This window comes from Oncorhynchus mykiss, chromosome 7, assembly GCF_057628025.1.
Source record: "Oncorhynchus mykiss isolate SJ-2025 chromosome 7, ASM5762802v1, whole genome shotgun sequence".
Lineage (NCBI taxonomy): Eukaryota > Metazoa > Chordata > Actinopteri > Salmoniformes > Salmonidae > Oncorhynchus > Oncorhynchus mykiss.
Window position 1 is genome coordinate 82,180,273 of NC_143028.1, and position 576,716 is coordinate 82,756,988.

The 576,716-nt window shown below is 47.5% G+C and overlaps 11 protein-coding genes and 2 long non-coding RNA genes across 72 annotated transcripts in view; 3 read left to right on the plus strand and 10 right to left on the minus strand.

Moving 5' to 3' along the window:
* Positions 1-1,551: 1,551 nt before the first annotated feature.
* wu:fb55g09 (uncharacterized) lies at positions 1,552-3,076 on the minus strand. The gene has a single exon (XM_021610803.3). It carries the CDS (start codon positions 2,567-2,569, stop codon positions 1,865-1,867), a length of 705 nt encoding a protein of 234 aa, XP_021466478.1. The 5' UTR covers positions 2,570-3,076; the 3' UTR covers positions 1,552-1,864.
* Positions 3,077-4,565: 1,489 nt separating this feature from the next.
* On the plus strand, positions 4,566-51,009 carry nisch (nischarin). 2 transcript variants are annotated; one of them, XM_090242090.1, is made up of 21 exons: positions 4,566-5,701; positions 6,690-6,773; positions 6,972-7,154; positions 7,787-7,835; positions 8,112-8,275; positions 8,413-8,508; positions 9,818-9,913; positions 10,018-10,170; positions 10,528-10,596; positions 10,987-11,172; positions 11,478-11,606; positions 22,293-22,406; positions 25,944-26,064; positions 30,214-30,338; positions 34,891-34,964; positions 35,935-37,488; positions 37,644-37,827; positions 41,894-42,044; positions 42,728-42,856; positions 46,233-46,394; positions 46,951-51,009. In XM_090242090.1, the coding sequence occupies exons 1-21, from the start codon at positions 5,621-5,623 to the stop codon at positions 47,937-47,939; spliced, it is 4,893 nt and encodes a 1,630-aa protein (XP_090098216.1). In that variant the 5' UTR covers positions 4,566-5,620; the 3' UTR covers positions 47,940-51,009. The 2 variants fall into 2 exon arrangements, with proteins under 2 accessions (XP_090098216.1, XP_090098217.1); XM_090242091.1 differs by lacking the exons at positions 4,566-5,701; positions 25,944-26,064.
* Positions 51,010-75,210: 24,201 nt separating this feature from the next.
* ccdc71 (coiled-coil domain containing 71) lies at positions 75,211-87,299 on the minus strand. The gene is made up of 2 exons (XM_021610805.3): positions 86,989-87,299; positions 75,211-78,189 (listed from the first exon to the last, which is right to left on the minus strand). Exon 2 carries the CDS (start codon positions 78,129-78,131, stop codon positions 77,190-77,192), a length of 942 nt encoding a protein of 313 aa, XP_021466480.3. The 5' UTR covers positions 78,132-78,189; positions 86,989-87,299; the 3' UTR covers positions 75,211-77,189.
* An 83,374-nt stretch (positions 87,300-170,673) lies between these two features.
* On the plus strand, positions 170,674-171,693 carry LOC149982695 (uncharacterized). 2 transcript variants are annotated; one of them, XR_016497464.1, is made up of 2 exons: positions 170,674-171,124; positions 171,317-171,693. It is a non-coding gene; the product is annotated as an uncharacterized LOC149982695 (long non-coding RNA). The 2 variants fall into 2 exon arrangements; XR_016497463.1 differs by having other exon boundaries at positions 170,675-171,124; positions 171,173-171,693.
* A 58-nt stretch (positions 171,694-171,751) lies between these two features.
* Positions 171,752-196,528, minus strand: pdhb (pyruvate dehydrogenase E1 subunit beta). Of its 2 annotated transcripts, XM_090242092.1 has the most exons (12): positions 196,437-196,509; positions 196,281-196,340; positions 195,310-195,417; positions 194,595-194,657; positions 193,928-193,963; positions 193,495-193,648; positions 189,500-189,631; positions 182,845-182,955; positions 180,033-180,124; positions 178,357-178,498; positions 171,907-172,090; positions 171,752-171,846 (listed from the first exon to the last, which is right to left on the minus strand). In XM_090242092.1, exons 1-11 carry the CDS (start codon positions 196,470-196,472, stop codon positions 171,945-171,947), a joined length of 1,080 nt encoding a protein of 359 aa, XP_090098218.1. In that variant the 5' UTR covers positions 196,473-196,509; the 3' UTR covers positions 171,752-171,846; positions 171,907-171,944. The 2 variants fall into 2 exon arrangements, with proteins under 2 accessions (XP_090098218.1, XP_090098219.1); XM_090242093.1 differs by having other exon boundaries at positions 171,807-172,090; positions 196,437-196,528.
* A 974-nt stretch (positions 196,529-197,502) lies between these two features.
* Positions 197,503-265,789, minus strand: pxk (PX domain containing serine/threonine kinase). 2 transcript variants are annotated; one of them, XM_036984300.2, is made up of 18 exons: positions 265,162-265,789; positions 258,631-258,681; positions 258,349-258,396; positions 257,321-257,507; positions 253,401-253,478; positions 250,919-250,992; positions 250,511-250,585; positions 244,468-244,572; positions 227,335-227,436; positions 226,504-226,665; positions 224,564-224,681; positions 217,199-217,277; positions 216,683-216,809; positions 216,414-216,500; positions 208,503-208,566; positions 207,386-207,445; positions 201,987-202,014; positions 197,503-200,912 (listed from the first exon to the last, which is right to left on the minus strand). In XM_036984300.2, the coding sequence occupies exons 1-17, from the start codon at positions 265,261-265,263 to the stop codon at positions 201,998-202,000; spliced, it is 1,536 nt and encodes a 511-aa protein (XP_036840195.2). In that variant the 5' UTR covers positions 265,264-265,789; the 3' UTR covers positions 197,503-200,912; positions 201,987-201,997. The 2 variants fall into 2 exon arrangements, with proteins under 2 accessions (XP_036840195.2, XP_036840193.2); XM_036984298.2 differs by lacking the exon at positions 201,987-202,014.
* Positions 265,790-266,052: 263 nt separating this feature from the next.
* On the minus strand, positions 266,053-267,230 carry LOC110528675 (hydroxyacyl-thioester dehydratase type 2, mitochondrial-like). Its single transcript, XM_021610807.3, has one exon. It carries the CDS (start codon positions 267,228-267,230, stop codon positions 266,697-266,699), a length of 534 nt encoding a protein of 177 aa, XP_021466482.3. The 3' UTR covers positions 266,053-266,696.
* rpp14 (ribonuclease P/MRP 14 subunit) lies at positions 266,053-276,236 on the minus strand. Of its 2 annotated transcripts, none has more exons than XM_021610808.3 (6): positions 275,696-276,236; positions 275,257-275,375; positions 274,826-274,910; positions 268,513-268,589; positions 267,449-267,527; positions 266,053-267,354 (listed from the first exon to the last, which is right to left on the minus strand). In XM_021610808.3, the coding sequence occupies exons 2-6, from the start codon at positions 275,346-275,348 to the stop codon at positions 267,298-267,300; spliced, it is 390 nt and encodes a 129-aa protein (XP_021466483.2). In that variant the 5' UTR covers positions 275,349-275,375; positions 275,696-276,236; the 3' UTR covers positions 266,053-267,297. The 2 variants fall into 2 exon arrangements, with proteins under 2 accessions (XP_021466483.2, XP_021466484.2); XM_021610809.3 differs by having other exon boundaries at positions 275,775-275,874.
* A 2,097-nt stretch (positions 276,237-278,333) lies between these two features.
* Positions 278,334-322,900, minus strand: LOC110528677 (monoacylglycerol lipase ABHD6). Of its 4 annotated transcripts, none has more exons than XM_036984302.2 (9): positions 322,593-322,900; positions 318,101-318,239; positions 304,085-304,244; positions 300,380-300,493; positions 289,167-289,299; positions 281,710-281,879; positions 281,302-281,356; positions 280,707-280,807; positions 278,334-280,083 (listed from the first exon to the last, which is right to left on the minus strand). In XM_036984302.2, exons 2-9 carry the CDS (start codon positions 318,217-318,219, stop codon positions 279,895-279,897), a joined length of 1,041 nt encoding a protein of 346 aa, XP_036840197.1. In that variant the 5' UTR covers positions 318,220-318,239; positions 322,593-322,900; the 3' UTR covers positions 278,334-279,894. The 4 variants fall into 4 exon arrangements, 3 of the variants coding, with proteins under 3 accessions (XP_036840197.1, XP_036840198.1, XP_090098220.1); XM_036984303.2 differs by having other exon boundaries at positions 322,588-322,888; XR_016497465.1 differs by lacking the exons at positions 278,334-280,083; positions 280,707-280,807 and adding an exon at positions 281,005-281,040 and having other exon boundaries at positions 281,122-281,356.
* On the plus strand, positions 322,808-361,478 carry LOC110528678 (deoxyribonuclease gamma). 2 transcript variants are annotated; one of them, XM_090242095.1, is made up of 8 exons: positions 322,808-322,914; positions 350,524-350,612; positions 352,697-352,789; positions 355,922-356,034; positions 356,276-356,388; positions 357,329-357,486; positions 357,771-357,867; positions 358,525-361,478. In XM_090242095.1, the coding sequence occupies exons 2-8, from the start codon at positions 350,545-350,547 to the stop codon at positions 358,591-358,593; spliced, it is 711 nt and encodes a 236-aa protein (XP_090098221.1). In that variant the 5' UTR covers positions 322,808-322,914; positions 350,524-350,544; the 3' UTR covers positions 358,594-361,478. The 2 variants fall into 2 exon arrangements, with proteins under 2 accessions (XP_090098221.1, XP_036840199.1); XM_036984304.2 differs by lacking the exon at positions 322,808-322,914 and adding an exon at positions 347,548-348,058.
* Positions 361,479-380,223: 18,745 nt separating this feature from the next.
* On the minus strand, positions 380,224-478,079 carry flnba (filamin B a). Of its 2 annotated transcripts, XM_036984305.2 has the most exons (46): positions 477,424-478,079; positions 443,876-444,124; positions 443,623-443,717; positions 441,866-442,013; positions 440,657-440,850; positions 438,112-438,274; positions 437,726-437,920; positions 433,497-433,634; positions 431,497-431,623; positions 429,781-429,917; positions 429,037-429,230; positions 428,725-428,838; positions 428,493-428,636; positions 426,220-426,343; positions 425,848-426,008; positions 425,306-425,566; positions 422,605-422,722; positions 422,049-422,317; positions 419,591-419,869; positions 417,381-417,521; positions 416,923-417,103; positions 416,011-416,184; positions 415,755-415,917; positions 414,246-414,406; positions 413,379-413,546; positions 411,213-411,336; positions 410,317-410,470; positions 406,163-406,352; positions 405,454-405,701; positions 404,733-404,816; positions 402,196-402,298; positions 400,039-400,179; positions 398,615-398,743; positions 398,264-398,437; positions 396,983-397,138; positions 395,671-395,874; positions 394,672-394,824; positions 393,044-393,166; positions 390,421-390,687; positions 390,156-390,293; positions 389,362-389,477; positions 387,838-387,970; positions 385,843-386,019; positions 382,462-382,680; positions 382,131-382,334; positions 380,224-381,654 (listed from the first exon to the last, which is right to left on the minus strand). In XM_036984305.2, exons 1-46 carry the CDS (start codon positions 477,713-477,715, stop codon positions 381,467-381,469), a joined length of 7,815 nt encoding a protein of 2,604 aa, XP_036840200.2. In that variant the 5' UTR covers positions 477,716-478,079; the 3' UTR covers positions 380,224-381,466. The 2 variants fall into 2 exon arrangements, 1 of the variants encoding a protein (XP_036840200.2); XR_016497466.1 differs by lacking the exons at positions 380,224-381,654; positions 382,131-382,334; positions 382,462-382,680; ... (4 more) ...; positions 390,421-390,687; positions 393,044-393,166 and having other exon boundaries at positions 396,890-397,138.
* Positions 478,080-492,388: 14,309 nt separating this feature from the next.
* The window catches only part of slmapa (sarcolemma associated protein a), a 133,265-nt gene continuing 48,937 nt past the window's right edge, over positions 492,389-576,716 (minus strand). For 4 of the 50 annotated variants that reach the window (XM_036984310.2, XM_090242112.1, XM_090242113.1 and 1 more), the window contains 20 exons: positions 562,971-563,033; positions 562,381-562,476; positions 559,856-559,927; positions 556,469-556,609; positions 556,177-556,314; positions 555,086-555,254; positions 554,105-554,155; positions 553,462-553,518; positions 547,874-547,933; positions 543,079-543,153; positions 541,592-541,633; positions 536,928-537,011; positions 536,282-536,341; positions 525,744-525,944; positions 514,861-515,166; positions 511,142-511,259; positions 508,448-508,619; positions 507,861-507,995; positions 502,638-502,725; positions 492,389-497,327 (listed from right to left, as the gene is read on the minus strand). In XM_036984310.2, coding sequence (XP_036840205.1) covers positions 502,642-502,725; positions 507,861-507,995; positions 508,448-508,619; positions 511,142-511,259; positions 514,861-515,166; positions 525,744-525,944; positions 536,282-536,341; positions 536,928-537,011; positions 541,592-541,633; positions 543,079-543,153; positions 547,874-547,933; positions 553,462-553,518; positions 554,105-554,155; positions 555,086-555,254; positions 556,177-556,314; positions 556,469-556,609; positions 559,856-559,927; positions 562,381-562,476; positions 562,971-563,033 — 2,124 coding nt within the window. In that variant the 3' untranslated portion in view covers positions 492,389-497,327; positions 502,638-502,641. Of the gene's footprint in view, positions 497,328-502,637; positions 502,726-507,860; positions 507,996-508,447; positions 508,620-511,141; positions 511,260-514,709; positions 515,167-525,743; positions 525,945-536,281; positions 536,342-536,927; positions 537,012-541,591; positions 541,634-543,078; positions 543,154-547,873; positions 547,934-553,461; positions 553,519-554,104; positions 554,156-555,085; positions 555,255-556,176; positions 556,315-556,468; positions 556,610-559,855; positions 559,928-562,030; positions 562,067-562,380; positions 562,477-562,970; positions 563,034-576,716 lie in introns of those variants that run through there. The other 46 variants (XM_090242101.1, XM_090242118.1, XM_090242119.1 and 43 more) reach the window with 17 other exon arrangements.
* Positions 575,209-576,216, minus strand: LOC149982696 (uncharacterized). The gene is made up of 2 exons (XR_016497470.1): positions 575,672-576,216; positions 575,209-575,546 (listed from the first exon to the last, which is right to left on the minus strand). It is a non-coding gene; the product is annotated as an uncharacterized LOC149982696 (long non-coding RNA).

Consider the following 576,716-nt stretch of genomic DNA (forward strand, 5'->3'; position numbering starts at 1 on the left):
GGCGCAGCGGTCTAAGGCACTGCATCTCAGTGCTAGAGGCATCACTACAGACCTTGGTTTGATTCCAGGCTGTATCACAACCTGGCGGCGCACAATTGGCCCAGCGTCTTCCGGGCTAGGGTAGGCCGTCATTTTAAATAATAATTTATTTTTAACTGACTTGCCTAGTTAAATAAAGGTTAAATAAATAAAAAATGAAGGTTATGTTTAGGAGTTAGGTTTAAAGGGTTAAGGTTAGGGGAAAGGTTAGCAAACATGCTAAGTAGTTGAAAAGTTGCTAATTAGCTCAAATGCTAACGTTGTCCATGATAAGTTTCAAACTCGCCCGAACCATGAAAAACAGTCATGTCCTCGGTCATGTAAACCCATTTCATGAAGTGCCCGATGAACAGTTCTTGTGCTGACGTTGCTTCCAGAGGCAGTTTGGAAATTGGTAGCGAGTGTTGCAACCAAGGACAGACGATTTTTACGCGCTGCGTGCTTCAGCACTCGCTGGTCCCGTTCTGTGAGCTTGTGTTGCCTACCACTTTACGGCTGAGCCGTTGTTGCGCCTAGACAATAGCTGCACTTATAGTTGACCGGGACAGCTCTAGTAGGGCAGACATTTTACGACCTGACTTGTTGGAAAGGTGGCATCTTATGTTGAAAGTCACTGAGCTATTGGCTATTCTACTGCCAATGTTTGTCTATGGAGATTGCATGGCAGTGTGCTCGATTTAATACACCTGTCAGCAACGGGTGTGGCTGATATAGCCGAATCCACTAATTTGAAGGGTTGTCCACGTACTTTTGTAGTGCATTTACCAACCTCTGTGGTTCTCATACTATGTGGTTAGTTCTATCAACACATAGATTTACATTTACCAACCTCTGTGGTTCTCATACTATGTGGTTAGTTCTACCAACACATAGATTTACATTTACCAACCTCTGTGGTTATCATACTATGTGGTTAGTTCTACCAACACATAGATTTACATTTACCAACCTCTTTGGTTCTCATACTATGTGGTTAGTTCTACCAACACATAGATTTACATTTACCAACCTCTGTGGTTCTATTTGTTACCGTTTCTCTCTATCTCGAGTGCTTATTACAGTGTACTGGATTTGAACAATGTAGTCGTCACACACACAAGAGAACCATGACAAACACATTAAATATAGTACTTAGCTATGATGATATATTTATGAGAGTGATCCGATTCCAGTATCATGTTGTTCTATACAGTCTGTCGGCAATAATCTGTCCTCTACATTTCAATGGCTTCCGCCCACCCACCTCCTTTGTTGCTGCATTTACATTCTAGAACACCACATAAATCCAGTTTTCTTTTAATGTAGTGATTAAATAACCATACCATCCTCACAAAATAGTTCGGTTCTAACCTAAAATGTAGCCTACTTACAACAAACATACTGACATAGCTATAGCTGCCGGAAATAAATGTTAAGAAATATATTTCGAAAATAAATATTATCCTAACGATACTGTTGCTTATTTGACTATACAACAGTGTAATTATCAAAAGAAAAGTAGATTGAAACAGATTTTTTAATAAGAAGCAGTTATTTATTGTTCGAAGCGTTTTTCAATAATGCAATGACGGCATCAAGCAATGGTGTAGAATAATCCAACGAGCACGGATGTGATTGGTTCGTGGGTCTCACTCCTACCCATTTAACCACTCCCCCAACACAGCATTTGTCAATAACACCATAAACAGACAGTATCAGAAAACAATCATATATTGTAACAGTAACCAATATCTGTTGAAATTGAGGTATGTTTTCTCTCCTACATCTAATGTAAACATACATTTAATGTAAACAGAAATACATTACATTTAGATACCAGGTCCTTTTACATGTCTATCGGTGGTTCGGTCCCACTGAATGTGTCACAAAAGTCATTGAAGTCTTTCTGCATGAAATCTTCACTCTGCATCACGTCGTTATCTGACGGGAAATACTGCATACTGTTACTCTCCTGCTCCTCTTGGTACAAATCCCCTAAATTGAAGAATGGGAACTGCTGGCACTTGGCCAGTTGTCGAGGGAAGAACCGTGCTGCCGTTGTTGTGAGATCTGGACTGTCGAGGAGAGCGCCCCTTGCGTTCTCTAGCACGCCTAGATACGAGTCCATGTCTGTGAAATCAGTTTCGCAGTCAGACCCACTGTCTGTGCCGATGGAGTCCGAACGCATATGCATCATCTGGTATTTTTCGTGCATCAGGAATTGGTTGGTGTTCCTCGGAGCTCTCATTCCTGGCGCTCTGTTACCTTTGATGTTGACAGGACGCAGTGACGTCATCGTACGAGGTGGTCGGTTCTGTTTGTAGAACTGGCTGGGGTGGTGAGGATGATGATGATGATGTCCATGCACCCTTCCTCTCTTCCCCCGATACCCTTGCTGCCTCCTCCCGTTCTTGGACCAACTAAGCTTGCTGTTGTCCCCTCTCCTTGCCTGCTGCCCATCCTTCTGTTGGTCTTTGCAGGCAGGTCGGTCACTGTAGACCCGCCACTGGCACATCATGGCCTTCCCATACATCTCTTCTTCGAAAAGCATTAGAAACGCAGCTTAAGTGCTTTCACTGAGCTTTACATTCTCTTTTCCGCTGCTGTCAGCGGCTAGGTAACAAAGAAATTGTAATTTCTCTGTATGGGGTTTCGTATACTTTCGTGGCTCACCACACGAAAACCCCTAAAAGTCTACCTTTTTACAATCTTCTTCGTTTTTTTCTTGACCACTGGCTTTAGAGAGTACATAGCCTGGTAGCACGCCTCTGATACAAGCAGCTTGACCTGCTCGGGGCTACAGCTGCGCTATCTAGCCTGTCACACCCCTTTTCTCTCGTCAAATAGTAAATTTTTTAAAAAAATATATAAAAATACGACTATAGAAGATAGACAAATAAGTTTCGAGTTTCAGGTGTATTTCTTGCTTATTTTTAATTGATAGCTGACTAGTGACCCTGTTGTTCTTGTTGTGTGTCTCTTTTCCAGCTGAAGTGACAGTTGCAAATGGTACTGGAAAATGGGCTTGCGCGGTTTATATAGAAATGGAACATTCGACTGTTGGCTGGATACGCGGGGGTGTTCCACATTTCACTGTCCAAGACATTAAATACATCTAACAAATAGATATCCAGAAACCTGTGTATTTATGATAATGCATTTATTTTATGTGTAAATAGCAAACAACAATCAAAACGACTAGCTAATCTAGCTGGAATTATGTAAACACCAAACCTTTCAGACGGTAATAGACTAGTCCAATTATTTTTGTGACGTTTAGGGTGCATCGTTACATTGGACTTAATCCCGTTGCACACGTACTGCACGAAAAAGTTTGGTGTTGACACCAGTGTAGCCAGTTTACAGAATAAAGAAACCCTCGATCCACTCACTGACTGTTACATGTTCTTCTGTCAAATGGACACTGATATAGTCTTATAGGCTCGTAACTTGCCCAGTTAAAGGTTAAATAAAATTACAATAAATAATAGCAGAGCAATTGTTCTGGAAACAACAGGCATGCCCACCAAAACACAAAAAGTGTCAACACACTAAATGTGAATTGTAGCCTATGTTTCTCGAATATTGTTGTTTACAATACCAATATTGCTAGTGATATTCATAAAAACATTGACATAAAAACAATATTTGTTCCACTTTTTTATAGAGATATTTTCACAGACCCCGGATTCAATATCCCTGTAAACCATGGGGCTATGCCATAGAGAATGATACAGAAGCATCTCTATATATTTCCTATTATGGTGTCTGTGAGAGCATGGGCAGCGCCATTGAGGCATTCTCCATTTTGAAGTAGTCAATTTTCTTCTTCACGATTGGCTGATCCCTCTAAATGACCCGGTTGGACATGACTCCAACAGGGTCACCAGGAGGGATCAGCCAATGATGTTGGAAGTCCCACCCAGTTGCCCACATTAAAATGGTGGAAGCCCTCAAAGGCGCTGCCCATGCAAATACAGCCTTTTGGCCACTAGAGGCCTCTATCATTCTCTATGGGCTATATAGCGTACACAAACAAACTGAAAACATGCATCATAAGATAAGGCACCACCCTCCCCACGTTCGCTTGAGGGGCTCAGTGAAAAACAAATAGCCCTATAAATCAGATCTAATTAAATCGTATTTGTCACATGCGCGGAATATAACTGGTGTTGACTTTTTCGTGAAATGCTTGCTTTTCCTCTTCCCAACAATGCAGTTTAGAAATAAAAGAATAAGAAGAGAAGTAAAATAAAAAAATACACAAGAATGGAGCTTATATACAGGGAGTACCAGATCAATGTGGAGCTATATACAGGGAGTACCAGTACCAGATCAATGTGGAGCTATATACAGGAAGTACCAGTACCAGATCAATGTGGAGCTTATATACAGGGAGTACCAGTACCAGATCAATGTGGAGCTATGTACAGGGAGTACCAGTACCAGATCAATGTGGAGCTATATACAGGGAGTACCAATACCAGATCAATGTGGAGCTATATACAGGGAGTACCAGTACCAGATCAATGTGGAGCTATATACAGGGAGTACCAGTACCAGATCAATGTGGAGCTATATACAGGGAGTACCAGTACCAGATCAATGTGGAGCTATATACAGGGAGTACCAATACCAGATCAATGTGGAGCTATATACAGGGAGTACCAGATCAATGTAGAGCTATATACAGGGAGTACCAGAGCAATGTGGAGCTATATACAGGGAGTACCAGTACCAGATCAATGTGGAGCTATATACAGGGAGTACCAATACCAGATCAATGTGGAGCTATATACAGGGACAATGTGCAGAGGTATTTGAGCTAGATATGTACATGAAGGCAGGGTAGGCATCGGTATAGATAATAATGAGAGTAATTTATTTTACCTTTATTTAACTAGGCAAGTCAGTTAAGAACAAATTCTTATTTTCAATGACAACAGTGGGTTAACTGCCTGTTCAAGGGCAGAACGACAGAGTTGTCAGCTCGGGGATTTGAACTTGCAACCTTTCGGTTACTAGTCCAACACTCTAACCACTAGGCTACCCTGCCGTAAAATAAAGAAACCACATGGACAGACAGCTATTAATCAATTATCTCCGATTAATCAGAGATAATGTAGTGCACCGTGTCAGCATTTTGTCATGCGGTGTCTATCATCAAGTTAAATTATTATATAATATCACCATTTTGGTGATTACTGTCACTGGTCGAGAGTCTCGAGGACCCACAGACAAGAGTTATTTTTAGATTCAGATAAACCTATTGCTGGATAAATAGGTTAATCTATTCTTTACGCAGCATTGGACTGAGTACTAAATCATGTACTGGTACCAAGACAGCCAGTCAGGTCAAAGATTTAGAAGTAGGCTATTAGGGAAAGGACAACGCCTAGATCTGTTTAGCGAACGGTCTCTCCTTTTTGGCTTTGAATAGTTTTCCGGGATTTAACCAGACCGCAGCTGTCTGTCACAACAAAGATGGAGGAGGAAGCTAGCTAGCACTGTACATCCACCGAGGACCTTAAAGCTAAAACAACATTGGACCAGTTTCTCTACTGATTATATATATATATTTTTTGATATCGTGATTTTCAAGATGGATACTGCCGTATTTCCCGAGGATGTCGTTGTTAAAAAGGTTTCCATCGTTGGATCGGAGCTCGTAGAGAATTACACTGTACGTTCATGTAGCTAGCTATTAGCAATCTAGTTATTAGACATCTAGTTAGCTAGTTATTAGCAATCTAGTTAGCGTTATCAATATATTAGCAATCTAGTTAGCCAGTTATCAATCTAGCTATTATCAATCTAGTTAGCTAGGTATTAGCAATCTAGTTAGCTAGCTAGTAAGTACGTCCTGTTTTAATGTCACGTAGAAGATATCATATAACTCAAGCGAATCACAGTAACGTATCTAGCTAAATTAATCCCAAGCTTTTATAACTGCACGCGTGCTACAGTTTAAAATCCTGATGCTAATTGACATGTATGTGTACATATTAAATGACAAATCATTTTCTAAATACGTGACGTCTCTCGAAGCTAGCTAGCTAACTAGCTATAGCTACCAAGCTAATTGAGGTTTTTATCGTGAAACAGCAATATTTTCATACAGACAGTCAACTAGTTAACTACGAAATGTTCTTAGTAAGCTGTTAAGAGACTAGCTGCTAGTTAACGGTGTTGTCATGATGGATCCCGAGATGTGCGTCAAATGATTTAGCTATTTCGCTAGGTATCACAAAGCTCACTCTAGCTAGCTACACTGTCAGTCAATCAGGACAACTGACTGTCACTGATACATTCCTCTCTGTTTACTGTGCTAGTGTCTGGGGCCTATAGTGTGTGTGTATATATATATATATATATATATATATATATATATATATATTTTAGTATCGTGGTAAAGAAAGCTCAATCAATTCCTTATGATTCATGCTGTGTTTAACTGATGACAGGTCCCATTCATTGATATCCACATCACAAGTTAGCTAATAATAGTCGTTATTGTTCTCCTCTCAGTAATTTGTTGGGTAATATTCAATACACAGAGAAAACAGACCACTGTGATTGACCCTGTGTAATTTTCACGTCTCCTCTAGGAGAGAGAAGAAAGAAAAAACCACATGACCATATTCTATTATTAATATTCATTTATTCTCCAGGTGTACGTCATTGAGGTGAAAGTAAGGGATCACAGATGGACCATAAAGCATCGCTACAGTGATTTCCATGACTTGCATGAGAAAGTGAGTGACTTGAAAAATGTGCAATGTTGTGAACCATTGACATATTGTAAAATATATGACACTGTCTGCCATGTAACAGTTATGTAGTAACAGTTATGTAATAACTGTCATATTCTGCTAGTTCAGTTTACACAACTGATACTGTTTATTGTGACCTTTTTTTAAATTGTGAGATTCATACAAATATTTTCACCCAAGCTGACAGCTGAGAAGAAGATAGAGAAACATTTACTGCCGCCTAAGAAGATGATCGGTAAAAACTCCAAAAGCCTGGTAGAGAAACGTCAGAAGGAACTGGAAGTCTACCTACAAACACTGCTGGTCAGATTCCCTACAGCTGCTCCTAAAGTCCTCTCCTACTTTCTGCACTTCCACCAATATGTAAGGAGACACACACACATATGTTGGTCTTGTAATATGTCAGATTTGTTTTTCACTTGTGTGTGTGTGTGTGTGCACTTTGATCCACCGTGCACAGGTCAGATCAGGTGTGTGTAATCTCATGAGCTATTCATATCTGTAGTGGTGGTTAAATATTATCAAGGGTTGTTTTGAATCTTGTCACAGCAGAACATCAGGCAGGAAATAGCTTAGCTGTTGTCAGAGTTTAATGATCATGTCCTGAATTAATAAAGCAATTTAAGTAGGGTATTTAGTTCTTCAGCTGTTTTGCAGGTCAGTGAGTTAGTGTTCATGTCTTAGTGCTATCCATCATTGATCATCTGTTTTAACTATCATTATTACAACAACAAAACAACAAATAATTTGAGAGCACATGATGACAGGACACGTCTATCATGGCTATCAAATTGACCAGTACCACAAGTCTTGTGGTAGTAACAAATTAAATCGGCATTTGTTAGTACCACAAGACGTGTGGTACTTGTCAATTTGATAGCCGTGACAGACGTGACCAGAATTAATGACAATAACATAGAAACTTATCTTCTAGTCTTTCTTCTTCGCTAAGGAATGTCTCACTTGTAATGTTTGTCTTTTGTCCATGTCTTCAGGAAATTAATGGAATCACAGCCGCTCTGGCAGAGGAGCTGTTCCACAAGGGTTTGTTCATTTGTTCATCAGCTACCAATAGACTCATGATGTAGAAAATTATAATAATAGTACAATTTACACATCCAATAATAGAAAACAACAGAATAAATGTATTATTTTCAGAAGTGGCTTTCAGACAAGACAGTTGTACATGACACAAGCATTAGTAAAAATGTTGATGTAATAATGTGCAATATTTTTTTGTATTCTACTGGCTGCGCTACCCTTGACTTACTGCACTACAGATGTCTGAACAGGAACAATAAAGATATTGATTGATTGCAGGAGAGCAGTTGCTGGTGGCTGGTGAGGTGTTCACATTGTGTCCCCTCCAGCTGTATGCCATCACTCAGCAGCTGAAGCTGGCCAAGCCTACCTGCTCTAATGGTGACGCCAAGGCAGACCTGGGACACATCCTGGACTTCACCTGCAGACTCAAATACCTCAAGGTGAACTCTCTCTCTCTCTCTCGACATCTCTCGACATCTCTGAATCTGTAGCTAATATGATTTGATCTATGTACAGGCACCCTTAAAAACCCACTAGTGTTTAGCCATGTCTTGTTTGGTCTCTACTGTTCTCCCAGATCACAGGCACCAGAGGAGAGGTGGGGACCAGTAACATCCAGGAAGACAGCCTCACGTTTGACCTTTCAGTCTTTAAAGCTCTCCTACAGATAGAGGTATGTACTAGCAATAGGGGATAGTCAAAGGGCCAATGGGTGGCGGTTCAAGGGCCAATGGGTGGCGGTTCAAGGGCCAATGGGTGGCGGTCCAAGGGCCAATGGGTGGCGGTCCAAGGGCCAATGGGTGGCGGTCCAAGGGCCAATGGGTGGCGGTCCAAGGGCCAATGGGTGGCGGTCCAAGGGCCAATGGGTGGCGGTCCAAGGGCCAATGGGTGGCGGTCCAAGGGCCAATGGGTGGCGGTCCAAGGGCCAATGGGTGGCGGTCCAAGGGCCAATGGGTGGCGGTCCAAGGGCCAATGGGTGAGAGAAAAGAAGCTGTTGAAACGTTCAAAATTAATTTATCGTATTTTTTTCAGGATTCCTTCGGTTCGGTACATACGTTGCTTTCTGCGCAATGATTTAAAAATCGTACCTTTTGATTTATAATATTTAATTAATGTGCAATTTTATTATTATTATTTGACCATGCTGGTCATCTATGAACATTTGAACATCTTGGCCATGTTCTGTTATAATCTCCACCCGGCCCACCCCTCATAGCCTGGTTCCTCTCTAGGTTTCTTCCTAGGTTTTGGCCTTTCTAGGGAGTTTTTTCTTAGCCACTGTGCTTCTACACCTGCATTGCTTGCTGTTTGGGGGTTTTAGGCTGGGTTTCTGTACAGCACTTTGAGATATCAGCTGATGTACGAAGGGCTTTATAAATACATTTGATTTAATTTATTAGTTGTAGATCACACATTCTTCCACTTAATATCATTATCTACAAAATGATGTCAACAATTTGCAGTTCCTTTTTCCTGGGTCATGAAACAGCTTTTCTGAAGCCTTTTTTGGTGGGTGGACTTTAATGGTTAGCCTGATCTCAGATCTGTGATTCTTATTGGCATTATTAGCAAGACAACAGATCTGGGACCAGGCTAGGTAATGTTAAGATAGTACGTTATTAATCCCCAAGAGGAGAAGTTTGATTGCACCAGCCCATAAATAGACCACGAGACACAACAAGGAGACACAGATACTTAAAGCAGCATACCATCAGCTGATATAGAACTAAATTATTAACTAAATTATTGGTGATAAATATCCTCACTATATGGTAAAAAGGATCTGTGGAAATATTCTGTTTTGGACCTGGGTAATACTTATAAACAGTTTTATTAATACTTAGTAATAAACATTATTCTAACGTGTTACCGTTGAGTCATGTTAGCATAACCCACTGTTCCTAGGCCGTCATCCTATTGATAATTAAACCGTCACTTGTTCCCCTGTTTTTTTTATTTATTTTTAAATCATTTTCTTCCAGATAAGTGACTGTAACTCGGCCCAGATCATGGGACTGCCTTCTCTGAAACCCTGTCTGGTCACGCTGAATGTCCACCACTCTGCAGCATCCATGATGGTAACACGGCTACTTTACTCTGTGTGTGTGTGTGTGTGTGTGGGGGTGGGTAGGTGTGTGGGTAGGTGGGTAGGTCTGTATTGATTCCTACCTTTGTTGTGTAGGATGTGCTGGTTCCGGAGGCATGCGTGTCCCCTCAGTGGGTCGCAGAGGGAGCGCTTTCAGACCGGCCCGTTGCCACCATCATCCCTACCTGGAAGACTCTCACCACCCTGGACATGAGCCACAACCACATAGGCTGCATAGACAACTCAGTGGTGAGAGACCCTACACTCATATCAATAATAATAACGAATGCCTGTTATTCGGCAGGGTGGCCTAGTGGTTAGAGCGTTGGACTAGTAACCGGAAGGTTGCAAGTTCAAACCCCCGAGCTGACGTTCTGCCCCTGAACAAGGCAGTTAACCCACTGTTCCTAGGCCGTCATTGAATATAAGAATTTGTTCTTAACTGACTTGCCTAGTAAAGGTAAATACAATTCATGGGATTGTGTTATTCATGTTATTTTTGTGTGTTATTAATGGAATTATACTGTACGTCTATGTTTGGCCATAATACATTTGACTATATGTGTAATTCTGGTAACTTTTTAAAAATGTTGTCCTATTTTTCAGAAATTGATACCAAAAGTTGAATTCTTAGATCTTAGTTCCAACGAGCTCTCTATGGTGGAAAACCTTCAGGTATGTTCAGACTAGAGATGTTCATAGAGCTGTAGAGCTCCAGGTACAGAGATATTTACAATAGATAGGACGTATTGTCAAAACCACATTCAAAACAAAAGAGCCCCATATCTTAGTGGTTGGTGTGGTGTTGTTGTATGGCTTCATTTTAATGTATATATTTGAATTTTCCCCTAATAAAACATGTAACATGTTATTAATAATGTGTTTTAAAATAAAAAAAATAGAGAAAATAAGTAGCTAATCATGTTACAGGATTAACCTGTCACTGTATTTGACTTAATGATGTTTTGGCTAGTTGAGGCCATTTCTAAAGAAAAGTACAAGAGCACCCAAGACCATAATATGACGTCCATTTTGTTTTCATGTTGATTTCTGCTTGTGTTTCAGCACCTGTACAATCTGATCCACCTGGACCTTTCTTACAACATTCTGACAGTGTTAGAGGGGGCCCACACCAAACTGGGTAACATCAAGACCCTCAACCTGGCAGGCAACCAGCTTGACAGCCTCGCAGGCCTCACTAAACTATATTCTCTGGTTAACCTGGACCTCAGCTCCAACAAACTGGGACAGGTAGGGTAATCTACCACTCTGCAGCATCCAATCAATAAATCAATTAATCAATCGGGCCTCGCTGAACTATTTTCTCTGGTCAACCTGGACCTTAGCTTCAACAAACTGGGACAGGTCGCTAGTATTCTGATTGTTAAAAAAAATAAAATGTTTTTACATCAGTTGTCACTAAGCTATTTAACAGTAGTTGGCCTAAAACTACTTTTACTGCAGTGAAGTTACTAGCTACATATAACATACATATAACATACATATAACATACATATAAAGTTGACTAAAGTGCTGAATTTCCTCTGTCCTCTCAGCTTGAGGAGATCAGGTACATAGGAATGCTGCCCTGCCTGGAGAGGCTGGTCCTGTCTAACAACCCCATGTGTATCATCCCTGACTACAGAACCAAGGTGCTGGCTCAGTTCTGGGACCGCGCCTCAGAGGTATGGACACACACACACACACACACACACACACACACACCACATACAGTAGGACAGACAGACTGACTTCTTAGTGAGGGAGGCAACCTAGTAGCAGCAGAAGTAGTAGTAGTATTAGCCTTAGCAGCAGAAGTAGTAGTGTTATTAGCCTTAGTAGTAGTAGTAGTAGTAATAGTAGTAGTAGTAGCAGCAGTAGTAGTATTAGCCTTAGCAGCAGAAGTAGTAGTAGTATTAGCCTTAGTAGTAGTAGTAGTAGTAATAGTAGTAGCAGCAGTAGTAACAGCAGCAGTAGCAGTATTAGCCATACTAGCAGCAGCAGTAGTAACAGTAGCAGCAGAATTAGCCATACTAGCAGTAGTAACAGTAGCAGCAGTAAAAGCAGCAGTAGTAGTATTAGCCATAGTAGCAGCAGTAGTAGTATTAGCCATAGTAGCAGCAGTAGTAATATTAGCCATAGTAGCAGCAGTAGTAATATTAGCCATAGTAGCAGCAGTAGTAGTATTAGCCATAGTAGCAGCAGTAGTAGTATTAGCTATAGTAGCAGCAGTAGTAGTATTAGCCATAGTAGCAGCAGTAGTAGTATTAGCCATAGTAGCAGCAGTAGTAGTATTAGCCATAGTAGCAGCAGTAGTAGTATTAGCCATAGTAGCAGCAGTAGTAGTATTAGCCATAGTAGCAGCAGTAGTAATATTAGCCATAGTAGCAGCAGTAGTAGCAGCAGTAGTAGTATTAGCCATAGTAGCAGCAGTAGTAATATTAGCCATAGTAGTAGCAGTATTAGCCACAGTAGCAGCAGTAGTAGCAGCAGTAGTAGTATTAGCCATAGTAGCAGCAGTAGTAGTATTAGCCATAGTAGCAGCAGTAGTAGTATTAGCCATAGTAGCAGCAGTAGTAATATTAGCCATAGTAGCAGCAGAAGTAATATTAGCTATAATAGCAGCAGTAGTAGTATTAGCCATAGTAGCAGCAGTAGTAATATTAGCCATAGTAGCAGCAGTGGTAATATTAGCCATAGTAGCAGCAGTGGTAATATTAGCCATAGTAGCAGCAGTAGTAGTATTATCCATAGTAGCAGCAGTAGTAGTATTAGCCATAGTAGCAGCAGTAGTAGTATTAGCCATAGTAGCAGCAGTAGTAGTATTAGCCATAGTAGCAGCAGTATTAGCCACAGTAGCAGCAGTAGTAGCAGCAGTAGTAGTATTAGCCATAGTAGCAGCAGTAGTAATATTGGCCATAGTAGCAGCAGTAGTAATATTAGCCATAGTAGCAGCAGTAGTAGTATTAGCCATAGTAGCAGCAGTAGTAGTATTAGCTATAGTAGCAGCAGTAGTAGTATTAGCCATAGTAGCAGCAGTAGTAGTATTAGCCATAGTAGCAGCAGTAGTAGTATTAGCCATAGTAGCAGCAGTAGTAGTATTAGCCATAGTAGCAGCAGTAGTAGTATTAGCCATAGTAGCAGCAGTAGTAATATTAGCCATAGTAGCAGCAGTAGTAGCAGCAGTAGTAGTATTAGCCATAGTAGCAGCAGTAGTAATATTAGCCATAGTAGTAGCAGTATTAGCCACAGTAGCAGCAGTAGTAGCAGCAGTAGTAGTATTAGCCATAGTAGCAGCAGTAGTAGTATTAGCCATAGTAGCAGCAGTAGTAGTATTAGCCATAGTAGCAGCAGTAGTAATATTAGCCATAGTAGCAGCAGAAGTAATATTAGCTATAATAGCAGCAGTAGTAGTATTAGCCATAGTAGCAGCAGTAGTAATATTAGCCATAGTAGCAGCAGTAGTAATATTAGCCATAGTAGCAGCAGTGGTAATATTAGCCATAGTAGCAGCAGTGGTAATATTAGCCATAGTAGCAGCAGTAGTAGTATTATCCATAGTAGCAGCAGTGGTAATATTAGCCATAGTAGTAGTAGTATTAGCTATAGTAGCAGCAGTGGTAATATTAGCCATAGTAGCAGCAGTAGTAGTATTATCCATAGTAGCAGCAGTGGTAATATTAGCCATAGTAGCAGCAGTAGTAGTATTATCCATAGTAGCAGCAGTGGTAATATTAGCCATAGTAGCAGCAGTAGTAGTATTATCCATAGTAGCAGCAGTGGTAATATTAGCTATAATAGCAGCAGTAGTAGTATTAGCTATAATAGCAGCAGTAATAGTATTAGCCATAGTAGCAGCAGTAGTAATATTAGCCATAGTAGCAGCAGTGGTAATATTAGCCATAGTAGCAGCAGTAGTAGTATTAGCCATAGTAGCAGCAGTGGTAATATTAGCCATAGTAGCAGCAGTAGTAGTATTATCCATAGTAGCAGCAGTGGTAATATTAGCCATAGTAGCAGCAGTAGTAGTATTATCCATAGTAGCAGCAGTGGTAATATTAGCTATAATAGCAGCAGTAGTAGTATTAGCTATAATAGCAGCAGTAATAGTATTAGCCATAGTAGCAGCAGTAGTAATATTAGCCATAGTAGCAGCAGTGGTAATATTAGCCATAGTAGCAGCAGTAGTAGTATTATCCATAGTAGCAGCAGTGGTAATATTAGCCATAGTAGCAGCAGTAGTAGTATTATCCATAGTAGCAGCAGTGGTAATATTAGCCATAGTAGCAGCAGTAGTAGTATTATCCATAGTAGCAGCAGTGGTAATATTAGCCATAGTAGCAGCAGTAGTAGTATTATCCATAGTAGCAGCAGTAGTAGTATTAGCCATAGTAGTAGCAGCAGAAGTAGTAGTAGTATTAGCCGCAGCAGAAGTGGTAGCAGCAGTAGTAGCAGCAGCATCATCAGCAGCAGAAGTAGTAGTAGTATTAGCCTTAGTAGCAGCAGAAGTAGTAGTAGTATTAGCCTTAGCAGCAGTAGCAGCAGCAGAAGTAGTAGTAGTATTAGCCGTAGCAGAAGTAGTAGTAGCAGCATCAGCAGCAGAAGTCAGAGTAGTAGTAGTAGCAGCATCAGCAGCAGAAGTAGTAGTAGTAGTAGTATTTGCCATACTAGCAGCAGCAGTAGTAACAGTATCAGCAGTATTTGCCATACTAGCAGCAGTAGCAGCATCATCAGCAGAATAAGTAGTAGTATTAGCCATACTAGCAGCAGCAGTAGTAACAGTAGCAGCAGTATTAGCCATAGTAGCAGCAGTAGTAATATTAGCCATAGTAGTAGCAGTATTAGCCACAGTAGCAGCAGTAGAAGCAGCAGTAGTAGTATTAGCCATAGTAGCAGCAGTAGTAGTATTAGCCATAGTAGCAGCAGTAGCAGTATTAGCCACAGTAGCAGCAGTAGAAGCAGCAGTAGTAGTATTAGCCATAGTAGCAGCAGTAGTAGGATTAGCCTTAGTAGCAGAAGTAGTAGTAGTATTAGCCTTAGCAGCAGTAGCAGCAGCAGAAGTAGTAGTAGTAGTAGCATCAGCAGCAGAAGTCGTAGTAGTAGTAGTAGTAGCATCAGCAACAGAAGTAGTTGTAGTATTATCCGTAGTAGTAGTATTTGCCATACTAGCAGCAGCAGTAGTAACAGTAGCAGCAGTATTAGCCATAGTAGTAGCAATAGCAGTATTTGCCATACTAGCAGCAGCAGTAGCAGCATCATCAGCAGAAGTAGTAGTAGTATTAGCCATACTAGCAGCAGCAGTAGTAACAGTAGCAGCAGTATTAGCCATAGTAGCAGCAGTAGTAGTAACAGTAGCAGCAGTATTAGCCATAGTAGCAGCAGTAGTAGTAACAGTAGCAGCAGTATTAGCCATAGTAGCAGCAGTAGTAGTATTAGCCATACTAGCAGCAGCAGTAGTAACAGTAGCAGCAGTATTAGCCATAGTAGCAGCAGTAGTAGTATTAGCCATACTAGCAGCAGCAGTAGTAACAGTAGCAGCAGTAGTAATATTAGCCATAGTAGTAGCAGTATTAGCCACAGTAGCAGCAGTAGAAGCAGCAGTAGTAGTATTAGCCATAGTAGCAGCAGTAGTAGTATTAGCCATAGTAGCAGCAGTATTAGCCACAGTAGCAGCAGTAGAAGCAGCAATAGTAGTATTAGCCATAGTAGCAGCAGTAGTAGTATTAGCCATAGTAGCAGCAGTAGCAGTATTAGCCACAGTAGCAGCAGTAGAAGCAGCAGTAGTAGTATTAGCCATAGTAGCAGCAGTAGTAGGATTAGCCATAGTAGCAGCAGTAGTAGTATTAGCCTTAGTAGCAGAAGTAGTAGTAGTATTAGCCTTAGCAGCAGTAGCAGCAGCAGAAGTAGTAGTAGTAGTAGCATCAGCAGCAGAAGTCGTAGTAGTAGTAGTAGTAGCATCAGCAACAGAAGTAGTTGTAGTATTAGCCGTAGTAGTAGTAGTAGTATTTGCCATACTAGCAGCAGCAGTAGTAACAGTAGCAGCAGTATTAGCCATAGTAGTAGCAATAGCAGTATTTGCCATACTAGCAGCAGCAGTAGTAACAGTAGCAGCAGTATTAGCCATAGTAGCAGCAGTAGTAGTAACAGTAGCAGCAGTATTAGCCATAGTAGCAGCAGTAGTAGTAACAGTAGCAGCAGTATTAGCCATAGTAGCAGCAGTAGTAGTATTAGCCATAGTAGTAGTAGTATTAGCCATAGTAGCAGCAGTATTAGCCATAGTAGCAGCAGTAGTAGTATTAGCCATACTAGCAGCAGCAGTAGTAACAGTAGCAGCAGTATTAGCCATAGTAGCAGCAGTAGTAGTATTAGCCATAGTAGCAGCAGTAGTAGTATTAGCCATAGTAGCAGCAGTAGTAATATTAGCCATAGTAGCAGCAGTAGCATTATCAGCAGCAGCAGCAACAGCAGTAGTAGTAGCAGAAACAGTAACAGCAGTAGTAGCAGCAGTAGCGGCAGAAACAGCAGTAGTGGCAGTAGCAGCAACAACAGTAGTAGTAGTAGCAACAGTAGTAGTAGCAGTAGTAGTAGCAGCAGCAGTAGTAGTAGTAGTAGCAACAACAGTAGTAGTAGTAGCAACAGTAGCAGCAGCAGTAGTAGTAGTAGTAGTAGCAACAGCAGTAGTAGCAACAGCAGTAGTAGTAACAGCAGTAGTAGCAGCAGTAGTAGGAGCAGTAGCAGCAACAACAGAAGTAGCAGCAGTAGTAGTAGCAGCAGCAGTAGTAGTAGTAGTAGCAACAGCAGTAGTAGCAACAGCAGTAGTAGCAGCAGTAGTAGCAACAACAGTAGTAGCAGCAGTAGTAGGAGCAGTAGCAGCAACAACAGAAGTAGCAGCAGTAGTAGTAGCAGCAGTAGTAGCAACAACAGTAGTAGCAGCAGTAGTAGCAACAACAGTAGTAGCAGCAGTAGTAGCAACAACAGTAGTAGCAGCAGTAGTAGTAGCAGCAGTAGTAGTAGTAGTAGTAGCAGCAACAACAGTAGTAGTAGCAGTAGCAGCAGTAGTAGTAGCAGCAGTAGTAGCAACAACAGTAGTAGTAGTAGCAGTAGCAGCAACAACAGTAGTAGTAGCAACAACAGTAGTAGTAGCAGTAGCAGCAACAACAGTAGTAGTAGCAGTAGTAGCAACAACAGTAGCAGTAGCAGTAGTAGCAACAACAGTAGTAGTAGCAGTAGTAGCAACAACAGTAGCAGTAGCAGCAACAACAGTAGTAGCAACAACAGTAGTAGTAGCAGCAGTAGTAGCAACAACAGTAGTAGTAGCAGCAACAACAGTAGTAGCAGCAGTAGCAGTAGCAGCAACAACAGTAGCAGTAGTAGCAACAACAGTAGTAGCAGTAGCAGTAGTAGCAACAACAGTAGTAGTAGCAGCAACAGCAGTAGTAGTAGCAGTAGTAGCAACAACAGTAGTAGCAGTAGTAGCAACAACAGTAGTAGCAGCAGTAGTAGTAGCAACAACAGTAGTAGTAGTAGCAGCAACAGCAGCAGTAGTAGCAGCAGTAGTAGCAACAACAGTAGTAGTAGCAGTAGTAGTAGCAACAACTGTAGTAGCAGCAGTAGTAGTAGCAGCAGTAGTAGCAACAACAGTAGTAGTAGCAGTAGCAGCAACAGCAGCAGTAGTAGCAGCAGTAGTAGCAACAACTGTAGTAGCAGCAGTAGTAGTAGCAGCAGTAGTAGCAACAACAGTAGTAGTAGCAGTAGCAGCAACAGCAGCAGTAGTAGCAGCAGTAGTAGCAACAACTGTAGTAGCAGCAGTAGTAGTAACAGTAGCAGCAGTATTAGCCATAGTAGCAGCAGTAGTAGTATTAGCCATAGTAGTAGTAGTATTAGCCATAGTAGCAGCAGTATTAGCCATAGTAGCAGCAGTAGTAGTATTAGCCATACTAGCAGCAGCAGTAGTAACAGTAGCAGCAGTATTAGCCATAGTAGCAGCAGTAGTAGTATTAGCCATACTAGTAGCAGCAGTAGTAACAGTAGCAGCAGTAGTAATATTAGCCATAGTAGTAGCAGTATTAGCCACAGTAGCAGCAGTAGAAGCAGCAGTAGTAGTATTAGCCATAGTAGCAGCAGTAGTAGTATTAGCCATAGTAGCAGCAGTATTAGCCACAGTAGCAGCAGTAGAAGCAGCAGTAGTAGTATTAGCCATAGTAGCAGCAGTAGTAGTATTAGCCATAGTAGCAGCAGTAGTAATATTAGCCATAGTAGCAGCAGTAGCATTATCAGCAGCAGCAGCAACAGCAGTAGTAGTAGCAGAAACAGTAACAGCAGTAGTAGCAGCAGTAGCGGCAGAAACAGCAGTAGTGGCAGTAGCAGCAACAACAGTAGTAGTAGTAGCAACAGTAGTAGTAGCAGTAGTAGTAGCAGCAGCAGTAGTAGTAGTAGTAGCAACAACAGTAGTAGTAGTAGCAACAGTAGTAGTAGTAGCAGTAGTAGTAGCAGCAGCAGTAGTAGTAGTAGTAGTAGCAACAGCAGTAGTAGCAACAGCAGTAGTAGTAACAGCAGTAGTAGCAGCAGTAGTAGGAGCAGTAGCAGCAACAACAGAAGTAGCAGCAGTAGTAGTAGCAGCAGCAGTAGTAGTAGTAGTAGCAACAGCAGTAGTAGCAACAGCAGTAGTAGCAGCAGTAGTAGCAACAACAGTAGTAGCAGCAGTAGTAGGAGCAGTAGCAGCAACAACAGAAGTAGCAGCAGTAGTAGTAGCAGCAGTAGTAGCAACAACAGTAGTAGCAGCAGTAGTAGCAACAACAGTAGTAGCAGCAGTAGTAGCAACAACAGTAGTAGCAGCAGTAGTAGTAGCAGCAGTAGTAGTAGTAGTAGTAGTAGCAGCAACAACAGTAGTAGTAGCAGCAGTAGTAGTAGCAGCAGTAGTAGCAACAACAGTAGTAGTAGTAGCAGTAGCAGCAACAACAGTAGTAGTAGCAGCAACAACAGTAGTAGTAGCAACAACAGTAGTAGTAGCAGTAGCAGCAACAACAGTAGTAGTAGCAGTAGTAGCAACAACAGTAGCAGTAGCAGTAGTAGCAACAACAGTAGTAGTAGCAGTAGTAGCAACAACAGTAGCAGTAGCAGCAACAACAGTAGTAGCAACAACAGTAGTAGTAGCAGCAGTAGTAGCAACAACAGTAGTAGTAGCAGCAACAACAGTAGTAGCAGCAGTAGCAGTAGCAGCAACAACAGTAGCAGTAGTAGCAACAACAGTAGTAGCAGTAGCAGTAGTAGCAACAACAGTAGTAGTAGCAGCAACAGCAGTAGTAGTAGCAGTAGTAGCAACAACAGTAGTAGCAGTAGTAGCAAAAACAGTAGTAGCAGCAGTAGTAGTAGCAACAACAGTAGTAGTAGTAGCAGCAACAGCAGCAGTAGTAGCAGCAGTAGTAGCAACAACAGTAGTAGTAGCAGTAGTAGTAGCAACAACTGTAGTAGCAGCAGTAGTAGTAGCAGCAGTAGTAGCAACAACAGTAGTAGTAGCAGTAGCAGCAACAGCAGCAGTAGTAGCAGCAGTAGTAGCAACAACTGTAGTAGCAGCAGTAGTAGTAGCAGCAGTAGTAGCAACAACAGTAGTAGTAGCAGTAGCAGCAACAGCAGCAGTAGTAGCAGCAGTAGTAGCAACAACTGTAGTAGCAGCAGTAGTAGTAACAGTAGCAGCAGTATTAGCCATAGTAGCAGCAGTAGTAGTATTAGCCATAGTAGTAGTAGTATTAGCCATAGTAGCAGCAGTAGTAGTATTAGCCATACTAGCAGCAGCAGTAGTAACAGTAGCAGCAGTATTAGCCATAGTAGAAGCAGTAGTAGTATTAGCCATACTAGTAGCAGCAGTAGTAACAGTAGCAGCAGTAGTAATATTAGCCATAGTAGTAGCAGTATTAGCCACAGTAGCAGCAGTAGAAGCAGCAGTAGTAGTATTAGCCATAGTAGCAGCAGTAGTAGTATTAGCCATAGTAGCAGCAGGATTAGCCACAGTAGCAGCAGTAGAAGCAGCAGTAGTAGTATTAGCCATACTAGCAGCAGCAGTAGTAACAGTAGCAGCAGTATTAGCCATAGTAGCAGCAGTAGTAGTATTAGCCATAGTAGCAGCAGTAGTAGTATTAGCCATAGTAGCAGCAGTAGTAATATTAGCCATAGTAGCAGCAGTAGCATTATCAGCAGCAGCAGCAACAGCAGTAGTAGTAGCAGAAACAGTAACAGCAGTAGTAGCAGCAGTAGCGGCAGAAACAGCAGTAGTGGCAGTAGCAGCAACAACAGTAGTAGTAGTAGCAACAGTAGTAGTAGCAGTAGTAGTAGCAGCAGCAGTAGTAGTAGTAGTAGCAACAACAGTAGTAGTAGTAGCAACAGTAGTAGTAGTAGCAGTAGTAGTAGCAGCAGCAGTAGTAGTAGTAGTAGTAGCAACAGCAGTAGTAGCAACAGCAGTAGTAGTAACAGCAGTAGTAGCAGCAGTAGTAGGAGCAGTAGCAGCAACAACAGAAGTAGCAGCAGTAGTAGTAGCAGCAGCAGTAGTAGTAGTAGTAGCAACAGCAGTAGTAGCAACAGCAGTAGTAGCAGCAGTAGTAGCAACAACAGTAGTAGCAGCAGTAGTAGGAGCAGTAGCAGCAACAACAGAAGTAGCAGCAGTAGTAGTAGCAGCAGTAGTAGCAACAACAGTAGTAGCAGCAGTAGTAGCAACAACAGTAGTAGCAGCAGTAGTAGCAACAACAGTAGCAGCAGCAGTAGTAGCAACAACAGTAGCAGCAGTAGTAGTAGCAGCAGTAGTAGTAGTAGTAGTAGCAGCAACAACAGTAGTAGTAGCAGTAGCAGCAGTAGTAGTAGCAGCAGTAGTAGCAACAACAGTAGTAGTAGTAGCAGTAGCAGCAACAACAGTAGTAGTAGCAGCAACAACAGTAGTAGTAGCAACAACAGTAGTAGTAGCAGTAGCAGCAACAACAGTAGTAGTAGCAGTAGTAGCAACAACAGTAGCAGTAGCAGTAGTAGCAACAACAGTAGTAGTAGCAGTAGTAGCAACAACAGTAGCAGTAGCAGCAACAACAGTAGTAGCAACAACAGTAGTAGTAGCAGCAGTAGTAGCAACAACAGTAGTAGTAGCAGCAACAACAGTAGTAGCAGCAGTAGCAGTAGCAGCAACAACAGTAGCAGTAGTAGCAACAACAGTAGTAGCAGTAGCAGTAGTAGCAACAACAGTAGTAGTAGCAGCAACAGCAGTAGTAGTAGCAGTAGTAGCAACAACAGTAGTAGCAGTAGTAGCAACAACAGTAGTAGCAGCAGTAGTAGTAGCAACAACAGTAGTAGTAGTAGCAGCAACAGCAGCAGTAGTAGCAGCAGTAGTAGCAACAACAGTAGTAGTAGCAGTAGTAGTAGCAACAACTGTAGTAGCAGCAGTAGTAGTAGCAGCAGTAGTAGCAACAACAGTAGTAGTAGCAGTAGCAGCAACAGCAGCAGTAGTAGCAGCAGTAGTAGCAACAACTGTAGTAGCAGCAGTAGTAGTAGCAGCAGTAGTAGCAACAACAGTAGTAGTAGCAGTAGCAGCAACAGCAGCAGTAGTAGCAGCAGTAGTAGCAACAACTGTAGTAGCAGCAGTAGTAGTAGCAGCAGTAGTAGCAACAACAGTAGTAGTAGCAGTAGCAGCAACAGTAGTAGTAGCAGTAGCAGCAACAGTAGTAGTAGCAGTAGCAGCAACAGTAGTAGTAGCAGCAACAACAGTAGTAGTAGTAGCAGCAACAGTAGTAGTAGCAGCAGTAGTAGCAACAACAGTAGTTGTAGCAGCAGTAGTAGCAACAACAGTAGTAGTAGCAGTAGTAGCAACAATAGTAGCAGTAGTAGTAGTAGTAGTAGTAGTAGCAGTAGCAGCAACAACAGTAGTAGCAGCAGTAGTAGCAACAACAGTAGTAGTAGTAGCAGCAGTAGTAGCAACAATAGTAGCAGTAGTAGTAGTAGTAGTAGTAGCATTAGCAGCAACAACAGTAGCAGCAGTAGTAGCAACAACAGTAGTAGTAGTAGCAGCAGTAGTAGCAACAACAGTAGTAGTAGCAGTAGCAGCAACAACAGTAGTAGCAGTAGTAGTAGCAACAACAGTAGTAGTAGTAGCAGCAACAGCAGTAGTAGTAGTAGCAGCAACAGCAGTAGTAGTAGCAACAGTAGTAGTAGCAGTAGTAGTAGTAGTGGTGGTAGTAGTAGTAGGTTGTAACTGTAGTAACTGTAGTGGTAGGTTGGTAACTGTAGTGGTAGGTTGGTAACTGTAGTGGTAGGTGGTAACTGTAGTGGTAGGTTGGTAACTGTAGTGGTAGGTTGGTAACTACCCACTGATTGTTGATGTGGTTGTCCTTGTCTAACAGGTATGCTTGGACAGCACTGCGCCGACAGAGAAAGAGCTGGACACTGTGGAGGTGTTGAAAGCTATTCAGAAAGCCAAAGAATCTAAAGACCGAATGGCCAACAACGAAAAGAAGGTAAGGTGCCATAACCAAGGGCAGAATAATGATTTGTGGTAACTTTGTCTAGTGTTCTGAGCCTGTTGATCTCTGTGAACAGGAGCATCTTACAACTGGTTATTACAGTATTACTTATATCTTTGGGGGGGGGGGGGGGGTGTGTTATTACAGTATTACTGATATCTTTGGGGGGGGTGTTATTACAGTATTACTGATATATTTGGGGGGTTATTACAGTATTACTGATATATTTGGGGGGTTATTACAGTATTACTGATATCTTGGGGGGGGGGGTATTGCAGTATTACTGATATCTTTGGGTGGTTATTGCAGTATTACTGATATCTTTGGGGGGGTTATTGCAGTATTACTGATATATTTGAGGGGTTATTACAGCATTACTGATATCTTGGGGGGGGGGGGTATTGCAGTATTACTGATATCTTTGGGTGGTTATTACAGTATTACTGATCTCTGAGGGGTTATTACAGTATTACTGATATCTTGGGGGGGGGGGGTTATTACTGATATCTTTGGGGGGGGGGGGGGGGTATTGCAGTATTACTGATATCTTGGGGGGGGGGGGGGGGGGTTATTGCAGTATTGCTGATATCTTTGAGGGGGGGGGGGTTATTGCAGTATTACTGATATCTTTGAGGGGGGGGTTATTGCAGTATTACTGATATCTTGGGGGGGATTACTGATATCTTGGGGGGGGGGGTATTGCAGTATTACTGATATCTTGGGGGGGGGGGGGTTATTACAGTATTACTGATATCTTTGGGGGGGGGGGTTATTGCAGTATTACTGATATCTTTGAGGGGTTATTACAGTATTACTGATATATTTGGGGGGTTATTACAGTATTACTGATATCTTTGGGGGGGGGGGGGTTATTACAGTATTACTGATATCTTTGAGGGGGGGGGGGGGGTTATTGCAGTATTACTGATCTCTTTGAGGGGTTATTACAGTATTACTGATATATTTGAGGGGTTATTACAGTATTACTGATATATTTGAGGGGGGGGTTATTGCAGTATTACTGATATCTTTGAGGGGGGGGGGGGTTATTGCAGTATTACTGATCTCTTTGAGCGGTTATTACAGTATTACTGATATCTTTGGGGGGGGTTATTACAGTATTACTGATATCTTGGGGGGGGGGTTATTGCAGTATTACTGATATCTTTGGGGGGGTTATTACAGCGTTACTGATATCTTTGGGGGGGTTATTACAGCATTACTGATATCTTTGAGGGGTTATTACAGTATTACTGATATATTTGGGGGGTTATTACAGTATTACTGATATCTTTGGGGGGGTTGTTACAGTATTACTGATATATTTGGGGGGGTTATTACAGCATTACTGATATCTTTGGGAGGTTATTGCAGCATGACTGATATCTTGGGGGGGGGGGGTATTGCAGTATTACTGATATCTTTGGGTGGTTATTGCAGTAGTACTGATATCTTTGGGGGGTTATTGCAGTATTACTGATATATTTGAGGGGGGGGTTATTGCAGTATTACTGATATCTTTGAGGGGGGGGGTTATTGCAGTATTACTGATATCTTTGGGGGTTATTACAGTATTACTGATATATTTGGGGGGTTATTACAGTATTACTGATATATTTGGGGGGTTATTACAGTATTGCTGATATCTTTGGGGGGGGGGGGGGTTATTGCAGTATTACTGATATCTTTGGGGGGGTTATTGCAGTATTACTGATATATTTGGGGGGGGGGGGTTATTGCAGTATTACTGATATCTTTGGGGGGGTTATTGCAGTATTACTGATATCTTGGGGGGGGGTTATTGCAGTATTACTGATATCTTTGGGGGGTTATTGCAGTATTACTGATATCTTTGGGGGGGGGGGTTATTGCAGTATTACAGATATATTTGGGGGGGGTTATTACAGTATTACTGATATATTTGGGGGGGGGGTTATTGCAGTATTACTGATATCTTTGGGGGGGGGGGGTTATACAGTATTACTGATATCTTTGGGGGGGTTATTGCAGTATTACTGATATCTTGGGGGGGGGGGGTTTATTGCAGTATTACTGATATCTTTGGGGGGTTATTGCAGTATTACTGATATCTTTGGGGGGTTATTGCAGTATTACTGATATCTTTGAGGGGGGGGGGGTTATTGCAGTATTACTGATATCTTTGAGGGGCGATTATTACAGTATTACTGATATCTTTGAGGGGTTATTACAGTATTACTGATATCTTGGGGGGGGGGGGATTATTGCAGTATTACTGATATCTTTGGGGGGGGGGGGTTATTGCAGTATTACTGATATCTTGGGGGGGGGGGGGTTATTACAGTATTACTGATATCTTTGGGGGGGGGGGTTATTGCAGTATTACTGATATCTTTGGGGGGGGGGGGGTTATTGCAGTATTACTGATATCTTGGGGGGGGGGGGTTATTGCAGTATTACTGATATCTTTGGGGGGGGTTATTACAGTTTTACTGATATCTTTGGGGGGGGGGGGTTATTACAGTATTACTGATATCTTGGGGGGGGTTATTACAGTATTACTGATATCTTTGGGGGGGGGTTATTATAGTATTACTGATATCTTTGGGGGGGGGGTATTACAGTTACTGATATCTTTGAGGGGGTTATTACAGTATTACTGATATCTTTGGGGGGGGGGGGGTTATTACAGTATTACTGGTATCTTTTGGGGGGGGGGTTATTGCAGTATTACTGATATCTTGGGGGGGGGGGGGGGTTATTACAGTATTACTGATATCTTGGGGGGGGGTTATTACAGTATTACTGATATCTTTGGGGGGGGGGGTTATTGCAGTATTACTGATATCTTTGGGGGGGGGTTATTGCAGTATTACTGATATCTTGGGGGGGGGTTATTGCAGTATTACTGATATCTTTGGGGGGGGTTATTACAGTTTTACTGATATCTTTGGGGGGGGGGGTTATTACAGTATTACTGATATCTTGGGGGGGGTTATTACAGTATTACTGATATCTTGGGGGGGGGGTTATTACAGTATTACTGATATCTTTTGGGGGGGGTTATTATAGTATTACTGATATCTTTGGGGGGGGTATTACAGTTACTGATATCTTTGAGGGGGTTATTACAGTATTACTGATATCTTTGGGGGGGGGGGTTATTACAGTATTACTGATATCTTGGGGGGGGGGGTTATTACAGTATTACTGATATATTTGTTGGGGGTTATTACAGTATTACTGATATCTTTGGGGGGGGTTATTACAGTATTACTGATATCTTTGGGGGGTTATTACAGTATTACTGATATATTTGGGAGGGGGGTTCTTTCCCCCCAAAAGAAATGCTAATATCCTTTTCCTTGCTAACTGTAAAGAGGTCTATCTAAAATGAACCATTTACTATAGTATTGAATGCAGCTAGCCTGAGTCCCAGATCTGTTTGTGCTGTCTTGCCTGTAACAATGGCATAGGAGTTGGCAAATATATATAGAATATTCCTATATATTATATGTTGACTAAAGCGAAGCCTGCTGGTGTGTTTGTCAGATCAGTGAGGACTCCAGGCTGTCTGGTGGTGGATCTTCCATCTCCTCCTCTGTCGCTGCCGCCTCTTCCTCCTCTTCCTCTCTCCTCTCCTCAGCCCTAGCCCCAGCCTGCTCCAGCCAAGGTAATCATGTATGTATCAGGCTGCTGGGTGGGGCCTGCTCTGCTCCTATACGCTCTAGCTCTCTCAAAACTACTCTCTCGCTCTCTCTCTCTCTCGCTCTCTCTCTCTCTCTCTCTCTCTCTCTCTCCTCTCCTCTCCTCTCCTCTCCTCTCCCTCTCCTCTCCTCTCCTCTCCTCTCCTCCTCCTCTCCTCTCCTCTCCTCTCCTCTCCTCTCCTCTCCTCTCCTCTCCTCTCCTCTCCTCTCCTCTCCTCTCCTCTCCTCTCCTCTCTCTTCTCTCTCTCTCTCAGCAGCTCTATACCAGTCACTGTGTTAAAGGTAGCCTCAGCGAAATTATGTCATCACGAGCAGCACTGATGATATTGCGAAGAGCGAGATGCACGACTTCGTTCTCACACAGTCACACATAGTATCTGCGCATGTGCACAGGTTTGGTTCATGCTGTTACAGCGTGGTAGCAACAGGACCAAAACAGTGGAGAAGTTGAGCCTCGTGCTTCAACGCTCTTAAACCGAGTGTACACTACACGATTTTGGCCCCGATTTTAGCTTTCTCAGACTAGTTTTTGAGATGGGAGACAAAAGCCCCATGTCCTTGCCTACTCAGGGCACGTGGTCGTCACCGAAGCTCGTTTTATGTATTTTATTATTTATCTCACCTTTATTTAACCAGGTAGGCCAGTTGAGAACACCTTTATTTAACCAGGTAGGCTAGTCGAGAACAAGTTCTCATTTGCAACTGCGACCTGGCCAAGATAAAGCAAAGCAGTGTGAACAGACAACACAGAGTTAGTTACACATGGAGTAAAAAATAAACAAGTCAATAACACAGTAGAAAAAAAAAGAGAGTCTATATACATTGTGTGCAAAAGGCATGAAGAGGTAGGCGAATAATTACAATTTAGCAGATTAACACTGGAGTGATGGTCATGTACTGGTGTGCAAAAGAGCAGAAAAGTAAATAAATAAAAACGGTATGGGGATGAGGTAGGTAAATTGGGTGGGCTATTTACCGATGGACTATGTACAGCTGCAGCGATCGGTTAGCTGCTCAGATAGCAGATGTTTAAAGTTGGTGAGGGAGATAAAAGTCTCCAACTTCAGCGATTTTTGCAATTCGTTCCAGTCACAGGCAGCAGAGAACTGGAAGGAAAGGCGGCCAAATTAGGTGTTGGCTTTAGGGATGATCAGTGAGATACACCTGCTGGAGCGCGTGCTACGGGTGGGTGTTGCCATCGTGACCAGTGAACTGAGATAAGGCGGAGCTTTACCTAGCATGGACTTGTAGATGACCTGGAGCCAGTGAGTCTGGCCAGCCGACTAGAGCATACAGGTCGCAGTGGTGGGTGGTATAAGGTGCTTTAGTGACAAAACGGATGGCACTGTGATAAACTGCATCCAGTTTGCTGAGTAGAGTATTGGAAGCTATTTTGTAGATGACATCGCCGAAGTCGAGGATCGGTAGGATAGTCAGCCTTACTAGGGTAAGTTTGGCGGCGTGAGTGAAGGAGGCTTTGTTGCTGAAATAGAAAGCCGACTCTAGATTTGATTTTAGATTGGAGATGTTTGATATGAGTCTGGAAGGAGAGTTTACAGTCTAGCCAGACACCTAGGTACTTATAGATGTCCACATATTCTAGGTCGGAACCATCCAGGGTGGTGATGCTGGTCGGGCGTACGGGTGCAGGCAGCGAACGGTTCAAAAGCATGCATTTGGTTTTACTAGCGTTTAAGAGCAGTTGGAGGCCACGGAAGGAGTGTTGTATGGCATTGAAGCTCGTTTGGAGGTTAGATAGCACAGTGTCCAAGGAAGGGCCAGAAGTATACAGAATGGTGTCATCTGCGTAGAGGTGGATCAGGGAATCGTTTAATGTGGGCGGGTCAGTGACGCAATCTTAGGGCTAACGATCTGTTATTTGAGCAGTCCCAGACGTCACACCCTGAGACACACAGCTCTTCCTAATACATCACTACTCCCCCCCCTGAGACACACAGCTCTTACTAATACATCACTACTCCCCCCTGAGACACACAGCTCTTACTAATACATCACTTCTCCCCCCTGAGACACACAGCTCTTACTAATACACCACTACCCCCCCCCTGAGACACACAGCTCTTACTAATACATCACTACTCCCCCCTGAGACACACAGCTCTTACTAATACATCACTTCTCCCCCCTGAGACACACAGCTCTTACTAATACATCACTACTCTCCCCTGAGACACACAGCTCTTACTAATACATCACTACCCCCCCCCCCCCCCCCGAGACACACAGCTCTTACTAATACATCACTACTCCCCCCTGAGACACACAGCTCTTCCTAATACATCACTACTCCCCCCTGAGACACACAGCTCTTACTAATACACCACTACCCCCCCCCCCCCCCCCCCCCCGAGACACGCAGCTCTTACTAATACATCACTACCCCCCCCCCCCCGAGACACACAGCTCTTACTAATACATCACTATCCCCCCCCCCCCCCCCCCCCCGAGACACGCAGCTCTTACTAATACATCACTACCCCCCCCCCCCCGAGACACACAGCTCTTACTAATACATCACTATCCCCCCCCCCCCCCCGAGACACGCAGCTCTTACTAATACATCACTACCCCCCCCCCCCCCCCCGAGACACACAGCTCTTACTAATACATCACTATCCCCCCCCCCCCCCCCCCCCCCCCGAGACACGCAGCTCTTACTAATACATCACTACTCCCCCCTGAGACACACAGCTCTTACTAATACATCACTATCCCCCCCCCCCCCCCCGAGACACGCAGCTCTTACTAATACATCACTACCCCCCCCCCCCCCGAGACACACAGCTCTTACTAATACATCACTACCCCCCCCCCCCCCCCCCCCGAGACACGCAGCTCTTACTAATACATCACTACCCCCCCCCCCCCCCCCGAGACACACAGCTCTTACTAATACATCACTATCCCCCCCCCCCCCCCCCCCGAGACACGCAGCTCTTACTAATACATCACTACCCCCCCCCCCCCGAGACACACAGCTCTTACTAATACATCACTATCCCCCCCCCCCCCCCCCCCGAGACACGCAGCTCTTACTAATACATCACTACTCCCCCCTGAGACACACAGCTCTTACTAATACATCACTATCCCCCCCCCCCCCCCCCCCGAGACACACAGCTCTTACTAATACATCACTACTCCCCCCTGAGACACACAGCTCTTCCTAATACATCACTACTCCCCCCTGAGACACACAGCTCTTACTAATACATCACTACTCCCCCCTGAGACACACAGCTCTTACTAATACATCACTACTCCCCCCCCTGAGACACACAGCTCTTCCTAATACATCACTACTCCCCCCCGAGACACACAGCTCTTACTAATACATCACTACTCCCCCCTGAGACACACAGCTCTTACTAATACATCACTACTCCCCCCTGAGACACACAGCTCTTACTAATACATCACTACTCCCCCCCTGAGACACACAGCTCTTACTAATACATCACTACTCCCCCCTGAGACACACAGCTCTTCCTAATACATCACTACTCCCCCCTGAGACACACAGCTCTTACTAATACACCACTACCCCCCCCCCCTGAGACACACAGCTCTTACTAATACATCACTACTCCCCCTGAGACACACAGCTCTTCCTAATACATCACTACTCCCCCCCCGAGACACACAACTCTTCCTAATACATCACTACTCCCCCCTGAGACACACAGCTCTTACTAATACATCACTACTCCCCCTGAGACACACAGCTCTTCCTAATACATCACTACTCCCCCCCCCGAGACACACAACTCTTCCTAATACATCACTACTCCCCCCTGAGACACACAGCTCTTACTAATACATCACTACTCTCCCCCTGAGACACACAGCTCTTACTAATACATCACTACTCCCCCTGAGACACACAGCTCTTCCTAATACATCACTACTCCCCCCTGAGACACACAGCTCTTCCTAATACATCACTACTCCCCCCTGAGACACAGTAATGTTGTAACTCTTTCCACTGTGATATACAGTGTGCTTTAACTGTGACGTAAGCTCACACTAAACACACTTTGAAGCGTGGCAGTAAACATTTCAGATCTCTATTTAAATGTTTTTGTTTGTTCCAGAATTGATATGTAAAGAAGAAGGCTTTGTTACCCCTACAATATTGACTCCTGTGGATTTTATTGCACTTGATACCCAGCGATGCTATGATGATGTAAACACACTGCCTTGTGAGGAACAACTACAGGTGAGGTTTTTTTTTTTCTCCATCTGATTACACACAACAACAAAAAAAACATTTTTATTATGACGTTTTCACAATTTATTTTGTAATATGGAAACTGCTGCAAGAAAAATAACTTTTAGTTTCTTTGTGAACGTACCGTTTAAAAAAATTATAATAGTGATTCTTAAAACATAAAATAAATAAAATTCATTACACACTGTATGTAAAATTGTCCCAAAAAACAACCTGAACTCAGGGGTAGACGTAACATAGTAAACGAAAATGTGGAGTACTGAAATTAGTATGATATGTTACATTTGGTATGGTATGTATACATTTGTATACATTTGTGGATGTCCATTATCCATTTGGTATGATACCAATTACAATTCAAATGATGTAACAAATGATCATTCGTATGATATGTTACGAATTGCAATTTGTGCAATAAGTTACGAATTTGCAATATGTATATTTTACAAATTCCATTTTTAACTAGGTTGCTAGTTGGCTAACGTTAGCTAGCTGGCTAATGTTAGCTATCCAAGGAATTAAGGTTAACGTTAGCTAGCTGGCTAATGTTAGCTATCCAAGGAATTAAGGTTAACATTAGCTAGCTGGCTAATGTTAGCTATCCAAGGAATTAAGGTTAACGTTATGGGAAGGGTTAGCTAACAGGCCAAGTAGTTGCAAAGTTACTAAAATACTAAAGTTGTCCGTGATGAGATTCGTGACACGCAACCTTAGGGTCGCTTGGCGTTCATGTTCCACGCCTACCCATCCAACCCGACCACCCTCCTTTCCTTTTCGCCTTGAGGAAACTTCGGCCCACAATTTAAAAGTTGTGACATACCCTGGTATAGCGTGCGGTATGCCGTGGTGTGGAATGGTGCTTTACAGTTCTTGCTTTTAATGCTCGTTTTAACCACCAGAGGCCACCATTAAACACATTTACTCAATTTATTGATGTGGGCTTTTGAAGCCGAGCATGCAATTGTGAATGAACTTTATGATTTCAAATGTAATTATATAGGAAGGAGATCAGTCAGGCTGAGTCCCAATATGGGCAGAATATCGTATGAAATATTTGGATGGTTAAATGCCGACATTTGGTTGTGTATCAGATTTTGGGAATTGTTCAAGGTAAATTCAGAAAGTATTCAAACCCCTTCCCTTTTTCCACATTTTGTTACGTTGCAGCCTTATTCAAAAATGTATCAAATAAAAACACATACACATCTGTCTATATACAATACACCAAAATGACAAAGTGAAAGCAGGGTTTTAGAAATGTTTGCTGATTTATACAAAATCAAAAACAGATACCTTATTCACATAAGTATTCAGACCTTTGCTATGAGACTCCAAATTCAGCTCAGGTGCATCCTGTTTCTATGGATCATCCTTGAGATGTTTCTATAACTTGATTGGCGTCCACATGTGGGTAGGGCTGTTGCGGTGACCGTATTACCCCCACACCGGCAGTCACGAGTCATGAAGGCAGTCAAATGCCACATGACCGTTTAGTCACAGTAATTAGGCTTCTCCAAGTTCTGATGCTGCTGATGGTCATTAGTAACCTACCAAACTTGTTAACTACCTGGTACTCAGCACTCTATTGTCCCTCTAATCACTCTGACATCAATGCAAATGTATCGAAAATCTAATCAAACACTTCATGAGAGCTCATGTTGCACAACATTTCTATAGGCTATACAATTGCAGGGGGAAAACAGAGTGATGGCCTCTAATAAAAATAGGAGGATTCTATCAGCTTCCTATAGGCTAGGCCTACTACATTTATTTCTCAACTTTCCTAATATTAAACATTTGTCTTCTCTTTATAACAGGAGTATAGCCTACCTGGCATGAAAATGAACCACGGAATAAGCGTCCTCCATTCTCCATTTTCTTTTAATGTTACATTTGCGCTTATAGCCTACTACCATGTGCGCATTGCTGCGATAATAGTGTGAAGAAATAGCCTAATAGTTTATCAACATTTTAAGCCAAACGTTCTGATCTATTGCGTCAGCCACATTGCGTAAAACAGTTTTTTTGATGCTAGTGGTTTTATTAATTTGAGATCTATCGCATCCCACAACTGTCCCAGAATATGTTTGGAATATGTATTTCTCTCATAGAATAGGTCAACTTTTGTACTATGGGAGATAGTAGATTAACATAGGCTAGTGCTTTTGCTGCTCGTTAGGACTACTCATCTTGTTCGCTGACAAAAAGTAAATGTGGACATTTCTTCCAATATCTTCAATATGCACCTCGGAACTGAAATGAATACACGAAAGGAAACACGGAAGGAATGCACGCAGTTGCGTCCCCGATGTGTCTGTCTTCACTTGTAACCTGTGAGAAAGACCCGATCACGCTTCGGGTTGCGCAGCACACTCAGGCAGAAGGGCAAAACACCAACACTCCGGACCGCGAAAGGCATGGATTTTCTTAGGGTGCTTTAAGGCTATAAAGGGATGCCGCCGTGAAATTCGAGGCATTATCAAGTGTCAAATTGTGAGACTATTGTCGTGTGTACATCCTGTGCAAAAAAAAAGTAAGCAGAGCTCATGCCTTTCAAGCAACTTTTTTCAAATCATCATTAGTCTCATCATGCTGGCCACCCAGCCAAACTGAGCAATCGGGGGCGAAGGGCCTTGGTCAGGGAGGTGACCAAAAACCCAGATTGTCACTCTGACAGAGCTCCAGAGTTCCTCTGTGGAGATGGTTGTCCTTCTGGAAGGTTCTCCCATCTCTGCAGCGCTCCAGCAATCAGGCCTTTATGGAGTGGCCAGGTGGAAGCCACTCCTCAGGAAAAAGGCACATGACAGCCCGCTTGGAGTTTGCCAAAAGGCACCTAAAGGACTCAGACCATGAGAAACAAGATTCTCTGGTCTGATGAAACCAAGATTGACCTGAATGCCAAAAGTCACATCTGGAGGAAACCTGGCACCATCTCTACGGTGAAGCATGGTGATGGCAGCATCATGCTATGGGGATGTTTTTCAGCAGCAGGGACTAGGAAACTAGTCAGGATTGAGGGAAAGGTGCAAAGTACAGAGAGATCCTTGATGAAAACCTGCTCCAGTGTGCTCAGGACCTCCGACTGGGACGAAGGTTAATCTATATATCTTATGTTGGCTGTAGGCTTTCATTAGGGCAAGGCTCTTTTCAAAGAGATTTGAGTTGGCAATGTCCAGTCAAATCCCATTGTATTGGTCACATACACATGGTTAGCAGATGTTAATGCGAGTGTAGCGAAATGCTTGTGCTTCTAGTTCCGACAGTGCAGTAATATCTAACAAGTAATCTAACAATTCCCCAACAACTACCTAATGTACACAAATCTAAAGGGATGGAATAAGAATATGTACATATAAATATATGGAAGGGTGATGGCCGAGTGGCATAGACAAGATGCAGTAGATGGTATAGAATACGGTATATACATATGAGACAAGTAATGTAAGATATGTAAACATTATTAAAGTGACTAGTGATTCATTTATTAAAGTGGCCAATGAATTCAAGTCTGTATGTAGGGAGCAGCCTCTCTGTGTTAGTGATGGCTGTTTAAAGATATAAGCTGTTTTTCAGTCTCTCGGTTTCAGCTTTGATGCACTTGTACTAACCTCGCCTTCTGGATGATAGCGGGGTGAACAGGCAGTGGCTCGGGTGGTTGTTGTCCTTGATGATCTTTTAAGCTTTTCTACGACGTCGAGTGTTGTAGGTGTCCTGGCGGGCAGGTAATGTGTCCCCGGTGGGTGATGCGTTGTGCAGACCGAACCACCCTCTGAAGAGCCTTGCGTGGCATTTGCCGTACCAGGATGCTCTCAATTGTGCATCTGTAAAACAATGTGAGGGTTTTAGGTGACAAGCCACATTTCTTCCGCCTCCTGAGGTTGAAGAGGCGCTGCTGAGCCTTCTTCACAACGTTGTCTGTGTGGGTGGACCATTTCAGTTTGTCTGTGATGTGTTACCCGAGGAACTTTAAAACTTTCTCCACCTTCTCCACTGCTGTCACAGTAGTAATACAGTGACATCTTCTTTTGACTGAAACAAAAAAAAAATAGGAAGTATTTCTTTCCCTCAGGTGTGGGCTGTTGGGTGCGCGGGACAGAGGAAGAGCAATTCTTAAGCTTATTGTTCTAATATCAATCACCATCTTCTTCGTCATCAGTCATGTGCACAATTTATCCGTTTCTATCGGGTTTCCATCAGCCGTTCATTCAGTGAGGAGAGACACACATTAGTGCCCTGGGTACTAACGCTTACACCTTAACCCAAAAGAATAAGGAGTGTTCTATTTCCCCCCCCCCCCGTACTGTACCGTCATTTACCACTGTGTGTAACCATCTGTCGTATGTAACCACATCAAAACGTAACCTAATAGTGTCCCGGCTGTACCTCCTTTAAAAAAAAAAAAAAAACGAAGAAAAAAATAACCTTTTGTAGTCTATAAGACTGGGAGGACCCAGGCACTCTACATGATATTACATTGTCTTTGTGGGTTGCATGTTCAGTGGAGGAACATCTTAAATGTTACGTTTTGTTATTGTTCCAGGTTACCAGCCACCGACCTGACGCTGATTCTAGTTCTTTTGACCGCTCCAGTACCCAACAGAACCAGAACAGTAGGTACGTTGTGAAGCACGCAGCTTGTAAACATCATTTACACGGAAATAAACCTTTTCAATCATTCTTTCACCCACCCACCCATTCATTCATTTGTTCAATCATTCTTTTACTCACCCACCCACCCACCCACCCACCCACCCACCCATTCATTCATTAATTGGTTCAATCATTCTTTCACCCACCCACACATTCATTCATTTGTTCAATCATTCTTTCACTCACCCACCCACCCATTCATTCATTTGTTCAATCATTCTTTCACCCACCCACCCATTCATTCATTTGTTCAATCATTCTTTCACCCACCCACCCATTCATTCATTTGTTCAATCATTCTTTCACCCACCCACCCATTCATTCATTTGTTCAATCATTCTTTCACTCACCCACCCACCCACCCACCCACCCATTCATTCATTTGTTCAATCATTCTTTCACCCACCCACCCATTCATTCATTTGTTCAATCATTCTTTTACTCACCCACCCACCCATTCATTCATTAATTGGTTCAATCATTCTTTCACCCACCCACCCATTCATTCATTCATTCATTCATTCAAGATGTGTTGTTTCTGTACTGTTTGTCTCCATGTCTTCACTAATGTGACATGTAGTTAAAATGGAGGCCGGTGACATGTAGTTAAAATGGAGGCCAGGTTTATACACTAACCTGTCAGGAGGAGGCGCTAGATCCCTCCAGAAATATCGGTAGACAGTTGAGGAACGTCAACCCTGTGACATGAGGTATCCACCACAGTCATATTACTGTGTCAGTGCTGTTTTTAGTAGAAATTAATCACCTTTTAAAATGTATTTATGATTTATTTATACACAGCATTCCAGTCTAAACCATATATATATTCCCCTCTTTCACCTTCTGCTGTTATTGTTCTACTACAGTTTTATCATGAGTTATTCTAGATGTTGATGATGATGATCTAACCAGGTGTGTATTTCCTGTGTCCCAGCTGCTGCTGCTGTGTGGAGGACAGAGAGGAGCGATACACATGGAGCAACACTAACCTGAGGACCCCTGTGCTCCCCCTCCACCTCCCCTCCACCTCCTCCTGTCCGTCCTTCACCTCCCTGCTGTCTGCCCGCATCACCAGAGCCCTGGGAGAGGAGAACAGGAGGCCCAGCAGACTCCAAGATCTCCCCAGCCAGGAAGAGACTGATCTGGGCAGCCCCAGTCCCAGCCCCTCCTCTGGAGATGGATACTTTGAGATGGGTCTGGGGGAGGGAAAGGAGAGGGAGGGAGAGGAGGAGGGGTCCCTGACTGACCCGGTAGAGGGAGAGAACCAGGCCCCAGAGACAGAGGTGTTACGTGTGACCAAAGTCATGTGGTGCCACTGCATCAGGGTTGATGATGTGGTGGAGCAGAGGTCGGTGTGTGTGGTGCTAACAAACAGTCTACTGGGGCTGTTCCACTGTCCTCGTCACCCCTCCACAGCCCCAACCCATCAACCCCAGAGCCAGCCTCACGACCTTGGCTCAGTCGCAGTCCAGAACCAGGGCCTAACCCTACAAACTCTAGTAGATAACCTGGAGCCAGACCTTGTCCTTCCCTACGACCAGCTAGACTCTCTCCTCTTCTACATCCCAGACACTTGCCTTTCCCTGAGGGTGAGGTCCTCTGATGTCCACTGGTACCTCTTCTCAGACCCCGAGGGTTTAAAAGAGACCCACTCCCTGCTCTGCTCCCTGGCCCAGCTCCCCTCCTCCCCGTCAGGAGGACCCTCCACCCCACAGCAGCTCCTCCACCTGCTCTTCACCTCCTGGGAGATGGAAGAGAACCAGGGCTGTGTGAAAGGAGGTTATGCAGCACATCTAGTGGAGACTGCCATGTTGTCGTCCCAGAACAGCCAGCGGACAACCTCCTCAACAAACCCAACTCTCACTCCAACGAAGACCTCTACTAACCCAGATACCTTCACCCTCCAAACTCTAACCAATCCCCTTCTCTCTGACATCCTATCCCATGTAGTTCCAGGAGGGGACAGAGACTCCTCCTGCTGTGTCCCCTGTGTCCTGTTCTTGACCCAGCGCCATCTCTGTGTGCTGAAGGTGGACTTCAAAGCTCTGGCCCGGGGAACCACCGGAGATGAACCGTCAGATGACCACAACCAGAGGCTCCGCTCCTGCTCCAGGCTCAGCCGCATCCCCCTGGCCTCCGTGCTGCCCCACCCAAGGCCGAGTGCCCTGTATGGGGCTGGTGCTGGGTCTATCCCTGCCTACTCTCCCAGCTGCCCCTGGCACCACCGCTCCCCCAGAGACAGCCGTGTCATGGAGCTCCTAGTGGGACAGGAGAGGGTCACAGCGGTGTTCCCGTTGCCTCACGACAGGCTTCGTTTCCAGAAACAGTTTACCCTGCTGCGCTCCAGCCTCAGGGACATCAAGACTGTGGCTTTCCTGCAGGGTGGGAACGAACATAGCCACAGTGACGGGGACAGTCCCAGGACGATAAACATACACACGCCCACTCCCAATGAGACCAAGAGCACAGACAGACTGCAGGTTAACAGGTAGATACATATGGACACATTGTCTCATTACTGAAGGACGGATCGTCTCATTTACTGAAGGACGGGCCGTCTCATTACTAACAGTTAGCTATCAAGATCGAGGTTCTTCCATTTTTCATGACATATTGTTTCTCTCTCTCTCTCTCTCCATCTAGCCCTCGAGGTGTTCAGCGTCCTCGGCCATCCCTGTCCCTGTCCTACCCAACAGACATCCTGGTGGAGAAGCTGACCGGAGACAATCAGGTCCCATCCCACCTGACCCTGTCCCCAGCCCTGTCCCTCATCTCTGGGCTTAGGGGACACCAGCTGCTGGGGTTCTTCCACACAAACATTGCAGAGGTAGAGGGAGAGACACACACACACACACACACACACACACAGACACACACGCAGGCGCAAATAATTGGTTGCCGGAGAATGTGACTGGTAAGATTTAAATTGACCAGATGTTTTATAAACGTACCGGACCCATATCCGTTGGGTGCATATCCTATTACGGTGTGTCCACCCACGGTGCTCAGAATGACACAAATCACATTTAGATTAGTTATGGTCAATCATATTAACAGAAAAGGATTTAGCCTGTAAAGCAAAACATTGTCCGTTGTGTCTTCATCCCTACTATAAAATAATATATTTTTAAAAAAAAATTTAACTAAATATTCAGGCTAGAAGAACAAGTAATAAAACACAACTTCAAAATATTGTATTTTTATAATCTAATTTGGAAACGATCTCTCCTATTGGCTTATTTGTATGAGCTGTGCACGAAAGAGGTGTGTCTATGTGTGCCGAACCGCGCATCTGGAGCGAGTGACTGTTAACGAGCCTCGCTGACTGTGTGATTGGTCGTATAAAACGATCTCTCCTATTGGCTTATTTGTATGAGCTGTGCACTGTGATTGGTCGTATAAATCATCACCTCAGAACTGGATATTTATTAAAGGCTGATTCTGTCACTTGTCAACCTCATTATCTTCAGCACCAAACCCGGGTCTGTGTGCAGTGAATGCGGACAGTATTCAGACCCCTTGACTTTTTCCACATTTTGTTACATTACAGCCTCATTCTAAAATGGATTAAATTAAAACATTTTCTTCATCAATCGACACACAACACCCACATAGTGACAAAGTGAAAACAGTTTTTTTTGAATTTTTTGCAAATGTATAAAAAATAACAAACAGAAATAGATTATTTACATAAGTATTCAGACCCTTTTGTTATGAGACTAAAATGAGCTCAGGTGCATCCTGTTTCCATTGATCATCCTTGAGATGTTTCTACAAGTTGATTGGAGTCCACCTGTGGTAAATTCAATTGATTGGACATGATTTGGAAAACACACACCTGTCTATATAAGGTCCCACAGTTGACAGGTGCATGTCAGAGCAAAAATCAAGCCATGAGGTTGAAGGAATTGTCCGTAGAGCTCCGAGACAGGATTGTGTCGATGCACAGATCTGGGGAAGGGTACCAAACACATGTCTCCAGCATTGAAGGTCCCCAAGAACACAGTGGCCTCCATCATTCTTAAATGGAAGAAGTTTGGAATCACCAAGACTTCCTAGAGCTGTCCGCTCGGCCAAACTGAGTAATCGGGGGAGCAGGGCCTTGGTCAGGAAGGTGACCAAGAACCCGACGATCACTCTGACAGAGCTCCAGAGTTCCAGAGATGTCGTTATGGGGTATTGTGATGTCGTTATGGGGTATTGTGATGTCGTTATGGGGTATTGTGATGCCGTTATGGGGTATTGTGATGCCGTTATGGGGTATTGTGATGTCGTTATGGGGTATTGTGATGTCGTTATGGGGTATTGTGATGTCGTTATGGGGTATTGTGATGTCGTTATGGGGTATTGTGATGTCGTTATGGGGTATTGTGATGTCGTTATGGGGTATTGTGATGCCGTTATGGGGTATTGTGATGTCGTTATGGGGTATTGTGATGTCATTATGGGGTATTGTGATGTCGTTATGGGGTATTGTGATGTCATGGGGTATTGTGATGTCATTATGGGGTATTGTGATGTCGTTATGGGGTATTGTGATGTCGTTATGGGGTATTGTGATGTCGTTATGGGGTATTGTGATGTCGTTATGGGGTATTGTGATGTCGTTATGGGGTATTGTGATGTCATGGGGTATTGTGATGTCATTATGGGGTATTGTGATGTCGTTATGGGGTATTGTGATGTCGTTATGGGGTATTGTGATGTCGTTATGGGGTATTGTGATGTCGTTATGGGGTATTGTGATGTCATGGGGTATTGTGATGTCATTATGGGGTATTGTGATGTCGTTATGGGGTATTGTGATGTCGTTATGGGGTATTGTGATGTCGTTATGGGGTATTGTGATGTCGTTATGGGGTATTGTGATGTCATGGGGTATTGTGATGTCATTATGGGGTATTGTGATGTTGTTATGGGGTATTGTGATGTCGTTATGGGGTATTGTGATGTCGTTATGGGGTATTGTGATGTCGTTATGGGGTATTGTGATGTCGTTATGGGGTATTGTGATGTCATTATGGGGTATTGTGATGTCATTATGGGGTATTGTGATGTCATGGGGTATTGTGATGTCGTTATGGGGTATTGTGTGTAGATTGAGGATGAGAAAAAAAAAACTATTGCATCCATTTTAGAATACATCTAACATAACAAAATGTGGAAAAAGTTAAGGGGTCTGAATACTTTCCGAATGTACTGTATGGGAAAACAATTTCTATGATCTGGTTAAAAAGAGAAGAAATGTCCTAAAAATGCTTCTCTGTGACATCACAGGGTACGATTTTGAAGTTTAAAAAAAAAACATTGACTTTCAAAACCTGCAACGAGTTTCTTGCTCCCCACGTCTCTGCGAATTTCATAGTGTTTTACAATCACTGTTTTTAAAATGTCCTACCTTTTGATGATGTCATCGCGTAGAACGTTTTTTTCTTTCTTCTTTTCTACAAAACTTTGAAATGTGCTATTTTCCACCTATGTTGACACACTGGTATTTCCTATACACACTGGTATTGTGCTGGAGATCATGAACATGAGGTTTTAAAAAAAATGGAGGAGTTTGCCCCTTTTTTTAAATGATTCACATTTGTGCCTCATCCTCCTATTAGGCTACTAAATGCGTTGGCGGTCGGTTGTACATTGGTAGAATACTGTGACAGGGGGGCCTAGGTCAACTCTAGGTTTCTTTCATACGCTTTCCTCAGCTGTACATTTTCTTTAGAGTTCTCATTCAAAAACATTTTTGTTTTACCTTGGTGTTGTTGTTTGCACAATTCCACTTCTTGTGGGCTGAAATATTTGTAATTGAAGATAAAGCTGTGATGTGAGAATAGCCAAGCTATACACTGTGACTTTCATCATTATTTTATTCCCCTTTTTTTTTTTTTTAAAAGCTGCAACTTTAGGACATCAAACGTGTTATTAATATAATATTTTGGATATACTCCTTTATAACTTTAACTCATTTGAATACTTTTGTGATATTTCAATTAGGATTAGGCTTTTGTCCATTTATTGGTTCGCAATGGTAAGGAGGGGATTTTTCCTTTTTCAGTAATCTATCCAATCAGAGGAGGTAGGAAGTTCCTTTGAAGATGGAATGGATCGGCTGGTATTTCCATCATTTAATAAAAAGCATTATTTTTCCATGTGATTTTTTTTCTCCTGGACAATTTGGTCGGCAACAAAAAACAAAAAAAATCTGCTTTTTCATAAAATGTTTGCAGCCAAAAGCCGTTCATTTCCAGCTAACTGAAACCTTGACACACATTCATCAACAACAATGGACTTCTTACTGCCTGTGATGATTAAAGAGGATGATTTGTGCCTGTGATGTCTGAGATGTTTAAAGGGGATGGCGTGTGCCTGTGATGTTTGAGATGTTTAAAGGGGATGGCGTGTACCTGTGATGTCTGAGATGTTTAAAGGGGATGGTGTGTGCCTGTGATGTCTGATGTTTAAAGGGGATGGCGTGTACCTGTGATGTCTGAGATGTTTAAAGGGGATGGCGTGTGCCTGTGATGTCTGATGTTTAAAGGGGATGGCGTGTGCCTGTGATGTCTGAGATGTTTAAAGGGGATGGCGTGTGCCTGTGATGTCTGAGGTGTTTAAAGGGGATGGCGTGTGCCTGTGATGTTTAAAGGGGATGGCGTGTGCCTGAGATGTTTAAAGGGGATGGCGTGTGCCTGTGATGTTTAAAGGGGATGGCGTGTGCCTGTGATGTTTAAAGGGGATGGCGTGTGCCTGTGATGTTTAAAGGGGATGGCGTGTGCCTGTGATGTTTAAAGGGGATGGCGTGTGCCTGTGATGTCTGAGGTGTTTAAAGGGGATGGCGTGTGCCTGTGATGTCTATGAGGTGTTTAAAGGGGATGGTCTGTGTGTGTTTTGACCAGGAAGAGAAGGAAGAGCTGCATCACATCCTGTGGTCATCGGTAGTTTTTTATAAGTCACCTGACGTCGAGGCCACTTCCTGTATCATGCTCTCTACTAAAGCTCTCTACTTCCTGCTGGATGACTCCGCCTCCACGCTCAATGACCAATCACGTAAGACAAACACACACACACTGCACGGCGGCTACGCTCAGTGACCAGACACATTAGGAAAAATATAAATCACAGTTGAAAAGAGCTGCATGAGTTTGAGGGAGAGTCTGTCTGTCTGAGTGAGTCTGTTTACATGCACACCAGTAACTCTAAATATAACTGATTATGGTAGTAGGCTGAGTATGGCATTAGTCATGTAAACACCTTCAAATTGTAGTAATGAGTGCTGTCTTCAGTACTGTGGGTCTGTAGTAATGAGTGCTGTCTTCAGTACTGTGGGTCTGTAGTAATGAGTGCTGTCTTCAGTACTGTGGGTCTGTAGTAATGAGTGCTGTCTTCAGTACTGTGGGTCTGTAGTAATGAGTGCTGTCTTCAGTACTGTGGGTCTGTAGTAATGAGTGCTGTCTTCAGTACTGTGGGTCTGTAGTAATGAGTGCTGTCTTCAGTACTGTGGGTCTGTAGTAATGAGTGCTGTCTTCAGTACTGTGGGTCTGTAGTAATGAGTGCTGTCTTTATCCTTCAGTACTGTGGGACTGTAGTAATGAGTGCTGTCTTTATCCTTCAGTACTGTGGGTCTGTAGTAATGTGTGCTGTCTTTATCCTTCAGTACTGTGGGTCTGTGGTAATAAGTGCTGTCTTTATACTGTGGGTCTGTAGTAATGTGTGCTGTCTTTATCCTTCAGTACTGTGGGACTGGAGTCACTGTGACCATCGGGACCCAGAGCTGATCATGTCTTACTGTTTCACCATCGACCTCCACGACCTCCACTCTGTCAACGTGGGCCTGTTCGACCAGTACTTCAGGGTGATGGGTGAGTAGGGAGAATGAATGGATGACCACAGTGTCACAGAGACGACTAGGATCAGGATGTTAAAAACAGTTGAACATACTGTGACGTGTTGTCTGAATTCATAGAAATCCCTATCCCAGAATTCATGGAAATCCTTATCCCAGAATTCATGGAAATCCCTATCCCAGAATTCATGGAAATCCCTATCCCAGAATTCATGGATATCCCAGAATTCATGGAAATCCCAATCCCAGAATTCATGGAAATCCCTATCCCAGAATTCATGGAAATCCCTATCCCAGAATTCATGGAAATCCCTATCCCAGAATTCATAGAAATCCCTATCCCAGAATTCATGGAAATCCCTATCCCAGAATTCATGGAAATCCCAATCCCAGAATTCATGGAAATCCCAATCCCAGAATTCATGGAAATCCCAATCCCAGAATTCATAGAAATCCCAGAATTCATAGAAATCCCTATCCCAGAATTCATAGAAATCCCAATCCCAGAATTCATAGAAATCCCAATCCCTATCCCAGAATTCATAGAAATCCCAATCCCTATCCCAGAATTCATAGAAATCCCAATCCCTATCCCAGAATTCATAGAAATCCCTATCCCAGAATTCATAGAAATCCCAATCCCTATCCCAGAATTCATAGAAATCCCTATCCCAGAATTCATAGAAATCCCAATCCCTATCCCAGAATTCATAGAAATCCCAATCCCAGAATTCATAGAAATCCCAATCCCTATCCCAGAATTCATAGAAATCCCAATCCCAGAATTCATAGAAATCCCAATCCCTATCCCAGAATTCATAGAAATCCCAATCCCAGAATTCATAGAAATCCCAATCCCTATCCCAGAATTCATAGAAATCCCAATCCCAGAATTCATAGAAATCCCAATCCCAGATCATTTCACCTGATAATAAATACTGAACAAACATATCAATGCAACAACTTCAAAGATGTTACTGAGTTACAGTTCATATGAGGAAATCAGACAATTTAAATAAAGTCATTAGGCCCTAATCTATGGATTTCACATGACTGGGAATACACATATGCATCTGTTGGTCACAGATACCTTTAACAAAAAGGTAGGGGCGTTGATCAGAAAACCAGTCGGTATCTGGTGTGACCACCGTTTGTCTCATGCAGCGCGACACATCTCCTTCTCACAGAGTTGATCAGGCTGTTGATTGTGTTCTGTGGAATGGTGTCCCACTCCTCTTCAATGGCTGTGCGAAGTTGCTGGATATTGGTGGGAACTGGAACACGCTGTCGATCCAGAGCATCCCAAACATGATCAATGGGTGACATGTCTGGTGAGTATGCAGGCCATGGAAGAGCTGGGACATTTTCAGCTTCCAGGATTTGTGTACAGATCCTTGCGACATGGGGCGATGCATTATCCTGCTGAAACATGAGGTGATGGCGGCGGATGAATGGCACAATAATGGGCCTCAGGATCTCGTCTCTGTGCATTCAAATTGCCATTGATAAAATGCAATTGTGTTCGTTGTATTGTGCCTGCCCGTATCAAAAACCCACCGCCACCATGGGGCACTCTGTTAGCAACGTTGACATCAGCAAACCGCTTGCCCACACGTCGCCATACACGTGGTCTGTGGTTGCAAGGCCAGTTGGACGTACTGCCAAATTCTATAAAACGACGTTGGACGCGGCTTATGGTAGAGAAATGAACATTAAATTTTCTGGCAACAGCTCTGGTGGATGTTCCTGGAGTCAGCATGCCAATTTCACGCTCCCTCAACTTGAGACATCCGTGGCATTGTGTTTTATTGTCCCCCAGCACAAGGCGCACCTGTGTAATGATCATGCTGTTTAAATCAACTGAAAAGTTCACTAACCAGGATGTAAACAAACATTTGATAAATAAGCTTTTTGTGCATATGGAACATTGCTGGGATCTTTTATTTCAGTTCAGGAAACATGGGATCAACACTTTACATGTTGTGTTTATATTTTTGTTCTGTGTAGTATGTTACTTGTGTTGTCTGGGCTGGCTGGTGGCTGGTCTGGGCTGGACTGGGGTGGCTGGACTGGGCTGGCTGCTTGTCTGGGCTGGCTGCTGGACTGGACTGGGCTGGCTTGGCTGGGCTGGTGGCTGGGCTGGGCTGGTGGCTGGACTGGGCTGGGGACTGGACTGGGCCGGCTGGTGGCTGGACTGGGCCGGCTGCCCCGGACTGCCGGGGACTGGGCCGGCTGCCGGGGACTGGGCCGGCTGCCGGGGACTGGGCCGGTGACTGAGACTGGGCCGGTGACTGAGACTGGGCCGGTGACTGGGACTGGGCCGGTGACTGGGCTTCGGCTGCCGGGGACTGGGCTTTGGCTGCCGGGGACTGGGCCGGCTGCCGGGGACTGGGCCGGCTGCCGGGGACTGGGCCGGCTGCCGGGGACTGGGCCGGCTGCCGGGGACTGGGCCGGTGACTGGGACTGGGCCGGTGACTAGACTGGGCCGGTGACTGGGCTGGCTGGACTGGGCCGGCTGCCGGGGACTGGGCCGGCTGCCGGGGACTGGGCCGGCTGCCGGGGACTGGGCCGGTGGCTGGACTGGTGGCTGGACTGGGCTGGTGACTGGGCTGGCTGCCGGGGGCTGGTGGCTGGACTGGGCTGGCTGCCGTGGGCTGGTGGCTGGACTGGGCTGGGGACTGGACTAGGCTGGGGACTGGACTGGGCTGGTGACTGGGCTGGCTGCTGGTGGCTGGACTGGGCTGGTGACTGGGCTGGCTACCGGACTGGGCTGGTGACTGGGCTGGCTGCCGGACTGGGCTGGTGACTGGGCTGGCTGCCGGACTGGGCTGGTGACTGGGCTGGCTGCTGGTGGCTGGACTGGGCTGGCTGCCGGGGGCTGGTGGCTGGACTGGGCTGGTTGCTGGGCTGGGGACTGGACTGGGCCGGCTGGTGGCTGGACTGGGCCGGCTGGTGGCTGGACTGGGCCGGCTGGTGGCTGGACTGGGCCGGGGACTGGGCCGGCTGCCGGGGACTGGGGCCGGCTGCCGGGGACTGGGCTGGGGACTGAGCTGGCTGCTGGACTGGGCTGGCTGCAGGGGACTGGGCCGGGGACTGGGCTGGGGGCTGGACTGGGCTGGGGACTGGGCTGGCTGCCGGGGACTGGGCCGGCTGCTGGATTGGGCTGGCTGCTGGGGACTGGGCCGGGGACTGGGCTTGCTGCCGGGGACTGGGCCTGGGACTGGGCTGGCTGCCGGGGACTGGGCCGGCTGCTGGACTGGGCTGGCTGCTGGACTGGACTGGGCTTGCTGCTGGGGACTGGGCCTGGGACTGGGCTGGCTGCCGGGGACTGGGCCGGCTGCTGGACTGGACTGGGCCGGCTGTAATCTGTGTTGTGTGTTATTTGTCTCCAGGGCCGTCAGCGGACCACATCATCTGCTGTCTGACGAGGGACAGTTACGGGACACACCGCTTCCTGCAGCAGCTGATGACGGTCCTCTCTCTACAGGACAAACTACCCTCTCCTGAACCCTCCGAACAAGACTTCTACACACAGTTTGGAAATAAATCTACAGGTATTCATAACATTTTACATCTGTACGTTTTCATCAGTAAAATGCCCTTGTGGAGATGTGAGTGGATTGTCCAGGTTTAAGAAACAGATCTCCACAATAACATGGGTAGAATCTAGGGGGTTCTATTTGGGATTAAGACTAAATTAGTAATTTTTGTCCTACTGTGTTGTCGTACCAAACTAAATGAGTCCTTTTTTGTCCTACTGTGTTGTCGTACCAAACTAAATGAGTCCTTTTTTGTCCTACTGTGTTGTCGTACCAAACTAAATGAGTCCTTTTTTGTCCTACTGTGTTGACGTACCAAACTAAATGAGTCCTTTTTTGTCCTACTGTGTTGTCGTACCAAACTAAATGAGTCCTTTTTTGTCCTACTGTGTTGTCGTACCAAACTAAATGAGTCCTTTTTTGTCCTACTGTGTTGACGTACCAAACTAAATGAGTCCTTTTTTGTCCTACTGTGTTGTCGTACCAAACTAAATGAGTCCTTTTTTGTCCTACTGTGTTGACGTACCAAACTAAATGAGTCCTTTTGTCCTACTGTGTTGTCTACCCCCAGGTAAGATGGGGAACTATGAACTGGTCCACTCTAGCAGGGTAAAGTTCATCTACCCCAGCGAAGAAGAGATTGGAGACCTGACCTTTATTGTAGCCGAGAGGAAAGGTCCTTCTGGGGCATCCAGCTGTAATATCCTGCTCTACGTACTGGTCTTCCAGGTGCAGACCCAGGGGCTAGGTTTCTCGCAGACCCAGGGGCTAGGTTTCTCGCAGACCCAGGGGCTAGGTTTCTCCCAGACCCAGGGGCTAGGTTTCTCCCAGACCCAGGGGCTAGGTTTCTCCCAGACCCAGGGGCTAGGTTTCTCCCAGACCCAGGGGCTAGGCTTCTCCCAGACCCAGGGGCTAGGTTTCTCCCAGGCCCCAGCTGCAGACAGACAGACTTCCACTGGGGGTCTGCAGGGGGATAGAAAGTCTCACCTCCACCCCCAGAGCCCAGTCTCTGCTAGCCAACCCCGTCTTCACCCCTACCCCCAGGCTCCAGACCCAGCCCCCTCCACCAGGCCCCATATCCCCCAACAGAGCCTGCCTCCCCAGGCTCCCTCCACCCCCAGGCCTGTCCTCCATCCTAAGACTCTGATCCTAACCAGCACAGACGTTTTCCTGTTGGATGAGGATTATATCAGCTACCCGCTGCCAGACTTTGCCAAGGAGCCCCCTCCCCGAGACAAGTACCAACTGACCGACGCTCGACGAATAAGAGACCTGGATAGAGTCCTCATGGGTTACCAGACGTACCCGCAGGCGCTGACGTTAGTCTTCGACGATGTCCCTGGGCCAGACCTCCTCTGTCAGCTTACCATGGACCACTTTGGAGAAGAGGAGGTGGGAGGAGGAGGGGAGAAGGGGAGGAGATGTGGCAGAACAGAGAGCGAGGTACTGTGGTGTATCTATGTCCCTGGAGCAGACAGCAGGGAGAGGCTGATATGTCTGTTAGCAAGACAGTGGGAAGTGTTGTGTAGTAGGGAGCTGCCTGTAGAACTCACTGGCTGACTGGCTGGTTATTCTGCCTGTAGAACTCACTGGTTGACTGGCTGGTTATTCTGCCTGTAGAACGAACTGGCTGACTGGCTGGTTATTCTGCCTGTAGAACTAACTGGCCGACTGGCTGGTTATTCTGCCTGTAGAACTAACTGGCCGACTGGCTGGTTATTCTGCCTGTAGAACTCACTGGCTGACTGGCTGGTTATTCTGCCTGTAGAACTGACTGGCTGGTTATTCTGCCTGTAGAACTGACTGGCTGGTTATTCTGCCTGTAGAACTGACTGGCTGACTGGCTGGTTATTCTGCCTGTAGAACTAACTGGCCGACTGGCTGGTTATTCTGCCTGTAGAACTCACTGGCCGACTGGCTGGTTATTCTGCCTGTAGAACTGACTGGCTGGTTATTCTGCCTGTAGAACTAACTGGCTGGTTATTCTGCCTGTAGAACTAACTGGCTGGTTATTCTGCCTGTAGAACTAACTGGCTGACTGGCTGGTTCTTCTGCCTGTAGAACTAACTGGCTGACTGGCTGGTTCTTCTGCCTGTAGAACTAACTGGCTGGTTCTTCTGCATGTAGAACTAACTGGCTGGTTATTCTGCATGTAGAACTAACTGGCTGACTGTCTGGTTAGTCACTGACTGGCTGACTGGTTCTTCTGCCTGTAGAAGTCGCTGGTTGGCTGACTGGTTCTTCTGCCTGTAGAAGTCGCTGGTTGGCTGACTGGTTCTTCTGCCTGTAGAAGTCACTGGTTGGCTGACTGGTTCTTCTGCCTGACTGGTTCTTCTGCCTGTAGAACTAACTGGCTGCCTGACTGGTTATTCTTCCAGGAGGTTTTAAAGCATGGCTCTACGCTGACCTTTTTTTACTAGGAGCATGTGTGCGCGCACCTGTTGAAAAATGTTGGCGCACACAAAGTAATTTAGGAGCACAATGAAAAATATTTAATATGAGATATTAAAGCTAGAATCACACAGCTAAATATTTAGACACATATACGAGTAGAATGGTGGCACTGTTGAGCCCTTCAAAGATGGTGGCTTTCAAACCAATGTTCACAGGCTGGTGGATGGACTACTTTACCATAACCCACCTTCACAGGCTGACGGATGGACTACGTTACCATAACCAGCCTTCACAGGCTGACGGATGGACTATGTTACTATAACCCGCCTTCACAGGCTGGTGGATGGACTACGTTACCATAACCCGCCTTCACAGGCTGGTGGATGGACTACGTTACCATAACCCGCCTTCACAGGCTGGTGGATGGACTAACCACACAAGACACAAGGGACAAACAGGGAATCAAATCCCCCAAAGATTCCTCTTCTTCTCCTCCTTCCCCTCTTCCTCCCCTGTTCCTCCTCCTCTCAAAGGAAGTTCTGTGATGTTTCTTATCGTTTATAATCCAAATGCATCCTGGGAATTTGTACAGTCCACACAAGTGTGATATTTATTTATCTTTGTACATAGCTCCGCCCCCAACCCATAGCTCCGCCCCAACTCATAGCTTCGCCCCCAACCCATAGTCGCTGAAGTACATTTATTATGGAATGATACCAATCTTAAATATTATTTTATATTTATCAAAAATAATATCTTTTTTTTTTTTTTTTTTAATATGAAAGTGTTATTATTGCTGGTCATTTGTTTGTCTTTGTCTTTTTCTTTCCTCCCCCATGGCACCTTAACGCCTATACACTTAGACAAAACATTAGGAACACCGTCCTAATATTGGGTTGCAGCCCATTTTGCCCTCAGAACAGCCTCAGTTCGTCGGGGCATGGGACTCTACAAGGTATTGAAAGCGTAACACAGGGATGCTGGTCCACGTTGACTCCAATGCTTCCCACAGTTGTGTCAAGTTGGTTGGATGTCCTTTAGGTGGTGGACCGTTATTGATACACAGCGTTGCAGTTCTTGACACAAACCAGTGCGTCTGGCACCGTACACCATTCAGAAGGCACTTACATAGTCATACCCCTTCACTGATTACAGCCTGAACTCCAAATGTATTAAATATAAAACATTTCTCACCCATCTACACACAAGACCCCATAACGACATCACAATACCCCGTAACGACATCACAATACCCCATAATGACATCACAATACCCCATAACGACATCACAATACCCCATAACGACATCACAATACCCCATAATGACATCACAATACCCCGTAACGACATCACAATACCCCATAATGACATCACAATACCCCATAATGACATCACAATACCCCATAACGACATCACAATACCCCATAACGACAAAGTTAAAAAATATATGTTTTTAGAATTGTTAGCAAATTGAATAAATATGAAATACAGAAATATCTCATTTACATAAGTATTACATAAGAGTTAATACATGTTGTAATCGCTCCCAAAGGTGATTCTGTCTGAGTCTTTCTGGGTAAATCTCCCAAGAGCTTTCCACACCTGGATTGTGCAACATTTTCCCATTGAATCTTTTCAAATTGGTTGTTGACCATTGCTAGACAACCATTTTCAGGTCTTGCCATACATTTTCAAGTAGATTTAAGTCAAAACAGTATCTCGGCTTCTCAGGAACATTCACTGTCTTCTCGGTAAAGCAACTCCAGTGCAGATTTGGCCTTGTGTTTTAGGTTATTGTCCTGCTGAAAGGTGAATTCATCTCCCAGTGTCTGGTGGAAAGCAGACTGAACCAGGATTCCTGTAGGATTTCACCTGTACTTAGCTCCATTTCATTTATTTTTTATCCTGAAAAACTTATCAGTCCTTAACTATTACAAGCATACCCATAACATGATGCAGTGGTACTCAGTAATGTATTGGATTTGTCCCAAACACAACACTTTGTATTCAGGATAAAAAGTTATTTGCTTTGCCACATTTGTTGCAGTATTACTTTAGTGCCTTGTTGCAAACAGGATTCATGTTTTGGAATATTTTTTATTCTATACAGGCTTCCTTCTTTTCACTCTGTCAATTATGTTCGTATTGTGGAGTAACTAGAATGTTGTTGATCCATCCTGAGTTTTCTCCTATCACAGCCATTAAACTCTGTAACTGTTTTAAAGTCATTTAAAGCCTCGTGGTGTAATTAATAACTTCATCAAGGCTCAAAGGGATATTCAATGTCAGCTTTATATATTTTTACCCATCTACCAATAGGGGCCCTTCTTTACGAGGCATTGGAAAACCTCCCTGGTCTTTATGGTTGAACCTGTTTGAAATTCACTGCTCGACCTTACAGATAATTGAATGTGTGGGGTACAGAGATGAGGTAGTCATTAAAAAATCATGTTAAACACTATTATTGCACAGAGTGAGTCTATGCAACTTATGTGACTTGTTAAGCACATTTTTTACTCATGAAATGATTTAGGCTCCTTACCATAACAAAGTGGTTGAATAATTATTGACTCAAGACATTTTCAGCTCTTCATTTTTAATTAATTTGTAAACATTTCTAAAAACATGATCACTTTCACATTATGGGGTATTGTGTGTAGGCCAGTGATGACAATCTAAACGTAATCCATTTTTAAATGCAGGCTGTAACAAAGCAAAACAAAATGTGAGAAAAGTCCAGCAGAGGGAAGACTTTCTGAAAGCACTGTAAATATTTAGTCTTGTATTTTGTCACTCTGAATGGCACACAAACACAATCCATGTCTTGAAGCTTAACAATCCTTATTGAACCAGGTCTCTTCCCCTTCATCTACACTGATTTAAAGGGGATTTAACAAGTGACAACAATAAGAGACCTTTTCACCTGGGTCATAGGGAAAAAAGCAGGTGTTCCTAATGTTTTGTGAACTCAGTGTAGTGCACTACTTTTGACCAGGGGGAAGGTAGTGCACTATAAATGGAATAGGGTGCTATTTGGGATCCTGCGGCCTCAGTCATCAGGAAGGAACATGCACTTTGCCCGGAACAAGAACCATCGTCAGTAGAACGACAAAGGGTTCTTGGTCAACAGAATGTCCTTGTCTGCTGAACCCTTTGTTCTGGTCTCTCGCTCTCTCTGGTCTCGCTCTCTCTCTGGTGTCTCTCTCTCTGGTCTCGCTCTCTCTCTCTGGTGTCTCTCTCTCTGGTGTCTCTCTCTCTGGTCTCGCTCTCTCTCTGGTCTCGCTCTCTCTCTGGTCTCGCTCTCTCTCTGGTCTCGCTCTCTCTCTGGTCTCGCTCTCTCTGGTCTCGCTCTCTCTCTGGTGTCTCTCTCTCTGGTCTCGCTCTCTCTGGTCTCGCTCTCTCTGGTCTCGCTCTCTCTGGTGTCTCTCTCTGGTCTCGCTCTCTCTCTAAATTAAAAATAATTATTTATAACCTCAACGTCTCGACTATATTTCCTATTCATTTAGCAACTCATTTAATGTTTTCATGGAAAACAAGAACATTTCTAAGTGACCCCAAACTTTTGAACGGTAGTGTATATCCTGTATTCTAGTCATGGTTCATCCTGCTGTCCACTTCATATGTATATACTGTATTCTAGTTCATCCTATATAACTACTGCTGTCCACTTCATATGTATATACTGTATTCTAGTCATGGTTCATCCTGCTGTCCACTTCATATGTATATACTGTATTCTAGTCATGGTTCATCCTGCTGTCCACTTCATATGTATATACTGTATTCTAGTCATGGTTCATCCTGCTGTCCACTTCATATGTATATACTGTATTCTAGTCATGGTTCATCCTGCTGTCCACTTCATATGTATATCCTGTATTCTAGTCATGGTTCATCCTGCTGTCCACTTCATATGTATATACTGTATTCTAGTCATGGTTCATCCTGCTGTCCACTTCATATGTATATACTGTATTCTAGTCATGGTTCATCCTGCTGTCCACTTCATATGTATATCCTGTATTCTAGTCATGGTTCATCCTGCTGTCCACTTCATATGTATATACTGTATTCTAGTCATGGTTCATCCTGCTGTCCACTTCATATGTATATACTGTATTCTAGTCATGGTTCATCCTGCTGTCCACTTCATATGTATATACTGTATTCTAGTCATGGTTCATCCTGCTGTCCACTTCATATGTATATACTGTATTCTAGTCATGGTTCATCCTGCTGTCCACTTCATATGTATATCCTGTATTCTAGTCATGGTTCATCCTGCTGTCCACTTCATATGTATATCCTGTATTCTAGTCATGGTTCATCCTGCTGTCCACTTCATATGTATATACTGTATTCTAGTCATGGTTCATCCTGCTGTCCACTTCATATGTATATACTGTATTCTAGTCATGGTCCATCCTGCTGTCCACTTCATATGTATATCCTGTATTCTAGTCATGGTCCATCCTGCTGTCCACTTCATATGTATATCCTGTATTCTAGTCATGGTTCATCCTGCTGTCCACTTCATATGTATATCCTGTATTCTAGTCATGGTTCATCCTGCTGTCCACTTCATATGTATATACTGTATTCTAGTCATGGTTCATCCTGCTGTCCACTTCATATGTATATACTGTATTCTAGTCATGGTTCATCCTGCTGTCCACTTCATATGTATATACTGTATTCTAGTCATGGTTCATCCTGCTGTCCACTTCATATGTATATCCTGTATTCTAGTCATGGTTCATCCTGCTGTCCACTTCATATGTATATCCTGTATTCTAGTCATGGTTCATCCTGCTGTCCACTTCATATGTATATCCTGTATTCTAGTCATGGTTCATCCTGCTGTCCACTTCATATGTATATCCTGTATTCTAGTCATGGTTCATCCTGCTGTCCACTTCATATGTATATCCTGTATTCTAGTCATGGTCCATCCTGCTGTCCACTTCATATGTATATCCTGTATTCTAGTCATGGTCCATCCTGCTGTCCACTTCATATGTATATCCTGTATTCTAGTCATGGTCCATCCTGCTGTCCACTTCATATGTATATCCTGTATTCTAGTCATGGTCCATCCTGCTGTCCACTTCATATGTATATCCTGTATTCTAGTCATGGTCCATCCTGCTGTCCACTTCATATGTATATCCTGTATTCTAGTCATGGTCCATCCTGCTGTCCACTTCATATGTATATCCTGTATTCTAGTCATGGTCCATCCTGCTGTCCACTTCATATGTATATCCTGTATTCTAGTCATGGTCCATCCTGCTGTCCACTTCATATGTATATACTGTATTCTAGTCATGGTCCATCCTGCTGTCCACTTCATATGTATATACTGTATTCTAGTCATGGTTCATCCTGCTGTCCACTTCATATGTATATACTGTATTCTAGTCATGGTTCATCCTGCTGTCCACTTCATATGTATATACTGTATTCTAGTCATGGTTCATCCTGCTGTCCACTTCATATGTATATACTGTATTCTAGTCATGGTTCATCCTGCTGTCCACTTCATATGTATATACTGTATTCTAGTCATGGTTCATCCTGCTGTCCACTTCATATGTATATACTGTATTCTAGTCATGGTTCATCCTGCTGTCCACTTCATATGTATATACTGTATTCTAGGTCATCCTATATACAGTGCCTTGCGAAAGTATTCGGCCCCCTTGAACTTTGCGACCTTTTGCCACATTTCAGGCTTCAAACATAAAGATATAAAACTATTTTTTTGTGAAGAATCAACAACAAGTGGGACACAATCATGAAGTGGAACGACATTTATTGGATATTTAAAACTTTTTTAACAAATCAAAAACTGAAAAATTGGGCGTGCAAAATTATTCAGCCCCCTTAAGTTAATACTTTGTAGCGCCACCTTTTGCTGCGATTACAGCTGTAAGTCGCTTGGGGTATGTCTCTATCAGTTTTGCACATCGAGAGACTGAACTTTTTTCCCATTCCTCCTTGCAAAACAGCTCGAGCTCAGTGAGGTTGGATGGAGAGCATTTGTGAACAGCAGTTTTCAGTTCTTTCCACAGATTCTCGATTGGATTCAGGTCTGGACTTTGACTTGGCCATTCTAACACCTGGATATGTTTATTTTTGAACCATTCCATTGTAGATTTTGCTTTATGTTTTGGATCATTGTCTTGTTGGAAGACAAATCTCCGTCCCAGTCTCAGGTCTTTTGCAGACTCCATCAGGTTTTCTTCCAGAATGGTCCTGTATTTGGCTCCATCCATCTTCCCATCAATTTTAACCATCTTCCCTGTCCCTGCGGAAGAAAAGCAGGCCCAAACCATGATGCTGCCACCACCATGTTTGACAGTTGGGATGGTGTGTTCAGCTGTGTTGCTTTTACGCCAAACGTAACGTTTTGCATTGTTGCCAAAAAGTTCAATTTTGGTTTCATCTGACCAGAGCACCTTCTTCCACATGTTTGGTGTGTCTCCCAGGTGGCTTGTGGCAAACTTTAAATGACACTTTTTATGGATATCTTTAAGAAATGGCTTCCTTCTTGCCACTCTTCCATAAAAGGCCAGATTTGTGCAATATACGACTGATTGTTGTCCTATGGACAGAGTCTCCCACCTCAGCTGTAGATCTCTGCAGTTCATCCAGAGTGATCATGGGGCTCTTGGCTGCATCTCTGATCAGTCTTCTCCTTGTATGAGCTGAAAGTTTAGAGGGACGGCCAGGTCTTGGTAGATTTGCAGTGGTCTGATACTCCTTCCATTTCAATATTATCGCTTGCACTTTGCTCCTTGGGATGTTTAAAGCTTGGGAAATCTTTTTGTATCCAAATCCGGCTTTAAACTTCTTCACAACAGTATCTCGGACCTGCCTGGTGTGTTCCTTGTTCTTCATGATGCTCTCTGCGCTTTTAACGGACCTCTGAGACTATCACAGTGCAGGTGCATTTATACGGAGACTTCATTACACACAGGTGGATTGTATTTATTATCATTAGTCATTTAGGTCAACATTGGATCATTCAGAGATCCTCACTGAACTTCTGGAGAGAGTTTGCTGCACTGAAAGTAAAGGGGCTGAATAATTTTGCACGCCCAATTTTTCAGTTTTTGATTTGTTAAAAAAGTTTGAAATATCCAATAAATGTCGTTCCACTTCATGATTGTGTCCCACTTGTTGTTGATTCTTCACAAAAAAATATCTTTATGTTTGAAGCCTGAAATGTGACAAAAGGTCACACCGCCTGGTGTAGAGGTCCTGGATGGCAGGGAGCTTGGCCCCAGTGATGTACTGGGCCGTTCGCACTACCCTCTGTAATGCCTTACGGTCAGATGCCGAGCAGTTGCCATACCAGGTGGTGATGGAACCGGTAAGGATGCTCTCGATGGTGCAGCTGTAGAACATTTTGAGGATCTGGGGACCCATGCCAAATCTTTTTAGTTTCCTGAGGGGAAATAGGCTTTGTCGTGTCCTCTTCACAACTGTCTTGGTGTGCCTGGACCACGATAGTTTGTTGGTGATGTGGACACCAAGGAACTTGAAATTCTCAAACCTCTCTACTACAGCCCCGTCGATTTTAATGGCCGTTTTTTTTTTGTGTGTGTGTGTGTGTGTGTATATATATATATATAAAATTATTATTTTTTACATAAGAAAAATATGGTGGAATAGAAGTGATGCAGACAATTACATTGATGGGAGGCAAAAAAAAAAGCTGATCCACTCTTTAAAAAAAATATACTTTGTCCCAACTGATTAACAAGGCTCTCAAATATATTTAGATTTGTTTAACACTTCTTTGGTTACTACATGTGTTATTTCATAGTTATGTCTTCACTAATATTCAAAAAATAGTACAAATAAAGAAAAACCCTGGTGTCCAAACTTTTGACTGCCTCCAGGACTGGTACTGTATTATATATATATATATATATATATATATATATATATATATATATATATATATATATATATATATTATAATATTGTTCAGAAATGACCAAGTGGAAAATTAGGTATTTTTTTAGTCTTTTGATTCTAAAATGTCTATAGATTTCTTGTCTTCTAGATTCTCTAGTTGACCATTCTCTTTCTCTCGGACTCACCAGAACCAGAGGGTTGAACTGGCAGCAGCAGAACCAGCTCAACTACTTATCCAAACACAATGGTTGGGATTCAATCTGTAGAGTTCTGCCTGACCATGCGTCTTTTAAAAGGCAACGCTCCCACACGTTTGTGGTGATGGCATTACTACTGCAGATGTCGGGTCAACTGGAAATGACCTTTAATGCATCTGCGACATGCGCAGAGTTTACTGTGAATGTGACCTCTGCAAACATCAGGGGAAACGGCTTCTTTTTTTTAAATAAAGGCCCATTGTGGTCTGTCCAGTGTGCTGCTCTCTATAATGAGCCTTGATTGGTTGTGGCCCAATCATCCATAGAAACACTGATGTTATATGTTAACTGTTGCAATGCCATGTTTCTATGACACTGTGTTCAGATATGTGTTCTATGCATCCCTTGTACAGAATATGGGTTATTATTGGATGGTATAGTTCTGATACTATAACAATATTTTTTTTTCATAGAAGTTACTTTAAAAATGTCTGACTTCATCTATACCCAATAATATGTTCTTATAGAAATGTTAAATGACCAGATTAGTCATCTTCTACAATAGTTATTTTTTTCAGCTCAAACAAGTTAATGATATCACACAATTGGCTGTCAACACAAAAGGGCTCTAGCCAATCTGGAGCGTGAAAATTCAGAATAGTGCGATTTAAAATGTTTGTTTAAAAAAAAAAAAAGTTTTTAAAGAGGTTCCCACATTCGTGGAGACTTAATTCACGGTAAACTTTGCATCGTAAATTACCTTAAATTTTGCTATAGCGCTGTAAATCAGCGCCAGTTCCAAGCATAAATATTTATGATCTCATTCGGGGTCTCAACTTACTGCTGAGAGGTAGAATAATAAAGTACACCAGGTGTAAATTCTACATTTGCATCAGCGGTTTCTTAAGTCAGTCACTCAATTAGCCACGTCAGCTAACAATGTTTAGATTGGTAGTTAGTCTAGCCAGCTATTCTAAACTTGTGGTAATCATGGCCGAATACTGTCTGGGCAGAGGCCCTGACCTTCAGATGGACACGCATCGATTTTACTAGTCATTCTCACTCAGATATTTTAATATATTGCATGGCATTACAAAATGTGTAGAATTGCAGAAGATTAGCTTTAAAAAGTTAAAATCTTTCCACCACATGGCAACATGTGTAGAATTACAGGAAATTGACCTGAGAGAAATTTGTTTTCACCACTGACAAGTTGCACCTTGAGGTGGGGTCCCCCCCCCCAACCAAATCTCACTTAGGGCCCCCAAAAGGCTACAGGCCTGGATGAACTTCCACCGATACAAAATGGAGTCCAAAACTCTCCATTGTATCAGGCCGTTGTATGACAATTTGAGTGAATTGCATTGTATATCCTGTGTTCATACTGGGCCTTAGGAAATAGTGTCCGTGTCAGAAATCTGTCTCGTCTACTACCTACTTAAAACTACACGGAAATCTGTCTCGTCTACTACCTACTTAAAACTACACACCGTGTACTAGTCGTACTACATACTAAATTTACAACATTTAGTAAAAACGGATGTAGCAATTAACAAATATCAAGGTGTCATCAAATGTGCTTGTTCCCTGCCATTCATTCATTATCAGCTGCAGTCAAAACACACACACATGGGTGTGGACTTTTTAAAACGTTTTTAATCTTGCTCAATACAGCGAATTCTGCTAGCAAAGACAAAATGAGTGAGACATCCGGGCATTTCAAGTATACAGGATTTCCCCAAAAAAGTAACGTTCTTCCAAAAACATACAGGACTCAAGTACAGTACTGGGACTCAGCCAGTTAGACTGTTACCTCTATTAGGACCCATTACTCTAGGACTAAAATGGCTATTGGGAAACGGTCTGTTTCTGGTTTACTTTATGAATTTGGTGGAACAACTATTTTTTAGAATGTCACCTCGGCTTACCTTTGACAGCCTCCAACCTCAGAGCACCAACCGATTAGCAGACGCTCTCATTCTCAGCGACTTCCAGTAGTAGTTCCCCTCTCTCCCCGTACCCACAACCCATTGCAAGCGCCATGCTTTCTCCAACTGAGCCACACGGGATCCTATGAGGAAAAATATTCTTAAATTATATTTTTTTAATACGTATTTTTCGTTGAAAAGTTATGCTCACTAGACTATTTTAGGGGTGTGGGGGGGGGGATTGGTTTTTTAGCCTGGGTGTCAGTTTGTTTCTGATCTCATGATAATAGCGTAGGTAAAAGCACAAACAAATCTAGATCAGGCTAGCTGATTCTTGTTTACCCTCTGAGTTCAGTTAGTACATCTATTTTTCTCAACTTCCCTTTACAGCCTCCAACCTCCTCAGAGCACCCCCCCCTCCACTTCCACAAAGCAGCACCCCCCACCCCCCCCTCCACTTCCACAAAGCAGCACACCCATCCCCCACAGAACAGAGGGAAGAAAAGGAGAGAGAGAGGCGAGCTGCAGTGTTGGCGGGAGCAGCATGAAAATGGTTTAATATGAATGGATAAAAAATGTACCATCTTTTGTCGACTGACTGCTGGGTTGAAGAAAAATAATAATTACCATTGAAATTGTAAACCAAAAGACAGATATTTTTGGCATAATCAGATATTTAAATCAGAGGTTAAAAATAAAAGCCTTTTGAGGCCATTGCAGCAAAATACTGGCAAAAGCATCTAGCAACAGGACAAAGAAATGTGACTGAAATATCTCCCAAGATCTGTTTGGATTATTAGTGATTTTAAACTGACCAAATAACGCGGTCTCTCTGTTCTCCGGCCAGCCTAACGAACAAGATAAACCAATAGACCAAAGACGATCTCTCTGCTCTCCAGCCAGCCTAACGAACAAGATAAACCAATAGACCAAAGACGATCTCTCTGCTCTCCGGCCAGCCTAACGAACAAGATAAACCAATAGACCAAAGACGATCTCTCTGCTCTCCGGCCAGCCTAACGAACAAGATAAACCAATAGACCAAAAGACGATCTCTCTGCTCTCCGGCCTGCCTAACGAACAAGATAAACCAATAGACCAAAGACAATCCCTCTGCTCTCCGGCCTGCCTAACGAACAAGATAAACCAATAGACCAAAGACGATCTCTCTGCTCTCCGGCCAGGCTAACGAACAAGATACACCAATAGACCAAAGACGATCTCTCTGCTCTCCGGCCAGCCTAACGAACAAGATACACCAAGAAACCAAAGACAATTATTAGACCCACGAAATCCACCATCTTGTTTTTCATGGCAGCATGACGTTTTCACAGTTGTAGGTACTCTATGTGCGGTGAGCTGGGACAATGGAAGGACGAAAATAACCCAATAGGACTTTATGTACACAGTACAAGAGAAAGGCAAAACCAGGACAGTCAGCTATAAAAAGGGTCTTTAATGTCAAAACAAGTCCTACAGTCAGCAAGTCACTGCCAAGGTCACGCTACACTAGATATCAACATTGGACTTCAGCTACAGGATTTAAGTGAGAATGTAAACCCATAGGGCCTACAGACTAGGGAACAGGGCCCCGGTCTAAAGTAGTGCACTACCTAGGGAATAGGGCCCCGGTCTAAAGTAGTGCACTACATAGGGAACAGGGCCCCTGTCTAAAGTAGTGCACTACATAGGGAACAGGGCCCCTGTCTAAAGTAGTGCACTACATAGGGAACAGGGCCCCGGTCTAAAGTAGTGCACTACCTAGGGAATAGGGCCCCGGTCTAAAGTGGTGCACTACCTAGGGAATAGGGCCCCGGTCTAAAGTGGTGCACTACCTAGGGAACAGGGCCCCGGTCTAAAGTAGGGCCCTACCTAGGGAACAGGGCCCCGGTCTAAAGTAGGGCCCTACCTAGGGAACAGGGCCCCGGTCTAAAGTAGGGCCCTACCTAGGGAACAGGGCCCCGGTCTAAAGTAGGGCACTACCTAGGGAATAGGGCCCCGGTCCTAACAAGGGCACTACCTAGGGAATAGGGCCCCGGTCTAAACAAGGGCACTACCTAGGGAATAGGGCCCCGGTCCTAACAAGGGCACTACCTAGGGAATAGGGCCCCGGTCTAAAGTAGGGCACTACCTAGGGAATAGGGCCCCAGTCTAAAGTAGGGCACTACCTAGGGAATAGGGCCCCGGTCTAAAGTAGGGCACTACCTAGGGAATAGGGCCCCGGTCTAAACAAGGGCCCTACCTATGGAATAGGGCCCTGGTCTAAAGTAGGGCATTACCTAGGGAATAGGGCCCCGGTCCTAACAAGGGCACTACCTAGGGAATAGGGCCCCGGTCCTAACAAGGGCACTACCTAGGGAATAGGGCCCCGGTCTAAAGTGGTGCACTACCTAGGGAATAGGGCCCCGGTCTAAAGTGGTGCACTACCTAGGGAATAGGGCCCCGGCCTAAAGTGGTGCACTAACTAGGAAATAGGGCCCCGGTCTAAAGTAGGGCACTACCTAGGGAATAGGGCCCCGGTCTAAAGTAGGGCATTACCTAGGGAATAGGGCCCCGGTCTAAAAATGGGCACTACCTAGGGAATAGGGCCCCGGTCTAAAGTAGTGCACTACCTAGGGAACAGGGCCTCGGTCTAAAGTAGGGCCCTACCTAGGGAACAGGGCCCCGGTCTAAAGTAGGGCCCTACGTAGGGAACAGGGCCCCGGTCTAAAAACGGGCACTACCTAGGGAATAAGGCCCCGGTCTAAACAAGGGCACTACCTAGGGAATAGGGCCCCGGTCTAAAGTAGGGCCCTACCTAGGAAATAGGGCCCCGGTCTAAAGTAGGGCCCTACCTAGGAAATAGGGTCCCGGTCTAAAGTAGGGCCCTACCTAGGAAATAGGGCCCCGGTCTAAAGTAGGGCCCTACCTAGGAAATAGGGCCCCGGTCTAAAGTAGGGCCCTACCTAGGGAACAGGGCCCCGGTCTAAAGTAGGGCACTACCTAGGGAATAGGGCCCCGGTCTAAAGTAGGGCATTACCTAGGGAATAGGGCCCCGGTCTAAAAACGGGCACTACCTAGGGAATAGGGCCCCGGTCTAAAGTAGTGCACTACCTAGGGAACAGGGCCTCGGTCTAAAGTAGGGCCCTACCTAGGGAACAGGGCCCCGGTCTAAAGTAGGGCCCTACGTAGGGAACAGGGCCCCGGTCTAAAAACGGGCACTACCTAGGGAATAAGGCCCCGGTCTAAACAAGGGCCCTACCTATGGAATAGGGCCCTGGTCTAAAGTAGGGCCCTACGTAGGGAATAGGGTCCCGGTCTAGAGTAGTGCACTACCTAGGGAATAGGGCCCCGGTCTAAAGTAGTGCACTACCTAGGGAATAGGGCCCCGGTCTAAAGTGGTGCACTACCTAGGGAACAGGGCCCCGGTCTAAAGTAGGGCCCTACCTAGGGAACAGGGCCCCGGTCTAAAGTAGGGCCCTACCTAGGGAACAGGGCCCCGGTCTAAAGTAGGGCCCTACCTAGGGAACAGGGCCCCGGTCTAAAGTAGTGCACTACCTAGGGAATAGGGCCCCAGTCCTAACAAGGGCACTACCTAGGGAATAGGGCCCCGGTCTAAACAAGGGCACTACCTAGGGAATAGGGCCCCGGTCCTAACAAGGGCACTACCTAGGGAATAGGGCCCCGGTCCTAACAAGGGCACTACCTAGGGAATAGGGCCCCGGTCTAAAGTGGTGCACTACCTAGGGAATAGGGCCCCGGCCTAAAGTGGTGCACTACCTAGGGAATAGGGCCCCGGCCTAAAGTGGTGCACTAACTAGGAAATAGGGCCCCGGTCTAAAGTAGGGCACTACCTAGGGAATAGGGCCCCGGTCTAAAGTAGGGCATTACCTAGGGAATAGGGCCCCGGTCTAAAAATGGGCACTACCTAGGGAATAGGGCCCCGGTCTAAAGTAGTGCACTACCTAGGGAACAGGGCCTCGGTCTAAAGTAGGGCCCTACCTAGGGAACAGGGCCCCGGTCTAAAGTAGGGCCCTACGTAGGGAACAGGGCCCCGGTCTAAAGTAGGGCACTACCTAGGGAATAAGGCCCCGGTCTAAACAAGGGCACTACCTAGGGAATAGGGCCCCGGTCTAAAGTAGGGCCCTACCTAGGAAATAGGGCCCCGGTCTAAAGTAGGGCCCTACCTAGGAAATAGGGTCCCGGTCTAAAGTAGGGCCCTACCTAGGAAATAGGGCCCCGGTCTAAAGTAGGGCCCTACCTAGGAAATAGGGCCCCGGTCTAAAGTAGGGCCCTACCTAGGGAACAGGGCCCCGGTCTAAAGTAGGGCCCTACCTAGGGAACAGGGCCCCGGTCTAAAGTAGGGCCCTACCTAGGGAACAGGGCCCCGGTCTAAAGTAGGGCCCTACCTAGGGAACAGGGCCCCGGTCTAAAGTAGGGCCCTACCTAGGGAACAGGGCCCCGGTCTAAAGTAGGGCCCTACCTAGGGAACAGGGCCCCGGTCTACAGTAGGGCCCTACCTAGGGAACAGGGCCCCGGTCTAAAGTAGGGCCCTACCTAGGGAACAGGGCCCCGGTCTAAAGTAGGGCCCTACCTAGGGAACAGGGCCCCGGTCTAAAGTAGTGCACTACCTAGGGAATAGGGCCCCGGTCTAAACAAGGGCACTACCTAGGGAATAGGGCCCCGGTCTAAAGTAGAGCACTACCTAGGAAATAGGGCCCCGGTCCTAACAAGGGCACTACCTAGGGAATAGGGCCCCGGTCCTAACAAGGGCACTACCTAGGGAATAGGGCCCCGGTCTAAAGTAGGGCACTACCTAGGGAATAGGGCCCCGGTCTAAAGTAGTGCACTACCTAGGGAACAGGGCCCCGGTCTAAAGTAGGGCCCTACCTAGGGAATAGGGCCCCGGTCTAAAGTAGGGCCCTACCTAGGGAATAGGGCCCCGGTCTAAAGTAGTGCACTACCTAGGGAACAGGGCCCCGGTCTAAAGTCGTGCACTACCTAGGGAACAGGGCCCCGGTCTAAAGTAGGGCCCTACCTAGGGAATAGGGCCCCGGTCTAAACTAGGGCACTACCTAGGGAATAGGGCCCCGGTCTAAAGTAGGGCCCTACGTAGGGAATAGGGTCCCGGTCTAGAGTAGTGCACTACAATTAAAGACAATTATTAGACCCACGAAATCCACCATCTTGTTTTTAATGGCAGCATGACGTTTTCACAGTTGTAGGTACTCTATGTGCGGTGAGCTGGGACAATGGAAGGACGAAAATAACCCAATAGGACTTTATGTACACAGTACAAGAGAAAGGCAAAACCAGGACAGTCAGCTATAAAAAGGGTCTTTAATGTCAAAACAAGTCCTACAGTCAGCAAGTCACTGCCAAGGTCACGCTACACTAGATATCAACATTGGACTTCAGCTACAGGATTTAAGTGAGAATGTAAACCCATAGGGCCTACAGACTAGGGAACAGGGCCCCGGTCTAAAGTAGTGCACTACCTAGGGAATAGGGCCCCGGTCTAAAGTAGTGCACTACATAGGGAACAGGGCCCCTGTCTAAAGTAGTGCACTACATAGGGAACAGGGCCCCTGTCTAAAGTAGGGCACTACCTAGGGAACAGGGCCCCTGTCTAAAGTAGTGCACTACATAGGGAACAGGGCCCCTGTCTAAAGTAGGGCACTACCTAGGGAACAGGGCCCCGGTCTAAAGTAGTGCACTACCTAGGGAATAGGGCCCCGGTCTAAAGTGGTGCACTACCTAGGGAATAGGGCCCCGGTCTAAAGTGGTGCACTACCTAGGGAATAGGGCCCCGGCCTAAAGTGGTGCACTAACTAGGAAATAGGGCCCCGGTCTAAAGTAGGGCACTACCTAGGGAATAGGGCCCCGGTCTAAAGTAGGGCATTACCTAGGGAATAGGGCCCCGGTCTAAAAACGGGCACTACCTAGGGAATAGGGCCCCGGTCTAAAGTAGTGCACTACCTAGGGAACAGGGCCCCGGTCTAAAGTAGCGCACTACCTAGGGAACAGGGCCTCGGTCTAAAGTAGGGCCCTACCTAGGGAACAGGGCCCCGGTCTAAAGTAGGGCCCTACGTAGGGAATAAGGCCCCGGTCTAAACAAGGGCACTACCTAGGGAATAGGGCCCCGGTCTAAAGTAGGGCCATACCTAGGAAATAGGGCCCCGGTCTAAAGTAGGGCCCTACCTAGGAAATAGGGCCCCGGTCTAAAGTAGGGCCCTACCTAGGGAACAGGGCCCCGGTCTAAAGTAGGGCCCTACCTAGGGAACAGGGCCCCGGTCTAAAGTAGGGCCCTACCTAGGGAACAGGGCCCCGGTCTAAAGTAGGGCCCTACCTAGGGAACAGGGCCCCGGTCTAAAGTAGGGCCCTACCTAGGGAATAGGGCCCCGGTCTAAACAAGGGCACTACCTAGGGAATAGGGCCCCGGTCCTAACAAGGGCACTACCTAGGGAATAGGGCCCCGGTCTAAAGTAGGGCACTACCTAGGGAATAGGGCCCCAGTCTAAAGTAGTGCACTACCTAGGGAACAGGGCCCCGGTCTAAAGTAGTGCACTACCTAGGGAATAGAGCCCCGGTCTAAACAAGGGCACTACCTAGGGAATAGGGCCCCGGTCTAAAGTAAGGCACTACGTAAGGAATAGGGCCTCGGTATAAAGTAGGGCACTACCTAGGGAATAGGGCCCCGGTCTAAAGTAGGGCCCTACCTATGGAATAGGGCCCCGGTCTAAAGTAGTGCACTACCTAGGGAACAGGGCCCCGGTCTAAAGTGGTGCACTACCTAGGGAACAGGGCCCCGGTCTAAAGTAGGGCCCTACCTAGGGAACAGGGCCCCGGTCTAAAGTAGGGCCCTACCTAGGGAACAGGGCCCCGGTCTAAAGTAGGGCCCTACCTAGGGAACAGGGCCCCGGTCTAAAGTAGGGCCCTACCTAGGGAACAGGGCCCCGGCCTAAAGTAGGGCACTACCTAGGGAATAGGGCCCCGGTCCTAACAAGGGCACTACCTAGGGAATAGGGCCCCGGTCTAAACAAGGGCACTACCTAGGGAATAGGGCCCCGGTCCTAACAAGGGCACTACCTAGGGAATAGGGCCCCGGTCTAAAGTAGGGCACTACCTAGGGAATAGGGCCCCAGTCTAAAGTAGGGCACTACCTAGGGAATAGGGCCCCGGTCCTAACAAGGGCACTACCTAGGGAATAGGGCCCCGGTCTAAACAAGGGCACTACCTATGGAATAGGGCCCTGGTCTAAAGTAGGGCATTACCTAGGGAATAGGGCCCCGGTCCTAACAAGGGCACTACCTAGGGAATAGGGCCCCGGTCCTAACAAGGGCACTACCTAGGGAATAGGGCCCCGGTCTAAAGTGGTGCACTACCTAGGGAATAGGGCCCCGGTCTAAAGTGGTGCACTACCTAGGGAATAGGGCCCCGGCCTAAAGTGGTGCACTAACTAGGAAATAGGGCCCCGGTCTAAAGTAGGGCACTACCTAGGGAATAGGGCCCCGGTCTAAAGTAGGGCATTACCTAGGGAATAGGGCCCCGGTCTAAAAACGGGCACTACCTAGGGAATAGGGCCCCGGTCTAAAGTAGTGCACTACCTAGGGAACAGGGCCTCGGTCTAAAGTAGGGCCCTACCTAGGGAACAGGGCCCCGGTCTAAAGTAGGGCCCTACGTAGGGAACAGGGCCCCGGTCTAAAAACGGGCACTACCTAGGGAATAAGGCCCCGGTCTAAACAAGTGCCCTACCTATGGAATAGGGCCCTGGTCTAAAGTAGGGCCCTACGTAGGGAATAGGGTCCCGGTCTAGAGTAGTGCACTACCTAGGGAATAGGGCCCCGGTCTAAAGTAGTGCACTACCTAGGGAATAGGGCCCCGGTCTAAAGTGGTGCACTACCTAGGGAACAGGGCCCCGGTCTAAAGTAGGGCCCTACCTAGGGAACAGGGCCCCGGTCTAAAGTAGGGCCCTACCTAGGGAACAGGGCCCCGGTCTAAAGTAGGGCCCTACCTAGGGAACAGGGCCCCGGTCTAAAGTAGTGCACTACCTAGGGAATAGGGCCCCAGTCCTAACAAGGGCACTACCTAGGGAATAGGGCCCCGGTCTAAACAAGGGCACTACCTAGGGAATAGGGCCCCGGTCCTAACAAGGGCACTACCTAGGGAATAGGGCCCCAGTCCTAACAAGGGCACTACCTAGGGAATAGGGCCCCGGTCTAAAGTGGTGCACTACCTAGGGAATAGGGCCCCGGCCTAAAGTGGTGCACTACCTAGGGAATAGGGCCCCGGCCTAAAGTGGTGCACTAACTAGGAAATAGGGCCCCGGTCTAAAGTAGGGCACTACCTAGGGAATAGGGCCCCGGTCTAAAGTAGGGCATTACCTAGGGAATAGGGCCCCGGTCTAAAAATGGGCACTACCTAGGGAATAGGGCCCCGGTCTAAAGTAGTGCACTACCTAGGGAACAGGGCCTCGGTCTAAAGTAGGGCCCTACCTAGGGAACAGGGCCCCGGTCTAAAGTAGGGCCCTACGTAGGGAACAGGGCCCCGGTCTAAAAATGGGCACTACCTAGGGAATAAGGCCCCGGTCTAAACAAGGGCACTACCTAGGGAATAGGGCCCCGGTCTAAAGTAGGGCCCTACCTAGGAAATAGGGCCCCGGTCTAAAGTAGGGCCCTACCTAGGAAATAGGGTCCCGGTCTAAAGTAGGGCCCTACCTAGGAAATAGGGCCCCGGTCTAAAGTAGGGCCCTACCTAGGAAATAGGGCCCCGGTCTAAAGTAGGGCCCTACCTAGGGAACAGGGCCCCGGTCTAAAGTAGGGCACTACCTAGGGAATAGGGCCCCGGTCTAAAGTAGGGCATTACCTAGGGAATAGGGCCCCGGTCTAAAAACGGGCACTACCTAGGGAATAGGGCCCCGGTCTAAAGTAGTGCACTACCTAGGGAACAGGGCCTCGGTCTAAAGTAGGGCCCTACCTAGGGAACAGGGCCCCGGTCTAAAGTAGGGCCCTACGTAGGGAACAGGGCCCCGGTCTAAAAACGGGCACTACCTAGGGAATAAGGCCCCGGTCTAAACAAGGGCCCTACCTATGGAATAGGGCCCTGGTCTAAAGTAGGGCCCTACGTAGGGAATAGGGTCCCGGTCTAGAGTAGTGCACTACCTAGGGAATAGGGCCCCGGTCTAAAGTAGTGCACTACCTAGAGAATAGGGCCCCGGTCTAAAGTGGTGCACTACCTAGGGAACAGGGCCCCGGTCTAAAGTAGGGCCCTACCTAGGGAACAGGGCCCCGGTCTAAAGTAGGGCCCTACCTAGGGAACAGGGCCCCGGTCTAAAGTAGGGCCCTACCTAGGGAACAGGGCCCCGGTCTAAAGTAGTGCACTACCTAGGGAATAGGGCCCCAGTCCTAACAAGGGCACTACCTAGGGAATAGGGCCCCGGTCTAAACAAGGGCACTACCTAGGGAATAGGGCCCCGGTCCTAACAAGGGCACTACCTAGGGAATAGGGCCCCGGTCCTAACAAGGGCACTACCTAGGGAATAGGGCCCCGGTCTAAAGTGGTGCACTACCTAGGGAATAGGGCCCCGGCCTAAAGTGGTGCACTACCTAGGGAATAGGGCCCCGGCCTAAAGTGGTGCACTAACTAGGAAATAGGGCCCCGGTCTAAAGTAGGGCACTACCTAGGGAATAGGGCCCCGGTCTAAAGTAGGGCATTACCTAGGGAATAGGGCCCCGGTCTAAAAATGGGCACTACCTAGGGAATAGGGCCCCGGTCTAAAGTAGTGCACTACCTAGGGAACAGGGCCTCGGTCTAAAGTAGGGCCCTACCTAGGGAACAGGGCCCCGGTCTAAAGTAGGGCCCTACGTAGGGAACAGGGCCCCGGCCTAAAAACGGGCACTACCTAGGGAATAAGGCCCCGGTCTAAACAAGGGCACTACCTAGGGAATAGGGCCCCGGTCTAAAGTAGGGCCCTACCTAGGGAACAGGGCCCCGGTCTAAAGTAGTGCACTACCTAGGGAATAGGGCCCCGGTCTAAACAAGGGCACTACCTAGGGAATAGGGCCCCGGTCTAAAGTAGAGCACTACCTAGGAAATAGGGCCCCGGTCCTAACAAGGGCACTACCTAGGGAATAGGGCCCCGGTCCTAACAAGGGCACTACCTAGGGAACAGGGCCCCGGTCTAAAGTAGGGCCCTACGTAGGGAACAGGGCCCCGGTCTAAAAACGGGCACTACCTAGGGAATAAGGCCCCGGTCTAAACAAGGGCCCTACCTATGGAATAGGGCCCTGGTCTAAAGTAGGGCCCTACGTAGGGAATAGGGTCCCGGTCTAGAGTAGTGCACTACCTAGGGAATAGGGCCCCGGTCTAAAGTAGTGCACTACCTAGGGAATAGGGCCCCGGTCTAAAGTGGTGCACTACCTAGGGAACAGGGCCCCGGTCTAAAGTAGGGCCCTACCTAGGGAACAGGGCCCCGGTCTAAAGTAGGGCCCTACCTAGGGAACAGGGCCCCGGTCTAAAGTAGGGCCCTACCTAGGGAACAGGGCCCCGGTCTAAAGTAGTGCACTACCTAGGGAATAGGGCCCCAGTCCTAACAAGGGCACTACCTAGGGAATAGGGCCCCGGTCTAAACAAGGGCACTACCTAGGGAATAGGGCCCCGGTCCTAACAAGGGCACTACCTAGGGAATAGGGCCCCGGTCCTAACAAGGGCACTACCTAGGGAATAGGGCCCCGGTCTAAAGTGGTGCACTACCTAGGGAATAGGGCCCCGGCCTAAAGTGGTGCACTACCTAGGGAATAGGGCCCCGGCCTAAAGTGGTGCACTAACTAGGAAATAGGGCCCCGGTCTAAAGTAGGGCACTACCTAGGGAATAGGGCCCGGTCTAAAGTAGGGCATTACCTAGGGAATAGGGCCCCGGTCTAAAAATGGGCACTACCTAGGGAATAGGGCCCCGGTCTAAAGTAGTGCACTACCTAGGGAACAGGGCCTCGGTCTAAAGTAGGGCCCTACCTAGGGAACAGGGCCCCGGTCTAAAGTAGGGCCCTACGTAGGGAACAGGGCCCCGGCCTAAAAACGGGCACTACCTAGGGAATAAGGCCCCGGTCTAAACAAGGGCACTACCTAGGGAATAGGGCCCCGGTCTAAAGTAGGGCCCTACCTAGGAAATAGGGCCCCGGTCTAAAGTAGGGCCCTACCTAGGAAATAGGGTCCCGGTCTAAAGTAGGGCCCTACCTAGGAAATAGGGCCCCGGTCTAAAGTAGGGCCCTACCTAGGAAATAGGGCCCCGGTCTAAAGTAGGGCCCTACCTAGGGAACAGGGCCCCGGTCTAAAGTAGGGCCCTACCTAGGGAACAGGGCCCCGGTCTAAAGTAGGGCCCTACCTAGGGAACAGGGCCCCGGTCTAAAGTAGGGCCCTACCTAGGGAACAGGGCCCCGGTCTAAAGTAGGGCCCTACCTAGGGAACAGGGCCCCGGTCTAAAGTAGGGCCCTACCTAGGGAACAGGGCCCCGGTCTACAGTAGGGCCCTACCTAGGGAACAGGGCCCCGGTCTAAAGTAGGGCCCTACCTAGGGAACAGGGCCCCGGTCTAAAGTAGGGCCCTACCTAGGGAACAGGGCCCCGGTCTAAAGTAGTGCACTACCTAGGGAATAGGGCCCCGGTCTAAACAAGGGCACTACCTAGGGAATAGGGCCCCGGTCTAAAGTAGAGCACTACCTAGGAAATAGGGCCCCGGTCCTAACAAGGGCACTACCTAGGGAATAGGGCCCCGGTCCTAACAAGGGCACTACCTAGGGAATAGGGCCCCGGTCTAAACAAGGGCACTACCTAGGGAATAGGGCCCCGGTCTAAAGTAGAGCACTACCTAGGAAATAGGGCCCCGGTCCTAACAAGGGCACTACCTAGGGAATAGGGCCCCGGTCCTAACAAGGGCACTACCTAGGGAATAGGGCCCCGGTCTAAAGTAGGGCACTACCTAGGGAATAGGGCCCCGGTCTAAAGTAGTGCACTACCTAGGGAACAGGGCCCCGGTCTAAAGTAGGGCCCTACCTAGGGAATAGGGCCCCGGTCTAAAGTAGGGCCCTACCTAGGGAATAGGGCCCCGGTCTAAAGTAGGGCACTACCTAGGGAATAGGGCCCCGGTCTAAAGTAGGGCACTACCTAGGGAACAGGGCCCCGGTCTAAAGTAGTGCACTACCTAGGGAACAGGGCCCCGGTCTAAAGTAGGGCCCTACCTAGGGAACAGGGCCCTGGTCTAAAGTAGGGCCCTACGTAGGGAATAGGGTCCCGGTCTAGAGTAGTGCACTACCTAGGGAATAGGGCCCCGGTCTAAAGTAGTGCACTACCTAGGGAATAGGGCCCCGGTCTAAAGTAGTGCACTACCTAGGGAACAGGGCCCCGGTCTAAAGTCGTGCACTACCTAGGGAACAGGGCCCCGGTCTAAAGTAGGGCCCTACCTAGGGAATAGGGCCCCGGTCTAAACTAGGGCACTACCTAGGGAATAGGGCCCCGGTCTAAAGTAGGGCCCTACGTAGGGAATAGGGTCCCGGTCTAGAGTAGTGCACTACAATTAAAGACAATTATTAGACCCACGAAATCCACCATCTTGTTTTTAATGGCAGCATGACGTTTTCACAGTTGTAGGTACTCTATGTGCGGTGAGCTGGGACAATGGAAGGACGAAAATAACCCAATAGGACTTTATGTACACAGTACAAGAGAAAGGCAAAACCAGGACAGTCAGCTATAAAAAGGGTCTTTAATGTCAAAACAAGTCCTACAGTCAGCAAGTCACTGCCAAGGTCACGCTACACTAGATATCAACATTGGACTTCAGCTACAGGATTTAAGTGAGAATGTAAACCCATAGGGCCTACAGACTAGGGAACAGGGCCCCGGTCTAAAGTAGTGCACTACCTAGGGAATAGGGCCCCGGTCTAAAGTAGTGCACTACATAGGGAACAGGGCCCCTGTCTAAAGTAGTGCACTACATAGGGAACAGGGCCCCTGTCTAAAGTAGGGCACTACCTAGGGAACAGGGCCCCTGTCTAAAGTAGTGCACTACATAGGGAACAGGGCCCCTGTCTAAAGTAGGGCACTACCTAGGGAACAGGGCCCCGGTCTAAAGTAGTGCACTACCTAGGGAATAGGGCCCCGGTCTAAAGTGGTGCACTACCTAGGGAATAGGGCCCCGGTCTAAAGTGGTGCACTACCTAGGGAATAGGGCCCCGGCCTAAAGTGGTGCACTAACTAGGAAATAGGGCCCCGGTCTAAAGTAGGGCACTACCTAGGGAATAGGGCCCCGGTCTAAAGTAGGGCATTACCTAGGGAATAGGGCCCCGGTCTAAAAACGGGCACTACCTAGGGAATAGGGCCCCGGTCTAAAGTAGTGCACTACCTAGGGAACAGGGCCCCGGTCTAAAGTAGCGCACTACCTAGGGAACAGGGCCTCGGTCTAAAGTAGGGCCCTACCTAGGGAACAGGGCCCCGGTCTAAAGTAGGGCCCTACGTAGGGAATAAGGCCCCGGTCTAAACAAGGGCACTACCTAGGGAATAGGGCCCCGGTCTAAAGTAGGGCCCTACCTAGGAAATAGGGCCCCGGTCTAAAGTAGGGCCCTACCTAGGAAATAGGGCCCCGGTCTAAAGTAGGGCCCTACCTAGGGAACAGGGCCCCGGTCTAAAGTAGGGCCCTACCTAGGGAACAGGGCCCCAGTCTAAAGTAGGGCCCTACCTAGGGAACAGGGCCCCGGTCTAAAGTAGGGCCCTACCTAGGGAACAGGGCCCCGGTCTAAAGTAGGGCCCTACCTAGGGAATAGGGCCCCGGTCTAAACAAGGGCACTACCTAGGGAATAGGGCCCCGGTCCTAACAAGGGCACTACCTAGGGAATAGGGCCCCGGTCTAAAGTAGGGCACTACCTAGGGAATAGGGCCCCAGTCTAAAGTAGTGCACTACCTAGGGAACAGGGCCCCGGTCTAAAGTAGTGCACTACCTAGGGAATAGAGCCCCGGTCTAAACAAGGGCACTACCTAGGGAATAGGGCCCCGGTCTAAAGTAAGGCACTACGTAAGGAATAGGGCCTCGGTATAAAGTAGGGCACTACCTAGGGAATAGGGCCCCGGTCTAAAGTAGGGCCCTACCTATGGAATAGGGCCCCGGTCTAAAGTAGTGCACTACCTAGGGAACAGGGCCCCGGTCTAAAGTAGTGCACTACCTAGGGAATAGAGCCCCGGTCTAAACAAGGGCACTACCTAGGGAATAGGGCCCCATCTAAAGTAGGGCCCTACCTAGGGAATAGGGGCCCGGTCTAAAGTAGGGCACTACCTAGGGAATAGGGGCCGGTCTAAAGTAGGGCGCTACCTAGGGAATAGGGGCCCGGTCTAAAGTAGGGCGCTACCTAGGGAATAGGGCCTCGGTCTAAAGTAGGGCCCTACCTAGGAAATAGGGCCCCGGTCTAAAGTAGGGCACTACCTAGGGAATAGGGCCCCGGACTAAACTAGGGCACTACCTAGGGAATAGGGCCCCGGTCTAAAGTAGGGCCCTACCTAGGGAATAAGGCCCCGGTCTAAAGTAGGGCCCTACCTAGGGAATAAGGCCCCGGTCTAAAGTAGGGCCCTACCTAGGGAACAGGGCCCCGGTCTAAAGTAGGGCCCTACCTAGGGAACAGGGCCCCGGTCTAAAGTAGGGCCCTACCTAGGGAACAGGGCCCCGGTCTAAAGTAGTGCACTACCTAGAGAATAGGGCCCCGGTCTAAACAAGGGCACTACCTAGGGAATAGGGCCCCGGTCTAAAGTAGAGCACTACCTAGGGAATAGGGCCCCGGTCCTAACAAGGGCACTACCTAGGGAATAGGGCCCCGGTCTAAAGTAGGGCACTACCTAGGGAATAGGGCCCCGGTCTAATAACGGGCACTACCTAGGGAATAGGGCCCCGGTCTAAAGTAGTGCACTACCTAGGCAACAGGGCCCCGGTCTAAAGTAGGGCCCTACCTAGGGAATAGGGCCACGGTCTAAAGTAGGGCCCTACCTAGGGAATAGGGCACCGGTCTAAACTAGGGCACTACCTAGGGAATAGGGCCCCGGTCTAAAGTAGTGCACTACCTAGGGAACAGGGCCCCGGTCTAAAGTAGTGCACTACCTAGGGAACAGGGCCCCGGTCTAAAGTAGGGCCCTACCTAGGGAACAGGGCCCTGGTCTAAAGTAGGGCCCTACGTAGGGAATAGGGTCCCGGTCTAGAGTAGTGCACTACCTAGGGAATAGGGTCCCGGTCTAAAGTAGTGCACTACCTAGGGAATAGGGCCCCGGTCTAAAGTAGTGCACTACCTAGGGAACAGGGCCCCGGTCTAAAGTCGTGCACTACCTAGGGAACAGGGCCCCGGTCTAAAGTAGGGCCCTACCTAGGGAATAGGGCCCCGGTCTAAACTAGGGCACTACCTAGGGAATAGGGCCCCGGTCTAAAGTGGTGCACTACCTAGGGAATAGGGCCCCGGTCTAAAGTGGTGCACTACCTAGGGAATAGGGCCCCGGTCTAAGGTGGTGCACTACCTAGGGAATAGGGCCCCGGTCTAAAGTAGGGCCCTACCTAGGGAATAGGGCCCCGGTCTAAAGTAGGGCACTACCTAGGGAATAGGGCCCTACCTAGGGAATAGGGCCCCGGTCTAAACTAGGGCCCTACCTAGGGAATAGGGCCCCGGTCTAAAGTAGGGCCCTACCTAGGAAATAGGGTACCGTTTGGGTCACACACACCTAAATGAGAAAATGGAGGATGGCCCGTAACCACTGCATATTCTTGGCAGTTCCCTCTCAGTAAACACTGCCAATTTCCACCATTTGCCCCCAAGGCCTTAACAGCCTATAGCTCCAAGCCTGCCAGGGTCCAGTTAGGCTTGGTTTCACCAGTTGTGTTAGACTGCTAAGTAGACCTAGATCAAAACACAGAAGGCACGGTGGTTGATTTAGTTTTGGGACAAAGCCTAGTTCATTGGTTCCATTGTACTGGGCTAACTAAATAAAACACAGTTCAATTATTATAATTATTTGATATTTAACTCAAATGTATAGTCTGAAAATAGCCATTTCCCACTAAGAGAGAGATTGCCTGTTGAGAAAATACTCTCAGCTTGACCCTGTAATGTAAAGTTGTAAACTTGTCTCGACCGCTACCCCTGGGAGGTTGCCCACGACACTTGCCGCCCTTCCAAGCAGGGCAGTGTAAACAATTGTCTCGTTGAGCCGTAATAACAGAGCACTGTTTTTGAAACAACTGACATGTCTAGGCATTTTCCATTAGGAGACTTGTCTTGAGTTTTACCTGAAATTGACATTGTAGCTTTAAGGGAATCTCAGAACATAGCGTTTTGTTGCAATTAGATTCTCCCCCCCCCAATTCAAAAACCTCCCGGAAAATTAAATTAGTCCTTGAAGATATTTTATTAAACAATTTCTGAAAATTATCCAATAAGACTCAAAAAAAAAATCAAAACTGCAAGAAATGGACACATCTGTTAGGATACAAAATAAATAGTTGAGAACCTGCATAAATTGATCACTATCATGTGACCAGGGGACTCTAGACTTTATCCTAATGTATACCTTACGCAAAATGGCCATTCTGGGTCCGTCGGCAAACATGTGGAGCCCTGCAAACTCAGGTAATGCCATTTTAAGTAACTAATTGTGTTTTTGCGTTGCATAAACTAGGCTTTATAAAGAGACAGCCATGCTCACCTCGTGATTTTATTTCATACCGGTACAATGAAATCAAGATGAATAATAAACGGGGTGAAAAGACACGTTACAGCCATACCAATCTGCTCTTATTAACTTCCCCTTCGGCAATCACAACGACTGGTTGGTCCCTGGCTTGAACACAACCATTCAGTCATATTTATGGTATTTTCAGCATATGGCAACAAATTATCCATTTAAAAAGGCCCTGATTTTGGGCTACAACATGACGATTCAAGCAATTTGAACAAAAAAAAAAAAAGAAAACTCTTCACTTTCCCTTACAATAAACCTGACAAAAATCATTCAACTTAACCAGTTCCTTAATTAAAATTAGACTGTAGTTTTGGCCTAAAATGTTTGCAACTTTTGGGAGGGTAAAAATGGCAACAAAAAAACGATGCACCAATTAAATCCAGAGTTGAGGCGGGATGAAGAGGCAGCTATCCAATCAGAACAGTGAATCGTATCATGTGGCCTAACAGAGAGCACCAACGACATGTTTGGCACCAAAAACAAAAACAGTAAGAGAGGTTAAACCAACATGAAGTGCGAGTCTCAAATTGGACCCTAATTCCCTATACTAGTGTAAAGGGAACATGGTGCTGTTTGGAACGTGGCCGATAACAGTCCCTGTGAAGTACCCTTGATTGACTGTGCCACTACAATACAACGTGTCTAACTTAAAGTAACCATTGAAGGAGCGCATCAGAAACCAGTCAACTGAACTAATGAAGGATCACAAAACACCGTGGCAACTTCTACACAAAACGGACAGATTTAGTTTACTGTGCACTTTCACCGATTTACCAGTTAGTACCGATGGGCAGTTTGCACCCGATCTACGACAGAGTCAAAGTTAATACCGGTTTGCTGGAAAGTTTGGCAAAATCAAGGTTAAAAAAAAATAATAATACAAGAATAGGGTGGTTTCAAATTCTTTACTCAGAGAAAATAAAAATCAGTCACTACAAAAAGGGTTAGGTTTACTGAAAAGAACAAGGCCAATTTAACTCTGCCCTGCAAATGGAGTTGTTACGATCTGAGTGCTTTACATTCAGCAAACATTTAGAGGCTCCCGAAAGTTCAAACTCTAGAAAAGAGGAAACACAAAAGCAGATTAAAGGGATAAATGGCTCAGTAGGCCAACCACAGGAAGACCTAAAAATCAAGCTGTAAAACAATAACCCTGAAAACAAGGGTGCCCATTTACAACAATTTCAGGGGACCAAATTGTTTTAAAAATTGTCATGTAGACTGTACCTAAAAAAATTCTTGCAACAAACCAAAAATGTATCCTACAGTGTGCCGTGACACTGCTTACCAAGTCTATCAGTCCATCCTCAAGTGTACAAAACAGAAGCTGGTTAAAACAAAACAAAATATACAAATGTACATTCTGACCAGCAATGTCTATGCTTGAGTGTCTGAAATCAGCACCGTGTATAACTTCTGATCGACGTTAGGCCCTTCAGTCTTGTTGACGCGGTAGTCGTGACATCATCGTGACCCCGTCTCTGCTCAAGGAACGTACTTTACTGTCGTCAGTCAGATGACGCCGTCCTGATGTTTTTTTTTCCCCTCTGGCTTCAACAGTAAAGAAAGACCTCTGTGGACTTCGCTAAGCCTCGTTGCAAAATGGACCCTAGGCTAAACCAAGAAGTTACTGGAGATATCGTTCACGCTGGTATTCAGCTAGAGTTTCATACAGCGGGCGTATCTGTATCACAGGGGACAGGTTCACCTGTAAGATCCTCTGGGCCTTCCTCCTCAGTTCCTCAACCGTGACGCAATCGTCCACTTTGATCACCTTCCACCTCAAACTGTTCCCGTCCAGCCGACACTCCTCCTGACGGTTCATCATCCACAGAGATTGGTCGTCCGTCCAGGACCGTCTGTGGTTTGACACATCAGTCTTGTAGTTGTAAACTCCTCGGCCGTTCCCATAGATCACGGGGGCAGAATCTCCGATGAGGGCTCTGTTCCATTCCGGACAGGAGGCATGGTACCTTGGACCAACCATGGCCACAGCTTTGGGTGTTCTACCCGTGTTCGGCGACGGTAGTAACAGTATTCCCGAAAGTGTTGGAGGTTGAGAGTGAATCTGCATTCTCGCAGCGTGACCTCTCGTTAAACCTGTAACGTTCGTTAGTTTCAGGTACTGCTGCTGCGCCTGGGCAGGATGCATAGTCAGAATCGGAGGTCTGGAAAAGACAGATCTCTTGTGAGATTCTGATGCACTTGCACTACTCCACGATGCGTAATTGTTACACTCCTTTCTTTTCTTTTTCTTCTTACTCTTCCGTCCCCTCTTCTTGCCTGGCCTTGGACCCTTGCTGGCTACGTCCATAGAGCACGTGTCTTCCGGGAGGGTTTTCGCTGTACATGACCTGTAACCGTACACATCTTTGCTCCGTAGCACTTTGGGCTTATGGCCCTCTTCCTTAAGTCCCTGCACAAAGGATACCAGTTCCTCGGTGTCTGAAAGATCTTTCGACATAGGGTTGAGGATCTGTAACGCCTCGAAAAGGACAGTCTGTCCCGCTGAGGCTATTCTGGACCAGGAGTTGACGGCCTTCTCCACAACCGGTTCTGTGTAATTCATGACATCTGCCTTCAGGTGAAACCATTGAGAGCTCCTGAAGTCAGTCTTTCTCTTCACCCTGTTGAGAGAATGAAAAGAGTAGCAGTTTCCAACAAATAAAACAAGACAAACTAAAAAAATAAAATAAAAACATTGCATGCTTAGTTACTGTTGTAACGGACGGTAAGGGTCCCCATTGGGGTCAATTCTATGGGGGTGGAACTCTGATTTAGACCTCTAAATTCAGATGCATACGTTGCAGCAACGTGGACTGCATCTTGCACAAACGTCTTGGCAATAAGCTTGGAGACGTCACATCACAAAAGTCAAAAAAGAGTAGACTAAACATTAGCAGAGATGTCAATTTTGGTGTCTGCATTATGTTCGCTTGTTAAGAGTGGTGCAGTAGCTAACTAGCTGTAAACAAGTTAATTGTTTCACCACACAGCCAAGTTAGCACAAATGTATTTACAGTTAGTTTGTAAGCGCAGTTGCTAACTCTCTTTTGCAAGCTACCATAACATTTGTTTCAATTAGTGTGTTTTCAGAAATGAGGAAGTCTCGTATTATCCAATATATTTGGCTAGGTGAAGAACTGCCGTGTTGCTTAACAGTTATTTTTGATAGAGAGTAGAGGTCGATTAATTAGGGCCGATTTCAAGTTTTCATAACAATCGGAAATCTGTATTTTTGGACACCGATTTGGCCAATGTTTTTTTATTTTTTATTTACACCTTTATTTAACTAGGCAAGTCAGTTAAGAACACATTCTTATTTTCAATGAAGTCCTGGGAACGGTGGGTTAACTGCCTCGTTCAAGGTCAGAACGACAGATTTCACCTTGTCAGCTCGGGGGAACCAATCTTGCAACCTTACAGTTAACTAGTCCAACGCTATAACAACCTGCCTCTCGTTGCACTCCACGAGGAGACTGACTGCCTGTTACGCGAATGCAGTAAGCCAAGGTAAGTTGCTAGCTAGCATTCAACTTATCTTATAAAAAAAAAAAAAAATCATAATCACTAGTTAACTACACATGGTTGATGATATTACTAGTGCGTATCGTTGCTCGAGAGAGAGAGAGAAGTCTGACTGAGCGATGGTAGGCAGCAGCAGGCTCGTAAGCATTCATTGAAACAGCACACATTATATTAAGTTAAAATAAGTGTTCATTCAGTATTGTTGTAATTGTCATTATTACAAATAAAATACTTTAAAATGATTATTATTATTTTTCATTTTAAATCGGCCGATTAAATCGGTATCGGCTTTTTTTGGTCCTCCAATAATCGGTTATGATTTTTCGGCGTTGAAAAATCATAGTCGGTCGACCACTAATATAGAGGGGGCATTAAGTAGCCTAAATTGGGGCAAAGGGATGACTTTGGACAAGCAACATGTGTTTTGCTTAATCTGAAGTCGATTGCCTGTCAGACCTTGATCCCCCTTACCAGAGGGGGCGCTACTGTACTGATTCTCCACAAAGGACATACAAAAATTATGAAGTTTCACAAATCAAAAATGGTTACGCTTTGTGGATTCTTGTGATTTACAGCGAAGCATGCACTGCTGTCACTTGATTCATATTGTATAGCCTTACACTTTGAGCGACTGAAATCGGTAGGGGATAAGAGACATTGTGCGATTACTGACAAGACATTTTACAACCAGAGCTGAGAAAGTTCTTTATTTAAATCGCGATAACTAATCAATCAGTGGAGGGACGCTCTTGGAAGCTTTGTTAGGGTTAGGGGTTAGGGTTTAGGGTTTAGGGTTAGGGGTAGGGGTTAGGGGTTAGGGGTTAGGGGTTAGGGTTAGGGGTTGGGGTTAGCGTTGACAAAGTGTTTCACAAAAGAATGAACTCGACATCCATCAATATAAACTGCTCTAAGAAAAATGCACCAGTGTTATAAATCTGTTAAAGAAGTTAGCAAGGGGCCTCCCGAGTGACGCAGCGGTCTAAGGCACTGCATCGCAGGTGCTTGAGGCGTCACTACAGTCTCGGGATCGATCACAGGCTGTGTCACAACCGGCTGTGACCGGGAGTCCCATAAGGCAGCGCACAATTGGCCCGGCGTCGTCCGGGGGAGGGCTTTACTCTAGCGACTCCTTGTTTTATTTAACTAGGCAAGTCAGTTAACTTCACTAGGGAAGGTGGCAGGATTCAGAATTTTGGATGAAAAGCATGCCCAAATTAAACTGCCTGCTACTCAGGCCCAGAAGATAAGATATGCATATAATTAGTAGATTTTGATAGAACACTAAAGTTTCCAAAACTGTTAAAATAATGTCTGTGAGTATAACAGTACTGATATGGCGGGCAAAAACCAGAGGAAAATCCAACCAGGAAGTACTATTATTTTGAAAGGCTGTTTTTCCAGTGAAAGCCTATCCACCATACAAAGACTTAGGACCCAGATCACGAGCTCTATGGCTTCCTCAACATGTGACCAGTCTTTAGGCATTGTTTCAGGCTTTTACTCTGAAAAATAAGGGAGCTACAGCACTTTCAATCAGTGGCGAGTGGAAATTTCCATTCATCAGCCATGCGTCTGATCGGGAACGCGCCTTTCTCGTTTCTCCTTTCCTATTGACGAAGCTTTTGTCCGGTTGAAATATTATTGATTATTTATGACAAAAACAACATTGATTTTAAACATTGTTTGGCATGTTTCTACTAACTTTTATTGTACTTTAAAACCTTTCCTCTGGAACGCGCCTTCTGCATTCGCGATTACTGGACAAAATGCGCGAAAAAAAAAAATGTTTTTTGATCATAAAGAGGGACATTATCAAACAAAACATTTATTGTCTAACATGGGATGAGCCACCAGATGAAAATCAAAGGTAAGTGATTAATTTTAATGCTATTTCTGACTTTTGTGACAACTCTCATTGTGAGAGGTGTCACAAATGGCTGTATGGGTTTCTGTGGCTAGGAGCTGACCTAACATAATCGCAATGTGCTTTCGCCGTAAAGCATTTTTGAAGTCTGACTCAGCGGTTGCATTAGAAGTTTATCTATAATTCCATGCTTAACACTTGTATCGTTTATCAATGTTTATGATGAGTATTTCTGTTATTTGATGCGGCTCTCTGCACTGTCACCGGATGTTTGTTTGAGACAATGCATTTCTGACCATTACGCGCCAATGGTAAACAGATTTTTGGATATAAATATGAACTTTATAGAACAAAACATACATGTATTGTGTAACATGAAGTCCTATGAGTGCCATCTGATGAAGATCAAAGGTTAATGATTAATTTGATCTATTTCTGCTTTTTGTGACTCCTTTCTTTGGCTGGAAAAATGGCTGTGTTTTTCTGTGACTAGGTACTGACCTAACAATTGCATGGTGTGCTTTCGCAGTAAAGCCTTTTTGAAATTGGACACTGTGGTTCGATTTACAAGAAGTGTATCTTTAAAATGGTGGATAATACTTAAGGAATTTTAATTATGGGATTTCTGTTGTTTTGAATTTGGCGCCATGCAATTTCACTGGCTGTTGTCGAGGTGGGACGCTAGTGTCCCACTTGTACCAGAGAGGTTAAGAACAAATTCTTATTTTCAATGACGGCCTTGGAACAGTGGGTTAACTGCCTTGTTCAGGGGCAGAACAACAGATTTTTACCTTGTCAGCTCAGGGATTTGAACTAGTCCAACGCTGCTGCCAGGTAGCCTAGTGGTGGTTGTGACTGTAAGAACACCTTCTACCCATGTGCTTTTTCTCTATGAGCAAACATTCGGACATTGTATTTTTTTGTTGATATGGGTGCGAACACATTCGATATTGTTGTAGGGTACACTAGCAAGTGTAAAAATATTTGCCAAGGCATACATGACTCGTTTCAGGAAACTATGCGTATGTCGCGCGTGACTGCGCCATTTGAGCGTACTTTTTGTATTGTTTTTCAAAATGCATTTTTTGTTGTTGCAGAAATGCCTTCTGGAACATGTGAATTTTCATGGCATAAACGTTTGTTATTAAGGCACATCTGTAAATACGAATACAATAGTTCAATTATGAGCCTAGTTGGTTAAGCATTGGAAAAAGCGAGAGCAACCTTCCCGCTAATAATTGGCTGAGATAATGAGTGAGATAATGACATGCCGACAGATGAGTTCAGATTGGTCTGCCATGTGGCACGAGTCTGTCTATAATATGTAGTAGGTCCTTTAAATTAAAAAAAATCCCTTTTCCTCCCCAATTTCTTAGTATCTAAGTAGTAGTTAGTTAGTCTTGTCCCATCGCTGCAACTCCTGTACGGACTCGGGAGAAGCGAAGGTAGAGAGGCGTGCGTCTTCCCGAAACACAACCCAGCCAAGCTTCTTGACACAATGCTCATCAATGTGTTGGAGGAAACACTATACACCCGGCGACCGTGTCAGCGTGCATAGGCCCGGCCCGCCACCCTATTAACATGAGTTGGTATTATGGTTCATTGTTTAGCTGCTAGCTACATGTCTAAACACTATGCAAGTCCCATCGCTAGAGTGCGATGGGACAAAGACATCCCGGCCAAAGCCTCCCCTAACGACGCTGGGCCAATTGTGCGCCGCACCATGGGTCTCCCGGTCACGGCAGAGCCTGGACTCGAACCAGGATCTCTAGTGGCACAGAGATGCAGTGTCTTAGACCACTGTGCTACTCGGGAGGCCCTGTGAAGGTAATCCTTTCGAGCGTAGCTATTTTGAACGACATCACGTAGTAGAAATGCACAAGTGTTGTTCTCCACTTTCTGGAGGACCGAGTTTTGAAATCAATAGAGCTAGAGTGTGAAGCTAAGGCGATGGAGAAAATGCTTTGCTTTGAAAAGACTGTTGTATAAAATAGCTGTCTCCGCATTACATCTTCAAACTAAGGGCAACCATGGCATCCGTGGCAGAGGGAGAAGCACCATCCATGTAATAGAGTCTAGCTAGCGACATTCAGCTATTACACGTTTCTAATTTTATTTATTTAAACTTTATTTAACTAGGCAAGTCAGTTAAGAACAAATTCTTATTTTCAATGACGGCCTAGGAACAGTGGGTTAACTACCTGTTCAGGGGCAAAACAACAGATTTGTACCTTGTCAGCTCGGGGGTTTGAACTTGCAACCTTCCGGCTGGTTGGCTAGCTAAGGTTATCTGGCTGGTTAGCTCTAACCACTAGGCTACCCTGCCGCCTCTACAGTCTAACCACTAGGCTACTTTCTGCCATCAGAAAGTCATTTTCATTTCAAGTTAAAGTGTACTGTTAGCTAGCTAAGGTTATCTGGCTGGTTAGCTCTAACCACTAGGCTACCCTGCCGCCTCTACAGTCTAACCACTAGGCTACTTTCTGCCATCAGAAAGTCATTTTCATTTCAAGTTAAAGTGTACTGTTAGCTAGCTAAGGTTATCTGGCTGGTTAGCTAGCTAACGTTACATGTATGAGCTGTGTAGTAATATTATTAGTGTCTCAGAGCCATTTGCATTGCTAGTTATAGACTAATCTAAGGTTATCTAAGGTTATCTGGCTGGTTGGCTAGCTAAGGTTATCTGGCTGGTTAGCTAGCTAAGGTTATCTGGCTGGTTAGCTAGCTAAGGTTATCTGGCTGGTTAGCTAGCTAAGGTTATCTGGCTGGTTAGCTAGCTAAGGTTATCTGGCTGGTTAGCTAGCTAAGGTTATCTGGCTGGTTAGCTAGCTAAGGTTATCTGGCTGGTTAGCTAGCTAAGGTTATCTGGCTGGTTAGCTAGCTAAGGTTATCTGGCTGGTTAGCTAGCTAAGGTTATCTGGCTGGTTAGCTAGCTAACGTTACGTGTATGATCTGTGTAGTAATATTATTCGTATCTCAGAGCCCTTTGCATTGCTAGTTCAATCCTAATGTTAGCTAGCTAACATTGAACCTGGTTGGTTAGCTACCTACAGATGCATGCAAGGTAGTAACATGAGTTGGTGTTATGGTTCATTGTTTAGCTGCTAGCTACATGCCTAAACAAAAGACTCCACTATGCAAGTAACTAGATCAATAGAATGTTTGATGCCACTGCAACAACTGTCGACAGACGTATCTGGTAAATCTACACTGATTTCAGAGCCCTCTCGCCTGAGTGTGCCAGAGCGCAGGAAAAAGGGATGAGTTTATGAACGCTCAACATCCGTTGAATATGGCCGGTGTCAGTAAACGTTGGCAAAAAAAAAAAGCAAAATTAAATTGTGGCCAGCCGCACATTCACCAACACTCTGGATAACATAAAAAACAGCCTAACCAGCTCAGCTAGGGCGAGTAAAATGGTCAGAGAGCAGTTCTCTCATTTGTGTCTGGAAGTAGCTAGCAAGCTAGCCAACGTTAGCCAGTTAGGCTACAAGTTCATCAACTTTCAAAGCAGAATTACTTCCCCATTGTTCTTCAACTGTTGTGTATGATATACCATTTTCTAGCTCAGAGTCTCTACTTTTATCCAAGGTAAAAAATATATATCAAATTTTGCTACACAAGACTGAATCGAGCCGGTCGTTCACATATTATTGAATTATAAATCGTATTTTTTCACTTTAAATTTTTATTTTACCTTTATTTAACTAGGCAAGTCAGTTAAGAAAAAGTATAATTTTTTCCTTTTTGTGTAGCTAACAAACTTTTGTACATCTCTCTGTTCCATACCTCAAGGTCAACTGTATCACAAATACTATTGTAAAGCACAAGTTCTTCCCTTTCCAGCAAAATCAATGACGAGACCTTCATGCTACCAGTCTCTGCATGATTGAAGGCGGGGCAATGGAGCGCTGCCGTTTTTTTCTCTCAAAATGGCGGACAGGGAAGAGAAAGCTACTTGAGCGATAGTGAAAGGGGGGTGGATATATGTGTGGGGAAGCGGATTTTTCACCCGATTTGTCGAACTTATCACCTCTAAAATGTAAATAAAACACTAAAGAATTTATATAATGTCTCATTACATACCTATTTGAAGGTTCGTGTCTAACTTTAATAGGGTTTTTAGGACGGCGCTTCATTTCTCAGATGGCTCGCAGTGATGACGCAAAGAAAATTAACAATCGATTGAATTAACTAGTGATGAAGTCACGAGTAATTAACTTTACACTCACCATTGATCATTTCTTGTCTTAAAAAAAAAGTAAAATAATTGGCGCCTGGTGGAAATTCTGTACGGCACAGAACGAGTTGCATAACACGTCGTCACACTTTAACGTACAGCGTCAAACCGGTCTCCCCCACACTTTAACGTACAGCGTCAGAGGGGTCTCCCCCCCAACTTTTCTCCAATACTATTGGTCCATTCAAATGTCACTTAACGCTGAATAGAAACTTAGTTGACACCCCGGTTTTTGATGCCAACACAGTTGCTACAGTCCCATTAGTTTTCATTGCAGCCTCGTTTGAATGGCGCGGTTGCCCAAATGTGTACGGAACGGAATTAGCTAGCATTAGTGGTGTGTGTAGTTTGTAGCGTTTTACATAGGTTTTAAGCCTAATTTAAAACCTAACACATTAGCCTACTGTTCTTAGAACAAGTAACAAGTCATCTATATTACAACTAACGTAAACTCGTACATCGCCTTGGTCCGTACAATTGCCCTTATTTTAGCGCCCCAAAAATGTAATACTTCCAGATCAACTGTAATGTCAATACCATTGTAAAGCACAATTTCTCCCCTTTCCAAATGATATTACCTAAACGCTGCCCGTTTCTGCATAATTCAAGCAGGCAATGAGACCCGTCAGGTCATTTTTTTTTAAATGGTGGGTGGGGGAAGTGAAACTAATGCGTGATAATGAGAAGGAGAGATGTCGTGTGGGAAAATTGCTTTTTCCCCCCCATGCGATCTGTCCAACTTATCACCACTAAAATGTAAATAAAACACTATAAAGAGTTTATATAATGTGTCATTACATACCTATTTGAAGGTTTGTGTCGAATTTGAATCAGGTTTAGGGCGGTGCTAAAGTGATCTTAGAAGTAAACAGCGGCTTTGAGAATGATGATCGCATGCAATGATGACGAAAAAAATTACTAGGTATCCCCCCCCTTTTTAAAGGATGATAGAAGTGCTACACCTGGTGGAGAGAGATTGTAAGACAGAAATAGTTGCTTTATGCGTGCTGTACCTAACGACATGACACGTCAAGATGTAACGGAGGGTCAGTTTTTTCAACTTTTCTCCAATACTACAGAGTCGTTACCATGTCGATCAACGCTTGAATAGAAACCTAGTTCACGCCCCCGATTTTGACGTCAACACAGTCACTACAATCCCATTAGTTCTCTTTGTAGCCTCGTTTGAATGTTGCGGTTGCGCACATTTGTACGGAATGGGGTGAGTTTACATTAATGACCCAAACACTGGTAGTGCCCCTTGTGGTAGGGAGGAACAAATTCAGAGAGCCAATCATTTTTTCTCCATTTTTTTTTTTTTCACCCAAAAATGTATTAATCCTAATTTCTCATGTCAGGTGCCTTTTCCCCCCTTTCTTGAGTGGGTGTAAACATTTTTGTTTAGTCCCATATCAAAGCTAGATAGTGTGGTTTTAGATTCAATTGAAATATGACCAAATAATCTTACTAAGAAAACAAAAAGGGGATTACATTGAGTTAAAAAAACAATGAAAATCACATTTTTTTTCAAATAAAACCTCAGTAATACGACGTAAAATTCGACTTCACACAAAGCTAGCTAGCGTCTTCAACCGGGCCACTATACCACACTTCTCCCCCAGTTAGCCAGCCACAGTTTGCTATGCTATTTATGGTGTTTCCTTACGCTTTCTCTGCGTTCAACGAGAAGTTGAAATGTTTTGAGGGAAATGTCATTAGTTGAAGCACGACAACGACCGTAGAAATACAAAACATCAACAAACAAAAAAAGAAAACAAAAAAATGAAACCTTACCTTCCTACGGTCCTAAGCAAGCATCAGTCGGTGTAGTTACAACTGAAGTGTAGATTAAAATGGCTGCAACAACAGTGGTGCGAATTGACAGTCAGTTACAAGAGGCGGGGCTTTAGATGGGGGGGAAAAAAGGAACCTGGATGGAATGAAAGCCCATATAAGGAAGAAGGGGCGTTTTGTGAACGTTCCATTCAAACCGTTTTTTTAGTTCGGTTCGGTGCCCATTTAGTCTTGATTTGAGTTCCGATTCTAGTATCATTTTTTTTCTCCGCGTTTCCCCTCCCTAACTTACCCATCGTTCACTCGCCCTCACGGATTTGAAAGCGTTCGATAGGCGCAATGGACGCCAGAAAAAAATGTTCTTCGATTGCACTTGTTTCATTGGATATGCGGATAAGTGGGTGCGCAAGAAAGGTTTTTAGTACTTGCATCTTGAACATGTAGTATATTTGACATTAAATATGTACACACATGATATATTCGGCAACTCTTGTTTCAATGCAATTTAATGGCAATTCTGATACATGGATTTATTGGGGTAATCTTTACATCAAAGGGATATAAATAAGTTCACTAAGAGGCAACATAGCAATGGATTTTCCATGTCGTGTAGGTTGAGGAAGTTATGCAATTCAGGGGACAGGGTTTTTTTTGTGTTTTTTTTTTGTTGTTGACATAATACATCTGTGAATTTATTTGCCATATTGCATACAATGTATATCTAATGATACACATCATGAGCGGTATTTCCAGACTAATGAGGCGTGCATAGCTTGATGTTAGCATCTTTTCATGGTTCTTTTTTTTATAGTGAATTTCATGTTATAAAGGCTCTGGCACTTTGAAAGATGGAGTCTTGTACAATGCATATTCACACGAAAATGTATTGGCATAAATTTTTTTTTTTTTTTAACCAGTTGCATTTGAGGACAAAAATGCTGACAGTTGTGCCACACAGGTTATAAAAAAAGCTGTGGAGACATCTTCAATGTTCCGATCCAATGGCACTTTGGTTTATGAACTGATATACAGTACCAGTCAAGAATTTGGATACACTTACACTTACACATTCAAGGTTTTTTTAATACATTTTTTTATGTTCTACATTGTATAATAATAGTGAAGACATCAACACTATGAAATAACACATACGGAATCATGTAGTAACCAAAAAAGAGTGTTAAACGAATCAAAATATATTTTATATTTGAGATTCTTCATAGTAGCCACCCTTTGCCTTGATGACAGCTTTGCACACTCTTGGCATTCTCTCAACCAGCTTTATGAGGTAGTCACCTGGAATGCATTTCAATTAACAGGTGTGCCTCGTTAAAAGTACATTTGTGGAATTTCTTTCCTTCTTAATGCGTTTGAGCCAATCAGTTGTGTTGTGACAAGGTAGGGATGGTATACAGAAGATAGCCCTATTTGGTAAAAGACCAAGTCCATATTATGGTATGAACAGCTCAAAAAAGCAAAAAGAAACAACAGTCCATCATTCATTTAAGACGTGAGGGTCAGTCAATTCTGAAGAACTTTGAAAGTTTCTTCAAATGCAGTCGCAAAAACCATCAAGCGCTATAATGAAACTGGCTCTCATGAGGACCGCCACAGGAAAGGAAGACCCAGAGTTACCTCTGCTGCAGAGGATAAGTTCATTTGAGTTAACTGCACCTCAGAATGCAGCCCAAATTAAAGTAACAGACACATCTCAACATCAACTGTTCAGAGGAGACTGTGTAAATCAGGCCTTCATGGTGGAATTGCTGCAAAGAAACCACTACTAAAGGACACCAATAATAAGAAGAGACTTGCTTGGGTAGAAACACGAGCAATGGACATTAGACCGGTGGAAATCTGTCCTTTGGTCTGATGAGTCCAAATTTGACATTTTTGGTTCCAACCGCCGTGTCTTTGTGAGACGCAGAGTAGGTGAACAGATGATCTCCGCATCTGTGGTTCCCATCGTGAAGCATGGAGGAGGAGGTGTGATGGTGTCGGGGTGCTTTGCTGGTGACACTGTCAGTGATCTATTTAGAATTCAAGGCACACTTAACCAGCATGGCTACCACAGCATTATGCAGTGATACACCATCCCATCTGGTTTGCGCTTAGTGGGACTATCATTTGTTTTTCAAAAGGACATTGACCCAACACACCTCCAGGCTGTGTAAGGGCTATTTGACCAAGATAGAGAGTGATGGAGTGCTGCATCACCTGACCTCAACCCAATTGAGATGGTTTGGGATGAGTTGGACTGCAGAGTGAAGGAAAAGCAGCCAACAAGTGCTCAGCATATGTGGGAATCCTTCAAGACTGTTGGAAAAGCATTCCAGGTGAAGCTGATTGAGAGAATGCCAAGCGTGTGCAAAGCTGTCATCAAGGCAAAGGGTGGCTACTTTGAAGAATCTAAAATCTAAAATATATTTAGATTTGTTTTTAAAAAATTGGTTACTACATGATTCCATATGTGTTATTTTATAGTTTTGATGTCATCACTATTTATTCTAAATTGTAGAAAATAGTAAAAATAAAGAAAAACCCTTGAATGAGTAGGTGTGTCCAAACATTTGACTGGTACCGTACAAAACAATGATCGATTCAACAATTCAAGTTTTTAAATTTTAAATTATTATACCAAATTCTTGCTACCAACCAAATGTTATATACAGTACATGGGGCATACAAACATGTCAGCAGATTTAGCTGTGCAGATATCTATCTATTTTGGTATTGTAGCTGGTTTCAGGTCACAGGTTCAGGAGTGGCTAAAAAGTTAAAACATTGTTGTAAAATTAAATCCTACAAATAGCACTGTCGGGTGATCTGGAAAGCCATAGTCAATCGATCAACAATATAATATTACTTTTAGCAAAAAAATATATTAATTTTTTAAAAATCACAATTTGTTGATAATATACGATTAGAGAGATTCAAAATGTATGTAAGACATCACAGTTGAAACATAAATGGCACATGGAAATCAGGAGAGAAGGTGATGTATGGAGATAGGTGGGATGGGCTGAGAGATACTGAGGGGTGTAATTCATCTGTAATTGTTATTCATCTGTAATTGTAATTAATCTGTAATTGTTATTCAATCTGTAATTGTAATTCATCTGTAATTGTTATTCGTCTGTAATTGTTATTCGTCTGTAATTGTAATTCATCTGTAATTGTTAATCATCTGTAATTGTAATTCATCTGTAATTGTTATTCATCTGTAATAGTGTAGGCTGAAAATAATATACTGTATATTATGTCTGAGCACTATGACCCCAAATGTTTTTTTTTTAAATACAATGAATTCAAATGTGTAAATAAAATGTTAAATAAAAAAATACCCTGAATGTAAAAACGTATTTATAACAATCCAACATGTGTACTTTTGGATGTTGGATTCTGGGTGGTGGCTGATTTGGGGTGGGGGTTGGAGGGTTGGAGAGTGGGGGGGGGGGGGGGGGGGGGTACAGTATGGTTTCAATGTGTATGCTGAAGAGGACAGTGGGTGTGTGTACGAAGAGATGGGGTAGATGGAGGATGAGGCTGGTGTGCCCACGTGCACACACAGGTCTGGTAGAGAGCGTTCATCTCAGGGGTGTTGTCAGTACAAGAATCAGTGTGTTCTTTGATTGTGGTGCGTGCGAGTGCATTTCATAGTGCAGAGTGGGATGTACACACGCATACACACGCTCACTCACATATACAAGCCCATTTGTTTCCATGTTCCCTCCTTCTCTCCTCAATTAACATTTCACATTTTTCAAAAAGAGGGAGGAGAGGAAGCAGGAGAGTAGGCAGGAGAGGGGGAAAGGAGAGGAGGGAGGAGAGGAGGGTGGAGAGGGGGCAAGGAGAGGAGAGAGGAGGCAGGAGAGGAGGGTGGAGAGGGGACAGGGAGAGATGGAAGGAGAGGAGACAGTAGAGGAGGGAGGAGAGAAAGGAGGAGAGGAGGCAGAAGAGGAGGCAGGAGAGAAGGGTGAAGAGGAGGCAGGAGAGGAGGGAGGAAAGAAAGGAGGAGAGGAGGCAGGAGAGACGGAAGGAGAGGAGGCAGGAGAGGAGGGAGGAGAGGAGGGAGGAGTAGAAGAGGAGAAGAAGAGGAGGGAGGAGTAGAAGAGGAGAAGAAGAGGAGGGAGGAGTAGGAGAGGAGAAGAAGAGGAGGGAGGAGAAGAAGAGGAGGGAGGAGTAGGAGAGGAGAAGAAGAGGAGGGAGGAGTAGGAGAGGAGGGAGGAGAGGAGAAGAAGAGGAGGGAGGAGAGGGAGGAGAAGAGGGAGTAGAAGAGGAGGGATGAGAGGAGTGAGGAGAAGAGGAGGGAGGAGAGGAGAGGAGTAGAAGAGGATGAAGAGGAGTAGAAGAGGAGGGAGGAGAGGAGTAGGAGAGGAGGCAAGAAAGAGGTGAGCAAAAACAATTGAAATTCTCCATATGTGTGCGTCCCAATTGGGTCCATAGGGCTCTGGCCAAAAGTAGTGTATTATGTCAGGAATAGGGTGCCTTTTGGGACGTAACCTATGACCTCAACGTACCGTCGTCCCCCATCACTCACACATGTCTAAACATGGTGGAAAAGTGATATATAATTAAAGCGCTGCTATATGATGAAAAGCTCTTTAAAAATGATCATGATTACTGTCATCATAATTAACATAATATCAGTATGTACCACATACAGTCAAGGCAGTCATCAACTGGGCCCCACCTAGGCCTTTAAGGACTGTAGGCTTCAATCACTACAAACACTGTTGCTGAATTCCATACCAACGTCCCTGTAGATCCGAAAACAGTTGCATGCAATATGGTGAAAATTCCACCAAGTTTTTCAAAACATTAAAACGCAAGATACATTTTTTTACAATAGTCCATAAACCCTTTCAGGTTTTTCAGTAATACAATTTTGAGATTTAGTTCTGGGTGCTTGAGATAACATTTGCAATTGATTCAGCAATACATTGTAACCCGTTGTCAGTCGTCGACCTTGCGAGCTAGCCGGCAAAATCCTTGGGTGCTCCACTGTGTTCTCTTTAGCTCTCTCACAGTTATCCCTCTCACAGTTATCCCTCTCACAGTTATCCCTCTCACAGTTAGCCCTCTCACACTTAGCCCTCTCACACTTAGCCCTCTCACAGTTAGCCCTCTCACAGTTAGCCCTCTCACAGTTATCCCTCTCACAGTTAGCCTTCTCACAGTTAGCCCTCTCACAGTTAGCCCTCTCACAGTTAGCCCTCTCACAGTTAGCCCTCTCACAGTTAGCCTTCTCACAGTTAGCCCTCTCACAGTTAGCCCTCTCACAGTTAGCCCTCACTTTAATTTCACCTTTATTTAACCAGGTAGGCTAGTTGAGAACAAGTTCTCATTTACAACTGACCTGGCCAAGATAAAGCAAAGCAGTTCGACACAAACAAAGAGTTACACATGGAATAAACAAACATACAGTCAATAGTACAGTAGAAAAAGTCTATATACAGTGAACGCAAATGGAGGTAAGATAAGAGAGTTAAGGCAATAAATAGGCCATGGTGACGAAGTAATTACAATATAGCAATTAAACACTAGAATAGTAGATGTGCAGAAGATGAATGTGCAAGTAGAGATACTGGGGTGCAAAGGAGCAAGATAAATACATTCAGTATAGGGATGAAGTAGTTGGATGGGCTATTTACAGATAGGCTATGTACAGGTGCATTGATCTGTGAGCTGCTCTTAGCCCTCTCACATGTGGTGAAACCTGGTGTTCCTGATGCAGAAGCCCTGTTTAGAGATGAACCCTAGTGTTCCTGATGCAGAAGCCCTGTTTAGAGATAAACCCCAGTGTTCCTGAAGCCCTGTTTAGAGGTGAACCCTAGTGTTCCTGATGCAGAAGCCCTGTTTAGAGATGAACCCCAGTGTTCCTGAAGCCCTGTTTAGAGGTGAACCCTAGTGTTCCTGATGCAGAAGCCCTGTTTAGAGATGAACCCTAGTGTTCCTGAAGCCCTGTTTAGAGGTGAACCCTAGTGTTCCTGAAGCCCTGTTTAGAGATGAACCCTAGTTTTCCTGAAGCCCTGTTTAGAGATGAACCCCAGTGTTCCTGATGCAGAAGCCCTGTTTAGAGATGAACCCCAGTGTTCCTGATGCAGAAGCCCCGTTTAGAGATGAACCCTAGTGTTCCTGATGCAGAAGCCCTGTTTAGAGATGAACCCTAGTGTTCCTGATGCAGAAGCCCTGTTTAGAGATGAACCCTAGTGTTCCTGAAGCCCTGTTTAGAGGTGAACCCTAGTGTTCCTGATGCTGAAGCCCTGTTTAGAGGTGAACCCTAGTGTTCCTGATGCAGAAGCCCTGTTTAGAGGTGAACCCTAGTGTTCCTGATGCAGAAGCCCTGTTTAGAGGTGAACCCTAGTGTTCCTGATGCAGAAGCCCTGTTTAGAGATGAACCCTAGTGTTCCTGATGCAGAAGCCCTGTTTAGAGGTGAACCCTAGTGTTCCTGATGCAGAAGCCCTGTTTAGAGATGAACCCTAGTGTTCCTGATGCAGAAGCCCTGTTTAGAGATGAACTCTAGTGTTCCTGATGCTGAAGCCCTGTTTAGAGATGAACCCCAGTGTTCCTGATGCAGAAGCCCTGTTTAGAGATGGACCCCAGTGATCCTGATGCAGAAGCCCTGTATAGAGATTAACCCCAGTGTTCCTGGTGCAGAAGCCCTGTTTAGAGATGAACCCCAGTGTTCCTGGTGCAGAAGCCCTGTTTAGAGATGGACCCCAGTGTTCCTGGTGCAGAAGCCCTGTTTAGAGATGAACCCAAGTGTTCCTGATGCAGAAGCCCTGTTTAGAGATGAACCCAAGTGTTCCTGATGCAGAAGCCCTGTTTAGAGATTAACCCTAGTATTCCTAAAGCCCTGTTTAGAGATGGACCCCAGTGTTCCTGATGCAGAAGCCCTGTTTAGAGATGAACCCCAGTGTTCCTGATGCAGAAGCCCTGTTTAGAGATTAACCCCAGTGTTCCTGGTGCAGAAGCCCTGTTTAGAGATGGACCCCAGTGTTCCTGATGCAGAAGCCCTGTTTAGAGATGAACCCCAGTGTTCCTGATGCAGAAGCCCTGTTTAGAGATGGACCCCAGTGTTCCTGATGCAGAAGCCCTGTTTAGAGATGAACCCCAGTGTTCCTGATTTTTTGGGCCTTCCTCTGACACCGCCTGGTGTAGAGGTCCTGGTATAGAGGTCCTGGATGGCAGGAAGCTTGGCCTCAGTGATGTACTGGGCCGTTCGCACTACCCTCTGTAGTGACTTGCGGTCGGAGGCTGAGCAGTTGCCATACCAGACAGTGATGCAACCAGTCAGGATGCTCTCAATGGTGCAGCTGTAGAACCTTATGAGGATCTGAGGACCCATGCCAAATCTTTTCAGTCTCCTGAGGGGGAATAGGCTTTGTCGTGTCCTCTTCACGACTGCCTTGGTGTGTTCGGACCATGTTAGTTTGTTGGTGATGTGGACGCCAAGGAACTTGAAACTCTCAACCTGCTCCACTACAGCCCGTCGATGAGAATGGGGACGTGCTCGGTCCTCCTTTTCCTGTCCACAATCATCTCCTTAGTCTTGATCACGTTGAGGGATAGGTTGTTATTCTGGCACCACACGGCCAAGTCTCTGACCTCCTCCCTATATGCTGTCTCGTCGCTGATCAGGCCTAGGTTGTGTCATCGGCAAACTTAATGATGGTGTTGGAGTCGTGCCTGGCCGTGTAGTCATGAGTGAACAGGGAGTACAGGAGGGGACTGAGCACGTCCCCCTGAGGGACCCCTGTGTTGAGGATCAGTGTGGCAGATGTGTTGTTACCTACCCTTACCACCTGGGGGCAGCCCGTCAGGAAGTCCAGGATCCAGTTGCAGAAGGAGATGTTGAGTCCCAGGGTCCTTAGCTTAGTGATGTGCTTTGAGGGCACAATGGTGTTGAACGCTGAGCTGTAGTCAATAAATACCATTCTCACATAGGTGTTCCTTTTGTCCAGGTGTGAAAGGGAAGTGTAGAGTGCAATAGAGATTGCATCATCCCCAGATTACAATTGGATCATTCATCCCCCTCCTCTCCCCTGTAACTATTCTCCAGGTGGTTGTTGTAAATGAGAACGCGTTCTCAATCAACTCACCTGGTAAAATAAGGGTTACATTTAAAAAAAGAGCCACGTTATTCATTTTCAGATTCAGCTGAGGTCTAGAACTTACGGAATGATTTGTTCAAGCTTCCTGCCATCCATGACCTCTATACCAGGCGGTGTCAGAGGAAGACCCTAAAGACTCCACCACCCTAGTCATAGACTGTTCTCTCTGCTACCGCACGGCAAGCAGTACCGGAGCACCAAGTCTAGGTCCAAGAGGCTTCTAAAACAGCTTCTACCCCCAAGCCATAAGACTCCTGAACATCTAGTCAGTAGTTGTCGTCAGTAGTTGTGTGGTGAATTAGTTGTGTGGTCAGTAGTTGTGGTCATCAGGCTTCGAATTTCCCAGCGGCATCAGTGGCCTGTGGAATGTCTTTAATGGCTGTGCGAAGTAACTAGATATTGGCGGGAACTGGAGCATCCCAAACATGCTCAGTGAGTTTCATGGCTGCTGAGTATACAGGCCATGGAAGAACTGGGACATTTTCAGCTTCCAGGAATTGTGTTCAGATCCTTGCAACACGGATTATCATGCTGAAACATGAGGTGATGGCGGTGGATGAATGGCACGACAATCGGCCTCAGGATATTGTCACGGCATTCAAATTGCCATAGAAAGGCGCAGCGGTCTAAGACACTGCATCACAGTGCTAGAGGCATCTCTATAGGACCCTGGTTTGATCCCAGGCTGTGTCGCAGCCGGCCGCAACCGGGAGACCCATTAGGCGCACAATTGGTGGGTTAGGGGAAGGTTTGGTCGACCGGTCTGTTCTTGTCCTATCGCACTCTAGCGACTCCTTGACGCATGCTGGGCGCATGCACGCAAACTTTGGTCGCTAGCTATACGGTGTTTCCTCTGACACATTGGTGCGGGTTAAGCGAGTTGTGTATCAAGAAGCAGTGCGGCTAAGCCGGGTCGTGTTTCATCCTCTCGACCTTCGCCTCTCCCGCGTCCTTATGGGAGTTGCAGCGATAGGATTGCATGCCACCTGGCAGGCCACTCCTACCAAGTGACATGTCACCCCTGTCACCCCGCTGCTCCTCCAGTCACCCCGCTGCTCCTCCAGTCACCCCGTTGCTCCTCATGTCACCCCGCTGCTCCTCCAGTCACCCCGCTGCTCCATGTCACCCCGCTGCTCCTCCAGTCACCCCGCTGGTCCTCCAGTCACCCCGCTGCTCCTCCAGTCACCCCGTTGCTCCTCATGTCACCCCGCTGCTCCTCCAGTCACCCCGCTGCTCCATGTCACCCCGCTGCTCCTCCTGTAAACCCGCTGCTCCTCATGTCATCCCGCTGCTCCTCATGTCACCCCGCTGCTCCTCCTGTCACCCCGCTGCTCCTCCTGTCACCCCGCTGCTCCTCATGTCACCCTGCTGCTCCTCCAGTCACCCCGCTCCTCCAGTCACCCCGCTGCTCCTCCAGTCACCCCGTGGCTCCTCATGTCACCCCGCTGCTCCTCCAGTCACCCCGCTGCTCCATGTCACCCCCTGCTCCTCATGTCACCCCGCTGCTCCATGTCACCCCACTGCTCCTCCTTTCACCCTGCTGCTCCTCATGTCACCCCGCAGCTCCTCCAGTCACCCCGCTGATCCATGTCACACCCTGCTCCTCCTGTCACCCCGCTGCTCCATGTCACCCCGCTGCTCCTCCAGTCACCCCGCTGGTCCTCCAGTCACCCCGCTGCTCCTCCAGTCACCCCGCTGCTCCTCCAGTCACCCCGCTGCTCCATGTCACCCCGCTGCTCCTCCAGTCACCCCGCTGCTCCTCCAGTCAACCCGCTGCTCCTCCAGTCACCCCGTTGCTCCTCATGTCACCCCGCTGCTCCTCCAGTCACCACGCTGCTCCATGTCACCCCGCTGCTCCTCCTGTCAACCCGCTGCTCCTCATTTCATCCCGCTGCTCCTCATGTCACCCCGCTGCTCCTCCTGTCACCCCGCTGCTCCTCCTGTCACCCCGCTGCTCCTCATGTCACCCCGCAGCTCCTCCAGTCACCCCGCTGCTCGGCATGTCACCCCGCTGCTCCTCCTGTCACCCCGCTGCTCCTCCTGTCACCCCGCTGCTCCTCCTGTCACCCCGCTGCTCGGCATGTCACCCCGCTGCTCCTCCTGTCACCCCGCTGCTCCTCATGTCACCCCGCTGCTCCTCCTGTCACCCCGCTGCTCCTCATGTCACCCCGCTGCTCCTCCTGTCACCCCGCTGCTCCTCCTGTCACCCCGCTGCTCGGCATGTCACCCCGCTGCTCCTCCTGTCACCCCGCTGCTCCTCCTGTCACCCCGCTGCTCCATGTCACACCGCTGCTCCTCCTTTCACCCAACTGCTCCTCCAGTCACCCCGCAGCTCCTCCAGTCACCCCGCTGCTCGGCATGTCACCCCGCTGCTCCATGTCACACCTTCTCACAGTTAGCCCTCTCACAGTTAGCCCTCTCACAGTTAGCCCTCTCACAGTTAGCCCTCTCACAGTTAGCCCTCTCACAGTTAGCCCTCTCACAGTTAGCCTTCTCACAGTTAGCCCTCTCACAGTTAGCCCTCTCACAGTTAGCCCTCACTTTAATTTCACCTTTATTTAACCAGGTAGGCTAGTTGAGAACAAGTTCTCATTTACAACTGACCTGGCCAAGATAAAGCAAAGCAGTTCGACACAAACAAAGAGTTACACATGGAATAAACAAACATACAGTCAATAGTACAGTAGAAAAAGTCTATATACAGTGAACGCAAATGGAGGTAAGATAAGAGAGTTAAGGCAATAAATAGGCCATGGTGACGAAGTAATTACAATATAGCAATTAAACACTAGAATAGTAGATGTGCAGAAGATGAATGTGCAAGTAGAGATACTGGGGTGCAAAGGAGCAAGATAAATACATTCAGTATAGGGATGAAGTAGTTGGATGGGCTATTTACAGATAGGCTATGTACAGGTGCATTGATCTGTGAGCTGCTCTTAGCCCTCTCACATGTGGTGAAACCTGGTGTTCCTGATGCAGAAGCCCTGTTTAGAGATGAACCCTAGTGTTCCTGATGCAGAAGCCCTGTTTAGAGATAAACCCCAGTGTTCCTGAAGCCCTGTTTAGAGGTGAACCCTAGTGTTCCTGATGCAGAAGCCCTGTTTAGAGATGAACCCCAGTGTTCCTGAAGCCCTGTTTAGAGGTGAACCCTAGTGTTCCTGATGCAGAAGCCCTGTTTAGAGATGAACCCTAGTGTTCCTGAAGCCCTGTTTAGAGGTGAACCCTAGTGTTCCTGAAGCCCTGTTTAGAGATGAACCCTAGTTTTCCTGAAGCCCTGTTTAGAGATGAACCCCAGTGTTCCTGATGCAGAAGCCCTGTTTAGAGATGAACCCCAGTGTTCCTGATGCAGAAGCCCCGTTTAGAGATGAACCCTAGTGTTCCTGATGCAGAAGCCCTGTTTAGAGATGAACCCTAGTGTTCCTGATGCAGAAGCCCTGTTTAGAGATGAACCCTAGTGTTCCTGAAGCCCTGTTTAGAGGTGAACCCTAGTGTTCCTGATGCTGAAGCCCTGTTTAGAGGTGAACCCTAGTGTTCCTGATGCAGAAGCCCTGTTTAGAGGTGAACCCTAGTGTTCCTGATGCAGAAGCCCTGTTTAGAGGTGAACCCTAGTGTTCCTGATGCAGAAGCCCTGTTTAGAGATGAACCCTAGTGTTCCTGATGCAGAAGCCCTGTTTAGAGGTGAACCCTAGTGTTCCTGATGCAGAAGCCCTGTTTAGAGATGAACCCTAGTGTTCCTGATGCAGAAGCCCTGTTTAGAGATGAACTCTAGTGTTCCTGATGCTGAAGCCCTGTTTAGAGATGAACCCCAGTGTTCCTGATGCAGAAGCCCTGTTTAGAGATGGACCCCAGTGATCCTGATGCAGAAGCCCTGTATAGAGATTAACCCCAGTGTTCCTGGTGCAGAAGCCCTGTTTAGAGATGAACCCCAGTGTTCCTGGTGCAGAAGCCCTGTTTAGAGATGGACCCCAGTGTTCCTGGTGCAGAAGCCCTGTTTAGAGATGAACCCAAGTGTTCCTGATGCAGAAGCCCTGTTTAGAGATGAACCCAAGTGTTCCTGATGCAGAAGCCCTGTTTAGAGATTAACCCTAGTATTCCTAAAGCCCTGTTTAGAGATGGACCCCAGTGTTCCTGATGCAGAAGCCCTGTTTAGAGATGAACCCCAGTGTTCCTGATGCAGAAGCCCTGTTTAGAGATTAACCCCAGTGTTCCTGGTGCAGAAGCCCTGTTTAGAGATGAACCCCAGTGTTCCTGATGCAGAAGCCCTGTTTAGAGATGAACCCCGGTGTTCCTGAAGCCCTGTTTAGAGATGGACCCCAGTGTTCCTGATGCAGAAGCCCTGTTTAGAGATGAACCCCAGTGTTCCTGATTTTTTGGGCCTTCCTCTGACACCGCCTGGTGTAGAGGTCCTGGTATAGAGGTCCTGGATGGCAGGAAGCTTGGCCTCAGTGATGTACTGGGCCGTTCGCACTACCCTCTGTAGTGACTTGCGGTCGGAGGCTGAGCAGTTGCCATACCAGACAGTGATGCAACCAGTCAGGATGCTCTCAATGGTGCAGCTGTAGAACCTTATGAGGATCTGAGGACCCATGCCAAATCTTTTCAGTCTCCTGAGGGGGAATAGGCTTTGTCGTGTCCTCTTCACGACTGCCTTGGTGTGTTCGGACCATGTTAGTTTGTTGGTGATGTGGACGCCAAGGAACTTGAAACTCTCAACCTGCTCCACTACAGCCCGTCGATGAGAATGGGGACGTGCTCGGTCCTCCTTTTCCTGTCCACAATCATCTCCTTAGTCTTGATCACGTTGAGGGATAGGTTGTTATTCTGGCACCACACGGCCAAGTCTCTGACCTCCTCCCTATATGCTGTCTCGTCGCTGATCAGGCCTAGGTTGTGTCATCGGCAAACTTAATGATGGTGTTGGAGTCGTGCCTGGCCGTGTAGTCATGAGTGAACAGGGAGTACAGGAGGGGACTGAGCACGTCCCCCTGAGGGGCCCCTGTGTTGAGGATCAGTGTGGCAGATGTGTTGTTACCTACCCTTACCACCTGGGGGCAGCCCGTCAGGAAGTCCAGGATCCAGTTGCAGAAGGAGATGTTGAGTCCCAGGGTCCTTAGCTTAGTGATGTGCTTTGAGGGCACAATGGTGTTGAACGCTGAGCTGTAGTCAATAAATACCATTCTCACATAGGTGTTCCTTTTGTCCAGGTGTGAAAGGGAAGTGTAGAGTGCAATAGAGATTGCATCATCCCCAGATTACAATTGGATCATTCATCCCCCTCCTCTCCCCTGTAACTATTCTCCAGGTGGTTGTTGTAAATGAGAACGCGTTCTCAATCAACTCACCTGGTAAAATAAGGGTTACATTTTAAAAAAGAGCCACGTTATTCATTTTCAGATTCAGCTGAGGTCTAGAACTTACGGAATGATTTGTTCAAGCTTCCTGCCATCCATGACCTCTATACCAGGCGGTGTCAGAGGAAGACCCTAAAGACTCCACCACCCTAGTCATAGACTGTTCTCTCTGCTACCGCACGGCAAGCAGTACCGGAGCACCAAGTCTAGGTCCAAGAGGCTTCTAAAACAGCTTCTACCCCCAAGCCATAAGACTCCTGAACATCTAGTCAGTAGTTGTCGTCAGTAGTTGTGTGGTGAATTAGTTGTGTGGTCAGTAGTTGTGGTCATCAGGCTTCGAATTTCCCAGCGGCATCAGTGGCCTGTGGAATGTCTTTAATGGCTGTGCGAAGTAACTAGATATTGGCGGGAACTGGAGCATCCCAAACATGCTCAGTGAGTTTCATGGCTGCTGAGTATACAGGCCATGGAAGAACTGGGACATTTTCAGCTTCCAGGAATTGTGTTCAGATCCTTGCAACACGGATTATCATGCTGAAACATGAGGTGATGGCGGTGGATGAATGGCACGACAATCGGCCTCAGGATATTGTCACGGCATTCAAATTGCCATAGAAAGGCGCAGCGGTCTAAGACACTGCATCACAGTGCTAGAGGCATCTCTATAGGACCCTGGTTTGATCCCAGGCTGTGTCGCAGCCGGCCGCAACCGGGAGACCCATTAGGCGCACAATTGGTGGGTTAGGGGAAGGTTTGGTCGACCGGTCTGTTCTTGTCCTATCGCACTCTAGCGACTCCTTGACGCATGCTGGGCGCATGCACGCAAACTTTGGTCGCTAGCTATACGGTGTTTCCTCTGACACATTGGTGCGGGTTAAGCGAGTTGTGTATCAAGAAGCAGTGCGGCTAAGCCGGGTCGTGTTTCATCCTCTCGACCTTCGCCTCTCCCGCGTCCTTATGGGAGTTGCAGCGATAGGATTGCATGCCACCTGGCAGGCCACTCCTACCAAGTGACATGTCACCCCTGTCACCCCGCTGCTCCTCCAGTCACCCCGCTGCTCCTCCAGTCACCCCGTTGCTCCTCATGTCACCCCGCTGCTCCTCCAGTCACCCCGCTGCTCCATGTCACCCCGCTGCTCCTCCAGTCACGCCGCTGGTCCTCCAGTCACCCCGCTGCTCCTCCAGTCACCCCGTTGCTCCTCATGTCACCCCGCTGCTCCTCCAGTCACCCCGCTGCTCCATGTCACCCCGCTGCTCCTCCTGTAAACCCGCTGCTCCTCATGTCATCCCGCTGCTCCTCATGTCACCCCGCTGCTCCTCCTGTCACCCCGCTGCTCCTCCTGTCACCCCGCTGCTCCTCATGTCACCCTGCTGCTCCTCCAGTCACCCCGCTCCTCCAGTCACCCCGCTGCTCCTCCAGTCACCCCGTGGCTCCTCATGTCACCCCGCTGCTCCTCCAGTCACCCCGCTGCTCCATGTCACCCCCTGCTCCTCCTGTCACCCCGCTGCTCCATGTCACCCCACTGCTCCTCCTTTCACCCTGCTGCTCCTCATGTCACCCCGCAGCTCCTCCAGTCACCCCGCTGATCCATGTCACACCCTGCTCCTCCTGTCACCCCGCTGCTCCATGTCACCCCGCTGCTCCTCCAGTCACCCCGCTGGTCCTCCAGTCACCCCGCTGCTCCTCCAGTCACCCCGCTGCTCCTCCAGTCACCCCGCTGCTCCATGTCACCCCGCTGCTCCTCCAGTCACCCCGCTGCTCCTCCAGTCAACCCGCTGCTCCTCCAGTCACCCCGTTGCTCCTCATGTCACCCCGCTGCTCCTCCAGTCACCACGCTGCTCCATGTCACCCCGCTGCTCCTCCTGTCAACCCGCTGCTCCTCATTTCATCCCGCTGCTCCTCATGTCACCCCGCTGCTCCTCCTGTCACCCCGCTGCTCCTCCTGTCACCCCGCTGCTCCTCATGTCACCCCGCAGCTCCTCCAGTCACCCCGCTGCTCGGCATGTCACCCCGCTGCTCCTCCTGTCACCCCGCTGCTCCTCCTGTCACCCCGCTGCTCCTCCTGTCACCCCGCTGCTCGGCATGTACCCCCGCTGCTCCTCCTGTCACCCCGCTGCTCCTCCTGTCACCCCGCTGCTCCTCATGTCACCCCGCTGCTCCTCCTGTCACCCCGCTGCTCCTCATGTCACCCCGCTGCTCCTCCTGTCACCCCGCTGCTCCTCCTGTCACCCCGCTGCTCGGCATGTCACCCCGCTGCTCCTCCTGTCACCCCGCTGCTCCTCCTGTCACCCCGCTGCTCCATGTCACACCGCTGCTCCTCCTTTCACCCAACTGCTCCTCCAGTCACCCCGCTGCTCCTCCAGTCACCCCGCTGCTCCTCCAATCACCACGCTGCTCCTCCTGTCACCACGCTGCTCCTCCTGTCACCCCGCTGCTCCTCCAGTTACCCCGCTGCTCCTCCAGTTACCCCGCTGCTCCTCCAGTCACCCCGCTGCTCCTCATGTCACCCCGCAGCTCCTCCAGTCACCCCGCTGCTCGGCATGTCACCCCGCTGCTCCATGTCACACCGCTGCTCCTCCTTTCACCCAACTGCTCCTCCAGTCACCCCGCTGCTCCTCCAGTCACCCCGCTGCTCCTCCAATCACCACGCTGCTCCTCCTGTCACCACGCTGCTCCTCCTGTCACCCCGCTGCTCCTCCAGTTACCCCGCTGCTCCTCCAGTCACTCTGCTGCTCCTCCAGTCACCCCGCTGCTCCTCATGTCACCCCGCTGCTCCTCCAGTCACCCCGCTGCTCCATGTCACCCCGCTGCTCCTCCTATCACCCCGCTACTCCTCCTGTCCACCCCCTGCTCCTCATGTCACCCCCCTGCTCCTCTCACCCCGCTGCTCCTCATGTCACCCCGCTGCTCCTCATGTCACCCCGCTGCTCCATGTCACCCCGCTGCTCCTCCTCTCAGCCCGCTGCTCCTCATGTCACCCTGCTGCTCCTCATGTCACCCCGCTGTTCCTCCTCTCACCCCGCTGCTCCTCCAGTCACCACGCTGCTCCTCCAGTCACCCCGCTGCTCCATGTCACCCCGCTGCTCCTCCTGTCAACCCGCTGCTCCTCATGTCACCCCGCTGCTCCTCATGTCACACCGCTGCTCCACCATGTCACCCCGCTGCTCCTCCTGTCACCCCGCTGATCCTCCAGTCACCCCGCTGCTCCTCCAGTCACCCCGCTGTTCCTCCAGTCACCCCGCTGCTCCTCCAGTCACCCCACTGCTCCTCATGTCACCCCGCTGCTCCTCCTGTCACCCGCTGCTCCTCCTGTCACCCCCCTGCTCATCATGTCACCCCGCTGCTCCTCCTGTCGCCCCGCTGCTCCTCCAGTCACCCCGCTGATCCATGTCACCCCCTGCTCCTCCTGTCACCCCGCTGCTCCATGTCACCCCACTGCTCCTCCTGTCACCCTGCTGCTCCTCATGTCACCCCGCAGCTCCTCCAGTCACCCCACTGATCCATGTCACCCCCTGCTCCTCCTGTCACCCCGCTGCTCCATGTCACCCCACTGCTCCTCCTGTCACCCCGCTGCTCCTCCTATCACCCCGCTACTCCTCCTGTCCACCCCCTGCTCCTCATGTCACCCCCTGCTCCTCTCACCCCGCTGCTCCTCATGTCACCCCGCTGCTCCTCATGTCACCCCGCTGCTCCATGTCACCCCGCTGCTCCTCCTCTCAGCCCGCTGCTCCTCATGTCACCCTGCTGCTCCTCATGTCACCCCGCTGTTCCTCCTCTCACCCCGCTGCTCCTCCAGTCACCACGCTGCTCCTCCAGTCACCCCGCTGCTCCATGTCACCCCGCTGCTCCTCCTGTCAACCCGCTGCTCCTCCAGTCACCCCGCTGCTCCTCATGTCACCCCGCTGCTCCTCATGTCACACCGCTGCTCCACCATATCACCCCGCTGCTCCTCCTGTCACCCCGCTGCTCCTCCTGTCACCCGCTGCTCCTCCTGTCACCCCCCTGCTCCTCATGTCACCCCGCTGCTCCTCCTGTCGCCCCGCTGCTCCTCCAGTCACCCCGCTGATCCATGTCACCCCCTGCTCCTCCTGTCACCCCGCTGCTCCTTGTCACCCCACTGCTCCTCCTGTCACCCTGCTGCTCCTCATGTCACCCCGCAGCTCCTCCAGTCACCCCGCTGATCCATGTCACCCCCTGCTCCTCCTGTCACCCCGCTGCTCCATGTCACCCCACTGCTCCTCCTGTCACCCCGCTGCTCCTCCTGTCACCCCGCAGCTCCTCCTGTCACCCCGCTGCTCCTCCAGTCACCCCGCAGCTCCTCCAGTCACCCCGCTGATCCATGTCACACCCTGCTCCTCCTGTCACCCCGCTGCTCCATGTCACCCCGCTGCTCCTCCAGTCACTCCGCTGCTCCTCCAGTCACCACGCTGCTCCTCCAGTCACCCCGCTGCTCCTCCAGTCACACCGTTGCTCCTCATGTCACCCCGCTGCTCCTCCAGTCACCCCGCTGCTCCTCCAGTCACCCCGCTGCTCCTCCAGTCACCCCGTTGCTCCTCATGTCACCCCGCTGCTCCTCCAGTCACCCCGTTGCTCCTCATGTCACCCCGTTGCTCCTCATGTCACCCCGCTGCTCCATGTCACCCCGCTGCTTCTCCTGTCAACCCGCTGCTCCTCATGTCATCCCGCTGCTCCTCATGTCACCCCGCTGCTCCTCATGTCACCCCGCTGCTCCATGTCACCCCGCTGATCCATGTCACACCCTGCTCCTCCTGTCACCCCGCTGCTCCATGTCACCCCGCTGCTCCTCCAGTCACCCCGCTGCTCCTCCAGTCACCCCGCTGCTCCTCCAGTGACCCCGTTGCTCCTCATGTCACCCCGCTGCTCCTCCAGTCACCCCGCTGCTCCATGTCACCCCGCTGCTCCTCCAGTCACCCCGCTGCTCCTCCAGTCACCCCGCTGCTCCTCCAGTCACCCCGTTGCTCCTCACGTCACCCCGCTGCTCCTCCAGTCACCCCGCTGCTCCTCCAGTCACCCCGTTGCTCCTCATGTCACCCCGCTGCTCCTCCAGTCACCCCGCTCCTCCAGTCACCCCGCTGCTCCTCCAGTCACCCCGTTGCTCCTCATGTCACCCCGCTGCTCCTCATGTCACCCCGCAGCTCCGCCAGTCACCCCGCTGATCCATGTCACACCCTGCTCCTCCTGGGACCCTGCTGCTCCAGTCACCCCATTGCTCCTCATGTCACCCCGCTGCTCCTCCAGTCACCCCGCTGCTCCATGTCACCCCGCTGCTCCTCCAGTCACCCCGTTGCTCCTCATGTCACCCCGTTGCTCTTCATGTCACCCCGCTGCTCCATGTCACCCCGCTGCTCCTCCTGTCAACCCGCTGCTCCTCATGTCATCCCGCTGCTCCTCATGTCACCCCGCTGCTCCTCCAGTCACCCCGCTGCTCCATGTCAACCCGCTGATCCATGTCACACCCTGCTCCTCCTGTCACCCCGCTGCTCCATGTCACCCCGCTGCTCCTCCAGTCACCCCGCTGCTCCTCCAGTCACCCCGCTGCTCCTCCAGTCACCCCGCTGCTCCTCCAGTCACCCCGTTGCTCCTCATGTCACCCCGCTGCTCCTCCAGTCACCCCGCTGCTCCATGTCACCCCGCTGCTCCTCCAGTCACCCCGCTGCTCCTCCAGTCACCCCGCTGCTCCTCCAGTCACCCCGTTGCTCCTCATGTCACCCCGCTGCTCCTCCAGTCACCACGTTGCTCCTCATGTCACCCCGCTGCTCCTCCAGTCACCCCGCTCCTCCAGTCACCCCGCTGCTCCTCCAGTCACCCCGTTGCTCCTCATGTCACCCCGCTGCTCCTCATGTCACCCCGCAGCTCCGCCAGTCACCCCGCTGATCCATGTCACACCCTGCTCCTCCTGTCACCCTGCTGCTCCATGTCACCCCGCTGCTCCTCCAGTCACCCCGCTGCTCCTCCAGTAACCCCGCTGCTCCTCCAGTCACCTCGCTGCTCCTCCAGTCACCCCACTGCTCCTCATGTCACCCCGCTGCTCCTCCAGTCACCCCGCTGCTCCATGTCACCCCGCTGCTCCTCCAGTCACCCCGCTGCTCCTCCAGTCACCCCGCTGCTCCTCCAGTCACCCCTCTGCTCCTCCAGTCACCTCGTTGCTCCTCCAGTCACCCCGCTGCTCCTCCAGTCACCCCGCTGCTCCTCCAGTCACCCCGTTGCTCCTCATGTCACCCCGCAGCTCCTCCAGTCACCCCGCTCCTCCAGTCACCCCGCTGCTCCTCCAGTCACCCCGTTGCTCCTCATGTCACCCCCGCTGCTCCTCCAGTCACCCCGCTGCTCCATGTCACCCCCTGCTCCTCATGTCACCCCGCTGCTCCATGTCACCCCACTGCTCCTCCTTTCACCCCGCTGCTCCTCATGTCACCGCGCAGCTCCTCCAGTCACCCCGCTGATCCATGTCACACCCTGCTCCTCCTGTCACCCCGCTGCTCCATGTCACCCCGCTGCTCCTCCAGTCACCCCGTTGCTCCTCCTATCACCCCGCTACTCCTCCTGTCCACCCCCTGCTCCTCATGTCACCCCCCTGCTCCTCTCACCCCGCTGCTCCTCATGTCACCCCGCTGCTCCTCATGTCACCCCGCTGCTCCATGTCACCCCGCTGCTCCATGTCACCCCGCTGCTCCTCATGTCACCCTGCTGCTCCTCATGTCACCCCGCTGTTCCTCCTCTCACCCCGCTGCTCCTCCAGTCACCACGCTGCTCCTCCAGTCACCCCGCTGCTCCATGTCACCCCGCTGCTCCTCCTGTCACCCCGCTGCTCCATGTCACCCCGCTGCTCCTCCAGTCACCCCGCTGCTCCTCCAGTCACCCCGCTGCTCCTCCAGTCACCCCGTTGCTCCTCATGTCACCCCGCTGCTCCTCCAGTCACCCCGTTGCTCCTCATGTCACCCCGCTGCTCCTCCAGTCACCACGTTGCTCCTCATGTCACCCCGCTGCTCCTCCAGTCACCCCGCTCCTCCTGTCACCCGCTGCTCCTCCTGTCACCCCCTGCTCCTCATGTCACCCCGCTGCTCCTCATGTCACCCCGCAGCTCCGCCAGTCACCCCGCTGATCCATGTCACACCCTGCTCCTCCTGTCACCCTGCTGCTCCATGTCACCCCGCTGCTCCTCCAGTCACCCCGCTGCTCCTCCAGTCACCCCGCTGCTCCTCCAGTCACCTCGCTGCTCCTCCAGTCACCCCACTGCTCCTCATGTCACCCCGCTGCTCCTCCAGTCACCCCGCTGCTCCATGTCACCCCGCTGCTCCTCCAGTCACCCCGCTGCTCCTCCAGTCACCCCGCTGCTCCTCCAGTCACCCCTCTGCTCCTCCAGTCACCTCGTTGCTCCTCCAGTCACCCCGCTGCTCCTCCAGTCACCCCGCTGCTCCTCCAGTCACCCCGTTGCTCCTCATGTCACCCCGCTGCTCCTCCAGTCACCCCGCTCCTCCAGTCACCCCGCTGCTCCTCCAGTCACCCCGTTGCTCCTCATGTCACCCCCGCTGCTCCTCCAGTCACCCCGCTGCTCCATGTCACCCCCTGCTCCTCATGTCACCCCGCTGCTCCATGTAACCCCACTGCTCCTCCTTTCACCCCGCTGCTCCTCATGTCACCGCGCAGCTCCTCCAGTCACCCCGCTGATCCATGTCACACCCTGCTCCTCCTGTCACCCCGCTGCTCCATGTCACCCCGCTGCTCCTCCAGTCACCCCGTTGCTCCTCCTATCACCCCGCTACTCCTCCTGTCCACCCCCTGCTCCTCATGTCACCCCCCTGCTCCTCTCACCCCGCTGCTCCTCATGTCACCCCGCTGCTCCTCATGTCACCCCGCTGCTCCATGTCACCCCGCTGCTCCATGTCACCCCGCTGCTCCTCATGTCACCCTGCTGCTCCTCATGTCACCCCGCTGTTCCTCCTCTCACCCCGCTGCTCCTCCAGTCACCACGCTGCTCCTCCAGTCACCCCGCTGCTCCATGTCACCCCGCTGCTCCTCCTGTCAACCCGCTGCTCCTCATGTCACCCCGCTGCTCCTCATGTCACCCCGCTGCTCCTCATGTCACACCGCTGCTCCACCATGTCACCCCGCTGCTCCTCCTGTCACCCCGCTGCTCCTCCAGTCACCCCGCTGCTCCTCCAGTCACCCCGCTGCTCCTCATGTCACACCGCTGCTCCTCCAGTCACACCGTTGCTCCTCATGTCACCCCGCTGCTCCTCCAGTCACCCCGCTGCTCCTCCAGTCACCCCGCTGCTCCTCCAGTCACCCCGTTGCTCCTCATGTCACCCCGCTGCTCCTCCAGTCACCCCGTTGCTCCTCATGTCACCCCGTTGCTCCTCATGTCACCCCGCTGCTCCATGTCACCCCGCTGCTACTCCTGTCAACCCGCTGCTCCTCATGTCATCCCGCTGCTCCTCATGTCACCCCGCTGCTCCTCATGTCACCCCGCTGCTCCATGTCACCCCGCTGATCCATGTCACACCCTGCTCCTCCTGTCACCCCGCTGCTCCATGTCACCCCGCTGCTCCTCCAGTCACCCCGCTGCTCCTCCAGTCACCCCGCTGCTCCTCCAGTCACCCCGCTGCTCCTCCAGTCACCCCGCTGCTCCTCCAGTCACCCCGTTGCTCCTCATGTCACCCCGCTGCTCCTCCAGTCACCCCGCTCCTCCAGTCACCCCGCTGCTCCTCCAGTCACCCCGTTGCTCCTCATGTCACCCCGCTGCTCCTCATGTCACCCCGCAGCTCCGCCAGTCACCCCGCTGATCCATGTCACACCCTGCTCCTCCTGGGACCCTGCTGCTCCAGTCACGCCATTGCTCCTCATGTCACCCCGCTGCTCCTCCAGTCACCCCGCTGCTCCATGTCACCCCGCTGCTCCTCCAGTCACCCCGTTGCTCCTCATGTCACCCCGTTGCTCTTCATGTCACCCCGCTGCTCCATGTCACCCCGCTGCTCCTCCTGTCAACCCGCTGCTCCACATGTCATCCCGCTGCTCCTCATGTCACCCCGCTGCTCCTCATGTCACCCCGCTGCTCCATGTCAACCCGCTGATCCATGTCACACCCTGCTCCTCCTGTCACCCCGCTGCTCCATGTCACCCCGCTGCTCCTCCAGTCACCCCGCTGCTCCTCCAGTCACCCCGCTGCTCCTCCAGTCACCCCGCTGCTCCTCCAGTCACCCCGTTGCTCCTCATGTCACCCCGCTGCTCCTCCAGTCACCCCGCTGCTCCATGTCACCCCGCTGCTCCTCCAGTCACCCCGCTGCTCCTCCAGTCACTCCGCTGCTCCTCCAGTCACCCCGCTGCTCCTCCAGTCACCCCGTTGCTCCTCATGTCACCCCGCTGCTCCTCCAGTCACCACGTTGCTCCTCATGTCACCCCGCTGCTCCTCCAGTCACCCCGCTCCTCCAGTCACCCCGCTGCTCCTCCAGTCACCCCGTTGCTCCTCATGTCACCCCGCTGCTCCTCATGTCACCCCGCAGCTCCGCCAGTCACCCTGCTGATCCATGTCACACCCTGCTCCTCCTGTCACCCTGCTGCTCCATGTCACCCCGCTGCTCCTCCAGTCACCCCGCTGCTCCTCCAGTCACCCCGCTGCTCCTCCAGTCACCCCGCTGCTCCTCCAGTCACCTCGCTGCTCCTCCAGTCACCCCATTGCTCCTCATGTCACCCCGCTGCTCCTCCAGTCACCCCGCTGCTCCTCCAGTCACCCCGCTGCTCCTCCAGTGACCCTGCTGCTCCTCCAGTCACCTCGTTGCTCCTCCAGTCACCCCGCTGCTCCTCCAGTCACCCCGCTGCTCCTCCAGTCACCCCGTTGCTCCTCATGTCACCCCGCTGCTCCTCCAGTCACCCCGCTCCTCCAGTCACCCCGCTGCTCCTCCAGTCACCCCGTTGCTCCTCATGTCACCCCGCTGCTCCTCCAGTCACCCCGCTGCTCCATGTCACCCCGCTGCTCCATGTCACCCCACTGCTCCTCCTTTCACCCCGCTGCTCCTCATGTCACCGCGCAGCTCCTCCAGTCACCCCGCTGATCCATGTCACACCCTGCTCCTCCTGTCACCCCGCTGCTCCATGTCACCCCGCTGCTCCTCCAGTCACCCCGTTGCTCCTCATGTCACCCCGCTGCTCCTCCAGTCACCCCGCTGCTCCATGTCACCCACTGCTCCTCATGTCACCCCGCTGCTCCATGTCACCCCACTGCTCCTCCTGTCACCCCGCTGCTCCATGTCACCCCGCTGCTCCTCCAGTCACCCCGTTGCTCCTCATGTCACCCCGCTGCTCCTCCAGTCACCCCGCTGCTCCATGTCACCCACTGCTCCTCATGTCACCCCGCTGCTCCATGTCACCCCACTGCTCCTCCTTTCACCCCGCTGCTCCTCATGTCACCGCGCAGCTCCTCCAGTCACCCCGCTGATCCATGTCACACCCTGCTCCTCCTGTCACCCCGCTGCTCCATGTCACCCCGCTGCTCCTCCAGTCACCCCGCTGCTCTTCCAGTCACCCCGCTGCTCCTCCAGTCACCCCGTTGCTCCTCATGTCACCCCGCTGCTCCTCCAGTCACCCCGCTGCTCCATGTCACCCCGCTGCTCCTCCAGTCACCCCGCTGCTCCTCCAGTCACCCCGCTGCTCCTCATGTCATCCCGCTGCTCCTCATGTCACCCCGCTGCTCCTCCTGTCACCCCGCTGCTCCTCCTGTCACCCCGCTGCTCCTCATGTCACCCCGCAGCTCCTCCAGTCACCCCGCTGCTCCTCATGTCACCCCGCTGCTCCATGTAACACCGCTGCTCCTCCTGTCACCCCGCTGCTCCATGTCACACCGCTGCTCCTCCTTTCACCCCGCTGCTCCTCATGTCACCCCGCTGCTCCTCCAGTCACCCCGCTGCTCCTCCAGTCACCCCGCTGCTCCTCCAATTACCACGCTGATCCTCCTGTCACCCCCTGCTCCTCCTGTCACCCCGCTGCTCCATGTCACCCCACTGCTCCTCCTGTCACCCCACTGCTCCTCCTGTCACCCCGCTGCTCCTCATGTCACCCCGCAGCTCCTCCAGTCATCCCGCTGATCAATGTCACACCCTGCTCCTCCTGTCACCCCGCTGCTCCATGTCACCCCGCTGCTCCTCCAGATACCCTGCTGCTCCTCCAGTCACCCCGCTGCTCCTCCAGTCACCCCGCAGCTCCTCCAGTCACCCCGCTGCTCCTCCAGATACCCTGCTGCTCCTCCAGTCACCCCGCTGCTCCTCCAGTCACCCCGCTGATCCATGTCACCCCCTGCTCCTCCTGTCACCCCGCTGCTCCATGTCACCCCACTGCTCCTCCTGTCACCCTGCTGCTCCTCATGTCACCCCGCAGCTCCTCATGTCACCCCGCTGATCCATGTCACCCCCTGCTCCTCCTGTCACCCCGCTGCTCCATGTCACCCCACTGCTCCTCCTGTCACCCCGTTGCTCCTCATGTCACCCCGCTGCTCCTCCTGTCACCCCGCTGCTCCTCCAGTCACCCCGCAGCTCCTCCAGTCACCCCGCTGATCCAAGTCACACCCTGCTCCTTCTGTCACCCCGCTGCTCCATGTCACCCCGCTGCTCCTCCAGTCACCCCGCTGCTCCTCATGTCACCCCGCTGCTCCTCCTCTCACCCCGCTGCTCCTCATGTCACCCCGCAGCTCCTCCAGTCACCCCGCTGCTCCTCCTGTCACCCCGCTGCTCCATGTCACACTGCTGCTCCTCCAGTCACCCCGCTGCTCCTCATGTCACCCCGCTGCTCCTCCAGTCACCCCGCTGCTCCTCCAGTCACCCCGCTGCTCCTCCAATCACCACGCTGATCCTCCTGTCACCCCCTGCTCCTCCTGTCACCCCGCTGCTCCATGTCACCCCACTGCTCCTCCTGTCACCCCGCTGCTCCTCATGTCACCCCGCAGCTCCTCCAGTCACCCCGCTGATCCATGTCACACCCTGCTCCTCCTGTCACCCCGCTGCTCCATGTCACCCCGCTGCTCCTCCAGATACCCTGCTGCTCCTCCAGTCACCCCGCTGCTCCTCCAGTCACCCCGCAGCTCCTCCAGTCACCCCGCTGCTCCTCCAGATACCCTGCTGCTCCTCCAGTCACCCCGCTGCTCCTCCAGTCACCCCGCTGATCCATGTCACCCCCTGCTCCTCCTGTCACCCCGCTGCTCCATGTCACCCCACTGCTCCTCCTGTCACCCTGCTGCTCCTCATGTCACCCCGCAGCTCCTCATGTCACCCCGCTGATCCATGTCACCCCCTGCTCCTCCTGTCACCCCGCTGCTCCATGTCACCCCACTGCTCCTCCTGTCACCCCGCTGCTCCTCATGTCACCCCGCAGCTCCTCCTGTCACCCCGCTGCTCCTCCAGTCACCCCGCAGCTCCTCCAGTCACCCCGCTGATCCATGTCACACCCTGCTCCTCCTGTCACCCCGCTGCTCCATGTCACCCCGCTGCTCCTCCAGTCACCCCGCTGCTCCTCATGTCACCCCGCTGCTCCTCCTCTCACCCCGCTGCTCCTCATGTCACCCCGCAGCTCCTCCAGTCACCCCGCTGCTCCTCCTGTCACCCCGCTGCTCCTCTTGTCACCCCCCTGCTCCTCATTTCACCCCGCTGCTACTCCTGACACCCCGCTGCTCCTCCAGTCACCCCGCTGATCCATGTCACCCCCTGCTCCTCCTGTCACCCCGCTGCTCCATGTCACACCGCTGCTCCTCCTTTCACCCCGCTGCTCCTCCAGTCACCCCGCTGCTCCTCCAGTCACCCCGCTGATCCATGTCACCCCCTGCTCCTCCTGTCACCCCGCTGCTCCATGTCACCCCACTGCTCCTCCTGTCACCCCGCTGCTCCTCATGTCACCCCGCAGCTCCTCCAGTCACCCCGCTGATCCATGTCACCCCCTGCTCCTCCTGTCACCCCGCTGCTCCATGTCACCCCACTGCTCCTCCTGTCACCCTGCTGCTCCCCATGTCACCCCCTGATCCTCCTGTCACCCCGCTGCTCCATGTCACACCGCTGCTCCTCCTTTCACCCCGCTGCTCCTCCAGTCACCCCGCTGCTCCTCCAGTCACCCCGCTGCTCCTCCAGTCACCCCGCTGCTCCTCCAGTCACCCCGCTGATCCTCCTGTCACCCCGCTGCTCCTCCAGTTACCCCGCTGCTCCTCCTGTCACCCCGCTGCTCCTCCAGTCACCCCGCTGATCCATGTCACCCCCTGCTCCTCCTGTCACCCCGCTGCTCCATGTCACCCCACTGCTCCTCCTGTCACCCCGCTGCTCCTCATGTCACCCCGCAGCTCCTCCAGTCACCCCGCTGATCCATGTCACCCCCTGCTCCTCCTGTCACCCCGCTGCTCCATGTCACCCCACTGCTCCTCCTGTCACCCTGCTGCTCCTCATGTCACCCCGCAGCTCCTCATGTCACCCCGCTGATCCATGTCACACCCTGCTCCTCCTGTCACCCCGCTTCTCCATGTCACCCCGCTGCTCCTCCAGTCACCTCGCTGCTCCTCCAGTCACCCCGCTGCTCCTCCTGTCACCCCGCTGCTCCTCCAGTCACCCCGCTGCTCCTCATGCCACCCCGCTGCTCCTCATGTCACCCCGCTGCTCCATGTCACACCGCTGCTCCATGTCACACCGCTGCTCCTCCTGTCACCCCGCTGCTCCTACTGTCACCCCGCTGCTCCATGTCACAACGCTGCTCCTCCTTTCACCCCGCTGCTCCTCATGTCACCCCGCTGCTCCTCCAGTCACCCCGCTGCTCCTCCAGTCACCCGCTGCTCCTCCAGTCACCCCGCTGATCCTCCTGTCACCCCGCTGCTCCTCCAGTCACCCCGCTGTTCCTCCAGTCACCCCGCTGCTCCTCCAGTCACCCCGCTGCTCCTCCAGTCACCCCGCTGCTCCTCCAGTCACCCCGCTGCTCCTCATGTCACCCCGCTGCTCCTCCAGTCACCCCGCTGCTCCATGTCACCCCGCTGCTCCTCATGCCACCCCGCTGCTCCTCCAGTCACCCCGCTGCTCCTCCAGTCACCCCGCTGCTCCTCATGTCACCCCGCTGCTCCTCCAGTCACCCCGCTGCTCCATGTCACCCCGCTGCTCCTCCTGTCACCCCGCTGCTCCATGTCACCCCGCTGCTCCTCCAGATACCCTGCTGCTCCTCCAGTCACCCCGCTGCTCCTCCAGTCACCCCGCAGCTCCTCCAGTCACCCCGCTGCTCCTCCAGATACCCTGCTGCTCCTCCAGTCACCCCGCTGCTCCTCCAGTCACCCCGCTGATCCATGTCACCCCCTGCTCCTCCTGTCACCCCGCTGCTCCATGTCACCCCACTGCTCCTCCTGTCACCCTGCTGCTCCTCATGTCACCCCGCAGCTCCTCATGTCACCCCGCTGATCCATGTCACCCCCTGCTCCTCCTGTCACCCCCTGCTCCTCCTGTCACCCCGCTGCTCCATGTCACCCCACTGCTCCTCCTGTCACCCCGCTGCTCCTCATGTCACCCCGCAGCTCCTCCTGTCACCCCGCTGCTCCTCCAGTCACCCCGCAGCTCCTCCAGTCACCCCGCTGATCCATGTCACACCCTGCTCCTCCTGTCACCCCGCTGCTCCATGTCACCCCGCTGCTCCTCCAGTCACCCCGCTGCTCCTCATGTCACCCCGCTGCTCCTCCTCTCACCCCGCTGCTCCTCATGTCACCCCGCAGCTCCTCCAGTCACCCCGCTGCTCCTCCTGTCACCCCGCTGCTCCTCTTGTCACCCCTCTGCTCCTCATGTCACCCCGCAGCTCCTCCAGTCACCCCGCTGCTCGGCATGTCACCCCGCTGCTCCTCCTGTCACCCCGCTGCTCCTCCTGTCACCCCGCTGCTCCTCCTGTCACCCCGCTGCTCGGCATGTCACCCCGCTGCTCCTCCTGTCACCCCGCTGCTCCTCATGTCACCCCGCTGCTCCTCCTGTCACCCCGCTGCTCCTCATGTCACCCCGCTGCTCCTCCTGTCACCCCGCTGCTCCTCCTGTCACCCCGCTGCTCGGCATGTCACCCCGCTGCTCCTCCTGTCACCCCGCTGCTCCTCCTGTCACCCCGCTGCTCCATGTCACACCGCTGCTCCTCCTTTCACCCAACTGCTCCTCCAGTCACCCCGCAGCTCCTCCAGTCACCCCGCTGCTCGGCATGTCACCCCGCTGCTCCATGTCACACCTTCTCACAGTTAGCCCTCTCACAGTTAGCCCTCTCACAGTTAGCCCTCTCACAGTTAGCCCTCTCACAGTTAGCCTTCTCACAGTTAGCCCTCTCACAGTTAGCCCTCTCACAGTTAGCCCTCACTTTAATTTCACCTTTATTTAACCAGGTAGGCTAGTTGAGAACAAGTTCTCATTTACAACTGACCTGGCCAAGATAAAGCAAAGCAGTTCGACACAAACAAAGAGTTACACATGGAATAAACAAACATACAGTCAATAGTACAGTAGAAAAAGTCTATATACAGTGAACGCAAATGGAGGTAAGATAAGAGAGTTAAGGCAATAAATAGGCCATGGTGACGAAGTAATTACAATATAGCAATTAAACACTAGAATAGTAGATGTGCAGAAGATGAATGTGCAAGTAGAGATACTGGGGTGCAAAGGAGCAAGATAAATACATTCAGTATAGGGATGAAGTAGTTGGATGGGCTATTTACAGATAGGCTATGTACAGGTGCATTGATCTGTGAGCTGCTCTTAGCCCTCTCACATGTGGTGAAACCTGGTGTTCCTGATGCAGAAGCCCTGTTTAGAGATGAACCCTAGTGTTCCTGATGCAGAAGCCCTGTTTAGAGATAAACCCCAGTGTTCCTGAAGCCCTGTTTAGAGGTGAACCCTAGTGTTCCTGATGCAGAAGCCCTGTTTAGAGATGAACCCCAGTGTTCCTGAAGCCCTGTTTAGAGGTGAACCCTAGTGTTCCTGATGCAGAAGCCCTGTTTAGAGATGAACCCTAGTGTTCCTGAAGCCCTGTTTAGAGGTGAACCCTAGTGTTCCTGAAGCCCTGTTTAGAGATGAACCCTAGTTTTCCTGAAGCCCTGTTTAGAGATGAACCCCAGTGTTCCTGATGCAGAAGCCCTGTTTAGAGATGAACCCCAGTGTTCCTGATGCAGAAGCCCCGTTTAGAGATGAACCCTAGTGTTCCTGATGCAGAAGCCCTGTTTAGAGATGAACCCTAGTGTTCCTGATGCAGAAGCCCTGTTTAGAGATGAACCCTAGTGTTCCTGAAGCCCTGTTTAGAGGTGAACCCTAGTGTTCCTGATGCTGAAGCCCTGTTTAGAGGTGAACCCTAGTGTTCCTGATGCAGAAGCCCTGTTTAGAGGTGAACCCTAGTGTTCCTGATGCAGAAGCCCTGTTTAGAGGTGAACCCTAGTGTTCCTGATGCAGAAGCCCTGTTTAGAGATGAACCCTAGTGTTCCTGATGCAGAAGCCCTGTTTAGAGGTGAACCCTAGTGTTCCTGATGCAGAAGCCCTGTTTAGAGATGAACCCTAGTGTTCCTGATGCAGAAGCCCTGTTTAGAGATGAACTCTAGTGTTCCTGATGCTGAAGCCCTGCTTAGAGATGAACCCCAGTGTTCCTGATGCAGAAGCCCTGTTTAGAGATGGACCCCAGTGATCCTGATGCAGAAGCCCTGTATAGAGATTAACCCCAGTGTTCCTGGTGCAGAAGCCCTGTTTAGAGATGAACCCCAGTGTTCCTGGTGCAGAAGCCCTGTTTAGAGATGGACCCCAGTGTTCCTGGTGCAGAAGCCCTGTTTAGAGATGAACCCAAGTGTTCCTGATGCAGAAGCCCTGTTTAGAGATGAACCCAAGTGTTCCTGATGCAGAAGCCCTGTTTAGAGATTAACCCTAGTATTCCTAAAGCCCTGTTTAGAGATGGACCCCAGTGTTCCTGATGCAGAAGCCCTGTTTAGAGATGAACCCCAGTGTTCCTGATGCAGAAGCCCTGTTTAGAGATTAACCCCAGTGTTCCTGGTGCAGAAGCCCTGTTTAGAGATGAACCCCAGTGTTCCTGATGCAGAAGCCCTGTTTAGAGATGAACCCCGGTGTTCCTGAAGCCCTGTTTAGAGATGGACCCCAGTGTTCCTGATGCAGAAGCCCTGTTTAGAGATGAACCCCAGTGTTCCTGATTTTTTGGGCCTTCCTCTGACACCGCCTGGTGTAGAGGTCCTGGTATAGAGGTCCTGGATGGCAGGAAGCTTGGCCTCAGTGATGTACTGGGCCGTTCGCACTACCCTCTGTAGTGACTTGCGGTCGGAGGCTGAGCAGTTGCCATACCAGACAGTGATGCAACCAGTCAGGATGCTCTCAATGGTGCAGCTGTAGAACCTTATGAGGATCTGAGGACCCATGCCAAATCTTTTCAGTCTCCTGAGGGGGAATAGGCTTTGTCGTGTCCTCTTCACGACTGCCTTGGTGTGTTCGGACCATGTTAGTTTGTTGGTGATGTGGACGCCAAGGAACTTGAAACTCTCAACCTGCTCCACTACAGCCCGTCGATGAGAATGGGGACGTGCTCGGTCCTCCTTTTCCTGTCCACAATCATCTCCTTAGTCTTGATCACGTTGAGGGATAGGTTGTTATTCTGGCACCACACGGCCAAGTCTCTGACCTCCTCCCTATATGCTGTCTCGTCGCTGATCAGGCCTAGGTTGTGTCATCGGCAAACTTAATGATGGTGTTGGAGTCGTGCCTGGCCGTGTAGTCATGAGTGAACAGGGAGTACAGGAGGGGACTGAGCACGTCCCCCTGAGGGGCCCCTGTGTTGAGGATCAGTGTGGCAGATGTGTTGTTACCTACCCTTACCACCTGGGGGCAGCCCGTCAGGAAGTCCAGGATCCAGTTGCAGAAGGAGATGTTGAGTCCCAGGGTCCTTAGCTTAGTGATGTGCTTTGAGGGCACAATGGTGTTGAACGCTGAGCTGTAGTCAATAAATACCATTCTCACATAGGTGTTCCTTTTGTCCAGGTGTGAAAGGGAAGTGTAGAGTGCAATAGAGATTGCATCATCCCCAGATTACAATTGGATCATTCATCCCCCTCCTCTCCCCTGTAACTATTCTCCAGGTGGTTGTTGTAAATGAGAACGCGTTCTCAATCAACTCACCTGGTAAAATAAGGGTTACATTTTAAAAAAGAGCCACGTTATTCATTTTCAGATTCAGCTGAGGTCTAGAACTTACGGAATGATTTGTTCAAGCTTCCTGCCATCCATGACCTCTATACCAGGCGGTGTCAGAGGAAGACCCTAAAGACTCCACCACCCTAGTCATAGACTGTTCTCTCTGCTACCGCACGGCAAGCAGTACCGGAGCACCAAGTCTAGGTCCAAGAGGCTTCTAAAACAGCTTCTACCCCCAAGCCATAAGACTCCTGAACATCTAGTCAGTAGTTGTCGTCAGTAGTTGTGTGGTGAATTAGTTGTGTGGTCAGTAGTTGTGGTCATCAGGCTTCGAATTTCCCAGCGGCATCAGTGGCCTGTGGAATGTCTTTAATGGCTGTGCGAAGTAACTAGATATTGGCGGGAACTGGAGCATCCCAAACATGCTCAGTGAGTTTCATGGCTGCTGAGTATACAGGCCATGGAAGAACTGGGACATTTTCAGCTTCCAGGAATTGTGTTCAGATCCTTGCAACACGGATTATCATGCTGAAACATGAGGTGATGGCGGTGGATGAATGGCACGACAATCGGCCTCAGGATATTGTCACGGCATTCAAATTGCCATAGAAAGGCGCAGCGGTCTAAGACACTGCATCACAGTGCTAGAGGCATCTCTATAGGACCCTGGTTTGATCCCAGGCTGTGTCGCAGCCGGCCGCAACCGGGAGACCCATTAGGCGCACAATTGGTGGGTTAGGGGAAGGTTTGGTCGACCGGTCTGTTCTTGTCCTATCGCACTCTAGCGACTCCTTGACGCATGCTGGGCGCATGCACGCAAACTTTGGTCGCTAGCTATACGGTGTTTCCTCTGACACATTGGTGCGGGTTAAGCGAGTTGTGTATCAAGAAGCAGTGCGGCTAAGCCGGGTCGTGTTTCATCCTCTCGACCTTCGCCTCTCCCGCGTCCTTATGGGAGTTGCAGCGATAGGATTGCATGCCACCTGGCAGGCCACTCCTACCAAGTGACATGTCACCCCTGTCACCCCGCTGCTCCTCCAGTCACCCCGCTGCTCCTCCAGTCACCCCGTTGCTCCTCATGTCACCCCGCTGCTCCTCCAGTCACCCCGCTGCTCCATGTCACCCCGCTGCTCCTCCAGTCACGCCGCTGGTCCTCCAGTCACCCCGCTGCTCCTCCAGTCACCCCGTTGCTCCTCATGTCACCCCGCTGCTCCTCCAGTCACCCCGCTGCTCCATGTCACCCCGCTGCTCCTCCTGTAAACCCGCTGCTCCTCATGTCATCCCGCTGCTCCTCATGTCACCCCGCTGCTCCTCCTGTCACCCCGCTGCTCCTCCTGTCACCCCGCTGCTCCTCATGTCACCCTGCTGCTCCTCCAGTCACCCCGCTCCTCCAGTCACCCCGCTGCTCCTCCAGTCACCCCGTGGCTCCTCATGTCACCCCGCTGCTCCTCCAGTCACCCCGCTGCTCCATGTCACCCCCTGCTCCTCCTGTCACCCCGCTGCTCCATGTCACCCCACTGCTCCTCCTTTCACCCTGCTGCTCCTCATGTCACCCCGCAGCTCCTCCAGTCACCCCGCTGATCCATGTCACACCCTGCTCCTCCTGTCACCCCGCTGCTCCATGTCACCCCGCTGCTCCTCCAGTCACCCCGCTGGTCCTCCAGTCACCCCGCTGCTCCTCCAGTCACCCCGCTGCTCCTCCAGTCACCCCGCTGCTCCATGTCACCCCGCTGCTCCTCCAGTCACCCCGCTGCTCCTCCAGTCAACCCGCTGCTCCTCCAGTCACCCCGTTGCTCCTCATGTCACCCCGCTGCTCCTCCAGTCACCACGCTGCTCCATGTCACCCCGCTGCTCCTCCTGTCAACCCGCTGCTCCTCATTTCATCCCGCTGCTCCTCATGTCACCCCGCTGCTCCTCCTGTCACCCCGCTGCTCCTCCTGTCACCCCGCTGCTCCTCATGTCACCCCGCAGCTCCTCCAGTCACCCCGCTGCTCGGCATGTCACCCCGCTGCTCCTCCTGTCACCCCGCTGCTCCTCCTGTCACCCCGCTGCTCCTCCTGTCACCCCGCTGCTCGGCATGTCACCCCGCTGCTCCTCCTGTCACCCCGCTGCTCCTCCTGTCACCCCGCTGCTCCTCATGTCACCCCGCTGCTCCTCCTGTCACCCCGCTGCTCCTCATGTCACCCCGCTGCTCCTCCTGTCACCCCGCTGCTCCTCCTGTCACCCCGCTGCTCGGCATGTCACCCCGCTGCTCCTCCTGTCACCCCGCTGCTCCTCCTGTCACCCCGCTGCTCCATGTCACACCGCTGCTCCTCCTTTCACCCAACTGCTCCTCCAGTCACCCCGCTGCTCCTCCAGTCACCCCGCTGCTCCTCCAATCACCACGCTGCTCCTCCTGTCACCACGCTGCTCCTCCTGTCACCCCGCTGCTCCTCCAGTTACCCCGCTGCTCCTCCAGTTACCCCGCTGCTCCTCCAGTCACCCCGCTGCTCCTCATGTCACCCCGCAGCTCCTCCTGTCACCCCGCTGCTCGGCATGTCACCCCGCTGCTCCATGTCACACCGCTGCTCCTCCTTTCACCCAACTGCTCCTCCAGTCACCCCGCTGCTCCTCCAGTCACCCCGCTGCTCCTCCAATCACCACGCTGCTCCTCCTGTCACCACGCTGCTCCTCCTGTCACCCCGCTGCTCCTCCAGTTACCCCGCTGCTCCTCCAGTCACTCTGCTGCTCCTCCAGTCACCCCGCTGCTCCTCATGTCACCCCGCTGCTCCTCCAGTCACCCCGCTGCTCCATGTCACCCCGCTGCTCCTCCTATCACCCCGCTACTCCTCCTGTCCACCCCCTGCTCCTCATGTCACCCCCCTGCTCCTCTCACCCCGCTGCTCCTCATGTCACCCCGCTGCTCCTCATGTCACCCCGCTGCTCCATGTCACCCCGCTGCTCCTCCTCTCAGCCCGCTGCTCCTCATGTCACCCTGCTGCTCCTCATGTCACCCCGCTGTTCCTCCTCTCACCCCGCTGCTCCTCCAGTCACCACGCTGCTCCTCCAGTCACCCCGCTGCTCCATGTCACCCCGCTGCTCCTCCTGTCAACCCGCTGCTCCTCATGTCACCCCGCTGCTCCTCATGTCACACCGCTGCTCCACCATGTCACCCCGCTGCTCCTCCTGTCACCCCGCTGATCCTCCAGTCACCCCGCTGCTCCTCCAGTCACCCCGCTGTTCCTCCAGTCACCCCGCTGCTCCTCCAGTCACCCCACTGCTCCTCATGTCACCCCGCTGCTCCTCCTGTCACCCGCTGCTCCTCCTGTCACCCCCCTGCTCATCATGTCACCCCGCTGCTCCTCCTGTCGCCCCGCTGCTCCTCCAGTCACCCCGCTGATCCATGTCACCCCCTGCTCCTCCTGTCACCCCGCTGCTCCATGTCACCCCACTGCTCCTCCTGTCACCCTGCTGCTCCTCATGTCACCCCGCAGCTCCTCCAGTCACCCCACTGATCCATGTCACCCCCTGCTCCTCCTGTCACCCCGCTGCTCCATGTCACCCCACTGCTCCTCCTGTCACCCCGCTGCTCCTCCTATCACCCCGCTACTCCTCCTGTCCACCCCCTGCTCCTCATGTCACCCCCTGCTCCTCTCACCCCGCTGCTCCTCATGTCACCCCGCTGCTCCTCATGTCACCCCGCTGCTCCATGTCACCCCGCTGCTCCTCCTCTCAGCCCGCTGCTCCTCATGTCACCCTGCTGCTCCTCATGTCACCCCGCTGTTCCTCCTCTCACCCCGCTGCTCCTCCAGTCACCACGCTGCTCCTCCAGTCACCCCGCTGCTCCATGTCACCCCGCTGCTCCTCCTGTCAACCCGCTGCTCCTCCAGTCACCCCGCTGCTCCTCATGTCACCCCGCTGCTCCTCATGTCACACCGCTGCTCCACCATATCACCCCGCTGCTCCTCCTGTCACCCCGCTGCTCCTCCTGTCACCCGCTGCTCCTCCTGTCACCCCCCTGCTCCTCATGTCACCCCGCTGCTCCTCCTGTCGCCCCGCTGCTCCTCCAGTCACCCCGCTGATCCATGTCACCCCCTGCTCCTCCTGTCACCCCGCTGCTCCATGTCACCCCACTGCTCCTCCTGTCACCCTGCTGCTCCTCATGTCACCCCGCAGCTCCTCCAGTCACCCCGCTGATCCATGTCACCCCCTGCTCCTCCTGTCACCCCGCTGCTCCATGTCACCCCACTGCTCCTCCTGTCACCCCGCTGCTCCTCCTGTCACCCCGCAGCTCCTCCTGTCACCCCGCTGCTCCTCCAGTCACCCCGCAGCTCCTCCAGTCACCCCGCTGATCCATGTCACACCCTGCTCCTCCTGTCACCCCGCTGCTCCATGTCACCCCGCTGCTCCTCCAGTCACTCCGCTGCTCCTCCAGTCACCACGCTGCTCCTCCAGTCACCCCGCTGCTCCTCCAGTCACACCGTTGCTCCTCATGTCACCCCGCTGCTCCTCCAGTCACCCCGCTGCTCCTCCAGTCACCCCGCTGCTCCTCCAGTCACCCCGTTGCTCCTCATGTCACCCCGCTGCTCCTCCAGTCACCCCGTTGCTCCTCATGTCACCCCGTTGCTCCTCATGTCACCCCGCTGCTCCATGTCACCCCGCTGCTTCTCCTGTCAACCCGCTGCTCCTCATGTCATCCCGCTGCTCCTCATGTCACCCCGCTGCTCCTCATGTCACCCCGCTGCTCCATGTCACCCCGCTGATCCATGTCACACCCTGCTCCTCCTGTCACCCCGCTGCTCCATGTCACCCCGCTGCTCCTCCAGTCACCCCGCTGCTCCTCCAGTCACCCCGCTGCTCCTCCAGTGACCCCGTTGCTCCTCATGTCACCCCGCTGCTCCTCCAGTCACCCCGCTGCTCCATGTCACCCCGCTGCTCCTCCAGTCACCCCGCTGCTCCTCCAGTCACCCCGCTGCTCCTCCAGTCACCCCGTTGCTCCTCACGTCACCCCGCTGCTCCTCCAGTCACCCCGCTGCTCCTCCAGTCACCCCGTTGCTCCTCATGTCACCCCGCTGCTCCTCCAGTCACCCCGCTCCTCCAGTCACCCCGCTGCTCCTCCAGTCACCCCGTTGCTCCTCATGTCACCCCGCTGCTCCTCATGTCACCCCGCAGCTCCGCCAGTCACCCCGCTGATCCATGTCACACCCTGCTCCTCCTGGGACCCTGCTGCTCCAGTCACCCCATTGCTCCTCATGTCACCCCGCTGCTCCTCCAGTCACTCCGCTGCTCCATGTCACCCCGCTGCTCCTCCAGTCACCCCGTTGCTCCTCATGTCACCCCGTTGCTCTTCATGTCACCCCGCTGCTCCATGTCACCCCGCTGCTCCTCCTGTCAACCCGCTGCTCCTCATGTCATCCCGCTGCTCCTCATGTCACCCCGCTGCTCCTCATGTCACCCCGCTGCTCCATGTCAACCCGCTGATCCATGTCACACCCTGCTCCTCCTGTCACCCCGCTGCTCCATGTCACCCCGCTGCTCCTCCAGTCACCCCGCTGCTCCTCCAGTCACCCCGCTGCTCCTCCAGTCACCCCGCTGCTCCTCCAGTCACCCCGTTGCTCCTCATGTCACCCCGCTGCTCCTCCAGTCACCCCGCTGCTCCATGTCACCCCGCTGCTCCTCCAGTCACCCCGCTGCTCCTCCAGTCACCCCGCTGCTCCTCCAGTCACCCCGTTGCTCCTCATGTCACCCCGCTGCTCCTCCAGTCACCCCGTTGCTCCTCATGTCACCCCGCTGCTCCTCCAGTCACCACGTTGCTCCTCATGTCACCCCGCTGCTCCTCCAGTCACCCCGCTCCTCCAGTCACCCCGCTGCTCCTCCAGTCACCCCGTTGCTCCTCATGTCACCCCGCTGCTCCTCATGTCACCCCGCAGCTCCGCCAGTCACCCCGCTGATCCATGTCACACCCTGCTCCTCCTGTCACCCTGCTGCTCCATGTCACCCCGCTGCTCCTCCAGTCACCCCGCTGCTCCTCCAGTCACCCCGCTGCTCCTCCAGTCACCTCGCTGCTCCTCCAGTCACCCCACTGCTCCTCATGTCACCCCGCTGCTCCTCCAGTCACCCCGCTGCTCCATGTCACCCCGCTGCTCCTCCAGTCACCCCGCTGCTCCTCCAGTCACCCCGCTGCTCCTCCAGTCACCCCTCTGCTCCTCCAGTCACCTCGTTGCTCCTCCAGTCACCCCGCTGCTCCTCCAGTCACCCCGCTGCTCCTCCAGTCACCCCGTTGCTCCTCATGTCACCCCGCTGCTCCTCCAGTCACCCCGCTCCTCCAGTCACCCCGCTGCTCCTCCAGTCACCCCGTTGCTCCTCATGTCACCCCCGCTGCTCCTCCAGTCACCCCGCTGCTCCATGTCACCCCCTGCTCCTCATGTCACCCCGCTGCTCCATGTCACCCCACTGCTCCTCCTTTCACCCCGCTGCTCCTCATGTCACCGCGCAGCTCCTCCAGTCACCCCGCTGATCCATGTCACACCCTGCTCCTCCTGTCACCCCGCTGCTCCATGTCACCCCGCTGCTCCTCCAGTCACCCCGTTGCTCCTCCTATCACCCCGCTACTCCTCCTGTCCACCCCCTGCTCCTCATGTCACCCCCCTGCTCCTCTCACCCCGCTGCTCCTCATGTCACCCCGCTGCTCCTCATGTCACCCCGCTGCTCCATGTCACCCCGCTGCTCCATGTCACCCCGCTGCTCCTCATGTCACCCTGCTGCTCCTCATGTCACCCCGCTGTTCCTCCTCTCACCCCGCTGCTCCTCCAGTCACCACGCTGCTCCTCCAGTCACCCCGCTGCTCCATGTCACCCCGCTGCTCCTCCTGTCACCCCGCTGCTCCATGTCACCCCGCTGCTCCTCCAGTCACCCCGCTGCTCCTCCAGTCACCCCGCTGCTCCTCCAGTCACCCCGTTGCTCCTCATGTCACCCCGCTGCTCCTCCAGTCACCCCGTTGCTCCTCATGTCACCCCGCTGCTCCTCCAGTCACCACGTTGCTCCTCATGTCACCCCGCTGCTCCTCCAGTCACCCCGCTCCTCCTGTCACCCGCTGCTCCTCCTGTCACCCCCTGCTCCTCATGTCACCCCGCTGCTCCTCATGTCACCCCGCAGCTCCGCCAGTCACCCCGCTGATCCATGTCACACCCTGCTCCTCCTGTCACCCTGCTGCTCCATGTCACCCCGCTGCTCCTCCAGTCACCCCGCTGCTCCTCCAGTCACCCCGCTGCTCCTCCAGTCACCTCGCTGCTCCTCCAGTCACCCCACTGCTCCTCATGTCACCCCGCTGCTCCTCCAGTCACCCCGCTGCTCCATGTCACCCCGCTGCTCCTCCAGTCACCCCGCTGCTCCTCCAGTCACCCCGCTGCTCCTCCAGTCACCCCTCTGCTCCTCCAGTCACCTCGTTGCTCCTCCAGTCACCCCGCTGCTCCTCCAGTCACCCCGCTGCTCCTCCAGTCACCCCGTTGCTCCTCATGTCACCCCGCTGCTCCACCATGTCACCCCGCTGCTCCTCCTGTCACCCCGCTGATCCTCCTGTCACCCCGCTGCTCCTCCAGTCACCCCGCTGTTCCTCCAGTCACCCCGCTGCTCCTCCAGTCACCCCACTGCTCCTCATGTCACCCCGCTGCTCCTCCTGTCACCCGCTGCTCCTCCTGTCACCCCCTGCTCCTCATGTCACCCCGCTGCTCCTCCTGTCGCCCCGCTGCTCCTCCAGTCACCCCGCTGATCCATGTAACCCCCTGCTCCTCCTGTCACCCCGCTGCTCCATGTCACCCCACTGCTCCTCCTGTCACCCTGCTGCTCCTCCTGTCACCCTGCTGCTCCTCATGTCACCCCGCAGCTCCTCCAGTCACCCCGCTGATCCATGTCACCCCCTGCTCCTCCTGTCACCCCGCTGCTCCATGTCACCCCAATGCTCCTCCTGTCACCCCGCTGCTCCTCCTGTCACCCCGCAGCTCCTCCTGTCACCCCGCTGCTCCTCCAGTCACCCCGCAGCTCCTCCAGTCACCCCGCTGATCCATGTCACACCCTGCTCCTCCTGTCACCCCGCTGCTCCTCCAGTCACTCCGCTGCTCCTCCAGTCACCACGCTGCTCCTCCAGTCACCCCGCTGCTCCTCCAGTCACACCGTTGCTCCTCATGTCACCCCGCTGCTCCTCCAGTCACCCCGCTGCTCCTCCAGTCACCCCGCTGCTCCTCCAGTCACCCCGTTGCTCCTCATGTCACCCCGCTGCTCCTCCAGTCACCCCGTTGCTCCTCATGTCACCCCGTTGCTCCTCATGTCACCCCGCTGCTCCATGTCACCCCGCTGCTACTCCTGTCAACCCGCTGCTCCTCATGTCATCCCGCTGCTCCTCATGTCACCCCGCTGCTCCTCATGTCACCCCGCTGCTCCATGTCACCCCGCTGATCCATGTCACACCCTGCTCCTCCTGTCACCCCGCTGCTCCATGTCACCCCGCTGCTCCTCCAGTCACCCCGCTGCTCCTCCAGTCACCCCGCTGCTCCTCCAGTCACCCCGCTGCTCCTCCAGTCACCCCGCTGCTCCTCCAGTCACCCCGTTGCTCCTCATGTCACCCCGCTGCTCCTCCAGTCACCCCGCTCCTCCAGTCACCCCGCTGCTCCTCCAGTCACCCCGTTGCTCCTCATGTCACCCCGCTGCTCCTCATGTCACCCCGCAGCTCCGCCAGTCACCCCGCTGATCCATGTCACACCCTGCTCCTCCTGGGACCCTGCTGCTCCAGTCACGCCATTGCTCCTCATGTCACCCCGCTGCTCCTCCAGTCACCCCGCTGCTCCATGTCACCCCGCTGCTCCTCCAGTCACCCCGTTGCTCCTCATGTCACCCCGTTGCTCTTCATGTCACCCCGCTGCTCCATGTCACCCCGCTGCTCCTCCTGTCAACCCGCTGCTCCTCATGTCATCCCGCTGCTCCTCATGTCACCCCGCTGCTCCTCATGTCACCCCGCTGCTCCATGTCAACCCGCTGATCCATATCACACCCTGCTCCTCCTGTCACCCCGCTGCTCCATGTCACCCCGCTGCTCCTCCAGTCACCCCGCTGCTCCTCCAGTCACCCCGCTGCTCCTCCAGTCACCCCGCTGCTCCTCCAGTCACCCCGTTGCTCCTCATGTCACCCCGCTGCTCCTCCAGTCACCCCGCTGCTCCATGTCACCCCGCTGCTCCTCCAGTCACCCCGCTGCTCCTCCAGTCACTCCGCTGCTCCTCCAGTCACCCCGCTGCTCCTCCAGTCACCCCGTTGCTCCTCATGTCACCCCGCTGCTCCTCCAGTCACCACGTTGCTCCTCATGTCACCCCGCTGCTCCTCCAGTCACCCCGCTCCTCCAGTCACCCCGCTGCTCCTCCAGTCACCCCGTTGCTCCTCATGTCACCCCGCTGCTCCTCATGTCACCCCGCAGCTCCGCCAGTCACCCCGCTGATCCATGTCACACCCTGCTCCTCCTGTCACCCTGCTGCTCCATGTCACCCCGCTGCTCCTCCAGTCACCCCGCTGCTCCTCCAGTCACCCCGCTGCTCCTCCAGTCACCTCGCTGCTCCTCCAGTCACCCCATTGCTCCTCATGTCACCCCGCTGCTCCTCCAGTCACCCCGCTGCTCCTCCAGTCACCCCGCTGCTCCTCCAGTGACCCTGCTGCTCCTCCAGTCACCTCGTTGCTCCTCCAGTCACCCCGCTGCTCCTCCAGTCACCCCGCTGCTCCTCCAGTCACCCCGTTGCTCCTCATGTCACCCCGCTGCTCCTCCAGTCACCCCGCTCCTCCAGTCACCCCGCTGCTCCTCCAGTCACCCCGTTGCTCCTCATGTCACCCCGCTGCTCCTCCAGGCACCCCGCTGCTCCATGTCACCCCGCTGCTCCATGTCACCCCACTGCTCCTCCTTTCACCCCGCTGCTCCTCATGTCACCGCGCAGCTCCTCCAGTCACCCCGCTGATCCATGTCACACCCTGCTCCTCCTGTCACCCCGCTGCTCCATGTCACCCCGCTGCTCCTCCAGTCACCCCGTTGCTCCTCATGTCACCCCGCTGCTCCTCCAGTCACCCCGCTGCTCCATGTCACCCACTGCTCCTCATGTCACCCCGCTGCTCCATGTCACCCCACTGCTCCTCCTGTCACCCCGCTGCTCCATGTCACCCCGCTGCTCCTCCAGTCACCCCGTTGCTCCTCATGTCACCCCGCTGCTCCTCCAGTCACCCCGCTGCTCCATGTCACCCACTGCTCCTCATGTCACCCCGCTGCTCCATGTCACCCCACTGCTCCTCCTTTCACCCCGCTGCTCCTCATGTCACCGCGCAGCTCCTCCAGTCACCCCGCTGATCCATGTCACACCCTGCTCCTCCTGGGACCCTGCTGCTCCAGTCACGCCATTGCTCCTCATGTCACCCCGCTGCTCCTCCAGTCACCCCGCTGCTCCATGTCACCCCGCTGCTCCTCCAGTCACCCCGTTGCTCCTCATGTCACCCCGTTGCTCTTCATGTCACCCCGCTGCTCCATGTCACCCCGCTGCTCCTCCTGTCAACCCGCTGCTCCTCATGTCATCCCGCTGCTCCTCATGTCACCCCGCTGCTCCTCATGTCACCCCGCTGCTCCATGTCAACCCGCTGATCCATGTCACACCCTGCTCCTCCTGTCACCCCGCTGCTCCATGTCACCCCGCTGCTCCTCCAGTCACCCCGCTGCTCCTCCAGTCACCCCGCTGCTCCTCCAGTCACCCCGCTGCTCCTCCAGTCACCCCGTTGCTCCTCATGTCACCCCGCTGCTCCTCCAGTCACCCCGCTGCTCCATGTCACCCCGCTGCTCCTCCAGTCACCCCGCTGCTCCTCCAGTCACTCCGCTGCTCCTCCAGTCACCCCGCTGCTCCTCCAGTCACCCCGTTGCTCCTCATGTCACCCCGCTGCTCCTCCAGTCACCACGTTGCTCCTCATGTCACCCCGCTGCTCCTCCAGTCACCCCGCTCCTCCAGTCACCCCGCTGCTCCTCCAGTCACCCCGTTGCTCCTCATGTCACCCCGCTGCTCCTCATGTCACCCCGCAGCTCCGCCAGTCACCCCGCTGATCCATGTCACACCCTGCTCCTCCTGTCACCCTGCTGCTCCATGTCACCCCGCTGCTCCTCCAGTCACCCCGCTGCTCCTCCAGTCACCCCGCTGCTCCTCCAGTCACCTCGCTGCTCCTCCAGTCACCCCATTGCTCCTCATGTCACCCCGCTGCTCTTCCAGTCACCCCGCTGCTCCTCCAGTCACCCCGCTGCTCCTCCAGTCACCCCGCTGCTCCTCCAGTGACCCTGCTGCTCCTCCAGTCACCTCGTTGCTCCTCCAGTCACCCCGCTGCTCCTCCAGTCACCCCGCTGCTCCTCCAGTCACCCCGTTGCTCCTCATGTCACCCCGCTGCTCCTCCAGTCACCCCGCTCCTCCAGTCACCCCGCTGCTCCTCCAGTCACCCCGTTGCTCCTCATGTCACCCCGCTGCTCCTCCAGGCACCCCGCTGCTCCATGGCACCCCGCTGCTCCATGTCACCCCACTGCTCCTCCTTTCACCCCGCTGCTCCTCATGTCACCGCGCAGCTCCTCCAGTCACCCCGCTGATCCATGTCACACCCTGCTCCTCCTGTCACCCCGCTGCTCCATGTCACCCCGCTGCTCCTCCAGTCACCCCGTTGCTCCTCATGTCACCCCGCTGCTCCTCATGTCACCCCGCTGCTCCTCCAGTCACCCCGCTCCTCCAGTCACCCCGCTGCTCCTCCAGTCACCCCGTTGCTCCTCATGTCACCCCGCTGCTCCTCCAGGCACCCCGCTGCTCCATGGCACCCCGCTGCTCCATGTCACCCCACTGCTCCTCCTTTCACCCCGCTGCTCCTCATGTCACCGCGCAGCTCCTCCAGTCACCCCGCTGATCCATGTCACACCCTGCTCCTCCTGTCACCCCGCTGCTCCATGTCACCCCGCTGCTCCTCCAGTCACCCCGTTGCTCCTCATGTCACCCCGCTGCTCCTCCAGTCACCCCGCTGCTCCATGTCACCCACTGCTCCTCATGTCACCCCGCTGCTCCATGTCACCCCACTGCTCCTCCTGTCACCCCGCTGCTCCATGTCACCCCGCTGCTCCTCCAGTCACCCCGTTGCTCCTCATGTCACCCCGCTGCTCCTCCAGTCACCCCGCTGCTCCATGTCACCCACTGCTCCTCATGTCACCCCGCTGCTCCATGTCACCCCACTGCTCCTCCTTTCACCCCGCTGCTCCTCATGTCACCGCGCAGCTCCTCCAGTCACCCCGCTGATCCATGTCACACCCTGCTCCTCCTGTCACCCCGCTGCTCCATGTCACCCCGCTGCTCCTCCAGTCACCCCGCTGCTCTTCCAGTCACCCCGCTGCTCCTCCAGTCACCCCGTTGCTCCTCATGTCACCCCGCTGCTCCTCCAGTCACCCCGCTGCTCCATGTCACCCCGCTGCTCCTCCAGTCACCCCGCTGCTCCTCCAGTCACCCCGCTGCTCCTCATGTCATCCCGCTGCTCCTCATGTCACCCCGCTGCTCCTCCTGTCACCCCGCTGCTCCTCCTGTCACCCCGCTGCTCCTCATGTCACCCCGCAGCTCCTCCAGTCACCCCGCTGCTCCTCATGTCACCCCGCTGCTCCATGTAACACCGCTGCTCCTCCTGTCACCCCGCTGCTCCATGTCACACCGCTGCTCCTCCTTTCACCCCGCTGCTCCTCATGTCACCCCGCTGCTCCTCCAGTCACCCCGCTGCTCCTCCAGTCACCCCGCTGCTCCTCCAATTACCACGCTGATCCTCCTGTCACCCCCTGCTCCTCCTGTCACCCCGCTGCTCCATGTCACCCCACTGCTCCTCCTGTCACCCCACTGCTCCTCCTGTCACCCCGCTGCTCCTCATGTCACCCCGCAGCTCCTCCAGTCATCCCGCTGATCAATGTCACACCCTGCTCCTCCTGTCACCCCGCTGCTCCATGTCACCCCGCTGCTCCTCCAGATACCCTGCTGCTCCTCCAGTCACCCCGCTGCTCCTCCAGTCACCCCGCAGCTCCTCCAGTCACCCCGCTGCTCCTCCAGATACCCTGCTGCTCCTCCAGTCACCCCGCTGCTCCTCCAGTCACCCCGCTGATCCATGTCACCCCCTGCTCCTCCTGTCACCCCGCTGCTCCATGTCACCCCACTGCTCCTCCTGTCACCCTGCTGCTCCTCATGTCACCCCGCAGCTCCTCATGTCACCCCGCTGATCCATGTCACCCCCTGCTCCTCCTGTCACCCCGCTGCTCCATGTCACCCCACTGCTCCTCCTGTCACCCCGTTGCTCCTCATGTCACCCCGCTGCTCCTCCTGTCACCCCGCTGCTCCTCCAGTCACCCCGCAGCTCCTCCAGTCACCCCGCTGATCCAAGTCACACCCTGCTCCTTCTGTCACCCCGCTGCTCCATGTCACCCCGCTGCTCCTCCAGTCACCCCGCTGCTCCTCATGTCACCCCGCTGCTCCTCCTCTCACCCCGCTGCTCCTCATGTCACCCCGCAGCTCCTCCAGTCACCCCGCTGCTCCTCCTGTCACCCCGCTGCTCCATGTCACACTGCTGCTCCTCCAGTCACCCCGCTGCTCCTCATGTCACCCCGCTGCTCCTCCAGTCACCCCGCTGCTCCTCCAGTCACCCCGCTGCTCCTCCAATCACCACGCTGATCCTCCTGTCACCCCCTGCTCCTCCTGTCACCCCGCTGCTCCATGTCACCCCACTGCTCCTCCTGTCACCCCGCTGCTCCTCATGTCACCCCGCAGCTCCTCCAGTCACCCCGCTGATCCATGTCACACCCTGCTCCTCCTGTCACCCCGCTGCTCCATGTCACCCCGCTGCTCCTCCAGATACCCTGCTGCTCCTCCAGTCACCCCGCTGCTCCTCCAGTCACCCCGCAGCTCCTCCAGTCACCCCGCTGCTCCTCCAGATACCCTGCTGCTCCTCCAGTCACCCCGCTGCTCCTCCAGTCACCCCGCTGATCCATGTCACCCCCTGCTCCTCCTGTCACCCCGCTGCTCCATGTCACCCCACTGCTCCTCCTGTCACCCTGCTGCTCCTCATGTCACCCCGCAGCTCCTCATGTCACCCCGCTGATCCATGTCACCCCCTGCTCCTCCTGTCACCCCGCTGCTCCATGTCACCCCACTGCTCCTCATGTCACCCCGCTGCTCCACCATGTCACCCCGCTGCTCCTCCTGTCACCCCGCTGATCCTCCTGTCACCCCGCTGCTCCTCCAGTCACCCCGCTGTTCCTCCAGTCACCCCGCTGCTCCTCCAGTCACCCCACTGCTCCTCATGTCACCCCGCTGCTCCTCCTGTCCCCGGTGCTCCTCCTGTCACCCCCTGCTCCTCATGTCACCCCGCTGCTCCTCCTGTCGCCCCGCTGCTCCTCCAGTCACCCCGCTGATCCATGTAACCCCCTGCTCCTCCTGTCACCCCGCTGCTCCATGTCACCCCACTGCTCCTCCTGTCACCCTGCTGCTCCTCCTGTCACCCTGCTGCTCCTCATGTCACCCCGCAGCTCCTCCAGTCACCCCGCTGATCCATGTCACCCCCTGCTCCTCCTGTCACCCCGCTGCTCCATGTCACCCCAATGCTCCTCCTGTCACCCCGCTGCTCCTCCTGTCACCCCGCAGCTCCTCCTGTCACCCCGCTGCTCCTCCAGTCACCCCGCAGCTCCTCCAGTCACCCCGCTGATCCATGTCACACCCTGCTCCTCCTGTCACCCCGCTGCTCCTCCAGTCACTCCGCTGCTCCTCCAGTCACCACGCTGCTCCTCCAGTCACACCGTTGCTCCTCATGTCACCCCGCTGCTCCTCCAGTCACCCCGCTGCTCCTCCAGTCACCCCGCTGCTCCTCCAGTCACCCCGTTGCTCCTCATGTCACCCTGCTGCTCCTCCAGTCACCCCGTTGCTCCTCATGTCACCCCGTTGCTCCTCATGTCACCCCGCTGCTCCATGTCACCCCGCTGCTACTCCTGTCAACCCGCTGCTCCTCTTGTCATCCCGCTGCTCCTCATGTCACCCCGCTGCTCCTCATGTCACCCCGCTGCTCCATGTCACCCCGCTGATCCATGTCACACCCTGCTCCTCCTGTCACCCCGCTGCTCCATGTCACCCCGCAGCTCCGCCAGTCACCCCGCTGATCCATGTCACACCCTGCTCCTCCTGGGACCCTGCTGCTCCAGTCACGCCATTGCTCCTCATGTCACCCCGCTGCTCCTCCAGTCACCCCGCTGCTCCATGTCACCCCGCTGCTCCTCCAGTCACCCCGTTGCTCCTCATGTCACCCCGTTGCTCTTCATGTCACCCCGCTGCTCCATGTCACCCCGCTGCTCCTCCTGTCAACCCGCTGCTCCTCATGTCATCCCGCTGCTCCTCATGTCACCCCGCTGCTCCTCATGTCACCCCGCTGCTCCATGTCAACCCGCTGATCCATGTCACACCCTGCTCCTCCTGTCACCCCGCTGCTCCATGTCACCCCGCTGCTCCTCCAGTCACCCCGCTGCTCCTCCAGTCACCCCGCTGCTCCTCCAGTCACCCCGCTGCTCCTCCAGTCACCCCGTTGCTCCTCATGTCACCCCGCTGCTCCTCCAGTCACCCCGCTGCTCCATGTCACCCCGCTGCTCCTCCAGTCACCCCGCTGCTCCTCCAGTCACTCCGCTGCTCCTCCAGTCACCCCGCTGCTCCTCCAGTCACCCCGCTGCTCCTCCAGTCACTCCGCTGCTCCTCCAGTCACCCCGCTGCTCCTCCAGTCACCCCGTTGCTCCTCATGTCACCCCGCTGCTCCTCCAGTCACCACGTTGCTCCTCATGTCACCCCGCTGCTCCTCCAGTCACCCCGCTCCTCCAGTCACCCCGCTGCTCCTCCAGTCACCCCGTTGCTCCTCATGTCACCCCGCTGCTCCTCATGTCACCCCGCAGCTCCGCCAGTCACCCCGCTGATCCATGTCACACCCTGCTCCTCCTGTCACCCTGCTGCTCCATGTCACCCCGCTGCTCCTCCAGTCACCCCGCTGCTCCTCCAGTCACCCCGCTGCTCCTCCAGTCACCTCGCTGCTCCTCCAGTCACCCCATTGCTCCTCATGTCACCCCGCTGCTCCTCCAGTCACCCCGCTGCTCCTCCAGTCACCCCGCTGCTCCTCCAGTGACCCTGCTGCTCCTCCAGTCACCTCGTTGCTCCTCCAGTCACCCCGCTGCTCCTCCAGTCACCCCGCTGCTCCTCCTGTCACCCCGTTGCTCCTCATGTCACCCCGCTGCTCCTCCAGTCACCCCGCTCCTCCAGTCACCCCGCTGCTCCTCCAGTCACCCCGTTGCTCCTCATGTCACCCCGCTGCTCCTCCAGGCACCCCGCTGCTCCATGTCACCCCGCTGCTCCATGTCACCCCACTGCTCCTCCTTTCACCCCGCTGCTCCTCATGTCACCGCGCAGCTCCTCCAGTCACCCCGCTGATCCATGTCACACCCTGCTCCTCCTGTCACCCCGCTGCTCCATGTCACCCCGCTGCTCCTCCAGTCACCCCGTTGCTCCTCATGTCACCCCGCTGCTCCTCCAGTCACCCCGCTGCTCCATGTCACCCACTGCTCCTCATGTCACCCCGCTGCTCCATGTCACCCCACTGCTCCTCCTGTCACCCCGCTGCTCCATGTCACCCCGCTGCTCCTCCAGTCACCCCGTTGCTCCTCATGTCACCCCGCTGCTCCTCCAGTCACCCCGCTGCTCCATGTCACCCACTGCTCCTCATGTCACCCCGCTGCTCCATGTCACCCCACTGCTCCTCCTTTCACCCCGCTGCTCCTCATGTCACCGCGCAGCTCCTCCAGTCACCCCGCTGATCCATGTCACACCCTGCTCCTCCTGTCACCCCGCTGCTCCATGTCACCCCGCTGCTCCTCCAGTCACCCCGCTGCTCTTCCAGTCACCCCGCTGCTCCTCCAGTCACCCCGTTGCTCCTCATGTCACCCCGCTGCTCCTCCAGTCACCCCGCTGCTCCATGTCACCCCGCTGCTCCTCCAGTCACCCCGCTGCTCCTCCAGTCACCCCGCTGCTCCTCATGTCATCCCGCTGCTCCTCATGTCACCCCGCTGCTCCTCCTGTCACCCCGCTGCTCCTCCTGTCACCCCGCTGCTCCTCATGTCACCCCGCAGCTCCTCCAGTCACCCCGCTGCTCCTCATGTCACCCCGCTGCTCCATGTAACACCGCTGCTCCTCCTGTCACCCCGCTGCTCCATGTCACACCGCTGCTCCTCCTTTCACCCCGCTGCTCCTCATGTCACCCCGCTGCTCCTCCAGTCACCCCGCTGCTCCTCCAGTCACCCCGCTGCTCCTCCAATTACCACGCTGATCCTCCTGTCACCCCCTGCTCCTCCTGTCACCCCGCTGCTCCATGTCACCCCACTGCTCCTCCTGTCACCCCACTGCTCCTCCTGTCACCCCGCTGCTCCTCATGTCACCCCGCAGCTCCTCCAGTCATCCCGCTGATCAATGTCACACCCTGCTCCTCCTGTCACCCCGCTGCTCCATGTCACCCCGCTGCTCCTCCAGATACCCTGCTGCTCCTCCAGTCACCCCGCTGCTCCTCCAGTCACCCCGCAGCTCCTCCAGTCACCCCGCTGCTCCTCCAGATACCCTGCTGCTCCTCCAGTCACCCCGCTGCTCCTCCAGTCACCCCGCTGATCCATGTCACCCCCTGCTCCTCCTGTCACCCCGCTGCTCCATGTCACCCCACTGCTCCTCCTGTCACCCTGCTGCTCCTCATGTCACCCCGCAGCTCCTCATGTCACCCCGCTGATCCATGTCACCCCCTGCTCCTCCTGTCACCCCGCTGCTCCATGTCACCCCACTGCTCCTCCTGTCACCCCGTTGCTCCTCATGTCACCCCGCTGCTCCTCCTGTCACCCCGCTGCTCCTCCAGTCACCCCGCAGCTCCTCCAGTCACCCCGCTGATCCAAGTCACACCCTGCTCCTTCTGTCACCCCGCTGCTCCATGTCACCCCGCTGCTCCTCCAGTCACCCCGCTGCTCCTCATGTCACCCCGCTGCTCCTCCTCTCACCCCGCTGCTCCTCATGTCACCCCGCAGCTCCTCCAGTCACCCCGCTGCTCCTCCTGTCACCCCGCTGCTCCATGTCACACTGCTGCTCCTCCAGTCACCCCGCTGCTCCTCATGTCACCCCGCTGCTCCTCCAGTCACCCCGCTGCTCCTCCAGTCACCCCGCTGCTCCTCCAATCACCACGCTGATCCTCCTGTCACCCCCTGCTCCTCCTGTCACCCCGCTGCTCCATGTCACCCCACTGCTCCTCCTGTCACCCCGCTGCTCCTCATGTCACCCCGCAGCTCCTCCAGTCACCCCGCTGATCCATGTCACACCCTGCTCCTCCTGTCACCCCGCTGCTCCATGTCACCCCGCTGCTCCTCCAGATACCCTGCTGCTCCTCCAGTCACCCCGCTGCTCCTCCAGTCACCCCGCAGCTCCTCCAGTCACCCCGCTGCTCCTCCAGATACCCTGCTGCTCCTCCAGTCACCCCGCTGCTCCTCCAGTCACCCCGCTGATCCATGTCACCCCCTGCTCCTCCTGTCACCCCGCTGCTCCATGTCACCCCACTGCTCCTCCTGTCACCCTGCTGCTCCTCATGTCACCCCGCAGCTCCTCATGTCACCCCGCTGATCCATGTCACCCCCTGCTCCTCCTGTCACCCCGCTGCTCCATGTCACCCCACTGCTCCTCCTGTCACCCCGCTGCTCCTCATGTCACCCCGCAGCTCCTCCTGTCACCCCGCTGATCCTCCAGTCACCCCGCAGCTCCTCCAGTCACCCCGCTGATCCATGTCACACCCTGCTCCTCCTGTCACCCCGCTGCTCCATGTCACCCCGCTGCTCCTCCAGTCACCCCGCTGCTCCTCATGTCACCCCGCTGCTCCTCCTCTCACCCCGCTGCTCCTCATGTCACCCCGCAGCTCCTCCAGTCACCCCGCTGCTCCTCCTGTCATCCCGCTGCTCCTCTTGTCACCCCCCTGCTCCTCATTTCACCCCGCTGCTACTCCTGACACCCCGCTGCTCCTCCAGTCACCCCGCTGATCCATGTCACCCCCTGCTCCTCCTGTCACCCCGCTGCTCCATGTCACACCGCTGCTCCTCCTTTCACCCCGCTGCTCCTCCAGTCACCCCGCTGCTCCTCCAGTCACCCCGCTGATCCATGTCACCCCCTGCTCCTCCTGTCACCCCGCTGCTCCATGTCACCCCATTGCTCCTCCTGTCACCCCGCTGCTCCTCATGTCACCCCGCAGCTCCTCCAGTCACCCCGCTGATCCATGTCACCCCCTGCTCCTCCTGTCACCCCGCTGCTCCATGTCACCCCACTGCTCCTCCTGTCACCCTGCTGCTCCCCATGTCACCCCCTGATCCTCCTGTCACCCCGCTGCTCCATGTCACACCGCTGCTCCTCCTTTCACCCCGCTGCTCCTCCAGTCACCCCGCTGCTCCTCCAGTCACCCCGCTGCTCCTCCAGTCACCCCGCTGCTCCTCCAGTCACCCCGCTGATCCTCCTGTCACACCGCTGCTCCTCCAGTTACCCCGCTGCTCCTCCTGTCACCCCGCTGCTCCTCCAGTCACCCCGCTGATCCATGTCACCCCCTGCTCCTCCTGTCACCCCGCTGCTCCATGTCACCCCACTGCTCCTCCTGTCACCCCGCTGCTCCTCATGTCACCCCGCAGCTCCTCCAGTCACCCCGCTGATCCATGTCACCCCCTGCTCCTCCTGTCACCCCGCTGCTCCATGTCACCCCACTGCTCCTCCTGTCACCCTGCTGCTCCTCATGTCACCCCGCAGCTCCTCATGTCACCCCGCTGATCCATGTCACACCCTGCTCCTCCTGTCACCCCGCTTCTCCATGTCACCCCGCTGCTCCTCCAGTCACCTCGCTGCTCCTCCAGTCACCCCGCTGCTCCTCCTGTCACCCCGCTGCTCCTCCAGTCACCCCGCTGCTCCTCATGCCACCCCGCTGCTCCTCATGTCACCCCGCTGCTCCATGTCACACCGCTGCTCCATGTCACACCGCTGCTCCTCCTGTCACCCCGCTGCTCCTACTGTCACCCCGCTGCTCCATGTCACAACGCTGCTCCTCCTTTCACCCCGCTGCTCCTCATGTCACCCCGCTGCTCCTCCAGTCACCCCGCTGCTCCTCCAGTCACCCGCTGCTCCTCCAGTCACCCCGCTGATCCTCCTGTCACCCCGCTGCTCCTCCAGTCACCCCGCTGTTCCTCCAGTCACCCCGCTGCTCCTCCAGTCACCCCGCTGCTCCTCCAGTCACCCCGCTGCTCCTCCAGTCACCCCGCTGCTCCTCATGTCACCCCGCTGCTCCTCCAGTCACCCCGCTGCTCCATGTCACCCCGCTGCTCCTCATGCCACCCCGCTGCTCCTCCAGTCACCCCGCTGCTCCTCCAGTCACCCCGCTGCTCCTCATGTCACCCCGCTGCTCCTCCAGTCACCCCGCTGCTCCATGTCACCCCGCTGCTCCTCCTGTCACCCCGCTGCTCCATGTCACCCCGCTGCTCCTCCAGATACCCTGCTGCTCCTCCAGTCACCCCGCTGCTCCTCCAGTCACCCCGCAGCTCCTCCAGTCACCCCGCTGCTCCTCCAGATACCCTGCTGCTCCTCCAGTCACCCCGCTGCTCCTCCAGTCACCCCGCTGATCCATGTCACCCCCTGCTCCTCCTGTCACCCCGCTGCTCCATGTCACCCCACTGCTCCTCCTGTCACCCTGCTGCTCCTCATGTCACCCCGCAGCTCCTCATGTCACCCCGCTGATCCATGTCACCCCCTGCTCCTCCTGTCACCCCCTGCTCCTCCTGTCACCCCGCTGCTCCATGTCACCCCACTGCTCCTCCTGTCACCCCGCTGCTCCTCATGTCACCCCGCAGCTCCTCCTGTCACCCCGCTGCTCCTCCAGTCACCCCGCAGCTCCTCCAGTCACCCCGCTGATCCATGTCACACCCTGCTCCTCCTGTCACCCCGCTGCTCCATGTCACCCCGCTGCTCCTCCAGTCACCCCGCTGCTCCTCATGTCACCCCGCTGCTCCTCCTCTCACCCCGCTGCTCCTCATGTCACCCCGCAGCTCCTCCAGTCACCCCGCTGCTCCTCCTGTCACCCCGCTGCTCCTCTTGTCACCCCTCTGCTCCTCATTTCACCCCGCTGCTACTCCTGACACCCCGCTGCTCCTCCAGTCACCCCGCTGATCCATGTCACCCCCTGCTCCTCCTGTCACCCCGCTGCTCCATGTCACACCGCTGCTCCTCCTTTCACCCCGCTGCTCCTCCAGTCACCCCGCTGCTCCTCCAGTCACCCCGCTGCTCCTCCAGTCACCCCGCTGCTCCTCCAGTCACCCCGCTGATCCAAGTCACACCCTGCTCCTCCTGTCACCCCGCTGCTCCATGTCACCCCGCTGCTCCTCCAGTCACCCCGCTGCTCCTCATGTCACCCCGCTGCTCCTCCTCTCACCCCGCTGCTCCTCATGTCACCCCGCAGCTCCTCCAGTCACCCCGCTGCTCCTCCTGTCACCCCGCTGCTCCATGTCACACTGCTGCTCCTCCAGTCACCCCGCTGCTCCTCATGTCACCCCGCTGCTCCTCCAGTCACCCCGCTGCTCCTCCAGTCACCCCGCTGCTCCTCCAATCACCACGCTGATCCTCCTGTCACCCCCTGCTCCTCCTGTCACCCCGCTGCTCCATGTCACCCCACTGCTCCTCCTGTCACCCCGCTGCTCCTCATGTCACCCCGCAGCTCCTCCAGTCACCCCGCTGATCCATGTCACACCCTGCTCCTCCTGTCACCCCGCTGCTCCATGTCACCCCGCTGCTCCTCCAGATACCCTGCTGCTCCTCCAGTCACCCCGCTGCTCCTCCAGTCACCCCGCAGCTCCTCCAGTCACCCCGCTGCTCCTCCAGATACCCTGCTGCTCCTCCAGTCACCCCGCTGCTCCTCCAGTCACCCCGCTGATCCATGTCACCCCCTGCTCCTCCTGTCACCCCGCTGCTCCATGTCACCCCACTGCTCCTCCTGTCACCCTGCTGCTCCTCATGTCACCCCGCAGCTCCTCATGTCACCCCGCTGATCCATGTCACCCCCTGCTCCTCCTGTCACCCCGCTGCTCCATGTCACCCCACTGCTCCTCCTGTCACCCCGCTGCTCCTCATGTCACCCCGCAGCTCCTCCTGTCACCCCGCTGCTCCTCCAGTCACCCCGCAGCTCCTCCAGTCACCCCGCTGATCCATGTCACACCCTGCTCCTCCTGTCACCCCGCTGCTCCATGTCACCCCGCTGCTCCTCCAGTCACCCCGCTGCTCCTCATGTCACCCCGCTGCTCCTCCTCTCACCCCGCTGCTCCTCATGTCACCCCGCAGCTCCTCCAGTCACCCCGCTGCTCCTCCTGTCACCCCGCTGCTCCTCTTGTCACCCCCCTGCTCCTCATTTCACCCCGCTGCTACTCCTGACACCCCGCTGCTCCTCCAGTCACCCCGCTGATCCATGTCACCCCCTGCTCCTCCTGTCACCCCGCTGCTCCATGTCACACCGCTGCTCCTCCTTTCACCCCGCTGCTCCTCCAGTCACCCCGCTGCTCCTCCAGTCACCCCGCTGATCCATGTCACCCCCTGCTCCTCCTGTCACCCCGCTGCTCCATGTCACCCCACTGCTCCTCCTGTCACCCCGCTGCTCCTCATGTCACCCCGCAGCTCCTCCAGTCACCCCGCTGATCCATGTCACCCCCTGCTCCTCCTGTCACCCCGCTGCTCCATGTCACCCCACTGCTCCTCCTGTCACCCTGCTGCTCCCCATGTCACCCCCTGATCCTCCTGTCACCCCGCTGCTCCATGTCACACCGCTGCTCCTCCTTTCACCTCGCTGCTCCTCCAGTCACCCCGCTGCTCCTCCAGTCACCCCGCTGCTCCTCCAGTCACCCCGCTGCTCCTCCAGTCACCCCGCTGATCCTCCTGTCACCCCGCTGCTCCTCCAGTTACCCCGCTGCTCCTCCTGTCACCCCGCTGCTCCTCCAGTCACCCCGCTGATCCATGTCACCCCCTGCTCCTCCTGTCACCCCGCTGCTCCATGTCACCCCACTGCTCCTCCTGTCACCCCGCTGCTCCTCATGTCACCCCGCAGCTCCTCCAGTCACCCCGCTGATCCATGTCACCCCCTGCTCCTCCTGTCACCCCGCTGCTCCATGTCACCCCACTGCTCCTCCTGTCACCCTGCTGCTCCTCATGTCACCCCGCAGCTCCTCATGTCACCCCGCTGATCCATGTCACACCCTGCTCCTCCTGTCACCCCGCTTCTCCATGTCACCCCGCTGCTCCTCCAGTCACCTCGCTGCTCCTCCAGTCACCCCGCTGCTCCTCCTGTCACCCCGCTGCTCCTCCAGTCACCCCGCTGCTCCTCATGCCACCCCGCTGCTCCTCATGTCACCCCGCTGCTCCTCATGTCACCCCGCAGCTCCTCCAGTCACCCCGCTGCTCCTCCAGTCACCCGCTGCTCCTCCAGTCACCCCGCTGATCCTCCTGTCACCCCGCTGCTCCTCCAGTCACCCCGCTGTTCCTCCAGTCACCCCGCTGCTCCTCCAGTCACCCCGCTGCTCCTCCTGTCACCCCGCTGCTCCTCCAGTCACCCCGCTGCTCCTCATGTCACCCCGCTGCTCCTCCAGTCACCCCGCTGCTCCATGTCACCCCGCTGCTCCTCATGCCACCCCGCTGCTCCTCCAGTCACCCCGCTGCTCCTCCAGTCACCCCGCTGCTCCTCATGTCACCCCGCTGCTCCTCCAGTCACCCCGCTGCTCCATGTCACCCCGCTGCTCCTCCTGTCACCCCGCTGCTCCATGTCACCCCGCTGCTCCTCCAGATACCCTGCTGCTCCTCCAGTCACCCCGCTGCTCCTCCAGTGTTCCTGATGCAGAAGCCCTGTTTAGAGATGAACCCCAGTGTTCCTGAAGCCCTGTTTAGAGGTGAACCCTAGTGTTCCTGATGCAGAAGCCCTGTTTAGAGATGAACCCTAGTGTTCCTGAAGCCCTGTTTAGAGGTGAACCCTAGTGTTCCTGAAGCCCTGTTTAGAGATGAACCCTAGTTTTCCTGAAGCCCTGTTTAGAGATGAACCCCAGTGTTCCTGATGCAGAAGCCCTGTTTAGAGATGAACCCCAGTGTTCCTGATGCAGAAGCCCCGTTTAGAGATTAACCCTAGTGTTCCTGATGCAGAAGCCCTGTTTAGAGATGAACCCTAGTGTTCCTGATGCAGAAGCCCTGTTTAGAGATGAACCCTAGTGTTCCTGAAGCCCTGTTTAGAGGTGAACCCTAGTGTTCCTGATGCTGAAGCCCTGTTTAGAGGTGAACCCTAGTGTTCCTGATGCAGAAGCCCTGTTTAGAGGTGAACCCTAGTGTTCCTGATGCAGAAGCCCTGTTTAGAGGTGAACCCTAGTGTTCCTGATGCAGAAGCCCTGTTTAGAGATGAACCCTAGTGTTCCTGATGCAGAAGCCCTGTTTAGAGGTGAACCCTAGTGTTCCTGATGCAGAAGCCCTGTTTAGAGATGAACCCTAGTGTTCCTGATGCAGAAGCCCTGTTTAGAGATGAACTCTAGTGTTCCTGATGCTGAAGCCCTGTTTAGAGATGAACCCCAGTGTTCCTGATGCAGAAGCCCTGTTTAGAGATGGACCCCAGTGATCCTGATGCAGAAGCCCTGTATAGAGATTAACCCCAGTGTTCCTGGTGCAGAAGCCCTGTTTAGAGATGAACCCCAGTGTTCCTGGTGCAGAAGCCCTGTTTAGAGATGGACCCCAGTGTTCCTGGTGCAGAAGCCCTGTTTAGAGATGAACCCAAGTGTTCCTGATGCAGAAGCCCTGTTTAGAGATGAACCCAAGTGTTCCTGATGCAGAAGCCCTGTTTAGAGATTAACCCTAGTATTCCTAAAGCCCTGTTTAGAGATGGACCCCAGTGTTCCTGATGCAGAAGCCCTGTTTAGAGATGAACCCCAGTGTTCCTGATGCAGAAGCCCTGTTTAGAGATTAACCCCAGTGTTCCTGGTGCAGAAGCCCTGTTTAGAGATGAACCCCAGTGTTCCTGATGCAGAAGCCCTGTTTAGAGATGAACCCCCGATGTTCCTGAAGCCCTGTTTAGAGATGGACCCCAGTGTTCCTGATGCAGAAGCCCTGTTTAGAGATGAACCCCAGTGTTCCTGATTTTTTGGGCCTTCCTCTGACACCGCCTGGTGTAGAGGTCCTGGTATAGAGGTCCTGGATGGCAGGAAGCTTGGCCTCAGTGATGTACTGGGCCGTTCGCACTACCCTCTGTAGTGACTTGCGGTCGGAGGCTGAGCAGTTGCCATACCAGACAGTGATGCAACCAGTCAGGATGCTCTCAATGGTGCAGCTGTAGAACCTTATGAGGATCTGAGGACCCATGCCAAATCTTTTCAGTCTCCTGAGGGGGAATAGGCTTTGTCGTGTCCTCTTCACGACTGCCTTGGTGTGTTCGGACCATGTTAGTTTGTTGGTGATGTGGACGCCAAGGAACTTGAAACTCTCAACCTGCTCCACTACAGCCCGTCGATGAGAATGGGGACGTGCTCGGTCCTCCTTTTCCTGTCCACAATCATCTCCTTAGTCTTGATCACGTTGAGGGATAGGTTGTTATTCTGGCACCACACGGCCAAGTCTCTGACCTCCTCCCTATATGCTGTCTCGTCGCTGATCAGGCCTAGGTTGTGTCATCGGCAAACTTAATGATGGTGTTGGAGTCGTGCCTGGCCGTGTAGTCATGAGTGAACAGGGAGTACAGGAGGGGACTGAGCACGTCCCCCTGAGGGGCCCCTGTGTTGAGGATCAGTGTGGCAGATGTGTTGTTACCTACCCTTACCACCTGGGGGCAGCCCGTCAGGAAGTCCAGGATCCAGTTGCAGAAGGAGATGTTGAGTCCCAGGGTCCTTAGCTTAGTGATGTGCTTTGAGGGCACAATGGTGTTGAACGCTGAGCTGTAGTCAATAAATACCATTCTCACATAGGTGTTCCTTTTGTCCAGGTGTGAAAGGGAAGTGTAGAGTGCAATAGAGATTGCATCATCCCCAGATTACAATTGGATCATTCATCCCCCTCCTCTCCCCTGTAACTATTCTCCAGGTGGTTGTTGTAAATGAGAACGCGTTCTCAATCAACTCACCTGGTAAAATAAGGGTTACATTTTAAAAAAGAGCCACGTTATTCATTTTCAGATTCAGCTGAGGTCTAGAACTTACGGAATGATTTGTTCAAGCTTCCTGCCATCCATGACCTCTATACCAGGCGGTGTCAGAGGAAGACCCTAAAGACTCCACCACCCTAGTCATAGACTGTTCTCTCTGCTACCGCACGGCAAGCAGTACCGGAGCACCAAGTCTAGGTCCAAGAGGCTTCTAAAACAGCTTCTACCCCCAAGCCATAAGACTCCTGAACATCTAGTCAGTAGTTGTCGTCAGTAGTTGTGTGGTGAATTAGTTGTGTGGTCAGTAGTTGTGGTCATCAGGCTTCGAATTTCCCAGCGGCATCAGTGGCCTGTGGAATGTCTTTAATGGCTGTGCGAAGTAACTAGATATTGGCGGGAACTGGAGCATCCCAAACATGCTCAGTGAGTTTCATGGCTGCTGAGTATACAGGCCATGGAAGAACTGGGACATTTTCAGCTTCCAGGAATTGTGTTCAGATCCTTGCAACACGGATTATCATGCTGAAACATGAGGTGATGGCGGTGGATGAATGGCACGACAATCGGCCTCAGGATATTGTCACGGCATTCAAATTGCCATAGAAAGGCGCAGCGGTCTAAGACACTGCATCACAGTGCTAGAGGCATCTCTATAGGACCCTGGTTTGATCCCAGGCTGTGTCGCAGCCGGCCGCAACCGGGAGACCCATTAGGCGCACAATTGGTGGGTTAGGGGAAGGTTTGGTCGACCGGTCTGTTCTTGTCCTATCGCACTCTAGCGACTCCTTGACGCATGCTGGGCGCATGCACGCAAACTTTGGTCGCTAGCTATACGGTGTTTCCTCTGACACATTGGTGCGGGTTAAGCGAGTTGTGTATCAAGAAGCAGTGCGGCTAAGCCGGGTCGTGTTTCATCCTCTCGACCTTCGCCTCTCCCGCGTCCTTATGGGAGTTGCAGCGATAGGATTGCATGCCACCTGGCAGGCCACTCCTACCAAGTGACATGTCACCCCTGTCACCCCGCTGCTCCTCCAGTCACCCCGCTGCTCCTCCAGTCACCCCGTTGCTCCTCATGTCACCCCGCTGCTCCTCCAGTCACCCCGCTGGTCCTCCAGTCACCCCGCTGCTCCTCCAGTCACCCCGTTGCTCCTCATGTCACCCCGCTGCTCCTCCAGTCACCCCGCTGCTCCATGTCACCCCGCTGCTCCTCCTGTAAACCCGCTGCTCCTCATGTCATCCCGCTGCTCCTCATGTCACCCCGCTGCTCCTCCTGTCACCCCGCTGCTCCTCCTGTCACCCCGCTGCTCCTCATGTCACCCTGCTGCTCCTCCAGTCACCCCGCTCCTCCAGTCACCCCGCTGCTCCTCCAGTCACCCCGTGGCTCCTCATGTCACCCCGCTGCTCCTCCAGTCACCCCGCTGCTCCATGTCACCCCCTGCTCCTCCTGTCACCCCGCTGCTCCATGTCACCCCACTGCTCCTCCTTTCACCCTGCTGCTCCTCATGTCACCCCGCAGCTCCTCCAGTCACCCCGCTGATCCATGTCACACCCTGCTCCTCCTGTCACCCCGCTGCTCCATGTCACCCCGCTGCTCCTCCAGTCACCCCGCTGGTCCTCCAGTCACCCCGCTGCTCCTCCAGTCACCCCGCTGCTCCTCCAGTCACCCCGCTGCTCCATGTCACCCCGCTGCTCCTCCAGTCACCCCGCTGCTCCTCCAGTCAACCCGCTGCTCCTCCAGTCACCCCGTTGCTCCTCATGTCACCCCGCTGCTCCTCCAGTCACCACGCTGCTCCATGTCACCCCGCTGCTCCTCCTGTCAACCCGCTGCTCCTCATTTCATCCCGCTGCTCCTCATGTCACCCCGCTGCTCCTCCTGTCACCCCGCTGCTCCTCCTGTCACCCCGCTGCTCCTCATGTCACCCCGCAGCTCCTCCAGTCACCCCGCTGCTCGGCATGTCACCCCGCTGCTCCTCCTGTCACCCCGCTGCTCCTCCTGTCACCCCGCTGCTCCTCCTGTCACCCCGCTGCTCGGCATGTCACCCCGCTGCTCCTCCTGTCACCCCGCTGCTCCTCCTGTCACCCCGCTGCTCCTCATGTCACCCCGCTGCTCCTCCTGTCACCCCGCTGCTCCTCATGTCACCCCGCTGCTCCTCCTGTCACCCCGCTGCTCCTCCTGTCACCCCGCTGCTCGGCATGTCACCCCGCTGCTCCTCCTGTCACCCCGCTGCTCCTCCTGTCACCCCGCTGCTCCATGTCACACCGCTGCTCCTCCTTTCACCCAACTGCTCCTCCAGTCACCCCGCTGCTCCTCCAGTCACCCCGCTGCTCCTCCAATCACCACGCTGCTCCTCCTGTCACCACGCTGCTCCTCCTGTCACCCCGCTGCTCCTCCAGTTACCCCGCTGCTCCTCCAGTTACCCCGCTGCTCCTCCAGTCACCCCGCTGCTCCTCATGTCACCCCGCAGCTCCTCCTGTCACCCCGCTGCTCGGCATGTCACCCCGCTGCTCCATGTCACACCGCTGCTCCTCCTTTCACCCAACTGCTCCTCCAGTCACCCCGCTGCTCCTCCAGTCACCCCGCTGCTCCTCCAATCACCACGCTGCTCCTCCTGTCACCACGCTGCTCCTCCTGTCACCCCGCTGCTCCTCCAGTTACCCCGCTGCTCCTCCAGTCACTCTGCTGCTCCTCCAGTCACCCCGCTGCTCCTCATGTCACCCCGCTGCTCCTCCAGTCACCCCGCTGCTCCATGTCACCCCGCTGCTCCTCCTATCACCCCGCTACTCCTCCTGTCCACCCCCTGCTCCTCATGTCACCCCCCTGCTCCTCTCACCCCGCTGCTCCTCATGTCACCCCGCTGCTCCTCATGTCACCCCGCTGCTCCATGTCACCCCGCTGCTCCTCCTCTCAGCCCGCTGCTCCTCATGTCACCCTGCTGCTCCTCATGTCACCCCGCTGTTCCTCCTCTCACCCCGCTGCTCCTCCAGTCACCACGCTGCTCCTCCAGTCACCCCGCTGCTCCATGTCACCCCGCTGCTCCTCCTGTCAACCCGCTGCTCCTCATGTCACCCCGCTGCTCCTCATGTCACACCGCTGCTCCACCATGTCACCCCGCTGCTCCTCCTGTCACCCCGCTGATCCTCCAGTCACCCCGCTGCTCCTCCAGTCACCCCGCTGTTCCTCCAGTCACCCCGCTGCTCCTCCAGTCACCCCACTGCTCCTCATGTCACCCCGCTGCTCCTCCTGTCACCCGCTGCTCCTCCTGTCACCCCCCTGCTCATCATGTCACCCCGCTGCTCCTCCTGTCGCCCCGCTGCTCCTCCAGTCACCCCGCTGATCCATGTCACCCCCTGCTCCTCCTGTCACCCCGCTGCTCCATGTCACCCCACTGCTCCTCCTGTCACCCTGCTGCTCCTCATGTCACCCCGCAGCTCCTCCAGTCACCCCACTGATCCATGTCACCCCCTGCTCCTCCTGTCACCCCGCTGCTCCATGTCACCCCACTGCTCCTCCTGTCACCCCGCTGCTCCTCCTATCACCCCGCTACTCCTCCTGTCCACCCCCTGCTCCTCATGTCACCCCCTGCTCCTCTCACCCCGCTGCTCCTCATGTCACCCCGCTGCTCCTCATGTCACCCCGCTGCTCCATGTCACCCCGCTGCTCCTCCTCTCAGCCCGCTGCTCCTCATGTCACCCTGCTGCTCCTCATGTCACCCCGCTGTTCCTCCTCTCACCCCGCTGCTCCTCCAGTCACCACGCTGCTCCTCCAGTCACCCCGCTGCTCCATGTCACCCCGCTGCTCCTCCTGTCAACCCGCTGCTCCTCCAGTCACCCCGCTGCTCCTCATGTCACCCCGCTGCTCCTCATGTCACACCGCTGCTCCACCATATCACCCCGCTGCTCCTCCTGTCACCCCGCTGCTCCTCCTGTCACCCGCTGCTCCTCCTGTCACCCCCCTGCTCCTCATGTCACCCCGCTGCTCCTCCTGTCGCCCCGCTGCTCCTCCAGTCACCCCGCTGATCCATGTCACCCCCTGCTCCTCCTGTCACCCCGCTGCTCCATGTCACCCCACTGCTCCTCCTGTCACCCTGCTGCTCCTCATGTCACCCCGCAGCTCCTCCAGTCACCCCGCTGATCCATGTCACCCCCTGCTCCTCCTGTCACCCCGCTGCTCCATGTCACCCCACTGCTCCTCCTGTCACCCCGCTGCTCCTCCTGTCACCCCGCAGCTCCTCCTGTCACCCCGCTGCTCCTCCAGTCACCCCGCAGCTCCTCCAGTCACCCCGCTGATCCATGTCACACCCTGCTCCTCCTGTCACCCCGCTGCTCCATGTCACCCCGCTGCTCCTCCAGTCACTCCGCTGCTCCTCCAGTCACCACGCTGCTCCTCCAGTCACCCCGCTGCTCCTCCAGTCACACCGTTGCTCCTCATGTCACCCCGCTGCTCCTCCAGTCACCCCGCTGCTCCTCCAGTCACCCCGCTGCTCCTCCAGTCACCCCGTTGCTCCTCATGTCACCCCGCTGCTCCTCCAGTCACCCCGTTGCTCCTCATGTCACCCCGTTGCTCCTCATGTCACCCCGCTGCTCCATGTCACCCCGCTGCTTCTCCTGTCAACCCGCTGCTCCTCATGTCATCCCGCTGCTCCTCATGTCACCCCGCTGCTCCTCATGTCACCCCGCTGCTCCATGTCACCCCGCTGATCCATGTCACACCCTGCTCCTCCTGTCACCCCGCTGCTCCATGTCACCCCGCTGCTCCTCCAGTCACCCCGCTGCTCCTCCAGTCACCCCGCTGCTCCTCCAGTGACCCCGTTGCTCCTCATGTCACCCCGCTGCTCCTCCAGTCACCCCGCTGCTCCATGTCACCCCGCTGCTCCTCCAGTCACCCCGCTGCTCCTCCAGTCACCCCGCTGCTCCTCCAGTCACCCCGTTGCTCCTCACGTCACCCCGCTGCTCCTCCAGTCACCCCGCTGCTCCTCCAGTCACCCCGTTGCTCCTCATGTCACCCCGCTGCTCCTCCAGTCACCCCGCTCCTCCAGTCACCCCGCTGCTCCTCCAGTCACCCCGTTGCTCCTCATGTCACCCCGCTGCTCCTCATGTCACCCCGCAGCTCCGCCAGTCACCCCGCTGATCCATGTCACACCCTGCTCCTCCTGGGACCCTGCTGCTCCAGTCACCCCATTGCTCCTCATGTCACCCCGCTGCTCCTCCAGTCACCCCGCTGCTCCATGTCACCCCGCTGCTCCTCCAGTCACCCCGTTGCTCCTCATGTCACCCCGTTGCTCTTCATGTCACCCCGCTGCTCCATGTCACCCCGCTGCTCCTCCTGTCAACCCGCTGCTCCTCATGTCATCCCGCTGCTCCTCATGTCACCCCGCTGCTCCTCATGTCACCCCGCTGCTCCATGTCAACCCGCTGATCCATGTCACACCCTGCTCCTCCTGTCACCCCGCTGCTCCATGTCACCCCGCTGCTCCTCCAGTCACCCCGCTGCTCCTCCAGTCACCCCGCTGCTCCTCCAGTCACCCCGCTGCTCCTCCAGTCACCCCGTTGCTCCTCATGTCACCCCGCTGCTCCTCCAGTCACCCCGCTGCTCCATGTCACCCCGCTGCTCCTCCAGTCACCCCGCTGCTCCTCCAGTCACCCCGCTGCTCCTCCAGTCACCCCGTTGCTCCTCATGTCACCCCGCTGCTCCTCCAGTCACCCCGTTGCTCCTCATGTCACCCCGCTGCTCCTCCAGTCACCACGTTGCTCCTCATGTCACCCCGCTGCTCCTCCAGTCACCCCGCTCCTCCAGTCACCCCGCTGCTCCTCCAGTCACCCCGTTGCTCCTCATGTCACCCCGCTGCTCCTCATGTCACCCCGCAGCTCCGCCAGTCACCCCGCTGATCCATGTCACACCCTGCTCCTCCTGTCACCCTGCTGCTCCATGTCACCCCGCTGCTCCTCCAGTCACCCCGCTGCTCCTCCAGTCACCCCGCTGCTCCTCCAGTCACCTCGCTGCTCCTCCAGTCACCCCACTGCTCCTCATGTCACCCCGCTGCTCCTCCAGTCACCCCGCTGCTCCATGTCACCCCGCTGCTCCTCCAGTCACCCCGCTGCTCCTCCAGTCACCCCGCTGCTCCTCCAGTCACCCCTCTGCTCCTCCAGTCACCTCGTTGCTCCTCCAGTCACCCCGCTGCTCCTCCAGTCACCCCGCTGCTCCTCCAGTCACCCCGTTGCTCCTCATGTCACCCCGCTGCTCCTCCAGTCACCCCGCTCCTCCAGTCACCCCGCTGCTCCTCCAGTCACCCCGTTGCTCCTCATGTCACCCCCGCTGCTCCTCCAGTCACCCCGCTGCTCCATGTCACCCCCTGCTCCTCATGTCACCCCGCTGCTCCATGTCACCCCACTGCTCCTCCTTTCACCCCGCTGCTCCTCATGTCACCGCGCAGCTCCTCCAGTCACCCCGCTGATCCATGTCACACCCTGCTCCTCCTGTCACCCCGCTGCTCCATGTCACCCCGCTGCTCCTCCAGTCACCCCGTTGCTCCTCCTATCACCCCGCTACTCCTCCTGTCCACCCCCTGCTCCTCATGTCACCCCCCTGCTCCTCTCACCCCGCTGCTCCTCATGTCACCCCGCTGCTCCTCATGTCACCCCGCTGCTCCATGTCACCCCGCTGCTCCATGTCACCCCGCTGCTCCTCATGTCACCCTGCTGCTCCTCATGTCACCCCGCTGTTCCTCCTCTCACCCCGCTGCTCCTCCAGTCACCACGCTGCTCCTCCAGTCACCCCGCTGCTCCATGTCACCCCGCTGCTCCTCCTGTCACCCCGCTGCTCCATGTCACCCCGCTGCTCCTCCAGTCACCCCGCTGCTCCTCCAGTCACCCCGCTGCTCCTCCAGTCACCCCGTTGCTCCTCATGTCACCCCGCTGCTCCTCCAGTCACCCCGTTGCTCCTCATGTCACCCCGCTGCTCCTCCAGTCACCACGTTGCTCCTCATGTCACCCCGCTGCTCCTCCAGTCACCCCGCTCCTCCTGTCACCCGCTGCTCCTCCTGTCACCCCCTGCTCCTCATGTCACCCCGCTGCTCCTCATGTCACCCCGCAGCTCCGCCAGTCACCCCGCTGATCCATGTCACACCCTGCTCCTCCTGTCACCCTGCTGCTCCATGTCACCCCGCTGCTCCTCCAGTCACCCCGCTGCTCCTCCAGTCACCCCGCTGCTCCTCCAGTCACCTCGCTGCTCCTCCAGTCACCCCACTGCTCCTCATGTCACCCCGCTGCTCCTCCAGTCACCCCGCTGCTCCATGTCACCCCGCTGCTCCTCCAGTCACCCCGCTGCTCCTCCAGTCACCCCGCTGCTCCTCCAGTCACCCCTCTGCTCCTCCAGTCACCTCGTTGCTCCTCCAGTCACCCCGCTGCTCCTCCAGTCACCCCGCTGCTCCTCCAGTCACCCCGTTGCTCCTCATGTCACCCCGCTGCTCCTCCAGTCACCCCGCTCCTCCAGTCACCCCGCTGCTCCTCCAGTCACCCCGTTGCTCCTCATGTCACCCCCGCTGCTCCTCCAGTCACCCCGCTGCTCCATGTCACCCCCTGCTCCTCATGTCACCCCGCTGCTCCATGTAACCCCACTGCTCCTCCTTTCACCCCGCTGCTCCTCATGTCACCGCGCAGCTCCTCCAGTCACCCCGCTGATCCATGTCACACCCTGCTCCTCCTGTCACCCCGCTGCTCCATGTCACCCCGCTGCTCCTCCAGTCACCCCGTTGCTCCTCCTATCACCCCGCTACTCCTCCTGTCCACCCCCTGCTCCTCATGTCACCCCCCTGCTCCTCTCACCCCGCTGCTCCTCATGTCACCCCGCTGCTCCTCATGTCACCCCGCTGCTCCATGTCACCCCGCTGCTCCATGTCACCCCGCTGCTCCTCATGTCACCCTGCTGCTCCTCATGTCACCCCGCTGTTCCTCCTCTCACCCCGCTGCTCCTCCAGTCACCACGCTGCTCCTCCAGTCACCCCGCTGCTCCATGTCACCCCGCTGCTCCTCCTGTCAACCCGCTGCTCCTCATGTCACCCCGCTGCTCCTCATGTCACCCCGCTGCTCCTCATGTCACACCGCTGCTCCACCATGTCACCCCGCTGCTCCTCCTGTCACCCCGCTGATCCTCCTGTCACCCCGCTGCTCCTCCAGTCACCCCGCTGTTCCTCCAGTCACCCCGCTGCTCCTCCAGTCACCCCACTGCTCCTCATGTCACCCCGCTGCTCCTCCTGTCACCCGCTGCTCCTCCTGTCACCCCCTGCTCCTCATGTCACCCCGCTGCTCCTCCTGTCGCCCCGCTGCTCCTCCAGTCACCCCGCTGATCCATGTCACCCCCTGCTCCTCCTGTCACCCCGCTGCTCCATGTCACCCCACTGCTCCTCCTGTCACCCTGCTGCTCCTCCTGTCACCCTGCTGCTCCTCATGTCACCCCGCAGCTCCTCCAGTCACCCCGCTGATCCATGTCACCCCCTGCTCCTCCTGTCACCCCGCTGCTCCATGTCACCCCAATGCTCCTCCTGTCACCCCGCTGCTCCTCCTGTCACCCCGCAGCTCCTCCTGTCACCCCGCTGCTCCTCCAGTCACCCCGCAGCTCCTCCAGTCACCCCGCTGATCCATGTCACACCCTGCTCCTCCTGTCACCCCGCTGCTCCTCCAGTCACTCCGCTGCTCCTCCAGTCACCACGCTGCTCCTCCAGTCACCCCGCTGCTCCTCCAGTCACACCGTTGCTCCTCATGTCACCCCGCTGCTCCTCCAGTCACCCCGCTGCTCCTCCAGTCACCCCGCTGCTCCTCCAGTCACCCCGTTGCTCCTCATGTCACCCCGCTGCTCCTCCAGTCACCCCGTTGCTCCTCATGTCACCCCGTTGCTCCTCATGTCACCCCGCTGCTCCATGTCACCCCGCTGCTACTCCTGTCAACCCGCTGCTCCTCATGTCATCCCGCTGCTCCTCATGTCACCCCGCTGCTCCTCATGTCACCCCGCTGCTCCATGTCACCCCGCTGATCCATGTCACACCCTGCTCCTCCTGTCACCCCGCTGCTCCATGTCACCCCGCTGCTCCTCCAGTCACCCCGCTGCTCCTCCAGTCACCCCGCTGCTCCTCCAGTCACCCCGCTGCTCCTCCAGTCACCCCGCTGCTCCTCCAGTCACCCCGTTGCTCCTCATGTCACCCCGCTGCTCCTCCAGTCACCCCGCTCCTCCAGTCACCCCGCTGCTCCTCCAGTCACCCCGTTGCTCCTCATGTCACCCCGCTGCTCCTCATGTCACCCCGCAGCTCCGCCAGTCACCCCGCTGATCCATGTCACACCCTGCTCCTCCTGGGACCCTGCTGCTCCAGTCACGCCATTGCTCCATGTCACCCCGCTGCTCCTCCAGTCACCCCGCTGCTCCATGTCACCCCGCTGCTCCTCCAGTCACCCCGTTGCTCCTCATGTCACCCCGTTGCTCTTCATGTCACCCCGCTGCTCCATGTCACCCCGCTGCTCCTCCTGTCAACCCGCTGCTCCTCATGTCATCCCGCTGCTCCTCATGTCACCCCGCTGCTCCTCATGTCACCCCGCTGCTCCATGTCAACCCGCTGATCCATGTCACACCCTGCTCCTCCTGTCACCCCGCTGCTCCATGTCACCCCGCTGCTCCTCCAGTCACCCCGCTGCTCCTCAAGTCACCCCGCTGCTCCTCCAGTCACCCCGCTGCTCCTCCAGTCACCCCGTTGCTCCTCATGTCACCCCGCTGCTCCTCCAGTCACCCCGCTGCTCCATGTCACCCCGCTGCTCCTCCAGTCACCCCGCTGCTCCTCCAGTCACTCCGCTGCTCCTCCAGTCACCCCGCTGCTCCTCCAGTCACCCCGTTGCTCCTCATGTCACCCCGCTGCTCCTCCAGTCACCACGTTGCTCCTCATGTCACCCCGCTGCTCCTCCAGTCACCCCGCTCCTCCAGTCACCCCGCTGCTCCTCCAGTCACCCCGTTGCTCCTCATGTCACCCCGCTGCTCCTCATGTCACCCCGCAGCTCCGCCAGTCACCCCGCTGATCCATGTCACACCCTGCTCCTCCTGTCACCCTGCTGCTCCATGTCACCCCGCTGCTCCTCCAGTCACCCCGCTGCTCCTCCAGTCACCCCGCTGCTCCTCCAGTCACCTCGCTGCTCCTCCAGTCACCCCATTGCTCCTCATGTCACCCCGCTGCTCCTCCTGTCACCCCGCTGCTCCTCCAGTCACCCCGCTGCTCCTCCAGTGACCCTGCTGCTCCTCCAGTCACCTCGTTGCTCCTCCAGTCACCCCGCTGCTCCTCCAGTCACCCCGCTGCTCCTCCAGTCACCCCGTTGCTCCTCATGTCACCCCGCTGCTCCTCCAGTCACCCCGCTCCTCCAGTCACCCCGCTGCTCCTCCAGTCACCCCGTTGCTCCTCATGTCACCCCGCTGCTCCTCCAGTCACCCCGCTGCTCCATGTCACCCCGCTGCTCCATGTCACCCCACTGCTCCTCCTTTCACCCCGCTGCTCCTCATGTCACCGCGCAGCTCCTCCAGTCACCCCGCTGATCCATGTCACACCCTGCTCCTCCTGTCACCCCGCTGCTCCATGTCACCCCGCTGCTCCTCCAGTCACCCCGTTGCTCCTCATGTCACCCCGCTGCTCCTCCAGTCACCCCGCTGCTCCATGTCACCCACTGCTCCTCATGTCACCCCGCTGCTCCATGTCACCCCACTGCTCCTCCTGTCACCCCGCTGCTCCATGTCACCCCGCTGCTCCTCCAGTCACCCCGTTGCTCCTCATGTCACCCCGCTGCTCCTCCAGTCACCCCGCTGCTCCATGTCACCCACTGCTCCTCATGTCACCCCGCTGCTCCATGTCACCCCACTGCTCCTCCTTTCACCCCGCTGCTCCTCATGTCACCGCGCAGCTCCTCCAGTCACCCCGCTGATCCATGTCACACCCTGCTCCTCCTGTCACCCCGCTGCTCCATGTCACCCCGCTGCTCCTCCAGTCACCCCGCTGCTCTTCCAGTCACCCCGCTGCTCCTCCAGTCACCCCGTTGCTCCTCATGTCACCCCGCTGCTCCTCCAGTCACCCCGCTGCTCCATGTCACCCCGCTGCTCCTCCAGTCACCCCGCTGCTCCTCCAGTCACCCCGCTGCTCCTCATGTCATCCCGCTGCTCCTCATGTCACCCCGCTGCTCCTCCTGTCACCCCGCTGCTCCTCCTGTCACCCCGCTGCTCCTCATGTCACCCCGCAGCTCCTCCAGTCACCCCGCTGCTCCTCATGTCACCCCGCTGCTCCATGTAACACCGCTGCTCCTCCTGTCACCCCGCTGCTCCATGTCACACCGCTGCTCCTCCTTTCACCCCGCTGCTCCTCATGTCACCCCGCTGCTCCTCCAGTCACCCCGCTGCTCCTCCAGTCACCCCGCTGCTCCTCCAATTACCACGCTGATCCTCCTGTCACCCCCTGCTCCTCCTGTCACCCCGCTGCTCCATGTCACCCCACTGCTCCTCCTGTCACCCCACTGCTCCTCCTGTCACCCCGCTGCTCCTCATGTCACCCCGCAGCTCCTCCAGTCATCCCGCTGATCAATGTCACACCCTGCTCCTCCTGTCACCCCGCTGCTCCATGTCACCCCGCTGCTCCTCCAGATACCCTGCTGCTCCTCCAGTCACCCCGCTGCTCCTCCAGTCACCCCGCAGCTCCTCCAGTCACCCCGCTGCTCCTCCAGATACCCTGCTGCTCCTCCAGTCACCCCGCTGCTCCTCCAGTCACCCCGCTGATCCATGTCACCCCCTGCTCCTCCTGTCACCCCGCTGCTCCATGTCACCCCACTGCTCCTCCTGTCACCCTGCTGCTCCTCATGTCACCCCGCAGCTCCTCATGTCACCCCGCTGATCCATGTCACCCCCTGCTCCTCCTGTCACCCCGCTGCTCCATGTCACCCCACTGCTCCTCCTGTCACCCCGTTGCTCCTCATGTCACCCCGCTGCTCCTCCTGTCACCCCGCTGCTCCTCCAGTCACCCCGCAGCTCCTCCAGTCACCCCGCTGATCCAAGTCACACCCTGCTCCTTCTGTCACCCCGCTGCTCCATGTCACCCCGCTGCTCCTCCAGTCACCCCGCTGCTCCTCATGTCACCCCGCTGCTCCTCCTCTCACCCCGCTGCTCCTCATGTCACCCCGCAGCTCCTCCAGTCACCCCGCTGCTCCTCCTGTCACCCCGCTGCTCCATGTCACACTGCTGCTCCTCCAGTCACCCCGCTGCTCCTCATGTCACCCCGCTGCTCCTCCAGTCACCCCGCTGCTCCTCCAGTCACCCCGCTGCTCCTCCAATCACCACGCTGATCCTCCTGTCACCCCCTGCTCCTCCTGTCACCCCGCTGCTCCATGTCACCCCACTGCTCCTCCTGTCACCCCGCTGCTCCTCATGTCACCCCGCAGCTCCTCCAGTCACCCCGCTGATCCATGTCACACCCTGCTCCTCCTGTCACCCCGCTGCTCCATGTCACCCCGCTGCTCCTCCAGATACCCTGCTGCTCCTCCAGTCACCCCGCTGCTCCTCCAGTCACCCCGCAGCTCCTCCAGTCACCCCGCTGCTCCTCCAGATACCCTGCTGCTCCTCCAGTCACCCCGCTGCTCCTCCAGTCACCCCGCTGATCCATGTCACCCCCTGCTCCTCCTGTCACCCCGCTGCTCCATGTCACCCCACTGCTCCTCCTGTCACCCTGCTGCTCCTCATGTCACCCCGCAGCTCCTCATGTCACCCCGCTGATCCATGTCACCCCCTGCTCCTCCTGTCACCCCGCTGCTCCATGTCACCCCACTGCTCCTCCTGTCACCCCGCTGCTCCTCATGTCACCCCGCAGCTCCTCCTGTCACCCCGCTGCTCCTCCAGTCACCCCGCAGCTCCTCCAGTCACCCCGCTGATCCATGTCACACCCTGCTCCTCCTGTCACCCCGCTGCTCCATGTCACCCCGCTGCTCCTCCAGTCACCCCGCTGCTCCTCATGTCACCCCGCTGCTCCTCCTCTCACCCCGCTGCTCCTCATGTCACCCCGCAGCTCCTCCAGTCACCCCGCTGCTCCTCCTGTCACCCCGCTGATCCATGTCACCCCCTGCTCCTCATTTCACCCCGCTGCTCCATGTCACCCCACTGCTCCTCCTGTCACCCCGTTGCTCCTCATGTCACCCCGCTGCTCCTCCTGTCACCCCGCTGCTCCTCCAGTCACCCCGCAGCTCCTCCAGTCACCCCGCTGATCCAAGTCACACCCTGCTCCTCTTGTCACCCCCCTGCTCCTCATTTCACCCCGCTGCTACTCCTGACACCCCGCTGCTCCTCCAGTCACCCCGCTGATCCATGTCACCCCCTGCTCCTCCTGTCACCCCGCTGCTCCATGTCACACCGCTGCTCCTCCTTTCACCCCGCTGCTCCTCCAGTCACCCCGCTGCTCCTCCAGTCACCCCGCTGATCCATGTCACCCCCTGCTCCTCCTGTCACCCCGCTGCTCCATGTCACACCGCTGCTCCTCCTTTCACCCCGCTGCTCCTCCAGTCACCCCGCTGCTCCTCCTGTCACCCCGCTGCTCCATGTCACCCCACTGCTCCTCCTGTCACCCCGCTGCTCCTCATGTCACCCCGCAGCTCCTCCAGTCACCCCGCTGATCCATGTCACCCCCTGCTCCTCCTGTCACCCCGCTGCTCCATGTCACCCCACTGCTCCTCCTGTCACCCTGCTGCTCCCCATGTCACCCCCTGATCCTCCTGTCACCCCGCTGCTCCATGTCACACCGCTGCTCCTCCTTTCACCCCGCTGCTCCTCCAGTCACCCCGCTGCTCCTCCAGTCACCCCGCTGCTCCTCCAGTCACCCCGCTGCTCCTCCAGTCACCCCGCTGATCCTCCTGTCACCCCGCTGCTCCTCCAGTTACCCCGCTGCTCCTCCTGTCACCCCGCTGCTCCTCCAGTCACCCCGCTGATCCATGTCACCCCCTGCTCCTCCTGTCACCCCGCTGCTCCATGTCACCCCACTGCTCCTCCTGTCACCCCGCTGCTCCTCATGTCACCCCGCAGCTCCTCCAGTCACCCCGCTGATCCATGTCACCCCCTGCTCCTCCTGTCACCCCGCTGCTCCATGTCACCCCACTGCTCCTCCTGTCACCCTGCTGCTCCTCATGTCACCCCGCAGCTCCTCATGTCACCCCGCTGATCCATGTCACACCCTGCTCCTCCTGTCACCCCGCTTCTCCATGTCACCCCGCTGCTCCTCCAGTCACCTCGCTGCTCCTCCAGTCACCCCGCTGCTCCTCCTGTCACCCCGCTGCTCCTCCAGTCACCTCGCTGCTCCTCCAGTCACCCCGCTGCTCCTCCTGTCACCCCGCTGCTCCTCCAGTCACCCCGCTGCTCCTCATGCCACACCGCTGCTCCTCCTGTCACCCCGCTGCTCCTACTGTCACCCCGCTGCTCCATGTCACAACGCTGCTCCTCCTTTCACCCCGCTGCTCCTCATGTCACCCCGCTGCTCCTCCAGTCACCCCGCTGCTCCTCCAGTCACCCGCTGCTCCTCCAGTCACCCCGCTGATCCTCCTGTCACCCCGCTGCTCCTCCAGTCACCCCGCTGCTCCTCCAGATACCCTGCTGCTCCTCCAGTCACCCCGCTGCTCCTCCAGTCACCCCGCTGATCCATGTCACCCCCTGCTCCTCCTGTCACCCCGCTGCTCCATGTCACCCCACTGCTCCTCCTGTCACCCTGCTGCTCCTCATGTCACCCCGCAGCTCCTCATGTCACCCCGCTGATCCATGTCACCCCCTGCTCCTCCTGTCACCCCGCTGCTCCATGTCACCCCACTGCTCCTCCTGTCACCCCGCTGCTCCTCATGTCACCCCGCAGCTCCTCCTGTCACCCCGCTGCTCCTCCAGTCACCCCGCAGCTCCTCCAGTCACCCCGCTGATCCATGTCACACCCTGCTCCTCCTGTCACCCCGCTGCTCCATGTCACCCCGCTGCTCCTCCAGTCACCCCGCTGCTCCTCATGTCACCCCGCTGCTCCTCCTCTCACCCCGCTGCTCCTCATGTCACCCCGCAGCTCCTCCAGTCACCCCGCTGCTCCTCCTGTCACCCCGCTGCTCCTCTTGTCACCCCCCTGCTCCTCATTTCACCCCGCTGCTACTCCTGACACCCCGCTGCTCCTCCAGTCACCCCGCTGATCCATGTCACCCCCTGCTCCTCCTGTCACCCCGCTGCTCCATGTCACACCGCTGCTCCTCCTTTCACCCCGCTGCTCCTCCAGTCACCCCGCTGCTCCTCCAGTCACCCCGCTGATCCATGTCACCCCCTGCTCCTCCTGTCACCCCGCTGCTCCATGTCACCCCACTGCTCCTCCTGTCACCCCGCTGCTCCTCATGTCACCCCGCAGCTCCTCCAGTCACCCCGCTGATCCATGTCACCCCCTGCTCCTCCTGTCACCCCGCTGCTCCATGTCACCCCACTGCTCCTCCTGTCACCCTGCTGCTCCCCATGTCACCCCCTGATCCTCCTGTCACCCCGCTGCTCCATGTCACACCGCTGCTCCTCCTTTCACCTCGCTGCTCCTCCAGTCACCCCGCTGCTCCTCCAGTCACCCCGCTGCTCCTCCAGTCACCCCGCTGCTCCTCCAGTCACCCCGCTGATCCTCCTGTCACCCCGCTGCTCCTCCAGTTACCCCGCTGCTCCTCCTGTCACCCCGCTGCTCCTCCAGTCACCCCGCTGATCCATGTCACCCCCTGCTCCTCCTGTCACCCCGCTGCTCCATGTCACCCCACTGCTCCTCCTGTCACCCCGCTGCTCCTCATGTCACCCCGCAGCTCCTCCAGTCACCCCGCTGATCCATGTCACCCCCTGCTCCTCCTGTCACCCCGCTGCTCCATGTCACCCCACTGCTCCTCCTGTCACCCTGCTGCTCCTCATGTCACCCCGCAGCTCCTCATGTCACCCCGCTGATCCATGTCACACCCTGCTCCTCCTGTCACCCCGCTTCTCCATGTCACCCCGCTGCTCCTCCAGTCACCTCGCTGCTCCTCCAGTCACCCCGCTGCTCCTCCTGTCACCCCGCTGCTCCTCCAGTCACCCCGCTGCTCCTCATGCCACCCCGCTGCTCCTCATGTCACCCCGCTGCTCCTCATGTCACCCCGCTGCTCCTCCAGTCACCCCGCTGCTCCTCCAGTCACCCGCTGCTCCTCCAGTCACCCCGCTGATCCTCCTGTCACCCCGCTGCTCCTCCAGTCACCCCGCTGTTCCTCCAGTCACCCCGCTGCTCCTCCAGTCACCCCGCTGCTCCTCCAGTCACCCCGCTGCTCCTCCAGTCACCCCGCTGCTCCTCATGTCACCCCGCTGCTCCTCCAGTCACCCCGCTGCTCCATGTCACCCCGCTGCTCCTCATGCCACCCCGCTGCTCCTCCAGTCACCCCGCTGCTCCTCCAGTCACCCCGCTGCTCCTCATGTCACCCCGCTGCTCCTCCAGTCACCCCGCTGCTCCATGTCACCCCGCTGCTCCTCCTGTCACCCCGCTGCTCCATGTCACCCCGCTGCTCCTCCAGATACCCTGCTGCTCCTCCAGTCACCCCGCTGCTCCTCCAGTCACCCCGCAGCTCCTCCAGTCACCCCGCTGCTCCTCCAGATACCCTGCTGCTCCTCCAGTCACCCCGCTGCTCCTCCAGTCACCCCGCTGATCCATGTCACCCCCTGCTCCTCCTGTCACCCCGCTGCTCCATGTCACCCCACTGCTCCTCCTGTCACCCTGCTGCTCCTCATGTCACCCCGCAGCTCCTCATGTCACCCCGCTGATCCATGTCACCCCCTGCTCCTCCTGTCACCCCCTGCTCCTCCTGTCACCCCGCTGCTCCATGTCACCCCACTGCTCCTCCTGTCACCCCGCTGCTCCTCATGTCACCCCGCAGCTCCTCATGTCACCCCGCTGCTCCTCCAGTCACCCCGCAGCTCCTCCAGTCACCCCGCTGATCCATGTCACACCCTGCTCCTCCTGTCACCCCGCTGCTCCATGTCACCCCGCTGCTCCTCCAGTCACCCCGCTGCTCCTCATGTCACCCCGCTGCTCCTCCTCTCACCCCGCTGCTCCTCATGTCACCCCGCAGCTCCTCCAGTCACCCCGCTGCTCCTCCTGTCACCCCGCTGCTCCTCTTGTCACCCCCCTGCTCCTCATTTCACCCCGCTGCTACTCCTGACACCCCGCTGCTCCTCCAGTCACCCCGCTGATCCATGTCACCCCCTGCTCCTCCTGTCACCCCGCTGCTCCATGTCACACCGCTGCTCCTCCTTTCACCCCGCTGCTCCTCCAGTCACCCCGCTGCTCCTCCAGTCACCCCGCTGATCCTCCTGTGACCCCGCTGCTCCTCCAGTTACCCCGCTGCTCCTCCTGTCACCCCGCTGCTCCTCCAGTCACCCCGCTGATCCATGTCACCCCCTGCTCCTCCTGTCACCCCGCTGCTCCATGTCACCCCACTGCTCCTCCTGTCACCCCGCTGCTCCTCATGTCACCCCGCAGCTCCTCCAGTCACCCCGCTGATCCATGTCACCCCCTGCTCCTCCTGTCACCCCGCTGCTCCATGTCACCCCACTGCTCCTCCTGTCACCCTGCTGCTCCCCATGTCACCCCCTGTTCCTCCTGTCACCCCGCTGCTCCATGTCACACCGCTGCTCCTCCTTTCACCCCGCTGCTCCTCCAGTCACCCCGCTGCTCCTCCAGTCACCCCGCTGCTCCTCCAGTCACCCCGCTGCTCCTCCAGTCACCCCGCTGATCCTCCTGTCACCCCGCTGCTCCTCCAGTTACCCCGCTGCTCCTCCTGTCACCCCGCTGCTCCTCCAGTCACCCCGCTGATCCATGTCACCCCCTGCTCCTCCTGTCACCCCGCTGCTCCATGTCACCCCACTGCTCCTCCTGTCACCCCGCTGCTCCTCCAGTCACCCCGCAGCTCCTCCAGTCACCCCGCTGATCCATGTCACCCCCTGCTCCTCCTGTCACCCCGCTGCTCCATGTCACCCCACTGCTCCTCCTGTCACCCTGCTGCTCCTCATGTCACCCCGCAGCTCCTCCAGTATCCCCGCTGCTCCTCCAGTCACCCGGCTGCTCCTCATGTCACCCCGCTTCTCCATGTCACCCCGCTGCTCCTCCAGTCACCTCGCTGCTCCTCCAGTCACCCCGCTGCTCCTCCTGTCACCCCGCTGCTCCTCATATCACCCCGCTGCTCCTCATGCCACCCCGCTGCTCCTCATGTCACCCCGCTGCTCCATGTCACACCGCTGCTCCATGTCACACCGCTGCTCCTCCTGTCACCCCGCTGCTCCTCCTGTCACCCCGCTGCTCCATGTCACAACGCTGCTCCTCCTTTCACCCCGCTGCTCCTCATGTCACCCCGCTGCTCCTCCAGTCACCCCGCTGCTCCTCCAGTCACCCGCTGCTCCTCCAGTCACCCCGCTGATCCTCCTGTCACCCCGCTGCTCCACCAGTCACCCCGCTGTTCCTCCAGTCACCCCGCTGCTCCTCCAGTCACCCCGCTGCTCCTCATGTCACCCCGCTGCTCCTCATGCCACCCCGCTGCTCCTCCAGTCACCCCGCTGCTCCTCCAGTCACCCCGCTGCTCCTCATGTCACCCCGCTGCTCCTCCAGTCACCCCGCTGCTCCATGTCACCCCGCTGCTCCTCCTGTCACCCCGCTGCTCCTCATGTCACCCCACTGCTCCTCATGTCACCCCGCTGCTCCTCCTGTCACCCCGCTGCTCCTCATGTCACCCCGCTGCTCCTCCTGTCACCCCGCTGCTCCTCATGTCACCCCGCTGCTCCATGTCACCCCGCTGCTCCTCCTCTCACCCCGATGCTCCATGTCACCCCGCTGCTCCTCATGTCACCCCGCTGCTCCTCCTGTCACCCCCCTGCTCCATGTCACCCCGCTGCTCCTCCAGTCACCCCGCTGATTCATGTCACCCCCTGCTCCTCCTGTCACCCCGCTGCTCCTCCAGTCACCCGGCTGCTCCTCATGTCACCCCGCTGCTCCTCCTCTCACCCCGCTGCTCCTCCAGTCACCCCGCTGCTCCTCCTGTCACCCCGCTGCTCCATGTCACCCCGCTGCTCCTCCAGTCACCCCGCTGCTCCTCCAGGCACCCCGCTGCTCCTTGTCACCCCGCTGCTCCTCCTATCACCCCGCTGCTCCTCATGTCACCCCGCTGCTCCTCCTGTCACCCCCCTGCTCCATGTCACCCCGCTGCTCCTCCTGTCACCCCGCTGCTACTCCAGTCACCCCGCTGATCCATGTCACCCCCTGCTCCTCCTGTCACCCCGCTGCTCCTCATGTCACCCCGCTGCTCCTCCAGTCACCCCGCTGCTCCTCCAGTCACCCCGCTGCTCCTCCAGTCACCCCGCTGCTCCTCCAGTCTCCCCGCTGCTCCTCATGTCACCCCGCTGCTCCTCCTGTCACCCCGCTGCTCCTCCTGTCACCCCCCTGCTCCTCATGTCACCCCGCTGCTCCTCCTGTCACCCCGCTGCTCCTCCAGTCACCCCGCTGCTCCTCCAGTCACCCCGCTGATCCATGTCACCCCCTGCTCCTCCTGTCACCCCGCTGCTCCATGTCACCCCACTGCTCCTCCTGTCACCCTGCTGCTCCTCATGTCACCCCGCAGCTCCTCCCGTCACCCCGCTGCTCCTCCAGTCACCCCGCTGCTCCTCCAGTCACCCCGCTGCTCCTCCAGTCACCCCGCTGCTCCATGTCACAACGCTGCTCCTCCTTTCACCCCGCTGCTCCTCCTCTCACCCCGCTGCTCCTCATGTCACCCCGCAGCTCCTCCAGTCACCCCGCTGCTCCTCCTGTCACCCCGCTGCTCCTCCTGTCACCCCCCTGCTCCTCATGTCACCCCACTGCTAATCCTGTCACCCCGCTGCTCCTCCAGTCACCCCGCTGATCCATGTCATCCCCTGCTCCTCCTGTCACCCCGCTGCTCCATGTCACACCGCTGCTCCTCCAGTCACCCCGCTGCTCCTCCAGTCACCCTGCTGCTCCTCCAGTCACCCCGCTGCTCCTCCAGTCACCCCGCTGCTCCTCCTGTCACCCCGCTGCTCCTCCAGTCACCCCGCTGCTCCATGTCACCCCGCTGCTCCTCCTGTCACCCCGCTGCTCCTCATGTCACCCTACTGCTCCTCATGTCACCCCGCTGCTCCTCATGTCACCCCGCTGCTCCTCCTCTCACCCCGCTGCTCCTCATGTCACCCCGCTGCTCCTCATGTCACCCCGCTGCTCCATGTCACCCCGCTGCTCCTCCTCTCACCCCGATGCTCCATGTCACCCCGCTGCTCCTCCAGTCACCCCGCTGCTCCTCCTGTCACCCCGCTGCTCCATGTCACCCCGCTGCTCCTCCAGTCACCCCGCTGCTCCTCCAGGCACCCCGCTGCTCCATGTCACCCCGCTGCTCCTCCTCTCACCCCGATGCTCCATGTCACCCCGCTGCTCCTCATGTCACCCCGCTGCTCCTCCTGTCACCCCCCTGCTCCATGTCACCCCGCTGCAACTCCAGTCACCCCGCTGATCCATGTCACCCCCTGCTCCTCCATGTCACCCCACTGCTCCTCCTGTCACCCTGCTGCTCCTCATGTCACCCCGCAGCTCCTCATGTCACCCCACTGATCCATGTCACCCCCTGCTCCTCCTGTCACCCCGCTGCTCCATGTCACCCCACTGCTCCTCCTGTCACCCCGCTGCTCCTCATGTCACCCCGCAGCTCCTCCTGTCACCCCGCTGCTCCTCCAGTCACCCCGCAGCTCCTCCAGTCACACCGCTGATCCATGTCACACCCTGCTCCTCCTGTCACCCCGCTGCTCCATGTCACCCCGCTGCTCCTCCAGGCACCCCGCTGCTCCTCCAGTCACCCCGCTGCTCCTCATGTCACCCCGCTGCTCCTCCTCTCACCCCGCTGCTCCTCATGTCACCCCGCTGCTCCTCCTGTCACCCCGCTGCTCCTCCTGTCACCCCCCTGCTCCTCATGTCACCCCGCTGCTATTCCTGTCACCTTGCTGCTCCTCCAGTCACCCCGCTGATCCATGTCACCCCCTGCTCCTCCTGTCACCCCGCTGCTCCATGTCACACCGCTGCTCCTCCTTTCACCCCGCTGCTCCTCCAGTCACCCCGCTGCTCCTCCAGTCACCCCGCTGCTCCTCCAGTCACCCCGCTGATCCTCCTGTCACCCCGCTGCTCCTCCAGTTACCCCGCTGCTCCTCCAGTCACCCCGCTGCTCCTCCAGTCACCCCGCTGATCCATGTCACCCCCTGCTCCTCCTGTCACCCCGCTGCTCCATGTCACCCCACTGCTCCTCCTGTCACCCCGCTGCTCCTCATGTCACCCCGCAGCTCCTCCAGTCACCCCGCTGATCCATGTCACCCCCTGCTCCTCCTGTCACCCCGCTGCTCCATGTCACCCCACTGCTCCTCCAGTCACCCTGCTGCTCCTCATGTCACCCCGCAGCTCCTCCAGGCACCCCGCTGATCCATGTCACACCCTGCTCCTCCTGTCACCCCGCTGCTCCATGTCACCCCGCTGCTCCTCCAGTCACCCTGCTGCTCCTCCAGTCACCCCGCTGCTCCTCCTGTCACCCCGCTGCTCCTCATGTCACCCCGCTGCTCCTCATGCCACCCCGCTGCTCCTCATGTCACCCCGCTGCTCCATGTCACACCGCTGTTCCTCCTGTCACCCCGCTGCTCCTCCAGGCACCCCGCTGCTCCTCATGTCACCCCGCTGCTCCTCATGTCACCCCGCTGCTCCTCCAGTCACCCGCTGCTCCTCCAGTCACCCCGCTGCTCCTCCAGTCACCCCGCTGATCCTCCTGTCACCCCGCTGCTCCTCCAGTCACCCCGCTGTTCCTCCAGTCACCCCGCTGCTCCTCCAGTCACCCCGCTGCTCCTCCAGTCACCCCGCTGCTCCTCATGTCACCCCGCTGCTCCTCCAGTCACCCCGCTGCTCCATGTCACCCCGCTGCTCCTCCTGTCACCCCGCTGCTCCTCATGTCACCCTACTGCTCCTCATGTCAACCCGCTGCTCCTCCAGTCACCCCGCTGCTCCTCATGTCACCCCGCTGCTCCTCATGTCACCCCGCTGCTCCATGTCACCCCGCTGCTCCTCCTCTCACCCCGATGCTCCATGTCACCCCGCTGCTCCTCATGTCACCCCGCTGCTCCTCCTCTCACCCCGCTGCTCCTCCAGTCACCCCGCTGCTCCTCCTGTCACCCCGCTGCTCCATGTCACCCCGCTGCTCCTCCAGTCACCCCGCTGCTCCTCCAGGCACCCCGCTGCTCCTTGTCACCCCGCTGCTCCTCCTATCACCCCGCTGCTCCTCATGTCACCCCGCTGCTCCTCCTGTCACCCCCCTGCTCCATGTCACCACGCTGCTCCTCCTGTCACCCCGCTGCTCCTCCAGTCACCCCGCTGATCCATGTCACCCCCTGCTCCTCCTGTCACCCCGCTGCTCCTCATGTCACCCCGCAGCTCCTCCAGTCACCCCGCAGCTCCTCCAGTCACCCCGCTGCTCCTCCAGTCACCCCGCTGCTCCTCCAGTCACCCCGCTGCTCCTCCAGTCACCCCGCTGCTCCTCCAGTCACCCCGCTGCTCCTCATGTCACCCCGCTGCTCCTCATGTCACCCCGCTGCTCCTCCTGTCACCCCGCTGCTCCTCCTGTCACCCCCCTGCTCCTCATGTCACCCCGCTGCTCCTCCTGTCACCCCGCTGCTCCTCCAGTCACCCCGCTGATCCATGTCACCCCCTGCTCCTCCTGTCACCCCGCTGCTCCATGTCACCCCACTGCTCCTCCTGTCACCCTGCTGCTCCTCATGTCACCCCGCAGCTCCTCCAGTCACCCCGCTGATCCATGTCACACCCTGCTCCTCCAGTCACCCCGCTGCTCCTCCAGTCACCCCGCTGCTCCTCCTGTCACCCCGCTGCTCCTCATGTCACCCCGCTGCTCCTCATGCCACCCCGCTGCTCCTCATGGCACCCCGCTGCTCCATGTCACACCGCTGCTCCTCCTGTCACCCCGCTGATCCTCCTGTCACCCCGCTGCTCCATGTCACACCGCTGCTCCTCCTTTCACCCCGCTGCTCCTCCAGTCACCCCGCTGCTCCTCCAGTCACCCCGCTGCTCCTCCAGTCACCCCGCTGCTCCTCCAGTCACCCCGCTGATCCTCCTGTCACCCCGCTGCTCCTCCAGTCACCCCGCTGTTCCTCCAGTCACCCCGCTGCTCCTCATGTCACCCCGCTGCTCCTCCAGTCACCCCGCTGCTCCATGTCACCCCGCTGCTCCTCCTGTCACCCCGCTGCTCCTCATGTCACCCCGCTGCTCCTCCTGTCACCCCGCTGCTCCTCCTGTCACCCGCTGCTCCTCCTCTCACCCCGCTGCTCCTCCTCTCACCCCGCTGCTCCTCCAGTCACCCCGCTTATCCATGTCACACCCTGCTCCTCCTGTCACCCCGCTGCTCCATGTCACCCCGCTGCTCCTCCAGTCACCCCGCTGCTCCTCCAGTCACCCCGCTGCTCCTCCAGTCACCCCGCTGCTCCTCCAGTCACCCCGCTGATCCATGTCACCCCCTGCTCCTCCTGTCACCCCGCTGCTCCTCCAGTCACCCCGCTGCTCCTCCAGTCACCCCGCTGCTCCTCCAGTCACCCCGCTGCTCCTCCAGTCACCCGGCTGCTCCTCATGTCACCCCGCTGCTCCTCATGTCACCCCGCTGCTCCTCATGTCACCCCCCTGCTCCATGTCACCCTGCTGCTCCATGTCACCCCGCTGCTCCTCATGTCACCCCGCTGCTCCTCCAGTCACCCCGCTGCTCCTCCTGTTATTCCATTCGAAAAATTGCCAAGAAACTGAAGATCTCGTACAACGCTGTGTACTACTCCCTTCACAGAACAGCGTAAACTGGCTCTAACCAGAATAGAAAGAGGAGTGGGAGGCCCCAGTCAACAACTGAGCAAGAGGACAAGTACATTAGAGAGTCTAGTTTGAGAAACAGACGCCTCACAAGTCCTCAACTGGCAGCTTCATTAAATAGTACCCGCAAAACACCAGTCTCGACGTCAAACTGTGAAGAGGTGACTCCGTCAACAGTGAAGAAAAAGCCATATCTCAGACTGGCCAATAAAAAGAAAAGATTAAGATGGGCAAAATAACACAGACACTGGACAGAGGATGATTGGAAAAAAGTGTTATGGACAGACAAATGTATGTTTGAGGTGTTCGGATCACAAAGAACAACATTCATGAGACGCAGAAAACATGAAAAGATGCTGGAGGAGTGAACCATCTGTGAAGCATGGTGGAGGCAATGTGATGGTCTGGGGGTGCTGTGGTGGTGGTAAAGTGGGAGATTTGTACAGGGTCAAAGGGATCTGGAAGATGGAAGGCTATCACTCTATTTTGCAATTTATTGTTCTTTAAATGTTGATTTCACCTTTATTTAACCAGGTAGGCTAGTTGAGAACACCTTTATTTAACCAGGTAGGCTAGTTGAGAACACCTTTATTTAACCAGGTAGGCTAGTTGAGAACACCTTTATTTAACCAGGTAGGCTAGTTGAGAACACGTTCTCATTTACAACTGCGACCTGGCCAAGATAAAGCAAAGCAGTGCTACAAAAAACAACACAGAGTTACACATGGAGTAAACAAACATACAGTCAATAACACAATAGAAAAATGACCCATTTTTTTTCTCCAAATGTTGCTGTTTTGTGTCAGCAATTAGGCATTGTTCTTAGGGAGGGGCTAGTCACCCCTTAGCACCATGTTTACATGCACAGTAATAATTAGACATTAAACTGATGATGGCAGTAGGCAGATTATACAATAGTAACCACCTCACAGTGCTGGTCTTGATCAGCGTAAAAGGTCCAAATCGAAGGCAGTATACGCCAATAAGAAGTTTTCAGAGCAATCTTTGTAATTAATTATTAGGACACAAACACCTTAATCGATGTCTGAGTGTTGGAGTGTCTGGTTTGCTTAATATCAGGAGGAGCAGGGGGGTGACGTGAGGAGCAGGGGGGTGACGTGAGGAGCAGGGGGGTGACGTGAGGACACAAACACCTTAATCGATGTCTGAGTGTTGGGAGTGTCTGCTTTGCTTAATATCAGGAATTCGATGTATATATTTGACTCCAGCATGGCAAAGTACATTTAAAATCAGTTACTTTTAGACATTTACTCAAGTAGTATTTTACTGGATGACTTTTGAGTCATTTTTTTGTTGTTGCAGAGGGTCTGTTTGAATTTAGGAAATGCTCCATAATTATTTGTGCTCCGTGAAGAAATCCAACAATGTGTGCCCCACCGTCTCTCATCGAGCCCTCTCTCATGCATACTTGTCCCTTGTTGTTCAACCTCCTCACCAAGGGTGTAATGCATACTTGTCCCTAGTTGTTCAACCTCCTCACCAAGGGTGTAATGCATACTTGTCCCTAGTTGTTCAACCTCATCACCAAGCGTGTAATGCATACTTGTCCCTAGTTGTTCAACCTCCTCACCAAGGGTGTAATGCATACTTGTCCCTAGTTGTTCAACCTCATCACCAAGCGTGTAATGCATACTTGTCCCTAGTTGTTCAACCTCTTACACCCTTGGTGATTGCATACTTGTCCCTTGTTGTTCAACCTCATCACCAAGCGTGTAATGCATACTTGTCCCTAGTTGTTCAACCTCATCACCAAGCGTGTAATGCATACTTGTCCCTAGTTGTTCAACCTCATCACCAAGCGTGAGAATAAAAAACAACATTATTATTTCTGATAAAATGGGGAGTTTTATTTCTGTAACAAAGCCATTTTACAGCAACAAAAAAATAACACAGGAGTTACAATAATTATCGGCCATAATAAATACACTCCATTAAATCAACTATACATTTCTTTGACTTTAGTCTTTCCATCATCGGATCATTGACAGATCTGTACAATGTTGATGAGTTAGTTTGACGTCACCAGCTTGTCTGTCCACCAACCAATCAGGAAACGGAAGTGGAAGTACTTGTAGGTATTACAGTATCTAACTATTTGGACTATTTTCATGTAGTCATGTGATGTGCGTATATTTACCGTTAAGTTGACATGGGGGAGGAAATAAGTATTTACTTTACAAGTACTTACTATTGTATAAGTAAATAAGTACTTATAGGTACTTAGAAGTTTAATAAGGTTGGTTTGCAAGGAGAGGAGTGGTGGGAGAGAGACAGGCAGACACAGTGGGAGAGAGACAGGGAGACACGGTGGGAGAGAGACAGGCAGACACGGTGGGAGAGAGACAGGCAGACACGGTGGGAGAGAGACAGGCAGACACGGTGGGAGAGAGACAGGCAGACACGGTGGGAGAGAGACAGGCAGACACGGTGGGAGAGAGACAGGCAGACACGGTGGGAGAGAGACAGGCAGACACGGTGGGAGAGAGACAGGCAGACACGGTGGGAGAGACAGGCAGACACGGTGGGAGAGACAGGCAGACACGGTGGGAGAGACAGGGAGACACGGTGGGAGAGACAGGCAGACACGGTGGGAGAGACAGGCAGACACGGTGGGAGAGACAGGCAGACACGGTGGGAGAGACAGGCAGACACGGTGGGAGAGACAGGCAGACACGGTGGGAGAGACAGGCAGACACGGTGGGAGAGACAGGCAGACACGGTGGGAGAGACAGGCAGACACGGTGGGAGAGACAGGCAGACACGGTGGGAGAGACAGGCAGACACGGTGGGAGAGACAGGCAGACACGGTGGGAGAGACAGGCAGACACGGTGGGAGAGACAGGCAGACACGGTGGGAGAGACAGGCAGACACGGTGGGAGAGACAGGCAGACACGGTGGGAGAGACAGGCAGACACGGTGGGAGAGACAGGCAGACACGGTGGGAGAGACAGGCAGACACGGTGGGAGAGACAGGCAGACACGGTGGGAGAGACAGGCAGACACGGTGGGAGAGACAGGGAGACAGGCAGACACGGTGGGAGGGACAGGGAGACAGGCAGACACGGTGGGAGAGGGAGGGGGACATTGGTATGTTTACATATTCAAGACCTTCTTGACTGTGAAGATGATGTCTTTGATCTGAGGTACACTGTGGTCCTCCAGGATCTTAGCGTAGGGCATGGGGATGTCGACACCGGTCACGCGGACTGCAGGGGCATCCAGGTAGTTGAAGGCTGGGCCTGGAAACAGGACAGATCATTAGTATTTATACTTATTTTACCAGGTAGGCTAGTTGAGAACACCTTTATTTAACCAGGTAGGCTAGTTGAGAACACCTTTATTTAACCAGGTAGGCTAGTTGAGAACAAGTTCTCATTTGCAATTGCGACCTGGCCAAGATAAAGCATAGCAGTGTGGACAGACAACAACACAGAGTTACACATGGAATAAACAAAACATACAGTCCATAATACAGTAGAACAAAAGAAAACAAAAAGTCTATATACAGTGAGTGCAAATGAGGTAAGATAATTCCCTTAAGGCAATAAATAGGCCATGGTGGCGAAGTAATTACAATATAGTAATTAAACACTGGAATGGTAGATGTGCAGAAGATGAATGTGCAGGTAGAGATACTGGGGTGCAAAGGAGCAAGATAAATACATAAATTCAGTATGGGGATGAGGTAGGTAGATAGATGGGCTGTTTACAGATGGGCTATGTACAGGTGCAGTGATCTGTGAGCTGCTCTGACAGCTGGTGCTTAAAGCTAGTTTGCTGAGTAGAGTGTTGGAGGCTATTTTATAGATGACATCACCGAAGTCGAGGATCGGTAGGATAGTCAGTTTTACGAGGGTATGTTTGGCAGCATGAGTGAAGGACGCCTTGTTGCGATATAGGAAGCCAATTCTAGATTACATTTTGGATTGGAGATGCTTAATGGGAGTCTGAAAGGAGAGTTTACAGTCTAACCAGACACCTAGGTATCTGTAGTTGTCCACGTATTCAGATCCGTCCAGAGTAGTGATGCTGGACGGGCGAGCAGGTGCGGGCAGTGATTGGTTGAATAGCATGCATTTGGTTTCCCCTGAGCGACATCATTGATGTATACAGAGAAGAGAGTCGGCCCGAGAATTGAACCTTGTGGCAACCCCATAGAGACTGCCAGAGGTCCGGGCAACAGGCCCTCCGATTTGACACACTGAAATCTATCTGAGAAGTAGTTGATTGGTTGAATAGCATGCATTTAGTTTTCCCTGCGTTTAAGACCAGTTGGAGGCCACTTGTGTATGTGCTTCATGCTTTTTAAATTGTTAACTCAAAACACTTTCCCCATTTCCCCTTCGGAAAGTATCCAGACCCCTTGACATGTTCCACATTTAGTTACGTTACTTATTGTAAAATGGATAAAAAAAACAAAATTCCACATCAATCTACACACAACACCCCATAATGACAAAGCAAAAACAGGTTAGCCAAAAACAACACACAAACCTGAAATACCTTATTTAAATAAATATTCATACTCTTTACTCAGTACTTTATTGAAGTACCTTTGGCAGTGATTACAGCCTCGAGTCTTCTTGGGTATGACGCTACAAGCTTGGCACACCTGTATTTGGGGAGTTTCTCCCATTCTTCTCTGCAGAACCTCTCAAGCTCTGTCAGGTTGGATGGAGAGCGTCGCTGAATAGCTATTTTCAGGTCTATCCAGAGATGTTTGATCAGGTTCAAGTCTGGGCTCTGGTTGGGCCACTCAAGGACATTCAGAGACTTGTCCAGAAGCCACTCCGAGACTTGTCCAGAAGCCACTCCGAGACTTGTCCAGAAGCCACTCCGAGACTTGTCCAGAAGCCACTCCGAGACTTGTCCAGAAGCCACTCCGAGACTTGTCCAGAAGCCACTCCGAGACTTGTCCAGAAGCCACTCCGAGACTTGTCCAGAAGCCACTCCGAGACTTGTCCAGAAGCCACTCCGAGACTTGTCCAGAAGCCACTCCGAGACTTGTCCAGAAGCCACTCCGAGACTTGTCCAGAAGCCACTCCGAGACTTGTCCAGAAGCCACTCCGAGACTTGTCCAGAAGCCACTCCGAGACTTGTCCAGAAGCCACTCCGAGACTTGTCCAGAAGCCACTCCGAGACTTGTCCAGAAGCCACTCCGAGACTTGTCCAGAAGCCACTCCGAGACTTGTCCAGAAGCCACTCCGAGACTTGTCCAGAAGCCACTCCGAGACTTGTCCAGAAGCCACTCCGAGACTTGTCCAGAAGCCACTCCGAGACTTGTCCAGAAGCCACTCCGAGACTTGTCCAGAAGCCACTCCGAGACTTGTCCAGAAGCCACTCCGAGACTTGTCCAGAAGCCACTCCGAGACTTGTCCAGAAGCCACTCCGAGACTTGTCCAGAAGCCACTCCGAGACTTGTCCAGAAGCCACTCCGAGACTTGTCCAGAAGCCACTCCGAGACTTGTCCAGAAGCCACTCCGAGACTTGTCCAGAAGCCACTCCGAGACTTGTCCAGAAGCCACTCCGAGACTTGTCCAGAAGCCACTCCGAGACTTGTCCAGAAGCCACTCCGAGACTTGTCCAGAAGCCACTCCCGCGTTGTCTTGGCTGTGTACCTTGTGTCGTTGTCCTGTTGGAAGGTGAACGTTTGCCCCAGTCTGAGGTCCTGAGCGCTCTGGAGCAGGTTTTCATCAAGGATCTCTTGGTACTTTGCTCCGTTCATCGTTCCCTCGATCCTGACTAGCCTCTCCCAGCCCCTGACGCTGAAAAACATCCGGACAGCATGATGCTGCCACCACCATGCTTCATCGTAGGGATGGTGCCAGGTTTCCTCCAGATGTTACGCTTGGCATTCAGGCTAAAGAGTTCAATCTTGGTTTCGTCAGACCAGAGAATCTTGTTTCTCATGGTCTGAGTCCTTTAGGTGCCTTTTGGCACAAACTCCAAGTGGGCTGTCATGTGCCTTTTACTGAGGAGTGGCTTCCGTCTGGCCACTCTACCATAAAGGCCTGGTTGGTGGAGTGCTGCAGAGATGGTTGTCCTTCTGGAAGGTTCTCCCATCTACACAGAGGAACTCTGGTGCTCCATCAGAGTGACCAAGTTCTTGGTCACCTCTCTGACCAAGGCCCTGCTCCCCTGATTGCTCAGTTTGGCTAGGCAGCCAGTTCTAAGAAGAGTCTTGGTGGTTCCAAACTTCTTCCATTTAAGAATGATGGAGGCCACTGTGTTCTTGTTCAATGCTGCAGACATTTTTTGGTACCCTTCCCCAGATGTGTGCCGACAATCCTGTCTCGGAGCTCTACGGAGAATTCCTTCGATCTCATGGATTGGTTTTTGCTCTGACATGCGCTGTCAACTGTGGGACCTTATATAGACAGGCGTGTGCCTTTCCAAATCATGTCTAATCAATTGAATTGACCAGAGGTGGACTCCAATCAAGTTGTAGAAACATCTCAAGGATGATCAATGGAAACAGGATGCACCTGAGCTCAATTTAGTCTCATAGCAAAAGGGTCTGAATACTTATGTAAATTAGGTATTGTTTCTTTTTTCTAAAAACCTGTATATACTTTGTCATTAGGGGGTATTGTGATGTCATTAGGGGGCATTGTGATGACATTAGGGGGTATTGTGATGACATTAGGGGGTATTGTGATGACATTAGGGGGTATTGTGATGACATTAGGGGGTATTGTGATGACATTAGGGGGTATTGTGTGTAGATTGATGAGGGGAAAAAAGCAATTTAATCAATTTCAGAATAAGGCTGTAATAAAATGTGGAAACGGGTTCTGAATATCCTCCCAATGCATTGTATACAGTGCCTTGCGAAAGTATTCGGCCCCCTTGAACTTTGCGACCTTTTGCCACATTTCAGGCTTCAAACATAAAGATATAAAACTGTATTTTTTTGTTAAGAATCAACAACAAGTGGGGCACAATCATGAAGTGGAACGACATTTATTGGATATTTCAAACCTTTTTAACAAATCAAAAACTGAAAAATTGGGCGTGCAAAATTATTCAGCCCCTTTACTTTCAGTGCAGCAAACTCTCTCCAGAAGTTCAGTGAGGATCTCTGAATGATCCAATGTTGACCTAAATGACTAATGATGATAAATACAATCCACCTGTGTGTAATCAAGTCTCCGTATAAATGCACCTGCACTGTGATAGTCTCAGAGGTCCGTTAAAAGCGCAGAGAGCATCATGAAGAACAAGGAACACACCAGGCAGGTCCGAGATACTGTTGTGAAGAAGTTTAAAGCCGGATTTGGATAGAAAAAGATTTCCCAAGCTTTAAACATCCCAAGGAGCACTGTGCAAGCGATAATATTGAAATGGAAGGAGTATCAGACCACTGCAAATCTACCAAGACCTGGCCGTCCCTCTAAACTTTCAGCTCATACAAGGAGAAGACTGATCAGAGATGCAGCCAAGAGGCCCATGATCACTCTGGATGAACTGCAGAGATCTACAGCTGAGGTGGGAGACTCTGTCCATAGGACAACAATCAGTCGTATATTGCACAAATCTGGCCTTTATGGAAGAGTGGCAAGAAGAAAGCCATTTCTTAAAGATATCCATAAAAAGTGTTGTTTAAAGTTTGCCACAAGCCACCTGGGAGACACACCAAACATGTGGAAGAAGGTGCTCTGGTCAGATGAAACCAAAATTGAACTTTTTGGCAACAATGCAAAACGTTATGTTTGGCGTAAAAGCAACACAGCTGAACACACCATCCCCACTGTCAAACATGGTGGTGGCAGCATCATGGTTTGGGCCTGCTTTTCTTCAGCAGGGACAGGGAAGATGGTTAACATTGATGGGAAGATGGATGGAGCCAAATACAGGACCATTCTGGAAGAAAACCTGATGGAGTCTGCAAAAGACCTGAGACTGGGACGGAGATTTGTCTTCCAACAAGACAATGATCCAAAACATAAAGCAAAATCTACAATGGAATGGTTCAAAAATAAACATATCCAGGTGTTAGAATGGCCAAGTCAAAGTCCAGACCTGAATCCAATCGAGAATCTGTGGAAAGAACTGAAAACTGCTGTTCACAAATGCTCTCCATCCAACCTCACTGAGCTCGAGCTGTTTTGCAAGGAGGAATGGGAAAAAATGTCAGTCTCTCGATGTGCAAAACTGATAGAGACATACCCCAAGCGACTTACAGCTGTAATCGCAGCAAAAGGTGGCGCTACAAAGTATTAACTTAAGGGGGCTGAATAATTTTGCACGCCCAATTTTTCAGTTTTTGATTTGTTAAAAAAGTTTGAAATATCCAATAAATGTCGTTCCACTTCATGATTGTGTTCCACTTGTTGCTGATTCTTCACAAAAAAAATACAGTGTTATATCTTTATGTTTGAAGCCTGAAATGTGGCAAAAGGTCGCAAAGTTCAAGGGGGCCGAATACTTTCGCAAGGCACTGTATATTCACATGCCTGTATTCCTACTACACTGAACAGAAATATAAACACAACATGCAGCCATTTCATTGATTTTACTGAGGGAATCAGTCAATTTCAATAAATTGATTAGGCCCTAATATGTGTATTTCACACGATACAGATCTGTTGGTCACAGATACCTTAAAAAAAAAAGGGCCCCGGGATCTTGTCATGGTAATTCTGTGCATTAAATTTGCCATCGATAACATGCAATTGTGTTCATTGTCCGTAGCTTATGCCTGCCCCCATACCGTAACCCCACCGCCACCATGGCGTTGTTCACAACAATGACAACATCTGTGGTTGTGAGGCCGGCTGGACGTACTACCAAACTCTCTAAAACGACGTTGGGGGAGGATTATGGTAGAGAAATAAACATTTAATTCTCTGGTGGACATTCCTGCAGTCAGTATGCCAATTACAGGCTCCCTCAAATCTTGAGATATCTGTGGTATTGTGTTGAGTGACAAAACTGCACATTTTAGAGTGGCCCTTTATTGTCCCCCAGCACAAGGTGCACCTGTGTAATAATCATGCTGTTTAATCAGCTTCTTGATATGCCGCACCTGTCAGGTGAATGGATTATCTTGGCAAAAGGAGATATGCTCACTAACCCGGGATGTAAACAAATGTGTTCACAACATTTTAGAGAAATCAGCTTTTTGTGCGTCTGGAACATTTCTGTGATATTTTATTTCAGCTCATGTTTCATGAGGGACCAACACTTATATATATATTTGTGTTCAGTGTATGTACTCCCATGCCTGTACTGGCCCTCCAACATCACTTCTACCAGCAACCTGATCTTCCCAGGCAGCATTCCATCTAGTTCACCCATGTTTACAGAGGCCCAACCTAGCTTAGCCTTCAGAAACGACAGCATGGGGATGCATGGTGTTATGAATACACAACAATGACAAAGTCATGGACTAAAAAAAACGGTTCAATGGCAAATCTCCAATGGAAATACTTCAGTCCAAAACCAGGCTTAATCTGCATCCGGGAAACCAGTCTATGTATGTATAAAAATCAAGAGCACGTACCCTCCATGATCCTGGCACAGATCTCAGCCCCTACTCCGTACTGAGGCCAGCCCCCTTCCACCGTGACCAGATGGCCAGTCTTCATCACGCTGGCCTCAATGGTCTCCACATCCAGAGGTCTTATGGTACGCAGGTTAACCACCTAGCAGGGGAGAGACCAGGTTATAACCACCTAGCAGGGGAGAGACCAGGTTATAACCACCTAGCAGGGGAGAGACCAGGTTATAACCACCTAGCAGGGGAGAGACCAGGTTATAACCACCTGGCAGGGGAGAGACCAGGTTATAACCACCTGGCAGGGGAGAGACCAGGTTATAACCACCTGGCAGGGGAGAGACCAGGTTATAACCACCTGGCAGGGGAGAGACCAGGTTATAACCACCTGGCAGGGGAGAGACCAGGTTATAACCACCTAGCAGGGGAGAGAACAGGTTATAACCACCTAGCAGGGGACAGAACAGGTTATAACCACCTAGCAGGGGACAGAACAGGTTAACCACCAAGCAGGGGACAGACGAGGCTATAACCACCTAGCAGGGGACAGACGAGGCTATAACCACCTAGCAGGGGACAGACCAGGTTATAACCACCAAGCAGGGGACAGACGAGGCTATAACCACCTAGCAGGGGACAGACCAGGTTATAACCACCTAGCAGGGGACAGACCAGGTTATAACCACCTAGCAGGGGACAGACCAGGTTATAACCACCAAGCAGGGGACAGACGAGGCTATAACCACCTAGCAGGGGACAGACCAGGTTATAACCACCTAGCAGGGGACAGACCAGGTTATAACCACCTAGCAGGGGACAGAACAGGTTATAACCACCTAGCAGGGGACAGACCAGGTTATAACCACCTAGCAGGGGACAGAACAGGTTAACCACCAAGCAGGGGACAGACGAGGCTATAACCACCTAGCAGGGGACAGACGAGGCTATAACCACCTAGCAGGGGACAGACCAGGTTATAACCACCAAGCAGGGGACAGACCAGGTTATAACCACCAAGCAGGGGACAGACAAGGCTATAACCACCTAGCAGGGGACAGACCAGGTTATAACCACCTAGCAGGGGACAGACCAGGTTATAACCACCTAGCAGGGGACAGACCAGGTTATAACCACCAAGCAGGGGACAGACAAGGCTATAACCACCTAGCAGGGGACAGACCAGGTTATAACCACCTAGCAGGGGACAGACCAGGTTATAACCACCTAGCAGGGGACAGACCAGGTTATAACCACCTAGCAGGGGAGAGACCAGGTTATAACCACCTAGCAGGGGACAAAACAGCAGTGGAGAGAACAGTACTTTGGTAATGTTGTCCTGGGGGGGGGGGGGGTTTGTAAATCTATTAGATAGAGGTGATGTGTAGGAGAGTGCTGACAGAGCAGTGAGATGGATTGAACTCATGCGGCCAGCGTTTACAACGTCCATGTGCTCCAGAAGCAGGGGCCTACACCGCCAGACGACATGTACAACCTCAAACCTTATTTAAAACACACTCGCCAACTACAACCTCAAACCTTATTTGTAAGTGTAGAAGTATTCAACAATAGATAGAAAGTAGTGACATTGCAAGAGCAGTGGGAGTTCCTATTGGTTTAGTTTATACGTAAACCAATAGAAATCTGTTAATTTTTTAAACCACATAACTGAAGACGACACTCACCTCACATTCAACCCCCTCTTTAGCCAGGACGGCCGCAGCATCCAGGCAGAACCCCACACACCGGGAATGTGACACGAGAGTGATGTGAGTTCCTGACCAAAACACACAACGGTTGGGTACAAACGTTTTGTAATGCATTCAGAAACTAGCCACACACCCCTTGACTTTTCCCACATTTTGTTGTGTTACAAACTGAATTCAACACGCAGTGCATTCAGAAACTAGCCACACCCCCCTTGACTTCTTCCCACGTTGTTACGTTAGCGCCTTATTCTAAAACGGATTAAATAAAAAATGTTCCTCGTCTTTCTACACACAATACCCCATAATGACATCACAATACCCCATAATGACATCACAATACCCCATAATGACATCACAATACCCCATAATGACATCACAATACCCCATAATGACATCACAATACCCCATAATGACAAAGCAAAAACAGGTGTAACCATTTTTTGCAAATGTGCTCAAAATAAAAAACAGAAATACCCTATTTACATATGTTTTCAGACCCTTTGCAATGAGACTTTGAATAAAGCTCAGGTGCATCCTGTTTCCATTGATCCTTGAAATGCTTCTACAACTTGATTGGAGTCCACCTGAGGTAAATTCAATTGATTGGACATGATTTGGAAAGGCACACATCTGTCTATATAAGGTCCCACAGTTGACAGGGCATGTCAGAGCAGAAACCAAGCCATGAGGTCGAAGGAATTTTCTATACAGCTTTGAGATAGGATTGTGTCGAGGCACAGATCTGAGGAAGGGTACCAACACATTTCTGAAGCATTGAAGATCCAAGAACACGGTGGCCTCCATCATTCTTAAATGGAAGAAGTTTAGAACCACCAAGACTTTTCCTAGAGCTGGTCGCCCGGCCAAACTGAGCAATCAGGGGAGAAGGGTCTTGGTCAGGGAGGTGACCAGAAACTCAATGGTCATTCTGACAGAGCTCTAAAGTCCCTGTGTAGATGGGAGAACATTCCAGATGGACAACAATCTCTGCAGCACTCCAGCAATCAGGCCTTTATGGTAGAGTGGCCAGACAGAAGCCACTCCTCAGTATAAGGCACATGACAGCCCACTTGGAGTTTGCCAAAAGACACCTAAAGACTCTCAGACCACAAGAAACAAGATTCTCTGGTCTGATGGAACCAAGATTGAACTCTCTGGCCTCTATGCCATTCATCACGTCTGGAGGAAACCTGGAACCATCCCTACGGTGAAGCATGGTGGTGGCAGCATCATGCTGTGGGGATGTTTTTCAGAGGCAGGGACTGGGAGACTAGTCAGGATCAAGGGAAAGATGAACAGAGCAAAGTACAGAGAGATCCTTGATGAAAACCTGCTCCAGTGTGCTCAGGACCTCAGACTGGGGCAAAGGATCACCTTCCAACAGGACAACGACCCTAAGCATACAACCAAGACAATGCGGGAGTGGCTTCAGGACAAGTCTCTGAATGTCCTTGAGTGACACAGCCAGAGCCCGGACTTGAACCCGATCGAACATCTCTGAAGAGACCTTAAAAAAGCTGTGCAGCGACGCTCCCCATCCAACCTGACAGAGCTTGAGAGGATCTGCAGAGAAGAATGGGAGAAACTCCCCAAATACAGGTGTGCCAAGCTTGTAGCGTCATACCCAAGAAGACTCGAGGCTGTAATCACTGCAAAAGGTGCTTCAACAAAGTACCGAGTAAAGGGTCTGAATACTTATGTAAATGTGATTTCAGTAAATATATTTTTTACATATATAAATTAGCAAACATTTCGAAAAAACTTGTTTTCTTTGTCATTATGGGATATTGTGTGTAGATTGATGAGGGGGGAAATAATGCAATAAATTATAGAGTTAAAGCTGTAACAAAATGTAAAATCAGGCTTAAACACATCAAAATGTGGAAAAGGTCAGGAGGTGTGAATCCGATCTGTAACACTGTGTAAACTACCTTTGACCAGATTTGGGACGCAGACCGATGAAGATCTCAATTAAGACATCATGCTAATTTGCTTTATCAACGATGCAATTTGCTAACAATGCTACATCAATTATCTTTCACAATGAAACGATCAATTATCTTTCACAATGAAATTATCGATTATCTTCCACAATGAAATTATCGATTATCTTCCACAATGAAATGATCGTTTATCTTTCACAATGAAATGATCAATTATCTTTCACAATGAAATGATCGATTATCTTCCACAATGAAGCGATCAATTATCTTTCACAATGAAACGAGCAATTATCTTTCACAATGAAATGATCAATTATCTTTCACAATGAAATGATCAATTATCTTTCACAATGAAATGATCAATTATCTTTCACAATGAAATGATCAATTATCTTTCACAATGAAATGATCAATTATCTTTCACAATGAAATGATCGATTATCTTCCACAATGAAGCGATCAATTATCTTTCACAATGAAATGATCAATTATCTTTCACAATGAAATGATCGATTATCTTCCACAATGAAGCGATCAATTATCTTTCACAATGAAACGAGCAATTATCTTTCACAATGAAATGATCAATTATCTTTCACAATGAAATGATCAATTATCTTTCACAATGAAATACGTCCTCCTAAGGATCGATTATCTTCCACAATGAAGCGATCAATTATCTTTCACAATGAAATGATCAATTATCTTTCACAATGAAATGATCAATTATCTTTCACAATGAAATTATCAATTATCTCAATGTTTTAACAGGGGATGTTACAATGAACATTTACATTATCACAAAAAAAATATATAAATCCTTCTCTCCAGCTCTTGCTACCTACCTTGTCTTTCCACCTTGGCCTTTCCAATAGGTAAGACAAAGTCTTTGTGCATAACCTCCTCAGACAGGTCAAAGGGCACACCGTACATCAGCTCATTCTCCAGGAACACCACTGTTGAAGGAAAAATACATTAAAAAGGGTTTTTCGATTAGCACACGTCACCATGGTTACTTAAATGTCTACACTACAGGACATGAGCAGATCTACAGTGATCCCTCTCATCCTCGACCACCACCTCCTAGGGACCTGGGGGCGTCCTCCTGGGGACCACAATCTCCTAGGGACCTGGGGGCGTCCTCCTGGGGACCACCACCTCCTAGGGATGTCCTCCTAGGGACCACCACCTCCTAGGGACCTGGGGGGGGGGTCCTCCTGGGGACCACCACCTCCTAGGGGCGTCCTCCTAGGGACCACCACCTCCTAGGGGCGTCCTCCTAGGGACCACCACCTCCTAGGGACCTGATGGGGTCCTCCTGGGGACCAACACCTCCTGGGGACCTGGGGGCATCCTCCTAGGGACCACCACCTCCTAGGGACCACCACCTAGGGATCTGGGGGCGCCCTCCTGGGGACCACCACTTCCTGGGGACCACCACCCCCTAGGGACCTAGGGGCTTCCTCCTAGGGACCACCACCTCCTAGGGACCTGAGGGCGTCCTCCTAGGGACCACCACCTCCTAGGGACCTGAGGGCGTCCTCCTAGGTACCACCACCTCCTGGGGACCCCCACCTCCTAGGGACCAAGGGGGTCGTCCTCCTAGGGACCCCGGGGGGCGTCCTCCTAGGTACCACCACCTCCTGGGGACCACCACCTCCTAGGGACTTCCTCCTAGGGACCACCACCACCTAGGGACCTGGGGGCGTCCTCCTAGGGGCCACCACCTCCTAGGGGCATCCTCCTGGGGACCACCCCCTCCTAGGGACGTCCTCCTAGGGACCACCTCCTGGGGACCACCACCTCCTGGGGACGTCCTCCTAGGTACCAACACCTCCTGGGGAACACCACCTCCTAGGGACCAAGGGGCGTCCTCTTAGGGACCACCACCTCCTAGGGACCACCACCCAGGGATCTGGGGGCACCCTCCTGGGGACCCAGGGGGCGTCCTCCTGGGGACCACCACCTCCTAGGGACCTGGGGGGCGTCCTCCTGGGGACCACCACCTCCTAGGGGCGTCCTCCTAGGGACCACCACCTCCTAGGGGCGTCCTCCTAGGGACCACCACCTCCTAGGGACCTGATGGGGTCCTCCTGGGGACCAACACCTCCTGGGGACCTGGGGGCATCCTCCTAGGGACCACCACCTCCTAGGGACCACCACCTAGGGATCTGGGGGCGCCCTCCTGGGGACCACCACTTCCTGGGGACCACCACCCCCTAGGGACCTAGGGGCTTCCTCCTAGGGACCACCACCTCCTAGGGACCTGAGGGCGTCCTCCTAGGGACCACCACCTCCTAGGGACCTGAGGGCGTCCTCCTAGGTACCACCACCTCCTGGGGACCCCCACCTCCTAGGGACCAAGGGGGTCGTCCTCCTAGGGACCCCGGGGGGCGTCCTCCTAGGTACCACCACCTCCTGGGGACCACCACCTCCTAGGGACGTCCTCCTAGGGACCACCACCACCTAGGGACTTCCTCCTAGGGACCACCACCACCTAGGGACCTGGGGGCGTCCTCCTAGGGGCCACCACCTCCTAGGGGCATCCTCCTGGGGACCACCCCCTCCTAGGGACGTCCTCCTAGGGACCACCTCCTGGGGACCACCACCTCCTGGGGACGTCCTCCTAGGTACCAACACCTCCTGGGGAACACCACCTCCTAGGGACCAAGGGGCGTCCTCTTAGGGACCACCACCTCCTAGGGACCACCACCCAGGGATCTGGGGGCACCCTCCTGGGGACCCAGGGGGCGTCCTCCTGGGGACCACCACCTCCTAGGGACCCCGGGGGGCGTCCTCGGGACCCCGGGGGGCGTCCTCCTAGGGACCACCACCTCCTAGGGACGTCCTCCTGGGGACCACCACCTCCTGGGGACCAAGGGGCATCCTCCTAGGGACCACCACCTCCTGGGGACGTCCTCCTAGGTACCAACACCTCCTGGGGAACACCACCTCCTAGGGACCAAGGGGCGTCCTCTTAGGGACCACCACCTCCTAGGGACCACCTCCTAGGGACCCCGGGGGCGTCCTAGGGACCCCGGGGGGCGTCCTCCTAGGGACCACCACCTCCTAGGGACCTGATGGGGTCCTCCTGGGGACCACCACCTCCTAGGGACCTGGGGGGCGTCCTCCTGGGGACCACCACCTCCTAGGGGCGTCCTCCTAGGGACCACCACCTCCTAGGGGCGTCCTCCTAGGGACCACCACCTCCTAGGGACCTGATGGGGTCCTCCTGGGGACCAACACCTCCTGGGGACCTGGGGGCATCCTCCTAGGGACCACCACCTCCTAGGGACCACCACCTAGGGATCTGGGGGCGCCCTCCTGGGGACCACCACTTCCTGGGGACCACCACCCCCTAGGGACCTAGGGGCTTCCTCCTAGGGACCTCCTAGGGACCTGAGGGCGTCCTCCTAGGGACCACCACCTCCTAGGGACCTGAGGGCGTCCTCCTAGGTACCACCACCTCCTGGGGACCCCCACCTCCTAGGGACCAAGGGGGTCGTCCTCCTAGGGACCCCGGGGGGCGTCCTCCTAGGTACCACCACCTCCTGGGGACCACCACCTCCTAGGGACGTCCTCCTAGGGACCACCACCACCTAGGGACTTCCTCCTAGGGACCACCACCACCTAGGGACCTGGGGGCGTCCTCCTAGGGGCCACCACCTCCTAGGGGCATCCTCCTGGGGACCACCCCCTCCTAGGGACGTCCTCCTAGGGACCACCTCCTGGGGACCACCACCTCCTGGGGACGTCCTCCTAGGTACCAACACCTCCTGGGGAACACCACCTCCTAGGGACCAAGGGGCGTCCTCTTAGGGACCACCACCTCCTAGGGACCACCACCCAGGGATCTGGGGGCACCCTCCTGGGGACCCAGGGGGCGTCCTCCTGGGGACCACCACCTCCTAGGGACCCCGGGGGGCGTCCTCGGGACCCCGGGGGGCGTCCTCCTAGGGACCACCACCTCCTAGGGACGTCCTCCTGGGGACCACCACCTCCTGGGGACCAAGGGGCATCCTCCTAGGGACCACCACCTCCTGGGGACGTCCTCCTAGGTACCAACACCTCCTGGGGAACACCACCTCCTAGGGACCAAGGGGCGTCCTCTTAGGGACCACCACCTCCTAGGGACCACCTCCTAGGGACCCCGGGGGCGTCCTAGGGACCCCGGGGGGCGTCCTCCTAGGGACCACCACCTCCTAGGGACCTGATGGGGTCCTCCTGGGGACCAACACCTCCTGGGGACCTGGGGGCATCCTCCTAGGGACCACCACCTCCTAGGGACCACCACCTAGGGATCTGGGGGCGCCCTCCTGGGGACCACCACTTCCTGGGGACCACCACCCCCTAGGGACCTAGGGGCTTCCTCCTAGGGACCACCACCTCCTAGGGACCTGAGGGCGTCCTCCTAGGGACCACCACCTCCTAGGGACCTGAGGGCGTCCTCCTAGGTACCACCACCTCCTGGGGACCACCACCCCCTAGGGACCACCACCCCCTAGGGACCTAGGGGCTTCCTCCTAGGGACCACCACCTCCTAGGGACCTGGGGGCGTCCTCCTAGGTACCACCACCTCCTGGGGACCCCCACCTCCTAGGGACCAAGGGGGTCGTCCTCCTAGGGACCCCGGGGGGCGTCCTCCTAGGTACCACCACCTCCTGGGGACCACCACCTCCTGGGGACGTCCTCCTAGGGACCACCACCACCTAGGGACTTCCTCCTAGGGACCACCACCTCCTAGGGACCTGGGGGCGTCCTCCTAGGGGCCACCACCTCCTAGGGGTATCCTCCTGGGGACCACCCCCTCCAAGGGACGTCCTCCTAGGGACCACCTCCTGGGGACCACCACCTCCTGGGGACGTCCTCCTAGGTACCAACACCTCCTGGGGAACACCACCTCCTGGGGACCAAGGGGCGTCCTCTTAGGGACCACCACCTCCTAGGGACCACCACCCAGGGATCTGGGGGCACCCTCCTGGGGACCACCACCTCCTAGGGACCACCACCTCCTAGGAACCTGGGGGCGTCCTCCTAGGGACCACAACCTCCTAGGGACCACCACCTTCTAGGGACGTCCTCCTGGGGACCACCACCTCCTGGGGACCAAGGGGCATCCTCCTAGGGACCACCACCTCCTGGGGACGTCCTCCTAGGTACCAACACCTCCTGGGGAACACCACCTCCTAGGGACCAAGGGGCGTCCTCTTAGGGACCACCACCTCCTAGGGACCACCTCCTAGGGACCCCGGGGGGCGTCCTCCTAGGGACCACCACCTCCTAGGAACCTGGGGGCGTCCTCCTAGGGACCTGGGGGCATCCTCCTAGGGACCACCACCTCCTAGGGGCATCCTCCTGGGGACCACCCCCTCCTAGGGACGTCCTCCTAGGTACCAACACCTCCTGGGGAACACCACCTCCTAGGGACCAAGGGGCACCCTCCTGGGGACCCGGGGGGCGTCCTCCTGGGGACCACCACCTCCTAGGGACCCCGGGGGGCGTCCTCCTAGGGACCACCACCTCCTAGGGACCTGGGGGCGTCCTCCTAGGGACCTGGGGGCGTCCTCCTAGGGACGTCCTCCTAGGGACCACCACCTCCTAGGGGCGTCCTCCTGGGGACCACCACCTTCTAGGGACGTCCTCCTGGGGACCACCACCTCCTGGGGACCAAGGGGCATCCTCCTAGGGACCCCGGGCGGGGCGTCCCCCTAGGGACCCTTAGTTGGTTTATTTAGGTATGGACTGTAGACCGTAGTCCAGCTCTTAGCTACCAATGTTGTACACCATGGCTGATGAACTAAACTGTACTACAATGAGCTCAAAGTATTGGGACAGTGAAATGTTTATTTGTTTTGTCTGTGTACTCCAGCACTTTGGATTTGAAACGATACAATGACTAGGAGGTTAAAGTACAGGCTGTCAGTTTTACATGAGGGCATTACTGGTACATAGTACCCCCATTTAAAAGGTGACCAAAAGCATTGGAACAGTCAGAAGGTAGTCCCATATTCCGAGCAGGCAACGACTACATCAAGCTGGTGATGCTAGATAGTGGAAGGATGAATTCGTGGTTTGTTTTGGTTGTGTTTCGGATTATTTTGTACACAATAGAAATTAAATGGTAAATAATGTAGTGTGTCATTTTGGAGTCACTTTTACTATAAATAATTCTAGAACGTTTCTACATTCTTCTAAACACTTCTACATTAATGTGGACGCTACCACGGTTACAGATAATCCTGAATGAAGCATGAATAAATTATGAGTGAGAAAGTTAGACAACCCTGCAAAGATACCCTGCAAAGAATACTAACCTCCCCTGTTATTGTAATGAGAGGTTAGCATGTCTTGGGGGTATGATATAAAATGCTAACTACCCCTGTTATTGTAATGGTGAGAGGTTAGCATGTCTTGGGGGTATGATATAAAATGGTGAGAGGATAGCATGTCTTGGGGGTATGATATAAAATGCTAACCTCCCCAGTTATTGTAATGGTGAGAGGTTAGCATGTCTTGGGGGTATGATATAAAATGGTGAGAGGTTAGCATGTCTTGGGGGTATGATATAAAATGGTGAGAGGTTAGCATGTCTTGGGGGTATGATATAAAATGCTAACCTCCCCTGTTATTGTAATGGTGAGAGGTTAGCATGTCTTGGAGGTATGATATAAAATGCTAACCTCCCCTGTTATTGTAATGGTGAGAGGTTAGCATGTCTTGGGGGGTATGATATAAAATGGTGAGAGGTTAGCATGTCTTGGGGGTATGATATAAAATGCTAACCTCCCCTGTTATTGTAATGGTGAGAGGTTAGCATGTCTTGGGGGTATGATATAAAATGCTAACCTCCCCTGTTATTGTAATGGTGAGAGGTTAGCATGTATTGGGGGTATGATATAAAATGCTAACCGCCCCTGTTATTGTAATGGTGAGAGGTTAGCATGTCTTGGGGGTATGATATAAAATGCTAACCTCCCCTGTTATTGTAATGGTGAGAGGTTAGCATGTCTTGTGGGTATGATATAAAATGCTAACCTACTCTGTTATTGTAATGGTGAGAGGTTAGCATGTCTTGGGGGTATGATATAAAATGCTAACCTACTCGGTTATTGTAATGGTGAGAGGTTAGCATGTCTTGGGGGTATGATATAAAATGCTAACCTACTCGGTTATTGTAATGGTGAGAGGTTAGCATGTCTTGGGGGTATGATATAAAATGCTAACCTCCCCTGTTATTGTAATGGTGAGAGGTTAGCATGTCTTGTGGGTATGATATTTGTGCGTTTGTAACTTTGTCACTCAGTGCTGGAGTACAGAGCCAAAACACAAAATGTGTCACTATCCCAATACTTTTGGAGCTCACTGTATCTCCAATACCTTTGAGGTAGCGAGGAGATAAGATGCAAGGAGTCACGGAAAGACAAAATGGACCCTAGTCCCCCAGAAGTAGTGCACTATATAGGGAATAGGGTGGCATTTGGGATGCAGATTATTGCTCACCAGGGTTGTTGTCCCTGATAGCTGCTTTGAGGAGCCCTCTGGCGTCCTCAGAGTTCCAGGGACTGACTACTTTGAGACCGGGGCAGTGGCCGTACCAGGCAGCGAAGCACTGGGAGTGTTGGGCTGCCACACCTGCAGACAAAATAACAAAAATAACATTCTTTACCCAATGACATTTCAACTATCCCAGAAAGAAAAAAGAATGCTAGTGTTTCCCCATGCTGATCCAAAGAGATGCTAGTGTTTCCCAATGCTGATCCAAAGGGAGAGATGCTAGTGTTTCCCCATGCTGATCCAAAGGGAGAGATGCTAGTGTTTCCCCATGCTGATCCAACGGGAGAGATGCTAGTGTTTCTCCATGCTGATCCAAAGGGAGAGATGTTAGTGTTTCCCCATGCTGATCCAAAGGGAGAGATGCTAGTGTTTCCCCATGCTGATCCAAAGAGATGCTAGTGTTTCAACCTGCCGACCCAAAGGGAGAGATGCTAGTGTTTCCCCATGCTGATCCAACGGGAGAGATGCTAGTGTTTCTCCATGCTGATCCAAAGAGAGAGATGCTAGTGTTTCCCCATGCTGATCCAAAGAGAGAGATGCTAGTGTTTCCCCATGCTGATCCAAAGGGAGAGATGCTAGTGTTTCCCCATGCTGATCCAAAGGCAGAGATGCTAGTGTTTCCCCATGCTGATCCAAAGAGATGCTAGTGTTTCCCCATGCTGACCCAAAGAGAGAGATGCTAGTGTTTCTCCATGCTGATCCAAAGAGAGAGATGCTAGTGTTTCCCCATGCTGACCCAAAGAGAGATGCTAGTATTTCCCCATGCTGATCCAAAGAGAGAGATGCTAGTGTTTCCCCATGCTGATCCAAAGAGAGAGATGCTAGTGTTTCTCCATGCTGATCCAAAGAGAGATGCTAGTGTTTCCCCATGCTGATCCAAAGGGAGAGATGCTAGTGTTTCCCCATGCTGATCCAAAGAGAGAGATGCTAGTGTTTCCCCATGCTGATCCAAAGAGAGAGATGCTAGTGTTTCCCCATGCTGATCCAAAGAGAGAGATGCTAGTGTTTCCCCATGCTGATCCAAAGAGAGAGATGCTAGTGTTTCCCCATGCTGATCCAAAGAGAGAGATGCTAGTGTTTCCCCATGCTGATCCAAAGAGAGAGATGCTAGTGTTTCCCCATGCTGATCCAAAGAGAGAGATGCTAGTGTTTCCCCATGCTGATCCAAAGAGAGATGCTAGTGTTTCTCCAAGCTGATCCAAAGAGAGATGCTAGTGTTTCCCCATGCTGATCCAAAGAGAGAGATGCTAGTGTTTCCCCATGCTGATCCAAAGAGAGAGATGCTAGTGTTTCCCCATGCTGATCCAAAGGGAGAGATGCTAGTGTTTCCCCATGCTGACCCAAAGGGAGAGATGCTAGTGTTTCCCCATGCTGACCCAAAGGGAGAGATGCTAGTGTTTCCCCATGCTGATCCAAAGGGAGAGATGCTAGTGTTTCCCCATGCTGATCCAAAGAGAGAGATGCTAGTGTTTCCCCATGCTGATCCAAAGGGAGAGATGCTAGTGTTTCCCCATGCTGACCCAAAGGGAGAGATGCTAGTGTTTCCCCATGCTGACCCAAAGGGAGAGATGCTAGTGTTTCCCCATGCTGATCCAAAGGGAGAGATGCTAGTGTTTCCCCATGCTGATCCAAAGGGAGAGATGCTAGTGTTTCCCCATGCTGATCCAAAGAGAGAGATGCTAGTGTTGCCCCATGCTGATCCAAAGGGAGAGATGCTAGTGTTTCCCCATGCTGATCCAAAGAGAGAGATGCTAGTGTTTCCCCATGCTGATCCAAAGAGAGAGATGCTAGTGTTTCCCCATGCTGATCCAAAGAGAGAGATGCTAGTGTTTCCCCATGCTGATCCAAAGAGATGCTAGTGTTTCCCCATGCTGACCCAAAGGGAGAGATGCTAGTGTTTCCCCATGCTGACCCAAAGGGAGAGATGCTAGTGTTTCCCCATGCTGATCCAAAGGAAGAGATGCTAGTGTTTCCCCATGCTGATCCAAAGGGAGAGATGTTAGTGTTTCCCCATGCTGATCCAAAGAGAGAGATGCTAGTGTTTCCCCATGCTGATCCAAAGAGATGCTAGTGTTTCCCCATGCTGACCCAAAGAGAGAGATGCTAGTGTTTCCCCATGCTGATCCAAAGAGAGAGATGCTAGTGTTTCCCCATGCTGATCCAAAGGGAGAGATGCTAGTGTTTCCCCATGCTGATCCAAAGAGAGAGATGCTAGTGTTTCCCCATGCTGATCCAAAGAGAGAGATGCTAGTGTTTCCCCATGCTGATCCAAAGAGAGAGATGCTAGTGTTTCCCCATGCTGATCCAAAGAGAGAGATGCTAGTGTTTCCCCATGCTGATCCAAAGAGAGAGATGCTAGTGTTTCCCCATGCTGACCCAAAGAGAGAGATGCTAGTGTTTCCCCATGCTGACCCAAAGGGAGAGATGCTAGTGTTTCCCCATGCTGATCCAAAGGGAGAGATGCTAGTGTTTCCCCATGCTGACCCAAAGGGAGAGATGCTAGTGTTTCCCCATGCTGATCCAAAGGGAGAGATGCTAGTGTTTCCCCATGCTGATCCAAAGAGAGAGATGCTAGTGTTTCCCCATGCTGACCCAAAGAGAGAGATGCTAGTGTTTCCCCATGCTGACCCAAAGAGAGAGATGCTAGTGTTTCCCCATGCTGATCCAAAGAGAGAGATGCTAGTGTTTCCCCATGCTGATCCAAAGGGAGAGATGCTAGTGTTTCCCCATGCTGACCCAAAGGGAGAGATGCTAGTGTTTCCCCATGCTGACCCAAAGGGAGAGATGCTAGTGTTTCCCCATGCTGATCCAAAGGGAGAGATGCTAGTGTTTCCCCATGCTGACCCAAAGGGAGAGATGCTAGTGTTTCCCCATGCTGACCCAAAGGGAGAGATGCTAGTGTTTCCCCATGCTGACCCAAAGGGAGAGATGCTAGTGTTTCCCCATGCTGATCCAAAGGGAGAGATGCTAGTGTTTCCCCATGCTGATCCAAAGGGAGAGATGCTAGTGTTTCCCCATGCTGATCCAAAGGGAGAGATGCTAGTGTTTCCCCATGCTGATCCAAAGAGAGAGATGCTAGTGTTTCCCCATGCTGACCCAAAGAGAGAGATGCTAGTGTTTCCCCATGCTGACCCAAAGGGAGAGATGCTAGTGTTTCCCCATGCTGATCCAAAGGGAGAGATGCTAGTGTTTCCCCATGCTGATCCAAAGAGAGAGATGCTAGTGTTTCCCCATGCTGATCCAAAGAGAGAGATGCTAGTGTTTCCCCATGCTGACCCAAAGAGAGAGATGCTAGTGTTTCCCCATGCTGACCCAAAGAGAGAGATGCTAGTGTTTCCCCATGCTGACCCAAAGAGAGAGATGCTAGTGTTTCCCCATGCTGACCCAAAGGGAGAGATGCTAGTGTTTCCCCATGCTGACCCAAAGGGAGAGATGCTAGTGTTTCCCCAAGCTGATCCAAAGGGAGAGATGCTAGTGTTTCCCCATGCTGATCCAAAGAGATGCTAGTGTTTCCCCAAGCTGATCCAGAGAGATGCTAGTGTTTCCCCATGCTGATCCAAAGAGATGCTAGTGTTTCCCCAAGCTGATCCAAAGGGAGAGATGCTAGTGTTTCCCCATGCTGATCCAAAGAGATGCTAGTGTTTCCCCAAGCTGATCCAGAGAGATGCTAGTGTTTCCCCATGCTGATCCAAAGAGAGAGATGCTAGTGTTTCCCCATGCTGATCCAGAGAGATGCTAGTGTTTCCCCATGCTGATCCAAAGAGATGCTAGTGTTTCTCCTCTAGCACTAAGACACTTGATTCAACTAATCATTTCCTTTTCAAAGCCTTTGTTTGTTAAACAGGTGTGTCAGGGCGAGGGCAAAAACTAAAAATGTGCACCCTTGAGTCCCAAGGACCAGGATTGGGGAAAACGACAGGCATAGATGTTTGTTTATTTACCTGCAGAGGAGCCGTTGGGACCGCGGAACACAATGGGGACAGGCTGGGCTCCGGCTGACATGTAGTAGGTCTTAGCAGCTGAGTTGATCACCTGGTCGATGGCTTGCATGGAGAAGTTCCACGTCATGAACTCACAGATTGGCCTCAGCCCGGCCTGGAAACACAGGAGGAGAAGACGGTTGAGTCTAGTCCTTATATTGTGTACTTTTCAGATCGTGCAATACTTCTGACCAGAGCCTTATGGGCCCTATGTAGGGTGCCCTATGTAGAGGGCAGGGTGACATTTGGTATGCACCTAATGAGAAGTCTCATCTGCCTACCACGATCAGACATTCAAATTGGGTTAGTGAAGACATGCTTGTACAATGTCCTATTCCTATAGAAAGTAACATGTCCATACATTCCATTATAATAACAATACTAATTGACTTACGAATGCCGCACCAACGGCAATGCCTGCAAAGCCCATCTGTAAGGGGAGAAAATGCATCTGTTACAACACGTTCCAGAGCCCATCACATTTAGGGCCGCAACACGTTCCAGAGCCCATCACATTTAGGGCCGCAACACCTTCTAGAGGCCATCACATTTAGGGCCGCAACACCTTCTAGAGGCCATCACATTTAGGGCCGCAACACCTTCTAGAGGCCATCACATTTAGGGCCGCAACACCTTCTAGAGGCCATCACATTTAGGGCCGCAACACCTTCTAGAGGCCATTACATTTAGGGCCGCAACACGTTCCAGAGCCCATTACATTTAGGGCCGCAACACGTTCCAGAGCCCATTACATTTAGGGCCGCAACACGTTCCAGAGCCCATCACATTTAGGGCCGCAACACGTTCCAGAGCCCATTACATTTAGGGCCGCAACACGTTCCAGAGCCCATCACATTTAGGGCCGCAACACGTTCCAGAGCCCATCACATTTAGGGCCGCAACACGTTCCAGAGGCCATCACATTTAGGGCCGCAACACGTTCCAGAGCCCATCACATTTAGGGCCGCAACACGTTCCAGAGCCTATCACATTTAGGGCCGCAACACACAAATAAAGAAAAAAAAACAGCATCGTCTTGTTTACAGTGTGTCTGTTTTTACCTCTGTGATTGGCGTGTCGATGATTCGTTTGTCTCCATACTTCTTCCACAGTCCCCTGCTCACCTATAAATTCACCAGTCGGGAGAAAAACACCAATCAACTAGTCAAAATTATCAGTTTGAACAAAATACATTATAAATATATTTTAACAATAATATCATGGAACGAAATACATTTACAATTAACAAATACAGAAAATATATCAGAACAAATATATTGAACAAAAATAAACAACAATAAAATACATTTTACTGAGTTACAGTTCATATAAATAAATGTATTAGGCCCTAATCTGTGGATTTCACACGACTGGGAATAGACATGCATCTGTCGATTACAGATACAGATACCGACAACAGACCTCAGTCTTTCTGTGCATTCAAATCGCAATCGATAAAATGCAAAACTAAAACATTTTTTCCGCTGTCTGGAATCTTATGCCTGCCCATACTATAATCCCACCGCCACCATGGAGCACAAAGGCGAAATACTCACTGACAGGGATGTAAACACATTTGTTCACAACATTTTAGAGAAATAAGCTTTTTGTGTTTATGGAACATTTCTGGGATTTTTTTTTATTTCAGCTCATGAAACACGGGGAACCAACACTTTACATGTTGCATTTATATTTTTATTTAGTGTATATTTATTTTAAACAACTTTTGAAATCTGCATCCTGATTTGCATGTAGTTTGTCATTGTGTACTCATACCTTGTAGGCTCCATCATACTGGGCCACCTCCTCCCCCAGAAGGAAGACTTTCTCATCCCTCTCCAGTTCCTCATCCATGGCCTGGTTGAGGGCATCTCGGACATTCACCTGAAATAGAGACATTACACGATGTGACTATACAAAAATGACTTGATAATAAAATCATAGATTCATTTTATATAGCCCTTTTCATTGCAAGCAGAATCTGTCGCTTTAAAGATCAAAACAAGTGCAGAGCCTGTGGTCTAGCAACATAAACTCCTCTCCCCACCAGAGACCAGGGCTCAATCTGCAATCCAAAACTTCATACTGTTTCTCCCATCTCTCCGTCTACCTCGATGTGATTTCAGAACTGTTTTAATAAAGTGGGGATGGTGTTAGAGGGTGTTAGGGATCTTGATCTCCACAGCATATGAAGATCGGCAGTAGTATATTGAGTGGAGATATGACATACATGAAACGGTTTATCAGACTACATACAAAAATGCCAGATTTGATTACATACAAGATGAAATACATTTGACACTTTAATAAATGGCTGCTGTGGCTACACAGCCGAGGACAAAACGGCAGTTTACCAAAAAAACATCAGTCGTTTAATCTTCTCGGTGTAGCAGTTGTGATATTGGGACAATTCGGGGGTACAACATTTCTCAAGCCTGGATTGAGGTACACGTTTTCCAAAACATTTCTAGTGCCGGCTCTGCGGTGTCTTAATATACGATGATAGCGCAGCTGTATGTAACCGGGTCGGATCTATTGCCTAAGGTCAGGCCTTGACATCCCACATGGATACAACGTTCATCATAGCCCGAAAACTGGTTAACATGTCATGATTTCTGTAAATCTACATGTTACCGTATAAACAATTGACTGCTTTTCTTAACAGCATAATTGCTAGTCGTGCACACAGCTGATAGCTGCGGTGAAGGTTATTAGCTAGATTAGCAAAGATGCTAGCTAGTTCTCACCTGCACAGCCGCTGGAGAGGTCTTGCTGAACTCTCTACGCAGGACCACCGAGACGGCACTCTACACAAGACAAGACAGAAAATGGCTCTCGTTAAGGTCTCATCCGTATTTGAACAATATAATTGTCTGAACTTTGAATTAAAAAGGAATAAACACCTTCCCGGAGCGAAGAAAACACCTAATCGACGCCATCTTTGACCTGTCCTCTGTGAGGGAGGAGCGACTTGTCCTGTGAAAGGATCAGATCCAATCAGAGCGTTTCTTTGCGAGTCAGTCAAGGGCAATCGATGTCGAAAACCAATCACGACCATTCTCATGGAAAGGAAGCGGAAGTACTCTGTGCGACTGGGAAAATCCAAGGGCAAAAGCAAAAAGCAGCATAACCAGCTTTTTGCATCCCAATGAAATGTATTTTGTTTTACAAAAAAAAAAAAAAGCCAACTATTCGTAAATGTAGCATAGCAGAGCTTCAATTCCGACATTTGTGCTTAGCTGCCACTTTAGATTTACTATGCTTAAGTTTCTGATGTAGCTACCATAGCCCAGACTAGTGATGACACTGACCGTGTATTTACATAGCAAGGCGCAAAACAAAAGTCACAGCACTAACCATGTTAAGACAGATGTATGTACATGACATAGTTGGACACACAAGCCATCAAACCTGTCAGTTCTGTGCTAAGTTTAACTCCAACATTGTTTAAAAACATTTTTTTTATTGAACATTTATTTATCTAGGTAAGTCAGTTAAGAACAAATCCTTTTTACAATGACGGCCTACCCCAGCCAAACCCTCTCCTAACCCGGATGACGCTGGGCCAATTGTGCATCGCCCTATGCGCCTCCCGATCACAGCCGGTTGTGCTACAGCTCGGAATCGAACTCCACCGATGCGCCACTCAGGAGGCCCAAATGGAACACGCATTGGCCGCCTTGTTGCTTTAGTCAGACTTATCGTAGTTTACAGTAGGCTTTAATACAGTAGTCCTTATTACCATAGTTTACAGTAGGCTTTAATACAGTAGTCCTCAATATAGTAGAGAATCTCATTAGCCATCAGAAAGTGCATGTGAAGGTTGCTAGGGGACGTAGGTCCTGTGATGTGTTTGTAGTTAGGGATCGTGACTGGTGGGGTGTCAAGTTACTTTACGGACAGTACGATACATTTTATATCCACTAAAATAAAAAAACACACATAGCAACGAGTTCAACAAACCACACATTTCAGTCCATGATTTTAATAAAATAAGTATAATACGGCAATGTAGATAACATTGTATATATTTTTTTCCGACACAGCTGTGCAGGGTCAAACATACAAACCCCAAACAGTTATGAATTTTAATGTTTTAATGCAGCAGACGGACAATATATGGTTTCATACAACCCCCACCAACCCAACCCCAAAAAAGGGTTAGGAAAATGTTAGTAACTTCATCTTAAAGTGCAGTCATCTTCAATCATAAAATATCTTTGTTTTACTGTCACCGAGTTGTTAATTCATACTGCCAAAAGGTGGTATAGTATTTACTTGAAAACTCCATACTCAGCAGTGCAAATCAGAAAGGTTGGCAGGCAGCGACGATAGAAAGACTTAATTATAAACTAACAGCATTATTAATTACATAAAACTATGCAGCATGGAGCATTCTTATTGGAGAAACGGCTGCCAAATAAACACAATGTCATACTGAAGCCTCGCTTAGACGACCCCCTGAACTGGAAAAGAGAGAGAGGTGAGAGATTGGATAAAATTACATAATGAGGGGAAATGTATTCTGGGTATTGTTACATACAAGGACACACCACTCTGTTAGTGATGTAAAGAGAAGGTAACAATAAGCAGAGATAATGAAACTCGATGGTTGCGTTTACACGGGCAGCCCAGTTCTTATCTGTTGCCCAATTATTGGCAAAGGATATGATCTGATTGGCCAAAAGACCAATTATTGGCCAAAGATAAGAATTGGGCTACCTGTGCAAATGCAGCCAATTAGTAATTGTTCTGAATGTGCCAATATATCAATCTTCAAAACAAGTTAATATTGTAATGTTGACAAGACAAAGCACTTCAGACAGTTTTGCAGATTGTAACTTTGCTTTTCAGACAGATTGAGGATGTACTGTTCCTTCAGTTCCTCTGACAGTGGTTGGATGTAGCAGAGGTACAGATTATGATGATCAATAACAGATTAGCTAGTTAACTCATTTCAGGATTAGGATTAATTTCTTGTAAACACCAGAATCGATTTTTTTTTTTTAGATACATTCTCCCAGTAAACCGCTCACAGAAAGTGTGTCAATCCTGGATCGTAGAGAAAAGCATTCCCCCTCAGTCAAGTGCAGCAGAGAAATAGTCGATCCTTCAACATCTTTAAACTGCCATTTTGGAGAGGAAAAAGCAAAACAATCTTTTAAAAAAGGTATTTGAATCTTAATTTGTATACTGTTACTGATTAATACCATTAAGTACAGCATGTCATCATTTGGGTTAATCCTTTGCATACTGAATGATGACAGATTTCTGGTGGTTCTCGTTTACTAAACAAGCGGCCATGGGTAAACTGAGGTTTTAATCCTTGCAACGTCCATTGATTTTTTTTGTATCTATCTGTGCATTTGAAAATGGCACCCTATCCCCTTTGGGGCGGCAGGGTAGCCTAGTGGTTAGAGTGTTGGACTAGTAACCGGAAGGTTGCGAGTTCAAACCCCCGAGCTGACAAGGTACAAATCTGTCGTTCTGCCCCTGAACAGGCAGTTAACCCACTGTTCCCAGGCCGTCATTGAAAATAAGAATTTGTTCTTAACTGACTTGCCTGGTTAAATAAAGGTAAAATAAAAATAAAAAATAAATATAGCGGACTACTACTAAAGTAGTGCACTATATAGGAAATGGGATGCCATTTGGGACACAAGGCCATATATTGACGCAGGCACAGAGATGAATGTGGCACATAGATATAAGCAACACAGACAGTCCAACAGCATCACATCTCCTTCCATTCATTAGAAGAAAACAAAAAGCTAAAAAAATAATAGATACAATAAACATAACAGACCAACAGTTCTTTCATAGTCGTCTCACTGTGATGACACAGCTCTTTCATAGTCGTCTCACTGTGATGACACAGTTCTTTCATAGTCGTCTCACTGTGATGACACATACAGTTATTTCATAGTCGTCTCACTGTGATGACACAGTTCTTTCATAGTCATCTCACAGTGATGACACAGACAGTTCTTTCATAGTCATCTCACTGTGATGACACAGACAGTTCTTTCATAGTCATCTCACAGTGATGACACAGACAGTTCTTTCATAGTCGTCTCACTGTGATGACACAGACAGTTCTTTCATAGTTGTCTCCCTGTGATGACACAGACAGTTCTTTCATAGTCGTCTCACTGTGATGACACAGACAGTCCTTTCAGAGTCGTCTCACTGTGATGACACAGACAGTTCTTTCAGAGTCGTCTCACTGTGATGACATGGCTGTTGGTTGGTGGATGTCAGGTCAGAGTCCCAGACAGTTCTTTCATAGTCGTCTCACTGTGATGACATGGCTGTTGGATGTCAGGTCAGAGTCCCAGTCCCTCTAAAACACCTGTGGTTCATGTGTTTGCTTTCTGAATCACTTCTCTCACAGTGGCCTGTACGTTTCATTCAAGTCACTTCGCTGTAAATAAGAAGAAAGACATTCCACTGAAATCATAAAGTAATTCACTGCAGTCTTCCAGATAGACACCAGGCTGATGCCACCTCATCTTTAAACCACCTGTACAGTCCACTGACCAGTCATGTTTGTGCTAAAGGGAGAACCAACGTGGCGGCCATATTGGAAAGGAGTTGATGCCCCGTCCCCTACCTCAAACCTTAAGGGGCGGGGCTGGGGGTCAACTCATCGGACGGGAACTAAATTTAGAAGCAAAAAAAACCTGAAAGACCAAAAATGTGATTGCGCAGGACGACAGGTAACCTTTAGGGTTGACTGGGATCACAGGGTCAGGACGACAGGTAACCTTTAGGGGTGACTGGGACCACAGGGTCAGGACGACAGGTAACCTTTAGGGGTGACTGGGACCACAGGGTCAGGACGAGAGGTAAACTTTAGGGGTGACTGGGATCACAGGGTCAGGACGACAGGTAACCTTTAGGGGTGACTGGGACCACAGGGTCAGGACGACAGGTAACCTTTAGGGGTGACTGGGACCACAGGGTCAGGACGAGAGGTAAACTTTAGGGGTGACTGGGATCACAGGGTCAGGACGACAGGTAACCTTTAGGGGTGACTGGGACCACAGGGTCAGGATGACGGGTAACCTTTAGGGGTGACTGGGACCACAGGGTCAGGACGACAGGTAACCTTTAGGGGTGACTGGGACCACAGGGTCAGGACGAGAAGGAAGAGCGGCCCTCTTCAGAGTGTTGGATGCTGCGGTCGATGGTCACTGCTTTCTTCAGTTTGCCTATACTGAATGACGTGATGGAGCTGAGGAGGGCACCACGCCCCACACCGTTGGCAGGAGGAGGACCTGACCCAGGGAGAGGAGGATGCGGAGGGGCGTGGGACTGGCCAGGGTTATCACTTGGAGGAGGTAGAGGAGGAGGAGGAGGAGGAGGTGGTGCAACTCCTGCATCAACAAGAAATCAACTGTTAAAACATTGAGTGGTAGTCTGATGTATAAGAATGGTAGTCTGATGTATAAGAATACACAGTGTTTCCAATGTCATCAATTAAACCACCACCACAGGGATCACAATCTACAATGTTACACTTGAGCTTCAAGCAGTGTTTGAGTCTGCAAGGGTTATCTGAGCAAAACAATTTGTTGGGAGGTGGACAATATCAATGACAAAGGTGAAAATAAATATCCCCCCCCCAAAAAAAGGAATAAACGTTAATGTTTTGATCATTGCAGATTGTGACCTTTTAAAGTTGCAGACACCCTTTTACCAAGCAAGCAAAGGCAAATCAATGCAGGAGATTAAATATAAATCTTTAATTAAAATTGTAACTACTAATATTTGATGTTTTAGTGAGCAGAAATCTGAAGGTTGGTGTTTGAAAATGGTGAGGTGTTTTCAACTTCTCTAACGGACGACACCCGGCCCCATTTTCAAACGGACGACACCCGGCCCCATTTTCAAACGGACGACACCCGGCCCCATTTTCAAACGGACGACACCCGGCCCCATTTTCAAACGGACGACACCCGGCCCCATTTTCAAACGGACGACACCCGGCCCCATTTTCAAACGGACGACACCCGGCCCCATTTTCAAACGGACGACACCCGGCCCCATTTTCAAACGGACGACACCCGGCCCCATTTTCAAACGGACGACACCCCGCGCCAGTTCCAAAACGGACATCTCACTATTATAAAACTGATATAAATCACGTTGGATTTTGTAATTTACTCTGTTAAGATTGTCATCTAGAATAGGTTCTAGATTCTATAGTATAAAGCTCTAAAATATGTCCATTATTAAGATATGTGGATCCTGCAAAAACAATGTGTGTTTCTCCATTTAGTATTAGTTTCATCTGGTTTGCTCTGAGCAGTATCATTACATACTTCTACTATGGAGACAAGCCGAACTACAGTGGTACAGAGTACTGTAGTGTAGTGTACTTGCTGTGATTCAGGGTCGACTACAGCTTTAAAAAAACACATATAGGAATCATTATTGAATTACTTTACCCCACACATGTTCAAAATGGTGCATGCTCTACTTGGCAGACAGACAGCAAAAAGAGGAGGGAAAGAGAGGCAGATTAATCACTGTTATTGGTCAACAGTACCTTGAGGAGTACAATCAACACTACTGTTAATCAACACTAAAATGTTCATTATTTACAGTATGGTGTGATTACTGATTAGCTGAGTGGAAAATGAATGGAAAAGTATATATATAAACAAGATGGGGGAAAAAAACATTGAAGTATGACCAGAATAACTACTCAGATGGTCCATCTAGTAATCACATGATGATATGAGGACAACATCATAAAAAAATCAAATAAAAAAAATCAAGTACCAGTCAGGTTCACCAGCTAAAAACTAAAATAGTCTCACTAGTCTAATATACAGTATGGTATACAATCTTCCTTATAAATCACAGGCAATAACATGATCATACTTTTTGATAGAACTCAAGACAGCATGAAATCATATATATATATATATTTTTTTTAAAGTCTCAAAACGGCCTCTATCGAAACCTCTGTTACCAGTGCTTAATCTAACCTAATACTATGGACTATCTATTATAATGCCTCTGTTTTACCACAAGGGGGAGCCCCACCATACGGAAAACAGTGCTAAGACATGGTAACAAACACAACATAGACCTCATGCACATCACTGTGGAGGAACTATTACTTAAATCAGTATCAATGGGCAGGGTGCTGATTGGTTTCAAAACTGCCAGAGTTATAGTCTGTGTGAACCTGAGGGTCTGGTATTTACCATAGAGTTATAGTCTGTGTGAACCTGAGGGTCTGGTATCTACCATAGAGTTATAGTCTATGAACCTGAGGGTCTGGTATCTACCATAGAGTTATAGTCTATGAACCTGAGGGTCTGGTATCTACCATAGAGTTATAGTCTATGAACCTGAGGGTCTGGTATCTACCATAGAGTTATAGTCTATGTGAACCTGAGGGTCTGGTACCTACCATAGAGTTAGTCTGTGTGAACCTGAGGGTCTGGTACCTACCATAGAGTTAGTCTGTGTGAACCTGAGGGTCTGGTATCTACCAGAGAGTTATAGTCTGTGTGAACCTGAGGGTCTGGTATCTACCATAGAGTTATAGTCTATGAACCTGAGGGTCTGGTATCTACCATAGAGTTATAGTCTATGAACCTGAGGGTCTGGTATCTACCATAGAGTTATGGTCTATGAACCTGAGGGTCTGGTATCTACCATAGAGTTATGGTCTATGAACCTGAGGGTCTGGTATCTACCATAGAGTTATAGTCTGTGTGAACCTGAGGGTCTGGTATCTACCATAGAGTTATAGTCTATGAACCTGAGGGTCTGGTATCTACCATAGAGTTATGGTCTATGAACCTGAGGGTCTGGTATCTACCATAGAGTTATAGTCTATGTGAACCTGAGGGTCTGGTATCTACCATAGAGTTATAGTATATGAACCTGAGGGTCTGGTATCTACCATAGAGTTATAGTCTATGAACCTGAGGGTCTGGTATCTACCATAGAGTTATAGTCTATGTGAACCTGAGGGTCTGGTATCTACCATAGAGTTAGTCTGTGTGAACCTGAGGGTCTGGTACCTACTATAGAGTTAGTCTGTGTGAACCTGAGGGTCTGGTACCTACCATAGAGTTAGTCTGTGTGAACCTGAGGGTCTGGTATCTACCATAGAGTTATAGTCTATGAACCTGAGGGTCTGGTATCTACCATAGAGTTATAGTCTATGAACCTGAGGGTCTGGTATCTACCATAGAGTTATGGTCTATGAACCTGAGGGTCTGGTATCTACCATAGAGTTATAGTCTGTGTGAACCTGAGGGTCTGGTATCTACCATAGAGTTATAGTCTATGTGAACCTGAGGGTCTGGTATCTACCATAGAGTTAGTCTGTGTGAACCTGAGGGTCTGGTACCTACCATAGAGTTAGTCTGTGTGAACCTGAGGGTCTGGTATCTACCATAGAGTTATAGTCTGTGTGAACCTGAGGGTCTGGTATCTACCATAGAGTTATAGTCTATGAACCTGAGGGTCTGGTATCTACCATAGAGTTATAGTCGGTGTGAACCTGAGGGTCTGGTATCTACCATAGAGTTATAGTCTGTGTGAACCTGAGGGTCTGGTATTTACCATAGAGTTATAGTCTGAACCTGAGGGTCTGGTATCTACCATAGAGTTATAGTCTGAACCTGAGGGTCTGGTATCTACCATAGAGTTATAGTATATGAACCTGAGGGTCTGGTATCTACCATAGAGTTATAGTCTGAACCTGAGGGTCTGGTATCTACCATAGAGTTATAGTCTGTGTGAACCTGAGGGTCTGGTATCTACCATAGAGTTATAGTCTGTGTGAACCTGAGGGTCTGGTATCTACCATAGAGTTAGTCTGTGTGAACCTGAGGGTCTGGTACCTACCATAGAGTTAGTCTGTGTGAACCTGAGGGTCTGGTATCTACCATAGAGTTATAGTCTATGTGAACCTGAGGGTCTGGTATCTACCATAGAGTTAGTCTGTGTGAACCTGAGGGTCTGGTACCTACCATAGAGTTAGTCTGTGTGAACCTGAGGGCCTGGTATCTACCATAGAGTTATAGTCTGTGTGAACCTGAGGGTCTGGTATCTACCATAGAGTTATAGTCTATGAACCTGAGGGTCTGGTATCTACCAGAGTTATGGTCTATGAACCTGAGGGTCTGGTATCTACCATAGAGTTATAGTCGGTGTGAACCTGAGGGTCTGGTATCTACCATAGAGTTATAGTCTGTGTGAACCTGAGGGTCTGGTATTTACCATAGAGTTATAGTCTGAACCTGAGGGTCTGGTATCTACCATAGAGTTATAGTCTGAACCTGAGGGTCTGGTATCTACCATAGAGTTATAGTATATGAACCTGAGGGTCTGGTATCTACCATAGAGTTATAGTCTGAACCTGAGGGTCTGGTATCTACCATAGAGTTATAGTCTGAACCTGAGGGTCTGGTATCTACCATAGAGTTATAGTCTGTGTGAACCTGAGGGTCTGGTATTTACCATAGAGTTATAGTCTGAACCTGAGGGTCTGGTATCTACCATAGAGTTATAGTCTGTGTGAACCTGAGGGTCTGGTATCTACCATAGAAGTTATTAATTACACTATGGATGGTGTATCAATACACCCAGTCACTACAAAGATACAGACGTCCTTCCTAACTCAGTTGCCGGAGAGGAAGGAAACCACTCAGGGATTTCACCATGAGGCCAATGGTGACTTTAAACCAGTTACAGCGTTTAATGGCTGTGATAGGAGAAAACTGAGGACGGATCAACAACATTGTAGTTACTCCACAATACTAACCTAAATGACAGAGTTTAATGGCTGTGATAGGAGAAAACTGAGGAGGGATCAACAACATTGTAGTTACTCCACAATATTAACCTAAATGACAGAGTGAAAAGGAGGAAGCCTGTACAGAATAAAAATATTCCAGAACATGCATCCTGTTTGCAATAAGGCACTAAAGTAAAACAGCAAAATATTTGGCGAAGAAATGTCCTTTATGTCCTGAAGACAAATCATTATGTTTGGGGCAAATCCAATAAAACACATCACTGAGTACCACTTCATATTTTCAAGCATGGCTGCATCGTGTTATGGGTATGCTGGTCATCGTTAAGGACTGGGGAGTTTTTTAAATAAAAAGAAAGGGAATGGAGCTAAGCACAAAAAATCCTAGAGGACAAGCTGGTTCAGTCTGCTTTCCACCAGACACTGGGAGATGAATTCACCTTTCAGCACGACAATAACCTAAAACACAAGGCCAACTCTACACTGGAGTTGCTTACCGAAAAAAATAGAATGTTCCTGAGAGGCTTAGTTACAGTTTTGACTGAAATTGGCTTGAAAACCTGAAAATTGCTCTTTTTTTCCCCCAAAACCTTATTTTACCAGGTAAGTTGACTGAGAACACATTCTCATTTACAGCAACAACCTAGGGAATAGTTACAGGGGGATGGGAGGGGGGATGAATAAGCCAACTGGAAGCTGTCTAGCAATGATTAACAACCAATTTGACAGCGCTTGAAGAATAAAAAAATGCTAATCTTGTGCAATCCAACTGTGCAAAGCTCTGAGACTTGCCCAGAACGACTCACAGCTGTCATGGCTGCCAAAGGTGATTCTAACGTAAATTGACTTTGGAGGTTGAATACTTATCATCTAAATCAAGATATTAGGGTTTTATTTTAATTAAATATATATCTTTATTTATTTTTTAACAAAAGTTGTAATTCTTCTACTTTGACAGAGTACTTTGTGTAGATGGATGAATTGTTATTTTTGTCAACCATTTGAATCCCACTTGGTAACAACAACAACAACAACAACAACAAGGAACATGTCAAAGGGGTGTGAATACTTTCTGATGTATGATTCACTGTATGATTCACTGTATGATTCACTGTATGATTCACTGTATGATTCACTGTATGATTCACTGTATGATTCCCGTTGGAATGATTTCTGAATGGCAAACGGATTTATAGTAGATCGACTTTAGTCAGTAAATACAACACCTTTTTTTATAAAACTACTCAACACTTGCTGTTTTAGTTGTCAATTAAAACCCAGTAAATAGCCTACAATAAGCTCCTAGAAACGCATCGGACAGATTTTTGGTGAGAGTGAAACCTCTCGCTTTGGCTTTTGCTCTCTGCGCTAGTGGAAAACACTTTAACATAACAGGCTGATTAGCCTCCAGACGGCGCTAGTGGAAAACACTGTTTAACATAACAGGCTGATTAGCCTCCAGACGGCGCTAGAGGAAAACACTGTTTAACATAACAGGCTGATTAGCCTCCAGACGGCGCTAGTGGAAAACACTGTTTAACATAACAGGCTGATTAGCCTCCAGACGGCGCTAGAGGAAAACACTGTTTAACATAACAGGCTGATTAGCCGCCAGACGGCGCTAGAGGAAAACATTGTTTAACATAACAGGCTGATTAGCCTCCAGACGGCGCTAGAGGAAAACACTGTTTAACATAACAGGCTGATTAGCCGCCAGACGGCGCTAGTGGAAAACACTGTTTAACATAACAGGCTGATTAGCCTCCAGACGGCGCTAGTGGAAAACACTGTTTAACATAACAGGCTGATTAGCCTCCAGGCGGCGCTAGAGGAAAACACTGTTTAACATAACAGGCTAATTAGCCTCCAGACGGCGCTAGTGGAAAACACTGTTTAACATAACAGGCTGATTAGCCTCCAGACGGCGCTAGTGGAAAACACTGTTTAACATAACAGGCTGATTAGCCTCCAGACGGCGCTAGTGGAAAACACTGTTTAACATAACAGGCTGATTAATGCAACTTTTAGTAACATCTTCATGGTAATATAGTTGGTACCTACCTGTAGTGTGAGGAGGGGTGGGGGAGGAGGGAGAGGTCGGTGGGGAGCTGGCTCCTGAACCTAAAGACAGGAAGATAGACATCTAATCAGTTAGCCAGCCAGTCAGCCAGCATTGCATTGTAAACAGTATTGCCATGTCGGTGTTGCCATGTCGGTGTTGCCATGTCGGTGTTGCCATGTCGGTGTTGCCATGTCGGTGTTGCCAGGGTAAACAAAGCTGTTATGTCATCCATGTGTATGGACATTTTCTAATGCCAGTATTAAAATCCTAAACTATAGTACTATACAACTATCTAAGTAATTTACTGACAGCGGTCTCTCAAACCCTGTTCCTGGAGAGATACCCTCCTGTAGGTTTCAACTCCAACCCCAGTTTTAACTAACCTTATTCAGTTTATCAACCAGTTAATTCTTAGAATCAGGTGTTCTAGAATAAGGGTTGGAGTTAAAACCTACAGGAGGGTATCTCTCCAGGAACAGGGTTGGAGTTAAAACCTACAGGAGGGCATCTCTCCAGGAACAGGGTTGGAGTTAACCTACAGGAGGGCATCTCTCCAGGAACAGGGTTGGAGTTAAAACCTACAGGAGGGTATCTCTCCAGGAACAGGGTTGGAGTTAAAACCTACAGGAGGGTATCTCTCCAGGAACAGGGTTGGAGTTAACCTACAGGAGGGTATCTCTCCAGGAACAGGGTTGGAGTTAACCTACAGGAGGGTATCTCTCCAGGAACAGGGTTGGAGTTAAAACCTACAGGAGGGTATCTCTCCAGGAACAGGGTTGGAGTTAACCTACAGGAGGGTATCTCTCCAGGAACAGGGTTGGAGTTAACCTACAGGAGGGTATCTCTCCAGGAACAGGGTTGGAGTTAACCTACAGGAGGGTATCTCTCCAGGAACAGGGTTGGAGTTAACCTACAGGAGGGTATCTCTCCAGGAACAGGGTTGGGAGCCGAGCTTTACCATGGTATTACCTTGCAGCCTCCACTAGAGCATGCTTTAGCCACATTGAAAAACACAGTTCACAGTTTTAGTCTTATAATAAAGAGTTAATACATTTGTTTGAGCACTCGGCAGGAGTATATTAATGGTCTATTTAAACCATAGTGCTGATGACGTACCAGAGTTGTTGTTGTACTTCACAGAGAGATCCTCCTCGTTCTCATAGGCCGACTGTCTGGACTTCTACAAACAAACAAACATTTCTATCAATGACAATTCTGCTACAAAATGATAATGAATCGTGTGTGTGTGCTAGGGATCTGCTTCTTTCCCTTTAAAGATGATTCAATACGTATCTAGATACATGGACTGGTACCATACGTATCTAGATACATGGACTGGTACCATACGTATCTAGATACATGGACTGGTACCATACGTATCTAGATACATGGACTGGTACCATACAGGAACCATACGTATCTAGATACATGGACTGGTACCATACGTTTCTAGACACATGGACTGGTACCATACAGGAACCATACATACAGTTGAAACCGGAAGTTAATAATGGAGACTAGACATCTACCCCCCCACTACCACTATCAGATTAGAGCCATAATGGAGACATCTACCCCCCCCACTACCACTATCAGACTAGAGCCATAATGGAGACTAGACATCTACCCCCCCACTACAACTATCTACCCCCCCACTACAACTATCAGATTAGAGCCATAATGGAGACTAGACATCTACCCCCCCACTACAACTATCTTCCCCCCCACTACAACTATCTACCCCCCCCACTACAACTATCTACCCCCCCACTACCACTATCAGATTAGAGCCATAAAGGAGGCTAGACATCTACCACCCCACTATCAGATTAGAGCCATAAAGGAGGCTAGACATCTACCACCCCACTACCACTATCAGGTTAGAGCCATAATGGAGACGTCTACCACCCCACTACCACTATCAGAAAAGAGCCATAATGGAGACTAGACATCTACCACTATCAGATTAGAGCCATAATGGAGACTAGACATCTACCCCCCCACTACCACTATCAGAATAGAGCCATAATGGAGACTAGACATCTATCACCCCACTACCACTATCAGAATAGAGCCATAATGGAGACTAAACATCTACCACTATCAGATTAAAGCCATAATGGAGACATCTACCACCCCACTACAACTATCTACCCCCCCACTACCACTATCAGATTAGAGCCATAAGGGAGACATCTACTACCCCAATACCACTATCAGATTAGAGCCATAAGGGAGACAAGACATCTACCCCCCCCCCCCCCCCACTACCAGATTAGAGCCATAATGGAGACTAGACATTTACCACTATCAGATTAGAGCCATAATGGAGACTAGACATATACCACTATCAGATTAGATAGAGCCATAAAGGAGACATCTACCACCCCACTACAACTATCTACCACCCCACTACCACTATCAGATTAGAGCCATAAAGTGGACATCTACCCCCCCACTACCACTATCAGATTAGAGCCATAAGGGAGACTAGACATCTACCACTATCAGATTAAAGCCATAAAGGAGACTAGACATCTACCCCCCCACTACCAGATTAGAGCCATAATGGAGACTAGACATCTACCACTATCAGATTAAAGCCATAAAGGAGACTAGACATCTACCACCCCACTACCACTATCAGATTATAGCCATAAAGGAGACTAGACATCTACCACTATCACAGAGCCATAATGGAGACTAGGCATCTACCACCCCACGATCAGATTAGAGCCTTAATGGAGACTATACATATACCACTATCAGATTAGAGCCATAATGGAGACTAGACATCTACCACCCCACTATCAGATTAGAGCCATAATGGAGACTCGACATCTACCACTATCAGATTAGAGCCATAAAGGAGACTAGACATCTACCACCCCACTACCACTATCAGATTAGAGCCATAAAGGAGACTACACATATACCACTATCAGATTAGAGCCTTAATGGAGACTCGACATCTACCACTATCAGATTAGAGCCATAAAGGAGACTCGACATCTACCACTATCAGATTAGAGCCATAAAGGAGACGACATCTACCACCCCACTATCAGATTAGAGCCTATGTTTTTTGTCCCCCCACTTTGGTTCTGAAATCACCATCCCCCACTAATAAACTAGTCATTTATGCAGATTACATTTTTGAGCCAGTAATGAATTAATATTTATTGTTAACAAATGTGCTATGACAAAGCCAATGAATATAAATAGCACAACGTTGGATTTCACTTCGATCTCAAAATCAAATGGTTTTGGAAGTTATTACAGAGTGACTGTTGGGCTCCCGAAAAGAGCAGCGGTCGAAGACACAGCATCTCAATGCTAGAGGCGCCACTACAGACCCTGGTTCGATCCCGGGTTGTATCACAACCGGCCGTGAATGGGAGTCCCATAGGGCGGCGCACAATTGGCCCAGCGTCATCCGGGTTAGGAGAGGGTTTGCCCGGGGTAAGCATTCATAGTAAAATAAGAATTTGTTCTTAACTGACTTGCCTAGTTGAGCCATGCAGTGTGCCTTACAAAAATGATTGCTGTCCTCGTTATGAAATTTACTTTATGTAAAAATGCCCATATACACTGACTGTTCATAGGAAAACTATTGCTGATGGTGAACCTGAACTATCTAAATAAAAATCTAATTGTAAGCCCCCATCAGCAGGTATAGCCAGATGAGAGTTGTCTCCCCGAGTTTACTTTTATTCTGGTAAAACACAATGTTCAACAGTGAACTGGCAATTCGTAAAATGTTAAGTGATTTTCTGACCAATGCATGTTACATTTTGATTGGTTTGGAGTCCACGGACCAATGCATGTTACATTTTGATTGGTTTGGAGTCCACGGACCAATGCATGTTACATTTTGATTGGTTTGGAGTCCACGGACCAATGCATGTTACATTTTGATTGGTTTGGAGTCCACGGACCAATGCATGTTACATTTTGATTGGTTTGGAGTCCACGGACCAATGCATGTTACATTTTGATTGGTTTGGAGTCCACGGACCAATGCACTTGTATCTTAAACATTTGAAATCGGGAACTGATGCGTATCGGTGGATCATTTTCATTCTTGGGGAAAAAGCACCCAATTGTCATTCTTGGGGAAAAAGCACCCAATTGTCATTCTTGGGGAAAAAGCACCCAATTGTCATTCTTGGGGAAAAAGCACCCAATTGTCATTCTTGGGGAAAAAGCACCCAATTGTCATTCTTGGGAAAAAAGTACCCAATTGTCATTCTTGGGAAAAAAGTACCCAATTGTCATTCTTGGGGAAAAAGCACCCAATTGTCATTCTTGGGGAAAAAGCACCCAATTGTCATTCTTGGGGAAAAAGCACCCAATTGTCATTCTTGGGAAAAAGTACCCAATTGTCATTCTTGGGAAAAAGCACCCAATTGTCATTCTTGGGAAAAAGCACCCAATTGTCATTCTTGGGAAAAAGCACCCAATTGTCATTCTTGGGAAAAAAGCACCCAATTGTCATCCTTGGGGAAAAAAGCACCCAATTGTCATCCTTGGGAAAAAAAGCACCCAATTGTCATTCTTGGGAAAAAAGCACCCAATTGTCATTCTTGGGAAAAAAGCACCCAATTGTCATTCTTGGGAAAAAAGCACCCAATTGTCATTCTTGGGGAAAAAAGCACCCAATTGTCATTCTTGGGGAAAAAAAAGCACCCAATTGTCATTCTTGGGGAAAAAAAAGCACCCAATTGTCATTCTTGGGGAAAAAAAGCACCCAATTGTCATTCTTGGGGAAAAAAAGCACCCAATTGTCATTCTTGGGGAAAAAAGCACCCAATTGAAAGCCCCCAATTGTCATTCTTGGGAAAAAAGCACCCAATTGTCATTCTTGGGGAAAAAAAGCACCCAATTGAAAGCACCCAATTGTCATTCTTGGGGAAAAAAAGCACCCAATTGTCATTCTTGGGGAAAAAAAGCACCCAATTGTCATTCTTGGGAAAAAAGCACCTAATTGTCATTCTTGGGAAAAAAGCACCCAATTGTCATTCTTGGGGAAAAAAAGTACCCAATTGAAAGCACCCAATTGTCATTCTTGGGGAAAAAAAGCACCCAATTGTCATTCTTGGGAAAAAAGCACCCAATTGTCATTCTTGGGGAAAAAAGCACCCAATTGAAAGCCCCCAATTGTCATTCTTGGGAAAAAAGCACCCAATTGTCATTCTTGGGGAAAAAAAGCACCCAATTGAAAGCACCCAATTGTCATTCTTGGGGAAAAAAAGCACCCAATTGTCATTCTTGGGGAAAAAAAGCACCCAATTGTCATTCTTGGGAAAAAAGCACCTAATTGTCATTCTTGGGAAAAAAGCACCCAATTGTCATTCTTGGGAAAAAAAAGCACCCAATTGAAAGCACCCAATTGTCATTCTTGGGGAAAAAAAGCACCCAATTGTCATTCTTGGGAAAAAAAGCACCCAATTGAAAGCACCCAATTGTCATTCTTGGGGAAAAAAGCACCCAATTGTCATTCTTGGGGAAAAAAAGCACCCAATTGTCATTCTTGGGGAAAAAAAGCACCCAATTGTCATTCTTGGGGAAAAAAAGCACCCAATTGTCATTCTTGGGGAAAAAAAGCACCCAATTGTCATTCTTGGGGAAAAAAAGCACCCAATTGTCATTCTTGGGGAAAAAAAGCACCCAATTGTCATTCTTGGGGAAAAAAAGCACCCAATTGTCATTCTTGGGAAAAAAGCACCCAATTGTCATTCTTGGGAAAAAAGCACCCAATTGAAAGCACCCAATTGTCATTCTTGGGAAAAAGCAAAAGGTACCTTCATAGAAAACGACTCAAGTTTTTTTTTTTTACTTGAGTAAAAGTTTAAAAGTATTTGGTTTTAAATGTACTTAAGTATCAAAAGTAAAGTATAAATAATTTCAAATTCCTTAAATTAGGCAAAGGATTTTCTTGATTTTTCAATTAATGGATTCCTAAGGGGTACTCTCCAACACTTTTAAATAAAAAAAAAAGTCAAATGAAATAATTACAAAATAAATAATGACAAAATACCAGACCAGAGGTAGTAGGGATGACCAGGGATGTTCTCTTGATAAATGTGTGAATTAGACAATTTTCCTGTCCTGCTAAGCATTCAAAATGTAACAAGTACTTTTGGGTGTCAGGGGAAAATGTAAGGAGTAAAAAGTACATTATTGTCTTTAGGAATTTAGTGAAGTAGAAGTAAATATAAATAGTAAAGTACAAATACCCCCAAAAAACAACAACAGTTCTTTAAAGTATTACTTAAAGTACTTTATACCGCTGATCGTTACATCCCTAGTGCCCGAGACGGTGTGCCCGAGTCTGTGTGCCCGAGTCTGTGTGCCCGAGTCTGTGTGCCCGAGTCTGTGTGCCCGAGTCTGTGTGCCCGAGTCTGTGTGCCCGAGTCTGTGTGCCCGAGTCTGTGTGCCCGAGTCTGTGTGCCCGAGTCTGTGTGCCCGAGTCTGTGTGCCCGAGTCTGTGTGCCCGAGTCTGTGTGCCCGAGTCTGTGTGCCCGAGTCTGTGTGCCCGAGTCTGTGTGCCCGAGTCTGTGTGCCCGAGTCTGTGTGCCCGAGTCTGTGTGCCCGAGTCTGTGTGCCCGAGTCTGTGTGCCCGAGTCTGTGTGCCCGAGTCTGTGTGCCCGAGTCTGTGTGCCCGAGTCTGTGTGCCCGAGTCTGTGTGCCCGAGTCTGTGTGCCCGAGTCTGTGTGCCCGAGTCTGTGTGCCCGAGTCTGTGTGCCCGAGTCTGTGTGCCCGAGTCTGTGTGCCCGAGTCTGTGTGCCCGAGTCTGTGTGCCCGAGTCTGTGTGCCCGAGTCTGTGTGCCCGAGTCTGTGTGCCCGAGTCTGTGTGCCCGAGTCTGTGTGCCCGAGTCTGTGTGCCCGAGTCTGTGTGCCCGAGTCTGTGTGCCCGAGTCTGTGTGCCCGAGTCTGTGTGCCCGAGTCTGTGTGCCCGAGTCTGTGTGCCCGAGTCTGTGTGCCCGAGTCTGTGTGCCCGAGTCTGTGTGCCCGAGTCTGTGTGCCCGAGTCTGTGTGCCCGAGTCTGTGTGCCCGAGTCTGTGTGCCCGAGTCTGTGTGCCCGAGTCTGTGTGCCCGAGTCTGTGTGCCCGAGTCTGTGTGCCCGAGTCTGTGTGCCCGAGTCTGTGTGCCCGAGTCTGTGTGCCCGAGTCTGTGTGCCCGAGTCTGTGTGCCCGAGTCTGTGTGCCCGAGTCTGTGTGCCCGAGTCTGTGTGCCCGAGTCTGTGTGCCCGAGTCTGTGTGCCCGAGTCTGTGTGCCCGAGTCTGTGTGCCCGAGTCTGTGTGCCCGAGTCTGTGTGCCCGAGTCTGTGTGCCCGAGTCTGTGTGCCCGAGTCTGTGTGCCCGAGTCTGTGTGCCCGAGTCTGTGTGCCCGAGTCTGTGTGCCCGAGTCTGTGTGCCCGAGTCTGTGTGCCCGAGTCTGTGTGCCCGAGTCTGTGTGCCCGAGTCTGTGTGCCCGAGTCTGTGTGCCCGAGTCTGTGTGCCCGAGTCTGTGTGCCCGAGTCTGTGTGCCCGAGTCTGTGTGCCCGAGTCTGTGTGCCCGAGTCTGTGTGCCCGAGTCTGTGTGCCCGAGTCTGTGTGCCCGAGTCTGTGTGCCCGAGTCTGTGTGCCCGAGTCTGTGTGCCCGAGTCTGTGTGCCCGAGTCTGTGTGCCCGAGTCTGTGTGCCCGAGTCTGTGTGCCCGAGTCTGTGTGCCCGAGTCTGTGTGCCCGAGTCTGTGTGCCCGAGTCTGTGTGCCCGAGTCTGTGTGCCCGAGTCTGTGTGCCCGAGTCTGTGTGCCCGAGTCTGTGTGCCCGAGTCTGTGTGCCCGAGTCTGTGTGCCCGAGTCTGTGTGCCCGAGTCTGTGTGCCCGAGTCTGTGTGCCCGAGTCTGTGTGCCCGAGTCTGTGTGCCCGAGTCTGTGTGCCCGAGTCTGTGTGCCCGAGTCTGTGTGCCCGAGTCTGTGTGCCCGAGTCTGTGTGCCCGAGTCTGTGTGCCCGAGTCTGTGTGCCCGAGTCTGTGTGCCCGAGTCTGTGTGCCCGAGTCTGTGTGCCCGAGTCTGTGTGCCCGAGTCTGTGTGCCCGAGTCTGTGTGCCCGAGTCTGTGTGCCCGAGTCTGTGTGCCCGAGTCTGTGTGCCCGAGTCTGTGTGCCCGAGTCTGTGTGCCCGAGTCTGTGTGCCCGAGTCTGTGTGCCCGAGTCTGTGTGCCCGAGTCTGTGTGCCCGAGTCTGTGTGCCCGAGTCTGTGTGCCCGAGTCTGTGTGCCCGAGTCTGTGTGCCCGAGTCTGTGTGCCCGAGTCTGTGTGCCCGAGTCTGTGTGCCCGAGTCTGTGTGCCCGAGTCTGTGTGCCCGAGTCTGTGTGCCCGAGTCTGTGTGCCCGAGTCTGTGTGCCCGAGTCTGTGTGCCCGAGTCTGTGTGCCCGAGTCTGTGTGCCCGAGTCTGTGTGCCCGAGTCTGTGTGCCCGAGTCTGTGTGCCCGAGTCTGTGTGCCCGAGTCTGTGTGCCCGAGTCTGTGTGCCCGAGTCTGTGTGCCCGAGTCTGTGTGCCCGAGTCTGTGTGCCCGAGTCTGTGTGCCCGAGTCTGTGTGCCCGAGTCTGTGTGCCCGAGTCTGTGTGCCCGAGTCTGTGTGCCCGAGTCTGTGTGCCCGAGTCTGTGTGCCCGAGTCTGTGTGCCCGAGTCTGTGTGCCCGAGTCTGTGTGCCCGAGTCTGTGTGCCCGAGTCTGTGTGCCCGAGTCTGTGTGCCCGAGTCTGTGTGCCCGAGTCTGTGTGCCCGAGTCTGTGTGCCCGAGTCTGTGTGCCCGAGTCTGTGTGCCCGAGTCTGTGTGCCCGAGTCGGTGTGCCCGAGTCGGTGTGCCCGAGTCGGTGTGCCCGAGTCCGTGACGGTGTGCCCGAGTCCGTGACGGTGTGCCCGAGTCCGTGACGGTGTGCCCGAGTCCGTGACGGTGTGCCCGAGTCCGTGACGGTGTGCCCGAGTCCGTGACGGTGTGCCCGAGTCTGTGACGGTGTGCCCGAGTCTGTGACGGTGTTCTCTACCTTTCTAGCCAGTATCTTCCTCCTCCTCTTCTCCTCCTCTGAGCCGTGGTGGGACTGAGCTCTGGTCAGCCTCCTGTGCTGCTGGTTCTGAGGAGATGATCAAACACCAATCAATCCATCAATCGTTTGTTCCTTTCTTCCATCCATCCATCCACCCATCCATCCATCCACCCATCCATCCCAGCTTTTCTGGCTTCAGGAAACTATCCATCTTATCTGTCTCCAGTCTGGCTCCAGGAAGCTGGCTGTAAAGGAGTAAATATACCAACCGTTTTCTGCTCTTCTTGGAGTCGCTTTTCCATGCACTCTTTGGCGGTTTTCAAGGCGTCTCTTAATTTGGTGGGGATCTTGAACTGGAGTTTCTCTGAGTGAAACAGCAGCACATCGCTGAACAGCCTACCAGGACAGAGAGTGGGAGACAGAGACAGAGAGAGACAGAGAGACAGAGAGAGACAGAGACAGAGACAGAGACAGAGAGACAGAGAGAGACAGAGAGACAGAGAGACAGAGAGACAGAGAGACAGAGAGACAGAGAGAGAGAGAGAGAGACAGAGAGAGAGACAGAGAGAGAGACAGAGAGAGAGACAGAGAGAGAGACAGAGAGAGAGAGAGAGAGACAGAGAGAGAGACAGAGAGAGAGAGAGAGACTTCATTATTGACCGTTTTCAAAGGTAGGTAACGTGTAGCGCTTGTGTGTTATCTACGAAGGCAAATAAAGTGACGACTTCTTCAGTGGTCGGCTATGATGTGATCTTCTCACGGATGGGTTGTTGAAATGTACTCACGGTGTCTGCAGCAGTTGTGCAACAGTGGGCATCCCAGTCTTACAGGCGTCTGTGGACAGGATGGATTGCAGCACAGACACTACGGAGAGAGGAGAGGTCAGGGACACATCAGGAGAGAGGAGATGAGAGAACGGGGACAACGTCAGGAGAGAGGAGAGAACGGGGACAACGTCAGGAGAGATGAGAGGACGGGGACACATCAGGAGAGATGAGAGGACAGGGACAACGTCAGGAGAGAGGAGAGGTCAGGGACACATCAGGAGAGATGAGAGGACAGGGACAACGTCAGGAGAGAGGAGAGGTCAGGGACACCGTCAGGAGAGAGGAGATGAGAGAACGGGGACAACGTCAGGAGAGATGAGAGGACAGGGACACATCAGGAGAGAGGAGATGAGAGAACGGGGACAACGTCAGGAGAGAGGAGAGAACGGGGACAACGTCAGGAGAGATGAGAGGACGGGGACACATCAGGAGAGATGAGAGGACAGGGAAACATCAGGAGAGATGAGAGGACAGGGAAACATCAGGAGAGATGAGAGGACAGGGAAACATCAGGAGAGATGAGAGGACAGGGGAACATCAGGAGAGATGAGAGGACAGGGGAACATCAGGAGAGATGAGAGGACAGGGGAACATCAGGAGAGATGAGAGGACAGGGAAACATCAGGAGAGAGGAGAGGACAGGGAAACATCAGGAGAGATGAGAGGACAGGGGAACATCGGGAGAGATGAGAGGACAGGGGAACATCGGGAGAGATGAGAGGACAGGGGAACATCGGGAGAGATGAGAGGACAGGGGAACATCGGGAGAGATGAGAGGACAGGGAAACATCAGGAGAGATGAGAGGACAGGGAAACATCAGGAGAGATGAGAGGACAGGGGAACATCGGGAGAGATGAGAGGACAGGGGAACATCGGGAGAGATGAGAGGACAGGGGAACATCAGGAGAGATGAGAGGACAGGGAAACATCGGGAGAGATGAGAGGACAGGGAAACATCGGGAGAGATGAGAGGACAACATCAGGAGAGATGAGAGGACAACATCAGGAGAGATGAGAGGACAGGGAAACATCAGGAGAGATGAGAGGACAGGGAAACATCAGGAGAGATGAGAGGACAGGGAAACATCAGGAGAGATGAGAGGACAGGGAAACATCAGGAGAGATGAGAGGACAGGGAAACATCAGGAGAGATGAGAGGACAGGGAAACAGTGTATAAAAGCCCCTTAGATTGGAATTTAGAATCCTCTAAATGTAATTAGATCTACAAGGACATTTTATTGATCTGCCAGTATTTTCATTTAGAGATTCTGGTAAACTCTGATGTTTCCTTTTATATGTCCTATCAATTATTATTCACCATGGCAACCACTTGTTATTCCCCATGGCAACAAGACATTTGTATGAAAAAGGGGGTAACTTTCTTCACCAGGTCTCTTACCATTTTATACAAAGCCTACCAGATGATGTAACTGTAATGTTAATTCTGTGTGTGTTATTTCTCTCTTATTGTAAATTGAGTATAGAGATTGCTGACATTAATGTACTATTGTTTATTGGATTTACATTGTAGTAATTGTAAATGTATTTTATTCTGTTTCCCCTCTGTACACAGACCACGTGTATACTCTGTATTGTCATTAAATTAAATCAAAATGTGATTAAACTCCTAGACTGGGCTTCTGTGTCTGTCACTTTTTGACCAGAGTGCAGTCTGATATCCGTTTACTCCAAGTGACCTATCCGCACAGAGTATCAGACTCCATTTTAAAATGGTCTTTTCGAACCGGAATGATGGACATCGGAGACTGAAGACAACCAGATCTCCCAAGGGACACAGGCCCAGATGACCGTCCACAACGGCAGATACAGCAAAACATAGGCAACCCTACCAACGCTCTAACCACTAGGCTACCCTGCCGCCCCTCCCAAGGGACCCAGGCCCAGAGGAGATGACCGTCTACAACGGCAGATACAGCAAAACATAGGCAACCATACCAACGCTCTAACCACTAGGCTACCCTGCCGCCCCTCCCAAGGGACCCAGGCCCAGAGGAGATGACCGTCTACAACGGCAGATACAGCAAAACATAGGCAACCATACCAACGCTCTAACCACTAGGCTACCCTGCCGCCCCTCCCAAGGGACCCAGGCCCAGAGGAGATGACCGTCTACAACGGCAGATACAGCAAAACATAGGCAACCCTACCAACGCTCTAACCACTAGGCTACCCTGCCGCCCCTCCCAAGGGACCCAGGCCCAGAGGAGATGACCGTCTACAACGGCAGATACAGCAAAACATAGGCAACCATACCAACGCTCTAACCACTAGGCTACCCTGCCGCCCCTCCCAAGGGACCCAGGCCCAGAGGAGATGACCGTCTACAACGGCAGATACACCAAAACATAGGCAACCCTACCAACGCTCTCTAAGAACCACTCAAAGTGCTTACAGAGGTGAGGGCATTCTAACTGGTGAGCCCTCCACCACAGGTCAGCTTCAGGCAAGCCACGCCCCCGACGAAGACAACCATGGTGATATGACGACACTGCTAACAACCCAGCAGACATCATCACAAGGGGGGGGGGGGGGACACTCTGGCTGAGCTAACACGAGTGAACCACTGGACTCTGGAACCGCTTCCTGCAACAGTCACCTGACACCTGGCACGTGATGCTCAGTACAGCTAGAGAAGAGGCACACCGCTGAATGTCGCAAAATTTACTTTCTGAGGACAGGTCAACTTTACTCCTGATCCTGTAAAAAGTAGACTGGAGCACGTCTCATCACAGTTGGAAAGGAGCTCTGTGAGTCCGTGTACCAAACTATGATTTCAACTGTTGGTGATCCCAAGCCCTCAAGGCACGACGTGGAGACTTTCCTGCTTATAAAGGACAGAGGGAGAGTTTCGCAGAGGAGATCAAGGCCCTCGAAGACGACAAGCCAGTACAGAGGAGATCAAGGCCCTCGAAGACGACAAGCCAGTACAGAGGAGATCAAGGCCCTTGAAGCAGACAAGCCAGTACAGAGGAGATCAAGGCTCTTGAAGCCGACAAGCCAGTACAGAGGAGATCAAGGCCCTTGAAGCAGACAAGCCAGTAGAGGAGCAGCTGTCTCTGTTCATCGTCTCCTGAATACAACCAAAGCCCTAGGTCTTATTTGGGTTGGCAACCCGGCTTCGTCAAGCTGAATCCCTGCCTCTTGACGTTCTCCATCCTGTCGTTTTGGACTCACATCCAGGACTAGAAAGAGTGTTTGCCGAGATTTGTCGGACCTTCAGGATAAGACTTGGCCGGGAGGCCATTCAACGACATCAACGCACCTGTCTCGAGTGCAGGAAATGGCGAGCAAATCCTGTTGTCCCGAAGACGGCAGACCTCCCTCCATCCTGCCTCTGGTTTTACAAGACGCTTTTCATTACTTACTTTATCGTCCCCATGGGGACATTGTGTTGCAGTGTTATGTACGCGTTTAAATACAAAACTAAATTGACAATACAACTTTCATAAAAGTTACATACCAATAAAACATTTTAAAAAATAAAATAAAAATAATAAAAACTAGCCTGCTGGCCTTACTGAGTCAATAAAAAAAACCAGCCTGAGCTATTTAGGAGGGATATCACACCTGGCACAAATGATTGTCTGGTTCTGTTTTCCCTGCTGAGGGATGCCCTATACCTGCGCCCAGAGGGGAGTATTTCAAAGTCAGGGTACAGGCGGTGGCTTGGGTCAAAAATTATTTTGTGAGCCGCGGAGGGCCCTGACCTTAAAGATCTCATACAGGCCTGTCTGTTTGACTCCAAGTACCTTGGGGAGGGCCCTGACCTTAAATATCTCATTCAGGCCTGTCTGTTTGACTCCAAGTACCTTGGGGAGGGCCCTGACCTTAAATATCTCATTCAGGCCTGTCTGTTTGACTCCAAGTACCTTGCTTACTGTGGTGATAATCCTTCATATTTCTCTGGCTTTCTCTGACAGTGTCATTGCCAAACCAACAAACAATACAAAAAGTTGAAATACTCCCAATGAAAGATTTGTAAAACAGAGTCAGTATAGTACAGTCTACATTAAAAGATCCCAACTTTTTGAGAAAGTACAGTCTGTTGGCTCTGTTTGTAGATCAGGTCTGTACATTTACTCCACTGAAGCTTATTGTCCAAGAGGACACCCAGGTATTTGTATTCCTCTACAATCTCTATATTCTGACAGATGTTAGATGTTGCAGAGGTAGGTGTTGTACACTTCCTGAAGTCTATGCACATCTCTCTGGTCTTGTTGGTATTGAAAACCAAGTGAAGGTGTATAAAAGCCCCTTAGATTGGAATTTAGAATCCTCTAAATGTAATTAGATCGACAAGGACATTTTATTGATCTGCCAGTATTTTCATTTAGAGATTCCGGTACACTCTTTAATGTTTCCTTTTATATGTCCTATCAATTATTATTGGATTATTCACCATGGCAACCACTTGTTAGTACAAAAAGTTGGCTTTCGCGGAGATCAGAACATGATCATTTGCAGGGATATTTCTGCAGTTTTGACCAAATGTAACTCAAATACAAATACTTATTTCACTTTTATAATATTCCTGTTGTTATTGTTGTATGTAAATACAAGACATTTGTACGAAAAAGGCGTAACTTTCTTCACCAGTTCTCTTACCATTTTATACAAAGCCTACCAGATGATGTAACTGTAATGTTAATTCTGTGTGTGTTATTTTTCTCTTATTGTAAATAGAGTATAGAGATTGCTGACATTACTGTTACATTACTGACATTAATATAATATTGTTAATGGGATTTACATTGTAGTCATTTTCAATGTATTTTATTCCGTTTCCCCTCTGTACACAGACCCCGTGTATACTCTGTTAAACCCCTAAGCTGTGTTCAAATACCCATAGTAACATGCTGTATACTTAATGAGTATATACACACACTACAGACTATTAGTTCATTTTAGTATACTGTAAACTAACGGTATCCTTTCAGTTGATTGTACTAGCGCTTCGCCTGTCTACCGGAGGTTGATGCTGTTGCTATGCAACTTCTTATTAGCTTGTTAGCATAGCTAACAAATTACTAGCTAGACATCTTATGACTTCATTAACCATGTTCATAGAGAACGCATGACTATACCACTTAGCTAAGCTAATAATGACGTGAATAATCAAGTCAATAACTGTTGGGTGGGTAGTTAGCCTATAGTTAATATACTGGCAACTAACGTTAGGTAGCTAGCTAACAACATACCGGTACATACTGCTGTAATGATATGTGGTTCGTAAGGACAGCGTAACTAACAAAATTGTCAGCCAACATAATGTGTAACGTAACTTATTTGAAAAGTCATTCGTTTTAATTTTTATTTTTTTGGAACATTGCTCAACATTTCCTTAACATTTGTCATAATTAGTTAAAGCAATGAACTTGTATTGGCTGAATACGTTGTAAAGCCACGCCCATTTTTGAAAGAATTGCATTATGGGCCCTAAAAGCACAGAAATTGTTTTTCATTGATTGTTTACTTTGTATATATTTGCTAATGTAGTACATCATCAGGGAACTTTTGGCATACTCACTGTATCCATAGTATGACCAATAAGCATTCAATATACTCAAATTTACATCACAAATAGTACAGCTAGCGCAGTTACTATGAGTATTGGAACACAGCTCTAGACTGGGCTTCTGTGTCTGTCATCACTCTTTGACCAGAGTGCAGTCTGGTATCCGTTTACTCCAAGTGGTCTAGCCACACAGACTCAGTTTTAAAATCAGAGTCATGTTCATTAGGAGAGAGGGCAGGGTAAACGCCAGGAGAGAGGGCAGGGGAAACGCCAGGAGAGAGGGCAGGGTAAACGCCAGGAGAGAGGGCAGGGTAAACGCCAGGAGAGAGGGCAGGGTAAACGCCAGGAGAGAGGGCAGGGTAAACGCCAGGAGAGAGGGCAGGGTAAACGCCAGGAGAGAGGGCAGGGTAAACGCCAGGAGAGAGGGCAGGGTAAACGCCAGGAGAGAGGACAGGGTAAACGCCAGGAGAGAGGACAGGGTAAACGCCAGGAGAGAGGACAGGGAAACGTCAGGAGAGAGGGCAGGGTAAACGCCAGGAGAGAGGGCAGGGTAAACGCCAGGAGAGAGGGCAGGGTAAACGCCAGGAGAGAGGACAGGGTAAACGCCAGGAGAGAGGACAGGGTAAACGCCAGGACAGAGGACAGGGTAAACGCCAGGACAGAGGACAGGGAAACATCAGGAGAGAGGACAGGGAAACGTCAGGAGAGAGGACAGGGAAACGTCAGGAGAGAGGACAGGGAAATGTCCATGTTCATTAGCAGGAAAATGCAAGAACTTACACAGGCAGCACCAGTCAAAAGACTGCATAGTGGAAACAGATCAGAATTGGGCTAGTAGTGTAGGTATCTTAGTACCTACCCACTGAGGTGTAAGTCACAGCAGGGTACTGGTGTGGTACCTACCCACTGAGGTGTAAGTCACAGCAGGGTACTGGTGTGGGACCTACCCACTGAGGTGTAAGTCACAGCAGGGTACTGGTGTGGGACCTACCCACTGAGGTGTAAGTCACAGCAGGGTACTGGTGTGGGACCTACCCACTGAGGTGTAAGTAAAAGCAGGGTACTGGTGTGGGACCTACCCACTGAGGTGTAAGTCACAGCAGGGTACTGGTGTGGTACCTACCCACTGAGGTGTAAGTCACAGCAGGGTACTGGTGTGGGACCTACCCACTGAGGTGTAAGTCACAGCAGGGTACTGGTGTGGGACCTACCCACTGAGGTGTAAGTCACAGCAGGGTACTGGTGTGGGACCTACCCACTGAGGTGTAAGTCACAGCAGGGTACTGGTGTGGGACCTACCCACTGAGGTGTAAGTCACAGCAGGGTACTGGTGTGGTACCTACCCACTGATGTGTAAGTCACAGCAAGGGTACTGGTGTGGTACCTACCCACTGAGGTGTAAGTCACAGCAGGGTACTGGTGTGGTACCTACCCACTGAGGTGTAAGTCACAGCAGGGTACTGGTGTGGTACCTACCCACTGAGGTGTAAGTCACAGCAAGGGTACTGGTGTGGTACCTACCCACTGAGGTGTAAGTCACAGCAGGGTACTGGTGTGGGACCTACCCACTGAGGTGTAAGTCACAGCAGGGTACTGGTGTGGTACCTACCCACTGAGGTGTAAGTCACAGCAGGGTACTGGTGTGGGACCTACCCACTGGGGTGTAAGTCACAGCAGGGTACTGGTGTGGGACCTACCCACTGAGGTGTAAGTCACAGCAGGGTACTGGTGTGGTACCTACCCACTGAGGTGTAAGTCACAGCAGGGTACTGGTGTGGGACCTACCCACTGAGGTGTAAGTCACAGCAGGGTACTGGTCGACAGGCACAGCATCAGGAGGTCTTCCGTACGTCATTTCATACAGTAAGTGTCCAAACGAGTATACGTCTATACTCTCGGTTGTCTGAAAGGGTCAACAGAAACAAGACATCAGGGTTAGACCTCAGGGTTAACAGAAACTAGACATCAGGGTTAACAGAAACAAGACATCAGGGTTAGACATCAGGGTTAGACATCGTCTGAAAGGGTGAACAGAAACAAGACATCAGGGTTAGACATCAGGATTAACAGAAACAAGACATCAGGGTTAGAATCAGGGTTAACAGAAAGTAGGGCGCTAGTTGGGAAGGGAGTAGGGCGCTAGTTGGGAAGGGAGTAGGGCGCTAGTTGGGAAGGGAGTAGGGCGCTAGTTGGGAAGGGAGTAGGGCGCTAGTTGGGAAGGGAGTAGGGCGCTAGTTGGGAAGGGAGTAGGGCGCTAGTTGGGAAGGGAGTAGGGCGCTAGTTGGGAAGGGAGTAGGGCGCTAGTTGGGAAGGGAGTAGGGCGCTAGTTGGGAAGGGAGTAGGGCGCTAGTTGGGAAGGGAGTAGGGCGCTAATTGGGAAGGGGGCAGGGTGCTAGTTGGGCAGGGTGCTAGTTGGGCAGGGTGCTAGTTGGGCAGGGTGCTAGTTGGGCAGGGAGTAGGGTGCTAGTTGGGAAGGGAGTAGGGTGCTAGTTGGGAAGGGAGTAGGGTGCTAGTTGGGAAGGGAGTAGGGTGCTAGTTGGGAAGGGAGTAGGGTGCTAGTTGGGAAGGGAGTAGGGTGCTAGTTGGGAAGGGAGTAGGGTGCTAGTTGGGAAGGGAGTAGGGTGCTAGTTGGGAAGGGAGTAGGGTGCTAGTTGGGAAGGGAGTAGGGTGCTAGTTGGGAAGGGAGTAGGGCGCTAGTTGGGAAGGGAGTAGGGCGCTAGTTGGGAAGGGAGTAGGGCGCTAGTTGGGAAGGGAGTAGGGCGCTAGTTGGGAAGGGAGTAGGGCGCTAGTTGGGAAGGGAGTAGGGTGCTAGTTGGGCAGGGTGCTAGTTGGGCAGGGTGCTAGTTGGGCAGGGTGCTAGTTGGGCAGGGTGCTAGTTGGGAAGGGAGTAGGGTGCTAGTTGGGAAGGGAGTAGGGTGCTAGTTGGGCAGGGAGTAGGGTGCTAGTTGGGAAGGGAGTAGGGCGCTAGTTGGGAAGGGAGTAGGGTGCTAGTTGGGCAGGGTGCTAGTTGGGCAGGGTGCTAGTTGGGAATCAGGATTGACATTTACAGAGAAAAATCAATTTAAAAAAACACTCGTCACCACAGAACACTTATAATCCATCCCCTTTAGGCTGGCTTCCCGGACCTTGATTAGACCGAAACACACTTCTACTGGAGATTCCTTCAATTGAGAATTATTTTTTAAATTCGGAGCAGGTTCCATCTAGGTCAGTGAAACTGGTCCTTTAAGTAGGGCTCTGAGTTTTTCCTGGTGACGCCCTCTCTAGAAGGTTGGTATTGTCCCACACTGCATTACATTCCCATGTGATCTGTATTAATGACACTACTACAACTATCTAAAACTGACATTGTAGTCTTTCAGCAGACGGTCTCACCCAGAGCCACTTACAGTAGTGGCTCTGGGTTTTGGTCCTCCGTGGGAATCGAACCCACAACCCTGGTGTGGCAAGCGCCATACTGTACCCAACGACACAAATCCCGCTGTACCAACTGTACCAGGGCAGGTCCGGCAGGCCGTACCAGGGGAGGCCCGGCAGGCCGTACCAGGGCAGGTCCGGCAGGCCGTACCAGGGGAGGCCCGGCAGGCCGTACCAAGGCAGGCCCGGCAGGCAGTACCAGGGGAGGCCGTACCAAGGGAGGCCCGGCAGGCCCAGGAGGCCGTACCAGGGCAGGCCCAGGAGGCCGTACCAGGAGGCCGTACCAGGGCAGGCTGTCCAGTACTTACGTTGATTTTCCTGAACTGTGTGATGTAGGGCCGGTAGTACGAGGGCAGGCCCAGGAGGCTGTTCTCTATGTCCAGTACTTTACACGTGTTGTCTTCTATCACTATGTTAGAGGCATGGAGGTGACCGTACGGAAAACCTTTGTCATGGAGGAACCTCAGAACCTGACGGGAAAGAAACAAGACAAGAGTTCAGGATGGTTTCACTCTGAACACTGACATGTTGCAAAACCACGTGACTGGACTGCCATTGAACGAAATAGGAATTAAGGACTGTGGCTTTAACAGTGACATGTGTGACAAATTACATACAATAGCTGCAGGGGGGGGGGGGGGGGGGGGGATAATTTGGAGTCTGATCCAGAGGGTGATGCCCCCGATCCTAGGGGTGAGGAACATGGCCTTGAGCTGTGTGATGTGTGTGATGTCCCAGGGGTGGTTGAGGAGATGAAAGACCACATTTGATAAGTATCAGAGTTCATTGTTTCTGTGTGTTTAAATTTCCAGAATCGGTCTTCCATATGTCTTTAACCTGCTGCAGCTCCAGACCACTGTGTGTGTGTGTGTGTGTGTGCGCGCGTACCTCCAGAATCTGTCGTCCGTACGTCCTGATCTGCTGCAGCTCCAGACCACTGTGTGTGTGTGTGCGTACCTCCAGAATCTGTCGTCCGTACGTCCTGATCTGCTGCAGCTCCAGACCACTGTGTGTGTGTGTGTGTGTGTGTGTGTGTGTGCGCGCGCGTACCTCCAGAATCTGTCGTCCGTACGTCCTGATCTGCTGCAGCTCCAGACCACTGTGTGTGTGTGTGTGTGTGTGTGTGCGCGCGCGCGTACCTCCAGAATCTGTCGTCCGTACGTCCTGATCTGCTGCAGCTCCAGACCCTGGATCTTCTTTGGGATGCAGTACTTCCTCATAAAGGCCTCTTTAGGCTTCACCTACAGTCAGGAAGGAAAGCTTCAGTTCAAAATTAACCAACATGAGAAGTGTAAAAAAAGAATAATTAAAACACAGCAAAAGTTATGGTTTTAACCCTTCACACTCCTACCCGTATACGGGTTGGAAATGGCAGATTTGGACACGAATAAACACCTAAATTGGAACGTAGTGGCTGTACAGTAACACGCTATACATGAGGTCAGAGGTCAGTGGCTGTACAGTAACATTATATACATGAGGTCAGAGGCTGTACAGTAACATTCTATACGAGGTCAGAGGTCAGGCTCTGTCCTTCACAGATCTATATGGGTTTTGACTGACGGACGATCTGAACTTGAGCACTGCCCATCACAAGAAGTCCCCCCCCCAATCCCTCCTGCTGATTGGGCAACTTCTGCTAATGTTGTGTTGACAGAGTGAGGGACATGCTGTACATCAAAGACAGCTCCATGTATTGAGAAAGATGAGACGTTGAGGATTATAATAAAAACAGCTCTGACGTCATACAAGACAAAACACCCGTCCAAATGTGCACTTCACATTTCCAAATCACGTAATAATATATACACAAAGAGTACCAATAACATGGCTGTGTACAGGGAGTACCAGTACTGAGTACCAATAACATGGCTGTGTACAGGGAGTACCAGTACTGAGTACCAATAACATGGCTGTGTACAGGGAGTACCAGTACTGAGTAACAATAACATGGCTGTGTACAGGGAGTATCAGTACTGAGTACCAATAACATGGCTGTGTACAGGGAGTATCAGTACTGAGTACCAATAACATGGCTGTGTACAGGGAGTACCAGTACTGAGTACCAATAACATGGCTGTGTACAGGGAGTACCAGTACTGAGTACCAATAACATGGCTGTGTACAGGGAGTATCAGTACTGAGTACCAATAACATGGCTGTGTACAGGGAGTACCAGTACTGAGTACCAATAACATGGCTGTGTACAGGGAGTATCAGTACTGAGTACCAATAACATGGCTGTGTACAGGGAGTATCAGTACTGAGTACCAATAACATGGCTGTGTACAGGGAGTATCAGTACTGAGTACCAATAACATGGCTGTGTACAGGGAGTATCAGTACTGAGTACCAATAACATGGCTGTGTACAGGGAGTATCAGTACTGAGTACCAATAACATGGCTGTGTACAGGGATTACCAGTACTGAGTACCAATAACATGGCTGTGTACAGGGAGTATCAGTACTGAGTAACAATAACATGGCTGTGTACAGGGAGTATCAGTACTGAGTAACAATAACATGGCTGTGTACAGGGAGTACCAGTACTGAGTAACAATAACATGGCTGTGTACAGGGAGTACCAGTACTGAGTACCAATAACATGGCTGTGTACAGGGAGTATCAGTACTGAGTACCAATAACATGGCTGTGTACAGGGAGTATCAGTACTGAGTACCAATAACATGGCTGTGTACAGGGAGTACCAGTACTGAGTACCAATAACATGGATGTGTACAGGGAGTATCAGTACTGAGTACCAATAACATGGCTGTGTACAGGGAGTATCAGTACTGAGTACCAATAACATGGCTGTGTACAGGGATTATCAGTACTGAGTACCAATAACATGGCTGTGTACAGGGAGTATCAGTACTGAGTACCAATAACATGGCTGTGTACAGGGAGTATCAGTACTGAGTACCAATAACATGGCTGTGTACAGGGAGTATCAGTACTGAGTACCAATAACATGGCTGTGTACAGGGAGTATCAGTACTGAGTACCAATAACATGGCTGTGTACAGGGAGTATCAGTACTGAGTACCAATAACATGGCTGTGTACAGGGAGTACCAGTACTGAGTACCAATAACATGGCTGTGTACAGGGAGTACCAGTACTGAGTACCAATAACATGGCTGTGTACAGGGAGTACCAGTACTGAGTACCAATAACATGGCTGTGTACAGGGAGTACCAGTACTGAGTACCAATAACATGGCTGTGTACAGGGAGTATCAGTACTGAGTAACAATAACATGGCTGTGTACAGGGAGTATCAGTACTGAGTACCAATAACATGGCTGTGTACAGGGAGTATCAGTACTGAGTACCAATAACATGGCTGTGTACAGGGAGTATCAGTACTGAGTACCAATAACATGGCTGTGTACAGGGAGTATCAGTACTGAGTACCAATAACATGGCTGTGTACAGGGAGTATCAGTACTGAGTAACAATAACATGGCTGTGTACAGGGAGTATCAGTACTGAGTACCAATAACATGGCTGTGTACAGGGAGTATCAGTACTGAGTAACAATAACATGGCTGTGTACAGGGAGTACCAGTACTGAGTACCAATAACATGGCTGTGTACAGGGAGTATCAGTACTGAGTACCAATAACATGGCTGTGTACAGGGAGTATCAGTACTGAGTACCAATAACATGGCTGTGTACAGGGAGTACCAGTACTGAGTACCAATAACATGGCTGTGTACAGGGAGTACCAGTACTGAGTACCAATAACATGGCTGTGTACAGGGAGTACCAGTACTGAGTACCAATAACATGGCTGTGTACAGGGAGTACCAGTACTGAGTACCAATAACATGGCTGTGTACAGGGAGTACCAGTACTGAGTACCAATAACATGGCTGTGTGCAGGGAGTATCAGTACTGAGTACCAATAACATGGCTGTGTACAGGGAGTATCAGTACTGAGTACCAATAACATGGCTGTGTACAGGGAGTATCAGTACTGAGTACCAATAACATGGCTGTGTACAGGGAGTATCAGTACTGAGTACCAATAACATGGCTGTGTACAGGGAGTATCAGTACTGAGTACCAATAACATGGCTGTGTACAGGGAGTATCAGTACTGAGTACCAATAACATGGCTGTGTACAGGGAGTATCAGTACTGAGTACCAATAACATGGCTGTGTACAGGGAGTACCAGTACTGAGTACCAATAACATGGCTGTGTACAGGGAGTACCAGTACTGAGTACCAATAACATGGCTGTGTACAGGGAGTATCAGTACTGAGTACCAATAACATGGCTGTGTACAGGGAGTACCAGTACTGAGTACCAATAACATGGCTGTGTACAGGGAGTACCAGTACTGAGTAACAATAACATGGCTGTGTACAGGGAGTATCAGTACTGAGTACCAAGAACATGGCTGTGTACAGGGAGTACCAGTACTGAGTACCAATAACATGGCTGTGTACAGGGAGTATCAGTACTGAGTACCAATAACATGGCTGTGTACAGGGAGCATCAGTACTGAGTACCAATAACATGGCTGTGTACAGGGAGTATCAGTACTGAGTACCAATAACATGGCTGTGTACAGGGAGTATCAGTACTGAGTACCAATAACATGGCTGTGTACAGGGAGTATCAGTACTGAGTACCAATAACATGGCTGTGTACAGGGATTACCAGTACTGAGTACCAATAACATGGCTGTGTACAGGGAGTATCAGTACTGAGTACCAATAACATGGCTGTGTACAGGGAGTATCAGTACTGAGTACCAATAACATGGCTGTGTACAGGGAGTATCAGTACTGAGTACCAATAACATGGCTGTGTACAGGGAGTATCAGTACTGAGTACCAATAACATGGCTGTGTACAGGGAGTATCAGTACTGAGTACCAATAACATGGCTGTGTACAGGGAGTATCAGTACTGAGTACCAATAACATGGCTGTGTACAGGGAGTATCAGTACTGAGTACCAATAACATGGCTGTGTACAGGGAGTATCAGTACTGAGTACCAATAACATGGCTGTGTACAGGGAGTATCAGTACTGAGTACCAATAACATGGCTGTGTACAGGGAGTATCAGTACTGAGTACCAATAACATGGCTGTGTACAGGGAGTATCAGTACTGAGTACCAATAACATGGCTGTGTACAGGGAGTACCAGTACTGAGTACCAATAACATGGCTGTGTACAGGGAGTACCAGTACTGAGTACCAATAACATGGCTGTGTACAGGGAGTACCAGTACTGAGTACCAATAACATGGCTGTGTACAGGGAGTATCAGTACTGAGTACCAATAACATGGCTGTGTACAGGGAGTATCAGTACTGAGTACCAATAACATGGCTGTGTACAGGGAGTATCAGTACTGAGTACCAATAACATGGCTGTGTACAGGGAGTATCAGTACTGAGTACCAATAACATGGCTGTGTACAGGGAGTATCAGTACTGAGTACCAATAACATGGCTGTGTACAGGGAGTATCAGTACTGAGTACCAATAACATGGCTGTGTACAGGGAGTATCAGTACTGAGTACCAATAACATGGCTGTGTACAGGGAGTATCAGTACTGAGTACCAATAACATGGCTGTGTACAGGGAGTATCAGTACTGAGTAACAATAACATGGCTGTGTACAGGGAGTATCAGTACTGAGTAACAATAACATGGCTGTGTACAGGGAGTATCAGTACTGAGTACCAATAACATGGCTGTGTACAGGGAGTATCAGTACTGAGTACCAATAACATGGCTGTGTACAGGGAGTATCAGTACTGAGTACCAATAACATGGCTGTGTACAGGGAGTATCAGTACTGAGTACCAATAACATGGCTGTGTACAGGGAGTACCAGTACTGAGTACCAATAACATGGCTGTGTACAGGGAGTACCAGTACTGAGTACCAATAACATGGCTGTGTACAGGGAGTATCAGTACTGAGTACCAATAACATGGCTGTGTACAGGGAGTATCAGTACTGAGTACCAATAACATGGCTGTGTACAGGGAGTACCAGTACTGAGTACCAATAACATGGCTGTGTGCAGGGAGTATCAGTACTGAGTACCAATAACATGGCTGTGTGCAGGGAGTATCAGTACTGAGTACCAATAACATGGCTGTGTACAGGGAGTATCAGTACTGAGTACCAATAACATGGCTGTGTACAGGGAGTATCAGTACTGAGTACCAATAACATGGCTGTGTACAGGGAGTATCAGTACTGAGTACCAATAACATGGCTGTGTACAGGGAGTATCAGTACTGAGTACCAATAACATGGCTGTGTACAGGGAGTATCAGTACTGAGTACCAATAACATGGCTGTGTACAGGGAGTATCAGTACTGAGTACCAATAACATGGCTGTGTACAGGGAGTATCAGTACTGAGTACCAATAACATGGCTGTGTACAGGGAGTACCAGTACTGAGTACCAATAACATGGCTGTGTACAGGGAGTACCAGTACTGAGTACCAATAACATGGCTGTGTACAGGGAGTATCAGTACTGAGTACCAATAACATGGCTGTGTACAGGGAGTACCAGTACTGAGTACCAATAACATGGCTGTGTACAGGGAGTATCAGTACTGAGTAACAATAACATGGCTGTGTACAGGGAGTACCAGTACTGAGTACCAATAACATGGCTGTGTACAGGGAGTATCAGTACTGAGTACCAATAACATGGCTGTGTACAGGGAGTATCAGTACTGAGTACCAATAACATGGCTGTGTACAGGGAGTATCAGTACTGAGTACCAATAACATGGCTGTGTACAGGGAGTATCAGTACTGAGTACCAATAACATGGCTGTGTACAGGGAGTATCAGTACTGAGTACCAATAACATGGCTGTGTACAGGGAGTACCAGTACTGAGTACCAATAACATGGCTGTGTACAGGGAGTACCAGTACTGAGTACCAATAACATGGCTGTGTACAGGGAGTACCAGTACTGAGTACCAATAACATGGCTGTGTACAGGGAGTATCAGTACTGAGTACCAATAACATGGCTGTGTACAGGGAGTATCAGTACTGAGTACCAATAACATGGCTGTGTACAGGGAGTACCAGTACTGAGTAACAATAACATGGCTGTGTACAGGGAGTACCAGTACTGAGTAACAATAACATGGCTGTGTACAGGGAGTACCAGTACTGAGTACCAATAACATGGCTGTGTACAGGGAGTACCAGTACTGAGTACCAATAACATGGCTGTGTACAGGGAGTATCAGTACTGAGTAACAATAACATGGCTGTGTACAGGGAGTATCAGTACTGAGTAACAATAACATGGCTGTGTACAGGGAGTACCAGTACTGAGTAACAATAACATGGCTGTGTACAGGGAGTACCAGTACTGAGTACCAATAACATGGCTGTGTACAGGGAGTATCAGTACTGAGTACCAATAACATGGCTGTGTACAGGGAGTATCAGTACTGAGTACCAATAACATGGATGTGTACAGGGAGTATCAGTACTGAGTACCAATAACATGGCTGTGTACAGGGAGTATCAGTACTGAGTACCAATAACATGGCTGTGTACAGGGAGTATCAGTACTGAGTAACAATAACATGGCTGTGTACAGGGAGTATCAGTACTGAGTACCAATAACATGGCTGTGTACAGGGAGTATCAGTACTGAGTACCAATAACATGGCTGTGTACAGGGAGTATCAGTACTGAGTACCAATAACATGGCTGTGTACAGGGATTATCAGTACTGAGTACCAATAACATGGCTGTGTACAGGGAGTATCAGTACTGAGTACCAATAACATGGCTGTGTACAGGGAGTATCAGTACTGAGTACCAATAACATGGCTGTGTACAGGGAGTATCAGTACTGAGTACCAATAACATGGCTGTGTACAGGGAGTATCAGTACTGAGTACCAATAACATGGCTGTGTACAGGGAGTATCAGTACTGAGTACCAATAACATGGCTGTGTACAGGGAGTACCAGTACTGAGTACCAATAACATGGCTGTGTACAGGGAGTACCAGTACTGAGTACCAATAACATGGCTGTGTACAGGGAGTACCAGTACTGAGTACCAATAACATGGCTGTGTACAGGGAGTACCAGTACTGAGTACCAATAACATGGCTGTGTACAGGGAGTATCAGTACTGAGTAACAATAACATGGCTGTGTACAGGGAGTATCAGTACTGAGTACCAATAACATGGCTGTGTACAGGGAGTATCAGTACTGAGTACCAATAACATGGCTGTGTACAGGGAGTATCAGTACTGAGTACCAATAACATGGCTGTGTACAGGGAGTATCAGTACTGAGTACCAATAACATGGCTGTGTACAGGGAGTATCAGTACTGAGTAACAATAACATGGCTGTGTACAGGGAGTATCAGTACTGAGTAACAATAACATGGCTGTGTACAGGGAGTATCAGTACTGAGTACCAATAACATGGCTGTGTACAGGGAGTATCAGTACTGAGTAACAATAACATGGCTGTGTACAGGGAGTACCAGTACTGAGTACCAATAACATGGCTGTGTACAGGGAGTACCAGTACTGAGTACCAATAACATGGCTGTGTACAGGGAGTACCAGTACTGAGTACCAATAACATGGCTGTGTACAGGGAGTACCAGTACTGAGTACCAATAACATGGCTGTGTACAGGGAGTATCAGTACTGAGTACCAATAACATGGCTGTGTGCAGGGAGTATCAGTACTGAGTACCAATAACATGGCTGTGTGCAGGGAGTATCAGTACTGAGTACCAATAACATGGCTGTGTACAGGGAGTATCAGTACTGAGTACCAATAACATGGCTGTGTACAGGGAGTATCAGTACTGAGTACCAATAACATGGCTGTGTACAGGGAGTATCAGTACTGAGTACCAATAACATGGCTGTGTACAGGGAGTATCAGTACTGAGTACCAATAACATGGCTGTGTACAGGGAGTATCAGTACTGAGTACCAATAACATGGCTGTGTACAGGGAGTATCAGTACTGAGTACCAATAACATGGCTGTGTACAGGGAGTATCAGTACTGAGTACCAATAACATGGCTGTGTACAGGGAGTACCAGTACTGAGTACCAATAACATGGCTGTGTACAGGGAGTACCAGTACTGAGTACCAATAACATGGCTGTGTACAGGGAGTATCAGTACTGAGTACCAATAACATGGCTGTGTACAGGGAGTACCAGTACTGAGTACCAATAACATGGCTGTGTACAGGGAGTACCAGTACTGAGTAACAATAACATGGCTGTGTACAGGGAGTATCAGTACTGAGTACCAAGAACATGGCTGTGTACAGGGAGTACCAGTACTGAGTACCAATAACATGGCTGTGTACAGGGAGTATCAGTACTGAGTACCAATAACATGGCTGTGTACAGGGAGTATCAGTACTGAGTACCAATAACATGGCTGTGTACAGGGAGTATCAGTACTGAGTACCAATAACATGGCTGTGTACAGGGAGTATCAGTACTGAGTACCAATAACATGGCTGTGTACAGGGAGTATCAGTACTGAGTACCAATAACATGGCTGTGTACAAGGATTACCAGTACTGAGTAACAATAACATGGCTGTGTACAGGGAGTATCAGTACTGAGTACCAATAACATGGCTGTGTACAGGGAGTATCAGTACTGAGTACCAATAACATGGCTGTGTACAGGGAGTATCAGTACTGAGTACCAATAACATGGCTGTGTACAGGGAGTATCAGTACTGAGTACCAATAACATGGCTGTGTACAGGGAGTATCAGTACTGAGTACCAATAACATGGCTGTGTACAGGGAGTATCAGTACTGAGTACCAATAACATGGCTGTGTACAGGGAGTATCAGTACTGAGTACCAATAACATGGCTGTGTACAGGGAGTATCAGTACTGAGTACCAATAACATGGCTGTGTACAGGGAGTATCAGTACTGAGTACCAATAACATGGCTGTGTACAGGGAGTATCAGTACTGAGTACCAATAACATGGCTGTGTACAGGGAGTATCAGTACTGAGTACCAATAACATGGCTGTGTACAGGGAGTACCAGTACTGAGTACCAATAACATGGCTGTGTACAGGGAGTATCAGTACTGAGTAACAATAACATGGCTGTGTACAGGGAGTATCAGTACTGAGTAACAATAACATGGCTGTGTACAGGGAGTACCAGTACTGAGTACCAATAACATGGCTGTGTACAGGGAGTATCAGTACTGAGTACCAATAACATGGCTGTGTACAGGGAGTATCAGTACTGAGTACCAATAACATGGCTGTGTACAGGGAGTATCAGTACTGAGTACCAATAACATGGCTGTGTACAGGGAGTATCAGTACTGAGTACCAATAACATGGCTGTGTACAGGGAGTATCAGTACTGAGTACCAATAACATGGCTGTGTACAGGGATTACCAGTACTGAGTAACAATAACATGGCTGTGTACAGGGAGTATCAGTACTGAGTACCAATAACATGGCTGTGTACAGGGAGTATCAGTACTGGGTACCAATAACATGGCTGTGTACAGGGAGTATCAGTACTGAGTACCAATAACATGGCTGTGTACAGGGAGTATCAGTACTGAGTACCAATAACATGGCTGTGTACAGGGAGTATCAGTACTGAGTACCAATAACATGGCTGTGTACAGGGATTACCAGTACTGAGTAACAATAACATGGCTGTGTTCAGGGAGTATCAGTACTGAGTAACAATAACATGGCTGTGTACAGGGAGTACCAGTACTGAGTAACAATAACATGGCTGTGTACAGGGAGTACCAGTACTGAGTACCAATAACATGGCTGTGTACAGGGAGTATCAGTACTGAGTAACAATAACATGGCTGTGTACAGGGAGTACCAGTACTGAGTACCAATAACATGGCTGTGTACAGGGATTACCAGTACTGAGTACCAATAACATGGCTGTGTACAGGGAGTATCAGTACTGAGTACCAATAACATGGCTGTGTACAGGGAGTATCAGTACTGAGTACCAATAACATGGCTGTGTACAGGGAGTATCAGTACTGAGTACCAATAACATGGCTGTGTACAGGGAGTATCAGTACTGAGTACCAATAACATGGCTGTGTACAGGGAGTATCAGTACTGAGTAACAATAACATGGCTGTGTACAGGGAGTATCAGTACTGAGTAACAATAACATGGCTGTGTACAGGGAGTACCAGTACTGAGTACCAATAACATGGCTGTGTACAGGGAGTATCAGTACTGAGTACCAATAACATGGCTGTGTACAGGGAGTATCAGTACTGAGTACCAATAACATGGCTGTGTACAGGGATTACCAGTACTGAGTAACAATAACATGGCTGTGTACAGGGAGTATCAGTACTGAGTACCAATAACATGGCTGTGTACAGGGAGTATCAGTACTGGGTACCAATAACATGGCTGTGTACAGGGAGTATCAGTACTGAGTACCAATAACATGGCTGTGTACAGGGAGTATCAGTACTGAGTACCAATAACATGGCTGTGTACAGGGAGTATCAGTACTGAGTACCAATAACATGGCTGTGTACAGGGATTACCAGTACTGAGTAACAATAACATGGCTGTGTACAGGGAGTATCAGTACTGAGTAACAATAACATGGCTGTGTACAGGGAGTACCAGTACTGAGTAACAATAACATGGCTGTGTACAGGGAGTACCAGTACTGAGTACCAATAACATGGCTGTGTACAGGGAGTATCAGTACTGAGTAACAATAACATGGCTGTGTACAGGGAGTACCAGTACTGAGTACCAATAACATGGCTGTGTACAGGGATTACCAGTACTGAGTACCAATAACATGGCTGTGTACAGGGAGTATCAGTACTGAGTACCAATAACATGGCTGTGTACAGGGAGTATCAGTACTGAGTACCAATAACATGGCTGTGTACAGGGAGTATCAGTACTGAGTACCAATAACATGGCTGTGTACAGGGAGTACCAGTACTGAGTACCAATAACATGGCTGTGTACAGGGATTACCAGTACTGAGTACCAATAACATGGCTGTGTACAGGGAGTATCAGTACTGAGTACCAATAACATGGCTGTGTACAGGGAGTATCAGTACTGGGTACCAATAACATGGCTGTGTACAGGGAGTATCAGTACTGAGTACCAATAACATGGCTGTGTACAGGGAGTATCAGTACTGAGTACCAATAACATGGCTGTGTACAGGGAGTATCAGTACTGAGTACCAATAACATGGCTGTGTACAGGGATTACCAGTACTGAGTAACAATAACATGGCTGTGTACAGGGAGTATCAGTACTGAGTAACAATAACATGGCTGTGTACAGGGAGTACCAGTACTGAGTAACAATAACATGGCTGTGTACAGGGAGTACCAGTACTGAGTACCAATAACATGGCTGTGTACAGGGAGTATCAGTACTGAGTAACAATAACATGGCTGTGTACAGGGAGTACCAGTACTGAGTACCAATAACATGGCTGTGTACAGGGATTACCAGTACTGAGTACCAATAACATGGCTGTGTACAGGGAGTATCAGTACTGAGTACCAATAACATGGCTGTGTACAGGGAGTATCAGTACTGAGTAACAATAACATGGCTGTGTACAGGGAGTACCAGTACTGAGTACCAATAACATGGCTGTGTACAGGGATTACCAGTACTGAGTACCAATAACATGGCTGTGTACAGGGATTACCAGTACTGAGTAACAATAACATGGCTGTGTACAGGGAGTATCAGTACTGAGTACCAATAACATGGCTGTGTACAGGGAGTACCAGTACTGAGTAACAATAACATGGCTGTGTACAGGGATTACCAGTACTGAGTACCAATAACATGGCTGTGTACAGGGAGTACCAGTACTGAGTAACAATAACATGGCTGTGTACAGGGATTACCAGTACTGAGTAACAATAACATGGCTGTGTACAGGGAGTACCAGTACTGAGTACCAATAACATGGCTGTGTACAGGGAGTACCAGTACTGAGTACCAATAACATGGCTGTGTACAGGGAGTACCAGTACTGAGTACCAATAACATGGCTGTGTACAGGGAGTACCAGTACTGAGTACCAATAACATGGCTGTGTACAGGGAGTATCAGTACTGAGTACCAATAACATGGCTGTGTACAGGGATTACCAGTACTGAGTACCAATAACATGGCTGTGTACAGGGAGTACCAGTACTGAGTAACAATAACATGGCTGTGTACAGGGATTACCAGTACTGAGTACCAATAACATGGCTGTGTACAGGGAGTACCAGTACTGAGTACCAATAACATGGCTGTGTACAGGGAGTATCAGTACTGAGTACCAATAACATGGCTGTGTACAGGGAGTATCAGTACTGAGTAACAATAACATGGCTGTGTACAGGGAGTACCAGTACTGAGTAACAATAACATGGCTGTGTACAGGGAGTACCAGTACTGAGTACCAATAACATGGCTGTGTACAGGGAGTACCAGTACTGAGTAACAATAACATGGCTGTGTACAGGGAGTACCAGTACTGAGTAACAATAACATGGCTGTGTACAGGGAGTACCAGTACTGAGTAACAATAACATGGCTGTGTACAGGGAGTACCAGTACTGAGTAACAATAACATGGCTGTGTACAGGGAGTACCAGTACTGAGTAACAATAACATGGCTGTGTACAGGGAGTATCAGTACTGAGTAACAATAACATGGCTGTGTACAGGGAGTATCAGTACTGAGTAACAATAACATGGCTGTGTACAGGGAGTATCAGTACTGAGTAACAATAACATGGCTGTGTACAGGGAGTATCAGTACTGAGTAACAATAACATGGCTGTGTACAGGGAGTATCAGTACTGAGTAACAATAACATGGCTGTGTACAGGGAGTATCAGTACTGAGTAACAATAACATGGCTGTGTACAGGGAGTATCAGTACTGAGTAACAATAACATGGCTGTGTACAGGGAGTATCAGTACTGAGTAACAATAACATGGCTGTGTACAGGGAGTATCAGTACTGAGTACCAATAACATGGCTGTGTACAGGGAGTATCAGTACTGAGTACCAATAACATGGCTGTGTACAGGGAGTACCAGTACTGAGTACCAATAACATGGCTGTGTACAGGGAGTACCAGTACTGAGTACCAATAACATGGCTGTGTACAGGGAGTACCAGTACTGAGTACCAATAACATGGCTGTGTACAGGGAGTACCAGTACTGAGTACCAATAACATGGCTGTGTACAGGGAGTACCAGTACTGAGTACCAATAACATGGCTGTGTACAGGGAGTACCAGTACTGAGTACCAATAACATGGCTGTGTACAGGGAGTACCAGTACTGAGTACCAATAACATGGCTGTGTACAGGGAGTACCAGTACTGAGTACCAATAACATGGCTGTGTACAGGGAGTATCAGTACTGAGTACCAATAACATGGCTGTGTACAGGGAGTATCAGTACTGAGTAACAATAACATGGCTGTGTACAGGGAGTACCAGTACTGAGTAACAATAACATGGCTGTGTACAGGGAGTACCAGTACTGAGTAACAATAACATGGCTGTGTACAGGGAGTACCAGTACTGAGTAACAATAACATGGCTGTGTACAGGGAGTATCAGTACTGAGTAACAATAACATGGCTGTGTACAGGGATTACCAGTACTGAGTACCAATAACATGGCTGTGTACAGGGAGTACCAGTACTGAGTAACAATAACATGGCTGTGTACAGGGAGTACCAGTACTGAGTAACAATAACATGGCTGTGTACAGGGAGTACCAGTACTGAGTAACAATAACATGGCTGTGTACAGGGAGTACCAGTACTGAGTAACAATAACATGGCTGTGTACAGGGAGTATCAGTACTGAGTACCAATAACATGGCTGTGTACAGGGAGTATCAGTACTGAGTACCAATAACATGGCTGTGTACAGGGAGTACCAGTACTGAGTAACAATAACATGGCTGTGTACAGGGAGTATCAGTACTGAGTACCAATAACATGGCTGTGTACAGGGAGTACCAGTACTGAGTAACAATAACATGGCTGTGTACAGGGATTACCAGTACTGAGTACCAATAACATGGCTGTGTACAGGGAGTACCAGTACTGAGTAACAATAACATGGCTGTGTACAGGGATTACCAGTACTGAGTACCAATAACATGGCTGTGTACAGGGATTACCAGTACTGAGTACCAATAACATGGCTGTGTACAGGGAGTACCAGTACTGAGTAACAATAACATGGCTGTGTACAGGGAGTACCAGTACTGAGTAACAATAACATGGCTGTGTACAGGGAGTATCAGTACTGAGTACCAATAACATGGCTGTGTACAGGGAGTATCAGTACTGAGTACCAATAACATGGCTGTGTACAGGGAGTATCAGTACTGAGTACCAATAACATGGCTGTGTACAGGGAGTACCAGTACTGAGTACCAATAACATGGCTGTGTACAGGGAGTACCAGTACTGAGTACCAATAACATGGCTGTGTACAGGGAGTACCAGTCAGTCCTGTTAGAATCAGAGCAGGTGGTCAGTCCTGTTAGAATCAGAGCAGGTGGTCAATCCCGTTGGGGTTAGAATCAGAGCAGGTGGTCAGTCCTGTTAGGGTTAGAATCACAGCAGGTGGTCAGTCCTGTTAGAATCAGAGCAGGTGGTCAGTCCTGTTAGAATCAGAGCAGGTGTTCAGCAGTCTGGTGGCTTGTAGATAATAACAGGCTCAGAGACAGTTTCTATCAGGACCTCATGCTCTAATACGGTCAGCCTGACAGTAAGGGAGTGAACAGCTCGTGGCTCGGGGGCGCGTGTTCCTTGACGATGCTGCAGGCCTTCCTCAGTCACCGTTGAGTAGATTTCTTGGATGGGCGGGAGAACGTTCCTAGTGATGTACTGGGCCGTCTTCACCACCCGTTGGCGGGCCTTGCGGTCGTGGGCGAAGCAATCTCGTACCAGGACATAATGCAACCGGTCAGGACGATCTGGATGGTGCAGCGGTACCAGGACGATCTGGATGGTGCAGCGGTACCAGGACGATCTGGATGGTGCAGCGGTACCAGGACGATCTGGATGGTGCAGCGGTACCAGGACAATCTGGATGGTGCAGCGGTACCAGGACAATCTGGATGGTGCAGCGGTACCAGGACAATCTGGATGGTGCAGCGGTACCAGGACAATCTGGATGGTGCAGCGGTACCAGGACGATCTGGATGGTGCAGCGGTACCAGGACGTAATGCAACCGGTCGGGGCGATCTGGATGGTGCAGCGGTACCAGGACGATCTGGATGGACCACATCAGCTTTGGAAAACAAAAGCACCTGGGTCATCTGGATCAGCGGCAGTCTTCCTCGACAGCTCGAAGGGAGCACAGAATGTGTTAAACTCGTCTGGCAGGGGAAACTTCGGCGTGTACGGATATCTCCGTTCATCCAGGGTTTTTGGTTGGGGGTTTGTCCGGATTGTTATTGTGGGTACAACATCAGCATAGTCAACTTACACACATCTCTGACACACACACACACACACTTACCCTACCAAACATGCCACCAGGGTCTTTTCACAATCCACAAATCCAGAACAAAGAAAGCGTACAGTATTATATAAAGCAATTATTGCTCAAATAAACAGTAAACCTGGTTTAAAAAACAAAACAAATAAAGCAACACCTCTCCCCTATTTGGCCTAGATAGTTTGTATGTATTGATATGTCGGCTACGTGTGCCTTTAAAACATTTATTTTATAAAGTTGATGTAGTTCTGTCCTTGAGCTGTTCTTGTCTATAAATGTACATTATGTTATATATCATGTTCTGTGTACTGTGTGTACTGTGTGTACTGTGTACTGTGTACTGTGTACTGTGTACTGTGTACTGTGTACTGTGTACTGTGTACTGTGTTCTGTGTTCTGTGTTCTGTGTTCTGTGTTAACCCCAGGAAGCTGCTGCTTTCACAACAGCTAATGGAGATCCTAATGAAATAACCAACAATCAACACATTTCCTAGTGAAGCCAGTGACCGACGATGTACTGTATATATTCTATATATTAATATTCTACAACAAAAAAACAATCCTGCAGCATTGAGTCTGCCTCCTCCATTGCATTGTGAAAGCCTAACACTAACATCGTATTAGCTAGTCATGTTGGCAATAGAACAAGCTTTTAAAATGACGCCCACCTGACCCAGATTGATATTTATAAAACGTACTGTTTTTGGATTGCGTAAACAACAACAGTAATTGTGTGCTGGCTGGGATACAGGGTTCGCGTTCCAAACAAAACGACTACAAGTGTGCTTGCTCTAGTTCCTCAAACGGCACATCTAGGAAAGCTCAAAATAGCTTCTTATGTTACTAAATGTATCCAGAGTATTTTCAGATTTCGTTATCAACAAATGCGGAGAAAAAGTACAGTACATGTAAAATGCAATACAGTACATGTAAAATGCAGTGCAGTACATGTAAAATGCAATACAGTACATGTAAAATGCAGTGCAGTACATGTAAAATGCAATACAGTACATGTAAAATGCAATACAGTACATGTAAAATGCAATACAGTACATGTAAAATGCAATACAGTACATGTAAAATGCAGTGTAATGTTGGGATTCAGTCGTGTGTCTGGTGAGCTGTTGTGTCCTCCCCTTCAGTCTAATCATGTTCCCATAATCTCCAAATTGTTCCCGTTCAATTGCTACCATGTTTATGATCTTCATCTTTCTTCTGTAAGAATCAGATCCATATAGGCCATTTCCCAGGAGTGTGAAGGGTTCAGGTCAACCCTGAGAGCTGCACCGTGGTCATGGTCAACCCTGAGAGCTGCACCGTGGTCATGGTCAGGTCAACCCTGAGAGCTGCACCGCGGTCAGGTCAACCCTGAGAGCTGCACCGCGGTCAGGTCAACCCTGAGAGCTGCACCGCGGTCAGGTCAACCCTGAGAGCTGCACCGCGGTCAGGTCAACCCTGAGAGCTGCACCGCGGTCATGGTCAACCCTGAGAGCTGCACTGTGGTCAGGTCAACCCTGAGAGCTGCACCGTGGTCAGGTCAACCCTGAGAGCTGCACCGTGGTCATGGTCAGTAAGCACGAAACAGGGAGGTATTATTTGAATTAGTCCAATAAGAAACGCTTGTTTTGTTTTTGTTGTTATGGTGTGTCCTAATGAACACAACCCAGCCTTGATGATAAGTTTACCTTACATATGAGATCCCTCAGAGTGCCTTTTTCGTTAAACATCCTGATGACCAGAGCAGACAACTCACTGGTGTTGGCAAACGTCACCGGGTAGATGTACGGATTCTGGAGAGGAAAAACAACAGAACTCAGACAACATAAATAACTCAGCCATTCTGTCTGCCTCAAGACAACATAAATAACTCAGCCATTCTGTCTGCCTCAAGACAACATAAATAACTCAGCCATTCTGTCTGCCTCAAGACAACAGAAATAACTCAGCCATTCTGTCTGCCTCAAGACAACATAAATAACTCAGCCATTCTGTCTGCCTCAAGACAACAGAAATAACTCAGCCATTCTGTCTGCCTCAAGACAACAGAAATAACTCAGCCATTCTGTCTGCCTTGTGATTCTAGAAACATGGTGGATGCATTTGCAGTTTGTTTTGGTTGTGTTTCACATTATTTTATGTCACCGTAATAAAACGTAGTGTGTCATTTTGTAATTTTGTAATTTTTGTAAATAAGAATATAATTTAATTTCTAAAGATGTCTACGTTAACGTGGACACTACCATGATTATGAATCATCCTGAATGAGTCGTGAATAATGACGAGCGAGAAAGTTAAGCGGGTCAAAGATCATGCTCACCTCCCATGTTATTGGTAATGATGAAACTGCAAATGCATCCAACACGTTTCTAGAATCACAAGCTTGATGTTGTCATTGCGTGCTAGGAATATGGGATCAAATACTACACTTTTGATTACTTTATTTATAAGAATCTGTAGGGATGACAATAATTTGACACCTATTTTTAACAACAAAATAATATTTCTTGTTGAACAAAAATTCCCCCATTTTCTGGGCGCATACAATATAGCTCAGTATTTGAATTATTAATTTTACTATGGTAATTTTGCTCATCGTAGCTCCCGAGTGGCGCAGCGGTCTAAGGCACTCTGCATATCAGCGCAAGAGGCGTCACTACAGTCCCTGGTTCGAATCCAGGCTGTATCACATCTGGCCGTGATTGGGAGTCCCATAGTGCGGAAGCACAATTGGCCCAGCGTCGTCCGGGTTTGGCCAAGGTCGGACCGTCATTGTAAATAAGAATTTGTTCTTGACTGACTTTCCTAGTTAAAAAGGTTAAATTTAAACATGTAATTAAAATCTTAAATCGAGGGTGTCAATAATTTGGGACTCCACTGTATTGCAGTACTTTTGACCAACAAGGTGCCATTGGGAACGAAGGCAGAAACTTGCACAATGAAGTTTTAAACCCGAGTCACAACTCTGTTAGCGTATTAATTGCCAATGACTCCTGTTAACTAGGAGAGCGTGAACGGAGGCGAGATGTTCAGCTGACTAAACTCATGCTTCGCATGGATAATGTAACTGTGTTCTGTTGTGCTACAGACAGAGACAACGTCCCACATGCCAACCTATTTTCAACGTGGTGTACGACATAGGGCTCTGGTCAAAAGTAGGGCACTATATAGGGAATAGGGTAGCGTTCAGGACGCAACCGGAGAGAGACGGAACACATTTTGTATCTGCACTGCGTTCAGCTCAGGCAGTCACGCGTTTTTCCCAACCCTCTCTCTCTTACGTTTACCCAAAGGGCTCCCTATTCCCTATACAGTGCACTACTTTTCGCCAGGGCCCATAGGGCTCCCTATTCCCTATATAGTGCACTACTTTTCACCAGGGCCCATTGCTAATAAGCTGCTATTTGGGATACAACCTTAGGCTACAACCTATAGCTCCGGGAACTACAGAGAGAGAGCTTGTGAAAGGGTAAGGGTGGGGAAAAAGTCAGGGGAGTATGAGGGGGTCAAGTTTTTACATGTAATGTGTAGATCAGCGTATGAGGGGGTCAAGTTTTAACATGTAATGTGTAGATCAGCGTATGAGGGGGGTCAAGTTTTTACATGTAATGTGTAGATCAGCGTATGAGGGGGTCAAGTTTTTACATGTAATGTGTAGATCAGCGTATGAGCGAGAAAGTACATGCTTTTCTTCTGGTCAGGTGGTTAGACAGAAATGTAATGTAGCCCACACCAACTACAGTCCCATAGCCTGACCCCACACTAGGTATTAACATACCTAATGGGAATATTTAAGATCAATACATTGAGATTCAATTAGGAGTAAGTAACAATGCTTAGCATATTGATGTTGTCGCGGTCTGTAATACACATGATTTCCAGTGTTCTGTTGGACACTCATTTGTAGGGGTTGGTGCTCACTACATTACATAGTGAATGTTATGCAATGTTGTAGGGGATGATGCTCACTACATTACATAGTGAATGTTATGCAATGTTGTAGGGGATGATGCTCACTACATTACATAGTGAATGTTGTCGCGGTCTGTAATACACATGATTTCCAGTGCTCTGTTTGACACTCATTTGTAGGGGTTGATGGTCACTACATTTCACAGTGAATGTTATGCAATGTTGTAGGGGATGATGCTCACTACATTTCATCATAGTGAATGTTATGGAATGTTGTAAGGGGTTGATGGACACTACATTTCATCATAGTGAATGTTATGGAATGTTGTAAGGGGTTGATGGACACTACATTTCACAGTGAATGTTGTAAGGGGTTGATGCTCACTACATTTCACAGTGAATGTTGTAAGGGGTTGATGCTCACTACATTTCACAGTGAATGTTATGCAATGTTGTAAGGGGTTGATGCTCACTACATTTCACAGTGAATGTTGTAAGGGGTTGATGCTCACTACATTTCACAGTGAATGTTATGCAATGTTGTAAGGGGTTGATGCTCACTACATTTCACAGTGAATGTTATGCAATGTTGTAAGGGGTTGATGCTCACTACATTTCACAGTGAATGTTATGGAATGTTGTATGGAGTTGATGGTTGATTAGCCCCGTTTGAGTCATTTTTACATGGGAAGGTTATTATCCCAGCCCTGAAAACATACATATTATTTCAGAAAACTCCAAGGTCCTCTGATAATACTTGTCCCGTGTGAATCGTCATCCCTGTGTTATATTACAGAGTTTAAAAGGTACTGGGCCCAGTTTGGGTCAGAACTGAAGTGCTATGTTCGTAGCCTACAGATGAATGATCGGTTTTGTCACATATCAACTTTCCCAGTGAAGTACTTTTAAAAGACAAAGAAGTGGACAATATTGTGCCAATGAATTGATAACTTGCCAAATCCGTCAGGTAATTAAATGTCTGTAGGTTAAAAGTCCATGGTTCTTGTTAATATGCATTGTTATTTTGACTTTCTCTGAACTGAAGGTCATTAGGTCACTATTAGACTGTCCCTAGGCATGTGAACTGAAGGTCATTAGGTCACTATTAGACTGTCCCTAGACATGTGAACTGAAGGTCATTAGGTCACTATTAGACTGTCCCTAGACATGTGAACTGAAGGTCATTAGGTCACTATTAGACTGTCCCTAGACATGTGAACTGAAGGTCATTAGGTCACTATTAGACTGTCCCTAGACATGTGAACTGAAGGTCATTAGGTCACTATTAGACTGTCCCTAGACATGTGAACTGAAGGTCATTAGGTCACTATTAGACTGTCCCTAGACATGTGAACTGAAGGTCATTAGGTCACTATTAGACTGTCCCTAGACATGTGAACTGAAGGTCATTAGGTCACTATTAGACTGTCCCTAGACATGTGAACTGAAGGTCATTAGGTCACTATTAGACTGTCCCTAGACATGTGAACTGAAGGTCATTAGGTCATTATTAGGACTATCCCTAGACATGTGAACTGAAGGTCATTAGGTCATTATTAGGACTATCCCTAGACATGTCTAGAAGAGCCTCCCAACTTCCGTCAAAACAGTCCAAAATTTTACAGGGGCAGTTTGGTTAAAAATAATCACGTCCGAATCATCCACTGGAAAAACGGATATGCTGTATTTAATATTTACATAACCAACGTTCTATAGTAACACTAGTCCCCCTAAAGCAGACCTTTGACTTGCTGAAGAGCTGTGTTATTGTAGTCTGTACGGATCCAATAGACAGGGCTTGGGCCTTGTTTAGGGCTCCTCCAAGATTCAGTGACCTTGTTGGCAGAACGGTTGTTCCTGATAGTGGTGACCGGGGTCTTCTCTAGGAAGGTCCGCTACCTTGTTAGCAGAACAGTTGTTCCTGATAGTGGTGACCGGGGTCTTCTACCTTGTCAGCAGAACAGCTGTTCCTGATAGTGGTGACCGGGGTCTTCTCTAGGAAGGTCTTCCACCTTGTCAGCAGAACAGCTGTTCCTGATAGTGGTGACCGGGGTCTTCTCTAGGAAGGTCTTCCACCTTGTCAGCAGAACAGCTGTTCCTGATAGTGGTGACCGGGGTCTTCTCTAGGAAGGTCTTCCACCTTGTCAGCAGAACAGCTGTTCCTGATAGTGGTGACCGGGGTCTTCTCTAGGAAGGTCTTCCACCTTGTCAGCAGAACAGTTGTTCCTGATAGTGGTGACCGGGGTCTTCTCTAGGAAGGCCTGTTAGACTTATGTCGATTCCGGATGCTGTCTCCTTGTTGCAACTTGAATTAAACCAGATCGATTTTTGATTGACTTTATCAACAACTGTTCTCCTTTTTGTTTCACCTGGAAATTCCCTTAATTAATCTGATCAATATCATCTGATCAATATCATCTGATCATAGTTTGGATAATTTTGTGATACCAGCCCAGTATTGTCCAAAACAACAGATAAAAGGCCTATATATTACATTAAAACATGTTTGTTTAGTAAATAGTGATAGACTAAGTGTTGTTTTAGCTCTAAGGTAGTGTCAATAGACAATATATGAATAAAAATACAAATGGGAACAACAGTCCGTATCGACTAGGGCCGGCAAGCGTCGGCATCCACTAGGGCCGGTAAGCGTCGGCATCGACTAGGGCCGGCAAGCGTCGGCATCGACTAGGGCCGGCAAGCGTCGGCATCGACTAGGGCCGGCAAGCGTCGGCATCGACTAGGGCCGGCAAGCGTCGGCATCGACTAGGGCCGGCAAGCGTCGGCATCGACTAGGGCCGGCAAGCGTCGGCATCGACTAGGGCCGGCAAGCGTCGGCATCGACTAGGGCCGGCAAGCGTCGGCATCGACTAGGGCCGGCAAGCGTCGGCATCGACTAGGGCCGGCAAGCGTCGGCATCGACTAGGGCCGGCAAGCGTCGGCATCGACTAGGGCCGGTAAGCGTCGGCATCGACTAGGGCCGGTAAGCGTCAGGTAGCGGCAGGTAGGCAGTCAGGGGGCAGGTAGTTGATTCCCGGCAGTCAGGGGGCAGGTAGTTGATTCCCGGCAGTCAGGGGGCAGGTAGGCAGTCAGGGGGCAGGTAGTTGATTCCCGGCAGTCAGGGGGCAGGTAGGCAGTCAGGGGGCAGGTAGGCAGTCAGGGGGCAGGTAGTTGATCCCCGGCAGTCAGGGGGCAGGTAGTTGATTCCCGGCAGTCAGGGGGCAGGTAGGCAGTCAGGGGGCAGGTAGTTGATTCCCGGCAGTCAGGGGGCAGGTAGGCAGTCAGGGGGCAGGTAGGCAGTCAGGGGGCAGGTAGTTGATCCCCGGCAGTCAGGGGGCAGGTAGTTGATTCCCGGCAGTCAGGGGGCAGGTAGGCAGTCAGGGGGCAGGTAGTTGATTCCCGGCAGTCAGGGGGCAGGTAGGCAGTCAGGGGGCAGGTAGGCAGTCAGGGGGCAGGTAGTTGATTCCCGGCAGTCAGGGGGCAGGTAGTTGATTCCCGGCAGTCAGTGGGCAGGTAGACAGTCAGGGGGCAGGTAGGCAGTCAGGGGGCAGGTAGTTGATTCCCGGCAGTCAGGGGGCAGGTAGGCAGTCAGGGGGCAGGTAGGCAGTCAGGGGGCAGGTAGTTGATTCCCGGCAGTCAGGGGGCAGGTAGGCAGTCAGGGGGCAGGTAGTTGATTCCCGGCAGTCAGTGGGCAGGTAGTGTGCTGTGAGGCCTCTTTTCAGAGAATATTCACACAGACAGCATTGGTGATACATACATACAGAGAGTGGGTAGAATAAATCTGCTAACCACAAATCTATTTTCAAAGAGTATACGTACAGTGAGGCTGGGTAGGAGCTTCATGGTCGACTGAAGGTCTTTGTCTGACAGGAATTTATCTGGACCCAAGTCAACCTGTGCAACAACAAAACCACATAAACTTAACACATACTTTACCAGCCAAAAAACCTCCAGGTGATTGGAACACAATACAGGTTAGAATGACTTTAGAACTATAACTGCAGATACCAAAACGACAATTGTCTGTCGGGAGCAAGTGAAAACCAGTCAGCGCCTGGCCCAAGAATAGTTGTACCTGCAGTATAAAACAGGCTTTGATTCTGCCTCTCTGTACCTTCGCATTGTAAAGCAGCTATAAGATGACAATGAAGTTCTAAAATAATTGATTAAAAGTACCAATAAACAGCAACAGTAAACAGCAACAGTAAACAGCAACAGCAGACTTACCCAACTCAACACTTGACGTTCCTTGGGTTGTTCTTTGTTTTTGATTAGGAAATATTTCTTCCGTATCCTCCACCCTGAAAGACGATAAAAACATGTTCATTTTAATATCACATTTTCCTGATTAACAGTCCACTTACATGACAGCTTTATCGGAGTCACAATGGTGAGTTCATGGTCAGAGTTGGTGTATAACCAATCAATTTAGAGGGAAAGGGGGGGATACTTAGTTGTACAACTGAACGCATTCAACTGAAATGTGTCTTCTGCATTTAACCCAACCCCTCTGAATCAGAGAGGGGCGGGGCTGCCTTAAATCGACATCCAATGTCTTCGGGCGACCGGGGATTTAGTCCACTTAATTATGAAATCAATTCACCTCGCTTTATTTACAAAAGCACTACGAGGCTATCCGATTTATGAAAAAGCTCTTCGAGGCTATCAGAGTTGTGAAAAAGCACTACGAGGCTATCAGAGTTGTGAAAAAGCTCTTCAAGGCTATCAGAGTTGTGAAAAAGCACTACGAGGCTATCCGATTTATGAAAAAGCTCTTCAAGGCTATCAGAGTTGTGAAAAAGCACTACGAGGCTATCAGAGTTGTGAAAAAGCACTACGAGGCTATCCGATTTATGAAAAAGCTCTTCAAGGCTATCAGAGTTGTGAAAAAGCTCTTCGAGGTGTTCTGTCCATACTAATAATAAGCATCAGGTGTGTCACTCCCATGTTAGAGCAGTAACATGACATTGACCTGTCCCCTAATATTCCTCCTGAAGCAACGGAGACGACAGACATCCACGTGACAGCAGGTCTTTTATATTTCCTGACATTTTATCACTCCTGTTATAAGAACACTGAGGCTGTTTATAATCTTTAAACCTATAAAATCACTAATGTTATTATACAGCCCTAATAGGATATTTAGCGCTTTATTATCATGTTATTACAGCCTTATTATAATAGCATTATAATTAGGCTGTAACCACATGACATAGCATTATAATCAGGCTGTAATAACATGTTAACATGCCTGATTATAATGCTGTCATGTTATTACAGCCATATTATAATGCTATTATGTCTTTTTATACGGCTCAATTATCAATTTGTTTTGTTAAACCAATCTATGATGATGAATAATGTGTCATACAGCCTTATTATAATGCTATCATGTCTGTATTATTAAGTTATTACAACGTTACTTATTGCTGCTATTTTTATTGACTTGACCAAAGCTTTTGATACGATAGACCATTCCACTCTTGTGGGCCGGCTAAGGAGTATTGGTGTCTCTGAGGGGTCTTTGGCCTGGTTTGCTAACTACCTCTCTCAAAGACTGCAGTGTATAATGTCATAAAATCTGCTGTCTCAGCCACTGCCTATCAGCAAGGGAGTACCCCAAGGCTCGATCCTAGGCCCCACGCTCTTCTCAATTTACATCAACAAAGCTCAGGCAGTAGGAATCTCTCTCATCCATTTACATGCAGATAATACAGTCTCATACTCGAGCGGCTAGATGTTCTTTACCATTCGGCCATCAGATTTGCTACCAATGCTCCTTATAGGACACATCCCTATACTCTTTGTAAACTGTCATCTCTGTATACCAATCGCAAGACCCACTGGTTGATGCTTATTTATAAAACCCTCTTCGGCCTCATTCGCACCTATCTGAGATATCTACTGCAGCCCTCATCCTCCACATACAACACCCGTTCTGCCAGTCACATTCTGTTAAAGGTCCCTAAAGCACACACATCCCTGGGTCGCTCCTCTTTTCAGTTCACTGCAGCTAGCGACTGGAACGAGCTGCAACAAACACCCAAACTGGACAGTTTTATCTCCATCTCTTCATTCAAAGACTCAATCATGGACACTCTTACTGACAGTTGTGGCTGCTTTGTGTGATGTATTGTTGTCTCTACCTTCTTGACCTTTGTGCTGTTTTTTGTGCCCAATAATGTTTTGTACCATGTTGTGTTGCTACCATGTTGTCATGTGGTGTTGCTACCATGTGGTGTTGCTGCCATGTGGTGTTGCTGCCATGTGGTGTTGCTGCCATGTGGTGTTGCTGCCATGTGGTGTTGCTACCATGTCGCCATGTGGTGTTGCTACCATGTCGCCATGTGGTGTTGCTACCATGTCGCCATGTGGTGTTGCTACCATGTCGCCATGTGGTGTTGCTACCATGACGCCATGTGGTGTTGCTACCATGACGCCATGTGGTGTTGCTACCATGACGTCATGTGGTGTTGCTACCATGTCGCCATGTGGTGTTGCTACCATGTCGCCATGTGGTGTTGCTACCATGACGCCATGTGGTGTTGCTACCATGACGCCATGTGGTGTTGCTACCATGACGCCATGTGGTGTTGCTACCATGACGCCATTTTCATTTTGGTTATGTCATTGTAAATAAGAATAATGTTCTTAACCGACTTGCCTAGTTAAATAAAAGATGAAATAAAATAAAATCCTTACAACTTACCAATGTCTTTCAGAGGCTCCACCACTTCCCACTTAGGATCCGACCTGAAGAACATGGATACCTGCTGTAAGGCGATTTCTGTCGAGGAGGAGGAGATGAGGGTCAGTGTGACAACCTTCCATATGAACAACAATAAACCAATTTATCAACTCAAAATATACCACTACCTTTCAAAAGTTTGGGGTCACTTAGAAATGTCCATGTTTTTGAAAGAAAAGCAAAACATTTTTTTTTTGCCCATTAAAATAACATCAAATTGATCAGAAATACAGTGCAGACATTGTTAATGGTGTAAATGACTATTGTAGCTGGAAACGGCAGATTTTTTAATGGAATATCTACATAGACGTACAGACCACCATTATCAGCAACCATCACGCCTTGTGTTGCAATGGCAACACAGCACAGCTTAGCTCAGCCTCTCTTAAAGTACGGGTCTCTGACCTGTTGATAGTGGGTCGCGACGTGTCAGTGTAAATGTATAATTATTTCATTAATTACTGGAATTGATTTGGCCAAGTGCATCTGCGCTCTCTGCTCAGTTTGGCAGCTGTGTGAATGGGAGAGGGAGATGCCCGTGTGCTCAGCGGTTAACCGGGTCGTTTTTTTTCTGGAAGCTCACTCCGCTACACACGATGCAGCGCTGTCGTTCAACAGTAGATGATGTGCTGTCCGCCACTGACTTGTCACTCCCACTCGCAATCACTCACTGCTGTCATCAAATGGACTCATGCTAGCCACAAATTCTGACCGAGCTCCATTGTCATGAAACGCATACTCAGCGATTAGTTGCTCTCTCCTTCAAACAAACTTTTAACGAGGAGCGCCCACGATGTGTTTTGTGCTTAGTAATGAGTCTCTCATAACGAACAAATGTAATAAAACGACACGTCCTGATCAAACATCCACAGCATGACGGTAAACCCAGGAAGTTCTTTCAGAACAGGACAGAATGCTTCAGGAAACAGGGCTTCGACAGTGGTAAAGTCAGTCGGCTATCAAGGAATTGTTGTCATTTTATAACAGGTGATGATAAGCAGAAATAAGGGAGTACTAACTAACTCTCATAGTAGTTGGTAGATGTGAGTTTCTCTTTCAAACAATCCCATGGCCTTGTACACAGCTAATAGCTAACGTTAGCCAAAGCAAGCCAGTGTAACCATAGTAACAGTACAGATGAAACATGATCAGGCCTACTGTACATCTTACTGTAGAAATTATTGTTGAAAACGAGTCTAGGTTGGAACTGTTGCTGTTAAAATACAATAATAATAGTTATTCTTAGTTGGAATAAACTGAAAGAAGCAAGATGCTTTTTTGAGGTAAACCCACTCTCACAGTTCTGGGTTGTTCCATCTACAGCAGGAAGTGGTGTCCTGCCTGACTGAACCCACTCACACAGTTCTGGGTTGTTCCATCTACAACAGGAAGTGGTCTCCTGCCTGACTGAGAACCCACTCACACAGAAAGCAGTAGATGTTCTGGTCCAGCTTGGCACCACTCTGTTCTCAACGCTGACATTCTTTTAAACAACAAGTACAGAAACAGTTTCAAGGCTGAGCATAACCTCAGTGTTACAATGTCAAAAATGGAGCCCAGAATAGACATGCTCTCATTAGGACTGTGTGTGTGTTTTCTGGTCTACTTCTGTGTGATGTGATCAATCTGTTCATTCTAGTTCAGAATGAAAATGATTTATTGTATTTTAACAGCAACAGTTCCAACCTAGACTTTATTTTAACAATAATTTCTACAGTAAGATGTACAATAGGCCTGATCATTTCATCTGTACTGTTACTTAGGGTTGAAATATCAAAAAGCCTGTGTGTGTGTGTTCTGTTATTCATCTGTGTGATGTGATAAATCTGTTAATTCCAGTTCAGAATGAAAATTATTTATTGCATTTTAACAGCAACAGTTCCAACCTAAACAGATATGTAAGAGTGTTTTTAATGGTGGGAAATAAACATGAATAGATATTTAATTTCATTGTTATTTGGTTTTTGTCTATATTGCATTTGTTTTAGGCAAACGGGCAATGAAATGTACAGATATGTATAGTTGCATATTTTCCTCAGTTTGGGTCCCAGGAAAACAGAATTTCTCCTTTGGGTCCCAGGAAAACAGAATTTCTCCTTTGGGTCCCAGGAAAACAGAATTTCTCCTTTGGGTCCCAGGAAAACAGAATTTCTCCTTTGGGTCCCAGGAAAACAGAATTTCTCCTTTGTGTCCCAGGAAAACAGAATTTCTCCTTTGTGTCCCAGGAAAACAGAATTTCTCCTTTGTGTCCCAGGAAAACAGAATTTCTCCTTTGTGTCCCAGGAAAACAGAATTTCTCCTTTGTGTCCCAGGAAAACAGAATTTCTCCTTTGGGTCCCAGGAAAACAGAATTTCTCCTTTGTGTCCCAGGAAAACAGAATTTCTCCTTTGTGTCCCAGGAAAACAGAATTTCTCCTTTGTGTCCCAGGAAAACAGAATTTCTCCTTTGGGTCCCAGGAAAACAGAATTTCTCCTTTGTGTCCCAGGAAAACAGAATTTCTCCTTTGTGTCCCAGGAAAACAGAATTTCTCCTTTGTGTCCCAGGAAAACAGAATTTCTCCTTTGGGTCCCAGGAAAACAGAATTTCTCCTTTGGGTCCCAGGCTGAAAAGGTTTTAGAACCCCTGCGTTAGCTAATCCACGTTTAACACGGTACAAAGGCAAATTGATCATTAGAAAACCGTTTTGTTATGTTAGCACAGCTGAAAACTGTTGTTCTAATTAAAGAAGTAATAAAACTGTCCTTCTTTAGACTAATTTAGTATCTGGAGCATCAGCATTTGTGGGTTCGATTACAGGCTCAAAAACAGCCAGAAACAAATAACTTTCTTCTGAAACTCGTCAGGTCTATTCTTGTTCTGAGAAATGAAGGCTATTCCATGCGAGAAATTGTCAAGAAACTGAAGATTTGGTACAACTCTGTGTACTACTCCCTTCACAGAACAGCGTAAACTGGCTCTAACTAGAATAGAAAGAGGAGTGGGAGGCCCCGGTGCACAACTGAGCACGAGGACAAGTACATTAGTGTGTCTCGTTTGAGAAACAGACGCCTCACAAGTCCTCAACTGGCAGCTTCATTAAATACCCGCAAAACACCAGTCTCAACGTCAACAGTGAAGAGGCGACTCCGGGATGCTGGCCTTCTAGGCAGAGATCCTCTGTCCAGTGTCTGTGTTATTTTGCCCATCTTAATCTTTTCTTTTTATTGACCAATCTGAGATATGGCTTTTTCTTTGCAACTTTGCCCAGAAGGCCAGCCTCCCGGAGTCGCCTCTTCACTATTGACATTGAGACTGGTGTTTTGCGGATACTATTAATATGAATTACCGTATTCTAAAATGTGATTTCTGTTCTTCTGATCAACGTGGGTGGACGCCCTAATCAGGTTACGCACCCAATGGATATGGGTCTGGTACATTTCTCAAATGTCCGGTAGATTAAAATGCTAATGTCCAACACCACATTTTCCTAACTGACACCCTGTATCACACCCATGCTAGACACGCCCATCAAACCCTGTATCACACCCATGCTAGACACGCCCACCAAACCCTGTATCACACCCATGCTAGACACGCCCACCAAACCCTGTATCACACCCATGCTAGACACGCCCACCAAACCCTGTATCACACCCATGCTAGACACGCCCACCAAACCCTGTATCACACCCATGCTAGACACGCCCACCAAACCCTGTATCACACCCATGCTAGACACGCCCATCAAACCCTGTATCACACCCATGCTAGACACGCCCATCAAACCCTGTATCACACCCATGCTAGACACGCCCAGCAAACCCTGTATCACACCCATGCTAGACACGCCCACCAAACCCTGTATCACACCCATGTTAGACAACCCTAAGAGTTCACACACCTGTGTAGTTGGCAGAGTAGTTGTTGGTGTCGAGGAACTTCTTGACCAGTTGGCAGGTGGCTAGGATGTGATGCTGAGTAATAAAGTCTAGGTAGACCTGTAGTCCTCTCTGTCTCTCTGCTATGAACTCCCTGTCCATGTTACCTAGCAACTTCTTAGGTGGTAGAGGCAGGCTGACGCCAGAGACCTGGGGGACGAGGTTGGATAGAGGGATGGGGATGGGGGGGGGGGGGGGGGGGGTAGCAAGAGGTAGAGAAAGAATGAGCGGGAGAGAAAGAATGAGTGGGAGAGAAAGAATGAGGAGGAGCGCGAGAGAGAATGAGGAGGAGCGCGAGAGAGAATGAGGAGAGAGAGCGAGAATGAGAAGCGGGAGAGAAAGAATGAGTGGGAGAGAAAGAATGAGGAGGAGCGCGAGAGAGAATGAGGAGGAGAGAGAGCGAGAATGAGGAGGAGAGAGAGCGAGAATGAGGAGGAGAGAGAGCGAGAATGAGGAGGAGAGAGAGCGAGAATGAGGAGGAGAGAGAGCGAGAATGAGGAGGAGAGAGAGCGAGAATGAGGAGGAGAGAGAGCGAGAATGAGGAGAGAGAGCGAGAATGAAGAGGGGAGAGAGCGAGAATGAAGAGGGGAGAGAGCGAGAGGGGAGAGAGCGAGAGGGGAGAGAGAGAACGAGAGAGAATGAGAGAGAGATAAAGAGATAAAGAGAGAAAGAACGAGTTGACACATAGGAATGTAGGGTTCACAGAATGGATAATGGTCAGGAAATGAGCTGGTAAAACCTCAGCAGAAACCTCAGCTTCCTTTTAACAACGGCTTCTCAAAAATGTGTAATGACCAACAAAGAATACAAAGTAGTGAGCTATGTAGGGAATAGGGTGCTGGTCCAAAGTAGAGAGCTATGTAGGGAATAGGGTGCTGGTCCAAAGTAGAGAGCTATGTAGGGAATAGGGTGTCATTTGGGACCCAGACAGATGTGGTGTGGGAAAAGGCTCGTGACCTCTTTGTACCGGTGGAAGTCAAGCCGCACTTACCAACAAACTGCTATTCAGCATATCAAAGTCACTGTATCGCTTTATGACCTGCAACAATAAGAAACAGGTTGAATTGTGGGGGAAAAAAAACAACCAAAGGCTTCTTTCTTGAGGTTGAGAGAGCTCAGTTTAAAAAAAAAAGGTGAAAATAGATTTCTAATCTTATTTACAGTACAACATGAAAATATGTTATGTTGAAGAACAAAAAGTCTAATTGAGGCAGATAGTTTGAGGTAAGGTTGAGGTTTAAAGTAGGCTAAAAAGAAATGGATTCTTATTTACCTGCCAACTGTTTTCTGTACACACGCCCCTTTGTACTCGGATTATGTATTCCTGGACAGGAAACGAAAAAGGGACAGGAAATGATTATTTGTGATGTGACTTATCATAGCTATTCATCTCATATGTAGAGCCTAGTTTATATACAGTGCCTTGCGGAAGTATTCGGCCCCCTTGAACTTTGCGACCTTTTGCCACATTTCAGGCTTCAAACATAAAGATATAAAACTGTATTTTTTTGTGAAGGATCAACAACAAGTGGGACACAATCATGAAGTGGAACGACATTTATTGGATATTTCAAACTTTTTTAACAAATCAAAAACTGAAAAATTGGGCGTGCAAAATTATTCATGATTATTCATGATTGTGTCCCACTTGTTGTTGATTCTTCACAAAAAAATACAGTTTTATATCTTTATGTTTGAAGCCTGTATTGTGGCAAAAGGCTGCAAAGTTCAAGGGGGCCGAATACTTCCGCAAGGCACTGTACACAGTTTAAATCAGAAGTATACATACACTTTAACCAAGTACATTTCAACTCAGTTTCACTATTCCTGACATTTAACCCTAGTAAAAATGCTCTGTCTTAGGTCAGGTAGGATCACCACTTTATTTTAAGAATGTGAAATGTCAGAATAATAGTAGAGAGAATTATTTATTTCAGCTTTTATTTCTTTCATCACATTGCCAGTGGGTCAGAAGTTTGCATACACTCAATTAGTATTTTGTAGCATTGCCTTTAAAATGGTTCAACTTGGGTCAAATGTTTTGGGTAGCCTTCCACAAGCTTCCCACAATAAGTTGGGTGAATTTTGGCCTATTTCTCTTGACAAAGCTGGTGTAACTGAGTCAGGTTTCTAGGCCTCCTTGCTCACACACGCTTCTTCAGTTCTGCCCCAAAAAAATTCTATGGGATTGAGGTCAGGGCCTTGTGATGGCCACGCCAATACTTTGACTTTGTTGTCCTTAAGCCATTTTGCCACAACTTTGGAAGTATGCTTGGGGTCATTGTCCATTTGGAAGACCCATTTGTGACCAAGCTTTAACTTCCTGACTGATGTCATGAGATGTTGCTTCAATATATCCACATAATTTTCCCTTCTCATGAAGCCATCTATTTTGTAAAGTGCACCAGTCCCTTCTGCAGCAAAGCATACCCACAACATGATGCTGCCACCCCTGGGCTTCACGGTTGGGATGATGTTCTTCGGCTTGCAAACCTCCCCCTTTATCCTCCAAACATAACGATGGTGATTATGGCCAAACAGTTCTATTTTTATTTCATCAGACCAAAGGACATTTCTCCAAAAAGTATGTGCAGTTGTAAACTGTAGTCTGGCTTTTTTATGGCGGTTTTGGAACAGTGGCTTCTTCCTTGATGAACGGCCTTTCAGGTTATGTCGATACAGGACTCGTTATGCTTTTGTACCTGTTTCCTCCAGCATCTTCAGAAGGTCCGTTGCTGTTGTTCTAGGATTGATTTGCACTTTTCGCACCAAAGTACGTTCATCTCTAGGAGACAGAAATGTCAGAGCTCCTTCCTGAGCGGTATGACGGCTGCGTGGTCACATTGTGTTTATACTTGCATACTATTGTTTGTACAGATGAATGTGGTGCCTTCAGGCATTTGGAAATTGCTCCCAAGGATGAATCAGACTTGTGGAGGTCGGCAAATTAATTTTCTGAGGTCTTGGCGGATTTCATTTTATTTTCCCATGATTCCAAGCAAAGAGGCACTGAGTTTGAAGGTAGGCCTTGAAATACATCCACAGGTACACCTCCAATTGACTCAAATTATGTCAATTAGCCTATCAGAAGCTTCTAAAGCCATGGCATCATTTTCTGCAATTTTCCAAGCTGTTTAAAGGCACAGTCAACTTGGTGTATGTAAACCTCTGACCCACTGGAATTGAGATACAGTGAATTATAAGGGAAATAATCTGACTGTAAACAATTGTTGGAAAAATTATTTGTGTCATGCACAAAGTAGATGTCCTAACCAACTTGCCAAAACTATAGTTTGTTAACATGACATTTGTGGAGTGCTTGAAAAACAGGTTTTAATGACTCCAACCTAAGTGTATGTAAACTTCCGACTTCAACTGTATATACATATATACACAGAGCTCTAACAGTACTGGGACAGTGACACACGTGTTGTTGTTTTGGCTCTGTACGCCAGCACAAATCTCACACCCCCAAGACATGCTAACCTCTAACCATTACAATAACAGGGGAGGTTAGCATTTTATATCATACCCCCAAGACAAGCTAACCTCTCACCATTACAATAACAGGGGAGGTTAGCAATCTACATCATGCCCCCAAGACATGCTAACCTCTCACCATTACAATAACAGGGGAGGTTAGCATTTTATATCATACCCACAAGACATGCTAACCTCTCACCATTACAATAACAGGGGAGGTTAGCAATCTACATCATGCCCCCAAGACATGCTAACCTCTCACCATTACAATAACAGGGGAGGTTAGCATTTTATATCATACCCCCAAGACATGCTAACCTCTCACCATTACAATAACAGGTGAGGTTAGCATTTTATATCATACCCCCAAGACATGCTAACCTCTCATTACAATAACAGGGGAGGTTAGCATTTTATATCATACCCCCAAGACATGCTAACCTCTCACCATTACAATAACAGGGGAGGTTAGCATTGTTGGGGAAGTATGATATTTGTGCGTCTAACTTTCTGAAGCATCGTCATTCAGGATTAGCCGTAATCATGGTAGCATCCACATTAATGTAGAAATGTTACGAAACATATTCTATTCTCATTAACAATAAAAGTGAATCCAAAAATGCCACAATAGATAATTTACCATTAATTTATTATGCACAAAATAATCTAAAACACAACCAAAACAAACAGCAAATTCATCCATAAAGTTTATAGAGTCACAAGCTTGATCTATTCAGTCCTTCACTAAAAGCTTGATCTATTCAGTCCTTCACTAATAGCCTGATCTATTCAGTCCTTCACTAAAAGCCTGATCTAGTCAGTCCTTCACTAAAAGCCTGATCTAGTCAGTCCTTCACTAAAAGCCTGATCTATTCAGTCCTTCACTAAAAGCCTGATCTATTCAGTCCTTCACTAAAAGCCTGATCTATTCAGTCCTTCACTAAAAGCCTGATCTATTCAGTCCTTCACTAAAAGCCTGATCTATTCAGTCCTTCACTAAAAGCCTGATCTATTCAGTCCTTCACTAAAAGCCTGATCTATTCAGTCCTTCACTAAAAGCCTGATCTATTCAGTCCTTCACTAAAAGCCTGATCTATTCAGTCCTTCACTAAAAGCCTGATCTATTCAGTCCTTCACTAAAAGCCTGATCTATTCAGTCCTTCACTAAAAGCCTGATCTATTCAGTCCTTCACTAAAAGCCTGATCTATTCAGTCCTTCACTAAAAGCCTGATCTATTCAGTCCTTCACTAAAAGCCTGATCTATTCAGTCCTTCACTAAAAGCCTGATCTATTCAGTCCTTCACTAAAAGCCTGATCTATTCAGTCCTTCACTAAAAGCCTGATCTATTCAGTCCTTCACTAAAAGCTTGATCTATTCAGTCCTTCACTAAAAGCTTGATCTAATCAGTCCTTCACTAAAAGCTTGATCTAATCAGTCCTTCACTAAAAGCTTGATCTATTCAGTCCTTCACTAAAAGCTTGATCTATTCAGTCCTTCACTAAAAGCTTGATCTAATCAGTCCTTCACTAAAAGCTTGATCTATTCAGTCCTTCACTAAAAGCTTGATCTATTCAGTCCTTCACTAAAAGCTTGATCTATTCAGTCCTTCACTAAAAGCTTGATCTATTCAGTCCTTCACTAAATTCTCCTCCTGGAGACAAAGGCTTACTGAACTGATGGCCTACTTTTCTAGAAGAGATGAAAAAGATCATTATTAGAAATTATTATTGATAGGGCCTACTTTCTCCTAGCCTGGATCCATCATGAAATTATTTATTGATAGGGCCTACTTTCTCCTAGCCTGGATCCATCATGAAATTATTTATTGATAGGGCCTACTTTCTCCTAGCCTGGATCCATCATGAAATTATTATGAATGATTTTCACTTCATTAGGAAACAGAAGGATTGTGTTAGGATCCAGGAGTAACTTTCCCTGCCTTGTGTGAGGCATGGTTAACTAAGATCAACTTGCCGTCGTCTCCTTGTCATGCCCGTCTCACGTGATTCCTCCGTGATGACGTTACTCCCACACTCAAAAAAAAACACAGAAGACAGGGATAAAAGGAGACGACATAGAACAAGAAATACTAGAAGGGGTAAAGCCTCTCGGGAGCATGGCAAGACTGTTCTAGTAGTTGTATTTCGATAGTAGAGGACACAGTGGTCAGCAATCCTTCATCCGTCTCGACAACGTTTCACTCCAGTCACAATGTTCTATGATAATATGTATGTTTCACTGCATAATAAGTTAACCAGGGACATATTCATCGAACAGTAGGCGTGCTGATCTAAAATCAGTGTTGCCTTTCAGATCTTAACGAAGAAGATTACATGGAGAGGGGGAGACCTGATCCTAGATCAGCACTTCTACTCTGATACCTAGTATTCAAATTAGCGTTCCCTCAAAATCATTCACTGCAGCTGAAGGCTAACACTATAGACCTGAGTGGGTAGTACTGTGCACACGTCTCAAAATGGCACCCTATTCCCTATGTAGTGCACTACTTTTGACCAGATCCCCATAGGGCCCTGGACAAAAGTAGGGTATTATATAGGGTGTCATTTGGGACACAACTACGGTCTGACAGGGTGACATGGTAGTACAGTAGCTGGAATAACACAAGCCAAGGGTCCAAAGGTCTGGTTTAACCCTCACCAGGAAAATCCACTGCGGGCCACTTAAACAACACTGAGCCTAAGCTATATGCCACTAAACATTATTGTTCAATGTGCTAAAGGTGATACATTCAGGCTGGCAGCAAACTGTGGTACATCCCAGTTTAAAACAACCACACCTCAGTGTATAATGAAGTCTCTTTTTTTATTGACATTCAAATTCACATCAGATACGTCATGCCCATAGAGGGCACCTGCCTGTTTAAAAAAAAAAAACAACAACGTAAAAATAAAATTCTGTAATAATACCAGCCACCTAGCAGTTTTATGAAGTTGGCTTTAGCTAGCCCAGATAGGTTTCCGATCAACTAAGTTAGAGTAGCTAGCTTGTCGAACTATATTAGGTGGCATGCCTGCTGGCAAGGTTGGTAGACTTCAGAAAAGCAAGCGATAACTAGATGTCCTTTCAATCTTTTACCCAGATTTTAGTAGAGACGCAGAGAAACAGTTTATTCTACCCAGATTTTAGTAGAGACGCAGAGAAACAGTTTATTCTACCCAGATTTTTTAGCAGAGATGAAGAGAAAGTTTATTTTATCCTGATTTTATTTATTTTATTTTTATATACTCCAGTCAGGACAGAGACAGCTCAAGAGCAGAGGAGGCTGGTGGGAGGGGCTATAGGAGTATTAAATGGAACGGTGTCAAACGTGGTTTCCATAGTTTAACACCTTCCATTGCAATGCGGGCTGTCCACCTACAGCTCCTCCCACCAGCCTCCTCTGCTCATTAGGTAGAAGATAAGCAGATAAAGATACAACAATGATTATGGCTCTAGATTGGTCTTTGAAAAATGATGAATGAAAAATGCTATCCACAAATTGACCGGATTGTGGAAAACTAGATAAGGGTTTATTGCTAATGACGCCCTTTAAGTACCAAGCCATTCTCACGTACTTTGTGCCCCCAAAACTATTTCTTTGGGGTGCACGACGGCCCTGATTCAAATCCATATTATCTAGTTAGCCATGTAGGCTACCTTAAGTTATCATTTCACCCTGACTTTACCCAAACACAATTGTATCATCAATATGTGGCATTTTGTCTACCAGTAACGTTCATTACACCGTTTGGTAGTGTTTATTGTGAAAACCTCTCAACCATCAACATGACTATTTAGCAAAAGCCCCCCCCACACACCTTTTATAAGCGATACATTACATTTTAGTTAGGGTTTAGCTAACAGCTGTCATTATCTAAAAAGACAGTAACAAAAATAGTTATTAGGGGAGTTAAAACGTTTACTCGTTTTTAACTCTTTAAAACGGTAACCTATTTCCGTAATGACTTTACACCCCTGAGCTAAACTAGCTACAGTAGCTATTGAATAGTTAGCAGCTGAGCTAACTATCCAGCTGTCAAAATGTCAACAGCAGCCGTTTCATTAACAACGAACTGGTTGATCAACACTTTCCAAACACGTCGTTACAACAAAACACTAAACAACCGTTAAAAAAGTGTTAGAGATCAACAACGAAACTGGGTTTATTTTATTATATATATATATTATATTTTTTTTTATAGAAGATGGTCTGACGTCCATAAATAAACTGTTTGTTTGTTAATCTTCACCGTGATACATTGAGTTAGGTAACTACTTCCTACGGTTTGTGTCCACTTGCCCGGTCGAAGCAGACTCACCGTGTGAGATTGTAGATTTTGGCTGGCCTCGATCAGTGCTGTAAGGGCCACCGTATCATCCAATAGTACCCTTCCCGGGGACTGCTTCTCCAAAAACGCCATCCCGGTGCCCCCGATCACTAACGAACCAAACGATAAAACACCTTCCGGTGTGAAACCAAAGCAGATGGACGTGAAGTCAAACTAGCCGATTAGATAGCAGAGTATTTTAGTTAGAAATGAGGACAGGAAGGGCAGGGTTGACACTTGACAGAATAGATTCCCCCCCGACCTCCTACATTTGCTTACAGCTGCACTGGGGTCAGACAGACTTCCTGTTTGGATTAAAACAAGGACTGAGCCAACGCGAGATATGAATAGTAAAAACCTACCTCAGTACAAGGATGAGAAGATTGAAAAACGGCGAAAAAACGAGAAGTAGTTCGATCTTCTCAGTGAAACAGTTGGGATAATGGGACCATTTGGAGTACAACACATTTCTCAAGACATACTTTCTTGCATCGACTCTGCTGTGTTTTAATCTGAACAGGAAATCTGTCTGACCCCAGTGCAGCTGTACACTAGCGTAGGAATCTATTCTGGCTAGGTTGACACAGGCTGGCTGTGTCATCAGACCAAGTTCAGGATTGGTAATGGTGCTCGTAACTAATACATAGCCTGCAGATACCCGCCCCCAGTCCAGGGGTGGAGACAGCCAGATGGTCGGTTTCTTTCATTTCACAAGACAGGTTTGGCCATACATTTGGTAATCGGATTAGGAAATACATTTCAAATAAGTACAACAATTTGGTTTGAAAGATCTATGAAGTATATGTCCATGTGTGATTATTCACTATAATTGTGTTTATATTTATCACTAAAGAAACAATACAACATGCATAGTAGGCAACCTTGAAAATGCTTAGATGACATTTATTTGTAATTCAGATGTGCCTATATACATTAACCTAGGTCTTTATTATGTAATTTATTTACAAAACAGCTAAGAAGGATCTTTGATCAAACACAAATAGCCTCAAATTCAATAAATCATCATTTAACCTAAGAACATTGTACGCAATCATTTGTAATACAAGAGCACAAGACCATGTAACACTTATTTGAAAATTATGAGCAAAACAAGGATCATTCCAGTGCCACTGATTTAGCAGGCATTTGTCAGAAGATGCTTCGGAGGTAGCCCCACAACAGACACTACCTCTGAGCTGTTCCTAGAGGGATGTGAGACGGATGGATTGTCTATCACACAGGTACTCAAGCCATACAAACATAAAAATATCCCCAAAAAGCCAGTTAAACAAAAGTACAGGTTTACCACTACATATTTCCCATAATCCCTGCCGCCAGAACCAAATCTCACGTTAGCGCAAGTCTGTCATGTCAAGACAGACTACAATATATCCACCAACTAGCTTCAGATACAGTCCGTTTGTGCTAACATTCCACCCCTTCTCTGTTTGGCATGACAAGGAGTAGAATGTTAGCACAGACTGGATTTGAGGCCACAATATTCCTTCCAACTGTCATCATCATCATCATCGCGCCCTTGGTTGCTGATCCTCTGGCATCATGATCATGACCTCCCCCTCCATGACCACTTTATCTTTGACGGAGCAGGTCACTGCGATGAAGGCGAAGGACATCTTGATCTTCTTCACCTCGGCTTCAGCCAGAACCTCCTCCCCGATGTACAGAGGCGCCGGGAACCTGATTTCCTGGTACAGGAAGATACAGCCGCTCCCCGGCATCTTGGTCCCCAGAATGGCCGAGATCAGTCCATTTATCAGCACGCCGTGGACGATGGGTGTCTCGAACGACGTGGTCTTGGCATAGGTTGGGTCCAGGTGAATGGGGTTTACGTCCCCGGTGAGCTCGGCGAAGACCGCCACGTCCCTGGCGCTGAAAGCCTTGGTGAGAGAGGCCCGCTCCCCGACATGGAGGTGACGTGGCTGGGGTAATGTAACCAACGGCAGGGGGCCCCTGGCCCTTTGAATGCAGTTAAGAGCTGCATAGTTGAAATTAGAGCACAAATTTAGTTTACTAAAGACATTTCTGAAAATTAAGTTCATTCTAGGTATTGTTTTGTCTTCACAGTGTTATGGGTCACTGTGTTGATTCAGGAACCAACAGCTTTGCTCAGTCCAACTCCAGCTCACGACTATTCCCAGACAGAGTTAACAGGAAAGGTGATACCTAGGAGGAAGGAGGGGGTTTAGTTTTGATACAGATGTTTACATTACGCAGCAGGGTTTGGTCAATTTGAATTAATAGGCAGTCAGTAGTTTACCTGAGTAACTCTGAAAAAGCACAGTTCATTCTGATAGAATCCCAACAGTGTCAGGGCACTCCACAACTTCACCAGACCACTGAAAGAAACAAAACAGAACCAGTCACATCCTCCAAAGAAGGAATCTCCAACCCTGTTCCTGGAGAGCTACCTTCCTATAGGTTAACTCCAACCCTGTTCCTGAAGAGCTACCCTCCTATAGGTTAACTCCAACCCTGTTCCTTGAGAGCTACCCTCCTATAGGTTAACTCCAACCCTGTTCCTGAAGAGCTACTCTCCTATTGGTTAACTCCAACCCTGTTCCTGAAGAGCTACTCTCCTATTGGTTAACTCCAACCCTGTTCCTGAAGAGCTACTCTCCTATTGGTTAACTCTAACCCTGTTCCTGAAGAGCTACCCTCCTATAGGTTAACTCTAACCCTGTTCCTGAAGAGCTACCCTCCTATTGGTTAACTCTAACCCTGTTCCTGAAGAGCTACCCTCCTATTGGTTAACTCTAACCCTGTTCCTGAAGAGCTACTCTCCTATTGGTTAACTCTAACCCTGTTCCTGAAGAGCTACTCTCCTATTGGTTAACTCCAACCCTGTTCCTGAAGAGATACCCTCCTATAGGTTAACTCCAACCCTGTTCCTTGAGAACTACTCTCCTATTGGTTAACTCCAACCCTGTTCCTGAAGAGCTACTCTCCTATTGGTTAACTCCAACCCTGTTCCTGAAGAGCTACCCTCCTATAGGTTAACTCCAACCCTGTTCCTGAAGAGCTACTCTCCTATTGGTTAACTCCAACCCTGTTCCTGAAGAGCTACCCTCCTGTAGATTATTATGATTTATTTTTTGTATTTTCTCCCCGAATTTTGATCTCGTCTCATCACTGCAACTACGTAACGGGCTCGGGAGGCGAAGGTGGAGTCATGCGTCCTCCTTAACACCGCCTGCTTAACCCGGAAGCCAGCCGCACCAACATGTCAAGAGCAAACACTGTTCAACTGACTACCGGGATCAGCCTGCAGAATTTTGCCCAAGACTTGCATGCGGGGGTAAATGTATATGGCCAGTTAGTTACCTGTTGTACACACGGAGCACGCCTGTTAGTGTGCTCTCATCAAACTTCAACAGATCAAAAGGGAAGGCACATCCGACCTAAAACAGAGGACAGAAGTTGACCAAAAAAATGTTAATCGATGTTTTCAGCTCAGACTATACTAAGGGAATTCCAAAGTGAGCTTGGATATAAATAACCCCACCCCCAGGGGATAACTGGATATAAATAACCCCACCCCCCGGGGATAACTGGATATAAATAAGCCCACCCCCCGGGGATAACTGGATATAAATAACCCCACCCCCCGGGGATAACTGGATATAAATAACCTCACCCCCCGGGGATAACTGGATATAAATAACCCCACCCCCAGGGGATAACTGGATATAAATAACCCCACCCCCAGGGGATAATTGGATATAAATAACCCCACCCCCCGGGGATAACTGGATATAAATAACCCCACCCCCCGGGGATAACTGGATATAAATAACCCCACCCCCCGGGGATAACTGGATATAAATAACCCCACCCCCCGGGGATAATTGGATATAAATAACCCCACCCCCAGGGGATAACTGGATATAAATAACCCCACCCCCAGGGGATAACTGGATATAAATAACCCCACCCCCAGGGGATAACTGGATATAAATAACCCCACCCCCCCCGGGGATAACTGGATATAAATAACCCCACCCCCGAGGATAACTGGATATAAATAACCCCACCCCCCGGGGATAACTGGATATAAATAACCCCACCCCCCGGGGATAACTGGATATAAATAACCCCACCCCCCGGGGATAATTGGATATAAATAACCCCACCCCCAGGGGATAACTGGATATAAATAACCCCACCCCCCGGGGATAACTGGATATAAATAACCCCACCCCCCGGAGATAACTGGATATAAATAACCCCACCCCCCGGGGATAATTGGATATAAATAACCCCACCCCCCGGGGATAATTGGATATAAATAACCCCACCCCCCGGGGATAATTGGATATAAATAACCCCACCCCCAGGGGATAACTGGATATAAATAACCCCACCCCCCGGGGATAACTGGATATAAATAACCCCACCCCCCGGGGATAACTGGATATAAATAACCCCACCCCCCGGGGATAACTGGATATAAATAACCCCACCCCCAGGGGATAACTGGATATAAATAACCCCACCCCCGGGATAACTGGATATAAATAACCCCACCCCCCGGGGATAATTGGATATAAATAACCCCACCCCCGGGATAACTGGATATAAATAACCCCACCCCCGAGGATAACTGGATATAAGTGTTGCTGAACCCGCAAAAATAATTTCTGACCTTTAAAGTTCTGTTTACCGAAATCCCTCATTTGTTTAGGAAAAACCTTCCCTATTCCCTTAACCCTTGCTCTCTTTACGTGACACATGTAAGCATGGAATGCATGTGACCAATATGGCCTGACCTATAGCCTATCATAAACTGGTTATAACAAACTCTGAAACACGTGACAACAAAATAGATGCAGATGAAGTGACAAACTCGAAACGGAGGGGATGTTTGATTGCTCAAGAGGTAAAAAGGGGAAGTCAGATGTTTGTAATAAATGTGACTAGTTGTGGAAAATACTGCCGATGAAGAAAAAAGGTAAGGAAGAAGGTATTATGTCAAACAGGTGCTGTTAGATTACAACAATGTGTCTGACTACTTGGCACAATGTAAACACTAAATACCAGAATCTGCAGTAAGTTTTTTTAAAGTGGGGGGGTGGGGGTGGGGTTTACAGCAGGCCGTTGCCGACATGGAACGGTGTATTTATTGCTTATAATAATTCATAAGGGTCCCTTTGTTATTTTAAAACAAACGCTTGATTGCATTTCAAATCCCTAATGATTCGTATGCTGTGTGTTATGACATGAACGAATGGTTGACTGATACAGTATCCCATGTAAGATTTGAAATATAGGCCTAAGGGTAGCCTAGTGGTTAGAGCGTTGGACTAGTAACCAGAAGGATGCAAGTTCAAACCCCCGACCGAGCTGACAAGGTACAAATCTGTCGTTCTGCCACTGAACAAGGCAGTTAACCCACTGTTTCCTAGGGCCGTCATTGAAAATAAGAATTTGTTCTTAACTGACTTGCCTAGTTAAATAAAGGTAAAATAATAAATGTACAGTATTAAGATGGAAACAGGATGTGCTCTTCGGCCTACAGTTCAATGGTGGTTATACAAGGCTGCTATACCAAAGCCTACTGCTATACCAAAAGCCTACTGATATACCAAAGCCTACTGATATACCAAAAGCCTACTGCTATACCAAAGCCTACTGCTATACCAAAGCCTACTGATATACCAAAGCCTACTGATTTACCAAAGCCTACTGATATACCAAAGCCTACTGATATGATAATGAACATTACTTATCATAATAATAACATTAACGAGATCAAGAAAAAGTTTAGAAATATGATTTTTTTCCCCGGACAATTTGGAACAGCGTAAACACTAAATAAATTATAAGTTTATAAATAAATACCAGGCGTTGTTCTAACAGGGAGAAGAAAAACACATGTAAAAACAAAAACAAACAGACATTTGTTCAATTGTTTATCAGACGTTGTTTTTGCTTGAGGCTTGAGGGTGCTCACGGAATTAGTAGGATATTAAACAAACAGGCAACACAAGCAGGATCAGTCTTATTTCTGTAGCTAGATAGAGATGAATCATTTATAAAGCCAGGCACATTTTACAGTTAGGCAACAGCGATCGCTATCCAACACAGGAGAACGTGCATTTGTGATCAAATAAATATATACACTGCTCATAAAAATAAAGGGAACACTAAAATAACACATCCTAGATCTGAATGAATGAAATATTCTTATTAAATACTTTTTTCTTTACATAGTTGAATGTGCTGACAACAAAATCACACAAAAATTATCAATGGAAATCAAATTTATCAACCCATGGATGTCTGGATTTGGAGTCACACTCAAAATTAAAGTGGAAAACCACACTACAGGCTGATCCAACTTTGATGTAATGTCCTTAAAACAAGTCAAAATGAGGCTCAGTAGTGTGTGTGGCCTCCACGTGCCTGTATGACCTCCCTACAACGCCTGGGCATGCTCCTGATGAGGTGGCGGATGGTCTCCTGAGGGATCTCCTCCCAGACCTGGACTAAAGCATCCGCCAACTCCTGGACAGTCTGTGGTGCAACGTGGCGTTGGTGGATGGAGCGAGACATGATGTCCCAGATGTGCTCAATTGGATTCAAGTCTGGGGAACGGACGGGCCAGTCCATAGCATCAATGCCTTCCTCTTGCAGGAACTGCTGACACACTCCAGCCACATGAGGTCTAGCATTGTCTTGCATCACAAGGGGTCTGAGGATGATCTCATCTCGGTACCTAATGGCAGTCAGGCTACCTCTGGCGAGCACATGGAGGGCTGTGCGGCCCCCCAAAGAAATGCATCCCACGACTGACCCACCGCCAAACCGGTCATGCTGGAGGATGTTGCAGGCAGCAGAACGTTCTCCACGGCGTCTCCAGACTGTCACGTGCTCAGTGTGAACCTGCTTTCATCTGTGAAGAGCACAGGGTGCCAGTGGCGAATTTGCCAATCTTGGTGTTCTCTGGCAAATGCCAAACGTCCTGCACGGTGTTGGGCTGTAAGCACAACCCCCACCTGTGGACGTCGGGCCCTCATACCACCCTCATGGAGTCTGTTTCTGACCGTTTGAGCAGACACATGCACATTTGTGGCCTGCTGGAGGTCATTTTGCTGGGCTCTGGCAGTGCTCCTCCTGCTCCTCCTTGCACAAAGGCGGAGGTAGCGGTCCTGCTGCTGGGTTGTTGCCCTCCTACGGCCTCCTCCACGTCTCCTGATGTACTGGCCTGTCTCCTGGTAGCGCCTCCATGCTCTGGACACTACGCTGACAGACACAGCAAACCTTCTTGCCACAGCTCGCATTGATGTGCCATCCTGGATGAGCTGCACTACCTGAGCCACTTGTGTGGGTTGTAGACTCCGTCTCATGCTACCACTAGAGTGAAAGCACCGCCAGCATTCAAAAGTGACCAAAACATCAGCCAGGAAGCATGTCCACACACACTCTTTTTTTGTGTTGCACCATTGCTCTTACAGTTCCTTTGGAAAGTATTCAGACCCCTTGACTTTTCCCACATTTTCTACGTTACAGACTGGAGTGAATGAAATAAAAAAGGATCCTCAGCTATCTACACACCCCATAATGACAAAACAGGTTTCACATTTTTGCAGATTTATTTTAAATAAAAAACAGAAATACCCCTAATTTACATAAGTATTCACACCCTTTACTATGAGAGTCGAAATTGAGCTCAGGTGCATCCTGTTTCCATTGATCGTACTGGGATGTGAGTCCACCTGTGGCAAGTTCAATTGATTGGACATGATTTGGAAAGGCACACACCTGTCTATAGAAGGTCCCACAGTTGACAGTGCATGTCAGAGCAGAAACCAAGCCACGAGGTTGAAGGACTGTCTGTAGAGCTCAGAGACAGGATTGTGTCGAGGCACAGATCTGGGGAGGGGTACCAAAAAATGTCTGCAGCATTGAAGGTCCCCAAGAACACAGTGGCCTCCATCATTCTCAAATGGATGATGTTTGTAACCACCAAGACTCTTCATAGAGCTGGCCACCCGGCCAAACTGAGCAATAGGGGGAGAAGGTGACCAAGAACCCGATTGTCACTCTGACAAAGCTCCAGAGTTCCTCTGTGGAGATGGGAGAACCTTCCAGAAGGACAACCATCTCTGCAGCACTCCACCAATCAGGCCTTTATGGTAGAGTGGCAAGACGGAAGCCACTCCTCAGTAAAAGGCACATGACAGCCCACTTGGAGTTTGCCAAAAGGCACCTAAAGGACTCAGACCATGAGAAACAAGATTCTCTGGTCTGATGAAACCAAGATTGAACTCTTTGGCCTGAATGCCAAGCGTCACATCTGGAGGAAACCTGGTACCATTCCTACGGTGAAGCATGGTGGTGGCAGCATCATGCTGTGGTGATGTTCTTCAGCTGCAGGGACCGGGAGACTAGTCAGGATCGGGGCAAAGATGAAAAGAGCAAATTACAGAGAAATCCTTGATGAAAACCTGCTCCAGAGAGCTCAGGACATCAGACTGGGGCGAGGGTTCACCTTCCAACAGGATAACGACCCTCACCACACAACCAAGACAACACAGGAGTGGCTTCGGGACAAGTCTCTGAATGTCTTTGAGTTGCCCAACCAGAGCCCGGATTTGAACCCAATCAAACATCTCCTGAGAGATCTGAAAATAGCTGTTCAGCGACGCTCCCCTTCCAACCTGACAGAGCTTGAGAGGATCTGCAGAGAAGAATGGGAGAAACTCCCAAAATACAGGTGTGCCAAGCTTGTAGCGTCATACTCAAGAAGACTTGAGGCTGTAATCACTACCAAATGTGCTTCAACAACTCCCGAGTAAAGGGTCTACTTATGTAAATGTAATATTTCAGTTTGACATTTTTGATAAATTAGCAAAAATGTTTAAAACTCTGTTTTTGTTTTGTCATTATGGACTATTGTGTGAAGATTGAGGGGGGGAAATAAATTAATACGTTTTAGAATAAGGTTGTAACAAAATGTGGAAAAAGTCAAGGGGCCTGAATACTTTCCTAAGGCACTGTATGTAATAACCATATAGGCAACAATTTCAGTAGCAAGTCTTAGTGATGGACCGTGCCACCCCGACGGCCTCCACAATGGATCAGTCCATTCAGACTGGTGTCCTGTACGCCATGATTTTTATTTTAGTTATATGCTCGACCAACAGCCTATCGCCCAAACAATCCACCAGTCGACTAAATGGGGTCAGCCCTAAAAGAAATGTATACATTATTTTTGCTTGAAGTTGGATTGAACAGTGTAAACCAATCAGAATGGTGAAAGCCTCATTTATAAATGTATGCATTGCCACCCCAGGGTCACGAACTACACAAAGCATATTTAATACTTTTACATTTAAGTCACTTTAGCAGACGCTCTTATCCAGAGCGACTTACATGACCGATTAGGTTTAAGTCCCTTGCTCAAGGGCATATCGGAAGATTGTTTTTGTCTCCGGGATTCGAACCAGCGACCTTTCTATTACTGGCCCAACGCCCTTAACTGCTTGGCTAGCTGCCCCAGTTATTCAAATACATACAAAAATACCATCAAGACTGATATGATCATTTTGGACATAATTGCCCAGCTCTAATCCATATGGATTTGTTCTGTTTCATTTCAGTTCGGATCCAGCCCGGTCTAGCTTCACTTTACCTCTCCATACAGGTCCCTGAGGCCAGAGACGATGAGCTGCTTCAGTTGGGCTGCACTGAGTCTGGTGCTTTCATTCTCCAACACTCTGAGGAAGAAAGGGTTCAAAAGAGGTCATGAATTAACAAGTGTTTACTATGATGCGTTCAAATCAAATCTTTGTGAATCCATGCAGCCTTACTGCAGGGTTCGAAATGCACACACAGCACAGAGTAGTTTGAAAGTGAGTTGTGAACACCGATGCACTGTCTCCTCACAGTTGTTTGTCTAGTGTGTACTCTACTCCGGGAAAGGAGTTGTTCCTGACCACGTGACCAGATCAGATAAAAACTATAGGGACTCGGGGAAAGAGGCAGGAAGTCAATTGAAAAATAAACATTTAGCATCAAATGGAAGAAAAAAAAAAACTTTGATCAAGTGGTGGTGACACTTACAGGGAGATCCTCATATAGTGGTAAACGGATGTGTTTTTGTACACAAGTCGCTCATAAGTCGCAGGTTCGTCCTGTATGTCTGCGCGCCGCATTCTATTTGGCTACAAGCGTCGGGTGTCCTTCAAAACAAAACAAAAAGTAGCAGTACCGTTAAAACTACTATGGTCTGACAATGTAACGGTAAGTCAGTATTTTAGCCTATAACATGTCAAAGGTGATATACAAGTTGGCGATTCAATGCATTGCAACGTGTAGGTAATAATGATTGAACGTTATGTACAGTTCGCTGTTGCAGAAACCTGGATCTGATGAGGCTAACGTTAGCTAGCAGCTCAGCTAACTAGCCAGCTACTGAGGTTTGAAATGGGCCTAGCTAAATATCTGAAATATTATATTGGTTCTTGATGACAGAATCGTTTACTGTACTTTATACACTCACCAACTGCGTCAACGTGTTGCTGCTGAATCCACTTTAACCTTTTTTTATTTTTTATAAAAGTCTGTAATAATAAACTTGCCTGTTGATAAGTGCTTGACCCAACGTGACTGACAAAACGTGCTTGTTCTGAAGCTACGCATGCGCAGAACATGTACATTTTGTAAACAGTGGTAGAATTTAAACGAACTCCTCCCTCTTAAACCCCATTGGATAAGAAGGTCAGAGGGGCGGGACTTCGGGCTTTCAATTCAAGGGGCTTTATTGACACGGAGAAAAATATGCTAACATTGCCAAAGCAAGTGAAGTAGATAATATACAAAAGTGAATTATACATCCAAGCTTTCTCATCCAATGGATTTTCAAATCAAATAAAATGTATCTATATAGCCCTTCGTACATCAGCTGATATATCAAAGTGCTGTACAGAAACCCAGCCTAAAACCCCAAACAGCAAGCAATGCAGGTGTAGGAGCACGGTTTTGAGGAGGCGAGGAGAGAGTGTATATAGGACACGAGGTGATCCAATTGAGTTTTTCCCAACGAGAACAGAAGCGCCGAGTACTCTTGCTAAAATCAAGTGTCGCCACCTAGCGAAACAATGAGGCATTAACACAAAACAAAGCTTCTTGGTCGCGTACACAGTTTAGCATATGTCATAGCGGGTGCAGCGAAATGCTTATGTTACTAGCCTCTACCAATGCAGTACAATGTCAAACAAATACACACATAATAAAAATGCTAATTAAAAAATGAATCAAGAAATGTCGGAACGAATTGTCGTTTTTGAATACTCCTTTCTGATTTTTATATAATATATTTTATATGTTATATATTATAGCGTGCATTATTTCCCTATAATGCACAGTGTATTTGCACGGTAGAATTTAATAGCAATAGTTAATTTGACATGTTTTGTTTGAGATGTTTTTGAAAGCAAAAGTCAAACAGGGGAAACCGGTACTGAGTCAATGTGCGGTTAGTCGAGGTAATTTGTACATGTAGGTAGGGGAAAAGTGACTGCATAGATAATAAACAGCGAGTAGCAGCAGTGTAAAAACAAAGGGTGGGGGTTCAATATACATTATTAATTGTTCAGCTTCTGGAGTAGAAGCTGTTAAGGAGTCTTTTGGACCTAGACTTGGTGCTCCGGTACCGCTTGCCATGCGATAGCAGAGAGAACGGTCTATGACTTGGGTGGCTGGAGTCTTTGACAATTTTAAGGGCCTTCCTCTGACACCGCCTGGTGTAGAGGTCCTTGATGGCAGGGAGCTTGTGTAACAGTATAACTTTAGACCGTCCCCTCGCCCATACCCTGGCGCGAACCAGGGACCCTCTGCACACATCAACAACAGTCACCCACGAAGCATCGTTAACCATTGCTCCACAAAAGCCGCGGCCCTTGCAGAGCAAGGGGAACTACTACTTCAAGGTCTCAGAGCAAGTGACGTCACCGATTGAAACGCTATTTAGCGCGAACACCGCTAACTAGCTAGCCATTTCACATCCGTTACACTCTCTCGGCTTTAGTCCACGATCAGCTCCTTTGTTTTGTTGACGTTGAGGGAGAGGTTATTTTCCTGACACCACCCTGCCACTGCTCTCACCTAACCCTGTAGGCTCTCTCGATGTTGGTGGTAATCAGGCCTATCACTATTGTTTCATCAGCAAACTTGATGATTGAGTTAGAGACGTGCTTGGCCACACAGTCGTGGGTGAACAGGGAGTACAGGAAGGGGGGCTGAGCACACACCCCTGAGGGGCCCCAGTGTTGAGGATCAGCGTGGCAGAAGTGTTGTTGCCTATGTAACAGTACAAATTTAGACCGTCCCCTCGCCCATACCCGGGCGCGAACTAGGGACCTTCTGCACACATCAACAGTCACCCTCGAAGCATCGTTACCCATCGCTCCACAAAAGCCGCGGCCCTTGCAGAGCAAGGGGAACTACTACTTCAAGGTCTCAGAGCAAGTGACGTCACTGATTGAAACGCTATTTAGCGCCCACGCTAACTAAGCTAGCCGTTTCACATCCGTTACACCTACCTTCACCACCCGGGGTCGGCCCATCAGGAAGTCTAGTACCCAGTGGCACAGGGCGGGGTTCAGGTGTTGAAGGCTGAACTGTTGTAGATGAACAGCATTCTTACATAGTTATTCCTCTTATCTGGGTGGTGTTGGGCAGTGTAATGGAGATTGCTTCGTTCGTGGATCTGTTGGGGTGGTATGCAAATTGTAGTGGGTCTAGGGTGTCGGGTAAGGTGGCTCCCAACGCACTTCATGATGATAAGAATTGAGCACATTCAATCTCATCCAAACCCTGGCCTTCCTTAAACTGTTGCTTGAAACCTGAAACAAACCCCCAAACCTTTCCTCAAAACTTTTCCCCTAACCCTTGAATCAATATCACTAAGCTTTTCTCACCCCATGTCAAGGCCCAGCCCCCAAAACAGCTGTAGCTCCACCACATATCAAGGCCCAGCCCCCAAAACAGCTGTAGCTCCACCCCATAGCAAGGCCCAGCCCCCAAAACAGCTGTAGCTCCACCCCATATCAAGGCCCAGCCCCAAAAACAGCTGTAGCTCCACCCCATATCAATGCCCAGCCCCAAAACAACAAAGTCCAATGTGATTGGTCCATGAATTTCATGTCAGCATGAGAAAAGTGTTTTATTTGGTGCTTTACGTGAACAAGCAAAAAACATTAAGTAGATTGACAACTCATTAACATGTACAAGGATAACAAGTGTCACAAATAATTTTTTTGTCTCAGTGTAACTTAACGACATGGCATCAGCTAAAACTAAACAAAGCTAACTTGAAAATATGCAGGCGTTGGTTGTTGTCTCTCATTGCAGCGATACTCTATCGTCATGCATCGATACCATCAGGTTATATCACATATAACAGTGTATAGCAGCGCTTGAAGAAAAAGTACTTGGTTAATAATAATATTACAAAATGTACGTCGTTGTAGCTCCATTGTTTTTAATAACATTTATTTGATCATAAAACACAATGACAGATGTTCCTTCAATATGTTCCTAATGTACAAGGTGTAATATGTTGTCTGTGGATAATAGTAAGACCACGTACCCAACCTTCAACAAGACAAATCAATCTAACCACAACTAGAAGTAGTTTGCTTTGAGTTTGTGTCTTCCTTTACATCTTGTGTTTTCAGGCGGGATCCGTCTCAGACACTACAGACCACAGTCCTTCAGCTGACTCAGAGGTAACACAAACTCAAATACAATACAAAAATCATGTAAGTTTAGTAACACATTGGAAATTAAACAAAGAATATAACATTTGAAATTAAGGTCCTTAAATCACTAAATAAATACAATGTCACAATATTGTATCCCAGTATTTTACACAGTCTTCCTTCTCCTTAAAATCAAATTCAAGCATGAAACCGCAGCCAGCTGGTTAATGGGCTCATTCCCTGAGGACTAGATTAGAAAAATATTACTACATCATTTACAGATTATTAGATTTTTTACAGATAAACGCTCACTGTAGGCTGGTTTCCTGGACACAGATTAAACCTAAAAACCTAGTACCTTACTGAAACCCTGACTGAAACCTGAAACCCTGACTGAAACCTGAAACCCTGACTGAAATCTGAAACCCTGACTGAAACCTAGTCTCTGACTGAAACCCAGACTGAAAACTGAAACCCTGACTGAAACCTAGTCCCGGACTGAAACCCGAAACACTGACTGAAACCTAGTCCCTGACTGAAACCTGAAACACTGACTGAAACCTAGTCCCTGACTGAAACCTGAAACACTGACTGAAACCTAGTCCCTGACTGAAACCTGAAACACTGACTGAAACCTAGTCCCTGACTGAAACCTAGTCCCTGACTGAAACCTAGTACCTGACTGAAACCTAGTCCCTGACTGAAACCTAGTACCTGACTGAAACCTAGTATCTGACTGAAACCTAGTCCCTGACTGAAACCTAGTCCCTGACTGAAACCTAGTCCCTGACTGAAACCTGAAACCCTAAATGAAATCTATTCCCGAATTAAACCTGAAACCCTGACTGAAACCTAGTCCTTAACAAACCTCGTCCCTGACTGAAACGCATGTTCAATGGAGATCAAACCCCCATTGAAAGTGCTTCTTCGTCTAGGACTAGGTTTAACTTTGCCCGGGAAACGGGCACTATAAAGTCTAAGCTCCAGGTAGTCAGTCTCAGGAGAGTTTCTTGCTGTTGTTGGAGCCAGAGCCAGTGTTGTGTTGGTTATTGATAAAGTCCATGATGAGCTGAGCTGTCTTGCGAGGTCGCTCCATCACCACAGAGTGACCACAGTTGTCCAGCAGGTCCACCTGACAGCCAGAGACGGCCTCCTTCAGCATAGATGATCCAGAAACATCCACCACCTGATAGAGGAAGTGAGGAGAGGAGAGAGGGAGTCCAATTAAGAGGAACACTCTTGGACCCTTTTCTATCTAGAACCTAAACGTGTTCTTTGGCTGTCCCTATAGGAGAACACTTTGAATAACCTTTTTTGGGTTCCAGGTAGAACTTTAAACGTAGCCTAGTGGTTAGAGCGTTGGGCCAGTAACCGAAAGGTTGCTGGATCGAATCCCCGAGCTGACAAGGTAAAAATCTGACGTTCTGCCCCTGAACAAGGCAGTTAACCCACTGTTCCTAGGCCGTCATTGTAAATAAGAATTTGTTCTTAACTGACTTGTCTAGTTAAATAAAGTTAAATATATATATTTTTTAAAGGCTTGGAACCAAAAATGGTTCTCCTATGGGGACAGCCGAATAACCCCTTATTCTATTCTGTTTTAATCATTACAATTATAAAGACAAACAGTAACTAACCTAAAAATAGACATTATATTCAAAACAAAATCCCTTTTTTCTAAGAGTGTACTAGAGTAGTGTATGCACATCCAGTTACTTGCATTACTTGTAATAAAAGAAAGATACACTGTTGATTTCTCCCACAGTTTTATTGTGCAAGGTTATGACCCAACGCTCCTGGCATGCTTACCTGGTCATGCTTCCCCCAGATGACCTGTGTTGGGACTGTGATCAGATGCATGTTCTCATGTAAGGAGTGTCTGGACTTCTCTCCTACGATCTCCATGAACACTGAGGAAAGATATAATAATACCGATTCACTCAGGAAAGACAGAGGAATATTTATTCACTAAGGAAAGATATAATACCTATTCACTAAGGAAATATATAATACCTATTCACTAAGGAAAGATATAATACCTATTCACTAAGGACAGATATAATACCTATTCACTAAGGAAAGATATAATACCTATTCACTAAGGAAAGATATAATACCTATTCACTAAGGAAAGATATAATACCTATTCACTGAGGAAAGATATAATACCTATTCACTGAGGAAAGATAGAGGAATATTTATTCACTAAGGAAAGATATAATACCTATTCACTAAGGAAAGATAAGTGAATAGTTATTCCTCTACACATGCATATACAATATGCACCACAAAACCCAAAAACATTCCACCAGGTGTGATTGACAAGTCTGACAGAAATCATTAAATTATTCAATGAATGTTTTTGAAGCAGACATTCAGCAGACATTCAAACCAAGTCCCTCACACTCTCTGTAGAAGTCGTTGTTTGGAACTCGAACATCCACCAATCCCTGAAGAATCTGGCAAAAGAATAATGAAGGTTATTGTAAGGAACCAGGCAGTAGATTGTCGTTTAAAAAAAAAAAAAAATGCCAACAAGTAGAAGAGAAGCTTTTGAGTAGTTCTAGTAGTAATCGTCCGGGTTTTTTGTTGTTGTTGTTGTTATTGACTAAATCCTGAAGATGTTGACCAGCCGCCAACAACAACAAAACTAAGACCTGGATTCCATCCGATCAGCAGTAGATCTGCGTGATCGTGCGCATGACATTCATTCTCCACGAACGCGGAAAACACATGCTTTGAAAAAGTCCAATCGCCCGACAAAGTGCGATCGGATTGAATCACGGCCCAACTGAAATGTATCAATGACTACCTGTTGAGGGATCTTGAAGCGTACGAAAGAGCAGAGTTTGAGCATATCGTCCATCTCCTCTGGGGTAGAGGGGATCAGAGGGATGCCCTGGGGATCCAGGCTCCCACTCAGTTCCTGGTCCTTCTCCAACTCCCTCAGACGCTCCACAAACGGACTCTCGGTAGGAAGACCTGAAAAAAAAAAAAACACAAATAAACTGAACAAAAATATAAAATGCAACATCAAATCAAATTGTATTTGTCTCATGAGCCTGAATACAACAGGTGTAATAGACAGTGAAATGCTTATATATACAGGCCCTTAACCAACTATGCAGTAGCAGGAAAAAGTAATTACTAAAATAAACTGAAGTAAAACAGAAAGAAAAATAACAAGTAATTAAAGAGCACCAGTAAAATAACAATAGCGAGGCTATACTCAGGGTTAGGGTTAGGGTTAGGGTTAAAGAGCACCAGTAAAATAACAATAGCGAGGCTATGGTTAGGGTTAGGGTTAGGGTTAAAGAGCACCAGTAAAATAACAATAGCGAGGCTATGGTTAGGGTTAGGGTTAGGGTTAAAGAGCACCAGTTAAATAACAATAGCGAGGCTATACTCAGGGAGTCCGGTGCAGAGTCAATGTGCAGGAGCACCGGTTAGTTGATGTAATATGTACATGTAGGTAGAGTTAAAGTGACTATGCTTAGATAAACAGAGAGTAGCAGCATAACAATGGGGGTGAGAGGGTGCAAGTAGTCTGGGTAGCCATTTTATTAGCTGTTCAGGAGTCTTATGGCTTGGGGGTAGAAGCTGTTTAGAAGCCTTTTGGACCTAGACTTGGTGCTCCAGTACCACTTGCTGTGCGGTAGCAGAGAGAACAGTCTATGGCTAGGGTGGCTGGAGTCTTTGGCAATATTTAGGGCCTTCCTCTGACACCGCCTGGTATAGAGGTCCTGGATGGCAGGCAGCTTAGCCCCAGGGATGTACTAGGCCGTACATACTACCCTCTGTAGTGCCTTGCGGTTGGAGGCCAGGCAGTGATGCAACCAGTCAGGATGCTTTCGATGGTGCAGTTGTAGAACTTTGAGGATCTGGGGGCCCATGCCAAATCTTATCAGTCTCCTGAGGGGGGAATAGGCTTTGTTGTGTCCTCTTCACGACTGTCTTGGTGGTTTGGATCATGATAGTTCCTTGGTGATGTGGACACCAAGGAACTTGAAACTCTCAACCTGCTCCACTACAGCCCCGTCGATGAGAATGGGGGCGTGGCTCGGTCCTTCTTTTCCTGAAGTCCATAATCATCTCCTTTGTCTTGATCACTTTGAGGGAGAGGTTGTTATCCTGGCACCACACGGTGTTGTTACCTACCCTCACCACCTGGGGGCATCCCGTCAGGAAGTTCAGGATCCAGACGTCCACAATCATGGCACCACACGGTGTTGTTACCTACCCTCACCACCTGGGGGCATCCCGTCAGGAAGTTCAGGATCCAGACGTCCACAATCATGGCACCACACGGTGTTGTTACCTACCCTCACCACCTGGGGGCATCCCGTCAGGAAGTTCAGGATCCAGACGTCCACAATCATGGCACCACACGGTGTTGTTACCTACCCTCACCACCTGGGGGGATCCCGTCAGGAAGTTCAGGATCCAGACGTCCACAATCATGGCACCACACGGTGTTGTTACCTACCCTCACCACCTGGGGGCATCCCGTCAGGAAGTTCAGGATCCAGACGTCCACAATCATGGCACCACACGGTGTTGTTACCTACCCTCACCACCTGGGGGCATCCCGTCAGGAAGTTCAGGTCCAGACGTCCACAATCATGGCACCACACGGTGTTGTTATCTACCCTCACCACCTGGGGGCATCCCGTCAGGAAGTTCAGGATCCAGACGTCCACAATCATGGCACCACACGGTGTTGTTACCTACACTCACCACCTGGGGGGTGGCTCATCAGGAAGTCCAGGATCCAGAAGTCCACAATTATGGCACCACACTGTGTTGTTACCTACCCTCACCACCTGGGGGGTGGCTCATCAGGAAGTCCAGGATCCAGAAGTCCACAATTATGGCACCACACTGTGTTGTTACCTACCCTCACCACCTGGGGGCATCCCGTCAGGAAGTTCAGGATCCAGACGTCCACAATCATGGCACCACACGGTGTTGTTACCTACCCTCACCACCTGGGGGCATCCCGTCAGGAAGTTCAGGATCCAGACGTCCACAATCATGGCACCACACGGTGTTGTTACCTACCCTCACCACCTGGGGGCATCCCGTCAGGAAGTTCAGGTCCAGACGTCCACAATCATGGCACCACACGGTGTTGTTACCTACCCTCACCACCTGGGGGCATCCCGTCAGGAAGTTCAGGATCCAGACGTCCACAATCATGGCACCACACGGTGTTGTTACCTACACTCACCACCTGGGGGGTGGCTCATCAGGAAGTCCAGGATCCAGAAGTCCACAATTATGGCACCACACTGTGTTGTTACCTACCCTCACCACCTGGGGGGTGGCTCATCAGGAAGTCCAGGATCCAGAAGTCCACAATTATGGCACCACACTGTGTTGTTACCTACCCTCACCACCTGGGGGGTGGCCCATCAGGAAGTCCAGGATCCAGTTGCAGAGGGAGCTGTTTAGACCCAGGATCCTTAGCCTAGTGATGAGCTTTGAGGGCGCTATGGTGTTGAACGCTGAGCTGTAGTCAATGAACAGCATTCTCACATAGGAAAACAGGAAGGAAAAAAACACTGCTGCTCATGTTCCCAGGTGGGGGGGGGGGTGGAAGGTCCTATATATAGGGGCAGTACTCAGTGACATCACTTCCTGAAACAGGTAGGTACATTTAAAAAAAAAAAAAAAAAAAATTATAACATAGTTTCACAATATTAACATTCAATGTATCAAAATATATGATCATACAACAGGGAATGTGATCAATATTTACTCTACTCTGAGTCTCACAACTCAATCGCTGGTTTTCTGACCCTCCCAAAAGATAGAATTTGTCGATAATTGGCCCTCTTTCTGGGACTCACCCACAAACAGGACCAAGCCTGGCCTGTTGAGTGACGGACCCCATCCTAGCTGGAGGGGTGCTCTCATCTTATCTACGAACATAGACAGGGCTCCAACTCCCCTAGCTCCACAATGAGATAGGGTGCAGGCCAGACAGCAGGCTGTTAGCCATTCTGCCAGCTTAGTGGAGTCTGCCACTAGCACAGTCAGTGTAGCCAGCTCAGCTATTCCCATTGAGACCATGTCTGTGCCTCGACCTAGGTTGGGCAAAACTAAACATGGCGGTGTTCGCCTTAGCAATCTCACTAGGATAAAGACCTCCTCCATTCCTGCCATTATTGAAAGGGATTGTGATATCTCACATCTCAAAATAGGGCTACTTAATATTAGATCCCTCACTTCCAAGGCATTTATGGACAATTAACTAATCACTGATCATAACCTTGATGTGATTGGCCTGACTGAAACATGGCTTAAGCCTGATGAATTTACTGTGTTAAACGAGACCTCACCTCCTGGCTACACTAGTGACCATATCCCCCCGCAAAAGGTGGAGGTGTTGCTAACATTTACGATAGAAAATTTCAACTTAACCGTTTTCAGTTTTTGAGCTTCTTGTCATGAAATCTATGCAGCCTACTCAATCACTTTTTATAGCTACTGTTTACAGGCCACCTGGGCCATATACAGCGTTCCTCACTGAGTTCCCTGAATTCCTATCGGACCTTGTAGTCATAGCAGATGATATTACATTTTTTGGTGACTTTAATATTCACATGGAAAAGTCCACAGACCCACTCCAAAAGGCTTTCGGAGCCATCATCTACTCAATGGGTTTTGTCCAACATGTCTCCGGACCCACTCACTGCCACAGTCATACTCTGGACCTAGTTTTGTCCCATGGAATAAATGTTGTGGATCTTAATGTTTTTCCTCATAATTCAGGACTATCGGACCACCATTTTATTACATTGGCAACAAATAATCTGCTCAGACCCCAACCAAGGATCATCAAAAGCTGTGCTATAAATTCTCAGACAACCCAAAGATAACTAGATGCCCTTCCAGACTCCCTCCACCTACCCAACGACGTCAGAGTACAAAAATAATTTAACCACCTAACTGAGGAACTCAATTTAACCTTGCGTAATACCCTAGATGCAGTCACACCCCTAAAAACTAAAAAAACTTGTCATAAGAAACTAGCTCCCTGGTATACAGAAAATACCCGAGCTCTGAAGCAAGCTTCCAGAAAATTGGAACGGAAATAGTGCTCCACCAAACTGGAAGTCTGCTGACTAGCTTGGAAAGACAGTACCGTGCCGTATCGAAGAGCCCTTACTGCTGCTCCACCAAACTGGAAGTCTTCAGACTAGCTTGGAAAGACAGTACCGTATCGAAGAGCCCTCACTGCTGCTACACCAAACTGGAAGTCTTCCGACTATCTTGGAAAGACAGTACCGTGCCGTATCGAAGAGCCCTCACTGCTGCTCCATCATCCTATTTTTTCAACTTAATTGTGGAGAATAATAACAACCCAAAACGTATTTTTGATACTGTTGCAAAGCTGACTAAAAAGCAGCATTCCCCAAGAGAGGATGGCTTTCTCTTCAGCAGTGATAAATTCATTAATTTCTTTGACTAAAAGATCATAATCATTAGAAACCAAATTACGGACTCCTCTTTAAATCTGCGTATTTCTCCAAAACTCAGTTGTCTATACAGAACTACCAGGACCTCAGATCAATGGAGACGCTCAAGTTTTTTAATCCTCTTTCTCTTGACCGATTCATGAAAATAATCATGGCCTCTAAACCTTCAAGCTGCATACTGGACCCTATTCCAACTAAACTACTGAAAGAGCTGCTTCCTGTGCTTGGCCCTCCTATGTTGAACATAATAAACGGCTCCCTATCCACCGGATGTGTACCAAACTCACTAAAAGTGGCAGTAATAACGCCTCTCTTGAAAAAGCCAAACCTTGACCCAGAAAATATAAAAAACTATGGCCTATATCGAATCTCCCATTCCTCTCAAAATGTTTTGAAAAAGCTGTTGCACAGCAACTCACTGCCTTCCTGAAGACAAACAATGTATACGAAATGCTTCAGTCTGGTTTTAGACCCCATCATAGCACTGAGACTGCACTCGTGAAGGTGGTAAATTACCTTTTAACGGCATCAGACCAAGGCTCTGCATCTGTCCTCATGCTCCTAGACCTTAGAGTTGCTTTTGATACCATTGATCACCACATTATTTTAGAGAGATTGGAAATCCAAATTGGTCGACACGGACAAGTTCTGGCCTGGTTCAGATCTTATCTGATGGAAAGATATCAGTTTGTCTCTGTGGATGGTTTGTCCTCTGACAAATCAATTATAAGTTTTGGTGTTCATCAAGGTTCCGTTTTAGGACCACTATTGTTTTCACTATATATTTTACCTCTTGGTGATGTCATTTGGAAACATAATGTTAACTTTCACTGCTATGCAGATGACACACATCTGTACATTTCGATGAAACATGGTGAAGCCCAAAAATTGCCCTCCCTGGAAGCCTGTGTTTCAGACATAAGGAAGTGGATGGCTGCAAACTTTCTACTTTTAAACTCGGAGAAAACAGAGATGCTTCTTCTAGGTCCCAAGAAAGAAAGAGATCTTCTGTTGAATCTGACAATAAATATTGATGGTTGTTCAGTCGTCTCAAATAAAACTGAAGGACCTCGGCGTTACTCTGGACCCTGAGCTCTCTTTTGAAGAACATATCAAGACTGTTTCTAGGACAGCTTTTTTCCATCTACGTAACGTTGCAAAAATCAGAAACTTTCTATCCAAAAATGCAGAAAAATGGATCCATGCTTTGTCACTTCTAGATTAGCCTACTGCAATGCTTTACTTTCCGGCTACCCGGATAAAGCACTGAATAAACTTCAGTTAGTGCTAAATACGGCTACTAGAATCTTGACTAGAACCAAAGAATTTGATCATATTACTCCAGTGCTAACCTCTCTACACTGGCTTCCTGTTAAAGCAAGGGCTGATTTCAAGGTTTTACTGCTAACCTACAAAGCATTACATGGGCTTGCTCCTACCAATCTCACCGATCTGGTCCTGCCGTACATACCTACACGTACGCTACGGTCACAAGACGCAGGCCTCCTTACTGTCCCTAGAATATCTTAGCAAACAGCTGGAGGCAGGGCTTTCTCCTATAGAGCTCAATTTTTATGGAATGGTCTGCCTACCCATGTGAGAGACACAGACTTTTATTGAAGACTTATCTCTTCAGTAGATTCTATAATTGAGTGTAGTCTGGCCCAGGGGTGTGAAGGTAAACAGAAAGGCACTGGAGCGACGAACCGCCCTTGCTGTCTCTGCCTGGCCGGTTCCCTCTCTGCCTTTGACCCTATTACGGGGGCTGAGTCTCTGGCTTACTGGTGCTCTTCCATTTCGTCCCTAGGAGGGGTGCGTCACTTGAGTGGGTTGAGTCACTGATGTGATCTTCCTGTCCGGGTTGGCGCCCCCCCCTTGGGTTTGTGCCGTGGGGGAGATCTTCATGTGCTATACTCGGCCTTGCAAACCCACAGTTTCATCCGCTGTCTCGGTGGCTGGTCACAGACAATCCCGCAGGTGAAGAAGCCGGATGTGCAGGTCCTGGGTTGGTGTGGTTACACGTGGTTTGCGGTTGTGAAGCCAGTTAGACACACTGCCAAAGTTGGAGGCAGCTTATGGTAGAGAAATTAACATGAAATTCTCACAACAGCTCTGGTGGACATTCCTGCAGTCAGCATGCCAATTGCATGCTCCCTCAAAATTTGAGACATCTGTGGCATTGTGTTTTTGTGACAAAACAGCACATTTTAGAGTGGCCTTTTATTGTCGCCAGCACAAGGGGACAATGATTATGTAATGATTATGCTGTTTAACCAGCTTCTTGATATGCCACACCTGTCAGGTGGTTGGATTATCTTGGCAAAGGGATAAATGCTCACTAACAGGGATGGAAACAAATTTGTTCACAAAATCTGAGAGAAATAATATGTTTGTGCGTCTGGAACATTTCTGGGATCTTTTATTTCAGCTCATGAAACACGATGTTTGCGTTTATATTTTTTGTCCAGTGTAAATAAACATCTAAGAAAATGATCCCGAAGGCCTGTTGGCATAAGGAGTTCTATAATTCATAATATAATTCATAATTTGAGCATGTATTTATTAATTGTGAATCAACATTAGGAATATTTCAACCCCACAAACACACCCTTGTTAAAAAGACAACTAAATTATAGAATAGGTAGCAGATATTTTTAAAATAATAATAATAATAATAATAATAATAAAAGTGTTGTTATATGATTGCAAACTTGCGGGAAACTATGTCATTATGGACATTTTCTGCAGCCATTTTGAAAAGTTACTTTAGAACTGTAAACTGTACCTGCCGGACAGATGAGGGTGACACTGCAAAGGTCGTTGGGGTAACGGGCAGCGTACACTCCAGCAACGTTTCCTCCCATGGAGGTGCCCACGAGATGGAAGGGCCTCTTGGTCAGACGGACACTCTCCACGAACTGGACACACACAGAGGGGACACAGAGACATGTACTGTAATCCAGCATGAAAACATACCAGTAGCAGTTCTGTTACGGTGCGTGAATGAGGACCCAAAAGCGAATCAACTTAAACAGAGCTTCTTTAATTACCAAACATAGGTAGGCTCAGATGGACCGGCAGATTCCGACAGGACAGGACAAGGTTACAGCAAACATGACGACAGTCTGGTTCAGGCATGAATGACACAAACAAACAAGAATCCGACAAGGACAGGAGCAGAAACAGAGAGAGATATAGGGACCTAATCAGAGGGAAAAAGGGAACAGGTGGGGAATGGGGTGAATGGGTAGTTAGAGGAGACAAGGGACAGCTGGGGGAAAGCGGGGGAGAAAAGGTAACCTAACACGACCAGCAGAGGGAGACAGGGTGAAGGGAAAGGACAGAGACAAGACAACATGACAGTACATGACAGTACCCCCCCACTCACCGAGCGCCTCCTGGCGCACTCGAGGAGGAAACCTGGCGGCAACGGAGGAAATCATCAATCAGCGCACGGTCCAGCACGTCCCGAGAGGGAACCCAACTCCTCTCCTCAGGACCGTACCCCTCCCAGTCAACTAGGTACTGATGACCACGGCCCCGAGGACGCATGTCCAAGATTTTACGGACCCTGTAGATAGGTGCGCCCTCGACAAGGATGGGGGGGGGGGGGGGAAGACGAGCGGGGGCGCGAAGAACGGGCTTAACACAGGAGACATGGAAGACCGGGTGGACGCGACGAAGATATCGCGGAAGAAGAAGTCGCACTGCGACAGGATTAATGACCTGAGAGATACGGAATGGACCAATGAACCGCGGGGTCAACTTGCGAGAAGCCGTCTTAAGGGGAAGGTTCTGAGTGGAGAGCCAAACTCTCTGACCGCGACAATATCTAGGGCTCTTAGTTCTACGCTTATTAGCAGCTCTCACCGTCTGCGCCCTATAACGGCAAAGTGCAGACCTGACCCTCTTCCAGGTGCGCTCGCAACGTTGGACAAAAGCCTGAGCGGAGGGGACGCTGGACTCGGCGAACTGAGATGAGAACAACGGAGGCTGGTACCCGAGGCTACTCTGAAAAGGAGATAGCCCGGTCGCAGACGAAGGAAGCGAGTTGTGGGCGTATTCTGCCCAGGGGAGCTGTTCTGACCAAGACGCAGGGTTGCGAAAAGAAAGACTGCGTAAGATGCGACCAATAGTCTGATTGGCCCGTTCTGCTTGACCGTTAGACTGGGGGTGAAAGCCGGAAGAGAGACTGACGGAAGCCCCAATCAAACGGCAAAACTCCCTCCAAAATTGAGACGTGAATTGCGGACCTCTGTCCGAAACGACGTCTGACGGAAGGCCATGAATTCTGAAAACATTCTCGATGATGATTTGTGCCGTCTCTTTAGCAGAAGGAAGCTTAGCAAGGGGAATGAAATGAGCCGCCTTAGAGAACCTATCGACAACCGTAAGAATAACAGTCTTCCCCGCTGACGAAGGCAGTCCGGTGACAAAATCTAAGGCGATGTGAGACCACGGTCGAGAGGGAATAGGAAGCGGCCTGAGACGGCCGGCAGGAGGAGAGTTACCGGACTTAGTCTGCGCGCAGACCGAACAAGCAGCCACGAAACGACGCGTGTCATGCTCCCGGGTGGGCCACCAGAAACGCTGGCGAATGGAAGCAAGCGTACCCCGAACGCCAGGGTGGCCGGCTAACTTGGCAGAGTGAGCCCACTGAAGAACGGCCAGACGAGTAGGAACGGGAACGAACAGAAGGTTCCTAGGACAAGCGCGCGGCGACGGAGTTTGAGTGAGTGCTTGCTTTACCTGCCTCTCAATTCCCCAGACAGTCAACCCGACAACACGCCCCTCAGGGAGAATCCCCTCGGGGTCAGTGGAGGCTACTGAAGAACTGAAGAGACGAGACAAAGCATCAGGCTTGGTGTTCTTAGAGCCCGGACGATAAGAAATCACGAACTCGAAACGAGCGAAAAACAGCGCCCAACGCGCCTGACGCGCATTAAGTCGTTTGGCAGAACGGATGTACTCAAGGTTCCTATGGTCAGTCCAAACGACAAAAGGAACGGTCGCCCCCTCCAACCACTGTCGCCATTCGCCTAGGGCTAACCGGATGGCGAGCAGTTCGCGGTTACCCACATCATAGTTACGTTCCGACGGCGACAGGCGATGAGAAAAATACGCGCATGGGTGGACCTTGTCGTCAGAGAGGGAGCGCTGAGAAAGGATGGCTCCCACTCCCACCTCTGACGCGTCAACCTCGACAACGAACTGTCTAGAGACGTCAGGTGTAACAAGGATAGGAGCGGATGTAAAACGATTCTTGAGGAGATCAAAAGCTCCCTGGGCGGAAACGGACCACTTAAAGCACGTCTTGACAGAAGTAAGGGCTGTGAGAGGAGCTGCCACCTGACCGAAATTACGGATGAAACGACGATAGAAGTTCGCGAAGCCGAGAAAGCGCTGCAGCTCGACGCGTGACTTAGGGACGGGCCAATCAATGACAGCTTGGACCTTAGCGGGATCCATCTTAATGCCTTCAGCGGAAATAACAGAACCGAGAAATGTGACGGAGGAGGCATGAAAAGTGCACTTCTCAGCCTTCACAAAAAGACAATTCTCTAAAAGGCGCTGGAGGACACGTCGAACGTGCTGAACATGAATCTGGAGTGACGGTGAAAAAATCAGGATATCGTCAAGGTAAACGAAAACAAAGATGTTCAGCATGTCTCTCAGGACATCATTGACTAATGCCTGAAAGACAGCTGGAGCGTTAGCGAGGCCGAAAGGAAGAACCCGGTATTCAAAGTGCCCTAACGGAGTGTTAAACGCCGTCTTCCACTCGTCCCCCTCCCTGATGCGCACGAGATGGTAAGCGTTACGAAGGTCCAACTTAGTGAAAAACCTGGCTCCCTGCAGGATCTCGAAGGCTGAAGACATAAGAGGAAGCGGATAACGATTCTTCACTGTTATGTCATTCAGCCCTCGATAATCTATGCAGGGGCGCAGAGACCCGTCCTTCTTCTTGACAAAAAAAAACCCCGCTCCGGCGGGAGAGGAGGAGGGGACTATGGTACCGGCGTCAAGAGCTACAGACAAATAATCTTCGAGAGCCTTACGTTCGGGAGCCGACAGAGAGTATAGTCTACCCCGGGGGGGGGTGGTTCCCGGAAGGAGATCAATACTACAATCATACGACCGGTGTGGAGGAAGAGAGGTGGCCCTGGACCGACTGAACACCGTGCGCAGATCGTGATATTCCTCCGGCACCCCTGTCAAATCACCAGGCTCCTCCTGTGAAGAAGAGACAGAGGAAACAGGAGGGATAGCAGACATTAAACATTTCACATGACAAGAGACGTTCCAGGAGAGGATAGAATTACTAGACCAATTAATGGAAGGATTATGACAAACTAGCCAGGGATGGCCCAAAACAACAGGTGTAAAAGGTGAACGAAAAATTAAAAAAGAAATGGTTTCACTATGATTACCAGAAACAGTGAGGGTTAAAGGTAGCGTCTCACGCTGAATCCTGGGGAGAGGACTACCATCCAGGGCGAACAAGGCCGTGGGCTCCTTTAACTGTCTGAGAGGAATGTCATGTTCCCGAGCCCAGGTCTCGTCCATAAAACAGCCCTCCGCCCCAGAGTCTATTAAGGCACTGCAGGAAGCTGACGAACCGGTCCAGCGTAGATGGACCGACAAGGTAGTGCAGGATCTTGAAGGAGAGACAGGAGTAGTAGCGCTCACCAGTAGCCCTCCGCTTACTGACGAGCTCTGGCCTTTTACTGGACATGAAGTGACAAAATGACCAGCGGAACCGCAATAGAGACAGAGGCGGTTGGTGATTCTCCGTTCCCTCTCCTCAGTCGAGATGCGGATACCTCCCAGCTGCATGGACTCAGCACCCGAGCCGGCAGAGGAAGATGGTAGTGATGCGGAGAGGGAGGCGACGGAGAGCGCGAGCTCCTTTCCACGAGCTCGGTGACGAAGATCAACCCGTCGCTCAATGCGAATAGCGAGTTCAATCAAGGAATCCACGCTGGAAGGAACCTCCCGGGAGAGAATCTCATCCTTTACCTCTGCGCGGAAACCCTCCAGAAGACGAGCGAGCAAGGCCGGCTCGTTCCAGCCACTGGAGACAGCAAGAGTGCGAAACTCAATAGAGTAGTCTGTTATGGATCGATTGCCTTGACATAGGGAAGACAGGGCCCTGGAAGCCTCCTCCCCAAAAACAGATCGATCAAAAACCCGTATCATCTCCTCCTTAAAGTCTTGATACTGGTTAGTACACTCAGCCCTTGCCTCCCAGATTGCCGTGCCCCACTCACGAGCCCGTCCAATAAGGAGAGATATGACGTAGGCGACACGAGCAGTGCTCCTGGAGTAAGTGTTGGGCTGGAGAGAAAACACAATATCACACTGGGTGAGGAACGAGCGGCATTCAGTGGGCTCCCCAGAGTAACACGGCGGGTTATTGATTCTGGGCTCCGGAGATTCGAAAGCCCTGGAAGTGGCCGGTGGATCGAGGCGGAGATGGTGAACCTGTTCTGTGAGGTTGGAGACTTGGGTGGCCAGGGTCTCAACGGCATGTCGAGCAGCAGACAATTCCTGCTTGTGTCTGCCTAGCATCGCTCCCTGGATCTCGACGGCTGAGTGGAGAGGATCCGAAGTCGCTGGGTCCATTCTTGGTCGGATTCTTCTGTTACGGTGCGTGAATGAGGACCCAAAAGCGAATCAACTTAAACAGAGCTTCTTTAATTACCAAACATAGGTAGGCTCAGATGGACCGGCAGATTCCGACAGGACAGGACAAGGTTACAGCAAACATGACGACAGTCTGGTTCAGGCATGAATGACACAAACAAACAAGAATCCGACAAGGACAGGAGCAGAAACAGAGAGAGATATAGGGACCTAATCAGAGGGAAAAAGGGAACAGGTGGGGAATGGGGTGAATGGGTAGTTAGAGGAGACAAGGGACAGCTGGGGGAAAGCGGGGGAGAAAAGGTAACCTAACACGACCAGCAGAGGGAGACAGGGTGAAGGGAAAGGACAGAGACAAGACAACATGACAGTACATGACAAGTTCACAGCAGCCGCTAAGGAAGAAATCATTGTTTTAATACTTTAATAGGTAATTACAACAGTCTGCATCTGAGAGCACTATGCCATTTCATTATATACAGAATATATATATTTAGGGCGGCAGGAAGCCTAGTGGTTAGAGCGTTGGGCCAGTAACCGAAAAGGTTGCAAGATCGAATCCCCGAGCTGACAAGGTACAAATCTGTCGTTCTGGCCCTGAACAAGGCAGTTAACCCACTGTTCCTAGGCCATCATTGAACATAGGAATTTGTTCGTAACTGACTTGCCTAATTAAATAAAGATAAAATAAAATACAAAAATAAATATATATGCATACACAGTATAAGATAATAAGTTCCCATTTCCCCCAAAACATGTATCTTTATGTATCAGTATGTTTGAATTCAACCATATGATTTGGCTCTGAATTTCTGTCATTTTTTCCCCAGGGGATAATAATGAAAATGTAACCAATCTTTTATGGATTCTTTGAGGAAATTAAGAAATAATGCAGTAACGAAGTAAAGTGACAAGACATTATTCGTATAAAAGTAAATATTTTGAAAAATAAAAAGTGATTTGGACTTTTTCTAAGATTTTACATGAGATCCAACTCATATTTACATATAGTTTGAATCCATGAGGCTTTCAGGGATTGATTCAAAGCTTCAATGTTCTTTATGTTCAGCCCTCCATTGTCATGTGTAGTATAGATGTATTTCCGTTCGTTTCTGGTAAACTGAAAGATCTAAAAGATGTAAAGACTGCAGAAATGGGGAAGTGACAAGAAGAGACAGACGAACTGAGAGACCATGAATGTGTTTATCAACCACACTCTAACAAAGACAAACCCTTATCTTTCCACTGCAATAGTCTTTCGTCAATCCTCAACTAAATGGAATGTACAGTGCATTCGGAAAGTATTCAGACCACTTGACTTTTTCAGCATTTTGTTACGTTACAGCCTTATTCTAAAATGCATTAAATAGTTTTTCCCCCCCTCATCAATCTACACACAATACCCCATAATGACATCACAATACCCCATAATGACATCACAATACCCCATAATGACATCACAATACCCCATAATGACATCACAATACCCCATAATGACATCACAATACCCCATAATGACATCACAATACCCCATAATGACATCACAATACCCCATAATGACATCACAATACCCCACAATGAAAAAGAAAAAACAGCCTTTTAGAAATTCTTGCAAATATATTAAAAAAAATTAAAAAGGAAATATCACATTTACTCAGTACGTTGTTGAAGCCCCTTTGGCAGTGATTACAGCCTCGAGTCTTCTTGGGTATGTCGCTACAAGCTTGGCACACCTGTATTTGGGGAGTTTCTCACATTCTTCTCTACAAATCCTCTCAAGCTCTGTCAGGTTGGATGGGGAGTGTCGCTGCACAGCTATTTTCAGGTCTCTCTGGAGATGTTCAATCGGGTTCGAGTCCGGGTTCTGGCTGGGTCACTCAAGGACATTGAGAGACTTGTCGCAAAGCCACTCCTATGTTCTCTTGGCTGTGTGGTTAGGGTCGTTGTCCTGTTGGAAGGTGAACCTTCGCCCCAGTCTGAGGTCCTGAGCAATCTGGAGCAGGTTTTCATCAAGGATCTCTCTGTACTTTGCTCCATTCATCTTTATTCGACCCTGACTAGCCTCCCAGTCCCTGCCGCTGAAAAACATCCCCACAGCATGATGCTGCCACCACCATGCTTCACCATAGGGATGGTGCCAGGTTTCATCTAGACATGACGCTTGGCATTCAGGCTAAAGAGTTCAATCTTGGTTTCGTCAGACCAGAGAATCTTGTTTCTCATGGTCTGAGTCCTTTAGCCCAAGTGGGCTGTCATGTGCCTTTTACTGAGGAGTGGCTTCCGTCTGGCCACTCTACCATTAAGGCCTGATTGGTGGAGTGCTGCAGAGATGGTTGTCCTTCTGGAAGGTTCTCCCATCTCCACAGATGAACTCTGGAGCTCTGTCAGAGTGACCATCGGGTTCTTGGTCACCTCTCTGACCAAGGCCCTTCTCCCCGATTGCTCAGTTTGGCCGGGTGGCCAGCTCTAGGAAGAGTCTTGGTGGTTCCAAACTTCTTCAATTTAAGAATGATGGAGGCCACTGTGTTCTTGGGGACCTTAAATGCTACAGCAATGTTTTGGTACCCTTCCCCAGATCTGTGCCTCGACACAATCCTGTCTCAGGGCTCTATAGACAATTCCTTAGACCTCATGGCTTGGTTTTTGCTCTGACATGCACTGTCAACTGTGGGACCTTATAAAGATAAATGCGTGCTTTTCCAAATCATGTCCAATCAGTTGAATTTACCACAGGTGGACTCCAATCACGTTGTCGAAACATCTCAATGATGATCAATGGGAACAGGATGCACCTGAGGTCAATTTCAAGTCTCATAGCAAAATGATCTGAATACTTATGGGGTATTGTGTGTATATCGGTGAGGAAAAAATATAATTTAATTTAACATTTTAGAATTAGTGTGTAAAATAACAAAAAAAGTTAAGGGGTCTGAGTACTTTCCGATTGGTACGCAACATGGCAAAAGTTAGTTAGACTTCCTTAGGGAACCCGCTCTGAAAATGGAACATTTCTCATCATTTTCGCCAGGCATAAAATGGGACCCATGTTGTCCAAAAAGTTATACTTTTAATTTATCTGTCAAATACATTTTTGCCCCCCCCCCCAAGAGTCTTCATGATCATCCAGGTGATTTCAGGTGCTTTTTTGGAAAACTTGAGTCAACTTTTTGGACGACATGGGTCCCATTATGCGTGGTGAAAATCAAACCCTGCATTCCACAGTAAGAACCTCATACCAACGGTCAGCATGGTGGTGGTAGTGTGATGGTTTGGGGATGCTTTGCTGCATCAGGACCTGGACGACTTGCATTATTTCTGCTCTGTATCAAAGAATTCTACAGGAGAATGTCTGGCCATCTGTCTGTGAACTGAAGCTAAAACGCAGCTGGGTCACGCAGCGAGACAATGATCCAAAATACATAATCAAGTCTACATGAAAATGGTTTTGGAATGGCCTAGTCAAAGTCCAGACCTAATCCAATTTGAGATGTTGTGGCAGGGCCTGAAACAAGCAGTTCACGCTTGAAAACCCACAAATGACCCCGTTCTGCATGGAAGAGTGGGCCAAAATTCCTCCACAGCGGTGTGAGAGACTGATCATCAACTACAGGAAGTGTTTGGTTGGAGTCATTGCAGCTAAAGGTGGCACAACCAGTTGTTGAGTGTAAGGGGGGCAATTACAGTGTCACACTTGGGAATTGGGGTTTTATAACTTTGTTAATGAAGTAAAAATATGTTTTGTTATTTGTAAACTCAGGTTCCCTTAATCTAATATTAGGTTTTGGTTGAAGATCTGATTGGCAAAAAAATGGCGCTGAAGAACATGCCTGACGTTTTACATTCTTTTACCAATTGTGCTGTTTTGTAATTTTTTTTGCATAACTTATTTTTTAACTTATTGTGGCTCCTACCGTCTCTTATGACTGAGAAACACTTCTGGACATCAACACGGAAGAAATGTTTTCCTTCAACGAGTCCGACAAAAAAGGATATCCTATACTGGAACATTAAAAACTGTATTGAATCTTGTGTTTCACCGAGACGTGGCTGAACGAAGAAACAGACAATATAGAGCTGGCAGGATGTTCCATGCACCGGCAGAACAGAGACGCTACCTCTGTTAAGAGGGGGGTGGAGGTATTTTTGTCAATAACAGCTGGTGCGCGATGTCGAATATTAAAGAAGTCTAGAGGTATTGGTCGCCTGAGGTAGAGTACCTTATGATAAGCTGTAGACCACACTATCTACCAAGAGGGTTCTCATCTATATTATTCGTAGCCGTCTATTTACCACCACGAAGCTGGCACTAAGACCGCTCTCAACCAACTCTATAAGGCCATAAACAAGAAAATGCTCATCCACAAGCGCCGCTCCTAGTGGCCGGGGACATTAATGCAGGCAAACTTAAATCAGTTTCACCAAATTTTTACCAGCATGTCACATGTGCAACCACGGGGGGAAAAAAAATCCAAGACCAACTTTACTCCACGAACAGAGATGCATACAAAGCTCTCCCCCGAAATCCTTACAAGCAAAAACTAAAGCAGGAAGTACCAGTGACTCGCTCAATAGGGAAGTGGTCAGATGACGCGGATGCTAAGCTACATTACTGTTTTACTACCACAGACTGGAACATGTTCCGGGATTCATCCAATGGCCATCTGAAGATGTTTTTTTACATTGTTTTTATTTGACCTTTATTTAACCAGGAAGGCAAGTTCTCATTTACAACTTCGACCTGGCCAAGATAAAGCAAAGCAGTGCGACACAAACAACAATACAGAGTTACACATGGAGTAATCAAACAAGCCAATAACACAATAAACAAGTCAATAACACAAAATAAAAAAATAAAGTCTATATACAGTGCAAATGGCATGAGGTGGTAAGGCAATAAATGTGCCATAGTAGAGAAGTAATTGCAATTTAGCAAATTGACACGGAAGTGATAGATGTGCAGATGATGATGTGCAAGTAGAAATACTGGTGTGCAAAAGAGCAGAAAAGTAAATAAAAACAATATGGGGATGAGGTAGGTAGTTGACTGGATGGGGTATTTACAGATGGGCTATGTACAGCTGCAGCGATTGGTTAACTGCTCAGATTGCTTTTGTTTAAAGTTAGTGAGGGAAATATAAGTCTCCAGCTTCAGCGATTTTTGCAATTCGTTCCCGTCATTGGCAGCAGAGAACTGGAAGGAAAGGCGGCCAAAGTAGGTGTTGGCTTTGGGGATGACCAGTGACATATACCTGGTGGAGCGCGTGCTATGGGTGGGTGTTGGTATGGTGACCAGTGAGCTGAGCTAAGGCAGAGCTTTACCTAGCAAAGACTTATAGATGACCTTGAGCCAATGGGTTTGGCGACGAATATGTAGCGAGGGCCAGCCAACGAGAGCATACAGGTCGCAGTGGTGGGTGGTATATGGGGCTTTGGTGACAAAATGGCACTGTGATAGACTGCATCCAATTTGTTGAGTAGAGTGTTGGAGGCTATTTTGCAAATGACATCGCCGAAGTCGAGGATCGGTGGGATAGTCAGTTTTACGAGGGTATGTTTGGCGGAGTGAGTGAAGGAGGCTTTGTTGCGAAATAGGAAGCCGATTCTAGATTTAATTTTGGTTTGGAGATTTTTAATATGAGTCTGGACTGAGAAATTACAGTCTAGCCAGACACCTAGGTATCTGTAGTTGTCCACATATTCTAAGTCGGAACCGTCCAGAGTAGTGATGCTAGTCGGGCGGGCGAGTAGCGAACGGTTGAAAAGCATGCATTTAGTTTTACTAGATTTTAAGAGCAGTTGGAGGCCACAGAAGGAGTGTTGTATGGCATTGAAGCTCACCTGGAGGGTTGTTAACACAGTGTCCAAAGAAGGGCCAGAAGTATACAGAATGGTGTCGTCTGCGTAGAGGTGGATCAGAGACTCACCAGTAGCAAGATCGACATCATTGATGTATACAGAGAAAAGAGTCACCCCGAGAACTGAACCCTGTGGTGCCCCCATAGAGACTGCCAGAGGTCCGGACAACAGGCCCCCCGATTTGACAAACTGAACTCTATCTGAGAAGTAGTTGGTGAACCAGGCGAGGCAGTCATTTGAGAAACCAAGGCTGTTGAGTCTGCCGATAAGAAAAAGGTGATTGACAGAGTCGAAAGCCTTGGCCAGGTACTTACTATGACTGAGATATGTGGTTGTCTCACCTAGCTAAAGAGACTAAAGAGGCTAAATGACTCAATTGTAAATGTAAAATGTGACTTTGGTACAGTAACAGTATACGGTGTTTACAGTGGTGTAACGTGACGGAGAGCTTACAGAAGAAAAATGAATGTAATCAATCAATCAACCTATCAGTACCTGTCGTATCCTCTTGACCTGTCCCTCTATGGAATAGTCTCTGGCATCGGTACGGCTGGTGCCCTCGTGTCCGGGCATGTCAATGCACAGCAGGTGCTGGTGCTTGGGCAGGAACTACAGGGAGACAAACAGCACAGTTAACACCTCAACCACACTGTCTATCGACTACAGAAAGACATACAGACATACAGCACAGTTAACACCTCAACCACACTGTCTATAGACTACAGAAAGACCTACAGACATACAGCACAGTTAACTCCTCAACCACACTGTCTATTGACTACAGAAAGACATACAGACATACAGCACAGTTAACACCTCAACCACACTGTCTATCGACTGCAAATAGACTCCATACAGCACAGTTAACACCTCAACCACACTGTCTATCTACTACAGAAAGACATACAGCACAGTTAACTCCTCAACCACACTGTCTATAGACTGCAAATAGACTCCATACAGCACAGTTAACACCTCAACCACACTGTCTATCTACTACAGAAAGACATACAGACATACAGCACAGTTAACACCTCAACCACACTGTCTATCGACTACAGAAAGACATACAGACATACAGCACAGTTAACACCTCAACCACACTGTCTATCGACTACAGAAAGACATACAGACATACAGCACAGTTAACACCTCAACCACACTGTCTATCAACTGCAAATAGACTCCATACAGCACAGTTAACACCTCAACCACACTGTCTATCGACTACAGAAAGACATACAGACAAACAGCACAGTTAACACCTCAACCACACTGTCTATCGACTACAGAAAGACATACAGACATACAGCACAGTTAACACCTCAACCACACTGTCTATCCACTACAGAAAGACATACAGACAAACAGCACAGTTAACACCTCAACCACACTGTCTATCGACTACAGAAAGACATACAGACATACAGCACAGTTAACACCTCAACCACACTGTCTATCGACTACAGAAAGACATACAGCACAGTTAACACCTCAACCACACTGTCTATCGACTACAGAAAGACATACAGACATACAGCACAGTTAACTCCTCAACCACACTGTCTGTCGACTACAGAAAGACATACAGACATACAGCACAGTTAACACAGTTATATACAAGGTACATCACAGTTAAAAACGAAAAACATTACTTGAGTCTACACATCCTGTCTACTTTATCCATTAATGATCCTTATCCTGTTATTACACTAATAACAACATTGTATTAGCGCGTTACAGTATTTAGTAGGTATTAATATTGTTATAGTAGTAATTACATTGTTACAGTATTTAGTAGGTATTAACATTGTTACAGTAGTAATTACATCGTTACATTATTTAGTAGGTATTAACATTGTTATAGTAGTAATTACATCGTTCCAGTATTTAGTAGGTATTAACATTGTTATAGTAGTAATTACATCGTTACATTATTTAGTAGGTATTAACATCGTTACAAAGGTATAACAGCAATCAGTCAGATGCTATGGTCTGGTCAGAACCTGGCTATGGACCTGGCTATGGAATGCAGGGGGAGACTGGTCAGAACCTGGCTATGGACCTGGCTATGGAATGCAGGGGGAGACTGGTCAGAACCTGGCTATGGAATGCAGGGGGGAGACTGGTCAGAACCTGTCTATGGACCTGGCTATGGAACGCAGGGGGGAGACTGGTCAGAACCTGTCTATGGACCTGGTCTGATGTACTATGGTACTGTTTACTATGGTACTATGGTACTATGGTACTGTATGGTCTGATGTACTGTTTACTATGTTTACTATGATACTACTGTATGGTCTGATGTACTGTTTACTATGATACTGTATGGTCTGATGTACTGTTTACTATGTTACTGTATGGTCTGATGTACTGTGATACTGTTTGGTCTGATGTACTGTTTACTATGATACTGTATGGTCTGATGTACTATGGTACTGTATGGTCCGATGTACTATGGTACTGTATGGTCCGATGTACTATGGTACTGTTTACTATGGTACTGTATGGTCTGATGTACTGTTTACTATGATACTGTATGGTCTGATGTACTATGGTACTGTTTACTATGATACTGTATGGTCTGATGTACTGTTTACTATGTTACTGTATGGTCTGATGTACTGTGATACTGTTTGGTCTGATGTACTGTATGGTCTGATGTACTATGGTACTGTATGGTCTGATGTACTATGGTACTGTTTACTATGATACTGTATAGTCTGATGTACTGTTTACTATGGTACTGTATGGTCTGATGTACTGTTTACTATGGTACTGTATGGTCTGATGTACTGTTTACTATGTTACTGTATGGTCTGATGTACTATGGTACTGTTTACTATGATACTGTATAGTCTGATGTACTGTTTACTATGGTACTGTATGGTCTGATGTACTGTTTACTATGGTACTGTATGGTCTGATGTACTATGGTACTGTTTACTATGATACTGTATGGTCTGATGTACTGTTTACTATGATACTGTATGGTCTGATGTACTATGGTACTGTTTATTATGGTACTGTATGGTCTGATGTACTGTTTACTATGGTACTGTATGGTCTGATGTACTATGGTACTGTTTACTATGTTACTGTATGGTCTGATGTACTGTTTACTATGATACTGTATGGCCTGATGTACTATGGTACTGTTTACTATGTTACTGTATGGTCTGATGTACTGTTTACTATGTTACTGTATGGTCTGATGTACTGTTTACTATGTTACTGTATGGTCTGATGTACTGTTTACTATGTTACTGTATGGTCTGATGTACTGTTTACTATGTTACTGTATGGTCTGATGTACTGTTTACTATGTTACTGTATGGTCTGATGTACTGTTTACTATGTTACTGTATGGTCTGATGTACTGTTTACTATGATACTGTATGGTCTGATGTACTGTTTACTATGGTACTGTATGGTCTGATGTACTGTTTACTATGTTACTGTATGGTCTGATGTACTGTTTACTATGTTACTGTATGGTCTGATGTACTGTTTACTATGATACTGTATGGCCTGATGTACTGTTTACTATGATACTGTATGGCCTGATGTACTGTTTACTATGATACTGTATGGTCTGATGTACTGTTTACTATGTTACTGTATGGCCTGATGTACTGTTTACTATGTTACTGTATGGTCTGATGTACTGTTTACTATGATACTGTATGGCCTGATGTACTGTTTACTATGTTACTGTATGGTCTGATGTACTGTTTACTATGATACTGTATGGCCTGATGTACTGTTTACTATGTTACTGTATGGTCTGATGTACTGTTTACTATGTTACTGTATGGCCTGATGTACTGTTTACTATGTTACTGTATGGTCTGATGTACTGTTTACTATGTTACTGTATGGTCTGATGTACTGTTTACTATGTTACTGTATGGTCTGATGTACTGTTTACTATGTTACTGTATGGTCTGATGTACTGTTTACTATGTTACTGTATGGTCTGATGTACTGTTTACTATGTTACTGTATGGCCTGATGTACTGTTTACTATGTTACTGTATGGTCTGATGTACTGTTTACTATGTTACTGTATGGTCTGATTTCAGGTTGACATTATATGTGATATTCAGCAGACACTCAAAGCGACCTAAAGTGTATTTTTAGTAAATGTGATTCCTGCAAAATATGTGCATGTCTGTCCTACGGCTGTCCATACTGTACCTTAGCCACAGGCAGCCACATGTCCTTGTTAGCAGAAAAGCCGTGGAGCATGAGAATAGTGGGGCGGCCCGGACCAGGCTTCCCTCTGTGGGAGTAACAGAACCGGTAGCCTCTGTTCTCAGAGTAGACAACCTGCAGGCCCAGCCGCCGACGCCAGTACCTGATACGGGGCCGGGGGAGACAGTCATGGGTCAATTAACTAGTTAGGAGAAAGACAGAACATAGTGAGTTAATGACAAATACAAAGGCAGCAACAGGAAAACTAACAGAAAGGCAGCAACAGGAAAACTAACAGAAAGGAAGTAACAGGACAACGAACAGGAAAACTAACAAAGGCAGCAACAGGAAAACTAACAAAGGCAGCAACAGGAAAACTAACAGGAAAACTAACAGAAAGGCAGCAACAGGAAAACTAACCGAAAGGCAGCAACAGGAAAAATAACAGAAAGGCAGCAACAGGAAAACTAACAGAAAGGCAGCAACAGGAAAACTAACAGAAAGGCAGCAACAGGAAAACTAACAGAAAGGCAGCAACAGGAAAACTAACAGAGAGGCAGCAACAGGAAAACTAACAGAGAGGCAGCAACAGGAAAACTAACAGAGAGGCAGCAACAGGAAAACTAACAGAAAGGCAGCAACAGGAAAACTAACAGAAAGGCAGCAACAGGAAAACTAACAGAAAGGCAGCAACAGGAAAACTAACAGAAAGGCAGCAACAGGAAAACTAACAGAAAGGCAGCAACAGGAAAACTAACAGAAAGGCAGCAACAGGAAAAATAACAGAAAGGCAGCAACAGGAAAACTAACAGAGAGGCAGCAACAGGAAAACTAACAGAGGCAGCAACAGGAAAACTAACAGAAAGGCAGCAACAGGAAAACTAACAGAAAGGCAGCAACAGGAAAACTAACAGAAAGGCAGCAACAGGAAAACTAACAGAAAGGCAGCAACAGGAAAACTAACAGAAAGGCAGCAACAGGAAAACTAACAGAAAGGCAGCAACAGGAAAACTAACAGAAAGATAGCAACAGGAAAACTAACAGAAAGGCAGCAACAGGAAGACTAACAGAGAGGCAGCAACAGGAAAACTAACAGAGAGGCAGCAACAGGAAAACTAACAGAAAGGCAGCAACAGGAAAACTAACAGAAAGGCAGCAACAGGAAAACTAACAGAAAGGCAGCAACAGGAAAACTAACAGAGAGGCAGCAACAGGAAAACTAACAGAAAGGCAGCAACAGGAAAACTAACAGAAAGGCAGCAACAGGAAAACTAACAGAAAGGCAGCAACAGGAAAACTAACAGAGAGGCAGCAACAGGAAAACTAACAGAAAGGCAGCAACAGGAAAACTAACAGAAAGGCAGCAACAGGAAAACTAACAGAAAGGCAGCAACAGGAAAACTAACAGAAAGGCAGCAACAGGAAAACTAACAGAAAGGCAGCAACAGGAAAACTAACAGAAAGGTAGTAACAGAAAAACTAACAGAAAGGCAGCAACAGGAAAACTAACAGAAAGGCAGCAACAGGAAAACTAACAGAAAGGCTGTAACAGGAAAACTAACAGAAAGGCAGTAACAGGAAAACTAACAGAAAGGCAGCAACAGGAAAACTAACAGAAAGGCAGCAACAGGAAAACTAACAGAAAGGCAGCAACAGGAAAACTAACAGAAAGGCAGCAACAGGAAAACTAACAGGAAAACTAACAGAAAGGCAGCAACAGGAAAACTAACAGGAAAACTAACAGAAAGGCAGCAACAGGAAAACTAACAGGAAAACTAACAGAAAGGCTGTAACAGGAAAACTAACAGAAAGGCAGTAACAGGAAAACTAACAGAAAGGCAGTAACAGGAAAACTAACAGAAAGGCAGTAACAGGAAAACTAACAGAAAGGCAGCAACAGGAAAACTAACAGGAAAACTAACAGAAAGGCAGCAACAGGAAAACTAACAGAAAGGCAGTAACAGGAAAACTAACAGGAAAACTAACAGGAAAACTAACAGAAAGGCAGTAACAGGAAAACTAACAGGAAAACTAACAGAAAGGCTGTAACAGGAAAACTAACAGAAAGGCAGCAACAGGAAAACTAACAGAAAGGCAGCAACAGGAAAACTAACAGAAAGGCAGCAACAGGAAAACTAACAGAAAGGCTGTAACAGGAAAACTAACAGGAAAACTAACAGAAAGGCAGCAACAGGAGAACTAACAGGAAAACTAACAGAAAGGCAGCAACAGGAAAACTAACAGGAAAACTAACAGAAAGGCTGAAACAGGAAAACTAACAGAAAGACTGTAACAGGAAAACTAACAGGAAAACTAACAGAAAGGCTGTAACAGGAGAACTAACAGAAAGGCAGCAACAGGAAAACTAACAGAAAGGCAGCAACAGGAAAACTAACAGGAAAACTAACAGAAAGGCTGTAACAGGAGAACTAACAGAAAGGCAGCAACAGGAAAACTAACAGAAAGGCAGCAACAGGAAAACTAACAGAAAGGCAGCAACAGGAAAACTAACAGAAAGGCTGTAACAGGAAAACTAACAGGAAAACTAACAGAAAGGCAGCAACAGGAGAACTAACAGGAAAACTAACAGAAAGGCAGCAACAGGAAAACTAACAGGAAAACTAACAGAAAGGCAGCAACAGGAAAACTAACAGAAAGGCAGCAACAGGAAAACTAACAGAAAGGCAGCAACAGGAAAACTAACAGAAAGGCAGCAACAGGAAAACTAACAGAAAGGCTGTAACAGGAAAACTAACAGAAAGGCAGCAACAGGAAAACTAACAGAAAGGAAGTAACAGGAAAACTAACAGAAAGGCAGCAACAGGAAAACTAACAGAAAGGCAGTAACAGGAAAACTAACAGGAAAGCTAACAGACAGGCAGCAACAGGAAAACTAACAGAAAGGCTGTAACAGGAAAACTAACAGAAAGGCAGCAACAGGAAAACTAACAGGAAAACTAACAGAAAGGCTGTAACAGGAAAACTAACAGAAAGGCTGTAACAGGAAAACTAACAGAAAGGCTGAAACAGGAAAACTAACAGAAAGGCAGTAACAGGAAAACTAACAGAAAGGCAGCAACAGGAAAACTAACAGAAAGGCAGCAACAGGAAAACTAACAGAAAGGCAGCAACAGGAAAACTAACAGAAAGGCAGCAACAGGAAAACTAACAGAAAGGCAGCAACAGGAAAACTAACAGAAAGGCAGCAACAGGAAAACTAACAGAAAGGCAGCAACAGGAAAACTAACAGAAAGGCAGCAACAGGAAAACTAACAGAAAGGCAGCAACAGGAAAACTAACTGAAAGGCAGCAACATGAAAACTAACAGGAAAACTATCAGAAAGGCTGTAACAGGAAAACTAACAGAAAGGCAGCAACAGGAAAACTAACAAAGGCAGTAACAGGAAAACTAACAGGAAAACTAACAGAAAGGCAGCAACAGGAAAACTAACAGAAAGGCAGTAACAGGAAAACTAACAGAAAGGCAGTAACAGGAAAACTAACAGGAAAACTAACAGAAAGGCAGTAACAGGAAAACTAACAGGAAAACTAACAGAAAGGCAGTAACAGGAAAACTAACAGAAAGGCAGTAACAGGAAAACTAACAGAAAGGCAGCAACAGGAAAACTAACAGGAAAACTAACAGAAAGGCAGTAACAGGAAAACTAACAGGAAAACTAACAGAAAGGCAGCAACAGGAAAACTAACAGGAAAACTAACAGAAAGGCTGTAACAGGAAAACTAACAGAAAGGCTGTAACAGGAAAACTAACAGGAAAACTAACAGAAAGGCTGTAACAGGAAAACTAACAGAAAGGCAGCAACAGGAAAACTAACAGAAAGGCAGCAACAGGAAAACTAACAGAAAGGCAGCAACAGGAAAACTAACAGAAAGGCAGCAACAGGAAAACTAACAGAAAGGCAGCAACAGGAAAACTAACAGAAAGGCAGCAACAGGAAAACTAACAGAAAGGCAGCAACAGGAAAACTAACAGAAAGGCAGTAACAGGAAAACTAACAGAAAGGCAGCAACAGGAAAACAAACTATAGTACGTGCAGTAGGGAAAAAGAGCTTGTCGAGTAACCCCCCCCCCCCAACAATGGACATAAAGGGCATGTCGAGTACCCCCCCCCCCCCCCCAACAATGGACATAAAGGGCTTGTCGAGTACCCCCCCCAACAATGGACATAAAGGGCTTGTCGAGTATCCCCCCCCCCCAACAATGGACATAAAGGGCTTGTCGAGTATCCCCCCCCCCCCCCAACAATGGACATAAAGGGCTTGTCGAGTATCCCCCCCCCAACAATGGACATAAAGGGCTTGTCGAGTACCCCCCCCCCCCCAACAATGGGCATAAAGGGCTTGTCGAGTATCCCCCCCCCCCAACAATGGACATAAAGGGCTTGTCGAGTATCCCCCCCCCCCCAACAATGGACATAAAGGGCTTGTCGAGTATCCCCCCCCCCCCCCCCCCAACAATGGACATAAAGGGCTTGTCGAGTATCCCCCCCCCCCCCTACAATGGACATAAAGGGCTTGTCGAGTAGCCCCCCCCCCCAACAATGGACATAAAGGGCTTGTCGAGTAACCCCCCCCCCCCAACAATGGACATAAAGGGCTTGTCGAGTAACCCCCCCAACAATGGACATAAAGGGCTTGTCGAGTAACCCCCCCAACAATGGACATAAAGGGCTTGTCGAGTAACCCCCCCAACAATGGACATAAAGGGCTTGTCGAGTAACCCCCCCCAACAATGGACATAAAGGGCTTGTCGAGTAACCCCCCCAACAATGGACATAAAGGGCTTGTCGAGTAACCCCCCCCCCAACAATGGACATAAAGGGCTTGTCGAGTAACCCCCCCCAACAATGGACATAAAGGGCTTGTCGAGTATCCCCCCCCCCCCAACAATGGACATAAAGGGCTTGTCGAGTATCCCCCCCCCCCCCCCCTACAATGGACATAAAGGGCTTGTCGAGTATTCCCCCCCCCCCAACAATGGACATAAAGGGCTTGTCGAGTAACCCCCCCCCCCCCCCCCCCCCCCAACAATGGACATAAAGGGCTTGTCGAGTAACCCCCCCAACAATGGACATATAGGGCTTGTCGAGTAACCCCCCCCAACAATGGACATAAAGGGCTTGTCGAGTATTCCTGGGGAGTGGGCCGTTATAAGGAGTTCAAAGTGGACATTTGGAAAGAGCCTGAAAGAAGAAGGGCTCTGCTGAAAAGCATGAGTCAGCAGGTCTGCGCCCCAGACATCACTCTCAAAGAATGGACATGAAGTGAACTTGATTGACAAAGGAGAAGAAGAGTGCCTAGGAGATATGTCTTGGCTGTGGACAGCAGCAGAGGACACAACTGAATTAGGGCCTCTTCAATGTGAAAGCAGACTGAGTATGTGAAACCATCACGTAATGGTCCAGGGTAATGGAGTGAAACCATCACGTAATGGTCCAGGGTAATGGAGTGAAACCATCACGCAATGGTCCAGGGTAATGGAGTGAAACCATCACGCAATGGTCCAGGGTAATGCAGTGAAACCATCACGCAATGGTCCAGGGTAATGAGTGAAACCATCACGTAATGGTCCAGGGTAATGGAGTGAAACCATCACGTAATGGTCCAGGGTAATGGAGTGAAACCATCACGCAATGGTCCAGGGTAATGGCGTGAAACCATCACGCAATGGTCCATGGTAATGGAGTGGAACCATCACGCAATGGTCCAGGGTAATGGAGTGAAACCATCACGCAATGGTCCAGGGTAATGGAGTGAAACCATCACGCAATGGTCCAGGGTAATGGAGTGGAACCATCACGCAATGGTCCAGGGTAATGGAGTGAAACCATCACGCAATGGTCCAGGGTAATGGCGTGAAACCATCACGCAATGGTCCAGGGTAATGGAGTGAAACCATCACGTAATGGTCCAGGGTAATGGAGTGAAACCATCACATAATGGTCCAGGGTAATGGAGTGAAACCATCACGTAATGGTCCAGGGTAATGGAGTGAAACCATCACGTAATGGTCCAGGGTAATGGAGTGAAACCATCACGTAATGGTCCAGGGTAATGGAGTGAAACCATCACGTAATGGTCCAGGGTAATGGAGTGAACCCATAAGATTAAATCTGATCATATGTGATCTACTCAAAGCTACTCTGACTTTGAAAGGCTTTGCAGATTAAACCTTGGTAATAAATAGTCCCCAGCCCCCCAAACCCTGCTACCTCTTTCTTTCTCTCTCTCCTTACAGAGGAGGACACAACACAGAAAGACAGTTGAGTTTGACCGCTGCCCACTAAGCTACTGCAATATGAAAATAGCTCTGGTGACTCTGCTTCCCCCGGGATAGACTGACTTAGGAAAATGTGTGTGTGTGTGTCTGTGTGTGTGTGGTTTATGTGTGAACAATGTTCATCTAAGACTGTACTATTGACCTTGGATGAGTGATTCAACACAACACTCCCAGCCACAGCCAAGTCCCCACAGCAGCCTTAGTGACGAGATCATGACGGACAGGACAGCTAGTGGGGCCACTCTGTTCTATCTAGTCAGTCCACAGGTCAGGTTGCAGAAGGTAATTCTACTGAACAGATGCCCTAACTTAATTTGACCCATTTTTACAAAACAGGAAAATAATCCTGCAGCAACAGGAAATGTGAATTATAATGAATGGACATTTTTGTAGGAGTTGATACATTTTTCGTTAGGTCAAATCAAGTCAGAAATGTATAAGTGGAAATTACAAACTTTAAGATTATTATTTTGAATTTAACCTTTATTTAACTAGGCAAGTCAGTTAAGAACAAATTATTATTTACAGTGACGGCCTTCCGGGGAACAGTGGATTAACTGCCTTGTTCAGGGGCAGAACAACAGATTGGGGATTCGATCCAGCAACCTTTCGGTTACTGGCCCAAAGCACCTGCCACCTTTTAAAACCTCGAACACAGAACAATCTTGCATTTCTACAAGGAGGATCAAATTAAGATACGGCATCTGTACTCCTTTGTATTGCCTTCAGATAATACTGTGTTGCTCCATGCTCTGGGTGGCTTTTACTCCACTAGATTAGAAATGAGGCAAAGGTAATGGTTGAGTGTTGTCAAGGGTAGAAATAGGAAACAAATCACTATGGTAACTCCCCAGTGTAAAAATCAACAAATTCTATGTAACAAACACATACAATTCCACCAACGTCGAAATGACTTCACTTTGGGGAAATCTGTCCTCCCCCGCCCCTAATTCCACCCCCCTGGGTACAGTGCTATAACAACAACTAAAATAGGAAGAATAGACAACGGTCGTTGTGTACAGAATCAGAATGTTAGGGATGGATCCACATGTACATAATGGGTAGCTGGAAAATGGGGGAGGGTCATAAACGTTTTTTAATTTCAGTCAAGGGGACAGTTTAGTATTTTGTTAATCTCGTCCGAGGGGAGGGTTATGTCGTTTGTAATTGATGAAATGTAAATATTTCTCAGTGTTTTAGAATTTATTTGACCTTTACCTAGGCAAGTCAGTTAAGAACAAATTCTTATTTTCAATGACGGCCTAGGAACAGTGGGTTAACTGCCTTGTTCAGGGGCAGAACGACAGATTTGTACCTTGTCAGCTCGGGGGTTTGAACTTGCAACCTTTCGGTGACTAGTCCAATGCTCTAACCACTAGGCTACCTGCCCCCCCTACACTCTAACCACTAGGCTACGCTGCCGAATTAGTTGCTTATTAGTCTATATATCCCCGATGCCACCCCTCATCTCTGATTCTCCACTGGGCGCGCAATATCAAGTACGCCTATAGGATATTTAGTGTGGTCTCGGGCTACGAAGTACACGCTGAGAGAAGCACAGAGCAAAGTTATATTTGAAGATAGCTGCTGAGATGGTGTAAAACCAGGCTGCATTAGGGCGGTGGCGGTCATGACATTTCGTCAGCCTTGTACTGCGAATAACGGTTGGGTCTCACGGAAATTGACCGTTAATTAACAAACGCATTCAGCATCTCCTGGCTTCCACACGCAGCCTACAAGCCACTGATGCAGACATCTATATTCTAATTAATCCATGTAATATAGTCTACACCATCACAATAAATCCATGTAATATAGTCTACCTACACCATCACAATAAATCCATGTAATATAGTCTACCTACACCATCACAATAAATCCATGTAATATAGTCTACCTACACCATCACAATAAATCCATGTAATATAGTCTACACCATCACAATAAATCCATGTAATATAGTCTACCTACACCGTCACAATAAATCCATGTAATATAGTCTACACCATCACAATAAATCCATGTAATATAGTCTACCTACACCGTCACAATAAATCCATGTAATATAGTCTACACCATCACAATAAATCCATGTAATATAGTCTACACCATCACAATAAATCCATGTAATATAGACTACACCATCACAATAAATCCATGTAATATAGTCTACCTACATCGTCACAATAAATCCATGTAATATAGTCTACACCATCACAATAAATCCATGTAATATAGTCTACCTACACCGTCACAATAAATCCATGTAATATAGTCTACCTACACCGTCACAATAAATCCATGTAATATAGTCTACACCATCACAATAAATCCATGTAATATAGTCTACCTACACCGTCACAATAAATCCATGTAATATAGTCTACACCATCACAATAAATCCATGTAATATAGTCTACACCATCACAATAAATCCATGTAATATAGACTACACCATCACAATAAATCCATGTAATATAGTCTACACCATCACAATAAATCCATGTAATATAGTCTACACCATCACAATAAATCCATGTAATATAGTCTACCTACACCGTCACAATAAATCCATGTAATATAGTCTACCTACACCGTCACAATAAATCCATGTAATATAGTCTACCTACACCGTCACAATAAATCCATGTAATATAGTCTACCTACACCATCACAATAAATCCATGTAATATAGTCTACCTACACCGTCACAATAAATCCATGTAATATAGTCTACCTACACCATCACAATAAATCCATGTAATATAGTCTACACCATCACAATAAATCCATGTAATATAGTCTACCTACACCGTCACAATAAATCCATGTAATATAGTCTACACCATCACAATAAATCCATGTAATATAGTCTACACCATCACAATAAATCCATGTAATATAGTCTACACCATCACAATAAATCCATGTAATATATTCTACCTACACCATCACAATAAGTCCATTATTTATTTTAGACAGGTCTAAAGAAACATGATATGAAGAAAATGTAGTCTATTTCAGAAGAACAGAATAGCATCCTCTGAGTTGTCCTTATCAGATCAGGTCCTGATGTGGCTATGCCAAATGGCTGTGGGCTACACTAGTTCATTTAGCACACTCGATCTAGCTTAGAATTCCGTGGCATTATTTTATAGTATGAAGAATACAATTGAAAAAAGCTGAATTAAAATAGAAAATATATTTTCCCCAACCGATTTGTGGGAGTGTCACACGGCTATTCTGTGTTGAGAGGTCAACAAAGAAACAGGTCCTCCTAGATGCTTAATTTAGAGTAATTAATATAACTTTAGTTGAGATACAAACGTTGGGATATATGTTTAGATGTATAATACATTGTAAGGCTGCATGACGAGACTAATGGTGATTTGAAAAAAGTCGCTTGAAAAGCTCTGCTTTGTTTTTTTGTGCAGGCTGTACACACTTCATCAGTCTCTCATTCACTTGATAATGCCTCGAATTTCACAGCGGCATCCCCGTTGTGGTCGTAATGCACCCTAAAATAATCCATTCCTCACATTACAAGCGCAGCAATGCGCACATGGTATTAGACTATAAGCACAAATGTTCCATTAGCGGAAAACACCATTATCAAAAGTAACCGCAAATGTGATTATGCAGGTAATGCTTTTATTATAAAAGGGGCATTTTTATGGTGAAAATGATCTTCCCCAAACTCTCACTCTGCTTATGTATCCCAGTTAGGCTCTACACCCCTTGTAAAATGGATTGATGTCCTTAATTTAAATAAAGTTATTTGGCCACTTTAGTTGTGATACTAACCTTATTAAAACATATAGGCCTATGGGCTAGGCTACATGAGGTGTGATACTAACCTTATTAAAACATATAGGCCTATGGGGTAGGCTACATGAGGTGTGATACTAACCTTATTAAAACATATAGGCCTATGGGGTAGGCTACATGAGGTGTGCGACTATGATTCGAAAAAGTCACACCTGTGAATGATGCTGGGCATCATTTACAAGTGATAGTATATAATTCACAAGTGATAAGCTAATAGTCACCCATCAAACTATTCTTGATTTAATCTTGTCTTTACATATACTAAATGATATGTGTCTCGAAACAGGGACAGCGGAAAAACATGTAATCTATGAACTTACATAGCGAATAGAGGACGCTTTTCCCGAGATTCATTTTCATGCCAGCCAGGTAGGCTATACTCCTGTTGTAAAGAGAAGCAATGTGCTTAATATTAGGAAAGACCAAGTCTATAGAAAGCTGATGGGATCCTCCTCTTTTTAATAGAGGCCATCACTCTGTTTTCTCACGCAATTGCATAGCCTATAGAAATGTTGCGCAACATGAGCTCTCATGAAGTGTTTGATTCGATTTTCCATTACATTTGCATTGATGTCAGAGTGGTTAGAGGGACAATAGAGTGCTGAGTACCAGGCAGATAACAAGTTTGGTAGGCTACTAATGACAATCAGCAGCATCAGAGCTTAGAGAAGACTAATTACCGTGACTACATGTGGAATTTGACTACCTTCATGACTAGTGACTGCCGGTGTGGCGGCTGCCCTAGGCTGCATTACACACCGCAATGGATATTCCAACCCTGAGCCCCGGCCTGCTCTGCTCTTGCTGATCAAAAACGTTGTTGTGTGCTCTCTAACTAACCAATGGCTGTGCTGTGTAGGCCTACAGAGGCGGTTCAGGAGGAGAGTCAAATGCTTATTCGTTATGTTCATCTTATTAGGCCTCCTCTATAAAATGCACTCTAGCCTATACGGTCTGTTCGGTTCGAGCAGAAGAGCGAAGGTGAGAAGGAGGACCGGAGGTCAACTTTGATAGCTTGCTACTACTATCATAGAATATTGTGTTTCTTGCCCGTGATGTATTTATCAGAGTTATTGGCCTCACAATAAGCCAGATTCTGCTAACTTACACTGTGATGCTGAAACTTGAGCAGCAGTCACGGTCACAATCAATCAGAAATGGACAGCTCATGGAGCTGAAAGACGCATTCCAGTAGGCATAACCGATTTCAACATCTTCATTTTAATTACTAACAACAAGATGACTTTGTGTTGGAGCCTATTTCTTCCCATTTAGGAAATAAGAGCAAGGCCTGTTTGACAGAGGAAATTAGGCTACAGGCTGCTATATCAATAGATTTGTAGGTCAATTCCTCCATCCACCATGCACTCTTTAAATAGCCTACCTCCGTGCCAGTGAAGGGCTGTTAAGTTAAAACCAGGACTGGAATGGAGTGGGTATGACAGGCCTATGAAGGCCTATGTTCCATAGGCCTTCCTTTAGTAAAGACAGGCCTACCACTCGTTAGCTTAAGATTTCTAAGAGAATAATTCTGATTAATTAAAGTCTATGACAGCGGTTTGGTTCGCAACGCTTTATGATACAAACTAACTGTTTGGGAAAGAGGTGACTCCAAAGCATTTAGGGATATAATTGTTTCGTTTCTTTGACATTCAGGAGGTACAACTTTCTATAGTTGAGGAGACAAAAAAAAAATCCATCTATTACTATCACTATTAATTGATTAAGCTATTCACTTTCTGTACAATAGAAGATGTTTAAACCCAGACAGCTTTTAGGGAAACACTTGTGACCTTGACTCGTTGGGTTAAACCACAGAAGAAGAGTAGACAGCAGTGCTCTGTCTGGGGTGGAAAGGTAAAACTAACTTCTGAACGTACCATGAGATTCCTAATGACGTCTCAGATTTAATCATTTGCAAACAGGGACAGTTTCATGGCAAATATAAGACACACTGTTTTGGCATTGGAGAATTATGATCAAATGAACACATAGTCCTCTTTCTCACTCCATTCTTAGCCTGTAATTTGTGCAGTGTTAAAAAAAAACAAAAAATCAGCGAATATGTAAAATGACGTAGAATTGCATGACAGAAATGCGATTTTTTTCTCTGACCTGCAAATACGATGATAAACTCAGCCAAAAAAAAAAGAAACGGCCCTTTTTCAGGACCCCGTCTTTCAAAGATAATTCGTAAAAATCCAAATAACTCCACAGATCTTCATTGTAAAGGGTTAAAAACACTGGTTCCCATGCTTGTTCAATGAACCATAAACAATTAATGAACATGCACCTGTGGAACGGTCATTAAGACAATAACAGCTTACAAACGGTTGGCAATTAACGTTATGAAAACTTTGGACACTAGAGAAACCTTTCTGCTGACTCTGAAAAACACCAAAAGAAAGATGCCCATGGTCCCTGCTCATCTCTGTGATCGTGCCCTTGGCATGCTGCAAGGAGGCATGAGGACTGAAAACGTGGCCAAGGCAATAAATTGCAATGTCCGTACTGTGAGACGCCTAAGACAGCACAACAGAGAGACCAGGAAGTTACACCAGGAACACACAATCCCTCCATCAGTGCTCAGACTGTCCGCAATAGGCTGAGAGAGGCTGGACTGAGGGCTTGTAGGCCTGTTGTAAGGTAGGTCCTCACCAGACATCACTGTCTATGGGCACAAACCCATCGCTGGACTGACAAGACTGGAAAAAAGTGCTCTCACTGATGAGTCGCGGTTTTGTCTCACCAGGGGTGATGGTTGGATTTGCGATTATCATCGAAGGAATGAGCGTTACACCGAGGCCTGTACTCTGGAGCGGGATCGATTTGGTGGTGGAGGGTCCGTCATGGTCTGGCGCAGTGTGTCACAGCATCATCGGACTGAGCTTGTTGTCATTGCAGGCAGTCTCAACACTGTGCGTGACAGGGAAGACGTCCTCCTCCCTCATGTGGTACCCTTCCTGCAGGCTCATCCTGGCATGACCCTCCAGCATGACAATGCCACCAGCCATACTGCTCGTTCTGTGTGTGATTTCCTGCAAGATGGGAATGTCAGTGTTCTGCCATGGCCAGCGAGAGCCCGGATCTCAATCCCATTGAGCACGTCTGGGACCTGTTGGATCAGAGGGTGAGGGCTAGGGCCATTCCCCCACAGAAATGTCTGGGACCTGTTGGATCAGAGGGTGAGGCCTAGGGCCAGTCCCTCCAGAAATGTCTGGGACCTGTTGGATCGGAGGGTGAGGGCTAGGGCCATTCCCTCCAGAAATGTCCGGGAACCTGAGGTAACATTTCACGGGAAGAACTGGCAAATCTGGTGCAGTCCATGAGGAGATGCACTGCAGTAATTAATGCAGCTAGTGGCCACACCAGATACCGACTGTTACTTTTGATTTTGACTCCCCCTTTGTTCAGGGACACATTATTCAATTTCTGTCAGTCACATGTCTGTGGAACTTGTTCAGTTTATGTCTCAGTTGTTGAATCGTATGTTCATACAAATATTTACACATGTTTACAGTTGACAGTTGACAGTGAGGACGTTTCTTTTTTTGCTGAGTTTAGATTCCGATGCAATGCTTATAATGTAAATTATATCTTTCCACCCCTACTCTTGTCCACGGTGGTCTGCAAACCCACAACCTTCTCACAACCCACAACCTTCTCGCCCGCAACCCTGTGCTTTATCAAAATTCCTGCGTTGCCATGTAATGCTTACAGGATGAAGAACAGTTTCTAAATGGCATAGCCACTGTGGCATATCTCTGCTATCCACTTTGTTTCATTTTGGGTATAGGGGTCACTTGTTTATTTTTTTTAGAGGGTTTAGGTAATATAGATTTAGCTAAAGGGCCGGCCAACCATTTTCACTCCCTTAGTGCAGTTCTTACCAGTTGTAGACATGGATGATAGCAGCAGGCCACATGTAGAATGAGGCAAAGAAGGCCAGGATAGGGATGACTAGAGTTCCTCCCGCCAGGACAAACATGTTCACCACGTCTACATCCATGGCTGTAGCGCTGCAGTTCCCTGCAAACAACACAGTTATTAACACCTGCAACATGAGCCAGTTAAACAAATTAACCTTTTTGGGATAGGGGGCAGCATTTTCACTTTTGGATGAATAGCGTGCCCAGAGTGAACTGCCCCCTACTCTGTCCCAGATGCTAATATATGCATATTATTATTGGATAGAAAACACTGAAGTTTCTAAAACTGTTTGAATGATGTCAGTGTATAACAAAACTCATATGGCAGGCGAAAACCTGAGAAAAATCCAACCACGAAGACATCTGAGGTTTGTAGTTTTTCAAAGCTTGGCCTACCAAATACACATTGAGATATGGATGAGGTTGCACTTCCTAGGGCTTCCACTAGATGTCAACCGTCTTTTGAAACTTGAATGAGGATTCTGTGGTCAGTGGTCTGGCAGAGAGCCTTGGTCTCATGACGTGCGCTCCCGACAGAGTTACCTCTCGTTCCAGTGCCTTTCTGAAGACAAAGGAATTCTCCGGTTGGAACATTATTGATGTTTTATGTTAAAAACATCCTAATGATTGATTCCATAGATCGTTTGACATGTTTCTAAAGGACTGTAACGGAACTATTAGAGTTTTTGTTTGGATGAAATGCTCGCGCCTCATGAAGATGGATTACTGGGCTGAACACGCTAACAACAAGTGGCTATTTGGACATAAATTATGGAACTTTATGGAACAAATCAGTCATTTATTGTCGAACTGGGATTAATGGGAGTGCCTTCTGATGAAGATCATCAAAGGTAAGTGAATATTTATGGTGTTGTTTCTAACTTTGTTGATTCTAAAATGGCGGATATTCCTCTGGCTGTTTTGGGTTCTGAGCGCCGTTCTCAGATTATGCTTTTTTGAAATCTGACACAGCGGTTGCATTAATTAGAAGTCTATCTTTAATTCTGTGAATAACACTAGTATCTTTTATCAATGTTTATTTTGAGTATTCCCCCGGATGTTTTGGAATCAAAACATTATTGCACGTAACGCGTCAATGTAAACTGAGATTTTTGGATATAAATATGCACATTATCGAACAAAACATACATGTATTGTGTAACATGATGTCCTATGAGTGTCATCTGATGAAGATCATCAAAGGTTAGTGATTGATTTGATCTATATTTCTGCTTTTTGTGACTACTATCTTTGGCTGGACTTGTTAACATGTGAAAGTTACATATTTAAAAAAAATATTTTTGAATTTCGCGCACTGCCTTTTCAGCAGAATGTTGTTGAGGGGTTCCGCCTGTGCTAGAAAGGTTAACACCTGCAACATGAGCCAGTTAAACATATCAACACCTGCAACATGCGCCTGTTAAACATATTAACACCTGTAACAAGAGCCAGTTAAGTGGCAGCAACAGTCCTGAACCTAGCTTACAGTCCATGTTGGCATCAACAGTTCTGAACCTAGCTCACAGTCCATGATGGCAGCAACAGTCCTGCACCTTGCTTACAGTCCATGGTGGCAGCAACAGTCCTGAACTTAGCTTACAGTCCATGGTGGCAGCAACAGTCCTGAACCTAGCTTACAGTCCAAGGTAGCAGCAACAGTCCTGAACCTAGCTTACAGTCCACGGTGGCAGCAACAGTCCTGAACCTATCTTACGATCCATGGTGGCAGCAACAGTCCTGAACCTAGTTTACAGTCCATGGTGGCAGCAACAGTTCTGAACCTAGCTTACAGTCCATGGTGGCAGCAACAGTCCTGAACCTAGCTTACAGTCCATGGTGGCAGCAACAGTCCTGAACCTAGCTTACAGTCCTGAACCTAGCTTACAGTCCATGGTGGCAGCAACAGTTCTGAATCTAGCCTACAGTCCATGGTGGCAGCAACAGTCCTGAACCTAGCTTACAGTCCATGGTGGCAGCAACAGTTCTGAACCTAGCTTACAGTCCATGGTGGCAGCAACAGTCCTGAACCTAGCTTACAGTCCATGGTGGCAGCAACAGTCCTGAACCTAGCTTACAGTCCATGGTGGCAGCAACAGTCCTGAACCTAGCTTACAGTCCATGGTGGCAGCAACAGTCCTGAACCTAGCTTACAGTCCTGAACCTAGCTTACAGTCCATGGTGGCAGCAACAGTTCTGAATCTAGCTTACAGTCCATGGTGGCAGCAACAGTCCTGAACCTAGCTTACAGTCCATGGTGACAGCAACAGTTCTGAACCTAGCTTACAGCCCATGGTGGCAGCAACAGTCCTGAACCTAGCTTACAGTCCATGGTGGCAGCAACAGTCCTGAACCTAGCTTACAGTCCATGGTGGCAGCAACAGTCCTGAACCTAGCTTACAGTCCATGGTGGCAGCAACAGTCCTGAACCTAGCTTACAGTCCTGAACCTAGCTTACAGTCCATGGTGGCAGCAACAGTTCTGAATCTAGCTTACAGCCCATGGTGGCAGCAACAGTCCTGAACCTAGCTTACAGTCCATGGTGGCAGCAACAGTCCTGAACCTAGCTTACAGTCCATGGTGGCAGCAACAGTCCTGAACCTCGCTTACAGTCCATGGTGGCAGCAACAGTTCTGAACCTAGCTTACAGTCCATGGTGGCTGCAACAGTCCTGAACCTAGCTTACAGTCCTGAACCTAGCTTACAGTCCATGGTGGCAGCAACAGTCCTGAACCTAGCTTACAGTTCTGAACCTAGTTTACAGTCCTGAACCTAGCTTACAGTCCATGGTGGCAGCAACAGTTCTGAACCTAGCTTACAGTCCTGAACCTAGCTTACAGTCCTGAACCTAGCTTACAGTCCATGGTGGCAGCAACAGTCCTGAACCTGGCTTACAGTCCTGAACCTAGCTTACAGTCCTGAACCTAGCTTACAGTCCATGGTGGCAGCAACAGTCCTGAACCTAGCTTACAGTCCTGAACCTAGCTCACAGTCCATGGTGGCAGCAACAGTTCTGAATCTAGCTTACAGTCCATGGTGGCAGCAACAGTCCTGAACCTCGCTTACAGTCCATGGTGGCAGCAACAGTCCTGAACCTAGCTTACAGTCCATGGTGGCAGCAACAGTCCTGAACCTAGCTTACAGTCCATGGTGGCAGCAACAGTCCTGAACCTAGCTTACAGTCCTGAACCTAGCTTACAGTCCTGAACCTAGCTTACAGTCCATGGTGGCAGCAACAGTCCTGAACCTAGCTTACAGTCCTGAACCTAGCTCACAGTCCATGGTGGCAGCAACAGTTCTGAATCTAGCTTACAGTCCATGGTGGCAGCAACAGTCCTGAACCTAGCATACAGTCCATGGTGGCAGCAACAGTCCTGAACCTAGCTTACAGTCCATGGTGGCAGCAACAGTCCTGAACCTAGTTTACAGTCCATGGTGGCTGCAACAGTTCTGAACCTAGCTTACAGTCCATGGTGGCAGCAACAGTTCTGAACATAGCTTACAGTCCATGGTGGCAGTAACAGTCCTGAACCTAGCTCACGATCCATGGTGGCAGCAACAGTCCTGAACCTAGCTTACGGTCCATGGTGGCAGCAACAGTTCTGAACCTAGCTTCCCTGGGGCGGCAGGGTAGCCTAGTCGTTAGAGTGTTGGACTAGTAACCGGAAGGTTGCAAGTTCAAACCCCCGAGCTGACAAAGTACAAATCTGTCGTTCTGCCCCTGAACAGGCAGTTAACCCACTGTTCCTAGGCTGTCATTGAAAATATGAATTTGTTCTTAACTGACTTGCATAGTTAAATAAAGGTAAAAAACTTTGGTTTTTTTAAGCCTAGCTTATACAGTCCATGATGGCAGCAACAGTCCTGAACCTAAATTACAGTCCACCCTAGTCATTTTCCACACACACACACACACACACACACACACACACACTATGTAAGAGTGCCATTTGAGTTTAGTTATGTAAAAGGGTCAGCTCTGAGCAGACCATTAATTGGAAACTGCAGTCATTCACCATTCAGGACACTGTGCTGTGCAGTGTATTCAACCAATCCCCTAGGGGTGTCAACTGTCCATTGTTCTGCATAGGGACTGTCGACTCATGTTTCAGGACACACTTCTGAAATTATTACGTATGCACAGCCTCACCATTTCCCAATAAAAACTACTGAAACAAAATAATTGTTACTTCCTGTTTTTTTTACAGATCAGACACACATAACAATCAGATCAGGTGCCGGAAAATAGCCAATAGCCAGAAAAACACCCACGATCGTCATAATAGATCTCACTAATATCCTTACTCACTAATATGGTTATGAGTAAGCTAATCGGCCATCTTTAAAATGTTAACTTTCAGGTGAATAGGCTAGTTTTTCCTTGCCGGCCATATAATCTGGCTACACAGTATTAAATGCATGCAATTAATGGCTACAATCAGTTCTGTTACCGTACTGTAGGCTAGACTTCGGTTGTTACAATGAAACACTCCTCTCGCTCTCTCCCTCTCTTCTCTTCCTGCCGCCGAACCTGCTCAATCAAAGTCTTTCTATGAAAATACCCGAGTAATCTTCACCGAAAGCCTACATTTCTATCAACTGACTCTTCACCTAGAGATGTCATGAAGCAATGTTCACTGTGATATGTAACAACGTTTCATCTATCTTAAAGGGAAGGACGATAAAAGCAACAAAAAAAATTACATAAAATTACTGCCGACATCAAGTCAATGAAAAGGAAGCTCGACCAATAGAGAGGGAGTCAGATCCACATTTATGTAAGTGCTTGAACGAAGAGCGTCAGAAACGTGGGAGAACAGCCAAAGCCAGTGACATTAATGCACTGTCTCAAACACAGATACAATTTAAATACGGGGGAAATGTATTTGTGAATGTTTATTTAAATTATGTAGTATACCAGGCACCTACTTATATTTTAATATTCATGTTCAAGTCATAATTGATATATTTCCTATCATTTCAACCTAAAAAGTGTATTTCATTGTGTGTTGATGCATTTACAGTTGAAGTCGGAAGTTTACATACACTTAGGTTGGAGTCATTGAAACTCATTTTTCAACCACTCCACAAATTTCTTGTTAACAAACTATAGTTTGCAAGTCAGTTAGGACATCTACTTTGTGTATGACACAAGTCATTTTTCCAACAATTGTTTACAGACAGATTATTTAACTTATAATTCACTATATCACAATTCCAGTGGGTCAGAAGTTTACATACACTAAGTTGACTGTGCCTTTAAACATCTCGGAAAATTCCAGAAAATTATGTATTGGCTTTAGAAGCTTCTGATAGGCTAATTGACATAATTTGAGTCAATTGGAGGTGTACCTGTGGATGTATTTCAAGGTCTACCTTCAAACTCAGTGCCTCTTTGCTTGACATCATGGGAAAATCAAAATGAATCAGCCAAGACATTAGAAAAAAACATTGTAGACCTCCACAAGTCTGGTTCATCCTTGGGAGCAATTTCCAAATCCCTGAAGGTAACACGTTCATCTGTACAAACAATAGTATGCAAGTATAAACACCATGGAACCACGCAGCCGTCATACCGCTCAGGAAGGAGACGCTTTCTGTCTCCTAGAGATGAACGTACTTCGGTGTGAAAAGTGGGAATTATCCCAGAACAGCAGCAAAGGACCTTGTGAAGATGCTGGAGGAAACAGGCACAAAAGTATCTATATCCACAGTAAAACGAGTCCTATATCAACATAACCTGAAAGGCCGCTCAGCAAGGAAGAAGCCACTGCTCCAAAACCGCCATGAAAAAGCCAGACTACGGTTTGCAACTACACATGGGGACAAAGATTGTACTTTTTGGAGAAATGTCCTCTGATGAAACAAAAATATAACTGTTTGGCCATAATGACCATCGTTATGTTTGGAGGCAAAAGGGGGATGCTTGCAAGCCGAAGAACACCATCCCAACCGTGAAGCCCAGGGGTGGCAGCATCATGTTGTGGAGGTGCTTTGCTGCAGGAGAGACTGGTGCACATCACAGAAAAGATGGCATCATGAGGGAGGACAATTATGTGGATATATTGAAGCAACATCTCAAGACATCAGTCAGGAAGTTAAAGCTTGGTCACAAATGGATCTTCCAAATGGACAATGACCCCAAGCATACTTCCAAAGTTGTGGCAAAATGGCTTAAGGACAACAAAGTCAAGGTATTGGACTGGCCATCACAAAGCCCTGACCTCAATCCTGTAGAAGATTTGTGGGCAGAACTGAAAAAGCGTGTGTGAGTAAGGAGGCCTACAAACCTGACTCCGTTTCTCCAGCTCTGTCAGGAGGAATGGACCAAAATGCACCCAACTTATTGTGGGAAGCTTGTGGAAGGCTACCCAAAACGTTTGACCCAAGTTAAACAATTTAAAGGCCATGCTACCAAATACTAATTGAGTGTATGTAAACTTCTGACCCACTGGGAATGTGATGAAAGAAAAAAAAATCTGAAATAAATCATTCTCTCTACTATTATTCTGACATTTCACATTCTTAAAATAAAGTGGTGATCCTAACTTACCTAAAATAGGGGAATATTTTTACTAGGATTAAATGTCAGGAATTGTGAAAAACTGAGTTTAAATGTATTTGGCTAAGGTGTATGTAAACTTCCGACTTCGACTGTATACTGTAGATCTCAAGCCTTCATTCACTTCCTTAACATCACTCTTTGGTTAGTGAGTGAGTATAGAGAATGAGGTGGTGTTAAAACACTGAGTGATCACAGAGAGAGAATGAGGTGGTGTTAGAACACTGAGCGATCACAGAGAGAGAATGAGGTGGTGTTAGAACACTGAATGATCACAGAGAGAGAATGAGGTGGTGTTAGAACACTGAGTGAGCCAGAGATAGGAATGATCACAGAGAGAGAATGAGGTGGTGCTAGAACACTGAGTGAGCCAGAGATAGGAATGATCACAGAGAGAGAATAAGGTGGTGTTAGAACACTGAGTGTTCACAGAGAGAGAATGAGGTGGTGTTAGAACACTGAATGATCACAGAGAGAGAATGAGGTGGTGTTAGAACACTGAGTGAGCCAGAGATAGGAATGATCACAGAGAGAGAATGAGGTGGTGCTAGAACACTGAGTGAGCCAGAGATAGGAATGATCACAGAGAGAGAATAAGGTGGTGTTAGAACACTGAGTGATCACAGAGAGAGAATGAGGTGGTGTTAGAACACTGAATGATCACAGAGAGAGAATGAGGTGGTGTTAGAACACTGAATGATCACAGAGAGAGAATGAGGTGGTGTTAGAACACTGAGTGATCACAGAGAGAGAATGAGGTGGTGTTAGAACACTGAATGATCACAGAGAGAGAATGAGGTGGTGTTAGAACACTGAGTGAGCCAGAGATAGGAATGATCACAGAGAGAGAATGAGGTGGTGCTAGAACACTGAGTGAGCCAGAGATAGGAATGATCACAGAGAGAGAATAAGGTGGTGTTAGAACACTGAGTGTTCACAGAGAGAGAATGAGGTGGTGTTAGAACACTGAATGATCACAGAGAGAGAATGAGGTGGTGTTAGAACACTGAGTGAGCCAGAGATAGGAATGATCACAGAGAGAGAATGAGGTGGTGCTAGAACACTGAGTGAGCCAGAGATAGGAATGATCACAGAGAGAGAATAAGGTGGTGTTAGAACACTGAGTGATCACAGAGAGAGAATGAGGTGGTGTTAGAACACTGAATGATCACAGAGAGAGAATGAGGTGGTGTTAGAACACTGAATGATCACAGAGAGAGAATGAGGTGGTGTTAGAACACTGAGTGATCACAGAGAGAGAATGAGGTGGTGTTAGAACACTGAATGATCACAGAGAGAGAATGAGGTGGTGTTAGAACACTGAGTGAGCCAGAGTTAGGAATGATCACAGAGAGAGAATGAGGAGGTGTTAGAACACTGAGTGAGCCAGAGCTAGGAATGATCACAGAGAGCGGTACTAGGCTAATTATAGGATCATCACCAATCATTTTTATCAAATCAAAGTTTATTGGTCATGTACACATATTTGCAGATGTTATCGTAAGGTGCAGCGAAATGCTTGTGTTTCTAGCTCCAACAGTGCAGTAACACCAAATCCAAAGCAATATAGACACAGTCCATAAAGTAAAAATAAAGAAATATCTGAACGAGCAATGTCGAAGTCCGGAATACAGTGCCTTGCGAAAGTATTCGGCCCCCTTGAACTTTGCGACCTTTTGCCACATTTCAGGCTTCAAACATAAAGATATAAAACTACTATTTTTTTGTGAAGAATCAACAACAAGTGGGACACAATCATGAAGTGGAACGACATTTATTGGATATTTCAAACTTTTTTAACAAATCAAAAACTGAAAAATTGGGCGTGCAAAATTATTCAGCCCCTTTACTTTCAGTGCAGCAAACTCTCTCCAGAAGTTCAGTGAGGATCTTTGAATGATCCAATGTTGACCTAAATGACTAATGATGATAAATACAATCCGCCTGTGTGTAATCAAGTCTCCGTATAAATGCACCTGCACTGTGATAGTCTCAGAGGTCCGTTAAAAGCGCAGAGAGCATCATGAAGAACAAGGAACACACCAGGCAGGTCCGAGATACTGTTGTGAAGAAGTTTAAAGCCGGATTTGGATACAAAAAGATTTCCCAAGCTTTAAACATCCCAAGGAGCACTGTGCAAGCGATAATATTGAAATGGAAGGAGTATCAGACCACTGCAAATCTACCAAGACCTGGCCGTCCCTCTAAACTTTCAGCTCATACAAGGAGAAGACTGATCAGAGATGCAGCCAAGAGGCCCATGATCACTCTGGATGAACTGCAGAGATCTACAGCTGAGGTGGGAGACTCTGTCCATAGGACAACAATCAGTCGTATATTGCACAAATCTGGCCTTTATGGAAGAGTGGCAAGAAGAAAGCCATTTATTAAAGATATCCATAAAAAGTGTTGTTTAAAGTTTGCCACAAGCCACCTGGGAGACACACCAAACATGTGGAAGAAGGTGCTCTGGTCAAATGAAACCAAAATTTAACTTTTTGGCAACAATGCAAAACGTTATGTTTGGCGTAAAAGCAACACAGCTGAACACACCATCCCCACTGTCAAACATGGTGGTGGCAGCACCATGGTTTGGGCCTGCTTTTCTTCAGCAGGGACAGGGAAGATGGTTAAAATTGATGGGAAGATGGATGGAGCCAAATACAGGACCATTCTGGAAGAAAACCTGATGGAGTCTGCAAAAGACCTGAGACTGGGACGGAGATTTGTCTTCCAACAAGACAATGATCCAAAACATAAAGCAAAATCTACAATGGAATGGTTAAAAAATAAACATATCCAGGTGTTAGAATGGCCAAGTCAAAGTCCAGACCTGAATCCAATCGAGAATCTGTGGAAAGAACTGAAAACTGCTGTTCACAAATGCTCTCCATCCAACCTCACTGAGCTCGAGCTGTTTTGCAAGGAGGAATGGGAAAAAATGTCAGTCTCTCGATGTGCAAAACTGATAGAGACATACCCCAAGCAACTTACAGCTGTAATCGCAGCAAAAGGTGGCGCTACAAAGTATTAACTTAAGGGGGCTGAATAATTTTGCACGCCCAATTTTTCAGTTTTTGATTTGTTAAAAAAGTTTGAAATATCCAATAAATGTCGTTCCACTTCATGATTGTGTCCCACTTGTTGTTGATTCTTCACAAAAAAATACAGTTTTATATCTTTATGTTTGAAGCCTGAAATGTGGCAAAAGGTCGCAAAGTTCAAGGGGGCCAAATACTTCCGCAAGGCACTGTATATATAACTATCTATCTAATATATACATATATAAACTCAGCAAAAAAAGAAACGTCCTCACTGTCAACTGCGTTTATTTTCAGCAAACTTAACATGTGTAAATATTTGTAGGAACATAAGATTCAACAACTGAGACATAAACTGAACACGTTCCACAGACATGTGACTAACAGAAATGGAATAATGTGTCCCTGAACAAAGGAGGAGTCAAAATCAAAAGTAACAGTCAGTATCTGGGGTGGCCACCAGCTGCATTAAGTACTGCAGTGCATCTCCTCCTCATGGACTGCACCAGATTTGCCAGTTCTTGCTGTGAGATGTTACCCCACTCTTCCACCAAGGCACCTGCATGTTCCCGGACATTTCTGGAGGGAATGGCCCTAGCCCTCACCCTCTGATCCAACAGGTCCCAGACGTGCTCAATGGGATTGAGATCCGGGCTCTTCGCTGGCCATGGCAGAACACTGACATTCCTGACTTACAGGAAATCACTCACAGAACGAGCAGTATGGCTGGTGGCATTGTCATGCTGGAGGGTCATGTTAGGATGAGCCTGCAGGAAGGGTACCACATGAGTTAGGAGGATGCCTTCGCTGTCACGCACAGCACCAATGGGATTGAGATCTGGGCTCTTCGTCTACTTTTGTTCTGACAAATGAAGGCTATTCCATGAGAGAAATTGCCAAGAAACTGAAGATCTCGTACAATGCTGTGTACTACTCCCTTCACAGAACAGCGCAAACTGACTCGAACCAGAATAGAAAGAGGAGTGGGAGGCCCCGGTGCACAACTGAGCAAGGGGACAAGTACATTAGATTGTCTAGTTTGAGAAACAGACACCTCACAAGTCCTCAACTGCCAGCTTCATTAAATAGTACCTGCAAAACACCAGTCTCAACGTCAACAGTGAAGAGGCGACTCCGGGATGCTGGTCTTCTAGGCAGAGTTCCTCTGTCCAGTGTCTCTGTTCTTTTGCCCATCTTAATCTTTTCTTTTTATTGGCTAGACTGAGACATGGCTTTTTCTTTGCAACTCTGCTTTTTGGTCTGCTTTTCCTTCACTCTGCAGTCCAACTCATCCCAAACCATCTCATTTGGGTTGAGGTTGGGTGATTGTGGAGGCCAGGTCATCTGATACAGCACACCATCACTCTCCTTCTTCGTCAAATAGCCCTTACACAGCATGGAGGTGTGTTTTGGGTCATTGTCCTGTTGATAAAATAGTTATAGTCCCACTAAGCGCAAACCAGATGGGATGGCGTATCGCTACAGAGTGCTGTTGTAGCAATGCTGGTTAAGTGTGCCTTGAATTCTAAATAAATTACTGACAGTGACACCGGCAAAGCACTCCCACACCATCACACCTCCTCCTCCATGCTTCACAGTGGGAACCACACATGCAGAGATCATCTGTTCACCTACTCTCACAAAGACACAGCTGTTGGAACCAAACATTTCACATTTGGACTCATCAGACCAAAGGACAGATTTTCACTGGTCTAATGTCCATTGCTCATGTTTCTTGTCCCAAGCAAGTCTCTTCTTATTGGTGTCCTTAAGTAGTGGTTACTTTGCAGCAATTTGACCATGAAGGTCTGATTCACAAAGTCTCACAACAGTTGATGTTGAGATGCGTCTGTTGTGAAGCATTTATTTGGGCTGCAATATTAGGTGCAGTTAACTCTAATGAACTTATCCTCTGCAACAGAGGTAACTCTGGGTCTTAATTTCCTGTGGCGGTCCTCATGAGAGCCAGTTTCATCATAGCGCTTGATGGTTTTTACGACTCCACTTGATAGAAACTTTCAACATTCTTGAAAATTTTCCCGTATTGACTGACCTTCATGTCTTATGGTAATTTATTTTTATTTTTATTTTACCTTTATTTAACCAGGCAAGTCAGTTAAGAACAAATTCTTATTTTCAATGACGGCCTAGGAACAGTGGGTTAACTGCCTGTTCAGGGGCAGAACGACAGATTTGTACCTTGTCAGCTCGGGGGCTTGAACTTGAAACCTTCCGGTTGCTAGTCCAATGATGGACTGTCGTTTCTCTTTGATATTTGCGCTTTTCTTGCCATAATATTGACTTGGTCTTTTACCAAATAGGACTATCTTCTGTACACCACCACAATTAACCTTGTCACAACACAACTGATTGGCTCAAACGCAGTAAGAAGTTAAGAAATTCCACAAATTAACAAGGCACACCTATTAATTAAAATGCATTCCAGATGACTACCTCATGAAGCTGGTTGAGAGAATGTCAAGAGTGTGCAAAGCTGTCATCAAGGCAAAGGGTGGCAACTTTGAAAAAAGTTAAATATAAAACTTTTATTTTTATTTTTTTTTAATTTCTTTTTAAAGGTCACTCCATGAATCAATGTGCCATTTCATAGTTTTGATGTCTTCATTATTCTACAACGTTGAAAACAGTAAAAAAATAAAAAATAAAATAATAATAATAATAATAAAATCCTTGAATGAGTAGGTGTGTCCAAACTTTTGTCTGGTACTGTATATACACACACAGTGCCTTGCAAAAGTATTCATCCCCCTTGGCATTTTTCCTATTTTGTTGCATTACAACCTGTAAAATACATGTATTTTTATTTGGATATCATGTTATGGACATAAACAAAATAGTCCAAATTGGTGAAGTGAAATGAAAAAATAACTTGTTTCAAAAAATTTTAAAAAATAAAAACGTAAAAGTGTTGCGTGCACCACAACAAGAGGGCCGCCACCAAAAATCATGGAACAGGCAAGGAAGGCATTAATCAGAGAGGCAACAAAGATGAAGGAGCTGCAAAGCTCCACAGTGGAGATTGGATTATCTGTCCATAGGACCACTTTAAACCGTACACTCCACAGAGCTGGGCTTTATGGAAGAGTGGCCAGAAAAAAGCCATTCCTTAAAGAAAGAAATAAGCAAACACGTTTGGTGTTTGCCAAAAAGCATGTTGGAGACTCCCCAAATATATGGAAGAAGGTAGTCAGTCTGGTCAGATGAGACTAAAATTGAGCTTTTTGGCCATCAAGGAAAACGCTATGTCTGGCGCAAACCCAACACCTGTCATCACCCCGAGAACACCAGGTTTTTCAGCGGCGGGGACTGGGAAACTGGTCAGAATTGAAGTAATGATGGATGGCGCTAAATACAAGGATATTCTTGATGGAAACCTGTTTCAGTCTTCCAGAGATTTGAGACTGGGACAGAGGTTCCCCTTCCAGCAGGACAATGACCCTAAGTATACTGCTAAAGCAAGTGGTTTAAGTGGAAACATTTAAATGTCTTGGAATGGCCTAGTCAAAGCCCAGACCTCAATCCAATTGAGAATCTGTGGTATGACTTAAAGATCGCTGTACATCAGTGGAATCAATCCAACTTGAAGGAGCCAGAGCAGTTTTGCCTTGAAGAACGGGCAAAAATCCCAGTGGCTAGATGTGCCAAGCATATAGAGACAAACCCCAAGAGACTTGCAGCTGTAATTGCTGCAAAAGATGGCGGTGCAAAGTGTTGACTTTGGGGTTGTGAATAGTTATGCATGCTCAAGTTCTGTTTTTTTGTCTTATTTCTTGTTGGTTTCACAATTCAAAATATTTTGCATCTTCAAAGCGGTAGGCATGTTGTGTAAATCAAATGATACAAACCCCGTGATGATACCATGACATCTACGCTGTGCTAAACTGTTCATGTCAGATACCATGACATCTACGCTGTGCTAAACTGTTCATGCCAGATACCATCACATCAACGCTGTGCTAAACTGTTCATGTCAGATACCATCACATCAACGCTGTGCTAAACTGTTCATGTCAGATACCGTCACATCAACGCTGTGCTAAACTGTTCATGTCAGATACCATCACATCAACGCTGTGCTAAACTGTTCATGTCAGATACCATCACATCAACGCTGTGCTAAACTGTTCATGTCAGATACCATCAACGCTGTGCTAAACTGTTCATGTCAGATACCATCAACGCTGTGCTAAACTGTTCATGCCAGATACCATCACATCAACGCTGTGCTAAACTGTTCATGTCAGATACCATCACATCAACGCTGTGCTAAACTGTTCATGTCAGATACCATCAACGCTGTGCTAAACTGTTCATGCCAGATACCATCACATCAACGCTGTGCTAAACTGTTCATGTCAGATACCATCACATCAACGCTGTGCTAAACTGTTCATGTCAGATACCATCAACGCTGTGCTAAACTGTTCATGTCAGATACCATCAACGCTGTGCTAAACTGTTCATGTCAGATACCATCACATCAACGCTGTGCTAAACTGTTCATGCCAGATACCATCACATCAACGCTGTGCTAAACTGTTCATGTCAGATACCATCACATCAACGCTGTGCTAAACTGTTCATGTCAGATACCATCAACGCTGTGCTAAACTGTTCATGTCAGATACCATCAACGCTGTGCTAAACTGTTCATGTCAGATACCATCAACGCTGTGCTAAACTGTTCATGTCAGTTACCATCACATCAACGCTGTGCTAAACTGTTCATGTCAGATACCATCACATCAACGCTGTGCTAAACTGTTCATGTCAGATACCATCACATCTACGCTGTGCTAAACTGTTCATGTCAGATACCATCACATCTACGCTGTGCTAAACTGTTCATGTCAGATACCATCAACGCTGTGCTAAACTGTTCATGTCAGATACCATCACATCAACGCTGTGCTAAACTGTTCATGTCAGATACCGTCAACGCTGTGCTAAACTGTTCATGTCAGATACCATCACATCAACGCTGTGCTAAACTGTTCATGTCAGATACCATCAACGCTGTGCTAAACTGTTCATGCCAGATACCATCACATCAACGCTGTGCTAAACTGTTCATGTCAGATACCATCACATCAACGCTGTGCTAAACTGTTCATGTCAGATACCATCAACGCTGTGCTAAACTGTTCATGTCAGATACCATCACATCAACGCTGTGCTAAACTGTTCATGTCAGATACCATCACATCAACGCTGTGCTAAACTGTTCATGTCAGATACCATCACATCAACGCTGTGCTAAACTGTTCATGTCAGATACCATCACGTCAACGCTGTGCTAAACTGTTCATGTCAGATACCATCACATCAACGCTGTGCTAAACTGTTCATGTCAGATACCATCACATCAACGCTGTGCTAAACTGTTCATGTCAGATACCATCACGTCAACGCTGTGCTAAACTGTTCATGTCAGATACCATCACATCAACGCTGTGCTAAACTGTTCATGTCAGATACCATCACATCAACGCTGTGCTAAACTGTTCATGTCAGATACCATCACATCAACGCTGTGCTAAACTGTTCATGTCAGATACCATCACATCTACGCTGTGCTAAACTGTTCATGTCAGATACCATCAACGCTGTGCTAAACTGTTCATGTCAGATACCATCAACGCTGTGCTAAACTGTTCATGTCAGATACCATCACATCAACGCTGTGCTAAACTGTTCATGTCAGATACCATCACATCAACGCTGTGCTAAACTGTTCATGTCAGATACCATCAACGCTGTGCTAAACTGTTCATGTCAGATACCATCAACGCTGTGCTAAACTGTTCATGTCAGATACCATCACATCAACGCTGTGCTAAACTGTTCATGTCAGATACCGTCACATCAACGCTGTGCTAAACTGTTCATGTCAGATACCATCACATCAACGCTGTGCTAAACTGTTCATGTCAGATACCATCAACGCTGTGCTAAACTGTTCATGTCAGATACCATCACATCAACGCTGTGCTAAACTGTTCATGTCAGATACCATCACATCTACGCTGTGCTAAACTGTTCATGTCAGATACCGTCACATCAACGCTGTGCTAAACTGTTCATGTCAGATACCATCACATCAACGCTGTGCTAAACTGTTCATGTCAGATACCATCAACGCTGTGCTAAACTGTTCATGTCAGATACCATCACATCAACGCTGTGCTAAACTGTTCATGTCAGATACCATCACATCAACGCTGTGCTAAACTGTTCATGTCAGATACCATCACATCAATGCTGTGCTAAACTGTTCATGTCAGATACCATCACATCAACGCTGTGCTAAACTGTTCATGTCAGATACCATCACATCAACGCTGTGCTAAACTGTTCATGTCAGATACCATCACATCAACGCTGTGCTAAACTGTTCATGTCAGATACCATCAACGCTGTGCTAAACTGTTCATGTCAGATACCATCAACGCTGTGCTAAACTGTTCATGTCAGATACCATCACATCAACGCTGTGCTAAACTGTTCATGTCAGATACCATCACGTCAACGCTGTGCTAAACTGTTCATGTCAGATACCGTCAACGCTGTGCTAAACTGTTCATGTCAGATACCGTCAACGCTGTGCTAAACTGTTCATGTCAGATACCATCACGTCTACGCTGTGCTAAACTGTTCATGCCAGATACCATCACATCAACGCTGTGCTAAACTGTTCATGTCAGATACCATCACATCTACGCTGTGCTAAACTGTTCATGTCAGATACCATCACATCAACGCTGTGCTAAACTGTTCATGTCAGATACCATCACATCAACGCTGTGCTAAACTGTTCATGCCAGATACCATCACATCAACGCTGTGCTAAACTGTTCATGCCAGATACCGTCACATCAACGCTGTGCTAAACTGTTCATGTCAGATACCATCACATCAACGCTGTGCTAAACTGTTCATGTCAGATACCATCACATCAACGCTGTGCTAAACTGTTCATGTCAGATACCATCACGTCAACGCTGTGCTAAACTGTTCATGTCAGATACCATCACATCAACGCTGTGCTAAACTGTTCATGTCAGATACCATCACATCAACGCTGTGCTAAACTGTTCATGTCAGATACCATCACGTCAACGCTGTGCTAAACTGTTCATGTCAGATACCATCACATCAACGCTGTGCTAAACTGTTCATGTCAGATACCATCACATCAACGCTGTGCTAAACTGTTCATGTCAGATACCATCAACGCTGTGCTAAACTGTTCATGTCAGATACCATCACATCAACGCTGTGCTAAACTGTTCATGTCAGATACCATCACATCAACGCTGTGCTAAACTGTTCATGTCAGATACCATCACATCAACGCTGTGCTAAACTGTTCATGTCAGATACCATCACGTCTACGCTGTGCTAAACTGTTCATGTCAGATACCATCACATCAACGCTGTGATAAACTGTTCATGTCAGATACCATCACATCAACGCTGTGCTAAACTGTTCATGTCAGATACCATCACATCAACGCTGTGCTAAACTGTTCATGTCAGATACCATCACGTCAACGCTGTGCTAAACTGTTCATGTCAGATACCATCACATCAACGCTGTGCTAAACTGTTCATGTCAGATACCATCACATCAACGCTGTGCTAAACTGTTCATGTCAGATACCATCACATCAACGCTGTGCTAAACTGTTCATGTCAGATACCGTCAACGCTGTGCTAAACTGTTCATGCCAGATACCATCACATCAACGCTGTGCTAAACTGTTCATGTCAGATACCATCAACGCTGTGCTAAACTGTTCATGTCAGATACCATCACATCAACGCTGTGCTAAACTGTTCATGTCAGATACCATCACATTAACGCTGTGCTAAACTGTTCATGTCAGATACCATCAACGCTGTGCTAAACTGTTCATGTCAGATACCATCACATCAACGCTGTGCTAAACTGTTCATGTCAGATACCGTCACATCAACGCTGTGCTAAACTGTTCATGTCAGATACCATCACATCAACGCTGTGCTAAACTGTTCATGTCAGATACCATCACATCAACGCTGTGCTAAACTGTTCATGTCAGATACCATCACATCAACGCTGTGCTAAACTGTTCATGTCAGATACCATCACGTCAACGCTGTGCTAAACTGTTCATGTCAGATACCATCACATCAACGCTGTGCTAAACTGTTCATGTCAGATACCATCACATCAACGCTGTGCTAAACTGTTCATGTCAGATACCATCACATCAACGCTGTGCTAAACTGTTCATGTCAGATACCGTCAACGCTGTGCTAAACTGTTCATGTCAGATACCATCAACGCTGTGCTAAACTGTTCATGTCAGATACCGTCAACGCTGTGCTAAACTGTTCATGTCAGATACCATCACATCAACGCTGTGCTAAACTGTTCATGTCAGATACCATCACATCTACGCTGTGCTAAACTGTTCATGCCAGATACCATCACATCAACGCTGTGCTAAACTGTTCATGTCAGATACCATCACATCTACGCTGTGCTAAACTGTTCATGTCAGATACCATCACATCAACGCTGTGCTAAACTGTTCATGTCAGATACCATCACATCAACGCTGTGCTAAACTGTTCATGTCAGATACCATCAACGCTGTGCTAAACTGTTCATGTCAGATACCATCAACGCTGTGCTAAACTGTTCATGTCAGATACCATCACATCAACGCTGTGCTAAACTGTTCATGTCAGATACCATCAACGCTGTGCTAAACTGTTCATGTCAGATACCATCACATCAACGCTGTGCTAAACTGTTCATGTCAGATACCATCAACGCTGTGCTAAACTGTTCATGTCAGATACCATCACGTCTACGCTGTGCTAAACTGTTCATGTCAGATACCATCACGTCTACGCTGTGCTAAACTGTTCATGTCAGATACCATCACATCAACGCTGTGCTAAACTGTTCATGTCAGATACCATCACATCAACGCTGTGCTAAACTGTTCATGTCAGATACCATCACATCAACGCTGTGCTAAACTGTTCATGTCAGATACCATCACATCAACGCTGTGCTAAACTGTTCATGTCAGATACCATCACATCAACGCTGTGCTAAACTGTTCATGTCAGATACCATCACATCTACGCTGTGCTAAACTGTTCATGTCAGATACCATCAACGCTGTGCTAAACTGTTCATGTCAGATACCGTCAACGCTGTGCTAAACTGTTCATGTCAGATACCATCACATCAACGCTGTGCTAAACTGTTCATGTCAGATACCATCAACGCTGTGCTAAACTGTTCATGTCAGATACCATCACATCAACGCTGTGCTAAACTGTTCATGTCAGATACCATCACATCAACGCTGTGCTACACTGTTCATGTCAGATACCATCAACGCTGTGCTAAACTGTTCATGCCAGATACCATCAACGCTGTGCTAAACTGTTCATGTCAGATACCATCACATCAACGCTGTGCTAAACTGTTCATGTCAGATACCATCACATCAACGCTGTGATAAACTGTTCATGAAAAGGATAAGAAACTACACTATGAAGCAAAGATAAATTATTGAATCAGATGGCTCATTCATCACAAAACCCCACTGATATTACCAACTACTTTGAGGATTGTTTAATTGGCAAGATTATCAAACTTGGACATGACATGCCAGCAACAAATGCTGACACTACACATCCAAATATATCTGACCAAATTATGAAAGACAAGAATTGTACATTTGAATTCCGTAAAGTGAGTGTGGAAGAAGTGAAAAAATGATTGTCGTCTATCAACAATGACAAGCCACTGGGGTCTGACAACTTGGATGGAAAATCACTGAGGATAATAGTGGACAATATTACATCTCCTATTTGCCATATTGTCAATTTAAGCCTAGTAGAATGTGTCCCCTCAGGCCTGGAGGGAAGCTAGTCATTCCACTACCTAAGAATAGTAAAGCCCCCTTTACTGGCTCAAATAGCCAACCAATCAGGCTGTTACCAACCCTTAGTAAACCTCTAGAAAAAATTGCACTGCTCTACCTTCTTAACAACACTATCAACAAGGCAGGTCCTACAGGCCCTAGTTTCTACCTTCTTAACAACACTATCAACAAGGCAGGTCCTACAGGCCCTAGTTTCTACCTTCTTAACAGCACTATCAACAAGGCAGGTCATACAGGCCCTAGTTTCTACCTTCTTAACAACACTATCAACAAGGCAGGTCCTACAGGCCCTAGTTTCTTCCTTCTTAACAACACTATCAACAAGGCAGGTCCTACAGGCCCTAGTTTCTACCTTCTTAACAGCACTATCAACAAGGCAGGTCATACAGGCCCTAGTTTCTACCTTCTTAACAACACTATCAACAAGGCAGGTCCTACAGGCCCTAGTTTCTACCTTCTTAACAACACTATCAACAAGGCAGGTCCTACAGGCCCTAGTTTCTACCTTCTTAACAACACTATCAACAAGGCAGGTCCTACAGGCCCTAGTTTCTACCTTCTTAACAACACTATCAACAAGGCAGGTCGTACAGGCCCTAGTTTCTTCCTTCTTAACAACACTATCAACAAGGCAGGTCGTACAGGCCCTAGTTTCTTCCTTCTTAACAACACTATCAACAAGGCAGGTCCTACAGGCCCTAGTTTTGTAGCACCTGGACTACTGTTCAGTCGTGTGGTCAGGTGCCACAAAGAAGAACTTAGGAAAATTACAATTGTCTCAGAACAGGACAACACGGCTGGCCCTTGGATGTACAAAGAGAGCTAATATTAATAATATGCATGTCACTCTCTCCTGGCTCAAAGAAAGTGGAGGAGAGATTAACATCATCACTACTTGTATTTATGAGAGGTATTGACATGTTGAATGCACCGAGCTGTCTGTTTGAACTACTGGTGCACAGCTCAGACACCCATTCATACCCCACAAGACATGCCACCAGAGGTCTCTTCACAGTCCCCAAGTCCAGAACAGACTATGGGAGGCACACAGTACTACATAGAGCCATGACTACATGGAACTCTATTCCACATCGAGTTAGTGACGCAAGAAGTAATGGGGATCCATAATAAACCCCAGAAAGAGTAGCTGCTGCCTTGGCAGGAACTAATGGGGATCCATAATAAACCCCAGGAAGAGTAACTGCTGCCTTGGCAGGAACTAATGGGGATCCATAATAAACCCCAGGAAGAGTAGCTGCTGCCTTGGCAGGAACTAATGGGGATCCATAATAAACCTCAGGAAGAGTAGCTGCTGCCTTGACAGGAACTAATGGGGATCCATAATAAACCCCAGGAAGAGTAGCTGCTGCCTTGGCAGGAACTAACAGGGATCCATAATAAACCCCAGGAAGAGTAGCTGCTGCCTTGGCAGGAACTAACGGGGATCAATAATAAACCCCAGGAAGAGTAGCTGCTGCCTTGGCAGGAACTAATGGGGATCCATAACAAACCCCAGGAAGAGTAGCTGCTGCCTTGGCAGGAACTAATGGGGATCCATAATAAACCCCAGGAAGAGTAGCTGCTGCCTTGGCAGGAACTAATGGGGATCCATAATAAACCCCAGGAAGAGTAGCTGCTGCCTTGGCAGGAACTAATGGGGATCCATAATAAACCCCAGGAAGAGTTGCTGCTGCCTTGACAGGAACTAACGGGGATCCATAATAAACCCCATGAAGAGTAGCTGCTGCCTTGGCAGGAACTAATGGGGATCCATAATAAACCCCATGAAGAGTAGCTGCTGCCTTGGCAGGAACTAATGGGGATCCGTAATAAACCCCAGGAAGAGTAGCTGCTGCCTTGGCAGGAACTAATGGGGATCCATAATAAACCTCAGGAAGAGTAGCTGCTGCCTTGACAGGAACTAATGGGGATCCATAATAAACCCCAGGAAGAGTAGCTGCTGCCTTGGCAGGAACTAACAGGGATCCATAATAAACCCCAGGAAGAGTAGCTGCTGCCTTGGCAGGAACTAACGGGGATCAATAATAAACCCCAGGAAGAGTAGCTGCTGCCTTGGCAGGAACTAATGGGGATCCATAACAAACCCCAGGAAGAGTAGCTGCTGCCTTGGCAGGAACTAATGGGGATCCATAATAAACCCCAGGAAGAGTAGCTGCTGCCTTGGCAGGAACTAATGGGGATCCATAATAAACCCCAGGAAGAGTAGCTGCTGCCTTGGCAGGAACTAATGGGGATCCATAATAAACCCCAGGAAGAGTTGCTGCTGCCTTGACAGGAACTAACGGGGATCCATAATAAACCCCATGAAGAGTAGCTGCTGCCTTGACAGGAACTAATGGGCATCCATAATAAACCCCAGGAAGAGTAGCTGCTGCCTTGGCAGGAATTAATGGGGATCCATAATAAACCCCAGGAAGAGTTGCTGCTGCCTTGACAGGAACTAACGGGGATCCATAATAAACCCCATGAAGAGTAGCTGCTGCCTTGACAGGAACTAATGGGCATCCATAATAAACCCCAGGAAGAGTAGCTGCTGCCTTGGCAGGAACTAATGGGGATCCATAATAAACCCCAGGAAGAGTAGCTACTGCCTTGGCAGGAACTAATGGGGATCCATAATAAACCCCAGGAAGAGTAGCTACTGCCTTGGCAGGAACTAATGGGGATCCATAATAAACCCCAGGAAGAGTTGCTGCTGCCTTGACAGGAACTAACGGGGATCCATAATAAACCCCATGAAGAGTAGCTGCTGCCTTGACAGGAACTAATGGGCATCCATAATAAACCCCAGGAAGAGTAGCTGCTGCCTTGGCAGGAACTAATGGGGATCCATAATAAACCCCAGGAAGAGTAGCTGCTGCCTTGGCAGGAACTAATGGGGATCCATAATAAACCTCAGGAAGAGTAGCTGCTGCCTTGACAGGAACTAATGGGGATCCATAATAAACCCCAGGAAGAGTAGCTGCTGCCTTGGCAGGAACTAACAGGGATCCATAATAAACCCCAGGAAGAGTAGCTGCTGCCTTGGCAGGAACTAACGGGGATCAATAATAAACCCCAGGAAGGGTAGCTGCTGCCTTGGCAGGAACTAATGGGGATCCATAATAAACCCCAGGAAGAGTAGCTGCTGCCTTGGCAGGAACTAATGGGGATCCATAATAAACCCCAGGAAGAGTAGCTGCTGCCTTGGCAGGAACTAATGGGGATCCATAATAAACCCCAGGAAGAGTTGCTGCTGCCTTGACAGGAACTAACAGGGATCCATAATAAACCCCATGAAGAGTAGCTGCTGCCTTGGCAGGAACTAATGGGGATCCATAATAAACCCCATGAAGAGTAGCTGCTGCCTTGGCAGGAACTAATGGGGATCCGTAATAAACCCCAGGAAGAGTAGCTGCTGCCTTGGCAGGAACTAATGGGGATCCATAATAAACCTCAGGAAGAGTAGCTGCTGCCTTGACAGGAACTAATGGGGATCCATAATAAACCCCAGGAAGAGTAGCTGCTGCCTTGGCAGGAACTAACAGGGATCCATAATAAACCCCAGGAAGAGTAGCTGCTGCCTTGGCAGGAACTAACGGGGATCAATAATAAACCCCAGGAAGAGTAGCTGCTGCCTTGGCAGGAACTAATGGGGATCCATAACAAACCCCAGGAAGAGTAGCTGCTGCCTTGGCAGGAACTAATGGGGATCCATAATAAACCCCAGGAAGAGTAGCTGCTGCCTTGGCAGGAACTAATGGGGATCCATAATAAACCCCAGGAAGAGTAGCTGCTGCCTTGGCAGGAACTAATGGGGATCCATAATAAACCCCAGGAAGAGTTGCTGCTGCCTTGACAGGAACTAACGGGGATCCATAATAAACCCCAGGAAGAGTAGCTGCTGCCTTGGCAGGAACTAATGGGGATCCATAATAAACCCCAGGAAGAGTAGCTGCTGCCTTGGCAGGAACTAATGGGGATCCATAATAAACCCCAGGAAGAGTAGCTGCTGCCTTGGCAGGAACTAATGGGGATCCATAATAAACCCCAGGAAGAGTTGCTGCTGCCTTGACAGGAACTAACGGGGATCCATAATAAACCCCATGAAGAGTAGCTGCTGCCTTGACAGGAACTAATGGGCATCCATAATAAACCCCAGGAAGAGTAGCTGCTGCCTTGGCAGGAATTAATGGGGATCCATAATAAACCCCAGGAAGAGTTGCTGCTGCCTTGACAGGAACTAACGGGGATCCATAATAAACCCCATGAAGAGTAGCTGCTGCCTTGACAGGAACTAATGGGCATCCATAATAAACCCCAGGAAGAGTAGCTGCTGCCTTGGCAGGAACTAATGGGGATCCATAATAAACCCCAGGAAGAGTAGCTACTGCCTTGGCAGGAACTAATGGGGATCCATAATAAACCCCAGGAAGAGTAGCTACTGCCTTGGCAGGAACTAATGGGGATCCATAATAAACCCCAGGAAGAGTTGCTGCTGCCTTGACAGGAACTAACGGGGATCCATAATAAACCCCATGAAGAGTAGCTGCTGCCTTGACAGGAACTAATGGGCATCCATAATAAACCCCAGGAAGAGTAGCTGCTGCCTTGGCAGGAACTAATGGGGATCCATAATAAACCCCAGGAAGAGTAGCTGCTGCCTTGGCAGGAACTAATGGGGATCCATAATAAACCTCAGGAAGAGTAGCTGCTGCCTTGACAGGAACTAATGGGGATCCATAATAAACCCCAGGAAGAGTAGCTGCTGCCTTGGCAGGAACTAACAGGGATCCATAATAAACCCCAGGAAGAGTAGCTGCTGCCTTGGCAGGAACTAACGGGGATCAATAATAAACCCCAGGAAGGGTAGCTGCTGCCTTGGCAGGAACTAATGGGGATCCATAATAAACCCCAGGAAGAGTAGCTGCTGCCTTGGCAGGAACTAATGGGGATCCATAATAAACCCCAGGAAGAGTAGCTGCTGCCTTGGCAGGAACTAATGGGGATCCATAATAAACCCCAGGAAGAGTTGCTGCTGCCTTGACAGGAACTAACGGGGATCCATAATAAACCCCATGAAGAGTAGCTGCTGCCTTGGCAGGAACTAATGGGGATCCATAATAAACCCCATGAAGAGTAGCTGCTGCCTTGGCAGGAACTAATGGGGATCCGTAATAAACCCCAGGAAGAGTAGCTGCTGCCTTGGCAGGAACTAATGGGGATCCATAATAAACCTCAGGAAGAGTAGCTGCTGCCTTGACAGGAACTAATGGGGATCCATAATAAACCCCAGGAAGAGTAGCTGCTGCCTTGGCAGGAACTAACAGGGATCCATAATAAACCCCAGGAAGAGTAGCTGCTGCCTTGGCAGGAACTAACGGGGATCAATAATAAACCCCAGGAAGAGTAGCTGCTGCCTTGGCAGGAACTAATGGGGATCCATAACAAACCCCAGGAAGAGTAGCTGCTGCCTTGGCAGGAACTAATGGGGATCCATAATAAACCCCAGGAAGAGTAGCTGCTGCCTTGGCAGGAACTAATGGGGATCCATAATAAACCCCAGGAAGAGTAGCTGCTGCCTTGGCAGGAACTAATGGGGATCCATAATAAACCCCAGGAAGAGTTGCTGCTGCCTTGACAGGAACTAACGGGGATCCATAATAAACCCCATGAAGAGTAGCTGCTGCCTTGACAGGAACTAATGGGCATCCATAATAAACCCCAGGAAGAGTAGCTGCTGCCTTGGCAGGAATTAATGGGGATCCATAATAAACCCCAGGAAGAGTTGCTGCTGCCTTGACAGGAACTAACGGGGATCCATAATAAACCCCATGAAGAGTAGCTGCTGCCTTGACAGGAACTAATGGGCATCCATAATAAACCCCAGGAAGAGTAGCTGCTGCCTTGGCAGGAACTAATGGGGATCCATAATAAACCCCAGGAAGAGTAGCTACTGCCTTGGCAGGAACTAATGGGGATCCATAATAAACCCCAGGAAGAGTAGCTACTGCCTTGGCAGGAACTAATGAGGATCCATAATAAACCCCAGGAAGAGTTGCTGCTGCCTTGACAGGAACTAACGGGGATCCATAATAAACCCCATGAAGAGTAGCTGCTGCCTTGACAGGAACTAATGGGCATCCATAATAAACCCCAGGAAGAGTAGCTGCTGCCTTGGCAGGAACTAATGGGGATCCATAATAAACCCCAGGAAGAGTAGCTGCTGCCTTGGCAGGAACTAATGGGGATCCATAATAAACCTCAGGAAGAGTAGCTGCTGCCTTGACAGGAACTAATGGGGATCCATAATAAACCCCAGGAAGAGTAGCTGCTGCCTTGGCAGGAACTAACAGGGATCCATAATAAACCCCAGGAAGAGTAGCTGCTGCCTTGGCAGGAACTAACGGGGATCAATAATAAACCCCAGGAAGAGTAGCTGCTGCCTTGGCAGGAACTAATGGGGATCCATAATAAACCCCAGGAAGAGTAGCTGCTGCCTTGGCAGGAACTAATGGGGATCCATAATAAACCCCAGGAAGAGTAGCTGCTGCCTTGGCAGGAACTAATGGGGATCCATAATAAACCCCAGGAAGAGTAGCTGCTGCCTTGGCAGGAACTAATGGGGATCCATAATAAACCCCAGGAAGAGTTGCTGCTGCCTTGACAGGAACTAACGGGGATCCATAATAAACCCCATGAAGAGTAGCTGCTGCCTTGGCAGGAACTAATGGGGATCCATAATAAACCCCATGAAGAGTAGCTGCTGCCTTGGCAGGAACTAATGGGGATCCGTAATAAACCCCAGGAAGAGTAGCTGCTGCCTTGGCAGGAACTAATGGGGATCCATAATAAACCTCAGGAAGAGTAGCTGCTGCCTTGACAGGAACTAATGGGGATCCATAATAAACCCCAGGAAGAGTAGCTGCTGCCTTGGCAGGAACTAACAGGGATCCATAATAAACCCCAGGAAGAGTAGCTGCTGCCTTGGCAGGAACTAACGGGGATCAATAATAAACCCCAGGAAGAGTAGCTGCTGCCTTGGCAGGAACTAATGGGGATCCATAATAAACCCCAGGAAGAGTAGCTGCTGCCTTGGCAGGAACTAATGGGGATCCATAATAAACCCCAGGAAGAGTAGCTGCTGCCTTGGCAGGAACTAATGGGGATCCATAATAAACCCCAGGAAGAGTTGCTGCTGCCTTGACAGGAACTAACGGGGATCCATAATAAACCCCATGAAGAGTAGCTGCTGCCTTGACAGGAACTAATGGGCATCCATAATAAACCCCAGGAAGAGTAGCTGCTGCCTTGGCAGGAATTAATGGGGATCCATAATAAACCCCAGGAAGAGTTGCTGCTGCCTTGACAGGAACTAACGGGGATCCATAATAAACCCCATGAAGAGTAGCTGCTGCCTTGACAGGAACTAATGGGCATCCATAATAAACCCCAGGAAGAGTAGCTGCTGCCTTGGCAGGAACTAATGGGGATCCATAATAAACCCCAGGAAGAGTAGCTACTGCCTTGGCAGGAACTAATGGGGATCCATAATAAACCCCAGGAAGAGTAGCTACTGCCTTGGCAGGAACTAATGAGGATCCATAATAAACCCCAGGAAGAGTTGCTGCTGCCTTGACAGGAACTAATGGGCATCCATAATAAACCCCAGGAAGAGTAGCTGCTGCCTTGGCAGGAACTAATGGGGATCCATAATAAACCCCAGGAAGAGTAGCTGCTGCCTTGGCAGGAACTAATGGGGATCCATAATAAACCTCAGGAAGAGTAGCTGCTGCCTTGACAGGAACTAATGGGGATCCATAATAAACCCCAGGAAGAGTAGCTGCTGCCTTGGCAGGAACTAACAGGGATCCATAATAAACCCCAGGAAGAGTAGCTGCTGCCTTGGCAGGAACTAACGGGGATCAATAATAAACCCCAGGAAGAGTAGCTGCTGCCTTGGCAGGAACTAATGGGGATCCATAACAAACCCCAGGAAGAGTAGCTGCTGCCTTGGCAGGAACTAATGGGGATCCATAATAAACCCCAGGAAGAGTAGCTGCTGCCTTGGCAGGAACTAATGGGGATCCATAATAAACCCCAGGAAGAGTAGCTGCTGCCTTGGCAGGAACTAATGGGGATCCATAATAAACCCCAGGAAGAGTTGCTGCTGCCTTGACAGGAACTAACGGGGATCCATAATAAACCCCATGAAGAGTAGCTGCTGCCTTGGCAGGAACTAATGGGGATCCATAATAAACCCCATGAAGAGTAGCTGCTGCCTTGGCAGGAACTAATGGGGATCCGTAATAAACCCCAGGAAGAGTAGCTGCTGCCTTGGCAGGAACTAATGGGGATCCATAATAAACCTCAGGAAGAGTAGCTGCTGCCTTGACAGGAACTAATGGGGATCCATAATAAACCCCAGGAAGAGTAGCTGCTGCCTTGGCAGGAACTAACAGGGATCCATAATAAACCCCAGGAAGAGTAGCTGCTGCCTTGGCAGGAACTAACGGGGATCAATAATAAACCCCAGGAAGAGTAGCTGCTGCCTTGGCAGGAACTAATGGGGATCCATAACAAACCCCAGGAAGAGTAGCTGCTGCCTTGGCAGGAACTAATGGGGATCCATAATAAACCCCAGGAAGAGTAGCTGCTGCCTTGGCAGGAACTAATGGGGATCCATAATAAACCCCAGGAAGAGTAGCTGCTGCCTTGGCAGGAACTAATGGGGATCCATAATAAACCCCAGGAAGAGTTGCTGCTGCCTTGACAGGAACTAACGGGGATCCATAATAAACCCCATGAAGAGTAGCTGCTGCCTTGACAGGAACTAATGGGCATCCATAATAAACCCCAGGAAGAGTAGCTGCTGCCTTGGCAGGAATTAATGGGGATCCATAATAAACCCCAGGAAGAGTTGCTGCTGCCTTGACAGGAACTAACGGGGATCCATAATAAACCCCATGAAGAGTAGCTGCTGCCTTGACAGGAACTAATGGGCATCCATAATAAACCCCAGGAAGAGTAGCTGCTGCCTTGGCAGGAACTAATGAGGATCCATAATAAACCCCAGGAAGAGTAGCTACTGCCTTGGCAGGAACTAATAGGGATCCATAATAAACCTCAGGAAGAGTAGCTGCTGCCTTGGCAGGAACTAATGGGGATCCATAATAAACCCCAGGAAGAGTTGCTGCTGCCTTGACAGGAACTAACGGGGATCCATAATAAACCCCATGAAGAGTAGCTGCTGCCTTGACAGGAACTAATGGGCATCCATAATAAACCCCAGGAAGAGTAGCTGCTGCCTTGGCAGGAATTAATGGGGATCCATAATAAACCCCAGGAAGAGTTGCTGCTGCCTTGGCAGGAACTAACGGGGATCCATAATAAACCCCATGAAGAGTAGCTGCTGCCTTGACAGGAATTAATGGGGATCCATAATAAACCCCAGGAAGAGTTGCTGCTGCCTTGGCAGGAACTAACGGGGATCCATAATAAACCCCAGGAAGAGTAGCTGCTGCCTTGACAGGAACTAATGGGCATCCATAATAAACCCCAGGAAGAGTAGCTGCTGCCTTGACAGGAACTAATGGGCATCCATAATAAACCCCAGGAAGAGTAGCTGCTGCCTTGGCAGGAACTAATGGGGATCCATAATAAACCCCAGGAAGAGTAGCTGCTGCCTTGACAGGAACTAATGGGCATCCATAATAAACCCCAGGAAGAGTAGCTGCTGCCTTGGCAGGGACTAATGGGGATCCATAATAAATACAATCTCAATTTAAAAAGCAACACCACACGGCATAACGCCTTGCCCGTATTTAAGCTAGATAGCTTCCTGCCTCCATGCTGATAGACCTCTCACCACATCCTAGAGAGAGACAGAAACAGAGAGAGAGAGAGAGAGAGACTGAAACAGAGAAACAGAGAGAGAGAGAGAGACAGAAACAGAGAAACAGAGAGAGAGAGAGAGAGACTGAAACAGAGAAACAGAGAGAGAGAGAGAGAGAGACTGTAGCCAACATTACAGAAGATGTGTGACGTCTTTTTTTAATCATACATCTAAAAAGGAAGTGTTGTGTTTCAGATAGCTTAAACACAACACACACAGCAGCTGCTACTTCTCCTGGCTCTCTGTACCCTCAGACAGTCTGTTGTTGACCTCTCAGTGAGCATGTCGGGTAGTGTTAGTGTTTGGAGGGTAGTGAGCTGGATGGTGCTGGGCATGGTTCTGGGGCTCAGTGGTGGGGGCTCAGCCCTGAAGATCTGCACCTTCAACATCCAGTCCTTTGGAGAGAAGAAAATAGAGAAGCCAGAGGTGGTTGATGTCATATTGGCTGTAAGTAGTCAACATTTATTTAGTTGAACCAGTTGCAAACCGTAGTCTGGATTTTTTATGGCGATTTTGGAGCGGTGGCTTCTTCCTTGCTGAGCGGCCTTTCAGGTTATGTCGATACAGGACTCATGTACTCATCTCTTCTGACCCACTGGAATTGTGATACAGTGAATTATAAGTGAAATAATCTGTCTGTCAACAAATGTTGGAAAAATGACTTGTGTCATGCACAAAGTAGATGTCCTAACCGACTTGCCAAACTATAGTGTGTTAACAAGAAATATGTGGAGTGGTTGAAAAAATGAGTTTTAATGACTCCAACCTAAGTGTATGTAAACTTCCGACTTCAACTGCATGTGGATGTTGAATCCCTTATAATTTGCGTAGAAACTAGATGTGGTTGTTCCATTTACAGTCTGCAGTTATGGTCTCTTTTGTGGTGTTCCTGCTAACAGTGAGTTTCGCAGTCGGTTCTGCAAACAGTGGTTGACATTTGAACCTTAGACTCTGCACCTTTACGTGTTTACAGCAGACTAGTTCTGCAAACAGGGGTTGACATTTGAACCTTAGACTCTGCACCTTTACGTGTTTACAGCAGACTAGTTCTGCAAACAGGGGTTGACATTTGAACCTTAGACTCTGTACCTTACATGTTTACAGCAGACGAGTTCATTGCATTGTGTCACATTCATTACCTCACAACTATGACTTTAGCATAATAAATAATAATAAAACAGGATCCCTCGAAAACGAGAAGGTGCATGTCAAGGGCAACAATCTTGTCATTACAATTTACATTAATAGATAAGGCTGTGCATTTACTGTGTGTATAGATAATGCTGTGCATTTACTGTGTGTATAGATAAGGCTGTGCATTTACTGTGTGTATAGATAATGCAGTGCATGTAATGTATAGATAATGTTGTGCATGTACTGTATAGATAATGCAGTGCATGTAATGTATAGATAATGTTGTGCATGTACTGTATAGATAATGCAGTGCATGTAATGTATAGATAATTTTGTGCATGTACTGTATAGATAATGCAGTGCATGTAATGTATAGATAATTTTGTGCATGTACTGTATAGATAATGCAGTGCATGTAATGTATAGATAATGTTTTGCATGTACTGCACGGGTAATGCGGCGCATGTAACGTATAGATAATGCTGTGTGCGTACCGTACAGATAATGCTGTGCGTGCACTGTATAGATAATGCGGTGCATGTACTGTGTATATAATTATGTGCATGGATAATGCTGTGCATGGATAATGCTGTGCATGTACTGTATGGATAATGATGAGCACGTACTGTATAGATAATGCTGCACATGTAATGTATAGATAATGTTGTGCATGTACTGTATAGATAAGGCCGTGCATATACTGTATAGATAATGCTGTGCATGTAATGTATAGATAATGTCGTGCATGCAATGTATAGATGTGTTGTGCGTGTACTGTATAGATAATGCGGTGCATGTACTGTGTATATAATTATGTGCATGGATAATGCTGTGCATGGATAATGCTGTGCATGTACTGTATGGATAATGATGAGCACGTACTGTATAGATAATGCTGCACATGTAATGTATAGATAATGTTGTGCATGTACTGTATAGATAAGGCCGTGCATATACTGTATAGATAATGCTGTGCATGTAATGTATAGATAATGTCGTGCATGCAATGTATAGATGTGTTGTGCGTGTACTGTATAGATAATGCGGCGCATGTACTGTATAGATAATGCATATACTGTATGTACATCAGTAACATTATTGTATAGTGATTAACAGTGATTATTGTATAGTTCCAGTTACTGGTGTGTTTTGTTGGGTGTAAGCAAAAGACCCCTGAACTGTAGTGTGTAGAAATATGTTCAAAGCAGAGGTGAGGAAGGGGATTGTACAGATGTTACAACATCCTTCCGAATATGGACGTGTTGAGTAAAGGTGTCCTGACCTCAACCTATTGAACTGCGTATAAATTTGTTCCATGGAAAGCAGAAGTCAGCAAGGGGGATCTGGTGCGACAACATTCTTTAGTAAAACAGAACAGAGTCTGAGTGAGGTCAGGTTAGCGTGAGAATTGGATCTGTGAGAGAATAACTATATTATATAACTAAGGAAGTACACTATGTGGTGGACGTTGTCCTCTCTGGGAAATTAAACTTCCTGTATATTAAGTACGCTGCCTTTCAAAAGTTTGGGGTCACTTCAGAATGTCCTTGTTTTTGAAAGAAAAGCTCATTTTTTTGTCCATTTAAAATAACATCAAATTGATCGGAAATACAGTGTAGACATTGTTAATGTTGAAAATGACTATTGTAGCTGAAAATGGCACATTTTTTATGGAATATCTGGCCATCTGAGGAAGTACTTGATGTTAAGTTGAGGTTTCTCATACACATGCACCAGCATCTCTATCCAGTGTACTAAAAGACGTCTCTATATTGCAGCTGATCGCTCGCTGTGACATCATGCTGGTGATGGAGATTAAAGATCTCAGTGCGAAGGCTTTCCCTCAGCTCATGACTCAACTCAACAGGTAGGGGTGACCTGAAAAGGACAATGGCTGGTGTGATGACCAAGGCCTGAAAGACATACTCCCCTGTTACAATAACACTAGTGTGTATTAGTGTGTATTAGTGTGTATTAGTGTGTATTAGTCTGGGTGTTATAAGAACAAAATGTTGGGGAAGCTACTCTGAAAATGTCGTTTATCAAACTACCAATTACAGTGCATTCGGGAAGTATTCAGACCGCTTGACTTTTCTACATTTTGTTACGTTACAGCCTCGTTCTAAAATGAATTCAATTGTTTTTCTTCCTCATCAATCTACATAAAATACCCCATAATGCCAAAACAAAAAAACAGGTTTTTAGACATATCATATTGACATAAGTATTCAGACCCTTTACTCAGTACTTTGTTGAAGCACCTTTGGCAGCGATTACAGCCTCAAGTCTTCTAGGGTATGACGCTTCATGGGAGTTTCTCCCATTTTTCTCTGCAGATCCTGCGTTGTCTTGGCTGTGTGTTTAGGGTCGTTGTCCTGCTGGAAAATTTATCTTCGCCCCAGTCTGAGGTCCTGAGGGTTCTGGAGCAGGTCTCTCTGTACTTTGCTCCGTTCATCTTTCCCTTGATCCTGACTAGTCTCCCAGTCCCTGCCACTGAAAAACATCCCCAACAGCATGATTCTGCCACCAGCATGCTTCACCGTAGGGATGGTGCCAGGTTTCCTCCAGACGTGACGCTTGGCATTCAGGCCAAAGAATTCAATCTTGGTTTCACCAGACCAGAGAATCTGGTTTCTCAATCTTGTTTAGGTGTCTTTTGGCAAACTCCAAGTGGGCTGTCATGTGCCTTTTACTGAGGAGTGGCTTCTGTCTGGCCACTCTACCATAAAGACCTGATTGGTGGAGTCCTGCAGAGATGGTTGTCCTTCTGGAAGGTTTTCCCATCTCCACAGAGGAACTCTGGTGCTCTGTCAGAGTGACCCATCGGGTTCTTGGTCACCTCCCTGACCAAGGCCCCCTCTCCCCTGATTGCTCAGTTTGGCCGGGTGGCCAGCTCTAGGTGGTCTTGGTGGTTTCTATAGACCTGTTTTCGCTTTGTGATTACATGTAGATTGATGAGAAAATTATATTTAATCCAGTTTAAAATAAGGCTGTAATGTAACAAAAATGTGGAAAAGGATCAAGGTCTGAATACTTTCTGAATGCACTGTACTTAACACTGGAAGAATTTAAGATACCCTTAAGAAAAATATAGTTGCTTAACTGAAGTTACTTTGAAAAAGTAGTTCACTACATCCAAACTACTTTGTGAAAAATTATCATATCTAAATCTAAAGTGGCATAGACAACAAACAGCAAGAATAGATCCCTTTGGAATCAGATGTGATCACTTTGGAATCAGATGGGATCACTTTGGAATCAGATGTGCTCACTTTGGAATCAGATGTGATCACTTTGGAATCAGATGTGATCATTTTGGAATCAGATGTTTACAGAATGGAATCAGATGTTTACAGAATGTGTAAATTAGCCGAATTAAATACAAAAAGTGTTTCAAGTGAGGTCTGATGCTGAAAAAGAACGGACGTTTTTTAACCTACTTCACCCATATTTTATATAATTTTGGCCCCCCAAAAAGTTGTGTGTAGTTCGCTACAGCACTACATGACAAAAAGGTAATTAACTAGTGAAAACACTACCTAGATTTACATACAGTTACCCTACTACCAAGCTACTGCAGAATTTAGTTACATTTCTAGTTGAATTTCATATAGTTCACTACTCCCCAACACTGTCAATAAAGTACATTAAGTAATCCGTCCGTCCATCCATCCATCCATCCATCCATCTATCCATTCATCCACTCATTCATTTGTTTGATGGTTCATTCATTGGTTCATTAATGTATTAATTCATCCATTTACCCATCCATCCATCCATCCATCCATCCATCCATCCATCCATCCATTCATTCATCCACTCATTCATTCATCCATCCATTCATTTGTTTGATGGTTCATTCATTGGTTCATGAATGTATTAATTCATCCATTTACCCATCTATTTACCCATCCATCCATCCAACCCCCCTGCTCCCTCTGTCCTCTGCAGTGACTACAGCTCCAGGAAGAATGAGTATAACTATGTGATCAGTGACAGACTGGGACGTAAGTCCTACAAGGAGCAGTACGCCTTTATCTACAGGTAAGTCCTACAAGGAGCAGTACGCCTTTATCTACAGGTAAGTCTTACAAGGAGCAGTACGCCTTTATCTACAGGTAAGTCTTACAAGGAGCAGTACGCCTTTATCTACAGGTAAGTCTTACAATTTTGCCTGTGCTTACAGCTGTATTCCGTACATTTTTATCCTTAAAAAAAAACTTTAGTCCTTGCCGATGACAAGCATACTGATAACATGATGCAGCATCACCATGCTTGAAAATATGAAGAGTGGTACTCAGTGATTAGAGGGGCGGCAGGTAGCCTAGTGGTTAGAGGGGCAGCAGGTAGCCTAGTGGTTAGGGCAACAGGTAGCCTAGTGGTTAGAGGGGGCAGGTAGCCTAGTGGTTAGAGGGGCGGCAGGTGGCCTAGTGGTTAGAGGGGCGGCAGGTGGCCTAGTGGTTAGTGCGGCAGGTGGCCTAGTGGTTAGAGGGGGCAGGTAGCCTAGTGGTTAGAGGGGCGGCAGGTGGCCTAGTGGTTAGAGGGGCGGCAGGTGGTCTAGTGGTTAGAGGGGTGGCAGGTAGCCTAGTGGTTAGAGGAGACAGGTAGCCTAGTAGTTAGAGGGGCGGCAGGTGGCCTAGTGGTTAGAGGAGGCAGGTAGCCTAGTGGTTAGAGGGGGGCGGCAGGTAGCCTAGTGGTTAGAGGAGGCAGGTAGCCTAGTGGTTAGAGGAGGCAAGTAGCCTAGTGGTTAGAGGGGCGGCAGGTGTCCTAGTGGTTAGAGGGGCGGCAGGTAGCCTAGTGGTTAGAGGGGGAGGCAGGTAACCTAGTGGTTAGAGGGGGGAGGCAGGTGGCCTAGTGGTTAGAGGTGCGGCAGGTAGACTAGTGGTTAGAGGGGCGGCAGGTAGCCTAGTGGTTAGAGGGGGGAGGCAGGTGGCCTAGTGGTTAGTGCGGCAGGTAGCCTAGTGGTTAGAGGGGTGGCAGGTAGCCTAGTGGTTAGAGGGGCGGCAGGTAGCCTAGTGGTTAGAGGGGTGGCAGGTAGCCTAGTGGTTAGAGGGGCGGCAGGTAGCCTAGTGGTTAGAGGGGCGGCAGGTAGCCTAGTGGTTAGAGGGGGGAGGCAGGTAGCCTAGTGGTTAGAGGGGCGGCAGGTAGCCTAGTGGTTAGAGGGGAAGGCAGGTAACCTAGTGGTTAGAGGGGAAGGCAGGTAACCTAGTGGTTAGAGGGGGAGGCAGGTAACCTAGTGGTTAGAGGGGTGGCAGGTAACCTAGTGGTTAGAGGGGAAGGCAGGTAACCTAGTGGTTAGAGGGGGAGGCAGGTAACCTAGTGGTTAGAGGGGTGGCAGGTAGCCTAGTGGTTAGAGGGGAGGCAGGTGGCCTAGTGGTTAGAGGGGAAGGCAGGTAACCTAGTGGTTAGAGGGGGAGGCAGGTAACCTAGTGGTTAGAGGGGGGAGGCAGGTGGCCTAGTGGTTAGTGCGGCAGGTGGCCTAGTGGTTAGAGGGGGGAGGCAGGTGGCCTAGTGGTTAGAGCGTTGGGCCAGTAACTGAAAGGTTGCTAGTTGGATTCCCCGAGTTGACAAGGTAAAAATATGTCGTTCTGCCCCTGAACAAGGCAGTTAACCTATTGTTCCCTGGTAGGCTGTCAATGTAAATAAGAATTAGTTTAATAAAAATTTTAAAAAACAGTAAGCGCAAATGTTGCTATGGTAACCAGGGAAGAATCACCAACAAAGTCACGTGACTTTGTGTCGGTGGTGGAAACTATTATTATTTCAATATTTGGTAAATCTAATTTAAAACTTTAGTTATTGATATGTGTTGTTCCTCTAAGTGTTTTTCATGGTAATTAAAGAAGTGGAGGTGGTAGGAATGGTAGGAATAGGGTTTTCATAGCTTATAGTTATAGTGAGGCATTTTGGGGTGGTTTGTAGGTGTGGAGTTGTTATTGTGGATTATAATGGGCGAGTTGTAATGCTAGTGGTAGTAGTGGTGACTGTGGCAGTAGTAGTAGTGGTAGTTACTGCAATAACAGTAGTATGAGTAGTTAACTGTGGTAAACTCTAGCATAAAGCTTTATTGAAGTTGAGTCCGTCTGTACGCCCTGGACCAGAGCTGGACCCAAGCTAGCTACTAAGTACGCCCAGGACTAGAGCTAGTTAGTGTAGACCAGACCTAGCTAGCTACTATCTATATCCTGGACAAGAGCCAATTTGTGAAGACGAGAGCTGGCCCAGAGCTAGTTAGTGCAGACGTTAGCTAGACCAGAGCTAGTGTGGAACAGAGCTAGCTGGCTACTAGCTACACTCTGAACCGGAGCTGGCCCAGAGCTAGTTAGTGCAGACGCTACCTAGACCAGAGCTAGTGTGGACCAGAGCTAGCTGGCTACTAACTACACTCTGAACCGGAGCTGGCCCAGAGCTAGTTAGTGCTGACGTTAGCTAGACCAGAGCTAGTGTGGAACAGAGCCACCTGGCTACTAGCTACACTCTGAACCGGAGCTGGCCCAGAGCTAGTTAGTGCTGACGTTAGCTAGACCAGAGCTAGTGTGGAACAGAGCCACCTGGCTACTAGCTACACTCTGAACCGGAGCTGGCCCAGAGCTAGTTAGTGCATACCAGAACTAGACCACAACTAGTGCGGACCAGAGTTAGACCAGAGCTAGTGTGCTAGCTAGCTACTATATGCCCTGGCCCAGAGCTAGTTAGTGCAGACCAGAGCTAGATCATTGCGCTAGGGTCTCATACCCAACTCTGTTGCTCGGCAACGTTGGCTCAAAACATTGCCAGTGTATCATCAGCTATAAGCAACTCAACACGTATCAGTCCTGCTCTCTGATATGGACATTTTATCAAAATCTTAAGGATTTTGCTTTCTTTTAGACCTGTTATAAACACACTGTAAAACAAAATACTGTTGATTTTACAGTAATATGTAATTTACTGTAAATTCCAAATAAACTTTGGTCAACTTTACGGCAAAGTTTATTTGGAATTTACATTAACATACTGTACTTTTTTTTTACAGTAATTTACATGTAACCGGCTTACAGTATATTACCGAAATAACAGTAGGATGATTTTTTACATTTTTTTTACAGTGCATGTATGGGCCTGAGAACTGTCACAGACCATAAGCAAAGCACTTGAACTAGTACTAAAGGAAGTGTGATGACATGTGTTTCTCAGACAGAGGCTGGTGTCAGTGAAGGAAGTGTACCAGTACCCTGACACCCAACCTGGAGATGAGGATGCCTTCTCCAGGGAACCTTTCATCGTCTGGTTCTCTTCCCCCAAAACAGGTGACTGTCTGGCTGAACTAACCAACACATTATTACCGTTAGACTAGATGTTATCGGGGCAGGACCACTTCACTGCAGAGCTACACTTCAATTACAATTCTTGCTCGCAGTTTTAACAGCGAAGAAGAAATACCGAATTGGCAAGTTGCTTTGACAGTTAGAAGGCAGTAGGTTAAACTGGCATATTGTATCACAGCTGTAAAAGTTGCTTGGGACAACAAGTATCCCTCTTTCCCTGCAGCCGTCCAGGACTTTGTGATCATCCCGATCCACACCACTCCAGAGACGTCCGTCAGGGAGATAAATGAACTGTATGATGTGTTCCAAGATGTCAAGCAACGATGGACCTCAAAGGTAGAGCACACACACACCTACCTACCATGGTTTGGACTGACCTATATCCTATATATACACACACCTACCTACCATGGTTTGGACTGACCTATATCCTATATATACACACACACACCTACCTACCATGGTTTGGATTGACCTATTTCCTATACACACACACACATACACCTACCTATCTTGGTTTGGACTGACCTATATCCTATATATACTCACACACACACACACACACACACATATATATATATATATATAGTTGTAGTCTATCAGCAGTTTAATAATTTCCTATCAATCAATCAAATGTATTTATAAAGCCCATTTTACATCAGCCGACGTCACAAAGTGCTACACAGAAACCCAGCCTAAAACCCCAAACGGCAAGCAATGCAGATGTAGACGCATGGTGGCTAGGAAAAACTCCCTAGAAATGCCAGAAACCACCTTCCTAGTGGTTTATCAGTAGTTGTATCATTTCTGATTTCACCCCTGTAAAAAAAACATGCACAGGTAAAGTTTATTACAACATACAGTATCTCCCAGAAATAGCTACAAGCTCATATAACTCCACTGGTAAACCACAACAGTCACCACCAACAGTAGAGATCAATGCTCTCCATGGTGTGTGATATTTGTAACAATGAGATATTTGTAACAATTATGTATTTGTAACAGTGTGAATTTGTAATAGTGTGTATTTGTAATAAATGTTCAGATTACTATGGGTATTAGCAGATATCATTTCTATAAATGGTGAAAAAAAGGCCCTAAAATGACACCTTACTAAACCAAATTTGTGTTCAATGTAAACTGTAATCGGTACAAGATTAAAACAGATTATTTTGGTGCAAAAAAAAATCTCCATTGAGCATGTTTTTTTTGTGTCCAATGTACTTTGCACACCTGTGGTAGTTTCCATGCTCAATCTCACATCTCCTTTCTTCAGAATGTGATCATCATGGGCGACTTCAATGCGGCCTGCGGCTACGTACCCAAGAAGCAGTGGAGCAGCATCCGCCTGCGGTCTGACAGCAGCTTCCTGTGGCTGACGGGTGACACCATCGACACCACCGTAAAGGAGTCCACAGACTGTGCCTATGACAGGTCAGAGGGCATTGCCATAGAAACATACATCAGGGGTCATACAATCCCGTGCACATCCCTATGGCTTCCCTTTGAGTGTAACGAATGTGGTTAAGCTTTAAGCTCAGCGGGTTAAACAGACTTGTAATGTGACCTAGGAGCCAACCCGATCAGTATACTGAGCAGGTGCTGGATGTCAACGTAACTGTTCATCAGCCAGAACGTCTTCTTTAGGATTTCTCTTTCTGCTCTATGGTTCTCCTGCTCCTGTCTGATCCCATCCTTGTTCCTCTGTCTGTCAATAGGGTTGTCCTCCACGGGGACAAGATGATCCAGGCAGTCAACCCAACCTCTCTGGATGTGTTTGACTTCAGACGGGCCTACGGACTAACCGAGCTACAGGTATAGCACCCTCTCCTCTCTCTCTCTTTCTCTCTCTCTTGACAGATCTGAAATGCATCTAATGTAGACTGTACCAACTAGAGATCCAAAACGTCTGAATGTAAAACAGTGTCAGTGTTAAATCTTCTGATGGTGTCAGTGTTAAATCCTCTGATGGTGTCAGTGTTAAATCCTCCGATGGTGTCAGTGTTAAATCCTCTGATGGTGTCAGTGTTAAAGCCTCTGATGGTGTCAGTGTTAAAGCCTCTGATGGTGTCAGTGTTAAAGCCTCTGATGGTGTCAGTGTTAAATCCTCTGATGGTGTCAGTGTTAAATCCTCTGATGGTGTCAGTGTTAAATCCTCTGATGGTGTCAGTGTTAAATCCTCCGATGGTGTCAGTGTTAAATCCTCTGATGGTGTCAGTGTTAAAGCCTCTGATGGTGTCAGTGTTAAATCCTCTGATGGTGTCAGTGTTAAATCCTCTGATGGTGTCAGTGTTAAATCCTCTGATGGTGTCAGTGTTAAATCCTCTGATGGTGTCAGTGTTAAATCATCTGATGGTGTCAGTGTTAAATCCTCTGATGGTGTCAGTGTTAAATCCTCTGATGGTGTCAGTGTTAAATCCTCTGATGGTGTCAGTGTTAAATCCTCCGATGGTGTGTGTTTGTGTGTTCCAGGCCCTGGCGGTGAGTGACCACTACCCAGTGTGCATCACTGTGAAGGCCGCTCCGAGGAATAAGGGTTAACGTCTTGTCCTCGTAACGGTACCGTCCTGAGGACGTCTCGGTGTCCCTCGGGTGGTCTGTGTGCGTCCTGCAGTGTTTGCTTTGCTCCAGTCCAGAGCTAATTAATCCCAGAAGCATGGTCACTGAGCTGCACTCTGTGCTTCAAGATTATTATACTTTTGTGTTTTATATTCGTTTTTATTTCTATTAGTATTTTTTTGTTGTTGTTGACTTAATCTAGTAGTTTTTATTCTATTTGAGTTTTCTAAAAACATTTCTATTTGGTTTTTGATATTATTTAGTTTTAGTGTTAGCCTGGGTGGCTAATAGCTAGGAGGCATGTATGTGTTGTAGGTTGTATTTCTAGTTGTCTCAGACCTAGATTATAGATTATTACAGATTGCATTACAGATTAGACAGACCTAGACCCAGAGAAACAGGCCTATTGAAACATCTCCTGACAGCATTTACCTGACAGATTCAAAAGCTTGAAAAACCCATTAGAAAAAAAATCTAAAACTAAACATAGTGGGTTTTTCATGTAGTTTAGTTTTGGAATCAAAAATAATAGTTTCAGTACAGTTTTAGTTTTTAAAGTGGGTTTCTTAATTATATATATATATTTTTTTAATAAATATTTTTTTCATGATTAGTTTTAGTTTCCTATAATAACGTTGGCGTACTTTGCTCCAGCCACTCAGAGGTTAATGTGTGTGTTTCCTTGTTGCTAGGCGACCAGCTGTGCCTGTGACCAGCTCATTTGAAGCATCTTGCTTTTCTTCTCCCCATGCTTTGTTTACTGCATCACATGGCAGCTTTTTCCTGCCATCCTATTACCAAGTAGTGCACTATATAGGGAATAGGGCCCTGGTCTATAGTAGTGCACTATATAGGGAATAAGGCCCTGATCTAAAGTAGTGCACTATATATAGGGAATAGGGTTCTGGTCTAAAGTAGTGTACTATATATAGGGAATAAGGCCCTGGTCTAAAGTAGTGCACTATATATAGGGAATAGTGATCTGGTCTAAAGTAGTGCACTATATATAGGGAATAAGGCCCTGATCTAAAGTAGTGCACTATATAGGGAATAGGGTTCTGGTCTATAGTAGTGTACTATATAGGGAATAGGGCTCTGGTCTATAGTAGTGTACTATATAGGGAATAAGGCCCTGGTCTATAGTAGTGTACTATATAGGGAATGGGGTTCTGGTCTAAAGTAGTGCACTATATAGGGAATAGGGCTCTGGTCTAAAGTAGTGCACTATATAGGGAATAGGGCTCTGGTCTAAAGTAGTGCACTATGTAGGGAATAGGGTTCTGGTCTAAAGTAGTGCACTATATAGGGAATAGGGCCCTGGTCTATAGTAGTGCACTATATATAGGGAATAGGGCTCTGGTCTAAAGTAGTGCACTATATATAGGGAATAGGGCTCTGGTCTAAAGTAGTGCACTATATAGGGAATAGGGTTCTGGTCTAAAGTAGTGCACTATATAGGGAATAGGGGCCTGGTCTATAGTAGTGTACTATATAGGGAATAGGGCCCTGGTCTATAGTAGTGTACTATATAGGGAATAGGGTTCTGGTCTAAAGTAGTGCACTATATAGGGAATAGGGTTCTGGTCTAAAGTAGTGCACTATATAGGGAATAGGGCCCTGGTCTATAGTAGTGCACTATATATAGGGAATAGGGCTCTGGTCTAAAGTAGTGCACTATATAGGGAATAGGGTTCTGGTCTAAAGTAGTGCACTATATAGGGAATAGGGCTCTGGTCTAAAGTAGTGCACTATATAGGGAATAGGGTTCTGGTCTAAAGTAGTGCACTATATAGGGAATAGGGTTCTGGTCTAAAGTAGTGCACTATATAGGGAATAGGGCTCTGGTCTAAAGTAGTGCACTATATAGGGTTCTGGTCTAAAGTAGTGCACTATATAGGGAATAGGGCCCTGGTCTATAGTAGTGCACTATATAGGGAATAAGGCCCTGGTCTAAAGTAGTGGACTATATAGGGAATAGGGTTCTGGTCTAAAGTAGTGCACTATATAGGGAATAGGGCTCTGGTCTAAAGTAGTGCACTATATAGGGAATAGGGTTCTGGTCTAAAGTAGTGCACTATATAGGGAATAGGGCCCTGGTCTATAGTAGTGCACTATATATAGGGAATAGGGCTCTGGTCTAAAGTAGTGCACTATATAGGGAATAGGGTTCTGGTCTAAAGTAGTGCACTATATAGGGAATAGGGCTCTGGTCTAAAGTAGTGCACTATATAGGGAATAGGGTTCTGGTCTAAAGTAGTGCACTATATAGGGAATAGGGTTCTGGTCTAAAGTAGTGCACTATATAGGGAATAGGGCTCTGGTCTAAAGTAGTGCACTATATAGGGTTCTGGTCTAAAGTAGTGCACTATATAGGGAATAGGGCCCTGGTCTATAGTAGTGCACTATATAGGGAATAAGGCCCTGGTCTAAAGTAGTGGACTATATAGGGAGTAGTGTACTATATAGGGAATAAGGCCCTGGTCTAAAGTAGTGCACTATATAGGGAATAAGGCCCTGGTCTAAAGTAGTGTACTATATAGGGAATAGGGTACCAGAGTCATGTTAAAAACACCTGACGACATGCAAATGGCTTATCCAAATGTAAATGATTATTTCCTCAGTTGAACCAGTTTGTAATATGTCATGTAGCAGTGTTCTTTTAAGGAACATTATTTATAGCTAACATATGTCTGTATATCCTATATCAGAGAATACATTTGGTATATCCTATATCAGATAATATATTTGGTATATCCTATATCAGAGAATATATTTGGTATATCCTATATCAGAGAATATATCTGATATATCCTATATCAGAGAATATATCTGGTATATCCGATATCAGAGAATATATTTGGTATTTCCTATATCAGAGAATATATTTGGTATATCCCATATCCACCATAATTTGCAAATAAATTCATTAAAAAATCCTACAATGTGATTTTCTGGATTTGTTTTCTCATTTTGTCTGTCATAGTTGAAGTGTACCTATGCTGAAAATTACAGGCCTCTCTCATCTTTTTAAGTGGGAGAACTTGCACAATTGGTGGCTGACTAAATACTTTTTTTGCCCCACTGTAAACAGCGTTATGGTAATGTGGGCCGCACCGTCTCCCATGAGCTTCCCCAAGTTGTACCAAACGGACCAGTTCGTAGTTGGATTCTTCACCCATCTTTTATACCTTCTCCGGAACGTAAACGTTGTTCGGACCTCAAGTTCTGTGAGGTGGAAGAAATTCCTTTGTTCTCTATGAAAATTCACTCTGTCTCTATACTGTGGCCATGAGGAGATCATCTCTTCCAGCAATTTACGACCTCTCTGACCTCAGCAGCCTAGTTGTAGGAGGCAGGGAGAGGGGGATGGGGCTTGCTGTACCCAAAGATGGCAACGTCATGACACCGACTTGCCAAAACTATAGTTTGTTAACAAGAAATGTGTGGAGTGGTTGAAAAATGAGTTAATGACTCCAACCTAAGTGTATGTAAAATTCCGACATCAACTGTATTTCTCATAGAAAAACATATATTGACGTCGATCTGAATGTGATTTCCCTGGTTAAATAATGAATAGAATAGAATAGGGATGTCGATATCAATGTGATGTCGATCTGAATGTGATTACCCAGTGTGCAAAACCTTGGAAGATCATTGCTGAAGACACTAACGTCCCACGAAGACTCTAACGTCCCACGAAGACACTAACGTCCCACGAAGACACTAACGTCCCACGAAGACACTAACGTCCCACGAAGACACTAACGTCCCACGAAGACTCTAACGTCCCACGAAAACACTAACGTCCCATGAAGACTCTAACGTCCCACGAAGACACTAACGTCCCACGAAGACACTAACGTCCCACGAAGACACTAACGTCCCACGAAAACACTAACGTCCCACGAAGACTCTAACGTCCCACGAAGACACTAACGTCCCACGAAGACACTAACGTCCCACGAAGACACTAACGTCCCACGAAGACACTAACGTCCCACGAAGACACTAACGTCCCACGAAGACACTAACGTCCCACGAAAACACTAACGTCCCATGAAAACACTAACGTCCCATGAAGACACTAACGTCCCAGGACCTGGGACAGGGTAACAAGGACCACCATGGCACTAGATTTTAATGTGTTTTTAATCCTCAATCATTTTTTTTATATGAAATTGTACTGTATATTTTTCTAAAACATTTCTGAGCATGTGTTTGGGAAACTGGCCCATCTTAAAAGTTTACTTCCTTCTGCTCATTAAGCTCAAGGTGACGTAGTCTCCTATGATTTAGGTCACCACACATTTAGGTGTCGTTAGCAGGATCAAGTGTTGTGCTCCAACGGATGTATTTCAAATCTGTCAAATGTATTCATTAATTTATTCACTCACCTGTCCCTGGGCACCGCAGCCTCTCCCCTCTCCAGGGTGGATAACACAGGAGGCAGCTCTCCTCCTCTCCAGGGTGGGGAACACAGGAGGCAGCTCTCCTCCACTCCAGGGTGGATAACACAGGAGGCAGCTCTCCTCCACTCCAGGGTGGATAACACAGGAGGCAGCTCTCCTCCACTCCAGGGTGGATAACACAGGAGGCAGCTCTCCTCCTCTCCAGGGTGGATAACACAGGAGGCAGGACAGTCTTGTTGGTGGACAGGGGGAGTTTAGAGAGACAGCCCTAGCTGCTCCTTGGCCCTGCGAGGGACAAAGCTGGTGGGGAAGTCTCGTCGTTGATGGCTCTGCCAGGCGGGTGTAACACTCCTTCACGATCTACTTCCGGTAACAGTTCTGGTTCTGGGTGGTCAGGAGGTTTCTCATCCTCAGGTCTGCGGTTCTAGAATGCCCTTTACTGTTCTAGAATGCCCAGTGCTGTTCTAGAATGCCCAGTACTGTTCTAAAATGCCCGGTACTGTTCTAGAATGCCCGGACTGTTCTAGAATGCCCGGTACTGTTCTAGAATGCCCGGTACTGTTCTAGAATGCCCAGTACTGTTCTAAAATGCCCGGTACTGTTCTAGAATGCTCGGACTGTTCTAGAATGCCCGGTACTGTTCTAGACAGTCTGGAGAACAGGCTATTCCTGCACTGGTTGGTTGGTTCTACTGTTCTAGACTGTCCTGTAGCGGGTGGCTGGCTTCAGAGTGGTGAGACTGACTGAAAGAGCAGTTTGACCTCTCTCTCTCTCTCAATTCAATTTCAATTTAAGGGGCTTTATTGCCATGGGAAACGTATGTTTACATTGCCAAAGCAAGTGAAATAGATAAACAAAAGTGAAATAAACAATAAAAAATGTACATTAAACACTACACTTCCAAAAGCTCCAAAAGAATAAAAACATTACAAATGTCATATCATGTCTATATATGGTGTCGTAACAATATGCAAGTAGTTAAAATACAAAAGGGAAAATAAACATAAATATGGGTTGTATTTACAGTGGTGTTTGTTCTTCACTGGTTGCCCTTTTCTCGTGGCAACAGGTCACACATCTTGCTGCTGTGATGGCACACTGTGGTATTTCACCCAGTAGATATGGGAGTTTATCAAAATCGGGTGTGCACATAGCCTGTCTTCCCTTGCGAGCCAGGTCTGCCTACGGCGGCCTTTCTCAATAGCAAGTCAATGCTCACTGAGTCTGTACATAGTCAAAGCTTTCCTTAATTTTGGGTCAGTCACAGTGGTCAGGTATTCTGCCGCTGTGTACTCTCTGTTTAGGGCCAAATAGCATTCTAGTTTGCTCTGTTTCTTTTGTTAATTCTTTCCAATGTGTCAAGTAATTACATTTTTGTTTTCTCATGATTTGGTTGGGTGTAATTGTGCTGCTGTCCTGGGGCTCTGTGGGGCCTGTTTCTGTTTGTGAACAGAGCCCCAGGACCAGCTTGTTTAGGGGACTCTTCTCCAGGTTCATCTCTCTGTTGGTGATGGCTTTGTTATGGAAGGTTTGGGAATCGTTCTCGCTCTCTCTCTCTGTGGCTCTCTCAATTTCAATTCAATTGACTTTATTGACATGGCAAGTTCATTATTACTTACATTGCCAAAGTATACATATATACAAAGAAAAATATATATTTATATATAAAATATTTCTATATATATATAAAGAAATGGTGATAGTAATAATAAGAGTAGTAGTGGACATGGGATCACCATTAACAACAACAACAATATTAATGAGAACAACAACAATACATTAAAGCAATGGTAGACCAGTGTCAACATGACTGAGAAGACACATGACCTGGTAGTGGACCAGTGTCAACACGACTGAGAAGACACATGACCTGGTAGTAGACCAGTGTCAACATGACTGAGAAGACACATGACCTGGTAGTAGACCGGTGTCAACACGACTGAGAAGACACATGACCTGGTAGTAGACCAGTGTCAACACGACTGAGAAGACACATGACCTGGTAGTAGACCAGTGTCAACACGACTGAGAAGACACATGACCTGGTAGTAGACCAGTGTCAACATGACTGAGAAGACACATGACCTGGTAGTAGACCAGTGTCAACACGACTGAGAAGACACATGACCTGGTAGTAGACCAGTGTCAACACGACTGAGAAGACACATGACCTGGTAGTAGACCAGTGTCAACATGACTGAGAAGACACATGACCTGGTAGTAGACCAGTGTCAACATGACTGAGAAGACACATGACCTGGTAGTAGACCAGTGTCAACATGACTGAGAAGACACATGACCTGGTAGTAGACCAGTCTCAACATGACTGAGAAGACACATGACCTGGTAGTAGACCAGTCTCAACATGACTGAGAAGACACATGACCTGGTATGAAAGACAAAACAAAACAAGATGGGAAATATTATCCACATTACTTTGCACTTTTCACTGGCTGTCCCTCAGGTTGTGGCAGGACACATATTCGGCTGTCCCTGAGAGAAGAAGTCTGTTTGCTTGTTGTTAATTCATTAATGTAGATGTTAAATAGTGTTGGACTTATTGGGCAGCCCTGTTTCACTCCACGTCCCTGAGAGAAGAAGTCTGTTTGTTGTTGTTAATTCATTAATGTAGATGTTAAATAGTGTTGGACTTATTGGGCAGCCCTGTTTCTCTCCCCGTCCCTGAGAGAAGAAGTCTGTTTTCTTGATGCCAATTTTAACCACATTTGTTTTTAATGTACATTGATTTAATAAAATCACATGTTTTCCCTCCAATACCACTTTCTATTAGTTTATAAAAAAATACCTTTGTGCCAAATTTAATCAAATGCTTTCTTGAAATCTACAAAACACGAGTAGATTTTGCCTTTGTTTTGGTTTACATGTTTGTCAATTAAAGTGTGGAGGGTGTAAATGTGGTCTGTTGTATGATATTATTTTAGAAATCCAATCTGGCTTCTGCTCAGGATGTTGTCAAGGAAACGTAGTCTGCTATTTATGATACTGCAGAGAATTTTCCCCAAGTTGCTGTTAACGCAAATTCCTCTAATTATTTGGGTCAAATTTGTCTCCATTTTTATAGATTGGTTCCAAATATCAGGGAAAATACCTGCAGTGAGGATAATGTTGAAGAGTTTGAGTATAGCCAATTTTAATTCGTGGTCTGTATATCTGATCATTTCATTTAAAATACCATCAGCACCACAGGCCTTTTTGGGTTGGAGAGTGCATAGTTTTTCCAATAATTCTTCTTCTGTAATTGGGGTATCCACAGGATTCAGGATTAGTGGGCTGACTGTGAACGCTTTGAGAGACTCTGGGTTGAGGTCAGTGATAAAGTAGTCTACAGTACTGCTGCCAAGGGATGATCTGTAGGTGTATCTACCAAAAGAGTCCCCTCAGCCTACCATTGACTATGTACAGACCCAGTGTTCGACAGAGCTGTAGGTGTATCTACCAAAAGAGTCCCCTCAGCCTACCATTGACTATGTACAGACCCAGTGTTCCACAGAGCTGTAGGTGTACCTACCAAAAGAGTCCCCTCTCAGCCTACCATTGACTATGTACAGACCCAGTGTTCGACAGAGCTGTAGGTGTATCTACCAAAAGAGTCCCCTCAGCCTACCATTGACTATGTACAGACCCAGTGTTCCACAGAGCTGTAGGTGTACCTACCAAAAGAGTCCCCTCTCAGCCTACCATTGACTATGTACAGACCCAGTGTTCCACAGAGCTGTAGGTGTACCTACCAAAAGAGTCCCCTCTCAGCCTACCATTGACTATGTACAGACCCAGTGTTCCACAGAGCTGTAGGTGTACCTACCAAAAGAGTCCCCTCTCAGCCTACCATTGACTATGTACAGACCCAGTGTCCCACAGAGCTGTAGGTGTACCTATCTAAAGAGTCCCCTCTCAGCCTACCATTGACTATGTACAGACCCAGTGTTCCACAGAGCTGTAGGTGTACCTACCAAAAGAGTCCCCTCTCAGCCTACCATTGACTATGTACAGACCCAGTGTTCCACAGAGCTGTAGGTGTACCTACCAAAATAGTCCCCTCAGCCTACCATTGACTATGTACAGACCCAGTGTTCGACAGAGCTGTAGGTGTACCTACCAAAAGAGTCCCCTCTCAGCCTACCATTGACTATGTACAGACCCAGTGTTCCACAGAGCTGTAGGTGTACCTACCAAAAGAGTCCCCCTCTCAGCCTACCATTGATTATGTACAGACCCAGTGTTCCACAGAGCTGTAGGTGTACCTACCAAAATAGTCCCCTCAGCCTACCATTGACTATGTACAGACCCAGTGTTCGACAGAGCTGAAGGTGTATCTACCAAAAGAGTCCCCTCAGCCTACCATTGACTATGTACAGACCCAGTGTTCCACAGAGCTGTAGGTGTACCTACCAAAATAGTCCCCTCAGCCTACCATTGACTATGTACAGACCCAGTGTTCGACAGAGCTGTAGGTGTATCTACCAAAAGAGTCCCCTCAGCCTACCATTGACTATGTACAGACCCAGTGTTCCACAGAGCTGTAGGTGTACCTACCAAAAGAGTCCCCCTCTCAGCCTACCATTGACTATGTACAGACCCAGTGTTCCACAGAGCTGTAGGTGTACCTACCAAAAGAGTCCCCTCTCAGCCTACCATTGACTATGTACAGACCCAGTGTTCCACAGAGCTGTAGGTGTACCTACCAAAAGAGTCCCCTCTCAGCCTACCATTGACTATGTACAGACCAGTGTTCCACAGAGCTGTAGGTGTACCTACCAAAAGAGTCCCCTCTCAGCCTACCATTGACTATGTACAGACCCAGTGTTCCACAGAGCTGTAGGTGTACCTACCAAAAGAGTCCCCTCTCAGCCTACCATTGACTATGTACAGACCCAGTGTTCCACAGAGCTGTAGGTGTACCTACCAAACGAGTCCCCTCTCAGCCTACCATTGACTATGTACAGACCCAGTGTTCCACAGAGCTGTAGGTGTACCTACCAAAAGAGTCCCCTCTCAGCCTACCATTGACTATGTACAGACCCAGTGTTCCACAGAGCTGTAGGTGTACCTACCAAAAGAGTCCCCTCTCAGCCTACCATTGACTATGTACAGACCCAGTGTTCCACAGAGCTTCACGAGCTGTACTCCATAGTTGTTTCTGTGTGGGTATGTGGGGAGGGAAAGGTTGTTGCTTCCTGTCTGTATGTGGGGAGGGAAAGGTTGTTGCTTCCTGGTAGGTGTTTATCCCCATGACTGTTAATAGTGTCTTGTTCTTCTGCTGTTCTAGCATTCAGGTCTCCACAGACCGGCACGTTGCCTTGGGCCTGAACGTGACTAATTTCCCCCTCTAGAATGGAGAAACTCTCTTCATTGAAGTAGGGTGACTCTGAGGGTGGAATGTATGTGGCACAGAGGAAGACGTTTTTATCTGTCAAGATGGCCTCTTTGATTTTTAACCAGATAAAGAATTATCCTGTTTTGATCAATTTGATTGAATGAGTTAGTTCAGATTTATACCATATTAGCATTCCCCCTGAGTCTCTGCCCTGTCCTGAGTCTCTGCCCCGTCCTGAGTCTCTGCCCCGTCCTGAGTCTCTGCCCTGTCCTGAGTCTCTGCCCTGCCCTGAGTCTCTGCCCTGCCCTGAGTCTCTGCCTTGCCCTGAGTCTCTGCCCTGTTTGATTCCTTTTATTTTAGTGGGTGGTAGGATTATCTCCCTATAACCTAGTGGACAGCCAGTGGAAACATCACCTCTGCACCATGTTTCCTGTAGTACTACAATATCAACATCATTAATTTCTTTCAGGAAGTCTGGGATTCTGCTCTTTAGCCCAAAAGCAGAGGGCTTCAATCCTTGTACATTCCAACATGCAACGTAAAAAGATTTCATACCTTTTTTTTCTTTACCTTCAAAATGAGACAAACACTCACAATCCAACAATAACTATTAAAATAGGATTTTTCAATTAACGTAAACTCTTATTATGCAAATGTAATTTGTTTATCATTAAATATAGCATTTGTGTCATGACACTTGGCTGGGTGTAGTGTGAGGATGGTGGAGTTCTTGTGCTCATCTTACCATGACCCTCGGCCTATCACATGTGAGCATCCATGACCCTCGGCCTATCACATGTGAGCATCCATGACCCTCGGCCAATCACGTTTTTATTTTTTTTATTTCACCTTTATTTAACCAGGTAGGCTAGTTGAGAACAAGTTCTCATTTACAATTGCGACCTGGCCAAGATAAAGCAAAGCAGTTCGACACAAACAACAACACAGAGTTACACATGGAGTAAAACAAACATACAGTCAATAATACAGTATAAACAAGTCTATATACGATGTGAGCAAATGAGGTGAGATAAGGGAGGTAAAGGCAAAAAAAAGGCCATGGTGGCAAAGTAAATACAATATAGCAAGTAAAACACTGGAATGGTAGATTTGCAGTGGAAGAATGTGTAAGGTAGAGATAGAAATAATGGGGTGCAAAGGAGCTAAATATATAAATAAATACAGTAGGGGGAAGAGGTAGTTATTTGGCCTAAATTATAGATGGGTTATGTACAGGTGCAGTAATCTGTGAGCTGCTCTGACAGCTGGTGCTTAAAGTTAGTGAGGGAGATAAGTGTTCCCAGTTTCAGAGATTTTTGTAGTTCGTTCCAGTCATTGGCAGCAGAGAACTGGAAGGAGAGGCGGCCAAAGAAATAATTGGTTTTGGGGGTGACCAGAGAGATATACCTCCTGGAGCGCGTGCTGCTATGGTGACCAGTGAGCTGAGATAAGGGGGGACTTTACCTAGCAGGGTCTTGTAGATGACCTGGAGCCAGTGGGTTTGGCGTCGAGGATGAAGAGAGGGCCAGCCAACGAGAGCATACAGGTCGCAGTGGTGGGTAGTATATGGGGCTTTGGTGACAAAACGGATGGCACTGGGATAGACTGCATCCAATTTATTGAGTAGGGTATTGGAGGCTATTTTGTAAATGACATCGCCGAAGTCGAGGATTGGTAGGATGGTCAGTTTTACAAGGGTATGTTTGGCAGCATGAGTGAAGGATGCTTTGTTGTGAAATAGGAAGCCAATTATTGATTTAACTTTGGATTGGAGATGTTTGATGTGAGTCAGGAAGGAGAGTTTACAGTCTAACCAGACACCTAGGTATTTGTAGTTGTCCACATATTCTAAGTCAGTACCGTCCAGAGTAGTGATGTTGGACAGGCGGGCAGGTGCAGGTAGCGATCGGTTGAAGAGCATACATTTAGTTTTACTTGTATTTAAGAGCAATTGGAGGCCACGGAAGGAGAGTTGTATGGCATTGAAGCTCGCCTGGAGGGTTGTTAACACAGTGTCCAAAGAAGGGCCAGAAGTATACAGAGTGGTGTCGTCTCCATAGAGGTGGATCAGAGACTCACCAGCAGCAAGAGCGACATCATTGATGTATACAGAGAAGAGAGTCGGTCCACGAATTGAACCCTGTGGCACCCCCATAGAGAATGCCAGAGGCCCGAACAACAGGCCCTCCGATTTGACACACTGAACTCTATCAGAGAAGTAGTTGGTGAACCAGGCGAGGCAATCATTTGAGAAACCAAGGCTATCGAGTCTGCCGATGAGGATGTGGTGATTGACAGAGTCGAAAGCCTTGGCCAGGTCAATGAATACGGCTGCACAGTATTGTTTCTTATCGATGACGGTTAAGATATCGTTTAGGACCTTGAGCGTGGCTGAGGTGCACCCATGACCAGCTCTGGAACCAGATTGCATAGCGGAGAAGGTATGGTGGGATTCGAAATGGTCGGTAATCTGTTTGTTGACTTGGCTTTCGAAGACCTTAGAAAGGCAGGGTAGGATAGATATAGGTCTGTAGCAGTTTAGGTCAAGAGTGTCCCCCCCTTTGAAGAGGGGGATGACCGCAGCTGCTTTCCAATCTTTGGGAATCTCAGATGATACGAAAGAGAGGTTGAACAGGCTAGTAATAGGGGTGGCAACAATTTCAGCAGATCATTTTAGTACGAAAGGGTCCAGATTGTCTAGCCTGGCTGATTTGTAGGGGTCCAGATTTTGCAGCTCTTTCAGAAGATCAGATGACTGGATTTGGGAGAAGGAGAAATGGGGAAGGCTTTGGTGAGTTGCTGTGGGGGGTGCAGTGCTGTTGACCGGGCTAGGGGTAGCCAGGTGTTAGCCAGGTGGAAAGCATGGCCAGCCGTAGAAAAATGATTATTGAAATTCTCAATTATAGTGGATTTATCGGTGGTGACAGTGTTTCCTATCTTCAGTGCAGTGGGCAGCTGGGAGGAGGTGTTCTTATTCTCCATGGACTTTACAGTGTCCCAGAACGTTTTTGAGTTTGTGTTGCAGGAAGCAAATTTCTGCTTGAAAAAGCTAGCTTTGGCTTTTCTAACTGCCTGTGTAAATTGGTTTTTAGCTTCCCTGAAAAGTTGCATATCACTGGGGCTGTTCAATGATAATGCAGAACGCCATAGGATGTTTTTGTGTTGGTTAAGGGCAGTCAGGTCTGGAGAGAACCAAGGGCTATATCTGTTCCTGGTTCTAAAATTCTTGAATGGGGCATGTTTATTTAAGATGGTGAGGAAGGCATTTAAATTAAAAAAAGAACAGGCATCCTCTACTGATGGGATGAGGTCAATATCCTTCCAGGATACCCCGGCCAGGTCGATTAGAAAGGCCTGCTCGCTGAAGTGTTTCAGGGAGCGTTTTACAGTGATGAGTGGAGGTCGTTTGACCGCTAACCCATTACGGATGCAGGCAATGAGGCAGTGATCGCTGAGATCTTGGTTGAAAACAAGGTGTATTTGGGGGGCAAGTTGGTTAGGATGATATCTATGAGGGTGCCCGTGTTTACGGCTTTAGGGTGGTACCTGGTAGGTTCATTGATAATTTGTGTGAGATTGAGGCATCAAGCTCAGATTGTAGGATGGCTGGGGTGTTAAGCATGTTCCAGTTTAGGTCACCTAACAGTACGAACTCTGAAAATAGATGGGGGCAATCAGTTCAAATTGTTTGGGTACAGACCTGGATAGTAGGACAGAACTCTGCAGGCTATCTTTGCAGTAGATTGCAACACCGCCCCCTTTGGCAGTTCTATCTTGTCTGAAAATGTTGTAGTTAGGGATGAAAATTTCAGAATTTTTGGTGGTCTTCCTAAGCCAGGATTCAGACACAGCTAGGACATCAGGGTTGGCAGAGTGAGCTAAAGCAGTGAATAAAACAAACTTAGGGAGGAGGCTTCTAATGTTAACATGCATGAAACCAAGGCTATTACGGTTACAGAAGTCATCAAAAGAGAGCTCCTGGGGAATAGGAGTGGAGCTAGGCACTGCAGGGCCTGGATTTACCTCTACATCGCCAGAGGAACAGAGGAGGAGTAGGATAAGGGTACGGCTAAAAGCTATAAGAATTGGTCATCTAGAACGTCTGGGACAGAGAGTAAAAGGAGGTTTCTGGGGGCGATAAAATAGCTTCAAGGTATAATGTACAGACAAAGGTATGGTAGGATGTGAATACAGTGGAGGTAAACCTAGGTATTGAGTGATGATGAGCGAGATGTGAGAATAGTAGACTCCGCATTTGTTTAATGTCACTCATTTCATTGGTGGGGGCTGGGCCAGTTGCTCCTCTCACAGCCTGTGCATAGCTCTGCCTGCTGGGCTGTGGCTCCTCCAAGTGTGGGTCTGCGGTGGGGCGCAGGAGGGTGGGAGGCCTCGTCTGGGTAGCTCTGAAGCTGGGCTGGGGTGGTCTGTGCTGCGCTGGCTGTGGTGGGCATTGAGGTTGGTGGTGCTGTGGTAGTGGCTGGGGGGTCCATGGTGCTGGTCGTGGGTGTTGTCTCTGTGATCTCGGAGGGGTGGAGATTGCTCCGCTGTTCCTGGGTGGAGAGGTCGGGCTGCGGTTTAAATCGACGTCCTTGAGTGTTGGCAAGGATGGAGAGTGTTGGCAAGGATGGAGACTGTTTCCCTGTACAGGTGAACATGGCCATAGGGACAGTCCAGTTCAAGGGTGGGGTGGTGGGGACTGTCTCCCTGTACAGGTGAACATGGCCATAGGGAAAGTCCAGTTCGAGGGTGGGGTGGTGGGGACTGTCTCCCTGTACAGGTGAACATGGCCATAGGGACAGTCCAGTTCGAGGGTGGGGTGGTGGGGACTGTCTCCCTGTACAGGTGAACATGGTCATAGGGACAGTCCAGATCGAGGGTGGGGTGGTGGGGACTGTCTCCTTGTCCGGTTGAACATGGTCATAGAGACAGTCCAGATCGAGGGTGGGATGGTGGGTGTTGGTGTTGGGTGTTGGAGCTGGGGTGTGGCAGGTCTGTGCCGGTGCCGCTGTCAGTGGGTTGGGAAGGAGGGGTGCAGCAGGCAGGGCTGGGGAAGCCTGGCTGGTTGAGCTGGTCTCCTCTGCTGTGTGAGGGCAGGGCTGGGGAAGCCTGGCTGGTTGAGCTGGTCTCCTCTGCTGTGTGAGGGCAGGGCTGGGGAAGCCTGGCTGGTTGAGCTGGTCTCCTCTGCTGTGTGAGGGCAGGGCTGGGGAAGCCTGGCTGGTTGAGCTGGTCTCCTCTGCTGTGTGAGGGCAGGGCTGGGGAAGCCTGGCTGGTTGAGCTGGTCTCCTCTGCTGTGTGAGGGCAGGGCTGGGGAAGCCTGGCTGGTTGAGCTGGTCTCCTCTGCTGTGTGAGGGCAGGGCTAGGGAAGCCTGGCTGGTTGAGCTGGTCTCCTCTGCTGTGTGAGGGCAGGGCTGGGGAAGCCTGGCTGGTTGAGCTGGTCTCCTCTGCTGTGTGAGGGCAGGGCTAGGGAAGCCTGGCTGGTTGAGCTGGTCTCCTCTGCCGTGTGAGGGCAGGGCTGGGGAAGCCTGGCTGGTTGAGCTGGTCTCCTCTGCTGTGTGAGGGCAAGTCATAGAGTGGTGATCTAGCTGCTCCTGCAGCTCCTCTCTTAGTATGGTCAGATTGTTATTACTGTTCTGCCTGTCTTTTTGGAGCTTTCTCTCTCTCTCTCTCTCTCTCTCTAATCAGAGACCAATATGTTATGGGGCAGGTGCATCTGTGTGAGAGTGTGAGGATGTTTCACCAGCCAAACTCACAGCGCCCCCATCTGACAGAACTGCAGAACAGGACAGAACGCGAACACACAGCAACAGAGCAGTTCTGCTTCCTGTCAAGATGATGGCGCTGTAGTACTAGAGTACTGTTTACTCACTGTGAGGGAGAACTGTAGTTATAGAGAGAGTACTGTTTACTCAAGGTGAGGGAGAACTGTAGTTATAGAGTACTGTTTTCCCACTGTGAGGGAGAACTGGAGTACTAGAGGTACTGTTTTCCCACTGAGGGAGAACTGTAGTACTAGAGTACTGTTTTCTCACTGTGAGGGACAACTGTTTTCTCACTGAGGGAGAACTGTTTTCTCACTGTGAGGGAGAACTGTTTTCTCACTGTGAGGGAGAACTGTTTTCCCACTGAGGGAGAACTGTAGTACTAGAGTACTGTTTTCTCACTGTGAGGGACAACTGTTTTCTCACTGTGAGGGAGAACTGTTTTCTCACTGTGAGGGAGAACTGTTTTCCCACTGAGGGAGAACTGTTTTCTCACTGAGGGAGCATACTGTTTTTCTCACTGAGGGAGAACTGTAGTTATAGAGAGAGTACTGTTTACTCAAGGTGAGGGAGAACTGTAGTACTAGAGTACTGTTTTCTCACTGTGAGGGACAACTGTTTTCTCACTGTGAGGGAGAACTGTTTTCTCACTGAGGGAGCATACTGTTTTCTCACTGAGGGAGAACTGTTTTCTCACTGAGGGAGCATACTGTTTTTCTCACTGAGGGAGAACTGTAGTTATAGAGTACTGTTTTCTCACTGAGGGAGCATACTGTGCATTGATATTTTACAAGAATCTCCATTGCAAAAAAATAAAATAAATCCAGGAATACTGTCGGCTTAATGTGGATCTGAGAAACTGGGCTTTTGACTGATTGATCAGGAGTAAAGAGTCCTGCCCCCAAACTGCTGAAAGAATCTACAAATGTAGATAATGTTCTACAAGTTTACAAAGCCTCTTGGCAACGTGACAACAGTGACTGAACTCTGAGCGCAGATGAAAAATCTGGTGTACTTTTTGATTCACAGCAGAATACTCAGTCGTAAATTGGACTTGTAATAACTCGGAAAATAAATTACGCAAATCTCATTGAAGGTATTCAAATGTCAAGTTACAAGTTTACGACCTTCGCTCAATGTTTTACACATCATGCAACAAATTTGCAAAATTTATTTGCACATCTTACTTGCAACTTTTGAATCTCAATGTTGAGATGGAGAGGGATTAAGAGCAGTTGCTTGGAGAGGGATTAAGAACAGTTGTTTGGAGAGGGATTAAGAGCAGTTGCTTGGAGAGGGATTAAGAACAGTTGTTTGGAGAGGGATTAAGAGCAGTTGCTTGGAGAGGGATTAAGAGCAGTTGCTTGGAGAGGGATTAAGAGCAGTTGCTTGGAGAGGGATTAAGAACAGTTGCTTGGAGAGGGATTAAGAGCAGTTGCTTGGAGAGGGATTAAGAGCAGTTGCTTGGAGAGGGATTAAGAGCAGTTGCTTGGAGAGGGATTAAGAACAGTTGCTTGGAGAGGGATTAAGAGCAGTTGCTTGGCGAGGGATTAAGAACCTGTTGCTTGGAGAGGGATTAAGAACAGTTGCTTGGAGAGGGATTAAGAGCAGTTGCTTGGAGAGGGATTAAGAGCAGTTGCTTGGAGAGGGATTAAGAGCAGTTGCTTGGAGAGGGATTAAGAGCAGTTGCTTGGAGAGGGATTAAGAGCAGTTGCTTGGAGAGGGATTAAGAACAGTTGCTTGGAGAGGGATTAAGAGCAGTTGCTTGGAGAGGGATTAAGAACAGTTGCTTGGAGAGGGATTAAGAACAGTTGTTTGGAGAGGGATTAAGAGCAGTTGCTTGGAGAGGGATTAAGAACAGTTGTTTGGAGAGGGATTAAGAGCAGTTGCTTGGAGAGGGATTAAGAGCAGTTGCTTGGAGAGGGATTAAGAGCAGTTGCTTGGAGAGGGATTAAGAACAGTTGCTTGGAGAGGGATTAAGAGCAGTTGCTTGGAGAGGGATTAAGAGCAGTTGCTTGGAGAGGGATTAAGAACAGTTGCTTGTAGAGGGATTAAGAGCAGTTGCTTGTAGAGGGATTAAGAGCAGTTTGGAGAGGGATTGGTATTCAGTCATGTTATTAATACTTTGAACTACTAAGATATAAATTAGATGCCATGGAATTAAATAATAAAACAAATGTAATGTACACAAATTAAATATTGTATTGAAGTAATGTGAATACGTGATGGACAGTCACCACCACCCTGGGACTTGTATATATTGTTTTATTCAGTATTGTTACAGCAGTCGACCCACATAATGCAGAGAGCATTTCATGTTTAAAAAAAAATATAAACAACCTCAAAACAGCACTTATCGCTCAGCACTAGAAACCGGTGGGTGCCTACGCCTGTCTATCAGAGTAGTGATCTGCCCAGAGACGATGCACTAGAAACCGGTGGGTGCCTACGTCTGTCTATCAGAGTAGTGATCTGCCCAGAGACGACGCACTAGAAACCGGTGGGTGCCTACGCCTGTCTATCAGAGTAGTGATCTGCCCAGAGACGATGCACTAGAAACCGGTGGGTGCCTACGCCTGTCTATCACAGTAGTGATCTGCCCAGAGACGACGCACTAGAAACCGGTGGGTGCCTACGCCTGTCTATCACAGTAGTGATCTGCCCAGAGACGACGCACTAGAAACCGGTGGGTGCCTACGCCTGTCTATCAGAGTAGTGATCTGCCCAGAGACGACGCACTAGAAACCGGTGGGTGCCTACGTCTGTCTATCAGAGTAGTGATCTGCCCAGAGACGACGCACTAGAAACCGGTGGGTGCCTACGTCTGTCTATCACAGTAGTGATCTGCCCAGAGACGACGCACTAGAAACCGGTGGGTGCCTACGTCTGTCTATCAGAGTAGTGATCTGCCCAGAGACGACGCACTACAGAAATAGTTTCTTTACCAGAAGGCTTCAAAGAAAAATGCAATTCATTTAATTTCATAATGAAAAGGGAGAAACAAAAACATAGTGTTCCTAAATTCCTGTTTTAATATAATCTCTATAAAAAAAAAATACATCCAGGAAGTCTGAATCAGTGCCCAAAGTATTCTAATCTGAAATACAGGGAAGCTATTCATTCACCCTCTGCGTTCCCAAATAGCAAACTATTCTACCCTGGATGGTGCACTCTATGGGCCCTGGTCTAAAAGTAGTGCACTACATAAGGAATAGGGTGCCCTTTGGGATATACCCACGATAATATCATCAGAATGGGGATTTTAGAGTAAAAGGGGGGGGGGGGGGGCTTCACTGTTGATGACCTAGGAACAAGGACAAAAAGGTTTTGCAACAGTGTATAGGGGGCACTGTTCAGATGACTAAAATCTGGTTCTCTTGACTCTGCAGATTTTGCTCTTCAATTGAATGCTCTAGTGTCCCAAATGGTTCCCTTTATGATTCACTACTTTTGACCAGGGCCTCATGGTCAGGGGTTAAGTTAACTGGGGGTCGGAGGGAGGGGTGGTGGGGAAGGTTCTAGGGTGGTCCAGGTGACTAACCAAATTAACAGGGGCCCCCTGGGAGGTTAGGTCCCCTAGGCACGTGCCCCGTGTGCCCGGTCGGTAAGTCGGCCATAATTACTACAAGTTTAGATAACTGGCTAGACTAACTAGACTAACTACCAATCTATAAAATGTTATCAGACATGAGGAAACTGCTGGTGCACAGCCATATGTAAACTGCTGATTCACAGCCATATGTAAACTGCTGATTCACAGCCATATGTAAACTGCTGATTCACAGCCATATGTAAACTGCTGATTCACAGCCATATGTAAACTGCTGAGTCACAGCCATATGTAAACTGCTGGTGCACAGCCATATGTAAACTGCTGATGCACAGCCATATGTAAACTGCTTGTTGTGTATTCTACTATCCTAACTACCAGTAAGGCCTTACACCATTTTAACCCAGTCTACCGTTGGGCTCCTGGGGATTTGAACCCAGTCTACCGTTGGGCTCCTGGGGATTTGAACCCAGTCTACCGTTGGGCTCCTGGGGATTTGAACCCAGTCTACCGTTGGGCTCCTGGGGATTTGAACCCAGTCTACCGTTGGGCTCCTGGGGATTTGAACCCAGTCTACCGTTGGGCTCCTGGGGATTTGAACCCAGTCTACGGGCTGCCGTTCAGCTTCTGGGGATTTTTCAAAATCCTAGGCAATTGTGGTAAAGCCGGAGTGGATTGTAATGCGTCAGCCCATAGTGTAAGCACATACCGATTTGCGTTTTCAGGGGCTCCCGAGCGCAAACATGTTGAATATTTTTTGCCAAGTTATCACCAAGTGATAATTTAATAAAACACTCAAATCAAACACAATATGAAATCAGTCAAATACAGCACAACACAAATATTCAAGAAAAACTATTACATTCCTCAATAAGAACCCCAATCAATATTTCGAATTGCCCGAGCGGCGCCAGAACATCTAATTGTAATGTATTTTGTAGTTGGTTCCAGCAATTTAAAACTAAAAGCAGATTTACCCAGTTCTGTGGAAACGAACCAACCTTGTGAACGGGTTTGGTAATTAATCGTTAAGAATCTAAAACAGGGGCTCAATCGCATTAAGGAAAGATAGTCCACTATTCAACAAGGCACACAAGTTCATTGAAATGCAGCCTTCCAAGTGACTACCTCATCAAGCTGGTTGAGAGAATGCCAAGAGTTTACAAAGCTGTCAAGGCAAAGGGTGGCTACTTTGAAGAATCTAAAATGTAAAATATATTTTGATTTGTTTCATACTTTTTTTAGTTACTACATGATTCCATATGTGTCATTTCATAGTGTTGATGTCTTTACTATTTTACAATGTAGAAAATAGTCACAATAAAGAAAAACCCTTGAATGAGGTAGGGGCGAGGAGAGGGACAGAAGCTATACTGTTACACATGACACAAGTAATTTTTCCAACAATTGTTTAGACAGATTATTTAACTTGTATAACAATTCTAGTAGGTCAGAAGTTTACATACTGTGGATGTATTTCAAGGCCTACCTTCAAACTATGTGCCTCTTTACTTGACATCATGGGAAAATCTAAAGAAATCAGCCAAGACCTCAGAAAAATAATTGTAGACCTCCACAAATCTGGTTTATCCTTTGGAGCAATTTCCAAATGCGTGAAGGTACCACGTTCATCTGTACAAACAATAGTACGCAAGTATAAACACCATGGAACCACGCAGCTGTCAAACCGCTCAGGGAGGAGATGTGTTCTGTCTCCTAGAGATGAAAGTACTTCGGTGCGAAAAGTGCAAATCCCAGAAACAGCAGCAAAAGACCTTGTGAAACCCAAAGATTGTGGAAGGCCTCCCATAACATTTGACCCAAGTTCAACAATTTAAAAGAAAGTGCTACAAAATACTAATTGAGTGCATGTAAACTTCTGACCCCACTAGGAATTTGAAGAAAAAGCTGAAATAATTCTCACATTTCACATTAAAATGAAGTGGTGATCCTAACTGACCTAAGACAGGGAATTTTTTACTAGGATTAAATGTCAGGATTTGTGAAAAGCTGAGTTTAAATGTATTTGGCTGAGGAGTATTATTACAGATTGAGTCCATGCAATTTATGTGACTAGTTAATCACATTCTTACACCTTAATTTATTTAGGTTTGCCATAACAGGTTGAATACTTGAAACACCACATTTCAGGTTTTAACGTTGTATTAAATTTGTAAAAAAATTAAAAGATGTATTGTGTGTGTAGGCCAGTGACGATATCAATTTAATCCATTTTAAATTCATGCTACAACAACAAACTGGAGAAAGGGATGTGAATACTTCCTGAAGGCGCTGTATGATAAACTACATCACCATGTTTTTATACATCTTAATACTCATTACCATCTTGTCAATGTTCAGAATACTCTGGAACTTCCCTTGTCTCTCTAATAGGAGATGTGTCAGTAAACCAGATTATTTTAATGAAATGTACATAATTCCTGGGCATGTTTTCTCACATTATGCCACCCAATACTGAGAAAAAAAACCCCAGCCTTTTGTCATTTTAACTTTCATCCCAAAACAAGCACCGATGAAACAAACATACGACAGGCATCAGAAAGTACAAATACATATTTATTCTCAGAAGTTATTGCTGAAGATACAGGTTATAAGGACAGGGATTGGCAAAGTCCTCGAGACGGGATTGTTTGTTGTTTTGGTAAGAGAAGAGTTGACGTACAGATTAAAGGTCAAAATGCTAATTCAAAAGCTGAACAGAAATCAGATTACGACAAAGTCCAACGTTAAGAGAGTAGACTACCATTTAGTTCAGTTGCATCTCTTCTCCTATCGACCTACATGACATAGTTATTAATACGTAAGACTTAGGAACAACAGCTAAATAAAGAACATGTCTGAATATGACAGTACAAAACCCTAGAACATTCCAGCTTCTGCAGAGCGCATTTTTAACCCACCATACATGAAGACAGTCGCAGTCCAGTCCACACACACAAAAAAAACAGTAGTTTGTAGAAACAGAACAATTAGGGATTGGTTGAGTAGTGCTCTTGTGCAGCATTCAGCATGGCTGAATCACAGGCGTTTAGGCTGAAAACATAGGATAACATTATAGTGTTGCTGTACAATCACCACAACCATCAGTAGTAAACTAAAACTTAAGTCTTGACTTAATCATTAGGGCTCGGTTAACTTGATTTGACATATTTAGTTGATAACAATCATTTACTTTAAACTATATTATGAAATATTGTTGAGTGCAAATTGTTCCATTCATAATAATAACTATAGGGTGTATTAAGGGGTTTTGTGTTTAAACAAATATCTGGCTCCTCCCCTCCATGGCAGTCTGGTAGACAGATGGGATAGAGGGCAGTCTGGTAGACAGATGGGATAGAGGGCAGTCTGGTAGACAGATGGGATAGAGGGCAGTCTGGTAGACAGATGGGATAGAGGACCGTCTGGTAGACAGATGGGATAGAGGACCGTCTGGTAGACAGATGGGATAGAGGACCGTCTGGTAGACAGATGGGATAGAGGACCGTCTGGTAGACAGATGGGATAGAGGACCGTCTGGTAGACAGATGGGATAGAGGACCGTCTGGTAGACAGATGGGATAGAGGACCGTCTGGTAGACAGATGGGATAGAGGACCGTCTGGTAGACAGATGGGATAGAGGACCGTCTGGTAGACAGATGGGATAGAGGACCGTCTGGTAGACAGATGGGATAGAGGTGAATAGAGGACAGTAAAGTGTACACTATTCCTCATGCAGTACTGGTCAACGTAGTGCACTACAGAGGGAATAGGGTGCCATTTGGAGCTTCCCCCAGGTCTCTAGGGGACAGTGACATGGAAGGGGGAGCCGGGGACGTGATCTTCGCCCCACTTGACAACCAGGATGTAGTCGCCCTTCTCCTTGAGGATATAGGAGACGTTGTACTGCATGTTACCCATGTGTTTCACCGATACCTCCTCACAGGGGATGTGGGGGCCGTGGACTCCAACCAGCAACATGTTCTTACCTACAGGAAACAGGAAACAGGATTTATTTGTTGATGAACTGATGGATTTGATGGAGCCAATGCATACGCTACCCGGAAGCGATGTACAACGCAACATTGGAATGCTCTACCACGTAGCATTACAGATAAATCACATATGACAACATTACTAACAGAGACCCAGTACAGTAACCACATTCTAACATAAACCTAGTAGCCAAACAAGTCTGACATCTTGTTTCTGTCAGGTTGAGCTTAGCTCCCAGTAAACTGATGTTAACTACTACTAACTAACAATAACAAACACAAATATAATAAGACATTATAATAGATACTGGAATAATAATAAGAAATAATAAATCATTATAATAATGATAATCAATAATAATGATACTGGAATAATAAATGATAATTATAACAATTCTAATGATAATTATAATAGGATTAATAATAACTTCAAGGACCCAACGTCTCTAAGTAATAAAATGTCTCCTTACCAGCCTTGCTGCAGTCGACGGAGAAGCTGGCTCTCTGACCCATGTAGGCCTTGCTGAGGCCTGGGCCACGGGTGGCCACCTTACTGGCGTCAGAGGCAGAACGAGGCAGGGCGCTGTGGGAGTTGGTACTGGATGATTTGGTTACTGACTCCACCATCAGGGAGGACGTCTCACTGGCGTTGCTCACATTCACCAGGCGCTGACCTGAGAGGGGGGGGGGGAAGAGATTGATTCAAATCAATAACTCGGTCTGAAAAGGCACCCTATTCCATATGACCCTGGTATAAAAGTAGTGCACTCCATAGGGAATAGGGTTCTCCTGCAGACCTACCTGTGACTTTGGCCTTGAAGGGGCTGCCAGTGATGTGGTTGGGTCCTCCGTATTTGATGGAAACCAGGTAGTTCCCAGGGGCCATGGGAGTGTACTGGACCTTGTATCCCTCTGAACACTCCTGGCAGTCCATCTTGACCTTGGAGGGGCCCTCAATCGTCACCGCCAGGGCCCCGGGGCCCGCCTTGGTGTTGTTGATGATGAACTCTGACTGCTGGCCTAGAGACAAGACAGAGGAAGAGAGGGTTGAGGTAGGTTTTGGACAGGGGTGGAGCAGAATCCTGCCTGCAGGGGGTTTGAGTATTGGTTAGGTTCAAGGGATTTAAAGGGACGTTACACTCCACAATTAAAGTTCGTCAGGTATTTTCAGAACTCAGGTGGTCTTATGTTAAGAGAAGTCCCAGGCCATCTGTTCAGTAGATCCATGTCCAGATTTGCAGTGATTATTCTTTCCTTTAGGATCTGGAACTACTTGAACCATGTGACAGACTCATCCACACCCATACTCCAATGGTTTAACCTCACCAGCCATGTGACAGACTCATCCACACCCATACTCCAATGGTTTAACCTCACCAGCCATGTGACAGACTCATCCACACCCATACTCCAATGGTTTAACCTCACCAGCCATGTGACAGACTCATCCACACCCATACTCCAATGGTTTAACCTCACCAGCCATGTGACAGACTCATCCACATCCACACTCCAATGGTTTAACCTCACCAGCCATGTGACAGACTCATCCACACCCCAATGATTGAGTGTAGTTGAGAAGGTTTGAAGTTCCTCGGCGTACACATCACGGACACACTGAAATGGTCCACCCACACAGACAGCGTTGTGAACAAGGCTCAGGAGGCTGAAGAAATTCGGCTTGTCACCTAAGACCATCAAACTTTAACAGATGCACAATCGAGAGCATCCTGTCGGGCTGTATCACCGCCTGGTACGGCAACTGCTCCGCCCACAACCGTAAGGCTCTCCAAAGGGTAGTGAGGTCTGCACAACGCATCACCGGGGGCAAACTACCTGCCCTCCAGGACACCTACAGCCCCCAATGTCACAGGAAGACCAAAAAGATAATCAAACACGACAACAACCACCCGAGCCACTGCCTGTTCACCCCGCTATCATCCAGAAGGCGAGGTCAGTACAGGTGCATCAAAGCTGGGACCGAGAGACTGAAAAACAGCTTCTATCTCAAGGCCATCAGACTGTTGAACAGCCACCACTAACATTGAGTGGCTGCTGCCAACACACTGACTCAAATCTAGCCACTTTAATAATGGAAAAATTTATGTAATAAATGTATCACTAGCCACTTTAAACAATGTCACTTGATATGTTTACATATCCTACATTACTCATCTCATATGTATATACTGTATTTTATACCATCTACTGCATCTTGCCTATGCCGTTCGGCCATCGCTCATCCATATATTTATAGGTAGATATTCTTATTCATTCCTTTACACTTGTGTATAAGGTAGTTGTGAAATTGTTAGATTACTTATTTTATAGTACTGCATTGGACATAGAAGCAGAAGCATTTCTCTACACTCACATTAACATCTGCTAACCATGTGTATGTGACCAATACAATTAGATTTAACCTCACCAGCCATGTGACAGAGACATATGTACTGTACTGAGATCAGAAGAGCAGATAAACCTGTCTCTGACCCGTCTGCTCACTAAACATCAAATATATAACTCTGTCAGACACTGATCTACAGTAGTAATGTACACACACACACACACGAGAGAGCGCGCTGCCTGGGCAGAATATACAGATAGTATATACCAGACCTGAATTAAGTAGAATTTGACATATTTGAAATACTTTGCTTGACGTTCCAGAGGAGCTAGGTTTGCACATTTGTGACTATTCTATTGTTTTTATTCTGCAGGTCAACAGCTTAAATTATTTGAGAAGATTCAGAACAGTATTTGAACCCAGGTCTCACCTGCACAGAGCTGGCCTGCTTCCCAAATGGCTTCCTATTCTCTACGCAGTGCACTACTTCTGACCAGAGCCCTATGAGAGGCACTACCTGGTCAAAAGTAGTGCGCTATAAGGACTCTGTATGCGCAAGCAGACTGAATTCTGGGAGATCAGGCCACCATAAAGACGTGATTTATGTTTCCTCCATAAGCCTGTTCTTCTTCACCACCATTCAAAACACTACAGCCCTCGTAAAAAACATTTCAAATGGCACCCTATTCCCTACATAGTACACTACACCGTAGTAGGAAACAGGGTGCCGTGTGGGACATGTCCCACATCTGTCATCCAGACCTCAGGCCTTTCCTACTCCCTAGTTTCATGCTTGTTATAGAAATGGGAGTTTTAAAATGGAGTTGGTTGATATGTTTGAGACATATCTTTAACCTTGAATCATGGCGGTTTAAAAAAAACAGACTCTCTCAGATTCAGTGAATGTATCACTCATATTTTTTCCAATGTCACGGGCTCCGGTCAAAAGTAGTGCACAAAATAGGGACTAGGGTGCCATTTGGGTTGCATCCTCACTGGGCTAGATACAGGAACAGGAAACAGAGAGGATGTTAACAACCCAAACAGCAACACAATGCTGTTGGTAACGTGACTCATCCAGGATGTGATGGTGTGTGTGTGTGGTGTGTGTGGTGTGTGTGGTGTGTGTGTGGTGTGTGTGTGGTGTGTGTGTGGTGTGTGTGTGGTGTGTGGTGTGTGGTGTGTGGTGTGTGTGTAGACAATTAAAAACACGGCTTAGAAACCCCTGACTGACCATGTGAAAGGATCAGATCTACACAGAAATAAAACTGGGTAACCTGATCCAGATCGGACTATTAAAACAAACCAGGAATGGGAGGGGCGAGAGAGAGGGGGGGGGGGGGGGGCGAGAGAGAGAGGGGGGGCGAGAGAGAGGGGGGGGTGGTATAACTAGGGGGTGGACGTATAACTAGGGGGTGGACTAGGGGCAGTTTGAACTGGGGTATAGGGGATATACACCACTTATCATTTAGGTTATACTTAGGGCACGGGGGTTTTCCCTAATTGGTCAGATCTTGTCTAGTACAGATGTTGAGTCCAATATGAAAGACCGGTAAGCTCAACCTGAGAGAAAGTACTGTAGTAGCAGCAACAGTAACCTTTATTTAACTAGGCAAGTCAGTTAAGAACAAATTCTTATTTTCAATTAACAGCCTACCGGGGACCAGTGGGTTAACTGCCCGGTTCAGGGGGAGAAAGACACATTGTTACATTGTCAGCTCGGAGATTCGATCCAGCAACCTTTCGGTTACTACCACCAACAGCAGCAGTCCCATTGCTTCGGAGAAGGAAGAAAGGCTGTGTTAAAGGTTAGAGTAACGTGGTAACAAGGTCACCTGTGGTCCCCCTCTCCAGTCCAGCTCCGTGTGCAGTGACCAGCCCTGCGTCTCCACTCTGACCTGGCTCCCCCACCCGCACCTGGAAGGGGCTCCCGGGGATGTGGCTGCCATTGAACTTCACGTCGATGGAGTGGAGCCCGTTCTCACGCGGAATGAACCTGATAGCATACTTATCTGGAGGGAGAAGGAACGGGTAAACGGTTTAATCAAGAGGGGTTATACAGCTACTGAGCCTTCAGAAACTATTCCCCCTCGACTTACTCCACACACTGGAATCACTGACTGCACCAAGGCTCAAAGAGATATTCAATGTCTGCTTTATTCATTATTGTTACCCATCTACCAATAGGGGCCCTTCGTTGTGAGCCAATGGAAAACCTCCCTGGTCTTTGTGGTTGAATCTGTGTTTGAAATTCACTGCTGGACTGAGGGACCGTACAGATAATTGTATTTGTGGGGTACAGAGATGAGGTAGTCATTCAGAAATCATGTTAAACACTATTATTGCACACAGAGTGAGTCCATACATACATTGTTAAGCACATTTTTACTCCTGAACTTTAGGTTTACCATAACAAAGTAGTTGAATATTTACTTATTAAATTAAGACACTTCACGTTGGTAATTAATTTGCAAACATTTCTAAAAACATAATTCCACTTTGACATTATGGGCAGGCCAGTGTCAACAATCTCAACTTAATTCATTTCAAATTCAGGCTGTAACAAAATGTGGACAAAGTCGGGGGGTGTGAATACTTCCTAAAGGCAGTGTAACCTAACGAGGGCGTGGGGGCACCTCAACCTAACGAGGGCGTGGGGGCACCTCAACCTAACGAGGGCGTGGGGGCACCTCAACCTAACGAGGGCGTGGGGGCACCTCAACCTAACGAGGGCGTGGGGGCACCTCAACCTAACGAGGGCGTGGGGGCACCTCAACCTAACGAGGGCGTGGGGGCACCTCAACCTAACGAGGGCGTGGGGGCACCTCAACCTAACGAGGGCGTGGGGGCACCTCAACCTAACGAGGGCGTGGGGGCACCTCAACCTAACGAGGGCGTGGGGGCACCTCAACCTAACGAGGGCGTGGGGGCACCTCAACCTAACGAGGGCGTGGGGGCACCTCAACCTAACGAGGGCGTGGGGGCACCTCAACCTAACGAGGGCGTGGGGGCACCTCAACCTAACGAGGGCGTGGGGGCACCTCAACCTAACGAGGGCGTGGGGGCACCTCAACCTAACGAGGGCGTGGGGGCACCTCAACCTAACGAGGGCGTGGGGGCACCTCAACCTAACGAGGGCGTGGGGGCACCTCAACCTAACGAGGGCGTGGGGGCACCTCAACCTAACGAGGGCGTGGGGGCACCTCAACCTAACGAGGGCGTGGGGGCACCTCAACCTAACGAGGGCGTGGGGGCACCTCAACAGCTGTACACGCAACCTAACGAGGGCACCTCAACAACTGTACACGCAACCTAACGGGGCGTGGGGGCACCTCAACAGCCGTACACGCAACCTAACGAGGGCACCTCAACAGCCGTACACGCAACCTAACGGGGCGTGGGGGCACCTCAACAGCTGTACACGCAACCTAACGAGGGCACCTCAACAACTGTACACGCAACCTAACGGGGCGTGGGGGCACCTCAACAGCTGTACACGCAACCTAACGAGGGCACCTCAACAGCTGTACACGCAACCTAACGAGGGCACCTCAACAGCTGTACACGCAACCTAACGAGGGCACCTCAACAGCTGTACACGCAACCTAACGAGGGCGTGGGGGCACCTCAACAGCTGTACACGCAACCTAACGAGCGATGTCCTAAACTGGGTGGAAAAGTCATGAGGTGTAGAGTGTAGAGTGATGAAGTAGTTCAAACGAGCCATCAGAGTAGAGACACCGGGGGGAACGCCTCGGCAGACACCGGGGGGAACGCCTCGGCAGACACCGGGGGGAACACATTTAGACCGTCCCCTTGGGAAGCCTCACCTTGCTCTAGCTGAGACACAGCACATTCCTCCAGAGCTCCGGAGGGTGAGTGGGCCTTGGCATCGATGGTTCCCTTGGCACCGTTCAGATGTACCGCAAAGGATGCTGGGTGGTTTACCTTGAGGCCAGACTCCTGGAGGCAGCCAATCAACAGGTTAGTGAAGCCCCTCCCAAATGCTCTACACACCCAGTCAGAGGGAGTGTCCCATGGAGAACCAATTATCAGCGCTGGTCTGATTGGTCAGCCAAGGCTGTGGCTTGCATTGCCACTTCAGAGCCAAGAATACATGCCCATTATAATTGTATACAACACTGTGGTTACCATTTTATAAAAAAAATCAAGGTACTCCCCACGTCGGAGACAATCAGCCCGAGTTCTCCTGCTGCACAGAATCTACAAATCACCTTGTTCAGGCTGACCCTCTCGGGTGGGGAGACTTGCATCATAACAATATAGAACAAAGAATACCACCTTTGTATTTGCCCTGCGCTCAGCTTGGACCAGCTAATGCCTAGAGAGGTAGACCTGAGCCCAATTAGGTAGGCTACTATAGACATGACAGGTCTATAGGGTCAGGGGATATCAGGGGCAGGACAGGGAACTACAGGGGATAGAACTAAAATCTAGTTACTAGAAAGGTTGTAGAAGACTAAACCAGGTCAGACCGAGGGGGGGGGCTTCCTCTCTCTGCATTAGCCAACCAAGCAGCGAGCCAGAATGATGTTGATGCTGTTAAAAGCCTTTAACTGAAACACAAGAGAAACACCAGAGTCCCACACCAGTTTGAAGGATGTCCCGCAGCTATTTCACAACATAATTAAGCTCACACTTCATTTGGATAGTTCCCAATAGATGGTACAGAGATCCTGCAGCTAATAGTCCCCACCTAGTAAGCCAAACTGTCGTCTATCAAAATCAAGTGTAAAATAATTTTGGATTTATCTTGTGTGTGTGTGTGTGTGTGTACTCTAACGCTGTGTGTGAGTACATGGGGTATGTATGCGTTTAACCTTGTATGTATAAAGAGCACCTGGTAGCTGTAACAGGAAGTTCAATATAAAAAAAAAAAAAACGGTTTAAGTGCTATTGTTGATCATTTGGAGTCAACGGGTCCAGTCCATCGTCGTCACGTGAACCTATTTCATACGTCTTCATCACCCGGCTGAGACCTTAGCAGAGCCAGAAAGATACTCCCTGATAGATCTGGAACACAGCGTAGCTATGATGCATTTAGGAACATACAGTAATGATTCATTCCCCTTTTTAAAAGCCGTTATCCAATCTGATTGAAGATATTACAGCCGACGGGCTGACCACTACCATTATAATCTCTATTTCATCTATTTTAAGTTGATGTAACAGTTCTAGTTCCAATGCTAGATAAAGAGATTTGTACAAGGGACGTGTGGTAATGTTGAAAGGGGATAGATGTGTTGTGGATCTCACTAATGAATCCGTGTTAAACGCTTAACTAAATAGCTGCGGACATGGTGCAGGTGTGGGGGTGTTTCCTTGTGTCTCACCTGAAGACTAGCAACAGTGAGACGGCGGGCGTCGTCCGTAGGCGCCACGACAGGCACAAGGTACGGGCTGTCTGGGATGTGCTCCTCGTTGAACTTCACTGACACCTCGTAGTCACCTGTGGAGAAAGATGTATGTTGACAAATCATTCTGGTACTGTACCATGGCAGTCTGTAATCAGAGAGAGGTCAGAGACCTGGCCGTGTGGTGCCAGGACAACAACAACCTCTCCCTCAACGTGATCAAGACAAAGGAGATGATTGTGGACTACAGGAAAAGGAGGACCGAGCCACGCCCCCATTCTCATCGACGGGGCTGCAGTGGAGCAGGTCGAGAGTTTCAAGTTCCTCTGTGTCCACATCACCAACAAACTAACATGGTCCAAACACACCAAGACAGTTGTCAGGAGACTGAACAGATTTGTATTCGGCGCATGTTGTCAGACACACGTGGGTCTCTATAGACGATTCTCTTCCTCAATAGCGTGCAGTGAATTCTACTACATGAAAAGCTGAAACGAGTATAACATCCTGGCATTTAAAGCATTCTCAATTTTAAATTCACATACTATAAAATCAGTATCTATTCACATATCCAAAATGCTTACTATTTAAAACGCAAGCACAGGTTCACAGCCAGGCACACCGATACCTTGACCAATTCAACCTTCAGACACGCAGTGAAACATGACCTAAATATACAGTAAAACATTGAGCATACAAAAACAGATTGGAACATTTTAAACTATACGTTGGACAGATAGTTGACACAAGTGACCAGGTGCTGTGTCCCCTACCAGGCTCCTGAGCTACGTAGGACACCTCACAGGATCCATCCTTCCTGTCTTCAAAGGAGATCTCAGCTCTGCTGGGCCCCTCTACAGCGACGGACAGACCACCGGCACCAGCCTCCCGTGTCCAGATACTGAACTCAGCTTGGAGGAGGAGGAGACCCGTATAAATATTATAGAGTAACATTTTCCCCCATATGGAGAGAGATGTGATGAAGGTATATAGAGGGATCTGGGAGACAGATGGAGATATATCAACAGATGCCTCTACCTGGTACTCCACACTCGGCCTTCTCCAGGCCTGGTCCACCGGCCCTGACCTTCCCAGCCCCTCCCTCTCCCAGGGGCCCCACAGTGAACTGGAAGGGGCTCCCTGGAATGTGCTGGTCCCTGTATTTCACATCCACCGTGTGAATTCCCATCTCATGGGGAACGAAGCGTACGCAGTAGGTGCTGGGCCCCACCGCCTCCATGTCTGCCTTCTCTGTGGCGCCAGAGGGACTGGTTACCTGGGCTGACACGTCATGGATGTCGATCTCTGACAGGAGAGGTAGAGGAGGACAAGAGGAGAGGGGCAGAGAAGGGAGGTGTTAGTCCACAGCAGAAAGAGCAGGAGAGTCTCCCAGTTTCTCAGTCCCTCTCCTCCCTCCAGAAAGCCAGGTAATGTTGATATTTAACTTTTAAAAGCAGAACATAAAAGAAACCAAAACATGCATCTTTACATACAACGGAATAATCTTAAAGACTCTTGGTGCATGTGAAGGCACGAGCACACACACACACACTTGTGACATGCTGTGATTGAGTGCATTCATGCTGCCAACCTCGCCATCCGAAAGCCCAGTGCTATCAACGCACCCTCCAGCCCTGTGGGCCTCGCCAGGGGGGTAGCAGCACTCCACATGCCCACCGCCCTGCACCGTACCAAAGTAGTAGCAGTAGAGTCCCTGCCTAGAACCAGGGTAACACCAGAGGTCCTCCACATGCCCGGGGCCCTGCCCAGTACCAGACCAGACAGCCTGGACACCACCCTGCCTCTAGGGGACCCATGGGACCCTCCACGGCTCCCCAGCCACACAGAGCAGTGGGAGCGACATATAGGAGATACACCATAGAGGATTTCCTGGGATAGAGCCAGAAGGAACCACGTCACTATAGAAGAGAAACAGAGACAGGGAGAAACAGAGACAGGGAGAAACAGAGACAGGGAGAAACAGAGACAGGGAGAAACAGAGACAGGGAGAAACAGAGACAGGGAGAAACAGAGACAGGGAGAAACAGAGACAGGGAGAAACAGAGACAGGGAGAAACAGAGACAGGGAGAAACAGAGACAGGGAGAAACAGAGACAGGGAGAAACAGAGACAGGGAGAAACAGAGACAGGGAGAAACAGAGACAGGGAGAAACAGAGACAGGGAGAAACAGAGACAGGGAGAAACAGAGAGGGATAGAGAAATCAGGGCTGGAAAGAGAGAGGCCCAGGTACAGGAAATGGCAACAGGAAAACAGGAAATACAAAAGTAGATGAAATAGCAAAGTAGGATAAAGAAACCTCAGAACCCATGTAGAATAGGGACATCAGTAGTACAGGGAACCCAGTGAAACCCCCCACCCCTTAAAAATAACACTGTTGGTTCAGTCCACACCCAGAGTATGACATCAGCACACCGCTCCAGTGAACGGGCCTCCACGATATAGGGAACATCTAGCCCATCCTACTTCCTTAGGATAGCCAACAGTAAATCCTCTACAGTCCAATACTCATTGTACAGCGTTGGCCAACCCTCCATCTGCATGGCCTATACAAACATGGATGGGCGTGTGGCCTCAGAGCCACAATTAGAGAGGGAACAGAGGGAGCTGGCAGGCACTCGATGAGCTGTTCTAACTTGGCTGCCAAGTGACACGTCTTCTGAACAAGAAACGTTTTTCCCAGAGGTCTGTGTGTTTCATGAATAAACTCGAAAGAGACGTTTCTTTCTACGGTACTATGGGGAGATTAGACGTAATGTGTGTACTTGTAGCCATAGCCTAATATTTCTGTCCATGTGGTTTCAGTTATAGCAGACAAACTTTGTCCAAAGTCCTTGGCTACCTCGGCATGAGGCTGAACAGCCAACAAGCTTTGTCGTCAACATACACAGTAACCTTAAATCAGCTTGGCAAATTAGGTTAATTTAAACCTTTAAAATTACACAAAGAAGAATACTCGTCTCAACATCAATATATGGCTGTCAAATTCCAGTCTATGGCCCCCCAGATAGAACGCCCCATTTCAGAAACGTACTTTCGGCACACATCTGTACTCATTCATACCTGAATTGAACACTCTTCCCAGAGTCAATCGAGGGGCGAAGGTATAGAGGGGCAGGGCGAACGTGTAGAGGGGGGCTGGGCGAACGTACAGAGGGGCGAAGGTATAGAGACCCCGTATAGAGGGCCTGGGCGAAGGTACAGAGGGGCGAAGGTATAGAGACCCCGTATGGAGGGCCTGGGCGAACGTACAGAGGGGCGAAGGTATAGAGACCCCGTATAGAGGGCCTGGGCGAAGGTACAGAGGGGCGAAGGTATAGAGACCCCGTATGGAGGGCCTGGGCGAACGTACAGAGGGGCGAAGGTATAGAGACCCCGTATAGAGGGCCTGGGCGAACGTACAGAGGGGCGAAGGTATAGAGACCCCGTATAGAGGGCCTGGGCGACTAGCAAACTGCTCCGAACATAAGAAATTAATCACTTTGGTGGACCAAATGTCACTGAAATGGTTTAATATAAAATGTATCTTGCCGGTCATTGAATGAATCAAATTAAAGGCCTATTATAATAAACAGGCTGGTAATATATATAATATATAAATAAATACACAGGTTGATAATACATTCTATAGGTGTTCTTACCTGGTATCTTGAGGTTGAGGTCACAGACACTACCGACAGTGGCGATGGAAGCAGCCTTCTGTCTCCTGGTGACGCTCTCTCTGATACGGCCCTCACCTGTCACCTTCACCGTGAACGGGCTGCCTGTGGCGACGAACAGGGTCAAGGGTCACTATCACTTCATTTTAGAAGAAATGAATCAAATGAACATTATACCATTTTAAAAAATGAGATGACTGACGATTCACAACTACAAGCTCTGCTGCAACACCAGAGGGGTATCTTAGATACGAAGGACGTTACATCTACTCAGGGTTTTCTAAAGGAGGAAGTTGTCACAAATTCAGAAGGCTGTGGTAGAAAACAGGCTTTTAGAAGTACCAGGATGGAGACCAGGCAGTAATCTAGTGGAGTTATATTTAACTCTAATACCACCGAGTTGTTGAATACTTGGTTTTAATTGGTTCGAAGGGCATTCTAGAAATACAGGTGTGCCAAGCTTGTAGCGTCGTACCCAAGAAGACTCAAAGCCGTATTCGCTGCCAAAGGTGCTTCAACAAAGTACCGAGTAAAGGGTCTGAATACTTATGTAAATTATATTTATTTTTAATAAAATTAGAAAACAATTCTAAAAACCTCTTTTTGCTTTGTCATTATGGGGAATTGTGTGTAGATTGATGAGAATTGAAGGCATTTAGCTCATCTGGTAGGCTCGTGTCACTGGGCAGCTCGCGGCTGGGTTACCCTTTGTAATCCGTGATCGATGTGGCAGGATGTCAGAGCCGGCGTAGTAGGATTCAATCTCAGTCCTGCTTTGCCTGTTTGGCGGCTCGGACGTCGTAGTGGGATGTCATATAAACATCCAGATTAGAGTGCCGCTCCTTGAACGCGGCAGCTCTTTAGCTCAGTGCGGATGTTGCCTGTAATCCATGGCTTCTGATTTGGGTTATGTACGTACGGTCAACTGTGGGGACGATTTTGTCAACGTACTTAAAGAAGCCGATGACTGATGTCGTTAACTGCTTAATTCCATTGGATTATTCCAGAACATACCCCAGTCTGTGCTAGGGGAAACAGTCCTGTAGATTAGCATTCACTTCATTGGACCACTTCTGTATTAAGTAGGGTCACTGGTACTTCCCGTTTGAGTTTTTGCTTGTAAGCGGAAATCAGGAGGATCGAGTTACGGTCAGATTTGCCAAATGGAGGGTGAGCTTTGTATGCGTCTCTGTGTGTGGAGTAAAGGTGGTATAGAGTTTGTTCTCCCTCTGGTTGCACATTTAACACGCTGGTAGAAATGAGGTGAAACGGATCAGTTTCCCTGCATTAAAATCAATGGCCACTAGGGGCGCCGCCTCTGGATGAGCATTTTCCTGTTTGCTTTATGGTCGTATACAGCTGGTTGAGTGCCGTCTTAGGGCCAGCATCAGTTTGTGGTGGTAAATAGTATGCCCCCCCCCATTGAGTTAGCCTGCTGCAGAGCAGGTTGGTGCTAAAGGATTCATTGTCAGAAATGTACCTAGCTAAAAGGTGAGCCACATTCCTATGACCAGTTATCCCGAGTTACACCCCAAAGTTACCTCGTTAACCCTGATCATTTTGGTATAAAGGAGCGTCTGGTACAATAACAGAGCTGTACGTAGACTCACCTGGCACGTGTTGGTCAGCGAAGCGTACGGAGACGATGTAGGAGCCTGGTTCTGACGGGCAGTAGGAGACGACACATGTCCCATCCTCCACGTCCTGGGTCTGGATGTCCACCTTACTGGGCCCCTCAACAGATAGGGCCAGACCACCGTAACCTGGGTGACAACAGAGTAGACAACAGTCAGACCCTGGATAGACAGGATCAGACCCCTGTAGCCTACAACAATACCAGTCAGACAGACAGTTCTGGGAGTGAGACTGAGCAATGTGTTGCCAAGTGGCGCAGCGGTTGTGATGCTGTGCCTTAGACCATGGTTCGATTCCGGGCCGTATCACAACCGGCCGTGATTGGGAGTCCCATAGCACGGTGTACAAATGGCTCAGCATCGTCCGGGTTTGGCCGTCATTGTAAATAAGAATTTGTTCAGACTTTAGTTAAATAAAAGGTTGAAAAACATTTTCTTTAGAAGCATTCAGCAGTCCGTTTAGGAAACCATTGGGACCATTTGACCAAATCAAAAGATGCTTTCTAGCCAACCATGACGCTGGAGATGGACTGACAAATCCAGACGTAAAAGCCACAATATCGCATTCACATTATACAGCCAACGAACACTAAACTTAATAACACAATCACATCTCTGGTTTCCAGAAAGAATAGTTTTGGGTTTGCCCTAATGCAGTGTTGAAGGTTAAATAACCCCATTATGGTTCATTCTCTTCCTGTATATCTGTAGGCCTGTTCCATACCCAGTCTGATTGGAGGCCCTACTATTCTACCCAGGCCCAGAGACCCATGAACCAGGCCCGTAAGAACGTGAGACTAATTAGTGACACTAATTCCAAAATCAACCCCCATGGCCTCTTAAAGCAACCATGCCAATAGGAGACTAATTATTTTAGGTGGAGGGGGGGGGGTAGTAGTAACAGAGTTTGGCAGGGTGACCCTGGGCCGTTGTAATACCTACAACCAGTTATAGGGTACTATTCAAGACACTCACCTGCTTCTCGTGTGTCGACCACAAAGTCAGACATGTCGAAGGTGTGTCCCTCGACCAGCCCCTGCCCGTACACCTTGACCTTGGAGGCGTCGCCGATCTCAGATTGCACAACCATGATTGTGATGGGGCTGTTGGGAACATGGCAGCCATTCTTCTTGATGCTCACCACGTGCTCCCCAACCTCCCTCGGGATGAAGGAAATACCTGGGGAGAGAGAGAGAGAAAAGGGGGGGAAGAATAGATGGGACAAAGGGAGAGAGAAAAGGGAGGAAGAATAGATGAGACAAAGGGGAGGGGAGAGAGAGAGAGAGAAAAGGGGAGGAAGGGTAGATGGGACAGAAAGAGGGGCAGGGAGAGAGAGAAAAGGGGAAGAAGGGTAGATGGGACAGAAAGAGGGGCAGGGAGAGAGAGAAAAGGGGGAGGAAGGGTAGATGGGACAGAAAGAGGGGCAGGGAGAGAGAGAAAAGGGGAAGAAGGGTAGATGGGACAGAAAGAGGGGCAGGGAGAGAGAGAAAAGGGGAAGAAGGGTAGATGGGACAGAAAGAGGGGCAGGGAGAGAGATACAGAGAAAAGGGGAGGATGGGTAGATGGGAGAGAGGGCAGGGAGAGAGAGTTAGAGGCCCTGCTAAACTATTTTAATCTAGACATAGATTAATTAATTATAGGTCAGACATAAATCCAGTGCAGTCAGCTGTAAGTGACCCTACTCATACATGGTGTATACCATCACATACATCACCTGTCTCGATACTCCCAAACAAATGTAATTCCTCAAGAAAACTCCCAGCCCTTCAGTCAGTTGAGTCAGTGGGTAAACAGACCAACAGTTCACCCACCTTCGGTGTAAAAATGCATTGAAAGTATAGGGAGCGCTACCGTCACGTCGCGGCCGGCCAACAGTTATTCCACACATTTGTTTACCGCTGAAGAATAATAATCTAGACTGTACCGGTTAAAGCTGATTCCCAGGACACACAGCCCTGTCACAGGGGGAGTAGACATACTTCACAAGATGGATGGTTGTTGGGTCAGGTCTTACCGACGTGGTTGTTGGGTCAGGTCTTACCGACGTGGTTGTTGGGTCAGGTCTTACCGACGTGGTTGCTGGGTCAGGGTCAAGTCTTACCGACAGGGTTGTTGGGTCAGGGTCAAGTCTTACCGACGGGGTTGTTGGGTCAGGTCTTACCGACGTGGTTGTTGGGTCAGGGTCAAGTCTTACCGATGTGGTTGTTGGGTCAGGTCTTACCGATGTGGTTGTTGGGTCAGGGTCAAGTCTTACCGACGGGGTTGTTGGGTCAGGGTCAAGTCTTACCGATGTGGTTGTTGGGCTGTCTCTTGAGCAGACAGGGTTCGTCGCGGCCAGAGGGGGCTTTGATGCTGGCGGTAAGTAGAGACAGGTCCGTTTCTGTAATGTCCAGGGAGAAGTCAGCTGCAGAACCCAACTTCAACTGGGAACAACGTTTCTCCTCTGCAAAGAGACACAGACAGGGGTTAGTGAGTCACATTGACCATTCAGGATGAGAGACTTAGAGAAACACTTCTCAGGTCAGGGATAGGTGTTTTATTGATTACATTTACTGGCAGAACGTTAAAAAGTTAATATAAATAACGATCTGGTGTCATTGGTAGAAAATCAGAGAATGGAGTGAAAGTGCACTATAAGCACAACACTGTGAGAGTCCGGTATGCCAATAAGTCCTGCTCAAAACAGCAGAGAAACAGGACTGTCAAACCTACAGCTCCTAGTCTTTTAAACAACTACTCAAAGACGCCCTCTGGTGGTCAAACAAGCATTAACGGCAACGATGACTGAGTGTAATACTATGACGTCATGCACACCAACGTGCAGTACCGCGGCATACCACAAGCTGAACCACTGACCATGTGCTTTTCTCAGAGAGTGTGAGTGTACTGTTAGTCTTTTCATTGCAGGGCACTGGTATGTTGTAGAGAGAGACAGAGAGAGACAGAGACAGAGACAGAGACAGAGAGAGACAGAGACAGAGACAGAGAGAGACAGAGACAGAGACAGAGACAGAGACAGACAGAGACAGAGAGAGACAGAGACAGACAGAGACAGAGACAGAGAGAGACAGAGACAGACAGAGACAGAGACAGAGAGAGACAGAGAGACACAGAGAGACACAGAGAGACACAGAGAGACACAGAGAGACACAGAGAGACACAGAGAGACACAGAGAGACACAGAGAGACACAGAGAGACACAGAGAGACACAGAGAGACACAGAGAGACAGAGAGACAGAGAGACAGAGAGACAGAGAGACAGAGAGACAGAGAGACAGAGAGACAGAGAGACAGAGAGACAGAGAGACAGAGAGACAGAGAGACAGAGAGACAGAGAGACAGAGAGACAGAGAGACAGAGAGACAGAGAGACAGAGAGACAGAGAGACAGAGAGAGACAGAGAGAGACAGAGAGAGACAGAGAGAGACAGAGAGAGACAGAGAGAGACAGAGAGAGACAGAGAGAGACAGAGAGAGACAGAGAGAGACAGAGAGAGACAGAGAGAGACAGAGAGAGACAGACAGTGTGTTATCTGTGATCCTAGCGTTGTGTGTGTGTGTCTCTTACCAGTGATCCTAGCGTTGAAGGGGCTGCCAGCGATGTGCTTGTCGTTGTATCTGACCAGGATATGGTAGTCTCCAGGGAGAACAGGTAGGTAGGTCACTGTGCACGTACCATCTTTATTATCCACACAGGTGATATCTGCCTTGGAAGGACCCTCGATGGCCAAGTCCAAACCTCCTGGAGACCAGTCAGAAACAGTCAACGGGGATCAGATGGTTCCTCTAACACTTCATAAGGATGTTCCAGACAGCCATCTACCAGTCTAGTCATCATTTACAGTAAACCATGAAAGTCTCTGCTATCCTACGCATTTCAATTCCCCCTCAGAGCAAACCATGTCTCCTCTGTACGTACCCTCGGCAGCGCCCTCTGTGTAGATGGTGAACATGGCTGTCTTGTTGGCGACGCCGTAGACCAGACCGGGACCGGAGGCAGTCACATTGGCACTGTTGGCGTTGTTCACATAGAACTGCAGAGGAGACTCTGAAGAGACAACGACAACGTCATCAACCTGAGACGATAAACACTATGTAGGGCTAGGAGTTGTCCTTGATCAGACAGAACTCCTGGTCCTATAACACGTGGTGGTTGTCTATGAGTACTGTGTCTGAGCATCAGAACTCATGGTACGCTGATTCAGAGCTCTCGTCTGTATTACAACAAATATCCATCCAGGTTGGACAGCAGAGATCAGGTGTCGATCACCCCCCCCCCCCCCCCCCCCCCCCGTACCCCCACACTAACCCTCCATTCCCCACACCGTAGCCCCCACACTAACCCTCCATTCCTCACACCGTAGCCCCCACACTAACCCTCCATTCCTCACACCGTAGCCCCCACACTAACCCTCCATTCCTCACACCGTACCCCCACACTAACCCTCCATTCCTCACACCGTACCCCCACAGTAGCCCTCCATTCCTCACACCGTGCCCCCACACCGTAGCCCCCACACTAATCCTCCATTCCTCACACCGTAGCCCCCACACTAACCCTCCATTCCTCACACCGTACCCCCACACTAACCCTCCATTCCTCACACCGTACCCCCACACTAACCCTCCATTCCTCACACCGTACCCCCACACTAACCCTCCATTCCTCACACCGTACCCCCACACTAACCCTCCATTCCTCACACCGTACCCCCACAGTAGCCCTCCAAGGGTCCCAGGGAGGGATCGACACATTCTCCTGATATCACCAGGAGAGGTCTTTCATCACCAACTATCAAGCATCATCTCAACAGGTCTGAGCTTAAAACAGAATCTCGCAGAAAGGAGGATCTTTTCAACTGAGCGATTCTCCCCACCCCCCTCCCTCTGCCTCTCTCCCCACCCCCCTCCCTCTGCCTCTCCCCCTCCGCCTCTCCCGCTCCCTCCCTCCGCCTCTCCCCCTCCCTCCCTCCGCCTCTCCCCCCACCCCCCTCCCTCTGCCTCTCCCCCTCCGCCTCTCCCGCTCCCTCCCTCCGCCTCTCCCCCTCCCTCCCTCCGCCTCTCCCCCCTCCCTCCCTCCGCCTCTCCCCCCCTCCGCCTCTCCCCCTCCGCCTCTCCCTGGTATGTCCTGTTCATGACGTCAACACACAGGAATCCTGACAGGATATTCATCACTCCTCTGTGCCCTGTGTGGTTTGTGTGAGATCTGTGTTCCTGCATTGGAGATATTTGCCTTTGTTCCACAGCCTGCTATTCTACCAGCAAAACAAACAAGTAAACACCTGAAAGTGCACGTGGTGTGCGCGTGCACGTTGCGTGTCCGTGCGTGTGGTGTGTGCTGACCTGGAATGTGCGTTCCGTTGTACTTGATGTGCATCTCGTGTAGACCGGCCTCAGTGGGGGCAAACTTCACTGTGACTGTCCCGTCCTTGTTGTCCATGATCTCCGGCTGAGCAGTCTTCCCCGACGGCATGTGGACCTCACCTAGAGAGAGAGAGAGAACGTAGGCTACTAAGAGAAGAGTTACACTGCCCTACCAATCGACAGCTCACCCCACACTGCCCTACAAATCGACAGCTCACTCCACACTGCCCTACCAATCGACAGGTCACGGTGTGCCAAGAAGCTTCTCATTCCTATGTGTTTAGTTAACTTCTTTGAGACTGGGGGGGCAGTAATGAGTAGCTTGGATGAATAAGGTGTCCAGAGTAAACTACCTGCTACTCAGCCATAAAAACTAGAATATGCATATTATTAGTATATGCGGATAGAAAACACTCTGCAGGTTTTAAAACTGTTTGAATGATGTCTGAGTATAACAGAACTCATATGGCAGGCGAAAACCTGAGAAAATCCAACCAGGAAGTGGTAAATCTGAGGTTTGTAGTTTTTCAACTCACGCCCTACTGAAGATAGTAAGTGGGATATTGGTCATATTGCACTAAGGCTTCCACTAGATGTCAGTCTTTAGAACCTTGTTTGATGCTTCTACTGTGAAGTGGGGGCTCATACGGGATGTTTGAGCCAGGTGTCTGACAGAGTGCCAAGAGCTCGTGACGAGCGCTCGCGTTCCATTGCTCTCATACAGACAAAGGAATTGTCCGGTTGGAACATTATTGAAGATTTATGATAAAAACATCCTAAAGATTGATTCGATACTTTGTTTGACATGTTTCTACGAACTGTAATATAACTTTCTGAACTTTCGCATGGACTCGCCGGCGCATCGTGATTTTGGATTGTGTATTAAAAACGCACAAACATCAAGGAGGTATGACAAATGAGGGACTTTATCGAACAAAGCAAACATTTATTGTGGAACTGGGATTCCTGGGAGTGCATTCTGATGAAGATCATAGGTAAGTGAATATTTATAATGCCATTTCTGACTTCTGTTGACTCCACAACATGGCAGATATTTTTTGGGCTGTTTTGTTGTCTAAAGGCTGTACTCAGATTATTGCATGGTTTGCTTTTTTGAAATCTGACACAGCGGTTGCATTAAGGAGAAGTGTATCTAAAGTTCCATGTATAATAGTTGTATTTTCATCAACATTTATTATGAGTATTTCTGTGAATTCATGTGGCTCTCTGCAAAATCACTGCATGTTTTTGGAACTACTGAACTTGCCAATGTAAACTCAGATTTTTTTTATATAAATATGAAATTTATCAAACAAAACATACATGTGTTGTGTAACATGAAGTCCTATGAGTGTCATCTGATGAAGATCAAAGGTTAGTGATTAATTCTCTATTCCTGCTTTTTGTGAGTCCTCTCTTTGGCTGGAAAAATAGCTGTGTTTCTATGACTTGGCTCTGACCAAACAATCGTTTGTGGTGCTTTCGGCGTAAAGCCTATTTGAAATCGGACACCGTGGCTGGATTTACAATAAGTTTGTCTTTAAAATGGTGTAAAATACTTGATTTCTTGAGGAATTTTAAGATTTGTTTTGAATTTGGCGCTCTGCACTTTCACTGGCTGTTGAGGTGGGACGCTACCGTCCCGAATATCCCAGAGAGGTTAATGAGGAGACAGGCCTCCTCTCCATCCTATCTTACAGGACAGATATGCCTGTCAATGACTCACCTATGATATGGCCCTTGATCTGTTACTGCAGTGGTCAGTGTCTCACCTCTTAACTCTCCCTCAACAGGAAGTTACATAGTTATTGTTCAGCATCTCACCTGTGATCTCTCCCTCAACAGGAAGTTACATAGTTATTGTTCAGCATCTCACCTGTGATCTCTCCCTCAACAGGAAGTTACATAGTTATTGTTCAGTATCTCACCTGTGATCTCTCCCTCAACAGGAAGTTACATAGTTATTGTTCAGTATCTCACCTGTGATCTCTCCCTCAACAGGAAGTTACATAGTTATTGTTCAGTATCTCACCTGTGATCTCTCCCTCAACAGGAAGTTACATAGTTATTGTTCAGAATCTCACCTGTGATCTCTCCCTCAACAGGAAGTTACATAGTTATTGTTCAGAATCTCACCTGTGATCTCTCCCTTGCGGAAGGCGAAAGGAATGACCATGTCGAAGGGCCGGAAACCTGTTCCGTTCATACGGTTGGCTGGGTTATAGGACCCATCTGTGACCTGGAGGGGAGAGGGAAACAAGGGGGGGGTGGAGACAAAAGGTGAGAAGAAAAAGGGATGGGGAGGGTGATGATCATTAAAAACGTGACCGATATGTCTTTGGTAGGAGATCTGTCAAAACAGGAGGAGTGACTATCTCCACTGTATTTCTACCATCTACAATCTCATTCTGCCTGAGTCGTCCTGTAGTAACAGCCGAGGTAAGAGAAAATCAGGTAGGCAGGCAGGGATTCAGATACAAGCAATCAGGGCAGACTGGTTCCGTTTGGTGCCTCTTGCAGGAGTACAGGGGTGCATGGAGTAAAGGAAGGAGGGATGGAGAGAGAGATAACAGATACCTGGAAAAGCAGAAGCTCTCAGAACTCCTGGGAAGAGCGAGGAAGAGAAACCCAAATACCTGTAACCGTGGTAATATATAGTAGATGAGCAGGGACGAGAAGAGGATGAGTAGAGGAGAGAAGATGCATTTTGACGCTAGACATTGCCAGATACAGCTTTTGATATACGCTCGATAGACGGGCCTAGGGCACGGTTCCGTCTGGTGGCCGTCCTGATGGACGGGCCTAGGGCACGGTTCCGTCTGGTGGCCGTCCTGATGGACGGGCCTAGGGCACGGTTCCGTCTGGTGGCCGTCCTGATGGACGGGCCTAGGGCACGGTTCCGTCTGGTGGCCGTCCTGATGGACGGGCCTAGGGCACGGTTCCGTCTGGTGGCCGTCCTGATGGACGGGCCTAGGGCACGGTTCCGTCTGGTGGCCGTCCTGATGGACGGGCCTAGGGCACGGTTCCGTCTGGTGGCCGTCCTGATGGACGGGCCTAGGGCACGGTTCCGTCTGGTGGCCGTCCTGATGGACGGGCCTAGGGCACGGTTCCGTCTGGTGGCCGTCCTGATGGACGGGCCTAGGGCACGGTTCCGTCTGGTGGCCGTCCTGATGGACGGGCCTAGGGCACGGTTCCGTCTGGTGGCCGTCCTGATGGACGGGCCTAGGGCACGGTTCCGTCTGGTGGCCGTCCTGATGGACGGGCCTAGGGCACGGTTCCGTCTGGTGGCCGTCCTGATGGACGGGCCTAGGGCACGGTTCCGTCTGGTGGCCGTCCTGATGGACGGGCCTAGGGCACGGTTCCGTCTGGTGGCCGTCCTGATGGACGGGCCTAGGGCACGGTTCCGTCTGGTGGCCGTCCTGATGGACGGGCCTAGGGCACGGTTCCGTCTGGTGGCCGTCCTGATGGACGGGCCTAGGGCACGGTTCCGTCTGGTGGCCGTCCTGATGGACGGGCCTAGGGCACGGTTCCGTCTGGTGGCCGTCCTGATGGACGGGCCTAGGGCACGGTTCCGTCTGGTGGCCGTCCTGATCGACGGGCCTAGGGCACGGTTCCGTCTGGTGGCCGTCCTGATGGACGGGCCTAGGGCACGGTTCCGTCTGGTGACTGACCTGCCTATACACGATGAAAGATGAGTGTTTGTGTTCTCGGAAGAACACCAACTAAAAATGGCTTGGTTCCAAAATACTGAACCTTAGTAGTCAAGGAATATGTGTGATCCCACACATTCCTATTGTGGTAGGAACAGGAGAGAGGCGTCCCGTGTTTCCACTGTAATGGGTCTGGCATGGTGCCACGGTTGGGGGGCGCTGACTGACAACGAGGGCAGGATGGAGACAAGATAACGCAAATGGGACACCCGTTTCTCCAGTGTACGATCAGAGAGCGGTAGAATATTAGCCCAAAGAAACAGTCATCAGCCATTACACATGAACAGCAATTTCCTATTAATATGATGAGAGAGAATATGGAGTCATTCAGTGACATTTATGAAGTTGGGGAGGGAGAGAAGGACACCATGAGAGAGGGAGGGTCAGAGGGAGGGAGGCATGGAGGGAGAGAAGGACATGGTGAGAGAGGGTGATCATTCAGTGTCAGGGATCAGAGATAATTCAGAGGCGCAGGGACAGCCAGAGGGAGGAAGGGAGGCATGGAGGGAGGGTCAGAGGGAGGCATGGAGGGAGGGAGGGTCCGAGGGAGGCATGGAGGAATCTCCTTGAGGTGCAGTTCAGGCTGGGTGTGACAGAAGGATGGATAGAGGTGTTTCTCTACTCTGTTCCCAGGGCTGGAAGGAAGGAAGGAAGGGGGATAGAGTTGTTTCTCTACTCTGTACCCAGGACTGGAAGGAAGGAAGGAAGGAAGGAAGGGGGATAGAGTTGTTTCTCTACTCTGTACCCAGGACTGGAAGGAAGGAAGGAAGGAAGGAAGGGAGATGGATAGAGTTGTTTCTCTACTCTGTACCCAGGGCTGGAAGGAAGGAAGGAAGGAAGGAAGGAAGGAAGGAAGGGAGATGGATAGAGTTGTTTCTCTACTCTGTACCCAGGGCTGGAAGGAAGGAAGGAAGGAAGGAAGGAAGGAAGGGAGATGGATAGAGGCGTTTCTCTACTCTGTACCCAGGGCTGGAATCCGGCGGCTCCAGGAGCAGCTGACTGCTGATTGGCTGACTGTTGCTGCATCATTGGATCCTCATCAGTCGCCTGGGGAATCACAACCATGTCAGGTTTCACACAATCTAAAAAAGACATGATCTTTAGATCACCATCACAACTGAAACAGGATCCAAAATGTCTGCACAGGATCAGACAAAGATACAGGGATGCATTTTCATAACATATTAGAGCATCATTCCACGACCCTGCATCCCCCCCGGCAGCATCCTTCCACGACCCTGCATCCCCCCCGGCAGCATCCTTACACTACCCTGCATCCCCCCCGGCAGCATCATTACACGACCCTGCATCCCCCCCGGCAGCATCATTACACTACCCTGCACCCCCCCGGCAGCATCCTTCCACGACCCTGCATCCCCCCCGGCAGCATCATTACACTACCCTGCATCCCCCCCCCCCCCCAACAATCGAGTACCACCACCCCCAACAGTACAGTTCCACCACCCCCAACAGTACAGTTCCACCACCCTGCATCCCCCCCCAACAGTATAGTTCCACCACCCTGCATCCCCCCCCAACAGTATAGTTCCACCACCCTGCATCCCCCCCCAACAGTATAGTTCCACCACCCTGCATCCCCCCCCCCCCCCCCAACAGTATAGTTCCACCACCCTGCATCCCCCCCCCCCCCCCAACAGTATAGTTCCACCACCCTGCATCTCACCATGACTTTGAAGGGGCTCTTGGGGACGTTCTCCCCTCCAAATCGTACGTATATGACATAGTTCCCGGGGGTCGGGGCGGTGTAGAAGATATCGAATGTTCCGTCCTCGTTCTGGATGACGTCAGCCTCCACCTCGGTCCCATCCGGCGTCACCACGATACATGTCACCTTCCCCTTCCCAGCTGCCTTAGCGTTCACCACAAAGCCCACTTCTTCCCCGACCGCGATGATGGGGGCGATGCCAGGACCTGGTAGGAATAAACAGATAGAAAGACAAGTCTGGAGCAGAAAGCAAAACTGAAAAGCTCAGATGAACATCAGGCTGTTGTAATTGTGGAGAGATGCGTGTAGGATGTTATTCTAATGTACGTTGCACCCATTTGATTCTGTGTATCTATGTGGCAGCAGCAAAACCGTTTGTCCACGATACATCTCCCCCCCCGGGATAAGAAAGTATATCCTAACAGTGTGTAACGACACATTGGCTCAACACCGGTGCTAGGACTACAGACAGACCAATGTGTTTCCACCTTTGAGCCCAAAGAGGTCTGTAGTTAACATCGTTTCCTCTCCGCCAAAAACTAGCGAATAAAAAAAAATGTACATTTGCGGTGCTCCGTGATTGGATGAGCTTGAGGTCCAGAATGCAGGTCATATGTCGGACACCCATGACAACAGTATATTCCAAAGCACACGACGACTCGCTCACCTGTGACGGTGCATTTACTGGCGTCTCCCGAGGACGTGGCTCTGACCCGGTAAGGCGAGGCAGGGATCTCATCTCCTCCGTACTTGATCACGATGGTGTACCGCCCCACCTTGTCGGGTACGTACGACACCAGATAGGTCCCGTCACGGTTGTCCTGGATACCAACCCTCTTCGGCTTCCCATCTTGGTCCTGAGAAAAACAATGTTTCAGACCTATTATACACATGATCCTGCTTAAACAAATCAAATGTATTTATAAAGCCCTTCTTACGTCGGCTGATGTCTCAAAATGCTGTACAGAAAACCAGCCTAAAACCCCAAACAGCAAGCAATGCAGGTGTAGAAGCACGGTGGCTAGGAAAAACTCCCTAAACTCCTTAACCCACCCAGTAATTAATTTGTCATCTTAATATTAAGCTCACTAGCAACTATTTTACAATCAAGATGTTTGATATGGCGTATATATGAAGCGCACAATTGGCCATGTCAAGTGTATAGGATGGCAAGCTACAACTTTAATGAGGACATTATTTACTGTTACTACTATACTTCCTGTTAGTTTACTACATGACTACTGGCAGGGAGTACTATACTTCCTGTTAGTTTACTACATGACTACCGGCAGCGAGTTCTATACTTCCTGTTAGTTTACTACATGACTACCGGCAGGGAGTACTATACTTCCTGTTAGTTTACTACATGACTACCGGCAGGGAGTTCTATACTTCCTGTTAGTTTACTACATGACTACCGGCAGCGAGTTCTATACTTCCTGTTAGTTTACTACATGACTACCGGCAGTGAGTTCTATACTTCCTGTTAGTTTACTACATGACTACCGGCAGCGAGTTCTATACTTCCTGTTAGTTTACTACATGACTACCGGCAGCGAGTTCTATACTTCCTGTTAGTTTACTACATGACTACTATTATATTTAGTGTTAGCAATCTAGCTAATGTGTTTTGAGTTCTCACTTCCTCGTGTGGTCAATTAGCCCCCAAAATAACCCACAAATAACCCACATCAATATCTTGAATCATTCATTCTTGGAATGATATTTAAAAAAAAGAGACATCACAGTCGTGTATTAGTCGAAAGCAAATAACTTGTTTTTGTTTTGCGCGACGCCGCAGAAAGGAATTGGTTCGACCAAAACAATCTGGTGGCACCAACTGGGGGAAAAAAAGTTTGTGTCACTGGTTGAACTGAGGAAAATGTTTGTCTGGAGCCCTGGCATGGGGTGTGTTGTTTAATCTGCTGTTGAGTAATGTGTTCTTCTGCCAATTGGCTGGGGAAAAATCATGTGATAGGGTGTTATGCAGAACAATCTGTTGGTAGGACAAGGACAATGCAGGCCTGAGAACATAGAAGTCAGTGATTCATTCTTATTAGGTTAAATGAGGCAACACAGATGTAATTAAAATGAAAGTGAATTTAAAAAAAATAGCTCACTTATTATTAAAATAACAAAATATTTTTAGTCAAATTGACTAAGACTAAATATATATAGTAATGTATTTGTCCCAAAAGTACAAGTAGCAGCTGATTATTATGTGAATAGGGCATAGGGCTGTAGGATGAAGTGGTGTTTCCACATAGATACAATATAGTTTGTTACCTGTGGAGGTAACCACTGCATTAGACTCCATTCCATGAACAAAATGGCTTCATTTCAGTCCTCTTCCTTCCTACCTATGCTGTAAGTGTGAACGTGGTAATAATGTTCATTGTTTAAAAAAAAAAAAAAAAACTGAATGAGATCAAGGACAGATTTGCCGTTGTCTTCGTGGGATGAGTCATCCAACGCAGTGGTCCCTCACAACTACACAGCTCATAAAAATAAAGGGGACACTAAAATAACACATCCTAGATCTGAATGAATGAAATATTCTTATTAAATACTTTTTTCTTTACATAGTTGAATGTGCTGACAACAAAATCACAAAAATGATCAATGGAAATCAAATTTATCAACCCACGGAGGTCTGGATTTGGAGTCACACTCAAAATTAAAGTGGAAAACCACACTACAGGCTGATCCAACTTTGATGTAATGTCCTTAAAACAAGTCACAATGAGGCTCAGTAGTGTGTGTGGCCTCCACGTGCCTGTATGACCTCCCTACAAACGCCTGGGCATGCTCCTGATGAGGTGGCGGATGGTCTCCTGAGGGATCTCCTCCCAGACCTGGACTAAAGCATCCGCCAACTCCTGGACAGTCTGTGGTGCAACATGGCGTTGGTGGATGGAGCGAGACATGATGTCCCAGATGTGCTCAATTGGATTCAGGTCTGGGGAACGGGCGGGCCAGTCCATAGCATCAATGCCTTCCTCTTGCAGGAACTGCTGACACACTCCAGCCACATGAGGTTTAGCATTGTCTTGCATTAGGAGGAACCCAGGGCCAACCGTACCAGCATATGGTCTCACAAGGGGTCTGAGGATCTCATCTCAGTACCTAATGGCAGTCACGCTACCTCTGGCGAGCACATGGAGGGCTGTGCGGCCCCCCAAAGAAATGCCACCCCACACCATAACTGACCCACTGCCAAACCGGTCATGCTGGAGGATGTTGCAGGCAGCAGAACGTTCTCCACGGCATCTCCAGACTCTGTCACGTTTGTCATGTGCTCAGTGTGAACCTGCTTTCATCTGTGAAGAGCACAGGGCGCCAGTGGCGAATTTGCCAATCTTGGTGTTCTCTGGCAAATGCCAAACGTCCTGCACGGTGTTGGGCTGTAAGCACAACCCCCACCTGCGGACGTCGGGTCCTCATACCACCCTCATGGAGTCTGCTCAAACGGTCAGAAACAGACACTTGCACATTTGTGGCCTGCTGGAGGTCATTTTGCAGGGCTCTGGCAGTGCTCCTCCTGCTCCTCCTTGCACAAAGGCGGAGGTAGCGGTCCTGCTGATGGGTTGTTGCCCTCCTACGGCCTCCTCCACGTCTCCTGATGTACTGGCCTGTCTTCTGGTAGCGCCTCCATGCTCTGGACACTACGCTGACAGACACAGCAAACCTTCTTGCCACAGCTCGCATTGATGTGCCATCCTGGATGAGCTGCACTACCTGAGCCACTTGTATGGGTTGTAGACTCCGTCTCATGCTACCACTAGACTGAAAGCACCGCCAGCATTCAAAAGTGACCAAAACATCAGCCAGGAAGCATAGGAACTGAGAAGTGGTCTGGTCACCACCTGCAGAACCACTCCTTTATTGGGGGTGTCTTGCTAAATGCCTATAATTTCCACCTGTTGTCTATTCCATTTGCACAACAGCATGTGAAATGTATTGTCAATCAGTGTTGCTTCCTAAGTGGACAGTTTGATTTCACAGAAGTGTGATTGACTTGGAGTTACATTGTGTTGTTTAAGTGTTCCCTTTATTTTTTTGAGCAGTGTACATTGTGTGTGAAAAGACAACACTTCTTCCTACAGCCCCGTTCAGTACGAACATACAGGAAACTAGAACGGGAGAGAAGACCAAGAGGATGTTGGTGTTTTAGGCATTACTCTTTAAAGACACTGACGTTACTACACATTCACATAGTAATAAGCTACATGTATTATTACTAAGTACCTTCCTTCCTTGGTTCCTACTTCCTTCTCGTGTTTAAGACTAAATTGTTCCTACATATTTAGTGTTTATTTACCAGGCTGTAAAATGGAGGGTTACCGGGACCATCCATAGAGCAGTGCTACTGACCGTCTACGGTTACCGGGACCATCCATAGAGCAGTGCTACTGACCGTCTACGGTTACCGGGACCATCCATAGAGCAGTGCTACTGACCGTCTACGGTTACCTGGCAACAGAAAGTCCCACCTCAAACCTCAGTGGACCCTTGGGGAGGGTTGGTAGACAGAAAAGTTTGGTTTGGCCGGTGATCCATTCAAAGGAGCACAACACCAAGAGAGATGTTGATTTCTCTACCGTCAACGGGACAATCAATGTAACCGCCGCCTGGCTGTCCCCCCCCCCCCCCCGACCACCACCTAGACACTAGCCGTCTGGCTGTTCGCCGCCCCCCCCCCCCCCCCCACCTAGACACTAGCCGTCTGGCTGTTCGCCCCCCCCCCCCACTAGCCGTTATAGTTTTCTCGAAAGTCCAGCCTGATTCGAGAACCACAATACAACCCTCAGTTGAACTCACTGTGATCTGGACGGATAGTTGTCCCTCTCCTGCGTCCTTGGCATCGATAGTGAACTCCACTGGAAAGCTGGCTGGCACTCCGGTGGTTAGACCTGGACCACTAGCCACCACCTTGCTGGCATCATGGGTAGGCAGCACTCGCAGCTTGAAGGGGCTGGACAAGGAAGTAAACGATAATAAAACTGGAGGAATCTAGAAGGGTGTCACAGGTAGGGTCTAGAATTAAGGTGGAAACATTTAACGGGGGATCGGTAACTTTCATTTAAAAAATACCTACATTGAAAAACGGTTCTGTCCGGTGACTGACCTGCCTATACTGATAGAACCGTGCCTGACTGTCCGATGACTGACCCGTCTACTGACAGAACCATGACTGACCTGTCTATACTGATAGAACCGTGCCTGACTGTCCGGTGACTGACCTGCCTATACTGATAGAACCGTGCCTGACTGTCCGATGACTGACCTGTCTACTGACAGAACCATGACTGACCTGTCTATACTGATAGAACCGTGCCCGACTGTCCGGTGACTGACCTGTCTATACTGATAGAAGCGTGCCTGACTGTCCGATGACTGACCTGCCTATACACGATGAAAGATGCGTTTGTGTTTTCGGAAGAACAGCAACTAAAAATCGGTCTCCTTTCGAACATACTGAACCTTAGTAGTCGAGGAATATTACTCAGAAGTTTTAGGATTATTTTTAAGAAAAAATTAAGTTTAAAATGTTAACTGCCCATTTGATTTTGCTTGAGTTGAATTAGACATTTCACAGGGAAAACTCTGGGATCACAGCAGAGGTTTATCTGCTGTAATACCTGTGGCTAAAGAATTAACAGACAACCATCGCAAAAACACACTGTACTCGATGTAACCGAGATCAGTGAGTTTACCTGCGTGTGATCTCCTCGTCAGCGTACTTGACCACTACAGAGTAGGGTCCCTCCACTGAAGGGGTGTAGGCTACAGTGTGTGTTCCATCTCCGTTGTTCGTCACCTCCACCGGCTCAGCCACACCTGAGAACACACACACACCTGACATCAGGACAGGACCGACCCTTAGTCGTACCGGAAATGGAAAATATTAGTATTGAACACAATAAAGTTGTATTGAATAACATAAAATAAATACAAAAGTATGTGGACACCCGTTCAAATGAGTTGATTCGGATATTTTAGCCTCAACCATTGCTGACAGGTGTGAAACAAAAGAACATTGGGAATAGTAAGGCCTAAACATGGCACTGTCATAGGATGTCACCTTTCCAAACACCACAAGGCCACACAAGCTCACAGAACGGGACGGGCCAGTGTTGAAGAGTGTAGTGGGATTAAAATCGCTACCGCGTTCCAAACTGCCTGTGGAAGCAACGTCAGCAGGAGAGCTGTTCGCCGGGAGCGTCATGGCTGACGCAGCCGCACACAAGCCTAAGATCACCATGCGCAACGCCAAGCGTCGGCTGGACGGTTGTAAAGCTCAACGCCATTAGACTCTGGAGCAGTGGAAACGCGTTCTCTGGAGTGATGAATCATGTGTCGCCATTTGGCAGTTCGACGGCCGAATCTGGGTTTGGCGGGTGGCAGGAGAACACGACCTCACCGAATGAGTGCCAACTACAGTTCGGTGGCGGAAGAATAATGGTCTCTTAAAGCTACATTATACATTGACATTCTAGACGATTCTGTACTTCCAACTTTGTGGCAACAGTTTGGGGAAGACCCTTTCCAGTTTCAGCATGACAATACCTCCAAGCACAAAGCGAAGCCCATACAGAAATTGTTTGCAGAGATCTGTATCGATGTGGAAGAACCAAACCTGACCTCAATCCCACAAATTGGCACACCAACAGCAAGCCAGACCTAACCGCTCAAAATCAGTGCCCGACCTGCAGCAATGTTCCAACATCTAGTGGAAAGCCTTCCCAGAAGAGTGGAGGCTGTTATAGCAGCAATGTTCCAACATCTAGTGGAAAGCCTTCCCAGAAGAGTGGAGGCTGTTATAGCAGCAATGTTCCATCATCTAGTGGAAAGCCTTCCCAGAAGAGTAGAGGCTGTTATAGCAGCAATGTTCCTACATCTAGTGGAAAGCCTTCCCAGAAGAGTGGAGGCTGTTATAGCAGCAATGTTCCAACATCTAGTGGAAAGCCTTCCCAGAAGAGTGGAGGCTGTTATAGCAGCAATGTTCCAACATCTAGTGGAAAGCCTTCCCAGAAGAGTGGAGGCTGTTATAGCAGCAATGTTCAATCATCTAGTGGAAAGCCTTCCTAGAAGAGTGGAGGCTGTTGTAGCAGCTAAGGGGGACCAACTCCATGTTAATGCCCATGATTTTACAATGAGATGTTCGACAAGCAGGTGTCCACGTACGTTTCGCAGATGTAAATGAGAACTTGTTCTCAACTGGCCTACCTGGTTAAATAACGGTGAAATACAAGTGTACTGTAAGTATTCACACCCCTGAGTCCGACTTTATAAGATAGAAAAAGGTGTAGAATTGCTGGAAATTAGCTTTTAAAACAGCAGAACAATTCTCTGCCGCGTGCAAATGTGTTGCTGTCGACGCCACAAGTCTTTCTGGGTAAAGTTGCTGTAGTCGCCACAAGTCTTTCTGGGTAAAGTTGCTGTAGTCGCCACAAGTCTTTCTGGGTAAAGTTGCTGTAGTCGCCACAAGTCTTTCTGGGTAAAGTTGCTGTAGTCGCCACAAGTCTTTCTGGGTAAAGTTTCTGTAGTCGCCACAAGTCTTTCTGGGTAAATTCCCCGTCAACGCCTGTTCCCTGTCATCTCTTACAACTAACAGAAATAAAACTAATCCAGTCTGACATTTGGGGTGCTGTGACAGCCACAGAGAGGGGCCACCACACACACTGAATCAAACCCTCACCTTTCGATGCTGTGACAGCCACAGAGAGAGGGGCCACCACACACACTGAATCAAACCTCACCTTTCGGTGCTGTGACAGCCACAGAGAGAGGGGTCACCACACACTGAATCAAACCTCACCTTTCGGTGCTGTGACAGCCACAGAGAGAGGGGCCACCACACACACTGAATCAAACCTCACCTTTCGGCGCTGTGACGGCTACAGACAGCGGAGCCACCCCGGCCTTGCTGCAGTCCACAGTAAAGGATTGTGGGATATTGGCGCGGACCCCTGAGCTCACGCCGGGTCCTGAGATCTTCACCTTGCTGGGGTCAACCATGTCCTTCACTGGTACCTTGAATGGACTGCCTGATGGACAGAGAGAGAGAGTTAGATACACTGACAGCTGGCCTTGGAATTAACCTTAATTTAACCAGGCAAGTCAGTTAAGAACAAATTCTTATTTTCAATGACGGCCTAGGAACAGTGGGTTAACTGCCTTGTTCAGGGTCAGAACGACAGATTTGTACCTTGTCAGCTCGGGGATTTGAACGCCCTAACCACTAGGCTACCCTGCCGCCCCTACGCCCTAACCACTAGGCTACCCTGCCGCCCCTACGCCCTAACCACTAGGCTACCCTGCCGCCCCTACGCCCTAACCACTAGGCTACCCTGCCGCCCCTACGCCCTAACCACTAGGCTACCCTGCCGCCCCTACGCCCTAACCACTAGGCTACCCTGCCGCCCCTACGCCCTAACCACTAGGCTACCCTGCCGCCCCTACGCCCTAACCACTAGGCTACCCTGCCGCCCCTACGCCCTAACCACTAGGCTACCCTGCCGCCCATACGCCCTAACCACTAGGCTACCCTGCCGCCCCTACGCTCTAACCACTAGGCTACCCTGCCGCCCCTACGCTCTAACCACTAGGTTACCTGCCACCCCTACACTAACCACTAGGCTACCTATCACCCTGTTATTTGAGTCAGCCATGCAGTGCTAGGACAACAACCACATGTTGACCCAGGGGGGAGGCATTAGGGAAACCCTGTAGTAGAGTCTAGTTACCTGGGATGTGTTTTCCTCCATACGTGATGTTAACGTCATACAGGCCTGGGACGAATGGGATGTACTCTACGTTACAGCTGCCGTCCTTATTGTCTTTACAGGACATCTTCGACTCAGATGGGCCCTCGACTGTGATGCCCAGGCCTCCGATACCTGCCCCTCTGGGAAAAACACACAGGATTAGAGCAGACTACTGTATTAATGGTGCAGGTCAGACAGGATTAGAGCAGACTACTGTATTAATGGTAGTCAGACAGGATTAGAGCAGACTACTGTATTAATGGTACAGGTCAGACAAGATTAGAGCAGACTACTGTATTAATGGTGCAGGTCAGACAGGATTAGAGCAGACTACTGTATTAAATGGTGCAGGTCAGACAGGATTAGAGCAGACTACTGTATTAATGGTAGACAGACAGGATTAGAGCAGACTACTGTATTAAATGGTGCAGGTCAGACAGGATTAGAGCAGACTACTGTCTTAACGGTAGACATCAACAGGACTGTTGTGGGGCAGGACGAGAGCCTCAAGCTTTTCAGTGTCCACATCACTAAGGAGCTATCATGGTCCACACACATACTAACACAGTTGTAAAGAGAGCAACAAAGGTTCTTCCCCCTCAGTAGACTGAACAGATTTGGCATGGGTCCTCAGATCCACAAAAGGTTCTACAGCTGCACCATCGAGAGCATCCTGACCGGTTGCATCATGGCCTGGTATGGCAACAGCTCGACCCCCGAACACAAGTCACTACAGAGGGTAGTGCGAACGGCCCAGTACATCACTGGGGCCAAGCTTCCTGCCATCCAGGACCTCTATACTAGGCGGCGTCAGAGGAAGGCCCTAATTTTTTTTGTCCAAGACCCCAGTCATAGTCTGTTCTCACTGCTACCGCACGGCAAGCAGAACTGATGCATCAAGTCCGGAAACTACACACTGAACAGCTTCTATCCCCAAGCTATAGGACTACTAATATAGTTGAACTCTATTGACTCATCACATACGTTGCGGTTTATTATCTATCCTGTTGCCTAGTCACATGTACATATCCACCTCATTTACCTCATACCCCCAACACATCCACTCCGTACCGGTACCCTGTGTATACAGCCACGTTGTCATGGCTACCGGTACCCTGTGTATACAGCCACGTTGTCATGGCTACCGTACCGGTACCCTGTGTATGCAGCCATGTTGTCGTTAATCGTTGTGTATTTATTCCTTGTGTCATTTAAAAATGTAATCTCTGCATTGTTGGAAAGGGTTTGTAAGTGAGCATTCCAATGTTAGTATACACCTGTTATTTACGAAGAATGTGACAAACGTGATTTAAGACCGGGTTGAACCAAACTACTGAACTAATACGCAAGTCAAGTTTCCCCTGTTGATCAGTGCCGTCATACCTGGGTTCATTAAACACCAAACAGGAGAAAAGGTTTAAAAAAGACGATGAATGAACATCGCTCCCTCCATCATGTCTTAAGACATGAACGTGTGTGTGTACCTACCTGGTGATGATGGAGAAGTTGTTGGGGGCCTCTGTGATGGCCTCCTGGAGCCCGGGGCCCTTAGCCAGAACCCTGGTAGGATCACAGCCCTCCTCTACCCCCACCTGGAAGGGACTCTTCGGGACCGGAGACTCATCGTACAGCACCTCCACAGCATGGACTCCTAGGAGATCAGAGAGATGTCATCCATTTGGACAACCAACCACAAAAATCTATTCATAACCCTTTTTACGTCAACAGGCAGACGTTTCTTTACCGTTTTCAAAGGGCGTGTACTCAATGCCATAGGTCCCGTCCGCCTTGTCAGTGACCATACAGTCAGTCATGGCACCAGAGGGATTTCTGACCTGGGCTTTGATGTGGTCACCTCCCTTCTTAGTCAGAGACCTGGCATCTACTGTGAACTCCGTAGTAGCTTCCCGGAACAATGCTGGAGAGAAATTAAATCAAATCAAATAAATAGTTAATTTTGGTCGACTCATTTCCAAGTCATGTTGAGCTTTTGTTGAATTTGTCCCCCCCCCCCCCCCCCCCACAAAAAAAAAAAACCTGCTCTCCATCCAGGGGTGCTACTCCACAGCTGGCCCAGTGCTTTTCAACATCTGGTGTATTTGTGTGGGGGTTGTCAACTTGGCATCCCCACCAGCCTCACCAACTGCCCCTTTGAACTCTAATAGGGCTTTCATTGAGGCAGCAGTGGTGACGTGATGTTCCTTATGTCACTGCTCTGAGGTGAGGTAATGGTTTTATAGACTTCACTGTTCAACCGTTAGAGCGTTAGAGCGTTATTCAGAAGCCCGAGACGCTTCTAGAAACGCTCCCATTTCTTCTTGACAAAGCAATGTTCGCCACTACACAAAAGGGCTCCTGGTGTCATGTTAACCCGGCAAACTAACAGCAGTTGTGGTCGATCAGAATGAAGATGAGTCACTTTCAGTTGGAGTAGGTTGTACCCAGAGGGACAATAAAGTGGATCCTCTCCTACAGTTACCCAGGTTAAAGACAAGCGACACGCTACAATACACTGGGTTTCATGAGTTTGCTTCTCAGTGCCACTCACAAAATATATATATATATTTTTTTATGTCAACAGTTGTCACAAAGTGCTTTATAGAAAAGTGCGTTATACACCACAAAGAGCAACAGAGTGTCTGTAAATAAACTCTACCTTGTCCCTCCACTCCGGGGCCAAACACCTGGATTCTGGATGTGTCCACTGCAGGGTCGACCATCACCTTGGCAGGGAACCCGGGCGTCGCCTTGCCTCCGTACTTCAGTAGCAGGGTGTACATCCCAGCGGTCAGGGGCACGTAGGTCACTGTGTAGGTGCCATCTTTGTTGTCGATCACCTGAATGAATTAATAATTTAAAAAATGAAAAAACTATTGAAGGGGATTTGTACCTGTAAGCACATTAGTTAGCTTACAACTAAGCTTTTCTATGAGATTGATATGCAGGACTTCTAAGAAAAATGGACTACTTCAAGAGTCAACAACAAACAGGTTAATAACGCTAGAGTAAGTAGGGTTCCTACCATCACATGAACAGTTCAATTAAGCAATTTATATTTCTCTAAATATTTAATATTCCAATTGGTTAAGATCACCACTCTCCCATGGTACACACCTCAGTCTTCGCCTTATTGTTGCCAGAGTCAGAGGCAGCGTCCAGGGTGAGTTGACCCGGTCCAGCCCTGGAACAGTCCACATTCACCACACTGACCTCTCCCACCTTGGCCCTCTTCAGCCCCGAGCCAGATGCCACCACCTGACAGAATGACATTTAGGAGTTATTTCGTCATTTAGCAGGCACCCTTATCCAGAGGGAGTTGACTACAATAAGGGCTTTCAACATCAGTACTCATATTGGTTTTTACTTGTAATGAATGATAAAATCAGTCTTCCTAAACATCAGTACAATCGAAACAGTACTAGCAAGAAAAATAAATATGATAAAAACGAGTTCAACAGTATAGTGTTATAAGTCCCAGGATGGTGATTGCTATCCGGCGTGAAGGAGGGATGTGTGAGTACACACTTAATTTGGAAAGTATTCAGACCACTTGACTGTTTCCACATTTTTTGTTAGGTTACAGCCTTAGTCCAAAATGGATTACATCTTTTCTTCCCCCTCAAATTAATCTACACATGATACCCCCCATAATGACTTCACAATGCCCCATAACAGCAAAGTGAAAACAGGTTTAGGCATTTTTTTTTTTGAAGAAACAGAAACCCCTAATTTACATAAGTATTCAGACCTTTTGCTATGAGACTCGAAATTGAGCTCAGGTGCATCCTGTTTCCATTGGTCATCCTTGAGATGTTTCTACTACTGGATCTGAGTTCACCTGTGGTAAATTCAATTGATTGGACATGATTTGGAAAGGTACACATCTGTCTATATAAGGTCCCAGAGTTGACAGTACATGTCAGAGCAGAAACCAAGCCATTAGGTTGAAGGAGTTGTCTGTAGAGCTCCGAGACAGGATTGTGTCAAGGCACAGATCTGGGGAAGGGTACCAAAAATGTATGCAGCATTGAAGGTGCACCATAAGTGGCCTCCATCTTAACTGGAATAAGTTTGGAACCACCAAGACTCTTCTTAGAGCCCACTTGGAGTTTGCCAAAAGGCACCTAAAGGACTTTCAGACCATGAGATATAAGATTCTCTGGTCTGATGAAACCAAGATTGAACTCCTTGGCCTGAATACCAAGCTTCACGTCTAAAGGAAACCTGGCACCATCCCTACGGTGAACCATGGTGGTGGCAGCATCATGCTGTGGGGATGTTTTTCAATGGCAGGGACTAGACGACTATCCTTTTAAGTGTGCTCTCTCTAATTCTCTCTTTCTCTCTCTCGGAGGACCTGAGCCCTAGGACCATGCCCCAGGACTACCTGACATGATGACTCCTTGCTGTCCCCAGTCCACCTGGCCGTGCTGCTGCTCCAGTTTCAACTGTTCTGCCTTATTATTAATATTATTTGACCATGCTGGTCATTTATGAACATTTGAACATCTTGGCCATGCTCTGTTATAATCTCCACCCGGCACAGCCAGAAGAGGACTGGCCACCCCACATAGCCTGGTTCCTCTCTAGGTTTCTTCCTAGGTTTTGGCCTTTCTAGGGAGTTTTTCCTAGCCACCGTGTTTCTACACCTGCATTTCTTGCTGTTTGGGGTTTTAGGCTGGGTTTCTGTACAGCACTTTGAGATATCAGCTGATGTACGAAGGGCTATATAAATACACTTGATTTGATTTTGATTTGATTTAGTCAAGATAGAGGGAAAGATGAAACCTGAAAATAGCTGTGCAGCGACGCTCCCCATCCAACCTGACAGAGCTTGAGGATCTGGGGAGAAACTCCACAAATACATGTGCCAAGCTTGTAGCATCATACCCAAGAAGACTCGAGGCTGTAATCGCTGCCAAACGTGCTTCAGAGTAAAGGGTCTGAATATTTACGTAAATGTTATATTTCCTGTTTGTTTTTTTAATAGATGTGCAAACATTTCTAAAAACCTTAATTTACTTTGTCATTGGGGTATTGTGAGTAAATTGATGACGAAAAAAACGATTTAATCCATTTTAGAATAAGGCTATAATCTTAAAAAATAAATAGAAAAAGTACAGGGGTCTGAATTTCCCGTATATATTATGTGTTATTAAGCAGATGCTCTTATCAAAGTGACTCAGTCATGTGTGCACACCATTTTTACGTGTGGGTGGTCCCGGGATTTGAACTCACTACCCTGGCATTGCAAGCGCCAGGCTCCCTCCACCAACTGAGCTACAGCAAGTGCAGCGTTCCCGTATCTGCGCATGCATCCCTACCTTGGTGGGGTCAAAGGGACAGTTGACGTCAGAGTGGAAGGGGGATCCTGGGATATGGGTCTCCTCAAACAGGATGTTAACCAGGTACTCTCCTGGCTCCGTGGGAAGGTAGGACACGCTACATGTCCCGTCCCCGTTGTCAGAGCACTCGATCTTGGCTTCGGTGGGCCCCTCCACAGTCAGGCCCAGGCCACCGGTCCCTGCACCCTTAGTGTCGATGGTGAACTCAGCGGGATTACCCACCAAACCTCCCTTCAGACCTGGACCAAACGCCTTCACCTGGAGGGACAGACAAACCGTCAGTTTTAAATAGTCAATACAAACAGCCAGTTATCCGAACCGTCACTAAACAGAAGCAAAAATGCTTTTTAAAAAAATCAATCAATCATGAAATAATCCATTAGATTGGGGATCAATCACTCGCTGTACTAGCTGACATCCTGTAGAACCTACACATCCAAGTATATCTGACCAAATTATGAAAGACAGGCATTGTCATTTTGAATTCCATAAAGTGAGTGTGGAAAAAAATGATTGTCTATCAACAATGACACACCCCCAGGGTCTGACAACTTGGATGGAAAATGACTGAGTATAATAGTGCCACTCCCATCTGTCATCTTCAATTTCAGCCTACTGATAAGTATGTGCCCTCAGGCCTGCAGGGAAGGTAGTCATTCCACTACCTAAGAATAGTAAAGCCCCCTTTACTGGCCTCAAACAGCCAACCAACCAGCCTGTTACCAACGCTTAGTTTAAAAAAAAAAGTGTTTGACCTGATACAATGCTATTTTACAGTAAATAACTTACCAAACTTTCAGCATGCTTATAGTGGAGGGCATTCAACATGCATGGCACTTATCCAATCCATCACTTGTGTGAGAAATTGATAAGATTGTGGGAACTGTTTTGTTATACTTCAGTATGGCTTTTGAGATTATTGATCATAGTCTGCTGCTGGAAAAACGTATATGATATGGCTTCACACCCCCTTGCTATATTGTGGATAAAGAGTTAGATGTCAACAGAACAGAGGGGGTTCTTTAATGGAAGCCTATCCAACAAAATCCAGGTAGAATCAGGAATTCCCCAGGGAAGCTGTCTAGGCCCCGCTTTTTTCAAATCTTCATTAAGGAGTGCATGTATGTATGCAGGTGCTTCAACACCACACGTCACCTACTACAGCAACTGAAATTACTGCAACACTTAAAGACCTGCAGTTATTTCTTGCCACCCATTCAGAAACTAAGTTAGACCTAAATAGTTCAAAACTAAAAGCATTATATTTGGGACAAGTCATTCACTTAACCCTCAACACCAACTAAATCTCATAATGATTACAAAGAAATTGAGGAGACTAAAAGTGCTTGGAGTAACCCTGGATTGTAAACTGTCATGGTCAAAACATATTGATACTTCTCCCCATCTTAGCTACTGTTGTATGTCCATGATAAAGCGCTGCCCTGAACACCATCAACAAGGCAGGTCCTACAGGCCCTAGTTGTATCTCACCTGGACTACTGTTCAGTCGTGTGACACAAAGAGGGACTTGGGAGAATTACAATTGGTCCAGAACAGGGCAGAATGACTCAAATTATTAATATGAAGGTCAATCTCTCATAGCTCAAAGTAAAGGAGAGATTACATGTTTTAATTTGAATGAAGTTAATGTATTTACTTAACTCGTCAAGTCAGTTCGCCGTTGTAAGTCAATTTCTGCCTACCCCCGAGACCAAACCCAGACGACGCTGGGCCAATTGTGTGCCGCCCTATGGGACTCCCAATCACGGCCAGATGTGATACAGCCTGGATTTGAACCAATGACTGTTGCGACTGCTCCGCCACGACTTGTTTTTGTAAGTAGTGTTTACAATCTGAAGATACTGAGCTGTCTGTTTAAACTACTAGCACAGCTCAGACACCCATCCATACCCCACAAGACATGCCACCAGAGGTCTCTTCACAGTCCAAGTCCAGAACAGAATATGGGAGGCTCACAGTACCACAGAGCCATGACTACATGGAACTACTCCACATCAGGTAACTGATGAAAGCAGTCAAATTAGATAAAAAAAAAAGATAAAACACCTTATGGAACAGCGGGGACTGAAGAGACAGGGAAATACACACATATAGATTGTGTTGCAGTGGTGTAGTGGCCTGAGGACACAATGTATTGTGAAATCTGTTGTAAAATTCATTTTAATGTCTAGGAATGGTATTATAATGTATACAACTGCCTTAATTTTTGATGGACCCCAGGAAGAGTAGCTTGCTGCCTTAGCAGCAGTTAATGGGGATTCATAACATATACAAAGAAAACAATCACGAAACTACAAGGTAATTACATTGAGACATATGACAACTACAAAGTCATGACATTGTACGTCAGTGTACAAAATATGAAAATGAAACCTAACATAACTCAAACGGAAAGCATTTGCATTTCTGGCTGTACCTTGCTGGGGTCTGGAGGCAGTGTGGCCTCCACAGGGAAGGGGCTGCCTGGGATTGGGTGTCCATCGTAGTTCACCTCCACAGCATAGAGACCCTCCTCCTTGGGGATGTACTTCACCGTGCTGTTCTCGGGCCTCTTCCCAGACTGAGCCTCCAACACACAGGGGACAAGCTTACCGCTAGGGCTGCTGATCTTCACCTCCAGTTTACCCTGGCCTCCCGCTCCCTTGGTGCCCACCACAAACTCCTGGTCCTGCCCCACCTCTACTCCTGAACAAACAAGGAGAGGGGATATAGTTTAACATTTCAGCACACAGTCTTTCTAAAGACCAGTCCTAAAGAAACAAGCACCAAGACAATCTTACGAAGGCACACGGGTAACAATTTCCCCCCTCCACTAGTGGTAGGGAAGGGGGTTCATGGAAAGGGCTTTTCCTGAAATGGCAAACCGTTGTAGCACCATAGAGGCATGCTGCCTGCTGAACACCAGCTGGGAAGTTCTCAGCTGATCCAGTAGGAAGCTAGCATCCGCTAGGTCAAAGGTTAACACTACTTACTGCCATCCAGGTTGTTGACCTGGACCTTGGTGACATCCAGAGGAGCAGCCACTCCCACAGCAAAGGGACTCTTGGGGATGACATCTCCTCCGAACGTTATGATGATTACCATCTCTCCCTAAAGACAGAGCAACACAGAGAGCACGAGAGAGAGCAAGACAGACAGAGGCACAGAGACAGAGCGAGCGACAGAGGAGGCACACAGAGAGGGCGAGGGAGACAGAGCGAGAGCAAGACATACAGAGAGAGAGACAGAGGGAGGCACACAGAGACAGAGTGAGACAGAGAAACACCACGTTAATTGAGCCTTTACCTATACTAACGCTCACATATGAAGAATGTCTGGTAAAAAGAATACCTGTCCCTAGACAGGATGCTACACAGTACCACAGCAGAGCTCGGTCATTGCTCATCCATATACTCCTATGCCATTCCTTAATCCGTTAGGTAGTCGTTGTGGAATTTAGATTACTTGTTAGATATTACTGCAACGGTCGAAACTAGAAGCACAAGCATTTCGCTACACTCACATTAACATCTGCTAACCATGTGTATGTGACCAATGAAATGTGAATTGATTGGAGCATGAGTCATAATACCCATAAAACCTAGCAGTCAAACAGGGAAATGGTTCCAAATCGTTTTCCTCCATAGAGGATTTTAGAAACACTTAAAATAAGGGCTGTTTTGTGTCGACTTGCCCTGGTGTGACGTTTAGATCACCTTGTAAATCTCTATAGGACAAGGTGACTCAAATATATTAGCCTGTATTTACACGCAAAACACTAAAACGCAAATTAGGCTATTATAAAGAACTATAAATACCTTGGTGATTTGGTATTATCTTTAAATGGACAATTAAGTGAATTGTCTTGTGCAACTTTAACATGGACACAAGACCTTCAGCAAAGGTTTCAGCTAGAGACGACGTGCAGGAGCTTGCTGGGATTTGTAGTTTTGCGTGATGTCTATTTTGACGCTCATTAGCATTTTAGAATCAGAGTAAATATGGACAAACATATTGATGAGTCACATTGTCCTAGAGAGATTTACATGGTTATCAAATCACGCCAGGATAAACCTACACGAAACAGAGCCCTTATTTTAAGTGTTTCTAAAATCCCCTATGGGAAACATGAAGGGTGGAAAAATTATTGGAACCATTTCCCTGTTTGACAGCTAGGTTTTATGGGTATTATGACAGGTCCACTGTGGGGCTCTTATCTGGCTGGAAGAAACACTAAATAAGGGATAGCCATTTTAACATGCACAATAACGATGACAGAGATGGTTCAAATACTATTTGAAATAGTTTAGATAAGACTTCAGCGGTGTTTGATTGAGCTTGCCTGACTTAGCTGACCAACAGAACTCAAAATGGCAATCCAGACAGGCTAGATCAAACGCAAAGTTATGAAAGATGTTAAATACTATTGGAACCCATGTCTGGTGCTTTGACTCAACTGTTGTATTGGAGTATACTTGACGGTATGAGAGTAGTTACCTGTCGTATTGGAGTATACTTGACGGTATGAGAGTAGTTACCTGTTGTATTGGAGTATACTTGACGGTATGAGAGTAGTTACCTGTCGTATTGGAGTATACTTGACGGTATGAGAGTAGTTACCTGTCGTATTGGAGTATACTTGACGGTATGAGAGTAGTTACCTGTCGTATTGGAGTATACTTGACGGTATGAGAGTAGTTACCTGTCGTATTGGAGTATACTTGACGGTATGAGAGTAGTTACCTGTCGTATTGGAGTATACTTGACGGTATGAGAGTAGTTACCTGTCGTATTGGAGTATACTTGACGGTATGAGAGTAGTTACCTGTCGTATTGGAGTATACTTGACGGTATGAGAGTAGTTACCTACCTGTCGTATTGGAGTATACTTGACGGTATGAGAGTAGTTACCTACCTGTTGTATTGGAGTATACTTGACGGTATGAGAGTAGTTACCTGTTGTATTGGAGTATACTTGACGGTATGAGAGTAGTTACCTGTTGTATTGGAGTATACTTGACGGTATGAGAGTAGTTACCTGTTGTATTGGAGTATACTTGACGGTATGAGAGTAGTTACCTGTCGTATTGGAGTATACTTGACGGTATGAGAGTAGTTACCTGTCGTATTGGAGTATACTTGACGGTATGAGAGTAGTTACCTGTTGTATTGGAGTATACTTGACGGTATGAGAGTAGTTACCTGTTGTATTGGAGTATACTTGACGGTATGAGAGTAGTTACCTGTTGTATTGGAGTATACTTGACGGTATGAGAGTAGTTACCTGTTGTATTGGAGTATACTTGACGGTATGAGAGTAGTTACCTGTTGTATTGGAGTATACTTGACGGTATGAGAGTAGTTACCTGTTGTATTGGAGTATACTTGACGGTATGAGAGTAGTTACCTGTTGTATTGGAGTATACTTGACGGTATGAGAGTAGTTACCTGTTGTATTGGAGTATACTTGACGGTATGAGAGTAGTTACCTGTTGTATTGGAGTATACTTGACGGTATGAGAGTAGTTACCTGTCGTATTGGAGTATACTTGACGGTATGAGAGTAGTTACCTGTTGTATTGGAGTATACTTGACGGTATGAGAGTAGTTACCTGTTGTATTGGAGTATACTTGACGGTATGAGAGTAGTTACCTGTTGTATTGGAGTATACTTGACGGTATGAGAGTAGTTACCTGTTGTATTGGAGTATACTTGACGGTATGAGAGTAGTCGTAGTTGTCGATGATGTCAAAGTCTTGGACGGCGTCTCCCTTGCCGGTACCAGTGAACTGGACGTTCACGGGAGCCTTGCCTGCTCCTTTAGTGTGCACCGTGAAATGGGTCGGTTTGCCACACTCCACTCCTGAACGAGCCACTCCAGGACCCTCGGCCTTGACCTTGGTGGCGTCATGGGAAGGTTCCACTTTGACCCTGAACGGGCTGATGGGAATCTCCTACAAAAACAGAAAACTTTAACAAAACCTATTTTGCACAGGATGGGAACATTTACTCAGACATATCTTACATACGTAAAAACAAAACAAAACTTGCCATTAAAAAACACAAAGACAAGTGAACGGGCTATTACCCTCCACATTAAGGGCCCGTTTCCTGGACCCAGATTAAGCCTCTAGTCCAGGACTAAATTTAATCTGGGTCCTAAGAGTGCTGCCTTGCCCTAAAAAGCCACTGGGAACTGAGCGTAATAAAGTGCTGTGTGTTATCAGTCACCTACCTGGTCAGTGAAGAGGACCTTGATGGTGAGCCGTCCAGCTCCTGGAGGCATGTACTTCACAGTGATAGTGTCGTTGGCATTTGGGATGATATCGAAGTCCACGTCCTCCTCTTTATCACTGATTATATTGGCATCACACTTGATACCAACACTCACATCCCCTGAAACACACATATACACACACTGAGTGTCCCCTGGAACACATGGACAAAACATTACGAACACCTTCCTAATATTGAGTTGCAGCCACGTTTGCCCTCAGAAAAGCCTCAATTCGTCGGGGACATGGACTCTACAAAGTGTTGAAAGGAGTTCCACAGTGGAGCTGGACCAGTTGTGTCAAGTCGGCACGTGTGTGTGTGTGTGGGTTACCTTCCCCAGCCTCTGTGCAGTCCACAGTGAAGTGTGTGGGTTCATTGGCCTTCAGTCCAGTCCTCTCTATTCCTGGTCCGAAAACCTTCACCTTGTGAGGATGGCTGCCCTTCCCAACAGTCACCTGTACAACAACAACAGGACCTTGTTCAATTGTACCCAAGGTCCAATGGAAATTCCCCTTCTGCTTTACCCCTCCGGAAAGACACCCAGGTCGGAGCGCACAGAACCGTTTTAGTTTCAGAGAATTGACAGTAACAACATTTAGGACAATAACAGGAAACAGGAACAGGAAGCGTGCAAACTACAACAAAACAATGGAAAGTCACACCGTCCAAAAATAGTTTATATATACACGATTGCATCATCTATCTGAAGTCAGTGTCCTGGTTCAGCTAGGCTACGTGCGTTGCGCAGGTTCAGCTAGGCTACGTGCGTTGCGCAGGTTCAGCTAGGCTACGTGCGTTGCGCAGGTTCAGCTAGGCTACGTGCGTTGCGCAGGTTCAGCTAGGCTACGTGCGTTGCGCAGGTTCAGCTAGGCTACGTGCGTTGCGCAGGTTCAGCTAGGCTACGTGCGTTGCGCAGGTTCAGCTAGGCTACGTGCGTTGCGCAGGTTCAGCTAGGCTACGTGCGTTGCGCAGGGAGGGGTCAACTGCCGTGAAGCCAATACAAAAAAAAAAAAAACGACGGTTTTGGGTTCTGCCAGAACTCTGATTTGATCACGTCATTTCTTTACTTCAAAAATTGTTACAAAAGCCAAACAAACAAACTCATTAAAATCTGAATCTAATTTGATCTTAACTGACTTGCCTCGTTAAATAAAATTTATATATTCAATCTTGATCTGGGTAAGCACATGTGCAATATTCTTTCTTCCATTAGGCAACGTTGACAGTTAGACTCTTAGTAACTACAGCATAGCCTTCCTTGGTTAAATCGGATTAAACAATGGCTGACTTGGTGGGGAAGAAAGGCCCGTTTTCGTCCGTTTGACAGTTCAGTTTCAGGTCGAATGATTAAGGTGAACCGGCAGACCCAACCCAAGTCACCGGCAGAATATGAAGAAGGATTATCAGAGAAAAGGGATGGACAGACTACAAACCGTCGCCAACATTTACTAGCCTCCTGCGGAGTTTGCTACTCTGGGAAGAAAATGTGAACAAGGAAGCTCATTGAACTTGTAAAATGTAGCCTAAATTAAATCTCAGATGCGTCTTATTTGAAAAGAGGGCCTAAAGATTGACCTCAGTCTGTTAAACCTTGAGATTGATTTCCAAAAATGTACCAATCCCCTTGGCCAACTTCACAGGACTATAATACCCTTGTAGGTGTGATGGGATCATATGAAAATACCTTCAACCTAATAGACAAACAAGTTAAACGATCAGTTGGAATTCATTTTGGTATGAATGGACAGTAGTTGAAGTGGAAAGAAACGCTAACATGTTTGAAATGCTGTAATGATCAGTAACGTGTGACAGTAGTTGTAATAGATTCTGTGGTCCTTTCCTAACAATGTCTTCTAGAAATGTGGTTGATCCGGTTTAGGTGGGCTGCGGCCCCCGAGTCAAACAGACCGGCAGCATAGTGACTAGATACACCGAATCACAGATGGGTTGAGTTTCTTGAACGAGTAAATCAACATTGTTTTTTTTTGTCAAACGTCTCAGTGGATATAAAGACTACGGATATTAAACTCTTTGTAGGCAACAGACACGAATCTTGACGTGACAGACACTAATGAAGTATAAAAAGATAGACACAAATAACATAATGTCTTACGCGCTCACCAATGTATGTGTTTATATTGATTGGATTAAATAGTTACAGAAATTGAAAGTGTTTATTAACAAATAAACCAAATATATTGTAGTGTAAAAATATAGAAATATAGACAATCAAGTAATCACATGGCGTTTGATCATTGTAAGAAAATATTCCTTAAATTATTCATATTGGCCAATGTTCGTCAACTATATTACGCATCAGCTATACATCTGTGTTGTTACTGACCACAAAATGAACAGTATTCCTCAGTGTGTGTGGTTATCAGAATGAGAGGCTTCTTAAGGTTCATATTTTGTATTCTCCTGAGTGACATTGGTTAGATTAGCTTCAGGACTCTCCAAGGCGGTAATGGTTAGATTACAGTGTAGTGGTTAGGGTACCGTAAGTAGTATTCTCCTGAGTGACATTGGTTAGATATGCTTATTCTTATTACCCTCCAGAGAGGTTGTGTGTTGTTCAGGGACATTGTCCTGCGGTGGTCTTACCCTGAAGGGACTGTTGGGTACACTGACTCCTGCCCAGGTGATGGCGACTGTGTGTTTGACCGCGGCAACGGGCGTGTAGGAACAGGCGTAGACACCGTCTCCAGTCTTCTTCACCTTAACGTCGAGGGGACCGCCCTCGGCACTCTGTGGGTTAGAGACAACATAGTTACCACTAGTCTGTGTGTGTGTGTGTGTGTGTGTGTGTGCACATACGTGTGTAGGGTTGTCTTACCTGGGCAGAGATCTTCAGGGGGCCTGTCCCAGCATCCTTAGTGTTGACTGTGAATTCTGCCGGTTTGTTGATGACACAGCCACTCTTCTCCAGGCCTGGACCGTAGGCCTTCACCTGAAACAATCACTATCACATTTACAGATATGCTACTGGAGCAGCAGATACTAAGAGTAACACTACTGGTGTCCCCCAGGGCTCTGTACTAGGTCCTCAATGTCTCACTACTGGTGTCCCCCAGGGCTCTGTACTAGGTCCTCTATAATGTCTCACTACTGGTGTCCCCCAGGAGACAGGAAGAGTGACATCACTCACCAAGCTGGGGTTGATGTCCTGGTTGTCAGGGACGATGTAAGCCATGAAGGGACTATCCTCTATATCGTCGTCGTCACACATCACGTGGACAGCGTACTCCCCTGCCTCCGATGGCCAGTACTTCACATCACATGAACCATCGTTCTGGTCCTCACACTCTATTTTAGCCTGGGACGGGCCCTCGATGGCAAAGCCTGTTAGAGGGAGGGTAGAATGGCTTATCTCTAACAAAGACCAAATCAAATCTTATTGGTCACATACACATGGTTAGCAGATGTTAATGGTCACATGGTTAGCAGATGTTAATGGTCACATGGTTAGCAGATGTTAATGTGAGTGTAGCTAAATGCTTCTGCTTCTAGTTCCGAACAGTAATATCCAAGTAATCTAACAATTTCACAACTACCTTATAAACACACAAAAATAAAGGAATATGTACATATAAATATATGGATGAGCGATGTCCATGCGGCATAGGCAAGATGCAGTAGATGGTACAGAGTACAGTATATACATATGAGATGAGTAATGTAGGGAATGTAAACGCTGGATGTGATTCACTGAAAGCTTTGTTAATGATATTTGTTTGGGGGGGGGGGGGGGGGGGGGAGCTACAGAAAGCAGATATACAACATCTGGTTGATTTAAAAACTGTCAAAGAACAATGTCAACGCATTAACGGTAGGACCTACAGACCAAAAACACCGACACCGCCTTGATTCAAAAACCGTGTCTTCAACTTACCCAGAACTCCCACATCAGTGCCGATGGATTCCGCCACAAAGTCAGCCGATTTACCCACCATGCCTCCCTCCAGACCTGGCCCCCAGGCCCTGATCTTCTGAGGGCCCGCCTCCGGACCAACCCCCACCTCAAACGGACTGGGACAGAGACACAATAGTTAGACATATGTTCCAAAGAGTTTGGGGGGGGTAATAAAATACAACCCTACAGAGGGATTGGTGAAACCCATAATCATGCCTGTAGTATCTCATTTCTATGTGCTTCATGTCCCCTTTGCCTTGCCATCGCTACCGAGTACAGTGGTGTCTTTCTGCACAGGAACAAGTAGGGATTGTTTTCAGAACATGGCCTTTAAAAAGGTCTGTAAGTTAGTGGGAGGGGCAGACAGCCATTAAGGTGAGTAACGCTGGGAGCTGAGAGCCTGTTCAATGCAGAGACAGACCGTGGTAACAGGCAGACTACCCAGTCTGTCTGGGAGGTAATACCAGCTAATCCGTCTCTCAGGCATGGTAGTACCGTAGCCAAGCAGACCTCTCCATAACATGGCTTTAAAAGGGCCTGTGGTTAGGAACATTACCCTCAAACTCATTGTATTTGTTTCATTAGTGTTGATTTAGTCCCAAAATGTTTTGTAAGGCAGCAATCAAGTCGAAGATACACTCTAAAAAATGACAGAAAACAGTTTTGCTACATTTATTCCGAGTGTCTGATCAAGAGCTCGTACACACATGAAAACATAAAATTACCTCGGGAAAAAACGACAGAACACTCAGAGACGCCCAAAAACGACTCACGTTCAAAAATGGGTGAACCGTCCCATTGAGAGCCATTTCAACCTGGTACGAAGAGCACTGGCTCTGACACAAGGTCAGCTGGGAGCCTGTTCAATGCTTAGTAACACCATGGTAACAGCATGGGGGTAATTCCAGGAGACCATGCCGAGCACGAACAGACCAAAGCCCTTTCCTAAACAGTCTCCCAAGCTTTGTATTAGCATTGCCAGAGCCCTCTCCTAAACAGTCTCCCAAGCTTTTGTATTAGCATTGCCAGAGCCCTCCAAGACTGCGTTACGACCTGTAATACAATCCCCATTGTAGTAAACCCCGATGAAGATATGGAAATAAAATGTTAGACTAAATCCACTCACAGCGAACTGTGACAGAGTAAATTATTTTCAGTTTTCCATCGTCAGTGTGGCATAAAAATTAATACATTTCCTCATGCTGAAACCAGGTCTTACACACTAAGCATAATTTCCAGGGTTGCTTGTTAAGTTAACCCGTCTGTGACCAACAGTCTCTTTCTCAGGGTACAGAGTCTAGCCCTGGTGATGGGAAATGTGAGACAATGTGACACACAGCTCCCTAGCTCCCACCATCTACCTCACCCAAGTCCCTAGCTCCCACGATCTACCTCACCCAAGTCCCTAGCTCCCACGATCTACCTCACCCAAGTCCCTAGCTCCCATTATCTACCTCACCTAAGTCCCTAGATCCCATTGAGTTCTTACCAACATGTAGAGACCGAACAATCAGCCAAGCCCCTCCCACCACATACATGCACGGCTCTAGTCGTCATACGTGACCCAAAGGAACCAACTCAACCCCAACATGTCGGGTGACAGTCTAATATGGAGCTTTTGTTTTTGATGAACAATCCAAAAGCATAGAGAACGGGGAAGTGAAACCTTTGACGCTCCTGGTCCAATCACCTCACCTCTTAGGGATGTGCTGTCCTCCCCAGGTGATGGTGACAGTGTACTTCCCAGGGGCGTGAGGGTAATAGTCATAATTAAACACCCCATCACCAGACTCCTTCTGTTTCACTGGCTCCTCCATACCTTCTACATGGAGAAGAGAGAGGATAGAGGAGAGAGGATGGAGAAGAGAGGATGGAGAAGAGGAGAGAAGAGGATACAAGAGGAAAGCATCATTAACATGACTTCCCTGGTGACAAAGGATTTAACACGAAGGTCTCTTTTACAAATGAACCTTGCACAATACACACATTAAGATACAAAAAAAAAAACATTTTGTTAGAAATTTAAATTTCTAAGTCTGAATTAGGCCTAAGGACATCATAGCATCCAATCAAAACATATATGATACACAGCCTCCAGGGGCTAAAAGTATCACCACAACAGGTAGATACGCTTATTTAACCTGTACTTTCACCAGTTAAAGTTGACTGAGAACACTCATTTACATCAACGACCTGGGGAATAGTTACAAGGGAGAGGGATACAAATTGGTAGTAGCATGGTATGTGTGTCAGTGATTAATGAGCTGACCCAGGTCTCGTACCACAGTGCTACTGGTATGTCTTGACTGACCGGGTCCAGCTTCTCTAGCACCGGCCGGGCTCATTAGTGTACTGGCTCTACCACAGACAGATCTGGGACCTTAGTAGCCCAACGAGGCCGACAGTCGAGGATTTCTGGTCAGACTTCCAGCTGGACTGGCTCTACCAACCATGGCGGTCATACCATTCTCTAGACCAGCGCCAACACCAGCCTACTGCATCCAGGCCACTACATATCCCCCCATGGCCGGCCATCAGTCCGTATGTAGCCAGCCAGCGCCGGCCATCAGTCCGTATGTAGCCAGCCAGCCATCAGTCCGTATGTAGCCAGCCAGCAAGCGCCGGCCATCAGTCCCTATGTAGCCAGCGCCGGCCATCAGTCCGTATGTAGCCAGCTAGCGCCGGCCATCAGTCCATATGTAGCCAGTTAGCGCCAACCATCGGCGATGCTAATGACAATCGCCGTTTTGTGGATAGACTAAGACTTTCCCCAAACATTAAATGTTATCCGTAAAGAAAACTCACCTGACAAACTAGTGCCTTCACACACCAACTTTTTGCACATTGTTGGGTTACAGCCTGAATTTAAAAGGGTTTCAATTGAGATTGTGTCACTGGCTAACACACAATACCTCATAACGTTAGAGTGGAATTGTGTTTAGGATTGTTGACAAATTAATTTAAAAAATTTAATCTGAAATCTCGAGTAAGTAAGTATTCAACCCCTTTGTTAAGGAAACGCGCCAATTCAAGATGATAATATTTGCTTAACAAGTCACATAAGTTGAATGGACTCACTGTGTGTGCAATAGTGTTTAACACCATGACTACCTCATCTCTGTACCCCACACAGAGGTAATTGTAAGGTCCCTTAGTCGAGCAGTGAATTTCAGACAGATTCAACCACCAAGACCAAGGTCCCGTAAAGGGTACCTATTGGAAGTTACTTGATGGTGTATCGTTAGACCTAGTCACAACAAAATATATGCTAGGAAAGGCTGGAGACCCCTGCTATAGAGACACCAGCAGGAGGTGGCTTTTACTACAGAGTGGAGTAGGATGGAGGGATGGAAAGAGAGGGGAGAGGTAGAAGGGAGGGAGGTGTGGAAAGAGGGGAGAGGGAGAGAGGTATGGAAAGAGAGGGGAGAGGTAGAAGGGAGGGATGGATGTATGGAGCTATGGAAAGAGGGGAGAGGTAGAAGGGAGGGATGGATGTATGGAGCTATGAAAAGAGGGGAAAGGGGTATGTAAAGAGGGGAGAGGTAGAAGGGAAGGATGAAGAGGGATTTAGAGAAGCAAGTGGGGTGGAGTTGGTATTCTGACCTCAATGGAACTTCTAGATTAAAAGGGGTCAGAAACCATCTAATGAAAAAAATAAAAAAAATATAAGAGCGTTGTATTAACTATTAACTCACTGGGGCCTTTGACTGAGACCTTGAGATCCCCACTCCCTGCGTTCCTGGTGTCCACTCTGAAGTCAGCCACCTGTTTCACTCTGACACCTCTGGGCTGGAGGCCACGCCCTGTGGCACGACACGCCCCTGGCATTGACGCTGAAACAGAAGACAAAAGGAGACTTAATACATGAATCACTTAAGCCCTGAAACTAATATCTTTATTCATTCATGTATTCCCAGTAGTGGGTCAACAAATTGAATAAGTCCTGTGCTAAAGACCAGTGGTGTAAAATACTCTAAAGTACTACTTAAGTACTGATATGCAAAACTGCTTAACTGATTTACAGTCAGGCCCATTAATATTTGGACATTAACCATGTTATCATTTAGGCTGTGTATATGTCACCACGCCGCAGACTTTCAGCTTTGATTTGAGGGTATTTACATCCAAATCGGGTGAACGGTGTTGGAATTACAGCACTTTAAGTGGTCTCAAATTTAGGGGCTAAAAAGTAAATTAAAATTGTGAGTTTTAATACTTGATTACAAATCATTTGCAGTCAATGACTGCCTGAAGTCTGGAACCAAATGCTGCGTTTCTTCCCTGGTGATGCTCTGCCAGGCCTTCACTGCAGCTGTCCTCAGTTCCTGCTTGTTCTTGGGGCGTTCTGCCTTCAGAAAGTGATATGCATGCTCAATTGGATTCCGGTCAAGTGATTGACTTAGCCTTTGCAGAACATTCCACATCTTTGCCTTTAAAAAAAAAAAAAGTATTGGGTTGCTTTCGCAGTATGCTTCGGGTCATTGTCCATCTGCACTGAAGCACTGTCCAGATGAGTATTGAAGCATTTGGCTGAATCTGAGCAAATAAAAGCCCTAAACACTTCATTATTCATCAGCATAATTACATTTGTCAGGAGTCGCATCAATAAATACAAGAGAACCAGTTCTATTGGCAGCCATATAGGCCATAACACTACCTCCTCCTCCATGCTTCACAGAGGTGGTATGCTTCACAGAGGTGGTATGCTTCAGATCATGAGCAGTTCCTTCCCTTCTCCATACACTCTCATCCTTCTGGTACCAGTTCATCTTTGTCTCGTCTGTCCATAGGACGTAGTTCCAGAACTGTACAGGCTTTTTCATTTGGGAAACTAATCTTGTCGTCCTGTTTGAGGGTTTACATCTTGTAGTAAACAGTCTGTATTTACTCCGATGAAGTCTTCTCGTCAATGTTGACTGACAGACAGACATGCCGACCTCCTGGAGGGCGTTCTTTATCTGGACAACTGTTGTAAAGGGGGTTTTCACCAGGGAAATAGTTATTCTGTCAACCAGTTCTGTGGTCTTCCGGGCCTTTTGGGGTTCCTGAGATCAGTGTGTTCTTTTTAAGAATGTACCAATTAGTGGCCACACCTCAAGTTCCTTGCCACATCTGACAGGTTTGTTTTGATTTTTCAACCTAATGATGACTTGCTTCACTGGCAGTGACAGCTCTTTGGACTACATATTGAGGGTTCACTTCTTGGTGACAGGGGGCAGTATTTTCACGTCTGGATGAAATGCATGCCCAAATTCAACTGCCTGCTCCTCATCCCCAGAAGATATGCATATTATTAGTAGATTTGCATAGAAAACACTGAAGTTTCTGAAGCTGTTTGAATCATGTCTGAGTATAACAGAACTTATTTAGCAGGCAAAACCCTGAGGATAAACTCAGATTTTTTTTTGTTTTGAGGTCACTCTTTTCAATGGGTTTTCATTGGGAATCCAGATTTCGAAAGGACCTTCCTGCAGTTTCTACTGCTTCCACTGGATGTCAGTCTTTAGAAATTGGTTGAGTTTCTTCAATTTGTGTAATTAAGTACGGCCATCTTGAACGAGGGTAACTTGAAGTGTACTGTTAGAGGCGCGTGACCAGAAAGCTAGCTTCAGTTTGTTTTCTTCCTGTATTGAACACAGATCATCCCGTCTTCAATTTTATTGATTATTTACGTTAAATTCCATTAAGTTGTATTACAAAAGTAGTTTGAAATGTTTTAGCAAAGTTTACAGTTAACTTGAGATATTTTGTAGTCACATTGCGCAAGTTGGAACCGGTGTTTCTCTGGATCAAAAGCGCCAAATAAATGGACATTTTGGATATATATCAACGGAATTAATCGAACAAAAAGGACCATTTGTGATGTTCATGGGACATATTGGAGTGCCAACAAAAGAAGCTTGTCATAGGTAAGGCATGAATTATATTTTTATTTCTGCGTTGTGTCACGCCAACAGGGTTGAAATATGCTTCTTTTACTATGGTGCGATCCTCAGAAAATAGCATAGTTTGCTTTTGCCGAAAAGTCTTTTTGAAATCTGACATGTTGGCTGGATTCACAACAAGTGTAGCTTTAATTTGGTATCTTACATGTGTGATTTCATGAAAGTTAGATTTTTATAGACATTTTTTGAATTTGGAGCTCTCCCAGAGAGGTTAACAGCAACAGATTACAAATAACACACTTGAAATCAACTCTAGACCCTCTCTGCTTACTTGTAAATTAAACTAATGAGGAAATAACACATTACATTGGAATAGCCTCAAGCAGTTGGAGTAGAACGGGGGGGGAAGATTGTACTGTAGGCGTCAAGCAGTTGAAATGAAGGGGGCTTCATTCAGACATAATCAACATGACTAAAGAAAACAGTTGTCTAAATGGGGGATAGGTTGCCATTTGGGAGACTTCTGGACAAAAGTAGTATACTGAAGAGAACAGGGTGCCATTTGGGACAAGCCTCCAACTACCTCACCAAGACTAACCTCACCAAGACTAACCTCACCAAGACTAACCTGTAATATGCTTCCAAACTGAGAAGGCTTGAAGTCGGAGGGGGTTTGTAGACAAACAGTAAATAGATGCTCACTTCCCAATTCAACAACCGCCTCCGTTTCAGTTATCCATTTGAATAAAATTAAATGACTACAAATCCTTTGTTTTGGAAAATCAACTTGTGGGTCTGTAAAGCCAGAGGGTTTAGGGTCATGGCACCGTGTTGTACTGTGCCGTGAGGTCGTTGTGGCGTGGAAAAGCTGCATCAGGGAGATGGAATTTAGGGTTTTATGAGCTAGGCTGTAGGAGGAAGAGAGAAGGGCTGAACAAGGCTGCCAGCTCCCCTGTCCACCATGTCCTGGCTTAAGGCATCCACATGCTTCCCAGGCGAAAGAGTTTGTGCATATATTCTGACAACATTTTGGACTTCGGTGAGAGTTTGGCTGTTCAGGCACATTTTTTTCTGGAGGCAAGCCGAAGTTCAGAGCCAATGTCTACACCACTTCATCGGTGATTAGTCAACAAAGTATTGTCATTCAACTAGAGAGGACTCGTCCCTCCCATTGAGAAATACTGCAGCAAACAGCCTAGTTATATTTACCATTTAGATCTCCGCCGCAAAAACTTCAACATTAATGACAGATATCTTGAGTTCTTAAATGGACAAACACTACTATTGCCACTTTTTCTAAGTGAAGGACTTAAGTGTATGCCAGCACACTGGTTCTGTTCTGCTAGCCAGGTTTGTCTAGGCGCCAGCCGAACCATGCTGACGCCTTTAGTCCTAATGCTCTCCTTCTGTCCACTTTCATCTTTTCCTAATCACACCTTTCCATCCCCTCTCAGCCCTGACCCAGCAGCTACCTGACAGCCAGAGTCGAGCCAGTTCACCGCCCCCCCCCCCTGAGAGGGTGAGTAAGTACTGTAGGTGGTGAGACATGAGTTGAGCCGGGGGAGGCAGCTGACCACTCAGTGGAAACTAACAAGACAAACTATGTACACCCAATTGTGTCAGACCCAGAGTTCTAGAATCTAGCCAGAGTTCTGTATATAGGCTAGACCTGGGGAACAGGGGTTCTAGAATCTAGCCAGAGTTATATATTGGCTAGACCTGGGGAACAGGGGTTCTAGAATCTAGCCAGAGTTCTGTATATAGGCTAGACCTGGGGAACAGGGGTTCTAGAATCTAGCCAGAGTTATATATTGGCTAGACCTGGGGAACAGGGGTTCTAGAATCTAGCCAGAGTTATATATTGGCTAGACCTAGGGAACAGGGGTTCTAGAATCGAAATAAAGCTCTTCAATTTAAAAAAAGTTCAGAAGGTTTAGTAGGGTTGAAAATGTAAAATGACTGGATTGTCTTCAGAAGGTTAAAATACAATCCATATAATTGATTAAACCCCCCCCCACTAGGCTTAGGTTAGTGTTCACCTGGTCCAATGTTGACAGTAGAAGGACTCTTGGGTATGGCGATGCCTCCGAAGGTGACGGTGATTGTGTGAGGACCTTGCTGGGTGGGCTTGTAGGTACACCTGAACACACTGTCTCCCTTATCCTCCACCATGGCCTCCAACGGTCTGCCCTGGGGATCCTTGATGAAAGCCGACACATCTCCCACTCCTGCCCCTAGTTGTGAGAGGAACACAGCAATACTTTAGCCAAAGCACCTAGATTCACTTTTCTGCTATAAACATACAGATCTAGGACCAGTCTACAAAGCAACAACTTCAAATTGCTAATAAACAAAGTTCAACAACCCAGCGAATTTGGTCAGTTATTATCCTACTAACAGAAGGAGCTGTGGGAGGAGAACCAACCTGCAGTGTATATGTCGAAGTATGTAGGTTTGTTGGCTATATTTCCTATAGCGTCCAGTCCAGGACCTTTGGCTGTAACCTTGGTGGGGTCTCCCTGAGCCTTGTCCACGCTCACCTCAAACGGAGACTTGGGGATCTGCTGGCCTGCAAACAGCACAGTCACCTAGACAAGACAACAACCATGTCAGAAAAATCAACATGGAAGTGGTATCTCATGCCGCCAAACAATTTAGACACTATCAGACAAGCTCCCGGTCAAGTGAAGAACTTGACTCTAGAACTGAATCAAGAGCTTGCCAAATGAAGTGAAGATGCTGTTGTGGGTAGGACTGGGGCAGTCAAATTGTGTCACCGGGTAAATGGCATTCAGGTTTCCACACATGCCTACAAGCCACTGATGCAGACCTCTGGAACATCTACATTCTAATACATCCATGTAATATAGCCTACACCTTTCAATAAAGCCATGTAGTAGTCTACACCATCACAATAAATCCATTATTTATTTTAGACAGGTCTAAAGAAACATATGAAGAAAATGTAGTCTATTTCAGAAGAACAGAATACTGAGTTGTCCTTATGTTAGGTCCTGATCTGGCTATGCCAAATGGCTGTAGGTTACCACTAGTTCATTTAATGGACTAGATTTGCTTAGAATTCAGTGGCATTATTTTATAGTATGAAGGAAACAATTGCACAAACCTGAAGAAAATATAAATATTTTCTCCAAACGATTTGAAGTGCACGTGGCTATTCTGTGTTGAGCGGTTAAAGAAATAGGTATTATTAAATGCTTAATGTAGAGTTAAATGTAACTTGTTCTACAAACTTCAGGCTACATGTTCAGATGTTTAATACATTGTAAGGCTGCATGATGCAATGAATGATTTGAAAAAAGTTGCTTGGAAAAAAGGCATGAGCTCTGCTTTGTTTTTTTGCGCAGGCTGTACACACTTCAGTCTCTCATTCACAATTTGACCAGCGGTTGATAAAGCCCGACGGGCTTAAAGATAAATCGACGCCATCCCCTTTGCGTGTCCGTAATGAACGCAAAATAAACTAATTCCATGCCTATTGCCCTTGGGCTAAATATAATACTTATAATTCTCTTCTCCCAGCTGCATGCTCAGAAGCACCTCATGTGATCAGCGCTTTTCTCACAGGCTACAAGTGAAGACACATCGGGGACACAACCACACACACACACACACGTCTTAATCCAATTCCAATTAAGACAGACTTATCAGGGTTACAACTGCCGCGTCCTTATCCAATTCCGAGGTGCAGATTCAAGGTATTGGTAGAAATGTCCACATTGAATTTGTCAGACAACAAGAGTATGCCTAACGAACAGGAAAAGCACTAGCCTACGGCAATCTCATGTCCCCCATAGTACATAGGTCAACCTATACTATTCTGTGCGAGAAATAAATATTCTAAAACAGTCTGGAACAGTAGCGAGAAGCGAGTGCCCAAATTAATACTAGCATCAAAAAAAATTATGTACGCAATAGATCAGAACGGTTAGCTTAACATGCATTTCTTCACATTTTAAGCGCAGAAACACACACATGGTAGGCTATTAGCGGGAAAACACCATTATCAAACGCAACCTCTAAATGTGATTATGCAGATAATGCTTTTATTATAGAAGGGACATCTTTATGGTGAAAATGATCTTTCCCAAACTCTCTGCTTATGTATCCCAGTTAGGCTTTAAACCCCTTGTAAAATGGATTGATGTCCTTAATTTAAATAAAGTTCATCACAACTAAAAGTGACCAAATAACTTATCAAAACATAGGCCTGTGGGGTAAGGCTACATGAGGTGTGCGATTATGATTACAATAATAACGCACAAACGATAGGATAATATCACCCATCAGACTATTCTTGATTTAATCATCTGGTCTTTACATATACTAAATAACACGAGTTAGAACGGATCATTATCATGCAGCCATTTTGAAAAGGGCAGCGGCAAAAAAAACACATCTTAAAAAAACACATCTATGAACTTCAATAGCAGGACGACAACTTTCCCGTAGTTCATTTTCATGCCAGTCAGGTAGGCTACACTCCTGTTGTAAAGATGAGCCTAATAAGTTTAATATTAGGAAAGTTGAGAAATAAATGGGCCAAGTTGATAGAAAGCTGATGGGATCCTCTTTTTAGTAGAGGCCATCGCTCTGTTTTCACACGCAATTGCATAGCCTATAGAAATGTTGCGCAACATGAGCTCTCATGAAGTGTTTGATTAGATTGTCCATTACATTTGCTTTGATGTCAGTGATTAGAGGGACAATAGAGTGCTGAGTACCAGGTAGTTAACAAGTTTGGTAGGCTACTAATGACCATCAGCAGCAGAGCAGACTAGTTACCGTGACTACATGTGGAATTTGACTACCTTCATGACTCGTGACCACTGGTGTGGTGGAAATACGGTCACCGCAACAGACCGCGTTGTGGGGGAATGGCACAAGATCAGTTCGTAGTAATGGTTAGCTGCATGAATGTTTTACAAAGGGACTTTGCTGTACTGTACCTTGTGATGACCCATAACCTGGGGTATGTAGGTGACACTGAAGGTTTTCTTCCCTTCGTTAGGAACCGCCTTCACCTCTTCTCTGGTTCCTTCTGGATCCTCCACGTAAACAGTGACCTGTCCCTGACCTGCACTGAAAGCATCCACCGTGAAGACAGCAGGACGCAACACCCTGTTACCTACTGGCTCCAGACCTGGGGAGGGAGAGAACCGCCTGATTAACACACCAGATACTCTACTGTAGAAGATGCAGGAGACTGTACTCAATAAGAGTCTCCGGAGGTCTGTAGTAACGCAGGTCTTCATCCCTCAGTAACGGATTCAGAATCAGATCAGCTGAGATTCAATGAGGTTGATTTGAAACGGAGTGCAAATAAAGTGTCCGAGCAGTGTGTTCTCCTTCACAGAAAGCAACGTGAAATCCAGGACTTATGTTACACGGAGGGAAAGGCATGTCCTCTTCAGGGTCCAAGGATTACAGAGACCAGGGGGTCTGATACTGTAGCATATGGATGGAACAGAGAACACGGTGCTTTCATTCTCCTGTCTGATGGGAGGGAAAGTGCTGCTGAACCTATAGCCGGCCTGTGCATTATTGATCAGATGGGGAATCCAGGCCATCCTGTCCAGTAACGAATGAACCAGGCATTAAAGCAACAACTTACAGGTGGACCTCTCCATTGTGTTTCCTTAAAGAGGGGAGATCAGCTTTACTATAGCAGATAAACTGTGTCTATCGATGTATTTGTCCTCTTCCTTTGTTTTGAGTACTTTCTACATTGTAGAATAGTGACTACATCGAAACTATGAAATAACACTTATGGAATCTGTCTCAGTGATTGTAAGCTGATCTTTGTACATAATGTCTCCGCCTGAACAGCTTCTACCCATAAGCAATAAGACAGCTAAATGATGAATGAGGCTGTTAAGGTCAAAAGGGGGGGTGCAAAATCAATACTGGGAGGTGTTCTTAATGTTTTGTTGACTCGGTGTAGACCGCTACATGATATGGGTTTGGCAGGCACACCGTAGGACTTAGAAAAGGTGTCATTATTAAGCCTGGGCCTAGTAATGTTGTGCGGTTTTGGAGAAGTTATTCCTCGCAATGCTGGGGTTGTGGGTAACATTTATTCAGGTATCAGACATTAAAAATGAATGCACTCACTGCACTGAAAGTCACTTTGGATAAAAGTTTGATTTATATATTACCTGGTCCATATGCACGGGCCTTCTTGGGGTTGAGTTTGGGTTTGAGGGGAGCACCAGGCTTCAGTTTGGCTTTTGGGAATTGGGACAGGTACGTCATCACGGACTGTTCATCCACACTGGGGTCGATGATCTCCTCTGGTGCAATCACCTAAGACAGAAGACAGACACCCGACAATATCAGATAGCCTCTCCAGACAACACACAATGAGGCCCTGAGTTCTGCTGACAACCTACAATTATTGCTGTTCGCGTCACATGGGTCAGGAAAAGTGGTCAGCGTCAAATTATCTAGATTTCAGTATTCAAAACTTTGCTGGTGTTGAGGCTGTGGATAAAAGAGTAAGTCTGGAGGCAGGGTTAACGCCACAGAGGAAGTCTGGAGGCAGGGTTAATGCCACAGAGAGTCTGGAGGCAGGGTTAACGCCACAGAGAGTCTGGAGGCAGGGTTAACGCCACAGAGAGTCTGGAGGCAGGGTTAACGCCACAGAGAGTCTGGAGGCAGGGTTAACGCCACAGAGAGTCTGGAGGCAGGGTTAACGCCACAGAGGAAGTCTGGAGGCAGGGTTAACGCCACAGAGGAAGTCTGGAGGCAGGGTTAACGCCACAGAGGAAGTCTGGAGGCAGGGTTAACGCCACAGAGAAAGTCTGGAGGCAGGGTTGACGCCACAGAGAAAGTCTGGAGGCAGGGTTGACGCCACAGAGAAAGTCTGGAGGCAGGGTTGACGCCACAGAGAAAGTCTGGAGGCAGGGTTAACGCCACAGAGGAAGTCTGGAGTGTAACTACAATGTTGCCAGTATCAGAGACAGACAGGTTTATACAAATCTCTGCTGTTGAAAACCAAATGTTAGTCTTAAAAGAAATGGGAGATCATGTCTAGATGCTTTTTAAAGTGGACATCAAGTCTATAAATTGCCTGGCTGGGCTGATGAGACGGTGGATTGCGCAGAGAGATTGAACATTGAGTAAATAGGCATTTTAACATCATAGATTTAGCCGGTGGTAACTTGTGGACTAGACACCGGCTGGAACGTGGTTTAAACCAAATCAACGTCCAGAACTAGACCCACCCGTTGTATAAATAATGTTAATAACTCTTGGAACAGCTAGACTGTTTGCAGACGTTTAACTTGGGCGTGTTGTATGATTGATTTCAATAACGCTTTTGATTGTTTGAATGCTGCACCCACCTGGTAGGTAAATATAACTCTCAAAAAAAAATGACCACTAAAATTATCAATTTCCATCTTTACAATTTATAGTTAAGCGTTTTTTTTTTTTTTATTGATTCGATAAACTACTGTCAGCTTCCTAAGTTAACACATTAGTACTGTGTTTAAAAATATGAACTTATTGTCTTTGCATTATTCGAGGTCTGACAACACTGCATCTTTGTTATATTGACCAGTTGTCATTTTCTGTAAATAAATGCTCTAAATTACATTTTTATTTGGGAGAAATGTTGTCAGTTTACTGTCAGAAACAAATTACAGGGACCAGAGGGCCCCCTGACCCCAGCCTCACAGGGACCAGAGGGCCCCCTGACCCCAGCCTCACAGGGACCAGAGGGCCCCCTGACCCCAGCCTCACAGGGACCAGAGGGCCCCCTGACCCCAGCCTCACAGGGACCAGAGGGCCCCCTGACCCCAGCCTCACAGGGACCAGAGGGCCCCCTGACCCCAGCCTCACAGGGACCAGAGGGCCCCCTGACCCCAGCCTCACAGGGACCAGAGCACTCCCTGACAAGTGTTATTCTCACCTGAGGGATGCCCAGCCAGTCGTCAGCCAGCTGCATGGCCTCTTGGGCGTTGTCCGAGGGCTTGTTGTCCCACGTCTCCCAGTCAGGACACAGACCTGCACAAACAATAAGGTCAATAAAAACCACTCACATTATCAATATCGAAACCTTATCCTAAAACACCCACCCAATAACAAAAAGCACACGATCACCACCAGTTGACCTCTAGACATCCGAATAGACTGTTGTACACACCCTGACCCCTAGAACCTACCTGGAGCACAGCTGTCGACCAGGGCTCCCAGGGCCTTGCCACTCTGCCAGTCTCTGCTGAAGTTGTTGATGGGCAAGTCTGGCACTTTATTCTGGATCCATCCCAGAAGCCTCTGCTTTGGAGTCTTCTTCTCCGCCTCGTCATCCACCTCGTCTTCCCACACCGGCATGGAGATGGAGTAGTGGAGGATCAGGGTCCACACCATGCCCAGGATCAGTTTCATGTTGCCGTCCACTATGGCCTTCGAGTCTGGAGGGGCGAGACAGATCTAGGATCAGATTTCAGATTCACATCCACAAACACCATTTATTGTCCGGACGAAGGGAGAAGGAAGACAAAGCACAGAGAAGGGAGGAAGAGGGGGTTGAAAGCAATGAGGAAGGAGGAGCAGGAAGACGAAGGACAGGAGGAGAAAGTCTTGATAATGCCAGTATTTTTGACAAAACAGATCGTGCCTCCAGAAAGTACACATCCCTTTGACTTTTCCACACTGAATTAAAATATTATTTTTCAACTTTGTTACTGGTCTAAACAAACCCCATAATGTCAGTGAAATTATGTTTTTAAAATTAATACAACATTTCAAAGCTGGAATGTCTCGAGTCAGTAAGTATTCAACCCCTTTATATGGCCTAAATACATTCAGGAGTAAAAATGTGCTTAAGCCACAACAACTCACTGCGTGTAATAGTGTTTAACATGATTTTTATGACTACCTCATCTCTGTACCCCACACATACAGATAATTGTAAGGTCCATTAATCAAGCATTGAATTTCAAAGAGAGATCCAATGCCTCACCAAGGGCACCAATTGGAGAAAAAAAAAAAAAAAATCACATTGAATATCCCTTTGAGCATGGTGTATCAGTACACAAAGATACAGGCCTCCTTCCTAACTCAGTTGCTGGAGAGGAAGGAAACCACTCAGGGATTTCACCATGAGGCCAATAGGGACTTTAAAACAAAGTTGAATGGCTGTAATATGAGAACTGAGGATGGACCAACATTGTAGTTACTCCACAATACTAAATGAGGATGGATCAACATTGTAGTTACTCCACAATACTAACTGAGGATGGATCAACATTGTAGTTACTCCACAATACTAACTGAGGATGGACCAACATTGTAGTTACTCCACAATACTAAATGAGTGACGAGGAAGCCTGTACAGTATAAAAATATTCCAAAACATTAAAATCACTAAAATAATACTGCAAAAAAAGGTGACAAAGCAATTAACACTTTGTATTCAGGACAAAAAGTTGTTTGGGGCAAATCCAACACAGCAGAGTACCACTCCATATTTCCAAACATAGTGGTGGCTGCATCATGTTATGAGTCTGCTTGCACTTAAGGACTGGGGAGTTTATCCTGGATTAAAAATACAGTGAAGCTAAAGGACAAGCAAAATCCTAGAGGACAAGCTGGTTCATTCTGCTTTCCATCAGACACTGGGAGATGAAGTCACCTTCCAGCAGGACAATAGCCCAAAACACAATGTAAAAAGCTACACTGGAGTTGCTTACTAAGACAGTGAATATCCCTGAGAAGCAGACTTAGATTTGACTTAAATCTACTGAAAATATATGGCAAGACCTGAAAATGGTTGTTAAGCAATGTTCAACAACTAATTTGACAGAGCGTGAAGAATTTTGAAAAGAATAAAACACAATGTTGCACAATCCAGGTGTGGAAAGCTCTTCGAGACTTACCCAGAAAAGGGTTTCTACAAAGTATTGACTCAGGGGTGGGAATGCTTAACGTAAATGCAATATTTACAATAAATTAACAAAACATTTCTAAAAACAAAGTTCAGTGTCATTACAGGCTAGTGTGTGTGTGTGTGTGTGTGTGTGTGTGTGTGTGTGTGTGTGTGTGTGTGTGTGTGTAGATGGATGATACTATTAGGTAAATATACAGCCTGAATTCCAAAAATGTTACAAAATGTAGATTAAGCCATGAGGAATGAACACTTTCTGAAGGCACTGTACTGTCTTCATGTTGAAATTCCCTGGTTAAGATGACCTTCAACCCATACAGTATCATAGCTCTCCCTCAGACCGTACTGGTGAGGCCATCCTGATCAACACAACACCAAAACAGCTTCATTCACTGATCTCAATAGGGGGGGGGGGGGGGGGGGGGACCCCCATTAGCTCATCTCTGAAGACTGCAGATGAGGAAAACGGTTGACTTTGGCCAGAGTAAGACACACGTAGTACAGCATCAGGTAGAAAACCATTGCTCGGGGCATGGTCCACAAGTAGACAGTTGTTCAAGAAACAATTGAACAAAATTAAACCTTGAAGTTTAGAGAAGAGATTGTCCTCCAAAACAGTTGGGAAATCAGATAGCTGTTGAGCAATATTTTTCAACAGCTATGTCACAACAGTTTACAGAAGTGATTTATCGTTCAAACAGTGGATGCGTCCTATATAGCACCATATATCCTATATAGTGCACTACTTTTGACTGGAGCCCTACGGGAATAGGGAGCCATTTAGTACAGAACCATTCAATAGGTGTCATCTTCAAGCGGTGTGTAATTCATTATACACATCACCACAACAAGAGACTGCTATAGAGACGGGATGGGATGGGCAGTTTGTCAATCTTTCGGTCAGAGCAGAACGTTGCCCAACCTGGAGGGGCTGCACCCTGTCCACAACTGCACCACTCACACCGCTTCAAGAGGTGTGTGTGTGTGTGTGTGTACACAGTATCAGCCATCTCTGCCAAACATCCTGTCAGCGAGCACATAACAATGGTGTGAGCAGAGCAGGAGTTGAACTCTGACCCACAGCTGATGAGACACTCCCTACCCTACCCAACACAGCCCAGTGTGTGTTTACTGTGTGTCAAATAAAACACTTTTGTACAAAATGTTGATGTTTATAGTTCTATTTGAAGTATATTTTCACATTGTGGTTCTGTTTTAGTTCTCGTGCTTCTTGTCTGTACGAGTTGTGTGGAGCGTCATGAACAAATTATTACTTACTATGACTTAATAATAAAATCTGGGGAGTTCCACAGGGTCCAGTCCTGGGGCCATTATTATTATTCTCACTATGCTAATACATAAACAGTACTGGCTTGAACCCTACGGCTTCAGACCAGAGCCCCTTGATTTATACCAAACAGGCAGACCGCTTTGAGAGCATATGGCACTTTCTGAAATTTGGACAGATATTCCCTGGCAGTTGGATAGCAGGGGCTGTACCGGGGTGCATCTGAACTGGCACCCTATATAGTGCACTACTTTAGACCAGGGCCCTATATAGTGCACTACTTTAGACCAAGGCCCTATATAGTGCACTACTTTAGACCAGGGCCCTATATAGCGCACTACTTTAGACCAGGGCCCTATATAGCGCACTACTTTAGACCAGGGCCCATAGTAGCTGGCCTGGCTCTGAAAGGAAATGAAAAACCCAGCTTCAATGTGTTAAATTAAGACCAAGACAACCAGCTAAAGTGGAGTACCTAACACAACCCAGAGACAGTTTGACGATCCCCCCCCCCCCATAGAATCCGTTTGACAGCCCCATAGTCTGGTACCGATTTAGACAGCACAGAGACAGATGACCCAATACACTGCATGACGAGGAGTTGAGCCTAAACTCCAGTTTGTATTGTAATGCATACCAACAAATCATCCATGACCAGCCATGGACCATGCTGTGACTAAGAGCTCACGACAATATGAACGTGTAGAAGGACTCTGGGGCAACGGAGGCAGAATCCCACGTACACAACCATGTGTCAGCATAAACACTAAACAGATTGGCTTTTAAAAAATAGCAACAGATAAGTGTAGTATCTTATCATACATGCCAATAAAACATTTATTTTTTGACAAGCTCAACTGAAATGTATTTTACGAGACAGTCATTCTGTCAGAGCCTGACGGACAGCAGCAGACCGAGGAAAGCAGTTTATTCTGCAGGATCGCCGTGTGTGTAGCATAGTTTAGGAATAACATTCTGTCCCTATAAAGTACCTGTGGAATATTTAACGCGACTGGCCCTTCCGAAACAATTCTGTTTTAAAAATACAAAGTAAACCACTGTGGTTACTGACTAAAACTTCTATTTCACAGATCCCCGTCTTATAATTGAAGTAAATAAGGTCTTGAACACTTCCCTAGGAGCAACAAACGTCTGTCCCAGAGCCGTGTTAGTGTGTCGGTCTGTGTCGAGTTACCCTGTCAGACATTGGCGGGTGGAAAGTGGCCATCACCATGGTGACAGAGAGATGTATATATAGACATACGACATTTGAAATGTCTGTATTCTTTCAGAACTTCAGTAATGTTTACTGTTCTTCACTTTTGTTTATCTACTTCACTTGCTTTGGCAATTACAGCCCCCCCCCCCCCCCCATACAGCCCATTGTATTGAAATTGGGGTTGAGAGCCTATTCTTCAGAAACCAAGAGCCATCATTCTTCCCAAAGAGTCTATATACTGTGTGTGGTGTATACTGACAGACAACCCCTTTTCCAACGTTCCACAGAACAAATGCTAGTTATAACTAGGCAAGTCAGTTAAGAACAAATACTTACAATGATGGCCTACTGGGGAACAGTGGGTTAACTGCCTTGTTCAGGGACAGAACGACAGAGTTTTACCTGGTCAGCTCGGGGGGGGGGGATTCGATCTTGCAACCTTTCGGTTAACTAGTCCAACGCTCTAACCACCTGGCGACCTGCCTCTCCTGGGTGAGTAAACGAGGGGGAAAAAACCTGGATAGTCCAGATAGTAATGACCATTTGTTGATAAGCAACTGCTTTGCTGAGGTTACGGTTTGTCAATCTGTAGACAAATCAGCGGTGTTAACTAAAATAAAGAGTTGACACTACGATACCTCTAATGGGAAATGTCTTGGTGCTGTTGTTACTACGCCTTGGGAATCCTCAGCTGTTCCTAACTACAGTATGTCACTACGCCTTGGGAATCCTCAGCTGTTCCTAACTACAGTATGTCACTACGCCTTGGGAATCCTCAGCTGTTCCTAACTACAGTATGTCACTACGCCTTGGGAATCCTCGGCTGTTCCTAACTACAGTATGTCACTACGCCTTGGGAATCCTCGGCTGTTCCTAACTACAGTATGTCACTACGCCTTGGGAATCCTCGGCTGTTCCTAACTACAGTATGTCACTACGCCTTGGGAATCCTCGGCTGTTCCTAACTACAGTATGTCACTACGCCTTGGGAATCCTCGGCTGTTCCTAACTACAGTATGTTACTACCAGAGGCCTGCTGAAGTTGGACTGTCTCCAGCTGGACCGTCTCCAGCTGCAGCCTTAACTGTCCACCTAGAACAAGGACGTCAAACTCAATTCCTGGAGGGGTGTGAGCGCCGAGTACCTTACGAATCAATAACATTAATTTGATTAAATCAGCCCCCCCCCAGTAATTGAGTTTCACAGCCCTAACCTAACAGCTCTGAGGCTGGGAAATCTCCCAGCTGTTCACGGTCCATCACAGAGGGAATGACTAATTTAACCTTATTTCACTGGAAAGACCTTGCAGGCCAAACATCTCTTTAGAGAGGGCAGGACTAAGTCAGAGCCTCGCTGTCTGAGGCACTGCTGGAGGAGAGTAGAGCACGCCAGACAGAGAGGATAAGGGAGCTGAGACATGACAGGCAGAAGGGAGAAATTATCCTCTAAACAACCAAGACCATCTGAACTGCCATGTGTATGAGTCCTAGAATCACATTGAACCATTAACACAAATCCCCGGTTCCTGGTCCCCAGCCAGCCCAGAGAGGGGGAAGGGAAGAGGGTTAGGGGCCTGGTAGACATGGCTTCCCCAGAGGATGTATGGGGACTAAGAGGGTTAAGGGCACATCACACCCCTGCCAGCTCGGTTTGGTGTAACTGAAAAGCACCACATCTACGTACACCGACAGAGGGGACGATATTTCATCCTTTACATTAGTACATTTAGCAATGCTAAAGACCATGTCTCTTGACATTTGAGCTGCTAGGGGGTCATTGGGACTGCTCATGAAATAAACCTTATTACTCTGCCACTGAACAAGTCATGCCCCGCTGCCGTCCTTGACTTTTCCTAAATAAGTCGATAAACAGACGTTAATATCAAAGAGGTTAAAACCAGTTATGGGGGCATGTCATTTTGAATAGTTGGGAGTCCCACAGGGCAGGTCATAATGGGACCAGCGGTGTCCGGGCTAGGGGAGGGTTTTCCCGGGCGAGGCCTAGGGGAGTGTTTTCCTGGGCGAGGCCTAGGGGAGGGTTTTCCCGTGGTAGGGTTTTCCCGGGGTAGGACGTCATCGCAAAATCTTACACTTAACTAGGCAAGTCCGTTAAAAACCTTCATAAAACCAGCTTACTTTGAGACAACAAATATCAATTAGTTAGTCATAACGACTGCTCATTAGCTTAAAGGGGCAGTCCTTCAAGGCCCAGCCGTAAAATGAAAGGGAGTGTCAGATTCTACGCACCCTGTCCGATGAACCCATGGATACTTTTATGCATCTGCGTGAAGTTAAGGAAGTTGCTAACTAGCGTAAGCACAACTTCGTCATTGTACCAAAGCTAGTTAGCAATGGTTTACATAAACAACCGTCAACTTACTTCTAACTGCAAGTGAAAGCAAAGGGCTTAAATTGCCAAAATCTCACACTATCCCTTTAAATAGCTTCCAGAACCAGGGGGTGGGGGAAAGGGAACAAGGTCTTTGAATTCAGCAGAACACAACTTGCTAGGACAAATCACGGTTCCATTGTTTCATTCTGGTTCAACTAAATCCTGTCCTTTTCTCACCCCAGCCAGGTGAATGGGATAAGGCCAGGGAAGAACAGAACCACCGACTAGTTTGGACTTGAGTGGCAGTCGTAAATCTAGAGAAGTAACTAAGGTGCAGTCGGGCACCCAGCAAGGGAAAAGAGAAGACTTGGTGCACCACTAGATAATGTGGAAATTAAAATGTCCAGGGAGTGAAGCTATAATATGAACTGTAGTAGAAATGACTGGCTAAAGGCCTCCACCCGTATAGAAACACAACACGCAGTACGGTACGTTAGATCCAATGAGGTCTTTGAACACTGCTCTTCAGTGGAAAACATCCAAGTCATCCCATCAGTTTAGATAGTGTGTCCTGGGAGCCGACGTCACATCTGGAAATCCACTTTAGGGAGGTGAATGCTACAGGCCCACGTCCAAACTACGATATAGACCTTTAAATCTCCTTACTCCGCTGATCGGAAAGGAAATTAAACCACAGGAAGGAGCCCGTTTGCCTTACAGCGGGCGGCTGTTCACAAGCGATATTTACCTCAACAGGAGTGCCTGTCTATTCAAATTAACTGTAAATAAATTGGACTTAACACTTTAGTCTTAATATATATGTAACAAAAAGTCTTGTTTCATCAATTTAATCCACTTTTAAAAAAGGTTTGTTTCACTTTGTAAGAACAGGTCAGTTAAAAAAAAACAGCCCCATCTAACACCTGTCCTAACACCAACAGGAAGCCTCATGAATGAGTTGAAACACTTTAGATGTCTCATGCACAACCCTTACATTCCAAATTCCAAACACCACTTTACGTTCCAAATTCCAAACACATAATTCCAAACCAGATAAACGATTGAAGGGGGTTTTGGAAGCTGCTTATTTTTTTTCCCTTCTTTCTCCCCCGGTTGCTATGGAGACCAAACAAACACTCCTAGACAACATCCATACTACAGAAGAAGGGGGAGAAGGGAGGGAGCGAGAGGGCAATGCGGGAGGGGAGGGAGCTGTAACAATGACTGTCTTATGGTGTTTCTTCAGTTCAGGAAACATTCCAAGGACAGGAAGTGTGCGACTGAGATCGTGCCACAATAACCTGCAGACATGAATGTATTACCCTACATAACACAGAGGACATTAACTGATGTCATGTAACAAGGTTCATTCATATAGGCACAAAATTATCAGGAAATAAAAATGGGGAATACTGTCTGGCGCGTCAGAGAGTATACTGACGATGTGAGTGAAATGTTGAAAGCCTAACCCGTTAACAGTAACAATAGTTAGAAAACCTAAACGTTATGGTAAAAATTGTCTTTCATACATCTATGAAACATTGGAGACACTATTTTTTACAGTGAACGTCCATTTAGCATCGTAGAAAGCCTAACTTCAACAGTAAAAATGTACTGACATCGGAACGTCTGCATCCGATTTGTGTATCCCAAAAATAAAATAAAAACGCTGACCGTTTCCCCCTTCTGGTTCACACCACAGCGGGACAATCTGGTTCCCGTCTGATGATGTCATGGTGAGTTGTGTTGCTGGCCCCACCTGCAGTCGGTCAACAGGATGCAACCTAACGCTGTGCCAACAGTTAACAAATACAACCACTGACTACATGAGACGATAAATGAGAATAGCTTAGACTAAGCTGGACGTCTGTACAGTCTCAATCCATTCCTTCAGTATGGTAGTTAATACAATCAGCTTTCATCTTACAGCTCAAACTAAATCATATTATCTGATATTAAGCCGAGTAAAAAAAAGAGGATTTGAGAGCCATGTGACCAAGATGCAACCAGCAGGCAGTCCTGTAATGAAGTACTGGCAGAACCAGCATCCCCACCCAGAAACATTAGTCTGTGCTAGCGAAGCAGTCCTGTAGCTTAGCATTCGCTTTGTCTGACACCATCAATACTGAGCCCCGTCACTGGTACTTCGGTTAGAGTTTTTGTAGACGGGAAGCAGGAGGATGGAGTCGTGGTCTGATTTGCTGAAAGCAAGGCGAGGGAGGGCCTTGCATGCATTTCTATGGGTAGACTAAAAGTGGTCCTCGTGGTGCACGAGACGTGTTGCTAAAAAGGATTTGTCGCCCCACTTTAAAGTCTCCGACCACTATAAAAGCTGCCTCTGGGCGAACATTGTTTACAGCTCTGTACAGCTCGCTGAGTGGTGGGATGTAGATGTAGCTAGCTAGCGGTGGTAGCGTTTCAATCGGGTGACATCACTTGCTCTGAGACCTTGTAGTGGTTCCTCTTGCTCTGCAAGGGCCGAGGCTTTTGTGGAGCGATCAGTAACGATGATTCGAGGGTGACTTAACGCGTGCAGAGCGTCCCTGGTTCGCGCCCAGATCGGGGTGAGGGGACGGACGTGAAGTCTATACTGTTACATAGACAGGCGTGATGATTACAGATAATGTCTTGTATCTACCAGGAGTTTCTCAATGGGACGACATGTCTGGTGATTATGGTATAACTGGGACATTTCAGATTCCAGAAATTGTGTACAGAAACATGAGGTGATGATGAATGGCACGACAATGGGCCTTAGGATCGAATCCCGGTATCGCTGTGCATTCAAAAATAACTATAGATAAAATACGAAATTGTGTTCGTTGTCCGTAGTTTATGGCTGCCCTTACACCATGGGGCGCTCTGTTCACAACATTGACATCAGTAACCCGCTCGCCTACTCAGTCTGCTCGGTACAGTTGAGACCAGGATTAATACAAACTTCTGCGTGCCAGCGGCCATCGAAGGTAAACATTTGCAAACTGAAGTCAGTTACGACACCGAAATGCAGTCGGGTCAAGACCCTGGACAACGAGCTTCCCCCGAAACGGTTTGTGAAGAAATTCTTCAGTTATCCAAACCCAGTGTCATCAGCTGTCCAGGGGTGTCTGGTCTCAGACGATCCCGCGGAGCGAAGAAGCCGGATGTGGAGGTCCTGGGTTGGTGTGGTTACGTGGTCTGCGGGTTGTGAGGAGGGTTTTATGTACTGACAAATTCTGAAACGTTTGAGGCGGTTTATGGTAGAAAAATGAACATTAAATTCTGGCAGCAAGCCAAAACATTTACACACAATGACACACTTTGTGCGTGTAAAACATTCCTGGGATCTTTTTAGGCTCATGAAACAACCACTTAAAAATACAAAAACGCAACATGTAAAGTGTAGTTTGGTGAGCAGAAGCTGTGGACCAGTTGTTTTAAAGAGGCACGCCCCTGTGGTGTTGCTAAATCCGCTATCCAGTTAAATTTTCACATCCCGTTGGTAAAAACTATTGAACTGAGCTCGCCCATCTTGTTCTCCAGTATCTGATCTTTTGCCAATAATAAAACATTAACATGTAAAAGGCGGGGATTCCAGCCCTTCTACAGCATTGTCACTTGTCTCTTGGGTAGCCCAAAATAATGGATTAGGGTCCAGTGTAAACTAGGGAATAGCTGAGTTGAAGTAGGAGCCGAAATAGGTTGAGATTAGTAGCTGTTGATTCATTGTTCAAAAGTACTTGAAGGTAAGTGATAATGGTGTGAGCTTTAAATACAAAAAAATAAAACAGGAAAAAGGTCAAAATAGTAAAGTCAGGTTGGAGCACGTCAGCAGTCTGTTGGCACCATCTTTCCTGCTCTGGTATTCACGAAGACCCAGAGAGAGCGAGACACTCCAAACAGAAAAGCTGTTGGTACTTGAAGAATCTCTGGTGTCTGTACGTTCCTGGCTAAATTCCCAATCTGGCCCTCAAACCATCACGGTCACCTAATAATCCCCAGTTTACAATTGGCTCAGTCATCCCTCTCCTCTGTAACTATTCCCCAGGTCGGTGCTGCAAATGAGAACGTGTTCTGTCAACTTACCTGGTAAAATAAATAAGTGTGTAGTGGTAAAAGTACATGTCGGAGAAGACAGGGCTGTGTGAGTACATGATATAGACCATGGTCCTGTGGGGTACCAGATTACAAACAGGTTTGTGTGAGAAACAGAGACCCTTGTTTGTCCGTTCGTCCGTGTGTGTGTGTGTCCGTGTGTGTGTCCGTGTGTGTCACACCCCCTTTCCCAGGACACCTGTTGACCCTACCATTAGACTTGGGCGGTATACCAGGGTTTTGGAAAAAGACAAGGAATTATTTCAGTCAAGTCAGAACAAATGTTCTTCATTAAATATTTAAGTTAATACTTGCAGTCAACTTGTGCGACGCGTTAGATGAAGCAGACCGTTCATGTCACATGATCACCGTAATTCTCCAGAACTGTTGAACCAGTCACGTGTTTATAGATAGCACAATGAGACATCAGGAGCTAGTGAAGCTAACATGTAAAGTGTAACATGTTTCATGAACTGAAATAAATGATCACAGAAATGATCCATTACAATTTTAAAAAAAAAAGCTTCTTAAAAATGTTATGCACAAATGTGTTTATATCCCCGTGAGTAAGCATTTCTTCCTTAAGATTTCATCCACCCGGCATATCAAGACTGATTAAACTGCATGATCATTTCACAGGTGCACTTTGTGCTTGGGACAATCAAATGTGCAGTTGTGTCACAACGCCACAGATAGCAAGTTGAGGGGGGGGGGGGGGGGGTTTAGTCTGTAATAAAGCCATTTTTGGGGGATAAACTAATTCTGATTGGCTGGGCCTGGCTCCCTAGTGGGTGGGCCTAGAACGTCTGCACCCCTTCCCAGTCATGTGAAATCCATAGATTAGGGCCCCCAAATTTATTTCAATGGACTAATTTCCTTACATTTAACTCAGTAGAATTTTTGAAAATTGTCACATGCAGCGTTGATATTTAGGATCAGTATAGCTCTAACCAGGCCTGCCCTGAGAGCAGTCGGTTTCTACTCATGCCATTCTGCAGAGCGGGAGACAGACGAGCAGCTAATGGAGTAAGTCATGTATGATTTCACGGGACAGTACGGGGACTGCCAAGCTGGAGCTGTGTGTGGTGTAGTACATAGTGGAGGGAATTCCTCTCGGATGAGATCACCACCTCAGGGGAGCCAATGAGGATGTAAGAGAACAATGAGCCCCGCCCCCATAAACCCATTAACAGTCCAGTCACACGACTCCAGCTCCCAGCAACTTCTGTCACCTAAACCACCATCATTAGATCTCACCGAGTATGAAGGGAAGGAAGGAGAACACGAGACAGAACTGCAATGTTCTGATTCACAGCCATTGAGGATAATGAATTAAATGTGGTTTTGAAGCTTCATTCTGAAAACCCACGGGAGAAGGCCAGCGCATCTCCTATAAAACACCCACGGGAGAAGGCCAGCGCATCTCCTATAAAACACCCACGGGAGAAGGCCAGCTCATCACCTATAAAACACCCACGGGAGAAGGCCAGCGCATCTCCTATAAAACACCCACGGGAGAAGGCCAGCGCATCTCCTATAAAACACCCACGGGAGAAGGCCAGCGCATCTCCTATAAAACACCCACGGGAGAAGGCCAGCGCATCTCCTATAAAACACCCACGGGAGAAGGCCAGCGCATCTCCTATAAAACACCCACGGGAGAAGGCCAGCGCATCTCCTATAAAACACCCACGGGAGAAGGCCAGCGCATCTCCTATAAAACACCCACGGGAGAAGGCCAGCGCATCTCCTATAAAAACACCCACGGGAGAAGGCCAGCGCATCTCCTATAAAAAACACCCACGGGAGAAGGCCAGCGCATCTCCTATAAAACACCCACGGGAGGCCAGCTCATCACCTATAAAACACCCATGGGAGAAGGCCAGCTCATCCCCTTAACCATAAAGTACTTTAATATTAATACTCAACATACTGCACTTTAATGAAAGTTCTGAATAAAACGGACAGGCTCGTCTTGGTGGGGGGGGACATCAGTAGACAGGCTCGTCTTGGTGGGGGACATCAGTAGAGTTAATTGGGGAAGTGGGTAATTCTGTATCTGTTAAGGCCTCGCCGGGGTGTTGAGTCAATGCTTGAATCATTTGTCAAAGCCTCCCCATCATGACCCCCACAGACCATTTGCTACAAACTTATTTAGAATCCTAGTGTGCCCAAAACCACAAAGACCATTCTGAAAAATTCAACTACAAAACAGGACTCCATTTTGGCCTCAGCTTTGTATGAGCAGACAGAGGAACAAGAGTTGTATGTTCCAAATGGCACCCTATTCCCTACATAATGCACTACTTTTCCAGACACCTATGGGCTATGGTTAAAAAGTAGTGAACTATTTAGGGAATATTATACCTGGTGTAGCACCTAGCGAGAGTCCACAATGAATGTGTCCCAATACTGTAATGACCCAGTACAAATCACCAACAAGATAAAGACCCCTTCAGACACCAAGGTCGTGTCTACACTTCACATGCCACTTCTGCTATCAGGATACAAAGATCACATTGAAAATACGGGTCTCGACGCACAAAAGTTACTTTGTGGTCTGATTGTGTTCCGATCTGTCTGACCACTTCAAGGGAGGTGGTCAGGAATGCAAATCAGGCTTCCCAAAAGCACAGTGGGCAACGTCATCAGTACTCCTCCCACAAATCCCCAGATAACTTTTGATTTGGGACCAATGGGATTTGGACCGTAACATTATGACGTTGGAGGAAATACTCTTCCAGCGTGTCAAGAAAAGGGTTTGTTGGCATCAAATGCTAGCCAGCTAGCTAACATTTGTAAGCAATTTCTTGTTTGGCTCGAGTTATGCCAACCCTTTTACGTTGTTAGCTGGCGACAGGAGGTTAGCTGGCGACAGGAGGTTAGCTGGCGACAGGAGGTTAGCTGGCGACAGGAGGTTAGCTGGCGACAGGAGGTTAGCTGGCTCGTTAGCTAAAGCCATCAGTTATGTTATCATATTTGACTTATTCCTCCATTTGTAGAAGGCACACTGGAATTTGAATATAGCGCAGGAAAATGGAATCCGGACGCGTTCTTAATGCCGTGAGCAGAACTCTTATGATCAGAATATATAAAAGCTACATGAACGGTCAGGTCTAGACAGGGCTTTAGGCTCCTGACAGACAGCGCAGCCAAGGACAGGACATTGGGACGAAGCCAACAAGGGCGTTTCACACTACGGAGCTGGCCTGGTTACACATCCAGTGTGAAAGCGGTCGGAGTGCCCTGAAGTCAAGAGTCATATTACTATAGAAACACCATATATATACACACACACACACCACATGGTGTCTGTCCTCTGCTCTAGAAACCCTCTAGTGTGGAAGTAGGAGGACTTAGAGGAATCCTATCCTACATGGATCATTGTTAGCTGAACTACAGTAAAAGGGAGAGAAAGGTCCGCCCGGGATTGCAGTGTCATCGGTACATTTGGCTGTATGCATTAAGAAGCTGAAGCCAAGAAGTTAAAGACAAACTACTCTGGGTTGTTTTCTTGCCTGGAATTATACACAGTCACACAGCAGCAGCACCACCACCGCACCACCCCCCCCCATACGGGTTCACCAGGCTTTAAGCATAAATCTCAATTACAAAGCAAAGGAAGAAAACATGTTTGAATAGCAATAGGGTGGCCATGGGAGGGAGGGGCGGTCTGGAGGAGGGAGGGGCGGTCTGGAGGAGGGAGGGGCGGTCTGGAGGAGGGAGGGGCGGTCAAGAGGAGAAAGGAGGCGACGAGGGGGAAGGAAACAAGTTTGAAAGGGGAGATGCACCGGAGGAGCTGTCTCACAGACTGAGACACCACTAGAATCTTTTGGGCTCGAACACAAAACCATATACAAATCTTAGAATCAACTATTAAAGACTACCAGAACCCACTGGATTCTCAAATGACATTGAATGAGGTACAAAATAAAAAAATAAAAAACTCTCCAACCCAGAAAGGCCTGTGGTGTTGATGGTATCCTCAATGAAATGATCAAATATACAGACCACAAATTCCAACGGGCTATACCTACACTCTTTAACATCATTAGCTTCCACAATATTTGGAATCAATGAATGATCACCCCAAAGTGGAGACAAATGTATATGCGTCAACAGCAACCTAGGGAAAATCCTCTTCATTATCATTAACAGACTAGTGCATTCTCAGTGAAAACAATGTGCTGAGCAAATGTCAAATTGGCTTTTTACCAAATTACAGTACAACATGACAGACCACATACTCACCCTGTACACCCTAATTGACAAACAAACCAAAACAGAGGCAGTCTTCTCATGCTTCGACAATTTGGCATGAGTGTCTGCTATACAAATTGTTGGAAAGTGGTGTTGGGGGTAAAACATACAACATTATAAAAACCATGTTCACAAACAAGTGTGCGTTTGATATTTGCAAAAAAACACAATTCTTCCCACAGGGCCTTGGGGTGAGACAGGGATGCAGCTTAAGCCCCACCCTCTTCAACATATATATCAACGAATTGGCACGGGCACTAGAACAGTCTGCAGCACCCGGCCTCACCCTACTAGAATCTGAAGTCAAATGTCCACTGTTTGCTGATCTGGTGTTTCTGTCCCCAACCAAGGAGGGCCTACAATAACACCTAGATATTCTGCACAGATTGTCAGACCTGGGCCCTGACAGTAAATCTCAGTAACACCAAAATAATGGCGTTTCAAAAAAAGGTCCAGTTGACAGGACCACAAATAAATTGCAGCGACACCATTGCCCTCGAGCACACAAAAAAAAAAAAAAAACTATACACCTTGCCCTAAACATCACCGCCACAGGTAACTTCCACAACGCTGTGAACCAGGTAAGGAAACGCAAGAAGTGCATTCTACGCCATCAATCGGAACAGAAAATGTGCCATATCAATTAGGATCTGGCTAAAAATAATTCAGTTATAGAACCCATTGCCCTTTATGGTTGTCTGCTCACCAACCAAGACTTCACAAAATGGGACAAAAACCAAATTGAGACTCTGCATGCAGAATTCTGCAAAAATATCCTCAGTGTACAACGTAGAACACCAAATAATGCATGCAGAGCAGAATTAGGCCGATATCCACAAATTATCAAAATCCAGAAAATAGCCATTAAATTCTACAACCACCTAAAAGGAAACGATTCCCAAAACAAAGCCATCACCTACAGACAGATAAACCTGGAGAAGAGCCCCTTAAGCAAGCTGGTCCTAGGGCTCTTCACAAACAAACCCACCCCACAGAGCCCCAGGACAACAGCACAATTAGACCCAAACACATCATGAGAAAACAAGGATAATTGACACACTGGAAATAATACTTATATATATTTTTTAAAAGAGCAAACTAGAATGCTATTTGGCCCAAAACAGAGAGTACAGTGGCAGAATACCTGACCACAGACCCAAAATGAAGGAAATCTTTGACTGTACAGACTGAGCCTTGCAATTGAGAACGGTCGCCTTAGCCGGTCTTCTTTCGAGCCAGGTCTGCCTACGTGCACACAGACTGAGGTGGAAAGCGAGCTGCACTTCCTAACCTCCTGCCAAATGGATACATATTTCCCTCAGATTAGACAGACCCACAAAGAATTAACAAACCCAATGTTGATAAACTCCCATATCTACTGGGTGAAATACCACAGTGTGTCATCACAGCAAAATACTTTGCATTTACTTGAGGCAGTCAGACACAGGAAGCAGCTCTATATAAAATTAGACTTAGAACCAAGTTGTTAAATAAAACACGTGTTCGTTACTTTAATACAATATTTAAGTTGTAATGTGAATAAGTGATAGACAGCCACCACCAGCCTGGGACTTCTATATCTCGTTTTATTTAGTATTGTTACAGCAGTCAACCCACATAATGCAGTTAATGTTTTTATTTAAATTGTCGAAATTGAAATCGTGATTGCTTTATTAACTGAACCTCAAAAAAGCACTACATGACACATTCTAAAGGCCTGCATCCATTTTACCACAGAAACACTTCAACACACATCTCAGTAAACGATCAGGTTCTCCTTGTTGCCACTTCAAATAAAAAAGTGCTGGTTAAACACAGCAGTGTTTGTGCTGGGTGTCTGGCCACACCCTGATCTCCACAGCTAAGTGCTATTCTATAAGTGGGTATTACCAAAGCTGAAAGACGAATCTATCATTAACAATAGAGACCAATGACATCAGGCCGACACTTTAGTTGACTAGAGGGCTGTTGGGGGAAAAATAAATGATAATTTCAGTCCGACTGAGATGCTCGTTGTTGAGTCATGTCTGATGTTAAATCCATTGGATAGAACATCTCTAGTCTGAACAGCGAGACCAGGTCATGAAAAGGGGCGTTCGAGGTTCCATCAAGTTTCTGATGAGATGAAAACGTCTGTTCGCCAGTTTAGCCAAAGACTTCAGACGAGCCGTTTGTCTGGTCAACATCCAAATAACCGCTATGCCACCCGAGGAACGCAAGAGTTAACTTCCTAATCTTACGTCGTTTCAAAGGAAAGCCCCCAGGAAGTAACTGGGTCTCGAGACTGAACTTTAAGCTTGTCATTGTTATGGTTGAAGCCGTGCCGATCTCACGGCCAAGCATTTCTACTTCTCACTTTACCCGAGGGCCAAGGGGAGGGGCTATTATTTCAGTTCTTTACTGGTACAATGACTTACCTTTATAAAAACGTGGCCATCTCGGCGTTTTGTTGACAGTGGAGGCAGAGACTTCCAGTCCCCAGACACACTCCCTGACCAGAACAGACCTGTTTGAGGCAGTGTAATCCCAGACCAAGGTCTTTGTAGTAAAATGACAACCTATAACCAGGCCCCATAGACAATAGGTGTGCTGTTTGGAATACCCCCAGAGATGAACAGGACTGCGATAATACTGATGACTGCTGTACTGTGTTTCTCATGGTCACAAACACTGGGATCTGATGTACACTGCTGGACAGCAGAGGATAGTTGCAAAATCTGAAAAGTTGATTTAACAATGTTGCAGAAATATTAAAAACCACACTGGCTGGATGCACAAGAAATTGACTTCAACGGCGGCCGGGTTTGAAGTCCTCTTTGTCCTGTGATATTCATGCTGCACAGGGGACAAGGTAAAACTCCTTTGAGACAGTCTTCATCCTCCATCGCTCTTCTGTCTGATGTCTTTTCACAGCACCACTGACAGTCCCCATGCCGTTCTATAAGACAGGAGCATCAGTGTTCTGTCATGGCCAGCGAAGAGCCCGGATCTCAATCCCATTGAGCACGTCTGGGACCTGTTGGACCGGAGGGTGAGGGCTAGGGCCGTTCCCCCCCAGAAATGTCTGGAAACTTGCAGGTGCCTTGGTGGAAGAGTGGGGTAGCAAGACCTGGCAAATCTGGTGCAGTCAATGAGGATGCACTACAGTACTTAATGCAGCTGGTGGCCACACCAGATACTGACTGTTACTTTTGATTTTGACTCCCCCTTTGTTCAGGGACACATTATTCCATTTCTGTTAGTTACATGTCTGTGGAACGTGTTCAGTTTATGTCTCAGTTGTTGAATCTTATGTTCCTACAAATATTTACACATGTTGACAGTTGACAGTGAGGACGTTTCTTTTTTTGCTGAGTTTACAAGTGAGTGGCTCTAAACCGCCAGGAAAACACCATTATAACGCCAACTTCTATCACAAACTGGTGATTGGTTGGTGGGTGACGTCCATGTTGCTGGTAGTAAAGGGGCGGGGCATTCAGCCATTTGGAACAACACCAGGTCTCGAGGTTAAGGTCAAACCAACCAATCACCAGACTGCTGACTCAGGTTGCCATGTCAACACCCGAAACTCGTTGCATGCCCGTGAGTACCTCTCCGTTACATGCAGAGCCTGTTAAGACAGTTCTGAGGACAGTTTCTGTGTTATTCTGTTCCCATAGCGACGCACTGATAACACAACATGGGGAAACACTAGATTATGAAGTGGCAGAGAGTGAAAATACAGTGCAGAGAAGATGAGTAGTACGACAGTTCAAACCCCCAGTTCAGAAACACCCTCAATATGAAGTGCATTCAGAAAATATTCAGACCCCCTCAATTTTTTTCCCGTTACAGCCTCTCTCTAAAATGTATTTAAATTAATTCCCCCCACCCATAACCCATGACAAAGTGAAAACCGGTATAGAAATGTTTGCTAATTTTAAAAAAATACAGAAATAACTTATTTACATAAGCATTCAGACCCTTGTCTATGAGACTAAATTGAGCTCAGTTGCATCCTGTTTGCATTGATCATCCTTGAGATGTTTCTACAAGTTGATTGGAGTCCACCTGTGGTAAATTCAATTGATTGGACATGATTTGGAAAGGCACACACACCTGTCTATACAAGGTCCCACAGTTGACAGTGTGTCAGAGCAGAAACCAAGCCATGAGGTTGAAGAAATTGTCCATAGAGCTCCAAGACAGGATTGTGTTGAGGCACAGATCTGGGGAAAGAGACCAAAAATGTCTGCAGCATTGAAGGTCCCCAAGAACAGTGGCCTCCATCATTCTTAAATGGAAGAAGTTTGGAACCACCAAGACTCATCCTAGAGCTGGCCGCCCGGCCAAACTGAGCCATCGGGGAGAAGGACCTTGGACAGGGAGAAAACCAAGAACCCGATGGTCTCGCTGACAGAGCTCCTCTGTGTCGATGGGAGAACCTTCCTGAAGGACAACAATCTCTGCAGCACTCCACCAAATCAGGCCTTTATGGTAAAGTGGCCAGACGGAAGGCAAGAGAAGGGCGCTTGCAGTTACCCAAAAGGCACCTTCACGACTCGCAGAACAGTAAAAACATGATTATCTGGTATGAAACAAATGGTCAAAATTGTACTGGAGTGCAAAGTCTCGGTCCAAAAGTCTCCTGAACAGCTTCTACCCCCAAGCCACCAGACTGCTGAACAGCTTCTACCCCCAAGCCACCAGACTACTGAACAGCTTCTACCCCCCCAAGCCATCAGACTACTGAACAGCTTCTACCCCCCCAAGCCATCAGACTGCTGAACAGCTTCTACCCCCCCAAGCCATCAGACTGCTGAACAGCTTCTACCCCCCAAGCCATCAGACTGCTGAACAGCTTCTACCCCCCCCAAGCCATCATAGTCCTGAACAATTATTTAAAAGGCCACCCAGACAATTTTCATATGTGATTTCAGTTAAAACACTTCCAGAAACCTGTATTTGCTTTGTCATTACAGGGTGTTGTGTAGATGGGGGGGAAAAACACTGTTTAAATGAAATCTACAATAAGCCTGTAACAAAATGTGGGAAAAGTCAAAGGGTCTGAATACTTTCTAAATGCCCTGTATGTTCGGTCCCAAATGGCACCCGGTTCCTTATTTAGTGGATGACTTTTGATCCAAGGCCCATAGCGCTCTGGTTAAAAAGTAGTGCAGTTTGGGAAGGGAATACTGTGCCATCTGGGAATACTGTGCCATCTGGGACGGAGCCTATACCACACAAAGAGTGTGTTCTGGCAGCTGCCTGTATTCCCTAACATCAACTATAATTCACAGCTCGTCAAACCGAGGCATGCACAGGCAGAGCCTCCGTCATTTACCTGGTTACCCAACGCTCAGCACACACACAGACACACTTTTGCAATCTCAGGCTTTATCCCCTAAAGTAAAGCATTAAAAGGAGGTAACAGAATGCCATTTTAGGTGCAGGCATCTAGCTGTGGAGAAAAACCGCAGGAGAATTTCTCCACCTCCTGAAGTTACTGGTGTTTGAGTTAATGATTCACAAACAAAGGAACAGCATCTCAATCACTTTCTCAGCCTACACCAGAGAGCGAATGAGTGAAAGTGAGCTCTAAAGAGTAAGAGAAAGTGAGAGTGAAAGGATATTGCTGCCACTCCAGTATAAGTCCACACCCTATTATTAAACCTGTTCTAACAGGTTCCTGATAAGAACCATTACTCAATTTCTGCTCCATCTCCATCAATGCTGCACAGCGGACTCCACACACAAACCACCCAACACACACAAACCACCCACCACACACACAAACCACCCACCACACACAAACCACACCACACACAAAGCACCCCACCACACACAAAGCACCCAACACACACACAAACCACCCCACCCAACACACACACAAACCACCCAACACACACACAAACCACCCAACACACACACAAACCACCCAACACACACACAAACCACCCAACACACACACAAACCACCCAACACACAGCCTGATTTTAAAACTGATTAAATTGAGATTGCCATCACTGGGACCACACAAAGTGGAATATGTTTAGACTAAAAATAAAGTCTTGAGTCATTAAGTATTCAACCTCTATCAAACCTAAATAAATTAACGAGTAAAAAATGTGCTTAAATCACAAGTTGCAGACTCTGTGTACAATAATTTTTAGCATGCTTTTTGAACAACCACCTCATCTCTGTACCCAACACGGAGATAACTGTAAAGTCCCTCATTCGAGCAGTGAATTTCAAACACAGATTCAACCACAAAGACCAGGGAGGTTTTCCATTGGCTCACAAAGGTCACCTATTGGTAGATGGGTAAATAAAAGCAGACATTGAATATCCCTTTGAGCGTGAAGTTAAATACACCATTTAAAGTATATCAATACCCCCATGTCACTAAAAACAGTGACTTTACATAAAAACATGCATCTTGTTCTAAGTGTTGTGTTTGGGGCAAATCCAAGCCAACACAGCACTGAGTACCACTCTACATAGTCAAACAGTGGTGTCTGCATCATGTTATGAGTCTGCTTGTACTTAAGGACTGGGGAGTTTATCCAGGATTAAAAATAAACAGTGGCGCTAAGGACAGGCAAAATCCTAGAGGACAAGCTGGGTCAGTCTGCTTTCCATCAGACACTGGGAGATGAAGTCACCTTCCAGCAGGACAATGACCTAAAACACAAGGCCAAATCTACACTGGAGTTGCTTACTAAGACAGTGAATGTTCCTGAGAGGAAGTAACAGTTGACTTAAATCTGCTTGAAAAATATGGCAAGACCTGAAAATGGTTGTCAAGCAATTGAACAACCACCAATTTAACAGAGCGTGAAGAATTTTGAATAGAATAACGGGCAGAATGTTGCACAATCCAGGTGTGGAAAGCTCAGACTTGCCCAGAAAGACTCACAGCTGTAATCACTGCCCAAGGTGATAAGGCTGGTTTATACCTTGTGTAACGACATGACTCTAGACAATTAGAATGCCACAACTGTCTATGGCCAAAACAGCATTCACTTTATACTCCAGTGGACTGCCTGTAAACTGACTATAGTTGACGCAGACGGGGTCAAAGTTTAAGACATAGTCAGCTATGATATCATTACTTGAACTGGCTCGTCAGCTAACAAGCTAGAAACAAACCAAAACATTGTTTAGGAAGTTGCTTTTAGTTGCCTGGTTTGTTAAATTGACGTATACTAAATATATTTTTAAAAACAGATGGGTTTACAGGTGTTAAAATATACCCGTTATGCTAATTCAGAACACCAGGCTGCTGATGTCACACAGCCTGTAATTTCGTGTTTATACTTTTTCATAACGACAACTGTCTACAGACATCTTGATAGACCAACTGTAAACGAGCCTTACGTTGTATTGACTCAGGGGAGGGGGGCAAAGGTCACCCCCTTTTTTTTTTATAGCACTGAGCAAAATTTCAGGTCTGCTGAGCGCAAACTTCAACATTGTCAAAACCTCCGTACTGTGAACACTGAGGCTGTACCCGCTTTAAGTTAAAACTGTGGCCAAGTAGACTAATGTGGCTGTTTGATCATAATGCAGGCCTGCCAGAGTGGTCTACCATCAGAAACAGACAGTGCACTTCATTTGCTCTCTGGCCCGCCAGGAAGGCAGTTTGTATCTTCAGACGTATGAAATGGTTTAAAAAAAAAAATTGCAAGTTCACCTACCCGGCGCGCCAGGCAGTGGAAATCAGGTGCACCTACTGCCAACAGCCCATGAAGAATAAAACACTTACAAGGCTTTATCATTGTTTATCTACAGAAGTGTTTGGCGATCGACTAGGAATGCATTAAAGATCGACCAGTCGATCAGGTTTGACCGGTTGGTTACCACGGCGCTAGAATGTGAAGTTCAATCTTGTGTTTCTGATATTTCTGCACTGCAGTCCCAGGGAACTGTGCAGCAGTCTCGGGCTACGGTGCACAGGCACAGAAAAAAAAAAAAAAAACTGTTCAGGAGTCGTGATAAAATTAAACAACGTATTTTAGTTCCAATAAATGTCCTTAAATGTATTTCATGTTGTTTTCACTCTGTCACCTGTTTCACAAAGCATGTCACAAATAACATTTGATTTGCCAAACAGCTTCTGTGTAATATAACGTTAAGATAAAGCTCTACTCCGCTGCCACCCCGGTGAGTTAGGGTGTGTTCAGAGGCTTACAGCTACTCCAGAGTGAATGACGTAAACCCATGGTGTGCAAAGGGGGGGGGGGGGACAAACACAACAGAGTTATTTATTAACTACCAAGCCCCACCTAGCTCCCAGCACCTCATACTCCAATAACAGAGCAGCAACTCACTCAAATGCTGACCTTTAAGAGGACTGAGGAGTCAGGAAGCTGGTCTAAATAGAAGCTTTCCCAGTGTTCTTGTTTTCACTAAAGTTACAGGCTAGGATATGCCTACATGCTCCGAGGGTGAGAGAGGGAGGTGGGGGTGAAATTCCTTTAATAAACTTAATGGCTGCATGAGATCATATGATAAGAGGCCACCAACCTCAGGCCTCGGGTTTCCTTTTCCCCCGTCTGTAACAGAGTGGTATTGTGGCCTGGTCCGAGTGGCACCAGGTTGTGAGATGCCATACCTCCATGTGGAGAGAAGGTGAGAGAGGGGGGAAGTGGGAAGGTGAAGGGAACAGGGTCCACCACATCATCCATCAAGAAGAATTACTAGACTTTAAACCGTCTCTGTGCTCTGGGGGACTACCGACCCGCGGGACAGACAGAACCACAACTTATCAGTCCTTTATTAAAAAGGTAGTTTTACTGGGACAGTGCATATGAAGAGACCTTGTTGTAAATGTACCAGATTTAGCCGGGTAGTTAACTAAAGTCCCTACACGAGATATAACTAGGATACAATATACGTCAAGAGAAAGAACTTGCTTAAAATAAAAAAAATGGAGGATTTCCACAGCTGAAATGTGAATTCACAAATGGCAGCACAGGTTTGGGTCTTAGGGCGAGACTCCGTTCAGATAGTGAAGCATCGCACCTGATCTGTCATTACTGGTCCTCAATTCCAACTAGCAAATTTTGGATTTCAGTATCCAAAAAACAGTATTGTTGAACTTCATAGTATTGTCATACAGGACTTGGCTGCTTTGCGCCGCCAATTCCAAAAGACTTGATTCCACGACTCTTTGAATGTCGACTCCGATTTCAGAGTGTCAAGATTAGATTCCACTAAAGGAATCGACTCCTAAGAATCAGTATTTTTGGAAATGAGACGTCTCGGAAGTATGGAAACAAGTCGAACACTTGCATCTTTCATCGCAAGCTAGTGAGGGACGACATGAGAGCGGCACAGTATAGGCAGGTTGACCACCAGACCGGGTCAGAGTGATACACTAGGACCAGCGATCAGAAGTTGAATCTCGCGATGGGATGCTGTATCTTGACAATAAGTCAAGAAATTGCCTTGCCACTTCAGTAAAGCAGAGCCTATGATCAATGAATAGACAAGGATATTCTACAGACCGAAGACTTAACACACTGGCATCATTAGTTCCTCGGTGCACATCACTAAGGACCTATCATGGTCTTGGTAATCCGTATCTCACCATGTCTAGCATCCCTCGTCAATTCACCAGTCTAAAGTCCACCTCTGGTTTGATTTAAATGAACAACTTACCCTTTATAGCCCATCGCCTAGTTAGGCTATAAAACAAACAGAAAATGTGATAGCTGCACTGTGATTTTAAAGCGCAGAGAGAAAAAACAAAAAAGTGGTTTCAGTTACGAATCAACTTCGTTTAAACATTTTAAAACATTCCCACCCCTACTACAGGAGACAGTGAGTGAAGGTTGTGATGGATAGGTTATACTGAACATTGAGATTTCACAACAGTAACGCTGCAGTGATACGAAAACACTAAGTCCCACTGCTTGTTCGATCACGCTTTTTAATGAAGTCATATAATGGAGATACAGCCCTTGAAGACCAAGGCATTCATCTGAGCAGCATAAAAGCCTCTGAGGGAAGGAAGGCGTAGGACAGGACCCAAACCGTCACTGTAGACTGCATAGTAGTGGTACCAATGACAGAGGTGGTACCACAGGGCCCAGAGTTATGGGGCCTTCCTCCTCCCCTGCATTTTTCCTCCTGATGGTAACCAGGTCAAACTTCAGAACCTAGTTGTAGCATGGACCTTAAAGGGATACTTTAAGATTTTGGCAATGCGGCCCTCGATCTACTGACCCAGAGTCACATTAACTTGTGGATATATTATATTAATGTCTGTGTCCAGTTTGAAGGAAGACCGAGATAGTTTAGCAAGCCAATGCTAACTAGTGTTAGCACAATTAATGGCAGTCTATGGGGTATGTGCTAACATGATAGTTAGCAATTGCGCTAGTTCCTGGGGGGGAGACACAAAGGAACTCCAGGAGGCATAACCTAAAACTGATCTGTCTGGTTATCCCCATTGTAAAAGTGAAAAAGACTGACAATTTATGGCAGCCGGGCAAGTGGAGCATGCTCTGTGGTTGTCCCATTAGGCAGGGGACACGAAGAGAACCATTTTATCCTACTGCCTAGGCTGACATGCACTATATAGTAGAGTCTCTCCTACCGTCGCACTCATGCGGGTGCTAACAAGCATGCTAGGTAGTGCTACGTACCAACAGCCAATTCACTAAGGGTTGCAAAGCTAGTGAGTTTCGATTGGTCACTTGTGCCACGATGTCACCAAAGGATTTGCATAATACAGCTCATTGTCCCGAGTTACGCAAAGAAATAGAAACGATCTACAGCACCAACGGTTACAAGTTGGGTTCTGATATTTCATCCGTAACTGGTTTTAAGAGTTCAGTTGAAGAGTTTTTTTTTTTTTAACAGTCTAGTGAAGGATCAGTCCCTGATGAGGGGTGCGTTTCACGTGCCTTCCTGGGTGAAAGTAATCACCAATTAAGCCAAGCTGAACAGCACCCACAGCCTGAAAACACCCCATTAAAATAGGAAAAGCCCTGTTACAGGTCTTACCGTTGGGCTATGGGGCTAGCTCCTGATTTCACAAGCAGAAGGTAACAAAAGTTAAGACACTGGTTCTGCTGCTGTGACATGGCAGACGAAGGGAGGTAAATGAATGACCATGTCCTCCTTGCCTAGTGCAGAGGAATGAGTGAATCCCCACTGCCTAGAGGTCACCATTCAGACACGGAGTACAGTCTCAAAACAGAAGCTTATTCCCACAAGCTCCGTCTAAAATGCAGGGAGCCATAAGGGCCAGTCCATCATTAACTCTCCGTGTCAGTATTACTCGGCCTCTCTTGCGGTGGCCAGGGGCCTCTCTTGCGGTGGCCAGGGGCCTCTCTTGCGGTGGCCAGGGGCCTCTCTTGCGGTGGCCAGGGGCCTCTCTTGCGGTGGCCAGGGGCCTCTCTTGCGGTGGCCAGGGGCCTCTCTTGCGGTGGCCAGGGGCCTCTCTTGCGGTGGCCAGGGGCCTCTCTTGCGGTGGCCAGGGGCCTCTCTTGCGGTGGCCAGGGGCCTCTCTTGCGGTGGCCAGGGGCAGTAAAACATGGAGCAGGATTCCATCAGCATGACCTCACTTTCTAGAGACTCATAAGTTTTGTAACCGTTCACAAGAAGCAGATGAGTGTGTGAGCGCGTGTGTGCATGTCTGTGTGTGAGGGGTGTGGGAAGGGTAAGGAGGGGTGTGGGAGGGGTAAGGAGGCTTTCAACAGCCTTCAAAACACACCAAGGCCTTTCCCAGGGGAGGGGTGGTGTAGAGGTTCTGCTAGGCCAGGGCAAACTGTTATGTAGTACAGGGCTGGCAACAACCTCACCAATCTTTATATAGTACTGACTACTGCATTAGAGCAGGGCCTCCTGGACAGGAAGAGTTTATACAGTACCGACTACTGTATTAGAGCCTCCTGGAAAGGAAGAGTTTATATAGTACCGACTACTGTATTAGAGCCTCCTGGACAGGAAGAGTATGCAATCTCAGTCACCCTTGACCCACTCCACATAGCACCCCAACAGATGATGCACACTCCACACTGCCCTTTCCCAAAAGGACATTTGTGAGAATGCTATTCATTGACAACAGCTCAGTGGTCAACACCATAGTGCCCTTAGCTTAGTGATGCGCTTTATGGACCCTGGGACTCAACACCTCCCTCTGCAACTGGATCCTGGACTTCCTGATGGGCCGCCCCCCAGTAACACCACATCTGCCACGCTGATCCTCAACACTGTCTGGTCGCCTCCTGTACTCCGTTCCCTCACGACTGCATGGCAGCGCACGATTCCAAACACCATAATCAAGTTATCTGATCACACGACAGTAATAGGCCTGGTCACCGACAACGTGACAGACTATTTTGGGGGTGGGTCATGGTATGGTGCCATGACAAACCTCTCCCTCAACATCAGCAAGACAAAGGAAACGGAGGGCCGAGTACACCCCCCCCCCCCCATCCACAGACAGGGTACACCCCCCCCCATCCCGTACAGTGGAACGGGTTAGAGAATTTAACGTCACTAAGGAAATAACATGGTCCATCCACAGGTGTAAAGGCACAACGCCTCCAAGTACTACATTCTAGTGTAAACCTATCCATGTTAAATTGAGCTGGGTAAATGGATTATGAATGACAGTCATCTAATACACAGCAATAAAAAAGGCCAAGCTCATACAATAAAAATTGCATCTTAAAACCACTGCCACTGATATCTACATCATTTACACCGAACCGATGCACATCGACTCAGTACCAAGTTCTTTAAGTATGAATTCCTTGTCATTATCCTTCTATTTGTCATTCTGCCCCTGAACAAGGCAGTGAACCCACTGTTCCTAGGCTGTCATTGAAAATAAGAATTTGTTCTTAACTGACTTGCCTAGTTAAATAAAAAGGTAAAATAAATATATATTTCACTGTATTGTTGGGAAGGGCCCGTCAGAACCATGTCATTTTGTTTGTCTCCACCTGTTATGTGCGAAGCATGTTGCAATTTCTGTGTGTGTGTGTGTGTGTGTGTGTGTGTGTGTGTGTGTGTGTGGAGGAGCATTGATTTTTAAAGATTGAGAAAGTCAACATGCATCATGGGAGATGAGTCATAAAGCAGGTAAATTGTATTCATTTGGGAGCACCATAGGAAAAAGTTTCAAAATACACAATGGATAGTGAAAATTGTCTTCCATTTTGTCCCTAATGAACCCGAGACAGAATCTAGTGCTGCAGAAGGCTGGGGCCTGTTCTCAGGTCAACATTCATTTAGGATTAAAGTTAAGTAGTGAGCTGGTCTGCCATTGCTCCCTCCTCTTCAAAACCAATCAATAGTCAATAGTCTGACTCACATCCTGGTCCTGCAGAACTACAGATAGACTCTACCAGTCACCACTTCTCTGACTCACATCCTGGTCACGACAGATGTGTGTAAATACAAAGTAACACGTTAATGTTGGCTTATTTGTGTATGTGTACGAGCAAGACGAGACCTCCAAAGCTTTAGCAACGTCTAATCCTAGCTTACCACTGGAACGAAACCTGTAGGTAAATCCCAAGCTGTTACATGGTTATTTATCACCACTTCTTGGTGGTAAACAAGGTTTACATGTAGTGCGAGCGCCGGAGAGGTCTCTAGTCTGGCGCACACACACACACACCACTTGCTAGCTATTAGCATGAGTAATCGCTTGCTAGCTATTAGCATGAGTAATCGCTTGCTAGCTATTAGCATGAGTAATCGCTTGCTAGCTATTAGCATGAGTAATCGCTTGCTAGCTATTAGCATGAGTAATCGCTTGCTAGCTATTAGCATGAGTAATCGCTTGCTAGCTATTAGCATGAGTAATCGCTTGGTAGCACACAGCTAGTCTAGCTAAAATGAGTTATATTAGCAGTGGCCTTATCTACTGACCAAATAATGGAGGTTAACGAGCACATCCGTGGAACAACCAGCCGTAAGTTAGCCGTCTAAGCTAGCGATCCTTTACAAGAGAGCTAGCTAACGTTAGCATTCACCTGAAACAAAATGAGCACTGCAAAGACAAATACATTACATTGTGTCCACCTTTTTTTTTTTTTTTAAACAATAAACATTTAAAATAAGAAAACAATTTTATTAAAATCGCTGCCAACCATTTCAGCACTCGGTCTGGATCTTTTGGCGGTTTATAAAACAAGATGCCAGCATTTCCCCCTTTCTTGATGTGGCAGCCGACAGCAGAGCATATAGAGCGCATTATGTAGCCTGACGGATGGGTTCTGTTTGTCGTAATGGTACTCAAAATAGCAGCAACTAACAACTTTTTTTTTTGAAGCGGTCTTCTATGACATCAGCTGCAAGGTTTGAATAGCTACATTTTTACTTTAACCTTTCATTTTAAAAATCAGGGACTCGCACATCACTTAATAATCACGTTGGAGCTTGTGCTGCTTAACTCATGGTTTTCAGATCAAAAGCCAATAAACTATTAGGTAACCAGAGCTTCAGCTTTGAAGTCTTCATCATGTTGCCAGGTTACCATCCCTCCATCCATCAACCACATGTTTCCTGGAGACCAAAGAGGAGTGATCTCAGGTCACACACACACACCCTATAATAGGCGTTTCCATGGTGATGCATGTTATGTTTGACGTTCTAAACTAGTTAATGGGCTGGGTAAATACAATGTGTTCATACAGGGCTTTAAAAGATAAGGACCTAGTTGATATAATAAACACATGCTGTTCTTTCTCCTTGGCAGCTGAATCGTCACAGGTGTGAACCAACTTCGCCTTGCTGCGTGTGTGTGTGGGGGGGCATCAAGCTAGTCTCCCTGCTGGTTTGGATTACTGATCGGACACCTGAAGAACACAAGACCAAGCATGTTTCTGATGTTGTTAAAGCAACGTGGATTTTTATCCATTACGAAGGCACGAGAAAGACCCAGAAAACCTCAGGTGTTTCGCCATAGTGACGACGGAAGCTAAAACAGAGCCAAAACACACTAAGAAAAAAAAATACAAGGAATAGCATGACTGAAAACAGACCATGGGGATTGAAGAATCAAATCACTTCTGGGAAAATTAGAACACACTAAACAAACACGAAGAGCGATCTAGCCAAAACAGGTTGAGGGATAAAACACTTTTCAGCTCTATAAAAACAAAGAAACAAGAGTAAAAACCCTCACACGATCAATTACAACTAAGCTGCTAAAGACAGGAAAAACAAACCCGCCAACCCAAAATGGACTGTGGTGTGGACAGTACCCTAAACAAAATATACCAATCACAAATCCTTAGCATTATCCTCAGCGCCGGCATTTTCAACAATATTTAACCCCAATAATGACCGTGGAATCTGCGTTAAGCAGCAACCGCAGGAACAACCTCTGCAGCATAAAAACAACAAAACGGCAACATTCTCCGTGAAAACAATGTCAATATACCACGTAGTCGTCACAACTTAATTGACAAACAACCAACAAAATCCTCACATGCTTTGTTGATTCCAAAGAGGTGTTGGACTCAACTTGGCACGAGGGCCTCCTATACCTCATGGCCTGAAAGAAGTGTTGGGGGGGGGGGGGGGGGGGTACAATATTAGAAACTCCATGTACATAAACTAACATGCAGTTAAAATGGACAATACGGATGTCTTTCCTCAGTCATGGGGTGAGATGTAGCTTGAGCCCCACCCTCTTCAACATAAACTGAGTGTACAAAACTATTAAGTCGAGCCCCGCCGTTTGCCTCAAGTCATCAGGGCGTGTACTCTACAAAATGTCCAAAGTGTTCCACAGGGATGCTGGTCCACGTTGACTCCAATGCTTCCCACAGTTGTGTCAAGTCTGTTGGATGTCTTTTGGGTGCTGGGCCATTATTGATACACAGCGTTGCAGTTCTTGACACAAACTGGTGCGTCTGGCACCTACTACCATATCCGCTCAAAGGCACTTGATCCCACAGGGCCCTCACCGACAGAGAGATGAACCTAGAGTAGAGTCCCCTCTGCCAGCTGGTTCTTGGGCTCTGTTCACAAACCGATCCCTCACCTACAGAGAGATAAATTCACAAACCGATCCCTCACCTACAGAGAGATGAACCTAGAGTAGAGTCCCCTCTGCCAGCTGGTTCTTGGGCTCTGTTCACAAACAGACCCCTCACCGACAGAGAGATGAACCTAGAGTAGAGTCCCCTCTGCCAGCTGGTTCTTGGGCTCTGTTCACAAACAGACCCCTCACCTACAGAGAGATGAACCTAGAGGAGAGTCCCCTCAGCCAGCTGGTTCTGAGACTGTTTGAACACAAACAGACTCCTCACCTACAGAGAGATAAATTCACAAACCGATCCCTCACCTACAGAGAGATAAATTCACAAACTGACCCCTCACCTACAGAGAGATAAATTCACAAACCGATCCCTCACCTACAGAGAGAAATTCACAAACCGATCCCTCACCTACAGAGAGATAAATTCACAAACCGATCCCTCACCTACAGAGATAAATTCACAAACCGATCCCTCACCTACAGAGAGAAATTCACAAACCGATCCCCAGGACAAGAAAGGTATTTATAAAGTCCTTCATACATCAGCAGTTGTGAAAGTGCTGATACAGAAACCCATCCTGAAACCAAACAGCAAGCAATACAGATATAGAAACCCAGTGGCTAGGAAATACTCCCTAGAAAGAAAACCTAGAGAGAAACCAGGCTCTGAGGGCTGTGCCGGGTGGAGGTTATAAGAGTACATGGCAATTATGGCCAGATCGTTCTTGAAGATATTCACATGTTAAAACGAACAGCAGCATGAAATAATCACAGTGGCTGTAGAGGGTGCAACAGGTCAGCACCTCAGGAGGAAACTGAGCTGCACTTTCTAACCTCGCGCCAAATGTAGGACCATATTAAAAGCCATTCATATGTAAACCTTGATAAACTACCATATCTTTCTGGGTGAAACATCGCAGTGTGCCAGAACTGTGACCAGGTCGCATCTTCCTCTACCATTTGTAAAAGACCAACCGTACTAGACGGCCAACATTAAACCATTTGTACACATCTGACCATTCTAAAAACAGGTAGAAGGTGTAGGTGGTAACCAATTAAAAGACTGGAATTGCACCTTAAACATCACACTGAGACATTACCTAATATACTAGGCTACAACAGAGAGGAAGAGGCGAAGCGAGAGGGTTTTTAACTGTCGAAATCTGTGCATGGTGTGGGGAACTTGGTCAACAAACAATTTAATGACTAAACTGTTACGTGAGATTTACATGGTTATCAAATCACGCCAGGATAAACCTACACGAAACAGAGCTCTTATTTTAAGTTTTTCTAAAATCCCCTATTGGAAACATGAAGGGTGGACAAACTATTAGAACCAATTCCCTGTTTGACGGCTAGGTTTTATGGGACACCTCCACTGTGGGGCTCTATAGTCGTCACCCGCCCCAGGTCCTCAAACAAAAACCTTTTACAGGTGAGGTCACACCTGAGCGCGCTTGACACAACGTGGACTTTAGTCTCAGGCCTGGTTCACATTACCCATGAGCACTCTTACATTCTGCTGCATGTCAATGGGAACGTCCACAACGAGGTGGAATCTCTCCTTTGCTTTATGGGATAGCTAGCAACTTAACATTTACCCATTTGTATTAGGTTAATAGGAATGTTAAATACACAATGGGTGTTAAGGCAATTATTACTGTTGCCCCCCTCTGAGTTTGTGATGGTAATGATCATTAGCTGGTGGCTTGCTACAGAGGCATCTTTAACATAGCAAAGCTTTCACCTAGCTGCCCTGCAGGGCCAACGCGCTGTAAAATTTTAGAACATGTTAAACACCCAAACCCATATATTTATCATGTCTCGAATGACAAGTTACATTTTGCAATCGCTCTAAATAAATTAGATATCCGAAAAGAGACAGGCTCTCATCCATCTTGCATTACAAACAATACACTTGTCCATTCAGTAGTGCGGCAAGACTCCGTGTAGACGTATGGTGTAATGAGATACGTCCCGATGTACAGGGCATAGTGCCGCGTTCAAAACATCTGGGAACTCGGAAAACGAGCTGTTAACTGGGGGGTGGGGGACATCTCTTTCGAACAGCCATCCATCTCGGAATTCCGACCTGAAGTCATGGCTTGGTAATTTCCGAGTCTCACGGTCGCAAGGTCCTCCAACGTTTAGTGATGACGGCACCGTCAGTCACTAGGACCGGGCTCCCATCCATGCAGGACATCCGACTGTTGAACATTTCAACCAGACTGATTCTCCTCACCTCAACACACAACCATGCTACACACAACAACTGCTGCTATCCGTCTTATGATTTCTAAATACTGCACAATCCCCTCTTCCCAAAACACGGAAATGTTGGACTTTAAATTGTTCATTTTATTGTACTTATTCATTATATTCTACTGATCCATTAACTTTCACATTATTTATTGTTACATTGTTGAGAAGGAACCTGCAAGTGAGCATTTCGCTGGACGGTGTGTACATGTGTATCCCGTACATACGACTGAAAACTTATCAAGCCCATTCCATTAGGATCAGCTAAATATATTTGGTACAAATATAGACTAAATGTCAATACAGAAGTGACTAGGATATCACTCCAAACAAGAAGTACTTCGATTGGCATCAGGTAGACGGGACCACGTGACATGAATTAAAACGGTATCTTACCTATGGAAACGAGTCGGATATTCTCCCGGTCCAAGAACTCCAGCGCCACGGACACGTTCTCGAGTTTCATCTGGCGGAAAGTAGGTCTAGCATGATACTTTCGGTACATCTTCTTCTGGCTCAGTACCTCCAGCAGGGCGATGAGCCGCAGCCCGTCGCTCAGGTCCAACTGTAAGTCGGCTATCCTCTTGTTCACACACTTCAAGTGCTCGTTGCACCAGCGAGTAAAAGTGTTTTGTTGGATTTTCTTCCATGGCGCGTCGTCTGCCAAGTCTTTCTCTGTAACCGGCATCTCGTTAACGGGTTTTCCCCCCCGCTTTCTTTCTTCGATAGTTTGGAGTTGTAGTCTTGCGTTCCTGTCGCTGGCTCCGCTGCGTTTGAACTGTTCAGTGTCCTGCGGTCCAGAGTCTTTCACCGCTCTGTGGTCTTACGCATGCGCACTGCTCTTTATCCCTGTAACGACTTCAACTTCCGATGACGACACTTTCACTGTTTGGCTCCTCTTCCGGTCCTGCCCTAATTTATTACCTGTCATCTCACAGGTATAATCAATCAACTGTCATACTTTTCAGGTGTGTAGGCTACTCCTTGTAGATAAACGACAGTTCTCGAAAACCTCTATGAACACATCGTTCTCCTCCTCTTCTTGCTGCACTAAATTCCACAGATTCAATTTGGGTGGATTTTAAACTATTCGAGGTTCTGTATCTGATAAGGTGTTAATTTATCAGATTTATTACCAAATTAGTTCCACTGACATGATATCTAAACAAATCATAATTTTAAAGTGTTACTTTTGGACATAACCATTATGAATGGCCTCGTGGATTTAAAGGGAGGTATAATATTTATTTATATTTGTTATATTAAACCTTTATTTAAACAGGGAGTCACATTGAGATTAAAAATATATTTTACAAGAGAGCAGTGAAAACACAATAACAAAACAAAATACACATATTTAATAAAAGCAAATCACATTCAACTACATAGCGGTCCAATGACATTGACTGCACAGGACCACACCTTATAGTACAAGTCCTGACCTCACATCAACCATCCAACCCCCCCCCCCCCCCCCCCCGGAGTGTAGATGTGTCTCTATGGCAACCACAGTTTTGATTATTTTAGATTCTGTGGTGTTTCCGGTGTAACGGATCAATGCGTGATCTCTGGTGATTCACAGGGTGGTACTACACACACACACACACAGGGTGGTTCTACACACACACACACACACACACACACAGGGTGGTTCTACATTGCATCACAACTTCTTGCAGAGACACATTGCCACGCCTGCAGCCTAGCGAGTGACAGCTGTTGAGTTCAACTCTGTTTCACGGACCTACATTTATGTTGCGATGTCAAGGCTTTATGACAGATTTATGTTGATCGTTGAAGAGTTTATAGAGATAAAGAAATGTTTCATCCCCCAGGCTTTACTTTACCAATCAAAGCTTCTGTGTGTGTGTGTAACACCACCAATTCTTCCCAACAAACATTCCTGGTGTGTGAGTGTCAATGTACATTTCCTGTCCCTGTATACTTGTCTTTGTTCTCACAGTCCAGTGACGTATAGTTTGGCTCCCTGAGATGTAAAGAGAACCTGCCAGAATGATGTGGTCACCATGACCCAAACCTGTTGTTCTCTGGGTCACCTCTACATGATGTGATCACTATGACCCAAACCTGTTGTTCTCTGGGTCACCTCTACATGATGTGGTCACTATGACCCAAAACCTGTTGTTCTCTGGGTCACCTCTACATGATGTGGTCACTATGATCCAAACCTGTTGTTCTCTGGGTCACCTCTACATGGCCGACCCCCTATCTGTCTGAATGTCTGTCTGTCTCCCTCCCCCTCAGTCTGTCAGTCCGTCTCCCTCCCCCTCTGTCTGTCAGTCCGTCTCCCTCCCCCTCAGTCTGTCAGTCCGTCTCCCTCCCCCTCAGTCTGTCAGTCCGTCTCCCTCCCCCTCAGTCTGTCAGTCCGTCTCCCTCCCCCTCAGTCTGTCAGTCCGTCTCCCTCCCCCTCTGTCTGTCAGTCTGTCTCCCTCAGTCTGTCTGTCTCTCTCCCCCTCAGTCTGTCTGTCCGTCTCACTCCCCCTCAGTCTGTCTGTCCGTCTCACTCCCCCTCAGTCTGTCTGTCTGTCTCCTTCCCCCTCGGTCTGTCTGTCCGTCTCCCTCCCCTTCAGTCTGTCTGTCTGTCTCCCTCCATCTCAGTCTGTCTATCTGTCTCACTCCCCCTCAGTCTATTTGTCTGTCTGTCTCCCTCTCAGTCTATTTGTCTGTCTGTCTCCCTCTCTTTTCTTCCTGTGTCTCTCTTTCTTCCTGTGTCTCTCTTTCTTCCCGTGTCTCTCTTTCTTCCTGTGTCTCTTTCTTCCTGTGTCTCTTTCTTCCTGTGTCTCTTTCTTCCTGTGTCTCTTTCTGTCTCTGTCCCTCTTGTCTTTCTGTCTCTCTCCATGTCTCAATGAACATGGCCATTTGTGCCCACATCAAAGACAATTCAGTGCATGATGCCTCTGTTCTGTGTCCCTCCAGGAGATCAGTCCCTCTCTCTCTCGTTTTCTCTCCGTCTGTCTAGACTCATCCTTCACTGACTCACTCACCACAAGATAACAACGTCACTGTCTGGCTCACCTCAGGGCCTGATGACAAACTGACTGTCCTATCATTTAACAGTAATCACACTACACACATCATCAGCTCATCCACCTGCTTAGCTAAACCAGAGTAGACAGAGTGACTGCATGGCTAGTCTGGGTCACTCTGCTTCTCTTCCTGCTGTGTTCTGTAGTCCTGAGAGCAGCTTGAGCTATTCATTAAAGTCATGTCTGTGTCAGAAATGGCACCCTAGTGCCATAGTCTGAAGTAGTGCCCTATATAGGGAAAAGGGTGCCATTTCAGATTCACATTACTGCATAGGCTGTGAACATCACCTTAGTTCTGCCAGTGGTGTCGTGTAACTTAAAGCTGGCTGAGGGAATCAGGATCACAGAGAGCTGGCTGAGGGAATCAGGATCACAGAGAGCTGGCTGAGGGAATCAGGATCACTGAGAGCTGGCTGAGGGAATCAGGATCACAGAGAGCTGGCTGAGGGAATCAGGATCACAGAGAGCTGGCTGAGGGAATCAGGATCACAGAGAGCTGGCTGAGGGAATCAGGATCACTGAGAGCTGGCTGAGGGAATCAGGATCACTGAGAGCTGGCTGAGGGAATCAGGATCACAGAGAGCTGGCTGAGGGAATCAGGATCACAGAGAGCTGGCTGAGGGAATCAGGATCACAGAGAGCTGGCTGAGGGAATCAGGATTACAGAGAGCTGGCTGAGGGAATCAGGATCACAGAGAGCTGGCTGAGGGAATCAGGATCACAGAGAGCTGGCTGAGGGAATCAGGATTACAGAGAGCTGGCTGAGGGAATCAGGATCACAGAGAGCTGGCTGAGGGAATCAGGAGCACAGAGAGCTGGCTGAGGGAATCAGGATCACTGAGAGCTGGCTGAGGGAATCAGGATCACAGAGAGCTGGCTGAGGGAATCAGGATCACAGAGAGCTGGCTGAGGGAATCAGGATCACAGAGAGCTGGCTGAGGGAATCAGGATCACAGAGAGCTGGCTGAGGGAATCAGGATCACAGAGAGCTGGCTGAGGGAATCAGGATCACTGTGTTCCACAACAGTTGGTGTGTTAAAACTGTAGTTGATGATTGTTAAGCATTTTCACTCAACACGTACACATATTTTGCAGATGTTATTGCAGGCCCAGCGAAATGCTTATGTTTATAGCTTTAGTAATATCTAACAATACATACAAATCCCCCAAAAATGTATTAAGAAAAAAATCTAGAAATATCAGAACAAGCAATGTCAGAATGCAGAATATATACAGTACAAGTCAAAAGTTTGGATACACCTAGTCATTCAAGGGTTTTTCTTTATTTTTGTTACTTCCTACATTGTATAATAATCGTGAAGACATCAACACTATGACATAACACATATGGAATCATGTAGTAACCAAAAAAGTGTTTAAAACATGTTTTATGTTTGAGATTCTTCCAAGTAGCCACTCTTTGTGCAAAGCTGTCATCAAGGCACTCTTGGCATCCTCTCAACCAGCTTCATGGGGTAGTCACCTGGAATGCATTGCAATTAACAGGTGTGACTTGTTAAACGTTAATTTGTGGAATTTCTTTCCTTCTTAATGCGTTTGAGCCAATCAGTTGTGTTGTGATAGGGTAGGGATGGTATACAGAAGATAGTCCTATTTGGTAAAAGACCAAGTCCATATTATGGCAAGAACAGCTCAAATAAGCAAAGAGAAATGACAGTCCATCATTACTTTAAGACATGAAGGTCAGTTAATACAGAACATTTCAAGAACTTTGAATGTTTCTTCAAGTGCAGTCGCAAAAACCATCAAGTGCTGTGATTAAACTGGCTCTCATGAGGACCACCACAGGAAAGGTAGACCCAGAGTAAACTCTGCTGCAGAGTAGAGTTCATTAGAGTAACCAGCCTCTGAAATTGCAGCCCAAATAAATGCTTCACAGAGTTCAGTAACAGACACATCTCAACATCAACTGTTCAGAGGAGACTGTGTGAATCAGGTCTTCATGGTCGTATTGCTGTAAAGAAACCACTACTAAAGGACACCAATAATAAGAAGAGTCTTGCTTGGGCAGAAACACGAGTAATGGACATGAGACTGGTGGAAATCTGTCCTTTTGGTCTGATGAGTCCAAATTGTAGATTTTTGGTGCCAACCGGCGTGTCTTTGTGAGACACAGAGTAGGTGAACGGATGATCTCCACATGTGTGGTTCCCCCCGTGAAGCATGGAGGAAGAGGTGTAATGGTGTGGGGGTGCTTTGCTGGTGACACTGTCTGTGTTTTATTTAGAATTCAAGGCACACTTAACGTGCATGGCTGCCACAGCATTCTGCAGTGATACACCATCACATCTGGTTTGCGCTTAGTGGGACAATCATTTGTTTTTCAACAGGACAATGACCCAACACACCTCTAGGCTGTCTAAGGGCTATTTGACCAAGAAGGAGAGTGATGGAGTGCTGCATCAGATGACTTGGCCTCCACAATCACCTGAACTCAACCCAATTGAGATGGTTTGGGATGAGTTGGACAGCAGAGTGAAGGAAAAGCAGCCAACAAGTGCTCAGCATATGTGGGAACTCCTTCAAGACTGTTGGAAAAGCATTCCAGGTGAAGCTGGTTAAGAGAATGCCAAGAGTGTGCAAAGCTGTCAAAGGCAAAGGGTGGCTACTTTGAAGAATCTCAAATCTCATATTTTTATTTGTTTAACACTTTTTTTGTTTACTACATGATTCTGATTCAGAGGGGTTAAATGCAGAAGACACACCTCTCTGATTCAGAGGGGTTGGGGGTTAAATGCAGAAGACACACCTCTCTGATTCAGAGGGGAGGGGTTAAATGCAGAAGACACACCTCTCTGATTCAGAGGGGAGGGGTTAAATGCAGAAGACACACCTCTCTGATTCAGAGGGGTTAAATGCAGAAGACACACCTCTCTGATTCAGAGGGGTTAAATGCAGAAGACACACCTCTTTGATTCAGAGGGGTTGGGGGTTAAATGCAGACACACCTCTCTGATTCAGAGGGGTTAAATGCAGAAGACACACCTCTCTGATTCAGAGGGGTTGGGGGTTAAATGCAGAAGACACACCTCTCTGATTCAGAGGGGTTGGGGGTTAAATGCAGAAGACACACCTCTCTGATTCAGAGGGGTTGGGTTAAATGCAGAAGACACACCTCTCTGATTCAGAGGGGTGGGGTTAAATGCAGAAGACACACCTCTCTGATTCAGAGGGGTTTGGGTTAAATGCGGAAGCCACACCTCTCTGATTCAGAGGGGTGGGGTTAAATGCAGAAGACACACCTCTCTGATTCAGAGGGGAGGGGTTAAATGCAGAACACACATTTCAGTTGAAGGCATTCAGTTGTACAACTGACTAGGTCTCCCCCTTTCCATGTGTGTTATTTCATAGTTTTGATGTCTTCACTATTATTCCACAATGTAGAAAATAGTCAAAATAAAGAGAAACCCTTGAATGAGTAGGCATGTCCAAACTTTTGACTGGTACGATATATATACAGTGAGCACCATAATTCATCGGACAGTTAATATTTTATAGTATATATAGTTCTGTACTCTAGCACTTTGAGTTTGCAAGGATACAATGACAATGAGGGTGAAGTGCAGACTGTCAGCTTTAATTTGAGGGTATTTTCATACATATCGGATGAACCGTTTAGAAATGAACCGTTTAGAAATTAACCGTTTAGAAATGAACCGTTTAGAAAGCTTTTGTACATAGTCACCCCATTTTCGGACATCAAAAAACATTGGAAAGTTTAACAATGTAGAACAAAGTAATCATTGTTAATATTTGGTCGCATATCCTTGGCATGCAATGACTGCTTGAAGTCTGCGATGCATCGACATCACCAGACGCTGGGTATCTTCCCTGGCGATGCTCTGCCAGGCCTGTAACGTCACCAGACGCTGGGTATCTTCCCTGGCGATGCTCTGCCAGGCCTGTAACGTCACCAGACGCTGGGTATCTTCCCTGTACTGCAGTACTGGGACAGTGAAAACGTTGTTGATGTTTTGGTTCTGCACTCCAGGATTTGAAACGATACAATGACTATGAGGTCACAGTGCAGACAAATCAGCTTTAATTTGAGGGTATTTTAATCCACATCAGGTGAACCGTGTAGAAATTACAGCACTTTTTTTGTTCATCCATTTTAAGTGATCAAAGGTATTGGGGCGATATTCACTTGCGGTATTAAAGTACAGAGCTCCTACTGATTAAGACTCTCTTGAGTCTCGTTGGCTGCATTTGCTGTTTGTTTTGGGTTGTTGTGTTGATGATATTGTGCCCAGTAGAAATGAATGATAAATAATATATTGTCATTTTGGAAGTCACTTTTATTGTAAATAGAAATGATATTCCTTTATAAACACTAATACATTACATGTGGATGCTACCATGATTTAGGATAATCCTGGATGAAGCGTGTATAATGATGAGTGAGAAAGATAGACACACGAATATCATACCCTACCAAAAAATGCTAACCTCCCCTGTTATTGTAATGGTGAGAGGTTAGCATGTCTTGGGGGTATGATATAAAATGCTAACCTCCCCTGTTATTGTAATGGTTAGAGGTTAGCATGTCTTGGGTGTATGATATTAAATGCTAACCTCCCCTGTTATTATAATGGTGAGAGGTTAGCATGTCTTGGGGGTATGATATAAAATGCTAACCTCCCCTGTTATTGTAATGGTGAGAGGTTAGCATGTCATGGGGGTATGATATAAAATGCTAACCTCCCCTGTTATTGTAATGGTGAGAGGTTAGCATGTAATGGGGGTATGATATAAAATGCTAACCTCCCCTGTTATTGTAATGGTGAGAGGTTAGCATGTAATGGGGGTATGATATAAAATGCTAACCTCCCCTGTTATTGTAATGGTGAGAGGTTAGCATGTAATGGGGGTATGATATAAAATGCTAACCTCCCCTGTTATTGTAATGGTGAGAGGTTAGCATGTCTTGGGGGTATGATATAAAATGCTAACCTCCCCTGTTATTGTAATGGTGAGAGGTTAGCATGTCTTGGGGGTATGATATAAAATGCTAACCTCCCCTGTTATTGTAATGGTGAGAGGTTAGCATGTCTTGGGGGTATGATATAAAATGCTAACCTCCCCTGTTATTGTAATGGTGAGAGGTTAGCATGTCTATAGACAGTAGTTATATAGGATGGTGTGTATATACAGTATAGACAGTATATGAATAGAAAAGGTGTGGACAGCAGTAGTTTATATAGGATGAACTAGAATACAGTATATCCATATGAAGTGGACAACAGTAGTTATATAGGATGAACCATGACTAGAATACAGTATATACATATGAAGTGGACAACAGTAGTTATACAGGATGAACCATGACTAGAATACAGTATATATGAAGTGGACAGCAGTAGTTATATAGGATGAACTAGAATACAGTATATACATATGAAGTGGACAGCAGTAGTTATATAGGATGAACTACTGACACAACCCCTCACACCAGACTACTGATATAACCCCTCACACTAGACTACTGATATAACCCCTCACACTAGACTACTGTTATAACCCCTCCCACTAGACTACTGATATAACCCCTCACACTAGACTACTGATATAACCCCTCACACTAGACTACTGTTATAACCCCTCCCACTAGACTACTGATATAACCCCTCACACTAGACTACTGTTATAACCCCTCCCACTAGACTACTGATATAACCCCTCACACTAGACTACTGATATAACCCCTCACACTAGACTACTGTTATAACCCCTCCCACTAGACTACTGATATAACCCCTCACACTAGACTACTGTTATAACCCCTCCCACTAGACTACTGATATAACCCCTCACACTAGACTACTGATATAACCCCTCACACTAGACTACTGTTATAACCCCTCCCACTAGACTACTGATATAACCCCTCACACTAGACTACTGTTTAACCCCTCCCACTAGACTACTGATATAACCCCTCCCACTAGACTACTGATATAACCCCTCCCACTAGACTACTGACATAACCCCTCCCACTGGACTACTGACATAACCCCTCCCACTAGACTACTGATATAACCCCTCACACTAGACAACTGTAACACTGTTTCCCCTCGTCTCATTGGTTCCCCAATAGAGAGATTATGCTGAGCAGGTGATTAGCGATTGTTTAGGATGCACATAAATTCTAAAATGTTTGTAGTTTTGTAGTTCAGATGATTTGTTTGCAATATGTTGAACTACAGGCTAAGAGAGCTTCGTCAACTGTTTATTCTGGGTTTATTTAAATACTGTGAATAAAACAACATATTTGGTGAGAACCAGCAGTAGTCTACATTGGGTGGACAGTTTTCAATGACAGCATTATTGAATCTGCAGTTATTCTTCTGTTTATTCTGTTACCAATAATATTTAAATGTTAATAGTATCTTCTGATTACAATTATTAACTAAATGCAATCTATTAGCTTCCAAAATGTAAGTAGGTATATCTAGCTGTCTGATAACACATTCTGATGAAATAGCTTGTCCTGCACTTTGTAAAAACCCAGAATGCATTGAGTGAATGTTGGAAAGATATCTTGATTCCTTTCTTAACATAATGTGAATGCAAACAGGACTCGGACCACAACATGGGTGAAGTGAACTGGCAAAAGAGTCCTCATTCAAAGTCAGGGCAGTGGGAATACAAAGAGTTATTTTGGTCATTTAAAGAGGACTGGGATCGGTTCTTTACAGGAGGACTGGGATCGGTTCTTTACAGGAGGACTGGGATCGGTTATTTACGGGAGGACTGGGATCGGTTCTTTACAGGAGGACTGGGATCGGTTATTTACGGGAGGACTGGGATCGGTTCTTTACGGGAGGACTGGGATCGGTTCTTTACGGGAGGACTGGGATCGGTTCTTTACAGGAGGACTGGGATCGGTTCTTTACGGGAGGACTGGGATCGGTTATTTACGGGAGGACTGGGATCGGTTCTTTACAGGAGGACTGGGATCGGTTCTTTACGGGAGGACTGGGATCGGTTCTTTACAGGAGGACTGGGATCGGTTCTTTACAGGAGGACTGGGATCGGTTCTTTACGGGAGGACTGGGATCGGTTATTTACGGGAGGACTGGGATCGGTTCTTTACAGGAGGACTGGGATCGGTTCTTTACAGGAGGACTGGGATCGGTTCTTTAAAAGAAGGACTGAGCGGTTCTTTAAAAGAGGAATGAGCGGTTCTTTAAAAGAAGGACTGAGCGGTTCTTTAAAAGAGGAATGAGCGGTTCTTTAAAAGAGGAATGAGCGGTTCTTTAAAAGAGGAATGAGCGGTTCTTTAAAAGAGGAATGAGCGGTTCTTTAAAAGGACTGATCGGTTCTTTAAAAGGACTGAGCGGTTCTTTAAAAGAAGGACTGATCGGTTCTTTAAAAGGACTGATCGGTTCTTTAAAAGGACTGAGCGGTTCTTTAAAAGAAGGACTGATCGGTTCTTTAAAAGGACTGAGCGGTTCTTTAAAAGTGGAATGAGCGGTTCTTTAAAAGGACTGATCGGTTCTTTAAAAGGACTGAGCGGTTCTTTAAAAGAAGGACTGATCGGTTCTTTAAAAGAGGACTGAGCGGTTCTTTAAAAGAGGAATGAGTGGTTCTTTAAAAGAGGAATGAGCGGTTCTTTAAAAGAAGGACTGAGCGGTTCTTTAAAAGAGGACTGAGCGGTTCTTTAAAAGAGGACTGAGCGGTTCTTTAAAAGAGGAATGAGCGGTTCTTTAAAAGAGGAATGAGCGGTTCTTTAAAAGAAGGACTGAGCGGTTCTTTAAAAGAGGACTGAGCGGTTCTTTAAAAGAGGAATGAGCGGTTCTTTAAAAGAGGAATGAGCGGTTTTTTAAAAGAGGACTGAGCGGTTCTTTAAAAGAGGAATGAGCGGTTCTTTAAAAGAGGAATGAGCGGTTCTTTAAAAGAGGAATGAGCGGTTCTTTAAAAGAGGACTGATCGGTTCTTTAAAAGAGGTGGAGTACCATTGATGGTTGACCTTATAATTGCCTCTGTGACTATTGGAGGGGTTACATTAAATGGATCCCATTTCTCAGACTTATACCAAAATAAGAGGCGGGGCAGTCGCATTGTTGTTTTTCGAACCCCAGACTGTAGCTTTAAGGGAGGTGTGTCTGGAATTCTGGAGGCCGCAGGGCATTGATATCGCTACAGGGCAGACTGAGGGCGGTGACGGAGAACTTCCTGTTGGATCCACTCAGTAGTCAGGAACAGACAGCTCATCAGTAGTGACAGTGAGCAGGGTTTGCACTTACGTTTTTTTCCTTCTATTGATTCTATTGTGCCAGGCAAGCTCAATCAAGAATTATTTCAGCTCAATCAAGAATTATTTCAGCTCAATCAAACAATATTTCAGATTCTATTTGAACCGAGGTCTGCCTGAAGGGAATGAGGGCGATTGAGCTCATGGAGATGTTAGCGATATCAGAATTTTAACTGTGTGTCTGTACGGCTAAGGGCGTTGATATGGCTACAGGGCTGACTCGGAGGGCGGTGACAGTGTACTTCCTGTCTTCTCCCCTGCTGGCCAGGATCCAGTGGGTCTCGAGTGGTCAGCTCATACAGACAGCTCATCTTAACATCACTACACCTCTCGTTACTAAACCTAGCAATCAGCCTCTCTCATGTTGTTCATTAAAGGGAGCCACATTGATTCTTACATGGCTCTGTGTGTCATATCAGTTGAAGTGCAACATGGGAAACCTCTTTTATGATCCTCATTTTGAATACAAGACATGACTGTCCTCAAAGACGACTTCTGTAATGAGTCGCACTATCAACCAGCAGCAGTGTTTCCTCAGAGGGAAGCCGGACAGGCCTGGGATCACGGTCCTGGGGCAGACAACACTACAGACCCCCCCGAGACAACACTACAGACAGAACCTTCTAGAAAAAACTACAGACCCCCCGAGACAACACTACAGACAGACCTCTCTAGACAACACTACAGACCCCCCCGAGACAACACTACAGACAGACCCTTCTAGACAACACTACAGACAGACCTCTCTAGACAACACTACAGACAGACCCCTCTAGACAACACTACAGACAGACCTCTCTAGACAACACTACAGACAGACCCCTCTAGACAACACTACAGACAGACCCCTCTAGACAACACTACAGACAGACCCCTCTAGACAACACTACAGACAGACCTCTCTAGACAACACTACAGACAGACCCCTCTAGACAACACTACAGACAGACCCCTCTAGACAGCACTACAGACAGACCCCTCTAGACAACACTAGATAGACCATTTTGGTTCTATAGAGATTAGTGAATGACAGACAGTAGGCTACAGTTAGCATCAACCACTAAGAACAGCATTGATCCAGAACAATACCGGTATTTTGAGTTCTGGATTTAGTGACTAAGTGGACATTAGGGGTCAGGGGTCAAAACCCAGAAGGCTGCTATTGTTGGCAGACCTGATCCATGTGTGTTCATCTTTCATGTCTATTCGTTGTTACTCACACTAACCTGAAGTCAGAGGGCAGTTAAAAAGCCACGTTGTAAATCTGGACGGATCACGAGGCAGCAACGAGCCACGTCGTAAATCTGGACGGATCACGAGGCAGCAACGAGCCACGTCGTAAATCTGGACGGATCACGAGGCAGCAACGAGCCACGTTGTAAATCTGGATGGATCACGAGGCAGCAACGAGCTGGATTCATGCTGTAAAAATTATTAAGTAATACTTAAAAAACCAATAAACTGTCGGTAATAAACTATTTATTAAATCATAACTCCCACATTTCTAAACCATTCGTCATACTCGTCTAAAATGAGCGCTATTTAACACTGACCTAACTAACCCTAAATGCTGACACTGACCTAACTAACCCTAAATGCTGACACTGACCTAACTAACCCTAAATGCTGACACTGACCTAACTAACCCTAAATGCTGACACTGACCTAACTAACCCTAAATGCTGACACTGACCTAACTAACCCTAAATGCTGACACTGACCTAACTAACCCTAAATGACAGACAAGTCAAAAACACATGACTATATGAGTCACAATGATAGACAAGACAAAAACACATGACTATATGAGTCACAACGACAGACAAGTCAAAAACACATGACTATATGAGTCACAATGACAGACAAGACAACAACACATGACTATATGAGTCACAATGACAGACAAGTCAAAAACACATGACTATATGAGTCACAATGACAGACAAGACAACAACACATGACTATATGAGTCACAATGACAGACATGCAGGAAAGTACAGTTGTTTTATGTAACTCATGCACAACACACTACTGCAAATACTTTCATGTACTCCGTAAACTCTAGTATAACGTCAATTTCTTTACAAAATAGAATTTGAACATCTTAAGGATCGGACCCTTTTTTCTCTCTCAATTTCCGCCTAAAATGACATACCCAAATCTAACTTCCTGCAGCTCAGGACCTACAATGACATACCCAAATCTAACTTCCTGTAGCTCAGGACCTACAATGACATACCCAAATCTGACTTCCTGTAGCTCAGGACCTACAATGACATACCCAAATCTAACTGCCTGTAGCTCAGGACCTACAATGACATACCCAAATCTGACTTCCTGTAGCTCAGGACCTACAATAACATACCCAAACCTGACTTCCTGTAGCTCAGGACCTACAATGACATACCCAAATCTGACTTCCTGTAGCTCAGGACCTACAATAACATACCCAAACCTGACTTCCTGTAGCTCAGGACCTACAATGACATCCCCAAATCTGACTTCCTGTAGCTCAGGACCTACAATGACATACCCAAACCTGACTTCCTGTAGCTCAGGACCTACAATGACATCCCCAAATCTGACTTCCTGTAGCTCAGGACCTACAATGACATCCCCAAATCTGACTTCCTGTAGCTCAGGACCTACAATGACATCCCCAAATCTGACTTCCTGTAGCTCAGGACCTACAATGACATCCCCAAATCTGACTTCCTGTAGCTCAGGACCTACAATGACATCCCCAAATCTAACTTCCTGTAGCTCAGGACATACAATGACATCCCCAAATCTGACTTCCTGTAGCTCAGGACCTAAAATGACATACCCAAATCTAACTGCCTGTAGCTCAGGACCTACAATGACATACCCAAATCTGACTTTTATTTTATTGAACAAAACTATGCTATATTTTTATCTCTGGGACCCTCAGGATGACAAATCAGAGCCAGTTTGCTGAATGCAAGAACATCATTTACCTTCAGAGGGGAATATATCAAACCAGTTGCTGTGATAAAATTTGTTGTGCACTCTCCTCAAACATTATCATGGTATTATTTCACTGTAATAGATACTGTAAATTGGACCGTGCGGTTAGATTAACAATAATTGAAGCTTTCTGCCCATATCAGATATGTCTATGTCCTGGGAAATGTTCTTGTTACTTACAACCTCATGCTAATCACATTAGCCTACGTTAGCTCAACTGTCCCACGGGGGGGGGGGGGGGGTGTTAAACAATTTGTTAACTGTAAAAAAAAATAAAAATAAACATTTAAATATTCAGGTAAAACTATGTTGAGAACACGGTGTGAGCCACTGGCTTGGATTCACGAGAACGACTGACTGATTCTTTAACCATTATTTTTCAGGAGGAAATCCAAAACCGTTGGAATATTAAACATGACAAACGATTTTCTTTTAACAAAATGTTTGAATAAATTGCACAAATAATTCAGTATGATATGATTCAGTAACAATCGTGTAGATATTCTGACCTTCCCTGTGTTGGTTGTATAAACTTCAGTACTTTACCAAACTATACTCAGTTTGTACTCTTCGGTAACTCTTTGAGTAGTCTAATAAAACTGGTGATAAAATGATTTGATGCAAACTATTTTCAGATGACCCAAATTACTGGATTCCCGTTTGGTCGGTCAGGAAGTACAAGAATTAAGCTGAATAAAAACATGCATTCTGAGACTTTAATCAGTTTTTATCATGAAACATCTAAATATATGAAAACTAGATGTTAATTATGTGATTATGTTATTAAACTGCAAAGTGGGTGGTGTACATGTTTTATGTACCAATTGATTTTTAGCCAAAAGTGACGACTGAAATAAACCCAAATAACAAAACGCCAACAATGACTGATTAAACTGAAAATGATCGAAACACACATCCCTATATAGTGCACTAACAGTAGTACACTAGATAGGGAATAGGGTGCCATTTGGGAAGGGCCGAGTGTGTTATCGATAGGCCCACACAGACTCACCCACCCATCCTACAGAAAATCAGCTCAAGCGGCAGGTTGGATGATGTGACCAATATCACTTAGTATCAACTTTTATTTTGTGTTGTCGAGAATGTATATTTACACAAACACACAGTGAACAAACAAACAAAAAAAAGCAGTCCAACATTTAGTTGTTTTGGCTCAAACTCCAGCACACTTTGAAAAGATACAACGCCTGAGGTCAAAGAGCAGACTGTCAGCTTTAAATTTGAGGGTATTTTCATTTAATTCAGCTGAAATTTCTTCACTTTTTGGACGTGGTCTCCTAAAATGGGGGATTGAAAGTATTGGGACAATCTCACTTATATGTGTATTAACGTAGTCAGAAGGTAGTATTTGGTCCCATTATTCCTAGCAGGCAACGACGACATCAAGCTGGTGACGCTACATACCGGATGGATGAATTTGCGGTTCGTTGAGAGGTTAGCATGTCTTGGGGCTATATTTGTGCCTCAACATTTCTCTCATTCAGAATTCATTCAGGATTATCCTAAATCATGGTAGCGTCCACATGAATGTATTAGTATGGAGAAAGAAATTATATTCCTATTTACAATAAAAGTGACTCCAATGACACAATACATTATTTATCATCTCATTTCTATTGGGCACAAAAATAATGTGAAACACAACCAAAACAAACAGCTAATGCTTCCAATGAGTGTGTAGAGTCACAAGCTGGATGTAATCAGTATCTGCTATGAATATGGGACCAAATACTAAAGTTGATTACTTTAATACACAGTGAAATTTCCCCCAATACTTTTGGTCCTACTAAAAGGAGGGATATGTACAAAAAGTGATGTCATTTCTAAACGGTTCACCCGATATGGATGACAATACCCTCATATTAAAGCTGACAGTCTGCACTTTGACCTCATAGTCATTGTATCATTTAAAATCTAAAGTGCCGGAGCACAGAACCAAAACAACAACAAGTGTTCCACTGCTTTTGGAGCTCACTGTGTATCCAAAACACATACTGTGGGTGACATGAGACTGCATTCTTATTTTACACATTCTAGCGATAAACATCACATTTGGAAAGCGTGAAAAAGGGAATTGTTATCGTGTCCTTCAGATGATGATCGATGCGAGGCCTTGTGATGTGAAACACAGTCACGGTGTTTATGTCACTGTGTGATGCGTGAGTAACACGGTTGTAGTTCAAGGTGTCCCGCTGGCTGGCTGGACTGATTTTATCCTCCTCCTCCTTCCTGGTGTCTCCTGTATGGTCCAGTCCTGTGCTCAGGTGGTGGTGTCACAGGATAGGGTTTAAATCGGGGGCATTGACATGTATTGACACAGTGAAATACGATGAATAGCTGTTTTGCAAAGCCAGTAAACTCTGTATGATCCTGGTATAGCCACACTGAATCGGGGAGCTTAATGGTGATGCCAGCATTCTGTCTGTTTTAACCAGACTAGGCATCAAACACACACAAAAGTAAAACCTTAAACTTTCCTTCTTTCTTCATGTTGATTGTTTCCCTGATTCACATTGATCCAGTCTCAAAACACAACGCCCAGGTTAACCTCGGACCTTTCAACCTCTTTATAAACCGCACTGGACTGGTAGTGAACATCACTGTGCTTAGTGGTAGGATAACAAATAATGCCAAACCAACCAGTCTGACATGTTCATAGCTTTCTGCTCCAGATTCAGTCTGGAGGTGAGAGACGGGGAACTCCATGTCACAGACAGGTAAGGCAGCAGATTCATCCTCAGGTGATTTTGGAGTAGTGATCTGTGGTACAGAGGTATTTCTGGCTGGCTGGGAATACAACCATTAACATACTGGTATGGGACTAGAACCCAAAACATACTGTGCGCTTGGGCCTGGGGACTAGAACCCATAAAGTAGAGAGGGCCTAGAACCATAGACATGGGCAGGGTCTGAGACTAGAACCATAGACATGGGCAGGGTCTGGGACTAGAACCATAGACATGGGCAGGGTCTGGGACTAGAACCATAGACATGGGCAGGGTCTGGGACTAGAACCATAGACATGGGCAGGGTCTGGGACTAGAACCATAGACATGGGCAGGGTCTGGGACTAGAACCATAGACATGGGCAGGGTCTGGGACTAGAACCCATAAAATACAGAGGGACTAGAACCATATGGGCAGGGTTTGGGACTAGAACCATAGACATGGGCAGGGTTTGGGACTAGAACCCATAAAATACAGAGGGACTAGAACCATAGACATGGGCAGGGTCTGAGACTAGAACCATAGACATGGGCAGGGTCTGGGACTAGAACCATAGACATGGGCAGGGCCTGGGACTAGAACCATAGACATGGGCAGGGTCTGGGACTAGAACCATAGACATGGGCAGGGTCTGGGACTAGAACCATAGACATGGGCAGGGTCTGGGACTAGAACCATAGACATGGGCAGGGTCTGGGACTAGAACCCATAAAATACAGAGGGACTAGAACCATATGGGCAGGGTTTGGGACTAGAACCATAGACATGGGCAGGGTTTGGGACTAGAACCCATAAAATACAGAGGGACTAGAACCATATGGGCAGGGTCTGGGACTAGAACCATAGACCTGGGCAGGGTTTGGGACTAGAACCCATAAAATACAGAGGGACTAGAACCATATGGGCAGGGTCTGGGACTAGAACCATAGACATGGGTAAACATGAGGGCACATCCTTTTCAAATCAGGTGAGGCACCACATTTTACTCTTAACACCACTTTGGATATAGTTAGATAAAAATTTTAGACCGATTTGTCTCACGATTTGTCAAATTGTACAAAACAAAAAAATGTCTGTCCTTCACATCGGAGTGCTGCTGCAGGCTCTTTGCGTGTCTTGACCAATCAGATTCACAGAAATCGCAGGAAGTGCAGGCCAGGCACAAAGCTCAAGGTGTGCTTTCCACTTTCCTCCAGTATTTATTTAGCAAGCATGATAACACATCACTCTCGACAGAAACAAGCAAAAAAAAAAAAACACAAAAAACAACCACTTCCATAAATGTAGTAGCCTAAACAACTAAACATCAGCGATCTGACATTAGCGATCTCAGTCTGATCAACTGTTGGTTACTGACAGCTGCAGTCTAGCCTACTGTGCCCAGTCACTCTGGCCAGGGTAGGTGAAGCAGTAACATTCTGTATTTATAGCCCGTTTTGTTTCTGAGAACATGTGAATGGGATCAAATTTAGTTTACATTCAAACTTGGGCCGACTAGGCTACCTAGACTGGAATGAATCAATATAAACAAAAGCTGACAAGACTGAGGTACATTTTCATTACGCCTACAGTTGCATAGGGAAAGACCCACACGATGCAAACCTGCATATAGCAAGCTCAGCCCTATGTGAGTCTTATCGTCCAATCATGTTGCCTTCTCTGTGTACACAGTAGGAACCCCCCCCCCCCTTCTTTAAAATATAATTCATACGAACAACTACAAGGTTGCTACAGTTTGACAGATTTTCATACTCCCAAGGCCAGGAGTTGTTCTTCAACCCATTTGACCCGATGGAAAAACTCTGGTCCCATCATAGCCCATATTAAATGTTTTATTTGTATTTTTTTTTACAACAGATTAATCACGTCATACCGTATAAAGTTCGGAGTTTGCCCTGGGTAGGTTACCATCTGCACATGGGCCAAGAACCCAGAGTTAGCAGGCTAGAGTTTAGAGACAGACAGACTACTTACTGGTCCAGTCCACTACAGCCTTCAACAACATGGATCAACTGAAGGGGGTTGTGCCCATAATGTCTTCTTGTGGCTAAAACCAGAGGCCAAATAAACTGTGCTCAACTCAACATATCTCCAAAGTTACCAAAACTCATCTAGTATCACATCCGAATAACAAGTTCTGTAGTGTTGTTTTAAACATGATGAATATTTTGTCCATTGTTATTATTCTTATTTTTTTTTACAATACACAAATAAAACAAGACGGAATAGTTCAGCAGAGATACATGTCGGTATAAACCCAGTTACCTACACACACCAGATGGGTTTCAATAACTTAGTTGTTTAGAAATGGCTTCTAGAAAGTTCAAACCGACTCCTCTGTTAGTTTCAATAGGCACTTAACAACCCCTTGTGCCTCATGAAGGCCGGACGTTCCCAAAACAGCACCCTATTCCCTATATAGTGCAGTACCTTTGCCCAGGGCAACATACAGGGATAAGTATGCTGGTTCGACCATTAGGGATGTAACCTAGCAAATAATCACTTTGATGATTTTGGCTTCAATATTAAACCCATATTTGTAATAGCACATGAACAACCCAACATGGTAAACCAACCACACAGGAAGTCAACTCCTCTAAAACAACCTGGAGCCCAAAGAAATTAAGAACGGTTTGGTACCCATCAGAACTAAAACAAAGCCTAGTTTAGGCCACTTTAATGATAATAATACAATGACCAATATTCCCATCATCCAACTGATTACAGAAAACAATAACTGCTGATATAGTATTTAATCTATGGTAGAAATGACTAATTGTATTCATCTTTCCTCTCGCTCTCTCTCTATATATATATATATATACAGTTTGACTTTGTACAGTTTAAAGCAGAGGGCCTTTATGTGGGGGAACTACTAGACCAGACGGGAGGTAATCAATTAATGAATTAATACATCTATCAATCAAGGAGACAAAGGGGTAGCAGCCCTGGAGGATCGATCAGGAGGCTATAAGGGCGGGAGGTTGGGGTGTTGAGGGAGGGCAAGGTGGGCAGGAGGTTGGGGTGTGGAGAGAGGGCAAGGTGGGCTGGAGGTTGGGGTGTGGAGGGAGGAGTGGAGGCCAGGGCAGGCCTGGTAGACAGGTAGAGGTGGTACAGGAGGTGTGGTTATATAGGTCGCTGCCTCCTCAGTTCGAGGTGCTCTTGGAGTTGTGGTAAAGCACCACTGCTGTCACTGCTACCATCACTGCTACCACTGGTATCCAGGGGCTCCAACCAATCTGCAAGGAGAGACAGAGAGAGAGAGAGACACAGAGAGAGATACAGAGAGGGAGAGAGATACAGAGAGGGAGAGAGATACAGAGAGGGAGAGAGATACAGAGAGGGAGAGAGATACAGAGAGGGAGAGAGATACAGAGAGGGAGAGAGATACAGAGAGGGAGAGAGATACAGAGAGGGAGAGAGATACAGAGAGGGAGAGAGATACAGAGGGAGTTAGAGTTGAAGTCCAGGCCATCAGCTAGCCTACACTGGTCAGGTGGAGGAAAGTGAGAGATAGAGAGAAGCATGCAAGTGAAAGATTCCCTGGGAGTCAGCCAGTTGAGATACCTCACGGGAGAAAAATATGGAATATGGAAAACAAACAGGACCTTCCTGTTCTGAGGAAACAATGACACAAATACACGTTCATTAACATAAAAAGGAAGAAGAAGACATTTTAAGCTGCAAAAGCACGACGGGCATAGAGCACGATGGTCATAGAGCGACGGGCATAGAGCACGATGGTCATAGAGCACGATGGTCATAGAGCACGATGGTCATAGAGCACGATGGTCATAGAGCGACGGGCATAGAGCACGATGGTCATAGAGCACGATGGTCATAGAGCACGATGGTCATAGAGCACGATGGTCATAGAGCACGATGGTCATAAAGCACGATGGTCATAGAGCGACGGGCATAAAGCACGATGGTCATAGAGCATGATGGTCATAGAGCGACGGGCATAGAGCACGATGGTCATAGAGCACGATGGTCATAGAGCACGATGGTCATAGAGCACGATGGTCATAGAGCGACGGGCATAGAGCACGATGGTCATAGAGCACGATGGGCATAGAGCACGATGGTCATAGAGCACGATGGTCATAGAGCACGATGGTCATAGAGCACGATGGTCATAGAGCACGATGGTCATAGAGCACGATGGTCATAGAGCACGATGGTCATAGAGCACGATGGTCATAGAGCGACGGGCATAGAGCACGATGGTCATAGAGCGACGGGCATAGAGCACGATGGTCATAGAGCGACGGGCATAGAGCACGACGGGCATAGAGCACGATGGTCATAGAGCACGATGGTCATAGAGCGACGGGCATAGAGCACGATGGTCATAGAGCACGATGGTCATAGAGCACGATGGTCATAGAGCGACGGGCATAGAGCACGATGGTCATAGAGCACGATGGTCATAGAGCGACGGGCATAGAGCACGATGGTCATAGAGCACGATGGTCATAGAGCACGATGGTCATAGAGCGACGGGCATAGAGCACGATGGTCATAGAGCACGATGGTCATAGAGCGACGGGCATAGAGCACGATGGTCATAGAGCACGATGGTCATAGAGCACGATGGTCATAGAGCACGACGGGCATAGAGCACGATGGTCATAGAGCACGATGGTCATAGAGCGACGGGCATAGAGCACGATGGTCATAGAGCGACGGGCATAGAGCACGATGGTCATAGAGCACGATGGTCATAGAACACGATGGTCATAGAGCGACGGGCATAGAGCACGATGGTCATAGAGCACGATGGTCATAGAGCGATGGGCATAGAGCACGATGGTCATAGAGCACGATGGTCATAGAGCGACGGGCATAGAGCACGATGGTCATAGAGCACGATGGTCATAGAGCGACGGGCATAGAGCACGATGGTCATAGAGCGACGGGCATAGAGCACGATGGTCATAGAGCGACGGGCATAGAGCACGACGGGCATAGAGCACGATGGTCATAGAGCGACGGGCATAGAGCACGATGGTCATAGAGCGACGGGCATAGAGCACGATGGTCATAGAGCGACGGGCATAGAGCACGATGGTCATAGAGCGACGGGCATAGAGCACGACGGGCATAGAGCACGATGGTCATAGAGCGACGGGCATAGAGCACGATGGTCATAGAGCACGATGGTCATAGAGCACGATGGTCATAGAGCGACGGGCATAGAGCACGATGGTCATAGAGCGACGGGCATAGAGCACGACGGGCATAGAGCACGATGGTCATAGAGCGACGGGCATAGAGCACGATGGTCATAGAGCGACGGGCATAGAGCACGATGGTCATAGAGCGACGGGCATAGAGCACGATGGTCATAGAGCGACGGGCATAGAGCACGACGGGCATAGAGCACGATGGTCATAGAGCGACGGGCATAGAGCACGATGGTCATAGAGCACGATGGTCATAGAGCACGATGGTCATAGAGCGACGGGCATAGAGCACGATGGTCATAGAGCGACGGGCATAGAGCACGATGGTCATAGAGCACGATGGTCATAGAGCACGATGGTCATAGAGCGACGGGCATAGAGCTTGATGGTCATAGAGCACGATGGTCATAGAGCACGATGGTCATAGAGCGACGGGCATAGAGCACGATGGTCATAGAGCGACGGGCATAGAGCACGATGGTCATAGAGCGACGGGCATAGAGCACGATGGTCATAGAGCACGAGAGGGAGAGAGATATGGTCATAGGGTATGATGGACATAAAGCGCGACAGTCATAGGGTATGATGGTCATAGGGTATGATGGCCATAGGGTATGATGGCCATAAAACGCGACAGTCATAGGGTATGATGGTCATAAAGCGCGACAGTCATAGGGTATGATGGCCATAGGGTATGATGGCCATAGGGTATAATGGCCATAGGGTATAATGGCCATAGGGTATAATGGCCATAGGGTATAATGGCCATAGGGTATGATGGTCATAAAACGCGACAGACATAGGGTATGATGGCCATAAAACGTGACGGTCATAGGGTATGATGGCCATAAAACGCGACGGTCATAAGGTATGAGGGTCATAAAACGCGACAGTCATAGGGTATGATGGTCATAGAGTATGATGGTCATAGAGTATGATGGTCATAGGGTATGATGGTCATAGGGTATGATGGCCATAGGGTATGATGGCCATAGGGTATGATGGCCATAGGGTATGATGGTCATAGAGTATGATGGTCATAAAGAGCGACGGTCATAGGGTATGATGGTCATAGGGTATGATGGACATAAAGAGCGACGGTCATAGGGTATGATGGTCATAGGGTATGATGGACATAAAACTCGACAGTCATAGGGTATGATGGACATAAAACGCGACAGTCATAGGGTATGATGGACATAAAACGCGACAGTCATAGGGTATGATGGACATAAAACGCGACAGTCATAGGGTATGATGGCCATAGGGTATGATGGTCATAAAGAGCGACGGTCATAGGGTATGATGGTCATAGGGTATGAGGGTCATAAAACGCGACAGTCATAGGGTATGATGGTCATAGGGTATGATGGTCATAAAGAGCGACGGTCATAGGGTATGATGGTCATAGGGTATGATGGACATAAAGAGCGACGGTCATAGGGTGATGGTCATAGGGTATGATGGACATAAAACTTGACAGTCATAGGGTATGATGGACATAAAACGCGACAGTCATAGGGTATGATGGCCATAAAGCGCGACAGTCATAGGGTATGATGGTCATAAAACGCGACGGTCATAGGGTATGATGGCCATAAGGTATGATGGTCATAAAACGCGACGGTCATAGGGTATGATGGCCATAGGGTATGATGGTCTTAAAGCTCGACGGTCATAGAGCACGATGGACATAGGGTATGATGGCCATAAAACACGACAGTCATAGGGTATGATGGACATAGGGTATGATGGTCATAGGGTATGATGGTCATAAAGTACATTAAGTATGCTGGTCATAAAGTACATTAAGTATGCTGGTCATAAAGTACATTAAGTATTCTGGTCATAAAGTACATTAAGTATGCTGGTCATAAAGTACATTAAGTATGCTGGTCATAAAGTACATTAAGTATGCTGGTCATAAAGTACATTAAGTATGCTGGTCATAAAGTACATTAAGTATGCTGGTCATAAAGTACATTAATTATTCTGGTCATAAAGTACATTAAGTATGCTGGTCATAAAGTATGGTCATAAAGCAATAATGAGAAAAATTTTTCCAAAATAAGTGAAAAGGTGAAACAATCCCCCAGAATTAGCCTTGGTGAGCTAGTGATCCCAGCAAGAAGTACGGCAGGCTTCAATGACTGCATTAGTCGAACAGTGTTTCCCAACATCAGGTGTGCTCATCCGGGGCCACAACGAAAATATGTAGTGTTGGGGGTACTGGAAGACCGGAGCTGGGAAACAGTGCAGTAGGAGACTGACTGGACAGAGACCAAGGGTAGGTCATCCCTGATCCTGGAGTGCCGTATCCACTTCATGTTTTTGATTTAACCATCATGGAAAACCAGGTGTGTTTAAATTTAGTTGATCGCTGAACTGATCAGTTAGCTCAGTTGGTCAGACGTGGTGCCTAGTTGGAACAAAACCCTGCAGTATTGGCATCACTCCAGGAACAGGGTTGTCTTCCCCCTGGTCTAAACTAATAATAATATTTAGATAGGTTTGTGTAGCGCAGGGCCGTTCCAACTCAGGTCCTGGAGTGCCAAAACACTTTTCATTTGTATCTTCTTCCATCAGACTGGTTCAGACCTGGGTCAATAGGGCTGTGTTTACACAGGCAGCCCAATTCTGATCTTTGGACTAATAATATCAGTTATTAAGCGGTCTGTGTAAACGCAGACCTGGTGAGCGTGGGACATTAACTACCAGGTAGAAACAAACTCAGAACTGTTTCAGGATTTCGGTCCTTCAGAACCAGAATTGACCCAGGTTTAGTGTTAGTCCTCCCCAGTGTTGGTGTTTAGTGTTGTTCCTCCCCAGTGTTGTTCCTCCCCAGTGTTAGTTCTCCCCAGTGTTAGTTCTCCCCAGTGTTAGTTCTCCCCAGTGTTAGTTCTCCCCAGTGTTAGTTCTCCCCAGTGTTTGTGTTTAGTGCTAGTTCTCCCCAGTGTTAGTTCTCCCCAGTGTTAGTTCTCCCCAGTGTTAGTTCTCCCCAGTGTTGGTCCTCCCCAGTGTTGGTCCTCCCCAGTGTTGGTCCTCCCCAGTGTTAGTTCTCCCCAGTGTTAGTTCTCCCCAGTGTTAGTTCTCCCCAGTGTTAGTTCTCCCCAGTGTTAGTTCTCCCCAGTGTTTGTGTTTAGTGCTAGTTCTCCCCAGTGTTTGTGTTTAGTGCTAGTTCTCCCCAGTGTTTGTGTTTAGTGCTAGTTCTCCCCAGTGTTGGTGTTTAGTTCTCCCCAGTGTTGGTGCAGCTGCAGGAGGAGTGGTTCAATGAATGATAGCCATGCACTGTAGAGTTAGAGATGATGATGAAGACAACAGGTGAGAGACGACACCAACTCAACAGAACGTCGGGTGTACCTTTCTACCACAACTGGCTGAAGCACCAATACAGCAAGGCCAGGATAAGGCTGATGAAAATGGCTTGGACAGGCTGCAATATGGATGGCTAAAGGAGGGAGGGATCAATCAGAGACAATAATCAAATAGAATAATAAATTGTTATAAACTCATCAAAACTAAATCAATAAATGGGAAAATAATCTAAATGAATAAATAAACAGAAAACTGAAGGGAGGGGCCAGTTGGATTAACTTCTAGAATCAACCCAAGAGGAGGACTGAGAGGGAAGGGGGGATAGGGGAGGAGGAGGACAGGGCAGAAGGAAAGGAGGACAGGGCAGAAGGAGGATAGGGGGATAGGTCAGAAGGAGGATAGGGGGATAGGGCAGAAGGAGAGGGCAGAAGGAGAGGAGGTTAGGGCAGAAGGCGGATAGGGCAGAAGGTGGATAGGGCAGAAGGCGGATAGGGCAGAAGGCGGATAGGGCAGAAGGAAAGGAGGATAGGGCAGAAGGAGGATAGGAGGATAGGGCAGAAGGAGGATAGGAGAGGAGGATAGGGCAGAAGGAGGATAGGGCAGAAGGAGAGGAGGATGGGAGGATAGGGCAGAAGGAGAGGAGGATGGGAGGATAGGGCAGAAGGAGAGGAGGATAGGGCAGAAGGAGGATAGGACAGAAGGAGGATAGGACAGAAGGAGAGGAGGATAGGACAGAAGGAGAGGAGGACAGGGCAGAAGGAGAGGAGGACAGGGCAAAAGGAGAGGAGGATAGGGCAGAAGGAGAGGAGGATAGAAGGATAGGGCAGAAGGAGAGGAGGATAGAAGGATAGGGCAGAAGGAGAGGAGGATAGAAGGATAGGGCAGAAGGAGAGGAGGATAGTAGGATAGGGCAGAAGGAGAGGAGGATAGTAGGATAGGGCAGAAGGAGAGGAGGATAGGGCAGAAGGAGAGGAGGATATGGCAGAAGGAGAGGAGGATAGGGCAGAAGGAGAGGAGGATAGGGCAGAAGGAGGATAGGGCAGAAGGAGAGGAGGAGGATAGGGCAGAAGGAGGATAGGGCAGAAGGAGAGGAGGATAGGAGAATAGGGCAGAAGGAGAGGAGGATAGGGCAGAAGGAGAGGAGGAGAGGAGGATAGGGCAGAAGGAGAGGAGGATAGAAGGATAGGGCAGAAGGAGAGGAGGATAGTAGGATAGGGCAGAAGGAGAGGAGGATAGGGCAGAAGGAGAGGAGGATAGGGCAGAAGGAGAGGAGGATAGGGCAGAAGGAGGAGGATAGGGCAGAAGGAGAGGAGGATAGGAGGATATGGCAGAAGGAGAGGAGGATAGGGCAGAAGGAGAGGAGGATGGGGCAGAAGGAGGATAGGGCAGAAGGATAGGAGGATAGGGCAGAAGGAGAGGAGGAGGATAGGGCAGAAGGAGGATAGGGCAGAAGGAGAGGAGGAGAGGAGGATAGGGCAGAAGGAGAGGAGGATAGGAGGAAAGGGCAGAAGGCAGGAGGATGATGGGGCAGGAGGACGATACATCTAGTAGTTGAACACAGGTATAGATAGATACATGTCACACCACATCTAGTAGTTGAACACAGGTATAGATAGATACATGTCACACCACATCTAGAAGCTGAACACACAGGTATAGATAAAGTTGAAGTCGGAAGTTTACATACACTTAGGTTGGAGTCATTAAAACTCGTTTTTCAACCACTCTGTGCCTCTTTGCTTGACATCACGGGAAAATCAAAAGAAATCAGCTACAAGTCCAGACCTCCACAAGTCTGGTTCATCCTTGGGAACAATTTCCAAACACCTGAAGGTACCACGGTCATCTGTACAAACAATAGCATGCAAAGCCAGACTACGGTTTGCAACTGCACATGGGGACAAAGATCGTACTTTTTGGAGATATGTCCTCTGGTCTGATGAAACAAAAATATAACTGTTTGGCCATAATGCCCATCATCATGTTTGGAGGAAAAAGAGGGAGGCTTTCAAGCTGAAGAACACCATCCCAACTGTGAAGCACGGGGGTGACAGCATTATGTTGTGGGGGTGCTTTGCTGCAGGAGGGACTGGTGCACTTCACAAAATAGATGGCATCATGAGGCTGGAAAATTATGTGGATAGATTGAAGCAACATCTCAAGACATCAGTCAGGAAGTTAAAGCTTGGTCAGAAATGGGTCTTCCAAATGGACAATGACCCAAGCATACTTCCAAAGTTGTGGCAAAATGGCTTAAGGACAACAAAGTCAAGGTATTGGAGTGGTCATCACAAAGCCCTGACCTCAATCCTATAGAAAATGTGTGGGCAGAACTGAAAAAGCGTGTGCGAGCAAGGAGGCCTACAAACCTGACTCAGTTACACCAGCTCTGTCAGGAGGAATGGGCCAAAATTCACCCAACTTATTGTGGGAAGCTTGTGGAAAGCTACCCGAAACATTTGACCCAAGTTAAACAATTTAAAGGCAATGGTACCAAATACTAATTGAGTGTATGTAAACTTCTGACCCACTGGGAATGCGATGAAAGAAATCATCTGAAATAAATCATTCTCTCTAATATTATTCTGACATTTCACATTCTTAAAATAAAGTGGTGATCCTAACTGACCTAAGACAGGGAATTTTTTACAAGGATTTAATGTCAGGAATTGTGAAAAACTGAGTTTAAATGTATTTGGCTAAAGTGTATGTAAACTTCTGACTTCAACTGTACATGTCACACCACATCTAGAAGCTGAACACAACAGTAAGAGTATGGGACAAGGAGAAGGACAGTGGAGAGAGAGAGAGAGAGAGAGAGAGAGTGAGGTTTAACAAACACACTAGAACAAACTGGGTTTGGGTTTAAATTGCCTTTAAAAATGGTGCATTGTCGACAAAGCGGGATCAGATTGAATCCCAGTCTTGTTGATTTGATGTCCCAGGACTGAGATTGATTTGATGTCCCAGGACTGAGATTGATTTGATGTCCCAGGACTGAGACTGATTTGATGTCCCAGGACTGAGATTGATTTGATGTCCCAGGACTGAGATTGAGTTGATGTCCCAGGACTGAGATTGATTTGATGTCCCAGGACTGAGATTGATTTGATGTCCCAGGACATTTGTGTGTGTTATTTGTTAATCAGGACGGAGGGGTTCTAGAAGCAGGAGCCTGGCCAGTAGTGAGTAAGAGCCAGACTGTATTGCGTTCCCCATCCTAAACACAGTAGGGTTGATGTAACATTTCTGACAGAAGTCCTTCCACCAGGATTTTATGTAAAATAGCTCAAAGATGAGGCACAAAAATAGAAGAAGAACCCGCAAAGTTACCACATCTGATGACAACTTCTGGACTTTGCGACCTAACAGAAATTACTTTTGAAGATAATGGCCTCTTGTCTTCCATACTTTTTTAATACTTCCATGTCAGTCAGATTTGTTTTGTTCAAATATATATTTAACCTTTATTTAACTAGGCAAGTTAAGAACAAATTATTATTTACACTGAAGACCTACTCCGGCCAAACCCGGACGACTCTGGGCCAATTGTGCGCCGCGCTATGAGACTCACAATTACGGCAGGATGTGATACAGCCTGGATTCGAACCAGGCACTGTAGTGACACCTCATGCACTGAGGTGCAGTGCCTTAGACCACTGCACCACTCGGGAGCCCTGATGGATGTTGGCAGATCAAAAGATGCTGAATATGTTCAACGTGCTGAGTGATGACTTCAGTCTCTTAAGAAATTACTTCTGAGCTGACTGACAATAGCAGGAATAAACAGAACCAGCAGGTCATACAACTGTAATTCTAATAATTGGACTCACAGACATGGAAATCTGTGTGGGACTGTTGCTAACTTTCAGCTACTTCAAGGATATCTCTGGACTTTGCTCCGTTCATCTTTCCCTCGATCCTGACTAGTCTCCCAGACCCTGCCACTGATCCCCACAGCATGATGCTGCCACCACCATGCTTCACCGTAGGGATGGTGCCAGGTTTCCTCCAGACGTGATGCTTGGCATTCAGGCCAAAGAGTTCAATCTTGGTTTCATCAGACCAGAGAATCTTATTTCTCATTGTCCTTTAGGTGCCTTTTGGCAAACTCCAAGCAGGCTGTCATGTGCCTTTTACTGAGGAGTGGCTTCCGTCTGGCCACTCTACCATAAAGGCCTGATTGGTGGAGTGCTGCAGAGATGGTTGTCCTTCTGGAAGGTTCTCCCATCTTCACAGAGGAACTCTGGAGCTCTATCAGAGAGACCATTGGGTTCTTGGTCACCTTCCTGTCCAAGGCCCTTCTCCCCCGATTACTCAGTTTGGCCAATTGACCAGCTCTAGGAAGAGTCTTGGTGGTTGAAAACATCTTCCATTTAAGAATGATGGTCACTGTGTTCTTGGGGATATTCAATGCTGCAGAAATGTTTTGGTACCCTTCCCCAGATCTGTGCCTCGACACAACCCTGTCTCAGGGCTCTATGGACAAGTCTTTAAACCTCATGGCTTGGTATTTGCTCTGACATGCACCTGTCAACTGTGGGACCTTATATAGACAGATGTGTGTCTTTCCAAATCATGTCCAATCAATTGAATTTACCTCAGGTGGAGTCCAATCAAGTTGTAGAAAAATCTCAAGGATGATCAATGGTAACAGGATGCACCTGAGCTCAATTTGAAGTCTCATAGCAAAAAGATCTGAATACTTATGTAAATAAGGTATTTGTTTAATTATTTTGAATACATTTGCACAAATTTATTCATGTATTTAAGCAATTTTAGAATTAAGGCTGTAATATAACAAAATGTAGAAAAAGTCAACGGGTTTAAATAGTTTCTGAATGCGTTGTATAAAATCTTGCAAACATTAGCAGTGAATTTCATACAAGTAACGTGATCGCCTCACTTAAGTTGCAGGAGTAACTCACTTGAAGAAGCTCCCGCTTTGCTTTTTTTGTGCTACTTTGTAAACAAACACATGTGACTGGCTCAAACAGGGCTCCCGAAGTGGCGCAGAGGTGTCACTGCAGTACCTGGTTCGAATCCGGGCCGAATCAACATCCGGCCGTGATTGGGAGTCCCATAGTGCGGAAGCACAATTGGCCCAGAGTCATCCGGGTTTGGCCGGGGTCGGACCGTCATTGTTAATAAGAATTTTTTCTTAACGGACTTGCCTATGTAGTGTATTAAATGAACCACACAGAGAGAGACAGAGAAAAGGCCTGGTGACTTCTGGACAGGAAATGGGGTTATGGTATCACTACTTACATTCTTGCCCTTGTCCTGCAGCAGTTTGAGGTTGAATCTACACTGTTCCAGCTCCTCGTTGATGGAGCGTTTCTCCTGCTCTGTCCGGTCGTAACGCTGCCGCAGGTCAGATAGCAAGGTCTGGGTGTCCTCATACTGGGGTTGGAGAGAGGGAGGAAGAGATTCATGTGAGATTCATCTGGTACCTGGGATAGCTGTGTGGCTGGTACCAGGGATAGCTGTGTGGCTGGTACTAGGGATAGCTGTGTGGCTGGTACCAGGGATAGCTGTGTGGCTGGTACTAGGGATAGCTGCGTGGCTGGTACCAGGGATAGCTGTGTGGCTGGTACCAGGGATAGCTGTGTGGCTGGTACTAGGGATAGCTGCGTGGCTGGTACCAGGGATAGCTGTCATACCTCTCTCTGCTAGTAGCCTGGGTTAGCTGTGTGTGTACTGTATCATACCTCTCTCTGCTAGTAGCCTGGGTTAGCTGTGTGTGTACTGTATCATACCTCTCCCTGCTAGTAGCCTGGGTTAGCTGTGTGTGTACTGTATCATACCTTTCTCTGCTAGTAGCCTGGGTTAGCTGTGTGTGTACTGTATCATACCTCTCTCTGCAGGCTCTGTGTCCTGCTAGCAGCCTGGGCCAGCTGTGACTGCAGCTTGTTAGCGTCCTGGAGGTGTTGGTCCTGCAGTGAGCCCAGTCTACTCTGCATCTCTCCCTGGGACTTCTCCAGTAACTGAAGACTGCTGTTCAGACTGGCAGTCTGCTCCCTGGAACTGAGAAGAGGGAGGACAGGTGGTCAAGCACATGGATGGATAGTTAAGTAATAATAAGTCTGTTGTACTTCAGCTTGAGCTCAACATTTCAACTGCTCTCTCCCCCCTCCATCACTCTCCTTCCCTCCTCTCCATGCTGCCTCTGTCCCAAGTCAGCTCCTGCACACTGCTGCTGTTGAAGCCCTCACACCCACACAGCTAACAAATAGCTGACAGGTTATCCACCCACACCGTACCAGGCTAGCACAACCCCCAATAGCACTAGATTCATCCACCCTCCGATAGCGCTGACTGTGATGAAGGATTTCAACATGAAGGAGTGTTGAGTGGCAGCAGAGACTTGGAGACTGACAGAGAGCAGAGGCAGTTAAAATCTGTTTGACTCTTTCCATCGTCTCTGCAGACAGGGCAGTAGACCAACAACCAGTAGACCAACAACCAGTCGACCAACAACCAGTCTACCAACAACCAGTAGACCAACAACCAGTAGACCAACAACCAGTCGACCAACAACCAGTCGACCAACAACCAGTCGACCAACAACCAGTCGACCAACAACCAGTCGACCAACAACCAGCCGACCAACAACCAGCCGACCAACAACCAGCCGACCAACAACCAGCCGACCAACAACCAGCCGACCAACAACCAGCAGACCAACAACCAGCAGACCAACAACCAGCAGACCAACAACCAGCAGACCAACAACCAGCAGACCAACAACCAGCAGACCAACAACCAGCAGACCAACAACCAGCAGACCAACAACCAGCAGACCAACAACCAGCAGACACACAACCAGCAGACACACAACCAGCAGACCAACAACCAGCAGACCAACAACCAGCAGACCAACAACCAGCAGACCAACAACCAGCAGACCAACAACCAGCAGACCAACAACCAGCAGACCAACAACCAGCAGACCAACAACCAGCAGACCAGCAACCAGCAGACCAACAACCAGTAGACAAACAACCAGTAGACAAACAACCAGTCGACCAACAACCAGTCGACCAACAACCTCCTTTATTAATAAAGGAGCCAAACAGTCAGTCTGTCCTGCCTTTGTGAATGCAGCTCAGTGTGAGGAGGTCTGAAACGGTAACCCTGCTGCAGCTCAGAGGTCTGAAACGGTAACCCTGCTGCAGCTCAGAGGTCTGAAACGGTAACCCTGCTGCAGCTCAGAGGTCTGAAACGGTAACCCTGCTGCAGCTCAGAGGTCTGAAACGGTAACCCTGCTGCAGCTCAGAGGTCTGAAACGGTAACCCTGCTGCAGCTCAGAGGTCTGAAACGGTAACCCTGCTGCAGCTCAGAGGTCTGAAACGGTAACCCTGCTGCAGATCAGAGGTCTGAAACGGTAACCCTGCTGCAGATCAGAGGTCTGAAACGGTAACCCTGCTGCAGCTCAGAGGTCTGAAACGGTAACCCTGCTGCAGCTCAGAGGTCTGAAACGGTAACCCTGCTGCAGCTCAGAGGTCTGAAACGGTAACCCTGCTGCAGCTCAGAGGTCTGAAACGGTAACCCTGCTGCAGCTCAGAGGTCTGAAACGGTAACCCTGCTGCAGCTCAGAGGTCTGAAACGGTAACCCTGCTGCAGATCAGAGGTCTGAAACGGTAACCCTGCTGCAGCTCAGAGGTCTGAAACGGTAACCCTGCTGCAGCTCAGTGTGAGGAGGTCTGAAACGGTAACCCTGCTGCAGCTCAGAGGTCTGAAACGGTAACCCTGCTGCAGCTCAGAGGTCTGAAACGGTAACCCTGCTGCAGCTCAGAGGTCTGAAACGGTAACCCTGCTGCAGCTCAGAGGTCTGAAACGGTAACCCTGCTGCAGCTCAGTGTGAGGAGGTCTGAAACGGTAACCCTGCTGCAGCTCAGAGGTCTGAAACGGTAACCCTGCTGCAGCTCAGAGGTCTGAAACGGTAACCCTGCTGCAGCTCAGAGGTCTGAAACGGTAACCCTGCTGCAGCTCAGAGGTCTGAAACGGTAACACTTCCACTCAGACTCCTCCTTTGACAATACACCTAGAAGTGGAACACTTGTAGAAGTCTTACATCAGATGGAGATGAGTGTTTCCTAAAATGTCCCTCCCATTGTAAAGGCAGTTGGGCTTCCTCGCTTAGTTCAGTTAGAAAGGGGGATTCACACCCCACCGGGCCTAGTTAGAGGAAGAGACCCAGTCTGCAGTCAGCCGGGTCTGCAGTAAACCGGGTCTGCAGTAAGCCGGGTCTGCAGTCAGCCGGGTCTGCAGTAAGCCGGGTCTGCAGTAAGCCGGGTCGGCAGTCAGCCGGGTCGGCAGTAAGCCGGGTCTGCAGTAAGCCGGGTCTGCAGTAAGTCGGGTCTGCAGTAAGTCGGGTCTGCAGTCAACAAAAAGCAACACTTGGCAGACCTACCACTGTCACTTCTGGATGTCATTGCTCTGTGTAGTGACATATTTCCTGGTGTAGCGGCTAAGGCGTTCCGTTGACCATCAGGGATAACACCCCCCCCCCTCCAATCTGCTGTGTCTACGGTGTGTGGACCCACCTGTCCAGGTCCGTCTCCAGTCCGTGTAGTCTGTTCACCAGGGTCGTCTTCTCAGAACGGAGACACTCACACTCCTGCTGCAGACTGGAACAGCCCTTCTGAAGGCGCTCCAACTCTCCTACAGAAACAGGTCATTATTATAACAGTCCTTCTGAAGGCGCTCCAACTCTCCTACAGAAACAGATCATTATTATAGCAGTCCTTCTGAAGGCGCTCCAACTCTCCTACAGAAACAGATCATTATTATAACAGTCCTTCTGAAGGCGCTCCAACTCTCCTACAGAAACAGATCATTATTATAGCAGTCCTTCTGAAGGCGCTCCAACTCTCCTACAGAAACAGATCATTATTATAACAGTCCTTCTGAAGGCGCTCCAACTCTCCTATAGAAACAGATCATTATTATAACAGTCCTTCTGAAGGCGCTCCAACTCTCCTACAGAAACAGATCATTATTATAACAGTCCTTCTGAAGGCGCTCCAACTCTCCTACAGAAACAGATCATTATTATAACAGTCCTTCTGAAGGCGCTCCAACTCTCCTACAGAAACAGATCATTATTATAGCAGTCCTTCTGAAGGCGCTCCAACTCTCCTACAGAAACAGATCATTATTATAACAGTCCTTCTGAAGGCGCTCCAACTCTCCTACAGAAACAGATCATTATTATAGCAGTCCTTCTGAAGGCGCTCCAACTCTCCTACAGAAACAGATCATTATTATAGCAGTCCTTCTGAAGGCGCTCCAACTCTCCTACAGAAACAGATCATTATTATAACAGTCCTTCTGAAGGCGCTCCAACTCTCCTACAGAAACAGATCATTATTATAGCAGTCCTTCTGAAGGCGCTCCAACTCTCCTACAGAAACAGATCATTATTATAACAGTCCTTCTGAAGGCGCTCCAACTCTCCTACAGAAACAGATTATTATTATAACAGTCCTTCTGAAGGCGCTCCCACTCTTCTACAGAAACAGATTATTATTATAACAGTCCTTCTGAAGGCGCTCCAACTCTCCTACAGAAACAGATCATTATTATAACAGTCCTTCTGAAGGCACTCCAACTCTCCTACAGAAACAGATCATTATTATAACAGTCCTTCTGAAGGCGCTCCAACTCTCCTACAGAAACAGATCATTATTATAGCAGTCCTTCTGAAGGCGCTCCAACTCTCCTACAGAAACAGATCATTATTATAACAGTCCTTCTGAAGGCGCTCCAACTCTCCTACAGAAACAGATCATTATTATAGCAGTCCTTCTGAAGGCGCTCCAACTCTCCTACAGAAACAGATCATTATTATAGCAGTCCTTCTGAAGGCGCTCCAACTCTCCTACAGAAACAGGTCATTATTATAACAGTCCTTCTGAAGGCGCTCCAACTCTCCTATAGAAACAGATCATTATTATAGCAGTCCTTCTGAAGGCGCTCCAACTCTCCTACAGAAACAGATCATTATTATAACAGTCCTTCTGAAGGCGCTCCAACTCTCCTATAGAAACAGATCATTATTATAGCAGTCCTTCTGAAGGCGCTCCAACTCTCCTACAGAAACAGATTATTATAGCAGTCCTTCTGAAGGCGCTCCAACTCTCCTACAGAAACAGATCATTATTATAACAGTCCTTCTGAAGGCGCTCCAACTCTCCTACAGAAACAGATTATTATAGCAGTCCTTCTGAAGGCGCTCCAACTCTCCTACAGAAACAGATCATTATTATAACAGTCCTTCTGAAGGCGCTCCAACTCTCCTATAGAAACAGATCATTATTATAGCAGTCCTTCTGAAGGCGCTCAAACTCTCCTACAGAAACAGATCATTATTATAACAGTCCTTCTGAAGGCGCTCCAACTCTCCTACAGAAACAGATCATTATTATAGCAGTCCTTCTGAAGGCGCTCCAACTCTCCTATAGAAACAGATCATTATTATAGCAGTCCTTCTGAAGGCACTCCAACTCTCCTACAGAAACAGATCATTATTATAGCAGTCCTTCTGAAGGCGCTCCAACTCTCCTATAGAAACAGATCATTATTATAACAGTCCTTCTGAAGGCGCTCCAACTCTCCTACAGAAACAGATCATTATTATAACAGTCCTTCTGAAGGCGCTCCAACTCTCCTACAGAAACAGATCATTATTATAGCAGTCCTTCTGAAGGCACTCCAACTCTCCTACAGAAACAGATCATTATTATAGCAGTCCTTCTGAAGGCGCTCCAACTCTCCTATAGAAACAGATCATTATTATAACAGTCCTTCTGAAGGCGCTCCAACTCTCCTACAGAAACAGATCATTATTATAACAGTCCTTCTGAAGGCGCTCCAACTCTCCTACAGAAACAGATCATTATTATAACAGTCCTTCTGAAGGCGCTCCAACTCTCCTACAGAAACAGATTATTATAGCAGTCCTTCTGAAGGCGCTCCAACTCTCCTACAGAAACAGATCATTATTATAACAGTCCTTCTGAAGGCGCTCCAACTCTCCTATAGAAACAGATCATTATTATAGCAGTCCTTCTGAAGGCGCTCCAACTCTCCTACAGAAACAGATCATTATTATAACAGTCCTTCTGAAGGCGCTCCAACTCTCCTACAGAAACAGATCATTATTATAGCAGTCCTTCTGAAGGCGCTCCAACTCTCCTACAGAAACAGATCATTATTATAACAGTCCTTCTGAAGGCGCTCCAACTCTCCTACAGAAACAGATCATTATTATAGCAGTCCTTCTGAAGGCGCTCCAACTCTCCTACAGAAACAGATCATTATTATAGCAGTCCTTCTGAAGGCGCTCCAACTCTCCTACAGAAACAGATCATTATTATAACAGTCCTTCTGAAGGCGCTCCAACTCTCCTACAGAAACAGATCATTATTATAGCAGTCCTTCTGAAGGCGCTCCAACTCTCCTACAGAAACAGATTATTATAGCAGTCCTTCTGAAGGCGCTCCAACTCTCCTACAGAAACAGATCATTATTATAACAGTCCTTCTGAAGGCGCTCCAACTCTCCTACAGAAACAGATCATTATTATAACAGTCCTTCTGAAGGCGCTCCAACTCTCCTACAGAAACAGATCATTATTATAACAGTCCTTCTGAAGGCGCTCCAACTCTCCTACAGAAACAGATCATTATTATAACAGTCCTTCTGAAGGCGCTCCAACTCTCCTACAGAAACAGATCATTATTATAGCAGTCCTTCTGAAGGCGCTCCAACTCTCCTACAGAAACAGATCATTATTATAACAGTCCTTCTGAAGGCGCTCCAACTCTCCTACAGAAACAGATCATTATTATAACAGTCCTTCTGAAGGCGCTCCAACTCTCCTACAGAAACAGATCCTTATTATAGCAGTCCTTCTGAATTCAAAACACTGGCAACTTTTATGCTGCAAGGATGTGATCACAAAGTACAACAACAACGTGTATTTTGGCTGGGGTATAGAGAGAGAGGTCAGTTTCAATTCAATATGATGGAGGATAATGTAAGGAATTGATCAGGAACACCCATCAGGCTCTGCTGTTGGAAAGGTTAGGGGTTAGCATAGTATCGTACCTTGTAGCTCGAGGGCTCTCTGCTGGTGCAGGCTCTGCTGTTGGAAAGGTTAGGGGTTAGCATAGCATAGTATCGTACCTTGTAGCTCGAGGGCTCTCTGCTGGTGCAGGCTCTGCTGTTAGAAAGGTTATGGGTTAGCATAGTATCGTACCTTGTAGCTCGAGGGCTCTCTGCTGGTGCAGGCTCTGCTGTTGGAAGGTGGCCTGCAAGGAGTTGATCTCCTGTTCGTATTTCGACGCAGCCTGACGCCACTTCTCCAGCTCGGCCGTGACACCTCCCAGGTCCCTCTGCAGGGCGGCAATGTCTCGCTCCCTCTCGGCCGTGGCGGCCTCCATGGCGTGGTGGAGAACTAGCACTTCCTCCTGAGCAGAGTACAGCTCCTCCTGTGTGCTGCTGATGCTGCTCTCTCTCTGCTCCTTCAGCTCCTCCATGTCTACCGCTAGCTTCCCCAACTGACCTGGAAACAGATGGTATATACTTTCATATACACTATATAATATAGAACATCTCTCCCCCAACTGACCTGGAAACAGATGGTATATACTTTCATATACACTATATAATATAGAACATCTCTCCCCAACTGACCTGGAAACAGATGGTATATACTTTCATATACACTATATAATATAGAACATCTCTCCCCCAACTGACCTGGAAACAGATGGTATATACTTTCATATACACTATATAATATACAACATCTCTCCCCCAACTGACCTTGAAACAGTTGTGTAATGTAAACAACAATAATAGATACGGGCTGTCAGACGTGGGTTGCCATACACAAGCTTGCTGGTTTGATTCCCACCCCAAAGCAGAGCTGCCCTAATAACTATATGGAATAAGGAAAACTCAGAGCTGCCCTAATAACTATATGGAATAAGGAAAACTCAGAGCTGCCCTAATAACTATATGGAATAAGGAAAACTCAGAGCTGCCCTAATAACTATATGGAATAAGGAAAACTCAGCGCTGCCCTAATAACTACATGGAATAAGGAAAACTCAGCGCTGCCCTAATAACTATATGGAATAAGGAAAACTCAGAGCTGCCCTAATAACTATATGGAATAAGGAAAACTCAGAGCTGCCCTAATAACTATATGGAATAAGGAAAACTCAGAGCTGCCCTAATAACTATATGGAATAAGGAAAACTCAGAGCTGCCCTAATAACTATATGGAATAAGGAAAACTCAGCGCTGCCCTAATAACTATATGGAATAAGGAAAACTCAGAGCTGCCCTAATAACTATATGGAATAAGGAAAACTCAGAGCTGCCGTAAGGGGGTGGGTGGGTTGTATTTAGGTACATCTGTTTGTTACGGTTACTGTACGCACTGTATAGTAATGTATCTGTATGGTATAGCAATGTAATGTAATGTATGGTATAGCAATGTAATGTATGGTATAGCAATGTAATGTATGGTATAGCAATGTAATGTATGGTATAGTAATGTAAGGTATAGCAATGTAAGGTACAGTAATGTAATGTATAGTAATGTATGGTAATGTATGGTAATGCAATGTTCGGTACAGTAATGTAATGTATAGTAATGTAATGTATAGTAATGTAATGTATGGTATAGCAATGCATGGTATAGCAATGCATGGTATTATATGGTATAGTAATGTATGGTATAGCAATGTAATGTATAGTAATTTAAGGTATCGTAATGTATGGTATTGTAATGTAATGTATAGTAATGTAATGTATAGTAATTTAAGGTATCGTAATGTATGGTATAGTAATGTAAGGTAATGTATGGTATAGTAATGTAATGTATAGTAATGTAAGGTAATGTATGGTATAGTAATGTAAGGTAATGTATGGTATAGTAATGTAAGGTAATGTATGGTATAGTAATGTAAGGTAATGTATGGTATAGTAATGTAAGGTAATGTATGGTATAGTAATGTAAGGTAATGTATGGTATAGTAATGTAAGGTAATGTATGGTATAGTAATGTATAGTAATTTAAGGTATTGTAATGTAATGTATAGTAATTTAAGGTATTGTAATGTATGGTATAGTAATGTAAGGTAATGTAAGATATAGTAATGTAATGTATAGTAATGTAATGTATTGTAATGTAATGTATAGTAATGTAAGGTATAGTAATTTAAGGTATTGTAATGTATGGTATAGTAATGTAAGGTAATGTATGGTATAGTAATGTAAGGTAATGTAAGGTATAGTAATTTAAGGTATAGTAATTTAAGGTATAGTAATTTAAGGTATTGTAATGTATGGTATAGCAATGTAATATATTGTAATGTAAAGTATGGTATTGTAATGTAAAGTATGGTATAGTAATGTGCAGTATAGTAATGTAATATACAGTAATGTATGGCATAGTAATGTATAGTATGGTATAGTATTGTGATGCATAGTAATGTAATGTATGGCATGGTATAATAAAATAAATAAAATGTATAGTAAGGTAAGATATAGTAATGTAATGTATGGTACCAGTAACGTAGTATATAGTATAGTAATGTAATGTATGGTACCAGTAACATAGTATATAGTATAGTAATGTAATGTATGGTACCAGTAACATAGTATATAGTATAATAATGTAATGTATGGTACCAGTAACGTAGTATATAGTATAGTAATGTAATGTATGGTACCAGTAACATAGTATATAGTATAATAATGTAATGTATGGTACCAGTAACGTAGTATATAGTATAATAATGTAATGTATGGTACCAGTAACGTAGTATATAGTATAATAATGTAATGTATGGTACCAGTAACGTAGTATATAGTATAGTAATGTAATGTATGGTACCAGTAACGTAGTATATAGTATAATAATGTAATGTAATGTATGGTACCAGTAACGTAGTATATAGTATAATAATGTAATGTAATGTATGGTACTAGTAACGTAGTATATAGTATAGTAATGTAATGTATGGTACCAGTAACATAGTATATAGTATAATAATGTAATGTAATGTATGGTACTAGTAACGTAGTATATAGTATAATAATGTAATGTAATGTATGGTACCAGTAACATAGTATATAGTATAATAATGTAATGTAATGTATGGTACCAGTAACGTAGTATATAGTATAATAATGTAATGTAATGTATGGTACCAGTAACATAGTATATAGTATAATAATGTAATGTAATGTATGGTACTAGTAACGTAGTATATAGTATAATAATGTAATGTAATGTATGGTACCAGTAACGTAGTATATAGTATAATAATGTAATGTATGGTACCAGTAACGTAGTATATAGTATAGTAATGTAATGTATGGTACCAGTAACATAGTATATAGTATAATAATGTAATGTATGGTACCAGTAACGTAGTATATAGTATAATAATGTAATGTATGGTACCAGTAACGTAGTATATAGTATAATAATGTAATGTATGGTACCAGTAACGTAGTATATAGTATAGTAATGTAATGTATGGTACCAGTAACGTAGTATATAGTATAATAATGTAATGTAATGTATGGTACCAGTAACGTAGTATATAGTATAATAATGTAATGTAATGTATGGTACTAGTAACGTAGTATATAGTATAGTAATGTAATGTATGGTACCAGTAACATAGTATATAGTATAGTAATGTAATGTAATGTATGGTACCAGTAACATAGTATATAGTATAATAATGTAATGTAATGTATGGTACTAGTAACGTAGTATATAGTATAATAATGTAATGTAATGTATGGTACCAGTAACATAGTATATAGTATAATAATGTAATGTAATGTATGGTACCAGTAACGTAGTATATAGTATAATAATGTAATGTAATGTATGGTACCAGTAACATAGTATATAGTATAATAATGTAATGTAATGTATGGTACTAGTAACGTAGTATATAGTATAATAATGTAATGTAATGTATGGTACCAGTAACATAGTATATAGTATAATAATGTAATGTATGGTACCAGTAACGTAGTATATAGTATAATAATGTAATGTATGGTACCAGTAACATAGTATATAGTATAATAATGTAATGTATGGTACCAGTGACATAGTATATAGTATAGTAATGTAATGTATGGTACCAGTAACGTAGTATATAGTATAGTAATGTAATGTAATGTATGGTACCAGTAACATAGTATATAGTATAGTAATGTAATGTATGGTACCAGTAACGTAGTATATAGTATAATAATGTAATGTATGGTACCAGTAACGTAGTATATAGTATAATAATGTAATGTATGGTACCAGTGACATAGTATATAGTATAGTAATGTAATGTATGGTACCAGTAACGTAGTATATAGTATAGTAATGTAATGTAATGTATGGTACCAGTAACATAGTATATAGTATAGTAATGTAATGTATGGTACCAGTAACGTAGTATATAGTATAGTAATGTAATGTATGGTACCAGTAACATAGTATATAGTATAGTAATGTATGGTACCAGTAACGTAGTATATAGTATAATAATGTAATGTATGGTACCAGTGACATAGTATATAGTATAGTAATGTAATGTATGGTACCAGTAACGTAGTATATAGTATAGTAATGTAATGTAATGTATGGTACCAGTAACGTAGTATATAGTATAGTAATGTAATGTATGGTACCAGTAACATAGTATATAGTATAATAATGTAATGTATGGTACCAGTGACATAGTATATAGTATAGTAATGTAATGTATGGTACCAGTAACGTAGTATATAGTATAGTAATGTAATGTAATGTATGGTACCAGTAACATAGTATATAGTATAGTAATGTAATGTATGGTACCAGTAACATAGTATATAGTATAATAATGTAATGTATGGTACCAGTGACATAGTATATAGTATAGTAATGTAATGTATGGTACCAGTAACGTAGTATATAGTATAGTAATGTAATGTAATGTATGGTACCAGTAACATAGTATATAGTATAGTAATGTAATGTATGGTACCAGTAACGTAGTATATAGTATAATAATGTAATGTATGGTACCAGTAACGTAGTATATAGTATAATAATGTAATGTATGGTACCAGTAACGTATTATATAGTATAGTAATGTAATGTAATGTATGGTACCAGTAACATAGTATATAGTATAGTAATGTATGGTACCAGTAACGTAGTATATAGTATAGTAATGTAATGTATTGTACCAGTAACGTAGTATATAGTATAGTAATGTAATGTATGGTACCAGTAACGTAGTATATAGTATAGTAATGTAATGTATGGTACCAGTAACGTAGTATATAGTATAGTAATGTAATGTATGGTACCAGTAACGTAGTATATAGTATAATAATGTAATGTATGGTACCAGTAACATAGTATATAGTATAGTAATGTATGGTACCAGTAACATAGTATATAGTATAATAATGTAATGTATGGTACCAGTAACATAGTATATAGTATAGTAATGTAATGTATGGTACCAGTAACGTAGTATATAGTATAGTAATGTAATGTATGGTACCAGTAACATAGTATATAGTATAGTAATGTAATGTATGGTACCAGTAACGTAGTATATAGTATAATAATGTAATGTAATGTATGGTACCAGTAACGTAGTATATAGTATAGTAATGTAATGTATGGTACCAGTAACGTAGTATATAGTATAGTAATGTAATGTATGGTACCAGTAACGTAGTATATAGTATAATAATGTAATGTATGGTACCAGTAACGTAGTATATAGTATAATAATGTAATGTATGGTACCAGTAACATAGTATATAGTATAATAATGTAATGTATGGTACCAGTAACGTAGTATATAGTATAGTAATGTATGGTACCAGTAACGTAGTATATAGTATAGTAATGTAATGTATGGTACCAGTAACGTAGTATATAGTATAGTAATGTAATGTATGGTACCAGTAACATAGTATATAGTATAATAATGTAATGTATGGTACCAGTAACGTAGTGTATGGTACCAGTAACGTAGTATATAGTATAATAATGTAATGTATGGTAACAGTAACGTAGTATATAGTATAGTATAGTAATGTATGGTACCAGTAACATAGTATATAGTATAATAATGTAATGTATGGTACCAGTAACATAGTATATAGTATAATAATGTAAAGTATGGTACCAGTAACGTAGTGTATGGTACCAGTAACGTAGTATATAGTATAGTAATGTAATGTATGGTACCAGTGACATAGTATATAGTATACTAATGTAATGTATGGTACCAGTAACGTAGTATATAGTATAGTAATGTAATGTATGGTACCAGTAACGTAGTATATAGTATAGTAATGTAATGTATGGTACCAGTAACGTAGTATATAGTATAGTAATGTAATGTATGGTACCAGTAACGTAGTATATAGTATAGTAATGTAATGTAATGTATGGTACCAGTAACGTAGTATATAGTATAGTAATGTAATGTATGGTACCAGTAACATAGTATATAGTATAGTAATGTAATGTATGGTACCAGTAACGTAGTATATAGTATAATAATGTAATGTATGGTACCAGTAACGTAGTATATAGTATAGTAATGTAATGTATTGTACCAGTAACGTAGTATATAGTATAGTAATGTAATGTATGGTACCAGTAACGTAGTATATAGTATAGTAATGTAATGTATGGTACCAGTAACGTAGTATATAGTATAATAATGTAATGTATGGTACCAGTAACGTAGTATATAGTATAGTAATGTAATGTATGGTACCAGTAACGTAGTATATAGTATAATAATGTAATGTATGGTACCAGTAACGTAGTATATAGTATAGTAATGTAATGTATGGTACCAGTAACGTAGTATATAGTATAGTAATGTAATGTATGGTACCAGTAACGTAGTATATAGTATAATAATGTAATGTATGGTACCAGTAACGTAGTATATAGTATAGTAATGTATGGTACCAGTAACGTAGTATATAGTATAGTAATGTATGGTACCAGTAACGTAGTATATAGTATAATAATGTAATGTAATGTATGGTACCAGTGACGTAGTATATAGTATAGTAATGTATGGTACCAGTAACGTAGTATATAGTATAATAATGTAATGTATGGTACCAGTAACGTAGTATATAGTATAGTAATGTATGGTACCAGTAACGTAGTATATAGTATAGTAATGTAATGTATGGTACCAGTAACGTAGTGTATGGTACCAGTAACGTAGTATATAGTATAGTAATGTAATGTATGGTACCAGTAACGTAGTATATAGTATAATAATGTAATGTATGGTACCAGTAACGTAGTATATAGTATAGTAATGTAATGTATGGTACCAGTAACGTAGTGTATGGTACCAGTAACGTAGTATATAGTATAATAATGTAATGTATGGTACCAGTGACATAGTATATAGTATACTAATGTAATGTATGGTACCAGTAACGTAGTATATAGTATAGTAATGTAATGTAATGTATGGTACCAGTAACGTAGTATATAGTATAGTAATGTAATGTATGGTACCAGTAACGTAGTATATAGTATAATAATGTAATGTATGGTACCAGTAACGTAGTATATAGTATAATAATGTAATGTATGGTACCAGTAACGTAGTATATAGTATAGTAATGTAATGTATGGTACCAGTAACATAGTATATAGTACAGTAATGTAATGTATGGTACCAGTAACGTAGTATATAGTATAGTAATGTAATGTATGGTACCAGTAACGTAGTATATAGTATAATAATGTAATGTATGGTACCAGTAACATAGTATATAGTATAATAATGTAATGTATGGTACCAGTAACATAGTATATAGTATAGTAATGTAATGTATGGTACCAGTAACGTAGTATATAGTATAGTAATGTAATGTAATGTATGGTACCAGTAACATAGTATATAGTATAGTAATGTATGGTACCAGTAACGTAGTATATAGTATAATAATGTAATATATGGTACCAGTAACGTAGTATATAGTATAGTAATGTAATGTATGGTACCAGTAACATAGTATATAGTATAATAATGTAATGTATGGTACTAGTAACGTAGTATATAGTATAGTAATGTATGGTACCAGTAACGTAGTATATAGTATAGTAATGTAATGTATGGTACCAGTAACGTAGTATATAGTATAGTAATGTAATGTATGGTACCAGTAACATAGTATATAGTATAATAATGTAATGTATGGTACCAGTAACATAGTATATAGTATAATAATGTAATGTATGGTACCAGTAACATAGTATATAGTATAGTAATGTAATGTATGGTACCAGTAACGTAGTATATAGTATAGTAATGTAATGTATGGTACCAGTAACGTAGTATATAGTATAGTAATGTAATGTAATGTATGGTACCAGTAACGTAGTATATAGTATAATAATGTATGGTACCAGTAACGTAGTATATAGTATAGTAATGTAATGTAATGTATGGTACCAGTAACATAGTATATAGTATAGTAATGTATGGTACCAGTAACGTAGTATATAGTATAATAATGTAATGTAATGTATGGTACCAGTAACATAGTATATAGTATAATAATGTATGGTACCAGTAACGTAGTATATAGTATAATAATGTAATGTATGGTACCAGTAACGTAGTATATAGTATAGTAATGTAATGTATGGTACCAGTAACGTAGTATATAGTATAGTAATGTAATGTATGGTACCAGTAACGTAGTATATAGTATAGTAATGTAATGTAATGTATGGTACCAGTAACGTAGTATATAGTATAATAATGTATGGTACCAGTAACATAGTATATAGTATAATAATGTATGGTACCAGTACCGTAGTATATAGTATAATAATGTAATGTATGGTACCAGTAACGTAGTATATAGTATAGTAATGTAATGTATGGTACCAGTAACGTAGTATATAGTATAGTAATGTAATGTATGGTACCAGTAACGTAGTATATAGTATAATAATGTAATGTATGGTACCAGTAACGTAGTATATAGTATAGTAATGTAATGTATGGTACCAGTAACATAGTATATAGTATAATAATGTAATGTATGGTACCAGTAACATAGTATATAGTATAGTAATGTATGGTACCAGTAACATAGTATATAGTATAGTAATGTAATGTATGGTACCAGTAACATAGTATATAGTATAGTAATGTAATATATGGTACCAGTAACATAGTATATAGTATAATAATGTAATGTATGGTACTAGTAACGTAGTATATAGTATAATAATGTATGGTATAGTAATGTATAGTATGGTATGGTAATATAAAGTATGATATAGTATTGTAATGTAATTTATGCCACAGTAATGTAATGTATGGTAGGATAATGCAATGCATGGTATAGTAATGTAATGTATGGTATAGTAATGTAGATAGGTACTGTATCGATATAGTATGTGGCAGGGGTATTCAACTCTGACCCTACGAGGTCCAAAGCCTGCTGGTTTTCTGTTCTACCTGATAATGAATTGCACACACCTGATGTCTGAAGTCTAAATCAGTCCCTGATTAGAGGGGAATCACCCACCTGATGTCTGAAGTCTAAATCAGTCCCTGATTAGAGGGGAATCACCCACCTGATGTCTGAAGTCTAAATCAGTCCCTGATTAGAGGGGAATCACCCACCTGATGTCTGAAGTCTAAATCAGTCCCTGATTAGAGGGGAATCACCCACCTGATGTCTAAAGTCTAAATTAGTCCCTGATTAGAGGGGAATCACCCACCTGATGTCTAAAGTCTAAATTAGTCCCTGATTAGAGGGGAATCACCCACCTGATGTCTAAAGTCTAAATCAGTCCCTGATTAGAGGGGAATCACCCACCTGATGTCTAAAGTCTAAATCAGTCCCTGATTAGAGGGGAATCACCAACCTGATGTCTAAAGTCTAAATCAGTCCCTGATTAGAGGGGAATCACCCACCTGGTGTCTAAAGTCTAAATTAGTCCCTGATTAGAGGGGAATCACCCACCTGATGTCTAAAGTCTAAATTAGTCCCTGATTAGAGGGGAATCACCCACCTGATGTCTAAAGTCTAAATCAGTCCCTGATTAGAGGGGAATCACCAACCTGATGTCTAAAGTCTAAATTAGTCCCTGATTAGAGGGGAATCACCCACCTGATGTCTAAAGTCTAAATCAGTCCCTGATTAGAGGGGAATCACCCACCTGATGTCTAAAGTCTAAATTAGTCCCTGATTAGAGGGGAATCACCCACCTGATGTCTAAAGTCTAAATTAGTCCCTGATTAGAGGGGAATCACCCACCTGATGTCTAAAGTCTAAATCAGTCCCTGATTAGAGGGGAATCACCAACCTGATGTCTGAAGTCTAAATCAGTCCCTGATTAGAGGGGAATCACCCACCTGATGTCTAAAGTCTAAATCAGTCCCTGATTAGAGGGGAATCACCCACCTGGTGTCTAAAGTCTAAATTAGTCCCTAAATTAGTACTATACTTTAATGTACTGGTCTGTATTATACTCACTCTGTAGGTACTGATCTGTACAATACTCAACTCTGTAGGTGCTGATCTGTACTATACTCTAATGTACTGATCCGTACTATACTCACTCTGTAGGTATTGATCTGTTCTATACTCACTCTGTAGGTACTGATCTGTACAATACTCAACTCTGTAGGTGCTGATCTGTACTCTACTCTAATGTACTGATCCGTACTATACTCACTCTGTAGGTATTGATCTGTTCTATACTCACTCTGTAGGTACTGATCTGTACAATACTCAACTCTGTAGGTGCTGATCTGTACTATACTCTAATGTACTGATCCGTACTATACTCACTCTGTAGGTATTGATCTGTTCTATACTCACTCTGTAGGTATTGATCTGTTCTATACTCACTCTGTAGGTATTGATCTGTTCTATACTCACTCTGTAGGTACTGGATCTGCTTGGCTGACTCCTCACTCTGTAGGTATTGATCTGTTCTATACTCACTCTGTAGGTACTGGATCTGCTTGGCTGACTCCTCAGTCTGTAGGTACTGATCTGTACTATACTCTAATGTACTATACTCACTCTGTAGGTACTGGATCTGCTTGGCTGACTCCTCAGTCTGCTGCCTGTTACTCCTCCTCTCCTCCTCCAGTAAGGCCTGGAGCTCCAGACACTTCTGCTTGCCTGTGTTGGCCAACTCCTGGGCCTCCAGCAGCTCTCTGTGGAGGTGGTTAATCACCTGCTCTGTGTCCCCGGGCTCCAGGTTGGCGCGACTGAGCTCATCTGAAGAGAGGAGTGGACAGAGGGGACAGTTAGACAGGGAGGGACACATAGTGGACAATAGTGGACTGTCCATCCAGGTTGGCCCGATGGAGCTCGCCTGGAGAGAGGACAAGGTAGTTAGACATAGGGACAGACTGGGACATACACTCTACAATCTTAAGGTGAATGTACTTCGTTTCAAGACGCTGAATGGTTCCATTTAAAAATCAGCCCAGTGGGCGGCTGGGGGGGTCCGTGCTACACCACCGCTTATAACTGCAAGAAATCTAAGAGGTGTCAAATAAATGATATCCAGCTCCGGAGTCCAGCTATACATTTGGTTTGCTAACTTGCTAGCTAAGTGGCTAAGTGGCTAAATGTCAAGATCAAACTTCAATGGTTACAGCAGAGACATTCCATCCCTTCCTGGATCAAGATCCCTGTTGAAATGGCGTCCCTTGTGGGCACATTCGGTAATACCGATCTGCAGGAATGTGTTTGTGTTGCAAAAATCACCCAAAATGACCAACCTAAACTAAATGCTTCAGTAAGAGGTCAATGTCTGTGTCTGTAATTTTTGGGTTTATCATCCCAGCAACCCCCTAGACTAAAGATGAAATTACAGAACATCTCCCACAAGCAGCAGACTAACACACGGATTCTACGGCGTAATGGAGTCCAGGCCGGTTTGAAAATCAACAGCAGACTATTGAACTTACACGTTCTAATGATGTAACTTCACTGACAAAGTGACGATGAGGGAATGGATCTGGTAGCCAAGTTAACCACGAAATACCTCAGTCACTAATCACTACCAGACGACAGTCCTAGTCTGCGGCCCCAATGGGACCCCCCCCCCATTCCCTATATATAGTGCACTACTTTTGACCAGGGCCAATAGTGCTCTGGTTAACACGCGGTGCACTACATAGGGGAACGGAGTGCCATTTGGGACAGAACCCACTAATGCAGTCAGCCGCATACAGACCTGGAAGGGGAGAGGGTCCCCATTTGAACGATGTTGCATGTGGTCCCATATAGTTTAGGGATCACTGAAAGAAGTGTTGTTTCTACAGTAGCACAACAGACAGCGTGAGAGTATTTCAGAAGTTATTGTGTTGAACTCTGAACCTGTTCCCCCCCCACCTAGCCCTAACCGCATCGGGGTCCACCCCCCCACCTAGCCCTAACCGCGTCGAGGTCCACCCCCCCACCTAGCCCTAACCACATCGGGGTCCACCCCCCCACCTAGCCCTAACCGCGTCGGGGTCCACCCCCCCACCTAGCCCTAACCGCGTCGGGGTCCACCCCCCCACCTAGCCCTAACCGCGTCGGGGTCCACCCCCCCACCTAGCCCTAACCGCGTCGAGGTCCACCCCCCCACCTAGCCCTAACCGCGTCGGGGTCCACCCCCCCACCTAGCCCTAACCGCGTCGGGGTCCACCCCCCCACCTAGCCCTAACCGCGTCGGGGTCCACCCCCCCACCTAGCCCTAACCGCGTCGAGGTCCACCCCCCCACCTAGCCCTAACCGCGTCGGGGTCCACCCCCCCACCTAGCCCTAACCGCGTCGGGGTCCCCCCCCCCACCTAGCCCTAACCGCATCAGGGCCCCCCCACCTAGCCCTAACCGCGTCGGGGTCCACCCCCCCACCTAGCCCTAACCGCGTCGGGGTCCACCCCCCCACCTAGCCCTAACCGCATCAGGGTTGCCCCCCCTACTTCAGACCAGGACCCTGTCTGGGGTGATGACTGCTGAAGGGTTGTGTGTTTGATGTGGTTGAGAGTCTTGGAGTGTGAAGGTCCTTTGGGGATGATGTGGTCTGGGGGGCAGGGAGGACCACAAGCCAACCATCTCACATCACAGATCACACACCAGATGTTTAACACTGATGTCATGACGCTGTTTATATCTGCTGATCTCTCCGTTAAAACCAGTAAATGGTGACGGCGCTGACGTCCTCCCCGTCAACTCCCGATGGCGCACGAAGCCCGGGGAACTTTTTGAATTTGAAGGGTGCCATTTTGCTGAAAGGCACCATGAATAATCTCAAAAGGATCATGGGTCAACGTTTTCCTCCTGCCTGAGAGGTTAATGGAGCTGCCAGCTTGTGTTTCTTGTCAGAAAGCATCACTATTGAATTCAATATATTTTATATTTGTAGTAAACCTTCAAATAATTCACCGCGGGGGATACAACTTCTTCATTAGAAAGATATTTTAGAGACCAAAAGTGTCAAGGTTGGCTGTTCTGGCAATTGTAATGGAAATGTATAGGGCAGACCTGGGCTTTTGGCACCACTAGGTTGCTATGCAGCAGCCAATCAGCAGAGCTTGTGACTTCACCCTCCAGACTGGTGTGTGTCAGATGGTGACCAAGGAGAGTATTTACTTTACAGTGACTAACACATATGGCCATTACATATCTATGATGAAATGAGACAATCTACCCTTCCCTCCCTTCCCCTCTCTCCCTTCCTCTTCAACCCTCCCTTCCTCCAACCCTCCCTTCCTCCAACCCTCCCTTCCTCCAACCCTCCATCTAGTATTGATTAAGTTGAAATATTCTTCCATGTGTCATGTGTCCCATGAATAAATACAGTATTCAGTGGATGAAGTTAAACAGTACCAACCAACCAACATCTATCACTGTCTCAACAGTTCCCTCTAGTGGGGTTCAGTCACACCATGACTCTTCTCCCCCCCCCCCCCCCCCCCCCGTTTTAAGCTGATAGGAGTGTGTGTTCGTCTGAACCCGGTGTGGTCGTCTGCTGCAATAACCATGACGAAGACCGACGAGGTGTGTTCAGAGATGCTGCTCTGTGCTGTTATTTTTATGTTTGTGCCTCGCTTATTAGCACGATTCTTGCCATTCTCCTTCGAATTCTCTCATCCACAAGCTGTTTTTCCACCCACAGAAATGCCACTGACTGGATGTTGTTAGTTTATCGCCCCATTCTCTGTCGGACGTTTGAAATACTGGATCCGGCTCGCCTGGTACCCGACGATCAGACCATGCTTAAAGTTGCTTAGGTGCCATATTGCTGAAAGGCACCATGAATAATGGCCCCTTCTAACGTTCCATCGAACAGTAACTGAATGCCTGGATGCCTGTCTGCCTGCTTTATATAACAAGACACGACCACGTGACTCACTGTCTGCAGGAGCCATTCATTATGGTGAATGGGACGGTGTACCTAATAAACTATCCGATGGAACAGTAACTGAATGCCTGGATGCCTGTCTGCCTGCTTTATATAACAAGACACGACCACGTGACTCACTGTCTGCAGGAGCCATTCATTATGGTGAATGGGACGGTGTACCTAATAAACTGTCCGATGGAACAGTAACTGAATGCCTGGATGCCCGTCTGCCTGCTTTATATAACAAGACACGACCACGTGACTCACTGTCTGCAGGAGCCATCCATTATGGTGAATGGGACGGTGTACCTAATAAACTGTCCGATGGAACAGTAACTGAATGCCTGGATGCCCATCTGCCTGCTTTATATAACAAGACACGACCACGTGACTCACTGTCTGCAGGAGCGAACCAATAAACTGGCTACTGAGTATATATATGCAACAGCCAACAGTCCTATCAATGCTGTGGTCCAATTCTCTACCCTTCTCTCTTGAAGGTGTGGATTCGTACACTTCCCAAGGAATTTAAAAGGAGAGACTTGTCAAATCAAATCAAATGTTATTGGTCACACACATACTTAGCAGATGTTGTTGCGGGTGTAGTAAATGGTTTGTGTTCCTAGCTCCAACAGTGCAGTAGTTTCTAACAAGTCACAACACACACAAATCTAAAGTAAAAGAATGGAATGAAGAAATATATAAATATTAGATTGAGCAATGTCGGAGTGTCATGGACTAAAATACAGTAGAATAGAATACAGTATATACATTATGAGATGAGTAAAGCAGCACGTAAACATCATTAGAGTGACAGGTGTTCCATTATTAAAGTGACCAGTGAATCGAGGTCTATGTATATAGGGCAGCAGCCTCTAAGGTGCAGGGTTGCGTTACCGGGTTGAAACCGGCTAGTGATGGCTGTTCAACAGTCTGATGGCCTTGAGATAGAAGCTGTTTTTCCAGTCTCTCGGTCCCAGCTTTGATGCACCTGTACTGAGCTCGCCTTCTGGATCATAGCGGCTGAACAGGCCTTGGCTCGGGTGGTTGATGTCCTTGATGATCTTTTTGGCCTACCTGTGACATCGGGTGCTGTAGGTGTCCTGGAGGGCAGGTACTTTGGGCGGAGCAGTTGCCGTACCAGGCAGTGATACAACCTGACAGGATGCTCTCAATTGTTCATCTGTACAAGTCAGTCAGGGTTTTAGGTGACGAGCTAAATTTCTTCAGCCTCCTGAGGTTCTTCAGCACACTGTCTGTGTGGGTGGACTATTTCACATCGTCAGTGATGTGTACGCCGAGGAACTTCAAGCTTTCCACCTGCTCCACTGCGGTCCCGTCGATGTGGATATGGGAGTGCTCCCTCTGCTGTTTCCTGTCCATGATCAGCTCCTTTGTTTTGTTGATGTTGAGTGACAGGTTATTTTCCTGACGCCACACTCCGAGGGCCCTCACCTCCTCCCTGTAGGCCGTCTCGTTGTTGTTGGTAATCAGACCCACTACTGTTGTGTCGTCTGCACAGTCATGGGTGAACATAGAGTACAGGATGGGGCTCAGCATGCACCCTTGTGTGGCCCCAGTGTTGAGTATCAGTGGAGGTTTCAGACCCAGGACCCAGAGCTTAATGATGAGCTTGGAGGGTACAATGGTGTTGAATGCTGAGTTGTAGTCAAAGAACAGCATTCTTAAATAGGTATTCCTCTTGTCCATATGGGATAGGGCAGTGTGCATTGTCTGTGGATCTATTGGGGCACTACGCAAATTGAAGTGGGTCTAGGGTGGCCTGTAGGGTGGAGGTAATATGATCCTTAACTTGACTCTCAAAGCACTTCATGGTAACAGAAGTGAGTGCTACGAAGGCGATAGTCATTAGGTTCAGTTACCTTTGCTTTCTTGGGTACAGGAACAATGGTGGCCATCGTGAATTAAGTCGGGACAACAGACTGGAATAGGGAGCGATTGACTATGTCCGCAAACTGTCTGCTCGGGATGCCGTCTGGGCCGGTAGCCTTGCGAGGGTTTAAATGTCGGCCACGGAGCAGAAATGCCAAGAGTCCTTGGTAGCGGGCCGTGTCGGTGGCACTGTGTTATCCACGTCAGGGTCCCGTCGGTGTCCGCGATGCGGCTGATTTTCCCTTCGTAATCCGTGATTGTCTATAGACCCTACCACATACGTCTCCTGTCTGAGCCTTTGGATTGCGACTCCACTTTGTCTCAGTACTGACGTTCTGCCTGTCTGATTGCCTTACGGAGGGAATAACTACACTGTTTGTATCTGACCATATTCCCAGTCACCTTGTCATGGTTAAATGCGGTGGTTTGCGCTTTCAGTTTTCAGCGAATACCGCCATCTATCCACAGTTTCTGTTCTGTCAGTCAGTCAGTCAGTCTCTCATAATGAAAGCAGCTGAGATATACAATGGCTCTGAAAGCAGTAGAGTTGGCAGACTGACTGACCAGAACTCAGTCAGTCTCTCATAATGAAAGCAGTTGAGATATACAATGGATCTGAAAGCAGTAGAGTTGGCAGACTGCTTGAATGGGAGCAGAGACCAAGGTTAACCCTGCCATTAAAAGCCAGACTTATCAACATGGAGTTGATAACACGATCCTGATGAAGTCATCAGTTGACCTTGGTGGTAGCAGACAGACTAAAAACAACGATTTCGGATAAAAACAGGTGTTCAGTGTGATGATGAATGTAATGACCGACCTGACAGACAGACCGCTGCCAGGGCTTCTGTTCCGTCGGGGATATTACAGAGACAATTAGAGGGATCAGAGTAAATACAGTCTCGCAGACACACAGTCTCACAGACACACACAGTCTCACAGACACAGTCACACACACAGTCACACACAGTCACACACAGCGTCACAGTCACACACAGTGTCACAGTCACACACAGTGTCACAGTCACACACAGTGTCACAGTCACACACAGTGTCACAGTCACACAGTGTCACAGTCACACAAACACAGTGTCAAAGACACATATAGTCACACTCACACAATGTTTTCGGCAAAAGTATTCAGACTCCTAGACTTTTTCCACATTTTGTTACGTTACAGCCTCATTCTAAAATCGTATATTTTCTGCCCCTCAATCTACAATACCCCACAATGACAAAGCAAAAACATATATTTACATTAGTATTCAGACCTTGTGCTATGAGACTCGAAATTGAGCTCAGGTGCATCCTGTTTCCATTGATCATCCTTGAGATGTTTCTACAACTTGATTAGAGTCCACCTGTGGTAAATTCAATTGATTGGACATGATTTGGAAAGACACACACCTGTCTATATAAGGTCCCACAGTTCCCAGTGCATGTCAGAGCAGAAACCAAACCATGAGGTCAAGGGAATTTTCTATAGAGCTCAGAGACAGGATTGTGTTGAGGCACAGATCTGGGGAAGGGTACCAACACATTTCTGCAGCATTGAAGGTCCCCAAGAACACAGTGACCTCCATCATTCTTAACTTGAAGTTTTGAACAGCCAAGACTTTCCCAAGAGCTGGCCGGCCGGCCAAACTGAGCAATCGAGCAGAAGGGCCTTGGTCAGGGAGGTGACCAAGAACCCAATGGTCACTCTGACAGAGCTCTATAGTTCATCTGTGGAGATGGGAGAACCTTCCAGAAGGACAAAAATATCTGCAGCACTCCACCAATCAGGCCTTTAATGGTAGAGTGGCCAGACGGAAGCTACTACTTAGTAAAAGGCACATGACTGCAGGCTTAGAGTTTGCCAAAGGCACCTAAAGACTATCACACAATGAGAAAAAAGATTCTCTGGTCTGATGAAACCAAGATTGAACTCTTTGGCCTGAATGCCAACCGTCACGTCTGGAGGAAACCTGGCACTATCTCTACGGTGAAGCATGGTGGTGGCAGCATCATGCTGTGGGGATGTTTTTCAGCGGCAGGGACTGGGAGACTGGTCAGGATCGAGGCAAAGACGAATGGAGCAAAGGAGAAAGATCCTTGATGAAAACCTGCTCCAGAGCGTTCAGGACCTCAGACTAGGGCAAAGGTTCACCTTCCAACAGGACAACGACCCTATGCACACAGCCAAGACAGTTGTTGAGACTTGTCAACTCCACAGCTAAAAGGCGAGTTCACCGTTAACCAAAGTGAACTTGCCAGAAGTGTCCCCGACTAGCCAAGTTCGGCCTCTGACCTCCCTAACCCGACACCCCCCACAAAGCTCTCCCTAACCCGACACCCCCCACAAAGCTCTCCCTAACCCGACACCCCCCACAAAGCTCTCCCTAACCCGACACCCCCCACAAACCTCTCCCTAAACAGACACCCCCCACAAAGCTCTCCCTAACCCGACACCCCCCACAAAGCTCTCCCTAACCCGACACCCCCACAAAGCTCTCCCTAACCCGACACCCCACCACAAAGCTCTCCCTAACCCGACACCCCCACAAAGCTCTCCCTAACCCGACACCCCCACAAAGCTCTCCCTAACCGACACCCCCACAAAGCTCTCCCTAACCCGACACCCCCCACAAAGCTCTCCCTAACCCGACACCCCCACAAAGCTCTCCCTAACCCGACACCCCCACAAAGCTCTCCCTAACCCGACACCCCCACAAAGCTCTCCCTAACCCGACACCCCCACAAAGCTCTCCCTAACTCGACACCATATACCACACCCTGCCAGGTTGACTGGCCTGATATCATCCAAATGGCTCCCTATATAGTGCACTACTAATAGCCATAGGGCTCTGGTCAAAAGTGCTGCACTATATAGGGAATAGGGCTCTGGTCAAAAGTGCTACAGAATATAGGGAATAGGGCTCTGGTCAAAAGTGCTACACTATATAGGGAATAGGGCTCTGGTCAAAAGTGCTGCAGAATATAGGGAATAGGGCTCTGGTCAAAAGTGCTGCACTATATAGGGAATAGGGCTCTGGTCAAAAGTGCTGCACTATATAGGGAATAGGGCTCTGGTCAAAAGTGCTGCACTATATAGGGAATAGGGCTCTGGTCAAAAGTGCTGCACTATATAGGGAATAGGGCTCTGGTCAAAAGTGCTGCACTATATAGGGAATAGGGCTCTGGTCAAAAGTGCTGCACTATATAGGCAATAGGGCTCTGGTCAAAAGTGCTGCACTATATAGGCAATAGGGCTCTGGTCAAAAGTGCTGCACTATATAGGGAATAAGGTGCTATTTGGTAATACATGCACTGAACACAAGGGGCGCTATTTATAACCTCACTGATACTCAGTAATCCGAAGGATAGTAATGCTAAACAAGTACAAGTAAATCCCATCTAAATGCTAACGAGCGCATTTACGAACATTTTATACAGTCTCTGACAAACTATATGCAGGAAGGACATCCCAGTTCATAAAGTTATACAACTAAAAAAAAAGGGTACACAGTTTGTTGCGCGAACAAAAGCAATATTAAACAGCAAGGCTCTTGTCCCAGGAGGGGATGTCTCTGCTGTTACCAAGAGAAGCTTGATTTTGGAAGACGCTAACCACTGAGCTAGGTAACAAGCTACTAGGTTAGCAAACCAGTGGGTAAATATCCAGTAGTGAATTCCCTAATGTAACTAGATCACCTGGCGCCTGCTGCACAACAGTGGACTCACAAGGCTCCGGTCTCTCTTTACTTAAATATAAGCTACAAATATTTACATTTTTTGAAGACCGTATTGACAGTAAAAAAAAAATAAAAAAAAACGTGTGGCCATTTCCAAACAGCCCGGTTTACAGTACTCTGCTTTACCAGTACTGAACTTATCTAATCAAAATGTTCATCGTACAACATCCCCATCACTGGCAGCGACCCACCGTTGAAGTGACCCACCGTAGAAGTGACCCACCGTTGAAGTGACCCACCGTTGAAGTGACCCACCGTTGAAGTGACCCACCGTTGAAGTGACCCACCGTTGAAGTGACCCACCGTTGAAGTGAACCACCGTTGAAGTGACCCACCGTTGAAGTGACCCACCGTTGAAGTGACCCACCGTTGAAGTGACCCACCGTAGAAGTGACCCACCGTTGAAGTGAACCACCGTTGAAGTGAACCACCGTTGAAGTGAACCACCGTAGAAGTGACCCACCGTTGAAGTGAACCACCGTTGAAGTGACCCACCGTTGAAGTGACCCACCGTTGAAGTGAACCCCCGTTGAAGTGACCCACCGTTGAAGTGACCCACCGTTGAAGTGACCCACCGTTGAAGTGACCCACCGTAGAAGTGAACCACCGTTGAAGTGAACCACCGTTGAAGTGACCCACCGTTGAAGTGAACCACCGTAGAAGTGACCCACCGTTGAAGTGAACCACCGTAGAAGTGACCCACCGTTGAAGTGACCCACCGTTGAAGTGACCCACCGTAGAAGTGACCCACCGTAGAAGTGACCCACCGTTGAAGTGACCCACCGTTGAAGTGACCCACCGTTGAAGTGACCCACCGTTGAAGTGACCCACCGTTGAAGTGAACCCCCGTTGAAGTGACCCACCGTTGAAGTGACCCACCGTTGAAGTGACCCACCGTTGAAGTGAACCCCCGTTGAAGTGACCCACCGCTGAAGTGACCCACCGTTGAAGTGACCCACCGTAGAAGTGAACCACCGTAGAAGTGACCCACCGTTGAAGTGACCCACCGTTGAAGTGACCCACCGTTGAAGTGACCCACCGTTGAAGTGACCCACCGTAGAAGTGAACCACCGTAGAAGTGACCCACCGTTGAAGTGACCCACCGTTGAAGTGACCCACCGTTGAAGTGACCCACCGTAGAAGTGAACCACCGTAGAAGTGACCCACCGTAGAAGTGAACCACCGTAGAAGTGACCCACCGTTGAAGTGAACCACCGTTGAAGTGACCCACCGTTGAAGTGACCCACCGTTGAAGTGACCCACCGTAGAAGTGAACCACCGTAGAAGTGACCCACCGTTGAAGTGAACCACCGTAGAAGTGACCCACCGTTGAAGTGACCCACCGTTGAAGTGACCCACCGTTGAAGTGAACCCCCGTTGAAGTGACCCACGGTTGAAGTGACCCACCGTTGAAGTGAACCACCGTTGAAGTGACCCACCGTTGAAGTGACCCACCGTAGAAGTGAACCACCGTTGCCTCCACACAACAAGATTTGATGGCAACCACACTAACGCATAATAAACTAGTCTTAACCAACATTGAGAAGTAAATCTATATTCACATATATATATATATATATGTATTACCTTTGAGCAGGGCGACCCTGTTCTGTGGCTCGTTCAGCTCATGATCATCCATGTTTCCGTCTACACAGAGAGAGATAGAGAGGACAGAAAGAGAAGAGGAACAGAGAGGATTAACAGTGAGCTGGGACCAGACCAGGCCAAACAGCCAGAGAGGCATTGAGTGACAAACTAAATCAATAGCCATCCTGTGGTTCTGCTCGGGATAGAGATTCACGAGCACGCCATGCTGATTATGTCCTAGTTAGAATTGATTAACATAAAAACTTTTTTTTACATTGGTTACCATCTTATAAACATAGTGAAGACTGGTTAACGTTATGAATTTATATAAAGTCATAAACAGTCATTTAACTACGTCAGTCCTTAAAATTAAATAAAAAATATCAACATACCTGTCAACTAAAAATTCACTAAAAAATCTAAACTTGTTAATATAATAAGAGGTGTAAACAGTGCCTGATTGTTCATTGTTAATATAATAAGAGGTGTTAACAGTGCCTGGTTGTTCATTGTTAATATAATAAGAGGTGTTAACAGCGTCTGGTTGTTCATTGTTAATATAATAAGAGGTGTTAACAGTGTCTGGTTGTTCATTGTTAATATAATAAGAGGTGTTAACAGTGTCTGGTTGTTCAAGGTGTTTTACCTGACGTGTCGTCACTGCTGCGATCTTTGCTGGGACTTAATGTATCTGACATGTCCGACTCCTTAGCATCCACTAGGTTTTCTACTGGACAGAGGGATAGACCACTTACAACAGAACTACCAAACTAATAAAACCACATGTAAATGTAACAGAATGTCAAGTAGGTTTAAGTCAATAAGCAATATTGAAACAGTACACATGACACGACCCCCCCCCCCCCCGTTGCTTCAGTTGGCTTGCTCCCCTTGTTTCCATCCATCCATGGTCATCTATCTGCCTGACTGCCAGGGGGTATGAGGTGTGGTCATCTATCTGACTGCCAGGGGGTATGAGGTGTGGTCATCTATCTGTCTGCCAGGGGGTATGAGGTGTGGTCATCTATCTGCCTGACTGCCAGGGGGTATGAGGTGTGGTCATCTATCTGCCTGACTGCCAGGGGGTATGAGGTGAGGTCATCTATCTGCCTGACTGCCAGGGGTATGAGGTGTGGTCATCTATCTGCCTGACTGCCAGGGGATATGAGGTGTGGTCATCTATCTGCCTGACTGCCAGGGGGTATGAGGTGTGGTCATCTGACTGCCAGGGGGTATGAGGTGTGGTCATCTATCTGTCTGCCAGGGGGTATGAGGTGTGGTCATCTATCTGCCTGACTGCCAGGGGGTATGAGGTGTGGTCATCTATCTGCCTGACTGCTAGGGGGTATGAGGTGTGGTCATCTATCTGCCTGACTGCCAGGGGGTATGAGGTGTGGTCATCTATCTGCCTGACTGCCAGGGGGTATGAGGTGTGGTCATCTATCTGCCTGACTGCCAGGGGGTATGAGGTGTGGTCATCTATCTGACTGCCAGGGGGTATGAGGTGTGGTCATCTATCTGCCTGACTGCCAGGGGGTATGAGGTGAGGTCATCTATCTGCCTGACTGCCAGGGGGTATGAGGTGTGGTCATCTATCTGCCTGACTGCCAGGGGGTATGAGGTGTGGTCATCTATCTGCCTGACTGCCAGGGGGTATGAGGTGAGGTCATCTATCTGCCTGACTGCCAGGGGTATGAGGTGTGGTCATCTATCTGCCTGACTGCCAGGGGGTATGAGGTGTGGTCATCTATCTGCCTGACTGCCAGGGGGTATGAGGTGTGGTCATCTATCTGCCTGACTGCCAGGGGGTATGAGGTGAGGTCATCTATCTGCCTGACTGCCAGGGGTATGAGGTGTGGTCATCTATCTGCCTGACTGCCAGGGGGTATGAGGTGTGGTCATCTATCTGACTGCCAGGGGGTATGAGGTGTGGTCATCTATCTGACTGCCAGGGGGTATGAGGTGTGGTCATCTATCTGCCTGACTGCCAGGGGGTATGAGGTGTGGTCATCTATCTGACTGCCAGGGGGTATGAGGTGTGGTCATCTATCTGTCTGCCAGGGGGTATGAGGTGTGGTCATCTATCTGCCTGACTGCCAGGGGGTATGAGGTGTGGTCATCTATCTGCCTGACTGCCAGGGGGTATGAGGTGTGGACATCTATCTGCCTGACTGCCAGGGGGTATGAGGTGTGGACATCTATCTGACTGACTGCCAGGGGGTATGAGGTGTGGTCATCTATCTGCCTGACTGCCAGGGGGTATGAAGTGTGGTCATCTATCTGCCTGACTGCCAGGGGGTATGAGGTGTGGACATCTATCTGCCTGACTGCCAGGGGGTATGAGGTGTGGACATCTATCTGACTGACTGCCAGGGGGTATGAGGTGTGGTCATCTATCTGCCTGACTGCCAGGGGGTATGAGGTGAGGTCATCTATCTGCCTGACTGCCAGGGGGTATGAGGTGTGGTCATCTATCTGCCTGACTGCCAGGGGGTATGAGGTGTGGTCATCTATCTGCCTGACTGCCAGGGGGTATGAGATGAGGTCATCTATCTGCCTGACTGCCAGGGGGTATGAGGTGTGGTCATCTATCTGCCTGACTGCCAGGGGGTATGAGGTGTGGTCATCTATCTGCCTGACTGCCAGGGGGTATGAGGTGTGGTCATCTATCTGACTGCCAGGGGGTATGAGGTGTGGTCATCTATCTGCCTGACTGCCAGGGGGTATGAGGTGTGGTCATCTATCTGACTGCCAGGGGGTATGAGGTGTGGTCATCTATCTGTCTGCCAGGGGGTATGAGGTGTGGTCATCTATCTGCCTGACTGCCAGGGGGTATGAGGTGTGGTCATCTATCTGCCTGACTGCCAGGGGTATGAGGTGTGGTCATCTATCTGCCTGACTGCCAGGGGGTATGAGGTGTGGTCATCTATCTGCCTGACTGCCAGGGGGTATGAGGTGTGGACATCTATCTGCCTGACTGCCAGGGGGTATGAGGTGTGGACATCTATCTGACTGCCAGGGGGTATGAGGTGTGGTCATCCATCTGCCTGACTGCCAGGGGGTATGAGGTGTGGTCATCTATCTGACTGCCAGGGGGTATGAGGTGAGGTCATCTGACTGCCTGACTGCCAGGGGGTATGAGGTGTGGTCATCTATCTGCCTGACTGCCAGGAGGTATGAGGTGTGGTCATCTATCTGACTGCCAGGGGGTATGAGGTGAGGTCATCTATCTGCCTGACTGCCAGGGGGTATGAGGTGTGGTCATCTATCTGCCTGACTGCCAGGGGGTACGAGGTGAGGTCATCCATCTGCCTGACTGCCAGGGGGTACGAGGGGAGGTCATCTGACTGCCTGCCAGGGGGTACGAGGTGAGGTCATCTGACTGCCTGCCAGGGGGTACGAGGTGAGATCATCTGACTGCCTGCCAGGGGGTACGAGGTGAGGTCATCTGACTGCCTGCCGGGGGGTACGAGGTGAGATCATCTGACTGCCTGCCAGGGGGTATGAGGTGAGGTCATCTGACTGCCTGCCAGGGGGTACGAGGTGAGATCATCTGACTGCCTGCCAGGGGGTATGAGGTGAGGTCATCTGACTGCCTGCCGGGGGGTATGAGGTGAGATCATCTGACTGCCTGCCGGGGGGTATGAGGTGAGATCATCTGACTGCCTGCCGGGGGGTATGAGGTGAGGTCATCTGACTGCCTGCCAGGGGGTACGAGGTGAGGTCATCTGACTGCCTGCCGGGGGGTATGAGGTGAGATCATCTGACTGCCTGCCGGGGGGTATGAGGTGAGATCATCTGACTGCCTGCCGGGGGGTATGAGGTGAGGTCATCTGACTGCCTGCCAGGGGGTACGAGGTGAGGTCATCTGACTGCCTGCCAGGGGGTATGAGGTGAGGTAATCTATCTGCCTGCCAGGGGGTATGAGGTGAGGTCATCTATCTGCCTGCCAGGGGGTATGAGGTGAGGTCATCTATCTGCCTGCCAGGGGGTATGAGGTGAGGTCATCTATCTGCCTGCCAGGGGGTATGAGGTGAGGTCATCTATCTGCCTGCCAGGGGGGTACGAGGTGAGGTCATCTGACTGCCTGCCAGGGGGTATGAGGTGAGGTCATCTATCTGCCTGCCAGGGGGTATGAGGTGAGGTCATCTATCTGCCTGCCAGGGGGTATGAGGTGAGGTCATCTATCTGCCTGCCAGGGGGTATGAGGTGAGGTCATCTATCTGCCTGCCAGGGGGTATGAGGTGAGGTCATCTGACTGTCACGTTTTATCAGCTCGGGTTAATAAAGTAGCTCAAAAACATTTATCTTCTGCTGCCTCCCTCACTTGAATCGGGCCAGGTCCGTGTGAGAACGCCCCAGGTCCATTTCAGAACTTGTCTTTTTGGACGCATGAAGACCTCTAACCTATAGTGGGGTCTGCGGGGACCCCCCTGGTAGGCAGGTGTGTGTGTTACGGTAATCTGGTGTGTGTGTGCGTGTTACGTAATCTGGTGTGTGTGTGCGTGTTACGTAATCTGGTGTGTGTGTGCGTGTTACGTAATCTGGTGTGTGTGTACTGTAATCTGGTGTGTGTGTGTTACTGTAATCTGGTGTGTGTGTGTTACTCTAATCTGGTGTGTGTGTGTTACTCTAATCTGGTGTGTGTGTGTGTGTGTTACTCTAATCTGGTGTGTGTGTGTGTGTGTTACTCTAATCTGGCGCGTGTGTTACGTAATCTGGCGCGTGTGTTACGTAATCTGGCGCGTGTGTTACGTAATCTGGCGCGTGTGTTACGTAATCTGGCGCGTGTGTTACGTAATCTGGCGCGTGTGTTACGTAATCTGGCGCGTGTGTTACGTAATCTGGCGCGTGTGTTACGTAATCTGGCGCGCGCGTGTGTGTGCTACGTAATCTGGCGCGCGTGTGTGTTAAGTAATCTGGCGCGCGTGTGTGTTACGTAATCTGGCGCGCGTGTGTGTGTGTAACGTAATCTGGCGCGTGTGTGTGTTACGTAATCTGGCGCGTGTGTGTGTTACGTAATCTGGTGCGCGTGTGTGTTACGTAATCTGGCGTGTGTGTGTGTTACGTAATCTGGCGTGTGTGTGTGTTACGTAATCTGGCGTGTGTGTGTGTTACGTAATCTGGCGTGTGTGTGTGTGTTACGTAATCTGGCGTGTGTGTGTGTTACGTAATCTGGCGTGTGTGTTACGTAATCTGGTGTGTGTGTTACGTAATCTGGTGTGTGTGTTACGTAATCTGGTGTGTGTGTTACGTAATCTGGTGTGTGTGTGTACTGTAATCTGTGTAATCTTGGGGGAGATGACATACCATTTGTTGCATCTCTGATGTTCCCTCCCACCCTTTTCCTCTCTGAAACAAAACGATTGGCATGATGAGGTCTGTCAGTTACTGTGCCCTGCTGCTAGAATCCTTGTCAGTGGCCTGGTCTCTTCTTTGATCCAAGTCAGATATAAATAGATATTATTAAATCAGTGTCGTGTGATTCAGCTGCAGTTTAATCTCCTGGCTGCATTCAGACAGCTGACCCTGAACAGACGTCGAGTGCCTGGAGAACGTTTAACAGCCGACCCGTGGCTAGGGTTCAACTAATAATGCCCTGGATATAGTTTTACCTACAATAAATAGACACCATGGCTGGGAAAAGCTCCAAGAGCAGCATGCAGATTCAGGATCGACAGGAGAACCAGAGAGGACAGGTCAGACTCAGGATAGACAGGAGAACCAGAGAGGACAGGTCAGACTCAGGATAGACAGGAGAACCAGAGAGGACAGGTCAGATTCAGGATAGACAGGAGAACCAGAGAGGACAGGTCAGATTCAGGATAGACAGGAGAACCAGAGAGGACAGGTCAGATTCAGGATAGACAGGAGAACCAGAGAGGACAGGTCAGATTCAGGATAGACAGGAGAACCAGAGAGGACAGGTCAGATTCAGGATAGACAGGAGAACAGGTCAGATTCAGGATAGACAGGAGAACCAGAGAGGACAGGTCAGATTCAGGATAGACAGGGGAATCAGAGAAGACAGGTCAGATTCAGGATAGACAGGAGAACCACAGAGGACAGGTCAGATTCAGGATAGACAGTAGAACCAGAGAGGACAGGTCAGATTCAGGATCGACAGGAGAACCAGAGAGGACAGGTCAGATTCAGGATCGACAGGAGAACCAGAGAGGACAGGTCAGATTCAGGATGGACAGGAGAACCAGAGAGGACAGGTCAGATTCAGGATAGACAGGAGAACCAGAGGACAGGTCAGATTCAGGATGGACAGGAGATTTAGACATGCCAAAGAGATAACCCGACCTTAAAGAGCAGGCCAGCTGAAACTAAACAGAGAGCTGACTCCTTACTCTCTGGAAGAGTAATACCTGGTATTACCACAGGGTGGTGATGTACAGGAGTTGATCGAGTTCTCTTACACCCAACAGTTGTTAAGCAACAAAAACCAATGCGGGCGCAACTTTGGGGGGAAAACAGATGATGTTGGCTAAGATGGTTAACCACATGTAACCTTATATATCATCTCTTGGTTAGCTAGCTAGCTAATTTTAGCCATATTAGCATTGCAATGAAATCAGTCAAAACACCTCAAAACAAGACATGGTATCAAGAACGAGCTGAAACGAGCCACTTCAGATTCCCCACACGGCAGTTTCTTGTCATTCTTGCTAGCCATCTGGCCATCCAGAATCACAACAGGCCGACTTCTGACCCATGGAAGCGCCCACATGGTTTTCATGTCCTCGTCAGCTAATCCATCGACAGAGCCTGTGTAATGAACAGTATTTTACCTTTCAGTCTGTCAGGACTGGTAAGGCTGTCTCCTTCTGCTGTCTGGTTGTTCTGCAGGTGGGCATCTATGACCTCTGAGACAGATACATAATAGAGATCAGCCATTAGTAAGACCGTGGTCATAACTAGAGGTCGACCGATTAACCGGAATGGCCAATTAATTAGGGCCGATTTCAAGTTTTCATAACAATCGGAAATCGGTAATTTTGGACGCCAATTTTTTATTTATTTTTACACCTTTATTTAACCTTTATTTAACTAGGCAAGTCAGTTAAGAACACATTCTTATTTACAATGACGGCCTATGAACGGTGGGTTAACTGCCTTGATCAGGGGCAGAACGACAGATTTATACCTTGTCAGCTCAGGGGATCCAATCTTGCAACCTTACGGTTAACTAGTCCAACGCTCTAACTACCTGCCTCATGAGGAGCCTGTTACGCGCATGCAGTAAGAAGCCAAGGTATGTTGCTAGCTAGCATTAGTTATATATATATATATATATATATATATATATATATATATATATATATATATATATATGTTATTGCTAGTTTATCTAGCGTGTCCTGCGTTGCATATAATCGATGCGGTGCGCATTCGCGAAAAAGGACTGTCGTTGCTCCAATTTGTACCTAACCATAAACATCAATACCTTTCTTAAAATCAATACACAAGTATATATTTTTAAACATGCATATTTAGTTAATATTGCCTGCTAACATGAATTTCTTATAACTAGGTAAATTGTGTCACTTCTCTTGTAACAGAGTCAGGGAAAATGCAGCAGTTTGGGCCGCCTGGCTCGTTGCGAACTGTGTGAAGACTATTTCTTCCTAACAAAGACAGCCAACTTCACCAAATGGGGGATGATTTAACAAAAGCGCATTTGCGAAAAAAGCACAATCATTACACGACTGTACCGAACCATAAACATCAACGCCTTTCTTAAAATCAATACACAGAAGTATATATTTCTAAAACTGTATATTTAGCTAAAAGAAATCCAGGTTAGCAGGCAATATTAACCAGGTGAAATTGTGTAACTTCTCTTGCGTTCATTGCACGCAGTCAGGGTATATGCAACAGTTTGGGTCGCCTGCCTCGTTGCGAACTAATTTGCCAGAATTTAATGTAATTTTGACATAACATTTAAGGTTGTGCAATGTAACAGGAATATTTAGACTTAGGGATGCCACCCGTTAGATAAAATACAGAACGGTTCCGTATTTCACTGAAAGAATAAACGTCTTGTTTTCGAGATGATAGTTTCCGGATTCGACCATATTGATGACCTAAGGCTCGCATTTCTGTGTGTTATGTTATAATTAAGTCTATGATTTGGTAGAGCAGTCTGACTGAGCGATGGTAGGCACCAGCAGGCTCATAAGCATTCATTCAAACAGCACTTTCATGCGTTTTGTCAGCAGCTCTGCTGTTTTTGACTTCAAGCCTATCAACTCCCAAGATTAGGCTGGTGTAACGATGTGATGTGAAATGGCTAGCTAGTTAGCGGGGTGCGTGCTAATAGCGTTTCAAACGTCACTCGCTCAGACTTGGAGTAGTTGTTCCCCTTGCTCTTCATGGGTAACGCTGCTTCGAGTGTGGCTGTTGTCGATGTGTTCCTGGTTTAAGCCCAGGTAGGGGCGAGGAGAGGTACGGAAGCTATACTGTTACACTGGCAATACTAAAGTACCTATAAGAACATCCAATAGTCAAAGGTATATGAAATACAAATAGTATAGAGAGAAATAGTCCGAAAATACTATATTAATTACAACCTAAAACTTCTTACCTGGGAATATTGAAGAATCGTTAAAAGGAACCACCAGCTTTCATTTGTTCTCACGTTCTGAACAAGGAACTGAAACATTAGCTTTTTTACATGGCACATATTGCACTTTTACTTTCTTCTCCGACACTTTGTTTTTGTCTTATTTAAACCAAATTGAACACGTTTCATTATTTATTTGAGGCTAAATTGATTTTATTGATGTATTATATTAAGTTAAAATAAGTGTTCATTCAGTATTGTTGTAATTGTCATTATTACAAATAAATTTGAAAAAAAAAGAACAAAAATAATAATAAAACATTGGCTGATTAATCGGTATCGGGTTTTTGTTGTCCTACAATAATCGGTATCGACGTTGAAAAATCATAATCGGTCGACCTCTAGTCATAACACCTCATATCAGTTACATTTAGGGAAAAGTATTGGAAATCAGCATACAAAAAAAAAAAAATTGTATCTGTCCCTAATATTCAAATTTGAGAGGAGCAAAACTCATCTCCCGACACTTATGCCAGCACATTTGTACAATCAAAATTAACTAAATGTTTCATTTTATTTTCTAATGATCAATCACTCAGTGAACATGCCTGGGCCTGAATAAATAATAATAACAAGTAGACTGACTAAAACAACCATATGGCTTCAGCCAAGTAGACTGACTAAACAACCATATGGCTTCAGCCAAGTAGACTGACTAAAACAACCATATGGCTTCAGCCAAGCAGACTGACTAAAACAACCATATGGCTTCAGCCAAGCAGACTGACTAAAACAACCATATGGCTTCAGCCAAGCAGACTGACTAAAACAACCATATGACCTCAGCCAAGCAGACTGACTAAAACAACCATATGGCTTCAGCCAAGCAGACTGACTAAAACAACCATATGGCTTCAGCCAAGCAGACTGACTAAAACAACCATATGACCTCAGCCAAGCAGACTGACTAAAACAACCATATGGCTTCAGCCAAGCAGACTGACTAAAACAACCATATGACCTCAGCCAAGCAGACTGACTAAAACAACCATATGGCTTCAGCCAAGCAGACTGACTAAAACAACCATATGGCTTCAGCCAAGCAGACCGACTAAAACAACCATATGACCTCAGCCAAGCAGACTGACTAAAACAACCATATGGCTTCAGCCAAGTAGACTGACTAAAACAACCATATGGCTTCAGCCAAGTAGACTGACTAAAACAACCATATAGCTTCAGCCAAGCAGACTGACTAAAACAACCATATGGCTTCAGCCAAGTAGACTGACTAAAACAACCATATGACCTCAGCCAAGTAGACTGACTAAACAACCATATGGCCTCAGCCAAGTAGACTGACTAAAACAACCATATGGCTTCAGTCAAGTAGACTGACTAAAACAACCATATGACCTCAGCCAAGTAGACTGACTAAAACAACCATATGGCTTCAGCCAAGTATACTGACTAAACAACCATATGGCTTCAGCCAATTAGACTGACTAAAACAACCATATGACCTCAGCCAAGCAGACTGACTAAAACAACCATATGGCTTCAGCCAAGTAGACTGACTAAAACAACCATATGGCTTCAGCCAAGTAGACTGACTAAAACAACCATATGACCTCAGCCAAGTAGACTGACTAAAACAACCATATGGCTTCAGCCAAGTAGACTGACTAAAACAACCATATGGCTTCAGCCAAGTAGACTGACTAAACAACCATATGGCTTCAGCCAAGCAGACTGACTAAAACAACCATATGACCTCAGCCAAGCAGACTGACTAAAACAACCATATGGCTTCAGCCAAGTAGACTGACTAAAACAACCATATGACCTCAGCCAAGCAGACTGACTAAAACAACCATATGGCTTCAGCCAAGCAGACTGACTAAAACAACCATATGGCTTCAGCCAAGCAGACCGACTAAAACAACCATATGACCTCAGCCAAGCAGACTGACTAAAACAACCATATGGCTTCAGCCAAGTAGACTGACTAAAACAACCATATAGCTTCAGCCAAGCAGACTGACTAAAACAACCATATGGCTTCAGCCAAGTAGACTGACTAAAACAACCATATGGCCTCAGCCAAGTAGACTGACTAAAACAACCATATGGCTTCAGCCAAGTATACTGACTAAACAACCATATGGCTTCAGCCAATTAGACTGACTAAAACAACCATATGACCTCAGCCAAGCAGACTGACTAAAACAACCATATGGCTTCAGCCAAGTAGACTGACTAAAACAACCATATGGCTTCAGCCAAGTAGACTGACTAAAACAACCATATGACCTCAGCCAAGTAGACTGACTAAAACAACCATATGGCTTCAGCCAAGTAGACTGACTAAAACAACCATATGGCTTCAGCCAAGTAGACTGACTAAACAACCATATGGCCTCAGCCAAGTAGACTGACTAAAACAACCATATGACCTCAGCCAAGTAGACTGACTAAAACAACCATATGGCTTCAGCCAAGTAGACTGACTAAACAACCATATGACCTCAGCCAAGTAGACTGACTAAAACAACCATATGGCCTCAGCCAAGTAGACTGACTAAACAACCATATGACCTCAGCCAAGCAGACTGACTAAAACAACCATATGGCTTCAGCCAAGTAGACTGACTAAAACAACCATATGACCTCAGCCAAGTAGACTGACTAAAACAACCATATGGCTTCAGCCAAGTAGACTGACTAAAACAACCATATGGCTTCAGCCAAGTAGACTGACTAAAACAACCATATGGCCTCAGCCAAGTAGACTGACTAAAACAACCATATGACCTCAGCCAAGTAGACTGACTAAAACAACCATATGGCTTCAGCCAAGTAGACTGACTAAACAACCATATGACCTCAGCCAAGTAGACTGACTAAAACAACCATATGGCCTCAGCCAAGTAGACTGACTAAACAACCATATGGCTTCAGTCAAGTAGCAAAACCATCGAGAACACACACATAAACACAACAAGAAAACAAACACTTACCGTCAAAGTTGGCCAGCTTGTGCAACGACGAGCCCACTGCTTCTTTCAACTGTTTCACGGCTGTAGAGGGGAGAAATTGAGGTCAAAACGTGACGATGACTGAATGGGGCACCTGTTGAGTGAGAGAAGCATCCATCTCTAGACCTCGTCTCAGGATTAGCCTCTGGCTAGCTTCTGAGCGGCAGTAGTAGGTAGTTAGCTCATTTAAGAACAGCGAACCAAATAAAACGCTGTTCATCAACCAATCAGCAATAAGCTAATTTAATTTGGCATGCTGGAATTCTCTCAACACAGTACCACACAAAGCAGTGTGATGTAAAAATGTACAGAACAGTACAAACGATCGGTGCAAAAACAACAGCTAGAGTCATCACTGGCAGGTAAACTACAGTACCCATCATGCAACAGAACAAGGAAGTTAAAACACCCAGACAGTCCAAGAGAGGAACCACACAGCAAGGCTAATATGAAGTTAAAAAGGTGGTGTTATCATGCAGAAAACCAAAGAGTGATGGTGAATGTCTCAAAAGAAGAGGAAAAACAAGTTATGCAATTATATGAAGAAGCAAAATGCAAAGGAAACCATTCTAATAGCCTGCCCTGAGACACGGTACATACTCCTATACCAGGAAACCATTCTAATAGCCTGCCCTGAGACACGGTACATACCCCTATACCAGGAAACCATTCTAATATCCTGCCCTGAGACACGGTACATTCTCCTATACCAGGAAGCCCTTCTAATATCCTGCCCTGAGACTCATTACATTCTCCTATACCAGGAAGCCATTCTAATATCCTGCCCTGAGACACGGTACATACTCCTGTACCAGGAAACCATTCTAATAGCCTGCCCTGAGACACGGTACATTCTCCTATACCAGGAAACCATTCTAATAGCCTGCCCTGAGACACGGTACATACTCCTATACCAGGAAACCATTCTAATAGCCTGCCCTGAGACACGGTACATACTCCTATACCAGGAAACCATTCTAATAGCCTGCCCTGAGACACGGTACATACCCCTATACCAGGAAACCATTCTAATATCCTGCCCTGAGACACGGTACATTCTCCTATACCAGGAAGCCCTTCTAATATCCTGCCCTGAGACTCATTACATTCTCCTATACCAGGAAGCCATTCTAATATCCTGCCCTGAGACACGGTACATACGCCTGTACCAGGAAACCATTCTAATAGCCTGCCCTGAGACACGGTACATTCTCCTATACCAGGAAACCATTCTAATATCCTGCCCTGAGACACGGTACATTCTCCTATACCAGGAAACCATTCTAATAGCCTGCCCTGAGACACGGTACATACTCCTATACCAGGAAACCATTCTAATAGCCTGCCCTGAGACACGGTACATACTCCTGTACCAGGAAACCATTCTAATAGCCTGCCCTGAGACACGGTACATACTCCTATACCAGGAAGCCATTCTAATAGCCTGCCCTGAGACACGGTACATTCTCCTATACCAGGAAACCATTCTAATAGCCTGCCCTGAGACACGGTACATTCTCCTATACCAGGAAACCATTCTAATAGCCTGCTCTGAGACACGGTACATGTGGCTAACCCTAAACTCTTAGCTCACAGCAGTTGGTTTCATCATGGGCAGCGTGGACGGCCAGCATTCTCCAAACCACAGTCAACTAAAGGCTTCAGTAGGACAGGAAATGGATGTCAGAAACTTTGTGGTACATTTATTCCTCCTCCGTTACACAGTAGCTCTGCGGTAAAGTTGCCCTCATGTACAGATCTAGGATCAGCTTCCCCTTCACCCAATCCTAACCTTAAACTTTTGTGGGGAAAACACAAAACTGACCAAAGATCAGCATCTGGGGGGCAAATTCACCCTCAACCCCTGGGAATCCATAATCCTAAATATCCTGATGACACTACCCTGACAGGCTGACTACTGTCTGCACATTAGAGAAAGCATTTTAACAGATCAGATTTTACACTTGCACCTAGGTCTGGCTAAACAACCGATTGGAAAACATAGTGCAAATTGAGAAATGTGACTAAACTGAATAAAAAGAAAACTACACTATGAAACAAAGCTTTCGGTCACCTCAAATGACATTTTGGGCAAAAAGGCAAACTCCGCTCCATCATTCGCTGAATCAGATGGCTCATTCATTCCAAAACCCACTGATATTGCCAACAAATAAAATTCTTTTTTTTAACTGGCAAGATTAACAAACTTAGGCTAAACATGCCAGCAACAAACGCTGACACTACACATTCCAAGAATATCTGATCAAATTATGAAAGACAAGCATTGTCATTTTGTAAAGTCAGTGTGGAAAATGATTGTCGTCTATCAACAATGACAAGCCACAGGGGTCTGACAACTTGGATGGAAAATTACCGAGGATAATAGTGGACAATATTACATCTCCTATTTGCCACATCTTCAATTTAAGCCTAGTAGAAAGTGTGTCCCCTCAGGCCTGGAGGGAAGCTAAAGTCATTCCACTACCTAAGAATAGTAAAGCCCCCCATTTACTGGCTCAAATAGCCGACCAATCAGCCTGTTACCAACACTTAGTAAACTTCTGGGGGAAATTGTGTTTGACCAGATACAATGCTATTTCACAGCAAACAAATTGACAGACTTTCAGCACGCTGATAGGGAAGGACATTCAACAAGCACAGCACTTACAATCGTTTTTAATTTTATCTTTATTTAACTAGGCATGTCAGTTAAGAACAAATTAAGAACAAAATCTTATTTTCAATGACAGCCTAGGAACAGTGGGTTAACTGCCTTGTTCAGGGGCAGAACGACAGAGTTGTACCTTGTCAGCTCGGGGATTTGATCCAGCAACCGTTTGGCTACTGGCCCAACGCTCTAACCACAAGACTACCTGATTGGCTGAGAGAAATGTATTAAAAAACTGTGGGGGACGTTTTGTCAGACTTCAGTGCGGCTTTTGACTTTATCGATCATAGTCTGCTTCTGGAAAAACGTGTATGTCATGGCTTTAATTTTGTTCTGTCTAACAGAACAAAAATCCAGGTAGTATCAGGCACTCCCCAGGGAGTACAGGAGGGGACTGAGCACACACCCCTGGGGAACACCGTGTTGAGGATCAGCGTGGCGGATGTGTTGTTACCTACTAGGTACGGGTAAAGTGACAATGCATAGAAAATAAACAGCGAGTAGCAGCGAATAGTCACTGCAAATAGTCTGGGTGGCCATCTGATTAATTGTTCAGCAGTCTTACGACTGCTAGAAGCTATTAAGGAGCCTTTTGGAGTCCCCCAACTAGTATATAGGTTCTGGACGGCAGGAAGCTTGGCCCCAATGATGTACTGGGTCATACATACTACCCCCTTTAGCGCCTTGCGGTCGGAGGCCGAACAGTTGCCATACCAGGCAATGACGCAAAATGTAAGGATGCTCTCGATGGTGCAGCTGTACGTTTTGAGGATCTGAAGACCCATGCCAAATATTTTCAGTCTCCTGAGGGGGAATGGGTGTTGTCGTGCCCTCTTCACAACTGTGTTGCTGTGTTTGGACCATGTTAGTTTGTTGGTGAATTGGACACCAAGGAACTTGAAGCTCTCAACCTGCTCCACTACAGCCCCGTCGATGAGAATGGGGGTGTGCTCGGACCTCCTTTTCCTGTAGTCCACAATCATCTCCTTTGTCTTGATCACGTTGAGGGAGAGGTTGTTGTCCTGGCACCACCTGGCCAGGTCTCTGACTTCCTCCCTATAGGCTGTCTCATTGTTGTCGGTGATCAGGCCTACCACTGTTGTGTCGTCTGCAAACTTAATGATGGTGTTGGAGTCGTGCCTGGCTGTGCAGTCATGAGTGAACAGGGAGTACAGGAGGGGACCGAGCACACACCCCTGGGGAACACCGTGTTGAGGATCAGCGTGGCAGATGTGTTGTTACCTACCCTTACCACCTGGGGGCTGCCCATCAGGAAGTCCAGGATCCAGTTGCAGAGGGAGGTGTTCAATCCCAGGATCCTTAGCTTTGTGATGAGCACTGAGGGCACTATGGTGTTGAACGCTGTGCTCTAGTCAATGAATAGCATTATCCCATAGGTGTTCCTTCTGTCCAGGTGGAAAAGGGCAGTGTGGAGTGCAATAGAGATTGCATCATCTGTGGATCTGTTGGGGCGGTATGCAAATTGGAGTGGGTCTAGGGTTTCTGGGATAATGGTGTTGATGTGAGCCATTACCAACCTTTCAAAGCACTTCATGGCCACAGACGTGAGTGCTACAGGTCGGTAGTTACTTAGGCAGGTTACCTTAGTGTTCTTGGGCATAGGGACTATGGTGGTCTGCTTGAAACATATTGGTATTACAGACTGGGTAGAGAGGTTGAAAACGTCAGTGAAGACACTTGCCAGTTGGTCAGCACATGCTCGGAGTATGCAGCCTGGTAATCCATCTGGCCCTGCGGCCTTTTGAATGTTGACCTGTTAAAAAGGTCTTACTCACATCGTCTGCAGAGAGCATGATCACACAGTCGTCCGGAACAGCTGATGCTCTCATGCATGTTTCAGTGTTAACTTGCCTCAAAGCGAGCATAGAAGTAATTTAGCTCATCTGGTAGGCCTGTGTCACTGGGCAGCTCTCAGCTGTGCTTCCCTTTGTAGTCTTTAATAGTTCGCAATACCTGTCCTGCAATGATGCCAATATCAAGTAGCCTAATGCCAAACCGAACTACTAACGGAACCAATAAATCCAAGATGTTCTGATCAAAATCCATGTGGAATCGGGAACAAAACGATACCTTTCACTCCACCAGGTGTCAATCAATATCAGTCAAATGTATTTAGAAAGCCCTTCTCACATCAGCAGTAAGTCGACACAAGCTTTGTCTCAGTGTGTGGCAACTCAGACCTGCTTGCCTAGGCAATACTGTTCATGTTACGGTATCCAGGGAGATCCCACTTCACTGCAAAGAGATGGACAGGTTCACTGGTACCTGAAGGCCTGGCGTGACGATAGCTGATTAGTGGTAGATCACAGAAAGGCCGTCTTGTTAGCGATAGAACACAGAGATGTGCAGACACCAGAAGGTGCTAGAGTTTAATCTGGCCTGGTTCCTCTGCCACTACAGACAGTGATGTCGTGAGCTCAACTCCACTGCTCTGCAACGTGCCAACGTAAACAGTAAAGTTACTGTAATGTACAGTTACATTAGGACAGTGAGTATAACATCCTATTCTTTCAAGAGAATACCAGTGCTGTTTACACAATAACACATTATAACCATTCCCTCTCAGTCTACATGGATGAATGTATAGTTAATTAACTTCCTGTTAGTTTGACCTACACAATAAAATATTAAATAGAATCCAACTTGTGAACAATTTTAAATGAAACACCAGTACTCCCTACAGAACAGTACTCCACCCTCAAGTTGACCTGATATAGGAAGAGCATCATTAGGAACCAGTTCATCACTCTCCTTCCAACACATTGTTGATTTAAACCACCCAGATTATCAGTGTTTTGTTAAGAGATGTAGCCAACAGGAAGAGAAGGCTGTGAAGAATACAGCAAGAGACATCCCAGGTAAATAACTAAAGCCATACTACCTTCCTGTTGGTTCAGGGCGATGTCAACGTCTACGTCATTGTCTCCTGGTGGATCTCCTAGCGGTATACAGACACGAAGCATCGCCTCAACAACCCCAAACAAGCTCAACTTACAGTAACCTGGCCGAGACCACAGTGTTTTACAGTAACCTGGCCTAGACCACAGTGTTTTACAGTAACCTGGTCGAGACTACAGTGTATTAAAGTAACCTGGACGAGACCACAGTGTTTTACAGTAACCTGGCCTAGACCACAGTGTTTTACAGTAACCTGGCCTAGACCACAGTGTTTTACAGTAACCTGGCCTAGACCACAGTGTTTTACAGTAACCTGGCCTAGACCACAGTGTTTTACAGTAACCAGTAGCTAGAGACCATTCAGACAGAACAGATTAAAAGGTGAAAGACTGACGGACAGAACGAAGAAGACGAAGAATAACAAGCAACGGAAGGTAAGAAGCTCTGAGTCATGCCAGATTAGTAAGTAGAGGGGTTTACGTCCCATATGGAGCCCTATTCCCTACCAGGGCCCCGGTCAAATATAGTGCACTTGGTAGGGAATAGGGTTCCATAGGAGTGATGCAGGGTTAGAAGCAGAGCACTAACGTTAACAGACACGGTCGGCCTAACGGATCGTCACTCACCTAAACTGTTGTTGTCCTTTATGCTTTTCTCCTGAAGCTGTTCTAACCGAACTGGAAACAACAACAACAACGGATTGGAGAGGACATGGACTGGAGTGACCGAAGGTCAACTTAAATTGTTCTTTGAGGACATGGACTGGAGTGACCGAAGGTCAACTTAAATTGTTCTTTGAGGACATGGACTGGAGTGACTGAAGGTCAACTAAAATTGTCCTTTGAGGACAAGGACTGGAGTGACCGAAGGTCAACTTAAATTGTCCTTTGAGGACAAGGACTGGAGTGACCGAAGGTCAACTTAAATTGTCCTTTGAGGACAAGGACTGGAGTGACCGAAGGTCAACTTAAATTGTCCTTTGATGACAAGGACTGGAGTGACCGAAGGTCAACCTAAATTGTCCTTTGAGGACAAGGACTGGAAAGACCGAAGGTCAACTTAAATTGTCCTTTGAGGACATGGACTGGAGTGACCGAAGGTCAACTTAAATTGTTCTTTGAGGACATGGACTGGAGTGACCGAAGGTCAACTTAAATTGTTCTTTGAGGACATGGACTGGAGTGACCGAAGGTCAACTTACATTGTTGTTTGGGGACATGGATTGGAGTGACCGAAGGTCAACTTAAATAGTCTTGGGGGGGCCTCCCGGGTGGTACAGTGGTAGAGGTGGTCAGAAAGAGGTCAGAGGTGAGACAGGTCTTCCTGTGCAATAGGGTTAGCGTTAAGGCTAGAGTGACCAAATGTCAACTTAAATTATTTTATTCTATTTTATTGAGTACCATGCATGCAAGCCTAGGTCCCCAGTGTCCCCCACCGGGGTTGAGATCAACACTTCACCCCCGACAATGACAGTTCAGCAGCAGAGAAATACAGGTTCTGATTCATGATGTATGGATAAAACATGCACTCCAGAGGGCTTTGACCAAACATCCTAAATCTGGCCTGTTATGACACATGCCGCAAAGGTGTGTCTCTACGTTACTAACCTTGCAGGGCAGTGAGGCGTTCATTAGTGAAGTCGTTATCAGCCTGTAAGGCCTCGATACGGGCCTGTAGAGCCTGTTCCTTCTCCTCCAGCTCATCAATACAAAGCTGCAGTTCCTTCTTCTCCATCTGACCCCTCTGAGTCAACTCCTCCTGACGACCCTCTGCCAGCTACACAGGGACACACACGCACAGGGACGCACACGCACAGGGACGCACACGCACAGGGACGCACACACACAGGGACGCACACACACAGGGACGCACACACACAGGGACGCACACACACAGGGACGCACACACACAGGGACGCACACACACAGGGACGCACACACACAGGGACGCACACACACAGGGACGCACACACACAGGGACGCACACACACAGGGACGCACAGGGAAAGGAGTGGGCATGTTAACGTGTGCAATGGAGAATCTGATGTGTGTGCTGGTGGTCAGACAATAGATAGAAATCTGATCTTAGTTAAAGCCTCTCCAACCTTTCTCCCCCCCAAAAAACCTGTCTAGCCCCCCTCTACAACCTGTACCCCCCCAAAACCTGTCCACCCCCCCTCTCCAATCTGTACCCCCCCAAAACCTGTCCACCCCCCCTCTCCAACCTGTACCCCCCCAAACCCTGTCCGCCCCCCGAAAAAAAAAAACTGTCCGCCCCCTCTCCAACCAGTCTCCACCCCTCCAACCTGACCACCCCTCTCCAACCAGTCTCCAACCCCCCCTTCTCCCCCACAACCTCCCCTCCAACCCCCCCCTCACCAACCAGTCTCCTCCCCTCCAACCTGTGCCCCCCCTTCTCCCCTCCAACCTGCCCCCCTCTCACCAACCAGTCTCCTCCCCTTCAACCTGTACACCCCCCTTCTCCCCCACAACCTCCCCTCCACCCCCCTCCCACCAGTCTCCTCCCCTCCAACCTGTGCCCCCCCTTCTCCCCTCCAACCTGCCCCCCTCTCACCAACCAGTCTCCTCCCCTCCAACCTGTGCCCCCCCTTCTCCCCTCCAACCTGCCCCCCTCTCACCAACCAGTCTCCTCCCCTCCAACATGTCCCCCCCTCACCAACCACTTCCACCTACTGTACCTTTATCTTGTCAGTGAGGTCCTTGATCTCGTTGATGGCCCCGTTGTATTTATTAGCCAGTTCTCTGAGCTCCTCCTGGTTCCTCTCGTTCATCTCCTTCAGATGAGTACACTCATCCTCCGTGTTACTCAGAGATCTCTGGAACGACAACAGGTGAGATGGCAGCACCGTTCATCCTCCACACACACACACACACACGTCACCCAGCCCCGGGGACTCACCTCGACCTCTTCCTGACCCCCCTCTACCTAGCCTTAACGCTAACCCTATTGCACAGGAAGACGCGTCTCACCTCGACCTCTGACAGCTTCCTGACCACCTCTATCTTCTCTTGTAGGACCTTCCTCAGGGACTCTTTGGCCGTGGTCTCATAGTTGTGTTTGTCTTCCTGCAGGGCTACCAGCTCGTTACGCATCCCATCCTCGGTTTGGTTCTTTAGAGGGGGGAGGGAAGAGGGAGAGAGACAGAGGTAAGCGAGAGAGGGGAGGGGCTGTCTAGTGCTTAGACTAATATAGGGTCATGAATTTTTCTGACCATGTAAATACATTAGACACACATATTTGGTGTTCTTTATTTAACATGGCAAGTCAGTAAAGAACAAATTCTTCTTTACATTGACAGCCTACCCCGGCCGACGCTGGTCCAATTGCGCGCCGCTCTATGGGACTCCCAATCAGGGCAGGTTGTGATACAGCCTGGAATCAAACCAGGTTCTGTAGTGACGCCTCCTGCACTGAGATGTAGTGCCTTAGACCGCTGCACCACTCGGGAGCCACCATATAGCATACCTCCCCAAAAATGCTAAACTTCCCTGTTATTGTAATGGTGAGAGGTTAGCATGTCTTGGGGGTATGATATAAAATGCTAACCTCTCCTGTTATTGTAGTGGTGAGAGGTTAGCATGTCTTGGGGGTATGATATAAAATGCTAACCTCCCCTGTTATTGTAATGGTGAGAGGTTAGCATGTCTTGGGGGTATGATATAAAATGCTAACCTCCCCTGTTATTGTAATAGTGAGAGGTTAGCATGTCATGGGGGTATGATATAAAATGCTAACCTCCCCTGTTATTGTAATGGTGAGAGGTTAGCATGTCTTGGGGGCATGATATAAAATGCTAACCTCCCCTGTTATTGTAATGGTGAGAGGTTAGCTTGTCTTGGGGGTATGATATAAAATGCTAACCTCCCCTGTTATTGTAATGGTGAGAGGTTAGCATGTCTTGTGGGTTTATATAAAATGCTAACCTCCCCCGTTATTGTAATGGTGAGAGGTTAGCATGTCTTGGGGGTATGATATAAAATGCTAACCTCCCCCGTTATTGTAATGGTGAGAGGATAGCATGTCTTGGGGGTATGATATAAAATGCTAACCTCCCATGTTTTTGTAATGAGAGGTTAGCATGTCTTGGGGGTATGATATAAAATGCTAACCTCCCCTGTTATTGTAATGGTGAGAGGTTAGCATGTCTTGGGGGTTTATATAAAATGCTAACCTCCCCTGTTATTGTAATGGTAATACGGGACCAAATACTAAACTTTGTCCTACTTTAAAATGTTCTTTAAGAGTTGGGATTTATAATTTATATTTTCTTACTTTAGAGTAGGTATTTACACTGAACAAAGATATAAAATGCAACATGCAACAATTTACAGTTCATATGAGGAAATCAGTCAATTGAAATGTATTTATTAGGCCCTAAATCGATGGATTTCACATGACTGGGAATACAGATATGCATCTGTTGGTCAGATACCTTTAACAAAAAGGTAAGGAGTGTGGATCAGAACACCAGTCAGTATCTGATGTGATCAGAACACCAGTCAGTATCTGATGTGATCAGAACACCAGTCAGTATCTGATGTGATCAGAACACCAGTCAGTATCTGATGTGATCAGAACACCAGTCAGTATCTGATGTGATCAGAACACCAGTCAGTATCTGATGTGATCAGAACACCAGTCAGTATCTGATGTGATCAGAAAACCAGTCAGTATTTTGTCTCATGCAGCGCGACACATCTCCTTCACACAGAATTAAATCAGGCTGTTGGTTGTGGCCGGTGGAATGTTGTCCCACTCCTCTTCAATGGCTGTGCCAAGTTGCTGGATGTTGTCGGGAACTATAACACGTCGATCCAGAGCATCCCAAACGAATTGTAAAAAAATACAATAAAAATCGCTGAAGCCGGGGACTATTTCTCTCACTAACTTTAAACATCAGCTATCTGATCAGCTAACCGATCGCTGCAGCTGTACGTAGTCCATCGGTAAATAGCCCACCCAATCTACCTACCTCATCCTCATATTGTTTTTATTTACTTTTCTGCTCTTTTACACACCAGTATCTCTACTTGCACATCATCATCATCTGCTCATTTATCACTCCAGTGTTAATTTGCTACATTGTAACTATTCGCTCCTATGGCCTATTTATTGCCTACCTCATCATGCCTTTTGCACACTGTATATAGACTTTCTACCATATTATTGACTGTTTGTTTATTCCATGTGTAACTGTTGTTTGTGTCGCACTGCTCTATCTTGGCCAGGTCACAGTTGTAAACTTGTTCTCAGCTGGCCTACCCTGGTTAAATAAAGGTGAAATTAAAAAATACTAAAATACATGCTCAATGAGTGAGATGTCTGGTGAGTATACAGGCCATGGAAGAAATGGGACATTTTCAGCTTCCAGGAATTGGACAGATCCTTGCGAAATTGGGACTGTGCATTATCCTGCTGAAACATGAGGTGATGGAGGTGGATGAATGGCACGACAATAGGCCTCAGGATCTCATTACGGTATATCTGTGCATTCAATTTGCCATTGATAAAATACAATTAGATTCGTTGTCTGTATCTTTTGCCTGCTCACACCATAACCCAAGTTCACAAAGTTCACATCAGTACTCGTTCGCCCACACGCTGTCTGCCATCTGCCCAGTATAGTTGAAACTGGGATTCATCCGTGAAGACCACACTTCTCAAGCATGCCAGTGGCTATCGAAGGTGAGCATTTGCCCACTGAAGTAGGTTACAAAATCGAATTGCAGTCAGGTCAAGACCCTGGTGAGGACAAGCGTGCAGATGATCTTCCCTAAGACGGTTTCTGACAATCTGTGCAGAAATTCTTCGGTTGTGCAAATCCTGAGTTTCATCAGCTGTCTGGGTGGCTGGTCTCAGATGATGCCGCAGGTGAAGTAGCCGGATGTGGAGGTCCTAGGCTGGACTGGTTACACGTAGTGTCAAATTCTCTAAAACGATGCGAGGCGGCTTATGGTAGAGAAATTAATATTCAATTCTCTGGCAACAGCTCTGGTGGACATTCCTGCAGTCAGCATGCCAACTGCACGCTCCCTCAAAACTTGAGACATCTGCGGCATTGTTTTAGAGTGGCCCTTTATTGCCCCAAGCACAAGGTGCACCTGTGTAATGATCATGCTGTTTAATCAGCTTTGTGATATGACACACCTGTCAGGTGGATGGATTATTTTGGCAAAGGAGAAACGCACACCAACAGGGATACAAACAAATTTGTGCACAAAAATTAGCGAGAAATAAGCTTTTTGTGTTTATGGAACATTTCGGGAATCTTTTATTTCAGCTCATGAAACACGGGACCAACACTTTAGATGTTGCATTTATATATTTTTTTCAGTATATCATTTAAATGTTCTTACTTTAGAGTAGGACTGTAGCTGGTTGCCCATCACCTCTAGTCTGGAGAGAAGCCGGTCCTCATCTATCAACGCCTAGAAGACAGAGACACAGGTCAATACAGCATAAACCAGTCACAAGAGACAGACAACATAACCAACACGTTTCACATACAGTGCCTTCAGGAAGTACTGTATTACAGACTGAATTCAAAATGGATTCTTTTCTCACCCATCTGCACACAATACCCCACAATGACAAAGTAAAAACACGTTTTTTGAAATGTTAGCTAATTTATTGAAAATGAAAATACATAAATATAATTTACATAAGTATCCACACACACACACACACGAGTCAATACATGTTAGAATCACCTTTGGCAGAGATGACAGCTGTGAGTCTTACTCGGTTAGGTCTCGAAGAGCTTTACACACCTGGATTGTGCCACATTAGCCCATTATTATTTTTAAAATTCTTCAAGCTCTGTCAAATTGGTTGTTGATCATTGATAGACAACCATCGTCAGGTCTTGCCATAGATGTTCAAGCAGATTTAAGTCAAAACTGTAACCTGGCCACTCAGGAACATTCACTGTCTTCTTGGTAAACAACTCCAGTGTAGATTTGGCCTTGTGTTTTAGGTTATTGTCCTCCTGAAAGGTAAATTCATCTCCCAGTGTCTGGTGGAAAGCAGACTGAACCAGGTTTTCCTCCAGGGTCTTGTCTGTGCTTAGTTCCATTCCGTTTCTTTTTTATCCTGAAAAACTTCCCAGTCCTTAACCATTACAAGTATACCCATAACATGATGCAGCCACCACTATGCTTGAAAATATGGAGAGTGGTACTCAGTAATGTGTTGTATTGGATTTGCCTCAAACACAACACTTTGCATTCAGGACAGAAAGTTAAATGGCTTTGGCACATTTTTTTCAGTACTACTCCAGTGCCTAGTTTCAAACAGGAAGCATGTTTCAGAATGTTTTTATTCTGTACAGGCTTCCTTCTATTCCCTCCGTCATTTATATTATTATTGTGGAGTAACTACAATGTTGTTGATCCATCCTCAGTTTTTATCCTATCACAGCCATTAAACTCTGTAACTGTTTTAAAGTCACCATTGGCTTCATGGTGAAATCCCTGAGCAGTTTCCTTCCTCTCCGGCAACTGAGTTAGGAAGGACGCCCGTATCTTTGTAGTGACTGGGTGTATTGTAACACTACACAAAGTGTAATTAATAACTTCACCATGCCCAAAGGGATATTTAATATCAGCTTTTTAAAAATATTTACCCTTCTACCAATAGGGGCCTTTCTTCGCAAGGCATTGGAAAACACCCCTGTTTTTTGTGGTTGAATCGGGGTTTGAAATTAACTGCTGGACTGAGGGAACATACAGATATGTGTGGGGTACAGAGATGAGGTAGTCATTCAGAAATCATGTTAAACACTGTTATTACACACAGAGTCCATGCAACCTATTATGACACTTGTTCAGCACATTTATACTCCTGAACTTATGTCGGCTTGACATAACAAAGTGGTTGAATACTTAGACTCAAAACATTTCAACTTTCAAGTTTTTATTAATTTGTAAAAAATACTGAAAAAACTCCACTTACAAATTGCGGGGTATTGTGTGTAGGACAGTGACAAAAACAATCTAAATATAATCCATGTTAAATTCAGGCTGTAACAACAATTTATTTTATCTTTATTTAACTAGGCAAGTCAGTTAAGAACAAATTCTTATTTTCAATGACAGCCTAGGAACAGTGGGTTAACTACCTGTTCAGGGGCAGAACGACAGATTTGTACCTTGTCAGCTCGGGGGTTTGAACTTGCAACCTTCCGGTTACTAGTCCAACGCTCTAACCACTAGGCTACCCTGCCGCCCCAATGTGGGGAAAGTCAAGCAAAGTGAATATTTTCTGCTTGTACTGTAGCAGTCAGTCAGTAAAAGCCATTATCCAGGGAGTGTTGTAGAAAGTGAAGTGTTTCAGAAGACTTGACAAAGGGCTTGTGTGCTGGGGGCTGGTCTAGTGGTAATGACCGCAGACCACATATTAACCTTTTATCTGGAAATAAAACGTATAAATACTTCAGGATTGTGGAATTGTGTATCGGTACCTGCCAACTGCTCTCTGAAGCCTCCTGTGTGGTGGCCAGTAGGGTTAGGGTGGTAGTGTATAGTAACGACCTGCCAGCTGCTCTCTGAAGCCTCCTGTGTGGTGGCCAGTAGGGTTAGGGTGGTAGTGTATAGTAACTACCTGCCAGCTGCTCTCTGAAGCCTCCTGTGTGGTGGCCAGTAGGGTTAGGGTGGTAGTGTATAGTAACTACCTGCCAGCTGCTCTCTGAAGCCTCCTGTGTGGTGGCCAGTAGGGTTAGGGTGGTAGTGTATAGTAACTACCTGCCAGCTGCTCTCTGAAGCCTCCTGTGTGGTGGCCAGTAGGGTTAGGGTGGTAGTGTATAGTAACTACCTGCCAGCTGCTCTCTGAAGCCTCCTGTGTGGTGGCCAGTAGGGTTAGGGTGGTAGTGTATAGTAACTACCTGCCAGCTGCTCTCTGAAGCCTCCTGTGTGGTGGCCAGTAGGCGTTGCAGCGTTGCCAACTTCTGTTCCAACATCTGCTCCCTGTGTAGGGCCTCCTGCCAGGGGGAGGGAGAGAAGAGGGAGGTAGAGAAGAGGGAGAAAGGAGGTAGAGAGGAGGAGGTAGAGAAGAGGGAGAGAGGAGGTAGAGAAGAGGGAGAGAGGAAGAGAGGAGGAGGAAGAGGAGGAAGAGAGGAGGAGGGAGAGAATACGAAATCCATCAGCATTATCAGTTGGATGCTCAAGTAGCATCTATTATCAGTCATCCAATTATTTTCTAACGACGTTAGACCGTAAACATTACATAGCATAAGACGACGTTAGACTGTAAACATTACATAGCATGAGACGACGTTAGACTGTAAACATTACACCAATAACATGTAGTATAAGACAGATGAGAGAGAAGAGCAAAGTACATGGTTCAAATCTTCAAAGTCCCATATCATTTTAACAGTCAAGTCCGCAGTTACACAGTAAGACTGACTCCATGCACCAGGCAGTAGAGTGTAGTCGCACTGCCTGGCCAGTAGATGTCAGTGTTGTTCCATACCTGCAGATACTGGGAGAGCTGGAAGAGTTCCTGAGAGTACATACTGGGGGTGTTGGCTGCAACCTGCAGGAGAGAGAGACATACCAGGTTACAGTAGATAGGAACACTGGTAACACACATACACCAGGACATCAGGTTACAGTAGATATGAACACTGGTAAGACTCACACACCACCCAATACATATATTGCTGTGCCTAACATGTGGAAACTATGTATAGATTATGGGAGGGTCCAAAAGAGTCCGTGAGTCATGAGTCAGCGTCTCAGTAGAGAGTCAGTGAGTCATGAGTCAGCGTCTCAGTAGAGAGTCAGTGAGTCAGCGTCTCAGTAAAGTGTCAGTGAGTCATGAGTCAGCGTCTCAGTAAAGAGTCAGTGAGTCATGAGTCAGCGTCTCAGTAAAGAGTCAGTGAGTCATGAGTCAGCGTCTCAGTAGAGAGTCAGTGAGTCAGCGTCTCAGTAAAGAGTCAGTGAGTCATGAGTCAGCGTCTCAGTAGAGAGTCAGTGAGTCATGAGTCAGCGTCTCAGTAGAGAGTCAGTGAGTCAGCGTCTCAGTAAAGAGTCAGTGAGTCATGAGTCAGCGTCTCAGTAAAGAGTCAGTGAGTCATGAGTCAGCGTCTCAGTAGAGAGTCAGTGAGTCAGCGTCTCAGTAAAGCGTCAGTGAGTCATGAGTCTGCATCTCAGTAGAGTCAGTGAGTCATGAGTCAGCGTCTCAGTAAAGAGTCAGTGAGTCATGAGTCTGCATCTCAGTAGAGTCAGTGAGTCATGAGTCAGCGTCTCAGTAGAGAGTCAGTGAGTCATGAGTCAGCGTCTCAGTAAAAAGAGTCAGTTTAGATATTGACAGCGTCAGATGCTGTAGTCAGATATAGCTTCGCCTGGGCTCAGACCATCAGATATAGGGCTGTGCTGCATGATGCTAGGTTACAAGGTTACAAGGCAACCCTCTCCTTCACTGGACCCTAAAATAAACCTGTTGCTCTGGTCAGGCAGGGAAAGGAAAGGAGCTATGTTCTGGCCAGGAGAGGAGCTCTGTGTTTAGGCCAGGAGGAGAGGAGCTCTGTGTTTAGGCCAGGAGGAGAGGAGCTCTGTGTTTAGGCCAGGAGGAGAGGAGCTCTGTGTTTAGGCCAGGAGGAGAGGAGCTCTGTGTTTAGGGCAGGAGGAGAGGAGCTCTGTGTTTAGGCCAGGAGGAGAGGAGCTCTGTGTTTAGGCCAGGAGGAGAGGAGCTCTGTGTTTAGGCCAGGAGGAGAGGAGCTCTGTGTTTAGGCCAGGAGGAGAGGAGCTCTGTGTTTAGGCCAGGAGGAGAGGAGCTCTGTGTTTAGGCCAGGAGGAGAGGAGCTCTGTGTTTAGGCCAGGAGGAGAGGAGCTCTGTGTTTAGGCCAGGAGGAGAGGAGCTCTGTGTTTAGGCCAGGATGAGAGGAGCTCTGTGTTTAGGCCAGGAGGAGAGGAGCTCTGTGTTTAGGCCAGGAGGAGAGGAGCTCTGTGTTTAGGCCAGGAGGAGAGGAGCTCTGTGTTTAGGCCAGGAGGAGAGGAGCTCTGTGTTTAGGCCAGGAGGAGAGGAGCTCTGTGTTTAGGCCAGGATGAGAGGAGCTCTGTGTTTAGGCCAGGAGGAGAGGAGCTCTGTGTTTAGGCCAGGAGGAGAGGAGCTCTGTGTTTAGGCCAGGAGGAGAGTATAGTTTGGTGTTTAGGACAGTGCAGGCAGGCAGGAAAAGAGAGCAGAAGATAAGTAATTCAATTGGCCTGTGCTCTGCATCTAATGAGATTAAGAGCCCTAAACAAGGAGCCTGCCTAAGGAACTTCCCTCCCAATCTACAGTAAGACAACACTGTATTGGCTTGACTGGGCTTGATATGCAGTCAGTCCCTGTGTACTGGCTTGACTGGGCTTGATATGCAGTCAGTCCCCATGTACTGGCTTGACTGGGCTTGATATGCGGTCAGTCCCTGTGTACTGGCTTGATATGCAGTCAGTCCCTGTGTACAGTAGAACTGATGTTGTCGATACAAATAAACCCCCGGTTCAGTAGTATAATTTTTGTTACATTCGGTACTTCAGTCAAATGTGTCTCAGGTGATTGAGAGGATCAACTCTGTATCAGCCCCTTTATAGCACGAAGAGCAAAGAGCCTGCTCCACTTCCTGATTCATTACTAGAGCTGTCTATCCACTTCCTGATTCATTACTAGAGCCGTCTGTCCACTTCCTGATTCATTACTAGAGCCGTCTGTCCACTTCCTGATTCATTACTAGAGCTGTCTGGCTATGTTGTTAGCTCCCTGCTCATCATGTCACACAGAAGTTAACACAAATAATGTAACACGTCATGTATAAATGTAGAAACTATTCATGACTGTTCACAAAACATTGTCCATACAGACTACAACATTAACAATTAGGACTGTCCCCGACTAAAAACAATCTTGGGTCAACCGAAAATTGTCTGTTCCTTCTACCAATTGATGTATTTCAATAAAATCAACAATCTGCTTGTCTGATGCTTTATACAAAATTGTTTGATGAAATAAGACAAATGATTCAAGAGGGAGCCAGAGATCAAGATAACCAGAAGAGGAAAAAACACATTAACCTGACCATTCTCCTCCCACTCATACTGTCTTTCTACTCTCCTGAAGTCGCCGGGAACACGAGGAGTTGGCAACCTTTCATGTGGAATGCCAATTTATCGTACCATTTGTTACGATCTGTGTGCCAGTTACTGTTTTCATATGCACATTGGTGGAACAGCTTCATTTAATTTATAACGTCTTCATACCTCAAAACCACTGTCATGTGATTAACCAAAATAAAATACATTGCATAATGACAAAAATAAATGTCCTATACATCACATTGGCTATGCATGTCCTATACATCACATTGGCTATGCATGTCCTATACATCACATTGGCTATGCATGTCCTGTACATCACATTGGCTATGCATGTCCTGTACATCACATTGGCTATGCATGTCCTATACATCACATTGGCTATGCATGTCCTATACATCACATTGGCTATGCATGTCCTGTACATCACATTGGCTATGCATGTCCTGTACATCACATTGGCTATGCATGTCCTATACATCACATTGGCTATGCATGTCCTATACATCACATTGGCTATGCATGTCCTATACATCACAATGGCTATGCATGTCCTATACATCACATTGGCTATGCATGTCCTGTCTGCATCCAACTACGGTAACAACTATCAACTTGGGTACTGCCCTCACGCTAATAAACTTACAACTTACAAATATTCTGGGCCCTCAGTTACCTGCACCAGTGAACTTGGGACAGACACACAGCTCTAGGTTATTTGTGCAAGGTTTAAGAAGCAGTAATCAGGCAGGCTTATTTTATATTTTCACTAGATCAGAGTATTTTTCCCCTTTCTTGCTGAGTGGTTATCGAAAGGGAGAGAGCTGGAAGGATTGAGGAACTATTGTCATACTCAATGGATGTAAAAACAGACTTTACATGCTGTTTGAGGTGAAGAAAACATTCCTTTGAGAAGTTCCACAGCTCATTAATGGTGGCGCGTTAAGCCAATCAGATCTACTATCAGATCTCCAAATAATCAGATTTATATGCCTACATTTGTGTGCAGACCAGGTACCCTGCAGGCATTCACTACAAAAGTATGTGGACACCTGCTTGGTCAAACATCTCATTCCAAAATCATGGGCATTAATACAGAGTTGGGTTCCCACTTTGCTTCAATAACAGCCTCTACTCTTCTGGGAATGTTTTCCACTAGATGTTGGAACATTGCTGCAGGGACTTGCTTCCATTCAGCCACAAGAGCATTAGTGAGGTCGGGCTCTGATGTTCGGCAATAAGGCCTGGCTGGCAGGAGGCATTCCAATTCATCCCAAAGGTGTTCGATGGGGGTTGAGGTCAGGGATCTGTGCAGGCCAGTCAAGTTCTTCCACACCGATCAACAAACCATTTCTGTATGAACGTCACTTTGTGCATGGGGGCATTGTCATATTGAAACATGAAAAGGGCCTGTTGCCACAAAATTGGAAGCACAGAATAATCTAGAATGTCATTGCATGCTGTAGGGTTAAGCATTCCCTTCACTGGAACAATGGGGCCTAGCCCAAACCATGAAAACAGCCCCAGACCATTATCCCACCTCCACCAAACTTAACAGTTGTCACTATGCATTGGGGCAGGTAGGGTAGTTCGAGCATTGGACTAGTAACCGGAAGGTTGCAAGTTCAAAACCCCCGAGCTGACAAGGTACAAATCTGTCGTTCTGCCCCTGAACAGGCAGTTAACCCACTGTTCCTATGCCGTCATTGAAAATAAGAATGTGTTCTTAACTGACTTGACTAGTTAAATAAAGGTGAAATAAAAAGGTAGGGTTCTCCTGGTATCTGCCAAAACTAGCTTCTTCCGTCGGACTGTCAGATGGGGAAGCGTGACTCCAGAGAACGAGCTTTTCACCATTCCAGCCGACGCTTGGCATTGCGCATGGGGATCTTAAGCTTGTGTGAGGCTGCTCGGCCATAGAAACCCATTTCATGAAGCTCCTGACGAACAGTTATAGTGTTGACGTTGCTTCCAGAGTCAGTTTGGAACTCTGTAGTGAGTGTTGCAACCGAGAACAGATTATTTTGTATATGCTACGTACTTTAGCACTCTGTGGTCCAGTTCTGTGACCTTGTGTGGCCTACCACTTCGCGGCTGAGCCGGTGTTTCTCACAGACGTTTCCACATCACAATAACAGCACTTACAGTTGATCAGGGAAGCTCTAGCAGGGCAGAAATTTGACAAACTGACTTGTTGGAAAGGTGGCATCCTATGACGGTGCCACATTGAAAGTCACTGAGCTCTTCAGTAAGGCCATTCTACTGCCAATGTCTGTCTATGGAGATTGCATGGCTTGTATGTGCGATTTTACACACTGGTCAGCAACAGGTGTGGGGGAAATAGCCGAATCCTCTCATTTGAAAGGGCGTCCAAATACTTCTGTATACATAGTAGGGCCCCCATTTAGTCGATTGTTTGGTTCGTTTGGACTTTTGGTCATCTGATACTATTTCTGATTGCCGTAGCTCCCCAAAGTCGCTTTTTTTATTTGCCTCAAAACAGCAAAACTAAGTCTGCTTGAACATCCATTCAGAATGACAATACCTCCTCAATGTAGCCTGTTTCAAAAATCTTCTTTCAATAGCCACTCAGCATGAAAGGGGAAACAATGTAATGATCTAATCGTACTTCTCCCTTGCACAAATAGTCCACAAAAATATTATGATATTGAACTCAGATGCCCAACAATAGAACAGAGCAGTAGCTGAGTTTGTCTGGATCAAGTGCCATTGTGTGTCTGGCTAATATGCCTTTCTTGTGTGATATAATTTTTGGTATTGAGTCTCGTGATGGTATCGAGTATTGTGTCACTAAACCACCTATCGGTATCGAAGTCCAAATTTCTGACAACATTACCATCAGGTAGCCACTGAATCAACAGGAGGTCAGTAGACATGTTGAATGGACCATCAGGTAACCACTGAATCAACAGGAGGTCAGTAGACATGTTGAATGGACCATCAAAAACACCGATTTTTTTTTAGGGCCATGCCCACCAGAAATGTCTGGGAACTTGCAGGTGCCTTGGTGGAAGAGTGGGGTAACATCTCACAGCAAGAACTGGCAAATATGGTCCTGTCCACAAGTAGGAGATACACTGCAGTACTTAATGCAGCTGGTGGCCACACCAGATACTGACTGTTAATTTTGATTTTGACCCCCCCCTTTGTTCAGGGACACATTATTCCATTTCTGTTAGTCACATGTCTGTGGAACTTGTTCAGTTTATGTCTCAGTTGTTGAATCTTGTTATATTCATACAAATATCTACACATGTTAAGTTTGCTGAAAATAAATGCAGTTGACAGTGAGAGGATTTTTTTTTTTAGTTTAAATTTAATAACACACTTACATATTCTGATGCCTTAGCAACCCATGCAACATGTCCTCCTAATAACAGCTACACTGCAATCATCCATTATGTTACGGTCGCTTACTGTAACAATTGCATGTCCTGATCCTAATCTCTCAGAAGCAGTTCTGTAAAACACTAGTGAGAATCTCACAACATGGAGGAACCACCCCCCCGTGTCCTTGGTTTGACGTCAATACTATTATTAATGTCATTCATAGATGCTATGCAAAGGGCAACAGAAACTACAATGGAATAGCAACAATTCCTCCAGCAGTTTTCAGCAACATAAATGAGCCAAAAGATGGAGTTTCCTCCCCACTGAGGCTTCAATTGAATCCTTCACTTTAGCTTGGGTATCTACTAAACCCACATTCCCACTTCCATCTGTGGATAAAACAAATATAATTATATCTATAACTACTATTTCTTGCCAATTGAAAATGTGTGTTTTTTTTTCTCCATTTCTAACAGTCGTGCCAGCATGTCAAAGTCACACAGTAGAAACATAACATAAACTACAACAAGAAAGAATATTTCAGGCATTCACAGCTCACGTCTATTTTAGGTCTATTTTACTGTTAAATTACCCTTGCACCATTCACAGATTACATTGTTGTATATGTGATATTTATCTCAGGTGGGCTTAAAGGGTACAGTGGCACACAAACTCTACACAATGTAAATGGCAATAAATATATTTTTTTCAATATGATCAATACTAACTTTGCATAATATTGTAGCCTATCGTCTACATTTATACACCCAACCATCAGTTTTGAAATATTTTGAGAAGACTTTGCTATTCAGAATTGACCATAAATCACTGTTGTTCCTAAATATAATAAAATAGGAGCACACCGGGCTTAGTATGAGCTCCTGCTGAGCCCAGTGTGCTCCTATTTTATTATTATAAAAAAATTTAAAAAGTCGGTTAAGAACAAATTCTTATTTACAATGACGGCCTGGGAACAGTGGGTTAACTGCCTTGTTCAGGGGCAGAAAGACAGATTTTGACCTTGTCAGCTCGGGGATTCGATCTAGCAACCTTTCAGTTACTGGCCCAACGCCCTAAGCCACCTGCCGCCCCTCTAACCGCTAGGCCACCTGCCATCCTATTGAGCCCAGTGTGCTCCGGCTGAGCCCAGTGTGCTCCGGCTGAGCCCAGTGTGCTCCGGCTGAGCCCAGTGTGCTCCGGCTGAGCCCAGTGTGCTCCGGCTGAGCCCAGAGTGCTCCGGCTGAGCCCAGAGTGCTCCGATTTCACCATGAAGCCAATAGTGACTTTAAAACAAAGTTGAATGGCTGTAATTTGAGAAAACTGAGGATGGATCTACAACATTGTAGTTACTCCACAATACTAACCTAATTGACAGACTGAAAAGGGAGCCTGTACAGAATAAAAAAAGATTTCAAACATTCATCCTGTTTGCAACAAGGCACTGAAGTGAAACTGCAACACGTGGCAAAGATATTTCTGTATTTAATTTATAAATAAATGTGCACATAAAAAAACAAAAAAAATGTTTTCACTTCATATTATGGGGTAGTGTGTGCGTACTCTGCCCCTTCCTGTATTCCCTGTTCAAACAACGACTAGTGGTGAGGTGAGGCCCATGGCGGAGTGGGGTCAGAGAAATAACCTCTCCCTCGACAAAACGAAGGAGTTGATCGTGGACTTCAGGAGACAGCAGAGGGAGAATGCCTCCATTCACATCAATGGGGCCGCAGTGGGAGGGTGAAAAGCGTCAAGTTCCTACGCATACACATCACTGACAACTTGAAATGGTTCACCAACAGACAGGGGCCGCCTCAGGTTCACCACACTAAGACTCTAAAACTTTTACAGATGCACCATTGAGAGCATCCTGTCAGGCTGCATCACCACCTGGTATGGCACCTGCACGGTCAGCATCCGCTGGGCTCTCCAGAGGGTGACCCAATGTGAAACTGGGGGCACACCGCCTGCCCTCCAGGACATCTACAGCACCCAGTGTCAAAGGAAAGCAATCAACCACCGAGCCACAGCCTGTTCACTCCGCTACCATCCAGAAGGCGAGGTCAGTACAGGTGCATCAAAGACGGGACCGAGAGACTGAAAAACAGCTTCTATCTCAAGGCCATCAGACTGTTAAACAGCCACCACTAGCTGGCCTCCACACAGTATCCTGCCCTGAACTTTAGTCACCGTCACTAGCCGGCTACCACCCGGTTACTCAACCCTGCACTTTAGAGGCTGCTGCCCTATGTACATAGACATGGAATCACACTGGTCACTTTAATAAGGGAACACGGGTCACTTTAATAAGGGAACACGGGTCACTTTAATGTTTAAATCATTTGTATTGGTATTTCCTGTATTTTAGTCAATGCCATCCTATTTAACTATTGCTGTACATATACATATTATATCCTACAGCATTTCCACACACACACACACACAACGGACTCAGAAGTTGCTCGACCTAATAGTTCTTTATTCTGTCAATTTTTCATTTTTTACATTCCTGTGTATTGTTAGATATTTACTGAACTGTCGGAAGCTAGGAACACAAGCATTCCGCAATTAACATACGCTAAATATATATATGTGTGTATGCGACCAAAAACATTTGATATGTGTCGATAGTTGAGAGGAGAAAAAGCATATTTAATCCATTCTGAATTCAGGCTGTAACAACAAAATGTGGTATCAAGGGGTATGAATACTTCAAGGCACCGTATTGCTGTGAATATGTTCAGGCGTTGAGGACTATGAAGAGACCTCAACTTGCCTGGTTGAGTACGAACGTCTGTCAGTTGATCAAATAGACAGTTGACACGTTCATATTTTGAAATAAAACATTATTTTCGTCTGAGCCAGGAAAGATCAACGTGTTGCTGTCCGTTTTTGGGCCAGCTTCATTATTTCTTAATAATATACATGAGGTGTCACGGCCACAGTCTTACTAGGTGATGTAACTGACGAGGTGTTACGGCCAGTCTTACCACGTGATGTAACTGACGAGGTGTCACGGCCACAGTCTTACCACGTGACGTAACCGACGAGGTGTTACGGCCAGTCTTACTACGTGACGTAACTGACGAGGTGTTGCGGCCAGTCTTACTACGTGACGTAACTGACGAGGTGTTACGGCCAGTCTTACTACGAGATGTAACTGACGAGGTGTTACGGCAGTCTTACTACGAGATGTAACTGACGAGGTGTTACGGCCAGTCTTACTACGTGACGTAACTGACGAGGTGTTACGGCCAGTCTTACTACGTGATGTAACTGACGAGGTGTTATGGCCAGTCTTACTAGGTGATGTCATAAAACCTGGTCAGTTACCACGTGATGTAACTGACGAGGTGTTACGGCCAGTCTTACTAGGTGATGTCATAAAACCTGGTCAGTTACTAGGTGATGTAACTGACGAGGTGTTACGGCCAGCCTTACTAGGTGATGTCATAAAACCTGGTCAGTTACTAGGTGATGTAACTGACGAGGTGTTACGGCCAGTCTTACTAGGTGATGTCATAAAACCTGGTCAGTTACTAGGTGATGTAACTGACGAGGTGTTACGGCCACAGTCTTACCACGTGATGTAACTGACGAGGTGTTACGGCCAGTCTTACTAGGTGATGTCATAAAACCTGGTCAGTTACCACGTGATGTAACTGACGAGGTGTTACGGCCACAGTCTTACCACGTGATGTAACTGACGAGGTGTTACGGCCAGCCTTACTAGGTGATGTCATAAAACCTGGTCAGTTACTAGGTGTTGTAACTGACGAGGTGTTACGGCCAGTCTTACTAGGTGATGTCATAAAACCTGGTCAGTTACTAGGTGATGTAACTGATGAGGTGTTACGGCCAGTCTTACTAGGTAATGCCATAAAACCTGGTCAGTTACTAGGTGATGTAACTGACGAGATGTTACGGCCAGTCTTACTACGAGATGTAACTGACGAGGTGTTACGGCCAGTCTTACTAGGTGATGTCATAAAACCTGGTCAGTTACTAGGTGATGTAACTGACGAGGTGTTACGGCCAGTCTTACTACGTGATGTAACTGACGAGGTGTTACGGCCAGTCTTACTAGGTGATGTCATAAAACCTGGTCAGTTACTAGGCGATGTAACTGACGAGGTGTTACGGCCAGTCTTACTAGGTGATGTCATAAAACCTGGTCAGTTACTAGGTGATGTAACTGACGAGGTGTTACGGCCAGTCTTACTACGAGATGTAACTGACGAGGTGTTACGGCCAGCCTTACTAGGTGATGTCATAAAACCTGGTCAGTTACTAGGTGTTTTACTACAGTGCCTTCGGAAAGTATTCAGACTTCTTGACTTGTCCATATTTTGTTACGCTCCAGCCTCATTCTAATATAGATTCAACTGTTTTCCTCAATCTACACACAACACCATCATGACGAGACAAAAACAGTTTTTTAGAAATGTTGACTAATCTATAAAAAAAAAAATCGAACTTAAATATATCACATTTGAACAAATATTCAGACCATTTACTCAGGACTTTGTTGAAGCACCTTTGGCAGCGATTACAGCTGAGTTTTCTTGGGTACATGCTTGGGATACCTGTATTTGGGGAGTTTCTCCCAATCTTCTCTGCAGATCCTCTCAACCTCTGTCAGGTTGGATGGGGAATATCGTTGAACAGCTATTTTCAGGTCTCTCCGGAGATGTTCGATCGGGTTCAAGTCTGGGTTTTGCCTGGGCCACTCAAGGACATTCAGAGACTTGTCCCGAAGCCACTCCTATGTTCTCTTGGCTGCGTGGTTAGGGTCGTTGTCCTGTTGGAAGGTGAACCTTTCCCCCAGTCTGAGGTCCTGAGCAGGTTTCCATAAAGGATCTCTACTTTGCTCCGTTCATCTTTGCCTCGATCCGATCTAGTCTCCCTGTTCCTGCCGCTGAAAAACATCCCCACAGCATGCTTCACTGTAGGGATGGTGCCAGGTTTCCTCCAGACGTGACACTTGGCATTCAGGCCGAAGAGTTCAATCTTGGTTTCATCAGACCAGAGAATCTTTTTTCTCATGTTCTGAGAGTCTTCAGGGTTCCTGAGTGGCGCAACGGTCTAAGGCACTGAATCTCAGTTCTAGAGGCATCACTACAGAGCCTGATTCGATCCCGGCCTGTATCACATCCGACCGTGCTCTTAAGTCACATAGGGCGGCGCACAATTTTCCCAGTGTCACCCGGGTAAGGGGAGGGTTTGGCCGGGGTAGGCCGTCGTAAAATAAGAATTTGTTCTTAACGGACATGTTTAGTTAAATAAATAAAAAAGGTGCCTTTGGGCAAACTCCAAATGGGCTGTTATGTGCCTTTTACTGTGGAGTGCCTTCCGTCTGGCCACTCTACAAAGAGATTGGTGGATTGATGCAGAGATGGTTGTCCTTCTGGGAGAACTTTAGAGCTTTGTCAGTTTGAACATCGGGTTCTTGGTCACCTCCTTGATAAAAAGCCCTTCTCCCCAGATTTCCTAGACCAGGCCAAACTCTGCAGTCTCTTAGTGGTTCAAAGTTCCTCCATTTAAGAATGGAGGTCACGGTGTTCTTGGGGATCTTCAATGCTGCAGACATCTTTTTGCTACCCTTCCCCAGATCTGTGCCTTCGACGCAATCCTGTATCAGAGCTCTACGGACAATTCCTTTGACCTCATGGCTTGGTTTCTGCTTTGACATGCACTGTCAACTGTGGGACCTTATATAGACAGGTGTGTGCCTTTCCAAATCAATTGAATTTACCACAGGTGGACTCCAATGAAGTTGTAGAAACATCTCAAGGATGATCAATGGAAACAGGATCCAACTGAACTCAATTTCAAGTCTCAGAGCCAAGGGTCTGAATATGTATGTAAATAAGGTATGTTTATTTTAAATAGATCTTCAAAAATTCTAAAAACCTGTTTTTGCTTTGTCATTATGGGGTACTGTGTGTAGATTCTCTACGTTATCAGTCTGTGGCTGGCAGCCCTTCTCTACGTTATCAGTCTGTGGCTGGCAGCTCTTCTCTACGTTATCAGTCTGTGGCTGGCAGCTCTTCTCTACGTTATCAGTCTGTGGCTGGCAGCTCTTCTCTACGTTATCAGTCTGTGGCTCGCAGCTCTTCTCTACGTTATCAGTCTGTGGCTCGCAGCTCTTCTCTACGTTATCAGTCTGTGGCTCACAGCTCTTCTCTACGTTATCAGTCTGTGGCTGGCAGCTCTGTTATCAACACCCGATGTTCAAATAGAACGCATTCAATCATCTTGTATTGCGAAGAAGAAGCCAACAGAGCTTTTTCAGCACACAAAAATACATCTTTATTCTGGCTTCTGAAAGTAAAATGCAATACACCAGTCTGCTATGACCAGACATGTAAACAACAAACGTTAGTTTACAAAAGTTTCAGTGTTGATACAAATCTTTATGAGGACTAGAAATATTTTGGGAACAATAGTAAAACAGCGTCTGACTCCTGAGATGTCTGAACAACAACAGAAGAAGTTGTTCATTTCACTGGGGTCCCAGTCGTTCGGACCATGTCCTCTTCTTGATGTCATGCAGTTGTTGATAGAATTCCTCTGGCGTTTTGGTGAGAGCTCATCCATGAAATCAGCTATAAGTGCCAGGGCCCTGTGGAGAGGAGGAGAAGACATTAGGAGTGTCTGGAGAACAGTGTACATGGTGAGGAGAGGGGAAAAAAGGACAACAGAAGAGAAGGGGATCAGAGTAGAGGGAAATTATTTGTATTTATTTACCTCAGGGATAAGCTGGTGGCTCCGGTGCGTGACGTTCTTCAGATTTTGAGATCTGTCTTTAAATCATTTGCAATGTCTTTGCCAGTGATGTGTCAAGGGCTGAGTCTGCAGCTCTTTCCTCCCTTCTCACAGCCCTGCTGCTACTGCTCTGTGGAGTGGGTGAGGAGCTCACAGCCCTGCTGCTACTGCTGCTCTGTGGAGTGGGTGAGGAGCTCACAGCCCTGCTGCTACTGCTATTGCTCTGTGGAGTGGGTGAGGAGCTCACAGCCCTGCTGCTACTGCTGCTCTGTGGAGTGGGTGAGGAGCTCACAGCCCTGCTGCTACTGCTATTGCTCTGTGGAGTGGGTGAGGAGCTCACAGCCCTGCTGCTACTGCTCTGTGGAGTGGGTGAGGAGCTCACAGCCCTGCTGCTACTGCTATTGCTCTGTGGAGTGGGTGAGGAGCTCACAGCCCTGCTGCTACTGCTATTGCTCTGTGGAGTGGGTGAGGAGCTCACAGCCCTGCTGCTACTGCTGCTCTGTGGAGTGGGTGAGGAGCTCACAGCCCTGCTGCTACTGCTATTGCTCTGTGGAGTGGGTGAGGAGCTCACAGCCCTGCTGCTACTGCTGCTCTGTGGAGTGGGTGAGGAGCTCACAGCCCTGCTGCTACTGCTGCTCTGTGGAGTGGGTGAGGAGCTCACAGCCCTGCTGCTACTGCTATTGCTCTGTGGAGTGGGTGAGGAGCTCACAGCCCTGCTGCTACTGCTGCTCTGTGGAGTGGGTGAGGAGCTCACAGCCCTGCTGCTACTGCTATTGCTCTGTGGAGTGGGTGAGGAGCTCACAGCCCTGCTGCTACTGCTATTGCTCTGTGGAGTGGGTGAGGAGCTCACAGCCCTGCTGCTACTGCTGCTCTGTGGAGTGGGTGAGGAGCTCACAGCCCTGCTGCTACTGCTATTGCTCTGTGGAGTGGGTGAGGAGCTCACAGCCCTGCTGCTACTGCTGCTCTGTGGAGTGGGTGAGGAGCTCACAGCCCTGCTGCTACTGCTGCTCTGTGGAGTGGGTGAGGA

Bases quoted from the DNA above. Each gene is read 5' to 3' on its own strand.
- wu:fb55g09 (XM_021610803.3), bottom strand. From the start codon at position 2,569: ATGCTTTTCGAAGAAGAGATGTATGGGAAGGCCATGATGTGCCAGTGG.
- pdhb (XM_090242092.1), bottom strand. From the start codon at position 196,472: ATGGCGTCGATTAGGTGTTTTCTTCGCTCCGGGAAG. The intron at 196,341-196,436 runs GTGTTTATTCCT...TGTCTTGTGTAG, and splicing joins GTTTTCTTCGCTCCGGGAAG to AGTGCCGTCTCGGTGGTCCT. The intron at 193,964-194,594 runs GTAAAAACAGAC...CTCCCCTTACAG, and splicing joins TCGACACGCCAATCACAGAG to ATGGGCTTTGCAGGCATTGC.
- ccdc71 (XM_021610805.3), bottom strand. From the start codon at position 78,131: ATGAATTACACAGAACCGGTTGTGGAGAAGGCCGTCAACTCCTGGTCC.
- LOC110528677 (XM_036984302.2), bottom strand. From the start codon at position 318,219: ATGGATGTAGACGTGGTGAACATGTTTGTCCTGGCGGGAGGAACTCTA. The intron at 281,880-289,166 runs GTACAGTTTACA...TTTTTTTTTCAG, and splicing joins CACCCTCATCTGTCCGGCAG to GTCTTCCTACCGAGAGTCCG. The intron at 281,357-281,709 runs GTAGTCATTGAT...TTCTTTTGCCAG, and splicing joins GCTTCAAGATCCCTCAACAG to ATTCTTCAGGGATTGGTGGA.
- flnba (XM_036984305.2), bottom strand. From the start codon at position 477,715: ATGCCGGTTACAGAGAAAGACTTGGCAGACGACGCGCCATGGAAGAAA. The intron at 413,547-414,245 runs GTAACTAGACTC...TCTGTCCATCAG, and splicing joins TGGAGGAAAACACATCCCAG to GCAGTCCATTCAAGGTACCA. The intron at 393,167-394,671 runs GTGAGTCTACGT...TCGTCGCCACAG, and splicing joins CGCTGACCAACACGTGCCAG to GCAGCCCGTTCACGGTGAAG.
- LOC110528678 (XM_036984304.2), top strand. From the start codon at position 347,894: ATGTCGGGTAGTGTTAGTGTTTGGAGGGTAGTGAGCTGGATGGTGCTG. The intron at 348,059-350,523 runs GTAAGTAGTCAA...TCTATATTGCAG, and splicing joins TGGTTGATGTCATATTGGCT to CTGATCGCTCGCTGTGACAT. The intron at 352,790-355,921 runs GTAAGTCCTACA...TGTGTTTCTCAG, and splicing joins CAGTACGCCTTTATCTACAG to ACAGAGGCTGGTGTCAGTGA.
- rpp14 (XM_021610808.3), bottom strand. From the start codon at position 275,348: ATGCGGCGCGCAGACATACAGGACGAACCTGCGACTTATGAGCGACTT. The intron at 267,528-268,512 runs GTAACTAACTGG...TGTTTCTTTCAG, and splicing joins GTGCTCCGTGTGTACAACAG to TGGTCTGGTGAAGTTGTGGA. The intron at 267,355-267,448 runs GTAAACTACTGA...CCTTCCTCCTAG, and splicing joins GCTTTTTCAGAGTTACTCAG to GTATCACCTTTCCTGTTAAC.
- nisch (XM_090242090.1), top strand. From the start codon at position 5,621: ATGGATACTGCCGTATTTCCCGAGGATGTCGTTGTTAAAAAGGTTTCC. The intron at 6,774-6,971 runs GTGAGTGACTTG...TTTTCACCCAAG, and splicing joins TCCATGACTTGCATGAGAAA to CTGACAGCTGAGAAGAAGAT. The intron at 22,407-25,943 runs GTAAGGTGCCAT...TGTGTTTGTCAG, and splicing joins TGGCCAACAACGAAAAGAAG to ATCAGTGAGGACTCCAGGCT.
- LOC110528675 (XM_021610807.3), bottom strand. From the start codon at position 267,230: ATGAACTTAATTTTCAGAAATGTCTTTAGTAAACTAAATTTGTGCTCT.
- pxk (XM_036984298.2), bottom strand. From the start codon at position 265,263: ATGGCGTTTTTGGAGAAGCAGTCCCCGGGAAGGGTACTATTGGATGAT. The intron at 250,993-253,400 runs GTAAGTTGTAAG...ATCGTCTTTCAG, and splicing joins GGAGCCTCTGAAAGACATTG to GGTGGAGGATACGGAAGAAA. The intron at 224,682-226,503 runs GTAAGTACTGGA...TGACCCTTTCAG, and splicing joins CACAGTTCAGGAAAATCAAC to ACAACCGAGAGTATAGACGT.